At 40.0% G+C, this 541,918-nt stretch overlaps 7 protein-coding genes across 9 annotated transcripts; 6 read left to right on the top strand and 1 right to left on the bottom strand.

Annotated features, from left to right (window-relative positions):
* Nucleotides 1-57,578: 57,578 nt before the first annotated feature.
* Nucleotides 57,579-389,370, bottom strand: LOC124117562 (RNA polymerase I-specific transcription initiation factor RRN3-like). Of its 2 annotated transcripts, XM_046479504.2 has the most exons (17): nt 389,257-389,370; nt 353,129-353,190; nt 336,533-336,611; nt 316,665-316,721; nt 305,134-305,223; nt 267,821-267,950; nt 267,063-267,165; nt 217,377-217,545; nt 214,296-214,370; nt 206,272-206,395; nt 191,164-191,294; nt 158,767-158,897; nt 124,313-124,488; nt 115,058-115,166; nt 113,678-113,824; nt 107,930-108,011; nt 57,579-58,641 (listed from the first exon to the last, which is right to left on the bottom strand). In XM_046479504.2, exons 3-17 carry the CDS (start codon nt 336,581-336,583, stop codon nt 58,489-58,491), a joined length of 1,728 nt encoding a protein of 575 aa, XP_046335460.2. In that variant the 5' UTR covers nt 336,584-336,611; nt 353,129-353,190; nt 389,257-389,370; the 3' UTR covers nt 57,579-58,488. The 2 variants fall into 2 exon arrangements, with proteins under 2 accessions (XP_046335460.2, XP_048258606.1); XM_048402649.1 differs by lacking the exon at nt 353,129-353,190 and having other exon boundaries at nt 389,257-389,321.
* On the top strand, nt 155,950-157,900 carry LOC124117563. The gene is made up of 3 exons (XM_046479506.2): nt 155,950-156,518; nt 156,750-156,910; nt 157,238-157,900. Exons 1-3 carry the CDS (start codon nt 156,261-156,263, stop codon nt 157,644-157,646), a joined length of 828 nt encoding a protein of 275 aa, XP_046335462.2. The 5' UTR covers nt 155,950-156,260; the 3' UTR covers nt 157,647-157,900.
* Nucleotides 384,207-386,807, top strand: LOC125384147. Its single transcript, XM_048402628.1, has 4 exons — nt 384,207-384,351; nt 384,994-385,109; nt 385,948-386,133; nt 386,700-386,807. The coding sequence occupies exons 1-4, from the start codon at nt 384,207-384,209 to the stop codon at nt 386,805-386,807; spliced, it is 555 nt and encodes a 184-aa protein (XP_048258585.1).
* Nucleotides 389,371-401,139: 11,769 nt separating the features above from the next.
* Nucleotides 401,140-401,559, top strand: LOC125384146 (uncharacterized metal-dependent hydrolase YcfH-like). Its single transcript, XM_048402627.1, has one exon. It carries the CDS (start codon nt 401,140-401,142, stop codon nt 401,557-401,559), a length of 420 nt encoding a protein of 139 aa, XP_048258584.1.
* Nucleotides 401,560-418,027: 16,468 nt separating this feature from the next.
* On the top strand, nt 418,028-424,983 carry LOC125384163. Of its 2 annotated transcripts, none has more exons than XM_048402647.1 (3): nt 418,028-422,229; nt 423,187-423,383; nt 424,942-424,983. In XM_048402647.1, the coding sequence occupies exon 1, from the start codon at nt 418,692-418,694 to the stop codon at nt 419,955-419,957; it is 1,266 nt and encodes a 421-aa protein (XP_048258604.1). In that variant the 5' UTR covers nt 418,028-418,691; the 3' UTR covers nt 419,958-422,229; nt 423,187-423,383; nt 424,942-424,983. The 2 variants fall into 2 exon arrangements, with proteins under 2 accessions (XP_048258604.1, XP_048258605.1); XM_048402648.1 differs by having other exon boundaries at nt 423,187-423,374; nt 424,942-424,979.
* Nucleotides 420,737-421,276, top strand: LOC125384145. Its single transcript, XM_048402626.1, has one exon. It carries the CDS (start codon nt 420,737-420,739, stop codon nt 421,274-421,276), a length of 540 nt encoding a protein of 179 aa, XP_048258583.1.
* Nucleotides 424,984-451,644: 26,661 nt separating the features above from the next.
* On the top strand, nt 451,645-454,459 carry LOC124117558. The gene is made up of 4 exons (XM_048402625.1): nt 451,645-451,810; nt 451,925-452,868; nt 453,073-453,666; nt 453,824-454,459. Exons 1-4 carry the CDS (start codon nt 451,645-451,647, stop codon nt 454,457-454,459), a joined length of 2,340 nt encoding a protein of 779 aa, XP_048258582.1.
* Nucleotides 454,460-541,918: the final 87,459 nt, after the last annotated feature.

Below are 541,918 nucleotides of genomic sequence, written 5' to 3'. Positions count from 1 at the left end.
AAAAAATCAAATATCTTCACCCCTAAACTCAAAATACCCCAAATAGACACAACGCTAACTAACCAAATAAATAAACAAACCGACCCAAACATAGCTAAAACCACCACACTTTCATACATACACGAAAATTGGCCAAATTGGTGTCACATATACACTGATGGATCTTCAGACCCGATCTCCAACCACACAGGTTTCGGAGTCCATACCACACAACCAGTTATATCCACACAATCTTACCGACTCCCTAACAACCAATCTATATTCACGGCCGAACTTATGGGCATGGCCTCAGCCCTGCATAACCAACAATCAAAAAACAACAACAAAATCCTAATTCTCACTGACTCGCTTAGTGGGCTACAAGCCCTCCAAAACAAAAATACCAAAAAACGACCTAAATTAATAAACCAAATACTTAAAAGCTCCAACGACCTAACAAAAGCAGGCAAACAAATAACCTTCTTGTGGATCCCCGCCCACGTAGGAATTTACGGCAACGAAAGCGCCGATAAAGCAGCTAAATTATCTCTCAAAATACCAGAAATAAGCCTAAACCTACCCATCTCAAAATCAGAAATTAAAAGTGTAAACAAACAAAAAATAACCAAAAAATGGCATAATCAATATCAAAACTCAAATAGCCAAATCCAAAAAGTGCTCAGAAAACCACTAGCCAAACCTAAAATCCTACACCCCTCTAAAAAAATTGACAGATTAATTACAAAACTCCAAACAGGACACACGAACCTAAATAACCACCTAAAACAACTTAAACGACACACCACAGGCAACTGCCCCCACTGCAAACAACCCGAAACCACAGAACACGCACTCATCCACTGCACCCACTACCAAACACACAGAACCACACTACAAACCAACCTCAATCTAAATACGGTTCCTACTCTAGATGAAATACTAAACCCTCAAAATAAACTAGAAAACTTCAAGGCCCTAGGCGTATTCCTAATCAAAACAGGCCTAATCAAGCGCATCTAAAAACTAATTAATCTACCAATCCAAAATCCAATAAACATACATACACCCACCTCACCCGGCTCCCTTAGTTCCCTCCTCCACCAACCTCGGCATTTAATCCAAATTTTAAAATTTCAAAAAATCGATATAAGCAACCCCTAAAAGCCCCCTCTTGTGTTGCACACACCACTTTCACCCTTCTCGGAATACACTAAATGGCCTGGCCAGGCCCGTGTGCGAAATACGCTGCAGTCGGAAAGCGCACGTTAAATCTTCTATATCAGTCAGTCAGTCAGTCATCAATTAAACTATGTAGACGTAACTCTTGTCTTATTGAATAGTATGTCTAGAAGACGCGCTCCCATTACCTTAGGCTAGCAACCATCTTAAAAGCTTTAACTGAAACTACTGATATTTTATATATGCATTTTACCTAATGATAATTATTACTTGCTAAACTATAATTATATGAAATGATGTATAAATATTACACCATGATAACTCATACAGCACTTGATGTAGATCTAATTATTATAAGATAAGTTAGTATAAATGTTATCCCATGATAGAACTCTGGAACTTTTCTTCAATTGAATCATGCTCCAGTGGTTAGGATTCAAAATTGTACAATGGAGGGCCTGACCCCCCAAGGGGCTGAGGGGCGGGGCCAAATAGAGGTAATTTGGCTATATTACTTCAAATTATTTCTTCCCTGGAACTAAGAAATAGATATTAACCATATTTGAATGGAAGCATTCTTCCAGTGGTGAGGATTTAAAATTGTACAAATGGAGGGCCTGACCCTAGGCTATATTGCTTTAAACTACTTCTCTGGAACACTGGAACTTCTCTTCAGTGGAAGCATTCTCCATTGGTGAGGATTCTAACTTGTACAAATGGAGGGTCTGACCCCCCAAGGGGCTGAGGGACGGGGCCAAATAGAGGTAATTTGGCTATATTCCTTTAAACTACTTTTCTCTGGAACTCTGGAACTTCTCTTCAATGGAAGCATTTTCCAGTTGTGAGGATTCAAAATTGTACAAATGGAGGGGCTAAGGGCCAGGGCCAAATAGAGGTTATTAGGCTATATTGCTTTAAACTACTTCTCTGGAACTAAGAAATAGATATCAACGATATTTGGTTGGAAGCATTTTCCAGTGGCGAGGATTCAAAATTGTACAAATGGAGGGCCTGACCCCTCTAGGGGCTTGTGGTCGGGCCAAATAGAGGAATTTTGGCTATATTGCTTTAAACTACTTCCTCTCTGGAACAATGAAATAGATATCAACCATATTTGGTTGGAAGCATTCTCCATTGGTGAGGATTCAAAATTTTACAAATTGAAGGGCTGACCCCTCTAGAAGTTGAGAGGCGGGGCCAAATAGAGGTAGGTTGGCTATATTGGTTTAAACTACTTCTTTTCTGGAACTAAGAGATAGATATCAACCATATTTTGATTGAAGCATTCTCCAGTGGTGAGGATTCAGAATTGTACAAATGTAGGGCCTGATCCCCCAAGGGGCTGAGGGGCGGGGCCAAATAGAGGTAATTTGGCTATATTGCTTTTAACTACTTCTCTGGAACTCTGGAACTTCTCTTCAATGGAAGTATTCTCCAGTGGTGAGGATTCTAATTTGTACAAATGGAGGGCCTGACCCCCAAGGGGCTGAAGGGGAGGGCCAAATAGAGGTAATTTGGCTATATTGCTTTAAACTACTTCTTCTCTGGAACTAAGAGACAGATATCAACCATATTTGGTTGGAAGTATTCTCTGGTGGTGAGGATTCAAAATTGTGCAAACGGATGGCCTGACCCCCCAAGGATCTGAGGGGCGGATCGAAATAGAGGTAATTTGGCTATATTGCTTTAAACTACTTCTTTTCCCTGGAACTCTGGAACTTCTCTTCAATGGAAGCATTCTCCAGTGGTGAGGATTCTAATTTGTACAAATGGAGGGCCTGACCCCCCTAGGGGCTGAAGGGGAGGCCAAATAGAGGTAATTTGGCTTTATTGCTTTTAACTACTTCTTCTCTGGAACTAAGAAATAGATATCAACCATATTTGGTTGGAAGCATTCTCCAGTGGTGAGGATTCAAAATTGTGCAAATGGAGGGCCTGATCCCCCAAGGGGCTGAGGGGCGGGGCAAATATGAGTAATTCGCCGTTATTGTTTTAAACAATTTCTTTTTGGAAGTAAGATACAGATATGAACCATAATTAGATGGAAGCATTCTCCAGTGGCGAGGATTCAAAATTGTACAAATGGAGGGCCTGAACCCTCTAGGGGTTTGGGGTTGGGGCCGGGGCCAAATAGAGGAATTTTGGCTACATTGCTTTAAACTACTTCTTCTCTGCAACAATGAAATAGATATCAACCATATTTGGTTGGAAGCATTCTCCATTGGTGAGGATTCAAAATTTTACAAGTTGAGGGGCTGACCCCTCTAGAAGCTGAGAGGGGGGGGCAAATAGAGGTAGGTTGGCTATATTGGTTTAAACTACTTCTTTTCTGGAACTAAGCGATAGATATCAACCATATTTTGATGGAAGCATTCTCCAGTGGTGAGGATTCAGAATTGTACAAATGTAGGGCCTGATCCCCCAAGGGGCTGAGGGGCGGGGCCAAATAGAGGTAATTTGGCTATATTGCTTTTAACTACTTCTCTGGAACTCTGGAACTTCTCTTCAATGGAAGTATTCTCCAGTGGTGAGGATTCTAATTTGTACAAATGGAGGGCCTGACCCCCAAGGATCTGAGGGGCGGATCGAAATAGAGGTAATTTGGCTATATTGCTTTAAACTACTTCTTTTCCCTGGAACTCTGGAACTTCTCTTCAATGGAAGCATTCTCCAGTGGTGAGGATTCTAATTTGTACAAATGGAGGGCCTGACCCCCCAAGGGGCTGAAGGGGAGGCGAAATAGAGGTAATTTGGCTTTATTGCTTTTAACTACTTCTTCTCTGGAACTAAGAAATAGATATCAACCATATTGGGTTGGAAGCATTCTCCAGTGGTGAGGATTCAAAATTGTGCAAATGGAGGGCCTGATCCCCCAAGGGGCTGAGGGGCAGGGTTAAATAGCGGTAATTTGGCTTTATTGCTTTAAACTACTTCTACTCTGGAACTAAGAAATAGATACCAACCATATTTAGTTGCAAGCATTCTCAAGTGGTGAGGGTTCAAAATTGTACAAATGGAGGACCTGACCCCTCAAGGGGCTTGGGGGCGGGGCCAAATAGAGGTAATTTGGCTATATTACTTTAAACTACTTCTTCTCTGGAACTCTGGAACTTTTCTTCAATGGAATCATGCTCCAGTGGTGAGGATTCAAAATTGAACAAACATAGGGACTGATCCCCCAAGGGGCTTGGGGGCGGGGCCAAATAGAGGTAATTTGGCTATACTGCTTTAAACTACTTCTTCTCTGGAACTCTTGAACTTTTCTTCAATTGAATCATGCTCCAGTGGTGAGGATTCAAAATTGTACAAACGTAGGGCCTGATCCCCCTAGGGGCTGAGGGGCGGGGCAAAAAAAATAATTTAGCGTTATTGTTTTAAACGACTCCTTCTCTGGAAGTAAGATATAGATATGAACCATATTTTGATGGAGGCATTCTCAAGGGTGAGGATTCAAAATTGTACAAATGGAGAGCCTGACCCCAAGAGGCTGAGGGATGGGGCCAAATAGAGGTAATTTGGTTATATTCTTCAAATTATTTCTTCTCTGGAACTAAGAGATAGATATGAGCCATATTTAGTTGGAAGCATTCTCCGGTGGTGAGGATTCAATATTTTACAAATGGAGGTAATTTGGCTATATGACTTCATATTGCTTTAAACTGCTGATTCTCTGGAACTAAAAAATAGATATCAACCATATTTGGTTGGAAGCATTCTTCAGTCTTGAGGATTCAATATTGTACAATGAAGGACCTGATCCCCAAAGGGGCTGAGGCGCAGGGGAAATATGAGTAATTCGGCGTTTATGTTTGAAACGACTTCTTCTCTGGAACTAAGAGACAGATATCAACTATATTTTGATGGGAGCATTCTCCAGTGGTGAGGATTCAAAATTGTACAAACGGAAGGCCCCCCCAAGAGGCTTAGGGACGGGGCCAAATAGAGGTAATTTGGCTATATTCCTTCAAATTACTTCTTCTCTGGAACTAAGATATAGATATGAGCCATATTTAGTTGGAAGCATTACCATATTTCAATCAACGCACTAAGAGTATTTTTGACAAATTAACTGTCACAGAAAATGAAATATCTGACGTTATAAAGTGTCTTCAAATTAACAAGGCATCTGGTCCAGACAGAATAAGTAACAACCTATTAAAGAAAACAGTAAACAGCATTAGTATTGTTTTATGTATGTTATTCAATCATTCATTGGCTTTAAAAGCATATCCAACAGAATGGAAAAGAGCGCATGTCATGCCATTGTATAAGAAAGGAGATCATTCAGTTGTGACAAATTACAGACCAATGTCACTCATTAGTTGTATTGGTAAAGTATTTGAAAGAGTTGTATTTAAGCATCTTTATAACTACTTTCATGACAATAAATTGTTATATAAATACCAGTCGGGCTTTCAGAAAGGCCATTCCACTGTCCATCAATTAATTGAATTGTATTATCAAATTTGTATATCTTTAGATAATAGAGAAAAATATTGCATGTTTTTTTGCGATGTGTCAAAAGCATTTGATCGTGTCTGGCATAGAGGGTTTATGTACAAATTAGAAATGTATGGTATAAAAGGGAATTTACTTGAATGGCTGTCCAGTTACATAAGCAATCGTACGCAATCAGTGTTTGTAAGCGGGGCTCTATCCAAGCCAAGGATTTTGAAGGCTGGCGTTCCACAGGGGTCGGTGTTAGGTACCTTTTTATTCATTGTGTTTGTTAACGACATTGCTGATGAATTAGATTGCATAACAAGACTCTTTGCTGACGATACAGCACTCGGCTTTTCTTCACCAGACAATCAACTTGTTGAATCAACTCTAAATTTAAATCTGAGCAAGCTGTGTAACTGGGCAAAACGCTGGTTAATTAAATACAACCCAGATAAAACAGAAGCGGTTATATTTTCCTTAAAAGATGAATCAGACCTCATTACCTTGTACTTTGATGAATGTAAAGTTAAGAATGTTCAAAATCATAGAACGTTTGCATCAAACGGAAAATGGTCCTGCCACGTAGATAACATAATTAAGTCAACATCAAAAATGATAAATTCAATGAGAAAATTAAAATTCATATTGAACAGAAATACATTAAATAAAGTATATACAATCTTCATAAGACCCCATTTCGAATATGCGTGTGAAGTGTGGGATGGGTGTAATATAGAATTATCAACTCAGTTAGAAAATCTCCAACTAGAAGCTACCAGAGTAGTTACTGGGCTCCCAAAGTATACTTCGCACACACATCTGTATTATGAAACAGGATGGGAAACGTTAATAGAACGAAGAAGGAAACGCAAGCTATGTTTGTTCTACAAAATACAAAGTAATATTGCCCCAACTTACCTTAAAGACATTGTACCAACCACTGTAGTTTCAAATATATCATATAATTTAAGAAATTCAGACAATATTGAGATTCCATATACTAGATTAAAACACTCAACGTGTTCTTTTATTCCATCAACTGTAAGGTTATGGAACACTATTCCTGCAGCAGGTAGAAATTGTACATCTACATCCCAATTCAAGACATACATACAAAAAGAGCAAGTCATTGCACCTCCATATTTTTCCTATGGTGTTAGAAAGTTGAATATTTATCATACTCGATTAAGATACACGAAAAGCCAGTTAAATTATGATTTATACAGAATAGAGGTAAAATGTGATCCAACATGTCAATGTGGTGATCCATGTGAAAACGCATATCATTATTTATTAAAGTGTCCATCGTACGTCCACCAAAGAAAAACTATGTTAATAATAATTCGGGACATTTTACAGAACGCCGTGAACAAAAATGCTAAATTAGATTTAAATTTGATGTTAAACAGAAATGAATGTTTGTCCATTATCGAAAATCAACACATCTTTAAAGCAGTGCAAATGTTTATAAGTCATACAAAGAGATTTGGGTAACACTTTAATGTACATATACTAGTCTCTCTCTTTTGTACATTTCTTGTTATCTTTACACTCTTCTTCTTTTCTGTTTTCCTTGTATATGATTTATTGTACAAGCTTTGTAAATACCATGGAGAGGGAGTCCTAAGTTGGATAACTTGTTCCCAATCCATTTCAATCTGAATAAAATATGTTTAAACCAAGCATTCTCCAGTGGTGAGGATTCAATATTTTACAAATGGAGGTAATTTGGCTATATGACTTCAAATTACTTTTTTTCCCTGGAACTAAGAGATAGATATCAACCATATTTGAATAGAAGCATTCTCCAGTGGTGAGGATTCAAAATTGTACAAATGGAGGGCCTGACCCAAAGGGGCTAAGGGGCAGGGTTAAATAGCGGTAATTTGGCTTTATTGCTTTAAACTACTTCTACTCTGGAACTAAGAAATAGATACCAACCATATTTAGTTGCAAGCATTCTCAAGTGGTGAGGGTTCAAAATTGTACAAATGGAGGACCTGACCCCTCAAGGGGCTTGGGGGCGGGGCCAAATAGAGGTAATTTGGCTATATTGCTTTAAACTACTTCTTCTCTGGAACTCTGGAACTTTTCTTCAATTGAATCATGCTCCAGTGGTGAGGATTCAAAATTGTACAAACGTAGGGCCTGATCCCCCTAGGGGCTGAGGGGCGGGGCAAAAAAGAATAATTTAGCTTTATTGCTTTAAACTACTTCTACTCTGGAACTAAGAAATAGATACCAACCATATTTAGTTGCAAGCATTCTCAAGTGGTGAGGGTTCAAAATTGTACAAATGGAGGACCTGACCCCTCAAGGGGCTTGGGGGCGGGGCCAAATAGAGGTAATTTGGCTATATTGCTTTAAACTACTTCTTCTCTGGAACTCTGGAACTTTTCTTCAATTGAATCATGCTCCAGTGGTGAGGATTCAAAATTGTACAAATGTAGGGCCTGATCCCCCTAGGGGCTGAGGGGCGGGGCAAAAAAGAATAATTTAGCTTTATTGCTTTAAACTACTTCTACTCTGGAACTAAGAAATAGATACCAACCATATTTGGTTGCAAGCATTCTCAAGTGGTGAGGGTTCAAAATTGTACAAATGGAGGACCTGACCCCTCAAGGGGCTTTGGGGCGGTGCCAAATAGAGGTAATTTGGCTATATTGCTTTAAACTACTTCTTCTCTGGAACTCTGTAACTTCTCTTCAATCGAAGCATTCTCCAGTGGTGAGGATTCAAAATTGTACAAACGGAGAGCCTGACCCCAAGAGGCTGAGGGGCGGGGCCAAATAGAGGTAATTTGGTTATATTCTTCAAATTATTTCTTCTCTGGAACTAAGAGATAGATATGTGCCATATTTAGTTGGAAGCATTCTCCGGTGGTGAGGATTCAATATTTTACAAATGGAGGTAATTTGGCTATATGACTTCATATTGCTTTAAACTACTTCTTCTCTGGAACTAAAAAATAGATATCAACCATATTTGGTTGGAAGCATTCTTCAGTCTTGAGGATTCAATATTGTACAATGAAGGACCTGATCCCCAAAGGGGCTGAGGCGCAGGGGAAATATGAGTAATTCGGCGTTTATGTTTGAAACGACTTCTTCTCTGGAACTAAGAGACAGATATCAACTATATTTTGATGGGAGCATTCTCCAGTGGTGAGGATTCAAAATTGTACAAACGGAAGGCCCCCCCAAGAGGCTGAGGGACGGGGCCAAAAGAGGTAATTTGGCTTTATTCCTTCAAATTACTTCTTCTCTGGAACTGAGAGATAGATATGAACCATATTTGGTTGGAAGCATTCTCCGGTGGTGAGGATTCAATATTTTACAAATGGAGGTAATTTGGCTATATTGCTTCAAATTACTTTTTTCCCTGGAACTAAGAGATAGATATCAACCATATTTGAATGGAAGCATTCTCCAGTGGTGAGGATTCAAAATTGTACAAATGGAGAGCCTGACTCCAAGAGGCTGAGGGATGGGGCCAAATAGAGGTAATTTGGTTATATTCTTCAAATTATTTCTTCTCTGGAACTAAGAGATAGATATGAGCCATATTTAGTTGGAAGCATTCTCCGGTGGTGAGGATTCAATATTTTACAAATGGAGGTAATTTGGCTATATGACTTCAAATTACTTTTTTCCCTGGAACTAAGAGATAGATATCAACCATATCTGAATGGAAGCATTCTCCAGTGTAGAGGATTCAAAATTGTACAAATGGAGGGCCTGACCCAAAGGGGCTAAGGGGCAGGGCCAAATAGGGGTAATTTGACTATATTGCTTTAAACCTCTTCTTCTCTGGAACTCTGGAACTTTTCTTCAATTGAATCATGCTCCAGTGGTGAGGATTCAAAATTGTACAAATGTAGGGCCTGATCCCCCTAGGGGTTGAGGGGCGGGGCAAATAAGAATAATTCGGCGTTATTGTTTTAAACGACTACTTCTCTGGAAGTAAGATATAGATATGAACCATATTTTGATGGAAGCATTCTCCAGTGGTTAGGATTCAAAATTGTACAAATGGCGGGCCTGACCCCCCCTCAGGGCTGAGGGGCGGGGCGAACTAAAGGGAATTTGGCTATATTGCTTTCAACTACTTCTTCTCTGGAACTGAGAGATAGATATGAACCATATTTGGTTGGAAGCATTCTCCGGTGGTGAGGATTCAAAATTGTACAAATGGCGGGCCTGACCCCCCCTCAGGGCTGAGGGGCGGGGCGAACTAAAGGGAATTTGGCTATATTGCTTTAAACTACTTCTTCTCTGGAACTAAGAGAGAGAAATGAGCTATATTTGGTTGGAAGCATTCTCCGGTGGGGAGGATTGAATATTTTACAAATGGAGAGCCTTACCCCCCTCCCTAGGGGCTGAGGGGCGGGCCAAATAGAGGTAATTTGGCTATATTGCTTCAAATTACTTCTTCTCTGGAACTGAGAGATAGATATGAACCATATTTGGTTGGAAGCATTCTCCGGTGGTGAGGATTCAATATTTTACAAATGGAGGTAATTTGGCTATATTACTTCAAATTACTTTTTTCCCTGGAACTAAGAGATAGATATCAACCATATTTGAATGGAAGCATTCTCCAGTGGTGAGGATTCAAAATTGTACAAATGGAGGGCCTGACCCAAAGGGGCTGAGGGGCGGGGTCAAATAGAGGGAATTTGGCTATATTGCTTTAAACTAATTCTTCTCTGGAACTCTGTAACTTCTCTTCAATCGAAGCATTCTCCAGTGGTGAGGATTCAAAATTGTACAAATGGAGATCCTGACCCCAAGGGGCTGAAGGGCGGGGTCAAATAGAGGCAATTTGGCTATATTGCTTTAAACTAATTCTTCTCTGGAACTCTGTAACTTCTCTTCAATCGAAGCATTCTCCAGTGGTGAGATATGAACCATATTTGGTTGGAAGCATTCTCCGGTGGTGAGGATTCAATATTTTACAAATGGAGGTAATTCGGCTATATGACTTCATATTGCTTTAAACTACTTCTTCTTTGAAAGTAAAAAATAGATATCAACCATATTTGGTTGGAAGCATTCTTCAGTCTTGAGGATTCAATATTGTACAATGAAGGACCTGATCCCCAAAGGGGCTGAGGCGCAGGGGAAATATGAGTAATTCGGCGTTTATGTTTGAAACGACTTCTTCTCTGGAACTAAGAGACAGATATCAACTATATTTTGATGGGAGCATTCTCCAGTGGTGAGGATTCAAAATTGTACAAACGGAAGGCCCCCCCAAGAGGCTGAGGGACGGGGCCAAAAGAGGTAATTTGGCTTTATTCCTTCAAATTACTTCTTCTCTGGAACTGAGAGATAGATATGAACCATATTTGGTTGGAAGCATTCTCCGGTGGTGAGGATTCAATATTTTACAAATGGAGGTAATTTGGCTATATTGCTTCAAATTACTTTTTTCCCTGGAACTAAGAGATAGATATCAACCATATTTGAATGGAAGCATTCTCCAGTGGTGAGGATTCAAAATTGTACAAATGGAGAGCCTGACTCCAAGAGGCTGAGGGATGGGGCCAAATAGAGGTAATTTGGTTATATTCTTCAAATTATTTCTTCTCTGGAACTAAGAGATAGATATGAGCCATATTTAGTTGGAAGCATTCTCCAGTGGTGAGGATTCAATATTTTACAAATGGAGGTAATTTGGCTATATGACTTCAAATTACTTTTTTCCCTGGAACTAAGAGATAGATATCAACCATATCTGAATGGAAGCATTCTCCAGTGGTGAGGATTCAAAATTGTACAAATGGAGGGCCTGACCCAAAGGGGCTAAGGGGCAGGGCCAAATAGGGGTAATTTGACTATATTGCTTTAAACTACTTCTTCTCTGGAACTCTGGAACTTTTCTTCAATTGAATCATGCTCCAGTGGTGAGGATTCAAAATTGTACAAACGTAGGGCCTGATCCCCCTAGGGGTTGAGGGGCGGGGCAAATAAGAATAATTCAGCGTTATTGTTTTAAACGACTACTTCTCTGGAAGTAAGATATAGATATGAACCATATTTTGATGGAAGCATTCTCCAGTGGTTAGGATTCAAAATTGTACAAATGGCGGGCCTGACACCCCCTCAGGGCTGAGGGGCGGGGCGAACTAAAGGGAATTTGGCTATATTGCTTTAAACTACTTCTTCTCTGGAACTAAGAGAGAGAAATGAGCTATATTTGGTTGGAAGCATTCTCCGGTGGGGAGGATTGAATATTTTACAAATGGAGGCAATTTGGCTATATTCTTTCAAATAACTTTTTCCCTGGAACAAAGAGATAGATATCAACCATATTTGAATGGAAGCATTCTCCAGTGGTGAGTATTCAAAATTGTACAAATGGAGAGCCTGACCCCAAGGGGCTGAGGGGCGGGGCCAATTAGAGGTAATTTGGCTATATTGCTTCAAATTCCTTCTTCTCTGGAACTAAGAGATAGATATGAGCCATATTTGGTTGGAAGCATTCTCCGGTGGTAAGGATTCAATATTTTACAAATGGAGGGCCTTACCCCCCTCCCTAGGGGCTGAGGGGCGGGCGGATTAGAGGTAATTTGGCTTTATTCCTTCAAATTACTTCTTCTCTGGAACTGAGAGATAGATATGAACCATATTTGGTTGGAAGCATTCTCCGGTGGTGAGGATTCAATATTTTACAAATGGAGGTAATTTGCCTATATTACTTCAAATTACTTTTTTCCCTGGAACTAAGAGATAGATATCAACCATATTTGAATGGAAGCATTCTCCAGTGGTGAGGATTCAAAATTGTACAAATGGAGGGCCTGACCCCAAGAGGCTGAGGGGCGGGGTCAAATAGAGGGAATTTGGCTATATTGCTTTAAACTAATTCTTCTCTGGAACTCTGTAACTTCTCTTCAATCGAAGCATTCTCCAGTGGTGAGGATTCAAAATTGTACAAATGGAGATCCTGACCCCAAGGGGCTGAGGGGCGGGGTCAAATAGAGGGAATTTGGCTATATTGCTTTAAACTAATTCTTCTCTGGAACTCTGTAACTTCTCTTCAATCGAAGCATTCTCCGGTGGTGAGGATTCAATATTTTACAAATGGAGGTAATTCGGCTATATGACTTCATATTGCTTTAAACTACTTCTTCTTTGAAAGTAAAAAATAGATATCAACCATATTTGGTTGGAAGCATTCTTCAGTCTTGAGGATTCAATATTGTACAATGAAGGACCTGATCCCCAAAGGGGCTGAGGCGCAGGGGAAATATGAGTAATTCGGCGTTTATGTTTGAAACGACTTCTTCTCTGGAACTAAGAGACAGATATCAACTATATTTTGATGGGAGCATTCTCCAGTGGTGAGGATTCAAAATTGTACAAACGGAAGGCCCCCCCAAGAGGCTGAGGGACGGGGCCAAATAGAGGTAATTTGGCTATATTGCTTCAAATTACTTCTTCTCTGGAACTAAGAGATAGATATGAGCCATATTTAGTTGGAAGCATTACCATATTTCAATCAACGCACTAAGAGTATTTTTGACAAATTAACTGTCACAGAAAATGAAATATCTGACGTTATAAAGTGTCTTCAAATTAACAAGGCATCTTGTCCAGACAGAATAAGTAACAACCTATTAAAGAAAACAGTAAACAGCATTAGTATTGTTTTATGTATGTTATTCAATCATTCATTGGCTTTAAAAGCATATCCAACAGAATGGAAAAGAGCGCATGTCATGCCATTGTATAAGAAAGGAGATCATTCAGTTGTGACAAATTACAGACCAATATCACTCATTAGTTGTATTGGTAAAGTATTTGAAAGAGTTGTATTTAAGCATCTTTATAACTACTTTCATGACAATAAATTGTTATATAAATACCAGTCGGGCTTTCAGAAAGGCCATTCCACTGTCCATCAATTAATTGAATTGTATTATCAAATTTGTATATCTTTAGATAATAGAGAAAAATATTGCATGGTTTTTTGCGATGTGTCAAAAGCATTTGATCGTGTCTGGCATAGAGGGCTTATGTACAAATTAGAAATGTATGGTATAAAAGGGAATTTACTTGAATGGCTGTCCAGTTACATAAGCAATCGTACGCAATCAGTGCTTGTAAGCGGGGCTCTATCCAAGCCAAGGATTTTGAAGGCTGGCGTTCCACAGGGGTCGGTGTTAGGTACCTTTTTATTCATTGTGTTTGTTAACGACATTGCTGATGAATTAGATTGCATAACAAGACTCTTTGCTGACGATACAGCACTCGGCTTTTCTTCACCAGACAATCAACTTGTTGAATCAACTCTAAATCTAAATCTGAGCAAGCTGTGTAACTGGGCAAAACGCTGGTTAATTAAATACAACCCAGATAAAACAGAAGCGGTTATATTTTCCTTAAAAGATGAATCAGACCTCATTACCTTGTACTTTGATGAATGTAAAGTTAAGAATGTTCAAAATCATAAACATTTGGGTAGAACGTTTGCATCAAACGGAAAATGGTCCTGCCACGTAGATAACATAATTAAGTCAACATCAAAAATGATAAATTCAATTAGAAAATTAAAATTCATATTGAACAGAAATACATTAAATAAAGTATATACAATCTTCATAAGACCCCATTTCGAGTATGCGTGTGAAGTGTGGGATGGGTGTAATATAGAATTATCAACTCAGTTAGAAAAACTAGAAGCTGCCAGAGTAGTAACTGGGCTCCCAAAGTATACTTCGCACACACATCTGTATTATGAAACAGGATGGGAAACGTTGAGGTGAGGATTCAAAATTGTACAAATGGAGGGGCTGACCCCAAAGGGGTTTTAGGGTCGGGGTGAAATAGAGGTAATTTGGCCATATTGCTTCAAATTACTTCTTCTCTTAAACTAAGAAATAGATACCAACCATATTTGGTTGGAAGCATTCTCAGGTGGTGAGGATTCAAAATTGTTCAAATTGAGGTAATTTGGCTCTATTGCTTCCAATTACTTCTTCTCAAAGAAGAGCTAAAAGAGTTTATAACTTGAACACAGACACAATTGACAGTATAATGAGAGAAATGCACATATGCTACCAGGACTGGCCCTTCTGTTCATCTGTCCGGCACTCCCAAAGGAGTAAGAACCTTAACCATAACATGCAAACCGATATTTTCCCCACCCTATAATAAACAGATACATTGTATACATTTGTTTGTTATGAAGAGAATAATACCTTTAACATGATATATCCTGGATCATAACATGGAAACGGTTCCGATCTTTATGTTACATTTGTTTCTTGAAAAATACACGTTCACGCTGTTAGATTTGCCATCCACCCATTTTAAATGGTGACAGAGTCAAAATTACGAAATATTTGCAGTATTATATACATGTACAATGCAAATGTATATATAGGCCCTCCGGGCCACTTGTATTTATTTACTTAAACATTTGAAGTACTGCATGCATCCTTTTGAAATTTAGGGAACAGTTTCCAGTGGATTTTCGCTGAAAATATATCTTGTTTCATGTTTTGAACTAAGAAATATTTTCATGCCCCTGACCTAAAAGCTTGAAAAGGCCGGGGGCATCATATTTAGGAAATGAACATACTGTGTTTTCAATCTGGAGCCGGGTTACCTGTAGATTTAACCATGCTAAACTGAATTTGGAACCAAAAGCGCAGCATGAGGTTTCAAATATGAAATCTCTATTCTACCATGACTAAATAAAACGCCATCTCTTTTGTATTAGAAAATATATTGAGTGAAGTGCCATGGGCTGAGTCCAGTGTTTTGAGAGGGTTGTTGTAATGAATTTACGGAATCATTAACAGCCTGTAAACAAAATATGGCGCTTTATATGCTCCAGCAGTTTGTTTACACTGTCATACTTCACATAAACTTATCAGACCCGTGAAGATCCGGGGTAGATTATGTCTTCAGCAACCTATTCTTGTGATTGATATCATGAGCATCGATCCACACAATTGGGATAGATGACATGCTTCAACCAAATCAGCGAGCCTGACCACCCGATCCCATTAGTCACTTCTTACGACAAGCTTGAAATACATTCTCTTTGCAGATTTCTATCATGTTTTCTGCATGAAAATAAACTGACGTCCAAAAGAAACTTTACCAACTGAAAATATAAATATCAGACAAAGTATAAATTTGTTTTCGATGAAGTCGACCTTAAACACATAACCTAAATACAACAATAGTGTATGAAGAAAATGTTAATCGTCTGTTACATGTTTGCGAGATAACACGCGAAAAAACACGTGCACCACTGACAACTGCAAATGCACGTGCGGGTAAGGGTATAAAACGATTGCAACGGCAAGTCAGACATCCACAGTGATAAAAAAACATAAAAGAAATGCCACGACTCACAGTCGAACAACGTGAACGAGCCTTGGGTATGGTACAGATGGGAGCCACCCACGCCCATATTGCACGAACCTTCGGTTGCTCCCGTGTTGCCGTTACCAACTTGATGCAACATTACAGACAGACAGGGCGGACCGCTGACAGGCCAAGAACAGGCAGACCCAGGATGACCACGCCTCATGATGACCGGTACTTGCGAACCTTGCACCTCCGAAATCGCTTCCTGACAGTGACGTCATCGGCGACAAATGCCTTAAGTCACAGGGTTAGTCGACAGACAGTGGCCAGGGGACTCAGGGCTCATGGAATCAGGGCTTTTAGACCGTACAGAGGACAGCTATTGACAGTGCAACATCGTCGTCTGCGATTGAGATTGGCCCGGAGTGTACGACGTTGGCAACGACGTGACTGGCAGAGGGTTGTCTTCACTGACAAAGTCGATTCTGTATGTTTAGGGCTGATGGATGACAACGTGTTTACCGCCGAAGGGTTGAACGAACGGCGGCGTGTTGCGTGCAGGAGGTCGTACCATCTGGTGGAGGGAGTGTCATGGTGTGGGGAGGGATCTGTGGGCAGGAGAGGACACCGCTGGTCATCATTGACGGAAACTTGACAGCTCAGCGATACATGGATAACATTCTTCGTCCAGTTGTCCTACCATTTCTCCAACAGCAGCCACGTGGTGTCATTTATCAGCATGCCAACGCTAGAGCCCATACAGCAAGAATTGTCACTAACTTCCTCGCAGCCAACAACGTCAACGTCCTGCCGTGGCCTGCACGCTCACCCGACATGTCCCCCATAGAACACCTCTGGGACTTGATGGATCGTCGTGTTCGACAACGACCACACTCTCCAGCCAACCGGCAAGAACTGATCTTGGCCCTCCAAGAAGAATGGCGTCAAATCCAACGTGACCTCATCAGACGACTGACTTTTTCTGTGCGTCGAAGAGTTTTTGCGTGTATTGAGGCATTTGGTGGTCACACACGCTACTAATGACTTGTTATTGAACGTGAGCGATTGTTTATGTACTCTGCCTATTGTCCATGATTCTGAAAGCTCGAGTTTTGTACCACACCCAATTTTGTGGGGCTCTGACGTCATTCTCGGTCGCGGTATGATTGTCATTTTCAGTGTTGATTATATTGATATATTGATCGTCTCAATACACTTTACTTCATGCATGTATGTTTAGTTGTTTTTGAGCAAGAGTGATTTCAAACTCTGGTAAAGTTTCTTTTGGACGTCACTTTACCAGACATCCTTTGAATCATATAACCGCATATTTGCATTTTGTAGCATGTAATTGTACATATAATTATTTAAATATGCCTATTGACAATGACTGTGAAAGAAGTACTATTCTAAAGATATTATCTTCCACGGTGATGCGACTGTCAAATTCGCTGTTTCAATCAATGATGTGATACCTCTGATTGACCAATCATAATCTGGTATTTACCAAATTCATGGTAGAATTAACATTATCACATAAGAAGGTAATGAGTTTATCAGAAAGGGGAAGCTATTGGGGAATGGTACTTGTTGAACGCTGTATCAGTAAATTGTTGTTTTTGTTCTTGATAATATTTGAATATCCTGTTATTTGAAGGCAAATATTCCTTGCCAGATGTCCTTAGTTTATGTCAACATTTTCTGTAGCAGAGCATGGTGTTGTCCAACAAACAACCTCCTTACCTTGTTAGCATGCTGATGGAGTTAACACTTTGGTCATGTGGACAATGCATCTTTCCTCATATCCGAAGATCTGTGGTATGAATCCCATCAGATAACACAGAAGTTTCATGTCTGCTACATTTGAATAAAGAGATAATACCTAATTATTGTATAAATCTGATATGCTAATGCCCAAAGAACCCACACTTCCTTCGTAAATTATTGTAAATTGTGCAGTCAAAGTTTACTGAGGATTCTCCTGACCAGATTGCATACGAATTTAACTGCCAGTAGTTATTGCACGTAAAATTCACTCAGAATTTTGAGTAAATTACAATGGTTATGAGGGCTAGTTTGAAAGGCAAGTAAACTCAACGTAGCAACTTTGCAGATGACTATTTTAGGGTATTCTTAAACTTTAATACTTGACCAAAATTTAATTTGAAAAAAACCAAAAAAACAAACAACAACCCAGAAATAGCCTTAAAAAATGACAGGCAAAATTGTCCCTCAAATGAAAAAAATCAGCCACTTAGAGGATTCCCCTCACTGAAGTTAAAATGGGTTCCCGTTGTTTGACATGCTGTGCAGTTACAACGACCAGGTTGGTGCCCAGTTTGCATGCTTGCATCTCAGATTTTTTAATCACTTTACACTTTTTCTGTCTTCTAATCCATTTAATTACCATATCCAAAACTATTGCTGACAACATTGCCGATGCCCTAAGTTGTATATTCTGGGGAATAATCCCTGACAGGCATTCATTGCGTGGTATAGGACTGAGGGGTGCAGGTGGTGTATGGTACCCAAACAGTATGTTGGTAATAAAATAAGCTAGTTACAGATTGTTAATTGTCATTTTGAATATTCACAATGCCAGATCAAAGGTGACGTTTCACACATTCAACATGTTCAACAATATCTGCATGAGAAGTTAAGTCTTCACTCATTTGTTTTGAGTGAGAGGAGTAATAAAAAGTGGCGAGTGGGAAAGCCATGGTGGATTGATAGCCTACGTGTACTTTAAATACAATGTGTGAAGTGGAAAGAAAGTGGTGTTAATGTAAGCATGGACCCGGCAGAGTATTTCTTAAGCATTTGCCTTTTTTAAACCTTTTAACATGTGCACACTCAAAACCCGGTGTCACCATGTCGCATCTTGAATCATTGTTCAAGCTGTCAGCCCCTGGTTTGTCTTGTCCATAATATTTACATTTTCTAGCTTATCCTGCATTACTCCTTCATGACTAGAATATCTAATGGCCGTGCTTGCAGTTAGAGCGAGAATGAACAATTTAAATCTTCACACCCCTTAAGTACCCCAGTTTAACGCCACCTAGCGGGGCGGACTACTCACTTACCTTAACGCTACACTCCACTAGGAGAAAGTAATTTCCTTCTAATTCATCCTTCAAATGGAAGAAATAATATTTCTCCTATGGCCAACAGTTACGCTTCATTACAACAACACACATAATAATGGGACACGCTGTGCTTTGCACGGACGAGAGCTACAAAGAAAGTCAACGACCAAGAGAAAGGGAAACTTTCATTCTATTATAAAAACTATCCTTAATATATCCGTCCTTAGAATTCTCACTTTTCCATCTTCCATGTCTTTTAAAAACATATGGTCTGATATGCCGCTGTTCGCTGCTGCTGTAGCATCACCACTACATACACTGTGCAGACCTTAAGTTTTAATGTTCGTTACAAAGGGAGACAATGCATCTAAGAAAAGTTCCCTCAGTCTAGTGTAAGACATAGGATTGTTGCCTTTTCTTAACACATAACCAGACGCACATTTGCTGAGGTTTCTGAAAACATACTGATCAGAATCTGCCGGAATACGTGCAAGTTTTAGATATCGCTCCCAACATTCAACTGGACACAATTTCGATTGAGTTCTACTGATAACAAGCCAGACACTGTCTCTTTATACATCTGTTTTAGTCTTTTCAATAAAAACTGTCAAGGGAGATTGATAAAATATATATGAACGAGAAATATTAATCAATTCAGAAGATCTTAAGAATCCAGCATAAGCCAACAAGCACATCGCTAATATTCTCAAATCAGACAAAGATCCATTTACAATTCTTGAATCGTACAACCTCTCAAGAATAGTAACAGTAACTGGCTCCTTCTTAACAGACTTAGCCAATTTATGTTTAGCTGCTTCCCACACATTTTCCACAAGACCATTTTCAGTAGGACTCTTAAGCCCTACACTACAATGTGCGTGCCTTAAGCTATAGAAGGCTGTAATGACTGGAGACACTGTATCACTCTGTTGGACAAAAGATAAAAGATAAATAGCACAATGCAGGTGCGAAATAGGTAATACCTTGCTCATACTGATAATAATCCTCTGTAAGATTTTAAGAAAAATGCAAATCATCAACAATGCCATCATGAATGAAATACTCAACTGACAGGTCTTGCGAACTATTGATTCCCTTGGGATGAGCCTCCAGCTGCAAAACTGGACATTCTCTGGGCTGACACCTTGTTTGGGGGACAATCTCATCTGAAGTGACTGAAGTCACCGCACGTGAAGCATGCTCCTGTCTTCTGACCTTTGGCACGAAAAGGATGGTTTGTGATTGGTTGAATATGTTGCACAGAAGAAGCAGGAGGAAAAGCACCTTGCACGGGCAGGGTAAAGGTTTCTGATCGCCTGGATGACCTACTTGGATATGGAACTTGGTGTGAACGTTTCTGACGTAATTTCCGAACAGCTTTATTGTTAGCCCTTGTAATGTTCCTGTCGTCGTCTAAATCATCAGCAAGTTCATTGGAAACATAGTTCCGGACCATCCACGCTCGGAAGAATCTGCAATTTTTATAAGTTTATTGCGTTGCTGGAGCCTTGCAATCTCTGACGTGATATACGTTTCACAGTCCTGGAAACGTTGATTTTGTATAGCTACCAGGACTTGATTAAGCGAGTCTACCGTTTCTTCGTTGAAACTGTGTTGGATTTTATTGGTCTTTTTCAGCTCGCCTTAAATCTTTAGCGGTCTGGCTGAATTCTTCACTCAACGCTCCGATGCGGTCATGAAGAGACAGTTCAAACTGTGCTTTGTTAGTATCTAATTGTTGAAGTATTGCACCAAGTTTAGTGTCGGTATTCATGACTAGAATATCTAATGGCCCTGCTTGTACTTAGAGCGAGAATGAACAATTTAAATCTTCACACCCCTTAAGTACCCCAGTTTAACGCCTCCTAGCGGGGCGGACTACTCACTTTCATTAACGCTACACACAAATAGGAGAAAGTAATTTCTTTCTAATTCATCCTTCAAACGAAAGAAATAATATGTACAATGGCATAAACAAAATGATGGCAGTGATGACTCATAAATAGATATTGACAATTAGTACAAATAGTAGTTAATGGACAATATCGTTGACATGACGTCGACTTCAAAATTTTGCAATAATTATCCATGTATAATTTACAAATTAAAATAGAATCATTGGTTTCGTTGGTACAGTATAGACAAAATGTGCCAAAAAATGTGCCAGAAATCATATACATTTGTACATTTGCTACTGTCGTAGCTTGTAATTACAATGTCATAAAGTCATCAGGTAAAGATTTATGTTTGTAGAGAGGGGTACAAGCGATTGGTTATAACTGGGTGGTGGGCCTGGTTGGTTGGGTTTATCAACTGCCCTGACCAAGTAATGGACATTGGCGTGGACTAAGTACAGGTTAGTTATATAATGGGACTTAAGTATCTGTTTCAATTTTCTTGCCACTAGTTTTGATACAGTGAGGTTGGGAGGGAGGACAAGGTGCGTTTGTGAGATACGGTTAATGACTGACAAGTTGTTCCCTGGCCATGTAAGGTGGTCAGAGAACAACTGGTGACTGTCATTGATGACCACCAATGAAGGTGAATAATTCTGGTCAGAGAGGAATAGAACAAGAGGTGGGGCATAGATCTCGGCAATTTTCAGACGAACAGACTTGGTACCGGATGAAAAGCTAATGTGGAGTATGGACACCACTCTTGTTTTGAATTTGTATATGTAAAGGCTTAACATGAGGACAATCAGGAACATGAGCATTAGCATGATTATTTCCAGTTTGAGATACTCTTCCATACGAGTAAGTATGGAGGGGGTAGAGTTGGCTGTAGTGCCAGGTGTGGAGGGAGTCCAAACTAATATGTGCGGCGTTGTTGATACTGTCACCGCGGTAATACCTCGGGCTAGTAGTTGGACTCACAGGAGGCCAATTCTACGATTCATGGTAAATAATATGCATCCAAAGATAATCAATATTCCCCAAATTGCCATGTTTAGGTAAGTAAACGGATTAGTCCAACTGAATGTATCGGGCTTTTCGGTCAGGGAATTTATAAACAACAGGTCAGAGGGATCAGTATATATAATCTGATCTGCCTTCGCTTGTGCCACCACGTGTTTAAGATCAACACTCACTTGTTTAAGATCAACACTCACTTGTTTGTCGGTTTTTAATAGTTTGTTGAAAGTAGCATTTGCAAAATGGAGGGGTGCGGTTCTGTATTGAACCGGTTCCTGCGCTAACAATGTTTGAATGGTGTTTTTGATTTGGTTCGATCGAAGAAATGACGCTATAAAACAATGTTTACCAGGTATTCGATACGAGTGGCATTGTTGTGGATACTGCAATCATTAAGACACGGGGGATTGGTTTTATTGCTAGCATGTAGTGAGCATGAACAATACATGGGGACAAGACACAGACTACATCCCTTATGAACCTTAACCTTCCTTCCACACCTGTAAGTGATATCAGGTACATTTTGTAAAACAACTTTACCTGACCCGAGTTCAAACATATCCGCTTTAGTGCCATTTGGTAGGAAATGAAAGTTACATGATTCGTGTACCAGGTTGATGTCGTGAAGGAATAAAGCGAGTGTACAAGTCGGTGATCCAAATGTGGACTCAGGCGGCAGTATATTGCAGTGTATATGTGAGTGTCCATTACACGCTTCATACTGTTCAGTCTGAAGCTCCACATACTTCCTTCTATCCATGGATATGGCAATGTATGGAGCCACATTCCGAATTATTGTAGCGTGTGGGGAGGCCACGTGAGTCGGTAGGGAGAACGTAGATGTCGGTATATCACAGTACTGTCAGACACTAAGGGTATTAAGAGGCTAACAAACATTATGTTGTTATGGCGGGCCAGATGGACGTCGACGTGTGTAATACATTGTGGCTTCCGTGTATCCGAGTATGAATTCAGGGTAGTTATGAGCCAGGTTTTCTTGTATGGACGTTATTGTTGTTAATAGTGTGTGTAATGGTACAATGTTGGGGGACAAGCGACCTCTTAAGAGTTGAAAGACGCCTGCCAGGAGGGACTGGGATTGGGACTGCACGGTGGTTGCAAGTTGGTTTTCTCGACCCACCAAGTAGAAGTGTGGAGAAGAACCTCTAATACCACTTGATCTCTTGGAGAGAAAATGCACCCGTTTGTACTATTTGTTTATGGTGGTTTTCGATGAGTTTGACGATGCCGTCAAACCTGGCATTTGTTTGTGTCATGCATGAGGCCATTTGATGTTGGGATGTGTAGAATCCTATGTTACGTGTGTGCATTTTTTCTGCTATGCGTCTAATGTGGTCAGTTACTTTTTTTAGGTCACGCTCTGTGGCCAGTCCAAAGGCTCCCTTGGCGAGTTGGCCCAGCCAAGGTAATAAACTACGCGTTTTTCGTGTTCTCTATGTTATTTCAGGGGTGTCAGGAATTAGGTTTCTGATTTATTTTATTGTGTTTTCTAGGTCAGTGTTGGCGCGTGTATGGATTGTATTAACAACATTGAGTATTGTGCTGACATGAAAGTGTGTGTTTCTGCAGGTGGTATTATGATGAGACATACAGGCTGGTAATTCATGTGATAGATTTTCTGAAGTAAGGCTGTGGTAGGGTTAAGGTGAATGTGTGTGTCCATGGCTCGTCCAGCGCTGTCAGTTTCCCTCTCTCTGAGAAAAGTACACCATAGTGTAGGCGGCCTGGTTCCTGTCCATATGCCTTACTGGTCACAATGACCAGCAACAACCAGGAACAGAGAAGTAAATCGGTCATCACCCTGTGTGAAGATAAAGGTTGCTTTGTAAACCTATTGATACCCTACTTATTACCATCTCTAGTATAAAAGACCTTTGTTTACCTTTGCTTGGTATCTCAAACAAAATCAATAACTTAATGAACGAATCATGAAACATTCACACCTCTTTCTGCTGCGCAAATACTCTCGTTCTCCACAATTACAGTTCGTATATTCACATGACATTAACACACCTGATCCACAATAACTTCACATTGTTCCCCTCGGGTTGGCTGGCCCTTTAACTACTACCGGGACTTGTAGGAGGGAGGATGATTGCTCTATCCCTCTCCCATGGGTATCGAACACACCTGTGTGTCTGTCCGTGATCAAGGGACAGACAGACGGTGGAATCCATCAGCCACCCTGCCGCATAGTAACATGACACCTGGTGTCTCTCCAGGGCCCCAGACAATGGCGTGATGGCTCTTTTGTCTGCAGGTTGTCCTGTACCTGTTTATCTACAGTTGACACCTCTCCATCTCATCTCTCCGTCACTATACTACTATTCCTTCTTTATAACACCTGGCGTCACTGCAGTGCCCCAGACAATGGCGTGATGGCTCTTTTGTCTGTGGTTTGTCCTGTACCTGTTTACTTACAGTTGACACCTATACAACACAGACTGCGCAGTCCTTTCACCCCTCCAACCATTCATACATGAATATAAGATATATCACCAACAAAGGTGATGACCGAATTATTGAAAAAAAAATGAGGTGTGTATATTTATATTACGTCCGCCGTGTACTTGCACCACTACTATAGTGTGTATGAATGTTATTCGTATTATGTAATTGATTGCGACCGAGGATGTATGGTGTAATGACAATGACGTATAAGACATAAATAGCATCAGTTACGTCTGTGTCGCCTTTGTTGAGCATAACTTGTTAGATATGCTAAGATTCTGGAGTCTGGAGAATGGGTTACAGTATAGATTTGCTGTCTTGTTTACTCTTTAGAGTGCATCTTGAATAGTAGTCTTCTTCGATAAAGGTGGGTATTTGTGACTGAGAGACCCACTGAGGAGTAGGACGTTCAACGTATTTCACCTTGAAGTGTTGAATGCAGCCGATGCGTTTTGACGACAACACCTGTTCAATGAAAGGTGTTTAATTCCTCTTCTGTGTCAGTGTTAGATGTGAATTGGTTGGTCGTATTCCATCTCTTTTGGAGTATGGTCAGTGGGATATCATCCTCGGGATCCCAACTGTTATCTTGGGAGATGGATGTGGGTGTGGCTAGCTGTTTGCGGCCTTGTTGGGAAGTGGATAGTGTAATGTGTGGCGTATTGACATTGTCACTTTGGGTACCCGTAGGGTTATCTGGGTCAGCATTATTGGCACCAATGGTATCGGTAGGGTTCACAAGGTCAAATGGGGGCGGTTGCGCCCGACTGTCCTCTCCCACGTAGGGCCTTAAGCAATTTGCCTGGATAGTTGCCTTCAGGGGTTTGTTGGTTGGACATTTTCTCAATAAGTATTTGGGCGTTTCGTACGCAAAGACAATATAGTATTGCCCATCCCACTGGCGTTGCAGTTTGCAGCTGAGGTGGGCTTTCAGGTTTCCTTTCTTTCACCATACTTTCTGTCCAACTGTGAAAGTGGGGATTTGGGCCTTCCTATCATATCTGGCTTTGTATGATTCTTGAGCTGCGTGGACATTCTGTGTGGTTATGTTTTGCGCCATTTCCAGATTATCTAGCAGTTCCCTATGGTCAGTCTGTGTTTTAGGAGGTAAATTTTCAGGGATTGGCTTTAATATTGTGTCAATGGGCGTACAGGGTTCTCGCCCAAACAACATGAAATAGGGAGAATACCCAGTGGAAATAATTGCGGGACTGAGCCGATACCCAGCCATTACGCTTGGGAGAATGTAGGGCCACGCCTCTTTAGCATCCTCACAGTATGCTCTGATTGACTGTGAGATCACAGCGTTCATGCGTTCAACCACAGCATTGCACTGGGCATGAAATGATGTTTTGAGGCGGTTAACTCCGAAGATATGGCCTAATTCTGACATCAGTTTGGATGTCATCTCCTTACCTCTGTCTGTGAGGATCGCTCGAGGACACGAGTACCTACAAATGATGTTGTCAAAGAGGACAGATGCAACTTCTTTGCTAACTTTAGATTTGAGTGGGAATGCTTCACACAAGCGTGATGCTGAATCAACACACCAGTACGTACTGGTATCCTTCTGGTGTTTTGGTGAGCTTGCCAATTAGGTCAATGGACCAACGGTCGAAAACATCAACAAACGGCAGGGGTCTCAGTGGAGCAGGGCGGTAATGTATATGTAGCGGCCATAAAATTTCCGAGTCCCGTGATGGGATTCGAACCACGGACCTTCTGATCCGAGGTCGGACGCCTTGTCCACATGACCAAAGAGGTTAACCCCGTAAACAAGCTGACAAGGTAAGGATGTCATCTGTGGGATGACACCACTCCCTGCTACATACTCCCCCGTCAACAGAAGGCAAGTCCCGGGCCGCATAGTAGGGTACTGAGGCTTATTTTGCTCAAATTTAATATGAACGTGCTCAGCCCCACGTTGGGCGCCAATGTAGCGGCCATAAAATTTCCGAGTCCCGTGTTGGGATTCGAACCACGGACCTTCTGATCAGAGGTCGGGTGCCTTGTCCACATGACCAAAGAGGTTAACCCCGTAAGCAAGCTGACAAGGTAAGGATGTCATCTGTGGGATGACACCACGCCCTGCTACATATATATCGTTTTGCCGCCTGGCAGTCAGTTCATGAGCCGACCCACATCTTGACAAAGTTATACATACCAGGCCAATAGTACTTGAGCCTGATTGAGGCATAACGTCTGTCCACGCAGAGGTGAGAGGACAGAAAACTGTTATGATGTGGACAACTGTGGTTTGGGTATGCATACCTGACGGTAACACCGTTTGGGGTACCCCCCTTGATCCTGTGGTGTGTAATGATGAATTAGTAAACCATCATCAAGACGTAATCAGGGGCCTGTAGTAACATTCGGCGGGCTGATTTGTTATTGTCTGGGAGTACATTGTCCGTCAGATATCGGATTATGTCAGCAAATGCCTCATCTAGCTGTTCTTATTTAGCTAGGTGTGCCACCGAGATGCCAACTGCTTTACAATAATCCACTGGGGTTTGGTTGGGGTCAATTTGTGATTCCTTGTCGGTTATCAGATCTGTTTGAGGAGTAGTGATGAAATGAATGCAGCGGCATAGGACCATCTACTCATGCCGTCCACATTGCCATGTTTAGGACCAGGGACATTTCAGAGGTCAAAGTCATACTGGCTCAGCATGAGAGACCAGCGACCTAACTTTCCCGTTGCATCTTTGATCGACCTGAGGAATTGCAGGGCTGAATATCAGTATTGTTGTATGCCAAATATGATTTAAAATGTTTGATCCCCCCAACAATAGCCAGGCACTCCTTTTTGAGTGACAGGATACAATTTCTGTGCTTTGTTAAGGCTGGGCTGGGGTGGATTTGGGTGGGGTCAGAGATAGCAGATTTAGAGTCTTTTTTTTAGGACAGAGGTATGATGTTTACCATAACTACCCATCAATCAGTGTACATCAACCTTATCTGTTATATAAACATCTATCTATTGTTATGTATATATATCATGCTCATACCTAGATTGTACACAGTTGCAGTTTGTACTCCAAGCGAGCAACACCTCCCAAGCCAGCACAGAGCATTGCCTGATAGCCAGCCAAGGAGAAATCCATCATCGGTAATTATCACGTTATCCTTTCAGCCTTATTCACATACTCTTAAAATCACTCTCATCATTTGTTTGTTTGTTGTTTAACGCCGAACCTGGCAATATTCCAGCTATAGGACAGCGGTCTGTAAATAATCGAGTCTTGGCCAAGCGAGCAACACTTCCCAAGCCAACACAGAGCATTGCCTGATAGCTAGCCAAGGAAACTCCATCATCGGTAATTATCACGTTATCCTTTCATCCTTATTCACATACATCACTCTCACCGAATTAATCACAAAACCCCTAAATCCTTAAAAATAACAACACTCAACTCTTATAAATAACCAACACCTTATCCTACCCCATCTCCCTAACACAGCTCGTACTCATTTCTACTCACTATCCACGCCCACCACTCAAACACACCCTTTGACCCAACTCCTAAAAACAAAAAACACCTAATCCCCCCTTCTCCTTAACACAACACACGCTCTTTCCTACTCACCACCCACGCCCACCACTCACATACCTCCACTCCTTCGACTAAATATCTCCTAATCCCCGCTTTCCACTTGTCTCACCTAATCCCAGCCTTCCAGCAACAAAATAAATCTTTAATAATTAATCCATTTCCCAAACCCTCCTACTAAAACCAACAACAAATAACCACCGCAATCTCCTCCGCCTCCTAAACACAACTCACCCAGTAAAAACAACAAACCAACTCACCTCCCCAAAACACCACTCCCACTCCACCACCACTCACCACAACACACGCTCTCCAACTCTCCAACACAACACCCAAACAACATGACTAACACCCGCAACGCCACACTCGCAGACATTCCATCTCCTTACTCACCCACACCTGCGGAAGCGCACAACACTTCCGGGAGGTCACTCGAAAACATCGTCCCGACCGAGTATGGCGAAAACACGAAACACACCACCCCCACCAAACCAGCCAACTCGCCACCTCAAAACACCAAAAAACGCAAACTCAACACATCCACTCCACTTCCATCGCCCACACCCTCCCCGGCCGCCTTCCTCACCACCTTCGCCCTCTACTTCTTCTCAGCAGGTTCAGGCACCACACTCACACACCAACTTTCAATAGACAAAATAGGACTCTGGTTCAAACGAGAAAAGATAAACTACAGCAACATTAAGAAAGCCAACAAAGGATACCAAATTATTTTCCCTAACCAAGAATCCTTCATGGCAGACAATAAATTAACTCAAATATTCCATGTTACCGTAATCAAACAAAAACCAAACTGGCAGCAATACACACGAGGCGTAATTAGAGTCAATCCAAGAGAAACAAATGAACATTAAGAACTTTACTCCCTAGAAGCAAACATAAACCAAGACCAAAACCCTCAACCTCAAATCACAAGTACCCGCAGAATCACCTCAACTAGAAATGGAAAAACGGTCCCAACCTCAATTGTTATCATCAACTTCAAAAAGACCGCTAGATTTCCCGAAGCCCCTAAACACATATCTTTCGGATCCCACACTAGCTTAGAAGTCAAACCCTATATAAAACAGGTCAAACAATGTTCCAAATGCCTCAAATATAATCACACAGCCTCCCAATGCACATTTAAAAAAACTAAATGTAAAAAATGCGCACAAACAGACTGCACAGGCACATGCTCACCCTGGTGCATCTACTGCAAATCGATCAAACACACCTCACTTTCAAACCAATGCCCACACAGACACACCCTCACCCAGCAGGCCAACAAACACATAAACATAGAAACGGCCAAAATCCAAACACGAAAATTTGCATCACCCGCATCAAAACCGCTTCTCCCTACACCGCACCCAAACACCATCCCTCAAACAAACACCACATCCATAACCGCAAGCTCTGTCTGGGACGACGACATAGAAACCGCACCCACCTCACACAACCACCCACCAACTCTCCCATACCTCACATAGCCACAACATCAACATCGCATGCAAAACAAACCACAAAACGACCACCACAACACGACCCTCACCCAAACACTCTACAGCCCACAAGGCAACAACATTCACCCACAAGCAAGCACAACAAAAAAACACTAAATCCACAGCTACGCCCACCCCGCAAGCCCAAACACAACCCTCCACACCGCAAGCCACCCCTATGGAAACCCAAACAGCTAATTCTAACTTAACTGATGAAGAAGAGTACTCCACAACAGAAGAAACAATCAAAGCTACTCCAACTAAAACAAATGAAACTACCTTCAAAAACCTAAATAGTCTAACTTTACTCCTAGCTTACATGCATAGTCAAAACTCACCAAACGCAAGCATGAAATCCTTCCACAAAGTAGCATTCAATCTAAACTTAACCAATCTCCCCTTCTTCCTCTTTAACCTCCACCTAAAAGAACTCACCAAGTAAAATAAAACTAAAACGAAAATTACCAAACACCCGACCCCAATAATGGAAGGACTAAATATTTTTCAGTGGAACGCCAACGGACTCACCTCCCACGGCCATGAACTAAAAGCTAAATTTAAACGAGATAAAGGCCCACATATTGCTTGTATTCAGGAAACTAAATTCTCCAAAAAATCCAAATTCACACTACCGAACTATAACTCAGTTAGAACAGATAGAGCTAAACCAAAAACAGGTAGAGCCGCAGGAGGACTGATTATATACATCAGGGAAGATATAAACTACGAAGAAATAAAGATAGACACGCCAAACCTAGAAGCTAACGGCATTCAAATCACATTAAATAACAAAAAGATAAACATCATTAATATATACCACTGGGTAGAACAAAAAGTCCAACCTGAGGATCTAAATAAGCTACTCCAAATAAGCAACAAATCCACTATATTCCTAGGAGACTTTAACGCTCACCATCCTACCTGGAGCATAAATGATAAAATAGATAATCATGGCAAACTAATATCCGAATAGATAGAAACAAACGACCTAGTACTCCTAAATAACAACCAACGAGGTACGATAAGATTAACCAAAAAATGTCGGCTATCGACCTAACTATATGCACCGCAGATCTAGCCCAAAGTACTCAATGGGAAGTACACGATGTCCCACTAGGTAGTGATCACTTCCCCATAAACATAACCATAGGAAATACAAACGTACCAATACAAACAGAAAATCAAGAACCAAAATTCCGTTATAACCAAGCTAACTGGGTCCAATTTCAAGTGATCTGCAATCAGGCTAATTTAAACGAATTAGAAAATAATGATCCAGAAATCTACTGTAAAAACCTAACAGATTATATAATAAAAGCAGCCAAAACCTCCATCCCTTTTAAAACAACTAAAACAGGCAAACCAACAGTACCATGGTGGAACGAGGAAATAGAACAAACTAGACGTAAACCTAAATCAGCCTTCAATAAAGCCAAACGCGACTATAAACATCTAAAAATAGCTCACGAACTAAACCACCAAGTTCAAAGTCTAGTCAAAATATCTAAAACCAGAAACTGGAAAAAATTCTGTGAAGAAATAAATAACCGTACAGACGCCAGAACGGTCTGGCGCAAAATCCACGCCATTAGAGGCTTAAAACGTCATAAAAAAACACCTAACATTAATAATTCAACAAACCCAGCTGAAAAGGCAAATAACCTCGCCCACCACTTTTCGGCCGTAAGCAGTATCAACAACGTTTGCCAAAATATTCAAGATAAACTTAAAACAGAAAACAAATCCACCAAAGAACCAAATAATGACAACCTAGAAATAAACCACCCTTACACAATGGAGGAGCTACTCTACGTCATCCAAAACAGGAAAAAGGGCACAGCCCCAGGATTGGACCTAACTTCCTACCAAATAATTAAAAAACTCCCCCCTAAACTACTCCAAGCACTACTTAAATTATACAATCTCATCTATCAAAACGGACAAGTACCTACTCCCCGAAACAGGCCTTAGTCATACCAATCCCTAAACCTAATAAACCAGCTAATCAGGCTAACTCCTATAGACCAATTTCCTTAACTTCAAACTTATGTAAAGTAATGGAATCTATGGCTAAAAACAGACTACAACATTACCTAACTCAAAATAACATCATAAACCCAGATCAAAGTGGTTTCACTCCTGGCCGCTCAACCTTAGATAACCTCGCCCGTTTAGAGCAGGACATTAAAACAGGACAACTCAGCAAACAATATACTACAGGCATCTTCTTAGACTTCTCCAAAGCTTTCGACATGGTATGGCACGACGGGCTAATACAAAAACTACAAGAAATAGGACTCAAAGGTCAAATAATAAACTACATCCAAGACTTCCTAAACAATCGTAAAATAACCGTGGGTATAGACCAAACGCTATCGGACCAATGTCCCCTAGAAAATGGCACTCCCCAGGGCAGTATCCTCAGCCCCACACTCTTCAATATAATGATAAATGATCTATTCGAGGGCCTATCCCCTAAAATAAACACATCTAAATTCGCGGATGATGGAGCCCTCTGGATCCGCACAAAAAGCATTAAAATGGCCCAAAACCTACTTCAAAAATCTCAGCAATGGGCTGACAAATGGGGCTTCTCCCTTAACTCGGAAAAAACTACAGGAAGAGTATTTAAACACAAAAACATGAAACCCGCCTCCCCAAAACTCCAGCTAAACAACAAACCAATCCAATTCCTAAAACAAACCAAATTCTTAGGACTAATTTTCGATGAACATCTCTCCTGGGACGCTCACATAAATAATCTAATAACTAAATGTAGCAAAGATCTAAATACGCTAAGATGCCTCACTGGCTCAAACTGGGGGGCCTCCAAAGACACCCTCCTCTCACTCTATATATCACTAATTAGATCTAAAATAGACTACGGATGTGCCATATACGACACCCTAAACCAATCCCTAAGCAAAAAACTAGACTCAATCCAATATCAGGCTCTAAAACTAATAACACGCACTCAACATGGCACCTCCTACACTTCACTCCAGGCCTTAACAGGAGAAATGCCACTAAGTCTACGTAGGGAACAATTAACTCTAAATTTCTGGGCCGCGTCTCAATCCAACCCCCTAATTCAAAGCCTAATAAACAAAAATATAAGCCCAAAAAACCAAGCCCTAGCTCGAAAACACCCTTTACTTACTCTAATATCCCAAAGAATAACCAATTACTTAAATGAACACCAAATAAACAATCTTAAACAAAACTGTAAAAAATCAAATATCCTCACCCCAAAACTTAAAACACCCAAAATAGACATAACACTAGCTAGCACAATAAATAAACAAACCGACCCAAACATAGCCAAAACCACCACACTAGCATACATACATGAAAATTGGCCAAATTGGTGTCACATTTACACAGACGGATCCTCAGATCCGATCTCCAAACACACAGGTTTCGGAGTCCACATCACACAACCAACTAAAGCCACACAATCCTACCGACTCCCAAACAATCAATCAATATTCACGGCCGAACTAATGGGCATGGCCTCAGCCCTTCATAATCAACAATCTAAAAAACAACAAAAAATCCTAATACTTACCGACTCGCTCAGTGGACTACAAGCCCTCCAAAATAAAAACACCAAAAACCGCCCTGAACTAATAAATCAGATACTAAAAAGCTCAAACGATTTAACTAAGGCAGGCAAACAAATAGTATTCATTTGGATCCCCGCCCACGTAGGAATATACGGCAATGAAAACGCTGATAAAGCAGCTAAACTATCCCTTAAAATCCCAGAAATAAGCTTAAACCTACCCATCTCCAAATCAGAAATTAAAAGTGTTAACAAACAAAAAATCACCAAAAAATGGCATTACCTATATCAAAACTCAAATAGCCAAATCAAAAAGGTTCTCAAAAAAAACCTAACCAAACCAAAAATTCTACATCCATCCAAAAAAATCGACAGAGTAATTACTAAACTCCAAACAGGACATACCAACCTAAATAACCACCTCAAAATAATAAGAAAACACGCAACAGGAACCTGCCCACATTGCAAACAAGAAGAAACCCCAGAACACGCACTCATACACTGCACCCACTACCTAACACACCGAACTACACTACAAACCACTCTAAATCTAAATAAGGCTCTTACTCTAGAAGCAATCCTAAACCCACAAAATAAAATGGAAAAATTCAAAGCCTTAGGCGTATACTTTATCAAAACAGGACTAATAAATCGCATTTAAAACCCCAATAAACTACCAAAACCAGACCACATAATCAAACTAACAAACTTCCATACTCAGGTCCCTTAGTTCGTCCCCTAAACCCTCTTGGCATTTTTTCAAAATTTCAAAATTTCCAAACTTATATATAAGCAACCACTAAAACACCCCTACTGGATTGCCAAACAACTTTTTCCCCTTTTCGGAAACACATTAAATGGCTTGGCCAGGCCGGTGGGCGAAATACGCTGCAGTCGGAAAGCGCACGTAAAATCTCCAATATAAGTAAGTAAGTAAGTAGATTGTACAAACACACAGGTTTCGGAGTCCATACCACACAACCAACTAAAACCACACAATCCTTCCGACTCCCAAACAACCAATCAATATTCACGGCAGAGCTAATGGGCATGGCCTCAGCCCTCCATAATCAAGAATCCAAAAACCACAAAAAAAATCCTAATACTTACCGACTCGCTCAGTGGACTGCAAGCCCTCAAAAACAAAAATACCAAAAACCGACCTAAATTAATAAATCAAATACTTAAAAGCTCCAACGACCTAACTAAGGCAGGCAAACAAATAACCTTCTTGTGGATACCCGCCCACGTAGTAATATACGGTAATGAAAACGCCGATAAAGCAGCTAAACTTTCCCTCAAAATCCCAGAAATAAGCTTAAACTTACCCATCTCAAAATCAGCAATTAAAAGTGTAAACAAGCAAAAAATCACAAAAAAAATGGCATAGCCTATATCTAAACTCAAATAGCCAAATCAAAAAAGTGCTCAGCAAACCACAAACCAAAAATTCTACATCCATCCAAAAAAATCGACAGAGTAATCACTAAACTCCAAACAGGACACACCAACCTAAATAACCACCTCAAAATAATAAGAAAACACGCAACAGGAACCTGCCCACATTGCAAACAAGAAGAAACCCCAGAACACGCACTCATACACTGCACCCACTACCTAACACACCGAACTACACTACAAACCACTCTAAATCTAAATAAGGCTCTTACTCTAGAAGCAATCCTAAACCCACAAAATAAAATGGAAAAATTCAAAGCCTTAGGCGTATACTTCATCAAAACAGGACAAATAAATCGCATTTAAAACCCCAATAAACTACCAAAACCAGACCACATAATCAAACTAACAAACTTCCATACTCAGGTCCCTTAGTTCGTCCCCTAAACCCTCTTGGCATTTTTTCAAAATTTCAAAATTTCCAAAATTATATATAAGCAACCACTAAAACACCCCTACTGGATTGCCAAACAACTTTTTCCCCTTTTCGGAAACACATTAAATGGCTTGGCCGGGCCGGTGTGCGAAATACGCTGCAGTCGGAAAGCGCACGTAAAATCTCCAATATAAGTAAGTAAGTAAGTAGATTGTACAAACACACAGGTTTCGGAGTCCATACCACACAACCAACTAAAACCACACAATCCTTCCGACTCCCAAACAACCAATCAATATTCACGGCAGAACTAATGGGCATGGCCTCAGCCCTCCATAATCAAGAATCCAAAAACCACAAAAAAATCCTAATACTTACCGACTCCCTAAGTGGACTGCAAGCCCTCAAAAACAAAAATACCAAAAACCGACCTAAATTAATAAATCAAATACTTAAAAGCTCCAACGCGCACGTTAAATCTCCAAAGTAAGTAAGTAAGTAAGTAGATTGTACATCATTTGCTTGATAACGGTGTTAGAATCTACACCGAAACGTCGCCCAATTGTAATAAAGAAGTTGCTCATCCATAACAATTTTGTCTTAGTTACCATTCCAACCTCTAAATGCCACTCAAAGAAGGATGTTCCTGTTAATTTTCATCAATCTGTGACAGTACCCGACCCATGCTGCTGTCACAGGCATCACATGCTAAGATGAAGGGTTTGTTGAAATCAGGGTATACTAGTATTGGGGAAGATACGACCGTTTGTTTTAGCTCCAGGAATGTCTGCTCGGCTGCTTCAGGCCATGTGAAGGTGAAGTTTTTTGTGAAAGAGTGCATGTAAAGGGGTAGCTATCACTGCATAACCCTTTATGAATTTGCCATAGTAGGAGGTCAGGCTGAGAAATGCTCGCAACGCACGGATGTTTGTTGGGCGGGGATATGTTTTGACACTCTCGACTTTCAAGGGATCCGTAGATACCCCTTCCTTAGAGACAACATGGCCCAGATAAGGAATTTCCTTCACTGCAAAATTGCATTTTGAGGGCTTGAGTTTAAGCCCAGCCTCCCTAAATTTGTTGAAAACCGCTTCTAAGTGTTGAAAATGTTTGTCGAAGGACGAGCTGTGAATGAACAAGTCGTCCAAATATGTTAAAACATATTTGTAAGACATTCCTGAGAATATTGAGGACATAATGAAAGCAAAACAACTGAGGGCGTTGACCAGTCCGAATGGCATGACCATGAACTGACCGTGACCAGGGGCAATAAAGGAGGTTTTCTCTCGACTGTCTGGAAACAGGGGAATTTGATGATAACCGCTCATCATGTCAAAAAGATGAGAAAATTTGGGGATGACTATTTCCTAGTGATTCATCTATATTTCCTACTGGATAATGCTGAACGAGCATGACTTTGTTAAGTTCGCGAAAATCGATACAGAATCTTGTATCTCCTGACTTTTTCTTAACTAGTTAAACAGGTGCCGACCATGGGGAAAAGGATGGTTCAATGATGTCATTTATTAACATATCCCTAATGTGAGTGTCCATATCAGTTCTATGTTTTGGATGTACTGGATAGGGGCATTTTCAAACGGCCCAGTTCAGTGATGTGTTTTGCAAAGCAGTCATGGTGTCGACCAATGAATGTTAACAAAGTATGTTTTTGGTCTTCAGACAAGTCAGCTTGAGAGAGGTCAATGTCTAGTTCAGCTGCTCGTTGTCTCAAGTCAGTAGCAGTTGAATTGTCAGTCAAAGAGATGTGGTTGACTGACTTTAACTGATCAGCTGTAGTGTCTTTGAGCGGTCCTAAGTCAAAGTTGGAATCAAGTGACTCCAACATAGCAATAGGTGCATTTGCCGGTAAGGTAGAATTGGTAGGGTTGGTAGTACTTGAGAGTCAACACATCTGACTACACAATGAGTACCAATCACCTGGTGTGTTTGGGTTAAGTCACTAAGTGGCTGTAGTGTACCAGAGGAGTCGGCAGGCGTGTTAATTGGAATGTCCAATACCAAACATATTTCCGACCTTGGGGGAATGCTAACATGTGTGGGACATCTGGCCAAGAGGTTATCCGCATGGGGGCTGAGGAAGGGCCCCTCAGCTAGGCCATTGTAAAGGCAAAGCTTGTTGTTGGAGTAATCTGCTGAAGCTGCATGCTGTTTTAAAAAGTCAAGGCCAAGTAAAACGTCTTGCCGTAGGTCTTCCACTATATAGAACTTGTGGGTTAGTCTAAGATTGGCAATGTACAGGACTAAGTCGACTGACCCGGGCTCACTAAGCATTCTACCATCTGGTCCTGCTAATTGAGAGTGACAGTGAGAGGGAATTTATCTGGCCCCCCTAGACTGTTGACATGGGACAGGCCAATACAACTAGTACTAGCTCCAGTATCAACAAGGGCATTGAAGGATGTATTGGTGATAGTGACCAACAAAGTGCTATGTGCTAAGCTGATATTGTTCAGGGTATTAGATATGAGTGGAGGTGTACAAGTAGGTTTCTGCTGTGACTTTAGTGCACCGCTCTTCTGGCATCATTGCCTATATTGTTACTGAGAGGAACACATACGAATAAGATGACCTTGTTTGTTACATTTATAACAACAGAGATATTGGGCCTTACATTGTTGTGGCGATAAATGAAAATAGCCACAGGCATGACAATGGAATTGTTTTGAATAGGTATTCTGTGCGGCAGCACCTTGGAATACTGGTTGTTGACATGAGGGAAGTTCTGTTATGTGGGTTATTGGACGTGGCCGAAACAAAGATTGAAAATGATGACGTTGACCTACATAGTCTTTGGGGTGAGAAGCAGTATTATGATCTATGCATTGGCCATATGGCTGGGAGCGATAGCTGCATTGATGTGTGGCGAGTGGAGTGCGTTTACCTTGGCCGTAAGATCAGTGATTGCAGACATCAGCTGATCAGATTTGGAATCTGATCTCTGACGTTGCATCAGAAATCTCTGCACTGTCAATTACCTGCTCTAGCGAGTTATGGGGATGGGTAAGAATAAACTGACGAATATAGGGCAAGGTATTACGGATGATAAGATCCTTGATTATAAGGATCATCATTTCTATGGAGAAGTTCGGCTTCATGACAAATTGATTGTAAGAAGGTGGAAAATGGTTCACCAGCTGTTTGTTTATGATCCATAAGGGCATTTTGGCGAGTAAGGAGGTCTCATGGAGGATTGGGAATACCGCCGTAGGAAGGCGGTTCGTAAGTCTGGCCAGGACATTGTTGCAGTGTTCTTGGTACCTTCGTACCATTCGGCCGCCATTCCAGTTAGATAAAGTGGGAAGATATCTTGGTGGTTATCATCAGCGTAGTTTTGGGCAGAAGCAAATTTCTCATAGCGGCGGAGCCAAGCTGTTGCTGCTATAGGGATCTTTCCCATCATACATAGGTAGGGGGAGGCGGGAACAGTTTATTGCCCTTGACAATGTAGACAAGGTATTGGCCTGGGGTTGTTGGATGGGTGCCGGGCGCGGGAATGAGGGATGTACCTGTCTCCTTCCCAGACCAGTGTTTGTCTCACGTGTAATGGATAATGGAAAACATACAGGGATGTTTCTTTTCTATAATAATGTCTAGAGTGAACAGAAGTAGAGTTACATATTTTGAATAATGATTATATTTCAACAGTTGTGGGGCTAGCAACGTTTATTTATGCAGACGCTATATACAAGCAATATGAAAAGTCTGTACTTGTCCCTTTCCCAGACCAGTGTTCGTTTCCCGTTTAATTGATAATGGAAAACACACCGGGATGTTTCTTTTGTATAATTATGTCTAGAGTGACCAGAAGAAGAGTTACATATTATCCATAATGATTATATTTCAACAGTTGTGGGGGTAGCGACGTTTATTTACCCACACGCTACATACAAGCAATATGAGGTGAGGTGAGGAGAGGTGAAATTTGGTTTATCGTCGCGTCCAAGATTATAGTGCTAGCCCACTGAGATACCATGCTGCAGTTTAACATGAATACCCCACTCAGACACAGTACACTGACTCCGTGCCGACCAGTCCTTGTTTTGGCCCCTTAATGCCGAGCGCCAGACAGGGTAACAAGTACTATATTTTAACGTCTTTTGGTATGACGCGGCCGGGGATTGAACCCCGGACCTTCCGCTCTCAGGGCGGACGCTCTACCACTAGACCAGTGGTCACAAGCAATATGAAAAGTCTGTATTCGTCAATTTCCCAGACCAGTGTTCGTCTCCCGTTGAATTGGTTATGGAATACACACAGGGATGTTTCTTTTATATGATAATGTGTAGAAGGACCAGAAAGAGTCATACATAGTAAAATGAATAAATATATTACAACAGTTGTGGAGGTAGCGACGATTATTTACCCACACGCTATATACAAGCAATATGAAGAAAAGTCTGTACCTGTCCCTTTCCCAGACCAGTTGTCGTCTCGCGTTAAATTGGTTATGGAATACACACAGGGATGTTTCTTTTGTATGATAGTGTCTAGAGTGACCAGACGAAGGGTTACATATAATAAATAATGATTATATTTCAACAGTTGTGGGGGTAGCGACGTTTATTTACACATACGTTGTACATACTCACACGCAAAAGAAACGCAAGTGGTTTTAAGCAAATAGGTAAAAAACACGGATCCATAAATTGATACGAGTTTTAGCATGTAGTGAAGCCTGATGGTGTTATCAATATTTTTGGATGCATTTTGGAAGCCCCGAGTAAAAACGCACCATAAAAAACGAATCGCCAAAACGCACCATTTCAATGAATATGTGGGTATCATGCACCCATTTCTCGCGAAATCGAAAATGAACGAACTGTCACAAACTGTCACGAACTGTAGTGGGTATAAAACTGTGGCCGATTCTTGGACCTACCACTCCTTGGTCAACAATGCCACGCCTAACTCAAATTCAGAGAAACCAGGCTATCGGATGTTTGGAAGCTGGTGAGTCTGTCCAAGATGTTGCCCGTCATTTCAACGTTAACATAACCACAATTTACCGTCTCCTGCATCGATACAATGCTACACAGACCACAGATGACCTTCCTCGGAGCGGTCGACCTAGGGTCACCACACCTCGACAAGATCGGCGGATTACCCGTCAACACCAGCGACATCCGTTCCTAACTGAAAGTGAAAGTGCTCGACAGACCATAGGAACACATAATCGACACATTAGCCGGGACACTGTGATCCCGCGTCTCCGTTCCAACAACCTCAGATGTCGCCGACCAGCACATCGTCCTGTTCTCCAACCACGGCATCGACAAGCACGACTTCAGTGGGCACAGGGTCATCACAATTGGCGTCATCGTGAGTGGAGGCGTGTCATCATCTCTGATGAAAGTCGCTTTTGTGTCTCCCATGCAGACGGAAGAGTAAGAATTTTACGTGTCGAGGTGATCGTTTCGCTGACAGAAACGTTGTGGAATGGGATCCATGTGGTGGACCTAGCTTCATGATATGGGCAGGGATTGGACTTAATGCGAGACTTTGACCCATGTGCTTTCTGAATGTTGGTCAAGATCGGGGACACGGCGTCACTGCTCAGCGGTATATCGAGCAAGTGATCAGACCCCACGTTGTTCTATTTTTTGCACAACATCAACAATACATTTTCCAGCAGGACAACGCTCGTCCCCATATTGCCAGAGCTACCATGGCCTTTCTGCAACAACACAACATCCGTGTTCTACCGTGGCCAGCCCTCAGCCCTGATCTGAACCCTATCCGACACTTGTGTTCCCGTTTATTACAACAGTTGTGGAGGTAGCGACGATTATTTACCCACACGCTATATACAAGTAATATAGAGAAAAGTCTGTACTTTTCCCTTCCCCAGACCAGTGTTCATCTCCCGTTTAATTGATAATGGAAAACACACAAGGATGTTTCTTTTATATGATAATGTGTAGAAGGTCCAGCAGGAGTCATACATAGTAAAATGAATAAATATATTACAACAGTTGTGGAGGTAGCGACGATTATTTACCCACACGCTATATACAAGCAATGTGAAGAACAGTCTGTACTTGTCCCTTTCCCAGACCAGTGTTCGTCTATTGATAATGGAAAACACAAAGGGATGTTTCTTTTGTATGATAATGTGTAGAGTGGTCAGTAGGAGTCAAAAATAGTAAAAATAATAAATACATTAAAACAGTTGTGGAAGTAGCGACGAATATGTACTCACACGATATATACAAGCAATATGAAAAGTCTGTACTTGTCCCTTTCCCAGACAAGTGTTCATCTCCCGTTTAATTGATAATGGAAAACACAAAGGTGTATTTCTTTTATACGATAATGTGTTGAAGGACCAGCAGGAGTCATACATACTAAAAATAATGAATATATTACAACAATGGTGGAGTGACGATTATTTACCCACGAGCTATATACAAGCAATATGCATGAAGTCTGTACTTGTCCCTTTCCCAGACCAGTGTTCGTCTCCCGTTTAACTGATAATGGAAAACACACAGGGGTGTTTCTTTTATATGATAATGTGTAGAAGGACCAGTAGGTGTCATACATAGTAAAAATAAGAAATATATTAAAACAGTTGTGGAGGTAGACATTTATTTACGCACACGCTACACACAAGCAATATGACAAGTCTGTACTTGTCCCTTTCCCAGACCAGTGTTCGTCTCACGTTTAATTGGTAATGGAAAACACACAGGGATGTTTCTTTTATATAATAATGTGTACAGTGACCAGTAAGAGTCATACATAGTAAAATGAATAAATTACAACATATTACAACAATTGTGGAGGTAGCGCCGATTATTTACGCAGACGCTATATACAAGCAATATGTAAAGTCTGTACTTGTCCCTTTCCAAGACCAGCGTTCGTCTCGCATTTAATTGATAATGGAAAACACACAAGGATGTTTCTTTTATATGATAATGTGTAGAGAACCAGCAAGAGTCATACATAGTAAAATGAATAAATATATTACAACAGATTATTTACCCACACGCTATATACATGCAATGTGTGAAGCCAATTTCTGGTGTCCCCCGCCGTGACATTGCTGGAATATTGCTAAAAGCGGTGTAAAACCATACTCACTCACTCAAATAAGGCCTGCATATGTTCCTACTGTCTATTTAGTAGCTGCTAAATGGTGCATTCAGAGACATCTCCTGAGGGCAGGTGCATTTTCTCTGTAGAAGCTGTAGACGATACAACCCCACTGGTTCATGGCTGCCTGCTTCTTCATTGCCTTCTTCTAGGTAGATATCAGCCAGCTTACGTGACCAAACCAAGGATAATCAGTCGAAAATAAGATACTGTGTATCTAGTAACTTTAAACTGAAGGAAAATCTACAGTGTGACAAACTACCAAATTGTGCAAGACAAAAACTCTCACAATTCAGATGTTATCTCCAGCACACACAGTAAAGGACACTAATGTTCCTGCAAATGATTATGGATAGTTGACCGTGAAGAGGACTTCTGCTAAAGATTTTAACAGTGTGATTACAGCCACAAATACAGAATGTATAGCAGTGACGTAATAGAGATAGGATATTCACAGGAATGATATAGTTAACACATATGCGTTTCTTTGTTTTGAAAATACATTACATATACCCAAATCAGACACAGTATACTCCGAGCCGACCTGTCCTTGTTTTAGACCCTTAATGCCGAGCGCCAGACTGGGTAACAAAAAGTACCATCTTTAAACGTCTTTCGGTATGACGCGTCCGGGGATCGAAACCCCCGACCTTCTGCTCTCCGGGCGGACGCTCTACCACTAGACCACGGAGGCGGTCTCATTTTTTCATGACACCCCATTAATCTCCACGCCCTCCCCACGATATTGGTTTGTTGTTTTACGCCGCACTCAGCAATATTCCAGCTATATGACGGCGGTCTGTAAATAATCGAGTCTGGACCAGACAATCCAGTGATTGACATAATGATCATCGATGGGATTGATGAAAGCTTCAACCAAGTCACTGAGCCTGACCACCCGATCCCGTAAGTCGCCCCTTACGACAAGCATAGTCGCCTTTTACGGCAAGCATGCCGGGTTGTACCTATTGTACCCCATATCTTTACGGGTCCCTCCCCATAATAAATGATCAGTCCCTTATATTAATCTCATGTTTGACTAAAACAAATATGCAAAGTTATCCTGGGCTACAAAAAATATGTGCATGCTACTCACATGCATATTGTCTCACACTTATGACAAAGGTTTTGACCATGTGGATGGTGTGTTGGGGGTGGGATCTGTGCTGAAAAATACTGGAATAAAATCATTTGTCCTTGGGTTTCTTGAAATAAAATTTGTTCACTTGACATTTAGACTATTCTAAAGAATTATGTGTTGCCAAGGCCTTCCCCACAATATTAGGTGCTCTCTTATATCCTGTGATTCTCTTATCGTATGGCGATTGATGGGTAACAAAATGCAGCTTTTTGGGGTACTTGGAACGGAGAACATCCTTGGCAGCAACATTGGCAAGACAAACAAACACTTTAACCACAAGGCTAACCCTACGTCCGGTAATTTTGTGAGCTTGTATAGGTTGTTAAATAGAATATAAATATGTGATGTTTATTTTACAACAAAAGTAACACAAGATTACATGATAAACGATCCACCATGATCCAATGAAACAGGTCAAACTCAAGTCAAATCAGAGTGAATATTTACTATACAAAGACCCATATACAAATGTACATTCGGGTTACAATGACAAGTATGTAATGATGATGAAATATATATATATATATATATATATATATATATATATATATATATATTACACACACACACATACACACACACACCACCACCACCACACGCACAGACTGACACAGACACAGACACACACACGAAGTAAGGATGACTCTCTAAGCATAAATATAAATATTTAACCCCAATAAAAACTTGTAAAATCCTAGATATTTTGTATATATGTATACTTATCCTGCATTACTCCATAATGCATTTACTGCTTGTTCTTGACAGTGAGAAAGAGCTGTGTGAGGTCTCACTGAAGAAGAAGTTGTGTCAACTAGCTGAGTGGCTAACCCTGTCACACAGCTCCCGTGTGATTACTGAAGGGGTGATGCCACGTGTGATCACATTATTGCTAGACCGGAAAATCTGAAGGCATCGCTGGGAGGCAGCTCTGCGACGGGTGGGCCAATTTAGTTGTAGTAATGCAGGATAAGTATAAAAATATATAAAATATCTGGGATTTTACTAGAGTGAGTGAGTGAGTGAGTATGGTTTTACGCCGCTTTTAGCAATATTCCAGCAATATCACGGCGGGGAACACCAGAAATGGGCTTCACACATTGTACCCATGTCGGGAATCGAACCCGGGTCTTCGGCGTGAGCGAACGCTTAAACCACCAGGCTACCCGACCGCCCCGATTTTACTAGATTTCTTAACTTATCCTGCATTACTCCTAATTGCATCTTTGTCCGACGTTACGGTGGAGGGCATACCTTCAGAAGTGTTTCTTCAATACAATTCTCAAAAAAATTCAAGCAAATCAGCAAGGGCAATGTCCGGCATCGAGTGACCATTCTAGTGGATAGGGAGGTAGAAAGTTAGGTATATGTGAAGTCCAGGTATTGATACAGTCATGGAACTTAAATTAAATTAAAGTCTAAAACTGACATACCTAGCATAATGCGTGTAGCATGTAGCCTCCTTATCTGGGGGTGTCATGCACCGGAGAGGTCGTAAGGCCGGCTCTGGATATGTGGAAATGTCAATGGTGTCTTGAGGTGGTGACCTGTTAGGCAGCCACCAAAGGGCCAAAGGTGTGTACACCTTCCACATCTGAGGCGACATTTCGCAAGTAGTGGCTGGTGAGACTGTGTCTGAACACCAGAAGCAGACTTCCATAATGGTGCGTATGAAACACTTGCACCATGAAGGAGGCGCCCGCTTGGATTTTGTGCGGGTTGCTGGCTCTCGGAGGGTCCATTCCCGTGGCCTCATAGGCCTCAAGAATGATGGCACGAAGTCATAGGGCGATTGTGTTGCAACTTCAAACTGTGATGTCTTTGATACTGGTATGAAGAGCAGCGACGTTGTTCCAGACGGTCCTTGGAGCATCCAATAAAGCAGCGCAGCGCCCTCACCGGACATAGTAAAAGTTCCTGTTCATCCTCGGCCCCCACTGTCAAAGAAAAGTGCGGTATTTGGAAGGATCTGTAAGGCTGCCTTGGGAGTTGATTCTTGGCTATGAAGTCCCAGCACAGTCCGAAATGAACAGCTCCATGCTCACCCCGCTCAAAGCTGACACTTGTAGAGTTCGCTTACTTGTGCTGTTGTGACAAGAGCAAACAGGAAGACCTTCTTTTAGGTAAGGTTATAGTACAACGCAATTTGGAGTGGTGCAAAGGCTGCGCCTCTCAGTAATGTTAGGACCACATTCAGATCCCATGCTGGGAGCTGAAACTTGGCTTTTCGGTCTTCCAGCCGGGAGGAGGATAGTAAGGCTTGAAGTTCCAGAATCTTAATCATTTTCCGATCTTCCGGAACTGCCAAGACAGAGTTGAGGGCCGAATAGCCTTTTGCACGTAGATGAAACCTGTCTGGCGCCTGATGGTTCCGTTTGCTGTGAGGGTGGATTAGAAGATTTGGCCAACCTGGGAATGGCGGTAATCTTGAGATCCACGAACCAGCCTGTCACTGGCAACCAAGGCGTGATCAAAGTCAGATCGAGGCTCTGGGTTTGGCGATGCACTAACAGACAAGAGCAAAGTCGTCCGGATGGAGTTTCCACTCTGCCGGAGCTACCTTGTCCGGTCTGGAGAGAGCGTCCGCAAGAATGTTGCGACAACCTGGGATCTGCTGGACCCGAAACTGGAGTTCCAGTCGATCAACTAGGTGGAAGAACCTGAACGTTTGACCTAGGAGTGAGTGGGAGTGGGTCAAGACCGACGTCACAGGTGGAGGCGTAGTGGGCTCGGAGACGTCAGACATTTTGTTTTGGCGGATTTTCTGGGGGCATTTGGGTAAGTTTTGCTAAAGCTGTAGGGGAAAGTGGGATACATTATTTACATTTTGAAGTCTGGGTGCCAATGGAGGTGCAAATTGGGAACAAAGTATATGGATCCAACCTAGACTTATTATGGTAACACTTGCTACAACTTGGTATGTATCTGCAAAAATAGCAGAGTGTGATCAAAATGATTCCCCATCCAGTTATGTATGCTATAGTCATTTGTCCAAGCCATGTGGGTTTATGATAAACAAGTTTATGCACGTAAAAGGCCCCAACTCTAATAAACAAAATTAATGCAAAGCCACAACAATAAATGTAGTACCAAGCATGACAGGGAAAACAGAATGGCGTAAATCCATTGAAATATATGAAGATGCAAACCGTATGCACAATAACAGTTCACAAAGAAACACTAAAGTTTGCCAACACACAGAGGATTCAGTGATAAATCTCTGAGACTCAAATAGTAGGTCTTCGCTCCTTGGTTGACAGCAGTAATATGGTGATCAGTGATGTCATTCCTTCTGTGGTCATACGGGAACTGTGTGAAAGGGTTAGCCACACAACCTGTTGAAACAACTTCTTCTTCAGCAAGACCTCACACAGCTCTTTCTCACTGTCAAGAACAAGCAGTAAATGCAGGATAAGTTAATTTCTTTTGTCAAGTTTGTACTAATTAACATGAGTATAGAAATGACCTGGAAGACACTGCTTCCTATGTTGGTGTATGTAAGACAAAGAAACACAAAATGATATTTCTTGTGTTCCATATCTAAAGGCATGTAAATTTCCAACAATCTAGCTACATTCATTGTGCCTTAATCTAATAAGACCAGATCTAAAGAGTATATTGCAAAGATTCATATTATTATCAAGTGTGAAGTCACTACACAAAATATGCTTTGAGCCATTGTCTTGTGAAGCTTCCCAAGTTGATTTAGAACATGATATTGAAGTTTGAACTCCTCACTGAAATCCCCTTGGAGAATGAGAGATATGCATAATTTAGGAGACAAACCTACTTTGTTTTGAAATTTGATGTAGTCCCACTGTGGATCAGACACCTCTTATTTTGATTTGGAACTGTGCGTATAAGCGGAGGTTTCAAATGTATAAATAAGAGGTCTCTCATCAACAGTACTAGTGGGACTACATCAAATTTAAAAAAACAAAGTAGGTTTATCTATGTTCTACCATGACAGCAAGAGTGTTTTGAAAATGCACCTCTCATGGAATGCATAAATACACATGGGTACAAAGGTCCACAATCTTAGAACATTCCGAAAAATGGTCACAGGTACTGTAGTTATAATTGTAACAAGATTAAAATACTCATGTGTCTTGACTAGTTCAAAATAACTGTTTAAAACACATAATATTTCAAAAAGAAGTTGTCAAATAAACCTCCAAAGATATGTTTTGACGGTTGCATATTTGCACTTTTTGGACTCAACCAAATCATTTCTCATGTCTCATCATATCTTTGAAATTGACATGACATCATTTTCTTTAAATCTGCGAGACAAGTCATTTCTTGGAAATTAACATGACATCCCATTGCAGGGATGACAGGTTGTAGAAATAGTGAAGAAAATGCTGAAATGATTTCTCCATCCAAATTTATTAAATAACTGGATTTTAGATATCATGGAGGTGAACCTTTGTAACAGTTTGAAATAATTCCCCAAAATAAATACACATTATGAATGCATATGCCTATCTCTCCACCTCAAACTACGAAATGTCTGAACTTGACTTCCTTGTCCCTGTCCATGGCTGCCAAACTAGTTGTTCACAGTGACTGTGCTGTTACAAGTTGCATTATCATAGTATGTCACGGAGCAGTACAGGCTGCAGGTGGATTTCTGAGAGACAGAATAAATTTCTTGTACCTTCCTTCAAACTAAAAAAGCCACACGCTTTTTCTGAGTCAATGGAAGTCACATGACATTGCATAGGTTAACCTCAGCTCAATCGAACAGCTGTTTTCTATCAATTTTAAATTTGAGTTAATTCTTTAACAATGTCACATTAAAACATGTTGGTAAGATAAATTCGTTGTAGCAGGATCACGCTGTCCATGGTGTTAGTCCGACGTTAATTAAGTTTTATAATTTGAATACTTGTATATGCAAGGGGTCTGCGTTTGGTCCTCAGTTGTAAGTGACAACTAGGAGACGATGGCTTGCAGTATATACAATCTTACTTTATACAGGTAGATATAAAAATACAAAAGACACTATGTGCCAGGTCAGCACATAGTGGTAGTGGTTGTTGTCTTGGTGCCCCGGAGCACCCAGCCTAACCCTAGCTAGGCTAAGGGTAAGACCCTTCTTCTCTCTCTTTCTCCCCCTCTCTCTCTTTCTGGATCAAGGCTTATATAGCCATGGTCAACTGACATTTAGTTAGTCATAAATAAATGTAAACACTAATTCATCAGTGACATACTTGCACATCTCGTTCAGGATGGCAGACTGTCGATGTACAACACAATGGGGATTAACAATTAGGATTAGCATCTTATAAATAACGGCAATTAAGTGTTTCATGGCTCCAGGGTAATGAGCCTTTGGAATTAAATGTTCATTCAGACAATGGTTGTCGTAAATCAGTCGCTATGACAGCTGTCATGGGGTCTTATGCGTCCTGTGTTAGGTTTTATATCACGAGCTACAGGGGTTTTATGCGTCCCACGTAGGTTTTATACCACGAACCCTAGGTGATTGGTTGGTATAGAACCTAACGCAGGACGCATAAAACCCTATGTACCGCTCATGATCCTGCTACTACTTATATGAACCCAGAGAATAATCCTGGGCTAACTTGCACAAAGTGATCTTAGCGCTACGACTATGGTAAGCCTATGTTAAAGCATGGGAGTTACGATCATCTTAGCACTAAGATCGCTTTGTGCAAATGGGCCCTGATCTGTAGTTATGTTCAACATTAACCTGATGAAGTGCTGGTGGAAATGAGCCAATGGGCACAACCAGTGCTAATGGAACACACCACCTGTTTTTGGCTTCAGATGACGACACGAGAGATACTGCTAATTTTTGTGACCAATGATTGTGTGACCCCAAGACAATTTAATTAATTGTGTGTGTTAATTTCCCATACAAATTTCATCATGTTTGATAAGCTGTTGTTCTGATATTGAACTTATACAAACTGTAATGGGTTACTGGCAGCTAGAACTATATGCATCGATGTGTAGGATGTCATTAGATCAATGTTTTTATGCACGGAGGTATCAGTAGGAAAAAGGATACCTCTTTTTAACCAATCAGAATCAATCATTCTTCTTTGCCATGTTAGAGTGTTTATTTAAGCCAATATTTAATTGCTCCAAAGTTTCAGCTTATGTAAAGTGGGAAGTGACCACATTCACCAGGAGATCTGTTACAACTTTTTAAAATATCTTACATGTCAAAAGATGGCCCTTTTTTTTTATTCACTACATATATTCCTGAAAACCTGATTGTATAGAGAGACATAAAAGAAGACAGGTTGAATCTCTGTGTTAAATGTTTTGAAAAAGCTGAAGATTGCAGATTATAAAAAATATTAACAAAATCTGTTTGACATTTTAAACAAATCTTGTTAATATTTTTTATAGCCTCCAACAAAGACCTTTTCTCATGGATAGCAAGTTCTTACATGCTCCCGCACATATTGAAAGTGGAGGTGATAATGAATAAAAACATATATATCGTTTGATTGCACTGCTATTGGTTCTTCTGTATGGACCCACACATCTTTTGCAGATGAATTACCAAGTTGTCAAAACAGAACAACATTTGTCTTTTCTAGGTTAACTGTATACCCTAACCACATGGATTATAGTTTCACTCAATATTTTGTGTGTTATGTGATACAATGTTAAAATGTGGTCACAGGTTGAATTTCCTTCATTAAATCTGGCTTTGGTCTCTGAAAATTTATCCCTAATATTTGATCAAAGAAAAAAAATTGTTATCATTGTGTATAATGCAAAGAATACAATGTTGAGTACATTGCCATTATTTCTGTGTAATGGCAGTCCTCAGAATATAACATAAGAAGATTTTCAACAGATATTCCTCTTCACTGCCAATCCCAATGAAGCCAGAATATTCCTGCCAAAACACACTACCAATGGGAATTATGGCACTTCTTTTACTTATAATAGAACATCCTAGATGCCTGATATATTGGGGAGGTGGACTAATTCCTTATGAAATAAAGGTAGTATTCTAAGAGTCATACACAATGATAACTCTTCTTTGATAGTTCCTTAGAATACATTACCTCTATTACATCATAGCCAGAACACACAAGAGGAAAAGGTGGGATCTGGCATCTAATAAACCCAGAAAGCTGACAGCAGTGAACAGTAAATGAAATGAAATTGTAAATAAAGAAGCGCAATACCTAATTTTCTTGAGAAACCTGTGATATCAGGACGTAACTTCAGATTAATATGATGATGTAACAGTGACCTCACCATCTGAATGATCTCACTTTCGGTTCTATTGACGTCACTTCTGTTTCTTACAGTGATTTAACCTCTGGTTCTGATGACATCATTCCCTGTTCTGACCTCTCTTCCGTTTGATGATGTCACTTCCGATCTGGACGACATCACTTCCAGGACTGACAACATATTCAGTTTGACAACATTCATTAAGAACCCACTGTAGAAGAATGAAATCACCTCCAGATCTATAATGTGAGTTAAGCTGTTAAAAATTATCGGCTAACCCTGGCCAACAGTGTGATCAAAGTTAACTCCCCCCGCCCTGTTTCTCCTGAGAAAAGGTTGAGAACCTACTGAGACACAATAGCCAATGGTGTGTAACTCAGACACTTTTCCTGCCATGATCATGGCTAGGAGACTTGAAACAGAGTCGCTTTATACAAAGGATCATAAGCAGGTTGTAGCAGCGCAGAGAACACAACAGATATATTCCACTTGGGGAAAGTATGTGGTATCTTGATGTCTTCTAGTTAAAACGATCTGATTAGACGGTTGAGTACTGGATGAGAACCTATAGATATGCCATTTATGAAGAAGAGCAGAAACTTATGCTGACTAGCCCTCACTTGTACAATGTCTGAATTTCTAGTATTGTCTAAGATGAAGTAGGAAATCAGCAACCATAGGTACTGTTCCCTACAAATGTGGCATTCCTTCTGCTATCCACCACTGGCAGAAACTTTTCCATCAAGAGTCATATATGGATGATGAAGAAGGTCCCCAAGACTATTGCTTCAGAGGTGGACTTAAAAAACCTGGAAACATGAGTCCCCCTTCTACTGGTCCCCGAGTTGACGTAGTAATGAAATCTGGTAGTCTTTCATTGACATCCATTAGCAAACCAAGTTCAATAGGATTTCGATGAACATGGAATTCTGGCAAATAGTCTACCTCTACCCTTGGAGTGTGCATGGAACATCATTGACATGGAGTAATGACAAGAGGAACTATCTTTTCAGGAAAAAACACAAAATGAATCCAATCCTGAACTGAATATGGCTTCGGTTGAGCAGATCCCATCTTACAGATTTATTGGCTCTAGCAGCTATATAGAGTGATAGTGGAAGACTGGAACTTCTGGTTAGTTTCCCAACTGACCTCATCAACAACTGAAACTAGTTTGTTGTTGAAGAACTCTTTAGAAGCAAAAAGGTGAGATACCACAGATTTCTTCAACAAGCCTGAGACCTTGTTTCTGACTTGAAACAGAAGATGAACTCTTTGAGAATACACAAGGTGACACTTTTTTTATTTCTTGGTTTACGGATTTCAAACTCATTTCAAAAGTGAGGCAGGCCAATTTAAAAAAAAAAGCCTCTCACATTTTTTTACTTGAATTTTGTCCTAAAAAGTTAGGTAGGTATAAAAAATATCCTGAAGTAACAAAAGTAAAATAACTCAATTTTTCAAGAACATTTTATCATATCCCTGGCAATCAGCTTGTGCACAAATGGCAATATAACAATATTCATGTCATGGGTGGAAATGCATGAAATATGCTGCTATTTTGGCAGCATGGGCAACGTTTAACTCTTTCAACAGCAGCTAACCAGAAGATTACTGCTGTGACACCAAGTTCCCAGAGACTCTTGTGTGGTAGATGAAGCCAACATTTATCAAGGAAATTATCTGCTTGTAAGACATCTTTCCTACTACGTGTTTGGCCATACACTATTTGAAAGGTCTAATTAATCCTATTGTTTATAAATATGAAAGTTATGTGTATTGCATTATTGAAATAATTCATTAACAACTTATTAAAGTTTGTTTTAAATAAATATTTTGTAAGCTAAAACATTAATAACGTCCAGATTAAGGACCAAATAAGGCAAACATAAGATTTCATAAAATCCACTTACCTATTTCTTTTTTATTTTCATTTGTTTACATAGTCAGAACATTATTTTAAAAAGAATAACAAATAATATCTGTCATCACCCATTTCCCGATGATAGTGGCTGTCCGCTCACTAACATGAGGAAATACCTCCGTTTTAAAAGCTTCGTATGAATAACACATACATCGAAGACTGCCATGTCAGTACACATAAAAAACTTATTTTGTTTCACCGAGATAATCTGCTACAAGGGCTGTGATTGGTAAAATTTAAGCATGTGACCTAAGGCAGCCAATCAAATTACAGCAACGGTAATTTTCAGACATTGGCCCAAGGTTTGGGTTAAATCCAATCTCATTAAAATCAGACCATAGTTCTCGCTATTGCTAAACAAAGATCTGAGGACATCCAATTATGGGTCACCCCAGACTATCGTTGGGAATACCCTGTGTTAAAGTTTTCGAGATTGCATGATTAGAAATCTCATTCCGACAGTCACTTTCATGATCTGGTAAGCGACGCTCTGATTGGTCAGATGAAAGGTCATTCGGACGTGACCCCTAATGGGATGTCCTCAGATCTTTGTTTAGCGGTAGCGAGAACTAATATAATGTCTGATTTTAATGTGATTGTGTTAAATCATGTTATTCTGAACGTTTAAAGCAGGAAATCGCGATCTATATTAAAAATATGGAACTTTATGGATGCATAGAGCTAGGTTACGAGCTGTGACAAAGATTTCTTATGCATATATTTTGGCATTACACACATTGTGTCCGAGCCGAGAAATTGAGGCAACGAAACCCGAGATGTCATTTGACTTTGAAATAATAACTTTGATGTCAGTTTGGCAAATTTTAGATATATTTTGTCGACTATATTACTTTGTATAATATATTCAAAGATTTGCTTGAAACCTCTTTATTTTGCTGTTTGACATGTTCGATGAGGACCCGTTGTCGAAGTGTGTCCGAGAATTTTAATTTCAATAACATTGCGGGAAAGTGTCTAGATCTAGTGAATAATTTTTTAATCTATAGATAAAAGTGATAAAATCAAATGGAATACATATTTCAGACATTGTGAAATGTGATAGATTTAATAAATGAATGATATGACAAGTAGGTTAATAAAACTGTACACTATTTTGATGTGACTTGGTCGGTCTACCCTGCGGTGTGACTCATGGCTTCTTGACCGTCCAACAGTGTTGAAAGAGTTAAACTGGTCGCCACTGCGCTTTGCGTTGTCAAGCTTTGATGGTATTAGAGAATCATCCCAGCAAGAAATATCAGAGTGACTTCCCTTTGCTTTACGCTCGACGAGGAAATGAAATCTTTTTTTGTTTGAACTTTTTGATGAAATGATCGGTGGTAATAAGAAAAAGGGTAAATTTTCATTTTTATTATTTTTAACATTCAGACTTTGAAAGAGCGGCGCATCCGTAAACCAAGAAATAAAAAATTGGCGCCCAAGCTGTGTTGACCTCCATGTTTGAGCATGTTTCTCATGTTTCTCCAAATGTATCGTTAATACGTCTCATTAGTTTCTCCAATTGTGTATGAATCAAACTTGGCCATAATAGTAGTCACATCCCTGTGCTCTTCCAGCAAGAATTCCATTGCATTGTAGACTTCTAGTGCATCAGTTCCTATAGAATGCAATAAAGCAGCAGCTTGATAATTCATTGGGTTATCATCTAGTTGTGAAACAATCACAAAGTTCTGCCACTCCTGTTTCCACATTCTCCAATTATCTGCCAAATCACCCAACATTTTCAGCGGCAGTGGAGGTGTCAAATCCGGCAACGGCATTCTCCTACCATGCGGTATCTGCGCGCCAACGTGGTCGTCATGTCTGCCCGGTTCATGTTCTTCCTGACCATCTATAATGTTCATGAGTTAGGAAATCAAATGTGAAAATCGTGTGAAATGTTCATTAATTCACCAAAATGCACAATTAATCCAGAATAATCAAAATCCTGTAGTCGCAAAGCACGTGCGATTCTGCCGAGGTACGAGAAATACTCACTCGCTTGGTGAACAGTTCAATCCGTGTAGGCACCCAGCACTACTGACAGTGTCAATTCTAGCGATAAACATCAACATCAAGTTAATTCCACACCGCTGCTACCAGGTTTCAATATCCCGTGTTATCCAAACACTAATTACAGAGACAACACGAAGCACGTCTGACTTCACACGTTTACTCTCGGAGGCCATGATGTAAAAAGCCCAGATGTACGGGGATCAGTTATTGTACTGCACAGTGATATGATAGGGAGCAGTCATTACTTGATATTGCAACATTATGTAGCAAAACCAACTTGGTCCAACCTCACCTCTGCTGGCATACCCATGCAGTTGCTGTAGATAGGTAGTATCAAATAACAAACCAATTTATGTAAGTTGCTATGATAATTATGTTCACAAGATCCATATCTTTAAATCTGGACATCGAAACATGCATCTTGGTGAAAACATTTCTGATTGATTGGAGTGAGTGAGTGAGTATGGTTTTATGCCGCTTTTAGCAATATTCCAGCAATATCACAGCGGGGGACACCAGAAATGGGCTTCACACATTGTACCGCGTGACGAGCAAACGCTTTAACCACTAGCCTACACGATCGCCCCTCTGATTGATTGGAGCTTCATGAGTTTTGTAAACACTTTGGTAGTTTATCATCCCTTGCTCTGGTTAATATGGCCTCGGTCTGCTGTAGTATCTTGTCTGTAAAAGATTGCAAGGGCAGAGTGTGGAAAGCCTCAGGTTGAAGTGGTCATTCCGCCGACACTGCATGTTCAGTCCATTGTTGGACAGGATCCGCTTTTACTAGGGGTCGACAAGAAGGTATGATGTTCAACTGTTCTTCAATTATCTCAGCATAAGATAGTGAGTGAGTGAGTAAGGTTTTACGCCGCTTTTAGCAATATTCCAGCAATATCACGGCGGGGGACACCAGAAATGGGCTTCACACATTGTACCCATGTCGGGAATCGAACCCGGGTCTTCGGCGTGACAAGCGAACGCTTTAACCACTAGGCTACCCGACCGCCCCTCAGCATAAGATAAACCCAGTTTAAAAAATCCTGCTGATCCTTATCACTCCCTGCACAGAATGAAGAAGAATCCTCTGAACCATGAAACACTTCTGGGGGGAGGGGGGAGGAGTTGTGAGAGCGGTCTGTTACGTCGCAGTGACCTGTCACTAGTGCTAGGTTTAGGTAGAGTTTCATGAGCCATGCTCTGAATAACAGGATGGTACCTGGATGAGAAAAGGTGGTGGATGGCTTCCTCTTAGTGGCTTGAGCAGCATGTGATCAAACACCATCTCTCAAGCTATCCAATCTGAACCCTCAGATAACTCCATGACGGTAGGAAGAAGTCACTTCAGCAGCACATGCTCTATAATCCATATCTGATTCCGGCTTGGTAAACGCCCTTAAAGGAGAAGATTTATAAATCTCTGTAGACTAAGCAACACCCTCGTTAATCTCTGAGACAGGGAGGCTAGTGGCTATGCCCCTTTTAACATATTTATCCTTGGTAAGTTGTAATGCCAAAATATCTTTCTTCATATAAGATGGTTGTTGATTACCTGATTCCGTGATTGCTGATTGCACAGGTTCACCTGGCCGGAAGCTTGCCCTTCCGCAACTCTGACCTTCATCCACTGATCCAGTGAGTCCATGTGTCTTGCTCCCTCCATGGCATCATCCTAACCTTCTCCTTATCCAAGGGCAAGTGAACAGAGGGGTATGTAGTACTATGTACGCCTGGGGCTATCACCATCTTGCACCTTCTTGATGTTGTAAGAGATTGCTCCTGAGCGCAATCAACACCATAGATGTCTTATCCTTATAAGATGATGATTATCTCTTAGATCTCGTCTTTTAAAATGAACACTCGTGAAGATGAATTCCATGCTAATATTAATCCTTGGAATTGAACATCAGTAGTGAATTACATTGATCACATCTAGAATCCACTGTACACAATACTTCTCTGTATTTGTAACACGATAGATGAGACCCCAAAAGAATGGGATCAAGCCACATTCTGGGCAAAGCTGTGGGTAATTTATTCCCAACATGATCACAAACACTCTACTGACATAAATCCTTCAGAAAGTAGAATAACTAATTCAAATAAGTAATAGATTATAATAATATAACTGTGAAAACATAATGCGAAAATTAACTGATTTCGGGGCAGGAAAAATTGCCGGGAAACTTTTTCCCTGTCTCCTTTAGCACACAGAGAAAAGAAGTTATTAATTTCCCAATTGCATATGCATGGAATATTGGCACGAACATTGGAGCTTCGTTATGATTGCTTATTAGTTGGCAGTAAAGAGGAACGTCTGTTGAAAATCTAAATATTTTATAGAGTGAGGTCAGCCATTACATAGAAATAATTGCTTTGATGTAAGAGAGGTAATGTATTTGAAGGAATTATAGACAATCTGTTATGTAATGTAGTTGTACATATAAGGAAGAGAATATATGGATGTCAACTTCTTTATTATGAGGAGCTCAACGTCAGGTGAATGAATGCCATGAGGCAGAGAGCATAAGCCTCATCAAGAACAAAGCCAACATAGATGTCACCTTCTCTAGCGGCAAGTCCATCAAGACCCATCTGCAAGCAAATGGCAGAGGCACAAGCAGCGCAAGTCCCAAGCCCCGAAGATGTATTTACCAGATCCCCTGCAACTGTGGCCACCCGTACATCGGAGAAACCCTCAGACCCCTCAAAACCAGACTCAAAGAACATCGGACCTCTGTTAACAAACTCAACCTGAAATCTGCTATTTCCGAACCAAAACCTTAACATGACGTGGGAAGCCACCAAAGTCCTGTCTACCAACAACAAGAACTGGCGGCAAAAAAAACTACAAGGAGCCATTGACATCAGGAGACACCAGCCAGCCATGAACCGTGACCAGGGAACATCTACCTAGTGCTTGGGATTTATTGCTTGGATCTGTGTTGATATTTGTCGGGGCTAATTATCTAGCTGGCTTCAATTTGCCCTTGCTATGTCCATTCTTTCGCCTTTACCCCCGGCCTCCTGTTTGCCCTTTGTGTCCATTACCTATTACTTATCTATGACAACTTAAGTACTGGCTTCCATACCATCAGCACAAATTACTGTAAAATGTTGGCTTCCATTGTCCATTGCTAATCACCTATCAGCACCAATCATCTGTTGGCTTCCCTTGTTAGTTTCTACCCTTTATTACATATTCCACCTTTTGTTATCTTTTGTTATTCTTACATGTACATATATATGCTCTCTGCCTCATGGCATTCATTCTCCCGATGAAGCAGTAAGCATATACTCCGAAATGTTGTGTTCCTCACAGTAAAGAAGTTGACATCCACATATTTCTCTTCCTTATGTGTATCACTTCTAAATGCCTTTCAAAGACCTAGTTGTACATACATTACCCATGAATCATAACAGAGATATACACCATAAAAGAGATTTCCCTTTTTATGTAGGTTGTAGACTAATAATTACTCTCTGCCCATACATCAGGGAATATACCCCAGTAAAAATAAAAGTTATTTCCTGGAGGGCATGATGACATTTTCTTGATCTCTCAGTATTTCAATTAAAATCTCATCAACACTGGGTGATTTTCCATTCCTTAAATGACCACTGGCTTTGTGTATTTCTTCTTCTGTGACTTCACAGTGTAGTCCACATTCATCAATATCATCAGTTATGTAAATGTTGTTGGTGATTTGACCCAGCAACATTTCTAGAGCAACTAGAAACAAAAGCAGCCCCATTCACACCATTTCCAGATTTACCTGAAACTTCCCCACCAGAAACATGTCTCATGAACAAATTTGACTTTACCCAATGAGATGACAGCTGACCTCACTGTCTGTATTTATATTTGATCCCTTATGTTGTCAAATGCAGTTAAATGCAATGTCAAACTTAGGCCTGTGCCACCAGGTACCGAAAAGCAAACACTTCTGGTTTAATCTTATACTTCTGGTTTGAAGAAACCTTGTGGTCAATGCATGACAACTTTTAAACAGAAAGTCCCATGTCTGTAGCTACCTTAATGGAAAATTAATTCGTGTAGTATGACCTTGACCCTTATTGTTTTCATGCTACTGATTGAATGTAGGTTACTGCTCTCTGTGTGTCTGTGTCTCTCTCTCTGTGTCTGTGTCTCTGTCTCTCTCTCTCATACTTTGCCCACAGACAGTGAATGGGATGTCTAAACATGTTTGAAACCAGGTGAAGTGCCATAATTCAGGAAGTCTGTACTTGCAGGTGGTTTCTGGCTGACTCCGAAGTGAGACATAGGTGCACCCGATGTGCCAAAAGCAACTTTGTTTTCTGTTTCTGTGAGGAAGTCATCATCTTCCATCTGTAACAGAAAGGGCTGTTCTAATATTTGCATGAAATAAACATGAAATAACATAATGTGACAATTATTGATGACAATTTCACAGAGTACCACAGGTACAGAAGCTGACTTTTATTCAGTGATCTGCTGTTTAAAGGGTGAGGTTGTACATAATTAGGTATTTTTCCATGAAAGAGATAATACCCATTAGATCACAAATCGATCTCAGGGATGACAATGTATTATACGTCAAACAACAGAACAATACAATACAAGTAACCCACATAGGTTATGGACAGACAAAACATATGACACACAGCTACCCTAACAATTAACTAACAGGCTTAGTATAGGGGGATGCCTTACACAGACCAGCAGCTCTCCCGGACTGAGACTCCCATAGACATAATAGGGAGAATGGATATTAGACATTAAACATAATAACATATGACCGGATGGTCACTGTCAGCTTCCATCAGCACATGACAATAGCAAAGTCCAGCCAATATTCCGATAGGCTAATTATCATGATAATGGCAGTCATGAGACACCAAGGACAATCTAAAACAGATTTATGCAAATGTGGCAGGCTCAAGTGTTTTATACATATCCTCGTGTCATTGAAGTTCAATCACTTACAAAAAGTCGCTGAATATTCATAGTAATATTCACATAATCTATTTTTCAAATATCTTACCTCTAAACATGTTTATTTATGACAAACATTTCCAAAATCCAGGTATTTCCAGTTAAATTGACACTAGCGGCATGGCCGCCCACTCACTGTCAACAGAAGTGACCCAGAAAGCTATGTCTAGGGCTGGGACGGCTGACTTGGGTACTCGGGTCGGGTAGGTACTGAGTAGGACCCAGGTACCCACAGGACGACCCGGACCCGTGGTTAATCACATGATATAATGTTTAATAGCAAAACTTTTCTAGAACTCTATGGTCACACTACAAGTCACTAATGTTCACATATTCTTTCTGACTATGCACAAATTCCTTCTGAATTTCATATGTTTGAATAAAGATAAAATTTCAGTCAACTTCAGTGTCTCATGACCAGATTGTTTATATGTGTATTTAAATACATTTTGCCAGGGCTACAGTCAAACTATTCCCAATCGGACAATCTGTACCTATCTCTTGAGACCAACAGCGGGAACCCGGGTAGGGTCAAGTAATAGGGGGATGGGTACCCGATTAGTAAATTTGGACTCGTCCCAGCCCTAGCTACATCACACAAGTTTGATCATTTGATTGGCTGGCTTTTCGCATAACTGAGATGATATGTATGGACAATCTCTTGTGTCAAAATCTAAATTAGAACAGTCCACAGATGTTTTATATCTTTGTCCATGAAATGTTCATTTTATGTTTTAATATTGAAAAAAAATAATGACGAAAAGTCACAAATATCCAGCTTATATACAAGGTTGATGCAGGAAGTCATTCTTCAGGCTCATCGTGACGGGCACTAAAATTCAGAAGCACAACATGACCTGGTGTGCAGAAACGTAAATGTGTCCAGTGCTGACATGTAGGGTGGGTACATTGTGCCCAGGTTGTAATGATCAGTGAGACATTAGCACAAACCTCATGAGGTACGAATTGGTTACATTTGCAGCAGAGTTCGTCATCACTTGTCCCATCACTATCCAACGAATCCAAACTATCGTCCTGAAGTTTCAGAAGTACTTGCATTTGCAGTGACAGTAGTTTTTAAAAAATATTTACATGGTTTAGGTGCTTGCTTTCCTCTTTGGGGTGCCAATTTCACAGTCTGGTGGGAAAAAATTTCATTCAGAATGACTTCTTTGGTGATGGCCTTGCCCCCGACAACAGCGCTCAGAATGTTTCTCTTTTTAGAAGGCACAGCTTTCTTGAAAAGTACAATTGTCTTGTCTTTAAAGAATCCTTCTACATCATTGCCCTCAGTAGGTGAAGTGACATCCTTGTCTCCAACTGGCACACTTATTTCCTATAACTCAAGTATCAGGATGTTCAGTTGACTTAAAAACTGTTGATGACGCAAAGTTGATGTTAGCAGTGGTCGACTTGTCAAATGGGTAGACTCCACATTTCCCGAAAAAGAGGATTGCAAATTTGTTGCTATTAGTGACAGGTTATAAGCTCTACAGCCAAGTTCACAAACCATATGTTTATCAACTGAACTTGTGGCATTTTCCTGCAAATATGTATGACGGAGGTTGTTGTAAATTTTAGCAAAAGGTCCAAAGCAACCAACATCCATTGCCTAAAAAACATGGGTGTAGGCATTACAAACAAGATAATGTGATGCTGACGTGCACATTCGATCAGTGGAATTGATATGTGGGATCTATGGCCATCTTACACAATTGGAAGTGGACAAAATGCATATGTGGAGACAGCATGCTTCAGGAAATGCTCTGTTAGATAGTGTTGAAACATCTCTGTGTTTGACCAGCCCGAGTTGCTTACAGTGCCTGCTGCTGCTTGGGTACCTCCTGAAAGGAGTTCTTCCCGCATCCTCTTGCCCTTGAATACAAAATATGGTGGTATAGAAAAACCAGATGTATTGCCGCAACCTATAACAGTTGTAGTACTTAATCTTGATGTTGTCACTGCAGCTGGAGTACTCTGACTCGACGTGACTACTGATGGTGGGGTATGATTCTCCAAAGGTCCCTTATCATCAACTTTATGATAAGTCAATGAGGGCATGTCTTCAGGTTGTATTTATCCATGATGAGTCTAAGCTCATTAAAATAATGAGTGACGGTCTCCTCTGAGCTAGCTTTTGCTCTCTGTATCTCAAGGGATCATGGCTTACTCACTGATAGATCAGGCCGTTCATCAATCCATAGAACCACTGAAGTGATAGGGGTTGTTCATCCTTTGACTTCTTTCCAAGATGAATTGCTAGATCTGTGGCAATACTAGTAACCTCAGGCCTAGTATAGCCATACCCAAAGTTTGCCTTGGCGTCAATATGTGAAACAAGTCCCTATTCTTCTTCTATGGACAATAGTGGTTCTCTACCAGTGGTAGTGCATTCAATAGAATCCCACTAATCCTGTCATGAAGTGTAGCAAATGGAACAGCAAAGGTAGTGGTAGGTTTCCTAATTGCAATTCCTACCAAAATGAGCATAATATGCCTTGTCTACAGCTGCAGACAAATATTGCCTATATTGGCCTCTTCTGGTTGGTTCACCATTGATCAAAACATGTCAAAATAAAGCTTTATTTTATAGATCATCAAAACTACAGAGACAGACATTCTCAAAATGCATTCTGTATTCAATAAGAAATGACCCTTACTTGTTTCCATAGTTTAAATTTTGGCAAGGACATCACATGTCTGGTCATGTGACATTTACAGCAGGACAGTAAACAAGCAGACGATAGGTGTGCCGTCAATTTACAACGTGTGAATTAGTTACATTAGTGATCTCGGGTTAAAAAGTAGTAGTTTGCTAAATATGAGCTATAACTTACATTTGGTAACTTGACAATAAGAATTTTCAGGTCCAAGCGAACGAAAGCAGTGTTGCCAGAAGATCAAAGCTGCAGGTACTGTAATTTCTCATAACATATCACAAGAATTATCATTAAAAATGGACTATCGAAGTTACATGTCGATCGAACTTGTGTGACTTGATGATTTGTACATAACTTTTAGTTAAGATTTATTAGTTAGTAGTAAGGTTATATGACCTTGTTGGTGTTGTGTATGGTACTTTTGCTATGTTGGAAATGCATTTGCTCAAGGCCCCATCCCACATTCAAACTAATACTGGTGTCTCATTGCTGGAAATCTTGCCGAGAGAAATTCTTTAAGCGTGTATCATTTGTCTCTTTGCTGATGCAGCTTTGTCAGCCATGTTCTTATGAATACAAAGATACTGACCCAAATTCCTTTGTTGTTTTCAGGTTTGTATTACATTTTATGGTCGAAATAAGGCTGCAATATACTGGTAAGTAATAATGTACATAAGGTAACCTACATTTGAAAATACTATATTTGTAAACACTGGCAAATGGTTAGATTGAGTAATTTGCATATTTCATGTTCGCGCTACCCGCAAGGTATGCATGTATGATGATATTCGTTACCTAACCTGTATATACTTTCTGTTAGGCAATATATAATACATTAATGTAGGATGCAAACAGTATTTTGTCCAAACACCGCTGTTCGTGGGTTACTGCAGTCACGTGACTTTCCACCATTTCATGTACACACTTTGGGCTTAGTACTAGGTGTAGTAGATATTGAAGCTTGTAGAATCAAAATATACTACCTTCCTGGTTGTTGAACACATCTTGTCAGTTATCCCCTCTATATCATTAGGTATATCAATTTAACCAGGGGTCCGGAAACCGTCATATGCGCCGGACATGTCCGATTGGGAATCTCAAATGTCTGTTTTAAAATATTGCTTACCGGACATTTTAAAAAGTATTGTCCGGACATTCTTAAATTTTGACCGGACATGATCAACAGTTAGGACTGAGCAGTTTCTGTCTGCAGTTGGAATACAATGAAGATTAACTACACTGACAAGCTTTGTTTGTTTTGATTGCTGTAAATACATCGTACCTACATGATAGTCCAATCGGTCAATCACTGTAATAGGCAATAAACTGAGTTCACACTGATTAATCGAGGATTAATTACTGAGAACATCTTGTTAATTTGAGTGAAAGGTGTTTACAACTGTACATTAATACCTTGCATCATCGATGTACCTCATTATCCTCACAATGCTACGATACGAAACCTCAGACAAGAAGCGAAAGCGTGACAACAGCCAGTCGACCGGATCTGCCAAACCCTCAAAGTCTGGACGATCATTTTGTAAGTCGTGGCTAACGACTTTCACTTGGTTGACATGCAATGAGGACTTGCAGATTTTATTGTTTTCAGTAGCTAGTCGTATATTGAATCTTGATTGACCGCCATTTTGCTTTCTCGGACGATCGATATCCAATTTTTTTATGGTCAATAATTAAGTACAGATGAAAAAAGTATTCAAATAACTATTGCTATCAACGATATTTTAGTATTTGTGATTAAATTATCTGTCTTGTTTTTAAAAAAATCTTTAGTTTAAAAAAACCCTTTTCCCATGAGGTCACGTGATAACCAAATATGGGATAATAGTCTCGATCCAAATGTTACAACGCGTACACTTGAGCAGACTCATGAATATAACTCATGAATATTAATTAGACCGTTCACTACGTTAACAGATCGTTATTATAACAGAAACAAACGTATGTTTTCAATGTAAATCTAAAATAATATTATTTGTTATTAATTGTCCGGTGAATTAAACAATTTAAATTGAAACAATTCATAATTCATCATATTATGAATACGTAAACTTGTAATGTGTGTGAAAAGTTGTACTAAAATACGCTATTTGAAGGGGGCGTGGCCTAAATGTAAATGTCCGATTGGGATTTTAAATTTTCCGGACCCCTGAATTTAACTTTCCATAGTCATTGTAATGGAATCTGTCCCAGGGGTATGGGAGACAACTCTGATAGTCTTGTTTAAATAGTGATTTGCAGGGTGCTTCAATTGTAATGTAATGTTATAATGTAATGCTTTTCACTATAAATCCATTTATTATAATTCATGTGTAATTTCTTGATATCCATAATTTATCATAGTACATTTTGGAGTATTATTCTGTAGTATATTTCCATGTAAAACACTTGATATTTCAAGCAGAGTTTCTGTTAAACTCATTTCCCAGTACATGCTGCTTGAAGTATAGCTACTATTCTTGTACTGTAAATAATGGATAATACATTTTAATGATAGGATTTATGGTTCTCATGTTTATTGAAAGTTAATATTGATCCTGGTAACCATTCTATTGATCAATAATTATTGTACTAGGGGTTCATGTCATCTAGACTAGTGTTGACATGAATAACAGACAGAACTAAGTAGGTACATAGATACTTTATTGTAACTATGCCTAGGCTAGTCAATGAGTTTTATGTTATATCCGTTACGCCATGCCAAGTTGTAAACTTGATGACAATACAAGTTTTGTCAGCCATGTTCTTACGAATACAAAGATACTGACTGAGTGATTGTGAGCTGGGTAACATTATTATTTTATTACAATATTTACATTATTAGAATATATTATTAGTTAGCATGTTAGTTATGTTTTATACTTAGTATTTTATACCTTAAACATTCATTCCATAGCTCTGTAACATTAAGTAAGCTTACTCTCAGTCTAACTTCCACTAATTGTCTCACTGCATGCTTTTGACTTACAGCACTCTTTGCCTAAGTGCACCTGGGCCCAGTCTATTGTCCCGTTGATAGGCCAAGCTGGCCATAGCTACAACAATGTTTCCATTTTACATTTTACAAATCCGTTGCTACTCTACTTCTAAAGGAAGGACACATTATTGCCGTGATCTTGAATCACAGTTTCTCATCATGTGAGGATTTGGACATTCATTAACACTTAAGGTTAGTTGATTATATATCTTATGAGGTTGTATGTATGGATGGTTTCTAGTTATTAACACTTAAGGTTAGTATATGTGGCAGTTACATATTTTGAATATTTCTTGTATTTTACCTTTTAAGTATAATTCATGTACTTAATTAAATGCAGTTGTAGTCATTTTATTTTATTGCTAAGCCTACTTTAAACACTAAACTATCAGTCACAGCACTCTTACTAAGCATGCTTACTGCATGGTTTGTTTGTGAATGTCACACACTGTGAACTAATGCAATAGTCCCAGCCCTCTCCCTACTCAAGCCTTTTGTCTATATGGCCAGCTTGGGTACTCAGCCATGCTGTATGCTGGACACCTAAGGACTGTGGTCACTCCACATATACCTCCCCAAGGATAAAGATATATATTCACATGTTTTTCACAAGGATCGTGTTTTAGGGAACCTTAGATCACATTCCAAGGTTAGTATTTTATTATTGAATTTAGGATTTTATTCATTTAATTGTATATGCAATATTGTAGATATGGTTTGTTATATGTGTGTTTAGAAACGAATACATGGAATTTGGATTCGTAATTATTATTGAGTTTAACAACCAAATAAGTATCCTACATTCTTTAAAACATGTATAAGCATTAAACTAAAAAGTAAGATTAGTAGTTTTAGAAGTTTATTTGTGATATAAGAGGTAAGGCTGAGCAAGCATGCTTAAATGAATAAATGAAAGTAAGCCTAAATGAATGAATGAAAGTAAGCCTAAATGAATGAATGAAAGTAAGCCTAAACAAATGAATGAAAGTAAGCCTAAATGAATGAATGAAAGTAAGCCTAAATGAATGAATGAAAGTAAGCCTAAATGATTGAATGAAAGTAAGCCTAAATGAATGGATGAAAGTAAGCCTAAATGAATGAATGAAAGTAAGCCTAAATGATTGAATGAAAGTAAGCCTAAATGAATGAATAAAAGTAAGCCTAAATGATTGAATGAAAGTAAGCCTAAATGAATGAATGAAAGTAAGCCTAAATGATTGAATGAAAGTAAGCCAGTAGTATAGGTAATAGGGGTTCTGGACCACTTCCACTGGAGCCGGATTCATATACCTATACCGCTACTACAGGTGGCATTTTTTATGCAAATATGATGATGCGATTCAATGATAGTCATGAGTTGTATTAAACGAAACATCAATATTAATTAATAATGGATAAAATTTACTATAGCCCACGAGGATATTGGAAAGGTATAGGAGCAATAAAAAAATTAGCCACCGCGGCTAAGGTATCTAAAGATGTGGCCAAGGATTGGTTAAAGAAACAAGCGATGTGGCAAATATATTTACCGGCACCGCGTTATATACAGAGGAAGAAGTTTGATATTTTTACAACGAATGAAGTTCATCAGGCTGACCTCTTGTTTCTTCCCCACGATAAGGTAAAATGCAAAACGTATAAATACGCTTTAACCGTAGTGGATGTGGCTAGTCGATACAAAGAGGCTGAGCCATTAACCTCGAAAGATTCAACAGAGGTAGCTAATGCACTGAGTCGCATATATAAACGCGGACCACTAAAATGGCCTAAGCTATTTCAAGTAGATCCCGGTCGCGAGTTTATGGGATCGATAACAAAACTGTTAACAAAGCACAATGTCGAAATCAGGCGTGGTGAAAGAGAGGCCCACCGCAGTCAAGCTATCGTTGAAAGATTTAACAGGACATTAGCGGAACGTTTGTTTGGCTATCAGTATGGGATCGAAATGAAATCCGAGCGATTGAGATCAACCGAATGGGTGACACGATTATCAGCCGTTGTATCAGCGCTGAATAATGAAGTAACGAGATTAATAGGGAAGAAACCATCCGATGCTATTAAAATGAAATCCGTGACTTCCGAATCTTCAGCACCGAGGAGAGGCAAAGAACGAAAACTTCCGGACAGAGTAAGGGTAAGATATTTATACCAGGCAGGTGAACTCGAAGGAGGCCTACGTCGCGCAACCGATCCCATATGGTCCCTTAAGACGTATAACATTAGTCGATTGGTTACGAAAGAAGGAGAGCCTATTCTTTATTATCTTCAAGATGGACCGGGTAGGGCATTTGTACGAGAAGAGTTGTTCATAGTTCCCGACAGTACGGTATTACCACCATAACCATAAACATAGGTAGTTACACCATCATTATCAATCCATCTCTTTGTATCTAAGGGGGATAATGATGTCTTGTTCATTCTTAATCCATATATCCTATGATTGTAACTTCTTAAAGAGTTCATCTCGTGTTTGAACGTTCTACCGTTGAATGATGATTCTTTATACTGTTCGTGTTTGATATGCTTTTTTACAACATACTTCTTAACACCCTTAGCTTTTCTTATCTCACCATTATCGGACTTCTTTATAGAATACATCTTAGGTCTTAATCCCACATACTCCACTATAGGGGTCCCAGCACATTCATCCTTCATCTTACCTAATACCTTTTTATTTACAACGCTGTGCAGTGGATTATCTTTAGGATAATCGCTCGTGTCGTACATATCTATTTTTTCTGCCATATCTTTATACACATCCTCGGTTTGTATTTCCATCAACAAAGAATCTGTGTCGGTATATAACACCTCGCATCTATCGCCGTATTGCTTCTTAAGTTCGTTGTAATAAAAGTCATACATTAAGTGTTTTGACAAGTCGAGAATACTCATACCGACGTACACCGGTCTGTTGAATTTTATATTACTCTTCTGCATATGCAACGCGGCTAAGTCGTTATCGAATATCTTGCTTCTGTTAAAAGCCGGACTGGCTATAAGTTTCCTGAGTCTTTCTTCCTCATTAGATCTGACTAATTTAACATCAACACGCTTCCTTAGATTCTCCATAGTTTTACCAAATACCGAGTTATTCATAAGCTTATACAGATTCTTTTCGAAATCGCTGGTAGCTATCTTTCTTAAATCTGTGTTCAACCTTATATAGGGCTCCATCCAAGGGCTTTGATCGAACTTTAGAACTCTGTGTATTTTCTTAAGTTTCATACCTAACGATAGATACAACTGGAGATTTCTGTAGTGAACTATATATTTTGTTTTATCAATCAAATTTGGTACGAGTTTTTCTACGTTAGCTAACCTACTATTACCCATCAAGGAGCGTTGATATTCCGACATCCAATCTTTATTAACCATTAATCTTTCGGGAGCTAGCGGATAACTGTTATGATCTTTATGTAACGAACTTGGATATTCCAAGTCAACTTCTAGTATGTACCCTTTATTCGCTTCGATATCATTCACATTAATATCATTCTCATTGACCCACTCAAAACCACCCGTGGGTAAAGGTTGACTCATAGCCCATCCGTACAAATTGTTAGTGTCGAGATATAATATGTGTGTGTCGGGTTTACTCGGATCGTATCCTTCCACTAATTTATTATTAGCCTTAGAATACCTTTTAGCTGCCATCGATATACCACCTCTTAATCCTTTCTCAATAAACAAGTGCATATCGTAATCTGTGGGTAGTTTTAGTTCTACGCCGGTCTTCTTCAACAATGCATCCAACGATAGTCCGGGACTGGAATAGTACCATGCCGGGTCCAAGCCGTATTGTTTTAAACATGTCTTTCTAAATATCTCGAATATATCGGCGAGTAACAGTACATCAGTTTTTAAGTACAGATCGTGATAATCACCTAAATTCTTACAACCTAATTTATCCCAGACCATCAGAGCGTGTTCATAATCGGCATCTGTTATTTTAGATTCTGTTAAGTTACTATAAAATGATTCAAGGGGTGGTAATTCGGTTTCTTCAAATCTAGACCAATCATCCATATATTCGTAAGGATATACACCTTTTCTCAGCAACAAATAACGAGTTATCTTTTCGGTATATTGATTTGTTATCGCAAAGTCATCGGGATTGTTCGCATTAGCTAAATTGTCCAGGGAAGATAACAGAAACTGTACGGAGTCTATGAATCTAAGCCCATTACTTTGCTTTAGTCTAGATTTCCCATCCTTGTCCCTATAATGTATAGGTTTAGTCAACGAGAACGATATGTATTTTTCCATATTATTAGGAATGCAAGTTAAACCGCCGTCGATCTTTGAGATAGCTTGCATGATGAGATGTGAATCGTATCCCCTAAGGTTATGAAACACAATGGGGATGGGTATTGTTTGAGAATTCATTTTTAATTTCATGTTACACTCGCTATGCGCGGCTCCCCGATAATTACCCGTGACGTGACAATGATCTCTTACGGAATCCCCATCCAGGGGTTTATTACAAACGTGACAACTCGTTGACTTCTTATGGGCCCTCCAATCATCCCTCCTCATACACATGGGTTTATTACACGATAATTTTTCCCTGATTATTCTCTCTTCATTTTGTAGATATTCTAGGAACTTTCCCGCTGCATCGGGACCTCTGTAAATCACGGGCGGGTTTGTTTTCCCATCATACCTTACAACTATATATCCAAACCCACAAGGAATATGTTCTTGAGTTTTGTACGTAAAACTACTATCTTGATTATTATGGTTGGTATTTTCTATGGGTTTGATAAGCGCTTCGAAGTCGGCGTAAATTACGTACGGTACTGGCATTTGATTACAATAATGTTCAAATTTTAATATATTTTTTCCCTCTTTAGGCATATCGATCCTGATAGCGGTCTGTCCAACACCTCTACAGTTTTCTTTATGCGCTTCTAATAGATCTTGTCTGCTGTACCCATGTAGGCATCTTTCGCAGAAATATTTCTTTCCCTTATATTTAGTTTGATCGTATAATAGCCTGTTTAAACTCTCTATCCACGTATAATGATATTTACCATCTTTTTCGATCAGAAATGAATTGATTCTGGGGATATGTTCCCAAGCGGAGCTTATCCTGTGTACAACAATTCCTTTAGAATGTCCGAAAACATTTATAGCTAAATTATTTTGCTTTTCCACCTTATCAATTTGTGATATTGGTGTAGGTTCGTCTATACCATCGAAGTTGAGTCCATCGTTTTGGGGATAGCTAGAAGGTCTATCCGGATGCTTGTCTACGGGGAACAATGAAGATCTTATCATCATTCTTAAACAGTCATCAGATTTATTTTTTACGTTAATTATGGCTTTTTTCTTCTTAAAATACGGGGGTAAATCTATATAAGATCCACCTTTGAAGGGCATATAATTTGCTATATCTAAATATAAACTATCGATTTTATCCACACCCCAACCCGAACCTCTATTAGTCCAGCGTTCTAAAGTTTCCTGTATCCTCTGAATTGATGTATCTAATGATGCGTTTATAGTATCGGATTCGGTTATAACTTCTTGATTGCTATGGAAATATGGTTCGGTATATTCGGTGCTATCGTCTGTGTTACTTTTACTCAATAACATTTTAATCGTCAGCTGGTATTTTATACTATGTAAATCATCTAATTCCTCATTAATTTTACTCGATATGATGGGCTTAATATCGTTAACATCCATGTTGGAATTAATATCCATCTTCCAACCTCTTAGATATTTACCAACGTCGGAGGATGTGGGTACAAATATTAATTCTTGTTGTTTATTCTCAACATCATTATCAATATCAACATTATTATCATTATGTTCATCATCATTATTATCTAGTAAAGCTCTTCTCATTAAAGAATAACCTCTCAGCCCACTGTTTCTCGCTTGAGCTTTGAGCTCCCTAACAGTCTGGGGTTTGTTGTATTCCAAACCGATTAAATCAATCAATTCAGCTTTTCTCATTCGAGAATATCCACGTAGGCCACTTTGCTTTGCCATAGCAATTAACTCTCTGACAAAAACCATTGTGGTTGAATGCAGGGGTCCGGAAAATTTAAAATCCCAATCGGACATTTGCATTTAGGCCACGCCCCCTTCAAATAGCGTATTTTAGTACGACTTTTCACACACATTACAAGTTTACGTATTCATAATATGATGAATTATGAATTGTTTCAATTTAAATTGTTTAATTCACCGGACAATTAATAACAAATAATATCATTTTAGATTTACATGGAAAACATACGTTTGTTTCTGTTATAATAACGATCTATTAGCGTAGTGAACGGTCTAATTAATATTCATGAGTTATATTCATGAGTCTGCTCAAGTGTACGCGTTGTAACATTTGGATCGAGACTATTATCCCATATTTGGTTATCACGTGACCTTACGGGAAAAGTTTTTTTTTAAACTAAAGATTTTTTTAAAAACAAGACAGATAATTTAATCACAAATACTAAAATATCGTTGATAGCAATAGTTATTTGAATACTTTTTTCATCTGTACTTAATTATTGACCATAAAAAAATTGGATATCGATCGTCCGAGAAAGCAAAATGGCGGTCAATCAAGATTCAATATACGACTAGCTACTGAAAAAAATAAAATCTGCAAATCCTCATTGTATGTCAACCAAGTGAAAGCCGTTAGCCACGACTTACAAAATGATCGTCCAGACTTTGAGGGTTTGGCAGATCCGGTCGACTGATCTGCATCGGTCGACTGGCTGTCGTCACGCTTTCGCTTCTTGTCTGAGGTTTCGTATCGTAGCAGTGTGAGGATAATGAGGTACATCGATGATGCAAGGTATTAATATACAGTTGTAAACACCTTTCACTCAAATTAACAAGATTTTCTCAGTAATTAATCCTCAATTAATCAGTGTGAACTCAGTTTATTGCCTATTACAGTGATTGACCGATTGGACTATCATGTAGGTACGATGTATTTACAGCAATCAAAACAAACAAAGCTTGTCAGTGTAGTTAATCTTCATTGTGTTGCAACTGCAGACAGAAACTGCTCAGTCCTAACTGTTGATCATGTCCGGTCAAAATTTAAGAATGTCCGGACAATACTTTTTAAAATGTCCGGTAAGCAATATTTTAAAACAGACATTTGAGATTCCCAATCGGACATGTCCGGCGCATATGACGGTTTCCGGACCCCTGGTTGAATGGTATATGCATAATGAGTCAAATGACCAATTGGTTGTTTTTCATATATCTAAATACATATTCTCCCCAACCTATTCCTCTCATTGATGTAATCTCTCTTCCTAGCATAAATAATCTGGTTCCTGACCCTATCAGCACAGTGTTCCTTACATAAACAATAACGACCTTTGACCCCTATCCTGCATACAGAACACGTATAGTTTATGTTTCCGTGCCTGATGTAATAATTGTGTATGCCGCAGTAAATTTCAACACAGCGTCGGTTACAAAGATTTTTTTTACCCATGAGTGTAAATTTGCAATGATTCATGGTTTATACATCTATCATATCATTTGTCTAAATGCAAATCACATCTACAATATTGATTAGGCAGTCAGCCAGTCAATGCTATTTATAGATCGCTCCAAACTAGGTCATGGGTTTATGTGTAGCCACAGCTGTCACTATGGTTATTTATGAGTAGTCATATAGCTGAAAATCAATAGAGCAGATAACCCCATAATCACAAATTTTACCTCGCGGTTCTTTTGTTCCTCTGACGGTGTATAAAACTGACTCATTGTTGGTCTTGGTATTGGGTCGAGTTTTTTCCCATAAACGAGGAAGTATTCGTGCATGGCAGATTTGACATCCTTAAACGTTTGAATTGAATGTCCTTCCTTAAGCAGTTTTTCATGAATAAAGTCTAATCTCTTCATTCTCTGCCGCATATATTGTGACTGGGCTGCTTGGAGTTGTTCCATTGCTTCGTTATGTCGTTTACGTTCCTCTTCAACTTCTTTAGCGTTTGACTCCCTCATACTAGAAAATAAAAAATTACTCCCCGAAAAAGCTAGAGCATTAACAATAGCTCCACCGACCATCATCGCAATTGTTGCCATATGTTTAATAATATAAAATATTCAAATGTTTAATTACTTCATTATGTCTTCCGGGATAAGCCCTTGTTTGATGAGCATATCCTTCGTTGCCATTGCTAATCCAATATCCAGAATCATCATACCTATATCAAATCCATTAAAATCTAGCTTGGGAGGTGTGGCTTTAGTAATCATTTTAGCCATACGGGCATAGCCAAAGGCCAAGCCGGTGACCACCGCTGAATGATACGTCGCGTTTACCAACATTTTACCGTCTGTAACTGGAGTAGTCATGCTTCTTATAGCATTATATGCGGGCTAACCTCTAATTGAACTTGTTGTTGCATTGGGGGTGACGTTTTCTTTTCTCCGGTCTTATAAAAGAACCATACAGCCGCTATACCAGCAACTCCTACTAGTGCCCATGTTTTAATCGGATTAATATTTGAATTATTTATTAATTTCGCTTTCCTCGCCAGTCCTCCCTTTCTTCCTGCGGCTATTTTCAAAGGATTCTTTGTCACTCTGGCTTGTTTTTGTGTTTGTGGTGCATTCACATGTGGTGCAATCTGTGTTTGTGGTGCATTCACTGGTGGTGGTTCCTCATTCACTCGTTGTTCCGCAATCTGTTGTGGTTGTGCAGTTATTTCCTCGTTCACAATCTGTGGTGTCTGTTGAGTCTCCATTATTATTAAGTGGGCACGTATGTTTAAATTGACAATACCTAGCCGTTATTAAAGCTGTGGTGAACGGAGCTAAGAACATTCCATATCTATCATAAAACTCACAGCTCACTGAGCTTATAGTGTGTTCGATGAAGGGTTCTTTCTCGAGAGATTCGCATAAATACATGCGATGTTCTGCGGGGATAGGGAGAAAAGTACTAGCTACGACTGTGTACAGTTGTAATATAGAAGACCCTATCGTTTTAGTCATGGTAGCTCCCAGTCTAGACTCGTAACGCGTGTACAGTTTTTTAATCTCTTCGTCGGTCATGTTATCAATTTTTTCGATGGTATAATTTTCTCCCAAATATTGGGAACATTTTCCACTGGCTACCAAAGCGGCGAGTCTTTCTCTATGTTTATCTAAAGATTTATCTAAAGATTTATCAACATGTTGATGTGTATGTTGATCTGCATCAGATTCTTTGAGCATTTGTTTGATGAGTTCGTCGCATTCCATAATGTAATACCTAAGGAGATATTTAAGTCTAACATAATATAATATGACATATCCAATACATCCCGTAATAATGAACTGTTGCGAAAGAATGATGATTTCAAACCACATTTTATGTCATATTAACCGCTAATGTTCAATTTGCTACATTTGCTATAATTTTGCCACATTTAGCTATAATTTTGCCACATTTAGCTATAATTTTGCTACATTGTTGCTACATTTTGCTAAGCAATTGCATAAGCAGCTGGTTGATCGGTTTTTAATACGAGTTTACAGTGTTTCGTTGCCGCTAACACTTTTCTGACTTTATCTCGTTCGATCTTGGTATAAATGACATCATTTTCGCGTAAACATTCCTCGAATGAATCTTGGTCTTTGCAATGAAACAGCGCTACCCATTTGGTCTGCTCTCTGAGATCTTTCAGGACAGAATTGTATTTTTGAGTAAGTACCCAAACGCTATGTTGAGTATGCCGACCGGAGAATGCTAAATACGAAAGCATATCTTTCTTTTTTGTGAGTTCTTTACTCGCGCTGCAGTCGTCTATTACGAAAAGGGTTGATTCTCCTTTGTAGTTTTCATGACATACTCGGAGGCAGTCTTGTAAACGATCGCCCGGATCGACTCTGTGTACCCCGTCGTCATTCATTACCCAATCTCTCGATAAGTATGTTTTATTAACTCTTATAGTCGGGCACAGAATAATAATATGGTCGAAAACGTCCCGATAATGACTTTCTAAAATATCAAGAATAAAAGCTGTTTTTCCACAACCCGTTTGCCCGCATATCATAGCGCAGTGTGGTTCTTTAGGTAAAAGATTATCAATAGATTGCTTGCAAGAATCGCCCATTCTGTATATTAAGTTGCGCATCCATAATCACGTACAAATATATGTTTAATTTACCAGCCGATTCCTGGAGCTTCGTTATCTGTATGGTGACACCCTCGCTAGCATTTTCTATTCTCCTCCCACTGCGGTGTAGTTGGTCATCGTCCGTGGTTCGCATGTCTAGCCATAGCGCGTACTTCGTGGTGAGGTATTCACCCATCGATACACTCCCGAGAGACAGATCTTTCACGACCGCGTTAACTTCTGGGGAACGTTTTATAGAAGGAAGTTTTTTAATCTCATCCCACTGGTGATACGCTAGCATTCCTTGGCTATATAGTTGATTAGGAACGCCCTCGATAGTCAATTCTACTTTTGTAATCTTGGGATTGTAGAACTTCTCGGTATTTCTTTTAAACGCATCGGAGGGGTCCTCGAACAACATTAAAATACCCTTCAACGACCTCGTGGGGACGTTTAGATTGATATTCCACATCCTATCTTTTCTCTCCCTCGTGATCTTTCGATGTCGCAGCACGCGATCGTACAAAATGGCTAAACTTCCCTTATAATGGTTACGAATTTGTCTGGCTAATTCGAGATCCGTTATCATATTATACTCCAGCGAGATATTGTCAATGGAATAGCTAGCATCTTCACCACCGGTTCTGATTACTCTACCGTAGTCATTAAAAGTGAGTTTGTATTCTAACCTATCGCCTAGGGATGCTTGATAAAAGGGCATGTGGGAATCTAGTAATTCAAAGTCTAGGGGAACATAGAATCAGTTACCTAATGTGTCGGCAACGGCCTTATCTTTTTCGTTGGTATCAACACCATTTTCAGCACCTACTCGCAGTTTCAATGTGTTCTTATTACAAATACCTTGGTACTGCTCTTTATTCGTTCTCCAGAGATCCATGTAGCAATAGTATACATCGCTATCGTCGATACTCAAGACCTCATTACCCCTCAATTTTAAATGCGATTTTCTTAACGATAGCACGACCTTTGTTCTGAACGGGCTCCCTGTTAACGTCGGTAGAAGTCAAAATAATCGTAAATGCTAGTCGGACAGTTCCCGGAACTTACACATTGTGTGCGCCAAGATTAGGAAAGCGAACCAGAAGCTTTGATTCTGATCGATGGTACTAGGGTTATTAGTTATAGTTACAGACTGACGAATTGCTTTGACCCCTAATGGATCTTGAAGTCTACGTTGTGGGTTTAACTTGCGTCCGTATTGCGAAGACATTGTTATATTGAAATTATATAACCATATGTTTAATATAAAAATGACTGATTTTGATCTAGATACCTTTGATGACTTTGATAACCAGAATCCAATCGAAGATTCTGATGAAACCAGCTTTATGAATTTTAACGATGAACTTTGGAACCCAACCGTAAATGATGAACTTTTGAAACTATCCGTCAATGATTATTACGATACCTTTAAAGATGATAGTCCTATTGTTCATGACTATTCAAAGTTTACGATAGATAGTAAAGGAATATTGCGACTGCGTGGCGCTCCGGATATTGATCGCCGGTAAACACGGTATCAGCACTGTTCGTGATAAATTAGGTTTTGTGGACTACTCACGACTTTCCGCGAAGACTACTAAGGTTCTTAGGACTGTGCGGGAAGAACTCAGTAACACAGATAATTTGGAAGCTTCCTCGAAGGTGGCCTCGGACGGACTCGAAGAAATCTTAGATACCTTTTACGATAATTCAACGTTACAGGTACCATCCTCGGAGTTTAGTATTAGGGAATTACGAGGTCTTGACAAGGCAATGCGAACAATGCGGGGAGAACTCATGAATAATACGGCCAAGATATCCGAAATCGACAAGCATATAGCTTACGAGAAAACAAAACTTGAACAGGCGGGCGATGAATTCAGTAGACGCCGCGTAGCGGAAAGATTGCGTAACTTAGAAGACTAAAGATCGGCCCGCATCGAAGCAGCTTCCAGTAATAGAGAGGCACTTCGTTCGCAAATCAGTCGAATTCGAGAAACTATCGATCAAGTCCTCAAAGATGACACTACACTGGCCGATAAAATTAAAACATTGTTCAGAGAACAGGGAATAACAATTGCCAGTATTTTAACTGCGTTGAGATTTATTATATTGACTTTGACTCTCGCGTTAACAGGTGGCACAGGTGGTACATCACCGCCCAGTGATGGTATAAAAGAGTGGATAAAAAAGCATTTAAAAGCATTAGGTTCAGCACTGGGAAAGCTCGCTGAGAAAGCCGCGGCCGCACTTCCCGGTATAATAGGGAGTGTTGTTTCCTGGCTATTGAATTTAAGACCACCAGTTGGCTCAGTCAAAACTTCTGGGGGGTGATCGTAGCAATTGCAGGGCTGTTGTACGTATTCGTTAAGAACTATTTAACCAAATCATGAGTAAACCAAATCATGAGTAAACCAGCCGTGACTCCACCTACTATAAGCGCTGTTTTTTCATCGATATGTTGTTGATTTTTAGCCGCAATATGCGGTGGCAATTGTGCATTAGTTGACGGTTGTGCATTAAAAGATGTTTTAGCGATAGTAGGTGTTTGCGGCTTGACTATTCCCTTTTCGCCCGTGATTGTTTGCGTTATTAATTCGACATTAATATCTGAATTTATACCTGGTTTTTGTTGATCGGTAGCGATAACAATTTTATTATTATAGCCTATCACTTGACCGATCTTAAGTTCCATATTACTCGGAGACATGTATAGTCCCGGCGCATAAACGAAGTCCACTTTGGATTGAGTGTACTGTAATACATCTTGAAAACGCTTTATAGACGATGGTATGTCAACTGGTGAATTAATGGCGTCCTCCACGTTTGAGACAAACTGTTTTTGCACATCGAATGCCGTCCCAGTACCGATAATGGACGTTCGTGTTTGCGATTGCGCACCGAGAATTGCCCATACATAAGTTCTTATCGATTCATTAACTCTTTCAAATCCTGGGTTAGTAAAATTATTTTCTGTTTTATCGTTAAGAAATTCATTCCAAGCGTTATCGTTCAGTTGTACAAATTTTTTAACAATATAAATAGACCCACTCTTAAAACTCATAATATCCCCTCTCCAATCATTACTATAAAGTTCCCAGCCTTTATACCAATGACTGGTTTTATACCAATGATCATATATTCTTGAGTAAAGTTTGCTGGTACGCACCAACTTAGAAAAATTAACTGGAAGTTTATTAAGTACTTTATATACATAATCGCTTTCTTCTTTGACGGTTATTTTTTCCTCTGTGTAAGGAACACCTAGACCATGGTTTGCTCCTTTAATACGCCAATCTTTACTCGTAGAAACATTAAATTCCTGACAAATACGCTCATACACAGACCTATCATAATTATTATTTGTGGAATTCCACGCTCGATCATGCGGTAACGGAGCACTAATTTCTTTAACGTATTACCCGCTGTGGACCAATATAAGTGCTGCAAAAGATAATAATAGGATAATTCTATTATATTCATTTGATACTAGCAAATCCATTACTATACCTGATGGGTATTACAGCGTAAGCTCACTCAATGATGAAATTTTTAAGCCTAATGGAATTAGTCTCACACAAAATGAGGTGACTGGGACAGTGAAATTCGACAATGAAGAAACAAATATAATTTTATTGGACCCATCAGCTACACTTGGATTTATACGCTTAATTGGCACAATATACAAGTTACCAGATCAGGAGGTTAAATTACCTGATTTAGTTCCCTATAAAGAGTTGTGTATCCATCTTGATCAAATCAGAACGACGGATAATATTCAACAAGAAAGTCCTTCAACTCTGCTCAGATCTGTTCCAGTGAAAAATGAAAAATATAATAGCGGTAGAACGGAATCTTTCTCGTCATTACAATATAAAAAAAAAAAATTAAAGCGTGGTATTATTTCAGACCTCAAAATTTCTGTATTAGATGTAAAACACCAACCTGTACATATAGGATACTTAAGTGTAACACTCCATATTATAAATAATGGTTAATGCATCAGGCCCTGGAACGCTCAGACAATGTAATACAATTGCGCTTTCCGATCTGGGAGACACAGAAGGATTTGATAAACTCGGTACCAATGGTACGTTATACGCTTTACACTTAAACGATAATGTATACAAGCGGAAAGAAGTCACATTCATGGGTAATCTAGAAGATTTAAGCGATGTCGACGTTAGTAGACTCCTTAAAAACACTTCGTACAATATTATTCGCAACGACGATAATAAATGGGCTATGATCGAAGCAAACATCGAGTGGCTACTGAATATCATCATTACCCCACCTTATGCGATGATAGGTAAAAATTTTAAGCCTAACGGAGCTAGTCTCACACAAAATGAGCCGAACGGGATGCTGAAACTAAGTATTGGAGAAGAAAAAGTAATTCTTGCCCCGAGAACAGCAGACACACTTGGATTTGATTGGCGCATTAAATCAGTAGCAATACCACCCAATAGAACAATACATGGAGATAAATTACCCGATTTAGTTCCTTATAAAGAGTTGTGCATCCATCTAGATCAAATAAGCACGACGGATAATATTCAACTAGAAAGTCCTTCAACTCTGCTCAGAAGTGTTCCAGTGAAAGATGAAAAATACAATAGCGGTAGAACGGAATCTTTCTCTTGATTACAGTATAAAAAAATAAATTTCTGTATTAGATGTAAAACACCAACCTGTACATATAGGATACTTAAGTGTAACACTCCATATTATAAATAATGGTTGATGCATCAGGCCCTGGAACACTCAGACAATGTAATACAATTGCGCTTTCCGATCTCGGAGACACGGAAGGATTCGATAAACCCGGTAACAATGGTAAGTTATACACTTTACACTTACACGATAATGTATACAAGCGGTAAGAAGTTACATTCACGGGTAATCTAGAAGATTTAAGCGATGTTGACGTTAGTAGACTCCATAAAAACACTTCGTACAATATTACTCGCAACGGTGAGAATAAATGGACTATGGTCGAAGCAAACATCGAGTGGCTACTGAATATCGTCATTACCCCACCTTATGTGATGATGGGTAAGGGACATAATTTAACTAAGATAATAAATAGTGGCATCGTACTCGCGGCTTATATCCCATCAAAACGAAAAAGTGTGTTAGTCACTTTTCTGCCAGAAAACCCAGGTCATATGTTATATAGTCGTCTGGCCTTAAAAAATGTTAGTTTAAATTTGGTTACTGAATTCGATGATATTAAAGTTAACCTGAGTGCAATACCTAATACTTCTACGCTTATTATTGAAGTCTTGTTCGGAGATGCACCGGTAGATGCCTTCGAAATATTACCAGGTCTATCGATTAAATGGCTCAAGAAACACCAACGTCAACGTTGCAGTATTATTCATATCGGAGCATCGCCCGTTGCAACCCTCGAGGGGGTCCAAATTATTAAAAGTGGTAGTATTTCTCTTACTAAGGTATTCTTGTCGTATAATATACATTTGATAAGATTGATGTATACTCTCAAAACATTTAAGCAAGACCAATTAAAGACTATTATATGACCGTAATATACACTATGCGTTTATATCTGGCGCTCGATGAAGCAATTGAAAAGATGGAAACTGTTGATGGATTTCGATTACATCAAATAAGCCACATAAAACATCGAATAGAGAAGGATAGGGAGTTGAGACTTGGATTGTATATAAAAGTATCGCAGAGCCGTGAATGCTCTGGACGGAGTTGACACGGCACTTGTAGCAGCTGGCATGGGACTCGGTGTAGCAGGTGTCGGTTTACTATCAACTATAATCGCCGCGCCTATCGCGCTCGGCATGGAAATAGCCGCTGGAGTCTCGGGACTGGCAGGAATAGCGATAAAATTCATTTCTTGTAGGTTACAAAAGAAAGCATTAAAACACGATAGTATTCAGATACTCGCCGAAGCAAAGTTGAACAGCATTGAGGATCATATTTCGACAGCAACGGTCGATTGTAAGATATCCGAGGATGAGTTTCCTTTAGTGCTGTCGGAACTCACCAGATACAACGCAATGAAGAAGGAGATTCGATCAAAATCTCATAAGACCAGTGGTATTAGCGAAGACGAGAAAAAAAAGTTCATAGAACAGGGGAGGCAACAAGCGCATCAATTATTCCGTGCCAAAACCAAAGAACTGGTTGGAGATTAAAAATAGATTGCTTACTATCATTTGATCACATTTAGACAAATGCTTACATACATATATAATAATGGAGATCGAAAAAGCTATTAAATGGAGAGAATTACCACAAGGTTTTTATTATATCAGTGATGTCAAACCAACCATCAGTGATGTCATACCAACCAAATACGGTTATCAATTGTTTCTTATCAATTTACAAGAAGAGTGTAGTTATATAGTCTGGTCTCCTAGTAAAATGAACGAAGAACTTAATAAAAATGTTGAATATCGCTTTATCGATAAAAATAATGAAGAATATTTTTATTACCATTTAGGCTCATCTAAAGCAATGATTGGTCCCAGGTATTGGTAAGCTAGAGCCAATTTAACTTAATCTCATGACCATCATTGAATCGCATAATCATTTTGGCATAAAAAATGCCACCTGTAGTAGCAGTATAGGTATATGAATCCGGCTCCAGTGGAAGTGGTCCAGAACCCCTATTACCTATACTACTAAGCCTAAATGATTGAATGAAAGTAAGCCTAAATGAATGAATGAAAGTAAGCCTAAATGAATGAATGAAAGTAAACATAAATGCATGAATGCATGTGGCATTTTATAGTATTACTATTGTGTATTGTTATTTCCTCTGCAGACGAGTTTTGCACTACTGTGCAGAAACTTAGTGCGGCATCGTCCCCAGGCGTGATTTGAACCCAGGCCCACACACCTGGTAGGTTTACCTGTCGTTTACATGTCGTTATCTAGTGTATGCATTTGATCATATATCAAGACAGATTACTTTTCTAATTAACATGTACATAAATATATTCTACCCAGTGCATTTACAACAATACTATGTACTGTATCTCATCATACTAGAATGCATATGAATTGTATGTATACATCTGTGTTTATGATATGTATATATTGTTTTATATGTGCTATATTGTATACCTGATTGTTTCAGGGTGGTTTTCTTTTAAATCACATTCACAATTTCTGCAAATAAATATTGGTTATTGACGAACACCGTAGTGTCTGTGGGCATCGGACCCAGTCCTGCTACATATATATGGATGGTTTCTAGTTATTAACACTTAAGGTTAGTTGATTATATATCTTATGAGGTTGTATATATGGATGGTTTCTTGTTATTAACACTGAAGGTTAGTTGATTATATATCTTATGAGGTTGTACATATGGATGGTTTCTAGTTATTAACACTGAAGGTTAGTTGATTATATATCTTATGAGGTTGTATATATGGATGGTTTCTAGTTATTAACACTGAAGGTTAGTTGATTATATATCTTATGAGGTTGTGTTGTATATATGGATGGTTTCTAGTTATTAACAGTGAAGGTTAGTTGATTATATATCTTATGAGGTTGTTTATATGGATGGTTTCTAGTTATTAACACTTAAGGTTAGTTGATTATGAATCTTATGAGGTTGTATATATGGATGGTTTCTAGTTATTAACACTTAAGGTTAGTTGATTATATATCTTATGAGGTTGTATATATGGATGGTTTCTATTTATTAACACTTAAGGATAGTTGATTATGTATCTTATGAGGTTGTATTTAGAAGATAAATACTATATGTGTGTCTATTTCCGGGATTTTATCGAGTATTTGCATCTTGGAAATTCATCTCGAGACCCGAAAGCGTCAGCTTGAGTGGCTCGAATGAAAATTTCCAAGATGCAAATACTCAATAAAATCCCGGAAATAGACACACTGTTAAGCAGTGTTTTTCGAACTGACTTTATTTTCACAAAGCTTGGCTATACATAGGCAATTTCACGTGCCGCACGATTTAAATGAACTTCAAAATCCGCGAAGCACTCCACGTTCGCACGAATGCTCCCAGTTAACTCCAAGTGGTATTCCCAGCGAACATTTCATGTTCCTGGCTATAGTTCTCCAGAACATTCCCCCCTACAAATGATAGATCCCAGTGTATCATTTAAAATATTAGCTATTGATCACAACATATATACACGAAAAATAATATGCGACTTAATTGTTCATAAAAAGTCCACACATGTCCTGAAAAACAAAGCAGTCATTTCAACGTTCACATCTCTGTAAATAAGAAATATTCCACTTGAAAGCATGTCAATTCACTGGTAAGTATAATGTTCATTGTTAAAAAGAAAGAACACATCCTGTTTTACAAAATGAAAAATATTAATGTTTCAGTCACTCGAAATACTTCCTTGAATGTTCATCCTTGAATAACATCTATCCATGAACTCTTCTGTCAATCCTCCATTCACGAATTCTTCTATCCGTTCCTCGAATACTTCTGCTGTTCTTTGAATCCTCCATTCACGAATTCTTCTATCCGTTCCTCGGAATCCTTCAGCTGTCCTTTGAATCCTCCATTCACGAATTCTATCCGTTCCTCGAATCCTTCTGCTGTTCTGTTCTGTTCTTGAAGCCTTCTCCAGCTGCATTTCCTGAAACATTCCATTCCAGTGGACACACTTTTGTCACTGGTCTTGTCACAACACCCTTACTGTCAACAACTCGAACGTGTCCATCTCTTCCAGGATGTGTCTTTATGATTCGTCAGGTGATCCAACTGCCTCTAGGTGACTGAGGGGAGACAACCAGAACGACGTCATCTACTTCAAGATCATGGTTTGGTATAAACCATTTCTTCCTTGTTTGTAGAGAAGGAAGCCATTCAGACATCCACCGTTTCCAAAAGTGGCTTACAAGTTCTTGCACTCTTCGCCAACGTTTTTTCGGATTGAACACTGTCGTATCAAATATTCCACATAACTGACCATGAAGAAAGTGATTAGGAGTTAGTGGAACGTCATCATGTGGATGTGTACTTTGGTAAGTTAAAGGCCTTGAATTCATCAGTGATTCAGCTCCGGTAAAGGCAGTCACAAGTTCTTCATCAGTGATGTCGCCATTGCCAAGGATTGCATATATATAGCTCGTTTGGAAGACTTTATCATTGCCTCAAAAGCACCCCCAAAATGTGGTGAATATGGTGGGTTAAACTTCCAAGTAACTCCACGATTGGCCAAGGAGTTTTTAATGTAATCCTCATCAAGTTTGTCTATAAGTTGTTTCAGCTCTTTAACGGCCCCTGTGAAATTTGTCCCTTTATCTGAAACCACTACACTTGGCAATTAAGCCTCGACGGTTGACCATTCTGTAAAAGGCATTCATGAACGAGTTGCTATCAAGACCGTATGCCATTTCCAAGTGCACCGCTCTAGTTGCCAGGCAAGTAAAGAGGCAAAGGTAGCGTTTAACTCGTTGCTTCCCCCTACCTTGAATTGTGATGAAAGGTCCTGCAAAATCAACGCCGGTTTGATCAAATGCTCTCAATGAGTATTTCAGTCTAACTTGTGGTAGTGGAGCCATGATTTGCACACCAGGCTTTGCCTAAAGTCTGCGACACCAAAAACATTCCTTTTCATATTCACGGATCTCTTCACGAGCAGAAACGATCCAGAAACGTGAAGATAGTAGAGCAAGGATCTGATTTGTACTAAGGATGTGTTTTCCATCCTCATGATATTTCTTCACAATTAGCTTTGTTACCCAATTTCTACTGGGCAATACTATCGGGAACCATGCGTCAAATGGGAGAAAATTTGCATACTGCAGTCTACCTCCACATCTAATCAACCCATCTTCATCAAGTATGGGATCAAGTCCAGTGAGTTTACTATTTGATGGCAATTGTTTCCTACATTCAAGTGCCGATACCTCCTTGGTGAATTCCTCCTTTTGTGCACTTCCTAAATGATACATCTCTGCATCACTAAGCTCTTCGTGACTTAGCCCCCCAGCGATTCTCAAACCTAATTCAGAACAACTGTTGTTCACAAATCTATAAACCCATGCTGTAATCCTAAGTAGTTTTTGCCAATCTGAGTGTCTTCTCGGATCTAGTCTCCAACACCGGACACGTGTTACCATTGCAAAGAACTGCTTTGTCGACATAACAGGTTTCCTGTCTTCAGAATCATCTAATATTTGGTTGTTCATCTGTAAAGGCCATTCTGTCACATCTTTTTCTAGAAAGTCAGGTCCAGAAGTCCATGCTTTGTTCAAATTAGCAACTGTTGTACCCCTAGACAGGATATCTGCTGGATTCTGAACAGAAGGAACGTAGTTCCACTGACTAGGAACAGTGTTTTCTTGGATAAAGGCTATCCGATTAGCTACAAATGTTTTGAATGTGCGGCTATGTTTTTTTATCCAATACAGCACATTTTGACTATCTGACCAAAGAATCACCCCAGCAATATTCATTTCTAGAGCTTTGACTACAGTCAATATCAACTTAACACCTAATACTGCTGCCATTAACTCCATTCGAGGAATGCTGACTGATTTCAGAGGTGCTACTCGACATTTTGATGCCACCAAGCGACTCGACACCATCCCATTTTGATAGGTAGTCACGTTGTAGACTACTGCCCCGTATGCATTTTCAGATGCATCAACGAAAACATGCAATTTCCTGTTCTCAATTTTGAAGTTGAGTTGCAAGCATCTCGGGAATCTAACAGTCTCCAACTCTTTCATTTGATTAAGCCAAAGCAATGCTTTCTGTTTCAAATCATTATGAAGCTCTTCATCCCAATCTAAACCCTTGAGCCAGACTTCCTGCATGATGATTTTTGCTTTGATGATGAAAGGAGCAAGGAATCCTAATGGATCGAATACCCTAGCCATTTCTCTAAGAAAAACCCTCTTTGTAAGTATCCAACTGTTGTGTGCACTAGTACTTCGGAAGCTAAACTCGTCATCTTTTGCCACCCATGTCAGACCAAGTGTTTTTGTAGTTGGCAACTCATCCCTACCAAGATCAACCTCAGTAGCCCTATTTTCTATGGGAATTTTCTGTAAGACTTCAGGTGAATTGCTTAACCACTTTCGTGCACACATGCCTGCCTTTTCCCATAACTCTGTAAGCTGCTCATACAGCTCTATGGCTTCGACCTCATTTGGAAGCGAGTCTATGTTGTCATCCATATAGGTCGACTTTAACACAGTCTCAGCAGCTTTTGGTAGAGTATCTTGAAACCTTCTAGCATGTTCTTGTGATATGTACTGTGCCAAAAACGGAGAGGCATTAACACCGAAGACTACTCTTGAGAATTGGTAAACCTGTGTCATGTCATTCTGATTGTTTGACCTCCAAAGAAATCGAAAGAATGACCTGTCCTTTGGCAACATTTCTATCTGAAGATACATTTCTGCAATGTCACATACTATGGCTACCGAGTACCTTCTAAACCTGAGCAATATCTGAAATAGGTCACCTTGTAACTTTGGACCTTGATGGATACTGTCATTCAATGATACACCTTCACATTTTGCTGATGCATCAAAGACAATGCCAACCTTGGTAGTTTCCTTATCTGGACGCACTACGGGGAAATGAGGTAAGTACCATCCACAGGGTACATCTGTTCCATCAATGGACACCTTTTCAATGTAACCTTTTTCAAGATACTGAGATATGATACCATCATAAGTATCAGCAACCTGTTTGTCTTTTGATAATTTCTTCTCTGTGCAACAGAGACGTTTGTAAGCTATTTCCCAATTGCCCGGTAAAGGACTTGCATTTTCCTTCCATGGTATGCTTTTCTGGTATCTGATTGTATCTTTTACAGATTCAATCACAAATTCATCATCCTTGGAAAGGATAGATGTCAAAGGGGGAACTTCATCAACTTCCCAGAATTTCTGTAATATTGAACTTAATTCAACTTCCCTACTGTCAGTGAAGAATGTGCCCGAATTCTGACAATCACCTAATCCTGGTATCCTACCAACACAGGTCCAACCCAAGGGAGTTAACCGTGCTGTTGGCTCACCTTCCTGACCTGGGATATCCTGATAGGATCTATGCAGTTCAAGATAATCCATTCCAATAAGAAGATCTATTATATGAGGAGATTTAACTTTTGGAAACTCAATGCTGTCAAGGTGTTTCCATCTTCCTGCAAACTTCTGCCAATCAACAACCTGAATCTGTCCCGTAACCCAGGTAGTTGTTAAGGCAGATATTGTAGTATTGACTGAACCATCCAAACTCTCTAGTCCAACTTGAACTGACATAGTATCCAATGTTTCATGTTGCCCATTGAGGACATTAACTGAAACTTTCTCTGGAGGACCCCATAACCCTAATTCTGAGGCAACATCTTGATTAATATAAGTCTGTGTGCTGGCATCATCCAATAGTACATTAACAACAATTCTGTTCTTTCCATTCTTTAGAACTACTGGCACTGTTCTCAATGATACCAGCGTTGACTTGCTAGATTTAGTGGAAGACATTGTAACTACAGATGGACCATGACTTCCATGTTGCTTTTCAGTTTCAGGAGTTTCAGCTTTAGAAACATTGTCACAAGTTCTCTTTGTTGAGTGAAGAAATCTACTATGAGTTGCGGTACAGTTATCTATTCCACAGGTGATTCTGCATCTGCAACTATTACCTCGATGGTTAGTGCCCAAACACCTGAAGCAAAGGTTCAATTGTTTAGCAGTTTCCCATCTTGTGGGAACAGTCATTGTCTTGAACTGTTTACAGTTCCAAATATGATGACCACTTTTACAGAGCACACACTGAGCGTTCGTGTCAGTCTGTCGATCGCCAAAGAATGAACCCGATTTGCTCTGACCTCTAACTGTAATCCTTCCCTTTTGGGAAACGCCATGCAAAGTTTCTGATGCTACAACATTAAACTCAGTTTCTTGCAACACCCACTCACGCAATGTGTCTACCGATTCTTGACGCTCTCGATCAAAGACCCATCTTTGATAGTCAGTTAACATAGATTCTGTCATTTTCCTCAGTAACTGATTATATAATGCTCCATTGCCCAACTCTTCTAGTCTGTCAGTATCTCTAAGATTGACCACGACAGTGTCTAACATGTCAGCATACCGCTCAATATCCTTGACATTGCCAGGACGAATTGGCCTAAAGTTACACACTTTATGTAATTTGGCGTCTCTTGCCACCATACTTCCTCTCCAATCTATCTAGTGCTACGTCATATGCAGCCGCACTATGACCTAAATCGTGTATGACTTTCATTGCATCCCCAGTTAAGTACTGACGCAACTGTAAAAGCTTGTACTCGGGTGTAGCTGGAGCCTTATGAACACAAGCCATGAAAGCCGCTTTCCAACCCTCATATGATTTGGCATCACCCGAGAAAGTAGGAATGGAAACACGTCTCAACTGCTTCCACATATCATTTCCCAAATTGTAACTACCCGAATTTGCAACAGTTTCTGGGGAAATTCTATGTCTAACATTCTTCTGTGTAATGGGTTCTGGCCTATTCATATGACCAAATTCATCTGCATTGGTCTGCTGCCCCGGCCTAACCCAATGACATTTGTTTGTGACCTCTGACCTAAACTAGCAACATCTAACCCCAACTGTGGTTCCACTTGCTCTACGTGAGAAGCAGTGACAACAGTAACATGCTTTTCTTTTTCAGCCGTGAATAATCTGGATAATCCTGTTCTGAACGATCTCGTATCTGCCCTGTTTCGCAAATATTCTTGAGCTCGTTCTTGTATCTCATTTCCAATTTCCTCTATCTGTGTTACCTCGCCAGTATCTTTTGTCATGCTATCTGTATCACCTATTGTTTGAAATTGTTCCGAGTGGAACAATTCTCTTCATCAATGTCTTTCAAGTCTATTTGTTGCTTTAGTGAAGGCTGATTTGACTATAGCCTTCTTGCATCTAAGGTCTGCTATTTCTGCCACATAGTCAGGAAAGTTATGAGCTGACTTTTTAGATCCTGTTTGCGACATGACTTGGTGCACGAGATTTAAACAAGAAACAGTCAACAATTAAGTTCAAAACGTGAACAAAATCTGTTTGTTGTAAACTGTGACTCAAACTCCACTATAACCCTAACTAAATGTCAACACACGACATAACATGCAACTATTCTACTAACGTGCACACTGCACCCTATACCCAGATAACACTGCTCTAAACTATCAAAAACCACGCTCTGCTACCATTTGTTACGCAGTGTTTATTTTCACAAAGCTTGGCTATACATAGGCAATTTCACGTGCCGCACGATTTACATGAACTACAAAATCCGCGAAGCACTCAGCGTTCGCACAAATGCTCCCAGTTAACTCCAAGTGGTATTCCCAGCGAACATTTCATGTTCCTGGCTATAGTTCTCCAGAACACACACACATAGTATTTATCAATATTGTAAACCTATTGTTTTATTTAGAAAAAAACATGCGCACTCTTTAACACCTCGTACTTACTCGGTTTTGAGGCCTCAACATCGAACGTTCTGTTGTTGCTATGGTGATTGTGATTTTGGTAAATAACGTACACCGGTAATGAGACGCAAATACCATCACGTATATTTCAGCTGCGATACCTAGATATCTACATCCTTGAATTCCTCATACATTTTAGAATCAAATGCCAAATGGTCTTTGTCACCAATACAAATTGTCCAGATGTAATGAAGCAAAATAAATGAGGTGTGAAAACGAACGCTGAAAAAACTGCACTTGTTGGAAATGTAAACAAAGCCATTCGTCTATTCGTTGAGTACATTGGCTCTGCATTTTCAGAATATACACGGGTAGAGAATCGTAGGAAGAATTAGGGAATTAAACATATATACATTGCAATGATTTGATATTTTCAATAGAACTTGTCGAAGTTCCCGTCCTGTGTGACGCCATGACTGACGCAAAATCATGCACAACGACAACAGTATTTATCAGAATTTCGGACTATTTTCGTTGGTTTCAATGAAAAATACAATAACAAAAAACAGTACACAGATTGTCTTACATGTCACATTGATGTATATACGAACCCTGAATCAACGAAAGTCCCCTCGTAAAATCCCTCGCACTGTTGACAGTCAACAAGCCATTTTGTAAAATTCGGTCACCAGTAGTGATGTCAAACTAACATATTTGTTGTACATATTTGGTAATTTCTCTGAGGTGAAGGTCCTTGAATGAAAGTACACACGATCATTGTTTACTCCTTTTTACTGTTTCATGATGTAGATCTTGCATATCTTTTGTACATTTTTTCACACAAATAATTTCACTTTGGATATTAATCAATGTTCAATATGATATCATACGTAGATATAGGCCACAACATATATGAACATTTGATAATCTCCTGTTTGTTTGAACAATGTTCACATATGAAGTTGATAAGTTTATAGTGTCGTATACGATATTTCATTAATTTGAACAAGTGTTACAAGATGAATGTAAATGTACCTGTCACATGTATGTATTTCTAGGGAGTGTAATAGTCAATATTATAAGTTCATATAAATAGTGTCCATGAATAGCCGTTTCATTTTATTTTATAACTAAAACTGACGATATAATTTAACCAAAATGGATATTATTTTTCGTTAAATTATATGCACACATTTCTTGAAGAATTGGCTTGGTCTTGGAATTTTTTTATGCCGTTTGATATACAGAACAGTGATATCTGAGGATTCGCCAGGTGCGCGTTAGTCGCTATGGTGATTGTGATTTTGGTAATTATTTCATTTTAAATTTTTTTAATTAAAAATTAAAAATCCCAATAATTCCCATGAATAGAGAAAATCAAAATATTTGTTATGAATGTTAATTTTGTATTTCAATTTGCGTCCATTGTTAATTAATATGCAAAAAATGCTGATTAATTATGTATTCCTACACAGTGATTCGGTCGCTTGCTTCAGGGAATGCAAATCATATTTTCACCCTTTGACATTTGGTCATGCGACCCAAATTAGCCAATCACAACACAGAACACACTTTCTATAGGTTTACAAATATGGATGGTTTCTAGTTGTTGTGATTAGAAATAAGATATATTGTGGAGAGTAGTATAGGTAATGGGGGTTCTGGCTCACTTTCACTGGAGCAGGATTCATATACCTATACTGCTACTACAGGAGGAATTTTTTATGCCAAAATGATCATGCGATTTAACGATAGTCATAAGATTAACTAAAATTGACTCCAGCTCACCACCACCTGGAGCCAATGATATAAATTTTTATAGGTAATAGGGGTTCTGGCTCACTTCCACTGGAGCAGGATTCATATACCTATACTGCTACTACAGCTGGCATTTTTTATGCGTAAATGATGATGCGATTCAACGATAGTCATGAGTTGTATTAAACGAAACATCAATATTAATTAATAATGGATAAAATTTACTATAGCCCACGAGGATATTGGAAAGGTATAGGAGCAATAAAAAAATTAGCCACCGCGGCTAAGGTATCTAAAGATGTGGCCAAGGATTGGTTAAAGAAACAAGTGATGTGGCAGATATATTTACCGGCACCGCGTTATATACCGAGGAAAAAGTTTGATATTTTTACAACGAATGAAGTTCATCAGGCTGACCTCTTGTTTCTTCCCCACGATAAGGTAAAACGCAAAACGTATAAATACGCTTTACCAGTAGTGGATGTGGCTAGTCGATACAAAGAGGCTGAGCCAATAACCTCGAAAGAATCAACAGAAGTAGCTAATGCACTGAGTTGCATATATAAACGCGGACCACTAAAATGGCCTAAGCTATTTCAAGTAGATCCCGGTCGCGAGTTTATGGGATCGGTAACTAAACTGTTAACAAAGAACGATGTCGAAATCGTCCGCGGTGAAAGAGAGGCCCACCGCAGTCAAGCTATCGACGAAAGATTTAACAGGACATTAGCGGAACGTTTGTTTGGCTATCTGTATGGGATCGAAATGAAATCCGAGCGATTGAGATCAACCGAATGGGTGACACGATTATCAGCCGTTGTATTAGCGCTGAATAATGAAGTAACGAGATTAATAGGGAAGAAACCATCCGATGCTATTAAAATGAAATCCGGGACTTCCGAATCTTCAGCACTGAGGAGAGGCAAAGAACGAAAACTTCCGGATAGAGTAAGGGTAAGATATTTATACCAGGCAGGTGAACTCGAAGGAGGCCTACGTCGCGCAACCGATCCCATATGGTCCCTTAAGACGTATAACATTAGTCGATTGGTTTCGAAAGAAGGAGAGCCTATTCTTTATTATCTTCAAGATGGACCGGGTAGGGCATTTGTACGAGAAGAGTTGTTCATAGTTCCCGACGGTACGGTATTACCACCATAACCATAAGCATAGGTAGTTACACCATCATTATCAATCCATCTCTTTGTATCTAAGGGGGATAATGATGTCTTGTTCATTCTTAATCCATATATCCTATGATTGTAACTTCTTAAAGAGTTCATCTCGTGTTTGAACGTTCTACCGTTGAATGATGATTCTTTATACTGTTCGTGTTTGATATGCTTTTTTACAACATACTTCTTAACACCCTTAGCTTTTCTTATCTCACCATTATCGGACTTCTTTATAGAATACATCTTAGGTCTTAATCCCACATACTCCACTATAGGGGTCCCAGCACATTCATCCTTCATCTTACCTAATACCTTTTTATTTACAACGCTGTGCAGTGGATTATCTTTAGGATAATCGCTCGTGTCGTACATATCTATTTTTTCTGCCATATCTTTATACACATCCTCGGTTTGTATTTCCATCAACAAAGAATCTGTGTCGGTATATAACACCTCGCATCTATCGCCGTATTGCTTCTTAAGTTCGTTGTAATAAAAGTCATACATTAAGTGTTTTGACAAGTCGAGAATACTCATACCGACGTACACCGGTCTGTTGAATTTTATATTACTCTTCTGCATATGCAACGCGGCTAAGTCGTTATCGAATATCTTGCTTCTGTTAAAAGCCGGACTGGCTATAAGTTTCCTGAGTCTTTCTTCCTCATTAGATCTGACTAATTTAACATCAACACGCTTCCTTAGATTCTCCATAGTTTTACCAAATACCGAGTTATTCATAAGCTTATACAGATTCTTTTCGAAATCGCTGGTAGCTATCTTTCTTAAATCTGTGTTCAACCTTATATAGGGCTCCATCCAAGGGCTTTGATCGAACTTTAGAACTCTGTGTATTTTCTTAAGTTTCATACCTAACGATAGATACAACTGGAGATTTCTGTAGTGAACTATATATTTTGTTTTATCAATCAAATTTGGTACGAGTTTTTCTACGTTAGCTAACCTACTATTACCCATCAAGGAGCGTTGATATTCCGACATCCAATCTTTATTAACCATTAATCTTTCGGGAGCTAGCGGATAACTGTTATGATCTTTATGTAACGAACTTGGATATTCCAAGTCAACTTCTAGTATGTACCCTTTATTCGCATCATTATTATTGATATTAATAACATTGATATTATCGATATCATCGACCCATTCAAAACCACCCGTGGGTAAAGGTTGACTCATAGCCCATCCGTACAAATTGTTAGCGTCGAGATATAATATATGCGTGTCGGGTTTACTCGGATCGTATCCTTCCACTAATTTATTATTAGCCTTAGAATACCTTTTAGCTGCCATCGATATACCACCTCTTAATCCTTTCTCAATAAACAAGTGCATATCGTAATCTGTGAGTAATTTTAGTTCTACACCGGTCTTCTTCAACAATGCATCCAACGATAGTCCGGGACTGGAATAGTACCATGCCGGGTCCAAGCCATATTGTTTGAAACATGTCTTTCTAAATATCTCGAATATATCGGCGAGTAACAGTACATCAGTTTTTAAGTACAGATCGTGATAATCGCCTAAATTCTTACAACCTAATTTATCCCACACCGTCAGAGCGTGTTCATAATCGGCATCTGTTATTCTAGATTCTGTTAAGTTACTATAGAATGATTCGAGGGGTGGTAATTCAGTTTCTTCGAATCTAGACCAATCATCCATATATTCGTAAGGATATACACCTTTTCTCAGCAACAAATGACGAGTTATCTTATCGGTATATTTATTTGTTATCGCGAAGTCATCGGGATTGTTCGCATTAGCTAAATTGTCCAGGGAAGATAACAGAAACTGTATGGAGTCTATGAATCTAAGCCCATTACTTTGCTTTGTTCTAGATTTCCCATCCTTGTCCCTATAATGTATAGGTTTAGTCAACGAGAACGATATGTATTTTTCCATATTATTAGGAATGCACGTTAAACCGCTGTCGGTCTTCGAGATAGCTTGCATAATGAGATGTGAATCGTATCCCCTAAGGTTATGAAACACAACGGGGATGGGTATTGTTTGAGAATTCATTTTTAGTTTCAAGTTACACTCGTTATGAGCGGCTCCCCGATAATTACCCGTGACGTGACAATGATCTCTTACGGAATCCCCATCCAGGGGTTTATTACAAACGTGACAACTCGTTGACTTCTTATAGGCACTCCAATCATCCCTCGTCATACGCATGGGTTTCTTACACGATAATTTTTCCCTGATTATTCTCTCTTCATTTTGTAGATATTCTAGGAACTTTCCCGCTGCATCGGGACCTCTGTAAATCACGGGCGGGTTTGTTTTCCCATCATACCTTACAACTATATATCCAAACCCACAAGGAATATGTTCTTGAGTTTTGTACGTAAAACTACTATCTTGATTATTATGGTTGGTATTTTCTATGGGTTTGATAAGCGCTTCGAAGTCGGCGTAAATTACGTACGGTACTGGCATTTGATTACAATAATGTTCAAATTTTAATATATTTTTTCCTTCTTTAGGCATATCGATCCTGATAGCATTCTGTCCAACACCTCTACAGTCTTCTTTATGCGCTTCTAATAGATCTTGTCTGCTGTACCCATGTAGGCATCTTTCGCAGAAATATTTCTTTTCTTTATGTTTTGTTTGATCGTATAGCAGCCTGTTTAAACTCTTTATCCACGTATAATGATATTTACCATCTTTTTTTATCAGAAGTGAATTAATTCTGGGAATATGTTCCGGAGCGGAGCTTATCCTGTGTACAACAATTCCTTTAGAATGTCCGAAAACATTTATAGCTAAATTATTTTGCTTTTCCACCTTATCAGTTTGTGATATTGGTGTAGGTTCGTCTATACCATCGAAGTTGAGTCCATCGTTTTGGGGATAGCTAGAAGGTCTATCCGGATTTTTGTCTACGGGGAACAATGCAGATCTTATCATCATTCTTAAACAGTCATCGGATTTATTTTTTACGTTAATTATGGCTTTTTTCTTCTTATAATACGGGGGTAAATCTATATAAGATCCACCTTTGAAGGGCATATAATTCGCTATATCTAAATATAAACTATCGATTTTATCCACACCCCAACCAGAACCTCTATTAGTCCAGCGTTCTAAAGTTTCCTGTATTCTCTGAATTGATGTATCTAATGATGAGTTTATAGTATCGGATTCGGTTATAACTTCTTGATTGCTACGGAAATATGGTTCGGTATATTCGGTGATATCGTCTGTGTTACTTTTACTCAATGTCATTTTAATCGTCAGCTGGTATTTTATACTATGTAAATCATCTAATTCCTGGTTAATTTTACTCGATATGATGGGCTTAATATCGTTAACATCCATGTTGGAATTAATATCCATCTTCCAACCTCTTAGATATTTACCAACGCCGGCGGATGTGGGTACAAATATTAATTCTTGTTGTTTATTCTCAGCATCATTATCATTATCAATATCATCATCATCATTAGGTTGATTATTATCTAGTAAAGCGATCAATTCAGCTCTTCTCATTCGAGAATAACCTCTCAGCCCACTGTTTCTCGCTTGAACTTTGAGTTCTCTAACAGTCTGGGGTTTGTTGTATTCCAAACCGAGTAAATCAATCAATTCAGCTTTTCTCATATGAGAATATCCACGCAGTCCACTTTGCTTTGCCATAGCTTTTAACTCTCTGACAAAAACCATTGTGGTTGAATGGTATATGCAAAATAAGACAAATGTCTAATTGGTTGTTTTCATATATCTAAATACGTATTCTCCCCAACCTATTCCTCTCATTGATGTAATCTCTCTTCCTAGCATAAATAATCTGGTTCCTGACCCTATCAGCACCGTGTTTCTTGCATAAACAATAACGACCTTTGACCCCTATCCCGCATTCAGAACACGTATAGTTTATGTTTCCGCGCCTGATGTAATAATTGTGTATACCGCAGTAAATTTGAACACAGCGTCGGTTACAAAGAGTAGTCTTACCCATGAGTGAAAACTTGCAGTTATTCATGGTATATACATCTATCATATCATTTGTCTAAATGGAAATCACATCTACACTAGGCGAGATATTGATTATGCTATTTATAGATCGCTCTAAACTAGGTCATAGCCACAGCTGTCACTGCGTATTCATGGTATAGCTGAAAATCAATACAGCAGTCAATCCCAACATGATAAATTTAACCTCTCGGTTATTTTGTTCCTCTGACGGTGTATAAAACTGACTCAAAAACGAGGAAGTATTCGTGCATGGCATATTCGACATCCTTAAACGTTTGAATTGAATGTCCTTCCTTAATCAGTTGTTCATGAATAAAGTCTAATCTCTTCATTCTCTGCTGTGTATATTGTGACTGGGCTGCTTGGTATTGTTCTAAAGCTTCGTTATGTCGTTTACGCCCCTCTTCAACTTCTTTAGCGTTTGATTCCCTCATAGTGGAAAATAAATAATTACTCCCCGAAAAAGCTAGAGCATTAACAACAGCTCCACCGACCATCATCGCAATTGTTGCCATGTTTATATGAATATAATATATTAAAATCTTTAATAATATAAAATATTCAAATGTTTAATTACTTTATTATGTCTTCCGGGATAAGTCCTTGTTTGATGAGCATATCCTTCGTTGCCATAGCCAATCCAATATCCAGAACCATCATACCGATGTCATATCCATTAAAATCTAGCTTGGGAGGTGTGGCTTTAGTAATCATTTTAGCCATACGGGCATAGCCAATGGCCAAGCCGGTGACCACCGCTGAATGATACGTCGCGTTTACCAACATTTTACCGTCTGTAACTGGAGTAGTCATGCTTCTTATAGCATTATATGAGGACTAACCTCTAATTGAACTTGTTGTTGCGGCGGGGGTGACGTTTTCTCTTCTCTGGTCTTATAAAAGAACCATACAGCCGCTATACCAGCAACTCCTACTAGTGCCCATGTTTTAATCGTATTTGAATTATTTATTAATTTCGCTTTGTGCGCCAGCCCACCCTTTCTTCCTGCGGCTATTTTTTGGGGGTTCTTAGTAACTCTAGCTTTCTCATTCACATGTGGTGCATTCACTGGTGGTTCCTCGTTCACTTGTTGTTGTGTGTTCACCTGTTGTTCCACAATCTGTTGTTCCTCGTTCACAATCTGTTGTGGTGTCACCTGTTGTGATTGTGTCTCAATTATTATTAAGTGGGCACGTATGTTTAAATTGACAATACCTAGCCGTTATTAAAGCTGTGGTGAACGGAGCTAAGAACATTCCGAATCTATGATAAAACTCACAGCTCACTGCGCTTATAGCGTGTTCGATGAATGGGTCTTTCTCTAGAGATTCGCATAAATACAGGCGATGTTCTGCCAGGATGGGGAGAAACGTACTAGCTACGGCTGTGTATAGTTGTAATATAGAAGACCCTATCGTTTTAGTCATGGTAGCTCCCAGTCTAGACTCGTAACGCGCATACAGTTTTTTAATCTCTTCGTCGGTCATGTTATCAATTTTTTCGATGGTATAATTTTCTCCCAAATATTGAGAACATTTTCCACCGGCTACCAAAGCCGCGAGTCTTTCTCTATGTTTATCTAAAGATTTATCTAAAGATTTATCAGCATGTTGTTGTGTATGTTGATCTGCATCAGATTCTTTGAGCATTTGTTCGATGAGTTCGTCGCATTCCATAATGTAATACCTAAGGAGATATTTAAGTCTAACATAATATAATATGACATATCCAATACAACCCGTAATAATGAACTGTTGCGAAAGAATGATGATTTCGAACCACATTTTATGTCATATTAACCGCTAATGTTCAATTTATCATATTTTTTGCTATTTTTGCTATATTTTTATATTTTTGCTACATTTTTGCTATATTTGCTACATTTTGCTAAGCAATTGCATAAGCAGCTGGTTGATCGGTTTTTAATACGAGTTTACAGTGCTTCGTTGCCGCTAACACTTTTCTGACTTTATCTCGTTCGATCTTGGTATAAATGACATCATTTTCGCGTAAACATTCCTCGAATGAATCTTGGTCTTTGCAATGAAACAGCGCTACCCATTTGGTCTGCTCTCTGAGATCTTTCAGGACAGAATTGTATTTTTGAGTAAGTACCCAAACGCTATGTTGAGTATGCCGACCGGAGAATGCTAAATACGAAAGCATATCTTTCTTTTTTGTGAGTTCTTTACTCGCGCTGCAGTCGTCTATTACGAAAAGGGTCGATTTTCCTTTGTATTTCTCGTGACATACTTGGAGGCAGTCTTGTAAACGATCGCCCGGATCGACTCTGTGTACCCCGTCGTCATTCATTACCCAATCTCTCGATAAGTATGTTTTATAAACGCTTATAGTCGGGCACAGAATAATAATATGATCGAAAACGTCCCGATAATGACTTTGTAAAATATCTAGAATAAAAGCTGTTTTTCCGCAGCCCGTTTGCCCGCATATGATAGCACAGTGTGGTTCTTTAGGTAAAAGATTATGAATAGATTGCTTGCACGAATCTTCCATTCTGTATATTAAGTTGCGCATCCATAATCACGTACAAATATATGTTTAATTTACCAGCCGCTTCCTGGAGCTTCGTTATCTGTTTGGTGGCACCCTCGCTAGCATTTTCTATTCTCCTCCCACTGCCGTGTAATTGGTCATCGTCCGTTGTTTGCATGTCGAGCCATAGCGCGTACTTCGTGGTGAGGTATTCACCCATCGATACACTCCCGAGAGACAGATCTTTCACGACCGCGTTAACTTCCGGAGAACATTTTATAGAAGGAAATTTTTTAATCTCATCCCACTGGTGATACGCTAGCATTCCTTGGCTATATAGTTGATTAGGAACGCCTTCGATGGTCAATTCTACTTTTGTAATCTTGGGATTGTAGAACTTCTCGGTATTTCTTTAAACGCATCGGAGGGGTCCTCGAACAACATTAAAATACCCTTCAACGACCTCGTGGGGACGTTTAGATTGATATTCCACATCGTATCTTTTCTCTCCCTCGTGATCTTTCGATGTCGCAGCACGCGATCGTACAAAATGGCTAAACTTCCCGTATACTGGTTACGAATTTGTCTGGCTAATTCGGGATCCGTTATCATATCGTACTCCAGCGAGATATTGTCAATGGAATAGCTAGCACCTTCACCACCGGTTCTGATTACTCTGTCGTAGTCATTAAAAGTGAGTTCGTATTCTAACCTATCGCCTAGGGATGCTTGATGAAAGGGCATGTGGGAATCTAGTAATTCAAAGTCTAGGGGAATATAAAATCGGTTACCTAATGCGTCGGCAACGGCCTTATCTTTTTCATTGGTACCAACACCATTTTCAGCACCCACGCGCAGTCTCAATGTGTTCTTATTACAAATACCTTGGTACTGTAAGTTTTCCCGCTCTTTATCCGTTCTCCAGAGATCCATGTAACAATAGTATACATCGCTATCGTCGATACTCAAAACCTCATTACCGCTAATTTTAATCGCGATTTTCTTAACGATAGCACGACCTATGTCCTGAACGGGCTCCCTGTTAACGTCTGTAGAAGTCAAACTCATCGTAAATGCTAGTCGGACAGTTCCCGGAACTAACACATCGTGTGCGCCGAGATTAGGAAAGCGAACCAGAAGCGTTTGATTCTGATCTATGGTACTAGGGTTATTAGTTATAGTTACAGACTGACGAATTGCTTTGACCCCTAATGGATCTCGAAGTCTACGTTGTGGGTTTAACTTGTGTCCGTATTGCGAAGACATTGTTTATATTGAAATTATGTACCCTATGTTTAATATAAAAATGACTAATTTTGAACATGATGACTTTGATCTAAGTACCTTTGATGACTTTGATAATCCAATCGAAGAGGGTACTGATGAAACCAGGTTTAGTAGTCTTAACGATGAACTTTTACAATCGTCGGTCAATGATTATTACGATGCATTAAAAGATGATACCCCAATAGGTCGTGACTATTCAAAGTTTGAGATAGATAGTAAAGGAATATTGCGACTGCGTGGCGCTCCGGATATTGATCTTATGCATTCTCGTACTCGTAAGCCCCTAGCCTTGTCTACGATAGCTGCTAAACACGGCATCAGCACTGTTCGTGATAAATTAGGTTTTGTGGACTACCGACGACTTTCCGCGAAGACTACTAAGGTTCTTAGGAGTGTGATTACTGAACTCAGTAACACAGATAATTTGGAAGAAGCCTCTAACGTGGCCTCGAACGGACTCGGAGAAATCTTAGATACCTATTACGATAATTCCACATTACAGGTACCATCCTTGGAGTTTAGTATTAGGGATTTACGAGGTCTTGACAAGGCAATGCAAACAATGCGGGGAGAACTGATAAATAATACAGCCAAGCTATCCGAACTCGACAAGCATATAGCTTATGAGAAAACAAAACTTGAACAGGCGGGCGATGAATTCAGTAGACGCCGCGTAGCGGAAAGATTGCGTAACTTAGAATACGAAAGATCGGCCCGCCTCGAGGCTGCTTCCAGCAATAGAAAGGCACTTCGTTCGCAAATCAGTCGTATTCGAGAAACTATCGATCAAGTCCTCAACGATGACACTACACTGGCCGATAAAATTAAAACATTGTTCAGAGAACAGGGAATAACAATTGCCAGTATTTTAACCGCGTTGGGATTTATTATATCGACTTTGACTCTCTCGTTAACAGGTGGTAGTACAGGTGGTGGCGGATCACCTCCTAGTGATGGTATAAAAGAGTGGATAAAAAAGCATTTAAAAGCATTAGGTTCAGCACTGGGAAAGCTCGCTGAAAAAGCCGCGGCCGCACTTCCCGGTATAATAGGGAGTGTTGTTTCCTGGCTATTGAATTTATTAGCTAAGACCACCACTTGGCTTAGTCAAAACTTGTGGGGGCTGATCGTAGCAATTGCAGGGCTGTTGTACGTATTCGCTAAGAACTATTTATCCACCAAATCAGTTCGTTAACCAAATCATGAGTAAACCAACCGAGACTCCACACACTACAAGCGCTGTTTTTTCATTGATATGTTGTTGATTTTTAGCCTCAATATGCGGTGGCACTTGTGCATTAGTTGACGGTTGTGCATTAAAAGATGTTTTTGCGATAGTTGGTGTTTGCGGCTTGACCATTCCCTTTTCGCCGTGATCGTTTGCGTTATTAATTCGACGTTAATATCTGAATTTATACCTGGTTTTTGTTGATCGGTAGCGATAACAATTTTATTATTATAGCCTATCACTTGACCGATCTTCAGGTCCATATTACTCGGAGACATGTATAGTCCCGGCGCATAAACGTAGTCCACTTTGGATTGAGCGTACTGTAATGCATCTTGAAAACGCTTTATAGACGATGGTATGTCAACTGGTGAATTAATGGCGTCCTCCACGTTTGCGACAAACTGTTTTTGCGCATCGAGCGCCGTCCCAGTACCGATAATGGATGTTCGTGTTTGCGATTGTGCACCGAGAATTGCCCATACATAAGTTCTTATCGATTCATTAACTCTTACAACTCCTGGGTTAGTAAAATTATTTTCTGTTTTATCATTAAGAAATTCATTCCAAGCGTCTCCAGGTGGTTGCTCAACCTTTTGGATGGTGAAAGCAACACCACCCTTAAAGTTCATACGATCATCTCTCCACTCGTTACTTGAGAGAGCAAAGCTCGGAAGGAGCCGACCCCTTTTCAGTAAATCATCGCTGACTTCTTTAACAGAGTGTGCACCAGCGTACGGAATACCTAGACCATGGTTTGCTCCTTTAATACGCCAATCTTTACTCGTAGAAACATTAAATTCATTACAAATACGTTCATACGCCCCCCTATTATACGGATTATTTGATGCATTCCACGCTCGATCCTGCGGTAATGGAGCATTAATTTCTTTAAGTATACGTCTAATCTGATAATACACGTGAAATAATAAAACAGACTTATTTAGCATATATCCTGGGGCATTGACAGATACGCCACATCCCGTTGTGGCACACCATACGGCAAAGTTTAACTGATTCTGCCAAAATTGCATCGGATTGTGAAACCAATCGTGCACCATTTTATCGTTAGTTGCCGTGACCCTGTACTTTTCAAAGATATCGGGGAATTTAACGAAAAATTCAGCACCAGAGGCAGTTACTATAATCGATTGATTAGTAATGTATCTCGATTTCATATTTAAGTTATGATATAGTATCATTGTATATTTAATATGTATGTTACACTCCCTGGAATAACAAATGGTCAGTCTATTCAACTGCTTCATACTATCGATAACTCGGATGGACAACTCGAAGTAGCTCTATGCGATGTAACGTATTACCCACTGTGGACCAATATAAATGCTATAAAAAGAAATAATGAGATGATTATACCAGGTGAAAGCAATAGTATTGAAAGAGTCATTATTATACCTGATGGGTATCACAGCGTATGCTCACTCAATGATGAATTTTTTAAGCCTAATGGAATGAGTATCACACAAAATGAGTCGAATGGGGCGCTGATTTTAAACGCTGGAGTAACAAGTATACTTATTGGTGAGAACTTAGCAATTACACTTGGATTTGGACAGCCAGTAAAAAATATTAGCACCCCACGAATCAGTGATTGTATATGCATTACCCGATTTAGTTCCCTATAAAGAGTTGTGTATCCATCTTGATCAGATCAGTACGACGGATAATATTCAACAAGAAAGTCCTTTAACTCTACTCAGATGTGTTCCAGTGAAAAATGAAAAATATAATAGCGGTAGAACGGAATCTTTCTCAACATTACAATATAAAAAATTAAAGCGTGGTATTATTTCAGACCTCAAAATTTCTGTATTAGATGTAAAACATCAACCTGTACATATAGGATACTTAAGTGTAACACTCCATATTATAAATAATGGTTGATTCCATATTTAAGTTATGATATAGTATCATTGTATATTTGATATGTATGTTACACTCCTGGGAATAACAAATGGTCAGTCTATTGAACTGCTTCGTACTATCGATAACTCGGATGGTCAACTCAAAGTCGCCCTATGCGATGTAACGTATTACCCGAGGTGGACCAATATAAATGCTATAAAAAATAATAATAGGATAATTACATTAACTTCATATGGTACTAGCAAATCCATTACTATACCTGATGGGTATTACAGCGTAAGCTCACTCAATGATGAAATTTTTAAGCCTAATGGAATTAGTCTCACACAAAATGAGGCGACTGGGACAGTGAAATTAGACACTGGAAATCCAAATATAATTGTATTGGACCAATCAGGTAGAGAGGAATTTAGTCGCTTTATTGGCACACATCCTGATGTTAAATTACCCGATTTAGTTCCCTATAAAGAGTTGTTCATCCATCTTGATCAAATAAGCACGACGGATAATATTCAACTAGAAAGTCCTTCAACTCTGCTCAGAAGTGTTCCAGTGAAAAATGAAAAATACAATAGCGGCAGAACGGAATCTTTCTCGTCATTACAATATAAAAAATTGAAGCGTGGTATTATTTCAGACCTCAAAATTTCTATATTAGATGTAAAACACCAACCTGTACATATAGGATACTTAAGTGTAACACTCCATATTAAAAATAATGGTTGATGCATCAGGCCCTGGAACACTAAGACAATGTAATACAATTGCGCTTTCCGATCTCGGAGACACAGAAGGATTTGATAAACCCGGTTACAATGGTAAGTTATACGCTTTACACTAACACAATAATGTATACAAGCGGAAAGAAGTCACATTCATGGGTAATCTAGGAGATTTAAGCGATGTCGACGTTAGTAGACTAATTAAAAACACTTCGTATAATATTACTCGCAACGACGATAATAAATGGGCTATGATCGAAGCAAACATCGAGTGACTACTTAATATCGTCATTACCCCACCTTATGTGATGATGGGTAAGGGACATAATTTAACTAAGATAATAAATAGTGGCATCGTACTCGCGGCTTATATCCCATCAAAACGAAAAAGTGTGTTAGTTACCCCCCTGCCAGAAAACCCAGGTCATATGTTATATAGTCGTCCGGCCTTAAAAAATGTTACTTTAAATTTGGTTACTGAATTCGATGATATTAAAGTTAACTTGAGTGCAATACCTAATATTTCTACGCTTATTATTGAAGTCTTGTTCGGAGATGCACCGGTAGATGCCTTCGAAATATTACCAGGTCTATCGATTAAATGGCTCAAGAAACACGAGCGTCAACGTTGCAGTATTATTCATATCGGAGCATCGCCCGTTGCAACCCTCGAGGGGGTCCAAATTTTTAAAAGTGACAGCATTTCTCTTTCTAAGATATTCTTGCCGTATAATATACATTTGATAAGGTTGATGTATAGTCTCAAAACATTTAAGCAAGACCAATTAAAGACTATTATATGATCGTAATATACACTATGAGTTTATATCCGGCGCTCGGTGAAGCATTTGAAAAGATGGAAACTGTTGATGGATTTCGATTACATCAAATAAGCGACATAAAACATCGAATAGAGAAGGATAGGGAGTTGAGACTTGGATTGTATAAAAAGTATCGCAGAGCCGTGAATGCTCTGGACGGAGTTGACACCGCTCTTGTAGTATCTGGCATGGGACTCGGTGTAGCGGGTATCGGTTTACTATCAACTATAATCGCCGCGCCTATCGTGCTCGGCATGGAAATAACCGCTGGAGTCTCGGGACTGGCAGGAATAGCGATAAAATTCATTTCTCGTAGGTTACAAAAGAAAGCATTAAAACACGATAGTATTCGGATACTTGCCGAAGCAAAGTTGAACAGCATTGAGGATCATATTTCGACAGCAATGGCCGATTGTAAGATATCCGAGGATGAGTTTCGTTTAGTGCTGTGGGAACTCACCAAATACAATGAAATGAAGAAGGAGATTCGATCAAAATCTCGTAAGACCAGTGGTATTAGCGAAGACGAGAAAAAAAAGTTCATAGAACAGGGGAGGCAACAAGCGCGTCAATTATTCCGTGCCAAAACCAAAGAACTGGTTGGAGATTAAAAATAAATTGCTTACTATCGTTTGATCACATTTAGACAAATGCTTACATAAATATATATAATAATGGAGAAAGCTATTAAATGGAGAGAATTACCACAAGGTTTTTATTATATCAGTGATGTCAAACCAACCAAATACGGTTATCAATTGTTTCTTATCAATTTACAAGAAGAGTGTAGTTATATAGTCTGGTCTCCTAGTAAAATGAACGAAGAACTTAATAAAAATGTTGAATATCGCTTTATCGATAAAAATAATGAAGAATATTTTTATTACCATTTAGACTCATCTAAAGCAATGATTGGCTCCAGGTGGTGGTGAGCTGGAGTCAATTTAACTTAATCTCATGACTATCATTGAATCGCATAATCATTTTGGCATAAAAAATGCCACCTGTAGTAGCAGTATAGGTATATGAATCCTGCTCCAGTGGAAGTGAGCTAGAACCCCTATTACCTATAAAAATTTATATCATTGGCTCCAGGTGGTGGTGAGCTGGAGTCAATTTTAGTTAATCTTATGACTATTGTTAAATCGCATGATCATTTTGGCATAAAAAATTCCTCCTGTAGTAGCAGTATAGGTATATGAATCCTGCTCCAGTGAAAGTGAGCCAGAACCCCCATTACTTATACTACTTGGAGTGCTTGCTTGATTTTATTTATTAGCAGTATAATGTATCTTGTATATATTTAGAGTTCTTGATGAACTCACAGTTCAGTGAGTCATTATTATCTGTATAAGGAAGTACCAAAACGGATGTATGATGTATTGTATGGATACGTGTGATGTATTGTACGGATACGTGTGATGCATTGTACGGATAGGTGTGATGTATTGTACGGATAGATGTGATGCATTGTACGGATAGGTGTGATGTATTGTACGGATACGTGTGATGCATTGTACGGATAGGTGTGATGCATTGTACGGATACGTGTGATGTATTGTACGGATAGGTGTGATGTATTGTACGGATAGATGTGATGCATTGTACGGATACGTGTGATGTATTGTACGGATAGGTGTGATGCATTGTACGGATAGGTGTGATGCATTGTACGGATAGGTGTGATGTATTGTACGGATAGGTGTGATGTATTGTACGGATACGTGTGATGCATTGTACGGATAGGTGTGATGCATTGTACGGATAGGTGTGATGTATTGTATGGATAGGTGTGATGTATTGTATGGATAGGTGTGATGCATTGTACGGATAGGTGTGATGTATTGTATGGATATGTGTGATGTATTGTACAGATAGGTGTGATGTATTGTATGGATAGGTGTGATGTATTGTATGGATATGTGTGATGTATTGTACAGATAGGTGTGATGCATTGTACGGATATGTGTGATGTATTGTAGGGATACGTGTGATGTATTGTACGGATAGGTGTGATGTATTGTATGGATAGGTGTGATGCATTGTACGGATAGGTGTGATGTATTGTATGGATAGGTGTGACGTATTATACAGATAGGTGTGACGTATTGTACAGATAGGTGTGATGTATTGTATGGATAGGTGTGATGTATTGTATGGATAGGTGTGATGTATTGTATGGATAGGTGTGATGTATTGTATGGATAGGTGTGATGCATTGTACGGATATGTGTGATGTATTGTACAGATAGGTGTGATGTATTGTACAGATAGGAGTGATGTATTGTATGGATAGGTGTGATGTATTGTATGGATATGTGTGATGTATTGTACTGATAGGTGTGATGTATTGTATGGATAGGTGTGATGTATTGTATGGATAGGTGTGATGTATTGTATGGATATGTGTGATGTATTGTACTGATAGGTGTGATGTATTGTATGGATAGGTGTGATGTATTGTATGGATAGGTGTGACGTATTATACAGATAGGTGTGATGTATTGTACAGATAGGTGTGATGTATTCTATGGATAGGTGTGATGTATTCTATGGATAGGTGTGATGTATTGTATGGATATGTGTGATGCATTGTACGGATAGGTGTGATGTATTGTAAAAATATGTGCAGTACTAGATAATGTACAGAAGTGATATTTATTTATGAAAATGATATCTACATTTTATAAATTCAAAGAATACCTGTAACAGATTGTATTTATTTATTAGATTCTATGTTATATTTGTTTATGTTGTAATTTCATTGTTTTAGGCTGACTACATAACTAAATACATAAATAAATGTCATCAGCCTCACCCCCACAGCATTTTCGTGATTAATTGGGCTAGTATATTGGCTACTATACTATTGGCCAACACAAGCACGATTACACAAAAACTCCACATAATTGGATAAAATTATTTATAAACAAAACATTTATGTTCCCAGAACATTTTGTGAAACCTTTTTGTGAATGACCTTGTAGTGTGGTGGATAGCTGACAAAAGATCTTTTTCAACAATAACCGTAAATTGCAATATCGTGTATGATGCTCATCATGTCTTGTATAACAGACAAATGGACTACAAGCTGGTGCCTATATTTACCTGCAAATGTTGCTTGGTGTGAGGAGTGGACACAGCACCACAAGTGTATTCCCTGTACAGAGGCCTGACCAGTTCTCCTGACCTGCAACAGGCAAATAACTAAACTATGCATGTAATAGCACAATAATATAGTGAAATTTGTCAAAACAAGACAAGATTACTGTCTAACGTACAAATTTAGTTGTCCTACCTCCTAAGTTTATTGATCATCAAATATATTTCTATAAAATGTTCTCCATTGTAAATTTTCTTTTCAAATTTGTTAGAGAAAAATAATCCAATTAATCTCATACTTTGTTCTCCTTAATCTGGATTAGATTCCATAACCTGTATGTCCCAAACAATTTTTTTAAAATATTAACCACTCCAAATCTTGCATCCCTCTCTAATTGTATTACAAAAAAAATTGAAATTACGCTGATCTGGTAACAACAAACCTCAACTCAAATCAAACAATAGTTATCATTGTTAATAATACTAAGAATACAACCTCTGTTACATCATAGCCATAAATCCTGTACTGTATAACTAAATCTTCAGATTTTAAACAGAAGTCCTCTTCACTGTCAACTACACATAACTAGTTGTACCCCTAGTAGCACGTGTAGCTTTTCCGTTCTTCTGTGCAAAAAAGGCAGGAAATACATCACTTCTTTCAAAAACATCTAAGCACTGGAGGCAGATGAATTGGGGAAGTGTGTGGGAGTACTTCCTGATGTAATAGAGGTAGTATTCTCAGAATTATTAACAATGATAACTATTGTTTCATAATTCCTGCGAATCCTATTACATCATAGCCAGAATATACCAGAGGGTTAAGGCGGGATCTGCCTCCAGTAACTCCCTGTGTAGTTGACAGCAATCCAATACTCTTGTATGAGTTCTTGTATATTACTGGATTCAAACCCTTTCAAGAGGTAATTACTCTAGAATCTCTCTTAGAGGACTTGAAACCGGGTATTATGATTATATCAATCAATATGCGATACCTTCACCTGAAGTACCTTAGTATTTGCTGATAATCATGAAAGGATGTCTTTAGTTTTATTCTTACTCATCATTTGTCTCAGATTATGAGAGTAACGTCACTAGGCTCGACCTAGTGTCACTTCCAACGTCTAGGACCTTGTCTAGGAGAGACCATGGTGGGAACGCATATGCAAACATTCCTGTCCATTCCATGGATAGTGCATCTATCTGAAGAGCTCTCGGATCTTGAACCAGGCTGACGTAAACTGGAAGTTGATGGTTGAGACAGGTCATGAAGAGGTCCAGATGCGGGGTGTCCCAAACCCACTCTGTGAGTAAAATCCTACCTCTCCAAGACATGCTCTCTGCTAATATGTTCAGTTTGCCTGGAATATGTCTTGCTTCCATCCAGCAGCTGAATGAGTTGGCCAAGGCAAATAGCTGATTAGTTTCCATCATCAGCGAATGGGACTTGGTTCCGCCTTGCTTCTGAATGTAGGCCACCACTGTTGTGTTGTCTGTGGCAATCAGGACGGATGATTTGATTTGATGATCTTTCCAAGTCTTGAGAGCACAATAGATTGCTTTCATCTCTCTGCAATTTAGGTGTAGAGCTGTTTCCGTCTCGCTCCATAAACCCTGAACTTGGATGTCATCTATGTGAGCTCCCCAACCTGAATCCGATGCTTCTGGTGTTTGGGAGCTGGTAGAGTGAGAGGAATCCCCAACATGACAGGATCTTGTTGAGTCCACCAGATTAGATCTTGACGTAGGTGGAGAGGTATGAGTACCTGTGTATCCAGGATCTGAGATCGTAGGGAACTGATCAAGTTCTGCAGTGGGCGTAATTGTAATCGGCCTCTGTGAGTTATATCTTTTAGAGAGGACAGTGTTCCCATGAGAAACATCCACCATCTGATCGATCTGGTAGGTTGGTCTCGGGCTGAGTTGATCATGTCGATGGACTTGTTGAACTGGTCCTCTGGGGGGCAAAGATATCCCGTGCGTAGAAGAAATCTGGCCCCGATGTAGACTATGTCTTGTACCGACAAATCTCTGACTTGGTCGGATGGATGAGGAACCTGAGGTAAGACATGAGTTGGGTGAGGAATGTCACAGGAGTGTTCCTGATTGGCAGCCAGGAAATCGTCTAGATAGCCATAAAGTCATACCATCTGTAAATGAGCGAAGTCGATGACTGGAGCCGTTGTTCTGGTGAATAGCCAAGAGGATATTGATATGCCGAATTTGTAATGACGGTCGTTTACTGCGAAACAGAGGTACCTTCATGACATGCGGTGGATTGGCACATGGAGATATGCATCCTGAAGGTCGAGGCTGATGACCCAATTTCCTGTTCTGTGGGATGAACATGGTTTCTTAATTGATTCAATCTGACATCTTGGAGGCGGGACCAAGTTCTTCTTGTTCTTGTTGAGAGTTTTGAGATCGATGATCATTCTTATCTCTGTAGAGTTCTACTTTTATGCTAAGAACCCCAGATTTTCGTTGGTATTCAGCAATCTCCGTATGGCCCGTTTGGTGAGAAGGGTCTTGATTTCAAGGTTGGCTGCATCCAGTTTGGCATCTTTCAGGTGAAACCTGTGTCCCACCAGGCGGGATGCAAGTCGAGGGTGCTTGTGAAAATGTAGCTTGTACCCGTGATTGAGAACGTCTAAAATCCAGCAGTTGGTCGTAATGTGCGTCCAAATTTTGACGAATGACAAAAGACGCCCTCCCACTGGACCCTGAGATGGCGTTATGTTGTATGGCGGAAGTCGTATATCGTAATCCGTAGACAAAGCCAGTTCGATAGGATCTGCGACGCTCGGAGAGGGGAGAAAAAAAGTCATCTTCTGTCCCCGCGACCTCCGGACTTGAAATCTCTATGGCCAGATCCGAGGCGTTTGGAGTCTGAGTAACGAAAAGATTCTGACGATGGCTTGTCGTTACGCTGGGATGCCTGGTAGGATTCCTTTCTTGACAGGATGTACTTCTTTCACGGTGGTTCGTGGAAAGAGGAATCCCTGGCCGGTTCCCAAGCTTGTTTAGGTGGGAACTGTGATCCGAAGTAGGCGTTGAGAGAAATCGATGTGACGAAGGAGAGTGTTTGATTCCTTGTTGGCTTGAAGGTCTGAGATATAGGTTTCGAAGACGATGCCACAAGTGTGTAGGAACTTGACAAAGGGTTTTGTGGGGCGAGTAAATAGCCATGGGGCCAAGTGTGGAGGAGTCTCTAGGTATAGTTTGTTGAAGGTTTTCATGTTGAAGAAGAAATGTAGTTAAGGAAAGTCTTTCTTGGGAACCAGAAAAATTGGAGTAGAGAACCCTGGTGTCACTGGTCAAGTGGCAACATTCTATTGCTTTCTTTACAAGTAACATGCATATGTCGTCTATGAGAACTGGAAGATGTTTGGCTGGATAGAATGTTGAGATGATTTGGAAGTGTCACTGCAAGAGGTAGAGGATAACCTGTTTGTAGGAGACGAGACAAATGTGTCTGGGATGGTTCAGTTTAAAGTAAATGATCACGAAGACGGCGAAAGGATCCAAATGCTTTGTCTAAATTGGTGGTCATATCCTGCAGGACTGGTCTGGCAGGAAGTGTGAAGTTCGGTGACGAGGCTGAAGGTGCAACAAATGATAAGGTGTCCTCCGTTGAAGTGCTTTTGACAGTTGTAATTTATCTGCTATCCAGGTAAGTACAGTGATCAGATCTGCTATGTCGAAGATCCCGGATGACGAAGCTGGGGAGGTATTGTGGTCTGATGACTGTTGCTGGTGGTTGTTTCACTGAAAGGTAGTGGCTGTCGATGAAGATTGAGGTACCGTAGTTGGTACAGCGGTTGTCGGTTACAGCCTGTAACAGAAAACAAATGTTCTGCTGGAATGGCGAAAAGGTCTTTTGGGAACCATGATGTAGGGATAGCTTGAGATGGAGCTTGTGATGTAGGAGTCTGTGGTTCAGACGAAACAGGAGGGCGTCGAACCAGAGGTGGTGATGGTGAGCCAGAACAACAAGTAGGTGAAGTAGAACTGTTCCCATCTTTAGGTGAAGGACATCTACTAACGGTAGCCAATAGGAGTGGTCTTTCTCAATGTCGTCTCTGTAATCCGGAAAAGCAGGATCATGAGGATACCCCTACCATGGAGGGAGGGGATCCCTGTAGTGTGGGTACAGTTACCACATCATGTGAGTGGGCACTGTAAGAAATAGGGTTCCAAAGGTGATCACAACGTAGATGAAAGTGAGCGTAGTCTCTTGGTCAAAATCCAGATGGGTGAGTGAAGGAGAAGATCGAGACATGCAGGTTGAATGACTAAGACTCATTGTAGCCTTCATCCTCCCAGCCTAGACGTGATTAGAGATGAGTGATAATCCGTTTCCCTTTTCAGAAGACGAGTAACGATCTGTAAGTTAACGTCACATCTTTGAGGAGTGCTTGTCTCTCGAATGTCTCCAATCCTTGGAGGTTCGATGATCTCTCATGTCCCGTTGAACCTCCTTTGAAGTTTGTTGATCCTTAGGAGTCTGTAGTTTGATTATTAGTCTGGTGTAGGTTGCTTGTCCGAAGATGTACGGTTTGAACTTGACTGTTGCATCTCGGGAGTAAGGCGATGTTCAGAGGTATGAGATTCGGAAGTCCAAGAAACCTTTGATGGTTGGTGATCCGGTGCATCATCTCGGTGTCAAGAGTGAGAAGTCTATTGGTCCCAGTCTGAATGTCGATCTCTTGACTAAATAAAATGCAGTGACTGTCAATGCTAGACGATCAGTAGAGTGATGCGATGTTGCATGTTGAATCTCCCGGTACAAATGTCGATCATCTAGTGAATCCCCTCGGGAATGGGAGGTTCAGTCGCTTTGATCCGATAATTCGTCATACGACTCCTGGTCTTGAGAGGATTGATCTGAAGGTAATGAAATGGTAGATTCCAAATTACGAATTGAACTCGTAAGGTTGATTGATGTGAACCCTCTGAAGGTATAACAGGAGCAAGCTCCATGTTAGTTGTAGAATGCAACAAGATGAAAGTATGATTCTTGGTCGGGTTTGATGTGGCTGATGTAAGCCGATCATCCACACTCGTGTCTAGGGAGAGTAACTGATGGAAAGTCAGAGACTCCCTCATCGTCTGCATAATCAACTACAATCCGAAAACTGGGAATGAGGGTCAGACAGATAGAAAACACATCGGTAGAAACGCAGACTGGTTGCAGTGTGGACTGCTCATCCAATATGTAGAAAAACAGGGATATAAGTGAATGCAGGCAAGAAGACGACAAAAATATGAAGATCGTTTGCAAGGAAAAACCCCAAATGATACCTTAATAACAACATGCGCTGGGAATTACTATGGAGAATAAGTGATATGTATACGTAAGTGGATATTGAGGAAATATATTTGCGGGACATGTCTGTAAATCCGGTGATAGTGTTCATGACAATGGCAAAACACGATCAGATGTTTCGAAAGGTGTAGCTTCATGTGAAATAAAAGCTCAAAGTTTGTTCATATCGGGAAACATACACAAATCTGGTCATTGCATACATTTCCTTCTGTATTAGCGTTTGATTCAATGGTGTGGAAGAAAATATATATGACAAAACCCACTTCCAGAATCATATGTAATCACAACTAAAAGCTGGAAGTAGGATATTTACAACTTTACAATAACAATCTGGATGATGGCAAGCTCTCACATGGTAAACAGTTCAGCTAATTATATGCTAAATATTGTTGTTAAATTTCAGTTCACACATATTTAGAAGTTACCTGTTAAGCAAGTAAGGATCAAACGGGAAAAATGAATCCAAGATTTCAGTCTGAACAGCGAATCCATCATTATTCTGTGTGGACACAGAGATTGTGCAACGCTTGTTCTTCTCTATGATTGTGTCACAAAATGCCAGCTGGTATATTCTGCAAAGAGTAAAACAACGTTTGATCCAGGTACAGTAAACTATGGTAATAACGAACACGCTTATACCGAACTGACTGATATATAATACTGTTTTTATTTTCATACCGGGCATTTGCTGCATATATCCTGTATATATGCTTATAATGAACTATGGTTATAACTAACAAAAATTAGTGGTCCCTTTGAGTTTGTTATAACCGTGGTTTACTGTATTTGCATTACATGTGAATATGGTGCCACAGAACTGTAGCTCACCTGGAGCTCAGAAGTTCAAAATGTCAACAAAGAAACTTAACAAAAGCTGTTGTCAACATTGATATTGAAATATTTTCTGATCTAACACTTAACTTGATTTGAACAAAATATCATAATATACATGCAAAAGTTAGCTTCCTCAGTCTGGCAATTCATGAGAACTGTACTGTAAGGTTATAAACAAGGTCCAAATTAAAAAGAAATACCCCCCAAAGGAATATATATGTCGATCCTACCATAAACTAAAATTTTATGGCAAATTCACCCATCCATTGAAGAATGAATAGTGGCCTGTATGGTTGATGTGCAAAGGTAATATTAAGGTCAAAATGTAGAATATCACAAAAAGATACAAATTGTTACTTTTCAATATAGCTGGCCATGTTTACAATAGGATCGCAACTCTGAGCATCATACAGGCCTTGTAGTTTATGATGTAGACAGACAACTGGATGTACAACAGACAACTTACTAAGAAATAAGCTCACTTCACTTTCAGTCAGGTGAGCTTAAAAACATAAGACAATAACATGATAATGTCAAGTGAGTGTAGTTCCCTAGATTTCCAACATACAACTACAGCAAAGTAATGCTGAATCAGCCCTATTTACATATTGGATATTTTCATCCAGTAATGTTAAGGTAAAGGGTAGGTTAGTTACATCTATCATCAATAAACCCGAATAGTTACAGGAGAATGTAGTTTTAAGCACACAGTTAGCTCCATTTGAGAGTTAAGATTTCATTGTCTACGAGAGCATCTACACATAATTTGTTAGAGTGACTTTGACTTGAAATCATGTTTCACATTTCATCATGTATCTTTTTCTGTGAAAGCCTCCTTTCATGGACAGCTTTATTCTCCGAGGAATTATCTGGATTGAAACAATATGGGTAGACAGAAAAATGTAACATTACAAACACAACAATGATGAACAGGAAGGACTTGACTGTGGAACACTTTGTGTTAACCTTACCGTGTTACAGAAGAAAAGGTTTCAACCACAAGAGGCAAACACGACCTTAATGGGTTTAATCTGCAAGTAACAATCCTCTGCAACTGTAGACCTGCAGCCCATTTGTAACCTGCAAAATGTGTTTAACATTTACCAAACAAATAACAACCATAAGGAAGAGAATTTATGGATGTCAGCTCCTTTATAATGAACAACACAATGTTTCGGAGTATATGCTTACTCCTTCATCAGGTGAATGAATACTATGAGGCAGAGAGCTTATAAATAAAGAAGTTGACATCCATAAATTCTCTTCCTAAGGTGTATCACTTCTAAATGCCTTTCAAACACTTACGATAATAACAACAAGATGTGCTCAATGGTGAGTAGTTTCTTACCACCCTAATAGATTTGTCTGCTTCAAATATGATGTCCACAAACTGTATTTTACCTTCAATATTAGTGACAAGTATCTTAGGAACATTCTAAAAGGCTATCCAGCATATTGCATATACACCAACTACGATGACTCTACCCTGTAGTCCCCGTCCAACCAGCCCATTGTTACACATCAGTTTGTGCTGTTCCATGGGGCCCCCTCTGCTCAGTAGACATCTCGTTTATCAGCTCATAAACACAACAAATTCCCCTGTCTTAACAATTGATAAGTGTTTAAAAAGTCAGATCTTATATATACAGGGCAAAACAATCAGTTATTTTACAGTAACGGAAAGGTCTACACAATTTAACCAAAGTTCATTAATGCAACTGATGTTTTGACAATAATGCAATTATTTTGATACAGATCTCAACAAGTCCATTCACTCAGGTCTGTTCTACACAATCAAGCCACCTTTGTAAGTTCCCCAACATGATGTCCCTTGGTGGATTTTACGTAACCATGAAAACATGGCATGAAAGTAGGTCACTGTGGCCTGTCATCACTTGTTATTCATATGCAATCAAATGATATAAGAACTACATGCATAAGGATTAGAAAATATCTGCATAAATCAAGCAATAGTTATAATTGTGAATAACTCTTAGAATACTACCTCTATTACATCCTTGCCTTAATCCTGTATTTTGGCAATCTTCACACTATGACTAGATCTTCAGATTTTCAACAGAAGTCTTCTTCACTATCCATAAGTAGCTGTCTAGAGGCAGATGATTGGGGAAGTGGGAGCGATTACTCTTGAGGTAACAGGTAGCATTCTCAGAATTAACAATAACCATTTAAGGATTGACTGTATTTTTTTTTTTTCATTAAGCTATGAATCGAGAAACAGATGTGTAAACTGTATGAATCCACGAAGTGAATTCTTACAAAAGTTTGCACATTGGTATTTTTATTCATACCTCAATGAACCGAAAAAAAATACACAGTCAATGCTTATAATTAAATTCGACAACGAAAACATACCATAGTTTAACCAAAAGCAGTTGTTTATATTAAAGCAGTCAAAAATGACGATAAATATTCCTGGTGTAGGAATACATACTGTGGCGTGACATGAATCAGGGGATTGTTTAATTTATGCACATATATTGACGCGCCTACAAAGTCAGTAGCCAATCAACAAAAACAAAGTTCATTGGACATGTCAATCAAGGCAAGAGGCGAGAAGAACTGCAACAACCTTAGCTCCATTTGAGAGTTAAGAACAAATATGTCTGTGAGAAGGCGTCTCTTTCAAATGACATGGTCAGTTGCCGCCAGATTCGAACATTAATTCCCTGAGAACGGGAAGACACAGTTGGAAAAATGCTAGTTAGAAATGAAACCCAAAGACAAGAAAGTTCTGGAGTGGGAAAAAAACAGTCGAGCGAGCCTGCATCTTCAGTCCCAAAGGGTTGTATGAACAATGAATATGCATGAATTTCGCTGAATGTCCTGTGCATGACGATACACGTGAGCAGAGAGGGAATTCTCTCGACTGTGATATTGGATTCCCCAACATTCAGTAGTAATAAAAGTAGTCTGCTTCGGTCGGTGCGGCCTAATTTTTTACATTTATTGGGAAATGAATGTAATAACACGTGACCAATTCAGCTAAACAGAATGCAAGAATTTCAATGAAGACAAGGAAAATTCAATTATTGTTTGATAATTCTTCCAAATACCAAATTCCATTACATCTCTGCCAGAAAATACAAGAGGGACTGGTGGGTTCTGAAATCTAGTAATCCCGTTGGATATTGACAGTTGATCATTGATACTCATTAGATTTTTTCAGAGGACTTCAACTTGGATGAATGAAATGAATCAAGCAAATTGATGATAAACAGACTGTCACTTTTGGACTTGATGATGACATTATTTGCTTTGATGTCATCATTTCCATTTCTGATGGTGTCACTTCCGTTATAAGTGTCATCCCTTTCAGATTTGATGGTGTCATTTCCAGGATTAATGTCTCCCTTTCCCGTTTTGACGTCACTTCCGGTTATGAGGTTCCCTCTGGTTATTATGACATTAATGCCTTTGACTTCAAGCATGGTTTAGTCATTGGCCTATGGCCTGTCCTGCACTCAGTAGATAATAATGATTAAAAGGTTTATTTACCTTCTGAAGCTGACTCTTCCCCCGACCCCCTCCACAGATTGAGCTGCCACACCAGGGCCCACTTGCACAAAGCAATCTTAGCGCTAAGACTATCGTAAGCCTATGTTAAAGTATGGGAATTACAATCATCTTAGCACTAAAATAACTTTGTGCAAGTGGGCCCTGGTCCCAGTGTGTAAAGCCCTTAAGTCTGGATAAATGTCAAGGAAGCAGAGTTGATGAACATATTACGAGACCTTCACTCGTAGCTTGAGACCACATGTTCCCTGGATACTGAGTTCCAGGATGCTAGGCCCATAAAGATCCAAAACCAGCACGGTTAGACAGCAGGGATCTGGCAAACAAGACCTGACAAGAGATGTATTTCTTGAACTCAATATAAAGTGTCCCCGTTCATAGTCATTCATTGGAGTGGACTGAAGTTCTCTTCATCTCCTGGACTGTATTCCAAGTCTCAGTTTGTAGGTCTGACCCTCGATTTGTATCCAAGCTGGTGACTGTGCCTTGGTTTGAACTTTGAAGTGGAGTTTACTAACAAATCTACTTACATGTAAGTTAAGTGAGCTAAAAATTGCAACATCATTAAAGTCAACTTTGTTTTAGAACATTTGGTGAAACATATTCTGGGAAATAGAAAGCAACACTTATGTTTTGCAACATGGTCTACGATACACAAGTTGTCTGCCAATCATGATGCCATGAACAAACTTGAATCTACTTATAGCAATTATCATTCCAAAAGGTTTAGGTGTCAATTTAACAATGATTTGAACAAAACAGGATGTCATAGATAGAAGGCACATGCATGCCAGATTTCAAATTTGTGAATCCATCAGTTTCACAGGAGAACATGTATACAGAGTCGAAAATTACATTTGCAAGAATTGAAGGGAATGGTTGTATCAAATTAATAATATTACAAACAACAGAACATACATGTTAGGCCCTACAACAAACTAAACATTACTAACAACAAACATAACAAATGTCATTACTTTTGTCAGTTCCAGCCTTTATTGGGTTTCTCTATATGGCTGCCATAGCTGATGTTTCAGTTGAGATGTTGACAGATGCCACTGACATATGCACCATAGGCTCAATGTTTTCAGAGGAAATGTTGAAAATATAAAAGTTTACAACGGACAGATAGACAAGAGGAGGAAGAAGTAGTAGTCAAGATTCATGGGGCTGCCAACTACAACAAAGTTATGATGAAAATGTTAAAGAGAGGTTCATCTTAAATCATAGGTAGTATTTCCATTTTTGCCTTTTTTGGCAGGATATTCTGTTGAACAAAAAACAAATCTGATCTGGCCTTGTTTATAAAATATATTTTGCTAAAAAGTGCTCTTTATTTAAGAAATAAATGACAAGGGGGAGTTGTTTATAGTACAATAGTACAGCAGGCAGAATAAACCATGAGATATCAACTTTTGTACAGCCTTTATAAGGATGTCAATAAATTGTACAAGCTTTAAAAACATTTACCAGTATTTAAATAATGATGATTCCATAAATTCAATCTGACAACTCCATTTTATGTACAGGGGGCTTAAGTTTGGCATTCTCACAATTTTCACATTGATTATCTGCACCTTTTCTCCCAATACTGATTGTCATATCTCTCCTACTTTTGGGTGCGATAGCTTGGCCATTGCATTCATCTGCGCTGTCCAGCTACATCTATGGGAAACATCTCAATATATTCTTCCCTCTAAAAAATAATGTCGTCCTATTTACCTCATCAAGTTGGGAGTGCATAATCTCCACATATAACGTCATGATAGAACAATGTTTTATCATATAATGGGTATGTTTCTCGGCAGGATAAAGCCAACGGATAAAAACGATATCCGTTTGGGTCATATACGGATAGAGATGCAAATATCAAAGGTCAAGTAGGGACTACTTTCAGTGTTTATAAACAAACATGGCGTCGCCCTTGTCATTCGGCAATCGAGTCAGAATTAACCATGGGGAATCTGGATAAACTACAGGGATGATTGCTATCATTATTAAAAGAACAGTCTAATATACTGAAAATCAGTGTCTAACCATGACGTAGCTAAGGCATTTTATAAGTTTTGGCAACTTTGGAGATATAAGTTTTGAAAACAAATTTTTGGAAGGCACTAGGCCTAGCCAAGCGGGATCAGTAGCCATGTCTGTGCTTGTAGACCTCTGCGGCTTGACACCTTTTCCACTAATTAAAATAGTTGGATTTGGCCGAAATATGTTTGAATTGTTACCTTGTTTCGTTTTGTCGCTGTGTGTACATCTGACTACACTTCTTAACGTTATGACAGGACAGGCCAACTGTCAACGTCTGAACGTGGCCGTGATGACTAGGGTTAGAGTAGCTTCCCTTTGACAAAGGACAGTTACTCTAGCGGACAGACTGATGGATTGCCGCGAAAGGCAAGTAAAAACAATTGTTGCTTTGCGTATATGTTGCTTCGCCACTGTATAAGAAACAGATTTCAGTTGGAACTATATTGGCTACTGTCACTGTCCCACTGACACATCACTTGCCCTGTGACGTAATAAATATTAATGCGCACATTCCAAACTCGCAATGTTTCGGTAATGTTTGTGAGAGAGGGAAAGCGATTTTGAAGCACAGAATTAAAGAATGACATTATATGATAAAGAGGTTATCATGCTTGTGTGTTTTGGGATTGTAAATATCCTGTATTAGGAATAAACACTATGTATTTAGCTCGCCAAGGCGTTTATTCCTAATGCAGGATATTTACCATCCCCAAACACACTCGCGTGATAACCTCTATTTATGTGTAAGATATGGTCAGAAAAGTCATAAATAGTTTTGTATGTGGGGTTTGTCCGAGGCCTGCACGTGCAAAACTAATCTTGACTTTTCAGACCATATCCAGCTTAAAACAAAGTTGCAGAAATGTGCAGGGTTGACAATTGGAGGTTGATTCTTCAAACATGAAAAAGATAGGAACAGAGTGCACAAACACAACCTTGATCGGACTAACCTATTGGAGGTTAATCTGTTTGAAAGTATTGGAGATGCACATGCATTTTTCATTGTGAACGAAACATTCGAAAGATTAGGTGAAACTTGTTAAAGACAACGATTTTTCTTTTAGAGAAGCAGAGATTTTCTTTTTAAAGTAAGAGTGATCTATTGGAATGTTGATTTCTGTAAAGTGATTCAGAACTTCTTGAGGCATCACAAAGAGTTGATGAATCTGTTAATAAAGAGATTCGAAAAAAGCTCTCCTGAGGTAAGTTGTCTGTATGTCTGTCTTTATTGGGGCACTGGTGGCCCAGTTGTCTAAGGTGCCGCAATTGGCGAAGCAAAGTTGCGTCCCTTCTGCACGCCAGAAACCTATGATTGTGGGTTCGCATCCTGGTTGGCCCAAATTGTGTTTTATAGGTTTGTCAGCACCAAACCTGTGGTCGTGGTATAATCAAAGAAGTGAACGCCTAAGACAAGACGCACATCAGGCTTTCCTCCCACATTAAGCTTACACCCTGTGATATTACTGGAATACTGTTCAAAGTGTCACTGGTATATTACCATGATATTGACATTTATGGAAATGAATATATCAGTTAATAACATTGAATAATTATAGGTAATACAATGGTTTATACTATACATATGCGATTATTATACGAGCATGACATTTTTAGTGTGTCGTGCTGATTATACGAAATGGATCACATAATTCTTGTATTTCCTGAGCGAGAGCAAGGTAATACATGAATTCTTACATGAGTTTCATAAAATCAGGATGACATACGAGGGGTGTTCATTAAAGATTTCCCCTAAACCACTTAGGGTTATCATATTTGGTTGAAATTTCACATGTGTGAGTGAGTGAGTGAGATTGGTTTTACGCCGCTTTTAGCAATATTCCAGCATTATCACGGCGGGGGACACCAGAAATGGGCTTCACGCATTGTACCCATGTCGGGATTCGAACCCGGGTCTTCGGCGTGACGAGCGAACGCCTTAACCACTGGGCTACCCGACCGCCCCTTTCACATGTGTAATGATACATGTATCTATGGGTTATGTCTGAATTTGCAGCACCGAACTATTAATCTTACCACTTTTACAGGTGTTATGATAGAGTAGGGTGTGACAATGGAGCCAGTAGAATACCGAGCAGTGATTAGGTTTTTATATTTGAAAGGTCGCACACCAAAAGAAACTTTCGATGAAATGAAAGCAACTTATGGGGAAGATGCCCCATCATATGACATTGTTAAACACTGTCATCGCCAGTTCAAGTGTGGTCGGACATCTGTGGAAACAGCTGCCATTCCTGGTCGCCCCCATTCAGCCATTGATGAGGACACTATCCATCAAGTGGAGACCGCCATTTTGGCAGACCGAAGTATAACTGTTCGCCAGTCAGCACAAGATGTCAAGATCAGTGTAGGGTCTGTGGAAAAAATCATCCATGACAATTTGAACATGCATAAGGTGTCTGCATGATGGATTCCCAGGTTGCTCACACCTTTCCAAAAGCAGGAACGAGTCAATTGTTCAAAGGATCTTTTGGACATGTGCCAAAACAAACAGGCAAACTTTTGTGACAGACTTATCACACAAGATGAAACATGGGTCCATCACTATGATCCTGATACTAAAGTTCAGTCGATGCAATGGAAGCATGTGGAGTCACCACCCCCAAAGAAGGCACATGTCCAACCCTCTGCAGGCAAGGTCATGCTCACAGTGTTTTGGGACCAGCACGGAGTAGTGATGATGGATTTCTTGGCAGAGGGTACCACAATTACAGGAGATTCTTATGCTTCACTGCTGCGGAAATTGTGGGACGCTATCAAGCTTAAGAGGCTTGGCATGCTGACCATGGATGTCCGTCTCCTGCAAGATAATGCTCCAGTACACAACTCTCATGTTGCCCAGACAGAAGCGCGGTCCTGTGGCTATGAAATCCTTCCACATCCTCCTCTCTCTCCTGACCTTGCACCATCTGACTTCCACCTCTTTCCAACCATGAAGTCATTTTTGAAGGGAAAACGTTTCACAGATGACGAAACACTCATTTCTGAAGTCAAGTCCTGGTTTGAGACGCAAAATGAGGGCTTTTACAAGTGAGGTCTCCATAGTTGCATAAAACGATGGGAGAAGTGTGTAACTCTTGGTGGTTCCTATGTTGGGAAAGACTAATACCTATGCCAAGTTTCATTCCACTAGGTCCATCGGAAGTGGGTCAGGGGAAATCTTTAATGAACACCCCTCGTACATAGGAGTGTAAAAATGTCCTTATTACCCACTATTTCTTAAACCTATTGAGCTCGCCTTTTGAGCTCCCGTCTTCAGCTATGACGCCGTTTCTAGTAAGATGTTATTCCGACCTAACGTCTTAATAAGATTCGACAATAACAATGCCACATGGATGACGTAAACCGTACACTGGGGCGCTTGAAGTGGTATTTCCAATTATGTTTCTAGGTTTGTCAGCACCATACCCGTGCTTGTGGGTTTCAACGAAGTGTTAAACGTCTGAGACCTGCATCACTTCGGGCTTTCCTCCGACATTAAGCTGACACGCCGTGATATAACTGGAATAATGTTAAAAGCGGCGTTAAACCCAACTCACTCACTCACTCTTAAATTCGAAAAAAATGTAATATGGTATCAGTTCAAATTGCATTGTTGTATTTCGCTTATTTAGTAGTGAAATATAGTAATTTAATTCACAGCGTGACTATTTAGTTGTTAATTATTGTTTACTGGCTGTTTGTATGTCATGTGATCACCGTATATGCTCTTATGAAGAGCAATGATTATCGGTGAAGTGTTCAGAGTGCACCTGCTACATTGATTACAGTGTTTTTGAAGAGAACAGTATATTTCCTTATTCAGTGTCTAAATACCACCAATAACCACGTTTTTAAAGATGTCCTCCAAAAGTATGCACACCTTTCTTGTACTTGATAGGCTATATCTCAATATCAGTAATTCAGAAAAAGAATATTGAAAATTTACTTGTTTACACTTTATTTAAGAGAACGTCTGCGGAGATGGAGGATCGCGTGAGCAGTGTTATCTGTGGGAAGTCCTTCAAATATGCCACATCAGTTACCAAAAGTTCTATCGTGGAATCTATGGCAAGAATATCTGCTACAACGAAAGACTCAAAAGGTGGAATGGTAGACATGGCTGCCCAATCAACAGCAGTCTTTGCATTGGAGAAGAAAGATTTGAAAGTTAATCTGCCTGATGGAACAGTTGTGTCCAAGTCCTTCTAGAGTAAATGCTTAATTGTTTGTTGTTTGTAATATTTTAGTTGTGAACAAATCTAAAGTGTTGTATTTTCATTTCATTCATTTGAAAAGGAATGTGTTGCGTTTAGGCTATTCTACAATGAATTAACTGCTTGCGTTTCTGTACTATTGGAGGTTGAACATTAGTTGAAAACTACTGGAGGATATCTAGCCATTATGTTGTCTATTGGAGGTAATCAAAATGAAATAACATTGCACAAAAATAACTAAAATCCATATAACTTTGTTTTAACATGAAATAAACCACACTTCGCTCTTGTTCTTTGTGATTTATCACATACCTATCTTATATTCTTTGATAAATCATGGTCATTGAAAAGGTTTTATGTTGTTTACATTTGTTTAATACAGAATTTTGGGCATGCACCAGGTCTCAACCATAGAAAACAAAAGGTTAATCTGGTTATTACCTTTTTCACTATCCAAAATGTCTTTGCTTCTAAAACAAAAGACATAAAAAATGGCCTGACAAACTGAGTAGAAAGGTGCATGGTGACTAACATCTGCAAATATGGTCTCTGCAGAGATTTCTTCAAGATAGCGATGCACCCATTCCACCATCAGCTCCATGCAGGTCTTCAGAGTTCTGAAACAAGCAATAAATTGTCAATTACATAGTAACAGCACTTACAGCAGAGGTTCAAAATAGGGCCTATTTCAAATACTTATAAAAATACCCAAAGGTATTTTTTAGATAGTAGGTGGCAAGTGTCCCTCTCCATGATATTGCTGGAATATTGCTAAAAGCGATACTCACCCAAACAGTTTTAACACTATCAAAGTTTTATACGTGCACAGCAGAACTGAATCTGATCACCTGCCCATTTCCTGTCAATTTTTACATTTTGTTTGTCAGCCGCCGACACTGGGTGACAATGTAAAATTAGTTATAATGAAAGTTCCCAGATTTGTGTGGTCTGAAGATAGATATAAGTCCCATATAGACAATACTAGTAAAATCCTATATATTTTTTATATTTGTATACTTATCCTGCATAACTCCTTAATGCATATTAATATTACTGCTTGTTCTTGACAGAGAAAAGTGCTGTGTGAGGGTCTTTGCTTGAAGTAGTTGCTCATACTAGCTGAGAGGCCAGCCCATCACACAACTCCCACGTGACCAAAGGAAGTGACGTCACAGATCCTCACATTACTCTGTAGTCCGAAACATCGGATGGCATCGTGGGGAGGTAGATCTGCGATGGGCGGGTCCCTTTAGACGCAGTAATGCAGGATAAGTATACAAATATAAAAATATCTAGGATTTTACTAGATTTTTTACTTATCCTGCATTACTCCTTAATGCATCTTTATCGGATGGAACTGGAGGTGGGCATACCTTCAGATGTGGAATTTCATCTGTTATTTCCAGACTCTGTTCCCTAGCCAATCCTTGGCTGTGTGGTCGGCATCGGGTGACCACTCCATGTGTGGGAACCTCCCATTCCCTCAGCCCGTCCTCGGCTGTGTGTTTAGCATCGGGTGACCACTCCATGTATAGAAAACTCTGTTTCCGTCAGCCCGTCTTCGGCTTTGGTCGGCCTGGATGACCATTACATGGAAGGGAAGAGTCAGGTATGCGTTGTGTCCTGGTACTGCACAGCCTGACAATAATGCTCGGTTAGGTTGAGACTGGAGCACCGAGCCGTATGCAAATGAGGCATGAACCTTCCAGTCCAGGGCTTACGCTAGGGGAGGTCGAAAGGCCGGCTCTGGACTTGGAGGCGTGGTCAATGACGTGTAGTAGTAGTGACCTGCTGGGCCACTACTAACAGACCAAAGCTGTGCGTGCCTTGCACATCCTCCAATGCAACGTCTTGCAGGTAGTGAATGGCGAGGGCCGTGTTGGATCGCCAGAAACATCCCTCCATGATGACGCGTAGAGAGCAGTTGCTGTGTAGCGCCATGGTGGAGGCGACCACCCGGATCTCATGCGGGTTGTTGGAGCGTGGGGGGGTCCAATCCCGCTGCCTCATAGGCCTGGAGGATGATGGCTCATAGCCAGAGGGCAATCGTGTTGCGGCTGACTTCCACTTGCGAGGTCGCAGATACCGGTATGAAGAGGCGTCGTCGTTGTCTACGGCGTTCCTTGGAACGGTGGATGTAGCAGCGAAGCGCTCTAACCGGACAAAAATGGAGCTCTAGATCATCTTCTGCGCCCACAATCGATGAAAGATGGGGGATGAGGAACAATCTATCGGGCTGGCCTGGGAGCTGATTCTTTGCAATGAAGTCCCAGCACAGGCCCAGATGCACTGCTCCGTGTGCTCCCTGCTCGTGTGACGTCTAGGGCGTGTAGCTCACGGACACAGGCTGCTGTGGTGAGCACCAGTAGGAAGACCATCTTTTCCGTCAGGTTGTAGAATGACGACGTTTCGAGTGGCTCGAAAGGGGTGTCTCTCAGCAAGGTGAGAATGACGTTCAAGCCCCAAGCTGGTGTACAAGATTTCGCCTTTTGGTCTTCCAGCCTGAATGAGCGGAGCAGAGCCTGCCAGGACGGAGTTGAGCGCCACAAGGTAGGTCATGATGGTACTGCCCTTGAGCTTACACTTGTGACGCAGATGGAGCATGAACTCGGCCAGGAATTGAGGCGATGCAGATGTGGGGTCTAGGTGCTTGCCCCTGCAAAGGCTCTCGAAGGATTGCCACTTGTCATCATAGAGGCTCCTGGTGGTTGGGCGATGTGCCATCGTGATGGCCCTAGCCGCTCTTGTCGAGTAGCCTTTGGCGTTCAATACTCTCTGTAAATGGACCAGACGTGAAGACATAACCTGTCTGGTCCTGGGTGTGGCTGTCTGCTGTGTGGGTGGATCAGCAGATTTGGCCAATCTGGGTGTGGCAGTGGGTTGACGTCGGACAGCTCTCTGAGGTCGACGAACCAAGCCCTCGCTGGCCACCAGGTCGAGACCAAAGTCAGATCGAGGTCCTGTGTCCATCTGATCTTCTGGACGACTTTGGGAAGGAGTACAGGTGGCGGAAAAGCTTATGCTGTTAGTCCTTCCCAGGAGACACTGAAAGTGTCGACTGCCCAAGCCAGTGGATCCGGCACCGGAGATATGTAGGTCGTGGATCTGGTAGTTCTGGCTGGTGGCGAATAGGTCTATGTTGGGGAGACCGTGGTCTCGACAAACAAGAGCGAAGGCATCTTGGTGAAGTTTCCACGCTGTGGGAGCCACTTTGCCTGGCCGAGAGAGGGCATCCGCTAGGATGTTTCAGCAGCCCGGGATGTGGTGGACCTGGAACTGAATCCCCAGATGACCCACCAGGTGAAACAATCGGAACGTCTGTTGAAGGAGCGAAGTCGAGTGAGTCGTTCCTTGGTTCCGAAGGCACCATACGACAGTGATGTTGTCCGTCGAGATGGAGAGCCGGGCATGTCTGAGGGCCTTCTTCAAGTGAGCGATGGCCAAGATAAGCGCTTCCAGTTCGAGGTTGTCGGTGGACCACAGCCCTGAGGCGACCTGTCCCTCCTGGTGTGCGCCCCATCCCTGTAGGGACGCGTCTACGAAGAGGCGTAGAGAGGTCGTAAGCCTTGTCAATGAGACAATCGTCCACCACCGGAGATGCTGCTTGAGATGACCTGGAGGACGATGGATATGGAGGGATCTTGGCGTCTGATGTAGGGCGCCAGGAACATCTGAACTGGGCGCAGTTGGAGCCTTCCTCTGTAGGTAGGTGTCCTCGATGTCCAGGCTCATGAGCGCCTCTGCACCTTGATCCGGGATCGCAGTAGCCTGAGCGTGGTCATCCTGAAGTAAGGTGGACGGGCCAGGTAGCGCTTGTTGAAAGCGGCGAGGTTGTGGATCATCCTGTGCTTGTCCGAGTCCCTCTTGGGGACCAGGAAGATGGGTTAGTAGAAGCCTGGTGTTATGGCTGGGGCGTGTACAACCTCTATAGATTTCTTGTCTAGCAGTGCCGTGATGTTCCGGCTCAGTAGCTGCTGTTGGGTTGGGGGGTATGTGTCCACTGTGGGTGACGACGTCAGTGGTAGTGAGCTCGATCAGAGCGGCGCGCATGTGGGAGCGCATCTGTTCCATCTGTTGTTGGAGGTAGGATACGACGGTAGTTAGCGGAGGACAACCCCCATAGGATTGACCATCTAAGTCCTGCAGTATGGCCCTGGAGGACGACGCCATCAGTGAGAGAGGTTTGAGCGTGTGGCGAATCTCAGTCTCCACGTAGGCGAGTTTGCTGTCGGAGACTCGGACTGAGCTGGAGCAGTTCAAACCCGTCATGCGGTGCATGTCCTCATCTAAGGAGTGAGCATGGTCCGCAACTTGAAGAGAGTGGACTGGGAAGTCATCTCGTCTATAATTTTGGGCCCTGAAGGACGAAGTCAGTGACAGCTTACTGAAGTCCTCGTCCAGAGCTGAGATCATGTCTCTGATCAGTGGGTCAGGAGGGATCGAAGTAGGGTCAGCACGGATGGCCGTCTTGCTATCGACCTCTAGGCCGGGCGAGGGAGCGATAGCCTCCAATCTGTCTGCTAGCCAGTCTGCGACCTGGTCAAGACCAATGTGGGATCCACCGTCCATAGGGGTGTCGTCATAACAAGGGATGAAGGCGCCCTCCGAGGAGTCAGATCGATAGCCACTGGAGTGCCTGCTAACTGGGGAGCGGCTCCTAGATGTATGACCTTGCCAAGAAGATCTGCTGCCTTGAGGATGTACTTGGCAAGGGCGCAGGCATCTGTATGGACGCCGTGCAGATAGCAGATAGCTGAGCCATTAACCTCGAAAGATTCAACAGAAGTAGCTAATGCACTGAGTTGCATATATAAACGCGGACCACTAAAATGGCCTAAGCTATTTCAAGTAGATCCCGGTCGCGAGTTTATGGGATCGATAACTAAACTGTTAACAAAGCACGATGTCGAAATCAGGCGTGGTGATAGAGAGGCCCACCGCAGTCAAGCTATCGTCGAAAGATTTAACAGGACATTAGCGGAACGTTAGTTTGGCTATCTGTATGGGATCGAAATGAAATCAGAGCAATTGAGATCAACCGATAATAATGAAGTAACGAGATTAATAGGGAAGAAACCATCCGATGCTATTAAAATGAAATCTGTGACTTCCGAATCTTCAGCACCGAGGAGAGGCAAAGAACGAAAACTTCCGGATAGAGTAAGGGTAAGACATTTATACCAGGCCGGTGAACTCGAAGGAGGCCTACGTCGCACAACTGATCCCATATGGTCCCTTGAGACATATAACATTAGTCGATTGGTTATGAAAGAAGGAGAGCCTATTCTTTATAATCTTCAAGATGGACTGGGTAGGGCATTTGTACGAGAAGAGTTGTTCATAGTTCCCGACGGTACGGTATTACCACCATAACCATAAGCATAGGTAGTTACACCATCATTATCAATCCATCCCTTTGTATCTAAGGGGGATAATGATGTCTTGTTCATTCTTAATCCATATATCCTATGATTGTAACTTCTTAAAGAGTTCATCTCGTGTTTGAACGTTTTACCATTGAATAATGATTCTTTATACTGTTCGTGTTTGATATGCTTTTTTACAACATACTTCTTAACGCCCTTAGCTTTTCTTATCTCCCCATTATCAGACTTCTTTATAGAATACATCTTAGGTCTTAATCCGACATACTCCGCTATAGGGGTCCCAGCACATTCATCCTTCATCTTACCTAACACCTTTTTATTTACTACGCTGTGCAGTGGATTATCTTTTGGGTAATCGCTCGTGTCGTACATATCTATTTTTTCTACAATATCTTTATAAACATCCTCAGTTTGTATTTCCATCAACAAAGAATCTGTGTCGGTATATAACACCTCACATCTATCGCCGTATTGCTTCTTAAGTTCGTTGTAATAAAAGTCATACATTAAGTGTTTTGACAAGTCGAGAATACTCATGCCAACGTACACCGGTCTGTTGAATTTTATATTACTCTTCTGCATATGCAACGCGGCTAAGTCGTTATCGAATATCTTGCTTCTGTTAAAAGCCGGACTGGCTATAAGTTTCCTGAGTCTTTCTTCCTCATTAGATCTGACTAATTTAACATCAACACGCTTCCTTAGATTCTCCATAGTTTTACCAAATACTGAGTTATTCATGAGCTTATATAGATTCTTTTCGAAATCGCTGGTAACTATCTTTCTTAAATCTGTGTTCAACCTTCTATAGGGCTCCATCCAAGGACTTTGATCAAACTTTAGAACTCTGTGTATTTTCTTAAGTTTCATACCTAACGATAGATACAACTGGAGATTTCTGTAGTGAACTATATATTTTGTCTTATCCATCAAATTTGGTACGAGTTTTTCTACGTTAGCTATCCTACTATTACCCATCAAGGAGCGTTGATATTCCGACATCCAATCTTTATTAACCATTAATCTTTCGGGAGCTTACGGATAACTGTTATGGTCTTTATGTAACGAACTTGGATATTCCATGTCAACTTCTAGTATGTATCCTTTATTCGCATCATTCACATCGGGTTTACTCGGATCGTATCCTTCCACTAATTTATTATAAGCCTTAGAATACCTTTTCGCTGCCGTCGATATACCACCTCTTAATCCTTTCTCAATAAACAAGTGCATATCGTAATCTGTGAGTAGTTTTAGTTCTACGCCGGTCTTCTTCAACAATGCATCCAACGATAGTCCGGTACTGGAATAGTACCATGCCAGGTCCAAGCCGTATTGTTTTAAACATGTCTTTCTAAATATCTCGAAAATATCGGCGAGTAACAGAACATGGGTTTTTAAGTACAGATCGTGATAATCACCTAAATTCTTACAACCTAATTTATCCCAGACCGTCAGAGCGTGTTCATAATCGGCATCTGTTATTTTAAATTCTGTTAAGTTACTATAGAATGATTCAAGGGGTGGTAATTCAGTTTCTTCAAATCTAGACCAATCATCCATATATTCATAAGGTTTTACACCTTTTCTCAGCAACAAATGCCGTGTTAACCTATCGGTATATTGATTTGTTATCGCAAAGTCATCGGGATTGTTCGCATTAGCTAAATTGTCCAGGGAAGATAACCGAAACTGTAGGGAGTCTATGAATCTAAGCCCATTACTTTGCTTTATTCTAGATTTCCCATCCTTGTCCCTATAATGTATAGGTTTAGTCAACGAGAACGATATGTATTTTTCCATATTATTAGGAATGCACGTTAAACCGCTGTCGGTCTTTGAGATAGCTTGCATGATGAGATGTGAATCGTATCCCCTAAGGTTATGAAACACAACGGGGATGGGTATTGTTTGAGAATTCATTTTTAGTTTCAAGTTACACTCGTTATGAGCGGATCCCCGATAATTACCCGTGACGTGACAATGATCTCTTACGGAATCCCCATTCAGGGGTTTGTTACAAACATGACAACTCGTTGACTTCTTATAGGCCCTCCAATTATCCCTCGTCATACACATGGGTTTATTACACGATAATTTTTCCCTGATTATTCTCTCTTCGTTTTGTAGACAACTATATATCCAAACCCACAAGGAATATGTTCTTGAGTTTTGTACGTATTATTATCTTGATTATTTTCTATGGGTTTGATAAGCGCTTCGAAGTCTGCGTAAATTACGTACGGTACTGGCATTTGATTACAATAATGTTCAAATTTTAATATATTTTTTCCCTCTTTAGGCATATCGATCCTGATAGCGGTCTGTCCAACACCTCTACAGTCTTCATTATGCACTTTATAGATCTTGTCTGCTGTACCCATGTAGGCATCTTTCGCAGAAATATTTCTTTCTAGCATGTTTTGTTTGATCGTATAATAGCCTGTTTAAACTCTCTATCCACGTATAATGATATTTTCCATCTTTTTCGATCAGAAATGAATTGATTCTGGGAATATGTTCCGGAGCGGAGCTTATCCTGTGTACAACAATTCCTTTAGAATGTCCGAAAACATTTATAGCTAAATTATTTTGCTTTTCCACCTTATCAATTTGTGATATTGGTGTAGGTTCGTCTATACCATCGAAGTTGAGTCCATCGTTTTGGGGATAGCTAGAAGGTCTATTTGCAATTTTAGAATTTACGGGGAGCAATGCAGATCTTATCATCATTCTTAAACAGTCATCAGATTTATTTTTTACATTAATTATGGCTTTTTTCTTCTTATAATACGGGGGTAAATTTATATAAGATCCACCTTTGAAGGGCATATAATTCGCAATATCTAAATATAAACTATCGATTTTATCCACACCCCAACCCGAACCTCTATTAGTCCAGCGTTCTAAAGTTTCCTGTATTCTCTGAATTGATGTTTCTAATGATGCGTTTATAGTATCGGATTCGGTTATAACTTCTTGATTGCTACGGAAATATGGTTCGGTATATTCAGTGCTATCGTCTGCGCTACTTTTACTCAATAACATTTTAATCGTCAGCTGGTATTTTATACTATGTAAATCATCTAACTTCTGGTTAATTTTACTCCATATGATGGGCTTAATATCGTTAACATCCATGTTGGAATTAATATCCATCTTCCAACCTCTTAGATATTTACCAACGCCGGCGGATGTGGGTACAAATATTAATTCTTGGTTTTTTTTATCAACAACATCTTGTTCTTGTTGATTATTATCAACAACATTATTATCTAGTAAAGCGATCAATTCATTTCTTCTCATTCGAGAATAACCTCTCAGCCCACTGTTTCTCACTTGAGCTTTGAGTTCTCTATCATGGTATAACATTTATACTAAGTTATCCTATAATAATTATATCCACATCAAGTGCTTTTATGAGTTATCATGGTGTAATATTTATACATCATTTCATATAATTATAGTTTAGCAAGTAATATTTATCATCAGGTAAAATGTATATATAAAATATCAGTAGTTTCAGTTATAGCTTTTTAGATAGATTGCTAGCCTAAGGTATCAAGATCCCATCTCCCAGACATAAGATATGTCTACATAGTCTTATAGATTACCTTGAACTATTTTATTTAAGTAAATCTGTCATCACCTATATCAGAATAACATTCAGCAATTTAGACTCATTAAGGATTAGCCCCCATACAAGCTCGTCTATAGTGCATTAAGGATTAGCCCCAACACAACCTCGTCTATAGTGACACCATAATCTCTGTCCAAAGCATTAAGTAAATATGTCAACAAGATTAGTGCCAGTCCAACAGGATTAACAGGATTAAGTATTCCTCTCTGTCTAGCCATCCATTTAGCATAGGGCACAACCAATCGTGTATCAACCAATCCTATTCCTTTTTATTGTTCAAATTTTTGTTAAATACATACTGTATTTAAGTTTTAGCAGAGAAGGGGTTTGACTCTCTTACCAAGCAGACCTCTCTCCCACAGCCCAGAGTGTTGTACCAACTCTCTGTGCCCCCCTCACTTATTTTCTAAGATATTGTAACTTGCTCATTGTTAATTGTTCTTGTGAATAAAATTGTGATTAGTCTCCTGTGACTCCGGCTCTTTGCTGACTAATTCCCCAAGAAATCCAGCACGCCATTTTGGAAGGTATTGTTCACCCAGAACAGTTCCATGATATTTCTAACAGTCTGGGGTTTGTTGTATTCCAAACTGAGTAAATCGATCAATTCAGCTTTTCTCATTTGAGAATAACCACGTAGACCACGTTGCTTTGCCATAGCTTTTACCTCTCTGACAAAAACCATTGTGGTTGAATGGTATATGCAAAATGAGACAAATGTCTAATTGGTTGTTTTCATATATCTAAATACGCATTCTCCCCAACCTATTCCTCTCATTGATGTAATCTCTCTTCCTAGCATAAATAATCTGGTTCCCGACCCTATCAGCACCGTGTTTCTTGCATAAACAATAACGACCTTTGACCCCTATCCCACATTCAGACCACGTATAGTTAATGTTTCCGTGCCTGATGTAATAATTGTGTATGCCGCAGTAAATATCAACACAGCGTCAGTTACATAGTTTTTTTTCCCATGAGTGTAAATCTGCACTGATTCATGGTTTATACATCTATCATATCATTTGTCTAAATGCAAATCACATCTACAATATTGATTAGGCAGTCAGCCAACGCTATTTATAGATTAGCTGTCGCTCTAACTAGGTCATGGTATAGCTGAAAATTGCAACAGCTGATAACCCGATTATCACAAATGCGACCTCGCGGTTTTTCTGAGCCTCTGACCGTGTATAAAACTGACTCATTGTTGGTCTCGGCATTGGGTCAATTTTTTCCCCATAAACGAGGAAGTATTCGTGCATGGCAGATTCGACATCCTTAAACATTTGAATTGAATGTCCTTCCTTACGCAGTTCTTCATGAATAAAGTCTAATCTCTTCAATCTCTGCCGTGCATATTGTGACTGGGCTGCTTCGAGTTGTTCTAATGCTTTGTTATGTCGTTTACGCTCCTCTTCAACTTCTTTAGCGTTTGATTCCCTCATACTAGAAAATAAAAAATTACTCCCCGAAAAACCTAGAGCATTAACAATAGCTCCACCGACCATCATCGCAATTGTTGCCATGTTTAATAATATAAAATATTCAAATGTTTAATTAATAACTTCATTATGTCTTCCGGGATAAGCCTTTGTTTGATGAGCATATCCTTTGTAGCTATTGATAATCCAATATCCAGAATCATCATACCGATATCATATCCATTAAAATCTAGCTTGGGAGGTGCTGCTTTAGTAATCATTTTAGCTATCCAGGCATAGCCAATGGCCAAGCCGGTGACCATCGCTGAATGATACGTTGCGTTTACCAACATTTTACCGTCTGTAACTGGAATAGTCATGCTTCTTATAGCATTATATGGGGGCTAACCTTTAATTGAACTTCTTGTTGTGGCTTCGGGGGTGACGTTTTCTCTTCTCCGGTCTTATAAAACAACCATACAGTCGCTATACCAGCAACTCCTACTAGTGCCCATGTTTTAATCGGATCAATATTTGAATTATTTATTTCGCTTTCCTCGTGAGTCCTCCCATTCTTCCTGCGGCTATTTTTGGGGGGTTCTTAGTAACTCTGGGTTGTTTTTGTGTTTGTGGTGCAATCGCTGGTGGTGGTTCCTCATTCACTCGTTGTTCCGCAATCTGTTGTGGTTGTGCAGTTATTTCCTCGTTCACAATCTGTTGTGGTGTCACCTGTTGAGTCTAACATAATATATAATATGACATATCCAATACATCCCGTAATAATGAACTGTTGCGAAAGAATGATGATTTTGAACCACATTTTATGTCATATTAACCGCTAATGTTCAATTTGCTATAATTTTGCTACATTTTTGCTACATTTTGCTAAGCAATTGCATAAGCAGCTGGTTGATCGTTTTTTAATACGAGTTTATAGTGATTCGTTGCCGATTACAGTTTTCTGACTTTATCTCGTTCCCCCTTGGTATAAATAACTTCATTTTCGCGTAAACATTCCTCGAATGAATCTCGATCTTTGCAATGAAACAACGCTACCCATTTGGTTTGCTCTCTGAGATCTTTCAGGACAGAGTTGTATTTTTGAGTAAGTACCCAAACGCTATGTTGAGTATGCCGTCCGGAGAATGCTACATACGAAAGCATATCTTTCTTTTTTGTGAGTTCTTTACTCGTGCTACAATCGTCTATTACGAAAAGGGTTGATTCTCCTTTGTATTTCTCGTGACATACTCGTAAACAGTCATGTAAACGATCGCCCGGATCGACTCTGTGTACCCCGTCGTCATTCATTACCCAATCTCTTGATAGGTATGTTTTATTAACGCTTATAGTCGGACACAGAATAATAATATGATCGAAAACGTCCCGATAATGACTTTGTAAAATATCTAGAATAAAAGCTGTTTTTCCACAGCCCGTTTGCCCGCATATGATAGCGCAGTGCGGATCTTTAGGTAAAATTTTTTTAATAGATTGCTTGCAAGAATCGTCCATTCTGTATATTAAGTTGCGCATCCATAATCACGTACAAATGTATGTTTAATTTACCAGCCGTTTTCTGGAGCTTCGTTATCTGTATGGTGGCACCCTCGCTAGCATTTTCTATTCTCCTCCCACTGCCGTGTAGTTGGTCATCGTCCGTTGTTCGCATGTCGAGCCATAGCGCGTACTTCGTGGTGTGGTATTCACCCATCAATATACCCCCGAGAGACAGATCTTTCACGACCGCGTTAACTTCCGGGCTTCGTTTTATAGAAGGAAGTTTTTTAATCTCATCCCACTGGTGATACCCTAGCATTTCTTGGCTATATAGTTGATTAGGAACGCCCTCGATAGTCAATTCTACTTTTGTAATCTCGGGATTGTAGAACTTCTCGGTATTTCTTTTACATGCATCGGAGGGGTCCTCGAACAACATTAAAATACCCTTCAACAATCTCGTGGGGACGTTTAGATTGATATTCCACATCGTATCTATTTTGTCACTCGTGATCTTTTGGTGTCGCAGCACGTGATCGTACAAAATGGCTAAACTTTCTGTATACTGGTTACGAATTTGTCTGGCTAATTCAGGATCTGTTTTCATATCGTACTCCAGCGAGATGTTGTCAATGGAATAGCTAGCATCTTCACCACCGGTTTTGATTACTCTGCCGTAGTCATTAAAAGTGAGTTCGTATTCTAACCTATCGCCTAGGGATGCTTGATAAAAGGGCATGTGGGAATCTAGTAATTCAAAGTCTAGGGGAATATAGAATCGGTTACCTAATGCGTCGGCAACGGCCTGATCTTTTACGGTGGAACTATCACCATTTTCAGCGTCCACGCACAGTCTCAATGTGTTCCGATTACAAATACCTTGGTACTGACAGTTTTCCCGCTCTTTATCCGTTCTCCAGAGATCCATGTAACAATAGTATACATCGCTATCGTCGATACTCAAAACCTCATTACCGCTAATTTTAATCGCGATTTTCTTAACGATAGCACGACCTTTGTTCTGAACGGGCTCCCTGTTAACGTCCGTAGAAGTGAAAATAATCGTAAATGCTAGTCGGACAGTTCCCAGATCTAACACATCGTGTGCGCCGAGATTAGGAAAGCGAACCAGAAGCGTTTGATTCTGATCGATGGTACTAGGGTTATTAGTTATAGTTACAGACTGACGAATTGCTTTGACCCCTAATGGATCTCGAAGTCTATGTTGTGGGTTTAACTTGCGTCCATATTGCGAAGACATTGTTATATTTAAATTATATAACCATATGTTTAATATAAAAATGACTGATTTTGATCTAGATGATTACGATAACCTGAATACAATCGAAGAGGGTACTGATGAAACCAGCTTTGGTGGGACAAATCTTATGGATGAACTTGTACAATCATCTGTTGATGGTTATTACAATGACATTAAAGATGTTAGTCCAATTGCTCATGAATATTCAAAGTTTATGGTAGAAAGTGATTGGGTATTGGGACTGCGTGGCTCTCCGGATATTGATCTTATGAATTCTCGTACTCGTAAGCCCCTAGCCTTGTCTACGATAGCCGCTAAACACGGCATCGACTTTGTTCGTAATGAATTAAATTTTGTGGACTACTCACGACGAGAAAAACTTCCCGCGAAGATTACTAAGGCTCTTAGGACTGTGCGTACTGAACTCGTTAACAACATAGATAATTTGGAGGCTTCCTCGAAGGTGGCCTCGGATGGACTCGAAGAAATCTTGGGTACCTACTACGATAATTCCACGTTGCAGGTACCATACTCAGAGTTCAGTTAGAGAGAATTACGAGGTCTTGACAAGGCAATGCGAACAATGCGGGGAGAACTCATCAATAATATAGCCAAGCTATCCGAAATCGACAAGCATATAATTCAAGAGAAAACAAAACTTGAACAGGCGGGCGATGAGTTCAGTAGACGCCGCGTAGCGGAAAGATTGCGCAATTTAGAAGACGAAAGATCGGCCCGCCTCGAAGCAGCTTCCAGTAATAGAAAGGCACTTCGTTCGCAAATCAGTCGAATTCGAGAAACTATCGATCAAGTCCTCAACGATGACACTACACTGGCCGATAAAATTAAAACATTGTTCAGAGAACAGGGAATAACAATTGCCAGTATTTTAACCGCGTTGGGATTTATTATATTGACTTTGACTCTCTCGTTAACCGGTGGCACAGGTGGTAGCGGCGGATCACCGCCTACGTTGGATGGTATAAAAGAGTGGATAAAAAAGCATTTAAAAGCATTAGGTTCAGCACTGGGAAAGCTCGCTGAGAAAGCCGCGGCCGCACTTCCCGGTATAATAGGGAGTGTTGTTTCCTGGCTCTTGAATTTATTAGCTAAGACCACCACTTGGCTGAGTGAAAACTTGTGGGCACTGATCGTAGCAATTGCAGGGCTGTTGTACATATCCGCTAAAGACTATTTAACCAAATCATGAGTAAACCAGCCGCGACTCCACCTAATACAAGCGCTGTTTTTTCCTTCGATATATTGTTGATTTTTAGCCGCAATATGCAGTGACACTTGTGGTTGTGCGTCAGTAGATGTTTTAGCGATAGTAAATAACTGTGGCTTGACTATTCCCGTTTCGCCTGTGATTGTTTGCGTTATTAATTCGACGTTAATATCTGAATTTATACCTGGCTTTTGTTGATCGGTAGCGATAACAATTTTATTATTATAGCCTATCACTTGACCGATCTTAAGTTCCATATTACTCGGAGACATGTATAATCCCGCATACAAACGAAGTCCATTTTGGATTGAGCGTACTGTAATACATCTTGATAACGCTTTATAGACAATGGTATGTCAACTGGTGAATTAATAGCATCCTCCACGTTTTGGAGAAACTGTTTTTGCGCATCGAGCGCCGTCCCAGAACCGATAATGGACGTTCGTGTTTGCGATTGCGCACCGAGAATTGCCCACACATAAGTTCTTATCGATTTATTAACTCTTACAAATCCTGGGTTAGTAAAATTATATTCCGTTTTATCATTAAGAAATTCATTCCAAGCGTTTGCGGTATCGTTCATTTGTATAAATTTTGTAACAATATAAATTAAACCACTCTTAAAACTCATAATATCCCCTCTCCAATCAAATTTCGAAAGTTCCCAGCCATGATACCAATGATGGGTTTTTGCAAAATAATCAAACATTCTTGAGTAAAGTTTGCTGGTACGCACCAACATAAACGCATTAAATGAACCTTTTTTATTAACTTCTTTAACTAAATCATCGCTTGCTTCTTTAATAGGCCAATCATTACTTGTAGAAACATTAAATTCCTGACAAATACGTTCGAATGCCCACCTATTACACGGATTATTTGTGGAATTCCACGCTCGATCATGCAGTAACGGAGCACTAATTTCTTTAAGTATACGTCGAATCTGATAGTATACGTGAAATGATATAACAGACTTATTTAGTTCAAATCCTGGGGAATAAAGAGATACGCCACATCCCGTTGTGGCAAAGTTTAACTGATTCTGCCAAAATTGCATCGGATTGTGAAACCAATGGTGCACCATTTTATCGCTAGTTGCCGTGACTCTGTATTTTTCAAAGATATCAGGGAATTTAACGAAAAATTCAGCACCAGAGGCAGTTACTATAATCGATTGATTAGTAATGTATCTCGATTTCATATTTAAGTTATGATATAGTATCATTGTATATTTAATATATATGTTACACTCCCGGGAATAACAAATGGTCAGTCTATTGAACTGCTTCATACTATCGATAACTCGGATGGACAACTCGAAGTAGCTCTATGCGATGTAACATATTACCCGAGGTGGACCAATATAAGTGCTGCGAAAAGAAATAATGTGATGATTATATTAGGTGAAAACAGTAATAATCATGACATTCGCATAATTATACCTGATGGGTATTACAGCGTATGCTCACTCAATGATGAAAATTTTAAGCCTAATGGAGTTAGTCTCACACAAAATGAGTCGAATGGGATGCTGATTTTAAACGCTGGAGAAAAAGGTGTAACTCTTTGGGAGAACTTGGCAAGTACACTTGGATGGAGAGGAATTAACACATTCTACAAGTTATCAGATCAGGGAGAGACATTACCCGATTTAGTTCCCTATAAAGAGTTGTGCATCCATCTTGATCAAATAAGCAAGACGGATAATATTCAACTAGAAAGTCCTTCAACTCTGCTCAGATCTGTTCCAGTGAAAGATGAAAAATATAATAGCGGTAGAATGGAATCTTTCTCAACATTACAATATAAAAAATTAAAGAGTGGTATTATTTCAGACCTTAAAATTTCTGTATTAGATGTAAAACACCAACCTGTACATATAGGATACTTAAGTGTAACACTCCATATTATAAATAATGGTTGATGCATCAGGCCCTGGAACGCTCAGACAATGTAATACAATTGCACTTTCCGATCTCGGAGACACAGAAGGATTCGATAAACCCGGTACCTATGGTAAGTTATACGCTTTACACTTACAAGATAATGTATACAAGCGGAAAGAAGTTACATTCACGGGTAATCTAGAATATTTAAGCGATGTCGACGTTGTTAGTAGACTCCTTAAAAAAACCACTTCGTACAATCTTACTCACAACGGCGATAAAAAATGGACTATGGTCGAAGCAAACATCAAGTGGCTATTGAATATCGTCATTACCCCACCGTATGTGATGATGGGTAAGGCACATAATTTAACTAAGATAATAAATAGTGGCATCGTACTCGCGGCTTATATCCCATCAAAACGAAAAAGTGTGTTAGTTACCCCCCTGCCAGAAAACCCAGGTCATATGTTATATAGTCGTCCGGCAGTCCAAAATGTTAGTTTAAATTTGGTTACTGAATTCAATGAAATTAAAGTCAACTTGAGTGCAATACCTAATATTTCTACGCTTCTTATTGAAGTCTTGTTCGGAGATGCACCGGAAGATGCCTTCGAAATATTACCAGGTCTAGCGATTACATGGCTCAAGAAACACCAACGTCATCGTTGCAGTATTATTCATATCGGAGCATTACCCGTTGCAACCCTCGAGGGGGTCCAAATTATTAAAAGTGACAGCATTTCTCTTACTAAGATATTCTTGCCGTATAATATACATTTGATAAGGTTGATGTATACTCTCAAAACATTTAAGCAAGACCAATTAAAGACTATTATATGACCGTAATATACACTATGGGTTTATATCCAGCGCTCGATGAAGCATTTGAAAAGATGGATACTGTTGATGGATTTCGATTACATCAAATAAGCGACATAAAACATCGAATAGAGAAGGATAGGGAGTTGAGACTTGGATTGTATAAAAAGTATCGCAGAGCCGTGAATGCTCTGGACGGAGTTGACACCGCTCTTGTAGCAGCTGGCATGGGACTCGGTGTAGCAGGTGTTAGTTTATTATCAACTATAATCGCCGCGCCTATCGTGCTCGGCATGGAAATAGCTGCTGGAGTCTCGGGACTGGCAGGAATAGCGATAAAATTCATTTCTCGTAGGTTGCAAAAGAAAGTATTAAAACACGATAATATTCGGGTACTAGCCGAAGCAAAGTTGAACAGCGTTGAGGATCATATTTCGACAGCAATGGCCGATTGTAAGATATCCGAGGATGAGTTTCGTTTAGTGCTGTCGGAACTCACCAAATACAACGTAATGAAGCATGAAATTCGATCAAAATATCGTAAGACCAGTGGTATTAGCAAAGACTAGAAAAAAAAGTTCATAGAACAGGGGAGGCAACAAGCGCTCAATTATTCCGTGCCAAAACCAAAGAACTGGTTGGAGATTAAAAATAGATTGCTTACTATCGTTAGATCACATTTAGACAATTAAAGAAATTAGTGCTCCATTACCGCAGGATGGAGCGTGGAATTCCACAAATAATCCGTACAATAGGTCCGCGTATGAGCGTATTTGTCAGGAATTTAATATTTCTACGAGTAAAGATTGGCGCATTAAAGGAGCAAACCATGGTCTAGGTGTTCCTTACACAGGGGAAATAACCGTCAAAGAAGAAAGCGATGATTTATTTAAAGAAGTTAACAAAGGCCCATTTAATGCGTTTAACTTGTTGCATACCAGCAAACTTTACATAAGAATGTATGATTATTTTCTAAAAACCCATCATTGGTATAAAGACTGGGAACTTTCGAGTAACGATTGGAGAGGGGATATTATGAGTTTTAAGAGTGGTTTAATTTATATTGTTACAAAATTTATACAACTGAACGATACTGCAAACGCTTGGAATGAATTTCTTAATGATAAAACGGAAAATAATTTTACTAACCCAGGATTTGTAAGATTTAATGAATCGATAAGAACTTATGTATGGGCAATTCTCGGTGCACAATCGCAAACACGAACGTCCATTATCGGTTCTGGGACGGCGCTCGATGCGCAAAAACAGTTTGTCTCAAACGTGGAGGACGCCATTAATTCACCAGTTGACATACCATCGTCTATAAAGCGTTTTCAAGATGCATTACAGTACGCCCAATCCAAAGTGGACTTCGTTTATGCGCCGGGACTATACATGTCTCCGAGTAATATGGAACTTAAGATCGGTCAAGTGATAGGCTATAATAATAAAATTGTTATCACTACCGATCCACAAAAGCCAGGTATAAATTCAGATATTAACGTCGAATTAATAACGCAAACGATCACGGACGAAAATGGAATAGTCAAGCTGCAAACACCAACTATCGCTCAACAATCTTTTAATGCACAACCATCTACTAATGCTCAAACATCTACTAATGCACAAGTACCACCGCATATTGAGGCTAAAAATCAACAACATATCGATGAAAAAACAGCGCTTGTAGTGGGTGGAGTCTCGGTTGGTTTACTCATGATTTGGTGGATAAATAGTTCTCAGCGAATACGTACAACAGCCATGCAATTGCTACGATCAACCCCCACAAGTTTTGACTAAGCCAAGTGGTGGTCTTAGCTAATAAATTCAATAGCCAGGAAACTATACTCCCTATTATACCGGGAAGTGCGGCCGCGGCTTTCCCAGCGAGCTTTCCCAGTGCTGAACCTAATGCTTTTAAATGCTTTTTTATCGACTCTTTTATACCATTTTTATCGTTGGGCGGTGTACCACCTCCACCTGTACTGCCACCTGTTAACGAGAGAGTCAAAGTCGATATAATAAATCCGAACGCGGTTAAAATACTGGCAATGGTTATTCCCTGTTCTCTGAACAATGTTTTAATTTTATCGGCCAGTGTAGTGTCATCGTTGAGGACTTGATCGATAGTTTCTCGAATACGACTGATTTGCGAACGAAGTGCCTTTCTATTACTGGAAGCAGCCTCGAGGTGGGCCGATCTTTCGTCTTCTAAGTTACGCAATCTTTCCGCTACGCGGCGTCTACTGAACTCATCGCCCGCCTGTTCAAGTTTTGTTTTCTCTTTAGCTATATGCTTGTCGATTTCGGATAGCTTGGCTGTATTATTTATCAGTTCTCCCCGCATTGTTCGCATTGCCTTGTCAAGACCTCGTAATTCCCTAATACTGAACTCCGATACCTGTAACGTGGAATTATCGTAATAGGTATCTAAGATTTCTCCGAGTCCGTTCGAGGCCACGTTAGAGGCTTCTTCCAAATTATCTGTATTACCGAGTTCTTCCCGCACAGTCCTAAGAACCTTAGTAGTCTTCGTGGGAAGTTTTGCTCGTCCGTATTCTACAAAACCTAATTTATCACGAACAAACTCGCGGCTATGTTTACCAGCTATAGTAGACAAGGCTAGGGGCTTACAAGTACTATAATGCATAAGATCAATACGCGGAGAGTCACGCAGTCGCAATATTCCTTTACTATCTAGCATAAACTTTCAATATTCACGACCTATTGGGATAACATAATTTTTATCTTCTCTTAATGTATCGTAATAATCATCAACGGCTGATTGTAAAAGGGCATCATTTACGGTTGGGTTCATAAAGCTGGTTTCATCAGTATCTTCGATTGGATTCTGGTTATCAAAGTCATCAAAGGTGATTAGATCTAAGTCATTATGTTCAAAATTAGCCATTTTTATATTAAACATAGGGTACATAATTTCAATATAAACAATGTCTTCGCAATACGGACGCAAGTTAAACCCACAACGTAGACTTCGAGATCCATTAGGGGTCAAAGCAATTCGTCAGTCTGTAACTATAACAAATAACCGTAGTACCATCGATCAGAATCAAACGCTTCTGGTTCGTTTTCCTAATCTCGGCGCACACGATGTGTTAGTTCCTGGAACTGTCCGACTAGCATTTACGATTAGTTTGACTTCTACAGACGTTGACAGGGAGCCCGTTCAGAACATAGGTCGTGCTATCGTTAAGAAAATCGCGATTAAAATTAGCGGTAATGAGGTTTTGAGTATCGACGATAGCGATGTATACTATTGTTACATGGATCTCTGGAGAACGGATAAAGAGCGGGAAAACTGTCAGTACCAAGGTATTTGTAATAAGAAAACATTGAGACTGCGCGTGGGTGCTGAAAATGGTGTTGGTACCAATGAAAAAGATAAGGCCGTTGCCGACGCATTAGGTAACCGATTCTATGTTCCCCTAGACTTTGAATTACTAGATTCCCACATGCCCTTTTCATCAAGCATCCCTAGGCGATAGGTTAGAATACGAACTCACTTTTAATGACTACGGTAGAGTAATCAGATCGTCTAATGAAGATACTAGCTATTCCATTGACAATATCTCTCTGGAGTACGATATGATAACTGATCCCGAATTAGCCAGACAAATTCGTAACCAGTATACGGGAAGTTTAGCCATTTTGTACGATCACGTGCTGCGACACCGAAAGATCACGAGGGACAAAAAAGATACGATGTGGAATATCAATCTAAACGTCCCCACGAGGTCGCTGAAGGGTATTTTAATGTTGTTCGAGGACCCCTCCGATGCGTTTAAAAGAAATACCGAGAAGTTCTACAATCCCAAGATTACAAAAGTAGAATTGACTATCGAGGGCGTTCCTAATCAACTATATAGCCAAGGAATGCTAGCGTATCACCAGTGGGATGAGATTAAAAAACTTCCTTCTATAAAACGTTCTCCGGAAGTTAACGCGGTCGTGAAAGATCTGTCTCTCGTGTATCGATGGGTGAATACCTCACCACGAAGTACACGCTATGGCTCGACATGCAAACAACGGACGATGACCAACTACACGGCAGTGGGAGGAGAATAGAAAATGCTAGCGAGGGTGCCACCATACAGATAACGAAGCTCCAGGAATCGGCTGGTAAATTAAACATATATTTGTACGTGATTATGGATGCGCAACTTAATATACAGAATGGGAGATTCCTGCAAGCAATCTATTGATAATCTTTTACCTAAAGATCCACACTGCGCTATCATATGCGGGCAAACGGGCTGCGGAAAAACAGCTTTTATTCTAGATATTTTACAAAGTCATTATCGGGACGTTTTCGATCATATTATTATTCTGTGCCCGACTATAAGCGTTAATAAAACATACTTATCGAGAGATTGGGTAATGAATGACGACGGGGTACACAGAGTCGATCCGGGCGATCGTTTACAAGACTGCCTCCGAGTATGTCACGAGAAATACAAAGGAAAATCGACCCTTTTCGTAATAGACGACTGCAGCGCGAGTAAAGAACTCACAAAAAAGAAAGATATGCTTTCGTGTTTAGCATTCTCCGGACGGCATACTCAACATAGCGTTTGGGTACTTACTTAAAAATACAACTCTGTCCTGAAAGATCTGAGAGAGCAGACCAAATGGGTAGCACTGTTTCATTGCAAAGACCGAGATTCATTCGAAGAATGGTTACGTGAAAATGACGTCATTTATACCAAGGGGGAACGAGATAAAGTCAGAAAACAGTTAGCGGCAACGAAGCACTGTAAACTCGTATTAAAAACCGATCAACCAGCTGCTTATGCAATTGCTTAGCAAAATGTAGCAAATTGTAGCAAAATAATAGCAAAATGTAGCAAAATATAGCAAAATTATCGCAAAAATAGCAAAATTATAACAAAATGTAGCAAATTGAACATTAGCGGTTAATATAACATAAAATGTGGTTCGAAATCCTCATTCTTTCGCAACAGTTCATTATTACGGGATGTATTGGATATGTCATATTATATTATGTTAGACTTAAATATCTCCTTAGGTATTACATTATGGAATGCGACGAACTCATCGAACAAATGCTCCAAGAATCTGATGTAGATCAACATGCTGATAAATCTTTAGATAAACATAGAGAAAGACTTGCCGCTTTGGTAGCCGGTGGAAAATGTTCCCAATATTTGGGGGAAAATTATACCATCGAAAAAATTGATAACATGACCGACGAAGAAATTAAAAAACTGTACGCGCGTTACGAGTCTAGACTGGGAGCTACCATGACTAAAACGATAGGGTCTTCTATATTACAACTATACACAGCCGTAGCTAGTACGTTTCTCCCCATCCCGGCAGAACATCGCCTGTATTTATGCGAATCTCTAGAGAAAGACCCATTCATCGAACACGCTTTAAGCTCGGTGAGCTGTGAGTTTTATCATAGATTCGGAATGTTCTTAGCTCCGTTCACCACAGCTTTAATAACGGCTAGGTATTGTCAATTTAAACATACATGCCCACTTAATAATATAAAGAACGAAGTTCAAATTAATAATGGAGACACAGGTGACACCACAGATTGTGAACGAGGAACAACAGATTGTGAACACACAACAGATTGCGGAACAACCAGTGAATGAGGAACCACCAGTGAATGAGGATGCACCACATGTGAATGAGAAAACAAAAATACAACCCAGAGTGACAAAGAATCCTTTGAAATTAGCTGCAGGAAGAAAGGGAGGGCTGGCACGCAAAGCAAAATTAATAAATAATTCAAATCCGATTAAAACATGGGCACTAGTAGGAGTTGCTGGTATAGCGGCTGTATGGTTCTTTTATAAGACCGGAGAAGAGAAAACATCACCCCCGCCGCAACAACAAGTTCAATTAGAGGTTAGTCCTCATATAATGCTATAAGAAGCATGACTACTCCAGTTACAGACGGTAAAATGTTGGTAAACGCGACGTATCATTCAGCGGTGGTCACCGGCTTGGCTATGGCTAAAATGATTACTAAAGCCACACCTCCCAAGCTAGATTTTAATGGATATGACATACCAATGATGGTTCTGGATATTGGATTAGCTATGGCAACGAAGGATATGCTCATCAAACAAGGACTTATCCCGGAAGACATAATGAAGTAATTAAACATTTGAGTATTTATATTCATATAAAGATTTGAATATGGCAACAATTGCGATGATGGTCGGTGGAGCTGTTGTTAATGCTCTAGCTTTTTCGGGGAGTAATTTTTTATTTTCTAGTATGAGGGAATCAAACGCTAAAGAAGTTGAAGAGGAACGTAAACGACATAACGAAGCTTTAGAACAATACCAAGCAGCCCAGTTGCAATATACACAGCAGAGAATGAAGAGATTAGACTTTATTCATGAACAACTGATTAAGGAAGGACATTCAATTCAAACGTTTAAGGATGTTGAATCTGCCATGCACGAATACTTCCTCGTTTATGGGAAAAAACTAGACCCAATACCAAGACCAACAATGAGTCAGTTTTATACACCGTCAGAGGAACAAAAGAACCGAGAGGTCACATTTATTATTATTGGATTGACTTCTCTATTGATTTTCAGCTATACCATGCATAAGTCAGAGTGACCTAGTTTAGAGCGATCTATAAATAGCCTAATCAATATCTCACAGTGTAGCTGTGATTTGCATTTAGACAAATGATATGATAGATGTATATACCATGAATAACCGCAAGTTTACACTCATGGGTAAGACTACTCTTTGTAACCGACGCTGTGTTGATTTTTACTGCGGTATACACAATTATTACATCAGGCGCGGACACATAAACTATACGTGTTCTGAATGCGGGATAGGGGTCAAAGGTTGTTATTGTTTATGCAAGAAACACGGTGCTGATAGGGTCAGGAACCAGATTATTTATGCTAGGAAGAGAGATTACATCAATGAGAGGAATAGGTTGGGGAGAATATGTATTCAGATATATGAAAACAACCAATTAGACATTTGTCTCATTTTGCATATACTATTCAACCACAATGGTTTTTGTCAGAGAATTAAAAGCTATGGCAAAGCAAAGTGGACTGCGTGGATATTCTCGTATGAGAAAAGCTGAATTGATCGATTTACTTGGTTTGGAATACAACAGACCACCCCAGACTGTTAGAGAACTCAAAGTTCGAGCGAGAAACAGTGGGCTGAGAGGTTATTCTCGAATGAGAAGAGCTGAATTGATCGCTTTACTAGATAATAATCAACCTAATGATAATGATGATATTCAACGATTAAAATGACATTGAGTAAAAGTAACACAGACGATAGCACCGAATATACCGAACCATATTTCCGTAGCAATCAAGAAGTTATAACCGAATCCGATACTATAAACTCATCATTAGATACATCAATTCAGAGAATACAGGAAACTTTAGAACGCTGGACTAATAGAGGTTCGGGTTGGGGTGTGGATAAAATCGATAGTTTATATTTAGATATAGCGAATTATATGCCCTTCAAAGGTGGATCTTATATAGATTTACCCCCGTATTATAAGAAGAAAAAAGCCATAATTAACGTAAAAAATAAATCCGATGACTGTTTAAGAATGATGATAAGATCTGCATTGTTCCCCGTAGACAAAAATCCGGATAGACCTTCTAGCTATCCCCAAAACGATGGACTCAACTTCGATGGTATAGACGAACCTACACCAATATCACAAATTGATAAGGTGGAAAAGCAAAATAATTTAGCTATAAATGTTTTCCGACATTCTAAAGGAATTGTTGTACACAGGATAAGCTCCCCTCCGGAAAATATCCCCAGAATCAATTCATTTCTGATCCAAAAAGTCCACGTATAATATCATTATACGTGGACAAAGAGTTTAAACAGGCTATTATACGATCAAACAAAACATGCTAGAAAGAAATATTTCTGTGAAAGATGCCTGCATGGGTACAGCAGACAAGATCTATTAGAAGCGCATAAAGAAGACTGTAGAGGTGTTGGACAGAATGCTATCAGGATCGATATGCCTAAAGAGGGAAAAAATATATTAAAATTTGAACATTATTGTAATCAAATGCCAGTACCGTACGTAATTTACGCCGACTTCGAAGCGCTTATCAAACCCATAGAAAATACCAACCATAGTAGTTTTACGTACAAAACTCAAGAACATATTCCTTGTGGGTTTGGATATATAGTTGTAAGGTATGATTGGAAAACAAACACTCCCGTGATTTACAGAGGACCTGATGCAGCGGGAAAGTTCCTAGAATATCTACAAAATGAAGAGAGAATAATCAGGGAAAATTTATCGTGTAATAAACCCATGCGTATGACGAGGGATGATTGGAGGGCCCATAAGAAGTCAACGAGTTGTCATGTTTGTAACAAACCCCTGAATGGGGATTCCGTAAGAGATCATTGTCACGTCACGGGTAATTATCGGGGAGCCGCTCATAACGAGTGTAACTTGAAACTAAATATGAATTCTCAAACAATACCCATCCCCGTTGTCTTTCATAACCTTAGGGGATACGATTCACATCTCATTATGCAAGCTATCTCAAAGACCGACGGCGGTTTAACGTGCATTCCTAACAATATGGAAAAATACATATCGTTCTCGTTGACTAAACCTATACATTATAGGGACAAGGATGGGAAATCTAGAACAAAGCAAAGTAATGGGCTTAGATTCATAGACTCCGTACAGTTTCTGTTATCTTACCTGGACAATTTAGCTAATGCGAACAATCCCGATGACTTCGCGATAACAAATAAATATACCGATAAGATAACTCGTCATTTGTTGCTGAGAAAAGGTGTATATCCTTACGAATATATGGATGATTGGTCTAGATTCGAAGAAACTGAATTACCACCCCTCGAATCATTCTATAGTAACTTAACAGAATCTAGAATAACAGATGCCGATTATGAACACGCTCTGACGGTCTGGGATAAATTAGGTTGTAAGAAGTTAGGTGATTATCACGATCTGTACTTAAAAACCGATGTACTGTTACTCGCCGATATATTCGAGATATTTAGAAAGACATGTTTCAAACAATACGGCTTGGACCCGGCATGGTACTATTCCAGTCCCGGACTATCGTGGGATGCATTGTTGAAGAAGACCGGCGTAGAACTAAAATTACTCACAGATTACGATATGCACTTGTTTATTGAGAAAGGATTAAGAGGTGGTAAAGCGATGGCAGCTAAAAGGTATTCTAAGGCTAATAATAAATTAGTGGAAGGATACGATCCGAGTAAACCCGACATGCATATATTATATCTCGACGCTAACAATTTGTACGGATGGGCTATGAGTCAACCTTTACCCACGGGTGGTTTTGAATGGGTCGATGATATCAATGTTATTAATATCCATAATAATGATGTGAATAAAGGGTACATACTAGAAGTTGACTTGGAATATCCAAGTTCGTTACATAAAGATCATAACAGTTATCCACTAGCTCCCAAAAGATTAATGGTTAATTAAGATTGGATGTCGGAATATCAACGCTCCTTGATGGGTAATAGTAGGTTAGCTAACGTAGAAAAACTCGTACCAAATTTGATGGATAAAACAAAATATATAGTTCACTACAGAAATCTCCAGTTGTATCTATCGTTAGGTATGAAACTTAAGAAAATACACAGAGTTCTAAAGTTCGATCAAAGCCCTTGGATGGAGCCCTATATAAGGTTGAACACAGATTTAAGAAAGATAGCTACCAGCGATTTCGAAAAGAATCTGTATAAGCTCATGAATAACTCGGTATTTGGTAAAACTATGGAGAATCTAAGGAAGCGTGTTGATGTTAAATTAGTCAGATCTAATGAGGAAGAAAGACTCAGGAAACTTATAGCCAGTCCGGCTTTTAACAGAAGCAAGATATTCGATAACGACTTAGCCGCGTTGCATATGCAGAAGAGTAATATAAAATTCAACAGACCGGTGTACGTCGGTATGAGTATTCTCGACTTGTCAAAACACTTAATGTATGACTTTTATTACAACGAACTTAAGAAGCAATACGGCGATAGATGCGAGGTGTTATATACCAACACAGATTCTTTGTTGATGGAAATACAAACCGAGGATGTGTATAAAGATATGGCAGAAAAAATAGATATGTACGACACGAGCGATTACCCAAAAGATAATCCACTGCACAGCGTTGTAAATAAAAAGGTGTTAGGTAAGATGAAGGATGAATGTGCTGGGACCCCTATAGCGGAGTATGTGGGATTAAGACCTAAGATGTATTCTATAAAGAAGTCCGATAATGGAGAGATAAGAAAAGCTAAGGGCGTTAAGAAGTATGTTGTAAAAAAGCATTTCAAACACGAACAGTATAAAGAATCATTATTCAACGGTAGAACGTTCAAACACGAGATGAACTCTTTAAGAAGTTACAATCATAGGATATATGGATTAAGAATGAACAAGACATCATTATCCCCCTTAGATACAAAGAGATGGATTGATAATGATGGTGTAAATACCTATGCTTATGGTTATGGTGGTAATACCGTACCGTCGGGAACTATGAACAACTCTTCTCGTACAAATGCCCTACCCGGTCCATCTTGAAGATAATAAAGAATAGGCTCTCCTTCTTTCGTAACCAATCGACTAATGTTATACGTCTTAAGGGACCATATGGGATCGGTTGTGCGACGTAGGCCTCCTTCGAGTTCACCGGCCTGGTATAAATATCTTACCCTTACTCTATCCGGAAGTTTTCGTTCTTTGCCTCTCCTCGGTGCTGAAGATTCGGAAGTCACGGATTTCATTTTAATAGCATCGGATGGTTTCTTCCCTATTAATCTCGTTACTTCATTATTCAGCGCTGATACAACGGCTGATAATCGTGACACCCATTCGGTTGATCTCAATCGCTCGGATTTCATTTCGATCCCATACTGATAGCCAAACAAACGTTCCGCTAATGTCCTGTTAAATCTTTCGACGATAGCTTGACTGCGGTGGGCCTGTCTTTCACCACGGACGATTTCGACATCGTTCTTTGTTAACAGTTTAGTTACCGATCCCATAAACTCGCGACCGGGATCTACTTGAAATAGCTTAGGCCATTTTAGCGGTCCGCGTTTATATATGCGACTCAGTGCATTAGCTACCTCTGTTGATTCTTTCGATGTTAATGGCTCAGCCTCTTTGTATCGACTAGCCACATCAACTACTGTTAAAGCGTATTTATACGTTTTGCGTTTTACCTTATCGTGGGGAAGAAACAAGAGGTCAGCCTGATGAACTTCATTCGTTGTAAAAATATCAAACTTCTTCCTCGGTATATAACGCGGTGCCGGTAAATATATCTGCCACATCGCTTGTTTCTTTAACCAATCCTTGGCCACATCTTTAGATACCTTAGCCGTGGTGGCTAATTTTTTTATTGCTCCTACACCTTTCCAATATCCTCGTGGGCTATAGTAAATTTTATCCATTATTAATTAATATTGATATTTCGTTTAATACAACTCATGACTATCGTTGAATCGCATCATCATTTTGGCATAAAAAATTCCCTCTGTAGTGATGGTATAGGTATATAAATCTGGCTCCAGTGGAAGTGGTCCAGAACCATCATTACCTATAAAAATTTATATCATTGGCTTCAGGTGGTGGTGAGCTGGAGCCAATTTAGCTGAATCTTATGACTATCATTGAATTGCATAGTCATTTTGGCATAAAAAATTCCATCTGTAGTGATGGTATAGGTATATAAATCCAGCTCCAGTGGAAGTGAGCCAGAACCATCATTACCTATACTACTTGGGGTACCAAGCAAAAGAATATAGAACGCAAACCAGTTCACTAACGGCTGGCTACGCAAAATATTCAAGATGGCTACTTGGAGCAACAAGACACCTGGCCTTATGTTTTCTTTTGAGAAAACGTCAGTAAGTGTCTAATAAAGTTATGCACATGTTTATCAAACATAGAATGTACAAAATACAAACCGTAGGCACAACACAAAGACAAGAACAACATTAACTCAGATAGCAAACACGTGAGGGTTTGAATCAGTTTTATGTTACAGGAAGAAAAACAGGTCTTCTCTCATCAAGTGACAAGAGTAATGTGAGGATCCATGACGTCACTTCCTTTGGTCACGTGGGAGCTGCGTGATGGGCTGGCCTCTCAGCTAGTTGGAGCAACTTCTTCAAGCAAAGACCCACACACAGCTCTTTTCTCTGTCAAGAACAAGCAGTAATATGCATTAAGGAGTAATGCAGGATAAGTAAAACATTTATTCTTCCCCAGCAAAAGCAATCATGAACAGCTTCCTTCATTGTGTTCACGTAAATGTACACAAGGCTTCTGACAAACTGTACTTTATTTTAGATCATTAGAGGACACATGGAAAAGAGGCCAACCATTTTGAAGGCTGCTAATAAACAACCTATGGATGGTTGGAGGAGTAATGTTCAGTCAAAATACAAGAATTAAATATGATCGATTACATATTCTTCGAAAATCAGAGAATATAACAAAATTAGAAATGTATTTAGAGTCAAAACAAGATTTTAAAAAGATATGTAAGGAAAAGCAGTTTATTTTCACCGAAGAAACAACAGATCACTTTAACTCGGCAATAAGTGATAAAAATAGTCACGTATTTTGGCGCACCCTAAAATCACTGTTGTGCGGTAAAGGTGATGTCCCCACTGGCTTGGTATACACATCCAAAAGCATCGATGCCAAACTGATTTGACAAGTGGTATTGGAGTTTGTAAGAGAACATGATTGTCTAAATTGTGAAAATTGCAATAATGCGGATATGCTTTCAGATTATACGAGGGCTGGCTGAAAAGTTCTAAGCCTAAGTGGGATATCTCAATCGGATTGAAACAAACTTTTGCCACCAACAAGTACAATCATTTAATGAATCATAGACATAAGAACTGCAACTGTAGTGTTATTATTGTCTTTGTACCAGACCATCTTGTGAACCTAGCCATTGAAATCACCAGAAATGGACAAAACTGCCTATATAGGGGCAGTCATCAAGTACCTGCAACTGAAAGGGCTAACTCCAACACAGATACATGCTGACATGGTCTATACTTTAAGGGATGATGCCCCTTCCTTTTCCACTGAAAAGAAGTGGGCTGCGGAATTCAAGCGTGGCAGAGAGAGCCTTGACGATGACCCGCGTCCAGGAAGGCCTTCAACAGCATGACATGGTGATGGCTGATCGATGATTGACCACTCGACATATTGCCAGTGTTGTGGGCATCTCTCATGAGAGGGTTGAGCACATTATCACCAACGAGTTGGGAATGACAAAGGTTTCTGCAAGATGGGTAACCATGGATGAGACCTGGATTCATCACTTTTAACCAGAAACCAAAATTCAGTCTAAACAATGGAAGCATCCGGAATCACCAGCCCCCCAAAAAGCCAAGTCGGTTCCTTCTGCTCGAAAGGTGATGGCTTCAGTCTTTTGGGATTCCAAAGGTATTCTGCTGATTGACTATCTTGAAAAAGGCCAGACTATCAATGGAGGATATTATGCTGACTTACTCAGACAGTTGCGTGAAGATATCAAAGCTAAGCGATGGGGAATGCTCACTAAAGGAGTCCTGTTCCACCAAGACAATGCTCCTGTTCACAAACCGGTGGTTGCCATGTCAGCGATCCATGATTGTGGCTTCGAACTCATTGACCCCCTTATTCACCCGATTTGGCCCTGTCAGACTTCCACCTGTTTCCCAAAATGAAAAAGGAACTAGCCGGTCGCCATTTTCCTAGTAATGATGTCGTCATTTCCGCTGTGAATGACTTTTTTTTAGGGTGGCTGAAGAAAATTTCTTCTTGACCGGCATCCAGGCCTTGCAGCATCGCTTGCAAAAGTGTGTAAACCTGGAATGGAACTATGTGGAGAAATAAATGAAAACCATTGACTTGGTACGGGTCTTTCACAGTTAGGCTTAGAACTTTTCAGCCAGCCCTCGTATTATATATCGAAAGATGAAGTAAGACAGGCCATAAAATCATTAAAACCGGGTAAAGCTCCAGGATGAGATGGTTTGCCACCGGAATTTTATAAGAATGCTTTGCACTTTCTTCCATATAAACATCTATTGTTTAATACTATTTTGGATTCTGGAATTTTCCCCAATTCAATGTTGGAATAATATTGCCTTTTTATTAAGAAGGGAGACATGTCTGATCCTATTAATGGGAAATAGTTTCCATCCATTACTGAAAGTAGATAACAACAGACACCGAGCTGGTTTTCAGACATGATCATGCCACCAGCAATAATATCTTTGTTTCACAGTCTTCAGCACAAAAATATCTTCAAAAAACAAGGCATCATTTTTATGCTGCATTTATTGACTTCCAGAAAGCTTCGAATATTGATCGCAGTAAAAAATTACACTGTACCCCTTCAGCAAATTCCGGTAAACGAACTGTGATGAGAAACTTGGTCGGTACAAATTTGAAATTTGAGATAAAAAATCACCAGACATGTTACCGTTTACATTGTATTTTTTGTTCTGCTAGGCATTGTTTTTCATCCAGGGATTAAGATTACCTTGTGTATTTTCTTGTAAACTAAGCCGAAAATAGCAATCAGCAGTACACGTTTTCTTGGAATCTACCGGTGATTCGGGTAAAACTTACCCAATGATATAACTTTACAGGATTTTTTTATCAGGAATAATGAATTCAAATATTTTAGTTGCATCTTTTACTAAATATACTTTAAAAGTTATTTTTGTCACATGGAACAATTTGACCAGTCACTGTCAAGGCTCCTGCAAACGTGATTGCAAGAACTACGAGTTGACATAGAATCGTCAAACTACAACAAATATGACTTTTAATGAGTCAAAGTATGGCATTTATGATATATGTATCCATTCTCTGTCAAATAAAGTTCTTTTCAAGGCGTCAATAGTGGTAATCTGACTGTGGTTGCTGTGAATAAAGGTGAGTTATGCAATCTTCTGATCGCTTCACACGATTTCGCCGAAATTAATTAAAACAATATTAAAAGGAATTTTAAATTAAATTAATAAAATAAGTTAAAAACACAATTCCAGATATTCGACTTTCCTAAAAGTCAAGTTCAATGAGAGTTATCCGTCTTGAGTTGGAACTCTTCAATTGGTTGGATGAACTTCCGCCGAGTACTGTCAACTTCCGTTGAAAATAGTGTGCTGCTTCGAAGCTGTCAAAATGGGGAAGCAATACTGCTGTATTTGTAGCAATTTTAGGGGAAAGATAGTCGGTGAAAGAATAGTATCTCTACACGTCATTCCAGTAAGCAAGTACCTACGACAAGCGTGGATAAGGCGACTTCGGTTAGTGAGAAAAGACCTCACAGTGACCAAGCACACGGAAATATGCTCAGAACATTTCGTGGGTGGTAACGGTCCAGGCATAGGGCATGATGTTCCATCGATTTTTCCGAAGAAAAATTACAGTACTTGCACAGTGAGTTATGTTGATTCTTATAAGATTTATGCTATTGTTGGTGTATTTAATGTGTTTTATCGTTTGTGAATGTTATGTGATTGTGAAAAAGTGCTATGATTAAAACTTGAAATGAAAAAAACAAACAAAAACGTTTCAAGTTGTGTTGATCTTAAAATTCTATGTATCCTCTCTTTCATCTTATTTGTTATAGAAAAAAATGTCTCAGTGTCTGTTGATAATTTGTTGCAGGTGTCTGATGCTGACTTTGTTGATACCCATAAGCCAAATGAAAGCCCATTCAAGCAGGCCTGTGACCCTGAATCTCCCAAAGTGACTATGCAGATACATCGAGGGACTCATCAGTCTGATGAAATTGAACATCATTCCACAACATTCAGTCAAGGTGCCAGGTACAGCGGGAACATAAGTTTTTTCTCTTTTTTGAATTTGTTGATTATTATGAGAAGTTATGCTTAACAAGACAAAATATAAAAATCATGGTGTGGTCTCTCTTACTTACAGAACAATAAAATATAAAGAGCATAAAATATATATATAGAGCATAAAATATAATAGAGCATTGACCAATAAACTTGATAATACACTTCTTATATTAGCTTTTGTTTTAACAGATTTATGTTAATTTATTTTTTATTAATTTTAATTCCTTTAACCTCAAAATATCGGAAAAAAACTATATTTTTAATGTGATGAAAAGCTATTTATTATTTTGACAGATCCTATGACGTTGCATCAATTATGCTGCATGACTACTGTGAGGCTGTGTGTGAAGACGACATCAGTTGCATAAGATATGGATCATCGCAAACAGAAATGGTGGAAGTTAGAAGCATGTCTACTCAAACTGACGATGTAATGTTCCAGTGTTTAAATCCTGTGAAAACATCCTGTGCAATGACTCAGACTGAGACTGAAAATAAAAAAGTCTTTGGCAATCAAGCCACTCAAGTCAAACTTCCTGATTTAACATTTTTTTATGTGAAGAATGATTCAGAATTGGTAACCTATTATACAGGTCTTGTGGATGCAGAAAAGTTTTCATGTTTATTTGACGTGTTTTCTGAGGTTCATGACAGGGACTATCCAACATCCAATATCGGACGCCCTAAATCTTTGTTGTGCTGATGTCATTAATAGATGGATTGATATTTTGTACAACAATTTATCCTTCCTAGTTGTTTGGCCATCAATGGATATTATTATACAACTATGCCTCAAGGTTTTAAAGATCTGTAACCAAATACAAGGGTTGTTATAGATTGCACAGAATTATTTACAGAAAAACCTTACTCTATTGGTAAACAGTCACAAATGTACAGTCATTATAAAAGTCACATAACATTTAAAGCGCTTGTTGGTGTCACTCCAAATGGTGTTGTTAGCTTTACTCAAGAAAATATGATACTGGTCTGCGAACTAAAGACTGGTGGTACCAATCGTTATGTCATGCAACCAGTCAGGATAGGTCGTGACTGGTCACACGATCGATCGTGAGGTTGTACGACAGGTGATACCATCAACTGTCAGGTGACAGGAACAGTAGCACGACCAATCATGCAACTTCTTCACCCGTGATATTGTACGAGTGCTGGCACGACCATGTAAGACCTGTCTGCAACCTGCGAATTTGCTGTGGCGATCACTCACGACCTCTGCGATCAGTCGTGTGCTCTTCATACGATTTGCCCACGATTCCAACATTTTCCGGTTGCAGATAGGTCGTAACCTGGTGGCAAGCCCGGTGTGACTGGGGCTTTACCCATTACCATGCAAAGTTGTGAATAGCTTTAAATCCTTTATAAAATTGAGAATTAGTAAGTTTTAAGCAAATGCAAAGTTATGGACAAATGGAAGAGATGGATGGAAATGTAGAATGCACCACAATATAAGCTCACATGACTTTTAGTCAGGTAGGTTAACAAGGCAATCCAATGAGACTTCAGATAATGTGGAGATTTTGATGCATTGCTTTTGAAAGGGTGGGTGAACAGTCGAACAGACACAAACATTAGCCAAAACCCCAAAACATAAATTCACAATGAGTTCAAAGTTGCTTGGTAACATTGACTCAAAAGGTCCCTGTTTTTCACAGGCATTCATTCCTTCCACTACTTTTGCTAAATATTCTGTTCACCAAGACAAGTTGGTGAAGAGCATAATCATATCAGGTCAGTTTTGTCACCTTGACATTAGATACTGTTCTCAATGAATAATAATCTTATGCAACTTAAATATGTATACATACTTGATAGAAATAAACTTTGCCCTTGAGATGAAGCTGCCAATATATGCCACTGATGTTTGCCTGAAAACTGTCTCTGAATTGGGATTCTGAAACCTGGTCCAGAGATAATCAATGAAGCCATCTGCAAGAGCCTGAAAATGAATTAGGAAATATTTCACAAAATTACAATCATAGACAACAAACATTGCAAGTCAGTTGAACGATTTATTACATGTTTGGCATTAGGGGGATCTCAGGTTAAAGGCATTGAGCAAGGGTTGTGCGCCCTTGCTCTGATTTTGGGTATGAAAGGGCTTTGCACACCTTAGTGAGATGCCTAGTCGCCTCCAAGTGAAAGGAAGACCAAAAATTTGTTGGGGTTTCACACCCACAACCTACCGACGACCGGTGGATACCCATGAATTACTGTGGGGATGATTATTCTGTGATACAGGAATACCCTTAACCCCAAACCCCCAAACAACATATCTGATCATTTTGCATATAGATATTTGTTGCAGCATTTAAATATGAAAAATATTGGTTACATAACCTTAGAACATAACTAAATATTTTGAAGTGTCAGTATATTATTTGAACACAAGCATTCATTCTGTCATAGAAATCATTTATTGTTGCACATAATAGAAACTGAATTTTATTATCTATTCTGATTTACACTATTACAGTCAAACGTAGTTACTACAACATCAAGTGATCCCTGAAAACAGACAAGTTCACTATGTTGATGCTATGTCCATGCAGTGGGATTTGGGATGATGCTTGACACAGGTTGTATCATGTGTGATTTTGTACCAGCTGAAATACTTGGGAGGTTACAACTACAGATGCTGGACTGCCAAATTCAACACAAACATTCATCTGCATTGGGGGTAACTCATGAGTAGCTCTATGATTACTACCATATGTCCTTGTGCATGATGCACTATGCCCCTTGTTATTTAGCCCATTGGTTTACAAACTGAAAAATATGCCCTTGGAAATAAATTATATTGAAAAATTTAGTGATCTCTATAACCGGATGTTTTCAACACTGTTGTAGCACGCCCCTTTGTGACTCCTATATGGCCTGTTAGATGTAATGTAGGTGATATTCTGGATACTCAGTGTGACAAATTGAACGCATATGACAGACGAACCATCACCATTAGTGGATAATGAGATCACTCTGGGTCCCGTTCCAATTCAACAAAGTATTTTGTGCAACTACTTTTTTCTTTGTGGAGGTGTAATTCAAGTAGAAATTTCAGTAAAATTCAAATATGTTTTACATTTGTACACTTATCCTGCATAACTCCTTAACGCATCTATTGCTTACCTTATGACAAAGAAGACAGTGCCTAGCAGTAGTCCTTGATGAAGAAAACAAGTTATTTTCACCTTCAGTCTACCTTTTGCAAGGACCAATCACTACTGTCAAGTGACTGTCCGTTGTGACGCCACATCTGTCACATTCCTGCCTGTCACTGTGCTAAAATATTCTGGAGCCATAGTGGGGAAGCAGGTCAGCCCTTAGACGCAGTAATGAAGGATAAGTATACGAATGTAAAAAATTTAGATTTTACTAAATGTTTTACTTATCCTGCATTACATCTTAATGACGGTGGGTATACCTTCAGATGTAATCCTAAATATATATAAACCCTTCAAGTGACACACGTGTTAAGGGAAACGAATGACGTATCAAGCGCCGATCGGTTATACTCGTTCAATCTTTTCCATCAGGGAGAAATGAGAAATGAGGATAAGTCAAGGTAAACAAACAGTAACAAGAAAATAACGTAAGGTAAAATCTAAAAATTGAGTTATCCAGCCAAGGCTATATAAGCCTGATATTCCCCCTTACGGGCGTGTCAAAACACTGTGGGAGTCGGGTAAGACTGGCTCCTGACAGGAAGAGTTCATTATTTGCGTCAGGGGACGGTCACCTGCTGGGCTACTACCACAGGGCCAAAGCAACGAACGCCTTTGATGTCTTCAAGTGCCACATCTCTTAGCTAAGCTGGCAAGGACACTGTCGGAGCCATGGTTGAGGCGACCGCTCTGATCTTGTGAAAATTATTTTCACTCAGTGTATCAAGGTTGGCGATCTGGTATGCCTGCAGAACTACAGGTAACCATAGTGATATGGTCTTGCGATTGAATTTGGTTGTGGACATTTCCTTGTGCCACGCCTAGTCTTGAAGTGGCGGATTAAAACTCGTGTAGTGCTTGTACAGGGCACCATCATCTTCAACCCCCACAATCGTGGAGATTGGTGGAATGGTGGAGGACTGGTCAGCTTGCCCTGGTAGCTGATTCTTCACTATGAAATCCAAGCACAGACTGAGGTAAACCACTCCCTGCATACCATGCTCAAAACGAACACAGATGTAACTCACTCACCTGCCCCGCTCTGGCTAAGGCCAAGAGAAAAATTGTCTAACTGTAGAGGTTGAAAAAGTATGATGCATTGAGGGGCTTAAGAGGGGCCCGCAATTGAAACGTCTCTGGGTGGAGCTTCCAACCTGTGGTAGCCACCTTGTCTGGTCGGGATAAGGTGTCCGCCAGAATGTTCTGACATCCGGGGATGTGCTGGACTCGGAAATTGTTGTCCTAGGTGATCCACTAGATGAAAGAACTGTAACGCGTGGCAAAGTATGGAGTCCCCTGATTGCGCAGTCCCTACACCACCATCACCATACTGTTGTCGGTGGAGATTGCGAGTTGTACCGTAACTGCTCCCGCATATGTGACATTGCCAGAATGAGTGCCTCCAACTCGAGGTTGTTGATGTGCCAAGTACATTGTTTTCCTGACCACAGCCCTGAGGTTTTCTGGCCCTGTAGATGTGCACGCAACCCCTGAAGAAAGGCGTCTACGAACAGGTGCAGTTTTGGGGCTAGCCCGGATTAGGAGACCCCTCCTAAGATGTTCAACTCTATCGTCCACTGGTTGAGATGTGTCCTTACATGAGACAGTAGAGTGATGGCTGCATACGGGTCTTAACGCCTGATGTAAGGTGTCAGGAACTGTTGTATTGGGCGTAGGTGTAATTGGCCTCTGCTCGTCAAGTCCTGGGCTGTTGTGAGATATCCCAACAAGACTTGCCATTGGCGAAGTGTGAGAGATTGTTGCAAGGCAGGTGACAGGTGATGTAGGATCTTTAGCCATCTGTCCCTCAGCACAGATAGTTAATCCTGATCTGTCTGGAACAGACTTCCTATGAATTGGAGTCGGCAAGAAGGAATCAGTTCCCAAATGAAATCATAGACCCCAGGTGAAGTCCAGATGGCGCACCAAGTTAGCCATGTCAGGATGACTCATGAGACAGTCATCTCTGTAAGACTCGAATCAGATGTTCCTCAAGTGTAGAAAGTCAGCTACTGTCTTGGTTATTCATGTGAATAGCCACGGGGCCACTGAAATGCCAAAGGGCAGGGCCGCCCTTTGGTAGTGGACTCCATGGAACTGGAACCTGAGGGATCTGCAGTAGGAGGGAAGGATTGGTACATGCAGGTACACATCCTGCAAGTCGAGATCAGGGAGTAGAAGGCTTGATGCTGGTCCTGAGCAATCTCAAGGTTGTGAGGCGGAAGTATGGTGGATGCTCCAGACAGCACTCGTTGAACACAGAGAGATTGTAGAGCATCCACATCTTGTCTTGATTCCTTCTTGGGTACCAGTAGAAGCCCAGTGTTAGCGCTGAGGCATGTACAATCTGTACAGCTCTCTTCTCCAGCAAGATCTCTATGTTGGATTTCAGTAGTTGATGTTGCTTCCATGGGAAAGCCCAAGGAGGAGGAGCTGTGGTCAACTATGGGTCTACCACAATGTTCAAGTGATAACCGTAGCGCAGAATCTTGTTCTTTGAGGGAAGAGCATCTTGGCCTATAATTGCCTGACCTGCCAGCTGGCTGAGACACCAGTTATGAGAGACCTGCTCCAGCACCTTGAGATCCGTCTCATCACGAGCGTAGTTAGAGACCTTGGCGTGTATATCTGAGGCTTGATTCTTAAATAACAAACTGGCCGACCATGGTTGATGGAGGAGATGACACTTAAACCCAGTGTCCCAATTGGAGAGCACCAGGTAGCGAAGCCTGCGAGTAGCCGTAATCTCCACAAGGGCTTCCCTGAGGTTTGAAAGTGCTGACAGTGATTTGAGTGATAGCCTGATCTCAGTCTCAATGAAGGCAAATCTGATGTCTGGGATCTTCAGTGTAGTTGGCTTAGATGAGCCGGTGATGATCTGTAAGTCTTCATTCAAGATACGTGCCTGGTCTGCTACTCCAAAGGCATGGATAAGGAAGTCATCCTTGCTAAACTTTGGCCCTTGAATGCTGTTGCAAGTGTCAGTTTGGAAAGGTCCTTATCCTGCGCCTTGATCATATCCTGAAGCATGGGACCCAATGGTATAGACGTAGGGTGGGACCAAATAGTGTAATTCTTTTCTTCTGTACCAGACTGAAGGTGAGTATTCCATTCCATTGATGAATCCCAATCTTCATCTGGTGAAGCTTCTGATGACTCAGAATGGTGGTGATGCGAATGCCTCACTGGTGAGCCTGCTTCTGGTATGCTGTGTAGATCTCACTCTCAATGAGTGCTGGGACAAAGCATCGGGTGAGTCCTAGCAGTGAGATGAAACCGAAGCATGGGTAGTAGCACTGGTGCTTGCCGACGGCGTACTGGTCAACGTGGAGCGCTCAGCTGGAGTTGCTGGTGTCTAGTGTGCGACTGGCGTTGACCAAAGCACAAGTGCTTGGGTTGTCTGAGGCATAGGAGTCGCTGCTGACGATGGATGCTGGAACACAGGCGCCTGGTACATCACTGACATAGAGTGATGCCACATGGACTGCCTGAAGGGTGTATCTATGTAAAGCGCCGAAGGCTTCGCGTACATGGGATAGGCTACAGGGAAGGCAGGCAGAACAGCGGTTAGATGATCCAGCCTCAAAAACATTGCAGTGGATGAGGATCTTAAGCCGATTTTTTGTCAAGTCAATTAATGCACAGCACAAACATAAGTTATGCAAAACTTGAAGTTGTATTGAAAGTAGACTTGTACATACCAGTAAGTAAACCAAAGTTTAAATTGGAAAAAATGTGTATCAAAATACAAATGTGAAACTCTAGAAAATGCCACTAGTGGCTAAAGGTATTTATAGATACACAATGTAATACCTAGCCAAGTATTGCAAACTATAATGACTGCCTTGAAAATAGGAGACAAACATGTAACACAATTACAAAATGGCGTGAAAGCAACGAACTGGAAGAAAAAGACAAAGTCAGTGTTCCCGTTTACTGGTAAAATTAGGCTTGGACCGGTAATTCATGTGACTGCCAGTCCCTGTGGACCGGCAAATAAAGTACTTATAAATCTTTGTTGTTGAACAAAACATCGGTGATATTCATATAAGTACATTTTTCTAACAAAGTCAGCTTGTCTGTTACCATCAGGGTTTCCCCTTGTCTATTTCTAGGTTAAATATCCAGTTGTAGCGACTTCGTCTCGAAATATTAAAAAATATAGAGAAAATTGTGGCTGAAGTTATTGTGAATGATGTACAGATCTAACTAAGTTACTTCAGAGATGACATCTTTGCAATGAACATGAAGTTGAAAGAATTAAAACCAAATAATTTTCATACATTTTGTTGTTGTTGAAATTTTGGCAAAAATTAGGGCTGACTGGTAATTTTTAGAGTTGCCAGTCAACAAGGAGTGGCAGTTTCAAAAGCCAGTGGGAACACTGTCATTACACAAATGCAATCATACAAAGAAGATAAGGTATACTTCAACGCAGACGAAATGTAACGGGGAAGCAAAGAACAATCGACAAAAATTAAAGTCAAAAGTTAAGGACCGAAACAGGGCACAATATGTCTGTTGGGCGATAAGCAGGAACAAAAGTCATCCAAGGTTGACATATCCCCCTGACGTTGCATGTCGGTAAACTGTGTACCTTCAAATGTATTTAGATTGGCAAGGAAATCTTTTTCCTTGATGCCTAAACCAGAAATATAATGAAGGTTATTAAATATTGGTTCATGTAGCTCACTTTCTGATGATCTCATGAAATTGTAATAACAATAACTTCGCAGATTCGCATATGAATAGCTCTGTAGTAGCCTCATGACACAAAGGCATAAAGAGAATGTACTAGGTTATGTAGCTCACATCATATATAGTATATGATATCGGTAAATAGTACACCTTAGAATTATTTGTCAGGGGCTATAAATTAAAAAGATTAAAATCTATAAATAACAAACTGCACTACTAGTGAACATGATTGATATGTGCATAAAGTTTGGCGAATCTCTGTCGCATGGTTTAGAAGTTATGCTCCAGACGAGGACATTACCCTAAGTTCGTCAATTTTCAATTAAAATTGGAAAAAGAAAAAACAAGAAAAAATCTGTTAATAGCAAAGGCACCACTACATAACCTGTTTGATAGGTGTAAAAACTTTGGAGAAGCTAAGTTTTATGGTTCGGGAGATATGCTCCGGACAAGAGCACTACCCTCAAATTTTCTAAGTTCATCATATTTCCATGGAAAAGACAAAAACATAAAATTCTAAAAATCTCTAAATAGCAAAAGGCACTTCTACTGGGCCTGATTGTTAAGTGTACCAAGTTTTGGGAAGCTAGGTTGTACGGTTTAGGAAATATGCTCCGGACAAGAGCACTACCCTCAAATTTCTAAAGTTAATCATATTTCCATGGAAACGACAAAAATATAAAACTCTAAAAATCTCTAAATAGCAAAAGGCACTTCTACTGGGCCTGATTGTTAAGTGTACCAAGTTTTGGGAAGCTAGGTTGTACGGTTTAGGAAATATGGTCCGGACAAGAGCACTAGTAGTATAGGTAATAGGGGTTCTGGACCACTTCCACTGGAGCCGGATTCATATACCTATACCACCACTACAGATGGAATTTTTTATGCCAAAATGATTATGCGATTCAACGATAGTCATGAGATTAAGTTAAATTGACCCTAGCTCACCAATACCTGGGGCCAATCATTGCTTTAGATGAGTCTAAATGGTAATAAAAATAATCTTTATTATTTTTATCGATAAAGCGATATTCAACATTTTTATTAAGTTCTTCGTTCATTTTACTAGGAGACCAGACTATATAACTACACTCTTTTTGTAAATTTATAAGAAACATTTGATAACCGTATTTGGTTGGTTTGACATCACTGATATAATAAAAACCTTGTGGTAATTCTTTCCATTGAATAGCTTTCTCCATTATTATATATTTATGTTAGCATTTGTCTAAATGTAATCACACGATAGTAAACAATCTATTTTTAATCTCCAACCAGTTCTTTGGTTTTGGCACGGAATAATTGACGCGCTTGTTGCCTCCCCTGTTCTATGAACTTTTTTTTCTCGTCTTCGCTAATACCACTGGTCTTATGAGATTTTGATCGAATCTCCTGCTTCATTTCATTGTATTTGGTGAGCTCCGACAGCACTAAACGAAACTCATCCTCGGATATCTTACAATCGGCCATTGCTGTCGAAATATGATCCTCAATGCTGTTCAACTTTGCTTCGGCCAGTATCCGAATACTATCGTGTTTTAATGCTTTCTTTTGTAACCTACGAGAAATGAATTTTATCGCTATTCCTGCCAGTCCCGAGACTCCAGCGGTTATTTCCATGCCGAGCACGATAGGCGCGGCGATTATAGTTGATAGTAAACCGATACCCGCTACACCGAGTCCCATGCCAGATACTAAAAGCACGGTGTCAACTCCGTCCAGAGCATTAACGGCTCTGCGATACTTTTTATACAATCCAAGTCTCAACTCCCTATCCTTCCCTATTCGATGTTTTATGTCGCTTATTTGATGTAATCGAAATCCATCAACAGTTTCCATCTTTTCAAATGCTTCACCGAGCGTCGGATATAAACTCATAGTGTATATTACGATCATATAATAGTCTTTAATTGGTCTTGCTTAAATGTTTTGAGACTATACATCAATCTTATCAAATGTATATTATACGGCAAGAATATCTTAGAAAGAGAAATACTGTCACTTTTAATAATTTGGACCCCCTCGAGGGTTGCAACGGGCGATGCTCCGATATGAATAATACTGCAACGTTGACGCTCGTGTTTCTTGAGCCATTTAATCGATAGACCTGGTAATATATCGAAGGCATCTTCCGGTGCATCTCCGAACAAGACTTCAATAATAAGCGTAGAAAGATTAGGTATTGCACTCAGGTTAACTTTAATATCTTCGAATTCAGTAACCAAATTTAAAGTAACATTTTTTAAGGCCGGACGACTATATAACATATGACCTGGGTTTTCTGGCAGGGGAGAGACTAACACACTTTTTCGTTTTGATGGGATATAAGCCGCGAGTACGATGCCACTATTTATTATCTTAGTTAAATTATGTCCCTTACCCATCATCACATAAGGTGGGGTAATGACGATATTCAGTAGCCACTTGATGTTTGCTTCGATCATAGTCCATTTATTATCGTCGTTGTGAGTAATATTGTACGAAGTGTTTTTAAGGAGTCTACTAACATCAACATCGCTTAAATCTCCTAGATTACCCGTGAATGTAACTTCTTTCCGATTGTATACATTATCGTGTTAGTGTAAAGCGTATAACTTACCATCGGTACCGGGTTTACCGAATCCTTCTGTGTCTCCGAGATCGGAAAGCGCAATTGTATTACATTGTCTTACTGTTCCAGGGCCTGATGCATCAACCATTATTTTTAATATGGAGTGTTACACTTAAGTATCCTATATGTACAGGTTGGTGTTTTACATCTAATACAGAAATTTTGAGGTCTGAAATAATACCACGCTTTAATTTTTTATATTGTAATGACGAGAAAGATTCCGTTCTACCGCTATTGTATTTTTCATTTTTAACTGGAATAGATCTGAGCAAAGTTGAAAGACTTTCTAGTTGAATATTATCTGTCGTGCTTATTTGGTCAAGATTGATGAACAACTCTTTATAGGGAACTAAATCGGGTAATGCATCTCCATCAGATGTTGTCCTGAATATTGATAATATAAAGTCTCTTGATCTTTCTACCTGTGTAAATCCAAGTGTAATTGCTAAGTTCTCATGAATCCACATACCTTTTTCTCCAGTGCCGATTTTCACTATCCCATTCGACTCATTTTGTGTGATACTAATTCCATTAGGCTTAAAAAAATTATCATTGAGTGAACATATACTGTAATACCCATCAGGTATATTAATTTTTTTTTCAATAATATTTTGTTTATCTGTTATATGAAACTCATTATTACCTCTCGCAGCACTTATATTGGTCCACCGTGGGTAATACGTTACATCGCATAGAGCTACTTCGAGTTGTCCATCCGAATTATCGATAGTATGAAGCAGTTCAATAGACTGACCATTTGTTATTCCCGGGAGTGTAACATACATATTAAATATACAATGATACTATATCATAACTTAAATATGAAATCGAGATACATTACTAATCAATCGATTATAGTAACTGCCTCTGGTGCTGAATTTTTCGTTAAATTCCCCGATATCTTTGAAAAGTACAGGGTCACGGCAACTAGCGATAAAATGGTGCACGATTGGTTTCACAATCCGATGCAATTTTGGCAGAATCAGTTAAACTTTGCCATATGGTGTGCCACAACGGGATGTGGCGTATCTGTTAATGCCCCACGATTTATGCTAAATAAGTCTGTTTTATTATTTCACGTGTACTATCAGAATAGACGTATACTTAAAGAAATTAGTGCTCCATTACCGCAGGATGGAGCGTGGAATTCCACAAATAATCCGTACAATTGGTCCGCGTATGAGCGTATTTGTCAGGAATTTAATATTTCTACGAGTAAAGATTGGCGCATTAAAGGAGCAAACCATGGTCTAGGTGTTCCTTACACAGGGGAAATAACCGTCAAAGAAGAAAGCGATGATTTATTTAAAGAAGTTAACAAAGGCCCATTTAATGCGTTTAAGTTGTTGCATACCAGCAAACTTTACATAAGAATGTATGATTATTTTCTAAAAACCCATCATTGGTATAAAGACTGGGAACTTTCGAGTAACGATTGGAGAGGGGATATTATGAGTTTTAAGAGTGGTTTAATTTATATTGTTACAAAATTTATACAACTGAACGATACTGCAAACGCTTGGAATGAATTTCTTAATGATAAAACGGAAAATAATTTTACTAACCCAGGATTTGTAAGATTTAATGAATCGATAAGAACTTATGTATGGGCAATTCTCGGTGCACAATTGCAAACACGAACGTCGATTATCGGTTCTGGGACGGCGCTCGATGCGCAAAAACAGTTTGTCTCAAACGTGGAGGACGCCATTAATTCACCAGTTGACATACCATCATCTATAAAGCGTTTTCAAGATGCATTACAGTACGCCCAATCCAAAGTGGACTTCGTTTATGCGCCGAGACTATACATGTCTCCGAGTAATATGGAACTTAAGATCGGTCAAGTGATAGGCTATAATAATAAAATTGTTATCGCTACCGACCAACAAAAACCAGGTATAAATTCAGATATTAACGTCGAATTAATAACGCAAACGATCACGGGCGAAAAGGGAATAGTCAAGCCGCAAACACCAACTATCGCTCAACCATCTTTTAATGCACAACCGTCAACTAATGCACAATTGCCAAGTGTCATATTGCAGCTAAAAATCAACAACATATCGATGAAAAAACAGCGCTTGTAGTGGGTGGAGTCTCGGTTGGTTTACTCATGATTTGGTTAGCGAACTGATTTGGTTAAATAGTTCTTAGCGAACTGATTTGGTTAAATAGTTCTTAGCGAATACGTACAACAGCCATGCAATTGCTACGATCAGCCCCCACAAGTTTTGACTAAGCCAAGTGGTGGTCTTAGCTAATAAATTCAATAGCCAGGAAACAACACTCCCTATTATACCGGGAAGTGCGGCCGCGGCTTTCCCAGCGAGCTTTCCCAGTGCTTCCCCTAATGCTTTTAAATGCTTTTTTATCCACTCTTTTATACCGTTTTTATCGTTCGGCGGTGTACCTCCACCTGTACTACCACCTGTTAACGAGAGAGTCAAAGTCGATATAATAAATCCCAACGCGGTTAAAATACTGGCAATTGTTATTCCCTGTTCTCTGAACAATGTTTTAATTTTATCGGCAAGTGTAGTGTCATCGTTGAGGACTTGATCGATAGTTTCTCGAATACGACTGATTTGCGAACGAAGTGCCTTTCTATTACTGGAAGCAGCTTCGAGGCGGGCCGATCTTTCGTCTTCTAAGTTACGCAATCTTTCCGCTACGCTGCGTCTACTGAACTCATCGCCCGCCTGTTCGAGTTTTGTTTTCTCGTAAACTATATGCTTGTCGAGTTCGGATATCTTGGCTATATTATTGATGAGTTCTCCCCACATTGTTCGCATTGCCTTGTCAAGACCTCGTAATTCCCTAAAACTAAACTCCGAATATGGTACCTGTAACGTGGAATTATCGTAATAGGTATCTAAGATTTCTCCGAGTCCGTCCGAGGCCACCTTCGAGGAAGCTTCCAAATCATCTGTATTACCTAGTTCAGTACGCACAGTCCTAAGAACCTTAGTAGTCTTCGCGGAAAGTCGTCGGTAGTCCACAAAACCTAATTTATTACGAACAGTGCTGATGCCGTGTTTAGCGGCTATCGTAGACAAGGCTAGGGGCTTATGAGTACGAGAATGCATAAGATCAAATATCCGGAGCGCCACGCAGTCGCAATATTCCTTTACTATCTATCTCAAACTTTGAATAGTCACGACCTATTGGGGTATCATCTTTTAATGCATCGTAATAATCATTGACGGACGATTGTAAAAGTTCATCGTTAAGATTCGTGCCACCAAAGTTGGTTTCATCAGTATCTTCGTTTTGGTTATCAAAGTCATCAAAGGTACTTAGATCAAAGTCATTATGTTCAAAATTAGCCATTTTTATATTAAACATAGGGTACATAATTTCAATATAAACAATGTCTTCGCAATACGGACGCAAGTTAAACCCACAACGTAGACTTCGAGATCCATTAGGGGTCAAAGCAATTCGTCAGTCTGTAACTATAACTAATAACCCTAGTACCATAGATCAGAATCAAACGCTTCTGGTTCGCTTTCCTAATCTCGGCGCACGCGATGTGTTAGTTCCAGGAACTGTCCGACTAGCATTTACGATTAGTTTGACTTCTACAGACGTTAACAGAGAGCCCGTTCAGAACATAGGTCGTGCTATCGTTAAGAAAATCGCCATTAAAATTAGTGGTAATGAGGTTTTGTGTATCGACGATAGCGATGTATACTATTGCTACATGGATCTCTGGAGAACGGATAAAGAGCGGGAAAACTTACAGTACCAAGGTATTTGTAATAAGAACACATTGAGACTGCGAGTGGGCGCTGAAAATGGTGATGATAACTTCGTAAAAGATAAGGCCGTTGCCGACGCATTAGGTAACAGATTCTATGTTCCCCTAGACTTTGAATTACTAGATTCCCACATGCCTTTTTATCAAGCATCCCTAGGCGATAGGTTAGAATACGAACTCACTTTTAATGACTACGGTAGAGTAAGATGCTAGCTATTCCATTGACAATATCTCTCTGGAGTACGATATGATAACGGATCCCGAATTAGCCAGACAAATTCGTAACCATTATACGGGAAGTTTAGCCATTTTCTACGATCGCGTGCTGCGACACCGAAAGATCACGAGGGACAAAAAAGATATGATGTGGAATATCAATCTAAACGTTCCCACGAGGTCGTTGAAGGGTATTTTAATGTTGTTCGAGGACCCCTCCGATGCGTTTAAAAGAAATACCGAGAAGTTCTACAATCCCAAGATTACAAAAGTAGAATTGACCATCGAAGGCGTTCCTAATCAACTATATAGCCAAGGAATGCTAGCGTATCACCAGTGGGATGAGATTAAAAAACTTCCTTCTATAAAACGTTCTCCGGAAGTTAACGCGGTCGTGAAAGATCTGTCTCTCGGGAGTGTATCGATGGGTGAATACCTCACCACGAAGTACGCGCTATGGCTCGACATGCGAACAACGGACGATGACCAATTACACGGCAGTGGGAGGAGAATAGAAAATGCTAGCGAGGGTGCCACCATACAGATAACGAAGCTTCAGGAAGCGGCTGGTAAATTAAACATATATTTGTACGTGATTATGGATGCGCAACTTAATATACAGAATGGGCGATTCGTGCAAGCAATCTATTGATAATCTTTTACCTAAAGATCCGCACTGCGCTATCATATGCGGGCAAACGGGCTGCGGAAAAACAGCTTTTATTCTAGATATTTTAGAAAGTCATTATCGGGACGTTTTCGATCATATTATTATTCTGTGCCCGACTATAAGCGTTAATAAAACCTACCTATCGAGAGATTGGGTAATGAATGACGACGGGGTACACAGAGTCGATCCGGGCGATCGATTACAAGACTGTCTCCGAGTATGTCACGAAAAATACAAAGGAGAATCGACCCTTTTCGTAATAGACGACTGCAGCGCGAGTAAAGAACTCACAAAAAAGAAAGATATGCTTTCGTATTTAGCATTCTCCGGTCGGCATACTCAACATAGCGTTTGGGTACTTACTCAAAAATACAACTCTGTCCTGAAAGATCTCAGAGAGCAGACCAAATGGGTAGCGCTTTTTCATTGCAAAGATCGAGATTCATTCGAGGAATGTTTATGCGAAAATGATGTCATTTATTCCAAGGGCAAACGAGACAAAGTCAGAAAACAGCGGCAACGAAGCACTGTAAACTCGTATTAAAAACCGATCAACCAGCTGCTTATGCAATTGCTTAGCAAAATGTAGCAAATTGTAGCAAAATAATAGCAAAATGTAGCAAAATATAGCAAAATTATCGCAAAAATAGCAAAATTATAACAAAATGTAGCAAATTGAACATTAGCGGTTAATATAACATAAAATGTGGTTCGAAATCCTCATTCTTTCGCAACAGTTCATTATTACGGGATGTATTGGATATGTCATATTATATTATGTTAGACTTAAATATCTCCTTAGGTATTACATTATGGAATGCGACGAACTCATCGAACAAATGCTCAAAGAATCTGATGCAGATCAAAATGTTACAGATAAATCTTTAGATAAACATAGAGAAAGACTCGCGGCTTTGGTAGCCGGTGGAAAACGTTCCCAATATTTGGGAGAAAATTATACCATCGAAAAAATTGATAACATGACCGACGAAGAGATTAAAAAACTGTACGCTCGTTACGAGTCTAGACTGGGAGCTACCATGACTAAAACAATAGGGTCTTCTATATTACAACAGCCGTAGCTAGTACGTTTCTCCCCATCCCGGCAGAACATCGCCTGTATTTATGCGAATCTCTCGAGAAAGACCCATTCATCGAACACGCTATAAGCGCAGTGAGCTGTGAGTTTTATCATAGATTCGGAATGTTCTTAGCTCCGTTCACCACAGCTTTAATAACGGCTAGGTATTGTCAATTTAAACATACGTGCCCACTTAATAATAATGGAGACACAATCACAACAGGTGACACCACAGATTGTGAACGAGGAACAACAGATTGTGAACACACAACAACGAGTGAATGAGGATGCACCACCAGTGAATGCACCACATGTGAATGAGAAAACAAAAAAACAACCCAGAGTGACAAAGAATCCTTTGAAAATAGCTGCAGGAAGAAAGGGAGGGCTGGCGCGCAAAGCGAAATTAATAAATAATTCAAATATTAATCCGATTAAAACATGGGCACTAGTAGGAGTTGCTGGTATAGCGGCTGTATGGTTCTTTTATAAGACCGGAGAAGAAAAAACGTCACCCCCGCCGCAACAAGAAGTTCAATTAGAGGTTAGTCCTCATATAATGCTATAAGAAGCATGACTACTCCAGCTACAGACGGTAAAATGTTGGTAAACGCGACGTATCATTCAGCGGTGGTCACCGGCTTGGCCATTGGCTATGCCCGTATGGCTAAAATGATTACTAAAGCCACACCTCCCAAGCTAGATTTTAATGGATATGACATACCAATGATGGTTCTGGATATTGGATTAGCTATGGCAACGAAGGATATGCTCATCAAACAAGGACTTATCCCGGAAGACATAATGAAGTAATTAATTAAACATTTGAATATTTATATTCATATAAACATGGCAACAATTGCGATGATGGTCGGTGGAGCTGTTGTTAATGCTCTAGCTTTTTCGGGGAGTAATTATTTATTTTCCAGTATGAGGTAATCAAACGCTAAAGAAGTTGAAGAGGAGCGTAAACGACATAATGAAGCTTTAGAACAATACCAAGCAGCCCAGTTACAATATACACAGCAGAGAATGAAGAGATTAGACTTTATTCATGAACAACTGATTAAGGAAGGACATTGAGCAAGAAACAGTGGGCTGAGAGGTTATTCTCGAATGAGAAGAGCTGAATTGATCGCTTTACTAGATAATAATCAACCTAATGATAATGATGATATTCAACATAATAATGTTGATGATATTCAACAACAACAAGAATTAATATTTGTACCCACATCCGCCGGCGTTGGTAAATATCTAAGAGGTTGGAAGATGGATATTAATTCCAACATGGATGTTAACGATATTAAGCCCATCATATCGAGTAAAATTAACCAGGAATTAGATGATTTACATAGTATAAAATACCAGCTGACGATTAAAATGACATTGAGTAAAAGTAACACAGACGATAGCACCGAATATACCGAACCATATTTCCGAAGCAATCAAGAAGTTATAACCGAATCCGATGCTATAAACTCATCATTAGATACATCAATTCAGAGAATACAGGAAACTTTAGAACGCTGGACTAATAGAGGTTCGGGTTGGGGTGTGGATAAAATCGATAGTTTATATTTAGATATAGCAAATTATATGCCTTTCAAAGGTGGATCTTATATAGATTTACCTCCGTATTATAAGAAGAAAAAAGCCATAATTAACGTAAAAAATAAATCCGATGACTGTTTAAGAATGATGATAAGATCTGCATTGTTCCCCGTAGACAAGCATCCGGATAGACCTTCTAGCTATCCCCAAAACGATGGACTCAACTTCGATGGTATAGACGAACCTACACCAATATCACAAATTGATAAGGTGGAAAAGCAAAATAATTTAGCTATAAATGTTTTCGGACATTCTAAAGGAATTGTTGTACACAGGATAAGCTCCGCTCCGGAAAATATCCCCAGAATCAATTCATTTCTGATCGAAAAAGATGGTAAATATCATTATACGTGGATAAAGAGTTTAAACAAGCTATTATACGATCAAACTAAATATAAGGGAAAGAAATATTTCTGCGAAAGATGCCTACATGGGTACAGCAGACAAGATCTATTAGAAGCGCATAAAGAAGACTGTAGAGGTGTTGGACAGACCGCTATCAGGATCGATATGCCTAAAGAGGGAAAAAATATATTAAAATTTGAACATTATTGTAATCAAATGCCAGTACCGTACGTAATTTACGCCGACTTCGAAGCGCTTATCAAACCCATAGAAAATACCGAACGCAATAATCCAGATAGTAGTTTTACGTACAAAACTCAAGAACATATTCCTTGTGGGTTTGGATATATAGTTGTAAGGTATGATGGGAAAACAAACCCGCCCGTGATTTACAGAGGTCCCGATGCAGCGGGAAAGTTTCTAGAATATCTACAAAATGAAGAGAGAATAATCAGGGAAAAATTATCGTGTAAGAAACCCATGCGTATGACGAGGGATGATTGGAGGGCCCATAAGAAGTCAACGAGTTGTCACGTTTGTAATAAACCCCTGGATGGGGATTCCGTAAGAGATCATTGTCACGTCACGGGTAATTATCGGGGAGCAGCTCATAACGAGTGTAACTTGAAACTAAAAATGAACTCTCAAACAATACCCATCCCCCTTGTGTTTCATAACCTTAGGGGATACGATTCACATCTCATTATGCAAGCTATCTCGAAGACCGACGGCGGTGCATTCCTAACAATATGGAAAAATACATATCGTTCTCGTTGACTAAACCTATACATTATAGGGACAAGGATGGGAAATCTAGAACAAAGCAAAGTAATGGGCTTAGATTCATAGACTCCGTACAGTTTCTGTTATCTTCCCTGGACAATTTAGCTAATGCGAACAATCCCGATGACTTCGCGATAACAAATAAATATACCGATAAGATAACTCGTCATTTGTTGCTGAGAAAAGGTGTATATCCTTACGAATATATGGATGATTGGTCTAGATTCGAAGAAACTGAATTACCACCCCTCGAATCATTCTATAGTAACTTAACAGAATCTAGAATAACAGATGCTGATTATGAACACGCTCTGACGGTCTGGGATAAATTAGGTTGTAAGAATTTAGGCGATTATCACGATCTGTACTTAAAAACCGATGTACTGTTACTCGCCGATATATTCGAGATATTTAGAAAGACATGTTTCAAACAATATGGCTTGGATCCGGCATGGTACTATTCCAGTCCCGGACTATCGTGGGATGCATTGTTGAAGAAGACCGGTGTAGAACTAAAATTACTCACAGATTACGATATGCACTTGTTTATTGAGAAAGGATTAAGAGGTGGTATATCGATGGCAGCTAAAAGGTATTCTAAGGCTAATAATAAATTAGTGGAAGGATACGATCCCAGTAAACCCGACACGCACATATTATATCTCGACGCTAACAATTTGTACGGATGGGCTATGAGTCAACCTTTACCCACGGGTGGTTTTGAATGGGTCAATGATATCGAAGTGAATGATATCCATAATATCCATAATAATGATATCGAAGTGAATAAAGGGTACATACTAGAAGTTGACTTGGAATATCCAAGTTCGTTACATAAAGATCACAACAGTTATCCGCTAGCTCCCGAAAGATTAATGGTTAATAAAGATTGGATGTCGGAATATCAACGCTCCTTGATGGGAAATAGTAGGTTAGCTAACGTAGAAAAACTCGTACCAAATTTGATGGATAAGACAAAATATATAGTTCACTACAGAAATCTCCAGTTGTATCTATCGTTAGGTATGAAACTTAAGAAAATACACAGAGTTCTAAAGTTCGATCAAAGCCCTTGGATGGAGCCCTATATAAGGTTGAACACAGATTTAAGAAAGATAGCTACCAGCGATTTCGAAAAGAATCTGTATAAGCTCATGAATAACTCGGTATTTGGTAAAACTATGGAGAATCTAAGGAAGCGTGTTGATGTTAAATTAGTCAGATCTAATGAGGAAGAAAGACTCAGGAAACTTATAGCCAGTCCGGCTTTTAACAGAAGCAAGATATTCGATAACGACTTAGCCGCGTTGCATATGCAGAAGAGTAATATAAAATTCAACAGACCGGTGTACGTCGGTATGAGTATTCTCGACTTGTCAAAACACTTAATGTATGACTTTTATTACAACGAACTTAAGAAGCAATACGGCGATAGATGCGAGGTGTTATATACCGACACAGATTCTTTGTTGATGGAAATACAAACCGAGGATGTGTATAAAGATATGGCAGAAAAAATAGATATGTACGACACGAGCGATTATCCTAAAGATAATCCACTGCACAGCGTAGTAAATAAAAAGGTGTTAGGTAAGATGAAGGATGAATGTGCTGGGACCCCTATAGCGGAGTATGTAGGATTAAGACCTAAGATGTATTCTATAAAGAAGTCCGATAATGGAGAGATAAGAAAAGCCAAGGGCGTTAAGAAGTATGTTGTAAAAAAAGCATATCAAACACGAACAGTATAAAGAATCATTATTCAATGGTAGAACGTTCAAACACGAGATGAACTCTTTAAGAAGTTACAATCATAGGATATATGGATTAAGAATGAACAAGACATCATTATCCCCCTTAGATACAAAGAGATGGATTGATAATGATGGTGTAAATACCTATGCTTATGGTTATGGTGGTAATACCGTATCGTCGGGAACTATGAAGAAATCTTCTCGTACAAATGCCCTACCCGGTCCATCTTGAAGATAATAAAGAATAGGCTCTCCTTCTTTCGTAACCAATCGACTAATGTTATACGTCTTAAGGGACCATATGGGATCGGTTGCGCGACGTAGGCCTCCTTCGAGTTCACCGGCCTGGTATAAATATCTTACCCTTACTCTATCCGAAAGTTTTTGTTCTTTGCCTCTCCTCGGTGCTGAAGATTCGGAAGTCACTGATTTCATTTTAATAGCATCGGATGGTTTCTTCCCTATTAATCTCGTTACTTCATTATTCAGCGCTGATACAACGGCTGGTAATCGTGTCACCCATTCGGTTGATCTCAATCGCTCGGATTTCATTTCGATCCCATACTGATAGCCAAACAAACGTTCCGCTAATGTCCTGTTAAATCTTTCGACGATAGCTTGACTGCGGTGGGCCTCTCTTTCACCACGGACGATTTCGACATCGTGCTTTGTTAACAGTTTAGTTACCGATCCCATAAACTCGCGACCGGGATCTACTTGAAATAGCTTAGGCCATTTTAGCGGTCCACGTTTGTATATGCGACTCAGTGCATTAGCTACCTCTGTTGATTCTTTCGATGTTAATGGCTCAGCCTCTTTGTATCGACTAGCCACATCCACAACGGTTAAAGCGTATTTATACGTTTTGCGTTTTACCTTATCGTGGGGAAGAAACAAGAGGTCAGCCTGATGAACTTCATTCGTTGTAAAAATATCAAACTTCTTCCTCGGTATATAACGCGGTGCCGGTAAATATATCTGCCACATCGCTTGTTTCTTTAACCAATCCTTGGCCACATCTTTAGATACCTTAGCCGCGGTGGCTAATTTTTTTATTGCTCCTACACCTTTCCAATATCCTCGTGGGCTATAGTAAATTTTATCCATTATTAATTAATATTGATGTTTCTTTTAAAACGACTTTCGTTGAATCACATCATCATTTTTATACTAATAGAAGCAATGATTGGCCCCAAGTATTGGTGAGCTAGGGTCAATTTAACTTAATCTCATGACTATCGTTGAATCGCATAATCATTTTGGCATTAAAAATTCCATCAGTAGTGGTGGTATAGGTATATGAATCTGGCTCCAGTGGAAGTGGTCCAGAACCCCTATTACCTATACTACTGCACTACCCTCAAATTTCTAAAGTTCATCATATTTCCATGGAAACGACAAAAATATAAAATTCTAAAAATCTCTAAATAGCAAAAGTCACTACTACTGAGCCTGATTGGTAAGTGTACCAAGTTGTGGGAAGCTAGGTTGTATGGTTTAGGAAATATGCTCCAGACAAACAATGATTACAGACGGACGGACAGACGGACGGACAGACGGACATACTGATGGCTATATCCCCCCGTCATTATATGTCGGGGGGATAAAAAGTCCAGATGTGACGTCGCAATGGACGGTCACATGAAAGCGGACATGGGTCCTTGCAAAAGTAGAAATTGAAAGTGAAAATAACCTTTTTTCTTCTTCATCAAGGACCATCACTAGGCGCCATCTTCTTTGTCGTAAGGTAAGCAGTAGATGCATTTAGGAATAATGCAGGCTAAGTAAAAAATCTATCATATAAACCAACATGTTCTTATCTAACATGTGATTAGAGTAACATGTGTGTTTAAATATTCAGTGTTAGTTTATAATCCATGAAGCTTCCAGATGTGTCCATAAAATTTGAAAAAATGTGAGTTAATCATTTAAATGTAACTCATAAAGATTGTATATGTCTACAGTATCAACAACAGGTGGGTCTGACGTATGGTTCCTGTAGGAAGTGACAACTTGGAGACGATGGCTTCAGTATATAGAGTTTTACTTTATACATGTAGATATATACATACAAAAGACACTATGTGCCAGGTCAGCACCTAGTGGTAGTGGTAGCTAGGCTAAGGGTAAGACCTTTCTTTTCTCCTTCCTCTCAATCTCTTACTTACTTACTTTGGAGATTTAACGTGCGCTTTCCGACTGATGCGTATTTCGCACACGGGCCCGGCCAGGCCATTTAATGTGTTTCCGAAAGGGGCGAAAGTGGTGTGTGCAACCCAAGAGGGGGCTTTAGGGGTTGCTTATATAGAATTTGGGAATTTTGAGATTTGAAATAGATGCCGATGGGGTAGGGGAGGAGAACTAAGGGGGCTGGGTATGGTGGATGTTTGTGTGTTTATGTAATTTTGATTTGGTGGATTATAGTGTTTTTAGATGCGTTTTATTAGTTCCGTTTTGATTAAGAATACGCCTAAGGCCTTGAAGTTTTCTAGTTTATTTTGTGGGTTTAGTATTGCTTCTAGAGTGAGAGCCTTGTTTAGATTGAGGGTGGTTTGTAATGCGGTTCGATGTGTTAGGTAGTGTGTGCAGTAGATGAGTGCGTGTTCTGGGGTTTCTAGTTGTTTGCAGTGTGGGCAGTTACCTGTAGTATGTTTTTTAATTTTTTTTAGGTGGTTATTTAGGTTGGTGTGTCCTGTTTGGAGTTTAGTGATTACTCTGTCGATTTTTTTGGATGGATGGTGAATTTTTGGTTTAGTTAGTGGTTTGCTGAGTACTTTTTTGATTTGGCTATTTGAGTTAAGATATAGGTTATGCCATTTTTTGGTGATTTTTTGCTTATTTACACTTTTAATTTCTGATTTTGAGATGGGTAAGTTTAAGCTTATTTCTGGGATTTTGAGGGATAGTTTAGCTGCCTTATCGGCGTTTTCATTACCGTATATTCCTACGTGGGCGGGTATCCACAAGAAGGTTATTTGTTTGCCTGCGTTAGTTAGGTCGTTGGAGCTTTTAAGTATTAGATTTATTAATTTAGGTCGGTTTTTGGTATTTTTGTTTTGGAGGGCTTGCAGTCCACTTAGGGAGTCGGTAAGTATTAGGATTTTATTGTGGTTTTTGGATTCTTGATTATGGAGGGCTGAGGCCATGCCCATTAGTTCTGCCGTGAATATTGATTGGTTGTTTGGGAGTCGGAAGGATTGTGTGGTTTTAGTTGGTTGGGTGGTATGGACTCTGAAACCTGTGTGTTTGGAGGTCGGATCTGAAGATCCCTCCGTGTAAATGTGACACCAATTTGGCCAATTTTCGTGTATGTATGCTAGTGTGGTAGTTTTAGCTATGTTTGGGTCGGTTTGTTTATTTATTTGGCTAGCTAGTGTTGTGTCTATTTTGGGTATTTTAAGTTTAGGGGTGAAGATATTTGATTGTTTGCAGTTTTGTTTAAGATTTTTAATTTGGTGTTCATTTAGGTAGTTTGTTATTCTTTGGGATATTGGGGTAAGTAAGGGGTGTTTACGAGCTAGAGCTTGGTTTTTTGGGCTGATATTTTGGTTTATTAAGTTTTGGATTAGAGGGTTTGATTGGGATGCGGCCCAGAAATTTAAGTTTAGCTGTTCCCTGCGTAGACTTAGTGGCATTTCTCCTGTTAAGGCCTGAAGTGAAGTGTAGGAGGTGCCATGTTGGGTGTGAGTAATTAGTTTGAGAACCTGATATTGTATTGAGTCAAGTTTTTTAGATAGAGAGTTGTTTAGGGTGTTGTATATGGCGCAGCCGTAGTCTAGTTTTGATCTAATTAGTGATATGTAGAGTGAGAGGAGGGTATCTTTGGAGGCTCCCCAGTTTGAGCCAGTTAGGCATCTTAGGGTGTTTAGGTCTTTACTGCATTTAGTTGTTAGGTTTTGGATGTGAGGTCAATCTCTCTGGACCAAGGCTTATATAGCCAAGGTCACCTGACATTTAGTAAGTAATAAATATAAATATAAACAGTAAATCATCAGTGACATACTTGCACATCTCGTTCAGGATGGCAGACGGTCGATGTACACAAAAATGGGGATTAACAATTAGGATTAGCATCTTATAAATAACAGCAATTAAGTGTTTCAAGGCATATAGATGTCATGGCGGCCTGCCCTCATTTCGCCTACACCCTTATCAAAACAAATTTACAGCTGACTGCACATAAGTCAAGTGCTGTGTTACCTCTAAAATAATGAACTGACCCAAAAGTAGGTTTAACAGACAAGACAATCTTAAAGCTTCATACATTGTTAAATAGCTGATATTTACATTATGCAGTAATAATAATAATGACTCATGATTACTGTAGCTTTAGTACATATCCAATGCCATCAAGAAATTGCATTACAGTTTTTCTTCCACTAAGAAGCTGTGTCTTTAGTCTTTCAATTCTTTCGTCCCTTTGTCTGTCAAGACGTGCTCGGGGTCTGCATGATCCTCCAAGATCAATTTGTTTCCTGGAGCGTCTGTCTGCCTTTTCAATCTTCTTGATCTCCTTCAAAAACTGATAGATGTTACGGTGAGATCGGGGCATTCTCTTTTTCAGTCCACAGTGGTTGTTGGATCGGGGACCGGTGTTGTCATGCTGGTTCCAAATATGGCAGGGGAATCTAGCGTCGTCATCTATCTATGTGCTGGTGACATAGTCGTTAAAATCACCAATCTGTTGATCATCAGGTCCTTGCTCCATCACCTCAAAACATGCATTCTATACCTGGTCAAGTGGGAGAAGTGGCAGGGCTGCGGCACGTCGGACATGGGACTGAATTGCTGGATTGTTCGTGTATTCTCATACAAGACCTCTCTCAACTACCTGACGCCACAAAGCTTGTGAATAGTGGAACAGACAACCCCTCACATAACTATCAGGAAAAACCTCTGCAATGGCACTTATGACTGCTGACTCGTAATCAGTCTGAAACACCTCTGGAGAAAGTTCAGTACCAGTTCTGGTTCCTACTGTGTTCTTCAACAACCAAAATAGTCTAACATATGTCTGTTTGGTCTTGTTAGGAAGCAATGAAAAAGCAACAGGATACATTTTACCATTTACAAGACAATGAATAATATACACTTGGAGCCACAAGCTAGGACAAACAAAAAAAGGTACCATCCATAAACAAACTGTCAGAGTCACTCATGATTTCTAACATCTCAGTGGTAGCAAACACCAGTAGTCTGTCGTCTTCCCCGTCATTGATGCACAGAAAGTCTCTTCCATCTTCTGTCTGTGTCCACGTTCCTTGCAAGTTGACTGCTGCTCTGGTTTCTGGAACTTGTGGAATAGTCTTGGCTCTGTTTCTGTACAGGGAAGCTTGAACACTTGCAAAAGAAGGGGCAGTCGCAGCTACTTCTTCATCAAGTTGATCCAGTTCTGCGTTGTATATCTGCTGTACAGGAGAAATGTCGGTCTGGACACGCTGCTTGAGTCGACCAATGAGTCTGATGTGTTCTTCATTCTCTACAGGGGGGTGGCTGTGAGGAGTTGTAGACACGACATGTTCTGCAATAGTGCTGCATCTACCATTGCAACCTGTGGGGACACACTTCCAGTGAACAGCAACTTGACGCTTGACATCTATAGCCTGTATAAAGTACTTGCTGGCCTCGTCTTTGTGATGTTACAAACTCCGCTCTCTGAAGATTTGCCATTTGGATGCTGACTAGGAAGCGAGAGAGAGATTTGAGGGATTTTACGACCGCTTCAGCCGTCGGCTATTTCGCAGTCGGGGCCAGACGGGTTTTAGATAAATAATACAATACTGGGGAATAGGGATATAATCGGCTGGCCCAAAAAACTATAAATGAAAGATGTAAAGAAGAAAGGAAAACAGTAAAGGTGGTGAAGAGGGGTAACTTAGTCTACTGTAAGCACCTAGTAGGAGAGACAAGTAATGGAAATGATCAGTTAAGCTGATATGCTAGTGTATTAATATAACTATTAAGCAATAATAAAAATAAAAGTAAAGGTAGTGGAGGTAACCTATTCTAATAAACATTGGACTCTTGGCTAATGGGGGGGGTGTCAGGGGGGAGTAGAGGGGGTGGGAGTCGCGAGCGAGTTGGCTTGGCTTGGGTAGGTGGCTGGATGAATGAACATGGTTCTGTGTGGCTGGATATGGGAGAATTTGTCGCGAGGACGTCGGAGAAGGCAATCCGCGCTAGGAATTTGGATCCCGATCCTAAATTGCAAGAGTGATTTGTTTGGGATAGTTCTAAAGTCTATTTATAAGGTTGGTTGATTTTAGGAATTTAGCTATATGGGTATACTTAGAGGGATTAATAGTCGGGTTGAGTAGAAGACTGATATTGTTTCTGTACTGTGGGGGGAGGGAGTTAAATAGCTGAGCTTGTTGTTGTTTGTGTTGTTTGCAGTGGTTAAATATATGGTTGGGTATGAGAGCAGTTTGGGTGTGGATGTCTGTTCTGTTTGTGAAGTATTTCATTTAGGTTCATTTGGCCACTAAGCATTCTATTAATAATTTTATCAGTGATGATTGACTTTGTAAAGTTGCGGCATTTAGTGACAGGTTTAATGAAGAGAGATTTTATCCATGTGGACTTAGAATTTTGAATATTGGTTTGGAAATTTTGACTCTTAATGTTTTTCCTGATTATTAATTTGACTTCGGCCTTACTTGTGTTGAAGTTAATGCAGGGTGAGGGGTGTGTGGTAGCTAATTTCGCTGCTGTGTCTGCTAAGTAATTGCCTTGTATTCCTGTGTGTGCAGGTGCCCAAAGTAGTGATATTGTTTTGTTTGTTTCTGTGATGTTGTTATGTATGTCTATGATATTGCTTATGATGTCTTGACGTGAATTAGAAGTTTTGTTTTGAATTTGTGATAATGAGCCTAATGAGTCCCAGATAATTAGAAAGTTAGTGTCCTTGGATTGTTTGATATAGTGATATGCACATTGAATGGCGAGTAGTTCAGCAGTAGTAGTGTGTGTATAGTTGGTATAATGGAAGTTTGTGGTAATGGGGACTGGCTGGGTGACTTGGATTCCTAGGCCTGTGATATTGTCGTTGTTTTGTGAGGCGTCAGTGTAGATATGTGTGTGGTTAGGCCAGTTTTGATGTATATATTGGTTTGTTTTTTGCAGTTTGACTAGTTTGGTTAAGTCGGTTTGGGTAGTAAAGAGTTTATGTAGTGAGCAGTCAGTGTTGGGAGCCGGTTTTTCGTTAATGTAGGTGTGGCAAGGGGGTGAATGTTTGATGTTTTCAAGTTTGTGGGTTTTAATGAGTTTGTACAGATGAGTTAGAAATGGAGCTAGGTTATGGTTGTTTTTAAACTTTTTGAGTGTGGCAGGTCTGAGATTTGTGTATTTATCTGTGATTTGTTTGTATATGGGGTTGTGTTGGGCCCCAGCCCAGTAATTTAGTGTGGTTTGATCGTGTCTAAGCTTGATTGATGTGGTTCCAGAAATTAGTTGTAGTGAGTTAAGGGAGGCACCGGTTCTGGTCCCCAGGGCTATTTTTAGGGCTTTATACTGGATAGATATGAGTTTTTGGTTTAGCTTATCTGTGATAGAGTGGAGGACCGGGGGGGCGTAGTCAATTTTGGATAGTATAAGTGATTTATATATGTTGACTAGAGTTTGTTTGTCAGCTCCCCAATCAGAGCCACTTATGGCTCTCATTAGATTTAAATCTTTTTGACATGATGTGACCAAGTTATGAAGGATGTAGATCAGAAAGTGAGTTGTTAGTTTTTATTGTGATATTTCTGTCAGTTAAGAAAGAGTGGATGAAATTTAGAATCCTACCATCTATGGCTTTTTCTTTAAGTTTTTGGATCAGGCCGTTATGCCAAACCATATCGAAAGCTTTACTAAAATCAATGAAAATGGCCAGGGTGTATTGTTTCTGGGCTAGTGCTGTTTTGACTTCGTGTTCCAAATGTAAAATATGGTCTAGTGTTTGGCGGTTTGACCTGAAGCCGCTCTGGTCCTCTTTTAGAAGGTTTTGGGATGAAATTTGGAATTTTAATCTATTGTTAATGATGGATTCCATGATTTTACAGATATGGGACGTAAGGGAGATGGGCCTGTAGGAATCCAGATCACATGAGGGTTTCCCTGGTTTGAGAACCGGTACCACCTGGGCTGTTTTCCAAGATTTGGGTAAAGTGCCAGAAGTCCAGATTTGATTGTATAGTTGTATGAGTAATTTTTGAAGTTTTAAGGGGAGATGGTTAAGAATGACATAGCTGATATTATCTGGTCCTGTGGCTGGGGCTGTGTTTTTACTGTATATTGCTGTTTGTAGTTCATGTAGATTGATTATTTTGTTGAATGCCTTGTGGGTGAGGGGGGGGTCTTTGTGTGTAGGTGGGGTGGTTTTTGATTATGTTTTGCATGTTTGGTGTGTGGTTGGTGGAGCTACTTGTTGCCGAGAAGTGAGCGGCCATGGCATTAGCCTTTTCTTTATCTGAATTTAAGTTAGGAAAAGTGGGGGCCGAGTGGGCTTTAGAGTTACCTTTTATTGCTTTGAGTTTTTTCCCCCTAAAATATTTTGGTGTTTTGTTTCCCCATTTTCAAGGTACTTGTAAATTGTGTCCAATGGTTTCTTTTGGCCGCTAGCTCTTATTAGTTGCTTTGTAGAGTTTCTAAGAGCTTTGGCTAAGGGGATTTTTGTCTTGTCCCGCTTAGCCTTGTTTAGTGCTTTTTTCCTTAATTTTCTTGAATTTTGAATGTCAGGGCTCCACCAGGGTACAGGTGTGTGGTTTGGTGATGTTTTGATGGTGGGAATACATTGGATTGCTATTTTGCGTAAGGTGTGAGTGAAGTTGGTGTTAAATATGTCGTTGTCTTGATTGTGTATGTCGTGGATGTCTGTTTGGTTGCACAGAGTTTTAAATTTGTTCCAGTCTGCTTTTTTAAAGTTGAATCTAGGTTGCTTGGAGTGGTGGTCTGAGGGGGGGGTGGGGATGGTGTAGAGTTTGTGCTGGGGGTGGTTATGGTTGTGGAGATTTTAATGGGCAGGTGATCACTGCCCCAGGTATCTGTATATGGACCTCCCAACTGAGTTTAGATTGGAGGTGTGGTGTGCTGATAGATAGGTCAATAGAAGTGGGAGATTGGAGAGGGTTGAGAGGGATTCTGGTTGGTTGGTTGTTGTTAAGACAAATAGGGTCGTTGGTGTCTATCCAGTTATTTATGAGAGTGCCATATTTATCAGTATAGTTTTTTGTGCCCCACAGTGGGTGGTGGGCGTTGAAATCACCAAGAAAGAGTGCGTTTTGGTCAATAGATTTTGTTAGTATATCTAGATCCTCATCTGAGAAGGGTTTCTTTCTGGAGTGGTAAACATTTATGATGGTAATATTAGTTTTATTGATAGTAGTTTTGATGGCCAGGCATTCAAGGTTTGGGGTAGGGATGTCAATTATGTCATAGTTGAGGTCTTCTTTAATGAAAATGCCCAACCCACCATGTGGTGGGCCCGGGACTAGGAAGCTGATAGGTCAGGTACATATATACCAATGCAATAATAACAACAATAACAGTTCAACAATTGAGCAGACATCTAATTTCCTTTAATTAAACCAATACTAAGAACTAACCAATTTGTAACAATTACAAACAATGTGAGAAGCGATGATAGGCTTCTTTACACCTTAATTATTAAATAAGATTTATTTACTAAACAAGATTTACTTGCACATTCAAAACAACTAAGGATTAACAGAATGACCAAGTCAAACAAGAGTTGTCATAGGTTGTAAAAACTTCACTTTGAACCTCTATGCCGCTTGGATTAGATTAGCGCTTGGATTAGTTAACAGCCTGAGATGGACAATGCCCATTCATATAATAGGGGTGAGGCAATTAAGCATTTGAATTATTGTAGGCGAAATGAGGTGTAGGCGAAATGAGGGCAAGCCGTCATGGCTCCAGGGTAATGAGCCTTTGCAATTAAATGTTCTTCAGACAATTGGTGTCGTAAATCAGTCGCTATGACAGTATTATTAACTTCCTGGTAACTCTTCAACATTTTCTGGCTGTGGAACATGGCAAACACACCATCTTCTGCGGGACACAAATGACTTAATTGTTGCTAATAAAACAAAAAGTGAACCTGGAACAATATTCATATTTTAATGAACATATGATGAACTGTCACTATTAATTAAATGAAAGTTCAACAATATATTTTTCGATACGCTACACACTACAGACAGAAATGTACAGCAAAATTGACGATAGCACCGTGTTTATAAAGTATCAGTTTTTAATGTAAATAATATCTATTTTTGCCAGTAGACTGTATTTACAACAGTCGTTACTTCATGTCTTATCACTTTGAAAATACTCAATTCCGATCTGAACACACATTGTTGAAGACCTAGAAATCTGACAGCGGCAGATTGTCATCTCTGGCATGTCAATGAAATTGAAATTAACAGCTGATCGTGGTAAACACGTCTGCTAAATGATCTATAAATGTGAATAATTCCTCCTATAGACTACAATGGAAAGATATTTTAATGAGGAATTCTCTTTAAATCCAGGTTTTGACTCGATATATGCAAACTTAATATATATTGTCGTGGTTGATCATATTTTCAATAGTTTTTAATAGGCCACATCACAAACATAATGTTTTTGAACATGACCCGAGCATGTTGCACTGATGCCCAAACCCCGCAGTTTTCAATTAACCATGCCTTCGCAAGTAACGATAGTTTTAAATGGTTTAAACATATTTTTATTCCAAAAGAAATCTGGATCGGTAAACAAGCAAAACTTGCTTATCTAAATACCTCTCCAGGTAATAACTTTACAACAGCTGGTTATATATCAGATTATATGTAAAATAGTGCTAAACATAAACATACTAAATGCACAAATGAAATATATGAAGCCAATACAAGTGGTGTCTGTGAAATAAGATGTAGCAGTTTTCCGTTACTACATGCAAAAAATTAAGCTACTCAAATCTTTTGCTTTTGACAATGAAATCGTGAACTGATTTAAGAATAGTCATGTTTGTAGAACTGCTAACTGAACTATTGCCATGTAATACCGTTTTTAAATCATACCCATGTGTGTAGAAGTACATAGTGTTTCTGATATTATGGTATTTTTGACAGGTATAGAAAAAGTGAATTGCGTCTTCAAAGTGATACCAACAAGTGCAGTCTGATATGTCTGATACATGTCGTCTAAACTTATCAGCGTTTAGGTCACTGCAGCCGAGCCTAAGGCCACAGTGGACAATTTGGCATGATCTATGACCGTATTTTAGGTCAAAATTATTAATAATTGTATCAGAACGATTAATTAAGGATTCGAATTCTTTTAAAGCGCAAGAATTAGTAACTTCATTGGGTAGAGCGTTCCACAGATTAATCGTATCCGGAAGAAATGATTTAGCATAGGTCTGGGTTCTACATTTGATTGTTTGTATGTTAGATCTATTTCTAAGGTTATAATTGCTATTATCAGAGACTGGACTTGTAATGAGATCGTTGAGATATACAGGAGAAATACTGTTTTTCATTTTGTAAAATGTTATCAATTTGAAGCGGTGTCGTTGTTCTTTTAAGGACTGAAAGTTTGTTTCGTTATAAATTTTAACATGACTGGTACCCCGAACCGCCCCACAAATAGTTCTCAATGCGTCCAAATGTAAATTCTCGAGTAACAATGATTGTTCGTTTGTACAGTTGTCCCAAATATGACAGCAGTAGTCGAAGTTTGGTAGGATAAAAGATGTGTACATAGTTTCAAGCGTATTTCTTGTTAGTCTGTATTTAAAGCTCCTTAGGCAGTTGATCATTGGACTAATTTTTCTAATAATTTTCGTTAATGTGTATTTTCCATGAACAATCAGATTGAAGTGTAATTCCTAAATGTTTATGACTTTGTACTTCTTCAATAACAGTACTCTCCATGTATAAGTTTGGTCTAAAACCATAATTGACTTTGCAACTGAATGTTATAGTTTTGGTCTTATCGGGATTGAAACCTACTTGCCATTTTTGGGCCCAGTTTGAGATTTTTGCCAAATCATTGTTGATACAATTTGCTGCAGAGATTTGATCATCAATGATGACATATATATAGATGTATCGTCTGCGAACAGGCGTAAATTACTCTCAATACCTTCGACAATGTCATTTATATAAACAATAAAAAGCAGTGGTCCAAGGACTGACCCTTGGGGGACCCCAGCTTGTACAAATTTTGATTCTGAGGTATAACCATTAATGACTACTTTTTGGACTCTATGTTCTAAGTAGCTTTCAAACCATTTCAAAAGATCACCTTGGATACCATAAGCATTGAGTTTATGAATAATTCCTTTGTGCCATACTCTATCAAAGGCTTTGCTGACATCACAAAAAACAGCTCTGATTTCTTTACCTTTGTCTAATGCCCTAGCAATAAAATTATATAGGTAAGTGAGTTGATAAGATGTGGAATCGCCAGGCACGAATCCCGACTGTAAATTTGTCAACAATTCGTTTTCTCTGAAAAAGTCAAACACATATTTGAGTATACACTTTTCAAAATTTTTGGCTAAGCAACATGTAAGCGCTACAGGTCTATAGTTTGAGCATTCATGTACATCGCCTTTTTGGTGAATTGGTGTTACTGATGCTTGTTTCCAAACTAACGGGAAGGTTTTGTTTTTGAGCGACAAGTTAAATAATTTTGTCAGGATCGGAGCTAGACGAGTCGCTGTTAATTTAAGTAACTTGTTACCTATACCATCTGGCCCTGTTGCCTTAGTTGTATCTACAGAAAGAAGAATATCTTGAACTTTTTCTTGATTTAAATTCACAGATAGTATAGCATATGTGCAGTTTCATAGAAATATGTTGAACATTTTTCATGTTATGGTTCGAAATGGGGAGGCATAAAAGTGAAAAATAAAACATTCCTTAATAACAAAATTAAGGCACCAGTTTAGATGCATGCTTGTTGTGTATATATACATGCAAAGTTCATATTGAGAAATATTGAACAGATTATGAGACTGTTTTTGTATATACCCTGCAATCTGCATCAATTGGGAAAGGGATAGATATGCCATGTTTGAACAATAAGGTTTCTGGTGGTGACCTTGAGCTTCAGACCATTCTCCAGATATCATGTTCACTGAGTTGAGGAAACACATGATCTAAAACCTGAATGTCCCATTTCTCTCCCTTCTTTAAAACAAGAGTCATAAGCAATTTTGCCTAAAAGACATCACTTGCTGTCAAGTGACATCTGGTCTGTGAAAACATATGCCCAATGCAGTACATTTTAAAACCTAATTGACATGCTTGTGTCACCAGCTACCTTAAAAAGAAAGTCATATGCACTTCCAGTTAAAATTCATTAACCCTCAATTTCAGCAAATCATATGCTTGATTATTTCTAGCATAAAACATGAGTGATTCATCTTACAATCAGATCATATAAACACATGGACCTGTTTGTAATACTCAGCAGCCTAAAAAAAATAAGCAGTGTGTAATATAAAGCTATACATACCGGTTTAAAACTGCATATGTAAAACATAAAGAACTGGCAGTGACTGGAGGCGCAGGTTGGAAGCACAATTCTCTCAAACACTAACAGTAATTCTCTGTACAACTTCTTGCAGGTGTCCCAATCACACACATCTGGAAAAACAACATTAGTATCACAGTTAGGGTGAGTAAATGAAGAGTAAATATTGTTTTAAGCTGCACAGAGACAAAATATTAGTATATGGCTCTGTGCTTCATCAGCAATATTGCAGCTATTTGCGCCTACAGGGTGATCCTGGCAGAGTCAGGCTGGTTAGGCTCATCATCAGCTCAGGGCCCTTGCCCCCTCTACACGCAGCCCAGACAGCAAATGGGACTTTTCCCAGGAAGCGCTGCCTAGTCAAACCCACCCAGAACTTTTCAGGGAAAGTGAAGACTCCCCAACACTGCAGCCCTTCTGCATTACCCAGATTGTCAGAAGGGCTGTATTCCTTGTAGCAAACCCGGGTACTCTCCCAATGTCAGTCAACAGATTGGGAGGTACCAAACCTAAGGCACTGAGAACAATGGGGAGTCAGACAACTTGGTACTCGGGATGCAAGCGTGACATTTCGAAAGCAAGGTTTGCTTATTTGCAATGTTTTTCCTGAATCTTGTCAATCACATTAGTGCCAAAAGGGACAGAAAATTCAACAATATACAGTCGTGCCTCGTTTATATGGACACTTGCGTCATTTCACAATTCGTCTGTATAAACGAATTTCCGTATAACTGAAACCAGCTTCTTACTGGAAGAGTTACTTCCCTTCAATTATGCAACTCATGACAGATGACAGAGCAAACAGATACATCCACTCAATCTTTATTCATACACGTTTCAAAAAGTCTGTCATGGAAGTTTGAACTGTCGACAATTGTCGATTTTCCTATGGTATGTCCAAATTCAGTGCTATAATGCTTACTGATGGTTTCTAAACTTGCTGACGGGCGTTTTTCTTTAAACAGACAAATTTCCCTTTTTTCGCATGCTGTAACTGCGTGTCGCTTACGTTTCCCTGGTTGACAGGCCATACTTACACAACTTTGACCTCTGACCTCCACAGATGCCATATTTATCGAAGGGGATTACATGTACAATAAACAAGCTCGTCTCAAATGTAACTCAGTGTCCCTTGGTTAATTGACTTCTCACGAATCAAAGGATTACCACCAGCGGAATTGTATTGTCCGGATAAGTGAGACAATTTTGTGTGCATTTCAGTGTTTTGTGTATGAAAATGACCGTCCGGTTCCGGAAACTGAATTTCCGGACATACGGGTAAATTTATACAGTAATTATTTCGTTTTGAATGAAAATCGTCCGGGAACCGAGGTTTCCGGATATCTGAAGTCCGTATAAGCAGGGCATGACTGTATATGATTTCATTGGATTTATAAAAAAGAACAAGATCAGGTTTGTTGGCCTGAAAACGTCTGAGGCTGTATACAGGCCTATTCCAAAGAAGTTTGTATTTATCATTTTCCATGACGCCCTCTACATATTCAGGGTTGTACCATGGATTTACCTCTGTATCAAAACCACAAGCATGGCGAAGACGGTAATAAAAAGATCAAGCCACTCCATCATGTTGGTTAAGATAACTGTGTTAGTGCCAAAGCTGGGCATCCACTGAAAAGTGTTGCATAATCTATATTTCATATTTACATTTTGTTGCAAAATCACACATTGACGGTTTCTTGTGGGAAGTGACTGGTCCTGAGCAGCATACAGAAAGCCTTCTGTTTAACTTTTCAGGCCAGATGACTTCATCCATGCAGGGTTGCAGATCTTCTCAACACACTGCACATAAACTTGATGCTGTGGTCGTTCAGATAGCCTCTCCTTGAAAAAAATTAGTCTGGGCCGATTTGATATGGCACTTCGCTCGGATGACACTCATTTCTGTACCGTCCAGCAGTACAGAACCATCAACAAAATCAACACTTACATTGAGATATGTTCCACATACTTGGCTTGTTTAAGAAAACTTTGGAATGCCTTGTTTTCATCATGAGTCTTGACATGCTTCACGAGAGGATCATCAGACAAATAAATGTGTGCAAAAGTGCACAATACAATTCTATCATGAAGAGCCTCCATGTTAATCAAACCACGCCCTCCCATTATGACTGGGAAACAGAAGCGATTGAGGGATGAGCGAGAAGGTGTGATCTATTGTCTGACATGATTCTTTGTGTGAGGGTGTCAATACCCAGAATTTCTTGTTCCGTCCAATCAACAACACCAAAAGAATATGAAAGGACAGGTACAGCATAAGTATTTATGGCGTTAACCTTATTGCTAGCATTCAGCTCTGAACTCCTGATTTTGTTTAGTCCACAATTGTACTCTGCCCGAAGTTTTTCGTTTGGTCAACAACTCCTACCCCAAGTAAACTGACTGATCCTCCCTCTTCTACCTTGCCACATTTCAGATGAAGAGTGTGGCATTTGTCGAGTTCAAAGTTCATTAGAAAAGGTCTTGACAAGGAGAATCTGTTTTTTGAAAGTGGATCCTCCATTGGCAATAAGTACAATGTCATCCATGTAAAGGAGGTGAGGAAGGTGCATTGGGGATCTGTTCTGAGGAGATCCCGGGAGGTTAACCTTCCTCTTTGCTAAGCAAAAAGCTTAAATGATTTAGTGACAAACAGAAAAGCAAAGGACTAAGAGAATCGCCCTGAAAATTCCTCTTCTAATAGAAATAGGCTCTGAAGTCACCACCTGCCACTGTGAATACGTCTAAGTTGAGTTGACCAGAAGTTCCTTAAAGACTTGAGTAAAACAAGTAGTCACTTGGGGAGGTCAATACATTCCAGTGACCTCAAACTCCATTCATGAGGTACAGAATCATTAGCTTTTCTGTAGTCTATCATACACATTCAGACCTGTCACCCCTCCCACATTTAGTGGTAGACTCCTGCAATTTGATGAAATCTTCCAGGATCCCACATGATGGACTAATCCTCCCGCAAAACATATATTTTAAGAATTTGCCTCCATTGTCTTGCGAGTAAAAACAAAGAACGGGAAGTTTACATCCCGATCTGTCTGGTAGGCTCACAGATTAGTGACCCTTATCACAGCCACCCGCAGGTGTAAAAATGTAAAGAAAACTTGGATAGTCATTACACTTGCCTGAAGGGTTGTACTTTAAATGAATAATCAGCCGAGTATTCATCACTTACTGAAATGAACTGTTGTCTTCATTTCTTAGCGTGTCTATTCCTCCATAATTTAAGAATGTAAATACATATGGCCGGTCCATTTATACATGACTTTATTGGTTATCAGATTTTTCAGAACCTTTGTTAAAACATCAATATACATGTACCTCATAGTTACATCATTTGACTCTCGGAAATGAAAAATATGACCTGTCTTCAGAAACAACACTATGCATGATTTGTTGATTCGGTAGTCGAAATAACAATGAGTTACACAATCAGGCTTCCATATAGCTAGGGTTTCAAAGCCAAAGTTTAAAGTGAAACTTATAAATATCCTTTTGATTGACATTGTGACTCGTGTGCACAGAAATATCAACACATAGGACTGTATCAAATTTTGCAATAATGTAGCATGTGATTATTTTACACGAATTGATTGGCTAATAGTTTCCTAGCCTCCCAGATTGGCAATCTAATTTGCAGACAACAGTACTAGTCCACCAATGAGATTGATGTCAAGATCAGAAAGGTCAACAATGACAATGAGACTCATTTCATTAAAAAAATGTAGTAAAACGTAATAGTACTTCCAAATACGGTATATATTTCTTGGCATGGAATAATATTGGAAATTTAAGGAGCGAAGTAATTGGACTGTCAACAGACTACCGCAGACCAAAAAAAACATAAATGTTATTGAAATGTTGCATCAGGATAAATGCACTTGATATTTCTTTGGCATATTTTGTAACCAAAATTGCGCCAAATACTCAGAAAACCTGCATCATAACTAAGCCTGGTCAGATTGAACACGTCGTAAACTGGTCAAGCTACTGATCATTAAATTTCAATATCTGTCTGCGTTTTCTGAGATGATCTTTGAACAAAAATGACATGGGTAGATTTATTCTTGGAGGAGGAAAATGCAATTGTCTATTGTGATATCATAATCTCTTTTCAAGCAAATATGTCAACAAGATTTGTGCCAGTTCAACAGGATTGTCTAGTCATTCATTAACCATAGGGCACACCCCATTGTGTATAATACTAATAGTATTCCCTTTATTGTTATAATTTTTGTTAAATACATACAGAAGCAAAATGTTATGCAGGCTATGGATTAAACTTCCTAAAGGCCACTCACGCCCAACCCAAACCTACATTACCAACCCCACAAGAAACAACAACTAAGAAACACAATTTCAATACCACCCCCTATTCCCCATAAACTTCATAACTACTTATGCCTTCTTCTTCTTTACAACTGTACCAGCTAAAAATTCTATCAGCAGCTTAGTCCACAAATAAAATAATTGTAACATACAACTCCAAAATAAAGGATTCCAAATCATTTTCCCTAATCAAAGACACATTCAGAGCAGCTGAAAAACTAGAGCAAATTTTTGAAGTAAACTAAACATCTGAAATCCCTTTCTGGCAACAATTCACTCGAGGTATCATAAGAGTTAGCCCTAGAGACACCTCACACTATACACAAAAGAAGCAAACATGAGTAACATGCAACCCAAAATAATCAACACACGCAGAATAACAACTGGAAACGGAAAGATCCATCCCATCGCTACGGTAATAATCAACTTAAAAAAAAATTGGAAAATTTTCCAAACTCCCCCCAAACATTCTTTTTCGAAGGTCATCATACACGAGGTCAAACTTTACATAAAACCTGTTAAACAATGTACCAAATGTCTAAAATATAACCACACAACCTTCCAATGTACATAGAAATAAACAACATGAAAAACCTCATTATCAAATCATTGCCCCCACAGACACACGCTCACACAATAGGCCAACAAAAACAAAAACATAAACATTGACACAGCAAAACTATAAACAAGAAAACCTGCAACACCCACATCCAAACCACTGCTCCCCAGCCACTACCAAAACTCACAAACAACATCTAAAACACTTATGCACCTATCTTCATCGCACCCAACCCACCAACATCCAGGAGATCTCTCACGGCAGAGTTCTCCATACAAAAAAAATGCCACAACACCAACACCCGCAGGCAAAACAAGCCGAGAGGGTAGCAACATAGCAACAGCACCCATACCTCCATAGCTACCAGGGCAACAACTGCAGGACACAAACAGGCACAACAACCAAATTTCGCAGCTGCCATGACAACTACCAAAACCAACAAACACAACAGCAATCCACTACACAACTAAAGACTTAGAATCCCTCAGTCAAATAGGCCAAAAATCAACTATCTTCCTGGGGGACTTCAATACCCACCACCCTTCCAGGGGTATCACAGATAAAATAGACCAAAACGGTAAACTCATTGCTGACTGGATGAAACCCAAAAAACTAATGATATTAAATAACAATCAACCAACTAAGCATGACAAAAAAAACACACCAAAATATGTCGGCTATAGACCTAACAATCCGTACCCTGGATCTCGCCCAAAGCACCTTGTGGGAAGTGCATGAGGAGCCACTCTACAGCGACCACTTTCCAATACAAATAACGATAGAAAACATAAACATCCAAACCCCAAATGAATCCCAAGAACCAAAATTCTACAACAAGGCTGACTGATAATTTCAAATCTTTATGCAACCAGGTTAACTCAGCAGACCACGAAAATAAAGACCCGAAAAATACTGCCAAAACTAAACAGAATGCATTATAAACATAGCAAAAAAGACAATACCCTTCAGAGCGCCAGAAATAGGCAAAACCATGGTGGACTGAGGTAATTAAAAGGACCAGAAAAACGCAAAAGCGCATTTAATAAAGCTAAACAAGACTACACGCACCTAAAGATATAACACCAACTAAATTATCAAGTACAAATCCTTGTTAAAACTGCAAAAAAATCTGCGAAGACATAAATTATCACATGGACACAAGAACAGTTTGGTGCAAAATTCACACCATCCGTGGCATCAAACGGAACAAAAAAACTTAAAAACTAAACATAAACACCAAACTCGAAAAAATCTGAAGCAGAAAGCAAATAATCTAGCAAACCATTTCTCAGCCATTAGTAGCAATAGCAAATTCAATAAGGAATTACAAAATGAAAATATATTCTCCAAATTACCCGAGGACCATAACCTAGAAATAAACCACCCATACGCAATGGCGGAACTACTCCATGTACTAAATAATCGAAAGCAAGGAACAGCCCCCAGACTAGACCTAAACTCAAACCAAATAATTTCACAGCTGCCCCAAATTCTTCTGGAATCACTACTAAAACTATACAATCTCGTCTAACAAACACGGTCAAGTCCCTACTTCATGGAAAGCAGCATTGGTCATCCCAATACCAAAGCCAAGTAAACCAGCAGACGAAGCTAATTCTTATAGACCCATCTCCCTAACCTCAAACTTATGTAAAAATCATGGAGGCAATGGAAATGAATCCTGAGAAGATTGTCGCTTGTAGTACCCCCGACTCGGTTGGAATGAATCCTTCCCAGAGGGGACAAACTTCTTCTCAGTAGCCTGTTTGGAAGATGAAGATTTGTAGTCCTAGGGAAGCTTCTGAGGATGGACCAATCATTCTGCAGTGTCTTGTCTCACTTCCTCTATCACATGTCCAAATTTTCTGTTGAATGTTGTGGTAGATGATATAGGTTGTGTTGTTATCAACCTCTTGGTCTGGTTAGAAATCTTCGTCCATACTTGGGAACTCCGGAAGTGGAGCCTTGTGTGTCCTATATAACTTCTGCCTTAATGGAGGTAAAGGTCATCATTCATCATGCTTGAGCTTAAGTAGACTGTCAGACATCTGGTCTACTACCTTGCCAGCGTAACTGGGCCAAGGTAATGTCTGATGAATGTGTTGTGATGGTGTAGGAGCATAACATCCCCCATATTCCGGCATCTGGGGTAGTACATTCTGTGTCACAGGAGGTTGGTGTACAGGCATAAGGTGGTAGAGTCTCAGGTTCAACCCCAGTTCAAGTATCAACCCTATCAACCTTCTGTGTAGTCTTGCTGGGGTGAGTAATCAGCCTGATCTTGGCACTCCGCTTCTGCCTCCAAATGACCTTGGGTAGCTCCCGTGGGGGCTGGGTAATCATGGTATCCTGTGGGTTTCATTGTCCTCCGTTGTCCATGATTCCGGTATAATTAGTCCTGTGCCGCTTGCGATGGTCCGTGTGTAATGGTAGCCTAGCGACAGATGTCTTCTCGCTCAGCTGACCGGTTGGTTGAACGGTTGACTGGACGATCCTGTGTAGTCCGTGCGGCTGGCTTGGGAGCTGCTGGTTGATGAAGATGATACTGTTAGCCAAGTGGCTGGACGGTTGGCATGGAGTTCGTGCACTGTAGCCGTACAGTGTCCTAATGGTCGGATGGCTGGATGATTGGTCAGTTGGCTGGGTAGCCATGGGCTAGAGGTAGAGATTTCATAAGAATTACCTACTTTCATCACTTGAAAATAATTTTGGCGATTACCAGGGTTTTCACAATCATTATCATCCAAATTCCAGATGCAGGCGTTGTAATGGGCTTATTGACTTTTGGAACTTCTGTTTAGGAGGTTCAACTTTCTAGTGAGTCAAAAGCACATGTCTTGTTTATAGCCATGTTTAATCCAAGCTCCTTCCCAGCATGTGACACCTTCGTTACACTCTCGGTAACATCGCTGCCACCAGTGTGGGCGCGGCCATTACAAGAATCTTGAAATTTGCCCTCTAACCCCAAATGTAGTAACATTCATACTTTTGTTTATGTCTTTGGGAATGCCATGATATTTCATTTTGAAAAGGTTTACGACTGACCATGTTTTCCAGATGAATTTACTTTGTTGTTTTTATAATCAGAATGGTTCGAGATTGTAGACTAACGGAAAATCAACCAACTTCTCCCTTACATTCTTACTATATCAATAACACGATAGTTTTAATGAAACAGAAATTCAAATTGACAAACGAAGAAAGTAATTTAGCAGCGATAAGTGTATTCGACGTCACGACAGTCGTCACTTGTTTGTAAACATAACGGTCATTCGGTTGCGAGTTCAACTCCAAGCATGGTTGTGGCCACCTATTCACAGTGGGGAGTTTTGACTGGTGGCAGCGATAGTATAGAGAGCTCAATGAACGGGCTATCGCTGTGAGGAGCTTGTGTTTAATCAACTAAAGGGGAATTACTCCCAATGATCTACAGTATACTGCTGGTACAACAACTAGCTATAATAACTGTGTACATAGCACTCTGGTGGAACATGCTACAATGTAAACACATTAGATATATCGACTTACTGCTACAGGCATGACAAACACAATGAAAGAAAACACTGTTGAAATCACCGATTTCCGTGGATATTTTAAGAAATGCTATTCATAAACCACAAATATACCAACTGTACACAACAGAACTACATTACTGCCGTGATAGATATCATGGTGAATGTTTCACTAACACTGCTCTTATTCATCACGACAAACATACTTTGTTCTCGTCAAGAAAATCAGGCGCAGGACTAATTAGTGTGTGTTAGACTGGATTGAAAACATAAATCATGTACAATCTACAGTAACACTTTATGAAGATGTGAAGACAACATGACAGGTAGGTTTTGAAACCAAATAAGAATAGTTTGATGGATATTTATTACCATAAAAACATACGTCCTGGTTGTCAAACAGCCCATGTGGGTGTTTACATTTTGTCACCCGTTTACGTATGAACCAAAGAAATTTATGTGTTATCATGACATCATATTGACCTGTCAGGTCACTTGTATAAGCTCCGCCAACTCAGAGTGTGCTAGTTCCTACCACAAATGCCCCTTTAAGATTAACGTGTGTATTGTCTCATAAACTAAGCCGGAAACAGCAATCAGCTGTTCACATGTTTTGTCCCAATCTACCAGTGATTCGGTTAAAGTTACCCAATGTTGCGCAGTGGAAGGCGACATTCACGTGTGTACCTTTTCGTCTTTTCTACACCACTGGAAATTATACGATTAATGGGGAACTAAACATGATGACATGACATATGGGGATCGAAATGTGATTCTATTTTTATGGAAATGAAGAAACTATAGAAGGTCCATGACCACGGATGCAGGAATGAATAGCTAACTATAGGAGCAAGTACACACTTTGTTTCTAAGGGCCACGGATATTGGTCCAACAACAACTAGTTCCTATAAAGACCATGAATATTTATCGAACCGTAAAGTGTGAAACGAATGCCTAGATCTGATTTCCATGAAGTATGTGGTGTTTATGCTAAATTTTCATGTTACATGAACAAACAATGTTTGTTTTGTTTTTATTATTTTCTCTCCTCAATATACCCCCTCTGAAGATAGACCCATGTCTATTAACTAATACCAATAAATTTTAACACGAAGACGAACTAACAAACCAACGAACTAACAACCACAAGGTGAGTTCGGAGACACGACAATCACAACGTCATCAACTCTAAAGTCTTTGGTTGGAGTGAACCATTTTTCCTGACATTGAGAGTTGGCAACCATTCTCTCATCCAACGTCTTCATACATGTCTCACAAACTCTTGGACTTATCTCCATCTCCTCCTTGGAGTGAACGATGAATCAATTTCTGGAGCGAATTCTCCACCAATCTGTCCATGAAGGAAATGGTTTGGTGGTAAAGGTGTCTCATCTTGTGGATGGGCACTCTGGTAAGTCAATGGTCAACAGTTAACAAGAGCTTCTGCACCTGTGAAGGCAGTCATTAACTCCTCATCAGTAACATCTCCAGCGCTCAATATTGCAAAGATGGCCGACTTAATCATGGACTCAAAGACACCACCAAAGTGAGGAGCATGAGGAGGATTGAATGTCCAAACTACTCCTTTGTTTGTAAGTGAACTTTTTACTGCATCTGAGTCCAATTCTGACACAAGAACCTTCAACTCTTTTGCAGCCACAACAAAATTTGTGCCATTGTCTGAAATTATTTCCTTTGGCATTCCACGTCTATGTGCCATTCTAAATAAGGCGTTCAAGAAGGAGTCTGTGTCAAGTCCATAAGCTACCTCTAAGTGTACAGCTAGTGTAGAGAGACACGTAAAGAGACAATGGTATCGCTTTTGGCGACGTTTTCCTCTACCTTGCTCTATGATAAATGGGCCAGCATAGTCAACACCAACTTGAGTAAATGCATGTAACAAACATTTCACTCTAATTGCCAGATCTGCCATGATTTGATGTGTGGGTTTTGTCTTCACCACCAAGAACACTCTCTCTCCCACTCACGAATCTCTTCCCTGGATGAAATAATCCAGAATCTTGACGATAGTGCTGCCAAAACACTGTGAGTACCCATGTGTTTACCTTCTTCATTGTATTTTTTTACTCTCTTTCTGTGAATTGGTCAACAGTTTCATTTCAGATATCTTCAATTTCTTCAAGATCTAGATCACCTTTTTTATGGATACAGGTTGGTATTCGAAAGTTGTTGAAAAGATCTAGATTACCTTTTTTATGGATACAGGTTGGTATACCAGAGTTGTTGAAGAATCTGAAAATCCATGCAAGAACTCTGCAAAGTCGTTTCCAGTTTGAAAACCTAGAAGGTTGTAAACGCTATGGTGGTTCTTCATCTGTTTCACAGAACATTGCCATCTGAGGAATTCGTCGTTCAAGTTTACCACAGTTACTGAAGTCAACAACTTGTTTTGGCCAATCATTTTCTGTTGAAGTCAGGAATTCAGGACCGTTTAACCATTTCCCGTTCTCCAATGTTTGAACTTGAGCACCTCTGCTGACAATATCTGCAGTGTTAAGTTGTGAGGGGACATAACTCCACTGACTAGGATTTGTATTCTCATGGATGTATCCAACACAATTTGCCACAAATGACTTGAAACTTCTTCTCGGACTTTTCACCCACCACAACACATTTAAGCTATCAGACCATAGTGTTGCAGACTGACATGTTATTGCCAAGGCCTTTACAACAGCATTGAGAAGTTTAACTCCAATGACAGCTGCAAGCAATTCCATTTTTGGAATACTGACTGCTTTAAGAGCTGCCACATGACTCTTTGCAGCTACGAGATTACTTGAGACCACCTCACCTTTGTCCATAGTGACTGCATATACAACAGCCCCATATGCTTCTTGTGAAGCATCTGCGAAAACGTGCAGCTTTGTATTTTCTATAGCAGAAGCCACTTGAATTCATCTTGGTACCCAAATCGATCTAAGAAGTTCTATTTCATGATACCACTGCCATGCTTTCTGTTCTAATTGGGGGTTGATAACTTCATCCCACCCAGCACTTGTTGTCCATATTTCTTGGAGGATAACTTTGGCCCTTATGATGAAAGGTGCCAAAATGCCAAGGGGATCGAAGAGTTTTGCAGTTTCTCTCAAAAAGTTTCTTTTTGTCATACTAAAACTGTTGTCTTGAACATGGTAACAGAAACAAAAGTCATCACTTTCTGCATACCATGTCAGACCAAGAGCCTTAACTGAAGGCAACTCCTGCATGTGTAAATTGATCTCCTTCAATCTGTCTTCAAGAGGAATGTTGTCTAGAACCTGTGTAGAATTAGAAACCCATTTTCTGGCATTCATACCTGCTGAACTCCATAAGGCATTTAGCTGTTCATAGAGTTCTATTGCCTGACTATCACTTTCTACTGAATCCATGTTATCATCCATGTAAGTGGATTTCTGAACTTTTTCTGCAGCCAAAGGGAATTCTCTTCTGTGATTTTTGGCATGTTCCTGTGAAATATATTGTGCCAAGAAAGGAGAACAATTCATTCCAGACACAAATCTGTTAAATTTGTAAACATCAGGTGTTAAGTTCTAGTCCATACTTCTCCAAAGGAATCTGAAATGAGAACGATCTCCTTCACTGATTACAATCTGGAGATACATCTGAGCAATATTACAAATAATCACGACTGGGTGCTTTCTGAAGCGAAGCAAAATCTCAAACAAATATTGTAACTTAGGACCATGATGAATTGTATCCTTCAAGGACAAACTGTTACATTTTGCCGATGTGTAAAAGACTATTCTGACTTTTGTTGTTGTTCTATCTGGTTTCACGACAGGAAAATGAGGTAAGAACCATTTTGTTTCTTTAATTTCTTTTTCAGGCACTTTCCTGATGTTACCTTTGTTGATATATTGTGCAATGACATCATCATATACCTCTAAAATGGCTTTGTCTTTGGACAACTTCTTTTCAATGTTCAACAACCGACTGAAAGCCATATCATAGTTACTAGTAAGTTCATCAGCTGTCTTTTTCCAAGGAACCCCAACCTTGTACCTACCATTGCAGTACTGAAGAGAAGATTGTACAGAATCAGCAGCCATTTGATCATTCACACTCATGATTGGAATTGAACTGGAAACATTTTCTATTTCCCAAAATCGTTGGACCAAAAGATCTACCTTTACCCCACTGTTTTCAGTATCAATGTTATTAACGAAGAATGTACCTATTCCTTGTTTCTGTTTAACATGGAGCCCTGTTACATTCCCTACACACGTCCACCCCAAAGGTGTGAGTCTAGCCACTGGTTCCCCAGGCCTACTACAAACATCACTACGGGAGGAATGCAGTCCCAGGTAATCCTTACCTATCAGTATGTCAACGATTGGCCGTGAACCTAAATTGAGAAACCGTATGTCCCTCAAGAGACCATTTCTGTGCATATTTTTGCCAGACAAACACTTTCATGCTGCCAGTGACTTTAGGAGTTGATAAAGTTACTATCTGCATGTCAACTGAGCCATCAATACTTTCCAATCCAAATTCAACGGACACTGTCAAAGGTTTCTGTTTTACTGTTAAGGACGTTAACAGATTTAGTTTGACCCTGCAGACCAAGTTCTGATGCAGCATCTTCATTGATGTATGTTTGAGTGCTTGCATTGTCTAACAAGGCATTGACCACTAATCTCTTGTTACCACTCTTCAGTACAACTGGAATGGTTCTAAGTGCAGAGAAATGAGATTGCATCTTCGTAATAGACATTGTAGTTGTCTGTGTTCGGTTCTCTGTGCCACTCCCAGGGATAATACCTTTTTTATCAGTTACTCCAGTACCACTACACTGTCCATAGTGATTACTTCCTTTATAATTGTCATGTAGCAGGCGATTATGAGTAGCTTGACAACTGTCTATACCACATTTATCTGATATAGTACATAAATGTCCAAGATGTTTTGTTCCAAGACATCGGAAGCAAAGATTCAGTTCCTTTGCTTTATCCCATCGTTTTGGAACATCAAGATTTCTAAATATTCTGCATTGCCAAATCTTGTAATGGGGATTTTTACAGACATGACAATGTCATGCCTTGCTTACACCTTTTGCACCAAAGTATGTACCTGATCTTTGATGTTGTCTAATTTTTGATGTCTTTGACCTCTCTGATAAGCCATGTTTAACTTGGCTACATTATTGAATTCTGCTTCTTGAATAATCCATTCACGAAGAGTCTCAACAGATTCCTGTCTACTATACTGAACTATCATGCTTTCAGTTAACGTTTTCAGCAGCAACAAATACAAACAACCATCACCTAGCTCCTCTATCTTGTCAGCCTCTCTGAAACTAACAACTGCCACTTCTAGCATGTCAGCAAACTTATCTAGATCTCTGGCATGTCCTGGGCATAATGGCTCAACGTTAGAAATTTCCTCTAACTTTAATGCCTTTTGCCTCCATATTTCCTCTCCAAACGCTCAAGAGCAATATCATATGCCACCGCACTATGACCTAATTTGGCAATAAGCTGTGCACCTGATAGGTACTGCTTGAGCTGCAACAATTTATATTCATTTGTTGCAGGAGCACTGTCAACATAAGCCATTAATGCGGCTTAACTCGTTTCAATTGCTTCCATAGATCCTGGCCAATACTGTTTTCATTAGAATTACCTCTTCTATGATATTTGCAACATGGAAGTCTCGAATCAAGAGTTCCGTCACATTCTGGTTTGGGATGTGGAACCTGTTCATCATTCTTGTATTTTTGCTGTGTGTACTTACCATCAGAACTGCAGCTCTGAGCACCATCAACACTAGCTCCCTTATCAGACGCCTGTTTACTACCTTTTGCTCCATGAGAAGTTTGACTTTTTTCTGAATGAAATATATCAAGTATTCCTGATAGCATAGACATAGACGAACTAGAATCCAACGTGTTGCTTAGATACACTTGTGCTTTGTCAATAGCTGAATCTTTGACTTCCTCAATTTCACGAATAATGGTCCAAAAACAACTAGTTTCTATAAAGACCACGAATATTTGTCAACGACCATAAAGTGTGTTTTGCTCCAACAAACGAAAAGCCTGCACTGGAGATTTGCAATGCATTCATTTTCTGCACGTGAAACGAATGCCACGATCTGATTTCCGCGAAGCGTTTATGCTAAATGTTCGTGTTACATGAACCAAAACAATGTTTGTTTTGTATTTATTATTTTCTCTCCTCAACACCCAAAAATATAATTTTAAAGAATTTTGATGCAATCATTGACATAATTGTATCTTTAACTATGTTTTTAACAGGAGTAAAATATTCTAATATCGTGTTATTTTAGTTGCATATTTACTACATGTTAATTTATATTTTTGTTTGTGCAGCAGCTACATTCTAATCAGCACTCACATTCCAGTCAGTCTCAATATATCTGAGATCTGTATTACATCAGCACTACAGCTATTCTATTCACTTGTCAATACTAACTGCCATTTATTCAATTTCGCAGGTTCCCGACATTTTTGTGCTATTTATACCTTTCAAGTATTCATCTCTGGAGCATGCTATAGGTTCACCAATGCTATTTTTAATCTGTCGAAAGTATGCATGTTTGCTGTAGATGGTGCTGATATGATTAGTGCAACAACTGGATCTTCAGTGCTTCCCTTTACCTTATTAATAAATTGTTTGACCCTGTTAATTTCTCACCTTTCTTATAGGATGTGTCATGTATATATTTCAGCAACAGTTCCATGAGAACATCAAGCTTTTGGGCTCCCACATGCTCAGCAGTATCAGGCATGTTATCATCTTGATGTTTACTGGGCACCTCCTGAAAGAATATGATTTTTATGCCGAATAATTGCAATCTCAGTTTGTGTATTAGGTGATCACTTCTAAAAATTGACTGTTATCTCAATTTTATCTTGTACAGATCTCAATACATCAAAATCGTAACATGCATAAACTTGCACTATATGACAATATTAACTCAGTCTCATTAAAATCAGATCCTAGTTCTCGCTACCGCTAAACAAAGATCTGAGGACATCCCATTAGGGGTCACGTCAGAACGACCTTTCATCCGACCGATCAGTGCATCGCTTTCCATATTATGAAAGTGACTGTCGGAATGTGATTTCTAATCATGCAATCTCAAAAACTTTAACATGGGGTATTCCGAACGATGGTTACGGGTTTAACAACTGAATCTTAACATTCTAGACCATCTATTAGTCATTCCAGAATGTTTTTTTGTTCAGGTTTCAAATATGTAATCAAGAATTTGTCAAAATATGTTTCGAAGGATAGTCGCCAATTTGAAATTTGTGCCGTAAAGCACGAGAAAACTGGTTTCTGATTTTTCATTCCATTGGTCGGTCAAAGTTCGCGCAAGGTCGGTCTGACGTGACCCGTAATGGGATGTCCTCAGATCTTTGTTAAGTGGTAGCGAGAACTAAGGTCTGATTTTAATGAGATTGATATTAACTGACAGGCAGATCCGAAGGCTCTGAAGCTTTTTATGAATCTTAGCTGCAGCATGCTGTCTTTTTTTGGGTGAAATTGTAGATGCTCTTGAGAAATATAGGGACTGCCCTTTGTTGCCACAAGGTACTTGCCGGCCTAAACTGAGCTTAAATGTGTAAAGTATTCCACCGCTTTCATGATCAAACATCAAACACCAAACCGTTAAATGGCCCCACTGCAACTCAAAAGAAACTCCTGAACACGTAATACTATATTGCACACATTACCAGCAACAAAGAACAACACTCCAATCCACACTAAACTGCAGCAATCAAATGACACTAGCAACGCTACTAAAACCCCTAAATGACTTACAAACTTTTTAAGCATTATGCATCTATCTAATCAAAGCAGTCCTACTCGGTCCCCTCTAAAAAAGTACAACAAACAAGCTGTCCATAAACCCTAAAATTCTAAACCTATAAAAACACACAAAACTCCATTTAGTCCCCACACCACACCTTTTGCATGGCATATTTTAATATTCAAATTAACTAAGCAACCCTAAAAACATCCCCCTAGGTTGCCTCACATTTTCGGACAGTGTCTAAATTCCACAAAACCGGCAAAACTCTGGTACCTTGGTTGAACTGGGAAATAGCAAAAGCTAGGTGAGTAAGAAAGAAAGCCCTCAATAGGAAAGAAAGGGAGATACTTCATAGACAATTGAATTCATGGTGGACCTTCTGCAAATCTCTAAATGTAAAAACAAATGCTTAAACAGTCTGGCAAAAAATACAGGCAATCAGGGGTAAGCGTAAACCTACAAAAGTTCCCAAGTTAGACAACAAACATACGGTCAAAGAATAGGCCAACATTCTAGTTGAGGACCTCTCATCTGTCAGAAGCAACAAAACTTGCAGCAAAGAATTCCAACAGGAAAATATGCTTATGCGTAAGATATCAAACCAGCCACAAAGCAACATCTGGTGTACAATATACCATTTACTCTGACAGAGTTTGATGATGTGATACAACATAGAACAGGTACAGCACCTGGTCTTGACACAATCAGTTACAAGATATTGGAAAACCTACCTGATCAAACAAAGAGCTTACTTACTGAGTTGTATAACACAATATGGTCCGTCCAAAGGAGAAGTCCCAAAAGCATGGAAACATGCCGCTTCTAAAGCAGGAAAGAAGGAGCCCTACCAAACTCTGATTGACCTATCTTACTCACTTCAGACATGTGCCAAGCTATGGAAGCCATGGTTACAAAAAGGCTCATGCATCACCTTGAAACTGGCAACCACATCAAACCTGACCAAAGCAGCTTCAGGAAGGGACACTCATGTCTAGATCATATACTAAGAGTAGAAAATGAAATACAGAAAGCTCAATTATACCGACAATACCTAACCGCAGTATTTCTGGACTTCAGCAAAGCCTTGGACATAGTATGGCATGACGGACTCCTCACAAAACTAGCACAAAATGGAGTAGTTAAAGTAGGGAACAATCAATCTGATCCTATGTCACTGGACAATGGCACACCACAAGGCAGCATTATAAGCCCAACCCTGTTTAACATCATCATCAATGATCTTTTTGATCATATCAACTCTCCTACCCAAACTTCTAAATCCACTGATGATGGAGCAATATGGGTAAAACACAGATATATATTTCACAAATTTGAAAAAAACTGCAGTCAGCCCTGGACGGAGTAGACCAATGGTGCAATAAATGGGGGAGTTCTATTCAGACGCAGGTTAAAAAAAACCTGAACATATTACGGGCAATCTCAGGCACATCTTGGGCCACATTGAGGGACACTCAGCTTGGCCTCTACAAATCACTTATCAGATCAAAAATTGACTATGACTGTGAGGCCTTTCACTCAGCATCAAATACTGTCTTGAGATGCCTGCATGGACAGAATACAATACAAAGCCCTAATGCTAGCCACAGGTGCAGCAACAGGCACTTCACTAGAACCAATGTAAGGAGATATAGGAAAACTCACATTGAAACTAAGAAGAGTGCAGGCAATTGCCCTCTCTCAAAACGTCCTTGTCCTATAAAAAACATGATGCACATGTGCTGGTCAATGGGTATCTACTTCTGAGACGTGTCGCGCCATTGAGAACGTTAAACGTCAAGAAGCCGTCAAAACAGCGATGCTGTTGTATTAGTAGCAATCACTGTAAGAAATTTGTGAATGGCCGGAAGATCGTGATGCACATATCATGGAACTGTTCTGGGTGAACAATACCTTCGAAATGACGTGCTGGTTTTCTTGGGGAATTAGTCAGCAAAGAGCCGGAGTCACAGGAGACTAATCACAATCACTAATCGCGAGTCAAACCCCTTCTCTGCTTAAAACCTGCCTACAGTATGTATTTAACAAAAATTTGAACAATAAAAAGGAATGTGATTGGTTGATACATGATTGGTTGTGTCCTAAGCTAAATGGATGGCTAGACAGAGGGGAATACTAAATCCTGTTTATCCTGTTGGACTGGCACTAATCTTGTTGACATATTTACTGGATGCTTTGAAAGAGATTAGGGTGTCACTATAGATGAGCTTGTGTGGGGGCTAATCCTTAATGCCCTATAGACGAGCTTGTATGGGGGCTAATCCTTAATGCACTGTAGACGAGCTTGTATGGGGGCTAATCCTTAATGAGTCTTAATTGAAGTAATGTTATTCTAATATACCCCGGTAGGTGATGACAGATATACTTAAATAAATATCCTTTGTCTGGGAGATGGGATCTTGATACCTTAGGCTAGCATTTATCTAAAAGCTTCAAATCAATTAAACTATGTAGACGTAACTCTTGTCTTATTGAATAGTATGTCTAGAAGACGCGCTCCCATTACCTTAGGCTAGCAACCATCTAAAAAAGCTTTAACTGAAACTACTGATAATGGTACTCCACAGGGCAGTATCCTCAGCCCCACCCTCTTCAATATAATGATAAACGATCTATTCGAGGGCCTATCCCCTAAAGTAAACACATCAAAATTCGCGGATGATGGAGCCATCTGGATCCGCACTAAAAGCATGAACATGGTCCAAAATCTACTCCAAAAATCTCTTAATAAAATACAACAATGGGCTGACAAATGGGGCTTCTCCCTTAACTCAGAAAAAACAACAGGAATAGTATTCAAACATAAAAACATGAAACCCGCCTCCCCAATCCTCCAGCTAAACAATCAACAATCAAATTTCAAAAACAAACCAAATTCTTAGGACTTATTTTCGATGAACATCTCACCTGGGATGCTCACATCCAAAACCTAACAACTAAATGCAGTAAAGACCTAAACACCCTAAGATGCCTAACTGGCTCTAACTGGGGAGCATCCAAAGATACCCTCCTCTCTCTCTACATATCACTAATTAGATCAAAACTAGACTACGGCTGCGCCATATACAACACCCTAAACAACTCTCTATCTAAAAAACTTGACTCAATACAATATCAGGCTCTCAATATCATGCTAATTACACGCACCCAACATGGCACCTCCTACACCTCACTTCAGGCCTTAACAGGAGAAATGCCAATAAGTCTACGCAGGGAACAGCTAAGCTTAAATTTCTGGGCCGCGTCCCAATCAAACCCTCTCATCCAAAACTTAATAAACCAAAACATCAGCCCCAAAAACCAAGCTCTAGCTCGTAAACACCCCTTACTTACCCCAATATCCCAAAGAATAACAAACTACCTAAATGAACACCAAATTAAAAATCTTAAACAAAACTGCAAACAATCAAATATCTTCACCCCTAAACTTAAAATACCCAAAATAGACACAACACTAGCTAGCCAAATAAATAAACAAACCGACCCAAACATAGCTAAAACTACCACACTAGCATACATACACGAAAATTGGCCAAATTGGTGTCACATTTACACGGACGGATCCTCAGATCCGACCTCCAAACACACAGGTTTCGGAGTCCATACCACACAACCAACTAAAACCACACAATCCTTCCGACTCCCTAACAACCAATCAATATTCACGGCAGAACTAATGGGCATGGCCTCAGCCCTCCATAATCAAGAATCCAAAAACCACAAAAAAATCCTAATACTTACCGGCTCCCTAAGTGGACTGCAAGCCCTCCAAAACAAAAATACCAAAAACCGACCTAAATTAATAAATCGAATACTTAAAAGCTCCAACGACCTAACTAAGGCAGGCAAACAAATAACCTTCTTGTGGATACCCGCCCACGTAGGAATATACGGTAATGAAAACGCCGATAAAGCAGCTAAACTATCCCTCAAAATCCCAGAAATAAGCTTAAACTTACCCATCTCAAAATCAGAAATTAAAAGTGTAAACAAGCAAAAAATCACAAAAAATGAGCTGACTTTCGCGCAGGAGTAAATGGAAAGGGAGATAACTCACGTTATGAGAGAGGGCAATATTACCATTCTGGGGACAACATCAAAATCTTTGGTGAAAAAGATAAGGCAAGACAAAAACACCCGAGATGAAGCCCTAGCGTGGAAAAATCTCTCTCTGAAGCCATCTGGGATGTTAGTACGAGAACTCATCCGAAGTCACAATTGTGATGACATTCAGCCACCAGAAAGTCACTACAAAGGGTTACACCCTCCCTGGACTTTATAAACTCCCAAAGTTGACACTGCTTTAACATCAGAAGTGACAAAAGTAGAACACCCAACCCACTACGATCAGTTGCTATCACTAAAACTCAAACTGTATACCTGGGAAAGCTGGGCCCATACATACACAGATGGATCCAAGAATCCTAACAACAATAGTGCTGGTTATGGGATCCATATCCACAGATCCACACGCCAAGCACATTCCATCTGCCTGATGGTCAGTCAGTATTCACTGCTGAACTGGAGGCAAAACTCATCATGCACTCATACTTATACCGGAACTACCAGAAGCAGAGGCAGTCATCCTATCAGACTCACTTAGTGCAGAAACAGACCAAACAGTCAATAATATTCTATACGAACATACAAAACCAAAACCATCGGACCAATGGAAACATGGGGCGGTGTTGGACCCAATCTCATTTAGATGAAATTAGAAATGAAAAAGCAGAAACACTAGCAAAGCTAGCTCTAGTCAAAGCAGAGATACAGCCTATTCCGTTAACTAGAGATAAAAAGCGAAAATCAAAGCCTCCACAGCGCAAAACAAACAAACTCAAACAAGAGTCATCAGAAAGATGACATATTCCCCCCTGCAGCATAAGTAAATGTGCAATTCTGTATGTAATGAGTCAAGAGTTGAATGTTCTTGAAGAAGCATACATTGTTTACCCACAAAAGATCCACCATGGTCACATCCATATGAAATGGAAAGTAAAACAAGTGTGTTTCTGTGGGTTTTTTTTATGCAAACAAATGACAAATTACAAGAAACAATAACAATAACGAAAACTCCGGAAACGATTCAGACAGACGGACGGATGGATGGACGGACATGCCAATAGCTATATCCCCCCGCATTATATGCTGGGGTGATAACAAAAGGACAGCTGAAAGCATTCTCCTGCCTGATTCGGTCACATAAAGCACTATGACAAGGTATGCCCATCTTGCAATAAACCTGAATCCATTACTCACTTGTTATTTGAATGTCAAGATCATGCCCTATCCTGGGCTCGGTTAAAACAAGAACTGCAGCGAGATCCACTCTCTGTCGTAGATCTCCTCAAGCCAAGAGTTGCAAAACAGGTCAGTCGAAATGCTAAGGCAGAAGGCGATCTCTTAAAGCTCTTAATGTTAATGTCGAAACCATTCAACAGATTGTGTTATTAGCCATACATCTAATGTCGAACACATTCCACAGATTGTGTTACTAGCCATACATCTACTGTTGAACTCATTGGACAGATTGTGTTACTAGCCATACATCTAATGTCGAACACATTGGACAGATTGTGTTGCTAGCCATACATCTAATGTCTAACACATTCGACAGGCAACTACCATAAGGACACCCCCAAACAAAACTTGCAATATCTATTTACCAAGAAGGCTTTGCGTAACATTTAAATTATGTATGACATGCATAAATGCTCAGCTTGCTAAATATCAAAACCTTCAGTAGTTTATTTGCCTCAAAACGAAATTATCGTGAGTTAAAAAAGTTTCGCGGCACACAACTACCAGAAACTGCCATTGCTCACTCTGGCATTTCATACTGAGTGGTATGCATTCCAATATTTAAATTGTAATGTTATCATTTTTTACATTAGATCATAATTGTTTTTTCACTGACGAAAAGAAAGGACTCAAGTTCCTAAATTTCTAAAATTAGCAACTTTCGGTGTGATTAATTGAAAACAAAAACAATTTGAATTGTAACATCATCTATTGGATGAAACTTGTACGATTATGGAAACGGCAGTAAACAAACAACTCAAAATGCATCGTGCATTTCTAGAATTATTTACACGGATGTATAAATCTTTGTAAAAACAACTATCTCATTATTATCAAGGTTGCAAATGATTTCGTTTGATAAAACACTCTGACCTTGACCAGCTTTTGACAAGCCGACAAATGTAAGAGACACATTTAGGCATGGCCTAACCTCGAGATTTGTTTAGTTGAACAAAGTCAACAAACGCTGCGAATAATTACAAATATTTGATGATATGCAAAATATGAACATACATAAATTCTAGGTAAAGCTTTCAGTACAGCCTACACTCTGAGCAGGGCATTCACCATTTCCTTCATTTTCCCGCGTTTTAATGGCCTCGCTTTGAGAATGGCAAATGTGATGTCTCAAACTGGCCCATTAGAGAGAGAGAGATAAGCTGACAGTAATGTTGTCAAATACACTGAAAATCATTTAATATATGCTGGTATGCTGGTTAGCTTTTCGTTATTCAAAAGTACTGAATAACTAAACAGCTTTTTGATGATGATGTAAGATGAACCTGTTGTCATATATAAAATGAGTTTCAGCGTATTTGACCACATTACTGTAGTTGTTTAATATACAGCCTTTGAATAACGAACCCAGTGATGGCTTGTTTTTCGTTATTCGAAAAACGAATAACGAATAACGAACCTGCTGCTAACTTCAGGCCCCTAGGCAAAACTAGATGTTACTGCCAATTGTATGTTTCACAAATTGATACACAAAAATCTTCATTCAGATGTTTTACAATAGTTTATGGACATGACAGCTGATAGACAAAGTGCAAATGTACTCAGAAAATGTGATAATTACCATCTGAAACATGACTTGATCTACCTCTTGCTTGTCTCCTTCAGTACATTCAATTTCACAGCGTGGACTTCTAACCTGAAAAAAAAGGGAAAAAGATCAAGATACTAGTCAAAACTGATAGGGAAGCGAGTTTCTGATTCAAAAACTGGATCATCATTTGTAGTAGCAATGAGGATATCATCGATCCCATCTTGTTGATGGACCACACAACTGATGTATGTCAAATTGAACCATCAGTTTGGGTGCTTGTGGGAACTCTGCCAAATTTCATAATATTCAAGATGCTCCTTGACCTGTTGACAAATGATATGATGATAGATGGAGTGAAACAAAGACTTTATTGATCTTCAATGAAAGAACACAGGGTGCCGCCATTGATACCCGCTCGCACATGATCCATCCCTAAACAAGACTTTGACCTCTGACCTTTGCACCATGCATACAATAAGAGACCTTAATTGCATGTACACTACAAATGTGTCATCACTAACACAACCACTTGAACTCAAAAGTTATTGATGCGTAAATTCTGGTCAGTATCAACCAATCATATTCCTTTTTATTGTTTTAAATTTTAGTTAAATAGATATAGAAGCAAGATCTTAAGCAGAAGGGGTTTGTCGCTCTAACCAAGCAGATCTCTCTCTCACAGCCCAGAGAGTGGTACCAGCTCTCTGTGGCACCCTCAGCTGTATTTTGAGATATTGTAAATTGTTAATTATTCTTGTAAAAATTGTTTAATTAGTCTCCTGTGACTCCGGCTCTTTGCTGACTAATTCCCCAAATAAAACCAGCAGGCTATTTGGAAAGTTTTGTACATCCGAAGAGAACCATTATAGAATACTGACTGACCATCAGGCAGGCTAACTGAATGTGCTTGGGGTTTGGAGCTGTGGATATGGATCCCATAACCTGCACTGTTGTTGATAGGATTCTTGGATCCATCAGTGTATATATTGGGCCCAGCTGTCCCAAGTAGTTTGAATTTTAGTGATAGCTAATGATCGTAGTGGGTTGGGTTAAGTGACTTCTGATCTTAAAGCAGTGTCAACTTTGGGAATTTTTCAAGTCAGGTGAAGGTGTAACCCTTTCCAGTGACTTTCTGGTGGCTGAATGTCATCACAATTGTGGCCACAGATGAGGTCTCGTACTAATATCCCTGATAGCTTTAGTGAGGGATTTTCCTTTTATGGTTTGATTGGTTTGCCTTTTATGGAGACAAATGGTATCATAGCATCTTTCTCCATGCGTTTGAATGGATCTCCCACAGTTTCTTCACTTGAAAGGGTGAACCCCCATTTATTGCACCATTGGTCTCCTCCGTCCAGGGCTGACTGGAGTTTTTTTTGTATTTGTGAAATATTTCTGTGCTTTACCCATATTGCTCCATCATAAGCGAATTTAGAAGTTTGGGTAGGAGAGTTGATATGATCAAAAAGATCATTGATCATGATGTTATACAGGGTTGGGCTTATAATGCTGCCTTGTGGTGTGCCATTGTCCAGTGACATAGGATCATGAGGAACATTGTACAGAATATATAGTAGGTCTGGGATTAACAGTAGAGGAACGTAAAATCCTCTCCAACAACCTCCAAGACTTCGCTAAAACAAAACTAACAGAAGCAGTCCACATTTGCCGCCACAAGCCATCAATCAACAGAGATCAAGGCTGTTTCATCCCATCCGCCTACTATGAACTCATTAAGCACTAATAACTTATCCTGTTTAATTGGCTTCCACCTATGTGTTTTCTGTCCATCATGTTGTGACAGTATTATTCTTCTGTTGTCATCACTTACTCATGCTATCCCACTCATCTATGCAATTGTTGTTACTGTTAATCCTCTATTGTTAATTCTCCACCTACTATATATGTTAATCATTCAGTCTTGCTTGACAACGGTATAAGGATCTGTACAAAAACGTTGCCATTTCAGTATTAAAAAGTGAGTGAGTGAGTGAGTTCAAATTTAACGTCGCATCGGCATTATCTCAGGCATATAGTGACAAAACCAAGTAAATATATTTACAATTTAATCATTTATGCAAAGTTTTGTTTAAAAACAAGTTGTAAAACATATTTGAGCATACTATATTTAGAAACAATTCATGAAACATAATTGAGCATAACAATATTATATATACAGTTTTAAAACACGGGCTATCGGCCACCAGTAACCAAAGCTAGGCCACCTTGCTGGGGATCATGGGGACTTACAGTACCTCTGCTTCCTGCATGATACCCCAGCAGGATTTACGTCATCACTTTAGCAAGTGGTGGTTGTGCACAATGCTAGCCAATATTAAAAAATACTCATCAATGAGTTGGCTTAAAAACACTGGTTGATGATAGTTACATTGATTATGATAGGATTACGTGTCACACAGGGGGACAATATTTTTACGGTACTTTAACCTCCTGGACACAGCCTTCAATAATGTCTGTTAATAGTAGCATCACACCAAAGTTAAAAACAAGCATTTAATTATTCACATACATATTTAAAATTTATTATACAGACCAATTTCTTTCAAGTAATTTATGATGAGATGCCCGCTGACACGGGAAAAGAGATCTTTTAGATTTACACTTTGATAATGTGAATCCCTTGTGATTGCAAAGTCCACATGTCTTGACTGACAACCCAAGTAGGTATGACCGATTGTTGGTTTCAATTTTGTGTAGTTTATTGCTTCCTACTTGGGTGTCCCCAGTATTAAAGAAGTGTTATCCATAATCTGTGTCTACTTTGAGCTAAAAGTGATCAGTGAGCCTCCCATTGTTCGGCTGCTCTCGCCTAGTCACCATTTACGACTATGCTTGTCCTATGAGGCAACTGACAGGATCGGGTGGTCAGGCTCGCTTACTTGGTTGATGCATGTCATCAGTTCCAATTGCGTGGATCGATGCTCATGATGTCAATCACTGGATTGTCTGGTCCAGACTTGATTATTTACATACCGCCATCATATAGCTGGAATGTTGCTGAGTGTGGCGTTAAACAATAAACAAAAACAAACAAAATATTGTCTGGAAACTGAAAATGTCACTGTTAAAGATTCACTGATCAAAACATACATCCAACTGTATGAGTTTGGACACGATTAGTTCCAGGATGGGTTGTCGGAGACTTGGCATGTAGGCTGGTATTTGCAGTAGGTTGGTGAAGAAGCACTCCAGGTGATAGAGGGGACGCAAGATGAAAGGGCAGCAATTGGACAACAATGGCATCAACACTGTCCATGTCCTACAAATAGAAAAGAGATTGAGGCATTAGATATCAAGATATCAAACCAATTCCCCACACAACCCCAAATAACAAATTTCCGAGCCATAAATAAACACCAACTCACCCAGGGTAAAATCACCAAACAAACCATTTTTCTTACGTTCAAAACTACTTCCCTACCCAACTACATCACCTTTGGAGCACTAAACTATAAAGTACACCCCATCAGGAAAAACCCCTCCCAGTGTATCTACTGTCATTCCTTTGAGCATAAGTCATCCAACTGCAAAAAACCGCCCCTATGCCCCAAATGTGGCTCAGAAAACCGTACCATCCAGGAGTGCTCCTGGGCCCCCTACTGCGTCAACTGCAAGGCCGAGGGACACACCTCAAACCAAAACTCCTGCCCAACAAAACAGAAATATATACTTAATCTAAATAAAAATCTCAAGCCAAGGGACCTTCCCAAACCAGCCAAAATCCCCCTCCTACAATATTACTCGGAGGATAACCCAGATGATCCCTACCCTGCCACCGATCACGATCTGGACTCATCCTTCAGCTCCTACACCCAACCACCACCCCCCCCTCAACCCCCCACCCAGCCAAAGTCACAAACCACCTTACCCCACCAAAGGGCCTACAATCATCAAGTAGCCCAAGGTGCTCTCCCCAATACCACCACAATCACAGCTGATGTACACCCCATCCCACCACCCAAGCCCCCCCCCCCCCCCCCCCTCAATCCATCCGCTACCCCTCCATCAATCTCCCAGACCCAAGCCCTCCCCCCTGCCTCTAACCCATCCACTCGGCCCAAACACATCCTAACCCCAAAACCCACTTCCCTCCCACCCCAAACCCCTCCTACTTCCAACCCCCCCCTCCCCCGCCCAACTACCCCCCACCAACCCCATCCCCCCTCTCATCAACCCCACCTCCCACCGACATCACATCTCCAAACATAGAAAGGAACTCCTAACCAACAAAATACATCAACTAAAGTCCACTCCGCCAGCTCACATCACCCCACAAAAACTCTACAACAACACAAACAAAATAGTGGAATTCATAATCGCAGGCATTATATTCAAACACCCCACAGTTAAAAAACTACACACACTGGCCATAAAGTCCAAAATCTACCAGAAGTCCTTCGCATCTCTCCAAACAGCTACTCTCAAACTAAAACAATAACTACAAACCCATCTATCCCATCACACCCCACACAAACACATCCCCATTTGACCCAACCCAATCATGTCTATATTACAATGGAACTGTAACGGCCTGCGGGCCAACGGCCATGAACTTAAAGCCCTAATCTCCTTAAAAAAAATACAACCCCTCATCATTGCCCTACAGGAAACCTTCCTCTCACCAAAAAAAGAATTCCAAATTCCCGGGTTCCAAATACTTCGCAAAGACCGCCCCCGCCCACAAAACACCCCCGGGCCCCCCCACGGAGGACTCGCTTTATACACAATTCACTACATTACAGCACCGTCTCAATCCCTACCCCAAACCTGGAAACACTAGCCATAGATACAACCTTCCACAAAACTAACATTAGAATAATAAACATTTATCACACTAAAACTATGCCGTTTAACTCACAGGACCTTGAAATACTATCCCAGCACCTAACACATAACACCATAATACTTGGTGATTTTAATGCCCATCACCCGCTTTGGGGAACAAAAAATTATACAGATAAATTCGGAAGACTTCTGGTAGATTGGATAGATAACACCAACCTCATATCACTTAACGACAATCAACCCACCAGATACCCAACATCCAGCCTACAAAACCCCACAGCAGTCGATTTAACATTAATAACCAACAAATTCTCACATGAAATCAGCTGGGATGCCAACACAGACACCTGGGGCAGTGACCACTGCCCCATCAAAATTGAAACAAATCTCATCCAATCACCTCCCCCCACCCCAAACAACGAACAACACCCCCCCGGCAACACCAAACAAACAAACTTTAATTTTCAGAAAGCAAACTGGCAACTTTTCACAAAACTCTGCAATCAAACTGACCCCAAAATAATACAAAACAGCAACATCGACACCTTCAACACTAACCTCACCAACACATTATTCGACATCGCCAAACAATGCATCCCCACTTCCAGGCCAACCCCAGCCCACAACCCCGTCCCCTGGTGGAATGACGAAATCAAAACAGCCAGAAATCTAAGAAAAAGAGCCCTAAATAAAAGTAAAAGAAACAAGTCAAAGATTCCAGAGTTTATTCATCTAAGAAACCACACCAAACAACTTATAAAAACAGCCCGAAAACAACACTGGCAACTTTTCTGTAACTCCCTAAAAATTGGAGATAATAACTCAGGAAAAATTTGGAAAAAGTTAAAGTCAATCAAAGGTAACTCCCGGAAATTCGCCCAACCTAATTTCAAAAACTGCCCAACCAATAAAGACAAAGCTAACCACCTAGCCAACCACTTTGCTAACACCAGTAGCACGGCCAACTACCCCCCCCCTATTTCAACAAGCAATTAAAAAACAACCCCCTTTTACCAAACGCCTCGACCTAGCCCATCTCCCCATTAACAAAGCCATCAATATACATGAACTTCTACATGCACTACACAACAAAAATACAGCCTCATCCACCGGAATCGACAACATAAGCTACATAATACTCAACAAAATACCACCACAAATACAACAACTACTACTACAGCTATACAACCAAATATGGTCCTCAGGCACCACACCCCAAACATGGAAACACGCAAAAGTCATCCCAGTCCTTAAGACGGGCAAACCCCCTAACGACCCCGACTCCTTCCGTCCCATATCCCTTACATCCCACATATGCAAAATCCTAGAATCCATTATAAATAACAGATTAAAGCATCACATCTCCTACAATAGACTTATAAGCCCAGACCAGAGCGGTTTCACAAATAACAGACAAACACTAGACCACATCCTACATCTAGAACAAGACATTAGAACAGCCCAGTCAATGAAACAATACACACTGGCCATATTTATAGATTTCAGCAAAGCTTTCGACATGGTTTGGCACACTGGCCTTCTAAACAAACTTGAAAACAACCAAATCAATGGGAGAATACTAAACTTCATACACTCGTTCCTATCAGACAGACACATCACTGTAAAATCACATCAAACTCTCTCCGACACCCACCCTATTGAAAACGGCACCCCTCAGGGAAGCATCATATCACCAACTTTATTTTATTTCATGATTAACGACATTTTCTCAGATATCAAACACTCGGAAAAAATCACAACTGCCAAATTTGCAGATGACGTTTCTTTTTGGAGCTCCTCGGCCTCCATTAATCTACTAAAAACAAGAATCCAATCTGTCCTAAATAACATTCAAAATTGGGCTTCCAAGTGGGGTTTCCAAATAAACACAAAAAAACCCATTGGCATGCTATTTAAAAAACAATATATGCAAAATTATACACCCAAACTTCACCTTAATAATCAAGATATTACCTATCAAAAAGAAGCCAAGTTCCTAGGTATTACATTTGACTAACACCTTACATGGGGCCCCCAAGTACTGAAAACGGTCAACTCTTGCGAAAAAGATCTAAATTTAATGAGAGCTATCAAAGGTAATAACTGGGGGTCTGACAAACAAACCCCTTCTCAACATATACAAAACACTCATCTAATCAAAAATTGACTATGCCGCTCCGGTCTTAAGCGGCATCACAACCACTAACTATAACAAGTATTTGTCACAGAGTGACGAAATATCCCCCGCCATATACACCATAGTACCAAATATGAAGACAATCCAGCGATTAGTTCTTGAGATATTGTGGCAACACCGTTTTCCAACTCCAAAAACAGATTTGCCTGCTGTGACCTTGAAAATGGGGTCAAGGTCACCAAATAGGACTGGTGTCTGCGGAGTCTGTATATACACCATAGTTCCAAATATGAAGACAATCCAGCGATTAGTTCTTGAGATATCGCGGCAACACCGTTTTCTAACTCCAAAAGCAGATTTGCCTGCTGTGACCTTGAAAATGGGGTCAAGGTCACCAAAACCGACTGGTGTCTGCGGTGTCTGTATATACACCATAGTTCCAAATATGAAGACAATCGAGAGGTTTAGTTCTTGAGATATCGCGGCAACACCGTTTTCCAACTCTAAAAGCAGATTTGCCTGCTGTGACCTTGAAAATGGGATCAAGGTCACCAAAACCGACTGGTGTCTGCGGAGTCTGTATATACACTATAGTTCCAAATATGAAGACAATCCAGTGTTTAGTTCTTGAGATATCGCGGCAACACCGTTTTCCAACTCCAAAAGCAGATTTGCCTGCTGTGACCTTGAAAATGGGGTCAAGGTCACCAAAACCGTCTGGTGTCTGCGGTGTCTGTATATACACCATAGTTCCAAATATGAAGACAATCCAGTGTTTAGTTCTTGAGATATCGCGGCAACACCGTTTTCCAACTCTAAAAGCAGATTTGTCTGCTGTGACCTTGAAAATGGGATCAAGGTCACCAAAACCGACTGGTGTCTGCGGAGTCTGTATATACACCATAGTTCCAAATATGAAGACAATCCAGTGTTTAGTTCTTGAGATATCGCGGTAACACCGTTTTCCAACTCTAAAAGCAGATTTGTCTGCTGTGACCTTGAAAATGGGATCAAGGTCACCAAAACCGACTGGTGTCTGCAGAGTCTGTATATACACCATAGTTCCAAATATGAAGACAATCCAGTGTTTAGTTCTTGAGATATCGCGGCAACAAACAGGTGGGACGTACGGACGGACGGACGTACGGACGTACAGACAGACGGACAGACGGACGGACGGACGGACGGACGTACGGACGGACGTACGGACGGTCGTGAATACTATATCCCCCGCTTCGCGCTTTCGCGCGGCGGGGGATAATAAACTAAAATCTATACAATACAAAGCCCTCAAACTAGCCACCGGCACAAGGACTGGGACCTCACACAACGCCCTTCTATTAATTACCAATACACTCTCCATCAATCACCGAATCCAACAAACCATCCTCAACTACTGGGCTGGGGCCCGACACAACCCAATTTTCAAAACAATAAAACAAAAATACGACAACATCAACAAACAGAGGTTACACAAATTCCAAAACACCCCCGACAAGGCTCCATACATCACCCACAATCTAAACAGTATAACTCTCTCCCCCCCTCAAATCAATTCATAGCAGACCTCCCCTCCCCCCCTGTAGATACTTCCCTTCACCAACGGTTCACTCCTATCAATGGCATCCCAGCTGAAAACAAGGCTAAACTAACACTCATCCACATCCATAATAACTGGCCCACTCACACCCACATCTACACAGACGCATCTCAATCAAACAACACCACAGGCTTAGGAATACACATAGATCAAACACCCCCGCTCACTACTAATTTCCACTATAAAAACTACACAAACAACAACACCGGGGAACTACTAGCCATTCTAACAGCAATACACGCCATTAAAACAATCAACCAACAAAAATTCCTTATTATCTCCGACTCACTATCATCTCTCAAACAAATACAAAATAAACACTCAAGAACCCGGCCTGACCTCATTGCTAATATAATCACCCTCACCAACCAACTTAAAGATAAAAACAAGCATATTAATTTACTCTGGGCCCCAGGACACACCAATATACCAGGTAACAACATAGCCCACATCGCAGCTAAAGTAGCCACCCAACAACCATCACTAGAAATATACTTTCACACGTCCAAGACAGAAATTAAGAATATAATCAAGAGATCCATTAAACTCCACAATTACCATAGTATTATACAAAACTGCAACTCCGTATGGCTTAGATCAATTTTCACCCGTCCCAATCTTAAATGTCGCAACTTCAACACATCCAACCACCTAGACAACATCATTTCCAGAATTATTAGCGGTAACACAGCTCTCAACCAAACTCTATACAAACAAGGAAGACATCCAGACGGAACCTGTACATATTGTAAAAAACCTGAAGACTTGTATCATATTTTTAACAGCTGTCCTTTCTACAACTCTCTTCACTCTGAACTCTACCAAGCTATCCCTCCTAACTTCAAACAAAACCTCCCACTTCTCTTCAACCCCTCCAACCCCCCTTACATTTTCAACGCCATAACACAATTTATCATTAAAGCCGAACTTCTCGACAAAATTTAGATCCTCCCAAATAAAACTTAAAAATCTAATTACTTTATTAGCCAGTTAACTCCTGTCACTTTTGGATCGGGATCCAAATTCTCACCTCGAGTCGTCTTCTCCGACGTCCGCGCCACCAACTCCGATATCCACACACTAAACATAGACTCTCGTTTAACCAACCAGCTCCCGGCACAAGCCCACAACGCACGTTACCTAACCAAGCTATAACCCCCCCCCCACTCCCCACCCCCCGGGAATACCGGATTATACATCCCCCCCATTAAACCCTTTTTCTTTTCTTACTCAACTCCCCTTATATTAATAATGCAGCATAACTGCATTACCACCAAACCCAACTTTGCTATACTGACCAAACCTTCCCCCGGCAAGATAAAATTACGGCCAATAATTCCTATACGCAAAAAACCCTTAAATAATACCCTTCACTACTCTCATAGCCTAGTCTAGGTTACTCCCCCGGTTAGTTACAGTTTTTTGGGTATGGTGTTTTTCTTATTCAATATATTTATTATTTCTCCCCCACCTACCCCGTCTGCGAAATGCAATAAATGCGAAGCGGACGTAAAATCATTAAATCAGCCAGGCATTAGAAGAAAAATGTACAAAATTGTCAACGCGCATGTTGAAGGGGAATTAGCTCTTGGGGGAATAAAGGACAAAATCGACATCACTGTCCCGGAACGCTTTATGCACAACATGTCAACAATAAACAACAATTGCACAATGAGGGGTATACCTGCTCTGACAACACAAACACAGCGATGAGCGGACCTTCCATCTCAGGCATACATGAGGTGAGCGGAGCTGCAGCTCACCTCAGGGCGTTTCCTACGAGCGGCACATCCTGCTCGAGGTCGTCCCTACACCAGCACTTGGAATACCAAGCTTGACTAAAAAACACCGTAGTAACAGTGTAATGGTAGCACATATATAGTAATGAACAACAATGGAAAGACAATGACGTTGCTCTGGACATGGGACTTCTTGGGGGGGGGGGGGGGGTGAACAATTAAGGCAATAAATGTCATACTATAAATAACAGTAATTAATGGGAAGTGATAAAGTAGCCCAGGTTGGCTGTCAGTCAATATACAATGAAATGTTGGTGAGGATTAACAACGGGGATAAGCGCCTAAAACGTAATGACAATTAAGTTATGGAGACATGGCTACAGGGTAATTTGCCTTGGGAGTCAAATGTACTTCAGACAATGGTAGTCGTAAATCAGTTGCTATGACAAAATGTACAAAAGAACTCCATGTGAATGAAATTAAGTAAAAGGTCAAAAAGGCATTATTTTTCAGAAAAGTAACTCTAATTCCAGCCTGTCAAACAAGAAAAGAATTTGTACAATCTAAACATACATGTCCAACAGCTCTTGTAACAAAGATTAAAATGTCTTGAGTACCTACATGAAGATAGTCATAATGAACTCAAAGGAGAAGGATGTGTTTGTTGTTTAACGCTGCACTCAGCAATATTCCAGCTACATGACATCAGTCTGTATATAATTGAGTCTGGACCAATGATTGATATCAAAAACATCGATCCATGAAATAAGAACATGATGACATCCATCAAGCAATACAGTAAGCCTGACCATCCAAGTCGCCTCTTATGACAAGCATGGGTTGCTAAAAATCTATTCTAACCTGGATCTTTATGGATCAAGAATATGTGTATGTATATATACACACTTAACATCATTTACTTGTCTCACATATCAATAAGGACCAAGATTAAAGTAGCAGTTAAGAGTTCACATTCCCTTACAGCACTGTACTCAATCTAAACATGCAAAGAAATATTCACAAAAATATAAAACACTGGCATGGCTTTACTTTGACTTACATAATCATTTTAAGGGTTCTTACAGTAAATATGAAAGTCCTGTAAAGTAATGAAATGGTATAGTGTACTAAACTGTAAAATTTGATAATTATTTTAATTACAGGACCTTTATATACCTTGTCAAGAGCTGGGTACAGTGAATATTAATGTGGGTCCTGGACAATTGTGTGTCATTTGAAACCCTGCACTGGTGTCATTGTCTTGAATGACAAATGTTCATTTGATGATGTTCACAATTTGTACAGTGTGGGATGTCTTCAAGTCACAGTTCATAATGAACAAGCAACAATGTCTGAAACTAAAATACAAGGGTTTATTGATAAGTTCTAAGTCCCTTATAGAAGTACTTATTAACAGTGAAATCTTTTGTTGTGGACATTAAATGATGTTATGGAAGTATATCCACAGAATCTTGAGTGAGTTGAGCAAATTGTTTCGCTGCGACTAGTCAGTAAAATAAGCAGGGGTCTGTGACTTTGGGAAAATGGACAGACTTGAGGAACGTGCAAGTACTTATAGAAAATCTGAAAAGCATTTAATTCAATTAAGTAAAATAAATTAAAAAAGACGTAATTTTTTAAATTGAAACATGAACCCTATTGTAATGACAAATTTGGCGACAACAATTGGTTTGAGTCGAGTGAAATCAATGATTCCTATCTGAATGTTTTCTTGGAACTAGATGTGAATGAACACTGACCTACCACAAAAGGCTCCCACCGTTCTCTCTCGTTTCATGATTGTGATTTTAGAAATGGGCGAGGGAATATTGAAAACATTAAGACTGCATCGTTCAAAATACATGGGCACAGGAATATTTATAATTGTGATTGTGAATAAAGGTAATGTCTGTTAAGATATTGTGGCAACCATCACCTCTGTAACAGTTTGTTTATTTTGCACAATCAGCAAGAAAGATTTAGTCGCAAAAGAAAATGTTGTTTGGCAATGGTGAGAAAGTCCTGCCCCACCGGGCATCCCGTCACTCACTCAATATGCATGAAGAAGTAAGTGTTTGTTTGTTGTTGGATGCTGCACTGCAGTACTCCAGCCATGTGACAGAGGTCTGTACACAAACAATATCATCAGTTGATGAACCTGAAAATTCAGTGATACAATAGTGCATTTACTGATTTTGTTGAAACTAAAACCAATATGTGAATTTTCAATTACGTCTGCTGTGTACAAGAGCAGAGATTCTTTTGCTATAAGTAAAGAAAAACATTTAAGAAATATGTTTGTTTTGAAACACACTGGGGGTCAGTCTTAATGTCTTCGCTCAAACATTTCTTTTGTAGCTGACTCATCATAATTGAAAAAATGCGACTCAGCTTATGATGAAAGTCAGGGACTTAAACTCCAGACTTCAGGTTTAATGACATCACTTCACGCTGACGACTTAAAATTGATCTTGGACAGGCATCGATTCTTCAAACAAAACACAACACTATGTCCCACGGACAATTGAGTGCGCAAGGTTTGGCAACTCTTTTAATGCTTCGTCAAGGTTGTCAAACACAATTGAGTTCATGAAGCGAACCAAGGCAAGAAGAGAAACAATCGACAATATTCCATAGCCTTGGCTAGCTAAATACATAGTGTTTATTCCTAATCCAGGATATTTCCCAACCCCAAACACACAAGCGTGATAACCTCTTTATCATATAATGTCATTCTTCAATATTGTGCTTGAAAATCGCTTTCCCTCTCTCACAAACATTACCGAAACATTGTGAGTTTTCCTAGAATGCGCGCATTAATATTTATTACGTCACAGGGTAAGTGATGTGTCAGTCGGACAGTGACAGTAGCCAATATAGTTCCAACTGAAATCTGTTTCTTATACAGTGGCGAAGCAACATATACGCAAAACAACAATTGTTTTTAATTGCCTTTCGCGGCAATCCATTGGTCTGTCCGCTAGAGTAACTGCCCTTTGTCAAAGGGAAGCTACTCTAACCCTAGTCTATGAGACGTCGCGGCCACGGTCAGACGTTGTTGACAGTCGGTCTGTCCTGTCATAACGTTAAGAAGTGCAGTCAGATGTACACACAGCGACAAAACGAAACAAGGTAACAATTCAAACATATTTCGGCCAAATCCAACTATTTTAATTTGTGGAGAAGGTTTCAAGCCGCAGAGGTCAACAAGCACTGATATGGCTACTGATCCCGCTTGGCTAGGCCTCGTGCCCTCGCAAAATTGTTTCGAAATTTATATATCCAACGTTGCCAAAACTTATAAAATGCCTTAGCTACGTCACAGTTAGACACTGATTTTCAGTATATTTGACTGTTCTTTTGATAATGATAGAAATTATCCCTGTAGTTTATTCAGATTCCCGATGGTTAATTCTGACTCGATCGCCGAATGACGAGGGCGACGCCATGTTTGTTTATAAACAGTGAAAGTAGTCCTTACTTGACCTTTGATATTTGCATCTCTATCCGCATATGACCCCAACGGATATCGTTTTTATCCGTTGGTTTTATCCTGCCGAGAAACCTACCCATTTTATGATAAACCAGTTTATCTGCACGAGACAGTTGTTGTGCAAACACCAACCAACCGAACTAGGGGAGCCCTCGGACGTCTGTGACTGAGATGTCGCGAAGGTAGTGAGAAGCGAAAACTGTATCAGACTTCCAAAAACATCCTTCCATGATTGTGGAGAATGTGCAGTTACTGTGTGGAGCCATGGGAGAAGCGACCGTTTGAGTCTTGTAGTAGGTGGAGGCAGCCCAGGGAAAGTATACTCTCGAAGGATGATGGAGAGCAGCCAAAAAGAGAACAATGTAGGGGAAATTTCTGAGGAAGATGCAGTTGACAGTGGGATGAAAAATCCCTCTCGTGAATGTCTGCATAGGCGAGACGCATCCACATACAGTTGAGGCTCTCGAACTGAGAAGACCAAGGAACACCCAAAGCCATATGCAAAGATGGAGTATGTCCGGGCTAGGTGCAGGCAGCTTGAGTGAGGTTGAAGGAGTTGGTCCCGTCGTAGTGGCAGACGATGGTATTTTTATCTGAAATGTTTACGAGGAAGGAGAACCAGCTTGTCGCCAACCACAAGGGCACAACCAAACCAAATAGAAGGTGATTGGTTGCCGCCATCTTTTGCAGAAGCTGAGGTAGAAAGCCAGTTGGGGGAGAGGCGTACACGTTGAGGCCTTCCCACAAAACGGCTAGCATGTTGTGATCCCATGCCCGTGGATCTGGAATAGATGACATGAAGGTTGGCAGCTTGTTGAACCTTGTGGCGAATAGGTCCACCTCTGGGTCTCGATAAAACTGTCAAATCAACTGAAATATCATTGGGCAAAGTAACCACTCAAGTTGAGGGATGGATGATCTGGTCGGGACAGCGCATCTGCTATGATGTGGTATACCCTCACATTAAAGTGGTCCCCCTGCTGTGGCAGATCCCAGATGATGTGACAATAAGTCCATAACTCTTTGGAATTTGTCATGGATAAGGGCTACTGCTGCCCTAGAAGCACCTTTACAATACAGTACCACATCTTCTCGTGAAGAAAAGGGTCAAATAGGTGACAGATATGGTGCGAACTGAAAACGGCTCCAGGCGTCAGACGTCACACGTCGAACTCGTGAGTAGGCATGAATGACATGGTATTTAATCATTCGTCAGGTGGATTTGGTGACAGAAAAGTGTGGTAGGGAACACTGTAAGGATGATGTGGATAATAGTAAAGAACGAGGGAGGCATGTGCATAAGTGACAACACAACGGTGAGTTTGCTTTTGAATCAGTACTGAAAAAATGTAGCCGGTGAAAGTGGCTTGTGTGAATGTTCCAGGATAGTTTTCAGTAGCCAAAGTATTCCACACAAAACCATTTCATCCTGTTAACTCGATGTTTTTATGTGAAGAATATTAGGAGCCGCTATTAAACGGGTAGATTTACCTAACCCTAATGATCGTAAAGGGGTGATTGATCGTAAAGGGGATCCAAGGGCTAAGGACAGAGTTCGGGTAATCTAATAGCCACTAAACGGGTACCTAACCCTTATGATCGTAAAGGGGTGATTGATCGTAAAGGGGATCCAAGGGCTAAGGATAGAGGATATATGGATGTGTTCAGCGCCAATATAATATCCCTAATAAACTGCATTCTTGTGCATAATAATGAAAATTAATGAACCGAAAAAATAATATATGTATATTAGTTCCCATTTATAACCATTTTAGCCACTTGAATTACGAGAAAAACTAAATAAAAAAATATATATAAAAAATAAAAGTGCTTTCGTAAACTAGCGCTTGCTATAAAATGCGCCGCCGCAGGCTATATTTGGTAATTAATGTTAGAAACTCTCCACACTGCTTGGTGTATTCAATGGCATTTCATGTAGAGATGATAGATCACTGGGAGGAGCTTATGCACACTCAATGACCCCTGACATAACAGGGCATTGTTTCCCCTGTGTGACTGAAAATACTACAAATTACGTCATAGGGTATTGTCACATGTTTGAAAAGTTTGCGGTACTGTATTTTAAAGGTAGGCCCTCCCCTAACCTGGGCTTCCTCTGAAGAGCCATATAATAAGCCGGGCTATGGGCGTTAGCTTGAAAAGAGCAGGAAATGAACATGCTCGTTTTCCCGGGAATATCATCAGTAAGAAAGCTGTTCGATCCCTGTTCTTCTAATACTGATCCAGCAGTAGATGAAACAGACACTGCAGCAGTAACCACGGCTGATCTCACTGCTTTTAACTTCACACATTTGGCTTCCTTTACACTTGATGATCCATGCTCCCTGTCTTTGGACACAGATTTTGAACAATGATCCGATTTATGCTTGCTAAACTTTTGTAAATAAACACAAAATTCCTCCTCAGAAAGTTCTCTACACTGAAACAGCGATCATTGCCTTATATTGACCACAGTAGTCACAGCACACATTGTGTGGATCAGACGACAAAAAAGGATGTTTGCACAACTTGCAATACGGTCATATCTCCAGAATGAATGAGAACACGATGGCCAATGTTCAAAGGAAAATCAAAGGAAAAAACAACTAAAAAATCTTCAATTCTTAAAGCTTATTCTTGACATCTTGGAGTTGAGAAAGAGAATGACTTGGGAAAGTATACTAATTGGTCAAGTAAGTTTAGGTTGGGTCGCATGGGATTGATTGGTACGTGACCCAGATGGCCAAACGGTGATGAATAGGAATGTGTTTGGGTGAGGTGTTTTTTGAAGTTGGGAACTTTGTTCTGAGGTGTCTCCACTCCAGGATTGAAAAAGGAAGAAAGATGCATTGTGTGACATAGGATAAGTCTAAAATTCAGAGTTATCACTATTCCCTGCCATGATGCACATTAGAATTTTGTTTGTTTATATAGGAGTGCATAAATATTGAAAAGCATTGAGTTAGGGACGTTATCATTGTTAATAATGCTCTTTTCATATTCATATGACTTGTATTTATTAAATGAAGCCAGGAAAGCATTTTTCTAGCATTGAGTGAGTGAGTGAGTGAGTGAGTGAGTGAGTGAGTGAGTATTGTTTAGCAATATTCCAGCAATATTACGGCGGGAGACTCACACTAAATGCTTATCTCTTCTCATTTCTGAAAGTTATGGACGTACAAAGATAACAATATAATGACTAAGCTGATGGTGTAGGATAAACATACAAAGATAACAATATAATGACGAAGCGAATGGGATGGGATTATTGTAGCATTATAATGACGAAGCTAATGTGATTAACAGGAGAGGATTAATTAAGTAGAAATTGATTGCTGTACATGGAAAGTTAGGGGTTGAAGATCCCCGGCTCATGTGGTCTGTCATGTCTTGCCTCCTGTGATTAGATTGCTTGATGGATTCCAGAAAATCTGCTCTTGAACTGTGTCCTCTGTAGGAACTGATTGTACATGGAATTCATGTTCTGGATGGACACTTCTTTGCTGATATTCCAGGTACGGCCATGAAAGATAGATGTAGATTCCAAGGGTTGACGTAATAAGGGCTTCGTGTAACTAATGAAAATTGACTGTGAGGCCTTGACGACGTAGAAAAGTAAGACCTGCAGAAGCTGAGCTGATATCATCTGAGACGAATTCTTGAGATTTCAGCTGACTGACCATTGCTGACAATTGGAACCGTGGCAGAATGGTGAGAGGTCTGTGAACTTTCTTCAGAGTGTCGTTGAGGGGTGGCCTGCGTCGAGAAGTAAAACTTGCTGCGTAATACTGCTTACTAAATCTGTATGGGATGACATAGTAGACAAAGTTCCCTGTGGAATAATGTAGGCTGCGTGAAGGCTGTGTGATGGTCTGTGGCTACCTGAAGGCTGGTGTCTGTATGAGGGTCGGGGGTTGCACGAAGTATTGGTCCTGCGTGCATACCTGTGGAAGGTTCATGAATGGCTTCATGGATCCCTTCACAGATAAAGTTATCATGATGTAACATTTATACTAAGTTTTCCTATAATAATTAGATTCACATCAAGTGCTTTTATGAGGTATCATGGTGTAATATTTATACATCATTTCATATAATTATAGTTTAGCAAGTAATACTTATCATCAGGTAAAATGCATATATAAAATATCAGTAGTTTCAGTTATAGCTTTTTAGATAGATGCTAGCCTAAGGTAATGGGAGCGCATCTCCTAGACATACTATTCAATACGATAGAGTTATGTCTACATAGTTTAATAGATTTGAAGCTTTTAGATAAATACTAGCCTAAGGTATCAAGATCCCATCTCCCAGGCAAAGGATATGTCTACATAGTCTTATAGATTACCTTGAACTATTTTATTTAAGTAAATCCATCATCACCTATATTAGAATAACATTCAGCAATTACTTCAATTTAGACTCATTAGGGATTAGCCCCCATACAAGCTGGTCTATGGGGCATTAAGGATTAGCCCCAATACAAGCTCATCTATAGTGCATTAAGGATTAGCCCCAACACAAGCTCGTCTATAGTGACACCATAATTTCTTTCAAAGCATCCAGTAAATATGTCAACAAGATTAGTGCCAGTCCAACAGGATTAACAGGATTAAGTATTCCTCTCTGTCTAGGCTTTCATTTAGCATAGGACACAACCAATCTAGTATCAACCAATCATATTCCTTTTTATTGTTCTAATTTTTGTTAAATACATACAGAAACCTCTTGTTAGGACAGAGAAGGGGTTTGACTCTCTTACCAAGCAGATCTCTCTCCCACAGCCCAGAGGGTTGTACTGACTCTCTGTGGCACCCTCAGTTATTTTTCTAAGATATTGTAACTTGCTCATTGTTAATTGTTCTTGTAAATAAAATTGTGATTAGTCTCCTGTGACTCCGGCTCTTTGCTGACTAGTTCCCCAAGAAAACCAGCACGCCATTTGGAAGGTATTGTTCACCCAGAACAGTTCCATGATAATTTGGCGGAGAATCATTGTTTTCGGAACCACGGAGTCCAGGAACTAACTACGACCAGCTACAAGAACCCATTGGAGGATATGTCCAACCGTGATCATCTGATGGAATAACAAGCAACTGCATCCACCTCTGACCTCAACACTGGACTAAAGACAACCAACTCCTCCAAAGACACCAACAAAGGAAGAAAAAGTCTTCAAATATTATAAGTACAGCATTACATTGTTGATTACTTGTCTTTCTTTAATTTAGTACGGTACATACTAATAGGTGTCATGGCAAATATGGAGTATGGTATGGAAAGTAACTTTGAAAGTGAAATTCCAACAGTGTCTTTAGTTACGCCCCTTGCCAAAAGTGTAATTCAGGCAAAATTTGGCACAACAACAACAAATTGTTTAGTAGATACAGGGGCATCCATTTGTTGTATTTCGTCTGCTCTTCTTAGCACAGCTTTTGAAAACCTTACCCTTGGAAACTCACCCTTTCCACAGGTAAAAGGTGTTGGCGGCAAATTGCATAAAGTGTTAGGTTCAGTTGTGTTAGATTTTGTCATTGAGGATCAGGAATTTTCTCAAAGATTCTATGTTCTGCCTACACTACCAGAAGCAGTGATACTAGGTAAGAACTTCCTTGATGACAATGATGCAGTCTTAGATTATAGCTGTCATTCCTTGATACTTAACAACAGCACCTCAGATAGGCAATATATCAATTTCATAGCCAATTCAGTGCAAGAGATTAGTGGATTAGCAAAAACAATAGATCAGATTTACATCCCCCCTCAGAGTGAAATTCATTTCAAGGTTAGACTATCAGAGATCAAAGAGGATTCCCTCATCCTCATTGAACCCATTGCTTCCCTCACTGCTCATTCTGAAGTAGCAGGCGGTAGAACTCTTTCTAAAGCAAAAAGCAAAACTGCTACATTTAGGCTTATGAATCCCTCCCAAGAAGAAAAGGTTCTTGACAAGGGTACAGTTGTAGGCAAATTTAGTTACATTGACAAAGACTCTGTTTTTGAAATTGACTCTGACCAACCATCAATAAATACCGTTAACACTGACAATGAGAAGGAAGACAATGACACCAAGGACTATGTTAAAATTGCACAAGAATTAGGATTTGATTTGACCAATACACAACTGACTCCAGACCAACGACACAGACTACTTAGATTTTTGGGACAAAATAGAAACATGTTTTCAACGAGTCTTGCAGAGTTAGGAAAGACTGACTTGCACCAACATATCATTGACACTGGCAACCACCCACCCGTTAAGTGTAGACCATATCGCCAATCTCCAAAAGTCACTGAAGAACTTATAGATGATTTTCTGAAGTATGATTTGATCGAGGAGTCTACTTCTATGTATTCAGCTCCCATTATCCTAGTCAAGAAACGTGATGGCTCATATAGATTTGTTTGTGACTACAGAAAGTTGAATTCTGTCACTTTACCAATGTCATGGCCTCTTCCTGTTTTTGATGATGTTGTTGATCACATCGCCAATGCACAAGCTAAGATCTTCTCAACTTTAGACCTTGCTAATGGCTTCTTCCAATTGCCATTACATGAAGATTCAAAGCATAAAACTGCTTTTGTCACCCATCAAGGCCTTTATCAGTTCAAATGTTTGCCCCAAGGTTTGACAAATTCTCCACTTTGTTTTCAACAGCTCATGAGCAAAGTGCTAAGAAAATTGCTTTTTAAGGTTGCGCTGATCTACATTGATGATTTGATAATTTACAGCAAAAACTTTGAAGAGCATTTCCAACATTTGGAGCAAGTATTTTACTATCTCAAACAGGCAAAATTGACACTAAAGCCATCCAAATGCAACTTTGCAACAGACAAAGTTTCTTTTCTGGGTCATGTTTTATCATGTGGAGGTGTTCAAGTTGATGACAAAAAGATTGAAGCAATTAGAACCTTTCCAGTGCCCAAATCACAAAAGCAGATTCGCTCCTTCTTAGGCATCACAAACCTCTACAGGAAGTATGTGAAAAATTATGCTCACATAGCACTTCCACTGAATGCCTTGCTAAAGAAGCATTCAGAGTCAGAAGTAGGAAAGAAACCAAAGTTCCAATGGTCACTTGAGTGTGATCAGGCATTCAACGCACTCAAACATGCTATGAGTAATACACCTGTTCTGGCTTATCCAAATTTTGACAAAGAATTTCTTCTCGCAACTGATGCCAGTGATATGAGCATAGGTTTTGTTTTGAGTCAAAAAGATGAGAAAAATAATGAACATCCAATAGCTTTTGGTGGTAGAGCTCTTAATGGCAGCGAAAAGAACTGGAGCATTACAGAAAAGGAAGGCTTAGCTCTAGTTGAAGCCATTAGATCATTTCGTCCATACCTTGCAATTCCAAATTCACAGTCTACACTGATCATATAGCATTAAAATGGCTGAAATCCATCAAGGATGCCACAGGTAGGTTAGGGCGATGGTCTTTGGAACTTTCTACCTACACTTTTGACAGTATTCACCGCAGCGGCAAAGCCAATGGGAATGCCGATGCTCTCTCACATAGGGAATATGAGGAAAATATTAACTGTAATGATCAAAAAGAAGAAGATGCTGAGAAAACAGTTTTCTCAGTAACTTCAACTCAGCAAAGCAAATCAACTAGCAGTACTACAATCTTGCCAAACACTCATTCATCCACACAGACAACTCAGACTGAGGATATTTGCACACCTATTGTCAATCACTTAGAATCAGACACACAGACAACACATTGGTCAGTCACCTTTGAATACGAAGAGGATTATCAGTCAGTACCAGTTAATGTTGTCGCAGCATTACATGCTACAAACGCTGATGTTACCCAAGACACATTGGTTGAAGTAAGTATAAAAGAACATCCAAATTTACGTCACCTACAAAGGATTTGTCCAGATTTCATCCAAATCTTTGACTACAAAGAGGATGATGTCCTTCCACAAGATGAAAAGGATCAGCAAAAGATTCTTATTGAAGCCAATACTTTTGAAATTGATGAAGGCATCCTATACAGATTCGTTCCACAAAGACAGAAAGGCCAGACAAGTACAATGACATTTTGGTCATCACAGATGCATCATCCAGATGGTGTGAAGCCTTTCCACTTCGGACCCAAGAAGCTAAAGAAGTAGCAGATGTTCTAGTCAGAGAAATATTTTGATGGTATGGCGCTCCAAGGACCTTAATTTCAGTCAGAACTTCATGTCGAAACTTATCAAAGCAATTTGTGAACTTTTGGCAATTAAATTTACCCATACCAGCCCATACCATCCTCAAACTAACAGCTGTGTAGAAAGGCTCAATTCTTACATCAATCAATCACTAAGAGCCTATTGGCCCCGTTTTATTCCTGGCATCATGATGGTCTATCAGATGGCCCCAAATTCATCAACACAAAAATCACTATACGTTATGCTTTTTGGCCGAGAATTGAGAGCTCCACAAGATGTAGCATTAATTCCAAAAGAAAATTTAGGCCACAATAACAAAAGTTATCTTTCAAATTTGCTAGAGGAGCTTGAAATCACTAGAACAATGGCAGCTGAAAACACTGCTCGGGCTAAGGAGGTGTATTCAGAACAATATAATCGAAAGGCTAAAGAACCAGAATTCGCCCCAGGTCAAAGAGTTTGGCTTTACTGTCAAAAAGTTGAAAAAGGCCTTTCCAACAAATTAACCAAAAAGTGGTATGGTAGCTATTATATCATCCATACAGGTCCAAATTATACCTACAAACTACGCCGAAGTTCTGACGACAAAATACACAAACCACTGGTCCATGCCAACCGTCTGAAGCCATATTTTGATCCTGTTGATCGTCCACAGTATCCTCCAGAACCATACCTCAATGACCCGAGTAACATAGATTCAGGAGTCATGGATGACAACGAGGAACCAGTCAATGATACTCAGCTTAACAGCAACAATTCCCCATCAACAAGTTCAACTTACCAAGCTACTGATCAATCACCCCCACAACAGAAAGGTAAGAAGGTCAATTCCAAAACAAAGGCAGGCACTTCCAGCTACAAGAGTTTGAAGCAAAAGACCCCAACAAAGAAGAAAAACCCTGCTCCAAATACAACAGCAAAACCTGCAGGTTCCAGAACGACAACTATGAAGGAAAATCATACCACACCAGGTCCTAAAGTACTCACGGAAATGAAAAAAACCTGTTTTTTCGATCTCAGATTTTGTATAAATGTAGTTAATATACAAAATTAGTAAAATCTAAATATTTTTTACATTTGTATACTTATCCTGCATTACTCCTTAATGCATTCACTGCTTACTTACGACAACTAGAAGGACAGCGCTGCGAAGGTCCTGGGTGAAGAAATAAAGTTGTTGTTCTCAAGTCCCAATCAGTGGCCTTCCGTCGCTGTCCTGTGACCTTGATGACACCTAAGGTCATCTTCACATCACTGCCTGTTGCCCAAGCTCTTAGAAAAACATACTTTTGAGGTTTCTGAAGCCAAAGTGGGGAGGCAAGTCTTACGACGGGTGGGCCTTAAACGTAGTAATGCAGGATAAGTATACAAATGTAAAAAAAATATTTAGATTTTACTAAATTTTTTACTTATCCTACATTACTCCTTAATGCATCTGTATCAGACGGTTTGGAGGTGGGTAAACCTTCAGAATACAGAAACCTCAATAATTCACACCCTGCAATACAACACCAGTTGGTCGATAGACCGTGAAGTGGCAAAGTTCAGAAAAGAAACGAAACGCCATTACGGTAGGGTTGTTCAAAAATCAAAAAGATTGAACATAGGAATTAAAGAGAAATTCCCTATATACATGCTTAGTAAAAGAGAAAATAATAGCTATTCAGCTAATTCTTTACTTACTACGTCATAGAGCCGTCGCTGACAAACAAGATTGTCTAATATTCTTCCACTGGTGGCGACTGAGTGACTGCACATAGAAGTTGACTGGCTCTGTATAGGGCGAGTTCATTATTTGCGTCAGGGGTTGGCAACCTGCAGGATAACAACCAGAGGGCCAAACATCGAACGTCTTCGACATCCTCGAGAGCCCCAACGCGAAGGTTATGACTAACGAAAATATGTGTCGAATCTCCAGAAATATCCTTCCGTGATTGTTCCAAAACTACCATTGCCGTGTTGAGCCCTGGTAAGGCTGACACCTTGAGATCTTGAGTGTAATTCGCTCTCGGCGAGTTCCGTTTGGCGATCTCGTAGGCCTGAAGGATTACTGCGCGTAACCATAGAGATATGGTGTTTGCGATTATGCGACTAATTTCGGTCGTGGACGAACCACGCCTAGTCTTGGAGCGTCGAATGACGTTGGGTGAGGCAATTTGCTGTTGAGGGTGGATGAGTTGGTTGGACCACTGTGAGAGGGGTAGTAAATCGTTTTCGGCTAGATCTTTCCGAGCTTGATGACCTACCCCCTGCCGGTAACCAGGATGCGACCAAAGGAGAGATCGAGATATCTTGTCTCCTTGATCCCCTGTATCACCTTGGGAAGTAAAAGTGGTGGCAGAAAAGTGTAAGTTTTTTGCCCTTCCCAAGTGATACTGAACTCGTCCACCGCCCAAGTCTGCGGATCCGGCAACGGGGCGATATACATCATGAGTTGGTGGCCTAGGCAAGTAATAAACAAGTCAATGTTTGGTTGCCTGAATTCCTGAAGCAGTAACTGGAATGCTTCTGTGAGAAATTTCCACTCGGTGGGAGCCACCCTGTCTGGACTTGATGAAGTATGTTTCTACATCCGGGGATGTTCTGAACCATGAACTTTAGTCACAGCTGATCCACTAGATGGAACAAATCTGAATGTCTGTAGAAGTAGAGAGTGGGAGTGTGTTGTTCCCCGATTGCACAGGCACCACAGCGCAGTGCTGTTGTCTTTGGATATTGCGAGTCGGGCTAACTGTAGTTGATTCTGCCAATGTGATATAGCCAGAATTAAAGCTTCCAACTCCAAGTTGTTTATGTGCCACTTCCATTGAGCGCTGGGCCATAGCCCTGAGCTTATCTGGTCTTGTAAGTGAAGACCCCATCCCTGAAGGGGGATGTCCACAAACAGGTGTGTATTCGGGGAAAACCTGAATAAAGAGACTCCGCAGACATTCACCGCCACAAATTGAGGCAAGGCCCTAGCTTAGTCGGTAGAGTGATGGCCTTGAGTGGATCCTGACTCCTGATGTAAGGATTCAGGAAAAAATTGAATTGGTCGCAGTTGTAAGCGGCCCATGCTAGTTAACTCCTGTGCCGAGGTGATTAACCCTAGCAACACTTGCCACTGGCGAAGTGTGTGTGGTTGGTGTAGAGTAGATGACAACAGAAGTAGAAACTTGTGCCATCTGTCCCTCGGTACAGATAGGATATCCTGGTCTGTCTTGAACAGGTCTCCTATGAACTGAAGTCAATAGGAAGGAGAATACTCCCGACTTCGCCTCGTTGATTGTCTATCCCAGTTATTGACATGTGTTGATGATACAGTAGATCGCCCTCCATCTACGACTCGAACCAAGTGTTCGTCAAGTGTAGATAGTTATTGGCTTCATTACTCCTGTAAATAGCCATAAGTGTCACTGACATGTCAATTGGGAAAAACTACCATTGGTAGTTAACCCCAATGAACTGGACCTGAAAAGTCTACGGTTGGGATGGATAGTCGAGACTGATCAAGCTCTAGAATCAAACGTTCGTTGAACACAGAGAGATTGTGGATCATTCTCATCTTGTCTGGGTCCTTCATGAGTACCAGGTAGGTGTTAGGATAAAACCCCGGTGTAAAGACTGGGTTGTGAACCCACTCTACAGCTTTTCTTACCAACAGTATGTCTATGTTGGATTTTCCCAATCAAACTGTGGTCAACGGTGGGGTTATCTCTACCTGTATACGGAAACCATGATATAGTGCAATAAGTACGAAATCGTCCTTGAGACTTGTCTCTGCCACGCCCTTTCCCAGTAAGGGAATGCTGGTCTTCCCTGAGAAACGCGCGTCTAGGCTTATAATTTCCTGACTTGCCAGCCCGCTTAGACTTTCCAAGCTTTTTGGGAACTTGACGTGCGTGTCTGCGATCTGTTCGTTGAACAGGGGAGTAGATGACCAAGGCTGACGTAATAGACTTCCCTTGAAACCAGAATCTCAGTTGGAAACACTATAAAGTCTTGGGTGTAACGGTAATCTCCGTCAGAACGGTCTCAAGATGAATTTTCCTGTGGTCAAACTGACGCTGTAGGAAAAACACCATAGCTTAGAAGTGATCTAATCAGATAGGGTTATCCTCTAATAGATTCTGAACCACTGCAAACATTGATGATATTGGTCGCTTAAATGACGGAGCAAATGTGAGTTTTGGAGAAGTCTTCCTCCAATGACCTCGTGGTGTCCCTCTTATTTACCCCGTTATCAGGGGAGGGCGTTACTGACACGAGATGGTCTGCTACCGGATCTGGTACATGTGCTAAGCTGATCATGTGCCGGTTACGTAACCGAGTACACTGTAAGCCTTTGAGCTAACATCATTGTAGAGACCTTGATTGGTACGCAGACAGAATTGCTGTATATGTTGGAACAGCGCTAAGCTGATCGTGCGACGCTTGTGTAATAGGAGCGCTTGGGTAGCAGTCAGATGCTGCGCTCGGCGCAGGTCTATGCTGGATATGTTGGAACAGCGCTAAGCTGATCGTGCGTCGCTTGCGTAATAGAAGTGCTTGGGTTGTAGTCAAGTGCTGCGCTCGGCGCAGATAACTCAGACACAAAGCTCAAAGGTATTGACTGGATCAAGGCTTGCGTCTAATCTACCCCCATCATAGCATCTTGATACGCTGGTGCTGTCGCCGACGTCACAGATTAACATACACGTATCTGGAAGTGTCCGGCGGCTGAAAAAATAGGAGCAGTAACGATACTCACAAAATCCTCCGGTATTGTTGATTTCGGTGGATGGTGTACTTCTGCAGTCACAGGCGTCATAATACCTGCCGATAATAACGGTTTGGTGGTAATGACCGAACCATGTCATTCGCTATTCTGCGATAGTGACATTACTCTCGTAACTGCAAAATATGATTGTGAGTAATCTGCTTTCATATAGTAAACTTGTTGGATCAGAGATTTACACAAAAATTACATTTTGAATTTTGGCGAGCACATCCACGTGCATGCCTAGGACTGTGGATAAAGATCTTTGGGCAATATTCCACGACAATATGTACACCACGCAAACATAAGTTACGCAATTAAACCATTGAAGAAATGGTACTGGAAGAATGCCGTAGAATTGAACAGTAATCTATCAGCAAAAATACGAATTGCAAGGGTATACAATATTTTTGTATGCGCAACTCAATGTAAACCAAGGGTATTTATATTTTCATTTAGGGTTTGGAGAGCACATCTGCGTACAGACCAAACAACGTGGATGATAATCTTTGTAAGATTTTTCCAAAGGCAATTAGTACCACGCTCAATCATAAGTTACACAATTACGCCATTGTTGATGAGACGGTACTGGAAGAATGCCATAGAATTGAACAATAAATCTATCGGCAAAACTACGAGTTGCAAGAATATACAATAGTACATATACACAACTCAATGTAAACCAACAAAAAACTATTTAATCGCATAAACATAGGTACGCAATAAAAGAATTGTTGATGAAGCGGGACTGGAAGAAAGCCGTAGATTTGATATTAATCTATCGGCAACCATATTTTTAACGAGTTGAAAAAGTATACAATAATTTGAGTATACGCAACTCACTGTTACGCCAAAACTAGTAGTATTTAAGAACATAAGAATATGTTATACATACGTAGCTGAGAATTGTAAACAATATGACTACCTTGGCAGGCAAATGATTGTAACACAATTCAAAATGGCGGCGAACAAAAATATTTTGGCGTGAAAAAAGACAAGAGTCTTTTCACGCCTAATTAATTCACATAAAACTACACAACATGGTGAAAGTAATATGAAAAGAATACATCACCATTCACAGATCAATTTTTAAGATTGTAGACAAACTGAAGGTCTAAAATTAATCCAAAAGGAGAGCTCCGCTGGGACACGTCCTAGCTGTACTGCGACCAGCAGAGATGTGAAGATGACCTTAGGTGTCATCAAGGTCACAGGACAGCGACGGAAGGCCACTGATTGGGACTTAAGAACAACAACTTTACTTCTTCACCCAGGACCTTCGCAGCGCTGTCCTTCTAGTTGTCGTAAGTAAGCAGTGAATGCATTAAGGAGTAATGCAGGATAAGTAAAACATTATATAAATATTCAAACATCTCAATTAGTACTAATTGGGCCTTGGCACAATTACAGCGTATCCAAGGTTTTTATGTCTTTTTACACATAAATTTGTGTAAAAATATGAACAAAACAGACTATTGTGAAAATGAGCATAACCAGGTGATCAAGTGAATGTCCATGACCTATGACACCTTGACGACAGGTGAAAACAGGTGCTTGAAACCCAAGTGCATGTGATTTGTCAGTGGTTAGTGATTTGTGGCATTGTGGGATACTGAATCATCGTCAAAATATCAGAACGTAAAAGTAACATATTCCCTTCTCAAACAACAACTTACATGTCATTTTTATTATGTACAGAAACATAGCTGTTATTTTTATTGTTGTTTTGATAACCTTTTTCCAGGCTAATTTGCATAATGCCTATAGCCTGTTTCTGCCATGTCAATTTGGACTTATTTATTTTTGAATGTTGAAAGCGCCTACAAAGTACCTCCTGTAAAGTACATTTTGTATTGAGCACTGAGATAAAACTAGCAAACCCAGACTAGTACTTTTCCAGTTGTTTTTTTATTTCGTATTTACATCTACGTAATGCTTTGTGTCGATTATTAAATCCAGCAAAACAGGTTTTTTTCATTTCCATGAGTACTTTAGTGCCCCAACCAAGGTAAATGAAAAGGTAAACAAAGGGAAAAGATAAGTGAATAGTAAGCATCACCAGCCAAAATCCAGAAAACAACTTGATGACGGCCAGGTACAACCTCCAAGTCAGAGTCCAACATCAGGTAATCAAACCAAGGATATCCCTCCTATTTTCAATCCAGAGGACTATCATGGGATAACATTTATACTAAGTTATCTTATAATAATTAGATCTACATTAAGTGCTTTTATGAGTTATCATGATGTAATATTTATACATCATTTCATATAATTGTAGTTTTAGCAAGTAATAATTATCATTAGGTAAAATGCATATATAAAATATCAGTAGTTTCAGTTAAAGCTTTTTAGATGGTTGCTAGCCTAGGGTAATGGGAGCGCGTCTTCTAGACATACTATTCAATAAGACAAGAGTTACGTCTACATAGTTTACTTACTTACTTACTTTGGAGATTTAACGTGCGCTTTCCGACTGATGCGTATTTCGCACACGGGCCCGGCCAGGCCATTTAATGTGTTTCCGAAAGGGGCGAAGGTGGTCTGTGCAACCCAAGAGGGGGGTTTTAGGGGTTGCTTATATAGAATTTGGGAATTTTGAGATTTGGAATAGATGCCGATGGGATTGGGGAGGAGAACTAAGGGAGCTGGGTATGGTGGATGTTTGTTTGTTTATGTGATTTTGATTTGGTGAGTTATTGTGTTTTTAGATGCGTTTTATTAGTTCCGTTTTGATTAAGAATACGCCTAAGGCCTTGAAGTTTTCTAGTTTATTTTGTGGGTTTAGTATTGCTTCTAGAGTTAGAGCCTTGTTTAGATTGAGGGTGGTTTGTAATGCGGTTCGATGTGTTAGGTAGTGTGTGCAGTGGATGAGTGCGTGTTCTGGGGTTTCTGGTTGTTTGCAGTGTGGGCAGTTACCTGTAGTGTGTTTTTTAAATTTTTTTAGGTGGTTATTTAGGTTGGTGTGTCCTGTTTGGAGTTTAGTGATTACTCTGTCGATTTTTTTGGATGGATGGAGAATTTTTGGTTTGGTTAGTGGTTTGCTGAGCACTTTTTTGATTTGGCTATTTGAGTTTAGATATAGGTTATGCCATTTTTTGGTGATTTTTTGCTTGTTTACACTTTTAATTTCTGATTTTGAGATGGGTAAGTTTAAGCTTATTTCTGGGATTTTGAGGGATAGTTTAGCTGCTTTATCGGCGTTTTCATTACCGTATATTCCTACGTGGGCGGGTATCCACAAGAAGGTTATTTGTTTGCCTGCCTTAGTTAGGTCGTTGGAGCTTTTAAGTATTCGATTTATTAATTTAGGTCGGTTTTTGGTATTTTTGTTTTGGAGGGCTTGCAGTCCACTTAGGGAGCCGGTAAGTATTAGGATTTTTTTGTGGTTTTTGGATTCTTGATTATGGAGGGCTGAGGCCATGCCCATTAGTTCTGCCGTGAATATTGATTGGTTGTTAGGGAGTCGGAAGGATTGTGTGGTTTTAGTTGGTTGTGTGGTATGGACTCCGAAACCTGTGTGTTTGGAGGTCGGATCTGAGGATCCGTCCGTGTAAATGTGACACCAATTTGGCCAATTTTCGTGTATGTATGCTAGTGTGGTAGTTTTAGCTATGTTTGGGTCGGTTTGTTTATTTATTTGGCTAGCTAGTGTTGTGTCTATTTTGGGTATTTTAAGTTTAGGGGTGAAGATATTTGATTGTTTGCAGTTTTGTTTAAGATTTTTAATTTGGTGTTCATTTAGGTAGTTTGTTATTCTTTGGGATATTGGGGTAAGTAAGGGGTGTTTACGAGCTAGAGCTTGGTTTTTGGGGCTGATGTTTTGGTTTATTAAGTTTTGGATGAGAGGGTTTGATTGGGACGCGGCCCAGAAATTTAAGCTTAGCTGTTCCCTGCGTAGACTTAGTGGCATTTCTCCTGTTAAGGCCTGAAGTGAGGTGTAGGAGGTGCCATGTTGGGTGCGTGTAATTAGTTTGAGAGCCTGATATTGTATTGAGTCAAGTTTTTTAGATAGAGAGTTGTTTAGGGTGTTGTATATGGCGCAGCCGTAGTCTAGTTTTGATCTAATTAGTGATATGTAGAGAGAGAGGAGGGTATCTTTGGATGCTCCCCAGTTAGAACCAGTTAGGCATCTTAGGGTGTTTAGGTCTTTACTGCATTTAGTTGTTAGGTTTTGGATGTGAGCATCCCAGGTGAGATGTTCATCGAAAATAAGTCCTAAGAATTTGGTTTGTTTTTGAAATTTGATTGTTTGATTGTTTAGCTGGAGGATTGGGGAGGCGGGTTTCATGTTTTTATGTTTGAATACTATTCCTGTTGTTTTTTCTGAGTTAAGGGAGAAGCCCCATTTGTCAGCCCACTGTTGTATTTTATTAAGAGATTTTTGGAGTAAATTTTGGACCATGTTCATGCTTTTAGTGCGGATCCAGATGGCTCCATCATCCGCGAATTTTGATGTGTTTACTTTAGGAGATAGGCCCTCGAATAGATCGTTTATCATTATATTGAAGAGGGTGGGGCTGAGGATACTGCCCTGTGGAGTACCATTTTCTAGGGGACATTGGTCCGATAGAGTTTGGTCTATACCCACGGTTATTTTACGATTGTTTAGGAAGTCCTGGATGTAGTTTATTATCTGACCTTTGAGTCCTATTTTTTTAAGTTTTTGTATTAGCCCATCGTGCCATACCATGTCGAAAGCTTTAGAGAAGTCTAAGAAGATGCCTGTGGTATATTGTTTATTTAGCTGTCCTGTCTTAATATCTTGTTCTAGTCGGGTGAGGTTATCTAGGGTTGAGCGGCCAGGAGTGAAACCGCTTTGATCTGGGTTTATGATGTTATTTTGGGTTAAGTAATGTTGTAATCTATTTTTAGCCATTGATTCCATTACTTTACATAAGTTTGAAGTTAGGGATATTGGTCTATATGAGTTAGCTTGATTAGCTGGTTTATTAGGTTTAGGGATTGGTATGACTAGGGCCTGTTTCCAGGGAGTAGGAACCTGTCCGTTTAGGTAGATGAGATTGTATAGTTTGAGTAGTGCCTGGAGTAGTTTTAGGGGGAGTTTTTTAATTATTTGGTAAGAAGTTAGGTCTAATCCTGGGGCTGTGCCCTTTTTCCTGTTTTGGATTACGTAGAGGAGCTCCTCCATTGTGTAGGGTTGATTTATTTCTAGATTGTTATTGTTTGGTTCTTTTGTGGGTTTGTTTTCTGTTTTAAGTTTATCTTGGAATTTTTTACTGAAGTTGGTGTTACTGCTAACGGCCGAAAAGTGGTTGGCGAGATTATTTGCTTTTTGGGCGGGGTTGGTTGAGTTGTCAATGTTAGGGGTTTTTTTATGTCGTTTTAAGCCTCTGATGGCGTGGATTTTGCGCCAGACCGTTCTGGCATCTGTACGGTTATTTATACCTTCGCAGAATTTTTTCCAGTCTCTACTTTTGGCTATTTGGACTAGTTTTTGAACCTGGTGGTTTAGTTCGTGGGCTATGTTTAAATATTTGTAGTCGCGTTTTGCTTTATTGAAGGCTGATTTACGTTTTCGTCTAGTCTGTTCTATTTCCTCATTCCACCATGGTACCGTCGGTTTGCCTGTCTTAGATGTTTTGAAGGGGATGGAGGTTTTGGCTGCGTTTATTATATAGTCTGTTAGGTTTTTACAATAGGTTTCTGGATCATTATTATCTATTTCGTTTAGGTTAGCTTCGTTGCAGATATCTTGGAATTGGTCCCAGTTAGCTTTATTGTAATGGAATTTTGGTTCTTGGTTTTCTGTTTGGATTGGTACGTTTGTATTTCCTATGGTTATGTTTATGGGGAAGTGGTCACTACCTAGCGGGACGTCGTGCACTTCCCATTGAGTACTTTGGGCTAGATCTGCGGTGCATATGGTTAGGTCGATAGCCGACATTTTTTGGTTTATCTTATCGTACCTCGTGGGTTGGTTGCTATTAAGGAGTACTAGGTCGTTTGTTTCTATCCATTCGGAGATAAATTTGCCATGATTATCTATTTTATCATCTACATAGTTTAATTGATTTGAAGCTTTTAGATAAATGCTAGCCTAAGGTATCAAGATCCCATCTCCCAGACAAAGGATATTTATTTAAGTATATCTGTCATCACCTACCGGGGTATATTAGAATAACATTACTTCAATTAAGACTCATTAAGGATTAGCCCCCATACAAGCTCGTCTATAGTGCATTAAGGATTAGCCCCCATACAAGCTCGTCTATAGGGCATTAAGGATTAGCCCCCACACAAGCTCATCTATAGTGACACCATAATCTCTTTCAAAGCATCCAGTAAATATGTCAACAAGATTAGTGCCAGTCCAACAGGATAAACAGGATTTAGTATTCCCCTCTGTCTAGCCATCCATTTAGCTTAGGACACAACCAATCGTGTATCATCCAATCACATTCCATTTTATTGTTTAAATTTTTGTTAAATACATACTGTAGGCAGGTTTTAAGCAGAGAAGGGGTTTGACTCTCTTACCAAGCAGACCTCTCTCCCACAGCCCAGAGTGTGTACCGACTCTCTGTGGCACCCTCAGTTATTTTCTAAGATATTGTAAATTGTTAATTGTTCTTGTAAATAAAATTGTGATTAGTCTCCTGTGACTCTGGCTCTTTGCTGACTAATTCCCCAAGAAAACCAGCACGTCATTTGGAAGGTATTGTTCACCTAGAACAGTTCCATGATAGGACATCCACTCAATTGTAAGTTCTAAGAGAGCAAATGGCAAAATCTACTACAGAGTGAAATGGAAGGATCCAGAAAGAGGAAACACATGGGAGTATGGCAGCAGCATTCTAGACTCCATTCGGAGAGAATTTTACCTCAAAAGAAGTATGTCAGGAAAACGACGAAAACGTCCACTGAAGAATCATAAGTTTTTCGACCAAAAGGAATCAGCACAAGACAATAAATCAGTCAATGTTCTGTCAGGGAATACAATGTCAGGGAATGTCGAGCAAGACAACACCAACCCATGCATAGAATTAGATGTCAAACCGTATCTGTTTTTTCCAAAACACCTACGAAAAGTAGATCATAAAACAAGTATTTGTCACAGAGTGACGAAATATCCCCCGCCATATACACCATAGTACCAAATATGAAGACAATCCAGCGATTAGTTCTTGAGATATTGTGGCAACACCGTGTTCCAACTCCAAAAACAGATTTGCCTGCTGTGACCTTGAAAATGGGGTCAAGGTCACCAAATCTGACAGGTGTATGCGGTGTCTGTATATACACTAAATGTTCCTTGATTTAATGATACATCAGGGATGACCACCCACTGATTATATTGTATAGTTAACCACTAGATAGGCGTTTGAAGCGACGTGGTGAGATCAGCTGATCGTTCATTCCAGGTCGCTTTGTTGACGTTTTGCAATTGTGATTGAAATTTTCAGACACAGAGAACCCTAAATATATGTAGTTAAAATACATATTCAAGAGTATTTGTACCAACTATAGTTTTTATAAAATAAAACAATCATTCAATTTCATACTAATTTTCAATCTCTATAATGTTGATTGTATTAACATTGCAGTGTCTACATCCAGTGTGCATTGACAATAATCATATGATTCACAAGAAAAAATACCCATATATACAAAATATACAATTTTGTATATTTGGTATTTCCAAAATATACAATTTTGTATAGTTGGTATTTCCAAAACTATACAATTTTGTATATATGGTTAGATTTTACCACTGCTTCATTCAATTTCTTCACCTCTTATAGAAGGTTTCACATAATATGTGGTTGCAAAGTTTACTAATGATACCAAACAGTATTATTATTGCATGTGACAATAATGCTTTAATACTATTTTCATTATGACAACTATATGATGTTATGAAATAATTTGTATTTCGTTATGTTTTACATAAGAAATAGAACATTTGTACAGATCTTAATAACAGTTTGATCAATATAAAATGCGTACGCCAGCTGTTTATGATCTATACATACAAGTAGTTGAAAGTAGTTTTAAACATTGATGTTTGTCGTTCCAAAGCTCTGTTCTCCAGCTCAGTTCATCTTTGTTTACGAGAACGTTTTTAATGTGGGCAATTTTCTTCTTTCGGGACATTGGAGCAGTCATAATATTCATAACATCATAAATATTAAGATTATAGGCAATTTTAACAACTTTAGTACTCCATGAACTTTTACATAGTAACCCTTTTCTTCATCAAAGCGTTACAAGTACTGTTATTAAATCTTGGGGTAGTCTAAAAACATTAGCATGTAATGTAACAAACGGGGAGGAGCGACCCATGTCTCCATTAGTGGCTATACTGGAGGTACCGTTACTAACACCAAGAAATAATTTACAGGCTCTATTTTGGATTAGATTAACGTTTTATCCTCATATACCAGAGCCATAGAACATTACCGGCTCAACAAGACTTTCATACAGTTTCATAAAAACATCATAAGACATACACCCAACAGAATAAAACAAAGACAAAGCATGGCTGACAGAATTGTACAACTCTTACACAGTTTCACATATCTCGATGCTCGTCAATCCGTAGTCCCAGAAAACGATATGATTCTACATAGACCAGTGTTTGCCCAGCGTAGAGGAATAAAACCGATGATCCAGGTTGTGATTTCTAAAATGAATTACGTCTTATTCATATTCACTGACAGTTGCCAACGTGTTGACCATTCATGCAGTACATTAAGCATGGATTGTAATGAACATTCATTGGGGGCAGTTAATGCAATATCGGCAGCATACATTAAAATGGAGAGCATAGTCTTATCAACAAGTACGCCACAATTGAGATTGTTAATAGCCAGGTCGTTAACATACACAGAAAATATAGCTGGGGATAATTTACAGCCTTGCTTTACACCATGTTAAACAGTAAAACGTACTGTAAGAAATTCTCCTACACGTGCAGTACAATTGACATCGACATACAATCGACTGGATAGCATTCAATATCTTTCCTCGAACTCCAATATTCCTCAGCTTCGCTATAAACGGTGTCGAAGTTTTTTTTTACATCAACAAATGTAACAAAGGTTGATTGTTTTGTTTTTTTCTATACTGAACTAAAGACGTTTAAACATTTAAATGATCAATACAGTCTCATTTGGATCCAAAATCATTTTGCTTATCAGCTATGACATTGTCCTTTTCAAGCCACTCAGTCTTCAATTGAGTACATAAGCATATACTTGTTAGGAATAGATGTTACAATGATACCAAAGGGTTTCTAAAATCCTTCATACCGCTCTTAGGAATAGGATGGATATATCGCTGTTCCACATAGCTGGTACAGTTCCATTTACAAAGCAATAGTTAATAATTCTGTACAACAAATCAACTGAACTTACATTTTTTTAACACTTCTGCAGGAATATCATCCACACCTGTAGCCTTTCCATTCTTAAGTCTAAAGACTAAAGACTAATGGGATGTGTGGGAGTGAACCTTCCATGTTTATCATTTATCCCATCCATTTCTTGAACTAGCTACTCCGAATTGAGCCATAATTCATTCACCACAGTCCTAAGGGGAAATTCAATCATATCCACCTATAATTCACGACTACTGCAATCTTGTCAAATAACATGTGCTTGACATCAGGTCGATTTTATTGATATCTTGTAATGACTGTTGGAATATTATCTATGCATTATCCTGTCTAAAAATCTAGATATATTTACAATATCACGTATGCATTTTTGAATCATTGTATTCCGGAGTGGTCTTCATATAAACTTCTTGACCAATCCGCTTCACGTACATTTTCAGAAAAACATAACATAACATGGGAATACCGTTCGAATTGAGCCTCGCTCAATTTCCCTGTGCGCTGTGATTTTTTATTTATTTTTTTTAAATGAAATTTTACAGGGACTAGCTGTGCTACCACAATACTTGTGTTAATTAATATTGATAACATTGAATGTTAAACCATTTTTACAGTTTTGTCTAATTTTAGCGATAATGAAAACTGAGTAGAGATAAGATATATTGATGAACAACGTCTTTATTACAGTAAGGAGCGACGCTTAGGTGTATGTTGTAACACCATTATCAAGCAAGTGATGTTGTTCATCCACAGACCTTATCCTCTCTCAATACTCCAACTTCTAAATTCCTCGCAAAGAAGATAGTGATACTTGTTTTGAATCTTGCCATCGTACAAAATATTCTTCGCACAGTATTCAAGAAACAATGTAATATTAATATCATATTACGCCATCAATATATGTTGTGCAATATTTGAGAGGTTGGCGCCTGTCGGGACGGTGTGAGATGCTAAAACTGTTCTTGTATAGTCTAGTATCCTTTGGCTAGTGACAGCTACCACTGTTTATTCCCATTCAAGTTGCTAACGGTGTTTCATCTAAACAGTATTATGGGAACGGAAATTAAAACATTACTTCATTCGTTATGCTACCATTTTTGAATATATGTCCATGAGATTAATCTGTTCATTTTTCCGTATTTTTATTACGGAACTTATAGCTTTGTGTGGCATAAACGTTCAAATAGTAAGATGACTACAATTAAAGGGCATTAATAACGAGAGGCTGTTCACATATATGTACATCATATATGTATCACGCAAATCATTTCTGATTTTACTCGATGTAAGAGCTAGAAACGTTACCTACTTCAGGCGCAGCGGTTCAAGATGTTGGCGCTATCTAGATTGGGTCCCTGACACATGCAGCTCTATTTGATGGGTGTATTGTACTTAATAAGCTGAACTTTTATAAATCTATTTTTTGCAAATATATACTAGTCACTCCAACTAATCATTGTTACTAAAATATATAGTATTGTTGTCGATAACGTGTCCATTCGTATGTCTGTTTTACGTCTGTTCTACTAATTATTGACACTAAGAAACTCGTACAATTTTTTAAATCGTTACTAAACTTGTTGTACTTGTCTACATCTTAACTGAAAAGTGGGAGAAAAGTTGCTTACTGTATTTTGCCGCCTTTGATGGTTCTGATGATCAAGATGACAACGTCAAAATCGTAGTATTCAGGAGTCGATGAGGATTCAGGAGTTTTTGAATTGATGCAGAATCAAGGTTCATCCCTTCCTTACTTACTTTGGAGATTTAAGGTGCGCTTTCCGACTGATGCGTATTTCGCACACGGGCCCGGCCAGGCCATTTAATGTGTTTCCGAAAGGGGGTTCCGTTGGGGGTTATTATAGGCCTAATAGTGCACCACGTGATTTATGTCCAGGCCCCCGTGACATGCAGTTGTCATGTGACATGTAATTAACTAATTGAATTGCAAAAACAATTCCGACAGCAAATAACCGCATCCACAACAACAATGCGTGGATGCAAAGAAAGAAACCATTTTAAACCTCTTTCTGTATATTTGTATTTGTATTCCTTTCTGAAACTATCATTCTACAAACAGTTGTGTTCACCGCCCATTGTGATACTTCTACTTAAGAAAATAAAAAAGGATGTTTATTTAGTCATTTGACATGCGTTCATTGTAAACAAAGATTAGTGTGAAAGGATTACTAAGTTTGTCATCCAGTATAATGCACTTCCTCGATTAGCATAATTAGAACAGAGTTTGTAATTAGTTATATCCTGACTCCAGTTAACCAAGGCAGCTACATCAGTTGTGATTTATGAATTTGTGGAATCTTAATAAATAAACGACCGCCTGACACAAAAATGCATTCGAACATTGAACACGCACAGTCGCAGATTTTCCTTTCGTACATTTGAGGGTGAACGTGAACGAAGCCGTGCGAGATGCTTTACAGCGATTTGTCTTCAGAACACATATTGAGCTCAGGTAAGTTAATTAATGATGATATTTTCATTCATTCATAGATATGGCGATCATGAGCGCTGACACCATATGTATTCGCAATAGAACATTTGGAAGACTAGACACAAATTGAGTCACAATATGACAACATCAAATCGAAGAATTTGTTTAATGCAACAGATTTAAGGCATTGAAATTGTACATTATTATAAAATACATGAGTGTCGCTACGTCTCATGTCAAATACATCAATGAATTATTTATAAAAAAAAATAATTTAATATTACTATGGCTTTATAGCTAAAATTATGGAGTCTTGCATGTCGAGCCAACAAACTATAGTACATATTATTCACCTTGGAATTTCTGTTTACTGTGCTTGCGGTGGGGTCCACCCAATTCCCAAAATGGACAGTTCCAAATACTACTGCGTAAAATATTAATGCCGATTTGGAGAAAATTACCAAATGAATGAATGCAAGTAAAACTTAATCCAGGGAAAAAGAAAACTGTTCAATATCACGTCAAAGTGTGCCCAAGTGCAAAACCTAATCTTAAAATGAAAGGACTTTGGTATTAATATTTCAGTCAGATTCTGATATTGGTGAGTTAAAGAGATAAGCCCTATGATTAATTTTCTTAAATACCTTTCTGGTGTCCACCGCCGTGAACCATACTCACTCACTCAGATAAATAACCCCTTTTACATAAGTCATGAACAAGCATATATATATTGCCAATATTTTGCTCCCATGTTTTGGATAATTGTACCAAAGAACAAGAATTAATCCTAGAATGTCTACACATAAATTCATTACGGACGCTGAAATAATGCCGATGAGACGTTAATTTTTACCTCGCCCACTCACTGATTACGGACTTTTTGTGGGGCGATAAGATGTACAAGCCAAGAGAAAAATGTAGAGTGAGACCAATGTTGCCATTACACCTTTTTACAAGATGGAAAACATCTTTGCTGTTAGTGATTACATATAAAGAAATCTAACCAATTCACAGGCTATAGGTTGTAGAACTGAATGCTATTTCAAGTCATTCCTACCTGATACCATTAATAATTGGAATAGTCACCGGAAAAAGAGGATTATTAAACTTGGACAATGTTATATTCAGTTAAGCCATGATACCAGATTTTGTCACTTTAAACTTCCATCGGCTTAAAAAACACATCTCAGATAACACATCATGCATGCTCTTGTGGCTGTCACAATGGTACACTGCATTAATTTTTTCACATGCCCCAACTACAATATATTTAGAAACGTTTCTATTCTAAAGGTTAAGTTAGTTTCTAATCAGTGGTTTATTGGAAACAATTTGAACAGTGCTTAATTTAGCTATTTTGAAATCGGCCATGTACATCCGAGGTTCGGGTGGATTTGCACATATATAATAACTAGTAGTAAGAATTAATACATACTTTGAGACACGTATTAAGTATTAAACAGTTAAATAGCTTTTCTTAGGAAACCCTCTCCATCAACCGCACTGTTGACCTATCTTTTTTGTTCTGTTTTGATGTATTGATGTATTATTTAATACAATATGTATATCTCCCCTCATCCCAATGTTAATAAAAGGAAGCTTGGTGGGGACTTTTGGGATATAAGAAATGAATACAGACTGCCATATTGTCTGAATGTCTTAACAATCACCGGGTGTGACCACGTAGACAGGATATCATTCGGGTTTCTCATAATTACTCCATGAGCATGCTTGGTATTGTAGCTTGGGGATATTAAATGTAAGTTTGTTATCAGAGGAGATTGATAGTGAACTTTTAGTACCAGTTAGATATGATATCTATATGACTTCTTTCTGTTTGACAAAGGATTTAGGGTATATGTGTGGGTAATCCTTCCACGCTGATGAAAGAAAGTCACTCTACTAGTTCATGTAATCTACGTCAAATAAGATCAGAACACATGCATTATTACAACATACTCAGGATACCAATAACAACGAAATGTACAAATTAACAAACATGATCAATATTATTATTACATGTTAATGTCATGTATGTAAATTTAGCTATATAAACATATGTTTAATTTTTCAGCTTGTGTGAAGTCGTCCATAAATACAAGAAAACGTATATTTTCCCAAAATTATATTACCCTCAAAAGGGCAATTATATTCATGTTACATTTTTTCAGTCTCTTTTTTAATTCGAATTACGTAACATTTATGTTACTTTGATTTTATTAGACCCATGTTGTTGTTACAGACCCAGGGATTGACTATAGGTTCATTACATGTCATAAAAGTGCCGGGACATAATATGGTGGCAATACATTCTCTAATTAACACCTGTCACAAAGGGACGGGCAATTTGGGTTTGTCCTCAGGGAATGTGTTATGCAATTTGTGTATTCACGAAATAACATTCAACAAATTATGTACATGGTCCTGTGATGTAGGATTGATGCATTCGTACTTCTTATAAATAAATGAATTGCATTTTTTTTCTTAACCGTGTGCGAAATACGCATAATGTCGGAAAGCGCAAGTTAAATACTGACTTCATCCCAAAATAAATCACAAACCCTCTCTTATAATTTGTATATTATTCGATATTTTAATTATGTAAATCACGTTCCTGTCACTTTTAATGTAGAATACGTTAGTCACTCAACCAATTCCATTATTATTTTCCCAAAGATCAAAGATTAAAGCAGTTATCAAGATTTATTTTACATATCTTTAGAAATACTTAATCTTTACATTGAAACTGCCATCATGATGTATTATTATTATTATTATTATTTTTATTATTATTATTGATGTACATATGGTTTGCACCCAACCATGCGCGTGCCAAATTATAAAGCGTCAAGCTTTTAGAGCGCCAACTAAGTTTTCCAAAGTAGAAATTAAGCCAAATGAATATATATCAAGTTTCCTTTTGCTAGAACATATGCATGCTGTTGTGTTTTTTCAAGGTAATCTTCGTTCTCTCATTGATAACAATATTAAAAGAACAAGTATTATAAAATATAATACGGGAATATATTACACACGTTATTTACGCATCCGGTTGCTCATAATACAATTTTCTAAGGACTACCGTTTTATAAAACGCGATTTTCCGCGTTTCCGCCGAGATTTTACATTATAACAATGTATATCTACAATGAAACCGACAGCTCAGAACAAACCAAATTCAACACTTTTAAGTAGTGATAAAATTGTTTTCATCCTCTGTGCAATCCACTCTGTTGGCATATGTGCACGAGAGCATGTTACAAAACACATCGCGGCCTCCCCGTAAAACGAATCCAAGCTCAAACACTTTCAATACAGAAGTTACCGCCAATGCAATCGCCCCCGGCAGCTAATCCTCCCTGTGCATTTGACCATAAAGTCTACTCACATACCAAGCACCGCGCCAGGAAAAGTACCAGACGCCTCAACCGCTTACCCGTCAATATCATTGCAAGGACAGTATGTACTCCCGCTAACAGTGTGGAGTACTAATTAAACATTCCAGTAATGTTACCCGCCACTATATCAGTTTTTTGTAACTTCTGATACTATTTTGCACATACTAAACAAATATAGAGCAATACATAGCAATTATCCTCCTTTACCAACATATACAAAGAAACACAGTGCTCAACTTAAAACACTTCAATTTGCACATATCTAATAATTATACACAAATACATAATAATTATCTCCCTCTACCAATATATACAAAGAAAACACAATATTTTCATAGTATTTTTAAAAAATAAACTTTGATAATATTTTGTAGATGATTTTCTAAGGACTACCGTTTTACAAAACGCGATTTTCCGCGTTTCCGCCGAGATTTCACAAAATAACAATGTATATCTACGATGAAACCGACAGCTCAGAACAAACCAAATGCAACACTTTTAAGTAGTGATATAATATAGTTTTCATCCTCTGTGCAATCCACTCTGTTGGCATATGTGCACGAGAGCATGTTACAAAACACATCGCGGCCTCCCCGTAAAACGAATCCAAGCTCAAACACTTTCAATACAGAAGTCACCGCCAATGCAATCACCCCCGACAGCTAATCCTCTCTGTGCATTTGACCATAAAGTCTACTCACATACAAAGCACCGTGCCAGGAAAAGTACCAGACGCCTCAACCGCCCACCCGTCAATATCATTGCAAGGACAGTATGTACTCCCGCTAACAGTGTGGAGTACTAATTAAACATTCCAGTAATGTTTCCCGCCACTATATCAGTTTTTTGTAACTTCTGATACTATTTTGCACATACAAAACAATTAAAGAGCAATACATAGCAATTATCCTCCTTTACCAACATATACAAAGAAACACAGTGCTCAACACTTCAATTTGCACATATATAATAATTATACACAAATACATAATAATTATCTCCCTTTACCAATATATACAAAGAAAACAAATTTGGATACACCATATATACAAATTTGTATATTTTTGTATATGTCGTATATACAAACTTGTATATTTTTGTATATATCATCATTCCAATCTTGTATATCCTTTGGAAATATCATCTTTCCAAAGGATATACAAGCTTGTATATATGGATTTTTTTTGCAGTGATTGTAACACAGATACAGCTCATTCTTAACTTCATTAGGCCTTGCTTTTTATGCTTTCTTGTTCTAAACTGATGTTTCAAATTCCAACATACACAAATTATTGAAGTTATTCTTTTTTCTCTTCACACCAACAGATATCTGCATTGCACAATGACTCTTATTATTTTATTTAATATCTTGGCATACTTGTGCATGTGTACTAGTATTTGATTACACGTGCATGACTTTTTAGCAGTCATCTGTTTCTGAACTGAATATTATGCCAATAAAGATAAGTAACATAAAAAAGGACTCTGGTATTCTTTCATGTTTGGAGAATCAATCAATTTCATTGTGAAAACATTTTTAATTTCTTACATAAGTTACTTTGATCTTCAATAAGATCAAAATAAATCCGACTTAAATTGGGGAGATTAAGTTATGCAGTCTAATTCATTTCAGTCTTTCTGTCTAAAATCCAGTCCTATTTTTCAGGCAATAATAAATGAATTTAAATTTAAGAAAAAATATACCTTGCCTGAGTGAATCAGTCAATATACATATTGACTGAAATTTTCAGTCAAAATACATATTGGGCCTGATTATAGACACTGACTGTAACATATGTAAGTGTAATCTGTTATATGCAAAAACAAATAACATAAATAAATCCATTTTTCTAATCCATGGAATGATTGTGGGGTTCAATTTGCATTTATTTAACCATCAGACGATTTGATGATAAACTTTCTTAAGTCATACTTGCTATATGATAATAATATCTACAAAATATACTCTATACTACAGGTGTCTTAAAGTACTGTTGAATGAAAATCAGGATACATAACTACAGCAGGATAGTGTGTGGGTTTGTATGGGAAATAATTTGTCAACAATAAAAAAAATATTATGTTACTAAAACAAGAAGATAAAACTATGATTTACATCTATTTATGCATCATACACATTTTGTGGGGTATGATTTGTTGTTTGTTGGGACAAATCTCTGTAATTTACAACTATTTTAAGAGCATGAGTATCAGAATTCTGTAAGAAATGATGGATCAATGAATTAATTACCGTAACACCTATGATGACTCAGCGAACATAATGGTGGGACACATGTTATAAGGGGCAGAATAATATGGGTAAATCTCTTATTTCAAAGTATGATGACTAGTATGTATATTGCAACTGAGTAACAGAGTGCTTAATAGATGCATGGTAGATTTTCATTTAGCATATTTCTAGAAAATAATGTAAATTAAAATATTCAGATGCAACTTTAATTTTGATATAAAAAGTAACATTTTAAATCAGTTGTTTTATTATTTTGAACGTTATTTCTTCTTAAAATATTTGTTTAGGCAAGGATGTATACCTACTTTATAGATCATTGGTGAAGGCCTGTCAAAGTTGTCTGTGTGCTGCAAATGTAGGCGTATCACTAATTTTATTAAAATGAAGTCCATGGTGGTATATGTTGAGATTTGAATGCTTTGAATTGTGGTGGGGAAAAACACAAAGGCTGATAAATAAAATGAGTCTGCATTATTTCATCGATGCAATATGTTAGCCCAGACTGACAGAATGCATCGCTGTTTTCTGATGTAGATATTACCGTGGTAATATACTGTTTTTCATGACGTTTCTCCCGCTATGTTCCATAGTGACAATTCGTCTTGTAGTTGCAAGACTCAACAAATGTTGATATAATAAACTAATAATCACGACAAAGTATGTGCTAGTTAAAAAAATTCAGTTGTAAATGACCGTTTTTGAACGAAGGTGCAACGGGGTAACTCTTTAGCTTGGCTCCGTCTCTACATGTCAGTAGTTGTCGCAGCGCGCATTGATCCGGGAACCAGACCGGAAGCGACAGGTTGGACCGTCGCTTATATCATTTCAAAAGGAGAGTTATTGCCCTTTGGAACAAAAAGATCGCCCATTGACATAAATTTCATTTTCTGAATGTGAAATATCTCTCCTTCGAGTTACATCGCTCCTTTGAGATGCTTCGATCCTTAGAGGAATGGCGATGGATGGAGGTGTGGTGATTCTTAGAGGTGCATAAAATTGGAAGTTTGTTGAACCTTAGAAGTGTGCTGCTTCACAGAGGAGCATCGATCTTGAGATGTTCCACGAAACCTAGAATCCGGTCCTTTAGGTATGGTGATGTGGAGAAGATCGACGATTCCATGATCAACGAGCCCTAGATTTTGCAAATCCCAACCTTGAGTGCATTGATACTTAGACGACTGTCAACTGTGGTGGAAAGTTTATCCGCCAAACACCAAGCTGATCCCTGTTGGGGGATTGTCGATCCTCATGAGAGCACTTCCAAGAAGACCCACACGAGTCTTGATCCAAAGCAGAGGCAAATGAGTCCGGGCTGCTATCCTGTGAAGACCACTCTCTAGGAGAACAACGAATAGGTCATCTGGAATGTCAGGAGTGGATGGGAAGTGAGGAGCTGCCGATGTAGACTAACCTGTAGCAGAGCTAACTGTGGAGAGTTCAATCAAAGCCGCAGTCTTAGAGATGCCCTCAGGTAGGAAAGCTTGACATAATCAGTAGCAGCAGATGATGGCGATGAAGAAAAGATAGGTCTATGGTAAGTATCTTAGAAGCAAGGAGGATCACAGCCAACTATTAGGAAAATACAGGTTCGGTCGGATCCAAAATCACTGAGAAAGTGGTTCGCCGTAGCTGTCAAGGATAGATTCTTCGTGGTCAAGTCGGAAACGTCTTCTGTCAGAAAATTATCGGGATAGACCATGGTCATTTAGAGATATTATTGGAAGCGTGTGGTTAGACGAGTTTTCATAATTTTGGTAATTTTTTCAGCAGATTTAGAGAGCTTGTGCTGCTCCCAACACACTGAGCACAGCGCCCATGGCAGTCTGAACAAACATCGGGTCGGATGGAGATAAGACCCAATTACAGGTAAGACACGCAGGACGACTCTTGAAGATAGGGAAAAAGAGAAATTTAGAAATTTTAGTATAAATTGTATATTTATATACTTATGTTATCTCACACTTTGAATTTCTTCCTTCTTCATCGATCCTATGGGGAAACGTGCTTGAACGATGTTTCCAGCTTCTGAAATAAAAACATTGACCCGAACACCCCTGCATCTCTATGGCTAAGTCCAGAAGCTAGGTCAATTGCATGCTTCCCATGCACGGCAAGCCTGCTTGAACTGACCATGTGTACACCTCTGCCAATTCATTCTCTTTCGCAGAGCTATCAGGCTGGAGTAAATGAGATGCAGGGATGTTCGGGTGGGCCTATCATGTGTGAGATAGGTTAAGTATATGAATATACAATATATACTAAAATTTCCAAATTATTACACTTATCCTATCTCAAGGTGGGTCGCAGATACCCTAGCCTGTATAGGCTACAAACGTGAAATATAAAAGAGGAAGCTGGATCTAGACGGTGTAATTTGGAATTTGTGTTAAAATTTTGAAAAACTCTTTAGCGTCTAACTCATGAGTGGGAAATACACACAATCAACTGGTGTTAACGATCTCGATACGTTACTCAAACGAAACAGCATGAGATCGGGTATATCATCGTTCTTATAGAACAACTACGACAGCTGACAACTTGAAATCGATGCTGGAAGGGCTTCAATTCTTCAAACAAAACACAACACTATCTCCCACAGACCAGGTTTGGTACTCTTTTAACGCTTCGGCAAGGTTATCAAACACATCCAAGAGTATGAAGTGAACCCAAACGAGAACTATCGACAATATTCCATAACAAGGACCTTTGAACCAAAACCCTACATCACAAATACCCAAGGCAGAGGTGAGCGGAATAAAGGTTCGGGACACGGATCTCAGTTTTATGAACGGCGGCACCTAATAGTGACTTCATAGATGAAGACTAAAAGGTCTTGATAATGGACAGAACTTGTGGAGCCCTTGTATGTCAGTGACTGAGATGTCGCGAAGGTAGAGAGAATTGAAAACAGTATTGGACTTCCAAAAGCACCCTTCCATGATGGCTGAAAGGGCGCAGTTACTGTGAAGAGCCATGGTAGAAGCAACTGCACAAGTCCCATGAGGATAGGACATTGTTGGTGGAGGCAGCCTGACGAAGGTATAAGCTTGAAGGATGATTGAGCGGAGCCAGAAGGATGGCGTCGTACGAGAAATTTCGAATTTAGATGTGAAAAGTCTCTTCTGGGAAAATCTGTGGAGACGATACACATTGAGATTTAATCGAAGCGCCTGAACCAGGCACAGGGAGAGGTCGTCATGATCATTTGATCCCAAAATTGACAAGAGCGGGGAAATCGTAATTAGGTTGGTTGTCCGAGAGTTGTGCTGCTCCACAACCGACGGTTGAAGCGATTACAACAGATGAAGGCATGGGACAAATGGCCACAAAGACACCCCTCTGCAAACATTTGACGCGACCAGCAACCATTGAATATGAGGGTGGAGATGGAGCAGTAGAGAGATCAACGTGACAATCGTTGATCCTGATAAATGGCACGGGAAAACATTAATGTAGTTGACCCTGTACAGTGAGTGCCTGCGCCGATGTTAGGAGGCCCAGGAATCGTTGCCATTAGCGTAGTCGAAGCGGGTGTTTGACTGCCAATGGCACAAGTCATTGAATCTTCAACCACCTGTTGGGCGGGATGAACATCATACTTTGCTGAGTGTCGAACAGGGCACCTATGAATTTAGGTGGGAATGAATTCTGACTTTTGTATGTTCATTAGCCAGCCGAGTTGTCTGAGAAAACGAAGCGTGAAGTCGAGTTGTTGACGGAGGAAATCGGCATCTGAACTTGAATACAGTTGTCAAGATAAGAATTGAACACGACCCCGCAAAGATGTAGGAGCTTCGTGATGGGCTGGGTAAGGTGGGTGAAAAGCACCTTCCATTGGTAGTGGTGGCCTTGAAAAACAAACCGGAGGATGGAAACGTGCAGATAAGATACTGACCATAAGATCGCCCGGGAAGAATGAAAATGTGGCAGGGTTTCTAGGTACAAAGCATCGAAGATCTTCAGATTGAAAATGAGTTTAAGATATGGGGGAATAAAACCAGGGGGTCTGGGAAAGTGTTCCGAGACATTCAATTGTGTTTTTTGCTAGTAACGTACCTACAGCATCGATCATCCTCCTTAACTGTCTGGCCGGATACGTTCTGTGTAGGGGTTTGAATGTCGTAGGTGGTGGTGCGGTCAGTGGTAGTCGATAACCTTGTTGTGGTAGCTGTGTCATGTGTCATGAAGCAGTCAACAAGAATGGTCCAATTGCTTGCAAATAGCCCCAGTCTTCCACCTACAGATGTGGCTGTAACAGGAACGGCTGTAGGTGGAAGTTCCTAGTCTCGTCGTTATGAAAAGTAGTCAGTTTCTTGGCAACCACACGGAGCCCTTGGATCCGGAAAAGGAGACGGATCAACCCGAGAAGGGTCTCGAGTCCCGTTGTCCTTTTCAACCTCATCTGCATCCGCGTAAGGGATAAGGCCGGGATGAGAGAAGTTCATGAAGATCTCGATGGGCAGGAACCAATTGGGGATAGTTCAGATCTTAACTTTTCCTGATCTTCCAATTGTCTCTTCTGGAGACGCAAAAGGTCCACAGTGACCTGGAGGTTAGAGTCTCTTTGAACATCCTGAGCAAACTGCTGGATCGCATATGCAAAAAAGGAGCAGGAAGCAGGAACTGATCGTCCCAGGCAGAGTGCTGAAGTACACCACGGCGATGAAGAGTTGTAATGGAGACGGAATGGTGAAAGAGGAGGTCCAGGATCTGTGTGAGTTTATCCTCGAATAAAGACGTCCTTTTGGGAATAAGTGGAGAGAGAGATGGAGAGCGCTTCCATAGATGAAAAAATCATAGACACAAAAGGGAGTGTACGGCAATCCAAGTGTGTAAGGTCCCAATCTTCAACCACGTAAGATGATGTGAAGCACTTCTGAGACAGAGTAGATATGTCACTATCAAAATCTAGGGAGGTTATTGTAGCAGACAGGCCATGAGTGCCTAGTATCTTAAAGAACGAAGTGTGGTACATGGAGTCAATCACGCAGACAAAGAGAAGATGTTAATTGCCAGTAAGACTGGTCTGGGAGGCAGCGTGATATTGGACGAGCTAGCCGATGGGACTGTAAACCCAGTGAACTGATCCGCAGCCTAAGTTGTACACTATAACTGTAATTTGTCAGCAATCAATGAAGGACTGATCCAGGGTCCGCAGGTTCAAAACTGTCGACTAAGGAGGGAGTCGACGAGTGATGGTCAACAACACCTGGTGGGCATGGGCTGTCAGTTGGTTGAACCTATAGACTAGGGTCTCCCGAAGCAGAGGCTGAACCACCAGATCCGGGAGGGATGGAGTGGGAAGCAACCGGAACTGCATCTGTAGGCGACTGTACTCTGTTGTTGATCCTGGTGATCCCAACTTGTGGGTAGAGGTCGACAAGGGTCCGGAGGAGCCGAACAAGAGGGAATACGATCTGGCGATCTGTGAACGTAATGAGATCGGCTTCTAGAATGGCTCCGACTTTCGCGTTCTGTGTGTTGACGAACGGCCATCCTCAGATTTAGGGGTATGTCGCTGGTTGTTGTCACACAAAAGACGTTCCATAAAAGGATGGCAGAGGAGAATAAGTGTAGCTGGTAGTAGAGCGGTAATCGGGAAACCTTGGGTAAGGGTATCCGGGTCGCTGGTAGTAAGGGTCACTATAAACTGGGAAAGCATCCCATCCCTGTCGATGATCCACATAGGTATCAACAGCTGGAAAGTTCCCGTGGGGATAACCGCTATGGTGATAATCCACAACAGAAGACTGATCCCTGTCGTAGAGCTTTATGAAGAATGGTCATATGAAGTCGACGGGTATCAGTTGGAGCGCGAAAGCAGTGACCCGATCGGAGTGCCAATCCTGTGAGCAAGAACACCAATCCTGTGAGCGAGAACGCCAATCCTGGGAGTGGGAATGCTGATCTTGGGAGCTGGAGCGCCGATCCTTCTCCTTAGAAGGCGATCGTCAATCCGAAGTGTGACAATTGGCAGCATTCCAGGATGTAGCAGAACCAATGACCTTATCATGATCAGCCGGAGGAGCGGAACAAGCTGAATCCAAGTGCGGTACTTGAATGGAGCGGAGCGACCGGTCGCTTGAACGAGAGCATGATCAGGATCAGTCAGATCGACCTGATTAGGAGTATTCAACAGGTTGGGATTTGAAAAATCATCCGTGAGAAAACTGTCCAAGATCGTCTCATCAGTGACAGAAAGTAAGTGTTCCTCAGGTTGAAGTGAAGAACAGATCTTAGATTTCTTAGACGAATCTCCTGCCTTAGAATGAAGATCGGATATTCTGCGACGACATCGTTGGACACAAACTTGAAAGGCAGAATCAGACAAGGTATGACATTCTGCACATCGGGAGACCAAGGAGCAGTGTCCGCGACAGTCACAACGTAAGGAGTGAGGGTCCAGTGTAGAATAAGTATTTTTTACAAGCAGGTCGTTGTCTGTCGTTTTTGCCCATAATTATAGGCTGTAGAATACTTGACAAACATGGCAAAGGACAAACAAATTTCTCTTAACGTAAGAAAACGTCACCACACAGTGGTGATGAGAAAGAGAATGAATTGGTAGAGGTGTACATGTGGTCAGTTCAGGCAGGCTTGCCGTGCATGGGAAGCACGCAATTGACCTAGCTTCTGGTTGCAACCATAGAGAGGCAGGGGTGTTCGGGTGAATGTTTTTATTTAAGAAGCTGGAAACATGGTTCAAGGACGTTTCCATATAGGATCGAAGAAGAAGGAAAGTGTGAGATAAGATACCCTACATTGCTGTCTAGAAGCGACCTCATGTGTAAGGCGACCCCCCTGTACAAGCCTTCAAAATTGATGCTAATTTATATACCCCGTCTATAAAGCGAATCGGAATGAAGCACATCACCAGCACATACACAATCCCTACATTTGCAATAAAAACATGTTTGTCTTCTGTAGAAAACATAGCATCCCTTCAACAAATTCAAGGAAACGAACCGATCATAACAATTATACTTGGTCAATACAAATTTGAAATTTGAGATAAAACATCACTAGACATGATAAATTACTGATTAAATTGCATTTCCTGTTCTGCTAAGCATTGTTTTACATGCAGAGATTAAGATTACTGTGTGTTTTGTCTCTTAAACTAAGCCAGAAGCAACCATCAGCTGTGCACTCATTTCTCAGAATCTACCGGTGATTTGGTTAAAAATTACCCAATAATATAACTTTGTAGAATTTTGATACAATAGTTGGAAGAATTGTATCTGAAACTATTATTTTATCAGGAATAATTTATTCCAATATTTTTAAGTTGCAGCTTTACTATATATACTGTAAATCGTGAAATTAATGCGTCTCCAAAAGAATGCGACCACTGGACCCTAGCCAAAAATGTGACTCAATATGAATGCGACACCCCCTCCTCTCAAGAATCAGTGGATTTCTATCTAAAGATGTCCTCAGTCATGTTTAGAATCCTCACCTTAATCCAACCTTACACACCAAATCACACCGCTTATTAGCGCTGAGTAAAGTACTTCCGCAAAAACAATACATGTGCGCTCGCTCGTGTCGGCCTTTGATGCAGTCGCAAAGAACAAAAGGTGGCGTCTGTCTGGACTTGCAGGTGTGATCAGTGATGACATAAGTGAGTAGAACTCTTTGTCTTGACCCCAGCAGTGACAATTCACAGGACGTAATTAGTGTTTGAATGACATTGTTTATATACTTTATATACAAGTGCTGCTCAATAAACAGTGGTGTGGAATACATCAGTGTATGTCTAAGTTTGTATTTTTGCTATCCAAAATGTCTTATTGTTGATATAAATGCGATGTTTAAAAATGCGAGCAAAGACCATTTTTCGCATTTAATTCATGCTTGCATTAATTTCAAGATTTACAGTATTTGAAGTAAACTAATAACCATAAGCATAGCACTTTGGTACAGCTTTGCCGGGTATGTTTTCATATGGAACAATTTGACCAATCACCATTGATGCTCCCGCGCTCGCGATAGCAAAAATAATTATGTTGACATATGATAGTCAAACTACAACAAATATGACTTTCAGCGAGTCAATGTATGGCATTTCTGATATATATATCCATTCTCTGTCCACTAAAGTTTGTAGGATGGTGTTTGTTTGTTTGTTGTTTAACCCGCACTCAGCATTATTCCTGCTATATGACGGCGGTCTTAAAATAGTCGAGTCTGGACCAGACAATCCAGTGATTGACATCATGAGCATCGATCCATGAAACTGGGCTGCGATGACATGCATCAACCAAGTCGGCAAGCCTGACCACCTGATCCCGTTAGTCACCTCTTACGAGCATAGTTGCCTATTACGGCAAGCATGGGTACCTGGATCTCGGGGACTATAGGGATGATAGGTGTGTTCGGGTGGATTTTTTTTAGAAGCTGCAAACCTTTGTTAAGTACTTTTCCACTTAAGATCGAAAGAAGAATGAGAAATACATTGTATGAAATAGGAAAGTTAAAAAATTCTATTTTGAGCATTAAATTTGTAAACGTTGGACATTGCACCATTATATAAGTTTTACTGGATTGTTTACCAGTTGAGACAACATTGTAGACCAATTGTATAGAGAAGTTCTGCTGGGGTGAGCTTAAAGATAATGGAAATCAGCAGACAAACATAACACTGTAAGCTTACATTGGAATGAGCGATGATACTGCTCTCAGCACAAGGTGTATATTGATATACTTTTTATCTTCAAGTGCCTTGGTCTCAGCTTCAGGTTCACTTTCTGATGTGTCTGTAAACATAAAAACATAATAGTTCAGTGCCACACCTTTATATATTGTCAACAACTTAAAATGTCAACAAAGATAACCATCTAAATAACATCTGCTGTCAGCATTGATCAATATTCAAATATTTTTAGAGGCCTAACGACAAAGATAAGAAACAATAACATAATTTTTACATTTGTTCTTACTTTGCAAAAATATTTTGTTTATTATTTTATGCTGCACTCAGAAATATTCCAGCTGTATGATGGCAGTTTATAAATAATCGAGTCTGGATCTGACAATCCAATGATTGACATCATGAGCATTGATCTGTGCAATTTGGATACAATGACATGCATCAATCAAGTCAGCGAGCCTGACTACCTGATCTTGATAGTCGCCTCTTATGACAAGCTTGGGTTGCCAAAGTCCAATTTTAACCCGGATCTTCACGGTTTAGACAACGAATGTTAGGTGAAATATTGGATAACTTTGTAACAATACATAACAGTTAAATATACTCCAAACAAAGTCTGCATCACTAAGATGATTTAGTTATGCATCGAATTCAGACAAAAGCATTCCCATCTAACATGGGGCTGATTAATGAGAGACCCCCAGATAAATACCTATTCTGTATTTGTGTAGTTTGTCAATATGGACCTTGCCATAACATACCTGGTAAGAAGTGCCGAACTAACATTCGCAATCCAGCTCTAAGGTAGAAAGTGTGAGCTGACAGGAGGTTCAGCAGAAAGGAGCGGTACTCTCTTATCACTCCTTCTTCTTGATTGGGCCAATTTACTTTCTGCAAATATTTAAAACAAATGTTTGTTGGTTTTTTGCATCATCATCAAACAATGGCCAATGTTGGTTGCAGATGATGATCTTATCATGATATTACATTTATACTAAGTTTTCCTATAATAATTAGATCCACATCAAGTGCTTTTATGAGTTATCATAGGGTAATATTTATACATCATTTCATATAATTATAGTTTAGCAAGTAATACCTATCATCAGGTAAAATGCATATATAAACTAGAAAGTGTTTTTACTCGTAAAAACATATGTCTCCCCCCACTCCCCTAACCCCCATTCATTTGTTTACTTCACGTTAAACCCCATCTGTTCATTCCCACAAAAATAATTCACAATATTTTAATTCTAGAATTGCTTTGAATTCAATAATATTGAAAAGATCAAATTCTTAAATTTCATTATAAGCAAAAGACACAGAAATATTGAAGGGGTGTTGAGTTTAGTTCTGGAACAAAGCCCATCCCAATACAGAGTCTAAGTTAAACTTGTCTCCATAAACAAGAAAAAATAAAATGTGAAAAACTTCTAAATAGCAAGAAGCACCACTTCAGGACTTGGTTAATATGTTACAACTTCATGAAATAATATTGAACAGTTTTTGAGTTATGGTCCGGAAACAAAGCTTACCCCCATTCAGAGTCTATGTTCAAGATATCTCCATGGAAACGAGAAAAATTAAAATGTCAAAAATCTCTAAATAGCAAAAGGCACCACTTCAGTGCTGGGTTAATGTGTATACAAAGTTTCGCGAAAAAATATCAAACGGTTTCTGAGTTATGGTCAGGAAACAAAGCTTACCCCCATTCAGGGCCTATGTTCAACTTATTTCCATGGAAACAAGAAAAAATAAAAATGTCAAAAATCTCTAAATAGCAAAAGGCACCACTTCAGTGCTTGGTTAATGTGTATACAAAGTTTCGCGAAAAAATATTAAACGGTTTCCGAGTTATGGTCCGGAAACCAAGCTTACCCCCATTCAGAGTCTATGTTCAACTTATCTCCATGGAAACGAGAAAAAATAAAAATGTCAAAAATCTCTAAATAGCAAAAGGCACCACTTCAGTGCTTGGTTAATGTGTATACAAAGTTTCGCGAAAAAATATTAAACGGTTTCCGAGTTATGGTCCGGAAACAAAGCTTACCCCCATTCAGAGTCTATGTTCAAGTTATCTCCATGGAAACGAGAAAAAATAAAAATGTCAAAAATCTCTAAATAGCAAAAGGCACCACTTCAGTGCTGGGTTAATGTGTATACAAAGTTTCGCGAAAAAATATTAAACGGTTTCCGAGTTATGGTCCGGAAACCAAGCTTACCCCCATTCAGAATCTATGTTCAACTTATCTCCATGGAAACGAGAAAAAATAAAAATGTCAAAAATCTCTAAATAGAAAAAGGCACCACTTCAGTGCTGGGTTAATGTGTATACAAAGTTTCGTGAAATAATATTAAACGGTTTCCGAGTTATGGTCCGGAAACCAAGCTTACCCCCATTCAGAGTCTATGTTCAAGTTATCTCCATGGAAACGAGAAAAAATAAAAATGTCAAAAATCTCTAAATAGCAAAAGGCACCACTTCAGTGCTGGGTTAATGTATGTAAATTTAATATTTTTGTTTGTGCAGAAATAAGTACCACTACCTCCCTGCCTACTCTTACGATTTTATCAGCTATTACCCTTCATTACGTAATATTATTCCACTAAATATTTCTTTAATTCCCTTTTACTCACTTGCCTTATTCCTAAATTAATCCATCAATGCATAATTACTTTAACATTTTCTATGTTAGATCCAAGCACGGTTTACCTCACATCCCGTCTATTTTTTATACGCTGTTTACTTCCAATGTCTCACAGCTACATAATGTACCTTCACAATTTTATCGTAATCCTAAATATACTTACGTATTCCATCAACTATTATCTTTTTCTTGTATTAATATGTAATCTCAGCATCTATATCTTGTCCTTTCTATTAATAATTCGCAGGCACCATTTCTTAAATATTAATTCATGGTGCATCACGGTCTTTATTATTTCCGACATGTTGCGCATGCGTATTCTATGTTCCTTCTCAGTTCTTCGTCCGCCATGTTTCACCAATTTTCTCGGGCAATTGCGTACGTAACTTTCATCTATTAGTCCCAAACCGCATCGTACGTGCCCGGATACAGTCACATATCCATAATGGCTAATAGGCGACCCGCACGAGTTAGCACACGGCGACATACATTGTCAGAAACGGACGAAACAGAAACATCGACTAGCGCCTCACGGTCACGTCAGGCTAGAAGACAGATCCCTTACCTAACAACCGAAGGCTTGCGTCAACGTCTAGAAGACATGGGGTTCAAACTTCCAAAAGCTTGGGGACGGAAGATGCTGTTGCAACTATACACTGAGAATCCCCACAAGAATACAGTTGAATCCAGCGAATCTCCAACGCGGTTGACTACTGGGAGGTCACGGCCCACACCTGCTGCCACTGTTAGTAGGGCACCAGACAACCCACTAGCAGACCCAGACCTGGTTGCCTCCCAGGCTAATTTAGACATGGATCATCATGTTGGCAATGGACCCACCATCACGTCCCTCCAAAATCAGTTGAAGGAACTAACAGACCTTGTCTACACCTTGGCACAGAATCGGTCATCTCCAGCACAACAACTGGCTTCAGGCAACATAGCCTCTCCAACTCACACGGCCCAGGGTCCTCCAGCGACGTCGCCTGCATGTCAAGATTTGTCTCAGATTGGCATCTACCAACGTTCCCAAGATACAACTTTTCCAGGACCACATCTATTTCCTCAGGTTGGACACACTATGGCAGCGGTGTCATCAGATTCCCTCCCACCAATTGATCTGGTCCCTGAGCAACTTGTGACAAAGATCCGGGCAGGTAAATATGTCAATCTGGCATTGCTCTTGACCACTGTTCACGACTTCGGGGACGGTAAGGGAGACACAGCTCCTAAACTGACTAGACCCTTGTCTCCTCGGGAATTCACTAAAGCATTCCGAACGTATCGAAACATCTACTGTGGCCAAGATGTTCAAAAGAAAGCACAAATGGAATCTCACGAGGAATATGTGTTAGACCTCGCGGCCCAATACGAAGCAGACGGATACTATGAGTACCACAAGCGATTTGCCATGAGAGTGGCAGCTTATGCAGCTATTGGAAAACCAATAGATTGGTCAAAACCTGATACTAACATTTTTAATGCCTGTTGTGCCCATTTGAAGAGGAAAGTGTGTTCCGGATGTGACAGCATAGATCACATCAAAGCAGAATGTCCTAATGCTCCCTTCTCCTTCAAGCCAGTCAAGTTCCCTGGCGATCGAATCCACTATCAGTCCCGAACCAGCAGAGAACAAGATTCGAAAGGTCGCACACGCGTGTTCCATGCTAACAGAGAAGTATGCAATAACTTCAATGAACTCGGGTGCACCAGGGAACGGTGTAATTTTGCACATACTTGCCTGACCTGCCAAGCTACCTCTCACGGTAAATCCGTCTGCCGGCAGAATAAACGCAAATCTGATCAATGACAAGACTTGGTGGATAGCCCTCCAGTGAATGTTCGTGTCCTAACACATGAACTCCAAGCACATCCAGATCGTGATTTCGCAAATTACGTTATTCAAGGATTTACATCCGGATTCAATCCCATGATTAATGCAGCACCAACTGTGACTTTAGAATGTGCGAATAATCTTACTACCAGGAGAAATCCACAAGCCGTGGATACAGCAGTTCAAATAGAGGTTGATAACGAGTATGTATGTGGACCTTTTCACCTACCTCCCTTCAAAGTTTGTCGTATTAATCCACTCGGTCTGGCAGTGGGGAAATACTCTGGCAAACAGCGTTTGATTCTCGATTTGTCCGCTCCACACAACGACAGCAATCATAGCATCAATGAATTAATTGACAAGGACACATGTTCTCTATCTTATGTGACTATAGACAATGCTATCCGTATTATTATGCAATTAGGACCAAATGCGCTCATGTGTAAGGCCGATATTAGAGACGCTTTTAAACAGGTCCCTATTCAGAAAGACTTTTGGCCTTACTTCGGATTCAAATGGCGCGGTAGTTACTATTTCTACAAACGTTTGGCTTTCAGATGCAGGTCAAGCCCCAAAATTTTCGACAACCTGTCTCAAGCCCTCTGCTGGATTCTCCAACACAATTACCATGTTCAGAATATTCTCCACCTCCTGGACGATTTTTTGACAGTTGATTCTGCCAACTACCCAGCGGATAAAACCATGACAGACCTACGTTATGTTTTCCAGCTGCTCAACATTCCTCTATCAGCCAAGAAGACCGTGGGTCCTACAACAAGATTAGAGTATCTAGGCATCATATTGGATTCCACTACTATGTCTGCTCATCTACCCCAAGACAAAGTGCTGCAGATTATCAGCGTCATTGAAACCTTCATGCACAAGAAAAAGTGTACGAAGCGGGAGCTACTCTCCCTGCTTGGCCACCTCAATTACGCAGGCAGAGTGATACCTCCTGGTAGAGCTTTTGTCTCTTATCTAATCAGCTTATCCACGACAGTCAGCAAACTACATCACCACGTTTCGTTGTCCAAGGAATGCCGAGTAGATCTGTGCATGTGGAGAGAGTTTCTTCTTCAATGGAACGGAGTGTCCTTTTTCCACGATACCCGAATCACGGATTCCTACGACATCGAACTATTCACTGACGCAGCTACATCTACAGGCTTTGGTGTTTTTTTCAAAGGAGAGTGGTTCGCCGATACTTGGCCCCCAGAGATCAGATCAAACTCTACTCTGATGAAGAGTACCGCGTTCTTGGAACTCTATGCCATTGGGGTAGCAGCTTTTGTGTGGGGAAAACATTGGTTTAGACGAAAGATCTTGTTTCGTTGTGACAATCTCGCTGTCGTTCATATCATTAAGAAAGGCAGAGCTCGTTGTAAGCACGTCATGGCATTAATGCGTAAACTCACTTGGTTATCTGCCACTCATAACTATGTCATCTTAGCCAAGCATGTACAGGGAGTGCATAATGAACTTGCTGATGCTCTCTCATCACGCTTCCAGTTCCACAGGTTCTGCCAGCTAGCCCCTCATGCAGCCCCCATCGCCACGCCGTGCCCAGACAGCTCAGCCGTGACATGGTACTGAACCAGCAGTTAGTCAACATGTGGACAGCTTCCCTCGCCCCGCGCACCGTGACTACCTACTCTACTGGTTATCAGAGCTACCTTAACTTCCTCATCAGATATCAACTGTGCCATCCTCTACGCAACCATCACCAGCTGCCAGTTATAAGCGAGATACTACTACAGTATTTCATTGCCTACTGCTTCAGCGTCCTGCATCTCCAATGTGCTACAGTCAAGAACTATCTAGCAGGTATCCGTTTCGTCTACCTTCGAGCAGGTATTGATACCTGCCTTGATCACCCTACTGCACCTAGTATGAGTAGATTACAGACCTTACTTCGAGGATACAAGAAGCTGCATATTTCAAGCACTAAGAAACGTCTACCTATCACCTACAACATCTTGACATGCATTGTTGCGGCATTAAGGAATGGAGTGTTTGGTGCCCATGACGACCTTGTCATGGAAGCTATGTGTTCTCTAGCATTTTTTGGCTTCCTGCGGTGCGGGGAGTTCACCTGTGCAAAGTCTTTCGACCCAGACGTCAATGTGTGTATTAAAGATGTAGTTCTTCACCCTAGTCAAGCTAAGTGCTCTGTTAACCTTAAAACCTCTAAAACAGACCCGTTTCGCCAAGGAGTCACGGTGAATGTATTCGCTACTTCAGGATCATGCTGCCCTTTCTCAAGTATGAGGTTACTTATGTTTGCGCGGCTTCAGTGTGGTGCGAAGCCTTGTGATGCAATGTTTACCGATAGAGCTGGTCTTCCTGTGACTAGATCTGCTTTCCTGTCCTGGCTTAACATAGTGCTGTGCAGAATCGGCCTGAACCCCTCGTTGTACTCAGGCCATTCTTTTAGAATAGGAGCTGCCACTACAGCAGCCCACATCAATATTCAGGATCACATGATCAAGACCTTAGGTCGATGGTCTTCAGACTGCTTCACCAGGTATATCCGTACCCCTGAAGATGACATCCGACGAGCTCACTCATCCATGGCTCGATCTTGAAACTACGACAGGGACACTTCCCTAGACTCTCAGCTACACCTGGCTTTCGTGTGTCGCAGTGACAATCATTAGTTTAGTTTACTTCAGTATTATCGTTGTATCAATGGTCCTAAACCACCATATCATGTATATCTTTATTCTACTTTTCACCTTATATTCATTGGGGGCTCTCGGTTGTTACCTCGCTTTGGGCATTTTATTTCATAATCTCCCCCAATTCATTTTCACATTCCAATCATAATTCATATCCCTCTTCGCAGGCCGGCTACTGCCCCTGCACACACACAGCTCTTTGTCAAGCCGGCTTGCCCCTACAATCAGCTGCTTCCTCATGGTTGTCCAGGCCGGCTTGCCCCTGCAACCAATCTTACAAAACTTATATCATTCATAAGCAACAACCGAGCCAGCTCCCAATTTGTGCCAAGTTTTATAATAAATCGTGTATTTTTACTTCTTGTTTTGTTGTTTCTGCACAAAATGTAAATTTAATATTTTTGTTTGTGCAGAAATAAGTACCACTACCTCCCTGCCTACTCTTACGATTTTATCAGCTATTACCCTTCAGTACGTAATATTATTCCACTAAATATTTCTTTAATTCCCTTTTACTCACTTGCCTTATTCCTAAATTAATCCATCAATGCATAATTACTTTAACATTTTCTATGTTAGATCCAAGCACGGTTTACCTCACATCCCGTCTATTTTTTATACGCTGTTTACTTCCAATGTCTCACAGCTACATAATGTACCTTCACAATTTTATCGTAATCCTAAATATACTTACGTATTCCATCAACTATTATCTTTTTCTTGTATTAATATGTAATCTCAGCATCTATATCTTGTACATTTCTATTAATAATTCGCAGGCACCATTTCTTAAATATTAATTCATGGTGCATCACGGTCTTTATTATTTCCGACATGTTGCGCATGCGTATTCTATGTTCCTTCTCAGTTCTTCGTCCGCCATGTTTCACCAATTTTCTCGGCCCTCCGGCCACCCCATGCTACCTCCTCGGAGTTGTGCCGGCTGTTGCTTAACATTCATACCTCATTCTTTCCTCTTTGGCATTTTATTTCATAATCTCCCCCAATTCATTTTCACATTCCAATCATAATTCATATCCCTCTTCGCAGGCCGGCTACTGCCCCTGCACACACACAGCTCTTTGTCAGGCCGGCTTGCCCCTACAATCAGCTGCTTCCTCACGGTTGTCCAGGCCGGCTTGCCCCTGCAACCAATCTTACAAAACTTATATCATTCATAAGCAACAACCGAGCCAGCTCCCAATTTGTGCCAAGTTTTATAATAAATCGTGTATTTTTACTTCTTGTTTTGTTGTTTCTGCACAAAGTATACAAAGTTTCGCGAAACAATATTAAACGGTTTCTGAGTTATGGTCAGGAAACCAAGCTTACCCCCATTCAGAGTCTATGTTCAAGTTATCTCCATGGAAACGAGAAAAAATAAAAATGTCAAAAATCTCTAAATAGCAAAAGGCACCACTTCAGTGCTGGGTTAATGTGTATACAAAGTTTCGCGAAAAAATATGAAACGGTTTCTGAGTTATGGTCCGGAAACGGTGGGAACGCCGACGCCAACGCCGACGCCAACGCCGACGCCGACGCTGACGGGAACCGTGCCAAAAACAATATGTCTCCCTCCATTCTGGGGGAGACATAAATATCAGTAGTTTCAGTAATAGCTTTTTAGATAGATGCTAGTCTAAGGAAACGAGAACACATCTCCTAGACATACTATTCAAAAAGACATAGGTTATGTCTACATAGTTTAATAGATTTTAAGCTTTTAGATAAATACTAGCCTAAGGTATCAAGATCCCATCTCCCAGACATAATATCCAATAAGACAAAAGATATGTCTGCATAGTTTTCTAGATTGCCTTGAACTGTTTTATTTAAGTAAATCTGCCATCACCTATATTAGAATAACATTCAGCAATTACTTCAATTTAGACTCATTAAGGATTAGCCCCCTTACAAGGTCATCTATAGTGACACCATAATCTCTTTCAAAGAACCCATTAAATATGTCAACAAGATTAGTGCCAGTCCAACAGGATTAACAGGATTAAGTATTCCCCTCTGTCTAGCCTTTCATTAACCATAAGGCACACCAAATCGTGTATCAACCAATCATATTCCTTTTTATTGTTCTAAGTTTTGTTAAATACATACAGAAGCAAAATGTTAAGCAGAATGGCTTTGTTGCTCTAACCAAGCAGAGCTCTCTCCCACAGCCCAGAGGGTTGTACCGACTCTCTGTGGTACCTCAGCTATAGTTAAGATATTGTTCATTGTTAATTGTTCTTGTAAATAAAATTGTGATTAGTCTCCTGTGACTCCAGCTCTTTGCTGACTAATTCCCCCAAGAAAACCAGCACGCCATTTGGAAGGTTTTGTTCATCCGAACAGAACCATAATAATTTGGCGGAGAATCATCGTTTTCGGAACCACGGAGTCCAGGAACTAACTACAACCAGCTACAAGAACCCATTGTAGGACATGTTCAACCGTGATCATCTGATGGAGTTATCATGGTGTAACATTTATACTAAGTTATCCTATAATAATTAGATCCACATGAAGTGCTTTTATGAGTTATCATGGTGTAATATTTATACATCATTTCATATAATAGTTGAGCAAGTAATACTTGTCATCAGGTAAAATGCATATATAAAATATCAGTAGTTTCAGTTATAGCTTTTTAGATAGATGCTAGCCTAAAGTAATGGGAGCGCATCTCCTAGACATACTATTCAATACGATAGAGTTATGTCTACATAGTTTAATTGATTTGAAGCTTTTAGATAAATGCTAGCCTAAGGTATCAAGATCCCATCTCCCAGACAAAAGATATGTCTACATAGTCTTATAGATTACCTTGAACTATTTATTTAAGTTAATCAGTCATCACCTATATTAGAATAACATTCAGCAATTACTTCAATTTAGACTCATTAAGGATTAGCCCCCATACAAGCTCGTCTATAGTGCATTAAGGATTAGCCCCAACACAAGCTCGTCTATAGTGACACCATAATCTCTTTCCAAGCATCCAGTAAAAATGTCAACAAGATTAGTGCCAGTCCAACAGGATTAACAGGATTAAGTATTCCTCTCTGTCTAGCCATTCACAGGGCACAACCAATCGTGTATCAACCAATCATATTCCTTTTTATTGTTCAAATTTTTGTTAAATACATGCTGTAGCAAAGTTTTAGAAGAGAAGGGGTTGGACTCTCTTACCAAGCAGATCTCTCTCCAACAGCCCAGAGGGTTGTACCGACTTTCTGTGGCACCCTCAGTTATTTTTCTAAGATATTGTAACTTGCTCATTGTTATTGTTCTTGTAAATAAAATTGTGATTAGTCTCCTGTGACTACGGCTCTTTGCTGACTAGTTCCCTAAGAAAACCAGCACGCCATTTGGAAGGTATTGTTCACCCAGAACAGTTCCATGATAATTTGGCGGAGAGTCATCATTTTCGGAACCACGGAGTCCAGGAACTAACTACGACCAGCTACAAGAACCCATTGGAGGACATGTCCAACTGTGATCATCTGAAGGAATAACAAGCAAGCTGCATCCACCTCTGACCTCAACACTGGATTAAAGACAACCAACTCCTCCAAAGACACCAACAAAGGAAGAAAAAGTCTTCAAATATTGTAAGTACTACATTGTTGATTTCTTGTCTTCCTTTAATTTAGTACGGTACATACTAATAGGTGTCATGGCAAATATGGAGTCTGGAATGGAAAGTAACTTTGAAAGTGAAATTCCAACAGTGTCTTTAGTTACGCCCCTTGCCAAATTGTAATTCAGGCAAAATTTGGCACAACAACAAATTGTTTAGTAGACACAGGGGCATCCATTTGTTGTATTTCGTCTGCTTTTTTGAGCACAGCTTTTGAAAACCTTACTCTTGGAAACTCACCCTTTCCACAGGTTAAAGGTGTTGGCGGCGAATTGCATAAAGTGTTAGGTTCAGTTGTGTTAGACTTTGTCATTGAGGATCAGGAATTTTCTCAAAGATTCTATGTTCTGCCTACACTACCAGAAGCAGTGATACTAGGTAAGAACTTCCTTAATGACAATGATGCAGTCTTAGATTATAGCTGTCATTCCTTGATACTTAACAACAGCACCTCAGACAGGCAATATATCAATTTCATAGCCAATTCAGTGCAAGAGATTAGTGGATTAGCAAAAACATTGGATCAGATTTACATCCCCCCTCAGAGTGGAATTCATTTCAAGGTTAGACTATCAGAGACCAAAGAGGATTCCCTCATCCTCATTGAACCCATTGCTTCCCTCACTGCTCATTCTGAAGTAGCAGGTGGTAGAACTCTTTCCAAAGTGAAAAGCAAAACTGCTACATTTAGGCTTATGAATCCCTCCCAAGAAGAAAAGGTTCTTGACAAGGGTACAGTTGTAGGCAAATTTAGTTACATTGACAAAGACTCTGTTTTTAAAATCGACTCTGACCAACCATTCATCAGTACCGTTAACACAAACAATGAGAAGAGAGACAATGACACCAGGGATTATGTTGAAATTGCACAAGAGTTAGGATTTGATTTGACCAATACACAACTGACTCCAGACCAACGACACAGACTACTTAGATTTTTGGGACAAAATAGAAACATGTTTTCAACGAGTCTTGCAGATTTAGGAATGACTGACATACACCAACATATCATTGACACTGGCAACCACCCACCCGTTAAGTGTAGACCATATCGCCAATCTCCAAAAGTCACCGAAGAACTTATAGATGATGTTCTGAAGTATGATTTGATAGAGGAGTCTACTTCTATGTATTCAGCTCCCATTATCCTAGTCAAGAAACGTGATGGCTCATATAGATTTGTTTGTGACTACAGAAAGTTGAATTCTGTCACTTTACCAATGTCATGGCCTCTTCCTGTTTTTGATGATGTTGTTGATAACATCGCCAATGCACAAGCTAAGATCTTCTCAACTTTAGACCTTGCTAACGGCTTCTTCCAAGTGCCATTACATGAAGATTCAAAGCATAAAACTGCTTTTGTCACCCATCAAGGCCTTTATCAGTTCAAATGTTTGCCCCAAGGTTTGACAAATTCTCCACTTTGTTTTCAACAGCTCATGAGCAAAGTGCTAAGAAAATTGCTTTTTAAGGTTGCGCTGATTTACATTGATGCTTTGATAATTTACAGCAAAAACTTTGAAGAGCATCTCCAACATTTGGAGCAAGTATTTTACTATCTCAAACAGGCAAAATTAACACTAAAGCCATCCAAAATGCAACTTTGCAACAGACAAAGTTTCTTTTCTGGGTCATGTTTTATCATGTGGAGGTGTTCAAGTTGATGACAAAAAGATTGAAGCAATTAGAACCTTTCCAGTGCCCAAATCACAAAAGCAGATTCGCTCCTTCTTAGGCCTCACAAACCTCTACAGGAAGTATGTGAAAAATTATGCTCACATAGCACTTCCACTGAATGCCTTGCTAAAGAAGCATTCAGAGTCAGAAGTAGGAAAGAAACCAAAGTTCCAATGGTCACTTGAGTGTGATCAGGCATTCAACGCACTCAAACATGCTATGAGTAATACACCTGTTCTGGCTTATCCACATTTTGACAAAGAATTTCTTCTCGCAACTGATGCCAGTGATATGAGCATAGGTTTTGTTTTGAGTCAAAAAGATGAGAAAAATAATGAACATCCAATAGCCTTTGGTGGTAGAGCTCTTCATGGCAGCGAAAAGAACTGGAGCATTACAGAAAAGGAAGGCTTAGCTCTAGTTGAAGTCATTAGATCCTTTCGTCCATACCTTGCAAATTCCAAATTCACAGTCTACACTTATCATATAGCATTGAAATGGCTGAAATCCATCAAGGATGCCACAGGTAGGTTAGGGCGATGGTCTTTGGAACTTTCTACCTACACTTTTGACATTATTCACCGCAGCGGCAAAGCCAATGGGAATGCCGATGCTCTCTCACGTAGGGAATATGAGGAAAATATTAACTGTAATGATCAAAAAGAAGAAGATGCTGAGAAAACAGTCTTCTCAGTAACTTCAACTCAGCAAAGCAAATCAACTAGCAGTACCACAATCTTGCCAAACACTCATTCATCCACACAGGTCACACAGACAACTCAGACTGAGGATATTTTCACACCTATTGTCAATCACTTAGAATCAGACACACAGACAACACATTGGTCAGTCACCTTTGAATACGAAGAGGATTATCAGTCAGAACCAGTTAATGTTGTCGCAGCATTACATGCTACAAACGCTGATGTTACCCAAGACACATTGGTTGAAGTAGGTATAAAAGAACATCCAAATTTACGTCACCTACAAAGGAATTGTCCAGATTTCATCCAAATCTTTGACTACAAAGAGGATGATGTCCTTCCACAAGATGAAAAGGATCGTCAAAAGATTCTAATTGAAGCCAATACTTTTGAAATTGATGAAGGCATCCTATACAGATTCGTTCCACAAAGACAGAAAGGCCATGCGGACAAGTTCATTAAACAGCTGGCAGTCCCAAGAACCCTCAGGAATCAAGTCCTGCAATCCTGTCATGACTCAGAGTTTGGCGGTTGCCACCATGGGAAAGAAAGGATGCACAACACCATGAGACCTAAGCACTACTGGCCCAAAATGTACAGCGATGTTGCTACTTATGTCCAGACATGTGAGGTATGTCAACAGACCAAGAGGCACTACCATGGCAAGAAGGCACCACTTCGTCCACTACCTGTAGAAGAGGTATTCACCCGATGGCACATTGACATTCTCGGTCCCCTGCCAACAACACCAGACAAGTACAAATACATTTTGGTCATCACAGATGCATCATCCAGATGGTGTGAAGCCTTTCCACTTCGGACCCAAGAAGCCAAAGAAGTAGCAGATGTTCTCGTCAGAGAAATATTTTTTCGGTATGGTGCTCCAAGGACCTTAATTTCAGACAGAGGTCAGAACTTCATGTCCAAACTTATCAAAGCAATTTGTGAACTTTTGGCAATTAAATTTATCCATACCAGCCCATACCATCCTCAAACAAACAGCTGTGTAGAAAGGCTCAATTCTTACATCAATCAATCACTAAGAGCCTATTGTAACAAGTCTCAAAATGATTGGCCCCGTTTTATTCCTGGCATCATGATGGCCTATCAGATGGCCCCAAATTCATCAACACAAAAATCACCATACGTTATGCTTTTTGGCCGAGAAATGAGAGCTCCACAAGATGTAGCATTAATTCAAAAGAAAATTTAGGCCACAATAACAAAAGTTATCTTTCAAATTTGCTAGAGGAGCTTGAAATCACTAGAACAATTGCAGCTGCAAACACTGCTCAGGCTAAGGAGGTGTATTCAGAACAATAGAATCGAAAGGCTAAAGAACCAGAATTCGCCCCAGGTCAAAGAGTTTGGCTTTACTGTCAAAAAGTTGAAAAAGGCCTTTCCAACAAATTAACCAAAAAGTGGTATGGTAGCTATTATATCATCCATACAGGTCCAAATTATACCTACAAACTACGCCGAAGTTCTGACGACAAAATACACAAACCACTGGTCCATGCCAACCGTCTGAAGCCATATTTTGATCCTGTTGATCGTCCACAGTATCCTCCAGAACCATACCTCAATGACCCGAGTAACATAGATTCAGGAGTCATGGATGACAACGAGGAACCAGTCAATGATACTCAGCTTGACAGCAACAATTCCCCATCAACAAGTTCACCTTACCAAGCTACTGATCAATCACCTCCACAACAGAAAGGTAAGAAGGTCAATTCCAAAACAAAGGTAGGCACTCCAGCAACAAGAGTTCGAAGCAAAAGACCCCAACAAAGAAGAAAAACCCTGCTCCAAATACAACAGCAAAACCTGCAGGTTCCAGAATGACAACTATGAAGGAAAATCATACCACACCAGGTCCTAAAGTACTCAAGGAAATGAAAAAAACCCTGGTTTTTCGATCTCAGATTTTGTATAAATGTAGTTAATATACAAAATATATAAATATTCAAACAACTCAATTAGTACTAATTGGGCCTTGGCACAATTACAGCGTATCAAAGGTTTTTATGTCTTTTTACACATAAATTTGTGTAAAAATATGAACAAAACAGACTATTGTGAAACTGAGCATAACCAGGTGATCAAGTGAATGTCCATGACCTATGACACCTTGACGACAGGTGAAAACAGGTGCTTGAAACCCAAGTGCATGTGATTTGTCAGTGATTTGTGGCATTGTGGGATACTGAATCATCGTCAAAATATCAGAACGTAAAAGTAACATATTCCCTTCTCAAACAACAACTTACATGTCATTATTATTATGTACAGAAACATAGCTGTTATTTTTATTGTTGTTTTGATAACCTTTTTCCAGGCTAATTTGCATAATGCCTATAGCCTGTTTCTGCCATGTCAATTTGGACTTAGTTTATTTTTGAATGTTGAAAGCGCCTACAAAGTACCTCCTGTAAAGTACATTTTGTATTGAGCACTGAGATAAAACTAGCAAACCCAGACTAGTACTTTTCCAGTTGTTTTTTTATTTCGTATTTACATCTACGTAATGCTTTGTGTCGATTATTAAATCCAGCAAAACAGTTTTTTTTCATTTCCATGAGTACTTTAGTGCCCCAACCAAGGTAAATGAAAAGGTAAACAAAGGGAAAAGAGGAGTGAATAGTAAGCATCACCAGCCAAAATCCAGAAAACAACTTGATGACGGCCAGGTACAACCTCCAAGTCAGAGTCCAACATCAGGTAATCAAACCAAGGATATCCCTCCTATTTTCAATCCAGAGGACATCCACTCAATTGTAAGTTCTAAGAGAGCAAATGGCAAAATCTACTACAGAGTGAAATGGAAGGATCCAGAAAGAGGAAACACATGGGAGTATGGCAGCAGAATTCCAGACTCCATTCGGAGAGAATTTCACCTCAAAAGAAGTATGTCAGGAAAACGACGAAAACGTCCACTGAAGAATCATAAGTTTTTTTACCAAAAAGGAATCAGCACAAGACAATAAATCAGTCAATGTTCTGTCAGGGAATACAATGTCAGGGAATGTCGAGCAAGACAACACCAAACCATGCATAGAATTAGATGTCAAACCATATCTGTTTTTTCCAAAACACCTACAAAAAGTAGATCATAAAATAAAAAGAGTTCTGGGCATTGAAATTATTCAAGGAGACTGCTGTGTTAAGGTCTCATATACCAATAACAAAGATGATCATAATCACCTCACATGCTATTTTGAAAGTGTTCCTCTCCACCTCATACAGCGCTACCTTGATGATAGCTGGAAGGATCTCCGTAAGTGGTCCTGTGGAGAAGATAATCCTCCATATGATCCAGATGAACTACCAATTTATAAATCCACAAGGGTTATTTTTCCACATATAGATTTTGGAAGCATCAACACCTTTTTCTACCGTGTTTCACATCCTTATTACATAGACTGTAGTCCCAGTCGACCATACCAGGATCAACTTCCCATATATACCTGTAGTTGCTAAATGAAAATATTCTTGACCAAAATACAAAATCTCCTGAATAAACGGTGCAAATAACTAAACAGCTACCAGCTGTATCTTGTTATGTTTACTTGTGTCCAGTCTTTTCACTATGGGTCGCCAGCTGAGAACAAACGGCATCAGCCTGATCATCTGAGTTATTTGTATCACAACAAATTTTGAGCATTGACCTGATCAACCAATCTCAAAAGCGAAGTGAAACGAGCCTACCAAAGTGAACCATAACGAATCGAAATGAGTCAAACCAAAATGAACCAAAACAAATCGAAATGACTCAAAGCGAAGCAAACCATACTGCGAATCGAACCGAAACCGTACCGAAGCGAAGCAAACCATACTGCGAATCGAACCGAAACCGTACCAAAGCGAAGCAACCATACTGCGAATCAAACCGAAACTGTACCAAAGCAAAGCAAACCATACTGCGAATCAAACCGAAACTGTACCAAAGCGAAGCGAAGCGAAGCAAACCATACTGCGAATCGAACTGAAACCGTACCGAAGCAAAGCAAACCATACTGCGAATCAAACCGAAACCGTACCAAGCGAAGCAAACCGTACCGAAGCAAAATAAACCAAATCCTATCGCATTGAATCGAACGAAAATCAACGCGAAACGAATCAATGCAAACCATACCGAAGCAAAATAAACCAAACCTTATCACATTGAATCGAACGAAAATCAAAGCAAAACGAATCAATGCACTTGTTATATGCACATACACATATGTGTAATGTCTCTATTGATTGTAGGGCGGTCGGGTAGCCTAGTGGTTAAAGTGTTCGCACGTCACGCCGAAGACGTTCGATTCCCGACATGTGTGAAGCCCATTTCTAGTGGTCCCCGCCGTGATATTCCCAGAATATTGCTAAAAGCGGACGCTCTACCACTAGACCGCGGAGGCGGTCCTCATTCACTCTAATGATTGTATCCAAAAATAGAAGGATATTTTTAATCCATGATATACTTTGTGTAATTTGCCGCCAATACATTCTTCCTGGTCAAGACACCATTTAGTAATAATTATGTACTGATCTTTTGCATCATAATTATCATATTTGTTTTATTTTCTACTTATTACTTACGAACTGAGGAAGTATGGATAATTTTTATATATGACATACTATTTGAACATGCTAACTCTCTTTTCCTTGTTTTCCATGTAAAACCTCTATAACGGATAATGGACACAGCCAACTATCTTAAAACCTCAAACCAGGATGTGGAACTCAAGGCCTCCTACATCACCCATAAACCACCAGAACAGAGTGCCAAGACAAGCCAGCTCCACAACCAACAACAACAACAACAAACGTTTATTTTGCTTCAAGGTCATAGCTATGACATATTGAAGGTACAAATGGAGATTTATGGTGACACGAGGCAGGAGACGGACGTGCGTCAACTATACGTTTAACTGCAAGAGACTCATAAATTTAATTAAACATCTTGAGGATTTCTTTTACAAACTGTGCTAGTTTTCTTTGTTCTAATACACTTTCAGTATTTAGTAGCATATCAAGTGTAATCGTACTAGGTCTTGTAAAGTACTTCTTTTGAATATATTGCTTCCGCAAGTTATGCAGAAAAGGACAAATTAATAGATAGTGATATTCGTCAGCTAGGTCATGTTTATTACAGTGACTACAAATTCTGTCTTCTCGTGGTATATTTTCCCATCGCCCCTTTTCTATTGGTAATCTATTGTTTGTGGATCTTATTTTAGTAATCGGGATACTGAGTCTTAAGGGTAGCGACAGCAGATAATTTTCTAACTGGATTTTATGTTTAAATATTCGGTAAAATACTGCCTTGGGAGAGTTGTTTATCCAACTTGTCCAAGTCTGGCTGGACTGATCAAAGATACGTTGTTTAATAACACATTTTAATACGTTTATATTTGGCATAAATTGTTGGGTCCATATAAAACTAAGGCCTAATCCATCAAATAGTCCTTTAACATATTCGAGCCAGCTGTATTAATGGTTACCAGAGTCTGCAAAAATTATATTATAATTAACAGTACACAATTTCGTTGGTTTATTATAAATTATCTTAGACCAGTAAGTCAAAATTCTTTGTTTAATTAAATCCGTAATAGGGGTTCTTCCAAGCTCTCCATATAAAAAATAGTGGGGTGATTCCCTGATGACAGCAGAAAGAACTTTTACATTATGTTTCCTTATATCAAAGAGACTCTATAATAATTGTTATTTACTATACTACCAGTTTAACTTAATACATTGTCCATCTTAGCCATAATTATTTTAATTTTTACACGTTTGGGGTCCAAACTTTTTCAGACGGAGGGGAAGTTATCATGATATAACATTTATATTAAGTTTTTCCTATAATAATTAGATCCACATAAAGTGCTTTTATGAGTTATCATGGTGTAATATTTATACATCATTTCATATAATTATAGTTTAGCAAGTAATACTTATCATCAGGTAAAATGCATATATAAAATATCAGTAGTTTCAGTTATAGCTTTTTAGATAGATGCTAGCCTAAGGTAATGGGAGCGCATCTCCTAGACATACTATTCAATACGATAGAGTTATGTCTACATAGTTTAATAGATTTGAAGCTTTTAGATAAATACTAGCCTAAGGTATCAAGATCCCATCTCCCAGGCAAAGGATATGTCTACATAGTCTTATAGATTACCTTGAACTATTTTATTTAAGTAAATCCGTCATCACCTATATTAGAATAACATTCAGCAATTACTTCAATTTAGACTCATTAGGGATTAGCCCCCATACAAGCTGGTCTATGGGGCATTAAGGATTAGCCCCAATACAAGCTCATCTATAGTGCATTAAGGATTAGCCCCAACACAAGCTCGTCTATAGTGACACCATAATCTCTTTCCAAGCATCCAGTAAAAATGTCAACAAGATTAGTGCCAGTCCAACAGGATTAACGGGATTAAGTATTCCTCTCTGTCTAGCCATTCATTTAGCATAGGACAGAACCAATCGTGTATCAACAAATCATATTCCTTTTTATTGTTCTAATTTTTGTTTAATACATACGGAAACCTCTTGTTAGGACAGAGAAGGGGTTGGACTCTCTTACCAAGCAGATCTCTCTCCCACAGCCCAGAGGGTTGTACCGACTCTCTGTGGCACCCTCAGTTATTTTTCTAAGATATTGTAACTTGCTCATTGTTAATTGTTCTTGTAAATAAAATTGTGATCAGTCTCCTGTGACTCCGGCTCTTTGCTGACTAATTCCCCAAGAAAACCAGCACGCCATTTGGAAGGTATTGTTCACCCAGAACAGTTCCAAGATAAATTCACCAGAGGCTTCGTGGAGGGGATTCTTTTTCTTATCCATGCATGGCCTTGGTGAAGGGCATCTAATTGTAGTAGTCGGGGGACAAGGGCTGTCTCTTTGCTGATGAGGAGGGGAAAAATCACGGTGAGGAGAGGGATAGTAGCTCAGCTGAGGACAGCAATCCAGATAAGCAGTGTCATAGGAGTACCCTCATCATCGGGGGAAGGAGTCCCAATCATGTGTTGAGTTTATGTCGGCATTACACTAAGCAGAGTTTCAGAGAATGCATTGTCTTTGATGATGATAGTCATAAGACCAAGAATATCACGTAGGTGAGAGCCAGGATGACTGGGAGAAAATGAGAGTGCAATGAGCGTCCAATAGAATGGGCAATCTTTTTCAATTTATCTTCCCTTCACTAACCTGCTAGGTGCGCTGATCCGGATGGTCCAACCTTAAACTGACAGCGCGTGTGGTATGCGAGATACGAGCACTAGATGTTACTATGACAATTATAGACAGTTAACTAGTATAGCCTTCACCTCTACCAGCAACGGTCACGCTTGTGTTTGGACAGCATATCTTTTCACCTAAACAATGATTTATCTATGGCCATGTCCGGAAATAAATGTTCCTTGATTTAATGATACATCAGGGATGACCACCCACTGATTATATTGTATAGTTAACCACTAGATAGGCGTTTGAAGCGACGTGGTGAGATCAGCTGATCGTTCATTCCAGGTCGCTTTGTTGACATTTTGAAATCGTGAAGAAAGTGTTGCCCTTGATGTATGAATATCAAACTTTTAAAAATTAAGTAGATTTTGTATACGTTCCTATATCTACGTTGTAGTATCACCGAGCAGGCTACATCATATGCATGCATTTCAGTATGTACAGCGGTAAGGCGATGCGGTACGCGAAATGTGAAGGTCTTGTGCAACGTAAAGTTGCCCGTAGCCTCAATGTTGTGAATATTGACAGCAACACATGTAAGTATTTGTCAGATATATAACTGAGAGCAATGAGAAATGTTCTCAAGAAATTGTAAGAGAAACAGGCACTGATAAATTATGTCATCAACTAGATATCATAATACAATGTTCAAAATAAAAGAAATGGAAATCACTGAAATCTGTTTTGATATTTAAGGGTTAATTGCATGTTGTATAAAAGGATTTTATGTATGACTGGTGGCTGTTTGTTGCCAAATACTACCATGATTATATTTCAATATGATCAGTGAAAGATATATATTATTTTGGCCTTTTTTAAATTCTACTAAGTAGAAAAAATAATAATTTTCAGACACAGAGAACCCTAAATATATGTAGTTAAAATACATATTCAAGAGTATTTGTACCAACTATAGTTTTTATAAAATAAAACAATCTATTCAATTTCATACTAATTTTCAATCTCTATAATGTTGATTGTATTAACATTGCAGTGTCTACATCCAGTTTGCATTGACAATAATCATATGATTGTAACACAGATACAGCTCATTCTTAACTTCATTAGGCCTTGCTATTTATGTTCCCTTGTTCTAAACTGATGTTTCAAATTCCAACATACACAAATTATTGAAGTTATTCTTTTTTCTCTTCACACCAACAGATATCTGCATTGCACAATGACTCTTATTATTTTATTTAATATCTTGGCATACTTGTGCATGTGTACTAGTATTTGATTACACGTGCATGACTTTTTAGCAGTCATCTGTTTCTGAACTGAATATTATGCCAATAAAGATAAGTAACATAAAAAAGGACTCTGGTATTCTTTCATGTTTGGAGAATCAATCAATTTCATTGTGAAAACATTTTTAATTTCTTACATAAGTTACTTTGATCTTCAATAAGATCAAAATAAATCCGACTTAAATTGGGGAGATTAAGTTATGCAGTCTAATTCATTTCAGTCTTTCTGTCTAAAATCCAGTCCTATTTTTCAGGCAATAATAAATGAATTTAAATTTAAGAAAAAATATACCTTGCCTGAGTGAATCAGTCAATATACATATTGACTGAAATTTTCAGTCAAAATACATATTGGGCCTGATTATAGACACTGACTGTAACATATGTAAGTGTAATCTGTTATATGCAAAAACAAATAACATAAATAAATCCATTTTTCTAATCCATGGAATGATTGTGGGGTTCAATTTGCATTTATTTAACCATCAGAAGATTTGATGATAAACTTTCTTAAGTCATATTTGCTATATGATAATAATATCTACAAAATATACTCTATACTACAGGTGTCTTGAAGTACTGTTGAATGAAAATCAGGATACATAACTACAGCAGGATAGTGTGTGGGTTTGTATGGGAAATAATTTGTAAACAATAAAATAAATATTATGTTACTAAAACAAGAAGATAAAACTATGATTTACATCTATTTATGCATCATACACATTTTGTGGGGTATGATTTGTTGTTTGTTGGGACAAATCTCTGTAATTTACAACTATTTTAAGAGCATGAGTATCAGAATTCTGTAAGAAATGATGGATCAATGAATTAATTACCGTAACACCTATGATGACTCAGCGCACATAATGGTGGGACACATGTTATAAGGGGCAGAATAATATGGGTAAATCTCTTATTTCAAATCATGATGACTAGTATGTATATTGCAACTGAGTAACAGAGTGCTTAATAGATGCATGGTAGATTTTCATTTAGCATATTTCTAGAAAATAATGTAAATTAAAATATTCAGATGCAACTTTAATTTTGATATAAAAAGTAACATTTTAAATCAGTTGTTTTATTATTTTGGACGTTATTTCTTCTTAAAATATTTGTTAAGGCAAGGATGTATACCTACTTTATAGATCATTGGTGAAGGCCTGTCAAAGATGTCTGTGTGCTGCAAATGTAGGCGTATCACTAATTTTATTAAAATGAAGTCCATGGTGGTATATGTTGAGATTTGAATGCTTCGAATTGTGGTGGGGAAAAACACAAAGGCTGATAAATAAAATGAGTCTGCATTATTTCATCGATGCAATATGTTAGCCCAGACTGACAGAATGCATCGCTGTTTTCTGATGTAGATATTACCGTGGTAATATACTATTTTTCATGACGTTTCTCCCGCTATGTTCCATAGTGACAATTCGTCTTGTAGTTGCAAGACTCAACAAATGTTGATATAATAAACTAATAATCACGACAAAGTATGTGCTAGTTAAAAATATTCAGTTGTAAATGACCGTTTTTGAACGAAGGTGCAACGGGGTAACTCTTTAGCTTGGCTCCGTCTCTACATGTCAGTAGTTGTCGCAGCGCGCATTGATCCGGGAACCAGACCGGAAGCGACAGGTTGGACCGTTGCTTATATCATTTCAAAAGGAGAGTTATTGCCCTTTGGAACAAAAAGATCGCCCATTGACATAAATTTCATTTTCTGAATGTGAAATATCTCTCCTTGAAAGGCAATGAGTAGATGACCGATCCATTTATCGTCGATCCTTGGAAGAGTAACGTTCAGTGGAAGATCGCCGATCTAGAGAGGAGTGTCAATCCTTGGAGGTTCATGGATCCTTTGAGTTACATCGCTCCTTTGAGATGCTTCGATCCTTAGAGGAATGGCGATAGATGGAGGTGTGGTGATTCTTAGAGGTGCATAAAACCTTGGAAGTTTGTTGAACCTTAGAAGTGTGCTGCTTCACAGAGGAGCGCCGATCTTGAGATGTTCCACGAAACCTAGAATCCGGTCCTTTAGGTATGGTGATGTGGAGAAGATCGACGATTCCATGATCAACGAGCCCTAGATTTTGCAAATCCCAACCTTGAGTGCATTGATACTTAGACGACTGTCAACTGTGGTGGAAAGTTTATCCGCCAAACACCAAGCTGATCCCTATTGGGGGATTGTCGATCATCATGAGGGCACTTCCAAGAAGAAGACCCACATGAGTCTTGATCCAAAGCAGAGGCAAATGAGTCCGGGCTGCTATCCTGTGACGACCACTCTCTAGGAGAACAACGAATAGGTCATCTGGAAAACTATAGAACAATCTTAGATTAAATGTGACTACAACCAAGTGCTAGATTGTTACAACTATAACAATAGGTGTTGACCCTAGCACACACAGGAAAGAAGTGAGGTTTCCTGCCATTACACACGTCATAGCTTGGGTTGCTATAGTGCTATTTGGGAACAACTAATTGTGTGTAATTGACAGTGAAGAGGACGTCTGTTGAAAATCTGAAAATTTAGTTAGGGTGTATATATGTATATATATAGAAAAAATTCATGATTCCATTTATTCCGGCTTGTTAAAACTCCTTTATCCACACAAGATCTTTCGCTGTTCAATGGCTCTTCAGGGGTAATGAAAACTTTTACTTACACTGTAGTCCTAGGCGACGCATAACAGTAGTATTTGTGGCGTAATAATGCCTATGATGTAATAGTGAAAATAGAGAGAGAAGTAAAACGTAGTCCTAGGCAACAGCCAACGTTATGCTTTTAACGTCATAAAGCATATGACGTCATAGCTAGTGATAATAGCGGGAGGCATGAATACATTATGGTGTGAGTGCACAAATACACATTGAGCTACATGGGGAAGTTTTGAAAATTATACTTTTGAATTAAGTTTAGGTTTCAAAAGCCTAATGAACATCTGTTGTTTTTCTATTCGTAATTGTTTGTCATATTTAAACAATTTATAAAACAGAAAGACAGTAAAATGACAACTCCCACATTCATCAATGTGTTTGCTTACCCCGGTACATTTATACAATGTACATTTGGATCTCAAATTTGTTGTCTGTGTACAGTGATTCGGTCTTTTAGTTGCATACCAGTTTCCCCAACATAATGCTCACCACATCCCGCACATGTTAAAACATATAAAACATCTTTACTGCGACAGTTCATGTTGTTTTTAACAGTAAATTGTTTATCTTGGCAAAATTGAAATTTTCAGTCTTCAATTATTGAGGTGTGTTACACTTTGTTACACTGACGGTCTTTGTATTTTGTGAGTATTTGGATGGACAAAGAATTTGTTTAAGATTTTTAGGCTGTCTAGTGCTGCATATAAGTTTACACATAGATAAACATGTTTTAATAGTTTTACTTAGCTGTAAAATTGGAAGAATGGCTTTGAGAAGGGGCATAATTTTACAGTTTCTAGGATTGTAGGTACACACAAATGGAAGAATGTCCGTGTCTGTATCTGTTTCTTTTGTTTTCATTAATGTTTCTCGTGGAATTTTCATAGCTTTATTTACAGAGTCTTTAATTACTCCACATGGATATCCTTGTAGTTGGAGATATGTCTTTAATTCTACTAATATTCAGTTACTTGTGTCCACATCCGAAACAATAGTACACACTCTTCTTGCCATCGAATATGGAAGGAATATCAATTTTAGTGTGCCGTGGATGACATGAATTGAGTTATAGGTACTGATGCATGTCCGTCGCCTTGTAGTAAATATCTGTTTTCAATTGGTCTCCTTGCTTAATAACTTTCACGTCCAAAAATCTCATTGTGGTCACATTCCATAGTGAATGAAATCAGAAGATGGATCGAATCCAGAATCTTCCGGAAATTGTGTAACTCTTTCACTGTTAAGAACCAAATGATAAAACAGTCATCCAGATATCTTCTCCATGTTTCACGAATATGTTTAGCTGTATTCACATCCATCAAATGTTCTACTTTGGAATATAACATTTCTTCTATGTATCCCATTACCAGAGTGGCGTATGTGGGTGCTACTTTTGTTCCCATGGCTGTTCCGTTTATTTGCTGATAAAACTTGTTGTTGAAATAGAACGTGTTGGTCTGCAGTATACATTTCAAAGATTCCATGATGAACGTATGCGCGAAATTGCAGTCAATGGCATCTGGATGCTTATTCAACCAATATTGCACCGCTTGAAGTCCTAGATCATGGGGTATATTAGTATGCAAACTTTTCACGTCAAAGGTCACAAGAACAGCATCAATTGGTATGACTTCCAGTAGGTGACAAAACTTGGAACTTTCTTCATGAGAGATTTCAGAATTATATCTATGAAGTTGCTCAAACGTTGAGTAGGACTATTGGGGACTCCAATAATAGGCCTAAATGATAAGTCTTTAGGGTTATTGATTTCCACATATTCAAAATTCTGTTCCTTAACTGCTGAGTTTATCTCTTGACTTTTGTGCATTTTTGGCAGTCAAAAAAAAAAGTTTGCAGTCTGGGGATTGTAATTACATAAATAATCTTGTTCCTTTTCATGAGCTGATTAGAATAGCGTTTTATGTGCTTTTTGATTTTCTGTACTACAGCATTTTCTTGGTCATTAGTTTCCCAATAGAATTCCCGGTCTTGTAACAATTCATTCACTTAAGTTTCATAGAATGCCGAATCCATAATGACCACCGCTCCACCTTTATCAGCCTCTTTGATTACAATAGAATGATCATTTTTAATTCCCACTAGTGCTTCCCTCTCCTCAAATGATAAATTGTGTTTTACTCTGTTGGAACTATTTAAAGGAAATTTCTCGATAGTATCCGTAAATTCATCCAAATATTTGTCTCTATTTCGTTTAGGATTAAACCCACTTTTGTTTCTTAATAAAGGACACTTAGATTCATGACTTACATTTGATGTTGCAGCTTCCTGTGAGTAGACAATATTATCCTCTTCAAAACCTTCAAAATATTCCATAAGTCTCAGTCGTCTACAAAAATGATGTATATCCACTTTCAACTCTTCGTTGTTTTGTTTTGGTGTTGGCGTGAATTTCAGACCTTGTTTTAATAATTTGATTTCTGTATCTGTTGATTTTCTGTTTGAGAGAGATTTATTATTTTAGGATCAATTCGTGTATCTTCAGGCTTCTCAGAATCTGGTGATACTGTCTTTACCTGTATCGGTTTCTTTGATGCGGTAGCAGTTTAAATTATGGTTGTTTTCATAATTTTCATGAGGATATTTTCTATTTCTTTTCTGTTGCCATGTACGTTCTTGACCAGTGTGGTTCACATTTCCATAGAATCCGTCACCTCGAGGATGGAAACCTACTCTTTCCTCTTGTGAATAAACTTTGTATCGATCCTCCACGTATCTTCCACATGGTTGCCTCTTTGGGTTTAAATCCATCTGATCCTCATGAGTGTTTTGTTGGTAATTTTGTCCTGATCTAACTTGGTGGAACTGTTGCTGCACGTCACACTTAACCACACTTCCTTGAACACTTTATCTTTGGTCCCGTTTTCCTGAATGTCTTTCCCAGCATCATTTTTAGCCAGATCAGACTTTCTGATTTCCGTAAGAATTTCTTGTAACGTGTTGTTGGTTGTTTCCAACTTCTCACTGATTTCTTCTAGTATTCCCTTGGTTTCGTCACAGATGTTGTTTTCAAGGGATAATTTTGACTTTATATCTCTTTGGACATCTTGAACTGTATACACCGTACATTATATATAAACAAGTGATTTCATCAGGTGTATAAGTATAATGAAAACTTAACTTACATTGTACACTACTGCCTAGAAGTTCATTCCCCTTACACGCATGGGCAACGCGTTACGCAACCAGTGTGCATCGGGTTGGTCACGCGTGTGATACCCGTGTGCAACGCCTTGCACACGGGTGTGCACCCCGTCCGCCACTCGTGTGCAACGCGTGACACACTCATTAGAGGGGGAACAAACTTTTGTCCAAAGGAGGACCCGTCTTAAGCTGAACCTGGAGGTGGTAACAAGGAGAGAAAATTTTGTTATCCTGACGAAAAATGATAATACACATTTGCTAATGTCTCCTTTCTTTATGTGATTTTGTGGGAATAACATGAATACTGTTGTGTTTAAATAGATCTGTCTTGTTTTATACGACCATTGCTTCTAAATCCGATGGTGTTAAGAGAATACATGGTCCTGGAACATGTTATTGCAATTGAAATGCTTTTATTGTGATTTGACATTAACCGTCTGTAGTAAGACTTTCAGTGATAATATGTATGAGGTTTGGCGGCGCATTGTTTTTATTGGACCCTAATTACTTTATGATGACTTGGACTCTTTATCTCAGCTCCATTGCCGTGAGGCTGGGAAAGAGCAGCATGTAATTAATGAGGGTGGGTTATATCATTGAGGATACACTTGAGGGAGAGAATACTAATTACCGTACTACAGGAAGAGACCTGTAGACGTAAGCGCGGGGTTGTGTTTTAGCTGGCCGTTCGATAATGGCCGCCAGGAGAAGTGAGCTTTGACTGCGTCATCTAAAATAAATAGTAAGAAACAGCAGTGTTATTTTCACGGGTCTGTTGAATAAACTCCCAGCGCTACGGTCAATGTATCTTCTACTTGATCCTTGATACATCATTTTGGCATTCACAATATATAGTAATTCAACGTACAAAGGAGCACTGATCTAAAGCAATTCCGCGGGAGTAGTTGTTACCTGTGCATTACTGTATTTTCCCAGTGACTACCCGGAAAATATAGCAGAAATCTAGACTTGTTCGCGACCTGTGCTCGCCATTCGTAAGCGCATTTTTATTGAAAGTAGAAGGACGTATGGTCACATTGATCAACAAAAATGAAATACAGTTTTGGAAATGTGGGTATATTTGTGGGGAGCATCGGTAATGGTGATGCAGTTTTGATAAGTCACTTGCTTGGTAATTGTGCGATCTTTGTGTACACTATTTTGACTTGCAACACAAAGTAATATTTCATCTGAACATTGCTTATTTTACCGTGTGTATATGTTTACATTCAAAATGTAAACATATTTCACTAAGGAAATTTATTAAACGCCTAAATATTCAGTTTATTTTACAAATTAACTGAAAAATATGTCCATCTTTATTAATATGATAACGAATTCCAAATATTTGTTTATGTTAAATATCATCACCAAGTACAGTTCTGTATTGTTGGGCTTCTTTTCTTAGCATAATTAATATATTGTGATGTGTTTAAGCTCTTTTGATCGTCTTTATCATTTTTAGTTGTCGGTTAAATAAATGAATGGATTATTCAGTCAATTTGTAAAATGACTGAAATATTTAGATATTTAATAAATTGCCTGAGTGAATCATATTTTACACATTGACTGTAACATATACACGCTTACAAAAGAAAATACTTGTGAAAACAACGTCTATTGCGCATCGAAAAACTTCCCAACCAAACGGAAAGGAACAAGAATGATTCTGTTCAAAGCTGCAGCGAATGAATGAAAACAAAATGCGAATATAATTATTACAACCTACCAAAGTTATAATGTATCCGGGAATATCAACATAAAGGAACAATATCCATTGCGTCTGCAGCTGTACAAAAATACTTATTCGATGTCAAATGTCTACGTGAGAATCAAATACTTTAATAATAATTATTTGGAAACAATATTTGGAATATATATGAAATATATTAAAATATTTAAATATATCGTTTTAAACGTTATTTAAATGTATCGAATATTATAACCCGTGTTTGTTTCTTAACTGATCACTTAGTTTGTTTCAATTGTTTCACATAGCTGCCAAGTTAGCTGAGAAAGCCCACGTGACAACTATTTTTATAATGTCCTCGGTTCTTAAAAACATACATTGAGTTAGATAACAATGAACAACCAGTCAGTGTATTATCGGTTACCCTTTGAACAAAGTATGTTGTTTTTACATCTGTACTTCACGCCATGATATGAGTGTATTGCCTAGGTTTAGTAAACGTACCTTCACATGTAAACACTTACTTTTGACATATCCACTGTGCAAGATAACAGTAATTAATCAATCAACGTATTTCCTGTTGATCCTTTGATGTCTGGGAATGATCAGTTGATTTACAAAAAAAGTAAAGCAACTGACCATACATCTCTTGCTGGGCTGCCACGTGCGTATCACATAACTCACATTCCACCTCACTTCAAACCTGGATTTAGATTGAATAATTACCCCAGGTACAAGAAAGACCAAATTTGAACCTTTATAATCTGAGTGGTGCTACAACTAAGTATACATGTTATAAATTCATTAACTGAGCAGCAAGTGAATTACGACAAATACACAAGTGTAGGGTTATACCAGAAAATGTGGATGACAACAAGGGAGTAGTAATTGTATCATCCACGCAATACGAAATCCGCAAATGCTTTCACTCAGGGATACTTTTTTATTATTAAACTGTAACCATCAGGGGTATTTCCAAATAACGACATCCGATGAGCTTTCGCCATTATTTGTCTGTTTGTTTAGGCTGAAGAAATTAATTACCATGCGCCCTTTGTTGAAATCTTCATAGATCACGGGTAACCAATCAGTTTTCAAAAATGCGCCAGCCTTCATTTGCGAAATATCTACTGCTCTCAAAATTAAAGTCAGAACTTTCTAACCAAGGATTACCAGTTGGCTGAACATTCCCAGGGAAAACAGCCAGTGTCCACTCTGTGAATCTATCGCTATGGGAGATGAATTGCATTATTTATTCCAATGTGAAGCTTTTCACAAACGGCGATATGAACTCTTAAATAAGCAATATCTTAAGTTTCCAAACATTTAAGAAAATTATGACCACTAACAGTGTAAGAAATCTAAAAGGCCTATCTAAATTCCTTAACAATGTGTACAATACAATTGGTAAATTGTATTAGTATCCACGTATCCTATTTTTATTATTTTTGTTAAATTGTACATAACAAAAATTGTAGATAATTGTATGTCATGTTATTCTAAGAATAAATGAGTTTGAGTTTGAGTCCGACACCCGAGAAGAAGCCAGAGATTAGTGCCCCTTTTTGAATAGTTTACAATCATGTGTTTTAGGGTTAGCTGTGTTGGCTTAAACGTATTTTTATTTCAAAAGAAATCTGGATCGGTAAACAAGCAAAACTTGCTTATGTAATACCACTCCAGGTAACAACTTAACAACAGCTGAATATATATAAGAGAGTGATGAACATAAACATACAAAATGCACAAATGAAATACACGAAGCCAATACACTGAAGCAAGTGGTGTCTGTGAAATAAGGTAATGCAGTTTTCCTTTACTACATGCATAAAATTAAGCTACTCAAACCTTTTCCTTTGACAATGATTTCGTGAACTGATTTAAGAAGAGTCATGTTTGTAGAACTGCTTAACTACTGCCACGTAATATAATTTTTAGACCATACCCATATGTGTAGAAATACACAGTGTTTCTGATATTATCGTATTTTTTGACAGTTATAGAAAAAGTGAATTGCATCTTCAAGGTGATATCCACAAGTGCAGTCTGGTATGTCTGATACATGTCGTCTAAACTTATCAGCGTTTAAGTCACTGCAGCCGAGCCTAAGGCGACAGTGGACAATTTGGCATGATCTATGAAAATATTTGAAGTCAAAATTATTAGTAATTGCATCAGAACGATTACTTAATGATTTGATTTCTTTTAATGAGCGAGCATTAGTTACTTCATCGGATAGAGGGTTCCGCAGGTTGATCATATCCAGAAGAAATTATTATTAAGCATAGGTCTGTGTTCTACATTTGATTGTTTGTATGTTGAATCTATTTCTAAGGTTATATTTGCTGTTATCAGAGAATTGATATACACTTTTCAAAAATTTTGGCTAAGCAACTTGTGAGTGCTACAGGTCTTTAATTTGAGCATTCATGTTCATCGCTGACACTGACACCGCATCAGCCCGGCAGTGGACTTGACACAGTTATTTGCGCACCGATTATATAACTCCTACAGACAGGGTGGGGTGGTTGTTTAAAGCGAAACGGACGACCCCGTCTGTTATCTAATAAATGCTGTGCGGCGCCTTTGATCTTGCCTCAAAACATACAACTTATAGTAGTAAACGACGATCAGGATGGCCTGGAAATAAACACAATTCTGTCTGCCCAGTGTATCCACAATTAACTAGAATGCTTCATATCCACAAATATATATATAGAAAATAGATATTTGCCCACAGCAAATATTCATTTGCTTAATTGCATCGGTATGGTTTATCAGAACATGTACAATGCTTTCTTACGCTTGGTGAGGCAGACTAAAATTGAACATTAGGATAACGTCAGCAGGGATAAAAGAGGTCGTACCAAAGAACTTTAATTTCTAGTGGAAAAGTCAGACATTCCGATCAACCACTACCAGGCCCGGCCGGATCTCAAGGTTGACCAGATCAACACCCCAAAGGAACATCTCTACGCCAAACAAGGAGTCCCTTTCGTCATGGTGCACAAGAAGGGGGGACAGGACATCGAGTACGACATCACAAACTATACAGACTTGTACCACTTCTTCCAGAGTAGTGGCGTACCGACCTCAAACCACTTCGTCGCCAATACCGCCGCCCTCCTTGCCAAGAGTCTCTATCAGAATCCCAACCCCCAGGATGAGAAGCTGACCAAGAGACTACTAGAAGGATACCGCCGCTAGACTTCTAGCCACACATGCTCGCCAGCCGACGCCGTGCCTTCCCACGCTTGCCCACCCCCACCCCCCCCACCCCCCCCCACCCCCAGGCCCAAACTTTTCCATATTATTGAATATTCTTTTATCACCCACTCCCACCCAGCCAAACCCCAACCCCTTTAACTTTATTAGAATAGGCTGTAAACTTATATATTTTTTTGGGGGGTGCGCTTCTTTATTTAATCATTACGCTTTTTTACCCTAATAGTATAAGTGCTTCCCCGTGTGCGAGATAGGCTTAAGTCGGAAAGCGCACGTTAAATCTCCGAGGTACCTATCTACCAGAACTTTATTTCCTGTTCTGGTCATACATAAATATATGTAAGTTACGTACATGGGGAGGCTAGATTATTTACAGCTAACAGCAATATAGTGCAAATGTTATGTTCAATAAAAGAAAACGTTGATAGATCTATAACACACTTTTTGTACTATTAAACAAACTGTGGACTTTTAAGACATTTTCGCTTATTGTAATAACATCTAGCTAACAAATCATGTCTATCTCTGAAATCCACAAGCATAGTTGCTGTCAAACCTAAAAAACATATTCAGGGAGGTCAGTTTTGTCTTGCCAAGCACCTTAAGGTGAGTTTATTTTTAAACTGTCAAAAGCGATTGTCCCTTCAATACTAGTATATGGCTGGAAGCTGTTTCTCGGACTGTTATGAGTTATGATGTATTTTATGATATTACTGGGGAATGTTCAAATTAGTTACTGTCATTTAATCCAACGTTCTAACTGTCAACTGTCTCAACAGGACCATAGGTTTGGTTATATATCTCCTCCCTGTCTCTATGTCTTAAGTTGTTAATCGGTAACTGCGGTCCAAATGTATCAACTTATTCATCTATTGTTGCAAACTTGACTGATTTAAACATATCTAATTGATCATGAACTACTCAGTCAGTCAAGCACCTGTATCAGAAATGTAAAACCAGCCATGTTTCATGTAGTCCCAATATCACTGAAAAATGCTGATGAAACGTGACATATAAATTTACTCACAGACAATATATTTTTCGTGAGAGTGAAGCACAATTTTATTAAAGTTTTATTAACAATTTCATAAACTATAATAATATTAATATGAAAATTCATCATCACTTGCCAAGTTTATGAACATGTCCCCATTTTGGAGATGTCACATATAAACAAGGATTCGAACTAAGTTTGATCGTCTTTGACACTGAGGTTTATCCCCACTTTGCCAGCAAACTGCAGAAGATTAACAGTGAGTGAGCATCGTTTCTATGTTTATACAAGAAAAGATGTTATGCCAAAAACGCTCACAGTAGTTAGTGAGTAAACTCACGACCTGTCATGACCTGGTTGAGTGACTTCCTCCAATCAACGTGAAAGGATTACCCACAGAGAAAGAAAGGATTAAAGTCACCCATAAATCTTATCCTAACGTAGTACTCCAACTTCTAAATGCCTCTCAAAGAAGGATTAAAATCCTAAATATATCCTATCTACGTGGTATAGGTACTCACAACCTCTAATAATAAACTGTTACGTTTGGTATCCCCAGCAATACTCACTATGGTCATTGGGCAAATGTAAAAATCACAAACCCTAACGAGATTCTGTCTACATGGTCACACCCGGTGATTGTGAAGATCTCAAATTTTATCAACAGTCAGACAGCATGGCTGTTCATATTCATTTACAACATCCTCTTATAATTAGTATAAAAGTGTCCCACACAAAACCTTCTTTTATTTATTCTTTCAAAATACAAAAAAGAAAGTGGGGTGTGGGGAAATGGGACATATTCCTACGTGAAATAATGAGACATTAGTAGTGGTGACGGCTATATCATAATTGTACTGTCTAAAGCATAAATTTGGCGAACGAAAAATGTTATATTTGCAATCAAATGGAATGACTCGTGTGGGCAAATGAATATGTTCGCAAATCCACAAACAATCATTTTATTAATGGCGAACATTTACCAACCCGCGACAATCGTGTCAACACGGGGGTTCCCCTAGCAATAAACTCGCATCTAAATTCTCAACGCGTGTTAGGGGAATGAACTTTTAGGCAGTAGTGTAGTCCTAGGCGACGCATAACAGTTGTATTAGAGAGATTGAGAGAGAGAGAGAGGGGGGGGGGGGGTGATCTTTTTTTCTATATGAATATATTACATGATAGATAGGCTATACACGTTATCATCTACCAGTAGTTTCTGTGAATTCAACAAAAGAATGCTCTATCCCTTCTTATACATGGCTCATTGGAGTCCGAATTCTTTCATATCACTATAGTTAATCTCTCATGTCATGACAGATTAACTTTACCATTATGAAAGAATCGGGTGATCCTTAACTTCTTTTGAGTAGTATATATCAGATGACTTTAATATTGGCAAAGCATTCAGACTCCTAGTCCACTGTGGTAGGGATGGTCCGTGTGACATATCTCTAGGAGACTGCTAGCCCGAAAGTGGATCTCACTTTTAATGGCCGCTGCGTGAGAAAGGTGTATTGGCATGGCTTTGGATGGAAAATCCCAGTCGTGACTGTCCGAGGGTTCATTGCCTACCCCACCTTGGATCCATAAATGGAGACGCAGACTGCCAGTACGTGATAGTCCGACATCCTCCTAGCGTGCCACAAGGACTGCTGAGCAAGGGGCTTATGTGATACCTGCCTGAACCTATTAAAGTTTGACGGTGAGAGAAGGGAACAAAAGTTACACTTCAAACCCAACATACAAATTTGAGTGCTGTTAAGACACCATGGGTGAGGTTCCTTGGCTGACTTCTTACCACAGCTGATGGTATAAAATGCAAGCATAAATAATATACAATTTAAGTGGAGTTGTAACAAAAACAAGATTACAGGGAAATAACCTAAAGTATAATTCAGAATAAATTGGTGGCTGCAGGTAATTATATCAATAATAAATACCAGGCCAGCAACTGACAAAGAAACTTCTGCATGGTGGATTAGAGCATCAACTCGAGAAGAATTAAGACAATTGTCTCTTAGTGAACTATTATATTATATTATGTTATTATACAAATACACACATAAATATTATATTCTCCACTTCTTGCAGGGAAGAAATTTGGATGGAAGCAAAATTTTAAAGACAGAATTAAGCCAAAAAGTTGAAGACCATTTATAAACACAAGTCTTTCCTGTGACAAGCAGCAATATGGAGATCTGTTACATCATCACTTCTGTTTGATCATGTAGCAGCTATGAGAGGGTAGGCTTCACAACTGGTTAGAACAATCTTTTCATCAGCCTCAACCTTTCACATCTTTGTTTCTGTCCAAAATAAGCAGTAAATGCATTAAGGAGTATAATGCAGGAAAAGTTAAAAGATATACCTTCACTAGAATTACCATAATATTTGCTGATATCAGATGGCTACACAATAAATCGCAAAGAACAGTGAAAAACAAAATGTGGTTTATTTCATGATGACATATTGTTCTATCATGACGTCATTTCTGAAGATTTGAACAGATGAGAGGGGAGTGTCTAGTGTGTTGTTCCCCAAAGATGTACCTGGGCAACACAGATGAAAACAATGGCTGAATGATCGCATACAAAAGTTAGAGAGATAAGACAATTGATTTGGGGAAAAGAGGTACAGTTAAAACACATCTGTGACATCATCCTATTGTTTGAACGCTCCATTATTTTTCAGGAATGGAGAGTTGTTTGTCAACTATACTAAACATTATCTTGAACCAACATTTTAATTAATTTCCACTTGGAATAGACGGAACTATTTTTTACATTTATTGACAAGTGAATAATTTCATATATTTTTCCGAAAACATGTGTCGCATGCGGGATTTGAACCCGCATCCTTTGAATTGAAAACCTGTAATTGTCAACCTCAGCTACGGCGGCACATGAAGGTATGTTGTGAAATTAACTATTAAATATTTTCATAATTTTGCATAATGCTCTAAAGCTCAAAATAATATGTATATAGTTTGTGTTAGAGCAGGTTACCTACAACAATGTTCATATTTATAGCAATTAGATAAACCTTTGACGAGAAAATACAAATCAGGTAATATATATATCTTTGTTCGGGGCTCTATATTTCCTATTATTCCCTTCAGCATGTATTGACAATGTGCAAGCGATTGATAAATACAAGTTTAGGACCCAACAAAATTATGAACAGCCGTGAACCATGCATTGTAAATGTCAGCTCGCGATGGAGCTTGGCGCACGTGCAACAGCGGCAGAGAACGCATTCCTCATGCATCACGCAAGGGCGACTCACGCAGTATAAATACAGACAACAAAGAGTTCTGGTTTATTTTTCAAATATTTTCCACAACATAATATTTTGTCAAAGTGTAAAAGTAGGGATGAGTTTTAAGTAGGGGAATATCCTCGTAATTCTCCATTCCTTAAAAATAATGTGCCTCGGCCCCTGCGGGGCTTCTGCTCCATTATTTTTAAGGAATGGAGAGTTACTCAGACATTCCCCTATACATAATTGGTGTGAAAATAATTGTGAAAATATCTGGGAAATACGAAACTTAACACCCCTATTCATAAACTGGACTTTTCTGACATTGCAGAGGCCGGACTGTATTCAGTAAGTCATCATTACTTAAACACAGGTAAAATATCAACAACGTCAGTATGGGACACAGCACATATGGATCTCTTTGCAACATGCACAGAACTGTTTCATCCGTCTTAGCTTGTATGACCAGCATTCGGTGATATACATAGTCATCATGGTCTCTGTGCATGGTCTCTGTGCATGGTCTCCGTGCCGCGCATGGTCTCTGTGCATGGTTTCTGCGCATGGTCTCTGTGCATGGTCTCTGTGCACGAAGCTGAAGTTTGGTGATCATGACTTGAACTAACTTGAATCTACTTACAGCCATTAACATTCATACAGCAAGTGGTTCTTGAGAACAAGTGGTTCTTTAACAAAGTCACTAGCAACAAAATCACAATAATTTGAACAAAATATGGTGGGTGTCAACAAGAGAAGGAACCTGTAGGTCAAACATAGGCTGAAGCAGTATCAGATATTTAACAATGAACATGTTACAGGCGCAAAGCTCCATTTCATTACTAGCCTGATATGAGGTGCATGACAACATAGCTTTGCCCTACTTAATAATAAAGTGACTATCAGGAGCACACCATGGGGCTTCGATGACAGGATATGGAGCACAAATACGCAAATGGAAATAGTTTTTCAAATTTTAGGATATTTTCTCAATAAAAGTTAAACATCTCATAAAGTATATTTATCTAAATGTGTGGACTCGTCCAAAAAACTGAATCGGGCACACTCAGAAATTATTTCATGCATGATTTAAAAACACACAGAACCGTCGACGGACTGTCCCTTTAAGGTTTGCTCATGAAGTAGTTGTGCAACACACACTCAATGATGATTAAATATAAAAAGAAAAGTATATAATTGTAAAACAAAATGCTATAAATAAAGTCTTTTAACTTGTTTCCTAAACTTAGATAATATACATACTCAAAAACAATGGCCTCAACCCATGTTGCTTAACTTCGTATTATCACTGACACCAAAGAGTTTGCAAATGATTTTGTCATGGTAGACTGGATATACTGTGTTTTAAATTAAGATCAGTGAGGTATCAAATATACTTACCATCAGTGAACCTACAAGGACTTCATGAGTGCGATCAAGCTGGGCTACACATCCACGCATACTTTGCAAAATGAAGACCAGTTCTCTGGACTGTAAATAAAACATTTCAGTTAAACATTCTTCCATACAGGAAAGTCAGACACATTTCAACTAATTACCTAATTTTAGTATCTTCATTCAAGAACATGTTTTGTTGATTCACACGTAAGAATAAAAAAATTAGTAAAATCTAAACATTTTTTACATTTGTATACTTATCCTGCATTACTACTTAATGCATTTACTGCTGTTTTCTGACAGAGAGATGAACTGTGTGAGATCCAGCTGCTGAAGAAAAGTTGTTCCAACCAGTACAGGAAGCAGCGCCCTCTCACAGTCAGCGCGTGACCCGGAAGTCATGACGTGACATCAAAACACAAAACTGCTTTAAACATAACATCTGAAACCTCCTCGTGTTGCAGGATAAGTATACAAATGCAAAAAATATTTAGATTTTACACAAAAGTTTAACTCCTGCATAACTCCGTATTGCATCTTTATCAGACGGCACGGCTGATGGGCATACCTTCAGATGTGATCCATAATAAACCCTTGTCAAAGTCCACATGCATACAAGTGATGACCGGAACATCTATGACCATTCCTGTATTCAGGAAGAGTCGATGCAAAAAGGAAAAACCCAAATAGGTGACAGAAATAGAATGAGGCAAATAGCCAAAAGCTACAACTGACCTAAGAGCGAATGCGGAACACAGTAGAGCCCTCTAATCTGGCGTGATCAACACCAGAGAGTTCGAAGGGCCCCACTTTGGGTATCTAAGAATCAGTGGCATCAGTGTCAACATCTACTACCATTCTCGAGAGCCAATGTGGAATGCCGGAGAGCCCTCTAGTCTGGGGTGATAAACACCAGAGAGGCAGACTTTAGACCGTCGTAGGAAAACCTTCAATGCCCTAACAGGGCATAATAAAAGCTCCGCCTCTTCATCGGCACCCACAATGGACGAGAGGTGAGGATGGTGAATGATAATTCAGGCTGTCCTCAGAGTTGATTCTTGGCAATGAAGTCCCAGCACAACCCAAGACACACAATGCCATGATTACTGTGTTCGAACCGTTTTGGGGATCAACCGAGACGGAAAGCACAGAGTTAATGGCGACCAGGTATGTAGAGATGGTAGAGCCCTTCAACCAAAGTGTGCTGCACAAATAAAGGAGAAACTGCAGTGACGCTGTCAAATGATCCTGGTGTTTGTCTGAGCAGGGGGCCTGGAAGGAGCACCCTTTGTCGACATACAGTCCCCGTGTAGACAAAAAACAGACTGAAGCAATAGCCTTGGCCGTTCAAGCCGAGTAGTTCATGGCTCCTAAGGCATTCGGCAGAAGCATCAGGTGTGCATACAAAAACAGCAATCTGCTGTGTGGGTGTAACACTGGGAACGCTGAGGGCATTGACTGCCATAGCTGATGGATCCGGCATCTTTTGGCAGGTCAAGGTGAACACATCTGAGTGGAGCTACTACCCGAGGGAGCCACCATGTCTGGCCTGGACAGAGCTTGTGACAGAACATGCTCTCATGAGTGCTATATGAGAAATTACAGGTCCAGGCTGACCAGCAAGTCGAAGAAGCAGAAGGTCTGGTTTAGCAGGGATGGACAGTGGAGAGTACCCTGGTTCCTCAAACACCACACCATGGTGATGTTGTCCATGGATATGATCAACAGGGCGTGACCTAGAATGCTCTGCCAGCAAGTGGTGGCCAGGATAAGTGCTTTATCTTGAGGCCACTGACAAAGTGGAAGCGGCAGTGGAAGAACCAAACCTCATGTAGACGAAATATACCCGCTCCACAACCGACTGCAGAGGCATCGACTTCACTGGTTAGTCAGAAGTTGAAGCAATGTCCATAAGATAAGGCGGAAATCTGGAAAACTGTGGTTCTGGAAGATCGCACCGTACTGCACGAAGTAATGAAATCATTTCCATCCCCTGTGTGTCGTATAAGCACTCCAAATCTTATATCGAGTTAACAATGAAGGAAGGAAACATGATACTCAGCATGTAGTTGTGGAAAGAATTAGAACACCGAAGCTGTATCTGGTAGCCAAGGCTGAAGATATATAAAAGTTGTAGTCTGAAAGATCATACCATACAAAGTTCCATCCCTTGAACGCTATATAAGCGCTAGTTCTTATAGCAAGGGGGCGATGAAACGTGGTGCCTCCCGACAGCAATGTTGGTAGCGGAGGTATCCCAATTCCATCCTCTGCACATGGATGGGCATCTGGTCGAGTGGTTGCACCATGCATACAAGTAAACCCGGGAGCACAGTGAAGAGCCTCTTTATGGAATTCTGGCGCTAAGGCAGGGTAGAGTAGTGTTGGTGCTGGCGATGTCGACGAAGAAGACAGTGGATGTCGTCATCATATGGCAGTGCCGGTGTAGAGCAAAAATGAACACCGTGATATGGGAGATGCCTTGTCCTGACCAGTCAACGATTATCCCGAGAAGTGGGTACCCGTAGACTTTGACCATGGGGTCAAACAGGCTAAATGAGCGTGAACAGTGAAAATCTGCCAGTTCTAATACAGACGCTGTCCACCAGAAGCCATGTTTTGATGGAAACCTAGCACGTCTCGGCCAAGCGGCTCGTAGGAGGCTTTGAAGAAACAGCTTCAACAAACATGTGAGCTCCTTCAGCTTCATCCAAGGAGTGAACCTGCAGGTCATCTCTTCTGGCGCTTTAAAAGACGGGGTTAAGGAGAACGTTGCAAAACAAAACCTCGTCCAGACAACCAGTTGGCAAGTTGAATCAGTCCAAATGTCTACTGGTTTGAAAAGATTCCTCCCAGGAATCTGAACGATAGTCACGATCTCAACGACGTACTGGAGAGCAGCTACAAGAGTGGCGACAATTGAAAAGATGTGGTTACCTTGTCGATCCGTTGTGACCATCTATGAGTGTCAGTAATAGGAGGAGGTGCCAGTGGCGCCGGTGAGGCAATTGCCGATGGCAACGCTGGAGCTGTGTAGCAAGTGCCTGAGGGGCCAAAGCTGACATATGTCTGGAGCGCACGTGGCTTTGGGAGCGCACATGGCGTCGGGAGTGCACGTGGCGTCGGAATGCACGTGGTGTCAGGAGTGCACGTGGCGTCGGGAGTGCATGTGGCGTCGGGAGGGCATGTCGCATCGCTTTTCTGGAGCACAGGCGGCATGCTTTTCTGGAGCATAAAAGTGGGAAAAAGAAAAAATGGCGGGAACACGCCCGTAAATTACTGTGACTAGAGCCACAAACGAGCGATAGAAATTACAAATTATGAATGGGAAGACCCCAAAGGTAACAGACCATAAACAGGTAACAGCAGCATACTATAAATGCAGAAACACGCAAAGCATAGATAAACTACACAAAATGACAGTTGGTTTCTGATACAAACTAATTTAATACAAGTTGGTTGATGATGCAAGACAAACAATATCTTGGCAAACTTTGCTACATGAAATGTCATAAATAAGCATGAGAAACTCCCAACCCAAAATTTTGTAGTGGTAAGGAAAACAAGTTAACAATTTAACATGTTATAGGTTATGGATGGTATAGGAACAGTGCAAAAGATTATATTGTCCCTCAGCTGGCATTTTAAGATAAGCAAACACAGAGTCTGATCGCAAATCACCAAGGACCTTGATAGTCTCAATTGGCACTCCACGCAGAAGCAACCTCGTCGCACCCCCTCGGCGAAGGCTATGAGCACTACAATCGTACACAGAGAGTCCTTGTGCGGTTAAGGCACGTCACAGACATGAGCGAAAACTGTTCACTGTACGTAGTCAATTGTATCTTTGCCGACACAGTGAAAGTTGGAGCTGTGGGGTACTGAGCCAGCAACCTGAAAGAAACGAACAAGTGCCGTGGTTGGACACAGGGGATGCCCTGGATACAGGGGTAGCGTCACATAATGGCATCTGTTGTTGAAGTGTATGGTTTTTGAGGATCGCACGCACAAAACCGCCCCCTTTTTAGCAAATCTCACATCTGATCAGCCCACTGACTTAGCATATTTTGCAGATACAGATCCCGCAGTAACATTGCTGTGTATCAATAGTCTAAAGAAGTACACAAGCAAAACCGCAAGAAAACACACATGAACTTAGCAGTAGCAGTAGCATGTTTGGAGTGATGGGCGATTTGTAGTTAGGGGCTGATCCTTTGGTCTTCTTGATGCCCTTCAACATCCAAGTTTTGTAGAATTTTCCTATTCGGAATATTCTATAAGTAATACGTTACCACTGTTATATCAAGGGTGTTGTCTCCCACAACTGCTGCTAAAGCGAAATCTACCACAGAGATCTCAATTACCTCATGCAGCACGTGCATAGCCACCCAGCTGCCATGTGACACCCTTCACTCTTGTCTCTTGCGAGAGCAAGTGCTCGGGGGACGGACGGGCGGGCAGCAGCCCAGTGGTAACGTATTACTTATAGAATATTCCGAATAGGAAAATTCTACAAATTACATTAAGTAATACGTTACCACTGTTATACCGAGGCTGACTACCACAGTAGGCGGTGGGGAGCACCTACAACCCGAACATGACTGCTAGTGTTCCTTCCGACCAGCGGAAGTAAACAACAAGGTGGAAGCACTCGATGCGCATGCTCCTAGCTAGGCGTTACCCTATAGGAATACCAAAGCACTGTTAAGCGCATACCGTAAGGCTCAATCGTCATTGCCAAACGATTGGTGACTCAAAACGGCCCCACTGGATAGGTATTTCATCGCCGCAGCGGATGAGAACACAATATCCGTGTGAGCTAAATCTAAGATCAGGTTAAAACAGTCGAAAAGAGGGAAATTAATTTCATTCGGACCGTATATCCCAGAGCAAGCCTACTTAAAGTATGCATTAGGCACGTGACCTAATTCCAGTATTTGTAAGCATGCATCACAAGGTTGGGATACACGAAGGACAATTAAATACATAATTGTCAAAATACAAATAAGGACAAAACACACAAAAAGCCGCCCTCACCTGTGGTCTGAGCGCGCTGGTTTGCGGGACCCCCACTCCTGTACCCACGGCGGTGGGAACATTGGAGAAGACCCAGATTGACCACCGTGCAAGGTCTGAAGCCTGAGGAGTTCAGAATTGCGCTGGGCACACCCCTTAGATGACCGCTTGTGCCGCGATCAGCAGCCCAAGACGGTGCACACACTCCACGTCTTCATCAGAGACCTGTCTGAGGTAATGATTGGCAAATACCGAGTCAGAACGCCAGTAACAACCTCTTAATATTCTTTGAACAGAGATATTAGAGTGTAGGGCAAATGTTGCGGGTTTGACCCCACTACCGGTAACCCCCGAGACCGGTACGCCAGATTGATGACAGAACGAAGCCATAATGCAATCGAGTTGCAAGTTATGTCAGCAGTGCGATTAGGGTTACACGATATGAACAGACGGTCACGCCCTTGTCTGCATTCATTCGAAGCCTTAAGATAATACTTAAGGGCCCTAACCGGACACAACGATCTGTCCTCAGTATCAGCAGGATGTGAAATTTCCTTGAGTGATCTTACAGTGAATTCTCTCTCTGTTTGACCAAATTTCTGATTCTTGGCGACGAAGCCCATGAGCAGGCCCAGGCGGACCGCTCCTTCGTCGCCCCTATCAAATCGTATTTTAGCAACATCGAGTGCATGAATCTCGGACACTTGTGCCGCCATGGCAAAGGAGAGGAGAAATGCTGTTTTCCAAGTCACATGCCTAAATGTAGCAATACTCAAGGGGTCATACGGAGCTTCAGAATTAAGATCAACAGTTTATCAAGAGTTTTAAATGATTCAATTGATGGATCACTCTTTGTGGACTATTTTAATATTTCCTTTCATGGTCTGTATATAATCTTAGATCAACCAATGCAGGATAAGTATACAAATACTGTGCATCGCTAAAGCGACCCCCATTATAAGCGGTTAAAATTAATGCTCATTTATATACCCCGTCTATGAAGCGAATCGTATGAAACACATCACCAATGCATACAAAACCCCTACATTTGCAATAAAAACTGGTTTGTCTTCCGCAGAAAAACATTACATCGTATCCCTTCAGCGAATTAAGGGAAACAAACAGATCCTAACAATTAAATTTTGTCAATAAATATTTGAAATTTGAGATAAAACATCACTTGACATGATGATTTACAGATTAACTTGTATTTCATGTTCTGCTAGGCATTGTTTTATATGCAGAGATTGGGATTACCGTGTGTATTGTAAACTAAGCCGGAAGCAGCCATTAGCTATACACACATTTTCTCAGAATCTACCGGTAATTTGGATAAAAATTCCCTAATAATATAACTTTAAAGAATTTTGATACAATGATCTGAAGAATTATTTCTAAATCTGATATTTTATCAGGAAAAATGTATTCCAATATCATGTTATTTTAGTTGTTTCAAGGTATCAATAGCGGTAATTTGACAGTGGTTGCTTTAAATAACGGTGAGTCGTGCGATCGAGTGATCACCAAAATTAATGTAAACAATATTGAATGAAATTTTGAATAAAATAAATAAAATAGATTACAAACGTAAGTCCAGATCTACAATGTACACTTTTTATAACCAGACAGTGTAATTACATGATTAATTTGCATACTTCAGTCTGGATTTGTTGACACAGTTCGTCTTTGTGTTAGGGGAAAAAACTTAAAAACTCTTCAAACCTTTGAAAACCCCACTTTGAAAGTCCCCTAATTCTACGTACGAAAAACTCTCCTTATACACAGTAACATACGGTATAAAAAATATCTGGACTTTACCAGATTTTTTAAATTATCCTGCATTCTCCTTAAAGTTTCTGTATCCGACGATATGGAGGCGGGAATACATTCAGATGAGTTCTCAATAAGTAAAACCGACAAAAATTCCTGTCAGCCGTAAGGTGCAAATCTTCTGCGCAGAGCGGGAATTGATCAGCCTATCCTGTCCAAGGAGTATAAGTACATCCGGGTGAACAAACAGTACAAGCGTGCGCTAGGGTCCAGAAACTGGGTTACCAAGCCATGTTTGCATAGATGCAGTAAAATCTAGCGAGTAATGAAACTGCACGAGTAGGATAAGGCTGGCTCTGGACAAGATTCAATTGTTTTTAATGGCGTCACGGATTGTTTACCTGCTTTGCTACAAAGCGGTCTAAACCTGTGCATAACTTGGCATCTTCTAAAGCCACATCCCACAGGTAGTGAATGGCAAACACTGAGTCCGACCTTTATAAACATCCTTCCATGATGGATCTCATAGAACAATTACTGTGTAGAGCCATTATGGAGGCAACTGCCTGAATCTCATAGGGGTTAATAGCTCTCGATAGTTCGAGATTAGAAATCTCGTAAACATGATAGCTCGCATCCTTAAGGAAATGGTATTGCAGCTTATCTCAGTCATGGACGTCTCAGAAACAGGGATGAACAATTGTTTCCGCGTACCACGCCTAGTCTTGGCGTAGAGGATGAAAACCTCGTGTGCACGCACCGGGCATAATATAAGTTCATCCTTATCTTCCACTCCCACAATGGACAATAATGGTGGGATAGAGAAAGAACGATCAGGTTGTCCTGGCAACTGTTTTTTTTTTGCCATAAAATCCCAGCACAACCTGAGGTGGACCGCTCTATGCATACCCCGCTTGAAGCGTGCATGTATGATGTCAAGCATATGAATCTTGCTCATTTTTGCCGCCATGGCTTAGGACAAGAGAGTCTTCTTGGTGAGATTGAAAAACGATGTTGCATGGAGAGGCTTGAACAGAGTTCCACGCAAATATCGAAGTATGGCTTGGTAAGGCGAGTGAAACGCCACTTAAATGCAAAATGATAGGATCGCCCAGTGGTAGTGGATACCAAAGAACTGGAACCTGAGGAACCGCCAGTCGGGTGGATAGGCACATGCAGGTAAGAATCCTGCAGGTCGAGGCTGATCAGGGAGTCGTAAGCATTGATGCTGCCACTGAGCAATCCTAAGGTAATGAGACGTAAGTAAGGAGGCGCTCCAGGTAACGTTCGTTGAACAAAGCAAGATTGTGTATCATCCACATTTTGTTCGAATCCTGCTTTGGAACAAGGAAAATACGGCTCTTTTCTCCAACAAGGTCTGTATGTTGGTCCCCAACAATTGATTTCGTTTTCTGGGGTAAAGCCACGGATGCTGTTGTAACCTTATAAAGTTGAGAACATATGTATCTGCCATACCTATCCAATTTCTCCCAAACAGGCCTAGTCTCCCACCGACTGGTGTGTCGACCATTGGGACGTCTGGAGGTGGGAGATCCCAGTCATGATTGTCCACTGGGTCAGTGTTTCCCCCTCATCAAAGTTTATCAGCGACCTTGCTCCTACCCTGGGAACTACTCCTAGGATTAATAGGAGCCTTGGCCTCGTCCTTTGCCACGAAAGGAGTACTGATCGGTGGTCTGGTCCTTGAGGGATGAGTGCCTAAGTCCATAATTCCATGACTTTGACGCACATTGGCCAAGGTTCTGGGATACATGTTCCAGGGCCTTTAAGCTTGAGTGCTGTCTCATCTTTGGTTTACGTGTCAGTTATTTGGCCATTTAAGTTGAGGCAAACTATGTCTGATGAAGCAGCAGGCGCTTAAATTCAGAATCCCAATTGGAGAAGGGCAAATAGCCCAGATGGCAGGTGGCAGTAATATCAGTTGAAGCTGCCTTAAGGTGATTACATGTGTGATCGATATGCCTTTGTTGGAAATCTACTGCCGTCTGGAAAGGATCGATCCTATTGGCATCGGATTTAGAAGATCATGGTCCATAGCATGAGATGACACGGCTAATGCCGACAAGGGTTTTAGGGACCATCTGATTTCCGTTTCTATGAATGCGAAACGGTAGACAGGAGAGCAGTTCCTGGAGCACCAGTGGGTCTTAGATGCCTTGGAAGATCGTCTAGATTGCGTCCCGTGATGTGGGCTGAGATGATGACGGAGTACCCAAGCCCACCCCTGGCATAGCCATATCTGTAGATGGGACTGTAAGAGATGCCAGAGGTGCTACAGACGCTTGGGCTATAGCAGGAGCTTGGGTAAGTGTGTTCACCTAAAGCGCTGGCAGTGTGTAAGCCTGATAGTTTCCACATCATGAAGGCTTGAACGACGTGCAGAGAGAAACTTGCACCAGGGCCTTGAGAGCAGTCTCATCTCTGGTGAAGTTGGAGACACGAGAGACTTGGCATTAAAGAGGGAGGTGGAAGACCAGGGTTGACATAAGAGGTCCCTCTTGTCATTGGGTGGTGGTATAATCGATTTGGCACTCTTGGTAGGCTATGACAGTGGCAAGATAGTCTACATGATGAGGGTTATCCTCCGAGAGGTCTTGGATGATGGCTCTGGAGGTGGATGCCATAATGGTGGCTTGATGGAGAGACAAATCTCTGTCTCAATGTACAACAATCTAGTGTCTGGGACACGGATGGTTGTGGAGCAGTTGGACCCCGTCATGTGGTGAAGGTCATTATCAAGTGTGTGAGCGCTGTCCACAAGGTCTAAGGCGTAGACCGGGATGTCATCCTTCCTGTACTTGGGCGCTTTGAAGGAGGGGGTAAGTGAAAGCTTGGCAAAGTTTTTTATCTAACGCTGATATCATGTCTCTTATCGTTTGATCGGGAAGGATGGATATTAGATAAGACCAGACATGCTTTTTCATCCAGGTCTGGGTCCGGTGACAGAGCAGCAGCAGCCTAGCAATCTGCTAGCCAGTAAGGGACCTGGTTGAGGCCTAGGTGGGAGTCAACATCTGAGAGTGAACCATCATACACTGAGGCCAAAGATGCCGAGAGTGTCGAAGGCACTAGAAACTGGGGCATCGCCTGTTGAATCATCAACTGCATGAGGTGAAGCCACGATGGGTCAATGTACAGCACCTAAAGGTCTGAGGAGGCACCAGAAGGAAGATGCGTGTCCAAAACGCCGGCACCACTGGCGCCGTGGATAGTTGGTATGACAGAGAGGGACAGGCTCAGTGTTGTCCGTGCCATGCCAGCTGTTATCGTAGAAGAGGAGACTGAGTAGATCAACGCTGAAGGGATGGACATCGGAGACAGTGTCATATCAACAATGGAGGACATGGTCTGTATAGGCGATGTACATGTAATCCCCAACAAAGACACAGGTTTGTGTTTGTTTTGTTTGTTTGTCATTTAACACTGCACTCAGCAATATTCCAGCTATATGACGGCTGTCTGTAAATAATCGAGTCTTGACCAGACAACCCAGTGACTGACATCATGAGCATCAATCCACGCAATTGGGATACAATGACATGCATCAACCAAGTCACCTGATCCCGTTAGTCACCTGATCCCGTTAGTCGCCTTTTACTACAAGCATAGTCACCTTTTACGGCAAGCATTGGTTGCTGATGACCAATTCTATCCCGGATCTTCACGGGTAAAACACAGGTAGAGTGGTTGACGCCAGAGTGATCTGATAAAGAAATGGTCGTGGCTGGTGGGGGTGTAGTAGGCTCGGACGATTAAGACATGTTACTTAGTCGTCGTTTCCGGGCCTGCTGTGTCCACCTTTTCCTTGATACCTGGGAGTATTTCAAGAAAGCTGTAGGAGAAAGTGGCAGAAAATCACTACACTTAGTAACCTGGAAGCAGAGGGTGGTGACAATTGAGACACAATAATGAGGGTCCCACCCAGACTTATTGCAGTGGCACTGTATCGGCAATGATAGAAAGTGTAATCAAAATTTGTTCCCGCCCGATTATGTATGCTATCATCTTTTATCCCAGCCATGTTGGTTTATAAAGAACAAGTTTACGCAAGGAACGAGAAAAAACACCACTTCAATAACCATAATATCGCAAGGTGTAACAATGAATTGAAGTACCAAGCAATATAAAGAATACAGAATGCATGACACGAATATACGTGACCACGCAATGAATTCAAAATGGCTAATTGGAACAACAATACACCTGATAATTTTCCATGGCAAACACCACCACCAGGCATTAAATATTATTGTTGTGGCAGAAATCATATGAAAGATATGTAGACACAAACCATAAGCACAGTAACAATCACAATGAATAATAGGGTTGCAAAAACACACAAAGGATTCAAATAGATCAAGCTGACATCTCAAACAGATGACAAGATCAGTGTTGTCACCCCTTCCGTGGTCCCGTGGGAGCTGTGTGATAGGGTTAGCCACTCAGCTAGTTGAAACAACTTCTTCTTCAGCATGACCTCACATGGTTCTTTCTCTGTCAGGAACAAGCAGTAAGTGCATTAAGGAGTAATGCAGGATGATTTAAAAAATAATAGATATTGTGAGTTTTGTTTGGGGGTGACTTTATGCTATTCCCCTGTCGAATGGGTTCAACATAGGATCTACGGCTGGTGACACACTCTGTCAAATGAGTTCAACATTAGCATTGAGAGCTTTAAATGATTACGGATTACTGAAAATAAATAGTGTGTAAATGGTTTGTGTTACCTGAAGTCCTGGATCGTTGAGAACCTCTAATAGCGTGTCATACAGTCTGGTATCACCCTGGAAAGACAAACGAAATAGCTCACCTTACTTTTACAACATTGTTACAACGATGTTGGGTGCAAAATTTAGTCATGCCTTGAACAAACGTTGATCTTCTTATAGACATTATGTTCATACATCGAACAATAGTTATCATAGTTAATAATTCTAAGAATACTACCACTATTACATCTTTGCCATAAATCCTGTATTTTGGCTTCAGTGTCACTAACTAAATTATCATATTTTCAACAGATGTCCTCTTCACTGTCAATTACACACAATTAGTTGTTCCCGAATAGCACTACAGCAAACTAAGCTATGACGTGCGTAATGGCGACAAACCTCGCTACTTTCCAACATCTAACCACTAGAGGTAGATGAATCGGGGAGGTGGGTGGGTGTACTCCTGATGTAAAAGATGTACTGTATATGGCTGTGTATAAGGCGAGTTTTTCCTACCTCAAATTAGGGGTCTTTCAGGGGGGGGTCATCTTATAAACAGGGTTGAAGAGTTTTGATGTTTTTCCCCCAAACACAGACATAACTGTGAGCACATAACACCTGACATACCATGTCAACAAATCCTTACTGAAGTACGCAAACTAATCATGTAATTACACTGTCTGGTTATAAAAACAGTTAATTACGTATCTGGACTTACTTTTGTAATCTATTTTATTAATTTTATTCAAAATTTAATTCAATATAGTTTATTTTCATTTTGGCAAAATGGTAGGTGTATTGATCGGAAGATCGTACAACTCACCTTTATTTACAGTAACCACGGTCATATTACCGCTATTGACGCCTTGAAACAAACTTTTATGGATAGTGAATGGATCTATCTATCATAAATGCCATACATTGAATTGCTTAAAGTCATATTTGTTGTAGTTTGACGATCATTTGTCAACATAAAGTTTTCACTTTCGCGAGCGCAGAAGCATTGGTGGTGATTGGTGAATTTGCCCCACAAAAAAAATAGCAATCAGCTGTACCAAAGTGCTATGCTTATGGTTATTAATTTCAAATATATATAGTAAAATACTACTAAATAACATGATATTGGAATAAATTTTTCTGAAAAAATAATAGTTTCAGATTCAATTCTTTCGATTATTGTATCAAAATTCTTTAAAGTTATATTATTGGGTAATCATTAACCAAATCACCAGTAGATTCTGAGAAACGTGTGTACAGCTGATTGCTACTTCTGGCTTAGTTTATGAGAAAATACACAATGTTATCTTAATCTCTGCATATAAAACAATGCCTATCAGAACAGGAAATACAATTTAATCGGTAAATGATCATGTCTAGTTGGTTTTTTTTATCTCGACTTTTAAATGTTTTTATTGAACATGTAGCGATTGTGTATGCGCTGGTGAGGTGCTTCATTCAGATTCGCTTTATAGATGGGATATATAAATCAGCATCGATTTTAAAGGCTTGTACAGGGGGGGGCACCTTATACGTGGGGTCGTTCTATAGACAGTGATATACAGTAGTTTTCTTAGAATTATTAACTATTGATCAATAATTCTTGTGAATCCTCTACCTCTATTACATCTTTGCCAGAATATACCAGGGGGACCTGGTGGGATCAGCCTCTAGTAACTACCTGTGTAATTGACCTTATTTACCCTGGAACCATGACATCTATATACCTTGAAACACGTAATTGACGTTATTTATAAGAAATAATCCTAATTGTTAATCCCCATTTTTTTGTACATTGACCATCTGCCATCCTGAACAAGATGTGCAAGTATTTCACTGATGAATTAGTGTTTACATTTAATTATGACTTACTAAATGTCAGGTGACCTTGGCTATATAAGCCTTGGTCCAGAGGGAGAAAGAGGGAGAAAGAGGGAGAGAAAGGTCTTACCCTTAGCTTAGCTAGGGCTAGGCTGGGCGCTCCGGGGCACCAAGATAACTAAGGATCAAGTTTGAAATCATCCAACAAACAAAGATTGTAATATAGTTGCAAGCAACGATGCAGGCTCCGAGCGTTACTGAACTTTTGTTGCCAATCCTGGTTTACATTCATGGAAGTCCATTTCACAATATCTCACTTTGGTTACTAAGGCCCAAGGTGATTACTATTAAGGAGTAAGTTCCTGTTGACTCATGAATCACTTCCTGTATCAGGAGAGATATGTGCACTACTGTACATGATTATAATATGGTCTTGATTAACAATGTGATATTTCACTGGTTCGTATTGACTGAGAAAAAAATGGCTGTTTTAACACTGGCCCAGTTTGGCATTATTATGGAAGGTAACCTTATTTGCCCGACAGGCAATTGGAGAACCCATTACCTGCCACTATGACCACTAGGATCAACAGCTGTAGCAGAGAACGCTGTTTGCTATTACTAAGCATTAAGTGTTGTGTGGTTATGCACCAAATGGTAAACAAGGCAAAGTACCAGGCGCAGATGTCTACCAGCAGCTCAATTACTGAGCTATATAGCGTGACCGATGTCTCACTATTGTTATAAGGTAAAAATGCATCCCCAAAACCTTAGAAAACAAGCGTATAGTTGACAAAGTCATCTATATCCCCCGCCCATTTTAACACGTTATGGTCCCAAACCAGGTAACTGACCCAACATTTCTCTTAGCCCATGTCAAAAGAGCTGCAATGGAAATTCTAAAATAAACATTTCTAATATAGACATGCAATGTTTGGCAAGGAAATATTTAACAGTTTATTTGTTATACTACTTAAGTAAACCAATCTTATATTAAAACTTAAATCCAACTTGTTGTCATGGAAACATAAACAATACAAATTTCTAAAAGTGCTATATATCAAAAGGCACCAGTTCAGTATGTGCCTGGTAGACATGCAAAGTTTTGTAACAAAGTATTTAATGGTTTTTGAGTTACACTCTGGAAACAAACACCACCCCTGTAGAACCTAAGTCCAACTTATTGCCATGGAAACGTGAAAAGTAAAAATTTCTAAAAATCCTAAATACCAAGAGGCACCAGTCCGGTATGTGTCTGGTTAACATGCACAGTTTTTGTTGGAAAGTATTGAATGGGTTTTGAGTTATGCCCCGGAAACAAACTCTACCCTATAGAACCTAAGTCCAACTTGTTGCAATGGAAACGTAAAAAATAAAAATTTATAAAATTCCTAAATAGCAAAAAGGCACTAGTTCAGTATGTGCCTAGTAGATATGCAAAGTTTTGTAAGAAAGGATTTAACAGTTTTTGAGTTATGCTCCGGAAACGAACACCACCCTTATAGAACCTAAGTCCAACTTGTTGCAATGGAAACGTAAAAAATAAAAATTAATAAAACTCCTAAATAGCAAAAGGCACCAGTTCAGTATGTGTCTGGTAAACATGCAAAGTTTTGTAAGAAATTATTTAACAGTTTTTGAGTTACGCTCCGGAAACGAACAGCACCCTCATAGAACCTAAGTCCAACTTGTTGCCATGGAAACGTAAAAAATAAAAATTTATAAAATTCCTAAATAGCAAAATGCACCAGTTCAGCATGAAACTGATAGACATGCAAAGTTTCGTAGAGAAATATTTAACGGTTTCTGAGTTATGCTCCGGAAACGATTTCGGGACGCGCGCACACACGCGCATGCACGCACGCATGCACAGACGGAACCCATTTCAATATCCCCCGCCAACTTCGTTGGGGCGGGGGATAATAATGATAAAGTCAACCTTCAAATTGATGGTTTTAGCTATAAAAGCAATGGAGACAGAAAGCCAATCAATAGGGCGATGACAGTGACAGGATATTTCGGGATAGCTTCGGTGGTGTTGTCGCCAATTAATCAATAGACATCTTTAATTGGTTAGTAGGTTCCGGTAATTTGCTGATCAGGACACAAAGATGAGTTCATGGTCTGATATTGTTCTTAACCAATAGAAATGATCTATGAGGACATGTGACAAAAACAGGCCAGGCCTGAACACTCTTAAATGATACCTTCAACATTATAGTCAATACTAATACTATCTTCTAGTATTAGGGGAGGAGGAGAGGAGAGTGCAGTTTGCAGTCGACTGAGTCGAATCCCGATCGTTCTAAGCTCTCCCCATTTTGTGACAAGCTAACGCTCTAATGCATCTGACTTACCCAGCCCCATGGGTCTTAGGGAAGCTGACAAACCTTTCCGATCCAAACTGCTTTAGGGTCTTAAGGAAACTGACACGTCTTTACAATGAAAAAATCCTTTTCGATCCTTCGACTAAGCCTGGTTAGGGATTGGGTTAGCCATAAATTCTTATCTTTTCACAGTGTTTCCAATAATCGAAATAGGGTAATACGATTGGAGCAATCCATTAAGCATGTTTCGTATCACCATAAGTTTTTCACTTTGATGGACAACAATGGCGGGTCTGGTTTCGTTAGAAAAATGAATGGGAAGGGAGAAGGCAACCATGGTCGCAAGACTTGGAACCACTTCCGTACAGTCGGGCCACGCACAACTATTCATGTTGAGGGGTGGAACAAAAGACTCCAAACCAAACCCATTCAAGATTCTAGACTTCATAACGACAGAACAGTCTCTTGTTGAAGTTTCTGTTTTTCAGCTTGTGAAGCAAAAGAAATACTGACACCTGGAAAAATATATTGGCCGTTACAAAAGACAATTTCTTGCAGGGGAGAATTGTGCTGTCGAATACCTTGCTGCCGTCTCACATCTAACTTGGTACTAATCTTAATGAATTAATGAAATAATTATAATAATTTGTATTGACGTATATATGTATGCATGTGCATCATGTCAAGAGTTTGTATTGATGTATACATGTATATAGAGGTTATCAGGCGAGTGTTTTGGGGGATGGTAAATATCCTGTGTTAGGAATAAACATTGTATTTAGAGAGCCTTGACGACACACAAGCATGATAACCTCTTTATCGTATAATGTCATGTATAATTCTGTGCTTGAAAATCTCTTCCCTTCTCTCACAAACATTACTGAAACATTGCAAGTTTTCCTGGAATGTGAGCATTAATATATATTATGTCACAGGGTAAGTGATGTGTCAGTCGGACAGTGACAGTAGCCAATATAGTTCCAACTGAAACATGTTTCTTATACAGTGGTGAAACAACATATACGCAAAACAATAATTGCCTACACGGATTGTTTTTACTTGCCTTTCGTGGGTATCCATCGGTCTGTCCGCTAGACTGCCCTTTGTCAAAGGGAAGCTACTCTAACCCTAGTCTCTGAGACGTCACACCACGGTCAGACGTTGTTGACAGTCTGTCCAGTCATAACGTTTCAAAGTGCAGTCAGACAAAAAGAAACAAGGTAACCATTTCAAACAATTCACAGAGGTCTACAAGCACAGATATGGAAAGTGATCCCGCTTGGTTAGGACTAGTGCTCTCGCAGAATTGTTTTGCAATTTATGTCTCCAGTGTAGCCCAAACTTGCAAAATGCCTTAGCTACTCCCCAGTTAGACACTGATTTTCAGTATATTAGACTATTCTTTGGATAATGATAGCAATTATCCCACTAGTTTCTCCAGATTCTCGATGGTTAATTCTGACTCAATCGCCGAATGACAAAGGCGACGCCATGTTTGTTTGTAAACAGTGAAAGTAGTCCCTACTTGACCTTTGACATTTGAATCTCTATCTGCATATGACCCCAATGGATATTGTTTTTATCCGTTGGCTTTATCCTGCAGAGAAACCTACCCATTATATGATAGAAATGTATATCATGTCAATATCCGGGTTGATATCACACAGACTATAGTTTGTACATCAAGGAAGCACATGTTAATCACAACATGCAGGATATCTGTCGGCATATCAAAGAAACCGGATTCGTGGGAAGACCTCATTCGCTATTTACTGAATTGCGTATGCGTCTGGGGTGCTTATGGCCCATTAAATGAGCACGGATTACATGTGATGGCGCTCTGGTCCAATGATAGAGCACTGGCTGATAAAGTCTCTGGCCACATTAGGCGACTAACGGGATCGATGGGTCAGGCTCGCTGACTTGGTTAATACATGTCATTGTATCCCAAGTGCATAAATCACTGGAGTATTTGGTCTTGGCTGCATACCTACTGATATTATGTAATATGAATTGGCAGATATGACATCACATCTATCGCACACGAAACAATCACCTTGAGCCATTCACCTGGGAGAACTCTCATACATCACATCTATCCTCAGTGTCCGTTGAAGCAATTAGTATTTAGGTGGTTATGCATTGTGTGTTCACAGTTTGTATTAACTGAGAACAGCGATGGGGCCTAACACAACTAAAACACGACCTGGGAAACAATGCAGTTTACTGAGCGCATCGCCTGGTACCAGTAGCTCAATTACCGTGATATAGCGCTACCGCTGTCTCGCTATACCGTTACAGTGGCTGACAGGCCTTTACCGTGAAATACCCCTTGTTAGTGCTGGTTGAAGCGGTATTTTGGTGGTTATACACAATATGTTCAAAGTTATTGGTCCATGGGACCAGATCATCAATGCACGACCCTGCATCACTGCCAAGAATAGCACCTTAAGATAGCCGAATGAGCATGTTGACATACTGCACACACGTGATTTCTATAGAGCATTTCTCACCATCTTGCCGAGGCAAGAGAGTTAACTGACTATAAAAGTCCAGTTTCCACCCTTGCCGAACTGGGCTGGTATTATGGAGTTACATTTTGGCTGGACTAACGAGTCTATGCATAGTCCAATCAAAATCACGCATCGAAATTGAAATCCGGTTCGTAAACTGTCGTGCAGATTTCGGTCGATTGCAGGATTTGCAAAGCATGTGCACCACCAACTCGTTGTCAGCAGATATTTTCAAAATCTTCTCATGTTTTTAATCAAGGTGCTCACGTGATTTGATGCATTTCGCGATGTAAGACCTGTTTTATCACAATATAGATATTGATTATCGATCAGATCGTCCTGACCGGGCGCAACCATTTTGTGTGAAGCAAACACAAGTGATACGAGAGGTGGATTCTGATTGGTCCTTAGGAGAGGCTTACAAGGGACATACTTAGTAATAGCCACTGGTGGCGCTACGATCGAGCCCAGTTATTCCAGCATAGTTCGGCAAAGGTGGAAACTGGACTTTTAAAGTCAGTTAACTCTCTTGCCTCGGAAAGATGATTTCTCTCTGCCATTACTAAAATTGGTAAACCCTAGCGGTAAAAAAGAGGCAGTTCACCTTAGAACAGGACACAGAATCACATCACAAACCTCACGGTGTCCGGTAATAAGTTAAGTATATAATTTGAGAAGGCCTTTCATCATGATTCTTGCATCGATTGAAATGCAGTGAACGGAGCTTATTTGTTCCTTTACTGCCGCTTCTTTCAGTATGTTTACTCAATGTATAGGTGTGACACATAGAAACACGAAGCCACTTTAGTTTTCACAAAAATACGATGTTGATAAATATTACCAAATTGCAATGTTTCTATGCAGAACCATTGAAGATACAACCGTAAACGTAAATATATTTCTATAGTCCGTTTCTGCTTGCCTTGTCCACCAGCAGTATGTACACTGTATCTCACTGACCCTGACAACTGTTCTTGGTAGTCCATAATTGATTAACACAAATGCAGTTTGCCGAAAACTGAACACAAAGCTAACGTAGTAAATCCATAAACCTATACCACAGGTCTACAATAATACTGTTCATGGCTATAGCATCAAGAGAAGCATGGCTCCCAAAATTTACTAACATAAACTGAAGTTTTCCAATGTTTTCCCCCATCTCAGAAAACATTGTCAACTGGTCACCGCGATCACATAACACCGGAAATACCAGTCAACAGTCCGAACTGAAGTACTGAATTTAATCCTATTATTATAATATCTGGTTATGAACAAACTGTTCATTGTTTATCTAGACAAATGTTTGCAATATATTTTATTAATTATATTCAAAATTTCATTCAATAATTATAATAATGTTTACAATAATTTTGGCCAAATCGTATGCAAAGTGATCGGTAGATCGCACAACTCGCCGTTATTTACAGCAACCACGGATCACCGCCGTTGATGCCTTGAAACAAACTTTAGACTTATTCTAACCCGGATCTTCATGGGTCTTGAGGCAGTTTGACATCTCAACATAACGTTTTCGAAATGGAAATTCATGTATCATGAGAAGTCCCTACGATGACAGGTCAAATTGTTCCATTCTTTGAAGTTGTATCATTGGATACTTTTTAACTGAATCACCAGTAGATTGGGAGGAAAAGTGTGGACAGCTGACTTCTATTTCCGGCTTAGTTTACAAGAAAATACACATGGTAATCTTAATCTCTGCATATGAAACAATAACTTGGAGAGCAGTTAATACATTTTAAAACGTAAATCATCATGTTTAGTGATGTTTTATATCAAATTTCATACATTTATTGACCAAGTTTGTAAAAGCTGTTTATTCACCTGAATTCGCTGAAGGGATATTATGTGTGTTTTTTAATGAGCATATTAAATAGTCGATAAAAAAATTTAACACCATGAATCATAAACAACTTCTATTCTAATCTTTTTTAACTCTGAAACATGCAACAAAGATGGTGTTAGGTAGGCAGAGCATGTATAGTGTTTTGTTGGTCATCCACCATGCACCTACAACTCCACCTCGGTTAAACCGCTGATCATCTATAATGCTCGTCAATTGTTTGGACCCCGAAGGTAGCGTTGTACCGAGGGATCACTGTACACTATATCTTCGATGTTTGTATTGGCAAATGTGGTCAGACAGTCAGTGCACGACCTTGCATTGGTGCCAAGAATACAACTTTTAGACATAACCGAATCAGCATGTTGACATGTTGCGCTCATGTGATTTCTATAGTCCGTTTCTGTGGACATTTATTACTGGCATTATGCAGTAAGTCACTCTGAATTCGGTAAACCATAGGGATAGAACACAGTTGCAGTTCACCAGGTAACAGGGCACAACATCATGGGATCATTATTAATTCAAGAAATAAATATGCCTATTGGAGAAGGCCTTAATTCCGATAATATTCATCATGATTCTTCGGTAGATTGAAATACAGTGAACAGGGCTTATTCCAACCTTTTACTGCAGCTTCTTTCACTGATTCTTAAATATATTTCTATAGTCCATTTCTGCTTGCGTTGTCCACCAGCAGTATGCACAGTGTATGTCACTGACACTGACAACTGATCATAGCGGATAAACACAAAAGCTGTTCACAGAAAACTATATACAATGCTCACATACTAGTTTATTTAATCCCTAAACCTCTACCACAGGTCTACCAACAATACTGATCATGGCTATATGGACCAAACGCTTATTTCAGTGTCTTACAGGAATAGTTTAAAGTGTCATATAATCTCTTTGTCTCCCCAAAAAATGACATTTTCAAAACATGTCAGATCACAGTTTGGTGTAGGTAGGACTTGGGATTTGTGAATGCCTTTCAATATCGATTTGCATATGTGAATACTAAAGTGTGCCTTGTCTGACAGTTATTGGATTATATGGTGAGGAACAATAGGTTAAAAGATGTTGTTATACATGAATCATGTTTCATTTTTCACTCCGTAGTGGTCGGAGCTATGTAGCATCAATTAGCCAGGATTATCCACAAGCCCTGTCCACATACACATACGAAATTAGGTCGACATTGGACCAGTATTAACCGAGAAACAAGTGTTCAGAGGTCTGCTATATGTCAAGTTAATTGCAGGGGGTCAAGTAGTCAGGGAGAAGAGAGAGTTCCTTCTTTAACAGGCTGTAACTTTTTTGTCAGCTGAGCTACAGTCGAAAGGTTTAGTGTTCTGGATTTGTCAGGACTATCTGTCAAAGGACAAGAGGTTTGCATTAAAAAATGTTCAGTGGCCAATAGCAACATAGGAAGCAGTTGCTGCAACTACTTTGCATGATAAGATTTGATGTAAAAACATCATTAAGAAATCACGCAAAAATGTTTGTGACAACTTCCGACCGGAAGTAGCATTTAATATTGCGGCCATCGAAAACAAATCGCAAAAAGCGACTTAAGTGTGCTGGGGTATCATGCAAAGAGACAAAGTCCGAGAAGTTTTGAAGCTTTTGCTGTGATATTGTGAGAGAAGAAGAGTTTGGCAGCCAAGTAGTGAGAAAACTGTTAAAAACATGGTGAAAACCTTCAATCTAATATGGCTGCCAAACTGTGCCTTGTAGCTACCATGGTCCTACAGTACAAAATGATGGGCATCTGATTGCGCTGCAGCATGACAAATGTGGAAGTCATTGGACAATTGGTTTCGAAGATTATTGCTGCTGAAGTTGAAACTTTGATGAGTTGTCTACCCTTAGCCATTGAGCCAATGGCATTGGGATTTTTGTGGTAACTGCTTGCTGATGTAGGATTGGAACAAAAAACGGCGGAATAATAATAATAATAAGAAACACAACAATTACAATAGGGCTCTACAGCCTTTCAGCCTTGGAGCCCTAAATATCCCTGTACACAATGATCGGGTAACCCCTATATGACCCTACTTTCATGATGAACAGATAGAGGCATGCAGTCATGGGCATGATAGCCACGGGGTGCTTGAAAACGTGTTTGAATTTATTGTGACAGAATCCTTATTGCACATCATTATCAGAGAGCACAACAACATTTGCTACTGAGGATTGCAACAAATGAATGCACATATGACCCCTCAGCATCAAAACTGTCATTTGATGACCAAAGAATTAGGCAGATGTATAGACATGCTTGAAACTGGGTCAACATAACGTCAAAGTCAAAGTGTGATCAGCAGGGCATGGAATCCACACCAGATGTTTGGATCAGCTACCAAGCAACATGTAGGTGGTCAACAGCATACAACCACAGTGGAAAGACATGTTCATGAGGCTGGACTCCGGTCAAAGATGGTATGCATTCACATTCCACTGACCTGACATCACAAGCTTTCACGTTTGGATGAGGCTGAAGATCACATCAATTGGACAGACCAGGGCTGGGCTTCAGTACTTTTCACTGATAAATCAAGATACTGTCTTGACCTCACAGTGTGGTTTAGACAAGGCAAAAATTCCAGAATTTCAACGTAGCCGAACATGAATGTTATGTAGGGGGCTCAATCATGATTTGATGTGGGATCAGTAGAGCTGGAAAACCGATCTCCACGTCACCGATGTGTTGAAATATGGTTCCTGAACTTTTGCTTGCTGTATTTACAATTTTAGATATTTAGGATATATTTTGAACTGACAGGATCCCATACCAGCAATGGACATTAAAAACCAAAACGCCTTGAATAAATGTTCTATAAAACAGAGAGTATAGTGTACCATCAACCTTAAAAATACCTCAGACTCCGTAAGAATATCAATCGCTTATGGCCTTTTTTAAAAAACATGCTCCGTATTGAAATTCCAAGTGAGTTTTGAATCAATAATGGTGCCAAGATACTGATCCCACTCAACCAATAATATGATTTAGCATTATTTAGCTAAATCGGTTTATGGTCAGCTCCGCATAATTAATACTAGTAACTATTCCATTTACCATTTTCCACCATATGTTTACAAACATTCTCCTCTCACAATACCCCCCTAAGATACTCCCCATGGCAACCATACGTCATTTCTCCCATGACGTCACTAACCTTGGTCTCATGACGTCACTACTTTAACTCCCCAACTGTCATGGCATCCTAACAACACAACGCGTCCAGCTGTTAGCGATTTCACCTCCTATAGGACCCTGCTTATCACCTCCGCCTGCATCATCCACACTCTGCCCATTATATCCCACAAAACATCATTGATTGTTAATCTTTCCTTCTAAGGTAGTCTAAACATAAACAACAGACAGACTTTCAGTTTTCTTTTTTCTAAAATCCTTTCCTTTGTCTTAATAACATTTAGAGTAAGAAAATTAATCTTGCACCATTCGACAAATTTTGAAATTTGTGGGCGACAATCAATATCAGACTGCTAAAAATATTAATCCAGCCAGCACTGAGTCATCTGCAAACTTTTCGGTTACACAATTACTGATACAGTCATTTGTGCATAGGATATAATAACCAGAAGAGAGCACTCAACCTTAGTGGGCTCCCATAGATGTGAAGGCTAGAGATGATTTGATACCATATAGTCACAAACTGTGGTATGTTTACAAGAAAAGATTCTATCCATTTAATAAATGTTGAATAAACAGACATGTTAGATCATTTTTGCATGTTGTCAATAAAAGATTGCTAATTTTCTTCAGGTGTTTCTAGCAAGCTTTGCAATGAGTCACAGGTTGAGTTCAAAATTGGCATTAACATGCCGAGATTCAGATTATCTTTCTGAAAGGTTGTACCGAGTTTGTCCATTTGATATAACACATCCGATAGCATATAGGTTGTCTGGCTGTTGACTGCTGCACCATTATTTTCCTCTGCCGCTTCCTCTTCTGTTTCTATGACAAGCGCTGTTCAGTTATTCCGTTATCTTTTAGCCCTTAACAGCCCTCCCAACAGAGAGCCAACCCACACTGCACGGCTGTTTCACATTTGAAAAATCAGAATAAGTAAGAACCTCACACAGTTCATCTAATCTGGCATATCTTGTCGCTGAATATTCACACAGTTTGTAAATGTTACTCAGTGTTTCTCTGTAATCAGTTATGGTCTTGGATACATTGGTTGCATGAGGGGATGCTAAAGCCACCCTGTGGGCGAAACAATGCACTTGAATCATGAAAGGGCTGCCGCCTTGTTGCAGTCAAACACCATCCCCACTTCGCCATCCAGTCATCACACTTTGGCCATCAGACCCTAACAGAAGACAATTTCGACAGGAATGTTCCACTGTAGTAACACTTCTTTCACTTTCTCTGTGACATACTCGGCTGTCCCACTTGTACTGTAAAATTCCCAGAAAATATTGTCTCAGGTTTTCCATTAAGCACTACTCTGATGAACATAATCAGTTTTCTTTTCACAGTAACATTTACTGTTTCATCGATGATTAAACCGAAGAACCTGCTTTCCTATATTTTTTCTGTTAGATCCTCAATAGTGCATTCAACTTATGCATGTTCCATTTCTTCCACTGAATCAGAATGCATATACCGTATATCGCCGTCTATAAAGCGACCCCACGTATGAGACACCCCCCCCTGTACAAGCCTTTAAAATTGATGCTTATTTATATACCCAGTCTATAAAGCAAATCGGAATGAAGCACGTCACCAGTGCATACACAATCCCTACATTTGCAATAAAAACGTGTTTGTCTTCTGCAGAAAAAAATTACATAGTTTCCCTTCAGCGATCAGGGAAACGAACAGATCATAACAATTAAACTTGGTCAATACAAATTTAAAAGTTGAGATAAAAAAAAGTAGACATGATCATTTACCGATTAAATTGTATTTCCTGTTCTGATAGGCATTGTTTTAAATGCAGAGAATAAATTACCGTGTGTATTTTCTCATAAACTAAGCCAGAAGTAGCAATCAGCTGTACACATGTTTCTCGGAATCTACCGGTGACTTGGTTAATAATTACCCAATGATATAACCTTAAAGAATTTTGATACAATAATTGAAAGGATTGAATCTGAAACTATTATTTTATTCGGAATAGTTTATTCCAATATCATGTTATTTAGTAGTATTTTACTATATATATTTGAAATAAATTAATAACCATAAGTGTAGAACTTTGGTACAGCTGATCCCTTTTGCGAGATATTTTTTTCATATGGAACAATTTGACCAATCACTGCCGATGCTTCCATGCTTGCGATAGTGAAAACTTTATGTTGACAAATTATAGTCAAACTACAATAAATGTCAAAGTATGGCATTTATGATATATATATATCCATTCTCTATCCACTAAAGTTTGTTTCAAGGTGTCAATAGCGGTAATATGACAATGGTTGCTGTAAATAAATGTGAGTTGTGCGATCTTCCGATCACTTCACATACCATTTTGCCAAAATGAAAATAAACAATATTGAATGAAATTTTGAATATAATTAAAATTACATGATTAGTTTGCGTACTTCAGTAAGGATTTGTTGACATGGTATTTCCGGTGTTACGTGCTCACAGTTATGTCTGTTTTGGGGGAAAAAACATCAAAACTCTTCAACCCTGTGTATAAGACGATCCCCCATGAAAGCCCCCTAATTCGAGGTACAAAAAACTCACCTTATACACAGCCCACCGTATACCCCACCACTTAAACTGGTACATCCATCTTGTGCCATGAACAGTACAGTTCTCATCATCACAGTCAATTTTTCATCAGTTCTTTCCATTGCTGCATTCATGGAAGTTCTTTGATACATCGTGGTAACAGCATGGTGATGTGCCAAGCTATTGCGATGCTCTTTCAATGCTGCTCATATTAATGCAACCTTTTTGTAAAACCATTTTGTTTACAAGCTGCCTCACATATCTTGCAGTACATCATAATTCTACCACATTCCTCTTCATATAGTAACCATTTGAATTCCTGTAACCATTCAGAATTAAATTTCCAAATTTTAGTTTGGCTGGCCTTTTGACAACTGACAGTTGACGTATCTGGCCCCTGTCTCAGACAATGAATCAAGTTTACGTTTTTGAGGTTTCTGACTACAATCATTAGTGCCCATATCTTTGTCACCCTTTTTGTCAGTCTCTGAGTCAATTTTCTTACACTTAAAAGGCAATTTAGACCCTCCGACCGTGAGAGTACTGTTTTTGCTCCGGAAGAATGAAGACAATGTCACTCCCTTGCTTGCCTGCCATTATTACAGCAGTACACATAAGTTCCTCACAGCAACAGCCCATACTGCGGAGCTCTCTATACTATCGTGATGTTACAAAACGAAGGTATCACAAGATGGGCAGGAGCTTGCAGTACACGCGGTTCACTCTTTTACCTAGAGTTTCATGCGACCAGCATAGTACGAAACAGGTTCAGTCGAGCTTATTTTTAGAAAACTGGGACTTCCTTTCTGTGTGGAAGAGATACACGGACTGATCTTAGAGCATCTTCCCGAGACAAAAGAGTTAACTGACTATAAAAGTCCAGTTTCCACCCTTGCCGAACTAGGCTGGTATTATTGAGTTACATTTTGGCTGGACTAACGAGTCTATGCATAGTCAAATCAAAATCGCGCACCGAAATCAAAATCCGGTTTGTAAACTGTCGTGCAGATTTCGATCGATTGCGGGATTTGCAAAGCATGTGCATCGCCAATTCATTGTCAGCAGATATTTTCAAAATCCTTTCATGTTTTTAATCAAGGTGCTCACGTGATTTGATGCATTTCGCGATGGAAGACCCGTTTTATCACGATATAGATCTTGATTATCGATCAGATCGTCCTGACTGGGCGCCACAATTTTGTGTGAAGCAAACGCAAGTGATACGAGAGTTGGAATCTGATTGGTCCATAGGATAGGCTTAGAAGGGACATAATTAGTAATAGCCACTGGTGTCGCAACGATTGAGCCCAGGAATTCCAGCCTAGTTCGGCAAGGGTGGAAACTGGACTTTTAAAGTCAGTTAACTTCCTTGCCTCGGGAAGATGATCTTAGAGTTGAGTGAACAAAGTTTTAACACTGAGAGATAGGAAACACTGGAACTGGCATGTTACCTCCAGGAAAAGTCAGGAATGCATAGGCTCCATCTTGGTAATGTAGTATGCTACCTTTAAATGGCATGAATGATGGGAAGGAATTTCAGGCAGTTGCTGTGTCAAGCCTTGAGGTTGCCCACCAACTCAACCACCACTGTCAGCTAGAAGTGTTCCTAACCCTTGGCATCCAGAAAAGGGTAATGAGGGGGCACAAAAGGATGTTATTGAAGACAGTCTACTCAGTGTTCCAACACTGACAATGAGGACATAGAGTCCAATCTAATCACATTCTATGCAAGGTTTGAAAACAAAATCTCAAGAGGCGAGTCAATAAAATCTGGTAATGTCCTTCACCAAGATGTCTCCAGATATGGCTAAAGAAAAGATGCCAGCGGCTGAATCAATAACAACCTGTCTTCAGGAAACAAGAGGAGATTCAAGGCTGTGTGAAACTGCCCCTTATGAACTACAGGGACTGCTGAGACTTTCCCTCCTCCATCTTAAAACTCAGCTGTTCCATGAGATGATGGAAAGATTGACATCAAGAAGCAGGATTGCCAGCTTAGTTGAGATGAAAAGCAGTTAACAAAGTAAGAATCGAAGCTGATCCCCTCAGTGTAGTTGGGGGGTGGCTGGTAGTAGCAGGTGCCAGTCACACAGGAACATCGCCCCATCACTGCCATATTTTAAATTGGAGGAACTGGGAGACTGGCAGGATCATAATCTCAGTAACCAAAGCGACCCCAGTGATTGCCAGCAACCCTTACCTCTTCAAGCATGCAGTTTGCCTTGATAAATGTGTTGGATGATAGGTGATATGGAGACAAACTAGCAAAAAAAATGCTAAAAGTTGACTGACTACATGAGGAAGGTTGAAACACACGCTGAATATTCCATGTGCTCTAGCCTCTTATGACTGTGACTGAATATGACGTACATGGTATGAATCTGAAGAGAAACAGTGTTGTTAAGAGCTAATATCAACTCATAGAACTTGGAAATGAGTCTTGATAGTAGTTGAACAGAGCTGAAAAAAACTGATAAAGCCTTGGACAAGGGCGACAAGGAGAGGTGGAGAACTGCAGCCATAAGACTAATAACAACAACAAATGGTGGAAAGAGAGAGAACCAATACCGATTTTGGAAAAATTCAAGTCCAAGGGAAGAGAGGATGAAAGCAGCATCCCTTGGGGTTTTGTAAGGAGCGCTTGAAATTTAAAGGACTGGAGGAGACATTCTTGATTCAAAATGGCAGCTCAAAGTCTGCTATTCGTGAACGGTAACAGAGAACAAAGACAACATGGTACCACAAACAACAACCTGCCACATGGCAAGGAATTCTGTTTGGTAAAATACCAAACATGTAAAATTTAAACACCCACAAAAGAATGCAACAAAAGTAGAGAACGAAACGATTGACAGTACAAAACTGGACAAAGCTACCAGTAAATAAGCAAGACCACTTTATAATGTACAAATAAGAACAAATTACAGAAAAATAAGATGTCAAGTTAGTTAATAATATGCATCAGACTGTAGGAACAGGACAAAAGACTGTTGTCCCCCGTAACAGTAACAATGCACACCACAAAGTTATGATGGCGATTTCAGGGCTCAATGATGCCACATCCGAACAACATGGCAATTCAATGCAAGAGTAAGATTAACTCCCTGGATGCCACAGGGACACATAGGTAGATACATGCAATGATTTGATATTTTCAACAGAAATTGTCAAAGTTACCGTCCTGTGTGACGCCATGACTGACGCATAATCACGCACAACGACAACAGTATTTATCTGAATTTCTGACTATTTCCGTTTGTTTCAATGAAAATTATAACAACAAATAATTGTACACAGATTGTCAGAATGTTTCTGATTACTTACATGTCACATTTATGTATATACGATCCCTGAATCAACGAAAGTCCCCACGTAAAACCCCTCGTACTGTTGACATTGATCACGCCATTTTGTAATAGTCAGACACAGGTACTGATGTCATATGTCAACATTGTTGTACATATTTGGTAATTTCTTTGAGGTGAAGGTCCTTGAATAAGAGTGCACACGATCATTGTATCATGCTGTTTACAGTTTCTGTTATGATGTAGATTTTGCAATTGTTTTATACATTTTTCCACACTATTAATTTCACTTTGGATATTTGTCAATGTTCAAAATGATATCATACGTAAATATAGGCCACAACATGTATGAACGAACCTTTGATAATCTCCTGTTTGTTTAAACATTGTTTACATAACAATTGATAGGTTTTTAGTGCCGAATACAACATTTCTTTCCTTTGGACAAGTGTTATAAGATGAAGAGTAAATGTAACTGCAGCATGTACGTATTTCTTGGGATGTGTAATAGTCAATATTATAAGTTCATATAAACAATGTCCATGAATAGCCGTTTCATTTTATTTTATAACTAAAACTGAATATATTACTTTAACAAAATGGATAATATTTTTCAGTAAAATATATGCACACATTTCTGAAAGAATTGTCTTGGTCTTGGAAGTGTTTTTTTTATGTCATTTGATACACAGAACAGTGATATCTAACGATTCGCCAGGTGCGCAAACAATTTCCGAATTATTCCTCTCGTTTTGAATTATATAATCAATGGGTTCATTCTTTTTACAATATTGGGATCACAGGATATTAAACTGTTTACTTTATTTCTCCAGGAATTGTAAAATGTACAAAAATAAAACCCATGCCAGGTACCCCGGTGGTTCAACCGTATACGATTATCCTGATAATTCTATACCAATAGAGCTTTCTTCGCATCTTTTATTGTGTAATTCTGAGACGAGATGAAGAGAAATAATAACATAATAATGAATAAATATATGTCCAATACTGACTATAATTTTGGTTGTTTTGAAATATTCTTTTGGGTATTTCATTACGTAAATTGATGCCAAACAGGTGCTTGTCTTGCCCAATTAAGATACACGATAAACTATCTATTTGTTTATATATTCAAGACATTATTTACGTGGTGAAAGCAGTCATTTTATGTTTTGTCGAAAAAGCGTCAAATTCTGTTTTACACATCAAGATTTTCCATACCATGAACGAAAATTAGGGGAGATATATATTAATCAAAATACCAGTGTCGTCTTTCTCCTACGTTATCAAAGACATAAAACCACCCATGACGTGAAAAGGAATGGTGTTATTTTTTTGGTATTTCATTACATTTGATGATAGGGCTGGTGCTCCATTAATATTGATGCAACATTAGTCAAGTTACACTTACACAATCAGGAGAATGTTGGAATCTAAGGACTAAGTTATAGGTTATATAGGGCCATCCATTTCTCTATTACCTCTTTTTTATTAAGTACGATTTCCTCATTTCTTATGGAGGGATTTTATTACTAAACGTATACAGTTTCAATATTGATATTTGCGCTGGAATAGTTTGGTTCCTCGTGAACAAAACACCACAAACATATATTGTCCTTACCCACAGCTAATTCTCACCAAGTGACCTGAGTTACAATAAACTAGGTGTACGATAAAAGCGGAGAAATGTACTGTTTTTCAACAGCGAATACATTCTCGGAAAACACTTAGTAGTTGTTGTTTTTTAAACCGGTTTAATATTTGCAGTTAAATTTAAACCATCAAATAGGAAATTTAGCGCACAACCTTCACTTTTCTGATCTTAGGAAAATGTGCGTCAGAAAAAAAACCCTCAGCATCCAGAGGGTTAAGGGCAGCAAACTTTGAATGGGTGACCTACTTCCACTTGTATTTGTGGGAGGTGTTACCACTCTGTGCTATGGATATTGAAGATAAGGAGCCGACTATTTGATACTTAAAGGGGGTGACCAGGGATTTTATTGAAAAAAAAAGTTGTCCCTGAAATATAGAAAAAATAATAATTATGCTTCATACTGTTGTAAGAAAAAAGAAATTGTCTGCCACAAAAATAAGAAAGAAATTATTTTGGCTCATAGATTTATTTAACAAAATCCCAGATAGGAAGGAGATAAATAAAGAAACTGTTTGGTTACCATAGTCAGTCTTTTGACACAGCCATTTTAAAACTAAATATTTGACTTGTGTCCATGATGGCTTGGGTTTTGTTTTTTAGTTAATGTCAAAATAGAGAGGCTAGGAAGCAACTCTGGTATGATATAAGAGTATTTGAAGTTCAGTTCATGTGAGTAAAACTATACATACCTGTGTCCAGTGATGCAGGACTGAATTCACATTATGCACTTCAGGAGTCATTTCATGTAAGTTTGTGAAATATTGAAGTCTGCAACAGAAAGACTGCAATCAAATTTCGCAGTATGTTTATTGTAGATGATACACTGATCTGTACTTATAAATGAAGACCTCGTCACATAACTTTTACACAGCTGAAAAGAGAAAACCAGAAGCTTACCTTAGAAAATATATATAAAAAGTCAGAAATAAAATGTATTTTTTAGTGTAAAATATCATTTATACTTATCAAGACTCATATCCGCTTATCTCATCTCATGTGCTGTGTTCTCGGAGAACAGAAACAAAGCGGGAACGGCTTGGGTGGGAGCTTTAGCGTACGAGTCAGGATAAGAAAAAGGATACTTTCACTCTAAAAGATACATATTTACCTTATCCTGACTCACACTAATTGCTTGAATCCCACAGAAGGTGTTGGGTTCCACCTATGTGCTTGATTAAGACCACTATCTGTTGAATAACCACATGGGAACATGAAAACATCTTGATTTTCTTACATCTAGTGGTGTAACACCTACTTATTGGTGAAAATAAGGAGTGAAAAACTGATTCTGTGGATTTAACAAAGTGTCCATCTTACTTTTAAAACGATTATTGTGTTAGAGAAGGTCATAAACTTCACACAATCATTGCCACTCATGTTCTGAATTACGAAGTAAAACAGGGGACTCTCAGTCAGTAGTTATGGGACAGAAACCTGACATCAACAATTCTATGTGATCATGGGAAAGTGTAGAAATATGTTTTCTGGTTGGCACTGTAAGATTGTTGTGTGATTACTAAAGGTCAAAATTGGTTAATTCCAGCAACATCTTATGTGGAAAAATCTCTGAGATAGTGATTGGTGAAAACAGTGTCTGATCTCCAGAAACAATCTTCCATAATCGTCGGGAGGGAGCAGTTGCCATGAAGAAGTGCTGGGGTAGATGCTATAACTCTGACTTCGTGTGGGTTGGATGTTGATGGTAGATCGATCCAGCCCTGCTGCCTTGAGGCTCTCATCCAGAAGGATATGGTTGTTCGGGAGATGTCTGCTAATGCATTCCTTGATAAAGTAATTTACAGTTTTCTTAATCTTCATCTTTTGGAACTTGTCCTTTGCAACTATATGGGTGAGGCTCACACTGGGTATAATGATAAATCTTCGAATTCCTCTGATCCCAGAATGGATGAGATGAAACTGCCTGTCTGGTTGTCCAGGTAATTGATTCTTGGCGAAGAAATCCCATCTCAAGCCAAGATGAGCCGATGCAATATTGTAGCTGTCAAATCTTGTTAAGATGAAATCAATTGCATGTATCTATGACATCCTGGCTGCCGTGGCTAAAGCAAGAAGATATAAGGTCTTCTGAGTCAGATGTTTGATGTTTGTTGTCAAGGTTCATAAGCATTGCTGTTAAGATGCTTGAGCACTATGTTCAGACACAAGGCTGGGGCTCTGAATTTCTTTTGTTGATCTTCCAGTCTATACGATCTCAATAAACACTGTGATTTGATTCTGTTACCCACGGTTGAAACGGAGCTGATAGCTAAATAGGTGCCTAGTGTTGAACTTTTAAGGCTTCTTGTGCTTTGCAGGTGGTGTAATAACTCTGCTACTTGTTGTGAAGTGGCCTCAGCTGCTGAAAATCCCTTAGATCTCGCAAGCAGGTAACAACTCTACCATTTGGAGGCTTCTTATGGATGCCTTGGTTGCTGTGGTTGAATATCCTCTCTCGACAAGGTTGAATGTAATATGTTCCATACATGAAGTTAGTAGAGATCTAGTCTTGGATGAACTTGCTTTGTGTGAGAATGCAGAAGATTTGGCCAGTTTGGGAGCTTAAGGATTAGATACCCTGCTAATGTGACGAGCTCTGGGAACCAAGTAGTGGTAGTAGGTTCTTGGATTGCATGGTCTCTTATCGCCAGTTGGAATGCTTCCGGATGAAGCATCCATTTTGTTGGTGATGGTTTGGCTGACCTGCATTTGACACTCCTGGGATGTGTCTTGCCTTTATTCTTAAGTTGAGACTGCCTGTGAGTTTGTACAGTTTAAATGTTAATCTGCAAAGGGTTGCTGACCTTGTCGTACCCGGGAGATTTACGTGGAAAGCCACTGTTAAATTGTCTGTTCTTATCATAAGATATGTCTTTTAGGTATGGTGCCCAATGTGTTATAGCTTGGATGACTGCCTCGAAGTCTAGGTGGTTGATTTGGAAGAGCTTCTTTTCTGCTGACTGATAACATGTCAGTCCTAACCACATTGTGTGGTATATTTACATTCGAGTGTACTGGAAGTGACCTCTGAACTTGACTACGTGTGTGAATGCGTGAGCGGAAGCTGAGGGGGAGATGGGAAAATTGGAGAGGAAGCGGCGTGTTTACGGATGGCGGGGATTTGACATGAACTGTCAGTGGTGTGTTGAGTGAGAGAAGGACTAACCAGGGCCAACAGTGGAAAGGGCCATAAAGGTAAATAACACTGACCATAGCCCTGAAGTTACTTCTGAGTTGAAGTGAGCGCTCTATCCTTGTAGGGAGGTGTCTACTAATAGATGCTGATTGTAATCTGGCATTTCAAAAAGGTTCCTCCACAGACATTTGACTTGATTGTCCACCAATGAAGGTATTTCAAAAGATGAGGTGGTAGTCTGATATATGGATGATCTAGGAACTGTTTTAGGAACAAAGTTGCAGTCTGCCTCTTACTGTCAACTCTTGGGCAGAGATGAGTAGTCCTAATATCACTTGCCACAAGTGTCAACATATATATGTATATAAACAGAGCAGCCAAAGATAAAAATGAAATTATATCAATATACGAAAATAGAAATCATATCAACACAAAAATAATTTTTTTTATGAATACCAAACCTCACAATAGATATGTGTATCCTACTCACACACAAGTCCAAAAGAGGGACAGGGCAGTCAAAATTGCTAAGGCAGAAGACGACCTCTTAAACACTTAAAGCAACAACAAGTGTCACCTCACCACAACAGGGCTTGGACACTGAACCTGATGTGACCCACCAAGCGCTTGCCATGCCACGAGAAAACGTCGACAATCTCCATCCATCCAGAGTATGGTAAGCCTCCATATGTCTCCACCAAGGAGATAGAGGAAGCCCTCCCGCCCAGCCCACAGCCCCCAGTCATAGCCAAGGAACTCGCTTCTCACAAATCCAGAAGGGAGGAGCCCTTCCCCTAAGCTGAGGGAACAGGCCACAGGAAGAAGAAGAGGAAAAGGAGAGACATCCCCTCGGCCAAAGCCTCAAACCACACCAGTCAAGGAGTTCAGCATAGGCAAAATCAAGGAATGGGAGGCATATGAAGACTTGATACAGCTATCTAACAGGATCCTGTAGTCTCGCAGGAAACAGCCCAACCCATGCACCAACATGGAACCAAGCGGCCGCCTGTACCATGGTCATGGTTCAGTACATGACAGACCAAAGGTTTGAACACAAGCTAAACTTGTATGAAGAACTCTAAACGACTTCCTCAAAAACTGCCAGATGGAAAAGACTGACTTCACCTCCAATTTAATCGCCAACGCAGCTGCTCAACCCATCTCCACGTGTTTCCATGGTCTCGACCACCTCAAAGAAAATCCAGTAGTTACCAAGTAGCCTGCCAAACCGTACCTTCTAACCCCTGACCCCTACCCCATCCAAGCCCACTCTTTCCACCTATTATCTAATATTATTTATTTAAAAACCTCTCCCCAACCACCCATAACCCCCCACAATCTTAGTCTCTTTATTTTTTGTAGTCCCGTTAAAAGTTTACTTTACATTTTTTTAGGTTCTCTTTAGGTAAACTTTTTTTCTCCCAATAATATAGTGCAAACCTGTGTGCAAAATATGCTTGATGTCTGAAAGCGCACTTAATTTCCCAATTAACTAACTAACTAAGTGTCATAGAAGTGACAGCTCACAGATGATTCTAAAAAGAGTCACAGCAGACCTTAAAAAAGCTCAATTAAACAGGCAATACCTAGCCACAGTATTTTTGGATTTCAGCAAAGCCTTGGACATGGTATGGCATGACGGACTCCTCACAAAACTAGCACAAAATGAAGTAGAAGGGAACATAGCAAACTTCATAGACAGCTTCCTGCAAGACAGGTCGCTATCAGTTAAAATAGGGAACAATCAATCTGATCCTTTGTCCCTGGACAATGGCATACCACAAGGCAGCATTATATAAACAGAGATATTTCACAAATCAGAAAAAAAATCCAGTCAGCCCTGGACAGAGTAGATCAATGGTGCAATAAATTGGGGTTCACCCTTTCAAGTGAAAAAAATGTGGGAGTTCTATTCAGACGCAGGGGGAAAGATGCTATGATACCCTGTCTCTCCATAAAAGGCAAATCTATCAAATTCCTAGATCAACACCTCACTTGGAGCAAACATATAGAATATTTGGAATACAGATGTCAAAAAGAACATATTACGGCAATTTCAGGCACATCTTGGGCCACATCTAGGGACACTCAGCTGGGCCTCTACAAATCACTTATCAGATCAAAAATAGACTATGACTGTGAAGCCTTTCACTCAGCATCAAATACTGTCTTGAGATGCCTGGACAGAATACAATACAAAGCCCTAATACTGGCCACAGGTGCAGCAACAGGCACTTCATTAGAAGCAATGCAAGGAGAAATAGGAGATCTCCCATTGGAACTAAGAAGAGAGCGGGCAATATTACCATTCTGGGGACGACATCAAACTCTTTGGTGAAAAAGATACAGCAAGACAAAAACAACCGAGATGAAGCCCTAGCTCGGAAAAATCCCTCACTAAAGTCTTCTGGTATATTAGTATAAGAACTTATAGGAAGTCACAATTGTGATGACATTCAGCCACCAGAAAGTCACTGCAAAGGGTTACACCCTCCCTGGGTTGACACTGCTTTAACATCAGAAGTCACTAAAAAGAGAACCCAACCCTACTATGATCAGTAGCTATCACTAAAATTCAAACTACCTGGGACAGCTGGGCCCATATATACACTGATGGATCCAAGAATCCTATCAATAACAGTGCTGGTTACAGTATCCATAGCTCCAAACCCCAAGCACATTCGGTTTGCCTGCCTCATGATCAGTCAGTATTCACGGCTGAACTGTAGGCAATTCATCATGCACTCAAACTCATACCGGAAGCAAAGGCAGTCATCCTATCAGACTTGCTAAGTGCACTTCAAGCTATCAGCTGCACCAAACTCAAACTCCAGGCCAAACACAGTCAATAATATTCTATATGAATATACAAAACTATCGGACCAAGGGCAACAGGTGGACCTGTGTTGGATCCCCTCTCACATAGATATTCATGGAAATGAAAAACAGACTCACTGTTGAAGATAGCTCCAGACAAAGCGGAGATACAGCCTATTCCCTTTATACCCCCATTACACCGGACGGCGACCTTTCCTGCGACCGTTCTGCGTTCTTAAGTTTTGCCAGGTCGGCGTTGAAGGCAGAGGGGTCGCAGAACGGTCACGTAGAGCGCACAAGGGAGGCAGAGGGAACGCTCAGCCATCGCCAAGAGCGCCACTGTCGCTGAAAAGTTTTGAACCTGCTTAAAACAGTCGCAGTGAGATCGCCGTCGATGTAAGTCGCTCAAGGGAGGCAGAACGGAGGCAGAGGGAACGCAGAAAGGAGGCAGAGGCATCGCCATGGTCGCAGAGAGAACGCACAGAGGTCGCTGAATGGTCTTCATATGAATCTGTGATGTAATCCTGTTTACCTTGTGCCTTCTCTCTGCGTCCTCTCTGCGACCTCTCTGCCTTTATTCGCCGACCATAACGACTCTTGTACGTCCTCGACGATCCATGTGCCTCCTTTCTGCGTCTCCTCTGCCTTCATAAAGCCACGTGTTATTTCTAAAAATAGAGCATGACAGCTTTAAATAGCGGATGATATCTATAAATAGAGTATTAGAGTCATTCTATTGCAGACGCTCAGAGAGCACGGGTTGATAAAAATGCCTCCAAAAACTAGAGCAAAAGACGTAGATGTGTAAGGGGTGATGTAGAACCTCAAACCAATAAGGATGACGTAAATGAAGAAATCCAAACACCAATTGAAAGTGGTCCAGGCGCTCAGCAACAATCGGAAGTAAATACCCAGGGTAGAAATGAAATACCAGCTACAAATTGTCTAAAACGCGCGCGTCGTGGTCCTGACAATGAAAGACAACAGGGTGTGATTGAATCAACTAGTGAATCCGAAGTATCTGACAGCACAGCACTGGAAAAGAGAAAGAAAAAAGAGAAGGTGACATCAACTATGACAATACAAGAAGAAGAGTCAATGGTAGAATGGCTCAGGGATCATCCAGAGTTCTATGACAAAAGAATGATTGACTATAAAAATGTACAAAAAAAAGAATCATTGTGGAAAGATAAAGCCAACGAGTTTAATAAAGATGTCACGCTCTTAAAAGTGTGGTACAAAAGTCTTAGAACACGTCTTGGAAGACTCTTGAAGACAAAGTCTGGACAAGCGGCAGACCAAGAGCTGACTGAACGGGATAGATGGATACTCAGTAACCTAGAGTTTCTAAGGGTCCACATTGAACGTGTTCACAGGCGGCCGTTAGTCAGTGTGAGTATTTTTTATTGTATTGTTTTGCACATTTTCAAACACATTTCCATTTGTGTATCTCATTGAAAATTCTTGACCAACTTCTTATGTATATTTTTCCAGCTTGACCAGTGCACAGCCCCTCAAGATGTCACAGCGTCGACAACAGAACATGCTGGAGTTACTTGTGACAATCTCAATAATGACATTGATACCCAAGATCTTGGAGACCCTACTCCACCTTGCAGTATTTCAAGTCACACAACAGCAACTCAACACAAAGTCAGTAACCGTGGAAGACGAGGTGATGAAGCAGATGATGCGTTTCTGTCGTCCCTTAGAGATCAAGGAGCACATCTCATGACAATGCAGGAAAAACTTCTGGAGCATCTGAAACCACCAGGTGACCAAGAGAGACTTGGGTTCGTAGAGTTTGTGCGATCTACGCTCCTCAGTCTGAATCATGACTGTTGGCAACGATGTCAAAAAGACATGCTACAACTGTTGATGTGGTACATTGATGACAATGAGTCAACTCGCAGATCAGAACCCATGTCATCTGCTAGAATTCCACCTCCTGCACATTCTGCGTCATCAAGCTACCCTGGAACGTCATCAACATCATGTGGTCAGCATATGTGGCAGCCCCCGCCCAGCCAGTGGACAACACATGTGAATAATCGCACCTCAGTTTTGGGTTCAATGGATCCACACTGGTTGCAGCAGGAGTTTCCCCAGATAAACTTGATCATCACCACGTCCATGGATAACTACTCCATCAAGCACACCAGAAACGTCACGGTTGAGCCTTCTCCAAGATTTTGATACTGACACTCTACAAGTCGTCAATCGCTCAGGCACAACAAGAACTGGTAATGGAGGTCACACTCAAGGTCGTCGTCTAGTTGACCAGACTTTGAACACTCCCCAACTGCGATTGAATGCAAGTGACTCTGATTAGGGCAAGTTGTGTTCATATTGACCATTTTAGACTCATACATTGTTACAATATGTACCATATGCATATCCTTTATGTTCTTATTTTTATCTTCTAAATGGTGTTTTATGAAAAATGTCCTAACATATTTCAAAGGTGTTTGTAATTAATATTTGATAAACAGCGTTTTACCTGGACACTTGTTTTACAGTATGTAATATATTTATATTGCCTGCTTTAAAAAAGCTTAACGACTGATGTTATTATATATACATTCTGGAAACATATTGTGTTGACTGTTCCTACGGATGTGTATTGATGCTTCAATAATTGGTGTTGTTTTACATTTAATTAGCGTTAAATTTGAACTTCAAATATCTTTATTTTCTCTTTTTTTCATTTCAGTGTTCAATTTATTGTAAACTTTCATTAGAGTGTTCATAGCAATGCTTGCTATGCTTTTTCTGATTGAATAAAGTTTATTAAAGCATGTTTCACTTCACTTATACTAAGAGTATGTTTCATTTGTTATAAAATTAATTTAAGCATTCTCAACACATTTGTTTTAATAATTTGTTTAATAACATTAAAAACAACAAATGAATTTATATGTTGGTAACTCAGAGAAAATAAATAATAAATAATGACAATAACAACCGTTTCCGAATGTACAAAATGCTACCAATTTAAAATTTATCAGTTAAGTATCATTAACTCCATACCAAGTGTCACATAAATGTTCAAATCATGCGTTCCTGCCAAGGTACAGATCCAGCTGCACTGTTAAAATACAACTTGAGATACTCTTGTTGTTGTTTTCCTGCTCGTGTTGCACAGTTTGGTCTGACTACTTGATCGACATCACACATGTTTACTAGCTGTCGCCAGTTTCCAGGAATAAGGTTATGATTCTCATCCTCTGTATCAAGTGCTGCATTTTGTAGAGCTGGATATCTCGTGCGCATTAAATTGTGCAGACAGATGCATGCTTCTACAACATCCTGTACAAATTTTGGTAACAGCTGCATTGTTGTGAGGAATACTTGAAAACGCTGAGCTTAAATGCCGAAAGCATTCTCTACCACGCGTCTACCACGAGAAATACGATAATTGAAGATACGCTGCTCTTTAGTCAGTCCTCTTGTAGAGTAAGGTTTTATCATGTATGTCCTAAGAGCAAATGCGTCATCACTTAGAATGAAGAATGGAATGTCCATGTCATCATGTGGCAGAGGCTCCAAAACTGGAAAATTGATTGTTCCGTCTTCAAGACATTCCTTCAATTCAGATTCATTAAATATCTGGGAATCTGACATCGAACCAAACCCGCCAACATCACACCATAGAAATTTGTAGTTAGCATCCACCAACGCAAGGAGCACAATAGAAAAGAATCCTTTGTAATTGTAATACAAGCTTCCTGTGTTTGGGGGACATCGCAAGGTCACATGTTTTCCATCAATAGCACCACATGCATGAGGTACATTCCATCGGTTCTTAAAGTCATCTGCAACTGTCTTCCACTCATCGGGGTTTCTTGGACATTGGACAACTTCGTTCTTGTACTCTTCTCGGATTGCTCTACAAACCTCAGGTACAAACACAGAGATAGTGCTACGTGATACACGATACTGGTATTGTAGCGAAGGATACTTGTCTCCTGTAGCAAGGTATCGGAGAGTCACAGCAAGTTTAAGACCAGGGTCCAAACTTTCTCTGTAATTAGTATTTTGTCTTAATATTCTTGGGCTTACTCTTTGAAGTATTTCATCAAACATTCTTGGTTCCATTCTAAGGTAATTGAAAAATGAACCTTCGTCCTCCAAACGTAGCTCGTGCAACAATTGGCTATAATGTCCGAATTGGAACCTTCTTTGATGCGTCAACCATGGGCGAACCCACCAGGTTCTCATTTTCCTTATTCGTCTGTTCAGTTTGCGTTCCATTATACCAATACTCATTTGGTGTAACAACAGTGCTTGATGACCTTGTATGATAGCAATTTTCAAGCGCTGGTTGTCAAACACTAGTTGTATCACCAGGAGCTGACATAGACTGATAAAAAATAGTCTGCAGATGAGCCTTTTATAGTCAGGATGTTCAGCTGTCGCAAAGAAGGCAGAAGCATCGCTGAATGGTCGTTCGGCGATCGCCTAGGAGGCAGAGGCATCGCTGAAAGGTCGTTGAGTGATCGCCATTGGTCGTAGAGGGGTGGCAGCGCGGTAGTTAGTTGCAATAAGGAGGCAGAGGGGAGGCAGAGGGAACGCAGAGGAGAGACACAGAGGAAGTGCAGAGATATCGCACAGTGAACGCCTAGGTCGTTCAGGGAATGCAGTGACATTGACAAAAGTAACATATTTAGTCGCAGAAGGAAGGCAGAACGGTCGTAGGAGCGATTACACCAAAAGAGAGTTTTCTTGAGTATGGCGACTCCACTGCGCTCTAGTCAAATTTTAGGACGCAGAAGGAGCGCAGAGTGATCGCCGTTTGGTGTAATGGCCCATTTAGTAAACTAGATATAAAAAGCAAAATCAAAGCCTCCATAGCCCAGCGGGACACAAGTAAGATCCGCAGATGGTTATACAAAATTCAACCCAAGATCAACCAAACGCCATACTCATACTCAAATGAAAGGAAAGTTGAGATAGCCATCTCACACCTCAGACTCGGTCACAAAAAGAACTATGACAAGGTTTGTTCATCTTGCTATCAGTCTGAATCCATTGCTCACTTGTTACTGGAATGTCAAGACCATGCCCAAGCCCGGGCTCAGTTAAAACAAGAATTGCAGGTCAAACTAACTCTATTTCTGAGAGATGGACAGCTACTTGAACGCATATAAACAGAGCAGCTAAAGATAAAAAATGAAATCATATCAATATACGAAAATAGAAATCATATCAATACAAAACCAGAAATTCTATGAGTACTAAAATTCGTAACACATATGTGTACCCTACTCATACACATGAGTCCAAAAGAGGGAAAGTTCAGCTGAAATTGCTGAGGCAGAAGGTGACCTCTTAACAACTTTAAGCAACAACAACAACAGTGTCTACAGACTTGCTCTTAGCTTCCTAGGAACATCCTCGGTTCCTGGTAGGTCTATTGTTTGTTCGCCTTTATTGTAAATATTTGTTAGCTACTTATATATGTGATGTTTATGTAAATAAATCTGTGTTTATTGTAGTAATCGTCTCTTGTTTTACCTGGCTAAACTATCCCCTTTATTCAGAACATGATAAATCACAACCGAGAGATTGAAGCATGCCAAGACAAGAAAAGAAATGATCAACGATATCCAGAAGAAGATCTTCGAATCAGTACCCGACAAAACAAATACACAAGGCAGAGGTGAGCGGAATAAAGTAACGGGAAACCGTTGAAACAGCCCTGCCGTCATGCAACTTCGATGTTGAAGACCATTACTTAACCCTCCACTGGGTACATTCTGGAAACACAACGTTCCAATGATTGTTCTATATGTACAAGATACATAGTACAGTACAAGCATATACAGCGGAAAATAAGAGGAAAAGGCTTGGGACAAAAAAAACGGGACAGCATAACAGCAATGGTCCTGGGTGAAGAATTAATAAACTGTTCGTAGTCCCACTTTTCACGACCATCGCCACTGTCCTGTGACCTCTGTGACCTTAGGTCACCTCTTCACATCACTGCCTGTCACCCATGCTTAAGGAAGACATACTTTTGAGGTTTCTGAAGCCAAAGTCTGCGACGGGTGGGCCTAAACGTCGTAATGCAGGATAAGTATACAAATGTAAAAAATATTTAGATTTTATTAAATGTTTTACTTATCCTGCATTACTCCTTAATGCATCTGTATCGGATGGTTTGGAGGTGGGAAACGCTCAAAATACAGAAACCTCAATAATTCAAACCCTGAAGGTACGACACCAGTTGGTCGATAAACCATGAAGCGGAAAAAGTCAGAAAAACACCATTACAGTCAGGTTATTTCGATGTGAAAACAATTGAACATAGGAATTAAAAGAGTAGCTCCCTATACATCTGAGTAATAAAGACAACTAGCTCATCAGTTAAATCTGTACCTACTACAACATAGAGCCTTGTAGACAATCGATTGTCTAATATTATTCCACTAGCGAAATCTGAGCGACTGCACCGGAAATTGAAATGGCTCTGTATAGGACTAGTTCATTATGTGCCTTGGATGTTGATAACCTGTTGGGCCAAAACCAACAGCCCAAAACTTTGTACACCTTCGACGTCCCCGAGACTCACATTGTGAAGATAATGACTGGCCAAAACTTTGTCGGACCTCCAAATCATCCTTCCATGATTGTCTTAATAGTACAATTGCCATGTAAAGCCATGTTAGAGGTTAACGCCCTGATCTCATGAGGATTATTCACTCTCAGCGGATCCAGATTGGTGATCCAATAAGCCTGAAGGATGATTACACGTAACCATAGAGATATGGTGTTGCGACTAACTTCAGTCGTGGACGTAGTAGACACGGGTATAAATAACCGCTTCCTTGAACCACGCCTAGGAACGGGGGATGAAAATTTGCAGTGCCCGTACCGGACATAATAGGAGTTCACCCTCATCTTCACTTCCCACAATAGTCGATATTGGTGGAATGGCGAAGGAACGATTCTTTGGTAACTGATTCTTTGCAATAAAGTCCAAGCACAACCGGAGATGCACAGCTCCGTGTGTCCCATTCTCAAAACGAAGCAGGGCGATGTCAATCACCCATGCCACCGCGGCTACTGCCAAGAGAAATACTGTTTTCTTGGTGAGGTCATAAAATGAGGATGCATAGAGGGGCTCGAAGGGGGGATCCTCGCAAATCTTGAAGTACCACGTTCAAGTGGAACTTGGCCTTCTGATCCTAAAGCCTGAATGAGCGTAATAGGGCCTGTAGTTCCGTGACCTTAGTCATCTTGCGATTTTCTGGAACGGCCAAAACTGAATTAAGTGCAACCAAGTACGTAGTAATGGTGCTACCTTTCAAGTGTCTTTGGGTACGCAGATGTAGGAGGTATTCAGCTAAGAACTGTGGGGACACAGTTGTAGGGTCTTGACTTTTTGCCTTGCAAAACATTTCAAACGATCCTCACTTGTCATCGTATAGACCTCTGGTAGAAGGATGATGAGCTAACATTATAGCTTTTGCTGCCCATGCCAAATAGCCCTTTGCACTTAACACTTTTTTAAGACAAACCATCCGTGCAGACGAAACCTGTCTGGTGTTGGATGAGGCAGTTTGCTGTGAGGGTGGATAAGTAGGTTGGACCACTGTGGGAGGGGAAGTGGATCGTCTTCTGCTAAATTTCTGAGCTCGATGAACCACCCACTCGCCGTCCACCAAAGTCAGAGCAAGTCTCCTTGTCTCCTTGATCTTTTGTATTACTCTGGGAAGTAAAACTTGTGGTGGAAAAGTGTACGGCGCATCCGTCAACAGGGAGACATATGTCGTGAGTTGGTAATTTTGGCAAGTTGCAAACAGGTTGATGTTTGGTTGCCCGAACTTCTGAAGCAGTAACTGGAATGCTTCTGTGTGAAGTTACCACTCGGAGGGAGCCACCCTGTCTGGATGCGATAAAGCATCAGCCAGAATGTTTTGACATCTGGGGATGTGCTGAACTATGAACTGTAGTTGCAGGCGATCCACGAGATGAAAAAATCTGTCTTCGAGTTGGGGTGACTGTAGTTGATTCTGCCAATGTGCTTCCAACTCCAAGTTGTTGTGTGCCTCTTTCGATGAGCGCTTGACCATAGCCCTGAGGCTGTCTGGCCTTGCAGGTGAGCACCCCACCCTTGAAGGGAGGCATCTACGAACAGGTGTAGATTCGGGGATAACCCGGATAAATAGACTCCTCCTACGACATTTGACTCTACCGTCCACAAAATGAGGTAAGGCCTTAGTAGAATGATGGCCTTGAGCTGATCCTGATGCCTGATGTAAGGAATCAGGAAATGTTGAATTGGGTGTAATTGTAATCAGCCTCTGTTGGTTTGATCCTCGGCTGATGTGAGTAACCCTAACAACACTTGCCACTGTTGAAGTGTGCATGGTTGATAAAGAGCAGGTGACAGGAGGCGTAAAATCTTGCACCATCTGTCCATCATAACGGATAGGAGATCCTGGTCTGTTTGGAACAGACCTCCTATGAACTGGAGTCGATAGGATGGAGTTAACTCCGACTTGGCCTCGTTGATAATCCATCCCAGTTGATACAGTAGCCTTCTGGAGAAATCCTGGTGGCATACTAACGTCTGCATGTGTTGATGACACAGGAGACAGTCGCTACGACTCAAACCAAATGTTCCTCAGGTGTAGAAACAAAGTTATGGGCTTCATTACTCGTGTAAATAGCCACGGGGCCACTGAAATGCCAAATGGGAGCACAGCCAACTGGTAGTGAACCCCATTGAACTGGAATCTGAGGAACCTGTGGTGGGAGGTTATGGATTGGTATATGCAGATGTGCATCCCGCAGATCGAGATCAAGGAATCAAACACCTTTATGCTGGTTCTGAGTAGTCTCAACGTGGTGAGATGGAAACAGGGTGGACGCTTCAGGTAATGTTTGTTGAAAACAGAGAGATTGTGTATCATTCTCATCTTGTCTGAGTCCTTATTGGGTACCAGGAAGATGTGGGAATAAAAACCCGGTGTGTACAATCTCTACGGCTCTCTTTACCAACAGAATGTCTTTATTGGCCTTTAATAGCAGATGTTGCCTCCTTGGATAATTCCAAGGAAGAGGAGCCATGGTCAACTGTTGAACCACCTCTGTGTACAGAAGGTAACCGTGACGTAGTACCTTGAGAACGTAATCGTCCTCAAGGATGCTCAAGTTCTTCCAAAATCGATCCAGTCTCCCACCTACAGGGGTATCGACAATTGGGACAACTGGGGGCGGGAGATCCCAGTCGTGACTTTCCAACACCTCAGTGTTTACCCCTCTTATCACTTTCCCTACTGTGGTATGTACCACGCCAGGATTGATAAGAACCTTGAGGTTTCCCTCTGCCACGCCCTTTCCCACGAAAGGGATCCTGCGCCTGGCCTTCCTTGATAGACTCACGTCAAGGCCTGTAAGTGCCTGACTTGCCTGATTGCTGGGATAAACTGTGAGAAACGTGCTCCAAAGCCTTTAGTGACGTCTCATCCCTAGCATAACTGGAAACTTTGGCGTGCGTGTCCTTAATCTGTTCATTGAACAGAGACGTGGAAGACCAAGGTTGACATAACAACCTGCACTTAAACTCTGAATCCCAAGTAGATAGGGATAAATAGCCAAGCCTCTGTGTGACAGTTATTCTGCCAACGCAGCTTTAAGGTGATTTCTCATGTGGTCAATCTGACGCTGTTGAAAATCAACTATAGTTTGGAGATGATCTAGTAGGTTAGGGTTATCCTCTGACAGATCCTGATTTCCCGGTTTTAGGTTTTAATACCCTTTGAATTTCCATTTCAATAAACGCAACTCTGGTATCCTGAACCTTAAGAGTAGTAGGCCTTGCGGGCCTGCCATTCTCTGTATATCCTGATCCAAACTATGTGCTTGGTCTGCTGCCTCCAAACCATGGATAGGAAATTATCCTTCCTAAACTTGAGTGGCTTAAATGACGGCGTAAGTGTCAGCCTGGAAAAGTCCTCATCCAAAGATCTTATCATTTCGGTCATCATAGGGTCGACCAGAATCGACGTAGGATGTGTCCATATAGTATCTTTTTTATCCACCCTGTTACCCGGGGAAGGCACTGAAATGAGGCGGTCCGCTACCCAATCAAGAACTTGTGCCAGACCGAATGAAAATTCCATTCTGTCGAGGAACCTCCCTCTTCACCATTAGAATAGTCCAACGAATCAGAACGATGTTGACGTGTGTGTCTAGATGGTGAGCGACTTCTATTCCAATGTGTAGAACAACCTCTGACCGAGGGCTTAGATGAACTGCCTGGTGAATAGGAGTCATGCGTCAATGTCCAAGTATGCCCATGTGTACTGGTACTACTCAACTGGTGGCGAACAGATCGATGTCAGGGCGACCTGCACAAGTTTTATGACTCAGATCAAAAACAGGTCTTCCTTCTGTCAGTGACAGCAGTAATGTGAAGAGCCATGACGTCACACTTCCTTGGTCACGTGGGAGCTGTGTGATCGGATTGGCCTCTCAGCTAGTTGAAACAACTTCTTCAAGCAGGATCTTCACACAACTCTTTCTCTCTGTCAAGAACAAGCAGTAAATGTATTAAGGAATAAAGCAGGATAAGTAAAATATATATGTAATATATAAAGACACAAACCATAGGAAGGATACAGTTCACATAAAACAATAGTGTAATAATAACAAGCAAAGGATTGTAATTGATAAAGCTGAGAGCTCAAAACAGGTGTTTGTTCTCTCTGAGTGACAGCAGTAATGTGATGATATGTGACATCATCACTTCGTGGTCACTTGATGGGATTAGCCACACAACCAGTTGGAACAACTTCTTCTTCAGCAACAGCTATTCTTTCTGTCAAGAAGTAATGCAGGATAAGTTAAAAAATCGGACAATTTTGATAGGATGGCTTGGTTTACAGAGAACAGAAATTTTTTCCCAACTACTCTGTTGGCGTGAAAATGACAAAGTGAAGAGGTACCAGCTTGGTCACGTGCTTCTGGTGCCTCTGCACGGCTCAGGGGTGCAGTTGGCTTTCTGTTCTCCGGGAACACAGCATCAGAAGTTTCTACTACCTTTTTGAAATGAGACAAGGTAAACAATTAGTATCAGTCAGGAAAAGGTAAAATATAAATGCTTATCGTCTTACAAATGAAGGATGCAAGATTGACATATACAGGACAGAAAATGTCTCACCAACAAAAGCCATCCCAACTATGCTAACAGTCATTTGAAGTACTCATGTGTCACAATTCATTGGCGTTTTTTCGTATCCAAATAAAAACATTAGCCTACATACATACGCTTAACAAAGCACATGCATGTATAATTTTAGTTACTTATAGATTACATACATACCTCTGTTGCGATAACAAGTTCAAGGCTTGGACTGGAAAGGGGATCAGTACAGGCTGCTTGAGCTGAAGAGATGAGAGTGGAGTGAGTGTAAACTATTTCTTGACTATATGGCCATGTCACCACGGCTGCACGGCTCCAGTCTGACCATGTTTACAAACTAATCTAAATAACTATGTCTTTATTAATGATAATTTCCAAATTTTACACAGAGATATGTATTTAATCTATAAGTAACTGAAAATAAATAGAAAAGCAAATCTGATAAATTTTAAGTAATTTGTAGTAAGCACCCTGTAATTTTAATTCAAGATCACAACTCAGTGCACTGAAAAAACCTCAGTAACTGTGTTCAGTCGACTTTATGCTACATGAGCAACTAAACAACAAATTTGATACACAAACAGAGGCTACTGGTAAGATACACCAATGTATCAGTGCATCTTGATGTTTTACTTCTTGATACAAGTATCGATCACAGTTGCAAACTAAGTTAAAAATATTAATTCTTGCATCACTTTAATAACTGTTACACCAAAAAGTAAATGTTTTCTTCCTTTGCTCCATGCTTGACACTGCCACCTGTAAATCGTCATTGTGCCAGGTACTTGGCCAGCCTGCCTATAAAAAAGAGGGCTTACGCAACACAGATAAGAGCTCATGCAAGTATTGAGATACATATCGGATAGGGAGCAAGATATCATCATACGTATCAGTTGCACAGTTTGATACATAATCAGCCCTAATCCCATTTGAATTTTGCTTCAAGTGACACTGCTATTGTAAACAACATGTTGGCCAAGTTAATGCTAAAGGACTTCACGGCCTGTTTGTGGAGTAATCTCCTATTCTCTATGTACATAATCTAAAACAGACTATAGATAGTCTTTGTCTTAGTGTTTGTGGAGTAATCTCCTATTCTCTATGTACATAATCTAAAACAGACTATAGATAGTCTACGGTCAGCAATTCATTCACCTAAGGGTGGTCACAAACATGGATTCTCTCAAACATGAACAATGCGCTGTAATAAAGTTCCGTAACAAATAGGGATGCAAAGCAAAGGAAATCCATGATCACATGTGTAAAGTGATGGGTAAGGATGCTCATGACTATTCCACAGTTTGCCGTTTGTCTCTACAGTTTAAAAGGGGTAGGGAGTCCACAGACGGTGACCCAAGGTCAGGCAGAGTAGTATAGGTAATGGGGATTCTAGCTCACTTACACTGGAGCCATATCTATATACCTATACCACTACTAGAGAGGGATTTTTTTATGCAAAAATGATGATGCGATTCAACGATCGTCATGAGTCGTATTTAAAGAAACATCAATATTAATTAATAATGAATAAAATTTACTATAGCCCACGAGGATATTGGAAAGGTATAGAAGCAATACAAAAATTAGCCACTGCGGCTAAGGTATCTAAAGATATGGCCAAGGACTGGTTAAAGAAACAAGCAAATGTGGCACATATACTTACAAGCACCGCGTTATATACCGAGGAAGTATATATAACGAATGAAGTTCATCAGGCTGACCTCTTGTTTCTTCCCCACAATAAGGTAAGACGCAAAACGTATAAATATGCTTTAAACATAGCGGATGTGGCTAGTCGATACAAAGAGGCTGAGCCATTAACCTCGAAAGATTCAACAGCTAGCTAATGCACTAAGTTGTTTATATAAACAGGGACCACTAAAATGGCCTAGCTATTTCAAGTAGATCCTGGTTGCGAGTTTATGGGATCAGTAACTAAACTGTTAACAAAGCACGATGTCAAAATCAGGCGTGGTGAAAAAGAGGCCCACCGTAGTCAAGCTATCATTGAAAGATTTAACTGGACATTAGCGGAACGTTTGTTTGGCTATCAGTATGGGATTGAAATGAAATCGGAACGATAAAGATCAACTGAATGGGTGACACGTTTATCAGCTGTTGTATCAGCGCTGAATAATGAAGTAACGAGATTAATTGGGAAGAAACCATCCGATGCGATTAAAATGAAATCTGTGACTTCTGAATCTTCAGCACCGAGGAGAGGCAAAGAACAATAACTTCCGGATAGAGTAAGCTTAAGATATTTATACCAGCCCGGTGAACTCGAAGGAGGCCTACGTTGCACAACCGATCCGATTTGGTCTCTTAAGATATATAACATTAGTTGACTGGTTACGAAAGAAGGAGACCCTATTCTTTATTATCTTAAAGATGGACCGGGCAGGGCATTTGTACGAGAAGAGTTGCTCATAGTTCCCAACGATACAGTACTACCACCATAGCCATAAGCGTAGGTTGTTACACCATTATTATCAATCCATCTCTTTGTATCTAAGGGGGATAATGATGTCTAGTTCATTCTTAATCCATATATCCTGTGATTGTAACTTCTTAAAGAGTTCATCTCATGTTTGAACGTTCTACCATTGAATAATGCTTCTTTATACTGTTCGTGTTTAATATGCTTTTTTACCACATACTTCTTAACACCCTTAGCTTTTCTTATCTCTATTATCGGACTTCTTTATAGAATACATCTTAGGTCTTAATCCGACATACTCCGCTATAGGGGTCCCAGCACATTCATCCTTCATCTTACCTAACACCTTTTTATTTACTACGCTGTGCAGTGGATTATCTTTTGGGTAATCGCTCATGTCGTACATATCGATTTATTCTGCCATATCTTTATACACATCCTCGGTTTGTATTTCCATCAACAAAGAATCTGTGTTGGTATATAACACCTCGCATCTATCATTGTACTGCTTCTTAAGTTCGTTGTAATAAAAGTCATACATTAAGTGTTTTGACAAGTCAAGAATACTCATACCAACGTACACCGGTCTGTTGAATTTATATTACTTTTATGCATATGTAGTGCGCCTAAGTCATTATCAAATATCTTGCTTCTGTTAAAAGCCGGACTGGCTATAAGTTTCTTGAGTCTTTCTTCCTCATTAGATCTGACTAATTTAACATCTAAACGCTTCCTTAGATTCTCCAGAGTTTTACCAAATACTGAGTTATTCATGAGCTTATATAGTTTCTTTTTGAAATTGCTGGTAGCCATCTTTCTTAAATCTGTGTTCAGCCTTATGTAGGGCTCCATCCAAGGGCTTTGATCAAACTTTAGAACTCTTCGTATTTTCTTTAGTTTCATACCTAACGATAGATATAACTGGAGATTTCTGTAGTGAACTATATATTTTGTCTTATCCGTCAAATTTGGTACGAGTTTTTTTACGTTAGCTAACCTAGTGTTACCCATCAAGTAGTGTTGATATTCCGACATCCAATCTTTATTCACCATTAATCTTTCAGGAGCTAGCGGATAACTGTTATGGTCTTTATGTAACAAATTTGGATATTCCAACTCACATTCTAGTATGTACTCTTTATCGGAATCTGTGGGGATATCATCCACATCGATATCATTCACATCGACCCACTCAAACCCGCCCGTGGGTAAGGGTTAACTCAGAGCCCATCCATACAAATTGTTGGCGTCGAGATATAATATGTGCGTGTCGGGTTTACTCGGATCATATCCTTCCACTAATTTATTATTAGCCTTAGAATACCTTTTCGCTACCATCGATATACCACCTCTTAATCCTTTCTCAATAAACCATCGCATATTGTAATGCGAGTAATTTTAGTTCTACACCGGTTTCCTTCAACAATGCATCCCACGATAGACGGGACTAGAATAGTGCCATGCCGGGCCCAAGCCGTATTGTTTTAAACATGTCTTTCTAAATATCTCTAATATATCGGCAAGTAACAGTCCATCGGTTTTTAAGTACAGATCGTGATAATCGCCTAAATTCTTACAACCTAATTTATCCCAGACCGTCAGAGCGTGTTCATAATCGGCATCGGTTATTTTAGATTCTGTTAAGTTACTATGGAATGTTTCAAGGGGTGTTAATTTAGTTTAGTAGTATAGGTAATGATGGTTCTGGACCACTTCCACTGGAGCCAGATTCATATACCTATACTGCTACTACAGGGGGGATTTTTTATGTCAAAATGATGATGCGATTTAATGATAGTCATGAGATTAAGTTAAATTGGCTCTAGCTCACCAATACCTGGGGCCAATCATTGCTTTAGATGAGCCTAAATGGTAATAAAAATATTCTTTATTATTTTTATCGATAAAGCGATATTCAACATTTTTATTAAGTTCTTCGTTAATTTTACTAGGAGACCAGACTATAACTACACTCTTTTTGTAAATTGATAAGAAACAATTGATAACCGTATTTGGTTGGTTTGACATCACTGATATAATAAAAACCTTGTGGTAATTCTTTCCATTTAATAGCTTTCTCCATTATTATATATTTATGTAAGCAATTGTCTAAATGTGATCAAACGATAGTAAGCAATCTATTTTTAATCTCCAACCAGTTCTTTGGTTTTGGCACGGAATAATTGACGAGCTTGTTGCCTCCCCTCTTCTATGAACTTTTTTTTCTCGTCTTCGCTAATACCACTGGTCTTACGAGATTTTGATCGAATCTCCTGCTTCATTTTATTGTATTTGTTAAGCTCCGACAGCACTAAACGAAACTCATCCTCGGATATCTTACAATCGGCCATTGCTGTCGAAATATGATCCTCGATGCTGTTCAACTTTGCTTCGGCGAGTATCCGAATACTATCGTGTTTTAATGCTTTCTTTTGTAACCGACGAGAAATGAATTTTATCGCTATTCCTGCCAGTCCCGAGACTCCAGCGGCTATTTCCATGCCTAGCACGATAGGCGCGGCGATTATAGTTGATAGTAAACCGATACCCGCTACACTGAGTCCCATGCCAGATACTACAAGAGCGGTGTCAACTCCGTCCAGAGCATTCACGGCTTTGCGATACTTTTTATACAATCCAAGTCTCAACTCCCTATCCTTCCCTATTCGATGTTTTATGTCGCTTATTTGATGTAATCGAAATCCATCAACAGTTTCCATCTTTTCAAATGCTTCATTGAGCGCCGGATATAAACTCATAGTGTATATAACGATCATATAATAGTCTTTAATTGGTCTTGCTTAAATGTTTTGAGACTATACATCAACCTTATTAAATGTATATTATATGGCAATAATATCTTAGAAAGAGAAATACTACCACTTTTAATAATTTGGACCCCCTCGAGGGTTGCAACGGGCGATGCTCCGATATGAATAATACTGCAACGTTGACGCTCGTGATTCTTGAACCATTTAATCGATAGACCTGGTAATATTTCGAAGGCATCTACCGGTGCATCTCCGAACAAGACTTCAATAATAAGCGTAGAAATATTAGGTATTGCACTCAGGTTAACTTTAATATCTTCGAATTCAGTAACCAAATTTAAACTAATGTTTTTTAAGGACGGACGACTATATAACATATGACCTGGGTTTTCTGGCAGGGGAGTAACCAACACACTTTTTCGTTTTGACGGGATATAAGCCGCGAGTACGATGCCACTATTTATTATCTTAGTTAAATTATGTCCCTTACCCATCATCACATAAGGTGGGGTAATGACGATATTCAGTAGCCACTCGATGTTTGCTTCGACCATAGTCCATTTATTATCATCGTTGCGAGTAATATTGTACGAAGTGTTTTTAAGGAGTCTACTAACGTCGACATCGCTTAAATCTCCTAGATTACCCGTGAATGTGACTTCTTTCCGCTTGTATACATTATCGTGTAAGTGTAAAGCGTATAACTTACCATTGTCACCGGGTTTATCAAATCCTTCCGTGTCTCCGAGATCGGAAAGCGCAATTGTATTACATTGTCTGAGCGTTCCAGGGCCTGATGCATCAACCATTATTTTTAATATTGAGTGTTACACTTAAGTATCCTATATGTACAGGTTGGTGTTTTACATCTAATACAGAAATTTTGAGGTCTGAAATAATACCACGCTTCAATTTTTTATATTGTAATGATGAGAAAGATTCCGTTCTACCGCTATTATATTTTTCATTTTTCACTGGAACACTTCTGAGCAGAGTTGAAGGACTTTCTTGTTGAATATTATCTGTCGTGCTTATTTGATCAAGATGGATGCACAACTCTTTATAGGGAACTAAATCGGGCAATGTATTTCCATGTTGTGTTTCGTTAGAACTTATAATTTTAAGCTCAAATCCAAGTGTAATTCCTAAGTATGGGATAAGAATTACACCATTTTCTCCAGTGTCGATTTTCAGCATCCCATTCGATTCATTTTGTGAGAGACTAATTCCATTAGGCTTAAAAATTTCATCATTGAGTGAGCATACGCTGTAATACCCATCAGGTATAGTAATGTATTTGTCAGGAGCATCTTCATCTAATATATGTATCCTATTATTAATTTTCGCAGCACTTATATTGGTCCACAGTGGGTAATATGTTACATCGCATAGTGCGACTTCGAGTTGTCCATCCGAGTTATCGATAGTACGAAGCAGTTGAATAGACTGACCATTTGTTATTCCCAGGAGTGTAACATACATATCAAATATACAATGATACTATATCATAACTTAAATATGGAATTAACCATTATTTTTAATATGGAGTGTTACACTTAAGTATCCTATATGTACAGGTTGATGTTTTACATCTAATACAGAAATTTTGAGGTCTGAAATAATACCACACTTTTTTTTTTATATTGTAATAACGAGAAAGATTCCGTTCTACCACTGTTATATTTTTCATTTTTAACTGGAACACTTCTTAGCAGAGTTGAAGGACTTTCTTGTTGAATATTATCTGTCGTGCTTATTTGATCAAGATGGATGAACAACTCTTTATAGGGAACTAAATCGGGTAATTCAGCTCCCTGTAATGATCCCTTGTGGAATATTATATAACTGCGTACAAATCCAAGTGTATCTGATAAGTTCTCGTAAATCTTTACATTATTTTCTCCAGCGTCGAATTTCACTGTCCCAGTCGCCTCATTTTGTGTGAGACTCATTCCATAAGACTTAAAAATTTCATCATTGAGTGAGCTTATGCTGTAATACCCATCAAGTATAGTAATAATATTATTAATTCTATCTTGGTCATCTAATATATCTATCCTATTATTACCTCTCGCAGCACTTATATTGGTCCACAGTGGGTAATACGTTACATCACATAGAGCTACTTCGAGTTGTCCATCCGAGTTATCGATAGTATGAAGCAGTTCAATAGACTGACCATTTGTTATTCCCGGGAGTGTAACATACATATTAAATATACAATGATACTATATCATAACTTAAATATGAAATCGACTCACATTACTAATCAATCGATTATGGTAACTGCCTCCGGTGCTGAGTTTACCGTTAAATTCCACGATATCTTTGAAAAATACAGTTTCACGGCAACTAACGATACAATGGTGGACGATTGGTTTAACCGTCCGATGCAATTTTGGCAGAATCAGTTAAACTTTGCCGTATGGTGTGCCACAACGGGATGTGGCGTATCTGTTAATGCCCCAGGATTTAAACTATATAAGTCTGTTATATTATTTCACGTGTACTATCAGATTAGACGTATACTTAAAGAAATTAGTGCTCCATTACCGATGGATCCAGCATGGAATCATGCAAATAATCATTATAATAAGAGGGACTTCGAACGTATTTGTAATGAATTTAATGTTTCTACGAGTAAAGATTGGCGCATTAGTGGACCTAGCCATGGTCTAGGTATTCCGTACAATGGACAAAGAACTATTAAAGATAAAAGCGATTATTTAATTAAAGCGGGTGTGATCCCTTCAGGCTTTGCTCTCTCGGATAAACAGTTTAGAGCAGATCGTATGAACTTTGAGAGTGGCATTCCTTATCTTATAACAAAGTTTGTGCATCCAAACGATACAACAGATGCTTGGAATGAATTTCTTAATGATAAAACGGAAAATAATTTTACTAACCCAGGATTTGAAAGAGTTAATGAATCGATAAGAACTTATGTATGGGCAATTCTCGGAGCACAATCGCAAACACGAACGTCCATTATCGGTACTGGGACGGCGTTTGATGCGCAAAAACAGTTTGTCTCAAACGTGGAGGACGCCATTAATTCACCAGTTGACATACCATCGTCTATAAAGCGTTTTCAAGATGCATTACAGTACGCTCAATCCAAAGTGGACTTCGTTTATGCGCCGGGACTATACATGTCTCCGAGTAATATGGAACTTAAGATCGGTCAAGTGATAGGTTATAATAATAAAATTGTTATCGCTACCGATCAACAAAAACCAGGTATAAATTCAGATATTAACGTTGAATTAATAACGCAAACGATCACGGGCGAAAAGGGAATAGTCAAGCCGCAAACACCAACTATCGATCAACCATCTACTAATGCTCAAGTACCACCGCATATTGAGGCTAAAAATCAACAACATATCGATGAAAAAACAGCGCTTGTAGTGGGTGGAGTCTCGGTTGGTTTACTCATGATTTGGTGGTTAAATAGTTCTTAGCGAACACGTACAGCAGCCCTGCAATTGCTACGATCAGCCCCCACAAGTTTTGACTAAGCCAAGTGGTGGTCTTAGCTAATAAATTCAATAGCCAGGAAACAACACTCCCTATTATACCGGGAAGTGCGGCTGCGGCTTTCTCAGCGAGCTTTCCCAGTGCTGAACCTAATGCTTTTAAATGCTTTTTTATCCACTCTTTTATACCATTTTTATTGCTGGGCGGTGAACCTCCACCTGTACTGCCACCTGTTAACGAGAGAGTCAAAGTCGATATAATAAATCCCAACGCGGTTAAAATACTGGCAATGGTTATTCCCTGTTCTCTGAACAATGTTTTAATTTTATCGGCCAGTGTAGTGTCATCGTTGAGGACTTGATCGATAGTTTCTCGAATACGACTGATTTGCGAACGAAGTGCCTTTCTATTACTGGAAGCTGCTTCGAGGCGGGCCGATCTTTCGTCTTCTAAGCTACGCAATCTTTCTGCTACCCGGCGTCTACTGAACTCATCGACCGCCTGTTCGAGTTTTGTTTTCTCTTTAGCTATATGCTTGTCGATTTCGGATATCTTGGCTGTATTATTGATGAGTTCTCCCCGCATTGTTCGCATTGCCTTGTCAAGACCTCGTAATTCCCTAATACTGAACTCCGAATATGGTGATACACTGACCGTGGAATTATCGTAATAGGTATCTAAGATTTCTCCGAGTCCGTTCGAGGCCACGTTAGAGGCTGCTTCCAAATCATCTGTATTAACGAGTTCATCACGCACGGTTCGAAGAACCTTAGTAGTCTTCGCGGAAAGTCGTCGGTAGTCCACAAAACCTAATTTATCACGAACAGTGCTGATGCCGTGTTTAGCAGCTATCGTAGACAAGGCTAGGGGCTTACGAGTACGAGAATGCATAAGATCAATATCCGGAGAGTCACGCAGTCGCAATATTCCTTTACTATCTATCTCAAACTTTGAATAGTCACGACCTATTGGGGTATCATCTTTTAATGCATCGTAATAATCATTGACGGACGATTGTAAAAGTTCATCGTTAAGATTCGTACCACCAAAGTTGGTTTCATCAGTACCCTCTTCGATTGGATTCAGATCATCATAGGTACTTAGATCATAGTTATTAATATCAAGATCAGTCATTTTTATATTAAACATAGGGTACATAATTTCAATATAAACAATGTCTTCGCAATACGGACGCAAGTTAAACCCACAACGTAGACTTCGAGATCCATTAGGGGTCAAGGCAATTCGTCAATCTGTAACTATAACTAATAACCCTAGTACCATAGATCAGAATCAAACGCTTCTGGTTCGCTTTCCTAATCTCGGCGCACATGATGTGTTAGTTCCGGGAACTGTCCGACTAGCGTTTACGATTAGTTTGACTTCTACAGACGTTAACAGGGAGCCCGTTCAGAACATAGGTCGTGCTATCGTTAAGAAAATCGCCATTAAAATTAGCGGTAATGAGGTTTTGAGTATCGACGATAGTGATGTATACTATTGCTACATGGATCTCTGGAGAACGGATAAAGAGCGGGAAAACTTACAGTACCAAGGTATTTGTAATAAGAACACATTGAGACTGCGCGTGGGTGCTGAAAATGGTGTTGATACCAACGAAAAAGATAAGGCCGTTGCCGACGCATTAGGTAACAGATTCTATGTTCCCTTAGACTTTGAATTACTAGATTCCCACATGCCCTTTTATCAAGCATCCCTAGGCGATAGGTTAGAATACGAACTCACTTTTAATGACTACGGTAGAGTAATCAGATCTGCTAATGATGATGCTAGCTATTCAATTGATAATATCTCTCTGGAGTACGATATGATAACGGATCCCGAATTAGCCAGACAAATTCGTAACCAGTATACCGGAAGTTTAGCCATTTTGTACGATCGCGTGCTGCGACACCGAAAGATCACGAGGGACAAAAAAGATACGATGTGGAATATCAATCTAAACGTTCCCACGAGGTCGCTGAAGGGTATTTTAATGTTGTTCGAGGACCCCTCAGATGCGTTTAAAAGAAATACCGAGAAGTTCTACAATCCCAAGATTACAAAAGTAGAATTGACTATCGAGGGCGTTCCTAATCAACTATATAGCCAAGGAATGCTAGCGTATCACCAGTGGGATGAGATTAAAAAACTTCCTTCTATAAAACGTTCTCCGGAAGTTAACGCGGTTGTGAAAGATCTGTCTCTCGGGAGTGTATCGATGGGTGAATACCTCACCACGAAGTACGCGCTATGGCTCGACATGCGAACAACGGACGATGACCAATTACACGGCAGTGGGAGGAGAATAGAAAATGCTAGCGAGGGTGCCACCATACAGATAACGAAGCTCCAGGAAGCGGCTGGTAAATTAAACATATATTTGTACGTGATTATGGATGCGCAACTTAATATACAGAATGGGAGATTCGTGCAAGCAATCTATTGATAATCTTTTACCTAAAGATCCGCACTGCGCTATCATATGCGGGCAAACGGGCTGCGGAAAAACAGCCTTTATTCTAGATATTTTAGAAAGCCATTATCGGGACGTTTTCGATCATATCATTATTCTGTGCCCGACTATAAGCGTTAATAAAACATACCTATCGAGAGATTGGGTAATGAATGACGACGGGGTACACAGAGTCGATCCGGGCGATCGTTTACAAGACTGCCTCCGAGTATGTCACGAAAAATACAAAGGAGAATCGACCCTTTTCGTAATAGACGACTGCAGCGCGAGTAAAGAACTCACAAAAAAGAAAGATATGCTTTCGTATTTAGCATTCTCCGGACGGCATACTCAACATAGCGTTTGGGTACTTACTCAAAAATACAACTCTGTACTGAAAGATCTCAGAGAGCAGACGAAATGGGTAGCGCTTTTTCATTGCAAAGATCGAGATTCATTCGAGGAATGTTTACGCGAAAATGATGTCATTTATACCAAGGGCGAACGAGACAAAGTCAGAAAAGTGTTAGCGGCAACGAAGCACTGTAAACTCGTATTAAAAACCGATCAACCAGCTGCTTATGCAATTGCTTAGCAAATTGTAGCAAATTATAGCAAAATGTAGCAAAATTATAGCAGAATGTAGCAAAAATGTAGCAAAATTATAGCAAATTGAACATTAGCGGTTAATATTACATAAAATGTGGTTCGAAATCCTCATTCTTTCACAACAGTTCATTATTACGGGTTGTATTGGATATGTCATATTATATTATGTTAGACTTAAATATCTCCTTAGGTATTACATTATGGAATGCGACAAACTCATCGAACAAATGCTCAAAGAATCTGATGCAGATCAAAATGCTGATAAATCTTTAGATAAACATAGAGAAAGACTTGCCGCTTTGGTAGCCGGTGGAAAATGTTCCCAATATTTGGGAGAAAATTATACCATCGAAAAAATTGATAACATGACCGACGAAGAGATTAAAAAACTGTACGCTCGTTACGAGTCTAGACTGGGAGCTACCATGACTAAAACGATAGGGTCTTCTATATTACAACTATACACAGCCGTAGCTAGTACGTTTCTCCCCATCCCGGCAGAACATCGCCTGTATTTATGCGAATCTCTCGAGAAAGACCCATTCATTGAACACGCTATAAGCTCAGTGAGCTGTGAGTTTTATCATAGATTCGGAATGTACTTAGCTCCGTTCACCACAGCTTTAATAACGGCTAGGTATTGTCAATTTAAACATACGTGCCCACTTAATAATATAAATGGAGACACAGGTGACACCACAACAGATTGTGAACGAGGAACCACAACAGATTGCGGAACAACAAGTGAACACACAACAAGTGAATGAGGAACCACCACCAGTGAATGTGAATGCACCACATGTGAATTAGAAACCCAGAGTTACTAAGAATCCTTTAAAAATAGCTGCAGGAAGAAAGGGAGGGCTGGCGAGGAAAGCGAAATTAATAAATAATTCAAATCCGATTAAAACATGGGCACTAGTAGGAGTTGCTGGTATAGCGGTTGTATGGTTCTTTTATAAGTCCGGAGAAGAGAAAACGTCACCCCCGCCGCAACAACAAGTTCAATTAGAGGTTAGTCCCCATATAATGCTATAAGAAGCATGACTACTCCAGCTACAGACGGTAAAATGTTGGTAAACGCGACGTATCATTCAGCGGTGGTCACCGGCTTGGCCATTGGCTATGCCCGTATGGCTAAAATGATTACTAAAGCCACACCTCCCAAGCTAGATTTTAATGGATATGACATCGGAATGGCCATTCTTGATATTGGATTAGCTATGGCAACGAAGGATATGCTCATCAAACAAGGACTTATCCCGGAAGACATAATGAAGTAATTAAACGTTTGAATATTTTATATTATTATACATATGGCATCAATTGCGATGATGGTCGGTGGAGCTGTTGTTAATGCTCTAGCTTTTTCGGGGAGTAATTTTTTATTTTCCAGTATGAGGGAATCAAACGCTAAAGAAGTTGAAGAGGAGCGTAAACGACATAACGAAGCTTTAGAACAATACCAAGCAGCCCAGTTACAATATACACAGCAGAGAATGAAGAGATTAGACTTTATTCATGAACAACTGATGAAGGAAGGACATTCAATTCAAACGTTTAAGGATGTCGAATCTGCCATGCACGAATACTTCCTCGTTTATGGGAAAAAACTAGACCCAATACTGAGACCAACAATGAGTCAGTTTTATACACCGTCAGAGGCTCAAAAAAACCGAGAGATGACATTTATTATTATTGGATTGACTTCTGTATTGATTTTCAGCTATACCATGCATAAGTCAGAGTGACAGCTGTGGCTATGAGCGATCTATAAATAGCGTTGGCTGACTGCCTAATCAATAGTGTAGATGTGTTTTACCTTTTAGACAAATGATATGATATGTGTATAACCACCATGAATCTATGCAAATATACACTCATGGGGAAATCGATTCAATGTCAGAAGCCATCGGTGGGTATTTACTGTGGCACTCACGCTTATAACATCAGAAAGGGTTTTAAAAATTACGTTTGTTCTGTATGTGGGATTGGAGTCAAATGTAGTTACAGTTTATGTAAGAGTCACGGTGCTGATAAGTTCAGGAAGCAGATTATTTATGCTAGGAAGAGAGATTACATCAATGAGAGGAATAGGTTGGGGAGAATACGTATTTATATATGAAAAACAACCATTTAGACAAATGAATCATTTTGTATATACCATTCAACCACAATGGTTTTTGTCAGAGAATTAAAAGCTATGGCAAAGCAAAGTGGACTGCGTGGATATTCTCGTATGAGAAAAGCTGAATTGATGGATTTACTCGGTTTGGAATACAACAGACCCGAGACTGTTAGAGAACTCAAAGTTCGAGCGAGAAACAGTGGGCTGAGAGGTTATTCTCGAATGAGAAGAGCTGAATTGATCGCTTTACTAGATAATAATCAACCTAATGATAATGTTGATGATATTGATAATGTTGATAATGATAATGATGATGATAATGAACATCAAGAATTAATATTTGTACCCACATCCGCCGGCGTTGGTAAATATCTAAGAGGTTGGAAGATGGATATTAATTCCAACATGGATGTTAATGATATTAAGCCCATCATATCGAGTAAAATTAACGAGGAATTAGATGATTTACATAGTATAAAATACCAGCTGACGATTAAAATGACATTGAGTAAAAGTAACACAGACGATAGCACCGAATATACCGAACCATATTTCCGAAGCAATCAAGAAGTTATAACCGAATCCGATGCTATAAACTCATCATTAGATACATCAATTCAGAGAATACAGGAAACTTTAGAACGCTGGACTAATAGAGGTTCGGGTTGGGGTGTTGATAAAATCGATAGTTTATATTTAGATATAGCGAATTATATGCCCTTCAAAGGTGGATCTTATATGGATTTACCTCCGTATTATAAGAAGAAAAAAGCCATAATTAACGTAAAAAATAAATCCGATGACTGTTTAAGAATGATGATAAGATCTGCATTGTTCCCCGTAGACAAGCATCCGGATAGACCTTCTAGCTATCCTCAAAACGATGGACTCAACTTCGATGGTATAGACGAACCTACACCAATATCACAAATTGATAAGGTGGAAAAGCAAAATAATTTAGCTATAAATGTTTTTGGACATTCTAAAGGAATTGTTGTACACAGGATAAGCTCCGCTCCGGAAAATATCCCCAGAATCAATTCATTTCTGATCGAAAAAGATGGTAAATATCATTATACGTGGATAAAGAGTTTAAACAGGCTACTATACGATCAAACAAAACATGCTAGAAAGAAATATTTCTGTGAAAGATGCCTGCATGGGTACAGCAGACAAGATCTATTAGAAGCGCATAAAGAAGACTGTAGAGGTGTTGGACAGAATGCTATCAGGATCGATATGCCTAAAGAAGGAAAAAATATATTAAAATTTGAACATTATTGTAATCAAATGCCAGTACCGTACATAATTTACGCCGACTTCGAAGCGCTTATCAAACCCATAGAAAATACCAACCATAGCAATACTGATAATAGTTTTACGTACAAAACTCAAGAACATATTCCTTGTGGGTTTGGATATATAGTTGTAAGGTATGATGGGAAAACAAACCCGCCCGTGATTTACAGAGGTCCCGATGCAGCGGGAAAGTTCCTAGAATATCTACAAAATGAAGAGAGAATAATCAGGGAAAAATTATCGTGTAAGATACCCATGCGTATGACGAGGGATGATTGGAGGGTCCATAAGAAGTCAACGAGTTGTCACGTTTGTAATAAACCCCTGGATGGGGATTCCGTAAGAGATCATTGTCACGTCACGGGTAATTATCGGGGAGCCGCTCATAACGAGTGTAACTTGAAACTAAAAATGAACTCTCAAACAATACCCATCCCCGTTGTGTTTCATAACCTTAGGGGATACGATTCACATCTCATTATGCAAGCTATCTCGAAGACCGACGGCGGTTTAACGTGCATTCCTAATAATATGGAAAAATACATATCGTTCTCGTTGACTAAACCTATACATTATAGGGACAAGGATGGGAAATCTAGAACAAAGCAAAGTAATGGGCTTAGATTCATAGACTCCGTACAGTTTCTGTTATCTTCCCTGGACAATTTAGCTAATGCGAACAATCCCGATGACTTCGCGATAACAAATCAATATACCGATAAGATAACTCGTCATTTGTTGCTGAGAAAAGGTGTATATCCTTACGAATATATGGATGATTGGTCTAGATTCGAAGAAACTGAATTACCACCCCTCGAATCATTCTATAGTAACTTAACAGAATCTAGAATAACAGATGCCGATTATGAACACGCTCTGACGGTCTGGGATAAATTAGGTTGTAAGAATTTAGGCGATTATCACGATCTGTACTTAAAAACCGATGTACTGTTACTCGCCGATATCTTCGAGATATTTAGAAAGACGTGTTTCAAACAATACGGCTTGGACCCGGCATGGTACTATTCCAGTCCCGGACTATCGTGGGATGCATTGTTGAAGAAGACCGGCGTAGAACTAAAATTACTAACAGATTACGATATGCACTTGTTTATTGAGAAAGGATTAAGAGGTGGTATATCGATGGCAGCTAAAAGGTATTCTAAGGCTAATAATAAATTAGTGGAAGGATACGATCCCAGTAAACCCGACACCCACATATTATATCTCGACGCTAACAATTTGTACGGATGGGCTATGAGGCAACCTTTACCCACGGGTGGTTTTGAATGGGTCGATGATATCGATAATATCAATGTTATTAATATCAATGTGAATGATGTGAATAAAGGGTACATACTAGAAGTTGACTTGGAATATCCAAGTTCGTTACATAAAGACCATAACAGTTATCCGCTAGCTCCCGAAAGATTAATGGTTAATAAAGATTGGATGTCGGAATATCAACGCTCCTTGATGGGTAATAGTAGGTTAGCTAACGTAAAAAAACTCGTACCAAATTTGATGGATAAGACAAAATATATAGTTCACTACAGAAATCTCCAGTTGTATCTATCGTTAGGTATGAAACTTAAGAAAATACACAGAGTTCTAAAGTTCGATCAAAGCCCTTGGATGGAGCCCTATATAAGGTTGAACACAGATTTAAGAAAGATAGCTACCAGCGATTTCGAAAAGAATCTGTATAAGCTCATGAATAACTCGGTATTTGGTAAAACTATGGAGAATCTAAGGAAGCGTGTTGATGTTAAATTAGTCAGATCTAATGAGGAAGAAAGACTCAGGAAACTTATAGCCAGTCCGGCTTTTAACAGAAGCAAGATATTTGATAACGACTTAGCCGCGTTGCATATGAAGAAGAGTAATATAAAATTCAACAGACCGGTGTACGTCGGTATGAGTATTCTCGACTTGTCAAAACACTTAATGTATGACTTTTATTACAACGAACTTAAGAAGCAATACGGTGATAGATGTGAGGTTTTATATACCAACACAGATTCTTTGTTGATGGAAATACAAACCGAGGATGTGTATAAAGATATGGCAGAAAAAATAGATATGTACGACACGAGCGATTACCCAAAAGATAATCCACTGCACAGCGTAGTAAATAAAAAGGTGTTAGGTAAGATGAAGGATGAATGTGCTGGGACCCCTATAGCGGAGTATGTAGGATTAAGACCTAAGATGTATTCTATAAAGAAGTCCGATAACGGAGAGATAAGAAAAGCTAAGGGCGTTAAGAAGTATGTTGTAAAAAAGCATATCAAACACAAACAGTATAAAGAATCATTATTCAACGGTAGAACGTTCAAACACGAGATGAACTCTTTAAGAAGTTACGATCATAGGATATATGGATTAAGAATGAACAAGACATCATTATCCCCCTTAGATACAAAGAGATGGATTGATAATGATGGTGTAAATACCTATGCTTATGGTTATGGTGGTAATACCGTACCGTCGGGAACTATGAACAACTCTTCTCGTACAAATGCCCTACCCGGTCCATCTTGAAGATAATAAAGAATAGGCTCTCCTTCTTTCGTAACCAATCGACTAATGTTATACGTCTTAAGGGACCATATGGGATCGGTTGCGCGACGTAGGCCTCCTTCGAGTTCACCGGGCTGGTATAAATATCTTACCCTTACTCTATCCGGAAGTTTTCGTTCTTTGCCTCTCCTCGGTGCTGAAGATTCGGAAGTCACGGATTTCATTTTAATAGCATGGGATGGTTTCTTCCCTATTAATCTCGTCACTTCATTATTCAGCGCTGATACAACGGCTGATAATCGTGTCACCCATTCGGTTGATCTCAATCGCTCCGATTTCATTTCGATCCCATACTGATAGCCAAACAAACGTTCCGCTAATGTCCTGTTAAATCTTTCGACGATAGCTTGACTGCAGTGGGCCTCTCTTTCACCACGGACGATTTTGACATCGTTCTTTGTTAACAGTTTAGTTACCGATCCCATAAACTCGCGACCGGGATCTACTTGAAATAGCTTAGGCCATTTTAGTGGTCCGCGTTTATATATGCGACTCAGTGCATTAGCTACCTCTGTTGATTCTTTCGAGGTTAATGGCTCAGCCTCTTTGTATCGACTAGCCACATCCACTACGGTTAAAGCGTATTTATACGTTTTGCGTTTTACCTTATCGTGGGGAAGAAACAAGAGGTCAGCCTGATGAACTTCATTCGTTGTAAAAATATCAAACTTCTTCCTCGGTATATAACGCGGTGCCGGTAAATATATCTGCCACATCGCTTGTTTCTTTAACCAATCCTTGGCCACATCTTTAGATACCTTAGCCGTGGTGGCTAATTTTTTTATTGCTCCTACACCTTTCCAATATCCTCGTGGGCTATAGTAAATTTTATCCATTATTAATTAATATTGATGTTTCGTTTAATACAACTCATGACTATCGTTAAATCACATAATCATTTTGACATAAAAAATCCCCCCTGTAGTAGCAGTATAGGTATATGAATCTGGCTCCAGTGGAAGTGGTCCAGAACCATCATTACCTATACTACTAGTTTCGTCAAATCTAGACCAATCATCCATATATTCGTAAGGATATACACCTTTTCTCAGCAACAAATCCCGTGTTAACCGATCAGTATATTGATTTGTTATTGCAAAGTCATCGGGATTGTTCGCATAAGCTAAATTGTCCAGGAAAAATAACAGAAACTGTACGGAGTCTATGAATCTAAGCCCATTACTTTGCTTATTCTGGCTTTCCCATCCTTGTCCCTATAATGTATAGTTTTAGTCAACGAGACTGATTTATATTTTTCCATATTGTTAGGAATACACGTTAAGCCACTATCGGTCTTTGAGATAGCTTGCATAATGAGATGTGAATCATATTCTAAGGTTGTGAAACACAACGGGGATAGGTATTGTTTGAGAATTCATTTTAAGTTTCAAGTTACACTTGTTATGCGTGGCTCCCCGATAATTACCCTTGACGTGGCAATAATCTCTTACAGAATCCCCATTCAGAGGTTTATTAGAAACATGACAACTGGTTGACTTCTTATAGGCCCTCCAATCATCCCTCGTCATACACATGGGTTTCTTACACGATACATTTTCCCTTATTATTCTCTCTTCGTTTTGTAGATATTCTAGGAACTTTCCTGCTGCATCGGGACCTCTGTAAATCATGGGCAGGTTTGTTTTCCCATCATACCTTACAACTATATATCCAAACCCACAAGGAATATGTTCTTGAGTTTTGTACGTAAAATAACAATCAGTATTGTGTTCGGTATTTTCTATAGGTTTGACAAGTGCTTCAAAATCTGCGTAAATTACGTACGGTACTGGCATTTGATTACAATAATGTTCAAATTTTAATATATTTTTCCCCTCTTTAGGCATATCAATCCTAATAGCAGTCTGTCCAACACCTCTGCAGTCTTCTTTATGCGCTTCTAATAGATCTTGTCTGCTGTACCCATGCAGGCATCTTTCACAGAAATATTTCTTTTCCTTATGGGTTGTTTGATCACATAATAGTCTGCTTAAACTCTTTATCCACGTATAATGATATTTTCCATCTTTTTGATCAGAAATGAACTGATTCTGGGAATATGTTCTGGAGCGGAGATTATCCTGTGTACAATAATTCCTTAAGAAGAATGTCCGAAAACATTTATAGCTAAATTATTTTGCTTTTCCGCCTTATCAGTTTGTGAGATTGGTGTAGGTTCGTCTACACCATCAAAGTTGAGTCCATCATTTTGGGGATAGCTAGAAGATCTATCCGGATTTTTGTCTACGGGACAATGCAGATCTTATCATCATTCTGAAACAGTCATCGCCTTTATTTTTTACATTAATCACGGACGTACATTAATCATGGCTTTTTTCTTTTTATAATACGGGGGTAAATCTATATAAGATCCACCTTTGAAAGGCATAAAATTTGCTATATCTAAATATAAACTATCTATTTTATCGACACCCCAACCGGAACCTCTATAAGTCCAGCGTACTAAAGTTTCTTGTATCCGTTGAATTGATGCATCTAATGATGAGCTTATAGACTCAGATTCGGTTACCGGTATAACTTCTTGGTTGCCCCTGAAGTAAGGTTCGGTATATTCAGTGCTATCGTCTGCGTTACTTTTACTCAATGACATTTTAACCGTCAGCTGGTATTTTATACTATTTAAATCATCTAATTCCTCGTTAATTTTGCTCAATACGATGGGCTTAACATCATTAACATCCATGTTGGAATTAATATCCATCTTCCAACCTCTTAGATATTAACCAACGCCGGTTGTGGGTACAAATTTTAACTCATCAACTGGTTGATTATTTTTATCAACATCATCGGGTTGATTATTATCTAGTAAATCGATCAATTCAGCTTTTCTCATTAGAGAATAACCTCTCAGCCCACTGTTCTTCACTTGACCTTTGAGTTCTCTAACAGTCTGGGTTTTTTTGTATTCCAAACCGAGTAAATCAATCAATTCAGCTTTTCTCATTCGAGAATATCCATGTAGACCATGTTGCTTTGCCAAAGCTTTCAGCTCTCTGACAACATAAGTCATTGTGATATATAAATACATGTGAACTAATCTCTAATTAGTTTGAATTCTACCCAATCTATTTATCTCATTTCGGTAAGCCTTTTTCCTCTCATAAATAATTTGAAATTGTTTCTTGTCAGCACCGTGTTTCTTTCATAAACAGTAACTACCTTTGACCCCAATCCCACATACAGAACACGAATAATTAATATGCCCTTTTCTAATTGCAATGGAATGGATTCCACAAAAATCCGACATACAGCTCTTTCCACAAATTTATGATTGGCCCATGCGTATGAATTTACATCTTGATGTGCTTCTCGCCATTGTGATAAATATACACTTCTAGTATCATTTGTCTAAATACATGTCATCAGCCGAGTCCTGCCCAGCCTAACATAAGCAGTCAGCCAGTCATCGCTATTTAAAGCTGAGTAGTCAGGGTTATTAATTAGAAGATAAATACTATGTGTGTGTCTATTTCCGGGATTTTATCGAGTATTTGCATCTTGGAAATTCATCTCGAGACCCGAAAGCAATAGCTTGAGGGGCTCGAATGAAAATTTCCAAGATGCAAATACTCGATAAAATCCCGGAAATAGACACACACATAGTATTTATCGATATTGTAAACCTATCGTTTTATTTAACACCTCGTACTTACTCGGTTGGGAGGCGTCAACATTGAACGTTCTGTTGTTGCTATGGTGATTGTGATTTTGGTAATTAACGTACACCGGTAATGAGACACAAATACCATCACGTATATTTCAGCTGCGATACCTACATCCTTGAATTCCTCATACATTTTAGAATCAAATGCCAAATGGTCTTTGTCACCAATACAAATTGTCTAGATGTAATGAAGCAAAATAAATGAGGTGTGAAAATGAACGCTGAAAAAACTGCACTTGTCGGAAATGTAAACAAAGCCATTCGTCTATTCGTTGAGTACATTGGCTCTAGATCTGCATTTTCAGAATATACACGGGAAGAGAATCGTAGGAAGAATTAGGGAATTAAGCATATATACATTGCAATAATTTGATATTTTCAACAGAACTTGTCGAAGTTCCCGTCCTGTGTGATGCCATAACTGACGCAAAATCACGCACAACGACTACGGTATTTATCAGAATTTCTGACTATTTACGTTGGTTTCAATGAAAAATACAACAAAAAACAGTGCACAGATTGTCAGAATGATTCTGATTACTAACATGTCACATTTATGTATATACGAACCCTGAATCCACGTTAAGTCCCCTCGTAAAAACCGCGCACTGTTGACAGTCAACACGACATTTTGTAAAATTCGGTCACTGGTAGTGATGTCAAACTTCAACATATTTGTTGTACATATTTGGTAATTTCTCTGAGGTGAAGGTCCTTGAATGAAAGTACACACGATCATTGTTAACTGCTTTTTACTGTTTCATGATGTAGATCTTGCATATCTTTTGTACATTTTTTCACACAATTTATTTCACTTTGGATATTAAATCAATGTTCAATATGATATCATACGTAAATATAGGCCACAACATATATGAACGTTTGATAATCTCCTGTTTGTTTGAACAATGTTTACAAATGAAGTTGATAAGTTTATAGTGTCGTATACGATATTTCTTTAATTTGAACAAGTGTACATGTGACAGGTACATTTACATTTAATCTTGTATGTATTTCTAGGGAGTGTAATAGTCAATATTATAAGTTCATATAAATATGTCCATGAATAGCCGTTTCATTTATTTTATAACTAAAACTGACGATAAAACTAAACCAAAATCGATTTTATTTTTCGTTAAATTATATGCACACATTTCTTGAAGAATTGGCTTGGTCTTGGAATTTTTTTTATGCCGTTTGATATACAGAACAGTGATATCTGAGGATTCGCCAGGTGCGCGTTAGTCGCTATGGCGATTGTGGTTTTGGTAATTATTTCATTATAATTTTTTTTAATTAAAAATTTAAAATCCCAATATTTCCCATGAATAGAGAAAATCAAAATATTTGTTATGAATGTTAATTTTGTATTTCAATTTGCGTCCATTGTTAATTAGTATGCAAAAAATGCTGAGTAATTATGTATTCCTACACAGTGATTCGGTCGCTTGCTTCAGGGAATGCAAATCATATTTTCACCCTTTGACATTTGGTCATGTGACCCAAATTAGCCAATCACAACACAGAACACACTTTCTATAGGTTTACAATAGGTGATAAGACTCAGCCTGACATAGATCATGGTTTATGCGTAGTCATTGTGTTGCTAAAAATAGCAATGACTGATAACCCAAACATTATAAATACTATTTCTTATTGTTGGTCTCGGTATTGGGTCAAGTTTCTTTCCATAAACAAGGAAGTATTCGTGCAAGGCAGATTCAACATCCTTAAACGTTTGAATTGAATGTCCTTGCTTACGCAGTTCATCATTAATAAAATCTAATCTTAATATTCTGCGCCTGGCCCATTGTGACTGGGCTGCTTCGAATTGTTCTAATGCTTTATTATGTCTTTTCTGCTCCTCTCCTCTCATACTAGAAAATAAACAATTACTCCTCGAAAAAGCTAAAGCATTAACAATAGCTCCACCGACCATCATCGCAATTGTTGCCATATTCAAATGTTTTATATGAATATAAAATATTCAAATGTTCAATAATATAAAATATTCAAATGTTTAATTACTTCATTATGTCTTCTGGGATAAGCCCTTGTTTGATGAGCATATCTTTTGTTGCCATTGCCAATCCAATATCAAGAATCATCATACTGATATCATAACCATTAAAATCTAGCTTAGGTAATCATTTTAGCCATACGAGCATAGCCAATGGCCAAGCCGCTGACCACCGCTGAATGATACGGTGCATTTACCAACATATTACCATCTGTAACTGGAGTAGTCATTATAACATTTTATGAGGGCTTACTTCTAATTGAACTTGTTGTTGTGTAATTGGGGATGACATTTTCACTTCTCCAGTCTTATAAAACAACCATACAACCGCTATAGCAACAACTCTTAGTGCATAGGGAGCCCAAGTTTTAATTGGATGACTATGTTCAATATTTGAATTATGTATTAGTTTTGCCTTCCTCGCTAGCGCACCCTTCCTCCCAGCTGCGATTTTCAAAGGATTCTTAGTCACTCTGGCTTGTGATTTCGCAATCGCTGGTATTTCCTCATTCACTTGTTGTGATTTCACAATCGGGGTTATTTCCTCGTTCACTTGTTGTGATTGTGTTTCCACAATCTGTGGTGTCACTTGAGTCTCCATTATTAGTAAGTGCGCACTTATGTTTAAATTGACAATACCTAGCCGTTATTAAAGCGGTGGTTACCGGAGCTAAGAACATTCCGGATCTATGATAAAACTCGTGTTCGATGAATGGGACTTTCTCGAGAGATTTGCATAAATACGGGCGATGTTCTGCCGGGATAGGAAGAAACGTACTAGCTACAACTGTGTATAGTTGTAACATAGCCGAACCTATTGTTTTAGTCATGGTAGATCCCAGTCTAGACTCGTAACGCGTGTACAGTTTTTTAATTTCTTCATCGGTGATGTTATAAATTTTTTCGATGGTATAATTTTCCCCCAAATATTGGGAACATTTTGCACCGGCTACCGTGAGTCTTTCTCTATGTTTATCTAAAGATTTATCTGTATTATCAGGTTCTTTGAGCATTTGTTGAGTTCATTGCATTCCATAATTTTATACCTAAGGAGATATTTAAGTCTAACATAATAAAATATGGCATATCCAATACAGCCCGAAATAATAAACTGTTGCGAAAGAATGAGGATTTCAAACCACATTATTACATAATAACCGCTAATGTTCAATTTATCGTATTTTAGCTATTTTTGCTATATTTTTCCTATATTTGCTATAATTTTCCTTAGCATTTGCTATTTTTGCTATAAATTTGCTTAGCAGTTGCTATTTTGACTATATTTTTTGCCATATTTGCTATATTTTTGCTCAGCAGTTGCTATTTATGCTATATTTTTTGCTATATTTTTGCTATTTTCGTGTAGACAATTCCTCAAATGAATCTTGGTCTTTGCAATGAAACAGGGCTACCCATTTGGTCTGCTCTCTCAGATCTTTCAGGACAGAATTGTATTTTTGAGTAAGTACCCAAACGCTATGCTGAGTATGCCGTCCGGAGAATGCTAAATATAAAAGCATATCTTTCTTTTTGGTAAGTTCTTTACTCGCACTGCAGTCGTCTATTATGAAAAGGGTTGATTCTCCTTTGTATTTTTCATGACATACTCGTAAACAGTCTTGTAAACGATCACCCGGATCAACTCTGTGCACCCCGGGATCATTCATTACCCAATCTCTCGATAGGTATGTTTTATTAAAGCTTATAGTCGGGCACAGAATAATAATATGGATGAAAACATCACGATAATGACTTTGTAATATATCTAGAATAAAAGCTGTTTTTCCTCAACCAGTTTGCCCGCAGATGATAGCGCAGTGCGGTTCTTTAGGTAACAGATTATTAACAGATTGCTTGCACGAATCTTCCATTCTGTATATTAAGTTGCGCGTCCATAATCACGTACAAATATGTGTTTAATTTACCAGCCGCTTCCTGGAGCTTCGTTATCTGTATAGTAACACCCTCGCTAGCATTTTCTATTCTCCGCCCACTGCCGTGTAGTTGGTCATCGTCCGTGGTTCGCATGTCTAGCCATAGGGCATACTTCGTGGTAAGGAATTCAGCCATCGACACATTCCCGAGAGACAGATCTTTCACGACCGCGTTAACTTCTGGGCTTCGTTTTATAGAAGGGAGTTTTTTAATCTCATCCCACTGTTGATTTGCTGGCATGCCTTGACTATATAGTTGATTAGGCATGTCCTCGATAGTCAATTCTACTTTTGTAATCTTGGGATTGTAGAACTTCTCGGTATCTCTTGCAAATGCTTCAGAGGGGTCCTCGAACAACATTAAAATACCCTTCAACGATCTAGCGGGGACGTTTAGATTGATATTCCACGTTGTTTCTCTTTTGTTCCTGGTGATCTTTCAGTGTCGAAGCACGCGATCGTACAAAATGGCTAAACTTCCGGTATACTGGTTACGAATTTGTCTAGCTAATTTAGGATCTGTTATCATATCATACTCCAGTGAGATATTGTTCTTTAGCCGTTCTCCAGAGATCCATGTAACAGAAATATACATCGCTGTTGTCAATACTCAAAACTTCATTGCCGCTAATTTTAATCGCTATTTTCTTAACAATCGCACGACCTATGTTCTGAACGAGCTCTCTGCTAGCGTCGGTAGAATTCAAACTAATTGTAAATGATAGTCGTGCAGTTCCCGGAACTAACACATTGTGTGCGCAGAGATTAGGAAAGCGAACCAGAAGTGTTTGATTCTGATCAATGGTACTGATCAATGGTTATAGTTACAGACTAACAAATTGCTTTGACCCCTAATTGATCCCAAAGTCTACGTTGAGGGTTTAACTTGCGTCTGTATTGCGAAGACATTGTTATATTGAAATTATGTAACCTTATGTTTAATATAAAAATGGATGATTTCAATCTAGATAACTTAACTGATACTAGTATAATCAAAGAGGGTACTGTTGAAACCAGCTTTATGAATCTTAACGATGAACTTTTACAATCAACCGTAAATGATTATTATGATGCCTTAAAAGAAAGCCCAATAGGTCATGACTATTCAAAGTTTACGATAAATAGTAAAGGAATATTGTGACATGCATATTTAAGTTATGATATAGTATCTTTGTATATTTAATATAGATGTTACACTCCCGGGAATAACAAAAGGCCAGTCTATTCAACTGCTTCATACTATCGATAACTCGGCTGGTCAACTTGAAGTTGCCCTATGCGATGTAGCGTATTACCCACGGTGGACCAATATAAGTAGTGCGAGAGATAATAATGATATAATACTAATTGATAATGATTTTTAACGCTGCAGAAAAGGAAGTAGTTATTAGATGGAGCTTAGCATATACACTTGGACTTGTAAACTACGTAGGAGGAAGAGTAATATTAATACCAACCAACAAAACATTGCATGGAATTAAATAACCCGATTTAGTTCCCTATAAAGAGTTGTGCATCAATCTTGATCAGATCAGTACAACGGATAATATTCAACTCGATAGTCCTTCTACTCTGCTGAGAGCTATTCCAGTCAAAGAAGAAAAATATAAAAGCGGTAGAACTGAATCTTTTTCATCATTACAATATAAAAAATTAAAGCGGGGTATTATTTCAGACCTCAAAATTTCTGTATTAGATGTAAAACATCAACCTGTGCATATAGGATACTTGAGTGTAACACTCCATATTATATATAATGGTTGATTCATTAGGTCCTGGAACGCATAACCTTAGACAATGTAATACAATTGCGCTTTCCGATCTCGGAGACACAGAAGGATTCGGTAAACCCGGTATCAATGGCAAGTTATACGGAAAGAAGCGGAAAGCGGAAAGAAGTTGCATTCCCAGTTAATCTAAGAGATTTAAGCGATGTCGACATTAGTAGACTCAATAAAAACACTTCATATAATCTTACTCGCAACGATGATAATAAATGGACTATGATCGAAGTAAAAATCGAGTGGCTACTTAATATCGTCATTAACCCACCGTATGTGATGATAAGTAAGGCACAACTAATTTAACTAAGATAATAAATAGTTGGATCGTACTCAGGGCTTAGATCCCATCAAAACGAAAAAGTGTGTTAGTCTCTCCCCTGCCAGAAAACCCAGGTCATATGTTATAGAGTCGTCCGGCATAAAAAAATGTTAGTTTAAATTTGGTTACTGAATTCAATGATATAAAACAGAACTTGAATGCCATACCTAATCTTTCTACTCTTATTATTGAAGTCTTGTTCGGAGATGTACCGGTAGATGCCTTCGAAATATTACCAGGTCTATCAATTAAATGGCTTAAGAACACCAACGTCAACATTGCAGTATTATTTTTATGGGAGCATCACCCGTTGCAACCCTTGAGGGGGTCCAAATTATTAAAAGTGACAGCATTTCTCTTACTAAGATATTCATGCCGTATAACATACATTTAATAAGGCTGACGTATACTCTCAAAACATTGAAGAAAGACAATTAAAGACTATTATATGATATAATAATATACATTATGGGTTTATATCCGGCGCTCGATGAAGCATCTGAAAAGATGGATACTGTTGATGGATTTCGATTACATCAAATAAGCGACATAAAACATCGAATAGAGAAGGAGAGGGAGTTTAGACTTGGATTGTATAAAAAGTATCGCAGAGCTGTGAATGCTCTCGACGGAACTGACACTGCACTTGTAACAGCTGGCATGGGACTTGGTGTAGCCAGTGTTGGTTTACTATCAACTATAATCGCCACGCCTTTCGTAATTGGTACTTGGTACTTGGTATGGAAATAGCCGCTGGAGTCTCAGGACTGGCAGGAATATCAATAAAATTTATTTCTCGTAGGTTGCAAATTCGATCAAATTCTCGTAAGACCAGTGGTATTAGCGAAGACGAGAAAAAAAGTTCATAGAACAGGGGAGACAACAAGCGCGTCAATTATTCCGTGCCAAAACCAAAGAACTTGTTGGAGATTAAAAATAGATTGCTTACTATCGTTGGATCACATTTAGACAATTGCTTACATAAATATATAATAATGGAGAATTACAAACCAACAAAGGAAGAACTCGAAAATGCAATCGAAGCATTTATGCTCAGGGACAAAATTATCAAATGGAGAGAATTACCACAGGGTATATATTATATTAGTGATGTCAAACCAACCAAATACAGACATCAATTGTTTCTTTCCAATTACCAAGAAGAGTATATAGTCTGGTCTCCTAGTAAAATGAACGAAGAACTCAGTAAAAATGTTAAATATCTCTTTGTTCAGAATAATAATAAACGTATGAGTAAAAATAATAGAGAATATTTTCATTACAATTTAGTTAAATTTCATGACGATCGTTGAATTGCATCATCATTTTTGCATAACAAATTCCCTCTGTAGTAGTGGTATAGGTATATAAATCTGGCTTCAGTGGAAGTGAGCCAGAATCCCCATTACCTATACTACTGGCAGGCCTTCAGATGCCACCCAACCGGAAACCATTGCTGCTATTGAAAGAAGAATTTTGTCTGACCGATGAGCGAAAGTATCTGAACTTTCTAGGGAATTCCAAATATCAGTTGGAACTGTTGTTACCATTATTCTTGAGCATCTTGCTTTGTCCAAGGTATCTGCAAGATGGGTACCTAGTGTAGCATTGTCGCTGTTCAGGGTTAAAACCCAGTTCAGGTTAGTTAGAGTTAGATCCCCTATGTGTACGTATTACGTCATCAGGTGACATCATGAATTGTGTGGGGACTCGAGTGGATGCCATGCTGGATGTCACATGTAACTCCGGTCAATAAATCGTACTCAAACGAACCATAGTCTTAGTGTCAACATAACACAACATGGTGTCAGAAGTGTCTAACTACGTTCTCGACTCGAATCTTTGTGAGTGCAATGAGCGGGGGTCAAAATAGGTGGGATTTCTCCTGTGAATTCTAAACGGAAACAAGAATGTGTGCCTCGAAACCGCGGGAAAAGACAGTGAGTAATTCTGAAGTACAGAAACAGTATCGGTGAGTGAACAGCGGTGCAATGCTTAACTGAAGACTCAAACCAGTATACACAGAATTTTTAACTTTATTTTCTTACGGAACAAGCATGGCATTATTCCAAATTCAACCACCTGAGCAGTTTGACTTTCATAACCCAGGAAAGTGGGAACAGTGGAGAAAACGCTTTGAAAGATTCAGAATTTCTTCAAAACTAAGCGCAGATGATGAGAAACTGCAAATTAATACACTTGTGTATACGATGGGATCTGAAGCAGAGGAAATACTTATGTCATTTTGTTTGTCAAATGATGATGCCAAAAAGTATGATGCGGTTTGGGGCAAGTTTGATCGATTCTTCATTGTGAAACGGAATGTTATATTTGAAAGAGCCAAATTTAACAGTTGCAAACAAGATGTGGGGGAATCAGTTGATTCTTTTATCACTGCACTTTATGGACTTGCTGAACACTGCAATTACCAGAATGTGAAAGATAGATGATCAGAGACAGGCTGGTTGTAGGACTACGTGATATTTAACATTCAACCAAGTTGCAGTTAGATTCCACACTCACCCTGGATTAAGCAATCACACTGGCTCGCCAACTGTATACAAACAACCGGAGGCCATGTGAAACAACTTTCAAAATCCTAACACAGAAGGGAAAGTTAATTCAGTTGTCCAAAAGGGCAAGTTCTCCAACCAGAGACCAACCCATTCATTGCGTTTTCAGAAAGGAACCCAAAGACCTAACTATAGTCTAGAAGTTAATTTAAGGTACCGACGTTTACTACAATATCTGAAAAACTGTTGGACCTACTCCAGTCAAAGTTGGTATGAGATTATTAAACAGTCATACATAACTGGATATTACATTTAAAGACAATCAGTGCATGAATAAAAAATCTGTCTATTTAGCTATCACTATATTTCATCAACAACCAGACCTGTTTGTCACGGATGGAACGAGCATTCATTGTAACAGCCATCTGCATAATGCTACCCCTGCGTCACAGGGCCATATGACACAGTTGAACCAATCAACTCAACTCGAAAGGTTGCATGGGAATCAGGCACGCACAAATACGGTGTTAGCATTAGATTTCATGATGTCTCAGCGCAAGCATCTTTCCGCTGATGCGAAAGGTTTCGTTGTGAAAGTGAAAGACGTTCGCCTTTCTTTGACATTTTAAAGTACATGAAAAGAACAATTCATGTATAACAAACCATAGTTAAGATTTTGAACTCTCATAAAAACACATGCTACGCGGAACATCCCTTAGGGGGCATCTCAAAACAGGATAGGAAATTAAAGTTAGATTCCTTTGATAAGAAAGTTGTCAGGGACGTGATTCGGCGGTTAACACGAGAAAATGAATTTATTTCAACACGAAAACTAAAACAAATTCTCCTTACAGAGCAAGACTTTGATATTTCCAAATGGACCATTTGTTAACTCCTTTCCAAATTTGGATATCAGTACAAAAAGACGAAAGGGTCGAAACTAGCAATGTGTGAACGACCAGACATCATTCGTTTGCGTATCAATTATTTGTGCACTATTAAAAGAAACGAGAAGAAGGCTATGAGCCTGAATATTTGGACGAAACCTGGATTAACACCTGCCACACAGCGGCTTACCAATGGTCTCACCCAGATACCAGAGAGCCACAGCGCAAGATCCCCCCTGGTAAAGAGGAGCGCCTGATTGTCCTCCATGCAGGCTCCAACAGAGGTTTCCTCCCTGGGTGTGATCTAGTGTTCAGATCCAGATCTACAGATGGCAGAGACTACCTAACGAGATGAATAGTCAGGTTTTCACTGCGTATGTTGAGGAGCAGCTCCTCTTAGCAGTGGCTGATAAATCCTTGGTGGTTATGGACAATGCTCACTATCACAGTTGTCGAGATCCTATTAACTGTTGTCCAACCTCAAATTCTACCAAAGGTGAGATATGTCAGTGCTTGGACAACAACCGCATTGCTCGGCCCACGAAAGCCAAAAAAACTGACTACTACCAACTGGTTCTTCAGAACAGACCCCCGCCCTCTTATTTGAACTGTGTCCAACATGTTATCAATGATACATTCAAGTCAATAACACTGACCTGAAAAAGAATGCAAAAATAATTGGATAAATATAATTAAATAACTGCTAGAGACGCCCAACGCTAACACCGTATTCGTACGTGCATGATTCCCATGCAACCTTTCCGAGTTGAGTTGATTGGTTCAACTGTGTCATATGGCCCTGTGACGCAGGGGTAGCATTATGCAGATGGCTGTTACAATGAATGTTCGTTCCACCCGTGACAAACAGGTCTGGTTGTTGATGAAATATAGTGATAGCTAAATAGACAGATTTTTTATTCATGCACCGATTGTCTTTAAATGTAATATCCAGTTATGTATGACTGTTTAATAATCTCATACCAACTTTGACTGGAGTAGGTCCAATAGTTTTTCAGATATTGTAGTAAACGTCGGTACCTTAAATTAACTTCCACACTATAGGAAGGAGGAAAACCGCAGAGGAAAACCACACAACCAGCACATGAAAATCATTATGTGAAATTCAAGATTGACACAGGCGCTGATGTGACCTTGAAACCAGAGAAAAACTTTGCAGAAATTGCAAGTAATTCTGACATTGAGTATGAATCGCCTGATAGAAAGCTCTCAGGAGTTGGCGAGTACAAACTCAAGGTTTGAGGACAGTTTATGACCACATTAAAATGGCAGGGCAAACAGATCACACAAAAAGTTTACATAGTTGAGGACTCGGAACTACATGTACCCCTGCTTGGAAAGCCTGCAATAGAAGCCATGGAAATCATCACTAAGGATGCTAGACTTGATGCAGTCTCCTTGAAGAAACAGAATGTTTACAAGGAACAGTATCCAAAACTTTTCAGTGGATTGGGAAATACTCAGCGCACGTATAAGATCCAATTGAATACACTTGCTTTGTCTACTCCAAGGAAAATTGGACTGCCTCTTAGGAAGTAGATCCAAGAGGAGCTTGCTAGAATGGAATGTCTTGGTGTTATATCACCAGTTACAGAGCCTACAGAGTGGTGCGCAGGAATGGTTGTCATATCTAAGCCTGGAAATAAGGTTAGGATTTGTGTAAACCTTCCAAAACTGAACGAGAATGTTCGCCGAGAGAATCACCCCTTGCCGTCAATCGAGCAGACACTGGGACAACTTGCAGGAGCAAAGTACTTTACAAAGCTTTGGATTCTACCAGATACCCCTCGCTAAAGAATCTTCTCATCTAACCACCTTCATTACACCCTTTGGGCGCTATTGTTTCAACAGGCTTCCATTTGGAATATCATCGGCTCCAGAGTTATTTCAAAGACAAATGACCCTAATCCTAGATGGAATTGAAGGTGTGCCATGACAGATGGATGACATATTAGTTGCTGGCAAAACAATTGAGGAGCATGATGCTTGACTCAAAGACGTACCAGAAAAGGTACAGAAAGCAGGAGTGACAATAAACTTGGACAAATGTGTATTTGCACAAACATGCATCAAGTTCCTTTGTTTCATCATTGATGAATCAGGAATCAGAGACGACCCAGAAAAGGTCCAAGCCATACGGAACATGCCAGAACCAACCTCTATCTCAGCAGTCCGACGCTTCTTCGGAATGGTCAACATCCTGAGCAAATTCTCACTAAATTTAGCAGGGGAGTCCAAGCCATTTAGAGATCTTCTCAGAGTAGACTCAGCATGGTGTTGGGATAAACCCCAACAGGACGCATTCAGAGATATGAAGAAAGAGATAAGCTCTACACAGGTGCTACCTCACTACGATACATCAAAAGCTACTACAGTTTCAGTGGATGCATCTTCTTAGGGGCTGGGGGCAGTACTCTTTTAACTACATGGAAAAAACTTGAGACCAGTTGCTTATGCATCTAGATCACTGACCACAACGGAACAGAGGTATGCACAGGTCGAGAAGGAAGCCTTAGCGACGACATGGGCATGTGAGAAATTCTCAACATATCTGATTGGACTACAGTTCACCATAGAGACTGACCATAAGCCATTAGTGTCTTTGCTTGGATCCAAAGAACTTGACTTGCTCCCTCCCAGAGTTCAGAGATTTCGCATAAGATTAATGAGACACCACTACTCCGTCAGCTATGTTCCAGGACAGAATCTTGTAGTCGCAGACACCCTCTCCTGTGCACCTATCACGTCTGAAGTCTTGCAGTCAGAACAGGAAATGGGACAAGAGACAGATATGTATGTCCGACAGTGTCATACAAAATATGCCAGCGTCAGAAAAACGTCTGGATGAACTTCGCACTGAACTCGAACAGGACGAAGTATGCAGAGAACTTAAAAGACTTTGCCAAGAAGGATGGCCTGACAGACCAAGACTGAATGGAGCCATAAAGCCATACTACGCTTTCAGCCAAGAGAATGGACTTTTGCTCAGAGGGAATAGACTAGTTATTCCCACGTCAATGCGAAAGAGTGAATCCTCCTGAGCCTCTTATCCCTTCCATTCCACCTGACCGTCCATGGCAAAAAGTAGGAATGGATCTGTCCACGTTACAGAGAACCAACTATCTGCTAGTCATAGACTACTTTTCCAGATGCATTGAAATAGCGAAGCAATCACAAACTACAAGCGTGGATGTCGTCAACTACTTAAAGTCCATCTTCTCAAGACACGGTATCCCTGAGACAGTGATGTCAGACAATGAATCACAATTCTCTGGTTCCACATTCCAAGACTTTTCAAGAAAGTTTGGTTTCGACCACGTCACAAGTAACCCTACATTTCCCCAAAGCAACGGGGAAGCTGAGAGAGCAGTTAAAACTGTCAAATTATTGCTCAAGAAGGAGAAAGATCCTTACCTGGCTCTCTTATCGTACCGTACTGCACCACTGCAGAATGGGTACAGCCCAGCTGAACTTCTGATGGGAAGACGCCTTAGAAAAGTTCCAGTGCTACCAGAATTATTGAATCCTAAGCTACCAGACCCTTGTCTACTTAGGGACAAAGAGCAGCAAAGCAAATCAGTCCAGAAGAGAAACTTCTATCATCGACATATTCAAGTATGCCAAAGTTAAATCGTAAATGTTTTATTCTAATTGGCGTTGTGCCAAATTGAAGGTGACTCTGAACTTTAATTAATGAAAGTTCTCAAAGGAAAGGGGGATGTAGCGTTATCACTGTTCAGGGTAAAAACCCAGTCTAGGTTAGTTAGAGTTAGATCCCTATGTTTGCGTATTACATCATCAGGTGACGTCACGAATTGTGTGGGGACTCGAGTGGACGCCATGCTGGCTGTCACATGTAACTCCGGTCAATAAATCGTACTCAAAGGAGTAGTGTCAACGTAACACAACACCTAGAAACCTCAGAGCTCAAGTTCGCCATCAGAGAACTACAAGTTGTCGAGACCTCCTGGATCTCTATACTGCTGATGAAGCCGGATTTCTTTCTCGTCTAGTGACAGGTGATGAAACATGGATCCACCACTGGGACCCAGAAACTAAATTGGAATCCATGCAACGGAAGCATCCCAATTCTCCGCCTCCGAGGAAGTTTCGCACTCAACCATCAGCTGGCAAGGCAATGGCCACCATATTTTGGAATGCAAGAGATCTATTATTTATTGATTACATGCCACCAAAAACTACAATCAATGGACAGTATTGTGCTAATGTAATGAAAGAATTCCAAAAATCTATTCGCCAGAAACACCGTGGGATGTTAACACGTGGTATTCTACTTTTGCATGATAATGCTCTGGTTCAGAAGTCGAGAATTGCACAGGCCGCCATATGTGAATTTGGATTCGAACAGTTAAATCACCCACCCTACAGCCCAGACTTAGCCCACAGTGACTATTTCCTGTTCCGGCAAATGAAATCTACCCTACGTGGAAGACGCTTCTAGGATGACGAGGACATAAAGGCTGCCACAGAGACGTGGTCAGAGGGTCAATCTGCGGATTTATATAAAAGTGGTAATAAAAGCTTGGAAACATCCCCAGTCATTTTAGGCAAAGCAAACGATATTTAAATGACATCTGAAAACCAGCTACATTGTAAATGTCACTATTCTTCACATTTACAAAATCACAATACAGTGTGTTATTTCATGTACGTATTGAAATCTAAATAACAGATATTTCTCATGGGTATCTGAGAAACTGATAATCTTTCTGAAACAACGCTACAAACCATGGAATTCTTTAGTATGTTTGTTAAAAAAACAGAAACACAAACATCAAAGTGAACCCATATTGGACAGTGTTTACAAAGTCACAGTTTGCGCATGCTGGTGATGAGACTCCTGCCTACTACCTTGATTACATCACAACAATTTCATACTCAGCTGCAACACATAGAAATCTACATCCCTGAATACCTCACATATTTTAGAATCAAAAGACAACCTGTCTATGTCACGAATATATAAGTGTTCTTTATGAAATCAAGCAAAGCAAAAGGGGTGAAAATGAACAGTGCTCATAAAAACGTACTTTTTAAACAAAGGAAAAAACAACTGTGTAGCAATTTCGACAGATCAATTCGTCTTTTCGTGGTACTCTTTGGCTCACATTATTGAGAATAGGCATTGGAAGATTAACGTTGCAAGAATTAGGGAATTGGAATTAATAAATTACAATGATTTGGTAAATTCAACAGAAATGGTCCAAGTTACTGATCCATGCGATGGGATGACTGTATCTGCATTTCCCCCCTGTCTACTGGTTACAATGAAAAACATAAAACCCAATATTGTGTGCCAGTAGGTATTAGTATAAGCAGTAGTGCTAATTGTTAGAGGCAGCAGATAAACCAAAGTGCTCACAAGTACAATATCGTAGTCTATCCGCTTCTGAAATGTTGAGAGTTACCTCCCTTGGCTAGTTACAACACAAGCTCCTTCCCAGCGCGTGACACCTTCGTTACACTTTCGTTAATAGTATATAGAGAGCTCCGCGAACGGACTCTCGCTGAGAGGAGCTTGGTTACAATACAAGCTCCTCACAGCGACAGCCCATTCGCGGAGCTCTCCATAGTATCGCTGCCATCAGTCAAAACTCCCGAATGTGATAGGTAACCCCAACCATGCTTGGAGTTGAACTCGCAACCGAATGACCGTTGTTTACAAACAAGTGACGACTGTCTTGACGCCGAATACACTTATCGCTGCTAAATTACTTTCTTCGTTTTTCAATTTGAATTTCTGTAAAATTAAAACTATCGTGTTATTGATATAGTAAGAATGTAAGGGAGAAGTTGGTTGATTTCTCGTTAGTCTGCAATCTCGAACCAATCTGATTATTAAAACAACAAAGTAAATTCATCTGGAAAACATGGTCAGTCGTAAACCTCTTCAAATTTCACTATGATGGCATTCCAAAAGATATAAACAAAAGTATGAACGTTACTACATTTGGGGTTAGAGGGCAAATTTCAAGATTCTTGTAATGGCCGCGCCCACACTGGTGGCAGCGATGTTACCGAGAGTGTAACGAAGGTGTCACGCGCTGGGAAGGAGCTTGTGTTGTAACCAAGCTCCTTCCCAGCGCGTGACACCTTCGTTTGAGAAGGTTTACGACTGACCATGTTTTCCAGATGAATTTACTTTGTTGTTTGTATAATCAGGTTGGTTCGAGATTGCAGACTAACAGAAAATCATGGTTGGGGCCACCTATGACAACTCCGCGAACGGGCTATCGCTGCGAGGAGCTTGGTTACACAAGCTCCTTCCAAGCGCGTGACACCTTCTTTATCAGCCCCCAGAGAGTGTAACGAAGCTGTCACGCGCTGGGAAGAAGCCAAGCTCCTCACAGCGATAGCCCGTTCGCGCATCTCTCTCTACTATCGCGATGTTACCGAGAGTGTAACGAAGGTGTCACGCGCTGGGAAGGAGCTTGGGAAGAAGCTTGAGCCCCCAGCTCCCCACAGCGATTGCCCGTTCGTGGCAAGCTTCTCACAGCGATATCCCGTTCGCGGAGCTCTCTAATATTATCGCCATGTTTCCTAGAGTGTAACGAAGGTGTCACACGCTGGGAAGGAGCTTGGTTACAGTCCAAGCTCCTTCCAGGCACGTGACACCTTCGTTTACAATGCGGAAATCACCCAATAACACAAATAACATGATGCAGATTGTCAGACCTATTCTAATAACATGATTTGTTTCGCATTACAATGCGGAAATCACCCAATAACACAAATAACATAATGCAGATTGTCAGACCTATTCTAATAACATTATTTGTTTATGTGTGTACGATTCCTGAACTTATCGTCTGAACATCCTGTCAGTTGCCACGCCATTTTGTGAAAGGTCACTGCTTTTTTAGTTAGATATATATGTCAACATTGTTATACATACTTGTTATTTTGAAGGTCGTGTGTTTAAGTACACATAATCATGATAATCATTCTATCCATCTGTTTACAGTTTTAAATAGTGATGTAGTATTTGCATCTATCATATAAAACAAATTCGTGAAATACGCCACACTGTGGAAATCTTACTGTCCAATATCATACCATAAGCCACATATGACTTGAAACTTACATAATTTATTTCTGTTTATTTGTTTGTTGTTTAACGCCGCACTCAACAATAGTCCAGCTATATAACGGCGGTCTGTAAATAATCGAGTCTGGACCAGACAATCCAGTGACTGACATCATGAACATCGATCCATACAATTGGTTTCAATGACATTTTTTGTTGATTGTTCTTTATGTGTGAAATTTAAATAGTGCGTCACATGCCTGTTTGAACTTGTTTATGTGAGAAATAAACAAATGTCATGTCAAATGCTATATTTTCTACCGATTGATGATAAATTGTGAATGTTTAAAACTGCAGCATGTATGCTCTTCCTTTTGGAGCTTAAAATTAATTCTGGTACTTTCGCCTATTTTTGTTTTAGCGTACTTGATTTATCTAATATTGATGTATAATTAATTATACAAACAACTACCCTATCTTATTTTCCATAAATTCAAAGACATTATTGAAATAGCAAAACAGCCATTTAATGCTGTAGCGAAAAAGCTAGAATTCTGTTTAAAAAATTGAGGTTTATTTTACTATACTTTTTTAATTTGAAGTTTACACGATATACGGCTTTTCCATTGGACGAGAGGTCGGTCACATTTAAGAATTGAACGTCAGTTTGGATGGTTCGGAGGTTCACAGGTTTAACCAGCGCTTTAAATCGTTCACACTTCAATGAACCCATCCAAACTGACGTTCAATTCTTATAATTTCATACTTTGTAGTTTACTGGTCTTGACGAATAAGTAATGGATGGTTCACGGGTTCGAGACACCAAGCGTTTGGTTGAGCGGAGCGAGAGCAAATCCCTTGGCGTTGAGAACCTGTGAACCATCTAATTTAGCGCATGTGCATTATGAAATCCTAAAGTCAGACTGTGACGTCAGACTGTGACGTCATGCAAATTTCATTCAAATCCTAGTATTTCTTGCGTAACGACGTGTTGACCATTCGCGATTAAATGGAAGCTGTTGAAGACGACCTTAGCCAAATAATAACGTACGATCTTGACTTCGCAGATATTTTGGATATCCCTACTCAATCTCTGGTGTTTCAGAGAGAAGATCTACTCGATGACCAAGGTAAAAGTGGTCGTTTTGCTCCAGCAATATCGGGCGACGAATTGACAGAACGCCTGAAACATCGGATACCTAAGAAAAACACTTTTGGCGAGTGGGCAAACTCCCGGAATCAAAAGACTGGAACCTTTTTCGAGGATTATTATCCCGTTCCAACTGATTTGGCGAAAACTCCGGAAAAGGTAATGTTGTGTGAGACGATCTCTACTTCCGTCGGAGACATTCGGTTTCCCTCGGAAGTGTTCGGGCAGCCGAGGCCGAGGTGCACGTGGCCGAGCGCTGCCGGAAAAGGGATCGTCTGCAACGAAGCTTCGAGAAAGGTAAAATCCCTAGTTCTGAGCTAACAGTCGCGGACCGCATTTTAGAATAACACTACGCAGATCGTGCCGGACGATCACACTATTAATTGGCGAAACCATGAGGGCAGTTAATCACCATATTGTTCGCGGAAGTAAAATCACTACAGTGGCGCTGCGAACAAAAATACGATTTCTGCTTTTGAACGGGCCGCCATTTTGATTGTTTTGACCGTTGCCGATCTGAAGTGAAAATTTTGTCGTACGATTGGAAGATATTTTCCATTTTTTGTACGGCAAATATTGTAATTATTGATGCTATATGTTATTATATGTATGTCTCAAACATTTTTCATTCATGTGCCACGCGAATTAACGTGTTTGGCAGATTTTGAGAACTTTTGACAGTCTGTTGCGAGCGTCAACAAAACCTCTGACCTCGTGACCTTTACCCTCGTCCGTGATACTTTGCATACGAGCGATTGTTTGTATGTATATGTATTTTCTGAACGAATTTTTTGTGTGAGATTGATTTATTACCACTTTTGGTCCACCGTGATACCTATTCATCGTGGATTAATCGTATAATAAAATTGAAATCTGTTGAATATTCTGTGGTGACAAGACAACACAGGAATCGTCAATGTTGTCGAGATTGGGATCACACACTCGCTGAGTTTTGCGATATTTTTTGCAAAATACAATATTGCTCAACAATTTGAAGTTTGGATCCCACACCTGCTGTGTGTTGCGATAGATTTCGATAAAAACATCTTGTTCATAAAGTGAATTAGGACTTCAAAATTAAATCAAATCATGGCAGAAGACAAAATTTTCATTAACTTTTGTGAAATTCAAGATTTGGTCACAGTGCCTGGCATCGGCCGTTCCACAGCAAAATTAATAATGGCACACATTGAGAATAATGGGGAAATCACCAAGGAGGAATTTCTAAATTTAAAAATTCATAAAGTCACCTCCTTTGCTGACTATTTTGATTTCTCTGCACCTGGAAGCCCTGAAATAGGAAGCCCTACAATGGATAGCCAGCCTCTGGCTCAAAGCCTTCTACAACCAGGTATATCAAGTTCAGCCAACATGGGGCCAAATTCTGCGGCCGGTATGTCATCAGGGTATGGGGGTTTAGGGGGTTTAATGACCCCAGTACATCAACCACCACCTGCTGGCGGTGTTGCGAGTACTCTTGCAACACCCACTCATATACCACCACCTGTTGGCAGTGTTGCGAGCACTCTTGCAACACCCCATCATATACCACCACTAGTTGCGAGCACTCTTGCAACAGTCAATTGTATGCCACCACCACTAGTTGCGAGCACTCTTGCAACCAGCATGCCCAACACATATCCGCACATCCTGGCACAGTACTCGCCTTACCAGTACTCACCATACTCACCGCCAGCGTTTGCTCAAGTCGCAGCACTCCGATATGAGGAAGAGTTGCGTTAAAGAGATGCATTAATTCAGTCATTATTGGCAGAACGCCAAGAGCGGACACAACAGGTACCGGTAAGCAGCCGAGTCCAAACCCCAGACCAGAATATCCATGGTGGGGTTCGACCCAACGTGCCAGCACAGGCAACAGCATCTCGGATTCAAGATGACCGAACAAGACAGCAAAATCATTTAATTTCTGTCATTGACAAATATCAGGCCACACATGTTCAAACAATTCCCCAGTCAGGAAGGGTCGAAAACCAACCAGGAAGAGATATACATCCTGGGCAATTTCTCAGTGACCGAGAGTATGGGGCAGGGGATGTCAGACGACGCACTCAGATTATTACCAAGCCTGGTCGCCCAAGTAACAGAGAACCAGAGATTTGCATAGAGCCAGCGCTTGATCATGTTGATGATGACGAATACAGGTTTCCTAACCTAGGAAGGGCCAGACAGCATCAACCAAGGCAGAGCTATGCAAGTCAGGACCGACACAGCCCGGCAATCAAGGTACCTAGGGCCCTGGTCTTTGATGGAAAGAGTCGTTGGTCGGCTTTTTATTTAAAGTTTAGGACTTATGCCAAACGAGAGAACTGGAATTCTGAGGAGTTACGGGACCAGTTATGCTTCTGCATGAAGGACGAAGCAAGTGAATACTTCGCCTCTTGCATTGAGCGAGATCCCGATATCCCATTTGAGGATCTCGTTAAGAAGTTTCAACGGTGGTATGATCGCCAAGAACTTCCAGAAACAGCGCAGGTGAAATTCAACACCATGCGCCAACAACCTGATGAGTCCCTCGAGAAATGGTCGGAACGGCTCATGTCAACAGCAACAATTGCATTTGACAGATTGCCAGAAGACTATGTTGAGCGACAAGTCATCATGAGGTTCTGTCTTGGATGTGAGCAGAAGGAGGCAGGTCAGTATGCAGCCAACCTACATCCCTTTTCTCTTGAGAAAGCAATGGATGCTGTGCGCACATTCCAGCACACCCATCAGGCCATCTATGGTAAGCCGAGACAGATAAGATACCTGGCATCTGATCGAGAAGAGGGTGGAGATTTTCAAGTCAGGGCTGTATCAAGGTCACCAGTAAGCAATTCCAGAACCCCAACCCTGGAAAAGAAAATGGACCAGCTGGAGGCAAGGCTCGACAAGATGGAAACCATGCTATTCAAAGTAATGGGAAGGTTTAGCAATAGGCGTTCCCGTTCCCCTAGTCCCGCAACATCACCTGGTCGCAGCAACGAATGTTACCAGTGTGGCCAAGTGGGACACTTTAAGATAAATTGTCCTCAGAGAAGCCCGATTAAAGACAAAAGGGTAACATTTCGAGAGGAACAGAGTTCCGGGGAGAAGGAGTTAAACTCCAACGGGGTGGGTCGAAAGGCCTAAGTCCTACCCCGCACTGGAGTGAAGGCCAGCTGGAAACTGCAATCAGGGCGCCACAGCTAGGTCTCTCAAATTCCTTTAAAGGTGCCCACGAGGAAGTCACTGCTCACGGCAATGGTCCTAGCAGACCACAAACTGCTGTGAGTAGTGACATCTTCAAATGTCTATGCCCTGAAGTTACCATCAATGCAGTGCATCATGGAACAGTTTTTACCATCCCGCTATTGGTCCAGGGCACAAAGGCAGAGGCAATAATTGATACTGCAGCAGAGGTGACAATTATCTCTGACAAGCTATTCAAGAAGCTTCAACATAAACCAGCGAAGAACCATGATGTCACCTTACGCACTGCTGGACGAGAATTGAAGATGCAGGGTTTTCTCACCAAACCAGTCACATTGCAGGTCCAAGACAAGCATTTCCAAATGCCTGTATATGTGGCTCCAATAGGAGATGAGATAATCCTGGGCTTTGACTTCTTGCTGAAAAATAGTGCCGAAATTGACATGAAAAATCATAACCCAACCATAAATGGAACAACAGTGGACATGGTTTTAAGGGAGTCAGGTAAACCAGTTAATGTATGTCGCATCATGATACCCCGGCGTACGTTACTACCACCCCATTCAGTAACCAGGACACCCTGTTATATGGAGCAAAGTTTACAAACCTACATCTCCGAACCAACTCCAGAAATGGCCGACATTACATCACCACGAATTCTTCATTCACCGGGAAATAAGCCAGTCATTTGCTTCCTTAACACTACAGACCACCACATTACGGTAAAGAAAGGTCAAATTGTTGGGGAAGCATCAGAGGTGGATATCAGGGAAGTCGCTCTGGAGGAAGAAGATGACAGGAACAAACAAGACATCAATCTAGGGACAGAACAGCCAGGTGAAATAGGTCATGACACACATGTAAACTTACCAGAACATCTCAAGGACCTGTATTCACGTTCGTGCAAGCATTTGCCACAAGATGACCAGTCACGATTAGTGCGCCAACTCAAAGATTTTGAGGATGTCTTCGCAAAGGATGATCTGGATTTAGGGGAGTTTACCGCATTTGAACACAGGATTGACACAACAGATGCTAAACCTGTCAGACAACGCATGAGGCGTACCCCGCTAGGATTTGAAAATGAGGAAGAAGCACACTTGAAAAAAATGTTGGAAGCCAACGTTATTCAGCCTTCTATGTCAGAATGGGCTTCAGCTCCAGTTCTCATTCGCAAGTCTGATGGTGGGGTGCGTTGGTGCATTGATTACCGACGTCTGAATGACGTTACGGTCAAAGACGAGTTCCCTCTGCCCTTGATTGAAGATTGTATTGACACGCTAGCAGGCAGTGAATGGTTCTCCAAACTAGATGCTAATTCAGCATATTGGCAAGTCAAGATTGGTAAAGAGGACCAGAAAAAGACAGCATTCATAACAAGTATGGATTGTATGAGCACGTCAGAATGGGCTTTGGTCTCTGCAATGCCCCGGCCACTTTTTCTAGAGTTATGGCACTAGTCCTCAGTGGATTGACTTTGGACATCGTCCTTGCCTTCTTGGATGATGCAGTGGTTAATGGGACCAGTATACCCTCCCACTTCATCAATCTGAGGAGAGTATTAGAGCGATTTCGGAAATACAATCTGAAGCTGAAACCTAGAAAATGTGAGCTGTTTCAGAAGAAAGTGGAATTTTTAGGCAGAGTGGTCAGCAAGGATGGGCTAGAAGTAAACCCAGGTAGCCTGGAATGTGTTCATAACTGGCCCGTCCCCACCTGCACAAAGGAAGTTGAGCAATTCCTAGGATTTGCCAACTATCACAGAGGATTCATCAAGAATTATGCTGAGCTGGCATGTTCTTTGTATGACCTCACAGGAAAAAAACCCTTTATCTGGGAGGAAAAACAAAAGCAGTCCTTCAAAAAGTTAAAAGCTGCCCTTACGTCAACACCGGTGTTAGCATTGCCCAACAAGGAAGACCACTTCATCTTGGATACAGATGCTTCAGATTGGGCCATTGGAGCGGAACTGATACAACTGCAAGATGGCCAAGAGAGAGTAATTAGTTACGGCAGTTTTAGTCTCACACCGGAACAGAGAAGGTACTGCACCACGCGCAAGGAGCTGCTTGCAGTGATACGGTTTACCCGACAGTACCGCCATTATTTGTTGGGTAGGCCGTTCACAGTAAGAACAGACCACAGCAGTCTCACCTGGCTACTAGGGTTCCGATCACCGGAAGGACAGCTCGCCCGTTGGCTTGAGGAATTAAGTCAGTATGACATGACAGTACTCCATAGACCTGGTGCCAAGCACCTCAATGCGGATGGATTGTCAAGGATTCCTGAGAAGGACAATTGCCCTTATTATCAGGGAACAGTGGAGCCCCTATCACTCCCATGCAATGGCTGCAAATATTGCGAGAGAGCACACAAAAATTGGGGAGCCTTCCAGGAAGAAGTTGATTATTCCATACCCTTGTCAAGGAGAAACATCACTCAAGCCAAGGTGAGACAACTCTTGTTGGAGTCCACTTCTAGACAAGCAACATTTTCAACAGAGGGGAATGTTCTAGGTACATCAAGTACATATTTTACTCAAGATCCACAGACTTGTTTAGAGAGCTGTCCAAAGCCTGAAGTTAGTGTTCAGCGCCTAGTAATGGTGACTGACACAGAAACAGGAAATCTTGAATTATTTCCGGAGCCAAGGGACGTACAAGTTCAGAAGGTCACCATTAATGCAGAGAAGGATACCACTCCAAGGTTTGGATATTCTCTGGACGAGTTAAGGCAGCTCCAGAGAAAGGACAAACAATTAACCTTTCTGCATCAATGGTTGGATGATAAAACAATACCATCTGAACAAGAAATATTTCTGGCAAGCCAAGCAACAAAGTCCCACTGGATAGACAAAGAATTATTCTCACGAGATCACCAGGGTCTGGTGGTCCGGGAGAGTAATCAGGACTCCAACAACAAACTGCTCCTTGTTCCACAAACCCTCCAGCAAGAAGTGTTAAAGCATGTCCATGACATTCCCGCAGCAGGCCATATGGGAATCTCAAAGACAAGAGAGAGACTAAGGTCCCGATATTATTGGTACCGATGCTCTCAAGAGGCACAGGAATATGTCCAAACATGTGAGAAATGTAGTAAGAACAAGAAACCCTCTAAACACTCTAGGGCGAAAATGACCAATTTCCATGCAGGCGCGCCAATGGAAAGGGTGCACCTGGATTTTATTGGTCCATTGCCCTTAAGCAAAAAAGGGAATCAGTACATATTGATGATGGTGGATCAATTCACGAAGTGGGTTGAGTGCATCCCTCTTCCAAGTCAAAAGGCGGAGGCGACAGCACAAGCCGCTATCAATGCGTTTTCCTCTCGATTTGGCTATCCGTTCCAATTACATACGGACCAAGGTCGTAATTTTGAGAGTGAACTCTTTAAGTCAATATGTTCCTTGCTACACATTCACAAAACCCGTACAACACCCTACCGTCCGTCTTCTAATGGACAGGTAGAACGGTATAACAGGACATTACTCCAGATGATACGCTGTCATGTAGGGAAGTCACAAGCAGGATGGGACGAGTACCTAGCACAGCTAGCAGGGGCGATACGGTCATCTGTAAACCGACAGACAGGATATTCAGCCAACAAGTTGATGCTTGGAAGAGAGGTGAATGAACCAGCTGATCTGATGTTTGGATCCCCAGTTAAACATGTATCTAACTCCCTGCCAGAGTATGTGAATTCCTTGCCAGGAGGCACATGAGATGGCCAGGTCTAATCTCCGAACAGCCTTACAAAGAATGAAGAGGGATTATGACTTGAAAACCAATGAAAGTACATACACCGAAGGAGATTTGGTGTATGTCATGGACACCGCTGTGAAGGTAGGGAAGTGCAAAAAGTTGCATCCCACATGGAAGGGTCCCTTTCTAATTGTCAAGAAACGAACACCCACCCTGTTTATCATCCGATACAGGAACCGAGATTCTACTGTCCACCATGACCGCCTCCGTCAGTGTCGGGATAGAAAAATTCCAGCATGGGTGTTAAGGGCAAAAGCCAAGTTTGAGTCCAAACAGGGGATGACACAGGATACACAGGTGGAATACCAGTCTGATGTCGGCCAAAAAGAGACTGACATCTTATACTGTAAGTGACAGAAACCCTACAATGGTACACTTATGATCGCTTGTGATGGTTGTGATGAATGGTATCACGGCGAGTGTGTGGGGGTCACGGAGGAAGAGTCTAAAACAATGGACTCTTACTTCTGTGACTACTGTCTCTATAACTGAAAATGTATGTGCGTGGTCTTCCCACTCTTGCAGGCACCTGTAGACAAAAAACCCAAACAAAACCACAACCAAACATTGACATGGAAAACCACCGCTCACGCTCTATCCGGAGACGCGATTGCTTGGGACACCGTGCCCGCTCACGTTCGCCCTCAAGGCATCCTCAACATAGAGTGTCCTGGTCGAGGGTCATTCGGAGGTCTCGTTCGCCAAGGAGATGCGTACCCACGAGTGAACGATCTCGAAGACCTCATCGAGGACCCAGTCCAAGAAGGGGAAGGTCCCCCCAACGAAACCGGACTATCACGTACAGGAGAGGGGGGTCCCCAAGGCGTGGTGACCTACACCTGTACCACCATGGACAGAAGCCAGAGGGGGCCATCATGGAGGGAAAGCCTGTACAGAGAAAAGTATCTGTCACTTCCTCGGACAGGTTGGGGTTGGTGATCCAGACCTCATTAGCCCCGACTAACCCTGGAAAGCTCATCAGGAACCGTAAGCCAGGGTTGACACAGGATCATGGCAAAACTACCTCCGTATCCCTGTCAGCACAGGGCTCACCTTGCTTCGTGGTGGGGTGCTCCAAACGGACAAGGCATCTCAGGCAACACCTGATGAGTCATTTGCCCCAGTGCTTTGATGAGGGACAAATGGAGGTGAAGCGTCTGGTTCAGGCCCAGACAGGACTGATCTGGCTGGCCAAACAGATCTTCGGTCCTGGGTCTACTCCTGAGGACCTGGTAGATCATTTAAATGGCTCTGACCTATTGGAGGAATATCCCATTTCCCCAAGTGGTCTTACCCGGATGAGAGAGTTCTCTCACAAGCTGGCTCTTGGGGTTCCCAATAAGTTCACCATGTGCCCGGTGAACTCGGTGGCTGTTCTCCTTCATTGGAGGGTCGTTGGGAACCTTCTCAACCTGCTTACCGAGGAGCAGAGAGCCAGGTTTAAGGCTCTCTTTAGTCTTGGTTTGGCACCACAGCTACAGTCACTGGCAAGTGTGACCAGCCCAAAGGAGGTCGGACCCACTGCACTGGTCACAGCCAAGCCACTGTTCAGACAAGAGGAGGAGGGTCCTATGGAGGCAGGGACCCCACCGGAAATGCCATCGCCAGCTATGGAGCAGGTTTTGGACGTCCTCGTCTTGGATGAGGGCGCCTCAGAGTTTGATGGTCAGTCCCTTGCGGGTCCCATCTCACCTCAAGCCATTGACTCTCACTGTCATCTGGATCGTCTCCAACTTAGACAGTTTGGCAAGTACCTAGAAAGTAGGTCTTTGGAGGACACCCTAAAGCCAGGACCCCAGCAACATCCAGATCGACCATTTCAGTTGGTTAGTGTGGTGTCCGTACATTGTGACCCGGGCACATATCCAAAGGTCACAGGCCAGGACACAAGGATCCACCACGCTATTGGTCTGCATCCTAAGAAGGCAGACCAATTTAACCAGGCTATCAAGGAGAAGATCTGCCACCTCCTGAAACAGCCTCAAGTCGTCGCCCTAGGGGAGATCGGTATCGACCCCTCCAGCCTCCTGGGTGCGACAGAGGGAGGTGTTCCAAAGCCTGCTTAAACTCAAGCCATCAGGCCTACCGGTGGTAGTCCATTGCCGTGGCAACGCAATGGACGAGAAGAAGAATTTTGGTGCTGTGGCCCATTGCCTTGCTATAGGCATCCTAGATAGGCACTGCCAGGAATCCAAAGCAGATAGTGTATCAGACATGGCCATTCATGTCCATTGCTTTGGGGGAGATTACCAGGTCCTAGAGGCCTGGTTGGTCAAATTCCCCAGGGCCTACTTTGGATTTTCTGGAATGGTGGCGAGATTCACATCTCAACAAAAGAGAGCTGTAAGGAGGGTACCAGAAGATAGGCTACTCCTAGAGACAGATGCACCCTACCTGTCCCCGAGAAATAACAGGATCAGCACCCCCAATGATATAGGCGAGGTGGCCTACTTGGTATCAAGGATCCGTGGGACAACAGTGGAATCGGTTCTCGCCACCACCACAGCCAACAGCCAAGCCCTGTACCACTTCTAGTAAGTGACTAGAAGGACACCCGGGTTACTCCTGGGGGTCAGGAAAGTGGTACAGCCACGATAAACAACTCACCCCATCAAGTACCCGTGTCCATTCATGGGTATTTTGCATCTTAATTATCCGATGCTAATTGTGGGGTACAAACCCTCAACACCTCGCATGATTGAATGTGTGGAGTAGGGCTGCAAGGATTTAAAAACTACGTACAAGGAAATACAAGACACAGTGAATCAAGTACCCGTGTCTATTCATGGGTATTTTGCATCTTAAATTATCTGATGCCATAGGCTGTGGGGATACCATTAAACCTACAGACCCTTAACACCTCGCATGATTGAATGTGTGGAGTAAGGTTGCAAGAATATAGAAACTCCAAATTGACACAGTAAATCAAGTACCCGTGTCCATTCATGGGTACAAACCCTTAACGCCTCGCATGATTGAATGTGTGGAGTAGGGTTTCCAGCAATATTAAAGCATCCCTCCCAGCGATGACGGACGTCTTCGGATGTGCCAGAGCGGCTAAAAAATAAGGTGTTCCTCCAGCAATGACGGACATCTCCGGATGTGCCTGAGCAGAAAAGATGGGGGAGGACCTTCAGCAATGACGGACGTCCTCGGATGTACCCGAGCTTAGAAAACAGGGAGGAGTGTTGTGTGAGACGATCTCTACTTCCGTCGGAGACATTCGGTTTCCCTCGGAAGTGTTTGGGCAGCCGAGGCCGAGGTGCACGTGGCCGAGCGCTGCCGGAAAAGGGATCGTCTGCAACGAAGCTTCGAGAAAGGTAAAATCCCTAGTTCTGAGCTAACAGTCGCGGACCGCATTTTAGAATAACACTACGCAGATCGTGCCGGACGATCACACTATTAATTGGCGAAACCATCAGGGCAGTTAATCACCATATTGTTCGCGGAAGTAAAATCACTACAGTAATTTCCTACTGGCTGACGCGTTTTGTTATGGAGGTTCGTCGGAAGGATGGGAGTAATTACCCGCCTCAAACATTGTACAACATTGTGATGGGTATAAAGTGTTATCTACGTGAAGAGTGTGGGCGTGTCCTCAACTTTCTGTCAAAAGACGATCAGTCATTTCAAACCTTGAGAAAAAGTTTGGACGGGCAAATGAAGGAACTTATCAGCAAAGGGACTCGGTGTGAGAAAACGAACGGATCCTATCACTGAGGATGATGAAAATAAGCTGTGGGACTCTGGTGTGATAAATCTGAGAAATGCAACTGGATTAAGTTACGTTGTGTTTTTCTACTGCGGGAAAGTGTTTGCTTTTCGAGGATACAGTTAACACAGAGAGTGCAATGTGGAACAGTTCAGTGTTACAGTGGATTCTAGCGGTCAGAAAGCATTGGTGTACCAAGAACATGTGAGTAAAACAGTTCAGGGGGGTCTCAATTACTGAAAAGTTGAACCGAAACGTGTTGTGCAGCATAGTGACACTTCTAACCCTCCTGATGTTGTTAACCTCTTTGAAACGTTCTTTAAATACATTCCTAAAACGGGCCCTCTCTACCGTCGACCTCTTTCAGGGGAGGACGAGACGCCGAAATATTCTCAACAACCGATCGGTGTGAACACGTTGGCTAAGTATTTGCCTACTATGATAAGTAAAGCGGGCATTGAGACAGGGGACAAAAAGGTAACGAATCACTCAGCCAGAGTGTACTGCTGTTCATCAATGTATCAGCAGGGATTTGAGGAACAGCAGGTCATGGCCAGAAGCGGCCATCGCAGCAACGCAGTGAGAGATTATAAGAGACCCTCCGAGCGGCAACTGCAGGATATTTCTAATGCTTTGCAACCCCCAAAGTGTACGAAGTCGTGCCCCTCCCCCTTCACAGACCGACGTCAACAGTGAGAAAGAAAACAAACCAGACGCTTTGCAGGACAAAAGTGACAATATTTTAATTATCAAAGTTCCTACTTCTGTAAATATCGTTGTCATTGAAAAAGACGGTAAAAAAATTCAGCTGTCAATGTAAAGTTACTGAAATTAAACATTGTTTTAATTTGTAGCGTGGTTTCTTGTTAATTTATTAATTGGATATTTACAATTGTAGCGTGAGTTGCGTATTTCTTTAACCACGTGTTTTGCCTTCACCAAAACACGTGGTAACTCTTGAGTATAAACAAACTACGTCAGAGTGTTTCAGCCAATCAGTTTCCCCACCAATACCAATCACGTGGTTTGCCGTGAACCAAGTCACACCATGACTTTGGTGTTGGCGAAAACTAGCCATCTGATTGGCTGAAACACTTTGTGCATGCGCTAATATTGTAACAATGTTTGCTTAAATTTGAAGTCCTCTTTGGTTTCGACAAAGAACATTGCAACAATGTTATTTTGTCGGTATATGTCGGCTCTCGGTCACATACGTTTCCCCACTCATACTCAGTTACGCTAAGAAACATAGTTCTTTGAATATTTACAACATAATGTAGAAATACGTCAACATAATTTCATTCTCTGAACAAATTTACAAACAATATTTGGGATAAAACAAATCTTAAAAATAGGTTACAGGAAGGTGAACAAAAATATAAACATGACCTCGATGCACCGAGGCGAGGTCATCCTTCAAGCGCGGATTTATATATGACGTCACATAAGTTTGTAAAGAGGAGCATTTCGAGTCGAACGGGAGCATGAGGATGAAATTTATACTTACTGCTGTTGAAAATGACGTTTATGGAGCAGTTATGGAAAACACCCCGACTCGTGAACACTCTCGTGGCACTATCAAACTGGGAATATCACGATTTATGAATATGTTGCTTGTGTTTGGATAATGGCAAACCAATTCGAACGATGCGGAATGGACTGGTGGGGATTGAACCGAGTGCTCTGAAACTTGCGTGTTTTGTGTTAATTGTGTAACTGATGCAGAGCATTGTTCCCCCGCCATATAATGTAATGTGCAGAGGAAGGAAGTGTAAGCTTTGGGAGAAAAGGATTGGTGTAAAGTACAAATTGGTTGTTATTAATGTAGTTATCTTTGGAAAGCACAATCAAAGAAACAATGTCTTTAAATGGTCAGCACAAAGAAAACCAAGGCAAGAAAACACATAACTGGACCTGTCAAGCAGAACTTGTTATAATGGTAATTTATTATTTTAGTTTGTGCAGGGACAAAAAAGTTTACGCTAGTCATATCGACAGGTTTCATTACCTACGTAGTCATATGCGTACTTCTGCATCCAGTCTAATATACCCTGTTATTTTCTCACCATAATTACACTCTTCACTAGCAAGTACATGCTTATGTCTTACATTTACCTACCGTCACTTCTTATATTTTATTTTCACGTCACATCATTAGCCATGCTTTTCTGTTATGTATAAGGTTACTAGCTTCATATCCCACAATGCATCAATTTCTCAGCCACGCATGCTCAGAAAAGTTTCCGGCGACGTCATGCCTCGAGGCTATTTAACCCCAAAGATCTCGCTTTGTCTTTCAAAATAGAAGACCACAAACCAAATGGGAAAAAGTAGACTTCTCCCAAGATCTTAATAAGATCCTAACAGCTCAAGATATTGCCAAAGAGCTGAAGCACAAAAATATTATTCGAATAAATAAGTGTGGAAGAGGGTATGTTGTTGTCGGGGACAACCTCACAGAGTCAATTGATATGCCCAAAAGCATAAACGGGATCAAACTAAAATGGGATACCCCAAAGTGGCTTAGCAATGTCAGATGTGCGGTACATCTAGACAAAAAAATTAATGACGACGAGCTTTATCAAATTGTCTGTCAATCCCAAAAGAAGTCACCCAACCTACAATCCTGTCGGCATTCAGGATCAAATCAATGGGCACAAACAACACACGAGTAGTAATACTCACATTACTTGGACAGTCAGTCCCCGGCCACCTTAATCTAGGTGGCAAGGACATAGAAACCATGCCATACAGGAAAAGGCCAACCCAGTGCACAAATTGTATGCTCTATGGACATACAAAAACATCATGTAACCAGCCACCCAAGTGCAAAAACTGTTCCCGAGTTTCTTGCAAAGAAAACTGCAACACATGGTGCAAAAACTGCAGGAAAGAGGGTCACTCATCCTTGGCGCCGAAATGTCCTAAACGCTTGCTCATCAGCAAACGTATAAATAAAATACCTACTCAGCAATCTGAATCCAAATCTATTCAACCCACTGAGGTCGAAAAAACCCAAGCGACTACTCATCACTCTACTGAGCAAACAATGGAATCTGTGAGCACTGAGCAAACAATCGAAACTGTGAGCACTGCTCCGCCTACTCACAGGCACAAAGCCACTGCAAAACGCAAGGGAAAAAAGACCCAAGCTTCCCAATCAAACCCCATGCCTTCTAATCCTCAAACTGAGGAACACAGCAAACGAATCAGTCAGGCAAAGAAAACACCAGCTCATGGTACACAAAAGGCTCAGAACACAAACAAAGTTGTAGAGTTCATTGCCACGGCATTGATCCAAATTACAAGCAGAAAAATGAGTGTCAAAGCCAAAGCCACCTGCATCCTCAAACTGGCTTCCAAAATAATGAAATACAAAGGAACAAAGAAACAGTTCCTAAATAGGGTATGCCCTAAAACTCAATAAGCGCTCATCTATAAATTATCATGGACTTGCTTTTACTACAGTGGAACGCAAATGGCCTTAAGAGCCACGGCAATGAACTGACTCCAAGCGAGCAACACCTCCCAAGCCAGCACAGAGCATTGCCTGATAGCCAGCCAAGGAGAAATCCATCATCGGTAATTATCACGTTATCCTTTCAGCCTTATTCACATACTCTTAAAATCACTCTCATCGTTTGTTTGTTTGTTGTTTAACGCCGAACCTAGCAATATTCCAGCTATAGGACAGCGGTCTGTAAATAATCGAGTCTTGGCCAAGCGAGCAACACTTCCCAAGCCAGCACAGAGCATTGCCTGATAGCCAGCCAAGGAAACTCCATCATCGGTAATTATCACGTTATCCTTTCATCCTTATTCACCTACATCACTCTCACCGAATTAATCACAAAACCCCTAAATCCTTAAAAACAACAACACTCAACTCTTATAAATAACCAACACCTTATCCTCCCCCATATCCCTAACACAGCTCGCACTCATTTCTACTCGCTACCCACGCCCACCACTCAAACACACCCTTTGACCCAACTCCTAAAAACAAAAAAACAGCTAATCCCCCATTCTCAACACAACGCACGCTCTTTCCTACTCACCACCCACGCCCACCACTCACATACCTCCACTCCTTCGACTAAATATCTCCTAATCCCCGCTTTCCACTTGTCTCACCTAATCCCAGCCTTCCAGCAACAAAATAAATCTTTAATAATTAATCAATTTCACAAACCCTCCTACTAAAACCAACAACAAATAACCACCGCAACCTCCTCCGCCTCCTAAACACAACTCACCAAGTAAAAACAACAAACCAACTCACCTCCCCAAAACACTACTCCCACTCCACCACCACTCACCACAACACACGCTCTCCAACACAACACCCAAACAACATGACTGACACCCGCAACGCCACACTCGCAGACATTCCAGCTCCTTACTCACCCACGCCTGCGGAAGCGCACAACACTTCCGGGAGGTCACTCGAAAACATCGTCCCGACCGAGTATGGCGAAAACACGACACACACCACCCCCACCAAACCAGCTAACTCGCCACCTCAAAACACCAAAAAACGCAAACTCGACACAACCACTCCACCTCCATCGCCCACACCCTCCCCGGCCGCCTTCCTCACCACCTTCGCCCTCTACTTCTTCTCAGCAGGCTCAGGCACCACTCTCTCACTAGAACTTTCGGCAGATAAAATAGGACTTTGGTTTAAAAGAGAAAAAATAAATTACAACAATATTAAAAAAGCCAACAAAGGATACCAGATAATCTTCCCTAACCAAGAATCTTACAACGCAGCAAATAAAATAACTCAAATATTCCACGTCACGGTAATCAAACAAACACCTAATTGGCAACAATATACATGAGGCGTAATTAGGGTTAACCCAAGGGAAACAAATGAGGACTTACAATTATACTCTCTAGAAGCTAACATAAACCAAGACCAAAACCCTCAACCCCTAATCACCAGCACGCGTAGAATAACCTCAACTAGAAACGGAAAAACGGTCCCAACCTCCATTGTCATAATCAACTTCAAAAAGACCGCTAAATTCCCTGAAGCCCCCAAACACATATCCTTCGGAGCCCACACCAACTTAGAAGTCAAACCCTACATAAAGCAGGTTAAGCAATGTACAAAGTGCCTCAAATACAACCACACTGCCTCCCAATGCACATACCGTAAAACTAAATGTAAAAAATGCGCACAAACAGACTGCCCAGGCACATGCACACCCTGGTGCATCCACTGCAAATCCACCCAACACACTTCACTTTCAAACCAATGCCCATACAGACACACACTCACCCAGCAGGCCAACAAACACATAAACATAGACACGGCCAAAATCCAAACACGAAAATTTGCTACACCTGCATCTAAACCACTCCTCCCTACACCACACCCAAACACCATCCCACAAACAAACACCACACCCATAACCGACAGCTCTGTCTGGGCCCCCTACCGAGAAACCGCACCCACCTCACACACACAAGCAGCCACTCAACCAACCACGAACCCTCCCACATCTCACATAGCCAAAACATCAACCCCCGCATGCAAAACAAACCTCAAAATGACCACCACAACACGACCCTCATCCAAGCACCCTACAGCCCATATGGTAACAACACTCTCCCACAAGCAAGCACAACAACAAAACACAAACACTAGGAAATCATCAGCTACACCCATCCCACAAACACCTTCACAATCCTCCACATCACATGCCTCCCCCATGGAAACTCAATCAGCTAAACCTAATCTAACCGATGACGAAGATTTCTCCATTACTGAGGAAACAATAGACACTACTCCAACTAAAACAAACCAAACTCCCCAACCAACCAACACCCAAAACCTAAATAACCTCACCTTACTCCTAGCATACATGCATAGTCAAAACTCACAAAAAGCTAGCATGAAATCCTTCCACAAAGTAGCTTTCAATCTAAAATTAACCAATCTTCCCTTCTTCCTCTTTAACCTCCATCTAAAAGAACTCACCGAATAAAATAAAAAATAAAAAATAAATCACCAATCACCCGAACCCAATATTCGAAGGACTAAATATTTTTCAGTGGAACGCCAACGGACTCACGTCCCACGGCCATGAACTAAAAACTAAATTTAAACTAAATAAAGGCCCTCACATTGCTTGTATACAGGAAACCAAATTCTCAAAAAAATCCAAATTCACACTACCTAACTACAACTCAGTTAGAACTGACAGAGCTAAACCGAAAACAAGAAGAGCCGCAGGAGGACTAATCATATTTATCAGGGAAGATATAAATTACGAAGAAATAAAAATAGACACGCCAAACCTAGAAGCCAACGGCATTAAAATCACATTAAATAACCGAAACATAAACATCATAAATATTTACCACTGGGCGGAAATAAAAGGCCAACCTGAGGATCTAAACAAACTACTCCAAATAAGCGATAAATCTACTATATTCCTAGGAGACTTTAACGCTCACCATCCTACATGGAGCATAGATGATAAAATAGATAATCATGGCAAATTAATCTCCGAATGGATAGAAACAAACGACCTAGTACTCCTTAATAGCAACCAACCCACGAGGTACGATAAGATAAACCAAAAAATGTCGGCTATCGACCTTACCATATGCACCGCAGATCTAGCCCAAAGTACTCAATGGGAAGTGCACGACGTCCCGCTAGGTAGTGACCACTTCCCCATAAACATAACCATAGGAAATACAAACGTACCAATCCAAACAGAAAACCAAGAACCAAAATTCCATTACAATAAAGCTAACTGGGGCCAATTCCAAGATATCTGCAACGAAGCTAACTTAAACGAAATAGAAAATAATGATCCAGAAACCTATTGTAAAAACCTAACAGACTATATAATAAACGCAGCCAAAACCTCCATCCCCTTCAAAACATCTAAGACAGGCAAACCGACGGTACCATGGTGGAATGAGGAAATAGAACAGACTAGACGAAAACGTAAATCAGCCTTCAATAAAGCAAAACGCGACTACAAATATTTAAACATAGCCCACGAACTAAACCACCAGGTTCAAAAACTAGTCCAAATAGCCAAAAGTAGAGACTGGAAAAAATTCTGCGAAGGTATAAATAACCGTACAGATGCCAGAATGGTCTGGCGCAAAATCCACGCAATCAGAGACTTAAAACGACATAAAAAAACCCCTAACATTGACAACTCAACAAACCCCGCCCAAAAAGCAAATAATCTCGCCAACCACTTTTCGGCCGTTAGCAGTAACACCAACTTCAGTAAAAAATTCCAAGATAAACTTAAAACAGAAAACAAACCCACAAAAGAACCAAACAATAACAATCTAGAAATAAATCAACCTTACACAATGGAGGAGCTCCTCTACGTAATCCAAAACAGGAAAAAGGGCACAGCCCCAGGATTAGACCTAACTTCTTACCAAATAATTAAAAAACTCCCCCTAAAACTACTCCAGGCACTACTCAAACTATACAATCTCATCTACCTAAACGGACAGGTTCCTACTCCCTGGAAACAGGCCCTAGTCATACCAATCCCTAAACCTAATAAATCAGCTAATCAAGCTAACTCATATAGGCCAATATCCCTAACTTCAAACTTATGTAAAGTAATGGAATCAATGGCTAAAAATAGATTACAACATTACTTAACCCAAAATAACATCATAAACCCAGATCAAAGCGGTTTCACTCCTGGCCGCTCAACCCTAGATAACCTCGCCCGACTAGAACAAGATATTAAGACAGGACAACTAAATAAACAATATACCACAGGCATCTTCTTAGACTTCTCTAAAGCTTTCGACATGGTATGGCACGATGGGCTAATACAAAAACTTAAAAAAATAGGACTCAAAGGTCAGATAATAAACTACATCCAGGACTTCCTAAACAATCGTAAAATAACCGTGGGTATAGACCAAACTCTATCGGACCAATGTCCCCTAGAAAATGGTACTCCACAGGGCAGTATCCTCAGCCCCACCCTCTTCAATATAATGATAAAAATGATCTATTCGAGGGCCTATCCCCTAAAGTAAACACATCAAAATTCGCGGATGATGGAGCCATCTGGATCCGCACTAAAAGCATGAACATGGCCCAAAATCTACTCCAAAAATCTCTTAATAAAATACAACAATGGGCTGACAAATGGGGCTTCTCCCTTAACTCAGAAAAAACAACAGGAATAGTATTCAAACATAAAAACATGAAACCCGCCTCCCCAATCCTCCAGCTAAACAATCAAACAATCAAATTTCAAAAGCAAACCAAATTCTTAGGACTTATTTTCGATGAACATCTCACCTGGGATGCTCACATCCAAAACCTTACAACTAAATGCAGTAAAGACCTAAACACCCTAAGATGCCTAACTGGCTCTAACTGGGGAGCATCCAAAGATACCCTCCTCTCTCTCTACATATCACTAATTAGATCAAAACTAGACTACGGCTGCGCCATATACAACACCCTAAACAACTCTCTATCTAAAAAACTTGACTCAATACAATATCAGGCTCTCAAACTAATTACACGCACCCAACATGGCACCTCCTACACCTCACTTCAGGCCTTAACAGGAGAAATGCCACTAAGTCTACGCAGGGAACAGCTAAGCTTAAATTTCTGGGCCGCGTCCCAATCAAACCCTCTCATCCAAAACTTAATAAACCAAAACATCAGCCCCAAAAACCAAGCTCTAGCTCGCAAACACCCCTTACTTACCCCAATATCCCAAAGAATAACAAACTACCTAAATGAACACCAAATTAAAAATCTTAAACAAAACTGCAAACAATCAAATATCTTCACCCCTAAACTTAAAATACCCAAAATAGACACAACACTAGCTAGCCAAATAAATAAACAAACCGACCCAAACATAGCTAAAACTACCACACTAGCATACATACACGAAAATTGGCCAAATTGGTGTCACATTTACACGGACGGATCCTCAGATCCGACCTCCAAACACACAGGTTTCGGAGTCCATACCACACAACCAACTAAAACCACACGATCCTTCCGACTCCCAAACAACCAATCAATATTCACGGCAGAACTAATGGGCATGGCCTCAGCCCTCCATAATCAAGAATCCAAAAAACACAAAAATATCCTAATACTTACCGACTCCCTAAGTGGACTGCAAGCACTCCAAAACAAAAATACCAAAAACCGACCTAAATTAATAAATCAAATACTTAAAAGCTCCAACGACCTAACTAAGGCAGGCAAACGAATAACCTTCTTGTGGATACCCGCCCACGTAGGAATATACGGTAACGAAAACGCCGATAAAGCAGCTAAACTATCCCTCAAAATCCCAGAAATAAGCTTAAACTTACCCATCTCAAAATCAGAAATTAAAAGTGTAAACAAGCAAAAAATCACCAAAAAATGGCATAACCTATATCTAAACTCAGATAGCCAAATCAAAAAAGTGCTCAGCAAACCACTAACCAAACCCAAAATTCTCCATCCATCCAAAAAAATCGACAGAGTAATCACTAAACTCCAAACAGGACACGCCAACCTAAATAACCACCTAAAAAAATTAAAAAAACACACTACAGGTAACTGCCCACACTGCAAACAACCAGAAACCCCAGAACATGCACTCATCCACTGCACACACTACCTAACACATCGAACCGCATTACAAACCACCCTCAATCTAAACAAGGCTCTAACTCTAGAAGCAATACTAAACCCACAAAATAAACTAGAAAACTTCAAGGCCTTAGGCGTATTCTTAATAAAAACGGAACTAATAAAACGCATCTAAAAACACAATAACCTACCAAATCAAAATCACATAAACAAACAAACATCCACCATACCCAGCTCCCTTAGTTCTCCTCCCCAATCCCATCGGCATCTATTCCAAATCTCAAAATTCCCAAATTCTATATAAGCAACCCCTAAAACCCCCCTCTTGGGTTGCACAGACCACCTTCGCCCCTTTCGGAAACACATTAAATGGCCTGGCCGGGCCCGTGTGCGAAATACGCATCAGTCGGAAAGCGCACGTTAAATCTCCAAAGTAAGTAAGTAAGTAGTACTGACTGCACTCGTCAAAAAAAAGGTGATCAAGCCTCATGTCATTCTAATACAGGAGACTAAACTCCGTGAAAAAGCCAAATTCACACTACCTGGGTATACCCAATATAGAAAAGACAGAAAAAGACTTATGCCAGGCAACAAGGGAGGAGGACTAATCACCCTTGTCCACGACAGCTGTACCTCCAAAAATATTGAAGCAAACGTAGGGAACCTTGAAACCAAAGTAATCTCCCTAAAACTGGCAAATGCCAACGAATTACGCATAGCTAACATATATCACAGGGTTACCCATGAAACGAACATGGAAGAGCTAACAAGACTAGCTCAAATAGTAGGCAAAAATTGGATAATCCTTGGTGACTTTAATGCCCACAGCCCTCTTTGGGAAGACAGGAATGATTCATGCAAATACGGCAAAATGGTAGAGAAATGGGTTGAGGACGACAATCTCATAACTCTGAACAACGGCAGTCACACACGTTATGACCAAGTCCACAACACGTGGAGTTCAATTGATCTCACAATTGCCACCAAAAACCTCGCCTCACATTGCCAATGGCAAGTCCATGACGACACTTGGGGAAGCGATCACCTTCCTATACTCACCTACATAGGTAGCCCACCACAATTAGAGGAACAGCCCAATCCTCAGCCCACATGGGACTATGCAAAGGCTGACTGGCCTAAATTCAGGAAGGAATGTGTATCATTCAAGTCCTCAGAAATGGCCTCGGATGATCCTGATCTTTTTTGCCAAAATCTCACCTCAGCAATTATTGCCGCAGCTGAAAAATCAATTCCAAAAAAAAGACCACAAAACTGGCAAAACGCCGGTACCATGGTGGAACAGGGAAATAGCAAAAGCTAGGAGAGTGAGAAAGAAAGCCCTAAATAGGTCAAAAAGGGATAAATCAGCCTTTGCCCAAGTCCGAGCAGCCAGGACGAAAGTAAGACAACTCATAGACGATTCTAAAAAAGAGTCATGGCAGACCTTCTGCAAATCCCTTAATGAGAAAACAAATGTTAAAACAGTCTGGAGCAAAATACACGCAATCAGGGGTAAGCGTAAACCCACAAAAATTCCCAAGTTAGCCAACGCCCATACAGTCAAAGAAAAGGCCAACATTCTAGCTGAGCACTTCTCATCTGTCAGCAGCAACACAAATTGCAGCGAAGAATTCAAACAGGCAAAAATGCTTATGCCTAAGATCTCAAAACGGCCGCAAAGCAAGCATCTGGTATACAATATACCATTCACTGTGACAGAGTTTGATGATGCGATACAACATAGAAAAGGCACAGCACCTGGTCTTGACACAACCAGCTACGAGATATTGAAAAACCTACCTGATCAAACCAAAGGCTTACTCACTGAGTTGTATAACACGATATGGTCCAAAGGAGAAGTCCCAAAAGCATGGAAACATGCTGCGGTTATCCCGCTGCTAAAGCAAGGGAAAGACGAAGCCCTACCAAACTCTTATCGACCGATCTCACTCACCTCAAACATGTGCAAAGCCATGGAAGCCATGGTTACAAAAAGGCTCATGCATCATCTTGAAACTGGCAACCACATAAAACCTGACCAAAGTGGCTTCAGGAAGGGACACTCGTGTCTAGATCATATTCTAAGACTGGAAAATGAAATAAAAAAAGCCCAATTAAACAGACAATACCTAGCCGCAGTATTTCTGGACTTCAGCAAAGCCTTTGACATGGTATGGCATGACGGACTCCTCTCAAAACTATCACAAAATGGAGTTGAAGGGAACATGGCAACCTTCATAGACAGCTTCCTGCAAGACAGGTCGCTTTCAGTTAAAATAGGGAACAATCGATCGGATCCTATGGCACTGGACAATGGCACGCCACAAGGCAGCATTATAAGCCCAACCCTGTTTAATATCATGATCAATGATCTTTTTGACCATGTCAACTCTCCTACCCAAACTTCTAAGTTCGCTGATGACGGAGCAATATGGGTAAAGCACAGAGATATCTCACAAATCAGAAAAAAACTCCAGTCAGCCATGGACGGAGTAGATCAATGGTGCAATAAATGGGGATTCACCCTTTCAAGTGAAAAAACTGTTGGAGTTCTATTCAAACGCCGGGGGAAAGATGCTATGATACCCCGTGTCTCCATAAAAGGCAAACCTATCAAATTCGAAAAATCTGCAATATTTCTTGGAGTTATCCTTGATCAACACCTCACTTGGCGCAAGCATATAGAATATGTGGAAAACAGATGTCAAAAAGACCTGAACGTATTACGGGCAATTTCAGGCACATCTTGGGGCACATCGAGGGACACTCAGCTGGACCTCTACAAAGCTCTTATCAGATCAAATATTGACTATGGTTGTGAGTCTTTTCACTCAGCATCAAATACTGTCTTGAGGCGACTAGACAGAATACAATACAAAGCCCTAATACTGGCCACAGGCGCAGCGACAGGCACCTCACTAGAAGCACTACAAGTAGAGACGGGAGAACTCCCATTGAAACTAAGACGAGAGCAGGCAATATTATCGTTCTGGGGACGAACATCAAACCCTTTGGTTAAAAAGATATGGCAAGACAAAAACGCTCGAGATGAGGCCCTAGCTCGAAAAAATCCCTCACTAAAGCCATCTGGGATATTAGTACATGAACTCATTCGAAGTCACAATTGCGATGACATTCAGCCTCCAGAAAGTCACTACAAAGGGTTACACCCTCCCTGGACTTTACAAACTCCCAAAGTTGACACTGCTTTAATATCAGAAGTCACTAAAAGAGAAAACCCAACCCTACTACGATCAGTAGCTATCACTAAAATTCAAACTACCTGGGACAGCTGGGCCCATATATACACTGATGGATCCAAGAATCCTATCAACAACAGTGCTGGTTACGGGATCCATATCCACAGCTCCAAACCCCAAGCACATTCAGTTCGCTTGCCCGATGGTCAGTCAGTATTCACGGCTGAATTGGAGGCAATTCATCATGCACTCAAACTCATACCGGAACTCCCGGAAGCAAAGGCAGTCGTCCTATCAGACTCGCTAACTGCACTTCAGGCCATCAGTGGAAGAAACTCAAACTCCAGGCCAAACACAGTCAACAATATTCTATACAAATATACAAAACTATCGGACCAAGGGCAACAGGTGGAGCTGTGTTGGATCTCCTCTCACATAGATATTCATGGAAATGAAAAAGCAGACTCACTGGCGAAGCTAGCTCTAGACAAAGCGGATATACAGCCTATTCCCTTTAGTAAACTAGAGATAAAAAGCAAAATCAAAGCCTCCATAGCAAAAAGATGGCAAACCCAATGGGACGCAAGTAAGATCGGCAGATGGCTATACAAAATTCAACCCAAGGTCCAACAAAAGCCAAACTAATACTCAAATGAAAGGAAAATTGAAACTGCTATCTCACGCCTCAGACTTGGTCACAAAAAGCACTATGACAAGGTTTGTTCATCTTGCAATCAGGCTGAAACCATTGACCACCTGTTACTAGAATGTCAAGACCATGCCCCAGCCCGGGCTAGGTTAAAACAAGAATTGCAGTTAGATCCGCTATCTGTCATAGATCTCCTAAAGCCAAGAGATGCAATAGCGAAGGCCAAACTAACTCTATTTCTGAGAGATGGACAGCTGCTCGAACGTATATAAACAGAGCAGCCAAGGATAAAAATGAAATCATATCAATATAAGAAAATAGAAATCATATCAATGCAAAAACAGAAATTATGTGAACACCGAACTCACAATAGATATGTGAACCCTTCTCACACACAGGAGTCCCAAAGAGGGACAGGTCAGCCGAAATTGCCTAGGCAGAAGGCGACCTCTTAAACACCTAATGCAACAACAACAACTTTGTCTTTCTTGTTAATTCTATTGTCATGGCGTAATTCTCTCAAAATCTCTCACGAATCCATCACTGAATACGCCATCCAGTATTATTCTTCACCGGAGAAACTTCCCATTGTGTTGACAATGTCGGATCCAAAGAGGAAACGTGTTGCACACACAAGGAAATCCGGGCGGACCAAAAGCGTTAATCTACCTTCCACAACATCCGATGTAAACAACCAAGATGGCGGACCACCCCCTCGTACATCTCGCCAGTCTCACGCCACCAACCCACCGTATCTGACAGCCACAGACCTCAGAAACAGACTGGAACAACTGGGGATGAAAGTTCCAGCTGCGTCGTCTAGGAAATTCTTGCTACAACTGTACAAGGAAAACGTAGCAAGTGGCTGGCTGATAGACGACCCCAGTGACAACAACAGGCCAACTAGGAACGACAGTCCGCAGACACAATCAGCAATCCAGACTCCAGACGACTTAGCCAGAGAATGCACGACAGGAGAAACGTTCAACCCTCCAACCACTCTCCTACCCAGAGTTCCATGCGGCTGGCAGCCAGCCAGCATAGTACCTCTGCCACAGGCCAGCGCCATGTGACGATTCGTCACATCTTTCACAGTCCATTCAAGATATTGCATATGCTTTTCATCCGTTTCATGTTTGACAAGTCTACAGATTTTCATAAACAAATGTCAAAGAACGGTTACGGTTCATTTAGAAAGTATCCTAAAACGTGAAAATCTACTTGTTTCTGCGTAGTTATCCTTTGTTTACATTGGTTGTACGGCTCCACGTGCTGTCATCGAAGCCCAACGGAGAGCTAGCGAAACGGTCACTTTGATGTGTAAACATAAATTGTCATGCAACAAACTGTCGCAGCTGTAGTAGCATACTTATATAATTATGCAAAACAATATGTAAAGCGACCCCAAATACTTGCATTAGTCCATTCTATACTGATTTCTGAAATGCGCGTTTGTTTACAAACAAGAGAAATGTCCGGTCACGTGATATGCAAATTAGCCTGTGGCAGTGGTGTTATGCTGAGTCACCACTGCGCCGGAGTGTGCCCTCCAACTACACTTGGCAGTGTTAACGACAATCTGCATTCCATCTCTGACCTGCGCAGTAACCAGACGGAAGTTCCGGTATCCAACATGGCGGATAGAAACCTGAGAGACGAGGTCAGAGAGTTGAAGGAACTTATCTGTGCCATGCGCCAAGAGCATGTAAACAGAGCCCCACACCAGATGCGTCAAGCGGTGCCTTCAGACAGCCTGCCCCCGATAGACACAGTGCCAGAAGCGATCAAGGACAAGATCAAAGGCGGTAAATATGTGAATTTAGCTCTCCTATTACAAGATATAGACTACGGCGAAAAGGGATTAAGTCAAGATAGCCCAAATGGCAACTTATCAAGAACCCTGTTGTTACCAGATTTCATTGTGGCTTTCACCACATTCAAGAACATCTATTGTGAAAACACTGATGTCTCAGGCGCCATTTGGACGCTCACGAAAGGACAGTAATAAATCTAGCACAACAATTCCCAGGAAAGAGCAACCACCACGATTACCATAAACTGTTTGCTTCTCGTGTGGCCTCCTATGCTGAGAAAGGCCAACCCATCAGGTGGGATATGCCTGATCAAAGAATTCTCACTAGGTGCTCTACAAGAACCTCTAAGTCTTGTCATATCTGCCATTGTGTGACACATGATAGTGACCATTGCCATGAGTTCAAACCACGGAGGTTCAACACACCAGTCTCCGACAGACCGCAAGGATATCGACAAGACAAGGCCGATATCAGGGGACTTCCCAAGGTCAGGTTCAACGGAAAAGAAATTTGCAACAATTTCAACGACCAGGGTTGCGCCAGAAGAAACTGTCTGTTTGAGCATGTCTGCTTAACATGCAAGGGGCCAAGCCACGGGAAAAACAATTGTAGCGACAAGATAAAGAAGGTTTGACTGGATACCACCCCTAATGAATCCGCCATACCCATGGAAACAGTGCCCACATCATCTTCACTCACTCCTATTAACCACGCCCAGTTACAACTCGAACTGGCTCTTCATCAGGATATCCAGTTCACCAACTATTTGATCAATGGTCTAAGATACGGTTTCAACCCTTTAATTCATCCACTACCCACAACTTCCATAGAGTGCAACAACAATTACACTGCTAGAAAAGACCAGGCTGCAGTGTCACTTCTCGTCAAATCGGAAGTTACAAAGGATTATGTTGCAGGTCCATTTTCGACAGTGCCATATGCTGTATACAGGGTGAGCCCCCTCGGGTTGGCCATTGGTAAATACAGCCAGAAGAAAAGACTGATTCTAGACCTATCAGCCCCCCACGACAAACCAGAAATACTAAGCATCAACGAACTCTTCGACAAAGATCAGTGTTCTCTTTCTTACGTGACAATTGACTATGCTATCGCTATCATCGCTAATCAAGGGCGTGGCGCCAAACTGTGTAAACTTGACATTTCGGACGCTTTCAAACAGGTCCCAATAGCAAATGCATTTATACCTTTCTTTGGATTCAAGTGGCAACAGCAGTACTACTTTTACAAACGGCTGGTCTTCGGATGTCGTTCAAGCCCAAAATTGTTTGACACTCTGTCAGAAGATTTATGCTGGATACTGCATCATAACTATGGCATTCAACACATTCTCCATCTCCTGGATGATTTCCTCACTATAGACTCCCCTGAAGCCGATGCCCAACAAACCATGACGAACCTGCCTAAACTGTTCCAAGAGATGTGCATCCCAATAGCCGAGCACAAGACAATGGGACCTGCCACAACCTTGGAATACCTGGGCATTAATCTGGATACCAACACCATGACAGCTAGCCTACCACAAGATAAGCTGGACAGGATATCAGCCTTACTTCACGAGTTCTCCCAGAAGAAAAAATGTACAAAGAGAGAACTCTTATCTTTATTGGGACACTTAAGCTATGCCTGTAAGGTCATCATTCCCGGCAGATCTTTCATTTCTCACCTGTTGGATATAGCCAAATCAGTGAAGAAACTGCATCACCAGCGTCTACAGCGTGCCAACAAGATCTCCACATGTGGCATATCTTTCTACAACAGTGGAATGGCGTGTCCCTATTCCATGATGCTTACGCTACCTCCAATCAGGACATGGACTTGTTTACCGATGCCTCTACTTCGTTCGGATTCGGCGGATACTTTCAAGGAGCGTGGTTCTCAGAGAAGTGGCCAGACAACATACTCACAGAATTAAGCGTTGAACATTCTCTCGCCTTCCTCGAACTGTATCCCATCGTAATAGCATCTGTACTTTGGGGACATAGTTGGACTCGGTTAAGAGTATTATTCCATTGCGACAACCAAGCCACTGTACACATCATTCGCAAAGGGAGATCTAAATGCCAAAAAGTCATGTCTCTTATGCGTACCCTTACATGGACGGCAGCAAAAAACAATTTCATAGTATTAGCTAAGCACATCCCTGGGGCGCACAATACTTTAGCTGATGCTCTTTCTCGTTCACAGCTGGACCTGTTCCGCTCCCTAGCCCCGGCAGCCCAGATCGAACCCATACAGTGCCCTCCAGACAAGGCACCTGGACACATTATGGTCAGCAGCCCTTGCCCCGCGGACAAAGGATACCTATGCTACCGGTGTTCAGTGCTACATCAACTTCATGATTAATGTGAATTTGCTCTCTAGGACATGTCCAGGACTCCCACGCTACACGAAACATAAGTTCAGTTTTTCCTCGCCCACTGCTTCGGCAAGCTCAAGCTATCCTATACTACTGTTAAAACTTACCTGGCGGGCATCAGATATACTTACCTACAAGCAGGAATACCTACACTCTTCGACTCTACCAACTCGGGCGCCAACGCACGTATTCAAACTCTTCTGCGTGGATACAAGAAACTACAAGTCCCACCAAAAAGCAAGAGACTACCCATCACTTACAATATTCTGTGTCAAATTATCACTCTGCTCAAGAACGGCGTTCTGGGTCCTTTTAATGACTTTATCATGATTACTATGTGTACCGTTGCCTTCTTCGGCTTCCTCAGGTGTGGCGAGTTCACCTGTTCAGTCAGTTTTGATGCAGATGTCAATTTATGTGTCCAAGATGTCATCTGCGATTATAACAGAAACAGATGTATCCTCACATTGAAAACTTCAAAAACTAACCCTTTCCGACTAGGAGTGGCCATCTCCCTGTTTGCCACAAACAAGCCAGCTTGTCTGGTTCGAAGCCTCTCACAACTGATCCTCATAAGACGCAAGTGCGGGGCTCAGGCCCACGATCCCCTCTTCCTGGACAGCTGTTTCCATGCTAGTACGAGGACTACATTTCTAAGATGGCTCAACGTTATCATGTGTCGGATAGGCTTGAGCTCCAAATCTTATTCAGGACATTCATTCAGGATTGGCGCAGCTACCACGGCTGCACAAGTGAGAATGGAGGACCATCTCATCAAAACCCTGGGAAGGTGGAGTTCAATCTGCTTCACCAGGTACATTCGAACCCCGGAAGATACCTTGAGACAAGCACAGATCTCCTTGTGTAACGTATAATGTTTAACCAACAGAGTGCAATCTGCATAGTAACTTACCCCATCTTATGTGACGTTCAGGCTCGTGACTCCAGTGCAGTGTGACTTGTGCTATTTATGATGCAATCTGTGACTCTGTGGTGCGCAACTCAATCATATTGTATCTCGTACAATGTGACATAAACTGTACTCTTGTGTAATAGTGGTGCTGGAGGGACTACAGACTCAGATAGTAGCCATGCCGTGCACGTGAGTACTGCCACATACTGTGCCGTGTCCAAATGTGCATTCTGACTTTGACACTTGGTTTTAACTGTGATTCGATGCTATCATTGAACTTCGCATGGAGCCAGTGACTGTGGTTACAATGTACTCAGTGTGAAGACTCCTGTCCTGGTTCACATGTACTGCCTTATTTAGGTCAAGGATGCCATACCATTGTCATTTGGTAGCCAACGGCGTTTAGTTCAAGCGTACTTAGGTGTAACATGCATCACTGCCACTAGAATGTTGGTAACTTTCACATTTTTACGTTTTTTCTCCTTACATCTTACATATATATCCCTACTATTCATTGGGGGCTCTCGGTTGCCAACCTCCTTTGGGCCTTCAGCTCATTCAGTGCTTTTAATCGCCAGTACAAAATGAGCTGACTAGCCCCCAATTCATACGGCGGCAGGACACTAGCTACATGGGCTTCCCGATCTTACACCAGGAACCGTCCATAGGGATGTCCGGGTCCACGACCCCAGGGCAACTAATCCCACCATTAGGTCCTCGCCTTCCTAACCACGGGTCCACGACCTACAGGTTACTTCCCTTTGCCTTCTAACCGCGGGTCCACGACCTACAGGTTATCCTTCACCTCTAGGTTCTACTACACCAAATCAGTACCAGTTTGGAGAGTGCGGTTTTTGTAGGGAGCCTTCAGTGCAGATCGAGAGATATCTGCAGGCTGTGATTGGAGGATATTCTGTAAGATTTTTATGTCTTTCAAATGTACATCCATCCAGTTATTAAAACTGACCATGTTTTTCTATATTTAGTACTGTCTTTTTCAACATGATGACTTATGCTGAATGTGACCACAGCTATTTTCAAGTAGGTGACATTTGGTGCGAAACTGGGGGTGGTGTGTTTAGCTTCCGGTACTCGGAAAAGGAGCTGACTAAGCTAGTCATTTTTATTTTTTTTATTGCTGCTCTAAGGCCAAACTGTGCACACACGTACAGGTAATAGCTGTTGAATGCTTAGTTATTTAAAAAAAAATCATAACGTTACTATAAAAGTCTCTGGGAAAACATTTGGTTGTGTGTAACCTGTAGGGTGAGTGCACATTTCAGTAATTCATACTTTACATGCTTTTCTGTTTATATTTCACCATGGATACACCATGGAGGCAAATTTAAAAATAATGACAGTGAAGTTGGGGACATTTTGGGTTGAATGGAGCATTTGGATGGGCTGGAAATGAATGTTGCTTCGTATTGTGGTCGAACTCAGCACGAACCCCCCAGGGTACCTCTGTCCAACAAACCCTCCTCCTGCCTTCTGAATTTGTTGAAACTGATTAATTTGACAACAAATTAGGATAAAGTCACCACTGCCACAACAAGTTCTGCCTTGTGTCAATCGCTTGCCAGTCAAGTTACGCGATGCCGTTATCTTGAATATGAAGCATGTACACTGCTGACAGCAGAATATGTCAAACATCCCCTTATTTATAGTAAACAATGTAGCATACCAATATGTCTTTCTGTTAGGTGCTCTTGTGTGAATGAATGATGCTATTTTTCTATTAAGTTTCTTAAAACAGACTTATTTTTCACTCATATAACTTTCAAATAATTATTTTGTCCCCTCAAGAACTGACTCCTGGCTGTTATATCCAAACTGGTTTGCCATTTGATATTGTCTGAACACTTTTTTCAGCTTTTCACATGCCTGATGTTGACTGGGGAGGTATATGTGCACTCACGCAGAAGAAGTAGGAGTTTCGACATCGAATTTGGCATTTTGAGAAGCTGATCCGAAGTCCGGTGTTGGCAGTGTGTGAACGACAACCCTTGTTTTGCCTCGCTGCGCTTTATTACCTTGTAGAAGTTGTGGAACTTGGACATGTAGGTACAGTAAGTACATTTAAGAACCCCAGTCCACTTGAGGCCCCTCTGTTGCTCACTATCAAGTGCCATAATAAGATCACCCTCATGCACTAGACATTTCTGACAGTGCTCCCTTAATGCCTCACTGTGCAGTTTTTTAGTTTGCAAACATGAAGTAAGGGCTATACACCAGTCCCAGAACCTGCTTAGATGAAAATAATATCCACTGGCTCTTTTGGAATGTAACATTATGGTTCTGAAATCATCTGTAAAGAATGTGATAGTGTTCGACAAAACTAAATTATCTCCCCTGTTTAGTAAAATGCATTGTATCTTTCATTCCCCTATAAACCCATAAATTATTGGAGAGAAACACTATTTTAAGCTGGTATTGCATGACACTGTTAATTGTGAATAAAAAGAATTACATTTATGTCAGGATAAGCTGTACATTTTCAAAATTATATGGAATTTTAACTTTGTTTCATTGAAACTGGCAAATAACTGAAATAAGCAAGTTTAGCCACCTTGAAACATTAAACAGTAAGAATGTTTGATGTCCTGTGAGTATTTTAAAGTCTTAACTAAATAAATCAATAGAGTTAAGTGTAATTTCCTTCCATGTTGTGGTTTCAAAAAGCTTTTTTCTACTTGAGGGTCCATTTCAATTTCTCGGCTTTAATAGGCGGTATGGTTCACTGGTCAGTGTTTGAGATTGCTGTTAACAATGCACCCCTTTACTTCCTATTTTCTGGTAAAGTTCATTATCCAGCCTTACATATATGATGACTTTAAAGCTGCTTAATGTGTCCCTTGCTTATTGTTGGCCTGAATTCCATGCTCTCTGTCCAATTTTGAGATTTTTTTCTGATTCCTTTCCATGTGTACTTATGTCATCAGCCTATATCATAGAGGATTATACTTTTGATTTTTGGAGTATATGAAAGCACTAACATTTGTGATAGCCCCTCCATAGATGATTTACCAAATGCTGACAGCCATTTGAGTGTTTAATTATATAAACAATGGATGGTGTAAGTTCGAGCAATCTCAAACAATATCAATCGCATCATGTCATGAGTGTCAAAACCATATTCCATGAATGTAGCAGACTCTGCTATGTTCTGATGATGTCAGCAAAGGAAGGCAAACAACAGACCACTACTCAATTTTAAATATGTATTGTAACTGGTTTTGAGGTTTAAAAATTTGTTCAATTTTTTTGGTCGAAAAAATATTTTAGGGTGATATGATCTATGCAGCCTCAATCATTTATAGAATTGACCCCTGACCACCATCTTTTATGAAATATACATGAACTTCCATGGTCAGTGCATGAAGGTAAAAACTTCTTTATTAATACAGAAATACCTTTTGTAAAACATTGATGAAGTGTACATCATTAAACTCTCACAACTCTTTCTGTGCATCAAAACTATGTATTCTGGTGCCATATAGACATGCTGGATAGGAACAAGTAGTGAAGTTTAATCCAATTTCCATTTTTTTTCTGAGAAGCTACATATATATACAATATATAAATCACAGATTTGACAAGTGCAAATATATTCTGATTTGTCTACAGGTTCTACTACACCAAATCAGTACCAGTTTGGAGAGTGCGGTTTTCGTAGGGAGCCTTCAGTGCAGATCGAGAGATATCTGCAGGCTGTGATTGGAGGATATTCTGTAAGATTTTTATGTCTTTCAAATGTACATCCATATTAAAGCTGACCATGTTTTTCTATATTTAGTAATGTCTTTTTCAACATGATGACTTATGCTGAATGTGACCACAGCTATTTTCAAGTAGGTGACATTTGGTGCGAAACTGGGGGTTGTGTGTTTAGCTTCCGGTACTCGTAAAAAAGGAGCTGACTAAGCTAGTCATTTTTATTTTTTTTATTGCTGCTCTAAGGCCAAACTGTGCACACACGTACAGGTAATAGCTGTTGAATGCTTAGTTATTTAAAAAAAAATCATAACGTTACTATAGAAGTCTATGGGAAAACATTTGGTTGTGTGTAACCTGTAACATACCCAGGGTTGGCGACCCTCCGGCAACCGAATTGCCCCCTCAATTCTCCAAAGATGTTGTAAATAAACATATTTGTACCTACATCATGTTTTGTTGTTTCTGCACAAACCCACTATTAGTACCAATGATATAAAAACAATAATTGATTACAAGTCCCATATAGATAACACAACAAATGTTATTCTTAAACATGCTTTGGCAGCAAATATCAATATTTCTGGTCAAAATTATGGTTGAGTTAAATAAAACAAACTTTTTAAATAGTAAACACAAATAAATGTAATGAATCCACTGTAAATTAAACTTCAGTCCAAATGTAAAAATATGTTCACGCATTCAATAAGGGATTCCCATTTATCTAACAGCAAGTTAAGAACATACAGGTTGGTCAAGTCATCTATAAATATTGAGAATTATCTTACATATTGTAAAAACAAAGGTCATAGGTCGCATTTCTCAAAACGTCGTTTAAGTAATCACAAACTAAAAATTGAAACTGGTAGATATACAAAAAACACCAACCCAATTGGAACAACGTCTCAGTGAAACGTGATGTATCAGAAGATGATTAACAGTATGCACTGTCTTGTATAAAATACAACCAAGAAAGAAAATCACAAATAATCCTCAATCATGATAAAGAATTTGGTACACTCTGTTAAGAGGAACTGTTCTTAATAATTTTACCAAGTTATCCAGAAACAATTTTCACGATCTGTTATCAAATCAACAATTACAAACAAATTCCTTGCATGTACAACATTACCATAGTTTTGCTCAATTCTCATATTTCCATATCATTATATATAATACACTTGTTTTAAAATAGAATTGGTAAAATGTACCTCCTTTTTATGTTGATTGTACCTGTGTGTTTTAATTGTCACTTATTGTGCATATATTTTGTCGTTTGTGATAATTTAATATTGCCACTGTATGGAATGACGATACATTTGTATGTATGATAGTTTCTTACAGTTGTGTACGGCGGCACGGTTGGCCCAATCGCCTAAGGCGCTGCAATTCGCTATGCAGACTTGTGTTCCTTTGGCACACCAGAAACCTATAGCAGTGAATCTCCGTTCGCCCAGATTTTGTTGTCAGCACAAAACCCGCGCTCGTGGGTTTCACCAAAGTGGTGGTCTGTTTTGCCCTTAAACATACAATGGTCTTAAGTCTACAATATTCATGAGTGGGCGGAGCCTATGTGACCATGTCACACTTGTTTCGTACGCACTGCATCTCACCTGAACATGGAAGTGCATCGGACTTCTGCCGAGTTGTGACAGCACACAGCGTATATGCCGGTGTCACGAAATATATTCGCCCCCAGAATAAAATCTCTCCAGAATATTTCCTCCCCCGGTCGTTTTATAAATACTTGCCATGCAGTTCAATAGTTGAGGGTATTGCCTAAAAGTCGGGACGGGCCAAAGTGTTATTGACTAATTACTTCATTATCGGCGATCATACCTACATATTATTGATGCAACATACACACATGACATTACTGAACAATAACCAACCTAAAACGTGCACCATAATTAAGTACTTCGGAGTAAATCACTTGAAAACCAGAAATTGGAGCTGTGTGTAAGCGTCTCTGATCTAGGTAACATGTAAAAGATCAATCGTTAAACGAAATAAGATTTGAAACGTATCAAATACTTCAAGCTATCGTGATACAAATTTCCATCCCTCGGCGTAGCATTTATATTTATAGGAACGTACTATATCTAAGTGAATACCACTTTATAATGTCATTGTTCATCGTATTTAAAGCAGACACGTTGGTTAAAGTAGACCTCTTCTCCCCATACTCTCAACAGTCTCACAAGTGTTCGGTCCGACTTGGCCCGGGCTGTCAAAATCAACTTAAACCTCACAGATGTAACATGAAATGGATTCACACCTATAGATTAGTATTTTATCTACCTAAATACATCTTTATAGTGTCTCAGTTCGCGGTATTTAAAGGAAACAAGGTGCTCAAAGTGAAGCCTTTTTCCCTCTACATTCTCAACATAATCTCTATCAGAAGTGTTTGGTTTGTGTTGGGTCCGACTTGGCCCAGTCTGTCAAAATCCACTTTAAACACACAGATGTATCATCAACCACGCGGTTCAAGATAATCGAGCACTGTTCGTTTTGTTTTTTTACAAGTACACTTTGCTTTGACGATGTCAGTTGATGTTGTTCAATACAGGCTGGCGGTGGGTGTTTTTGAATCTATTCTACATGCTAATCATTTCGGGAAGATGATACACATTTCTCTATATTTTGAGTTACTTTGCTTATATAATTTCCGATTATCATTCTTAGTTTTACTTTTTCTATTCTGCTGCGGTGATATACATCCGAATCCAGGACCTTATCCGTCCGGGGGAGATTTTATATCAGAACAGATTCTCCGGGGGAGAATCTGTACCGGTATAAAATCTCCGGGGGAGAATCTGTACCGGTATAAAATCTCCGGGGGGAGAATTTGTACGGGGGAGAGTTTATACCGGGACACCGGCGCTCCATTGTTTGCGGTACAATCCCTATAACCTAAACAACCTGTTACTTCTTTGTTAAATAAGCAAACGATCATATCAATGAATGCCTGTGAAATGAACAAAGCGAACTGTATATTACAAGGTGGTGTTGAAAGACTGTGTATTTTTTAGGCAAGAATGTTACGGTAGGACATGAAATCTCTTAGATTGTCACTTTTCTTTTTGTCATTAATTTTGGTCCTGAATATATTAAAAACAAAATAAAATCTAAGAGGTATATCATGGAACTGTTCTAGGTGAACAATACCTTCCAAATGACGTGCTGGTTTTCTTGGGGAATTAGTCAGCAAAGAGCCAGAGTCACAGGAGACTAATCACAATTTTATTTACAAGAACAATTAACAATTTACAATATACTTAGATAATAACTGAGGGTGCCACAGAGAGTCGGTACACACTCTGGGCTGTGGGAGAGAGGTCTGCTTGGTAAGAGAGTCAAACCCCTTCTCTCCTTTTTTTTCTCCTCTTCTCCCTCTCTGGACCAAGGCTTATATAGCCAAGGTCACCTGACATTTAGTAAGTAATAAATATAAATGTAAACAGTAAATCATCAGTGACATACTTGCACATCCTGTTCAGGATGGCAAATGTACACAAAACTGGGGATTAACAATTAGGATTAGCATCTTATAAATAACAGCAATTAAATGTTTCAAGGCATATAGATGTCATGGCTCCAGGGTAATGAGCCTTTGCAATCAAATGTTCTTCAGACAATGGGTGTCGTAAATCAGTCACCATGACAACTTTCCTCCGTTACGTGAAGCTTGGACCCCAAGCTTATATGAGTCCAAATTGATATGTGAGTTTTTTCACCAACGAAAACAACCATGCAAATGTGATCAAAATCAGTTATATGAAATCCTTATGCAACAAATATATCTATGCAATGACGGTATGAAAGTGATCATCTAGCCAATTTGATTTAGTGCCAGTTAGAAACTAACCAAGTAATCTTTGTAATGTGCAATTTCACTACAAGGTAATTACTGCTTTGCACAGATTCAATAAATATATCACTGAAGGTTCTTTGAATTCAGGAGTCTGGCTTGGCGGTGCGACTCAGTACCGAATAATGATAATGAGTAATGTCATAAAAAGTACAAATTAAACATCTCAGCAAATATTTCGCATAAAGAAATTTGAAACCAGGAGTCTAGCTTTACCGCGTGACTCAAACGGTACTTGTGGGTACTATTGCCCTTTTAAGTACAATGGGTGCTCTTCCCGTGTCTTTGACGGAGCTTGCCCAGATATTGTGGGTGCGATGCCCAAGAAAAAAAAATCCTTAATTCTGACATCAAAACTCTGAAATGCTGAATACTGCTGTGCTGTTAATTACTTAATACTGACATACAATAAACATATGTGTGGGGGTGGCTCACCCAAGAATATCCCTAATCTGAATTCAAAGTCCTAGACAATACATTCAATTTTGTACCAAACTGTGCACATTAAGAACTTGTAACAAATGACAAATTTTGTCGTTTAGATTTTTGAAATTACGAGTCGAGCTTTAAGGTGTGACTCGATAACCCTACAGCTTAGGTTTGTCTGGGCCCTAGCTGTATCTATATGTCTGGCGTGGCCTGGAGACATTTCAAAGATTCCCTACACAATAACTTCAAAGATCTAGCTTGACTTAAGATGTAATTTGGAGTATATTGCACACATACAAAACTGAATTTTAGAAAGACACATTTTGGCATTAATATACTGGCTTTGATTAAACATACCTGGTTGCACTATTCAACAGTCACACAATATATATCCTTGATTGAGTCCATGTAAGTAAACACAAATTAGTAAGTCCCAATGAGATATCTTGTACACAGTGTCCATCTTGTAGGTGCCCGTGAGGCGGTTTCTGTATTGTGCAGGGTCTGCATGAAGATGGCTGTGGACGGGTCTCTGTGGGATAGGCGTGTATACTTCTTTTCTTAGGTCATGTGCAGGAACGACATCTTGAAGGGGAAGTCTTAGCAGTGTTGCTAAGATATTCGAGCAGGGAAGGTTTGGGATCGGAGAACTTGTTCTTGATCGGAGAGGTTCTTGTTCTTTCTTCAATCTTGTTAAAGGCCTTTTCTTTGTTCTTGGTGATTGGCCTCCAGGAAGGTAGTATATCCTTTCAATAAGAGACTGTCACTTCCTACAGTATTGTGAACCATATGCCATGCTGCAAAGAGGTACAGGAAAGGACAGACTAAGAAGTCCCGATAGCTCCACCAAATTAACAACGCATGGCGGTCTGTGACGTTGATTAATGAACAATTTGCAGACTCGTATATGCAAGAGGCAGACATATGATTCTAAGTAGGAAGTGACAACTTGGAGACGATGGCGTGCAGTATATACAGTTTTACTTTATACATGTAGATATATACATACAAAAGACACTTTGTGCCAGGTCAGCACATGGTGGTAGTGGTTGGTGTCTAGGTGCCCCGGAGCACCCAGCCTAACCCTAGCTAGGCTAAGGGTAAGACCTTTCTTTCTCCTTCTCTTCTCCTTTCCTCCTCCTCTCCCTTCTTTGCTTTTTCTCTCCTCTCAATCATTCTGGACCATTGCTTATATAGCCAAGGTCACCTGACATTTAGTAAGTAATAAATATAAATGTAAACAGTAAATCATCAGTGACATACTTGCACATCCTGTTCAGGATGGCAGATGTACACAAAACTGGGGATTAACAATTAGGATTAGCATCTTATAAATAACAGCAATTAAATGTTTCAAGGCAAGTGGAAGAAACTCAAACTCCAGGCCAAACACAGTCAACAATATTCTATACGAATATACAAAACTATCGGACCAAGGGCAACAGGTGGAGCTGTGTTGGATCCCCTCTCACATAGATATTCATGGAAATGAAAAAGCAGACTCACTGGCGAAGCTAGCTCTAGACAAAGCGGATATACAGCCTATTCCCTTTAGTAAACTAGAGATAAAAAGCAAAATCAAAGCCTCCATAGCAAAAAGATGGCAAACCCAATGGGACGCAAGTAAGATCGGCAGATGGCTATACAAAATTCAACCCAAGGTCCAACAAAAGCCAAACTCATGCTCAAATGAAAGGAAAATTGAAACTGCTATCTCACGCCTCAGACTTGGTCACAAAAAGCACTATGACAAGGTTTGTTCATCTTGCAATCAGGCTGAAACCATTGACCACCTGTTACTAGAATGTCAAGACCATGCCCCAGCCCGGGCTAGGTTAAAACAAGAATTGCAGTTAGATCCGCTATCTGTGTTAGATCTCCTAAAGCCAAGAGATGCAATAGCGAAGGCCAAACTAACTCTATTTCTGAGAGATGGACAGCTGCTCGAACGTATATAAACAGAGCAGCCAAGGATAAAAATGAAATCATATCAATATAAGAAAATAGAAATCATATCAATGCAAAAACAGAAATTATGTGAACACCGAACTCACAATAGATATGTGAACCCTTCTCACACACACGAGTCCCAAAGAGGGACAGGTCAGCCGAAATTGCCTAGGCAGAAGGCGACCTCTTAAACACCTAATGCAACAACAACAACGTTTCAAGGCATATAGATGTCATGGCTCCAGGGTAATGAGCCTTTGCAATCAAATGTTCTTCAGACAACGGGTGTTGTAAATCAGTCACCATGACAGGTATATGAAAGTTATGTTTTCTTTTTTGTTCACACCAGTGCGTCATAACACTATTGTCGATGTGCTGTATGTTGAAGCATCTTGCGAAAAAGAACATAAAAACACAATCTGAACGAAAACATATGGAAGTAGCTTTTAATTTAAGTATCCTAAATAGTAATGGTTTTTGTTTGTTTACTTGTTTTTCGGCGCACTCAGCAATATTCAAGCTGCATAACGGCGGCCTCTAGATAATAGACTCTGGGCCAGACAATCCAATAATTACCATCATGAACGTGTATCCAAAACACTGGGATACGATGACAAGCATCAGCCAAGTCAGCGAGCCTGACAACCCGATCCTGCTTGTCGTCTCTTATCAAAATTAGATACAGTTACCTCTTACGATAAGCTTGGGGTGCTGAATATTCTCACCAGAAATGTTAACTTGGGCCAGAGACTTACTTACTTACTTACTTACTTTGGAGATTTAACGTGCGCTTTCCGACTGATGCGTATTTCGCACACGGGCCCGGCCAGGCCATTTAATGTGTTTCCGAAAGGGGCGAAGGTGGTCTGTGCAACCCAAGAGGGGGGTTTTAGGGGTTGCTTATATAGAATTTGGGAATTTTGAGATTTGGAATAGATGCCGATGGGATTGGGGAGGAGAACTAAGGGAGCTGGGTATGGTGGATGTTTGTTTGTTTATGTGATTTTGATTTGGTAGGTTATTGTGTTTTTAGATGCGTTTTATTAGTTCCGTTTTTATTAAGAATACGCCTAAGGCCTTGAAGTTTTCTAGTTTATTTTGTGGGTTTAGTATTGCTTCTAGAGTTAGAGCCTTGTTTAGATTGAGGGTGGTTTGTAATGCGGTTCGATGTGTTAGGTAGTGTGTGCAGTGGATGAGTGCGTGTTCTGGGGTTTCTGGTTGTTTGCAGTGTGGGCAGTTACCTGTAGTGTGTTTTTAAAAAAATTTTAGGTGGTTATTTAGGTTGGTGTGTCCTGTTTGGAGTTTAGTGATTACTCTGTCGATTTTTTTGGATGGATGGAGAATTTTTGGTTTGGTTAGTGGTTTGCTGAGCACTTTTTTGATTTGGCTATTTGAGTTTAGATATAGGTTATGCCCTTTTTTTGTGATTTTTTGCTTGTTTACACTTTTAATTTCTGATTTTGAGATGGGTAAGTTTAAGCTTATTTCTGGGATTTTGAGGGATAGTTTAGCTGCTTTATCGGCGTTTTCATTACCGTATATTCCTACGTGGGCGGGTATCCACAAGAAGGTTATTTGTTTGCCTGCCTTAGTTAGGTCGTTGGAGCTTTTAAGTATTTGATTTATTAATTTAGGTCGGTTTTGGGTATTTTTGTTTTGGAGGGCTTGCAGTCCACTTAGGGAGTCGGTAAGTACTAGGATTTTTTTGTGGTTTTTGGATTCTTGATTATGGAGGGCTGAGGCCATGCCCATTAGTTCTGCCGTGAATATTGATTGGTTGTTTGGGAGTCGGAAGGATTGTGTGGTTTTAGTTGGTTGTGTGGTATGGACTCCGAAACCTGTGTGTTTGGAGGTCGGATCTGAGGATCCGTCCGTGTAAATGTGACACCAATTTGGCCAATTTTCGTGTATGTATGCTAGTGTGGTAGTTTTAGCTATGTTTGGGTCGGTTTGTTTATTTATTTGGCTAGCTAGTGTTGTGTCTATTTTGGGTATTTTAAGTTTAGGGGTGAAGATATTTGATTGTTTGCAGTTTTGTTTAAGATTTTTAATTTGGTGTTCATTTAGGTAGTTTGTTATTCTTTGAGATATTGGGGTAAGTAAGGGGTGTTTACGAGCTAGAGCTTGGTTTTTGGGGCTGATGTTTTGGTTTATTAAGTTTTGGATGAGAGGGTTTGATTGGGACGCGGCCCAGAAATTTAAGCTTAGCTGTTCCCTGCGTAGACTTAGTGGCATTTCTCCTGTTAAGGCCTGAAGTGAGGTGTAGGAGGTGCCATGTTGGGTGCGTGTAATTAGTTTGAGAGCCTGATATTGTATTGAGTCAAGTTTTTTAGATAGAGAGTTGTTTAGGGTGTTGTATATGGCGCAGCCGTAGTCTCGTTTTGATCTAATTAGTGATATGTAGAGAGAGAGGAGGGTATCTTTGGATGCTCCCCAGTTAGAGCCAGTTAGGCATCTTAGGGTGTTTAGGTCTTTACTGCATTTAGTTGTTAGGTTTTGGATGTGAGCATCCCAGGTGAGATGTTCATCGAAAATAAGTCCTAAGAATTTGGTTTGTTTTTGAAATTTGATTGTTTGATTGTTTAGCTGGAGGATTGGGGAGGCGGGTTTCATGTTTTTATGTTTGAATACTATTCCTGTTGTTTTTTCTGAGTTAAGGGAGAAGCCCCATTTGTCAGCCCATTGTTGTATTTTATTAAGAGATTTTTGGAGTAAATTTTGGACCATGTTCATACTTTTAGTGCGGATCCAGATGGCTCCATCATCCGCGAATTTTGATGTGTTTACTTTAGGGGATAGGCCCTCGAATAGATCGTTTATCATTATATTGAAGAGGGTGGGGCTGAGGATACTGCCCTGTGGAGTACCATTTTCTAGGGGACATTGGTCCGATAGAGTTTGGTCTATACCCACGGTTATTTTACGATTGTTTAGGAAGTCCTGGATGTAGTTTATTATCTGACCTTTGAGTCCTATTTTTTTAAGTTTTTGTATTAGCCCATCGTGCCATACCATGTCGAAAGCTTTAGAGAAGTCTAAGAAGATGCCTGTGGTATATTGTTTATTTAGTTGTCCTGTCTTAATATCTTGTTCTAGTCGGGCGAGGTTATCTAGGGTTGAGCGGCCAGGAGTGAAACCGCTTTGATCTGGGTTTATGATGTTATTTTGGGTTAAGTAATGTTGTAATCTATTTTTAGCCATTGATTCCATTACTTTACATAAGTTTGAAGTTAGGGATATTGGTCTATATGAGTTAGCTTGATTAGCTGGTTTATTGGGTTTAGGGATTGGTATGACTAGGGCCTGTTTCCAGGGAGTAGGAACCTGTCCGTTTAGGTAGATGAGATTGTATAGTTTGAGTAGTGCCTGGAGTAGTTTTAGGGGGAGTTTTTTAATTATTTGGTAAGAAGTTAGGTCTAATCCTGGGGCTGTGCCCTTTTTCCTGTTTTGGATTACGTAGAGGAGCTCCTCCATTGTGTAGGGTTGATTTATTTCTAGATTGTTATTGTTTGGTTCTTTTGTGGGTTTGTTTTCTGTTTTAAGTTTATCTTGAAATTTTTTACTGAAGTTGGTGTTACTGCTAACGGCCGAAAAGTGGTTGGCGAGATTATTTGCTTTTTGGGCGGGGTTGGTTGAGTTGTCAATGTTAGGGTTTTTTTTATGTCGTTTTAAGCCTCTAATGGCGTGGATTTTGCGCCAGACCATTCTGGCATCTGTACGGTTATTTATACCTTCGCAGAATTTTTTCCAGTCTCTACTTTTGGCTATTTGGACTAGTTTTTGAACCTGGTGGGATAGTTCGTGGGCTATGTTTAAATATTTGTAGTCGCGTTTTGCTTTATTGAAGGCTGATTTACGTTTTCGTCTAGTCTGTTCTATTTCCTCATTCCACCATGGTACCGTCGGTTTGCCTGTCTTAGATGTTTTGAAGGGGATGGAGGTTTTGGCTGCGTTTATTATATAGTCTGTTAGGTTTTTACAATAGGTTTCTGGATCATTATTTTCTATTTCGTTTAAGTTAGCTTCGTTGCAGATATCTTGGAATTGGCCCCAGTTAGCTTTATTGTAATGGAATTTTGGTTCTTGGTTTTCTGTTTGGATTGGTACGTTTGTATTTCCTATGGTTATGTTTATGGGGAAGTGGTCACTACCTAGCGGGACGTCGTGCACTTCCCATTGAGTACTTTGGGCTAGATCTGCGGTGCATATGGTTAGGTCGATAGCCGACATTTTTTGGTTTATCTTATCGTACCTCGTGGGTTGGTTGCTATTAAGGAGTACTAGGTCGTTTGTTTCTATCCATTCGGAGATTAATTTGCCATGATTATCTATTTTATCATCTATGCTCCATGTAGGATGGTGAGCGTTAAAGTCTCCTAGGAATATAGTAGATTTATCGCTTATTTGGAGTAGTTTGTTTAGATCCTCAGGTTGGACTTTTTGTTCCGCCCAGTGGTAAATATTTATGATGTTTATGTTTCGGTTATTTAATGTGATTTTAATGCCGTTGGCTTCTAGGTTTGGCGTGTCTATTTTTATTTCTTCGTAATTTATATCTTCCCTGATAAATATGATTAGTCCTCCTGCGGCTCTTCTTGTTTTCGGTTTAGCTCCGTCAGTTCTAACTGAGTTGTAGTTAGGTAGTGTGAATTTGGATTTTTTTGAGAATTTGGTTTCCTGTATACAAGCAATGTGAGGGCCTTTATTTAGTTTAAATTTAGTTTTTAGTTCATGGCCGTGGGAGGTGAGTCCGTTGGCGTTCCACTGAAAAATATTTAGTCCTTCGAATATTGGGTTCGGGTGATAGGTGATTTATTTTTTATTTTTTATTTTATTCGGTGAGTTCTTTTAGATGGAGGTTAAAGAGGAAGAAGGGAAGATTGGTTAATTTTAGATTGAAAGCTACTTTGTAGAAGGATTTCATGCTAGCTTTTGGTGAGTTTTGACTATACATGTATGCTAGGAGTAAGGTGAGGTTATTTAGGTTTTGGGTGTTGGCTGGTTGGGGAGTTTGGTTTGTTTTAGTTGGAGTAGTGTCTATTGTTTCCTCAGTAGTGGAGAAATCTTCGTCATCGGTTAGATTAGGTTTAGCTGATTGAGTTTCCATGGGGGATGCATGTGATGTGGAGGATTGTGAAGGTGTTTGTGGGATGGGTGTAGCTGATGATTTCTTAGTGTTTGTGTTTTGTTGTTGTGCTTGCTTGTGGGAGAGCGTTGTTACCATATGGGCTGTAGGGTGCTTGGATGAGGGTCGTGTTGTGGTGGTCATTTTGAGGTTTGTTTTGCATGCGGGGGTTGATGTTTTGGCTATGTGAGATGTGGGAGGGTTCGTGGTTGGTTGAGTGGCTGCTTGTATGTGTGAGGTGGGTGCGGTTTCTCGGTAGGGGCCCCAGACAGAGCTGTCGGTTATGGGTGTGGTGTTTGTTTGTGGGATGGTGTTTGGGTGTGGTGTAGGGAGGAGTGGTTTAGATGCAGGTGTAGCAAATTTTCGTGTTTGGATTTTAGCCGTGTCTATGTTTATGTGTTTGTTGGCCTGCTGGGTGAGTGTGTGTCTGTATGGGCATTGGTTTGAGAGTGAAGTGTGTTGGGTGGATTTGCAGTGGATGCACCAGGGTGTGCATGTGCCTGGGCAGTCTGTTTGTGCGCATTTTTTACATTTAGTTTTACGGTATGTGCATTGGGAGGCAGTGTGGTTGTATTTGAGGCACTTTGTACATTGCTTAACCTGCTTTATATAGGGTTTGACTTCTAAGTTGGTGTGGGCTCCGAAGGAAATGTGTTTGGGGGCTTCAGGGAATTTAGCGGTCTTTTTGAAGTTGATTATGACAATGGAGGTTGGGACCGTTTTTCCGTTTCTAGTTGAGGTTATTCTACGCGTGCTGGTGATTAGGGGTTGAGGGTTTTGGTCTTGGTTTATGTTAGCTTCTAGAGAGTATAATTGTAAGTCCTCAGTTGTTTCCCTTGGGTTAACCCTAATTACGCCTCGTGTATATTGTTGCCAATTAGGTGTTTGTTTGATTACTGTGACGTGGAGTATTTGAGTCATTTTATTTGCTGCGTTGTAAGATTCTCGGTTAGGGAAGATTATCTGGTATCCTTTGTTGGCTTTTTTAATATTGTTGTAATTTATTTTTTCTCTTTTAAACCAAAGTCCTATTTTATCTGCCGAAAGTTCTAGTGAGAGAGTGGTGCCTGAGCCTGCTGAGAAGAAGTAGAGGGCGAAGGTGGTGAGGAAGGCGGCCGGGGAGGGTGTGGGCGATGGAGGTGGAGTGGTTGTGTCGAGTTTGCGTTTTTTGGTGTTTTGAGGTGGCGAGTTAGCTGGTTTGGTGGGGGTGGTGTGTGTCGTGTTTTCGCCATACTCGGTCGGGACGATGTTTTCGAGTGACCTCCCGGAAGTGTTGTGCGCTTCCGCAGGCGTGGGTGAGTTAGGAGCTGGCATGTCTGCGAGTGTGGCGTTGCGGGTGTCAGTCATGTTGTTTGGAGAGTTGGAGAGCGTGTGTTGTGGTGAGTGGTGGTGGAGTGGGAGTGGTGTTTTGGGGAGGTGAGTTGGTTTGTTGTTTTTACTTGGTGAGTTGTGTTTAGCAGGCGGAGGAGGTTGCGGTGGTTATTTGTTGTTGGTTTTAGTAGGAGGGTTTGTGAAATGGATTAATTATTAAAGATTTATTTTGTTGCTGGAAGGCTGGGATTAGGTGAGACAAGTGGAAAGCGGGGATTAGGAGATATTTAGTCGAAGGAGTGGAGGTATGTGAGTGGTGGGCGTGGGTAGTGAGTAGGAAAGAGCGTGCGTTGTGTTAAGGAGAAGGGGGGATTAGGTGTTTTTTTGTTTTTAGGAGTTGGGTCAAAGGGTGTGTTTGAGTGGTGGGCGTGGGTAGTGAGTAGAAATGAGTGCGAGCTGTGTTAGGGAGATGGGGGAGGATAAGGTGTTGGTTATTTATAAGAGTTGAGTGTTGTTGTTGGTTTTAAGGATTTAGGGGTTTTGTGATTAATTCGGTGAGAGTGATGTATGTGAATAAGGATGAAAGGATAACGTGATAATTACCGATGATGGAGTTTCCTTGGCTGGCTATCAGGCAATGCTCTGTGCTGGCTTGGGAAGTGTTGCTCGCTTGGCCAAGACTCGATTATTTACAGACCGCTGTCCTATAGCTGGAATATTGCTAGGTTCGGCGTTAAACAACAAACAAACAAACGATGAGAGTGATTTTAAGAGTATGTGAATAAGGCTGAAAGGATAACGTGATAATTACCGATGATGGATTTCTCCTTGGCTGGCTATCAGGCAATGCTCTGTGCTGGCTTGGGAGGTGTTGCTCGCTTGGAGTACAAACTGCAACTGTGGGCCAGAGACCATATAAGGCAATATAAATAGTAGTGAATATCAGTTGCAGTTTGTACTCCAAGCGAGCAACACCTCTCCAAGCCTCCAGAGCCTCCTCAAGCCCACGCACAGCACCGCTGATAGCAAGCCCAGGGAGAACTTCAAAGGTAATTATATAACCACTCACCCATCCATTCACAACAACCTACACCTCCTAATCAACGCTCACACCCAAGCACAAACCTAAAACTACACTCACAAAGCCCACCTAAACAAACTCAAACACTTCAAATTAAAACACAAGCCCTCTAATTAATCTCTTAAAGCTTTAAACAACTCACAAACCCAAAACAACCAAAACACCGCAAACACTACTCACCCCTTCCAAAACACTCCATCCACAACCCCTCACCTCAAACACCACAACAACACACACTCATCCTATACACCCAATCCCAGTATGGCAGACCAAAGACAAATCGAGATAAGCGAAATCTCTGGCATTACATCCCCTACACCTGCGGAGGCGCACAACACCTCCGACAGGGCAACACCCTCACTCATTCCCACAGGCTACGGCGATGAAGACCCTCAAGCCTCCTACATGGAAACTCAACCCAGCACCCCCACCTCCCCAAGCATGCAACACAAAAAAACGCAAACTAGACGCATCGGCATCACCTACCTCACACACCCTCTCACCCGCAGCCCTCATCACCACGTGGGCCCTCTACTTCTTTTCGGCCACCCCCTCAGTACAACTAGCTCCAACACTAACCATAAATAAACTAGGCATGTGGCTAAGGCAACAAAAAATCAATTACCTAAACATCAAACGTAGCTTCAAAGGATATCAGATAATCTTCCCAAATCAGGAATCCTACATAGCAGCAACTAAAATTAAACAAATATTACAATTCACCGTAAATAGCTCTAAACCTAACTGGCAAATATACACTAGGGGAGTTATTCGAGTGCACCCAAGGGAAACCGACGAGGACCTCGACATATACGCCCAAGAAGCTAACACTATCCAAACCCAACCACAAATAACTAGCCTCCGCAGGATTAAATCAAACAGAAACGGGAAAACCACCCCCACACCTATTGTAATAATAAACTTCAAAAAAACAGCTAAACACCCTGAAGCCCCCAAACATATCACTTTCGGCGCTAACCATAACTTAGAGGTCAAACCATACATCAAGCAAGTAAAGTAATGTTCCAATTGCCTACAATATAATCACGCCGCTAACCAATGTACTTTCAAAAAAACTAAATGCAAAAACTGTGCCCAAACGGACTGTCCAGGCATATGCACACCCGGGGTGCATCCACTGCAAATCCACAAAACACTCATCACTCTCGAACCAATGCCCCCACAGACTATCACTCACCCAACAGGCCAACAGACATATAGACATAAACACGGCCAAAATCCAAACCAAAAAACCCACACCGCAAGCATACAAACAACTACTACCAACACCACCCCCAAACAACAGCACTAACGCACGCAAAACAGTATACCCAATCTCCGTATGGGACCAAAATCAGCGAGACGCATACATCGCAAATGAAACAAACACCCCACACATCCCACAAACTCACACTCTCACCCTCCCCGCCTCTCACCCCACAATAACCACATCTACACCCGCAAGCAAAACCCAACGCACAACGACCACCACACAACTAGCACAAACACAAGCCATCACAGCCACAAGGGCAACAACACTCCAAAACCTACAGGCACCCCCCGAACACCCAGTCAACAGGGAAACTACAGAAACCACTCAGACTCTCACACCCAAACCCAGCATGCAGCCCACCACCGAAGAGAGTGACCAAACTAAAGATAACTTAACCGAAGAGGACGAGTACACATCCTCAGAGGAAATAAACGATCTTACCTTGTCAGCCCCCAAAACCAAAAGCTATAGAAAAAAACTCACCCAAAACGTAGCAAGCAAAAAACTAAACAACTTAGTCCTCCTACTAGCTTACATGTTAAAGCAGTCTAATCCAGAAGCCAGCTCCAAAGCCTTCTTTGGTGTAGCACATAAACTAAAACTCGTCACCACCTCTTTCGACCGTTTCAGCAGCAACCTTAATAACCTACTAAAGTAAATACCTAAACCAAGCCTAAACCAAACATAAATCTACCCAGTTTCCCAATGGAAGGCCTAAACATTTTTCAATGGAATGCCAATGGCCTCGCCGGCCATGGTTCTGAACTTAAAGCTAAATTCAAAATAGATAAAGGTCCCCATGTAGCTTGTATTCAAGAAACCAAATTCTCACATAAAACTAAATTCAACCTACCAAATTATAACGCAGTCAGAACCGACAGGTCCAAAACCATCCCAGGCAGAACAGGAGGAGGTCTAATCATCTACGTTAGAGAGGATATTAACTACGAGGAAGTTAAAGTAAACACTCCTAATCTAGAAGCTAATGGAATCCAAGTCACCATCAATAACCAAAAAATAAAAATCATTAACATCTATCACTCAACACTAAAACCAATTAAAGATACAGACCTAGACATCCTTTACCAATTGGGAAATAAATCAACAATCTTCCTAGGAGACTTCAATGCCCATCATCCTACCTGGGGCATTGCAGATAAACTAGACAACCATGGACAACTAATATCAGAGTGGATCGAAAAAAATGACCTAATACTATTAAACAATAACCAACCAACTAGATACGACAAAATCCACCACACCATGTCGGCTATCGACTTAACAATATGTACGCCAGACTTAGCACAAAGTCTGATGTGGGACGTCCACCCAGTACCTCTAGGCAGCGACCACTTTCCGATAAATATAACCCTAGGAAATATAAAAATACCAAATCAAACCCCTAAACAGGAAGCTAAATTTCAGTACAAAAACGCCAACTGGGACCAATTCCAAGAATTATGCAACGAAGCTAATCTAAACGATTTAGAAACAACAGACCCGAAACATTCTGTCAAAACCTAACTAACTTCATAATCAACGCAGCCAAATCCGCAATCCCCTTCAAATCATCCAACCCAGGAAAACCCACTGTCCCTTGGTGGAATGAGGAAATAGAGCTAACTAGACTAAAACGCAAATCAGCTTTCAACAGAGCTAAACGAGACCCCTCTCATCTCAAAACAGCTCATGAACTAAACCACCAAGTCCAAAACCTAGTTAAAACTGCTAAAACCAAAAACTGGAAAAAATTCTGTGAGGAGCTAAACCACCACACTGACGCTAGGAAGGTGTGGCGCAAAATTCACGCCATCCGAGGCATCAAACGGCACAAAAAAAGCCCCAATATAAACAACTCAACTAACCCCAACCAAAAGGCCAACAACCTAGCCAAACACTTCTCTAAAGTTAGTAGCAACAGTAACTTCAGTAAGAAATTCCAAGATAAACTAAATAAAGAAATAAAATTCTCCAAAGAAATCAGACAAGACAACCTAGAAATAAATCAACCTTATACCATAGAAGAACTAAATCACGTACTAAACAATAGAAAAAAAGGAACAGCCCCTGGCCTAGACCTCACCTCTTACCAAATAATCAAACACTTACCTACCAAACTACTCCAAACTTTACTTAAACTATACAACCTAGTTTACCTAAACGGACAGGTCCCATCCTCATGGAAGGAAGCTCTAGTAATCCCAATACCTAAACCAAATAAACCAGCAGATCAGGCAAACTCCTATAGGCCCATATCCCTAACCTCAAATCTCTGCAAAATAATGGAACTTATGACTAAAAATAGGCTACAGCACTACCTAGACCAAAACAACATCATAAACCCCGACCAAAGCGGCTTCACTCCTGGCCGATCAACTCTCGATAACCTTGCCCGACTAGAACAGGATATAAAAACAGGACAGCTAAACAAGCAATACACCATAGGCATATTCCTCGACTTCTCTAAAGCTTTCGATATGGTATGGCACCACAGGCTAATACAAAAACTAAAAAAAATAGGACTAAAAGGCCAAATAATAAACTTCATCCAAGATTTCCTAAACAATCGCAAAATTACCGTGGGTATAGACCATACGCTATCGGACCAGTGTCCCCTAGAAAATGGCACTCCCCAGGGCAGCTTTCTCAGCCCAACCCTCTTCAATATAATGATAAATGATCTATTCGAGGGCTTATCCCCTAAACTAAACACTTCAAAATTCGCGGATGATGGAGCCCTATGGATCCGCACTAAAAGCATTAAAATGGCAGAAAACTTAATCCAAAAATCTCTAAATAAAATACAACAGTGGGCAGACAAATGGGGCTTCTCCCTTAACTCAGATAAAACAACAGGAGTAGTATTCAAACATAAAAACATGAAACCTGCCTACCCAATCCTCCAGCTAAACAACCAAACAATCAAATTCCAAAAACAAACCAAATTCTTAGGACTTATTTTCGATCAACACCTCACCTGGGAGGCTCACGTCCAAAACCTAAAAACTAGATGCAGCAAAGACCTTAACACATTAAGATGTCTCACCGGCTCTAACTGGGGAGCATCCAAAGATACCCTCCTCTCACTATATACAACACTAATTAGATCAAAACTAGACTACGGCTGCGCCATATACAATACCCTAAACCACTCTCTATCTAAAAAACTTGACTCAATCCAATACCAAGCCCTTAAACTAATTACACGCACCCAACATGGCACCTCCTACACCTCACTTCAGGCCCTTACAGGAGAAATGCCACTAAATCTACGCAGGGAACATCTAAGCCTTAATTTCTGGGCCGCGTCCCAAACAAACCCTCTCATCCAAAACCTAATTAACCAAAACATTAGCCCAAGAAACCAAGCTCTAGCTCGCAAACACCCCTTACTCACCCCAATATCCCAAAGAATAACTAACTACCTCAATGAACACCAAACTCAAAATCTTAAACAAAACTGCAAAAAATCAAATATCTTCACCCCTAAACTCAAAATACCCCAAATAGACACAACGCTAACTAACCAAATAAATAAACAAACCGACCCAAACATAGCTAAAACAACCACACTTTCATACATACACGAAAATTGGCCAAATTGGTGTCACATATACACTGACGGATCTTCAGACCCGATCTCCAAACACACAGGTTTCGGAGTCCATACCACACAACCAGTTATATCCACACAATCTTACCGACTCCCTAACAACCAATCTATATTCACGGCCGAACTTATGGGCATGGCCTCAGCCCTGCATAACCAACAATCAAAAAACCACAAAAAAATCCTAATTCTCACTGACTCGCTTAGTGGACTACAAGCCCTCCAAAACAAAAATACCAAAAAAAGACCTAAATTAATAAACCAAATACTTAAAAGCTCCAACGACCTAACAAAAGCAGGCAAACAAATAACCTTCTTGTGGATCCCCGCCCACGTAGGAATTTACGGCAACGAAAGCGCCGATAAAGCAGCTAAATTATCTCTCAAAATACCAGAAATAAGCCTAAACCTACCCATCTCAAAATCAGAAATTAAAAGTGTAAACAAACAAAAAATAACCAAAAAAGGGCATAATCAATATCAAAACTCAAATAGCCAAATCAAAAAAGTGCTCAGAAAACCACTAGCCAAACCTAAAATCCTTCACCCCTCTAAAAAAATTGACAGATTAATTACAAAACTCCAAACAGGACACACGAACCTAAATAACCACCTAAAACTACTTAAAAGACACACCACAGGCAACTGCCCCCACTGCAAACAACCCGAAACCACAGAACACGCACTCATCCACTGCACCCACTACCAAACACACAGAACCACACTACAAACCAACCTCAATCTAAATAAGGTTCCTACTCTAGATGAAATACTAAACCCTCAAAATAAACTAGAAAACTTCAAGGCCCTAGGCGTATTCCTAATCAAAACAGGCCTAATTAAGCGCATCTAAAAACTAATTAATCTACCAACCCAAAATCCAATAAACATACAAATACCCACCTCACCCAGCTCCCTTAGTTCCCTCCTCCATCCACCTCGGCATTTATTCCAAATTTCAAAATTTCAAAAATCGATATAAGCAACCCCTAAAAGCCCCCTCTTGTGTTGCACACACCACTTTCACCCTTCTCGGAATACACTAAATGGTCTGGCCAGGCCCGTGTGCGAAATACGCTGCAGTCGGAAAGCGCACGTTAAATCTTCTATATCAGTCAGTCAGTAGTGAATATAGACCCCATCTAGACATTATACAGAGTAGTGATGTTTTATTAGGAATGAGAATGGATCCCATAGGCATTATAAATGTTACTAATGTTTTATGAGGGAAGAAGATAGACACCATAGGCATAAAAATAGCAGTGTATTTTATTAAGCCGAAGATAGACACACACACACATAGGCATTAGAAAAAACATATATGTTTTATTTCCAATGAAAACGAACCCCACAGACAATATACATACGAATGGTGTTTTGTTAGGGAAGAAGATAGATCCCATAGGCATTATATGTAGCACTGATGTTTTATTGGGATATAGATAGAAACCACAGTCATTATATATAATAGTGATGTTTTATTGGGGATGAAGATAGACGGCATAGGCATTATAAATAGTCCTGATGTTTTATTGGGATATAGCTATACCCCATATGCATTCTAAATAGTCATGATGTTTTATTGGGATATAGCTATACCACATAGGCATTCTAAATAGTCCTGATGTTTAATTGGGATATAGCTATACCCCATAGGCATAATAAATAGTCCTGATGTTTTATTGGGATATAGCTATACGCCATATGCATTATAAAAAGTCCTGATGTTTTATTGGGATATAGCTATACCCCACAGACATTATGAATAGTCCTGATGTTTTATTGGGATATAGCTATACCCCATAGGCATAACAAATAGTCCTGAATTTTTATTGGGATATAGCTATACCCCATATGCATTTTAAATAGTCCTGATGTTTCATTGGTGATGAAGGTAGACCCCATAGACATTATAAATAGCAATGATGTTTTATTGGGGATGATGATAGACCAAAAAGTAAATAGTAGTTATGTTTTAGGGGGATGAAGGGAGACCCCATAGGCATTATACATAGTACTGATGTTTGATTAGGGATGAAGATTGACCCTATAGGCATTATAAATAGTAGTTATGTTTTGGGGGATGAAGATTCACCCCACAGACATTATAAATAGTAAGTAAGGCTAAGAATTTATATGGATGAACAACCTCTTTATTACAATTAAGAGCGACGTTTTGGTGTAGGTTCTAACACCGTTATCAAGCAAGTGATATACAGAGTTGTTGTTGTTGTGGCAGTGTCATTTATATAATTTATCTGTATATATATGGTATTGGTTTTAGACATTGTAATTGGTGTATTTTATTAAATCATGTACGGTACAAGTTTCCAGCCTGATTGCTCCAAGCTGAACTTGGGCTGGTAAGTTCTTTTGTTTATTATATATGGTATTGGTTTTAGACATTGTAATTGGTGTATTTTATTAAATCATGTACGGTACAAGTTTCCAGCCTGATTGCTCCAAGCTGAACTTGGGCTGGTAAGTTCTTTTGTTTATTGTGAGGGTCGAGAGTATTCTTTTGTCTTGCTTTTAGAGGGCAAGCTTCTATACTAACATAACACAAACACTAAGTCAGTCTACCATATACAGCTTTCTCTGGACAGTCACGACATGAGACTCATATTTTGACACGTATGTCTATATAACATTCAGCAATTTAGACTCATTAAGGATTAGCCCCCATACAAGCTCGTCTATAGTGCATTAAGGATTACCCCCCATACAAGCTTGTTTATAGTGCATTAAGGATTAGCCCCCATACAAGCTCGTCTATAGGGCATTAAGGATTAGCCCCCATACAAGCTCGTCTTTAGTGCATTTAGGATTAGCCCCAACACAACCTCGTCTATAGTGACACCATAATCTCTTTCCAAAGCATCCAGTAAATATGTCAACAAGATTAGTGCCAGTCCAACAGGATTAACATGATTAAGTATTCCTCTCTGTCTAGCCATTCATTTTGCATAGGGCACAACCAATCGTGTATCAACCAATCATATTCCTTTTTATTGTTCACAATTTTGTTAAATACATACGGTAGCAAAGGTTTAGCAGAGAAGGGGTTGGACTCTCTTACCAAGCAGACCTCTCCCCCACAGCCCAGAATGTTGTACCGACTCTCTGTGGCCCCCTCAGTTATTTCTAAGGTATTGTAACTTGCTCATTGTTAATTGTTCTTGTAAATAAAATTGTGATTAGTCTCCTGTGACTCCGGCTCTTTGCTGACTCTTTCCCCATGAAAACCAGCACGCCATTTGGAAGGTATTGTTCACCCAGAACAGTTCCATGATAGTACTATAATATATTTGTTATGATAAAGGCGACATATATAAGTAATAAGTATCTGTGTCCGCCATATTGTTTGCCATGAGAAATATGTATAATGTGTATAATTATGAGCATATTACAGCACAGGTAATGTGTTTATTTATGTAGGTTTATCTATGACATTCTATTTGAGATTATGTTTTGTAGTAGGTTTAGATTGCATTAATATGGCAGTAGATTACTATGTATATTATTTTATGATATTTATATTTAAGTTAGAATGACATGTATGTTATTTATAGATTTATAAATGGATATTTATAGATGGAAAAATTTAGCCTACTATCACCTGAGTGCCATACATTCGGTAGGCATAGTAATTTAGTTATTTATTGTTTATATTTCATGTATGTATAATATGCATCTTGTATATAAAAGTCCATTGATGCAGTTGAAGTAATATGGAAAACATCATATAATAATGTGGTGAATGCATTTTACTTATTATATCAATTATAAGTGCAATGTTTTAATGTGTATAACTATTTATTTATCATTTGTTCAATTATGTTCCAGGGTGAATATTTGTATTGAAAATAAACTTGTCGCTTCTTGGTCACAACTCACCCCCAGCAGGCGTTTGTCTTAACTGTGATATTTGCACCACCCTAACCTGCTACAAAATGGAGCCCCCAGTGAGGAAAACTGACTAAAGAGGAGAGTGAGGTGCCACATCAGTGAGATATCAGCTGTACTCGCATACGTGTTAGTAGTATATAGTAGAGCTCTACTTGTAATTTACTGTGACCCTATGTAATCGCGGCCGTATACGCGTCTGACATTGTACGTCAGCTTCATTGACTTTGGATCACTTTGTTCTATCTTTCTCGTGATCATGTGATCACAGTTTATATAATAATTGCATATTTATCATGTAGTAGTGTAACTAGCTACTTATATATTTGTAAATCACCAGTTATATACCCATAAGGTATTATATTGTGTTAAATTTGTCTGATGATATGTAACTTAAATTTGATATATTGGATTATCTTGTCATTGTTAGACAAGATGTGATACTATTTCATCAACTATAAGTATTTGTGTTTTGTAAATTAAACTTAACCATTACTTAGTTGTGTTCATAATTAAGATGTGATTGAATGCAGCTATTAGTTTTACACATGTGAAATAGAATTTGACGTCTTAGTTAGTTACTTTAGTTACTTACTCTAGTTACATTAGTTACCTTTGTCATTAAGGGTACCCTACTAGTTGGTGACCACCATATTACCTTATTTATCATGCCTTAGTTACTTTACTTAGTTATATTACCTTGCAATGCGTGTTGGTTGAACTGAGTTTGTGTGACTGTAATAAAAGTGAGTAAGTTTAAGCTTATCTATAATAAGGTGTTAAACTTTTGTAATTATGTAGGTATAAGTAGCTTGTGTTGTCTCTCTTTCTGACTGACGGACTTGACTGATTACCTTAGCTGCACTTAGTATTAGGACGTTGCACCATGTATCCATATATCTAAAAAAAATTATTTACTCAGTGGAACCTTTCGTAAGTTGACCATATTTGTTTTTCAATTTTCAGCAGATGAGTTTATAAATGTGAAGTGTTCTGTAATATTGTGAAGTTCATTATGGAACAGGTTGTGTTTTGTCATTGATCCTCAGTGAGTTGTATCACCCTCACTGAGTGGGAGTACTGGACTCTTTTCATTGGTTTGGTATTGTTTGTGTTGTAGTTGGAACATGGACTAGGTTTGATCATGTGAGGTTGCTTGGTTTCTTGGCATCTTGTGCGATTTCTTGGAATTTGTGAGTTCTACCTGCATTGTATGAGTTTGTGATTTTGGAATTCTTGGATTATTACTTTCTGTGCTCACTCTTCGTTTAATCATGGAGTTTTCTCAGACGGAAATTGACAATATTCTGGAAACATATAAGCGTGAAAAGGAGAAACCTAAGGCTAATTCTCCTGAGGATTTCCAATCTTGGCTACAGGATGTAATGTCAGTTAAGACTGACGTTAAACCAGATGTGGAGCAGGAATCGAACTCTTCTGATACAGGAAATGTAGCTCAGGCTAGTGCTATGAAATCATCATAGATTTCCTAGAATTCCCCCATTGGACTGGACTGGGAAGGAAACACCTTATGACGTCTGGAGGTATCGTGTTGATGGGCTTTTGGAATCTTCATCTTATACACAGGATATTAAGGAACAGGCAATCAAGGATTCATTGAAGGGAGAGGCTGCTAAGATCGCCATCAACATGAGGCTTTGGACCAGTATTTCATCCCTGCTAAAGAAGCTCAGTATTGCTTTCGGAGTAGTCGAGAGGAGGGAATCAGGGTTGGCACAGTTTTATAGCGCAAGACAGAAGGAAGAGGAGGTTGTGTCACAGTGGGCTTGTCGTTTGGAGGAACTTCTTTCCCATGCCCTGAAGGATAAGCCGACCAGCAATGAGGATTCTGATGAGATGCTTAGGAGTATGCTTTGGACAGGACTCAAGTCACACCTCAAGAACATCTCAGGACACAAGTTTGATACCATCAATACCTTTGATGACCTGTTAGAAGCTCTCCGGGAGATAGAGAACGATCACTTGAGCACAGTCCCATCTGCTAAGACAAAGACACCAGGAACAGCAAAGAGTGCCACTGCACAGGAGCCTGAGTGGAAGAAGGAGATGAAGGAAATGAAAGGAAATGAAAGCTTACTTCTGAATTAGCAAGTGCACCAGAGCAAGAGTTTCCTTATCCTGCCCCGGATCAGAGGTCAAGTCCATCAAGCGGACGCCCTAACTGGAACAGACAGCAGTCGAGAGAGGATCAAGGCCATGCTAGCTACGATTCCTATAGGCCACCATGGAATGAGGGATCAGCTCGTCGCCAAGCCTCATATGGACAAGCTCAAGACATGGAGTACAGACCACAGAGGGGAAATGGGCCCACCTGTTGGAGATGTGGACTGGTTAGACATACTCAACACACATGCACAGTTAGACTGGACCATTCTAGACGTGGAAGAGCTTTAAACTCGCGCAGGCCTATTGGCAGGTGCCGCCTGTAGGTTTTTACAAACGCCCCAGAGATAGGGAAAAAGGAATCCCCGATGAACTTGTAGGTAACGTTAACAAGGTAGACATTCATATTGAAGGGGTAAAGGCAAGAGCACTTCTAGACACAGGAGCTACAGTGTCTATATTATCACAGACCTTCTATGATTCCTACTTAAAGCATGTACCTTTGGAGCCACTTGATAACATTTTGAACATCGAATGTGCTGGAGGAGAGTCGCTACCTTTTACAGGATATGTGGATGTCAAGTTGGAAACATAGGGGATAGCATCAGCCAAACTGGTTTCTTGTTTGTTTCTGATATCGACAGACACCCAGTATAATTCTAAAGTGTCAGCATTACTTGGGACCAACATCTTATGTCACCTACTGGAAGGATGCAAGAACACACATGGTGTCCAGTTTCTACAGAAGGCTGCGCTGCATACACCCTGGTACTTGGCTTTCCGCAGTATGGTGTTGAGGAAGAAGGAACTTGTCAGGAATGGATGGAAACTTGGACTAGTGGACTAGTGCAGAAGTTGGAAATGTAATCATTCCTGCCAACAGTCAAATAGTCATCCGAGGCAATGTAGTGCAGAATGTTTATTCCTAAAGTATGTGCACTGATCCACCCGACTGACAACTCTGCAATTCCGAGTGACCTTGACATTGCTCCCTCCATCGTAGACTACAACTGTGAGCACCCTGGCGAAGTTTACGTGCATGTAGACAACATCACTACCCAGACAGTTGTTGTACGGCCAAGAGCACTGCTATGTGAGCTTCAACCAATCACATTTAAAGGACTGATGCCACTGGAGTCAGAAGATGAGAAGCGCTTGCTTGAACAAGTTGATGTAGAGCAGAAGAGCATATCTCAAGAGGAACTGGACTTAGGACTTGGAGTCATCCTCAAGTTCAAGGACATATTTTCCAAGGGAGACGATGACTTGGGACAAAGTTCTGCTGTAAGACATCGCATCGACTTGACCAATGACATTCCATTTAAGCAACGCCATAGAAGAATACCTCCTGCCATGTATGAAGAAGTTCATAGCCACCTTCAACAACTGTTGTCACCTGGAGTGATAAGGGAATCACATAGCCCATGGTCATCCAACGTTGTTCTTGTGCGCAAGTCTGATGGAAAACTAAGGATGTGCGTGGATTATCGCCAGCTGAATAACCGTTCATTGAAGGACTCGCATGCGCTCTTCGAGTTGAAGAGATGTTGGATTGTCTCGGCGGCATGAAATATTTCTCTGTCCTTGACATGAAGTCCGGTTACCATCAAGTTGAACTCAAAGAAGAACACAAACAACGAACAGAATTCACCATTGGACCACTAGGTTTTTATGAGTTTAATCGAATGCCGTTCGGCTTATGTAATGCGCCAGCCACCTACCAGAGATAAATGGAAAACTGCCTGTCAAGATTACATCTCAAGATATGTCTTGTTTATATTGACGACCTCATAATCTTCTCCAAGACCTATGAAGAACATCTTGAACTCCTGGAGCTTGTGTTTCAACGTCTCAGGGAATGTGGCTTGAAGTTGGCTCCCAAGAAATTCTAGTTCTTCAAGAATAAAGTCAAGTGGTGACCTCATTTCTGAAAATGGAATCGAAGCAGACCCGAAGAAGATCAACAAGATTAGAGACTGGCCTACACCGACAAGTCCTGAAGAAGTTAGAGAGTTCCTTGGCTTCGCAGGATATTATAAAAAAATTTGTACAGGACTTCTCCAAGAAACCCCTCTCAGAGCTGATGCCTAAGACGAAAGGCAAGAAACATCGATTGCAACAGGATCAGATGATTGTACAGTGGACTTAGGGACCCAACCAGGAAAAGGCTTTCACAGAACTGAAGAGCAGATTAACATCACCACCTGTTCTAGGATATGCAAACTATCTCCAGCCTTTCGAATTGCATACAGATGCCAGCACACGAGGTCTTGGTGCCGTGATATATCAGACGCATGAAGGACATCAGCAAGTTATTGCATATGCCAGTAGGAGCCTAAACAAGTCTGAAAGAAATTACTCTGCTCACAAATTGGAATTTTTGTGTTTGAAATGGGCCGTCACAGAAAAGTTCCATGACTATCTTTACGGACATGACTTCACAGTGCTAACGGACAACAATCCTATGACATGGGTGCTCACCAGTGCCAAGTTGGGCGCAACAGGGCATAGATGGTTGGCAGCACTCTCAGCCTATAACTTCACGATTTCATACCGGCCTTGGAAGAACAATGCTGATGCTCATGTGTTGTCACGACTTCAAACACCCGAGGATCAGTCGAATATGAGACAGATTTCATCACATTCCATCAATGCTATCTGCAACATGACATCAACCCTTAGTCTCGTGGAGAGTGTATCTGTTTCATCAGCCATTATTCAGGAGCAGGAAGTAGAAATAAGTGATGAGAAGTGTGATGCCAATGTCCATGACTGGAGAAGAGCCCAAGCCAGAGACCCAGCCTTGGATACTGTTATGGCCCATCTGAGGAATGGAACTAAGACAAGACCAATTGATTGTCGAGCAGATCCTGAGATGTGTGGTCTCATGAAGAACTTTTCAAGCTTCAAACTTCGAAGAGGAGTCCTTTACCGAGTTATATCAGTGGATGGTGAAACCTGCGAGCAACTTGTTCTGCCTAGTAGATGTCACCAGTCAGTCCTGCACTGGCTCCATGACCAAGTTGGACATCCCGGACATGATCTTATTCAGGATCGCTTCTTCTGGCCTGGAATGACTAAGGACATAGAGAACATTGTCAGTCAGTGTGAGAGATGGATTAGGAGGAAGAGCAGCACAACAGTGAAAGCACCTTTAGTAAGTATCAAGACCACCCAGCCCTTGGAGTTAGTCTGTATGGATTTTCTGACATTAGAACCATCAAAAGGGAGGACAACAGTGTATTCTAGTTATCACAGATCATTTCACCTGCTACGCCCAGGCTTATACCCCTAAAAATATGACTCTTTAGACAAAAGCCGAGATATACTTCAAGAACTTTGTGGTCAACTATGGACTAAGAGGATCCACTCGGACCAAGGAGCAAACTTTCAAGGGAAGCTTATGAAGGAGTTGTGCAGTCTCACGCAGATCAACAAGTCGAGAACCACTCCTCACCATGCTATGGGTAACGGTCAATGTGAACGTTTCAACAGGACTCTACTTAACATGCTTGGAACCTTGGATGCTATTGGGAAGAAGGACTGGAAGAGCCATGTAGGTCCTCTTGTACATGCATACAACTGTACAAGGCATGAGACGACTGGATACTCACCATTCTTCCTCATGTACGGTAGACATCCAAGGCTTCCTGTTGACCTAGCTTTTGGACTGGAGATCGACCCAAGCAAGGCCAAGTCCCTGTCGAAATTTACTAAGTCACTGAGAGACCGACTGAAACAGGCGTATGAACTTGCTGCTGAAGCTGCTGACAAATCCCAAACAAGACAAAAGACTAACTATGACGCCAAAGCTAGAGCTGCCATGTTGGACGTTGGAGACAGAGTGCTTGTAAAGATCGTCACTTTTGATGGCAAACACAAGATCGCCGATAAATGGGAGAAGGATGTTTACGTAATTCTCAAACAGCCTGATCCTGTGATACCTGTGTTTGTGGTAAAAAAGGAAAGAGATGAAACGGAGGACTCTCCACAGGAATCTACTGCTCCCCATAGGATCTCTGCCACTACCAGTTCCAAAGGCACCTGTCCCTACTGAAAGACCCTATCAGAAATCCAAGACATCAAGTGCTCCATCCTGATTATCAACCCAGGATGTTACGGAGAACTTGTGCCAGGATAAAGAGGAAGATTCAGATGTTGATATTTGTATTGGGCCCGTGACCTCATCAGAACCCTCAGTTTCAGCTGGTGTACCAGCTGATGGGCCACCTGAGGTTGAAACTGAAGTTGTTACAGACGTCGCTCTGAATGAGGATCACAGGTTAGATGACCTACAGAGAGCCAGAGATGACGTGGATGTGACTGTGGGTACTCCAGATGATGTCGTAGTTTCTGCACAGGAGAATGTGCAGATTGAAACCGAAGCTCCTGGTACGCCTATACCATCTGTCGACTTGTTGCTGGAGGATGTAGATACTTCTGCACAAGAGGATGTGCAGACTGAAGCAGACACTCCTGAGCCACCACCAACAGTGACAACACGTGACGACAGACCTAGGAGGAGGATGCTACCTACCCCACCACTTAGGAGGTCACAGAGAGAAAGGATGAAACCGCACTGGCAGACGAGTTGGAAGTATGTGATGGCGACAACAACAACACCAAAGCCAGACTGGAAATCAAGAGCAGATTACCTTAGTTCACTCATAGCCACAAGAGTCGTAGCAAGCAGATGTGACCAGGCATCAGAAGCTCTTGTGAATCTGGTAACAGGAAAGCTAAGATGACGAGGACGTCATTTGTCAAGGGGGAAGTGTGTGGCAGTGTCATTTCTATAATTTATCTGTATATATATGGTATTGGTTTTAGACAGTGTAATTTGTGTATATTATTAGATCATGTACGGTACAAGTTTCCAGCCTGATTGCTCCAAGCTGAACTTGGGCTGGCAAGTTCTTTTGTTTATTGTGAGGGTTGAGAGTCAGTCTACTATATACAGCTTTCTCTGGACAGTCACGACATGAGACTCATATTTTGACACGTATTGTGACAAGGACTTTCACAGCTTCATCTTCACTATACATCTCCAAAGGTTAGTTTTAATACTAGATTATAAACATTATGTAGGATGTTATATTTGTTTTAGTACAGCATGTATAATGTAAACATTATTTTAGTGTAGATATACTTGTGTGATTTGAGTGTATGAATGTAATTTATGTCTTAAGTAAAGTAACAATAATAAACACACCATTCATGTTTATGATTCTCTGATGTAATGTACTATAATATATTTTTTTATGATAAAGGCAACAGATATAAGTATTTGTGTCCGCCATATTGTTTGCCATGAGAAATGTGTGTTGTGTATAATTATGAGCATATTACAGCACAGGTAATATGTATATTTATGTAGGTTTATCTATGACATTCTATTTGAGATTATGTTTTTATGTAGGCATAGTGGAAACTGGACTTTTATAGTCATGTAACTCTCTTGCCTCGGGAAGATGACCGAGCCTGGGCTGGGGCGTGGTCTTGACATTCAAGTAACACATGAGCAATGGATTCAGCCTGATTGCAAGATGAACAAACCTTGTCATAGTGCTTTTTGCGACTGAGTCTGAGGTGTGAGATGGCTATCTCAACTTTCCTTTCATTTGAATATGAGTATGGCTTTTGGTGGATCTTGGGTTGAGTTTTGTATAACCATCTGCGGATCTTACTTGTGTCCCGCTGGGCATGCCATCTTTGGGCTATGGGGGCTTTGATTTTGCTTTTTATCTCTAGTTTACTAAAGGGAATAGGCTGTATCTCCGCTTTGTCTGGAGCTAGCTTCGCCAGTGAGTCTGTTTTTCATTTCCATGAATGTCTATGTGAGAGGGGATCCAACACAGCTCCACCTGTTGCCCTTGGTCCGATAGTTTTGTATATTCGTATAGCATATGGTTGACTGTGTTTGGCCTGGAGTTTGAGTTTCTGACGCTGATGGCTTGAAGTGCACTTAGCGAGTCTGATAGGACGACTGCCTTTGCTTCCGGAAGCTCCGGTATGAGTTTGAATGTATGATGAATTGCCTCCAATTCAGCAGTGAATTATCATGATATAACATAAATACTAAGTTTTCCTACAATAATTAGATCCACATCAAGTGCTTTTATGACTTATCATGGTTTAATATTTATACATCATTTCATATAATTATAGTTTAGCAAGTAATACTTATCATCAGGTAAAATGCATATATAAAATATCAGTAGTTTCAGTTATATCTTTTTAGATAGATGCTAGCCTAAGGTAATGGGAGCGCAACTCCTAGACATACTATTCAATAAGACAAGAGTTATGTCTACATAGGTTAACAGATTTGAAGCTTTTAGATAAATGCTAGCCTAAGGTATCAAGATCCCATCTCCCAGACAAAAGATATGTCTACATAGTCTTATAGATTACCTTGAACTATTTTATTTAAGTAAATCTGTCATCACCTATATTAGAATAACATTCAGCAATTACTTCAATTTAGACTAATTAAGGATTAGCCCCCATACAAGCTCGTCTATAGTGCATTAAGGATTAGCCCCAACACAAGCTCGTCTATAGTGACACAATAATCTATTTCAAAGCATCCAGTAAATATGTCAACAAGATTAGTGCCAGTCCAACAGGATTAACAGGATTAAGTATTCCTCTCTGTCTAGCCATTCATTTAGCATAGGGCACAACCCATCGTGTATCAACCAATCATATTCCATTTTATTGTTCTAATTTTTGTTAAATACATACAGAAACCACATGTTAGGGTAGAGAAGGGGTTAGACTCTCTTACCAAGCAGACCTCTCTCCCACAGCCCAGAATGTTGTACCGACTCTCTGTGGCACCCTCAGCTATTTTCTAAGATATTGTTAATTGTTAATTGTTCTTATTAATAAAATTGTGATTAGTCTCCTGTGACTCCGGCTCTTTGCTGACTAGTTCCCCAAGAAAACCAACACGCCATTTGGACGGTTTTGTACACCCATAACAGTCCACGATAATTTGGCGGAGAATCATCGTTTTCGGAACCACAGAGCCCAGGAACTAACTACAACCAGCTACAAGAACCCATTTGAGGACATTTCCCAACCGTGATCATCTGATGGAATAACAAGCAAGCTGCATCCACCTCTGACCTCAACACTGGATTAAAGACAACCAACTCCTCCAAAGACACCAACAAAGGAAGAAAAAGTCTTCAAATATTGTAAGTACAGCATTACATTGTTGATTACTTGTCTTTCTTTAATTTAGTATGGTACATACTAATAGGTGTCATGGCAAATATGGAGTCTGGTATGGAAAGCAACTTTGAAAGTGAAATTACAACAGTGTCTTTAGTTACGCCCCATGCCAAAAGTGTAATTCAGGCAAAATTTGGCACAACAACAAATTGTTTAGTAGATACAGGGGCATCCATTTGTTGTATTTCGTCTGCTTTTCTGAGCACAGCTTTTGAAAACCTTACCCTTGGCAACTCACCCTTTCCACAGGTAAAAGGTGTTTGGGCGAATTGCATAAAGTGTTAGGTTCAGTTGTGTTAGATTTTGTCATTGAGGATCAGGAATTTTTCTCTATGTACTGCCTACACTGCCGAAGGCAGTGATACTAGATTAGAACTTCCTTGATGACAATGATGCAGTCTTAGAATATAGCTGTCATTCCTTGATACTTAACAACAGCACATCAGATAGGCAATATATCAATTTCATAGCCAATTCAGTGCAAGAGATTAGTGGATTAGCAAAAACAATAGATCAGATTTACATACCCCCTCAGAGTGAAATTCATTTCAACCCATTAAACCCATTGCTTCCCTCACTGCTCATTCTTAAGTAGCAGGCGGTAGAACTCTTTCCAAAGTGAAAAGCAAAACTGCTACATTTAGGCTTATGAATCCCTCCCAAGAAGAAAAGGTTCTTGACAAGGGTACAGTTGTAGGCAAATTTAGTTACATTGACAAAGACTCTGTTTTTGAAATCGAACCATTCATAAGTACCGTTAACACTGACAATGAGAAAAGAGACAATGACACCAAGGACTATGTTAAAATTGCACAAGAGTTAGGATTTGATTTGACCAATACGCAACTGACTCCAGACCAACGACACAGACTACTTTATCAATTCAAACGTTTGCCCCAAGGTTTGACAAATTCTCCACTTTGTTTTCAACAGCTCATGAGCAAAGTGCTACGAAAATTGCTTTTTAAGGTTGCGCTGATTTACATTGATGATTTGATAATTTACAGCAAAAACTTTGAAGAGCATCTCCAACATTTGGAGCAAGTATTTTACTATCTCAAACAGGCAAAATTAACACTAAAGCCATCCAAATGCAATTTTGCAACAGACAAAGTTTCTTTTCTGGGTCATGTTTTATCATGTGGAGGTGTTCAAGTTGATGACAAAAAGATTGAAGCAATTAGTACCTTTCCAGTGCCCAAATCACAAAAGCAGATCGCTCCTTCTTAGGCCTCACAAACTTCTACAGGAAGTATGTGAAATATTACGCTCACATAGCACTTCCACTGAATGCTTTGCTAAAGAAGCATTCGGAGGCAGAAGTAGGAAAGAAACCAAAGTTCCAATGGTCACTTGAGTGTGATCGGGCATTCAACACACTCAAACATGCTATGAGTAATACACCTGTTCTGGCTTATCCAAATTTTGACAAAGAATTTCTTCTCGCAACTGATGCCAGTGATATGAGCGAAAAGAACTGGAGCATTACAGAAAAGGAAGGCTTAGCTCTAGTTGAAGCCATTAGATCCTTTCGTCCATACCTTGCAGAACAGACTTGCCATACCATTCCAGACATTCTGCAACATTCCATAACAGACCAGATGTGCCATACCATTCCCCACATTCCAGACTTTCCTATTACCACAAAGGGAGGTTTTGGGCATTGTTCTCACCATTTACTAGTTTCCTTACTACTGCTATTGCATGCTATTTATTGTTCAACACAATTTAATACAAGGCTTCCATAAAGTGATGACTTCCAATAAACAGCACATTTAAAAAAACGGGTTTGATAAGAGAAATTTGTAATTAGTTGTCTTCACACTAATGGTGCTTGCTGTGCAAAGTTGAGCACAGTACTGTTTCAAGTAGTTCACTGTATGTACAGTTCTGCATGGTTAATTGTTTTGGCAGTTTTTTTTAACTTCCGGCAAAGATTATACACCCGTTTATGTTCTGGATACATATGAAATCAACAGGTTGGTCTGTAGTTTGCAATTATTTTCATAAAAAATAATACGGTTGCGTGATACATTTACGATGTTTGGGTTGAACATACACTGGCCAAAAATAGAAACGCATAACAGAATAATCATTTACACAGGATGAGGCACATGTTTCTTACACTACAAACAGTCTTTTAATGTTCTAAGGGACGTCTGTGTCTGTGATGGCACTGTGCACCAAAGTCAGTACCGGGTGTTATCACCACGAGCATCGATCACAGCTCTTCACCGCCTGGGCATGGACAGTAGGTGACTGGCGATCACCTTAGCGCTACGATCATGTTGTGGAACGGACGCCTGAATTCTAAAGGTGAATCGACATGCACAGACATGAACGTGATATATGTATATGTGATGTATTTCGTGTCTCCATGCAAACATGGTGCCACGCGTGACTACAAACAGACATTTATCCATATGATGATGTTGTTGTCACTCGTTCATCAAAGCCGAGAAGTTGGTACTCGTGTATGTTTACATGTGTACTGTCACGCGTGTCTCAATGCACACTTGATGTACTTTTTTTTTCTTTCTTTCTTTTTTTAAAAATTTTTATTCAGTCATATACACAGGATACATAAGCACTCGGAACGCAATACAGCTTTATGAATACAGTTACTTCTCAAAAGGATATGGTACAGAGGAGGCCTAAGGCATAATCCACATCATGGTACAGGTGAAGGCATAATCCACATCATGGTACATAGGAATGAAGTACTGGGAATTTTGAGATTTGGAATAGATGCCGATGGGATTGTGGAGGAGAACTAAGGGAGCTGGGTATGGTGGATGTTTGTTTGTTTATGTGATTTTGATTTGGTAGGTTATTGTGTTTTTAGATGCGTTTTATTAGTTCCGTTTTTATTAAGAATACGCCTAAGGCCTTGAAGTATTCTAGTTTATTTTGTGGGTTTAGTATTGCTTCCAGAGTTAGAGCCTTGTTTAGATTGAGGGTGGTTTGTAATGCGGTTCGATGTGTTAGGTAGTGTGTGCAGTGGATGAGTGCGTGTTCTGGGGTTTCTGGTTGTTTGCAGTGTGGGCAGTTACCTGTAGTGTTTTTAAATTTTTTTTAGATGGTTATTTAGGTTGGTGTGTCCTGTTTGGAGTTTAGTGATTACTCTGACGATTTTTTTGGATGGATGGAGAATTTTTGGTTTGGTTAGTGGTTTGCTGAGCACTTTTTTGATTTGGCTATTTGAGTTTAGATATAGGTTATGCCATTTTTTGGTGATTTTTAGCTTGTTTACACTTTTAATTTCTGATTTTGAGATGGGTAAGTTTAAGCTTATTTCTGGGATTTTGAGGGATAGTTTAGCTGCTTTATCGGCGTTTTCATTACCGTATATTCCTACGTGGGCGGGTATCCACAAGAAGGTTATTTGTTTGCCTGCCTTAGTTAGGTCGTTGGAGCTTTTAAGTATTTGATTTATTAATTTAGGTCGGTTTTTGGTATTTTTGTTTTGGAGGGCTTGCAGTCCACTTAGGGAGACGGTAAGTATTAGGATTTTTTTGTGTTTTTTGGATTCTTGATTATGGAGGGCTGAGGCCATGCCCATTAGTTCTGCCGTGAATATTGATTGGTTGTTTGGGAGTCGGAAGGATTGTGTGGTTTTAGTTGGTTGTGTGGTATGGACTCCGAAACCTGTGTGTTTGGAGGTCGGATCTGAGGATCCGTCCGTGTAAATGTGACACCAATTTGGCCAATTTTCGTGTATGTATGCTAGTGTGGTAGTTTTAGCTATGTTTGGGTCGGTTTGTTTATTTATTTGGCTAGCTAGTGTTGTGTCTATTTTGGGTATTTTAAGTTTAGGGGTGAAGATATTTGATTGTTTGCAGTTTTGTTTAAATTTTTAATTTGGTGATCATTTAGGTAGTTTGTTATTCTTTGGGATATTGGGGTAAGTAAGGGGTGTTTACGAGCTAGAGCTTGGTTTTTGGGGCTGATGTTTTGGTTTATTAAGTTTTGGATGAGAGGGTTTGATTTTCACGCGGCCCAGAAATTTAAGCTTAGCTGTTCCCTGCGTAGACTTAGTGGCATTTCTCCTGTTAAGGCCTGAAGTGAGGTGTAGGAGGTGCCATGATTTTCTCTGTCTAAAACCTGCCTACAGTATGTATTTAACAAAAATTTGAACAATAAAAAGGAATAGGATTGGTTGATACACGATTGGTTGTGCCCTATGCTAAATGGATGGCCAGACAGAGGGGAATACTAAATCCTGTTGGACTGGCACTAATCTTGTTGACATATTTACTGGATGCTTTGAAAGAGATTAGGGTGTCACTATAGATGAGCTTGTGTGGGGGCTAATCCTTAATGCCCTATAGACGAGCTTGTATGGGGGCTAATCCTTAATGCACTATAGACGAGCTTGTATGGGGGCTAATCCTTAATGAGTCTTAATTGAAGTAATGTTATTCTAATATACCCCGGTAAGTGATGACAGATATACTTAAATAAAATAGTTCCAGGTAATCTATAAGACTATATAGACATATCCTTTGTCTGGGAGATGGGATCTTGACACCTTAGGCTAGCATTTATCTAAAACCTTTAAATCAATTAACTATGTAGACGTAACTCTTGTTTTATTGAATAGTATGTCTAGAAGATGTGCTCCCATTACCTTAGGCTAACAACTATCTAAAAAGCTATAACTGAAACTACTGATATTTTATATATGCATTTTATTCGTTATGGTTTGGTTTGTGTCATTTCACTTCGCTTTTGAGATTGGTTGATCAGGTCAATGCTCAAAATTTGTTGTGATACAAATAACTCAGATGATCAGGCTGATGCCATTTGTTCTCAACAACATAGTTCTCGCGACACATAGTGAAAAGACTGGACACAAGAAAACATAACAAGATACAGCTAATAGCTGTTTCGTGATTTGCACCATTTTTTCAGGAGATTTTGTATTTTGATCAAGAATATGTTCAATTGGCATCTTTCGGTATATATGGCGAGTTGATCCTGGTATGGTCGATCGGGAATATGGTCTGTGAGTGAAATACGGTAGAAAAAGGTGTTGATGTTTCCAAAGTCTTCATGTAAATAAAAACCCTTTTGGATTTATAAATTGGTGCTTCCTCTGGATCATATGGAGGATTATCTTCTAGACAGGACCACTTACAGAGATCCTTCCAGCTATCATCAAGGTAGCGCTGTATGAGGTGGGGAGGAACACTTTCAAAATGGCATGTGTGGTAATCAGGATAATCTTTATATGAGACCTTGACATAGCAGTCTCCTTGAATAATTTCAATGCCCATAACTCTTTCTATTTTATAATCTACTTTTCGTAGGTTCGCTGTACATTTTGGGCCAGTAGTACTTAGGTCTCATGGTGTTGTGCATCCTTTCTTTCCCATGGTGGCAACCGCCAAACTCTGAGTCATGATAGGATTGCAGGACTTGATTCCTGAGGGTTCTTGGGACTGCCAGCTGTTTAATGAACTTGTCTGCATGGCCTTTCTGTCTTTGTGGAACGAATCTGTATAGGATGCCTTCATCAATTTCAAAAGTATTGGCTTCGATAAGAATCTTTTTACGATCCTTTTCATTTTGTGGAAGGACATCATCCTCTTTGTAGTCAAAGATTTGGATGAAATCTGAACAAATCCTTTGTAGGTGACATAAATTTGGATGTTCTTTTATACTTACTTCAATCGATGTGTCTTGGGTAACATCAGCATTTGTAGCATGTAATACTGTGACAACATTAACTGGTACTGACTGATAATCCTCTTCATATTCAAAGGTGACTGACCAATGTGTTGTCTGTGTGTCTGATTCTAAGTGATTGACAATAGGTGTGAAAATATCCTCAGTCTGAGTTGTCTGTGTGAGCTGTGTGGAAGAATGGGTGTTTGGCAAGATGGTACTGCTAGTTGATTTGCTTTGCTGAGTTGAAGTTACTGAGAAGACTGTTTTCTCAGCATCTTCTTCTTTTTGATCATTACAGTTAATATTTTCCTCATATTCCCTACGTGAGAGAGCATCGGCATTCCCATTAGCTTTGCCGCTGCGGTGAATAATGTCAAAAGTGTAGGTAGAAAGTTCCAAAGACCATCGTCCTAACCTACCTGTGGCATCCTTGATGGATTTCAGCCACTTCAATGCTATATGATCAGTGTAGACAGTGAATTTGGAATTTGCAAGGTATGGATGAAAGGATCTAATGGCTTCAACTAGGGCTAAGCCTTCCTTTTCTGTAATGCCCCAGTTCTTTTCACTGCCATGAAGAGCTCTACCACCAAAAGCTATTGGATGTTCATTATTTTTCTCATCTTTTTGACTCAAAACAAAACCTATGCTCATATCACTGGCATCAGTTGCGAGAAGAAATTCTTTGTCAAAATGTGGATACGCCAGAACAGGTGTATTACTCATAGCATGTTTGAGTGTGTTGAATGCCTGATCACACTCAAGTGACCATTGGAACTTTGGTTTCTTTCCTACTTCTGACTCTGAATGCTTCTTTAGCAAAGCATTCAGTGGAAGTGCTATGTGAGCATAATTTTTCACATACTTCCTGTAGAAGTTTGTGAGACCTAAGAAGGAGCGAATCTGCTTTTGTGATTTGGGCACTGGAAAGGTTCTAATTGCTTCAATCTTTTTGTCATCAACTTGTACACCTCCACATGATAAAACATGACCCAGAAAAGAAACTTTGTCTGTTGCAAAATTGCATTTGGATGGCTTTAGTGTCAATTTTGCCTGTTTCAGATAGTAAAATACTTGCTCCAAATGTTGGAGATGCTCTTCAAAGTTTTTGCTGTAAATTATCAAATCATCAATGTAGATCAGCGCAACCTTAAAAAGCAATTTTCGTAGCACTTTGCTCATGAGCTGTTGAAAACAAAGTGGAGAATTTGTCAAACCTTGGGGCAAACGTTTGAATTGATAAAGGCCTTGATGGGTGACGAAAGCAGTTTTATGCTTTGAATCTTCATGTAATGGCACTTGGAAGAAGCCATTAGCAAGGTCTAAAGTAGAGAAGATCTTAGCTTGTGCATTGGCGATGTTATCAACAACATCATCGAAAACAGGAAGAGGCCATGACATTGGTAAAGTGACAGAATTCAACTTTCTGTAGTCACAAACAAATCTATATGAGCCATCACGTTTCTTGACTAGGATAATGGGAGCTGAATACATAGAAGTAGACTCCTCGATCAAATCATACTTCAGAAAATCATCTATAAGTTCTTCGGTGACTTTTTGGAGATGAGGAGATTGGCGATATGGTCTACTCTTAACGGGTGGGTGGTTGCCAGTGTCAATGATATGTTGGTGCATGTCAGTCTTTCCTAAATCTGCAAGACTCGTTGAAAACATGTTTCTATTTTGTCCCAAAAATCTAAGTAGTCTGTGTCATTGGTCTGGAGTCAGTTGTGTATTGGTCAAATCAAATCCTAACTCTTGTGCAATTTTAACATAATCCCTGGTGTCATTGTCTCTCTTCTCATTGTTTGTGTTAATGGTACTGATGAATGGTTGGTCAGAGTCTTTGTCAATGTAACTAAATTTGCCTACAACTGTACCCTTGTCAAGAACCTTTTCTTCTTGAGAGGAATTTATAAGCCTAAATGTAGCAGTTTTGCTTTTCACTTTGGAAAGAGTTCTACCACCTGCTACTTCAGAATGAGCAGTGAGGGAAGCAATGGGTTCAATGAGGATGAGGGAATCCTCTTTGGTCTCTGATAGTCTAACCTTGAAATAAATTTCACTCTGAGGGGGGATGTAAATCCGATCTATTGTTTTTGCTAATCCACTAATCTCTTGCACTGAATTGGCTATGAAATTTATATATTGCCTATCTAATGTGCTGTTGTTAAGTATCAAGGAATGACAGCTATAATCTAAGACTGCATCATTGTCATTAAGGAAGTTCTCACCTAGTATCACTGCTTCTGGTAGTTTAGGCAGAACATAGAATCTTTGAGAAAATTCCTGATCCTCAATGACAAAATCTAACACAACTGAACCTAACACTTTATGCAATTCACCGCCAACACCTTTAACCTGTGGAAAGGGTGAGTTTCCAAGAGTAAGGTTTTCAAAGCTGTGCTCAGAAAAGCAGACGAAATACAACAAATGGATGCCCCTGTATCTACTAAACAATTTGTTGTTTTTGTGCCAAATTTTGCCTGAATTACTCTTTTGGCAAGGGGCGTAACTAAAGACACTGTTGGAATTTCACTTTCAAAGTTACTTTCCATACCAGACTCCATATTTGCCATGACACCTATTAGTATGTACCGTACTTAATTAAAGGAAGACAAGTAATCAACAATGTAGTACTTACAATATTTGAAGACTTTTTCTTCCTTTGTTGGTGTCTTTGGAGGAGTTGGTTGTCTTTAATCCAGTGTTGAGGTCAGAGGTAGATGCAGCTTGCTTGTTATTCCATCAGATTATCACTGTTGGACATGTCCTCCAATGGGTTCTTGTAGCTGGTCGTAGTTAGTTCCTGGACTCCATGGTTCCGAAAACGATGATTCTCCGCCAAATTATCATGGAACTGGGTGAACAATACCTTCAAAATGACGTGCTGGTTTTCTTGGGGAATTAGTCAGCAAAGAGCCAGAGTCACAGGGGACTAATCACAATTTTATTTACAAGAACAATTAACAATTTACAATATATTAGAAAATAACTGAGGGTGCCACAGAGAGTCGGTACACACTCTGGGCTGTGGGAGAGAGGTCTGCTTGGTAAGAGAGTCAAACCCCTTCTCTGTCTAAAACCTGCCTACAGTGTGTATTTAACAAAAATTTAAACAATAAACAGGAATAGGATTGGTTGATACACGATTGGTTGTGCCCTATGCTAAATGAATGGCTAGACAGAGGGGAATACTAAATCCTGTTGGACTGGCACTAATCTTGTTGACATATTTATTGGATGCTTTGAAAGAGATTAGGGTGTCACTATAGATGAGCTTGTGTGGGGGCTAATCCTTAATGCCCTATAGACGAGCTTGTATGGGGGCTAATCCTTAATGCACTATAGACGAGCTTGTATGGGGGCTAATCCTTAATGAGTCTTAATTGAAGTAATGTTATTCTAATGTACCCCGGTAGGTGATGACAGATATACTTAAATAAAATAGTTCCAGGTAATCTATAAGACTATGTAGACATATCCTTTGTCTGGGAGATGGGATCTTGACACCTTAGGCTAGCATTTATCTAAAAGCTTCAAATCAATTAACTATGTAGACGTAACTCTTGTTTTATTGAATAGTATGTCTAGAAGATGTGCTCCCATTACTTTAGGCTAGCAACTATCTAAAAAGCTATAACTGAAACTACTGACATTTTATATATGCATTTTACCTGATGATAAGTATTACTTGCTAAACTATAATTATATGAAATGATGTATAAATATTACACCATGATAACTCATAAAAGCACTGGTTGTAGATCTAATTATTATAAGATAACTTAGTATAAATGTTATACCATGATAATCATATCCTTTGTTGCCATTGCAAATCCTATACCGAGAACCATCATACCGATATCACAACTATTAAAATCTAGCTTGGGTCGTGTGGCCTTAGTCATCATTTTAGCCATACGGGCACAGCCAATGGCCAAGCCGCTGACCACCGCTGAATGATATGTTGCATTCACCAACATTTTACCTTCTGTAACTTGAGTAGTCATGCTTTTATAACATTACATGAGGGCTTAACTCTAATTGAACCTCATCTTATTTTTGAACTTGTGGTGTTTTCTCTTCCCCGGTCTTATAAAACCATACCGCTGCTATAGCAACAACCCCTAGTACGTAGGGAGCCCATGTTTTAATCAGGCTATGTTCAGTATTGTAGGCCTTTGCCCTCCCTGCTAGCACACCCTTCCTACCGGCTGCGACTTTTCGAGGGTTCTAAGTCACTCTGACTTGTGGTGCAATCACTTGTGGTGTTTCCACAATCGCTTGTGTTTGTGGCGCAATCGCTTGTGTTTCCTCGTTCGCTTGTTGTATTTCCTTCTCCATTATTAATAAGTGGGCACGTATGTTAAAATTGACAATACCTAGCCGTTATTAAAGCGGTGGTCACCGGCGCTAAGAACATTCCGTATCTATGATAAAACTCACAGCTTACTGCACTTATAGCGTGTTCTATGAATGGGTCTGTCTCGAGAGATTCGCATAAATATGGTCGATTTTCTGCCGGGATAGGAAGAAACGTACTAGCTTCGACTGTGTATAGTTGTAACATAGCCGAACCAATTGTTTTAGTCATGGTAGCTCCCAGACTAGACTTGTACGCGCGTACAGTTTTTTAATTTCTTCATCGGTCATGTTATCAATTTTTTCAATGGTATAATTTTCTCCCAAATATTGGGAGCATTTTCCACTGGCAACCAAAGTCTTTCTCTATGTTTATCTGTATGTTGATCAGGTTCTAAATTTGCTATATTTTTGCTATATTTGTGCTAAGCAATTGCATAAGCAGCTGGTTGATCGGTTTTTAATACGAGTTTACAATGCTTCGTTTCTGCTAACAGTTTTCTGACTTTATCTCGTTCGAGCTTGGTATAAATAACATCATTTTCACGTAGACATTCCTCAAATGAATCTCGGTCTTTGCAATGAAACAGGGCTACCCAATGGTCTACTCTCACAGATCTTTCAGGACAGAATTGTATATTTGAGTAAGGACCCAAACGCTATGCTCCATATGTCTTCCGGAGAATGCTAAATATGAAAGCATATCTTTCTTTTTGGTAAGTTCTTTACTCACGCTGCAGTCATCTATTATGAAAAGGGTTGATTCTCCTTTGTATTTTTTAGTGACATACTCGTAAACAGTCTTGTAAACGATCACCCGGATCAACTCTGTGCACCCCATAATCATTCATTACCCAATCTCTCGATAGGTATGTTTTATTGATGTTTATAGTCGGACACAAAATAATAATATGGTCGAAAACATCCCGATAATGACTTAAATAAATATCTAGAATAAAAGCTGTTTTTCACAACGCGTTTGCCCACAGATGATAGCGCAGTGCGAATCTTTAGGTCAAAGATTATAAATAGATAGCTTGCACGAATCTTCCATTCTGTATATTAAGTTGAGCGTCCATAATAATGTACAAATATATATTTAATTTACCATCGGTTTCCTGGAACTTCGTTATCTGCATAGTCACACCCTCTCTGGCATTTTCTATTCTCCGCCCACTACCGTGTAGCTGGTCATCGTCTGTGGTTTGCATTTCGAGCCATTGCGCATACTTCTTGGTGAGGTATTCACCCATCGATACATCCCCGAGAGACAGATCTTTCACGACCGCGTTCAAGAGGGCGACTTTTATTCACCCATCGATACATCCCCGAGAGACAGATCTTTCACGACCACGTTCAAGAGGGCGACTTTTTCTTGTTTGGCACCCCCGATTTTGGCACCCCCGATTTCGGCACCCCTCTACAATATTTTTTTCCACTAGAGCAATAGGATGTGCACAAAGCATACAACTGTGCCCAATGAATTCCCAATTGAACATTTGTGCCCAACCATAGTATAGAACAAAAAAGGGAAGAAGGGAAATATACAACTATGGAGAGCATGGGCATACGTGCAGAAATGTCTGTGTTCCAACATATACTAGTGGAGAATGCATACGAAGACAACTTGCTACCAGATATATCCAAGGTAGACTATTTGGAAGGAAATCTGGGTAGAACACATCTAGAACCTTAAGATGTCCGGCCAACATTTGTAGACGATATGTATGTATTTGGCTATCTAGAAGAAAACGATATAGTATCTCTACAAGGATCTGTGTCTTGTACAACTTGAGAAAATGGATCTGCAAAACGTATACTACAAGAAATACAAATAGCAACGCAGAAAGTATACGGATGCCGCGTGCATGCTACTATTGCAAATACAATTTCCTATATAGGAGGCCTTTGGAGCAAAATAAGAGACAAAATACAACGAATACAAAAACAAACAGAATACAAACCAAAGAAAAAATGGATGGAAAGATTTTCCAACAAAGAACCCAAAGGTATATTTGTGTGCAAAATAGATGTCCCTAGTTGACCCTAGAGGAAACACAAAAGGGGTTGGATGCACTACACACGCAACTATATTCCTTCGGTTAGGAGATATATTCCATAGACTATACTAGAGACTTTTCTGGTGTAGTAGATAGGAAAAAACTAGTGGAATACCTACAAAGCGAGGGATACTTTCTACAAGGTATACAATACGATTGTGGAGAAAGAGAAGGAACAATTCTAGACAAAACAGCGTCTGTAGGAGACCATGTATGTACTTGGGTATACAGTAGGAACAATAGAACTTTTTCCGCGAAGATATACAACAAAGTTGTTTCCAATTTCAAAGCGGGGAACGTTCGGAATCCAATAGGAGCACATCTTTGCGAATACATAGATTGTCCAAATAGACACCTACAAAAAACATTTTTGCATCCAGTTGACAGAAAAAAGGTTGTTCTCGAATAGATGTATCTGTGTATGCACCAGATGAAGACATAGGACCTTGGGTTGTAGACAAAATTCTAGAGTTGGTGCCCCAAAGAAGAACCACTATTTCTCGAACAACCACCAGAAAACCAATGGAGAAACTTGGCAAAGAAATTGGATAGATGTTGTATAGTCGCCTCTAGAACTCTCGGGAAGATATTTGCAGCATGGTATGCACACACAAAAACTAGAAGAATAGCAGGGATACATATACATTCGAAAAAAGAGACAGTAGAAGATCCGAAGAAATGGGAAAGAGCAGATGAATTTGCAATTGGAGACTTTGGGTTTCGCGCTTGTCCAATATTTCGTATAGACATCCTATCTTCTATAAACAAAGGTGTAGAGTTTGGTCCACTTCGATGCTATACAAAAGCAAAAGATTCCAAAACTATTCTTGCGCCATCCAAACAACAAACAAAAATATCCAAGGCAGATACAAACCCTTCCATGCTTCTCCCAAGCACAGAATACATAGAATGGATATTCCGGAAAAACAAATCCCAGAGAATAGGAAAAGAAGTATTTCTCAATTCCAAGCAATAGCAATGGAAACCAAAAGACAAATATCCACTCTTTCCAGATCCAATAGAGAACAAAGATTGCAAGACATAGAAGACTGGTTGGATAGCAATCTATCGAAAGAAAATATTGCAAAAATACACGAACAAAGAATACAAAAATAAAAGGAGGAAAGGAAAAAGAGAGAACAAGAAATAGAAGAAATACAAAAAAACATACAAGAATATAGAAGAATAAAGAATTGCATTTACAGATACTAAAAATATTGTAGAATAAAAGTTTGGAAGCTTGTCCGAATTTTCTGGAAAAACTATTTCTATACTCGAATGGAAAGGAGAACGTGTTGTAGCTAGGCATATGGAATATATCGAAAATGTAGACAATTCCAGAGAACTTGTATATTGTTTTCCCCGCTATTTGGCAAACAAAAAGACTGCGAAAGATACTAGTATTGCTAGAAACAGCTGCACAACACACAAAACTGGATAGATATGGAAAGTCTATGTATTGGATCCCAATGGTAGAAGGAGACGAATGGTCTTTGCGCGTGGAAGAAACAAAAACGTTCTACAACAACGAGAACAAAAAAATAGAATACAATCCACTTGTTGTAGAAAAAAAACCAAACCAAGAACTACTAGCAGCAAATACAAAGATAGACAAATTCGAAGAAGAAATGGTAGATTCTTCCATGCAATATATAGAAAAAGCGCCAGCATGGAAAGAATGCACAAAAGCATTGGATATGGAAGGAGAATATACATGTAGAAAATTTGCCAAAGGTATATTTCAAGGAATGGAAAGGACTATTCTGTTTCTACAAACAACAGATGGATTGGAAATTCCAGTATATGGAACATTTTTGCAAGAAGAAGTTGCAAAATTGGTTCCCTTGGATACATATACAGCACCAATACTATGCAAAATAGGAAGAGAAAAGAGAACAATACATAGGAAGAAAGATAGATTGGTATCTATATCCGCAAAACACTAGTACGCAAACATACCACAAGGCAAAAGAAGTCTACAGTCCCCTCTTCTATTTGTAACAATATACAACATTCCTCCATATTTTTCCCTACCCCAAACTTTCTCTTCCTCTCATTCTCCAAGGTATCCATCTATTTCCCATCCCCCTTCTCCACAAGGATGCTTTCTGTTTTTCTCTATGTATTCTTTTGCAGTATATACATGTTTGGCATTTCCAAAATCGTATTTCTTCCAATCTTCTACACGAAATCTTCTCAGCATACCATTTTCTTGGACATTCCATCGTTGGTTCTATTCTATACTAAACTAGTGTCCAAAAGAAACGATACCACCTGTTTGCAACGACATAAAAGAAAAACTAAACAATCCAGAAGTTTAGGATTGGTGTTATGCTTTTGAGAAATCCTTTCACAACATCTGTACAAAAATTTCATTTCAATAAAATCTGTACAACCAATATGACAAGCCTTTAAAGATGGGTGGGGTCGAAGAATGAACATTTCGTTAGAGCACTGATCACAGAAACAATGGGAAATGTCACACCACACGTCTCAAAGTCAAGTCAGTAGCGGGTATGTCCACCGTGAGCATCAATACATGCCAGAACACGCCTACGGACTGATGACGTCAAACGTCTGATGACGTTGGGAGTGATGCGTTGCCATTCCTCGAGGAGACATCGTTCCAAGTCCTGGAAGTTGACTGGAGGCACACGGCGACGTCGGATTTGCCGATCGAGGTGGTCCCATAAGTGCTCGATGGGATTCATGTCCGGTGAACATGCGGGCCATGGCAAAACCTGTACGTTGGCGTTGGCAAGGAAGTTCTGTGTCAATCTTGCTGTGTGTGGCTTTGCATTGTCATGTTGGAAAAGGAGTCCACGAGGCTGTTGCTGAATAAAGGGCACCACAACAGGCCATAGGATGTCATCAAGATAACGCTGTGCATTCAGGTTTCCACGAATTACGACAAGCATCGTTTTGACGTCACCACATATGCCACCCCAAACCATTAACCCTCCACCTCCAAACGGCCGGACCTGTTGGATACATTGGTCTTCCACTCCTGGGCCTGTCTGACGTCTGACCTGTCTGACGTAACCGCTGCATCAACCTGGTGATAGTGATGCGTGCGCAGCCCAACCTTCTGGCGACGTCGACGTGTGACGCTCCTTGTTGGACCATTCCAACGGCTCTCTCTCTCTCGATTGGTGTCAAACGTGGCATATCTTGTGTTCTTTTTGTTGCTGTGATATCAACGTGTCTGATCAGCCGTTTTATAGAGTTTTTCTGCACGTGCAGAACATGCTAGAGAGGGAAATGTCACTTTCACGAAATTTACGTTTTTTCCCGGAAGTGATCACGTGTTCCCGGTATTTTTTATCGACTATGCTGTGTTTGGAATGTGCAATACGAATTGGCATGTTTTCATACTTGACAATTCACTTAGTAAAAATCAATTTTGAAAATAAGTTGGTATCATTTCTTTTGGACACTAGTTTATATAGCAAATATCCAAATGGAAAATCTATAGCATTCGAAAAGCATCCATTCCATTTTTTAATAGCAAAAACATAGCAAAAATATAGCAACTGCTATGTTTGCTATATTTTTTCTATATTTTGCTATATTTTTGTTTATATCGAACTCTGCTATGTTTGCTACTAGCAAATATAGCAAAACCATAGCAAAAACATAGCAAAAATATAGCAACTACACCTTCGTTTGTAGAAGATAGGATGTCTATACGAAATATTGGGCAAGTGCGAAACCCAAAGTCTCCAACTGCAAATTCGTCTGCTCTTTCCCATTTCTTCGGATCTTCTACTGTCTCTTTTTTCGGATGTATATGTATCCCTGCTATTCTTCTAGTTTTTGTGTGCATACCATGCTGCAAATATCTTCCTGAGAGGTCTAGAGGCGACTATACAACATCTATCCAATTTCTTTGCCAAGTTTCTCCATTGGTTTTCTGGTGGTTGTTCGAGAAATAGTGGTTCTTCTTTGGGGGATACCAACTCTAGAATTTCGTCTACAACCCAAGGTCCTATGACTTCGTCTGGTGCATACACAGATACTTCTATTTGAGAACAACCTCTTTTCTGTATGTCTGGATGCAAAAATGTTTTTCGTAGGTGTCTATTTGAACAATCTATGTATTCGCAAAGATGTGCTCCTATTGGATTCAACAACTTTGTTGTATATCTTCGTGGAAAATGTTCTACTCTTCCTACTGTATACCCAAGTACATACATGGTCTTCTACAGACGCTGTATTGTCTAGAATTGTTCCTTCTCTTTCTCCACAATCGTATTGTATACCTTGTAGAAAGTATCCCTCGCTTTGTAGGTATTCCACTAGTTTTTTCCTATCTACTACACCAGAAAAGTCTCTAGTATAGTCTATGGAATATATCTCCTAACCGAAGGAATATAGTTGCGTGTGTAGTGCATCCAACCCCTTTTGTGTTTCCTCTAGGGCCAACTCGGAGACATCTATTTCGCACACAAATATACCTTTGGGTTCTTTGTTGGAAAATCTTTCCATCCATTTTTTCTTTGCTTTGTATTCTGTTTGTTTTTGTATTCGTTGTATTTTGTCTCTTATTTTGCTCCAAAGGCCTCCTATATAGGAAATTGTATTTGCAATAGTAGCATGCACGCGACATCCGTAAACTTTCAGCGTTGATATTTGTATTTCTTGTAGTATACGTTTTGCAGATCCATTTTCTCAAGTTGTACAAGACACAGATCCTTGTAGAGATACTATATCGTTTTCTTCTAGATAGCCAAATACATACATATCGTCTACAAATGTTGGCAGGCCATCCAAAGGTTCTAGATGTGTTCTGCCCAGATTTCCTTCCAAATAGTCTACCTTGGATATATCTGGTAGCAAGTTGTCTTCGTATGCATTCTCCACTAGTATATGTTGGAACACAGACATTTCTGAACGTATGCCCATGCTCTCCATAGTTGTATATTTCCCTTCTTCCATTTTTTGTTCTATACTATGGTTGGGCACAAATGTTCAATTGGGAATTCGTTGGGCACAGTTGTATGCTTTGTGCACATCCTATTGCTCTAGTGGAAAAAAAGTATGGAATAGTGGAAGTGGTCCAGAAGCCCCATCATCTATACTACTCCCGCATTGGCTGGTCATCGATGATTTGCTGGGCGACAATACGAAAGAAGAAGAAACGGAAGTGCTGCAATGGTTTACCAAGAAAAGTCATCACCGAAACACATCAATGTTGTATCTCACTCAGAACTTGTTTGCCCAATCACCTAAACATCGCACCATTAGTCTGAATGCTCACTACATGGTCCTCTTTAAAAATCCGAGAGATGCATTGCAGATCGACAGTCTGGCTCGTCAGGTGTTTCCAGTCAAAGTTCCTTTTCTGCTTGAAGCCTATGAAGATGCCACCCAAGAACCCAAGAACCCACCACGTTGCAAGACCATCGCGTACATGCCCTCCTTCGAGATCCGAGATGCCCATCGTGTATGTGCTGAACCTATGAGATGAGGAGAGGAGACTTTCATAAAAGCAGGCAAACCCACTGACCTTCCTTCAGTTGAGTCACAGCCATCATGGGGCAAAGACGGTCTATGAATGCCATGCCACCATCCCAAGATGTCCCCAATACTGAGTGGGTGTCTGAAAAGGTGAGAGAACAAGGGAGAAAACACACACTCTTTATGGACATGGCAACTCGATGACATTCTGGAGGCACGACCTTCTCCTTCTTACACCTTGAGTCATCCTCATCCTGGCTATGATTCATTTCAAAAACGTCTGCGGTCTTTTCAAACATGGCCTAAACAGATGGGGCACATTCCTTATGATATGGCCATGGCTGGCTATTTCTATCAAAGGACGAGGTGAGTGTGTTATCTGCTATTGCTGCGGTGTGACACTCTGCCAATGGGAAGCCACAGACAAACCCTGGAAAGAACATCTGAAGCATGGCAAAGTCCCCTGTGAATACTTGTGTGTATACAGACACAGGCATCTGTTGTCCGAAGAAGCATGGAAGAGAAGAGCAGAGTGTCTTGTTCACTCCTAGTGACAAAGTTTCCTGTTCACAAAAATCACAGGGACGCCCCCTCATCCTGTGGTTTTTGTTTTGTTGGTTCATGTGCGTGGGGATTGAAAAAAATTGCTTTCTCTCCCATGGTAAATCCATTTCCTATGGAAAAGAAACACAAGGGTCGGTCCGTTTTGGAAAAAGGTCAAGGCTCAAGCCGGGCAGCGGAACGGACCAATCAGTGCGCCGCGTTTGGGACCAATCAGTGCGCATCATGTCGTGTCAATCAGCGACCCACAACTATCCTTGGCTGGAACACTACAAGCAGTCCCCTCACTGCGCCTACCTCAAGCTTCCTAAGATGACGTTCCGTTTCCCGTTCCCGTTCCTGTTCCCGTTTCCCGTTTCTGGTTCCCGTTCCTGCTTTTTCCTCTTCCCCTTCTCCAAACGGTCCTTTTGAGGGCCACCCATCTCTCCCGAAAGAAACGTTTTGATCATTGCTTTGCCAACACAAACAACAATCCAAAAGAACTCACATCCTCCCCGTCCTCTTGGATGTACACGTCTACGGGTATAGTCTGGAAGGTAATTTAAGGTACCGACGTTTACTACAATATCTGAAAAAACTATCGGACCTACTCCAGTCAAAGTTGGTATGAGATTATTAAACAGTCATACATAACTGGATATTACATTTAAAGACAATCGGTGCATGAATAAAAAATCTGTCTTTTCAGCTATCTCTATATTTCATCAACAACCAGACCTGTTCGTCACGGGTGGAACGAACATTCATTGAAACAGCCATCTGCATAATGCTACCCCTGCATCACAGGGCAATATGACACAGTTGAACCAATCAACTCAACTCGAAAGGGTGCACAGGAATCACGCACCTTGAGACGCCAAACGCTAACACTGTATTCATGCGTGCCCAATTACCGATTGTCTTTAAATAAAATATCCAGTTATGTATGACTGTTTAATAATTTCATACCAACTTTGACTGGAGTAGGTCCAATAGTTTTTCAGATATTGTAGTAAATGTCAGTACCTTAAATTACCTTCCAGACTATAAATCACACGCCTACGAGTAAAACACCACGTATGTCTATTGATCTCTCTCTATCCATATAAATATTAATATATATATATATCTATGTATATAAACGTCTGTTTGAAGACGTGCGTGACACCACGTTTGCATGGAGACACGAATGGCAGCATGCATGTATGCATACACGAGTGCCAACACCTAGGCGTGGATGAGCGAGTGACAACGTCACGTATGTCTATCGATCTATACCTCTATAAACGTCTGTTTGTAGTCACGAGTGGCACCATGTTTGCATCGAGACACGAGTAAAAAAAAACAACGCCACACAGGCATACACGAGTGCCAACACCTCGGCATGGATTAACGAGTGACAACACGACGTATGTCTATAAAGAAAACCAACAACAACAATGTTTGTAGTCATCACGTTTGCATGGAGACACAAAGTATATCACGTAGGCATTCCTACATCACGTCCATGTCTGTCCATGTTGGTCCACCTTTAGAATTCAGACGACCGTTCCACAACATGATCGTGGTGGCGGTGGACATGTCTACCCAAAAGAATAGGATCAAAATCTGGCCAATAACAAACTTGGGTTGTCGACCAATCAGAGGGCTTGCCCGCCTGTTCTGGCTTCTGATTGGTCGAACCGGGTTGTGTTTACTATGGAAAAGAAACACAAGAGTCGGGCCGGTTTGGAAAACCGAGGCTCAGGTCAGGTGGCGTATGGACCAATCAGCGTGCTGCGTTGTGGACCAATCAGGGTGCTGCGTTTTGGACCAATCTGCATGCAGCAATGTTCGACCCCGCCCCTCTCCTATAAAAAGGGATCCCTCGAGTGGAGTCAGTGTCACTTGTGAATCATCCCCGTCATGAACCATGCCTCGACGACGAACCATGCAGACATCCCAGCAAGTCTACCCGACTGGAGAATACACCCCGGCTACATTCCCCAGAGAAGGAGGAGGATTCTGGACTGGATTCATCCCGGCAACATTCTATGGAAAAGGAGGAGGAGAAAAGGCTCCCCGGCGCCAACGGACCCCTAAGGCAGCTCGTCAGAGCGCTCCGGCTCCCTCCTCCTCCTCCTCTGGAGAAGAAAAGGCACCCTCCTCGGTGACAGAGGATCCTCAAGGTTGCTCGTCAGAAAAGGCACCCTTGGCGACAGAGGCTCCCCAAGACTGGTCGGCAGAGTACCCCGCTCCCCTCCCTCGGAGAAGGAGGAGGAAAAAGCTCCCCGACAAGGAATCCTCAAGGCTGCACGGCTACAGGAAGTGTTAAGATCCATATCATGACACACCTAAAGAGCCGACATCATCACAGGAGACGCCATGCGCCAACTGTAGCTACTTTGGTCGTTGGCCACCATGCTGCTAGGCCTGAGTGCCATGGCCCTGGAAAGCTATGATGACGTTTCCGTTTCCCGTTCCTGTTCCTGTTCCTGTTTCCCGCTTTCTGGTTCCCGTTCCTGTTTTTTCATCTTCACCAAACAGCCCTTTTCAGGGCCACCCATCTCTCCCGAAAGAACGCTTTCATCCTTGCTTTGACTACCCTCTCCACCACCAAGAAAACAAAGAACCTTCCTCCTTCCTCCTTCCTCCCTCTCTCCTCCTCCTTCCCGCCTTCCCGCCCCCGTCCCCAAATTGGATTGAGGGATGCCTCCTAGGAACCGGACGTGCCGTCAATTTGAAGGCGCACAAGCCCCTCCCCCGGAACCGGAAGTGTCGCCATATTGGATGCGCACGCCATCCGGAACCGGAAGAGCCGCCATCTTGGATGCGCACGCATTACCCACAATGCCCTCTTCGCGCATGCGCAGAACCACTTCTGGTTCTAGAGTCGGTCCTCAACTACTGACACATTATTGTTATTTGTAACATACACATCACAATGGTTTCCACGCACAACATTTAGCGAAATATTATAATATCATTTGCATTTACAGTGTTAGACCTACGTTCATTGTATGCCTAGAGATGTGTTATGTCACGGTCCTCTTGATTCGTCGCATCTTGCATGGTTGTTTATCTCGGGAATGTTCAAGAACATTGGCATACGAAGGTCTGAGTGACCACATAGACTGTCTCGAATCTTCGAAGGGATTCTGACCAGGGAAACACCTTCTATCGTTAATAAACAGTCTATCAACAGTTAGACTTGCTTTAAGTCCTCTGCGTTTAGCCTATTTTCAGCAAAGGGAGAAGCTCTCGTTGTCGTTCAACAATTTCAGGTGGGAACTTTTCACTAACACCAAATTTTGTGTCCTTGAGGTTCTTTGCACTGGTTAGAACGTTCCATCTCTCATCAGAGTTAGAGAACTTAGCTTCTATCATACGGGGTCTGTTTTCATTTCGTGGTCCCATTCTATGAACTCTCAAAGGTATAACCTCCGTGTTACACTTCATCTCCCTCACCAATCATCTCCGGTATGCCATGAAATAGGAGGTTGTCTCTCATTGATCTCACTTTGAGATTGACTACAACCTCTTTCATATCCTACTGTTGTTGGTACAGGGAGTCTACATCGTAATATACATCATCCACATCCCTACCGATTCTAGCACATTCCGTTGAAGTGTAGTCAATATGCTCTATCAGTCGCTTTCGTTCTTTAGTGCTTTCAGATTTAAGTTCTAGGCTTGCTGAGACACAATTCTGGACTCAAGACTCAAGTTTACCTACCCTTGTGATGGTCTGCTTCAGGGTATTTTCAAGCGAGGTCAGTTTACCATCAATCATTGTGAGTTTATCATCAATACTGTCTACTCGCTGCACTTTTCTTCTGAACATAGTGTACAAGGCCAGTCAGGTGACGCATCTGATCAAACAATGTCTTGACCGAGCTAATACTATTCGAATCAACACTGACCTGGCTCTGAGATCCTGATATGTTCAGCTGGCTTGAATAGTCCATATCCTGTGTATTTCCCAGTGTTATTGGTGGGTTAGGCAGTTGTTGAGTAGATCCTCGGGGGGTTAGAGATGTCATATTCAGGTCGATTTGTCTATATTATAGAGATATGACCAGTTGGCCGCACCATTTAGCCCAGTTAGGTCGTGTAACTTCTCAATTGCGAAAACACGTCTGCACTGCTCAGCATCCAAGCGCAATCCAAACTGCAGGAATGAGGGTCATTCATCCTTGGCGCTGAAATGTCCAAAACGCTGGCTCATCAGCAAACGCATAAATAAAATACCAACTCAGCAATCTGAATCAAACTCTATTCAACCAACTGAGGTAAAAAACAAACAAGCGACTACTGATCACTCTACTGAGCAAATAATGGAATCTGTGAGGACTGAGCAAACAATCAAATCAGTGAGCACTGATCCGCCTGCCCCCAGACACAAAGCCACTGCAAAACACAAGGGAAAAAGACCCAAGCCCCGAATCAAATTCCATGCCTTCTAATTCTCAGACTGAGGCACACAGCCAACTGATGAATAGAAAAATGGGTGTTCTGCATCACCTGCAGCCGCTGCAGCCAGTTATAAATAGAAATGACGTCTGCAGACGCTTATGGTTTGGTATGATGTCACGCTAAAAATAGATAGATGGACCTGTGTATCTCAAGGTGTGGTGCCAGAAGGGAAATCTCCCACTATAGATAGACAAACGGTTACACATTCAAACATGGCCTAATTAGTAACAAAATCTGTAGAACAGTATGTATGAAATGCCTTTGAAATAGTGAGGAAGCAATGTAGTCAGTTCTTTTATGTTTACATTATTTGCATAGGTAAAGGAGAATTGTTTTGTTACTGTAAACAGGGTGATATACTAGGTTACATAACAGCCATTTCCACTGAAGGCAATCAGTTGTGTAAACAAACCTTTGAGTAAGGCAGTCCTCTGTATCCAGGGGTTAACATTAACTCACAAGCACGTTTGTCATTGAATGTAACCCAGCTCCGCCTCTGTAGTTATGAATGGCTATGTAGTTGATGAATATTAAAGCTCTATTTACATCGTTTAGGCTTCATTTCACGTGTAACCATGCCTGCTGACGGATGGAAAGCATATTTGTCTAGTATTTATTTTAATCCCAAACACCCAGCCTCCTTTTCTGGCCCTGCTAAGTTGTATCACATTGTGAAAAAGGAGGGGAAATTTGATATTAGTTTACATCACATCAAGAAGTGGCTGGCATCACAAGATGCCTATTCGCTTCAGCGACCTGTAAGATACAAGTTCAACGTAACAGAGTGGTGGCTTCAGGTCTCAATGCTCGATGGGATATCGACTTGGCTGATGTATCTAACATAGCCTTGGACAATGATGGTGTGAAATACTTACTCATAGCTATAAATGTATTTACACGATTTCTGTGGGTGGAGCCCATTAAAAATAAAACACCGGATGCGGTCATTAAGGCCATGGAGAAGATATTTTCCCGCGCTACCCTGCCACAAATTATACGATCAGACAAAGGGCGAGAATTTGATAATAAGAAACTTAGGTCTTATTTAAGAAACAAGGGCATCACTTACTATGTCACACAGAATGAAACCAAGGCTACTTATGCTGAGAGAGTGATACGGACCCTCAAGACAACGATGTACAGATATTTCACGTTCAAACAAACATATCATTATTTGGATATTTTACAAGACCTCGTCCAGGATTATAACCACTGACCTCACAGATCGTTGAATGAACTATCACCCTCAGATATTAATCAAACTAATGAAGCTCTAGTATTGAAGGAACAATACATTGATGCTTTGAGGAAATCGGTAAAATCGAAAGTTGAAATCACACAGAAGTCAATGAAGAAACTGTTTAAGTTAAAAGTGGGCGATCAAGTGAGACTGACTCATTTGAGACATACATTTCAAAGAGACTATCAAGAAAAATGGACTGAGGAAATCTTTTATTATTAAGAGGCAATACTACAGAGATGGTATAGCCATCTATCTGTTGAAAGATATGGTAGATGATCCGGTTCAAGGTAGTTTCTATGTAAATGAACTACAGAGAGTAGACAAGCCTGCAGACACTGTGTGGAGAGTGGAGAAAATACTCAAGAAAAGAAAGGGATCTGGTCAGAATGAAGTGTTTGTGAAATGGATGAGCTTCCCTAAAAAGTTTAACAGTTGGATCCCAGAAGCTGATCTTCAGAGTATATCAGGGTCTTCCTCTTTGGAAAATGTTCATTTACTCTCCACTCGTCATGAAGTCCACATCGTGTCCTGATTGTGGGAGACAGTTCTCTAGATATGACAATATGCATAGACATAGGAGACAGATGCATTAGTATCCTCCTCCGGCAACCTCACCTCCTCCTCCCCCACCTCCACCTCCTCCTCCTCCTCCTCTTCCTCTTCCTCCTCCTCCCCCTCCACCTCCTCCTCCAACACTAAACTGTAAGGTCTTCTGGCCCACATAACATACAACACAGAGGTACGAACACAAGACGTTTACTTGACAAGGACAATAACGAGACTCGCTACAATAGAAATCGGATCACGCGTCATAGTCTATGATTCCACGTGCAGCCACACACTACTGTTGGGGACCGTTGCGTTCAGGCGAAGCTGTCCAGTACCGGGAACAACCTCACATCCCTCCCCTCTCAAGAAAGGTCAGGCACGGCTTGATCAACACTTACGACGACTGTTTCTCTCGATGAACGATCTGATGACTTGACTTGCAGGAACTCACCATAACACTTGGATATCACAAATCCAGACTTGAAATGCTGTTTCTTGAACTTTGTCCTCCTAATATTTTCACAGCAACACGATCACCAACATTAAACTGTTAATTACCTTTAAGGCCCTTTCCACTATTGGCCCTGGTTAGCCCTTCTCTCATTCTACACACCACTGACAGTTCATGTCAAATCCCCGCCATCCGTAAACACGCTGCTTCCTGTCAACTTTTTCCCATCTCTGCCCTAGCTTCCGCTCACGCATGCGCACACGTAGTCAAGTTCAGAGGTCACTTCCAGTACACTCGAATGTAAATATACCACACAATGTGGTTAGGACTGACATGTTATCAATCTCCCACTTCTTTAAAGTTTGTCTTCAAATGTGATAAGGCTGGAGTGACAAACTTTGCTGGCTGTGTCAAAATTTCATTTGTTAATATGTAAAGCCTTCCCTCAGACTTTCTCGGTAAAAGTAAAAATAAATTTCTTAAAACCAGTCTCTGTACAGTATATCCCAAGAACAGTTTCCAGTCTCTGTACAGTATATCCCAAGAACAGTTTCCAGTCTCTGAACAGTCTCTGTACAGTATATCTCAAGAACAGTTTCTTCACATATAACCTCAAATATTTTTGATTTGTATAAAATAGTTTTATGTAAAAGAAGGATGCAGACTGTTCCAACAAACATATTTTGTTTTTTCTTCTTTAAGATCTTCATAAAAACAGGTTAAAAGATGATGCAGTTTATAATAATATCTTCACAGAGTTCCTTCTTGAAGGACCCGTAGTAACTTCATAGGTGAAGCGCCCTCTTTGGTCAGACAGTCTGCCAACTGGTTATTTGTGTCCACCCATGTCACATCTCCTATCTGTCCACATTCCACTAACTCCTTGATCCCACTTATTTCCATTCTCAGTCTTTTTTCTTTAACAGGTTTAGTGGATTTTAGAGCATCATACAGTGATTTAGAGTCTGTGATACAGGTCAATGTCATTCTGTTGTGTTTCTCACCACTCAGTTCTCCAAACAACATTGATAGGTACACTCCTGTATCAATACCATCGGCCATCGCCAAAGTTTCACCAGCCAGTGTGCTTCGCACCACCCGACGAATCTTCTTCGAGTTCCAACATAAAGGTGTCACCTTTCCTGTACTGCCTGTGAGGAAAATCATGTGTCCGCCCTGTGTGCCTCCATCTGGCAGGTTTCCTAACGAAGCATCACTGAAAAGTACAAGTGAAAGTTCCTTTCCTACATTTTGAAATTTCAGGTTGACATGTTCTGACTTAATCTTCCTAATAATCTTGTTTGCTGTCAAAAGATGTTCAACTTTGGCATCCTTCGTACATGCTGCTAGTCGACAAGCATCAAATATAACATCAGGCCGACTCTGTTTAGCTATCCACAGTATTTGTCCTATCTTGGATCTGAGTTCATGCTTCTCAATATCGTTCAGGGGTAAAGATTTCTGAGCGGATCTAGATTTATCAATCTGGACAAAGTTGAGGCTTTCTGCATATTTCTGTTGATGTAAGAAAATGTATCCGTCCTGGCAAGATAAGTTCATTCCCAAGTATTGAAAAGCTTGGTTTTCTTCTTTTCCAACCTTTAAGTGTGATCTCACAGATTCCATTACATTTGATCTGAATTCTGCAGATCCACCCCAAATAAAGTCATCAACATGACATGCCAATATTCCAACAGTTTCTTGATCTTGTCCTTCCCAGAAAAATACTGCTGGGTCAACTCTTGATACCTTAGCTCCTAGTTCCAACATGACTGACTTGACTTTCTGATACCAATGTAGTGATGCATCACTTAGTCCATAGACACACTTCTGAAGATGCCAGAGTTTTCCAGGTACGTTTGCTTCTTTCGGAGGTCTAATGTAAACGTCTCTCTTCATCTCTTCACCTTGAAGAAATGCAGTTTTAATATCCATTGAATGAGGTTTCCATTTTTTCTGACAAAATACTGCCAAGATAAGTTTCAGCGATTCTTTAGCACATGTTGGGGAATCTTTTTGAAAGTCCGTATTCTCACCTTCTTCGAATCCTCGGGCAACTAACCTTGCCTTAGGTATTATCTTCTCTGGTGTTTCTTTAAGTGTACAGACCCACCTGGTTGACACACATCTTTGCCCATCATCGACAACTTCTTTGTAAACTCCATTTTCCTTCCAATTATCAAGTTCAGTTAGCTTGGGTTTAGTCCATGCAACATCTTCTGTAATCATGACGTTTTCCTCCATGATTTCACAGGGGATTATCCGCAATTCTTCTACCTTGGACAAATCAACTGACTGACTTATACCTTGCATTTCAGAATTCATGAATTCTAAGTTGTACCAGCTCCTGTTTTTGCCTGTTGCTTTTCCTGCTCTGCTAAGAACTTTTGCACAGACTTGATCTCCAGTGTCTTGATGTGCATATGAAATTGTCTGCCCAGACTTTATTTGTGATAATCGTTCCTGTAGATTGTTCAATTCAGAAACTTCTCCTATCTGTGGTTCTTTTGTTTGTATCTCTAGGTCACTGTCTTCCTCGACACTATCATGTCTTTGCACAGTTTCCTCTTGTTCTACTTGCCTCTCATTATGTTCATTGTTATTTTCAGGAATTTCCTTTTCTACACAACGCCTCATTCTACTTCTATGAACCCTCACCACAATTCCTCCATTTCTCACGAAAACCACAGTACCGTCTTGTCCTATCACAGTTCCTGGACCCTTCCATTTAGGATCATCTGACCTCTTGAAGTAGACCTTGTCACCGGTCTCAAAATTTCCAGCAACTGGACGAATCTGCTTTCTGAGGGCTCTTCTCAATCTTTCAGAACTTTCAGCTTCTATGAAAGCCTGTCTTGATGCAAACATTGTATTAATATGTTTTCCCACAGTTGCACTTATTGTGGTGCCCTCGAGCGATGGTGCCTTGTCAGTCAGAACTGATGGTAAATTTGGGTTTCGTCCAAAAACCAACTGGTATGCGCTGTATCCAGAAATGTTACTGAGGCTGTTCTTGGCAATTAATGCCCAACTAAGTGCTGTTTCCCAGTCACAGTTCTTCTCAGATTTCACCTTTCTCATGATATTTGTCAAAGTCTGATTGTGGCGTTCAAGCAATCCATTGCTCCATGGACTCTCAGCTGCTGTGGTCTTTACTTCAATGTTAAAATTCTCACACGTCTCTCACTTCAGCATTGTTGAATTCTCCTCCATTGTCACTTAAGAGTTTTTGTGGTGCTCCATGAATACTTATCCAATGCTGAATAAAGTTCTGAACAAACACTGATGATTGCTTACTTCTAATAATAGCTCCAGCACTAAATCTGGTAAATTCATCAATAATGTGCAAATACCACATGCCCTTTCCAAGTTCGTGTAAGTCAACAGCCACTGTCTCATTAAAATCTGTAGCCTTAGGAAATCCAACTGCTGGCTTAGTTGGTTGTTTCCTATACCTTTCACATGTTTCACATTTCTCAACTATTTCTGTTAGTGTCTTCAAGATGTCGGGATCTTTATTCCCTGCATTTTGAATAAGCCTCTGTAATCTTTCCGCTGTGGCGTGTCCAAACTGCTTGTGAAGCTTCTCCAGCGCTTTCTTTTGATCCTTTTCACCAATATTTTCTTTTATGAAGAGTGCTTTATGAAGATCTGAAGTTTGTTCAGCAGGAAAATCTCTTTGTCCAACTAGACCAATGCAATAATGTCCAGTTGATGTCAGTTCTAAGTTCACTGGTTTATGAAACATGATAGCTGTGTCATTTGGTAAATCAAGAATTAATCCAGCTTTCTTCAGTGATGGTTTTCCAAGCAAAAGAGGAATGTCCGATTCTACAACTTCTGTGTTTATAGTGCACCGAGTGTCACCAATTACTGCTGGTATCATAACATTGGATGATGAGAAAACTTTCACTCCATCTCCAAATCTAAAGCTCTTATTGCTAGGATTTGAAATAATTTCATCCCTTTCCTGACTACTGAGTGTCTCTATGTATTGGTCCAACCATTGCTGTCCACACACTGTACTTGTACAGGCAGTGTCTAATACTGCACATCCCAATGCTTCTGTTAGTAGAATTTTGTTCTCCGTACTTTGCTCCTTTGTAAACAGTGTCAAGTTACATTGCTCTGTCTGTTCTTCTGTTTCTATCATTTTCACTTCCTCATTGTTTCTTGGTTTCTCTTGGTGTGGGCAATCTTTAGCCCAATGGAAAGTTGACTGACAAATTACACATCGGCTGCGCTTTCCAAACCTGTTAATTGGATTTGTTCCCTTTTCAGGTGTATCATTTCTATTACCACTGTAAGCTGAACTGTATCTGTCACGTGGCTCATTCCTGTACCTTGGACCCGAGTATCTCTGTCCTTGTTGACGTCCTCTATAACCACTCTGGCTATTTCTTGTGTAATATGCTGATTCCTGTTTCACACATATGGCACTGTCAGAATCCTGACTTTTAACATTACCAAATATTCTCTTCAATGCTGATTTCATAGATTCAAAGTTTCTATCGTTACCTGCTGTCAAAACTAACTGTCTTTCTTTCTGAGTCAATCCTGATGAATCAAGCAACTTGAATGAGAGTACTGAATCTGGCAAAACCATCTGATATTTCTTACACTGGGTATATCGCCGTTCATATTCAATGATAAATTCTGACATTGTCATTTCTTCAGCCTTTGTGAAACTATCAAAATCCCTGTATGCCGTGTATGCTAAGTCAACAGTGTCCCTCTTATAAAGTTCATCAAGTGCTTGGACAAGAATTTTCAAACCCCGTTTGGAATTCAAGTCTTTCACATCAATTGCCATTGCTTTTGCCCTAGCTTGTCCCGTAAGTGATCCCAGTGAGACTGCGAGTGCCTGTTTTTCCTCTACAACCTCGGTCATGTGACACCATATTTCAAGTTCGTTTTTCCACGTCTCATATTCCATCTCATTTGTCAAAGTCGGGGGATTCTTGTAACCATGTGCCATATTGCTAGTCCCGTTTTCCCCGCACCCACGCTCTGCTACCAATGTTAATTACCTTTAAGGCCCTTTCCACTATTGGCCCTGGTTAGCCCTTCTCTCATTCTACACACCACTGACAGTTCATGTCAAATCCCCGCCATCCGTAAACACGCTGCTTCCTGTCAACTTTTTCCCATCTCTGCCCTAGCTTCCGCTCACGCATGCGCACACGTAGTCAAGTTCAGAGGTCACTTCCAGTACACTCGAATGTAAATATACCACACAATGTGGTTAGGACTGACATGTTATCAAAACATCCTTGAAACTTTCAGATGTCTGTTCTTGACGATGTAATTTAGCTAATGTATGAGATTCGACACACTTATCCCATAACTCTACACAGCCATCCATTTCCTCCCCCACAGAAGAAAAATCGTCTGACACTAACTGGTGAATCAAACTGTTACGACCAAACATAACAAAATACGGAGCAAAACCAGTGGTGCGATTTATCAACGAATTATGTGCTAATACAATTTCTGGCAAAACTCTGTCCCATGTTTTCTCACACTCTGCTGTTTTCACTAACGAAGTTTTTAATGTTCTGTTAGCTCTTTCGACTGGATTAGCTTGTGGTCTAGCAACTGGAGTATAACTACATCTAATTCCCCAATTGGAAGTAAACATACTGAACTCTTTGGATGTAAAGACAGTGCCATTATCCATATGTAAAACCCTTGGCGGACCAAATATGGAAAACAGACGTTCCAACACTGTTGCAGCACTAGATGACGTCGCCGTACGAACTGGAAAGGCGAAAAACATCCTACTCAGATCATCTAAACATGTAAACACATACACATAACCACAAGACGAACGTGGAAGTGGGCCAACAAAATCGCAATGAGATCCTCCCAAGGACGCGAAGCAGTAACCGTAACACCTAAAGGAGATCTAGGTATATAGCATGTGGACCCTCTATACACACAGTACATTTCTCCACTATTTCAGCTACCTTGCGTTGAGTAATTGAAGAATTAACTTTCTGTACTAATTGCCATGTTCTTTTTACACCAAAGTGACCCAATTCATGAGCTTTCCGAATAATAGCACGTCGTTTATCTTGACCTCTAGTCACAGCAAATACAGGCAAATCACTTCCATCTTCAACAGGCATACGACTCAAAACATCACTTAGAATGTTTTCATTCCCTCGAATATGATCAATGTCAAATGAGTATTCAGAAAGTTCTAAACTCCATCTGGCGAATTTCTCAGATTTTGATGTCAAAATGTAGTCACAGCAAATACAGGCAAATCACTTCCATCTTCAACAGGCATACGACTCAAAACATCACTTAGAATGTTTTCATTCCCTCGAATATGATCAATGTCAAATGAGTATTCAGAAAGTTCGAAACTCCATCTGGCGAATTTCTCAGATTTTGATGTCAAAATGTATGTCAGTTGCTTATGATCAGTTCCCAACCGAAAAATCTTCCCGAACACATAGGGTCGAAATTTTCTAACAGCCAAAATTATTGCCAGTGCTTCTCGGTGGATAGTGGAATAATTTCGTTCAGTTTTTGAAAGTTTCTTTGAAGCATAACTGATGGGATGGCCATCTTGCAAAAGTACTCCCGCTAAACCTGTCTTACTTGCATCAGTTCTGAAAAATTTGGAATAAACCTCTGAAAGTATGTTGCAAGACCTACCAACGAACGAACCTCTTCCCACGAAGTCGGAACCGGAAACTGCATGATTGCTTCTAAACCTTTCTTACCCAGACTAACACCTGAAGCAGAAATCTCATAACCAAGATATTGGACACTTTTCATGAAGAAGAAACATTTTGTCTGACTTCAAAGTAACACCAGTGGGTGCAAATTTTTCAAATACCTGTCGCAAAGTATTCAAATGCTCATCAGCTGTAGGGGAATGGACCAACACATCGTCCAAATACACCAATACATGATCACGAGTTAAGCCACCTCGTACTACATGCATCTATAAGCTTTGTGTACACTGCAATCAGTAACCAGAATTTTAAAGTCGGTTGACTTTTCCTTCGGCTTCAACACTATCTCCTCAAACCTACACATAAAGACCCATCCTAGCAACAAATGGTCATCACGAACATCCAACACATGGAATCTACAATCATAGAGATCACCACTAATCTGTATAGTTGTATCGAACACACCGATAACGCACAAAGAACCAAACAGATCAGTCAATTTAGATTTTGTCTCTTCTAGACAAACACCATTTGGAAAAGCTCTCTTAAGCAAAGACACACTTATGCACGAGACGCTCGCTCCACTATCTATGACTGCAGTGAAAGACTCGCTACCAAGACGGATTTTGGTGGTTGGTGAATTTTGAGGATTTGGGGAAAAGTTACTATTGGTTACTATCTGAAGAAACACAGTGTACCGGTGATTTATCTGGCAATTAGTCGCAATATATCCATATTTTCGAGAGTTATAACACCGAAAGTTTCTGTACCTTGACTAATCACTTGACCCTGAATCACGACCATCAGCTACTGCTGATTTTGAAAAAACAATATCTGCTGTGACTATTTGATGAACCTAAATCTCGTTTCTTTTTGTAACACTGTCGCTCTTTATGACCTGGCTTCTTGCAATAATTACACTTGATAAGAAACACAGACTTATCATTGTCCTCACACAGAGAACCCGCAAGACGTCTAGCTATATCTACTAGAGCATCAAATTTTGGAGATTTAGATTGCTGACAAATAGCAATGTTCAGTTGTTCTCTCAATTTCTTATTAGACAAGCCATCAAAAAATCTTTGAGCACAAAGTTCACTTTTGTTTGATTTTGCGAATGAGGGGTACGCTTCATCAACCTTGATCTGAACACGGTGGGCAAAATCATCAATAGATTCATGGGGTTTTTGACACATGTCTCTGAACTCCCTAGCAGCAGTTTGAGTACGCTCTTGGTCCTTATCAAGTTCTTTAATCAAAGCATTTTTCAGAATTGCATAATCAGCTTTGTTATCAGGGATATCGTTAAATACCCGTGAGCAAAACCCTGCAGGAAGTACTAAAGCTAAACCATGTAACTTCTTCTCAGAGTTCCAATTAAGACCCCAAGCTTTTACTTCATACACATTTTCAATAAAGTTCGCAAAAGTTGACTGTTTTGGATCAAACAGAGGAATTCGGAAGTGCTTGATATCACCAGAATGTTCTTGATGTGTACCACCTTCGGCCATGATGAATGGATTAGTATTCTTGCTCAAATGTTCAAAGTCAATCACAAAGTAGACGAAAACGTTTTACCACAAGGTCAAAATGGCAAAATGGAACAAACTCACGTTACAGTTCGATGAAGAGCACATTCCTTGAATTTCTCCTTAAAGTAGCACTTTCTTCAAAGTTCTTTCATGAGTTCACGCTTCAACACCGCTGCCACCATTGTAAGGTCTTCTGGCCCACATAACATACAACACAGAGGTACGAACACAAGACGTTTACTTGACAAGGACAATAACGAGACTTGCTACAATAGAAATCGGATCACGCGTCATAGTCTATGATTCCACGTGCAGCCACACACTACTGTTGGGGACCGTTGCGTTCGGGCGAAGCTGTCCAGTACCGGGAACAACCTCACAAAACGAACAGTTCTACCTTACCATCCCCTCTAATGCTGTGGTCGTGGGTCCATCTGGTAGTGGCAAGACTATGTTTGTGTACAACATTTTACTGCAACATTGCATCCAACCAGCACCTAATAACATTATCTGGTGTTATACGGAGTGGCAGCCTCTCTATGACACTATCTTCAAAACCTTGCCCTATGTGAAGTTTGTGAAGGGAATTCCTTACAAACTGCATGAGGATAACTATCTGAATGCTCACAATAACAAAATGATTGTACTGGACGATCTGATGTCTGAAGCTAAAGATGACAAATGCATCCCTCAGCTGTTTACCCCTACATCCCACCATAAGAATGTCATCATCTTCCTACTGTTGCAAAATCTGTTTCCTAGAGGTAAAGAGTCACGTGATATTGCTTTGAATTCTCATTATGTGACCCTCTTTAATTCCCCTGTGGGTCGACATCAAGTCAACTTGTTTGCCAGGCTTATGAATACCAACAACACTGACGGGTTTATGTCAGAGTATAAAGAAGCTGTTGAAAAACCATATGGTAATCTGACAATCGACTTGCGCCCTGCCACAATGGAATCTGGAAGACTACAACCTAATGTACTGGACACAGTTAATACCCAACAGCCTATAAAAGAGGAGCTTACAGTCAACCAGTATCATTTGATGTTGTTGGGATAGATACGCCTGGCAAACAAGTTGACTTGATGTCGATCCACAGGGGAATTAAAGAGGGTCACATAATGAGAATTCAAAGCAAACCGTATCTTAAAGGTCGCTGAAGCAAATAGGCATCTTCTTGATGTGATGTAAACTAATATCAAATTTCCCCTTCTCTTTCACAATGTGATACAACTTAGCAGGACCAGAAAAGGAGGCTGGGTGTTTGGGATTAAAATAAATACTAGACAAATATGCTTTCCATCCGTCAGCAGGCATGGTTACACGATGTAAATAGAGCTTTAATATTTATCAAATACATAGCCATTCATAACTACATAGGCGGAGCTGAGGTACATTCTATGACAAACGTGCTTGTGAGTTAATGTTAACCCGTGGATACAGAGGACTGCCTTACTCAAAGGTTTGTTTACACAACTGATTGCCTTCAGTGGAAATGGCTGTTATGTAACCTACTTTATCACCCTGTTAACAGTAACAAAACAATTCTCCTTTACCTATGCAAAAAATGTAAACATAAAAGAACTGACTACATTGCTTCCTCACTATTTCAAAGGCATTTCATACATACTGTTCTACAGATTTTGATACTTATTAGGCCATGCTTGAATGTGTAACCGTTTGTCTATCTATAGTGGGAGATTTCCCTTCTGGCACCACACCTTGAAATACACAGGTCCATCCATCTATTTTTAGCGTGACATCATACCAAACCATAAGCGTCTGCAGACGTCATTTCTAATTATAACTGGCTGCAGCGGCTGCAGGCTGCAGGTGATGCAGAACAGCCATTTCCTATTCATCAGCCAACGAATCATTCTGGCAAAGAAAAGACCAGGTCATGGTAAACAAAAGTCTCAGAACACAAACAAAATTGTAGAGTCCATTGCCACGGCATTGATCCAAATTACAAGCAGGAAAATGAGTGCCAAAGCCAAAGCCACCTGCATCCTTAAACTCGCTTCCAAAATACTGAAATACAAAGTCAAAAAGAAACAGTTCCTAAATAGGGCTATACCCTAAAACTCAATACGCGCTCATCTAACAATCATGGACTTGCTTTTATTACAGTGGAATGCAAATGGCCTTAAGAGCCACGGCAATGAACTGAATGCACTTGTCAAAAAAAACCAGGTGATTAAGCCGCATGTCATTATAATGCAGGAAACTAAACTCGCTAGCCTTTCTTACTCGGTGTAGCTATGCATGATTAACTATGTATACAATGTGCATCATCAACTCATATTATACCACAATGGCCATGTGTATCTTCAAACGCAGCTCATAGCATTATTCCAAGTATTCTGCTCTTATTAGCAGATTAACTCTTAACTTACCTGGGTATGGTCCGCATGAACATTTGCCCCATCTTGTTCTTAATCTTTCATTTGGTGCACATTCCTTGATATTCGAAGGATATCACAACCTGTTAGAAGGCTAATTTTGATTCCGCCGTTGTGGCTTGTTCATTTCATGTGCACATGCCGAGTCCGTGCAAATTAGCCAGGCGTGCCAGAACCTAGATTTGCCCCGGGTGTGAGCTTAGTTTATTGATGACTATGGACATCATCTTCATATTATTATTTTATTTATCTATCTATTTTTGTTTTATAAACTGACGTCCAAAGGAAACTTTACCAACTGAAAATATAAATTTCAGACAAAGTATCATTTTTTTTCCAATGAAGTCTATCTAAAACACATAACCTAAATACAACAATAGTGTATGCAGAAAATGTTAATCGTCTGTTACATGTTTGCGAGATAACACGCGAAAAAGTGAAAAACACGTGCACCACGGACAACTGCAAATGCACGTGTTGTTAAGGGTATAAAACGATTGCAACAGCAAGTCAGACATCCACAGTGATAAAAAAACACAAAAGAAATGCCACGACTCACAGTCGAACAACGTGAACGAGCCTTGGGTATGGTACAGATGGGAGCCACCCACGCCCATATTGCATGAACCTTCGGTTGCTCCCGTGTTGCCATTACCAATTTGATGCAACATTACAGACAGACAGGGCGGACTGCTGACAGGCCAAGAACAGGCAAACCCAGGGTGACCACGCCCCATGATGACCGGTACTTGCGTACCTTGCACCTCCGAAATCGCTTCCTGACAGTGACGTCATCGGCGACAAATGCCTTAGGTCACAGGGTTAGTCGACAGACAGTGGCCAGAAGACTCAGCGCTCATGGAATCAGGGCTTTTAGACCATACAGAGGACAGCTATTGACAGCGCAACATCGTCGTCTGCGATTGAGATGGGCCCAGACTGTACGACGTTGGCAACGACGTGACTGGCAAAGGGTTGTCTTCACTGACGAAAGTCAATTCTGTATGCTTAGGGCTGATGGAAGACAACGTGTTTACCGCCGAAGGGGTGAACGAACGGCGGCGTGTTGCGTGCAGGAGGTCGTACCATATGGTGGAGGGAGTGTCATGGTGTGGGGAGGGATCTGTGGGCAGGAGAGGACACCGCTGGTCATCATTGACGGAAACTTGACAGCTCAGCATTACATGGATAACATTCTTCGTCCAGTTGTCCTACCATTTCTCCAACAGCAGCCACGTGGTGTCATTTATCAGCATGCCAACGCTAGAGCCCATACAGCCAGAATTGTCACTAACTTCCTCGCAGCCAACAACGTCAACGTCCTGCCGTGGCCTGCACGCTCACCCGACATGTCCCCCATAGAACACCTCTGGGAATTGATGGATCGTTGTGTTCAACAACGACCACACTCTCCAGCCAACCGGCAAGAACTGATCTTGGCCCTCCAAGAAGAATGGCGTCAAATCCAACTTGACCTCATCAGATGACTGACTTTTTCTGTGCGTCGAAGAGTTTTTGCGTGTATTGAGGCATTTGTTGGCCACACACACTACTAATGACTTGTTATTGAACGTGAGCGATTGTTTATGTACTCTGCCTATTGTCCATGATTCTGAAAGCTCGAGTTTTGTACCACACCCAACTTTGGGGGGCTCTGACGTCATTCTCGGTCGCGGTATGATTGTCATTTTCAGTGTTGATTATGTTGATAAATTTATCTTCTCAATACACTTTACTTCATACATGTATGTTTTGTTGTTTTTGAGCAAGAGTGATTTCAAACTCTGGTAAAGTATCTTTGGGACGTCAGTTTATTAAATTTATCTAGTACTTCTGTTCACACAATCTGTTATGAAAACATATCTTATGTTATTTCCCCCTCTCGGTTATTTTCTCATTACTCTACACCAAACTATGGTGACTTTGATTTTATCCTTTCTTCTTACTGTTCAATTTACCAATATTTATCACTTACATTTTACCCAGCAAATCCTTGTGTTTTACTGTCCCTATTGTGCAAATATTACCGTGTATATCATCACTGTTATTTCCCAATGTGTTTTTGAAGACATCTTCACACTTTCACTGCCAATCACCGATTTTCTGTCATTATATGATACTTGGCTTGAAATGAACTTCGACGATGGGGGTTGGTATTGTACATTACAGGCAGTCGGTGGGCATATTTGCAACAGCGATGTACTCAAAGAACACGCATACATTCCATAATTGTTTACATTTTTGTAATGCGGGTATTCTGTATAGATCACATTTTCTCTACCACCCTATCCTACAAATGATAATGTTACTCTGCTGTGGGGATATCCACCAAAATCCAGGCCCTCATAGACTTTCAGATTTGAACATAGTTCAACTAAATGTACACAGTCTTAAGGATAAGATAGACCTCATAGCTATTGAGTTTCAATACTATGATATTATCTGTATTTCAGAAATGTGGTTACATCCTGGCATTCCGGATAGCCAAGTCTCTATTCCTGGCTATCATTTACCGTTTAGGCTTGATCGCAACACTAGAGGTGGTGGGGTTGCAATATATGTCAGGAATAGTTTATAAGTTAAACACATGGACCAATTAACTATTATTGGACTTGAGGCTATATGGATCCAGGTCATATAAAAAAATTGTAGTGTAATAATTGGAAATGTTTAGTTGCAGACAAAAACAACTCATACTGGGATCGCATTGACAAATCTATAGGTAATGCCACAGACATTAATATTGATACAATTATAACAGGAGATTTTAACATTGATTTTCTTGGAGTAAATAAACAAAAAATTGAATATCTTCAATCGGCATATGGTCTAAAACAGATAATCTCTGAGCCAACTAGAATAACCTACCATTCTAGTAGCTACTTGATTTGATCTTTGTATCACGTTATAGTATTGTAACGACCCTTGGTGTGCTTGACCCTGTTTGTAGTGATCATTGTCCAATGTACGTAGGAATAAATATACCTAAACCAAAATGTTTTGTCTATAACAGAAAAATATTTAATTATAATCTTATCGATGTTGATGTGTTATTAGTAGATCTCAATGTTAATGACTGGAAGGAGTGAATAAATAGCAATTGCGTAGATGATGCAGTTACTGAATTCACTTCAATACTTTGTAAAAGCTACGACGTTTACGTCCTCAATAAAATTATTACAGCAAGAAGTAAGGACAATCCGTGGATGAACAATGATATCCGTCGTTTAATGCATAAGCGCAACCATAAAAATAAAACTGCAAAAAAGAGAAACTATCCCTCAGACTGGAAAACCTTTAGACAATTATGAAATCTAGTTGTCACCTCTGTTAGAATTGCAAAACAAAATTACTGCAAAAAAATAGACAAAAAAAAAAATAAATTCCCAAGGTTCTAAAACTTGGTGGAGTTTGGTGAAGCGCTTTCTAAAAAGAAATTCCAAATACTCTCTTTCCAGCTGTTATATATAAAAATAAGGTTTATGATGATGATGTATGTAAAGCTAACATTTTAAATGACTACTTCTCTTAACAATCGACAGTCGAATTCCCGTCAAAAACATTGCCAGCTGTAAGTACTGAGTCTTCTAACACATTGGACCATATTGTCCTCACCCCAGGGTAAATTCAAGATGTTTTACTTTCTGTTGATACCACCAAGGCATCCGGACCTGACGGTAGAAATAACAAAGTTATCAAAGTTTCTGCTAAAAGTATATCCTTCCAATTATCATTAATCTTTAACATGTCACTTAAAGGAAATGTAAATGAATGCAGTAATTATAGACCAATCGCTCTCACAAGTTGTTTGGCAAAAGTATTTTAAAAATATATCCATAAACATGTGTTTAACTTCTTCAAAGACATCAGTATTCTGAGCAATCTCCAGTCAGGCTTTATACCAGGCGATTCCATGAGCTACCAATTATTAGACCTGTATAATTTTATTTCAAAGCTCTGGACAATGGAAAAGAAGTAAGGGCAGTGTTTTGTGATATTAGCAAGGCATTTGATAAAGTCTGGCATAAAGGATTACTTTATAAATTATCTTCATGTGGAATTCGACAGTTATCTATCAAATAGAATACAAAAAGTGGTTATTAATGGTAAAGAATCACAGTTAAATCTATCACGGCAGGTATTCCACAGGGATCGGTCCTAGGACCATTATTATTTTTTATCTTTATTAATGGCCTGGTTGATGATATAGACAGTAATACATGTCTCTTTGCAGACGTATGTCACTTTATATTATTGTCGATGATCCTAACACAGCAGCGATTAATTTAAATGTTGATCTAGAAAGGATATCCTTATGGGCGAATAAATGGCAATTAACGTTTAATCCACACAAAACCGAAACCATAATGTTTTCAAGAAAAATTAACCTAAGTCAAAAGACTGTTCTTAAAATGAAAGGTACTCCAATAACAGAGGTCTCATCGCACAAACACCTAGGGCAAATTTTACAGCAAGATGGCTACTGGTCAAATCACATAGATAATATAGTAGATAAAGTAAGCCCAATGATTAACTGCTTTAGAACTTTCAAATACCGCCTGTCCAGAAAAACGTTACAGAATATATATTTATCATCTATTTGACCAATATTCGACTATTGTGACCAAGTATGGGATAACTGTTCTCAAGAACAAGCATTGGTAGTGGTACGGCTAAATTTAGACGCATTGAGAACAGTATGTGGAGCTACTCGTGGTACCAGCCACGAGTCTCTATACTCTGAAACTAACCTTACACCCTTATCCAAAAGACGGCAATCTCATAAATTAAAAACATTTTACAAAATGGTTAACAAGTTAGCCCCTGAATATCTATGTAATCCTGTTCCTCCTAATGTCTCAGTGGGCTCACGTTACAATTTAAGAACTTCTTCACAGCTGCAGACTGTAAATGCTAGAACAGTTAACTACCACAAATCATTTTTACCCGACACAGTGCGAATGTGGAATGAATTACCGGATAATGTTCAGTCAAAATATACTGTAAATGACTTCACTAAATGTATCACCACGACAGAAAATCCTACAATATTTAACTTTAACTTAGACTATGGTACCCGTTTCTGTCAAATTATCCATTGCCGCCTCAGATTAGGATGCAGTGATTTAAATGCACACAAATATCATAGACATATTCATGATTCTACTACCTGCTCCTGTGGATATCATTATGAGGATCCTACACATTACTTCTTTTCATGTCGCAACTATCCTCAGAACAATATGTGCTACTATCTAAAGGGAAATGACTTGGATTCAGTATTATATGTAAATGCTACAACATCTACTGATACTAACCTTGCTATTGTACAATCTGTCCATTTGTTCATTGCAAAATCAAAAAGATTTAAAATCTAAATATGTCTTCATAACGATTACATCATCAAATAGTTGTTTGTATGTGTGATATGCTGGTATGCTGTTTGTTTATGTATCGATATATGTATGCGTGTATTTGTGTATTTGTGTATTTGTGTGTGACTTGTATATCATCATAATATTTGCAACACTAGGCACAATCAATCTAAATTTATTATTTTGTGTACAGTTTACTCTTATTAATTGTTAAATGTTCTTTGTAGGGAGAGGTGTTTAAATAAGTTGAACCTGTTCACCAATCCCATTCCTTATTCTAGGAAATAAATATTCTTTAAATCAAGAGATCACCTTCCTATACTCACCTACATAGGTAGCGCACCACAATTAGAGGAACAGCCCAATCCTCAGCCCACATGGGACTTTGCAAAGGCTGACTGGCCTAAATTCAGGAAGGAATGTATATCATTCAAATCTTCAGAAATTGCCTTGGATAATCCTGATCTTTTTGACAAAATCTCACCTCAGCAATTACTGGTGCAGCTGAAGATTTCCAAAAATAAAGACCACAAAACTGCGAAAACTCTGGTACAATGGTGGAACAGGGAAATAGCAAAAGCTAGGAGAGTGAGAAAGAAAACCCTAAATAGGTCAAAAGGGAATAAATCAACCTACGCCCAAGTCCGAGCAGCAAGGACAAAGGTAAGACAGCTCAAAGACGATTCTAAATAAGAGTCATTGCAGACCTTCTGCAAATCTCTAAATGAAAACATAAATGCTAAAACAGTCTGGAGCAGTCAAAGAAAAGGCCAACATTCTACCTGATCACTTCTCATCTGTCAGCAGCAACACATATTGCAGCAAAGAATTCAAACAAGAAAAATTGCTTATGCCTAAGATATCAAAACAGCCGCAAAGCAAGCATCTGGCATACAATATACCATTAACTCTGACAGAGTTTGATGATGCGATACAACATAGAAAAGGTACAGCACCTGGTCTTTACACAACCAGTTACGAGATATTGAAAAACCAACCTGATCAAACCAAAAGCTAAATCACTGAGTAGTATAACACAATATGGTCCAAAGGAGAAGTCCAAAAAGCATGGAAACATGCTGCAGTTATCCCGCTTCTAAAGCAAGGGAAAGATGAAGCCCTACCAAACTCTAATCCACCGATCTCACTCACCTCAAACATGTGCAAAGCTATGGAAGCCATGGTTACGAAAAGGCTCATGCATCACCTTGAAACTGGCAAACACTGGCAAACACCAAACCTGACCAACGCGGCTTCAGGAAGGGACACTCGTGTCTAGATCATATTCTAAGACGGAAAATGAAATAAAAAAAGCTGAATTAAACAGACAATACCTAGCCGCAATATTTCTGGACTTCAGCAAAGCCTTTGACATGGTATGGCATGACGGACTCCTCACAAAACTAGCACAAAATGGAGTAGAAGGGAACATGGCAAACTTCATAGACAGCTTCCTGCAAGACAGGTCGCTATCAGTTAAAATAGGGAACAATCTATCTGATCCTATGTCACTGGACAGTGGCACGCCACAAGGCAGCATTATAAGCCCAACCCTGTTTAATATCATCATCAATGATCTTTTTGATCATGTCAACTCTCCTACCCAAACTTCTAAATTCGCTGATGACGGAGCAATATGGGTAAAGCACAGAGATATTTCACATATCCGATAAAACTCCAGTCAGCCCTGGAAGGAGTAGATCAATGGTGCAATAAATGGGGGTTTACACTCTCAAGTGAAAAAAAACTGTTGGGAGTTCTATTCAAACCCCGGGAGAAAGATGCTATCGTACCCAATGTCTCCATAAAAGGCAAACTAATCAAATTCGAAAAATCCGCAATATTTCTTGGGGTGATCCTTGATCAACACCTCACTTGGAGCAAACATATATAATATACTGAACCGCAAAAGAAACGCGAGTACTGTGTGACTGTGAAATATGGTTTATTCACAAAGCGACAGAGAGGTCAATTATGAGACAGTTCATGTTTTGCATGCACATTGACCACAGTCCATGGAACGTTCTTGCAAGTTCTTGCTTTGGGCCGATCACACACATGGAAATGGTGGGGTGGGAAATGTCAGTACCTCGTATGCCCTCCCTTCAGTGTTCAACACAGCCAAACACATACGGTACATGGAGTGTAGCAGGTGGTTCACGAAGGCCATAGGCACCTGTGCTCACACCCTGACGAAAGCTGCCTCCAGATCAGCACGAGTTCTTGGTGTTGGTACCACCTGGTTCATCCGTCTCTGCATTTCATCCCACAGGTGCTCGATCGGGTTTAAATCTGGGCTCATAGCCGGCAATGGCATGGTTTGGATGTTGTGCTGGTGCAGGAAGTTCCTGGTGAGCCTGGCCGTGTGGGGACGCGCGTTGTCCTGCTGGAACACGTGGTTCTGGTGACGTGCGAAGTAGGGAACGATGTAAGGTCTCAGGATCTGGTCAATGTAGCGTTGCGCTGTGATGACATTCCCCCTGCCAGCGCCAATATTGTGAAACACATGAGGGCCTATTCTCTGGTTCAGGCCTATAGCACCCCAAACCATGATGCTCTGACCACCCCACGGGTCTCTTTCCACGACACAATGGTCCGTATAGCGTTCACCCCTCCTTCGCCACACCCTCACTCTCTCATCAGACGTGGATCCACAATACCGTCTCTCGTCAGAGAAGACAAGTGTCCTCCATTGTTGATGCCGCCAATGTCGGTGTTGTGTAGCCCATTGCAGCCGTGCCTGGTGGTGGTGGGCGGTGAGGATGGGCACTCGAGCGGGCCGACGGCATTAAAGGTTGTTGTTAGTCAGCCGACGTCGTACCGTATCATCACTGATTGGTCGCCCTCTAATGGTGTTTCGAGCTGTCACAGTGGCTGGTCTGAAGCGATCCCGTAGGTGTTGGCGGTGGATGAACCGATGCTGCCTGGGCGTGGTCACTCGGGGGCGTCCACGTCTGGCGCGGTCTGCAGTACTGTTTGTGATGTTGTAGCGCTGCTGCAGACGGTGGATGGTGCTGACAGGAACATTGAAAGTGTTGGCTACAACCTGGGACCGTTGTCCAGCTTGTAATCGACCGATCGCTTGTTCTCTCTGTTGTGTGGATAATCGAGGCATACCTGCCGCATCAAAATTACGAGTGCCAGAAAGGCAGTTCAAGTTTATTTTTATACCCATAGCCTCCATGAGTTAAACTGCATGTTGGTGTCCACGGCAAAGCATGGTAACTGTCACCCACGGCCTTGGACAAGGCTGCGTTGTGGCGACTGATTTCAGGCCTCATTGTACCGTTCGATGGAATGTTTGTCTCACAAACGCATCAGGACGTCACGGAATATTCACACCTACAGTATTACGGGCAATTTCAGGCACATCTTGGACCACTCAGCTGAACCTCTACAAATCACTTATCAGATCAAAAATAGACTAATACTGTGAGGCCTTTTATTCAGCATCAAATACTGCCTTGAGCCATCTAGACAGAATACAATACAAAGCCCTAATGCTAGCCACAGGCGCAGCAACAGCCACTTCACTAGAAGCACTACAAGTAGATCTCCCATTGAAACTAAGAAGAGTGCAGGCAATATTATTGTTCTTGGGACGAACGCTAAACCCTTTGGTTAAAAAGATACGGCAAGACGAAAACACTCGAGATGAAGCCCTAGCTCTGTAAAATCCCTCACTAAAGTCATCTGGTATATTAGTATAAGAACTCATCCGAAGTCACAATTGTGATGACTTTTAGTCTCCAGAAAGTCAAAGGGTTACACCCTCCCTGGACTTTATAAACTCCCAAAGTTGACACTGTTTTAACATCCGAAGTCACTAAAAAAGAGAACCCAACCCTACTACAATCAGTAGTTATCACTAAAATTCAAACTACCTGGGACAGCTGGGCCCATATATACACTGATGGATCCAAGAATCCTATCAACAACAGTGCTGGCTACAGGATCCATATCCACAGCTCCAAACCCCAAGTACATCCGGTTCGACTGCCTGATGGTCAGTCAGTATTCTATCGTGGACTGATATGGATGAACAAAACCGTCCAAATGGCGTGCTGCTTTTCTTGGGGAATTAGTCAGCAAAGAGTCGGAGTCACAGGAGACTAATCACAATTTTATGTATAAGAACAATTAACAATTTACAATATCTTAGAAAATAGCTGAGGGTGCCACAGAGAGTCGGTACAACCCTCTGGGCTGTGGGAGAGAGGTCTGCTTGGAAAGAGAGTCTAACCCCTTCTCTGCCCTAACATGTGGTTTCTGTATGTATTTAACAAAAAATAGAACAATAAAATGGAATATGATTGGTTGATACACGATGGGTTGTGCCCTATGCTAAATGAATGGCTAGACAGAGGGGAATACTTAATCCTGTTAATCCTGTTGGACTGGCACTAATCTTGTTGACATATTTACTGGATGCTTTGAAAGAGATTATTGTGTCACTATAGACGAGCTTGTGTTGGGGCTAATCCTTAAATGCACTATAGACGAGCTTGTATGGGGGCTAATCCTTAATGCCCTATAGACGAGCTTGTATGGGGGCTAATCCTTAATGAGTCTAAATTGAAGTAATTGCTGAATGTTATTCTAATATAGGTGATGAGAGATTTACTTAAATAAAATAGTTCAAGGTAATCTATAAGACTATGTAGACATATCTTTTGTCTGGGAGATGGGATATTGATACCTTAGGCTAGCATTTATCTAAAAGCTTCAAATCTGTTAAACTTGACTCAATACAATATCAGGCTCTCAAACTAATTACACGCACCCAACATGGCACCTCCTACACCTCACTTCAGGCCTTAACAGGAGAAATGCCACTAAGTCCACGCAGGGAACAGCTAAGCTTAAATTTCTGGGCCGCGTCAAAATCAAAACCTCTCATCCAAAACTTAATAAACCAAAACATCAGCCCCAAAAACCAAGCTCTAGCTCGTAAACACCCCTTACTCACCCCAATATCCCAAAGAATAACAAACTACCTAAATGATCACCAAATTAAAAATCTTAAACAAAACTGCAAACAATCAAATATCTTCACCCCTAAACTTAAAATACCCAAAATAGACACAACACTAGCTAGCCAAATAAATAAACAAACCGACCCAAACATAGCTAAAACTACCACACTAGTATACATACAAGAAAAATTGGCCAAATTGGTGTCACATTTACACGGACGGATCCTCAGATCCGACCTCCAAACACACAGGTTTCGGAGTCCATACCACACAACCAACTAAAACCACACAATCCTTCCGACTCCCAAACAACCAATCAATATTCACGGCAGAACTAATGGGCATGGCCTCAGCCCTCCATAATCAAGAATCCAAAAAACAACAATAAAATCCTAATACTTACCGACTCCCTAAGTGGACTGCAAGCCCTCCAAAACAAAAATACCAAAAACCGACCTAAATTAATAAATCAAATACTTAAAAGCTCCAACGACCTAACTAAGGCAGGCAAACAAATAACCTTCTTGTGGATACCCGCCCACGTAGGAATATACGGTAATGAAAACGCCGATAAAGCAGCTAAACTATCCCTCAAAATCCCAGAAATAAGCTTAAACTTACCCATCTCAAAATCAGAAATTAAAAGTGTAAACAAGCAAAAAATCACAAAAAATGGCATAACCTATATCTAAAGTCAAATAGCCAAATCAAAAGTGCTCAGCAAACCACTAACCAAACCAAAAATTCTCCATCCATCCAAAAAAATCGACAGAGTAATCACTAAACTCCAAACAGGACACACCAACCTAAATAACCACCTAAACAATATTAAAAAACACACTACAGGTAACTGCCCACACTGCAAACAACCAGAAACCCCAGAACACGCACTCATCCACTGCACACACTACCTAACACATCGAACCGCATTACAAACCACCCTCAATCTAAACAAGGCTCTAACTCTAGAAGCAAAACTAAACCCACAAAAATAAACTAGAAAACTTCAAGGCCTTAGGCGTATTCTTAATAAAAACGGAACTAATAAAACGCATCTAAAAACACAATAACCTACCAAATCAAAATCACATAAACAAACAAACATCCACCATACCAAGCTCCCTTAGTTCTCCTCCCCAATCCCATCGGCATCTATTCCAAATCTCAAAATTCCCAAATTCTATATAAGCAACCCCTAAAACCCCCCTCTTGGGTTGCACAGACCACCTTCGCCCCTTTCGGAAACACATTAAATGGCCTGGCCGGGCCGTGTGCGAAATACGCATCAGTCGGAAAGCGCACGTTAAATCTCCAAAGTAAGTAAGTAAGTAAACTATGTAGACATAACTCTTGTCTCATTGAATAGTATGTCTAGGAGTTGCGCTCCCATTACCTTAGGCTAGCATCTATCTAAAAAGCTATAACTGAAACTACTGATATTTTATATATGCATTTTACCTGATGATAAGTATTACTTGCTAAACTATAATTATATGAAATGATGTATAAATATTACACCATGATAAGTCATAAAAGCACTTGATGTGGATCTAATTATTGTAGGAAAACTTAGTATAAATGTTATATCATGATAACTTCCCCTCAGTCTGAAAAAGTTTGGACCCTAAACGTGTAAAAAATAAAATAATTATGGCTTAGATGGGCAAAAAACTGGTAGTATAGTAAATAACAATTATTATAGAGTCTCTTTGGTATAAGGAAACATAATGTAAAAGTTCTTTCTGCTGTCATCAGGGAATCTGGATGTGGAGCTGGCTTGTCTTGGCACTCTGTACTGGTGGTTTATGGGTGATGTGGGAGGCCTTGAGTTCCACATCCTGGTTTGAGGTTAAGGATAGTTGGCTGTGTCCATGGAGGTTTTACAAGGAAAACAAAGAAAATAGAGTTAGCATGTTCTAATAATATGTCATATATAAATACTTCCTCAGTTTGTCTGTAATAAGTAGAAAATAAAACAAATATGATAATTATGATGTAAAAAATAAAATCAGTACATTATTAGGTACTCATGCATTACTAAATGGTGTCATGACCAGGAAGAACGTATTGGCGGCAAATTACACAAAGTATATCATGGATTAAAAATATCATTCTATTTTTGGATACAATCATCAGAGTGAGTGAGGACCGCCTCCGTGGTCTAGTGGTAGAGCGTCCGCTTTTAGCAATATTCTGGGAATATCATGGCAGGGGACACTAGAAATGGGCTTCACACATTGTACCCATGTTGGGAATCGAACGTCTTCAGCGTGACGAGTGAACACTTTAACCACTAGGCTACCCGACCGCCCTACAATCATTAGAGACATTACATATATGTGTATGTGCATATAACAAGTGCATTGATTCGTTTCGCTTTGATTTTCGTTCGGTTCAATGCGATAGGGTTTGGTTTATTTTGCTTCGGTATGGTTTGCATTGATTCGTTTCGCTTTGATTTTCGTTCAGTTCAATGCGATAGGGTTTGGTTTATTTTGCTTCGATTAGGTTTGCTTAGCTTCGGTACGGTTTCGGTTTGATTCGAAGTATGGTTTCCTTCGTTTTGGTACAGTTTCGGTTTGATTCGCAGTATGGTTTGCTTTGCTTCGGTACGGTTTCAGTTTGATTCGCAGTATGGTTTGCTTCGCTTTGGTGTTTCGGTTTGATTCGCAGTATGGTTTGCTTCGCTTTGGTGCGGTTTCGGTTTGATTCGCAGTATGGTTTGCTTCGCTTTGGTACAGTTTCGTTTTGATTCGCAGTATGGTTTGCTTCGCTTTGGTACGGTTTCGGTTTGATTCGCAGTATGGTTTGCTTCGTTTTGGTACTGTTTCGGTGTGATTCGCAGAATGGTTTGCTTCGCTTTGAGTCCTTTCGATTTGTTTTGGTTCATTTTGGTTTGACTCATTTCGATTCATTATGGTTCACTTTGGTTGGCTCGTTTCACTTCACTTTTGAGATTGGTTGATCAGGTCAATGCTCAAAATTTGTTGTGTTACAAATAACTCAGATGATCGGGCTGATGCTATTTGTTCTCAACTGGCGAAACTGGTGACCAATAGTGAAAAGACTGGACACAAGTAAACATAACAATATACAGCTAATAGCTGTTTAGTGATTTGCACCGTTTTTTTAGGAGATTTTGTATTTTGGTCAAGAATATTTTCATTTGGCATCTACAGGTATATATGGGGAGTTGATCATGGTATGGTTGACTGGGACTACTGTCTGTGTAATACGGATGTGAAATACGGTATAAAAAGGTGTTGATGTTTCCAAAGTCTTTATCTGGAAAAATAACCCTTTTGGATTTATAAATTGGTAGTTCATCTGGATCATATGGAGGATTATCTTCTCCACAGGACCACTTACGGAGATCCTTCCAGCTATCATCAAGGTATAGCTGTATGAGGTGGAGAGGAACACTTTCAAAATAGCATGTGAGGTGATTATGATCATCTTTGTTATTGGTATATGAGACCTTAACACAGCAGTCTCCTTGAATAATTTCAATGCCCAGAACTCTTTTTATTTTATGATCTACTTTTCGTAGGTGTTTTGGAAAAAAACAGATATGGTTTGACATCTAATTCTATGCATGGTTTGGTGTTGTCTTGCTCGACATTCCCTGACATTGTATTCCCTGACAGAACATTGACTGATTTATTGTCTTGTGCTGATTCCTTTTGGTCGAAAAACTTATGATTCTTCAGTGGATGTCTTCGTCGTTTTCCTGACATACTTCTTTTGAGGTGAAATTCTCTCCGAATATCGCTGGAATGCTGCTGCCATACTCCCATGTGTTTCCCCTTTCTGGATCCTTCCATTTCACTCTGTAGTAGATTTTGCCATTTGCTCTCTTAGAACTTACAATTGAGTGGATGTCCTCTGGATTGAAAATAGGAGGGATATCCTGCGTTTGATTACCCGGGGTACCTGATGTTGGACTCTGACTTGGAGGTTGTATCTGGCTGTCGTCAAGTTCATTTCTGGATTTTGGCTGGTGATGCTTACTATTCACTCCTCTTTTCCCTTTGTTTACTTTTTCAGTTACCTTGATTGGAGCATGATTTTCCTTCGTCAATGTTGTACTGGGACTGGCAGGTTTTTCTGTTGTACTTGGAGCAGGGTTTTTCTTCTTTGTTGGGGTCTTTTGCTTCGAATTCTTGTTGCTGGAAGTGCCTGCCTTATATTTTGAATTGTCATTGTGACCTTTCTGTGGATGAGGTGATTGATTAGTTCCTTGACAAGTTGAGCTTGTCGACTGGGAATTGTTGCTGTCAGGCTGTGAATCATTGACTGGTTCCTCATTGTCATCCATGACTCCTGAATCTATGTTACTGGTGTCATTGAGGTATGGTTCTGGAGGATACTGTGGACGATCAGCAGGATCAAAATATGGCTTCAGACGGTTGGCATGGACCAGTGGTTTGTGTATTTTGTCGTCAGAACTTCGGCGTAGTTTGTAGGTATAGTTTGGACCTGTGTGGATGATATAATAGCTACCATACCACTTTTTGGTTAATTTGTTGGAAAGGCCTTTTTCAACTTTTTGACAATAAAGCCAAACTCTTTGACCTGGGGCGAATTCTGGTTCTTTAGCCTTTCGATTATATTGTTCTGAATACACCTCCTTAGCCCGAGCAGTGTTTTCAGCTGCAATTGTTCTAGTGATTTCCAGCTCATCAAGCAAATTTGAAAGATAACTTTTATTATTGTGGCCTAAATTTTCTTTTGGAATTAATGCTTCATCTTGTGGAGCTCTTATTTCTCGGCCAAAAAGCATAACGTATGGGGATTTTTGTGTTGATGAATTTGGGGCCATCCGATAGGCCATCATGATGCCAGGAATAAAACGGGGCCAATCATTTTGAGACTTGTTACAATAGGCTCTTAGTGATTGATTGATGTAAGAATTGAGCCTTTCTACACAGCTGTTAGTTTGAGGATGGTATGGGCTGGTATGGGTAAATTTAATTGCCAAAAGTTCACAAATTGCTTTGATAAGTTTGGACATGAAGTTCTGACCTCTGTCTGAAATTTAGGTCCTTGGAGCGCCACACCGACAAAATATTTCTCTGACAAGAACATCTGCTACTTCTTTAGCTTCTTGGGTCCGAAGTGGAAAGGCTTCACACCATCTGGATGATGCATCTGTGATGACCAAAATGTATTTGTACTTGTCTGGTGTTTTTGGCAGGGGACCGAGAATGTCAACGTGCCATCGGGTGAATACCTCTTCTACAGGTAGTGGACGAAGTGGTGCCTTCTTGCCATGGTAGTGCCTCTTGGTCTGTTGACATACCTCACGTCTGGACATAAGTAGCAATATCGCTGTACATTTTGGGCCAGTAGTATCTAGGTCTCATGGTGTTGTGCATCCTTTCCCATGGTGGCAACCGACAAACTCTGAGTCATGACAGGATTGCAGGACTTGATTCCTGAGGGTTCTTGGGACTGCCAGCTGTTTAATGAACTTGTCTGCATGGCCTTTCTGTCTTTGTGGAACGAATCTGTATAGGATGCCTTCATCAATTTCAAAAGTTTTGGCTTCGATAAGAATCTTTTGACGATCCTTTTCATTTTGTGGAAGGACATCATCCTCTTTGTAGTCAAAGATTTGGATGAAATCTGGACAAATCCTTTGTAGGTGAAGTAAATTTGGATTTTCATTTATACTTACTTCAACCAATGTGTCTTGAGTAACATCAGTATTTGTAGCATGTAATGCTGCGACAACATTAACTGGTACTGACTGATAATCCTCTTCATATTCAAAGGTGACTGACCAATGTGTTGTCTGTGCGTCTGATTCTAAGTGATTGACAATAGGTGTGCAAATATCCTCAGTCTGACTTGTCTGTGTGACCTGTGTGGGTGAATGAGTGTTTGGCAAGATTGTGGTACTGCTAGCTGATTTGCTTTGCTGAGTTGAAGTTATTGAGAAGACATCTTCTTCTGTCTGATCATTACAGTTAATATTTTCCTCATATTCCCTACGTGAGAGAGCATCGGCATTCCCATTGGCTTTGCCGCTGCAGTGAACAATGTCAAAAGTGTAGGTAGAAAGTTCCAAAGACCATCGCCCTAACCTACCTGTGGCATCCTTGATGGATTTCAGCCATTTCAATGCTATATCACAAGACCAATAAGCGTCCATTCCAATTTGGAATGAACGTTGGAATGCTTTGGAAAGATCACTCATTCCAAACTTTCCAAAGCTTGGAAAGATCTATCTTTCCATAAAATCCAAATTGGAATGGCAACATTTCCAAACATATTTCCAACACTGGAATGACTTGGAATGGTTTGGAATGGTTGGGAATTGTTTGGAAATATGGTTAGAAGGAACAAGTTAAAATATGTTTTATCAGTAATTTGAACAATAAAAAGACTATGAATTAGGGGCTTTAGGGGTTGCTTATATAGTAATTTTGAAATTTTGAGATTTGGAAAGAATGCCAAGAGTGGGTGGGGGACGAACTAAGGGAGCTGTGTATGTTGGGTGGTTGTTAGATAAGATAGTTTTGGTTTTATCATTTTATTTGGGGTTTAAATGGGACTAATTAGTCCTGTTTTAATTAGGTATAAACCTAAGGCTTTGAATTTTTCTAATTTATTTTGTGGATTTAGGATTGATTCTAGTGTAAGTCTGGTTTTAAGATTTAGGGTGGTCTGTAGTGTTGTTCGGTGTGTATGGTAGTGTGTGCAGTGAATGAGTACGTGTTCTGGTGTTTCTTGTTGTTTGCAATGTGGGCAGTTTCCTGTTGTGTGTAGATTAGCTATTTTACGGTGATTATTTAGTTTGGTGTGGCCTGTTTGTAGTTTAGTAATTCTTCTGTCGAATTTTTGGATGGGTGTAGTATATTTGGTTTATTTAGTTAGTTTTTTTAGTACTTTCCTGATTTGGCTATTTAAGTTTTGGTATATATTTTGCAATTTTTTGTTGATTTTTTGTTTAGTGACACATTTGATTTCTGATTTTGAGCTGGGTAAGTTTAAGCTTATTTCTGGGAGTTAAAGGGATAATTTTGCTGCTTTATCTGCCTTTTCATTTCCAAAGATTCCTACGTGGGCGGGGGTCCAAATGAACTCTATTTGTTTACCTGCCCTAGTTAAGTTGTTTGAGCTTTCGAGTATTTGATTTATTAGTTTGGGGTGGTTTTTAGTGTTTTTATTTTTGAGGGCTTGTAGTCCACTGAGGGAGTCGGTTAGGATGAGGATTTTTTGTTGATTTTTAGATTGCTGATTGTGTAGTGCTGAGACAACTACTGACTGATATAGAAGATTTAACGTGCGCTTTCCGACTGCAGCGTATTTCGCACACGGGCCTGGTCGGACGATTTAGTGTATTCCGAAAAGGGTGAAAGTGGTGTGTGCAACTCAAGAGGGGGCTTTTAGGGGTTACTTATATTGAATTTTTGAGATTTTTAAATTTGGAATAAATGCCGAGGTGGGTGGAGGAGGGAACTAAGGGAGGCAGGTGAGGTGGGTGTTTGTATGTTTATTGGATTTTGGATTGGTAGATTAATTAGTTTTTAGATGCGCTTAATTAGGTCTGTTTTGATTAGGAATACGCCTAGGGCCTTGAAGTTTTCTAGTTTATTTTGAGGGTTTAGTATTTCATCTAGAGTAGGAACCTTATTTAGATTGAGGGTGGTTTGTAGTGTGGTTCTGTGTGTTTGGTAGTGGGTGCAGTGGATGAGTGCGTGTTCTGTGGTTTCAGGTTGTTTGCAGTGGGGACAGTTGCCTGTGGTGTGTCTTTTAAGTTTTTTTAGGTGGTTATTTAGGTTCGTGTGTCCTGTTTGGAGTTTTGTAATTAATCTGTCAATTTTTTTAGAGGGGTGTAGGATTTAAGGTTTGGCTAGTGGTTTTCTGAGCACTTTTTTGTTTTGGCTATTTGAGTTTTTGATATTGATTATGCCAATTTTTGGTTATTTTTTGTTTGTTTACACTTTTAATTTCTGATTTTGAGATGGGTAGGTTTAGGCTTATTTCTGGCACTTAAAGAGATAATTTAGCTGCTTTATCGGCGCTTTCATTGCCGTAAATTCCTACGTGGGCGGGGATCCACAAGAAGGTTATTTGTTTCCCTGCTTTTGTTAGGTCGTTGGAGCTTTTAAGTATTTGGTTTATGAATTTAGGTCGTTTTTTGGTATTTTTGTTTTGGGGGGCTTGTAGTCCACTAAGGGAGTCGGTGAGAATTAGGATTTTATTGTTGTTTTTAGATTGTTGGTTATGCAGGGCTGAGGCCATGCCCATAAGTTCGGCCGGGAATATAGATTGGTTGTTAGGGAGTCGGTAAGATTGTGTGGATATAACTGGTTGTGTGGCATGGACTCCGAAGCCTGTGTGGTTGGAGATCGGGTCTGAAGATCCGTCAGTGTATATGTGACACCCATTTGGCCAATTTTCGTGTATGTATGCAAGTGTGGTGGTTTTAGCTATGTTTGGGTCGGTTTGTTTATTTATTTGGTTAGTTAGCGTTGTGTCTATTTTGGGTATTTTGAGTTTAGGGGTGAAGATATTTGATTTTTTGCAGTTTTGTTTAAGATTTTGAGTTTGGTGTTCATTGAGGTAGTTAGTTATTCTTTGGGATATTGGGGTGAGTAAGGGGTGTCTGCGAGCTAGAGTTTGGTTTCTTGGGCTACTGACTGACTGATATAGAAGATTTAACGTGCGCTTTCCGACTGCAGCGTATTTCGCACACGGGCCTGGCCAGACCATTTAGTGTATTCCGAGAAGGGTGAAAGTGGTGTGTGCAACACAAGAGGGGGCTTTTAGGGGTTGCTTATATCGATTTTTTGAAATTTTAAAATTTGGAATCAATGCCGAGGTGGGTGGAGGAGGGAACTAAGGGAACCGGGTGAGGTGGGTGTATGTATGTTTATTGGATTTTGGATTGGTAGATTAATTAGTTTTTAGATGCGCTTGATTAGGCCTGTTTTGATTAGGAATACGCCTAGGGCCTTGAAGTTTTCTAGTTTATTTTGAGGGTTTAGTATTTCATCTAGAGTAGGAACCTTATTTAGATTGAGGTTGGTTTGTAGTGTGGTTCTGTGTGTTTGGTAGTGGGTGCAGTGGATGAGTGCGTGTTCTGTGGTTTCGGGTTGTTTGCAGTGGGGGCAGTTGCCTGTGGTGTGTCTTTTAAGTAGTTTTAGGTGGTTATTTAGGTTCGTGTGTCCTGTTTGGAGTTTTGTAATTAATCTGTCAATTTTTTTTGAGGGGTGTAGGATTTTAGGTTTGGCTAGTGGTTTTCTGAGCACTTTTTGGATTTGGCTATTTGAGTTTTGATATTGATTATGCCATTTTTTGGTTATTTTTTGTTTGTTTACACTTTTAATTTCTGATTTTGAGATGGGTAGGTTTAGGCTTATTTCTGGTATTTTGAGGGATAATTTAGCTGCTTTATCGGCGCTTTCGTTGCCGTAAATTCCTACGTTGGCGGGGATCCACAAGAAGGTTATTTGTTTCCCTGCTTTTGTTAGGTCGTTGGAGCTTTTAAGTATTTGGTTTATTAATTTAGGTCGTTTTTTGGTATTTTTGTTTTGGAGGGCTTGTAGCCCACTAAGCGAGTCAGTGAGAATTAGGATTTTTTGTTTGTTTTTTGATTGTTGGTTATGCAGGGCTGAGGCCATGCCCATAAGTTCGGCCGTGAATATAGATTGGTTGTTAGGGAGTCGGTAAGATTGTGTGGATATAACTGGTTGTGTGGTATGGACTCCGAAACCTGTGTGGTTGGAGATCGGGTCTGAAGATCCGTCAGTGTATATGTGACACCAATTTGGCCAATTTTCGTGTATGTATGAAAGTGTGGTGGTTTTAGCTATGTTTGGGTCGGTTTGTTTATTTATTTGGTTAGTTAGCGTTGTGTCTATTTGGGGTATTTTGAGTTTAGGGGTGAAGATATTTGATTTTTTGCAATTTTGTTTAAGATTTTGAGTTTGGTGTTCATTGAGGTAGTTAGTTATTCTTTGGGATATTGGGGTGAGTAAGGGGTGTTTGCGAGCTAGAGCTTGGTTTCTTGGGCTAATGTTTTGGTTAATTAGGTTTTGGATGAGAGGGTTTGTTTGGGACGCGGCCCAGAAATTAAGGCTTAGATGTTCCCTGCGTAGATTTAGTGGCATTTCTCCTGTAAGGGCCTGAAGTGAGGTGTAGGAGGTGCCATGTTGGGTGCGTGTAATTAGTTTAAGGGCTTGGTATTGTATTGAGTCAAGTTTTTTAGTTAGAGAGTTGTTTAGGGTATTGTATATGGCGCAGCCGTAGTCTAGTTTTGATCTAATTAGTGTTGTATATAGTGAGAGGAGGGTATCTTTGGAGGCTCCCCAGTTGGAGCCGGTGAGACATCTTAATGTGTTAAGGTCTTTGCTGCATCTAGTTTTTAGGTTTTGGACGTGAGCCTCCCAGGTGAGGTGTTGATCGAAAATAAGTCCTAAGAATTTGGTTTGTTTTTGGAATTTGATTGTTTGGTTGTTTAGCTGGAGGATTGGGTAGGCAGGTTTCATGTTTTTATGTTTGAATACTACTCCTGTTGTTTTATCTGAGTTAAGGGAGAAGCCCCATTTGTCTGTCCATTGTTGTATTTTATTTAGAGATTTTTGGATTAAGTTTTCTGCCATTTTAATGCTTTTAGTGCGGATCCATAGGGCTCCATCATCCGCGAATTTTGAAGTGTTTAGTTTAGGGGATAAGCCCTCGAATAGATCATTTATCATTATATTGAAGAGGGTTGGGCTGAGAATGCTGCCCTGGGGAGTGCCATTTTCTAGGGGACACTGGTCCGATAGCGTATGGTCTATACCCACGGTAATTTTGCGATTGTTTAGGAAATCTTGGATGAAGTTTATTATTTGGCCTTTTAGTCCTATTTTTTATAGTTTTTGTATTAGCCCGTGGTGCCATACCATATCGAAAGCTTTAGAGAAGTCGAGGAATATGCCTATGGTGTATTGCTTGTTTAGCTGTCCTGTTTTTATATCCTGTTCTAGTCGGGCAAGGTTATCGAGAGTTGATCGGCCAGGAGTGAAGCCGCTTTGGTCGGGGTTTATGATGTTGTTTTGGTCTAGGTAGTGCTGTAGCCTATTTTTAGTCATAAGTTCCATTATTTTGCAGAGATTTGAGGTTAGGGATATGGGCCTATAGGAGTTTGCCTGATCTGCTGGTTTATTTGGTTTAGGTATTGGGATTACTAGAGCTTCCTTCCATGAGGATGGGACCTGTCCGTTTAGGTAAACTAGGTTGTATAGTTTAAGTAAAGTTTGGAGTAGTTTGGTAGGTAAGTGTTTGATTATTTGGTAAGAGGTGAGGTCTAGGCCAGGGGCTGTTCCTTTTTTTCTATTGTTTAGTACGTGATTTAGTTCTTCTATGGTGTAAGGTAGATTTATTTCTAGGTTGTCTTGTCTGATTTCTTTGGAGAATTTTATTTCTTTATTTAGTTTATCTTGGAATTTCTTACTGAAGTTACTGTTGCTACTAACTTTAGAGAAGTGTTTGGCTAGGTTGTTGGCCTTTTGGGTGGGGTTAGTTGAGTTGTTTATATTGGGGCTTTTTTTGTGCCGTTTGATGCCTCGGATGGCGTGAATTTTGCGCCACACCTTCCTAGCGTCGGTGTGGTGGTTTAGCTCCTCACAGAATTTTTTCCAGTTTTTGGTTTTAGCAGTTTTAACTAGGTTTTGGACTTGGTGGTTTAGTTCATGAGCTGTTTTGAGATGAGAGGGGTCTCGTTTAGCTCTGTTGAAAGCTGATTTGCGTTTTATTCTAGTTAGCTCTATTTCCTCATTCCACCAAGGGACAGTGGGTTTTCCTGGGTTGGATGATTTGAAGGGGTTCTTTGGCTAATGTTTTGGTTAATTATGAGACAACTAATAGGTCTCAAGATTAAGTATTCGGCTGGGTGGCAGCTGCCATTTAATTACAAAACAGACAGTCGTCTAGACGGCTCACATGTAAGTGCGCCGACATGTGCCTAAGATCATAAAATGGAAAATCTTTGGTAACATCTAATTTATTGTTGTCTCACGCTGCTGTGAATAATTCTGTTCATTGAACAATTGGAATTCAGGAAGTTATCAATAATTGTTTTACTTAACATAAGATAAGATAAGTTGTTTACAACATAATATTATGATGTCAGGACGTACTACAGTCAAAACCATATATTTTTAAATCAATTTAATGACAGACTATGATTTCCAAGTCCCGATTAGCAAATCAATGGGGTATCAGTTTCACCACATGTGCACAGACCGCCTATACTTATATATATATATATATATTTTTCATAACTATTCTCCAGTTAAAGTCCTATCCTCTTATCAAAAAATCTGTGAGAGTGATCATCATTAACGCAACTCATTCTCGTCAAAGAATACAGAACAAATGAAGAATCAGATGCATACATTTATTGCCATGCTTCATTCATCACGAAGTAGATTTACATACATTTGTGAATAGCACTCAAACTGTGATAATGAATGTTACCATTGTCCATATTATATTATAAATATTAACCATAATATGGATTTCCGAATATTTAAACGACTCCAAACATGGATATTTCAGACAAAAACAAAAGTCAGCTGTCTTTTAACGTTCAGGGGAAAAGGGTTTGCTTTCACAAATGAACATTTGTTTTCACCAAAGGACAACCAAATCAAGCCAAAAACAGTAAAAATACACATATATGGTTAGCGACCGTCATTATACAGCGAGGGGGGAAATTCGTCAGCTCTTACTGCCTTCACAAAAACATTCCAGCCCTTAATTACCGAGGCAGCTGTGACGTAGTAGCATTACATTCGCTGCGTTTGCAGCATATAAGATGTGTAATCTGTGGAGTGACTAAAGTAATATTACGGCTGAAATCTTACTTGCATGGTTGTTTTAATAGAAAACTTACGGTTTAAAAACACAATTGTTCTTATATAATGTTTTTAGGTTTGGTTTATAAATACAAGAGAAGATTTTTTATACATATAAAACTGGTCGAAAATACAGCTGAACAATAGAAAAATAAAAATAGGAGTTGTGAATAGTGACAAATTTTAATTACATCACCGTGTCAATAATTATTGATTGATTCCGTCAAACAACTGTCAAACCATTTATTGCCATGTACGTACATATACACAGGAAGTCGGCGCTATCGGAGGCTCCAGGTAAATAAACATCGTGGTTTTATGACGGGAGATCAGACGAACCGTGAACCAGGGGCATGCGACGTAATTACACCTAAAGGTGGTAGAACCAGGGTATTGTCTCTTGGACTGGCTAATTGACCGTACGTATAATTGGTAAATATATTCGTTTTGACACCCGTGTTTCATGCGCATCCCGGCTCATAAGCAGAATACTGACAAATGAGGCCCCGTGATCAGCGGAGCGTGAACAACATGGATGCCGCCTTTCGCCCGTACCGAACAGTCAAGCTGCGATCTCGGAACTGAATCCAATTGCAAGCGGAGACAAGATTACTTCCCTTACCCAAACATGATCGTTGCTCAGAAATGTTCAAATCTATCTTCAGTAAATCATGAAATTAATGCGAGCAAGACATTTATGCGAAAATTGCGATCGTCAGTCCCTCTGATTATTTTAATATGTTTCATTTCATCATGATAAAAAAGTTAGTCACTTATAAGGTTACCACAAAAACAACAAAATGTATTCTCTCATCATTCAGCCTAACAGTGATATAACTGCAAATTAAACAATCAAGTAAGCTAAAGTATTACACATGGTGGGTGGAGGACCAGGGGCACTTTGAGTTTGACAGGTGTCATCAACTGGTCAAGTAACATCACGGTTTGTATATTCACGTTGATTGGACAGTCTAGACTGGCGCCAACTAATCATGACGGCATCTTCAGAACAGAACAGAACTTTATTTCTCCCAGGTTTAGGCTTACGTGGATAACGGAAAATTTTGTTTAAGTGATAGCACATTTGTAATTCAATCTAATATACTTTCCTTGATTGATTATATGGCTGCGGTCGTAGATCCGGATGTATCTAAATATGCTCAGTATATACACAGGGTTTATTGTTATTCTTTTAGGATTAATAGATACAATTGAGTATTTATACCCTTGATCATAAAGTTAGTCACTACTTTCACACTTTGATTTGTATGATTTGGGTTATGATTAAATTGACAAAATAAGAAATCATTCCGTGTATATGTGTATTATATATTGTACCCCAATACGTAATTAAATTGTGTATAAATAAGGACACTAGGTTAATTACTGTAATTGATTATTTGATAAACATATTCACATTTAGTCGTGTGATATGTCACAGAGGTAAAGCTAATTCATAACAACTAATTGTCCCATTTATTTGGTTTCTATCTTTTATATGAAACAAATGCTATAACATGGGGTGATAAACTTCATTGGCAATAGACGTAGCATATAATTGTCCACATGAACAGTCAACTCTGTTCCAGATATGTTTATTCATTTTGTCAGCATTTAAATCGTTGCATTCCTGGCTTGATGATTCATTTGACGAAATCTTGTTCCCTGTTTTGAACTACTGTCAGATAGTTCCAGAAAAATTATAAAATTTTCAGCCCTATGTGTTGCGCATAATTCCGAGATAATTCGAAGTTCATATTCTTGTACGAACACTTATCAAAATTCATTTATACCTAGTACTATTATGTACATATGTATACTAGTTCAAATTATAATAATGAGGCCCTCTATATTCTCGAAACGGTCTTTGTTCTACGACAACCGTAAGTCGGTATGGGAAAACAAAATATTTGTTTAATTGAATAAAGTTCAAAGTCAATGTCATATGATTATAGACAAGGACGATAAGAAATTAAATATAAAGAGTAGCAACTTTAAATGACAGAATTTCTTTTAGTTAAATTTGCTCATGATTTGGTCTTTTCGTGGTACATAGTGCCAAAATACTCTTAATTATTTACTTTCATGTCATTACTAATCTGACATAAGGGCAAAAGTTGTACAACTTTTAACAGATATGATTATGACATGTTGTATCCAAACATTTCCAAACATTTCCAAACAAATCCAAACAAATCCAAGCTTGGAAATATGACCTTTCCAAATATTGGAATGGTCATATTTCCAATTGGAATGGTGGTATTTCCAAGTTTTGGATTTTTTGGAATGGATGATATTTTGTCCAGTGTAGGGCTTGGTTTCTAGGGCTAATATTGTTTTATATTAAGTTTTCGATTAGAGGGATTGGGACGCGGCCCAGAAGTTTAGGGTAAGTTGTTTCCTACGTAGTTTAAGTGGCATTTCTCCTGTTAAAGCCTGGAGTGAGGTGGAGGAGGTGCCATGTTGAGTTCGTGAGATTAGTGTTAGGGCCTGATACTGGATTGAGTCTGGTTTTTAAATGAGAGAGTTGTTTAAGGTGTCGTAAATGGCACTGCCATAGTCTAGTTTGGATCTAATTAGTGATATATAGAGTGAGAGGAGGGTGTTTTTAGAGGCCCCCCAGTTGGAGCCGTTTAGGCATCTTAACGTGTTTAGGTCTTTGCTGCATCTGGTTACTAGGTTTTTAATGTGAGCACCCCAGGTGAGATGTTCATCGAAGATTAATCCTAAGAATTTGGTTTGTTTTTGGAATTTGATTGGTTTGTTGCTTAGTTGGAGGTTTAGGGAGGCGGGTTGCATATTTTTGTGTTTAAATACTATTCCTGTGTTTTTTTCTGAGTTGAGGGAGAAGCCCCATTTGTCAGCCCATTTTTGTATTTTATTTAGAGATTTTTGTAGTAAGTTTTGGGCCATTTTAATGCTTTTAGTGCGGACCCAGAGGGCTCCATCATCCGCGAATTTTGATGTGTTTACTTTGGGGGATAGTCCCTCGAATAGATCGTTAATCATAATATTGAAGAGTGTTGGGCTTAGGATGCTGCCCTGGGGAGTGCCATTTTCTAGAGGACATTGGTCCGATAGCGTTTGGTCTATGCCCACGGTGATTTTGCGGTTTGTTAGGAAACTTTGGATGTAGTTAATTATTTGACCTTTAAGACCTAGTTTTTGTAGTTTTTGTATTAGCCCGTTATGCCAAACCATGTCGAATGCCTTGGAGAAGTCTAGAAAGATGCCTGTAGTATATTGTTTGTTAAGTTGGCCTGTTTTAATGTCCTGCTCTAGTCGGGCGAGGTTATCTAAGGTTGAGCGTCCAGGAGTGAAACCGCTTTGGTCTGGATTTATTATGTTGTTTTGTTCTAAGTAGTGTTGTAACCTGTTTTTTTTACATTGATTCCATTATTTTGCATAAGTTAGAAGTTAGGGAGATTGGTCTGTATGAATTAGCCTGGTCAGCTGGTTTATTGGGTCTGGGGATTGGTATGACCAGGGCTTGTTTCCAAGGTGATGGGACCTGTCCGTTTACATATATGAGGTTATAGAGTTTTAGAAGAGTTTGGAGTAGTTTGGGTGGTAGTTGTCAAATTATCTGGTATGAAGTAAGGTCTAAGCCTGGGGCTGTGCCCTTTTTCCTATTTTGTAGGAAGTGGAGGAGTTCTTCCATTGTGAAATGGAGATTAATTTCTAGGTTATTATCTTTTGGCTCTTTGGTAAATTTGGTTTCTGATTTTAGTTGTTCCTGGAATTTTTGGTTGAAGTTGCTATTGCTACTGACGGCCGAGAAGTGATTTGCTAGGTTATTAGCTTTTTCAGTGGGGTTTGTTGTATTGTTTATGTTGGGAGTTTTTTTTAGGACGTTTAATGCCCCTAATGGCGTGGGTTTTGCGCCAAACTGTTCTGGCGTCTGTATGATGGTTAATTTCTTCGCAAAAAAAATTCCAGTCTCTAGTTTTAGCTGTTTTAACTAAGCTTTGTACTTTGTGATTTAGTTCATGTGCTATCTTTAGGTGTTTGAAGTCACGTTTGGCTTTATTGAATGCGGATTTGCGTTTACATCTAGTGTGTTCTATCTCCTCGTTCCACCAAGGAACCGAGGGTTTGCCTATGTTGGTTGTTTTGAAAGGAATGGAGTTTTTAGCTGCGTTTATTATATAGTCAGTGAGGTATTTACAGTAGATTTCGGGGTCGTTACTTTCTAGGTCAGCTAGGTTATCCTGGTTGCAAATTTCCTGAAAGTTGTCCCAGTCGGCTTTGTTGTAGTGGAATTTAGGTTCCTGGTTTTGGGTTGGTGTTTGGATGTTTATGTCTCCTATAGTTATATTTATGGGGAAGTGGTCACTACCTAGTGGTACCCCGTGTACTTCCCATTGAATACTTTTGGCTAAATCTGGGGTGCATATGGTTAAGTCCATAGCCGATATTTTGTGGTGTATTTTGTCGTATCTAGTAGGTTGGTTGTTATTTAGTAGTATTAGGTCATTTTGTTCTATCCATTCTGAGATGAGTTTTCCGTGTTTATCTATTTTATCTTCTATACCCCAGGTAGGGTGGTTGGCATTAAAGTCTCCTAGGAAGATTGTAGATTTATTGCCTATTTGGAGGAGGGTGTTTAACTCCTCAGGTTTGACCTGTTTTTCTACCCAGTGGTATATATTAATTATATTAATTTTTTGGTTATTATTTGTTATTTGGATACCGTTTGCTTCTAGGTTTGGTGTGTTTATTTTTAGTTCTTTGTAGCTTAAGTCTTCCCTGACGTATATGATTAGGCCGCCTCCGGCTCTTCCTGGGTTTGTTTTGGCTCGGTCAGTTCTTATTGAGTTATAGTTTGGTAGGGTGAATTTAGATCTAGTAGAGAATTTAGTTTCCTGTATACAGACTATGTGTGGACCTTTGTCTCGTTTGAATTTTACTTTTAATTCCTGGCCGTGGGAGGCTAATCCGTTGGCGTTCCACTGAAATATATTTAGTCCTTCCATTTTGGGGGGGATGAGAGGTTATTAGTTTGTTTTGAGTTTTAGGTTGTGTTTAATTGGTAGCTTCCCTAAGTTGGGAGAGAAATAACTCAAAGGAGAGAGTTGTGAGTTTTAGTTTTTGCGCTACTGAGTGAAAAGCTTTAGTACTAGCATTTGGTGAGTTTTGCTTATGCATGAAGGCTAGGAGTAGTGTGAGGTTATTAAGAGTTTTAGTGCTAGTTAATTGAGGATTTTTGCGCCTGAAGGTTTTGTTTGTTTTAGGGGCTGAGAAAGTGATTTCATTTATTTCCTCCTTGGAAGAATACTCATCTTCGTCGTTTAGGTTGTTTTTTATTGATTGAGGATTTTTGCGCCTGAAGTTTTTGTTTGTTTTAGGGGCTGAGAAAGTGATTTCATTTATTTCCTCGGTGGAAGAATACTCGTCTTCGTGGTTTAGGTTGTTATTTATTGTTTGAGTTTTCATTGGGGAGGCTTGTTGAGGTGTTTGTGGTGTGGGGGGTTGAGTTTGTGCTTGCGTGTTGGGTGTAGCTGTGGTTCCCTCAGTGTTTGAGGGGTTTTTTTGTGCTTGCTTGTGGGGAAGTGTTGTTGCCTTGGGGGCTGTAGAGTGTCTGGCTGAGGGTCGTTGTGTGTCTGTGGTTTTGCTGTTTGCTTTGCATGCGGGTGTTGATGTTATGGGGGAGTTGGTAGGTAGCTGTGTGAGGTGATGTGTGGATGTGGTGGGTGCGGTTTCTATGTGGTTGCCCCAGAGGGAATCCGGGAGTTTGTGTGTGGTGTTTGAGTGTGGTGTGGGGAGGAGAGGTTTGGATGTAGGTGGTGCATATTTTCTTGTTTGGATTTTGGCCGAATCTATGTTTATGTGTTTGTTAGCCTGTTGTGTTAGGGCATGTCTGTGCGGACACTGGTTTGAGTGTGATGTATGTTTTATGCATTTGCAATGGATGCACCAGGGAGAGCATGTGCCTGGGCAATCGGTTTGGGCGCATTTTTTACATTTAGTTTTTTTTTAATGTACATTGGGTGGCCGTGTGGTTATATCTAAGGCAGTTAAAACATTGTTTGACCTGTTTGATGTATGGTTTAACTTCTAGTTTAGTGTGGGCACCGAAAGAGATGTGTTTAGGGGCTTCAGGAAATTTAGCAGGTTTTTTAAAGTTTACAATAACGATTGAGGTAGGGACCGTTTTGCCGTTTCTGTTTGAGGTTATCCTGCGGGTGCTGGTTATTTGGGGTTGAGTGTATTGATTTGTGTTTGCTTCTTGGGTGTAGAGTTCTAGGACTTCGGCTGTTTCTCTAGGGTTTACTCTTATTACCCCTCTGGTGAATTGCTGCCAATTTGGAATTTGTTTTGTTACGGTTACGTGAAATAGTTGTTCTATTTTTTTTAGCTGCATTGAAGGAATCTTGATTTGGGAATATTATTTGGTAACCTTTATTTGCTTTTTTGATGTTGCTGTAATGGATTTTTTCGCGTTTAAACCATAAACCTATCCTGTCTGCTGAGAGTTGTTTAGTTAGGATTGATGCTGAGCCTGCGGCGAAGAAGTATAGTGCGAAGGTGGTGATGAAGGAAGCCGGGGTGGTTGTGGGAGAAGGTGGTGGAGTGGACCAAGGCTTATATATATCCAAGGTCACCTGACATTTAGTAAGTAATAAATATAAATATAAATAGTAATTCATCCACTTATTAGTGACATACTTGCACATCTCGTTCAGGATGGCAGACGGTCGATGTACACAAAAATGGGGATTAACAATTAGGATTAGCATCTTATAAATAATAGCAATTAAGTGTTTCAAGGCATATGGATGTCATGGCTCCAGGGTAATGAGCCTTTGCAATTAAATGTTCTTCAGACAATGGGTGTCGTAAATATAGTCGCTATGCCAGTATGTAAGAAATGTAATGGGACAAAGAACCATTATACACTTTTACATTCCAATAAAATATGTGTAATGTCTAATATTCCTTAGTTTCTAAAGTATTCAGAGCCAGTTTTAAGGAATGGTATACAGAGAGTCTCCAGTACTAAGCACGCGCATAAAAACTTCTTCGTTTCTTTTCCGATGCATTTAAAAAAGTGACTCTGGTTTCATGTCTTCTGTTAAAAACAATCTCATCTAGAAACAAAAGAATTCAATGATTGCTAAATGTTTTAAGATTATTTTGAAATATGACACTTTACAGATAATCTTGTTTAGTATCTTTTTTTTAAGATTTGAATTTCTCAATCTAGAAAAATCGAATTCATGATGAGTGTGTTAAAACAAAATAACAACATGAAACTATCTGTTCGTGGTTTAAAACATCTTAGTAATAACAGTTCGTATCTTTATTGAAAAGGCTTTGATTTTTCAAAAACTCAGAAAATAATTGTTCATCTTTGTTTAAAAAAAGGGATTTTTTTAGCAATAAGCCTTCATATGTAGAAGAGGTCAATTGGGTATACGCCACTCGCTAACCTTATAGTCTCTCTGAGATGTTTCGAATGTAACGCACATGTGTGAAATAGAGAAGTATGAAATGATGCTTATCACATTTCAAAAATTACACACTTATCTCACTTTTTTTTAATGCGTCAGCAGCATTTTGTTCTACTTTCGATTGAGTGGTGACCTCTTTTTTTTAGTTGCAACTGATTGGATAATTTCGTCAACTGCCTTAAATTTGTATTGTTCGTATTCACAAATCTATGCAATTTTTTCCTGTCAATCAAAACCTTAACCCTCTATAGTGAGTGAGTTGGGTTTAACGCCGCTTTTAACAGTATTCCAGTTATATCACGGCGTGTCAGCTTAATGTGGGAGGAAAGCCCGAAGTGATGCAGGTCTCAGACGTTTACCACTTCGGTGAAACCCACGAGCACGGGTATGGTGCTGACAAACCTAGAAACAAAATCGGGGCGAACCGGGATTCGAACCCACAATCATAGGTTTCTGGCGTGCCCAAGGGACGCAACTCTGCACAGCGAATCGCGGCGCCTTAGACGACTGGGCCACCCGTGTCCCCTAACCCTCTATAAAAAGTGATGTTGTAGCACCCTATCCTCACTTCGTCAAGATAACACGATTGTTTTATTCACCCTACACGAGAGATAAGAAGAAGACATGGCGATCAATAGTCAAGTATTGTTTTAACGACACCTTTAATGTAACTGTGTTCAACCAGAGGGTTTATGTTCACATAAAAAAACGAGATATAGATGGCACTGAAAAAGTAGTCAGCTTGACTGTCGATGCCTTTCGTTCGCTCGTGGAACGAAGAGAGGACATTTTGAACATCACAGAAGACTTGCAGTTGGTGACTGCATTGACTGCCACAACCAATACTATGAACACCCCCACCTCTACCGCCACCTCCACAACTCCTGTGACGGAACGTGCAGTGACGTCGTCAAGACGATTTCGCCCATACCAACCTTAAGTATTATTTTACTCTAAATATAGTTTATTGTCAATACATTTATATTTTGTTATGGTTTACATATAGTGCTATGCAGTGTCGTATATATACTCACACGCAAAAGAAACGCAAGTCGAGTATGCAGTATACATGTTATTTATTTTCACCAGTAAAGACAAGAAATATTAATAGGGCAAGATTGACAAAAATTTGGCTGAAGACAGTTTAATGGATTAAAAGGCAGATGACATAATTGACATGTTTTTTTCAAATGTTAAGGGCTTACACAGTTTCGGGTCAATACCCAAAATGTCAGTCAATACCTGGTGTGACCACCATTAGCATTGATCGCTGCCACACATCTCCTGTACATTGAGTGGATCAGACGATTTGTGAAGGCCCTAGTGAGCCTCGTGCACACATCCAGAGCAGCTGTGCGTAGTTCATCGGCAGTTGTAGGGACTGGGCGCACATTGTGCAGACGCCTTTGAACCTCATCCCACAAGTGTTCGATGGAGTTCAGATCAGGGCTGAGGGATGGCCACGGTAGAACACGGATGTTGTGTTGTTGCAGAAAGGCCATGGTATCTCTGGCAACATGGGGACGAGCGTTGTCCTGCTGGAAAATGTGTTGTTGATCTTGTGCAAAAAATGGAACAACGTGGGGTCTAATCACTTGGGCGATATACTGCTGAGCAGTGACGTTGTGTCCCCGACCTTGACCAACATCCAGAAAGCACATGGGTCCAAGTCTCGCATTAAGTCAAATCCCTGCCCATATCATGACGCTATGTCCACCCCATGGACCCCTTTCCACAACGTTTCTGTCAGCGAAACGATCACCTCGACGCCGCCAAATTCTGACTCTTCCGTCTGCATGGGAGACACAGAAGCGACTTTCATCAGAGAAGATGACACGCCTCCAATCACGATGACGCCAATTGCGATGACCCTGTGCCCACTGAAGTCGTGCTTGTCGATGCCGTGGTTGGAGAACAGGACCACGTGCTGATGTTGTTGGAACGGAGACGTCGGATCACAGTGTCTCGGCTAATGTGTCGATTATGTATTCCTATGGTCTGTCGAGCACTTTCACTTGCAGTTAGGAAAGGATGTCGCTGGTGTTGACGGGTAATCTGCCGATCTTGTCGGGGTGTGGTGACCCTAGGACGGCCCTCCGAGGGAGGTCATCTGTGGTCTATGTAGCATTGTATCGATGCAGGAGACGGTAAATTGTGGTTATGTTAACGTTGAAATGACGGGCAATATCTTGGACACTCTCCAGCTTCCAAACTTCCGATAGCCTTGTTTGTCTGAATTTGAGTTAGGCGTGGCATTGTTGACCAAGGAGTGTTAGGTCCAATAATCGGCCACACTTATATACCCACTACAGTTTGTGACAGTTCGTGCATTTTCAATTTCGCGAGAAATGGGTGCATGATACCCACATATTCATTGAAATGGTGTGTTTTTACTCGGGGCTTCCAAAATGAAACCAAAAATATTGATAACACCATCAGGCTTCACTACATGCTAAAACTCGTATCAATTTATGGTTCCGTGTTTGTTACCTATTTGCTTAAACCACTTGCGTTTCTTTTACGTGTGAGTATATATATATTTATATTTATATGGATAGAGAGAGATCGATAGACATACGTGGTGTTTTACTCGTAGTCGTGTTTTTTACTCGTAGGCGTGTACCTCCAAAAGGACGGGGAGGGTGTGGGTTCTTTTGGATTGTTGTTTGTGTTGGCAAAGCAATGATCAAAACGTTTCTTTCGGGGGAGATGGGTGGCCCTGAAAAGGGCCATTGGAAAACAAACTGGAAACTGGAAACTGGAAAAACAGTTGAGCAGCATGTGCCATGCGTTAGTCACTTTGCTCAGATGATATACACTGAACCAACCATGCTTGTCAGTCATGATGCCTATGAGTGCCTGATGAACATCTGATTTTCTTGACAAGCCTTCCCCAAAACAGGATCGAAAATCTGGCTCATCAGAAACTTGGGGTTTTGACCAATCAGAAGACAGCAACTACCAATCAGAAGACAGCACCCGAGCCGAGTTGTGCTTTCTCTCACATGGAACAGGCCTGTTCCTATGGAAAAGAAACACAAGGGTCGGGTCGGTTTGGAAAAATAAGGCGTTCTGCGTTTTGGACCAATCAAAACAGGGACCATTTCAATCCACTCCTCTCCAATAAAAGAGAGCGAACACTCGAGTGGGTTCAGTGTCACTTGTGAAAAAATCATCATCGCCCCGAGAATGGCAGAGACAAAGAGCTGTGCAGATGTTTGTGGTGAGGGGACCAGGACTCTTCTGAAATTCTTGTGGACCCAGGGGTGAGGGTACGGATGCTTGTGATGGTAGGCCACTGCCACCGCCATCCAGTAAGCCACCGTCGCCCCATTATCTACACTTTGAAAGAAGGCTAGCCTCGTTTGAGGGTTGGTTGATGCAGATGAAACAGACCGCTGAAGAGATGGCCCATGTGGGCTTCGTGTACACACAAGGTGCTGATGGTGTGTACTGCTTTCATTGTGGCAAGCAGCTGAGAAGATGGGCTCCCAACGATGATCCTTGGCTGGAACACCTCAAGTGGTCCTCTCACTGCGCCTACCTCAAGCTGACCAGGCTGGTGAGACACAAGAAGAACGTGGCAGCTACTGCTTACTGGCACTATCTGTGCGAGGAGAATGCGAATGAGGAAGCTTTCCCACCTTCCTAGAATGAAGTTTCCATTTCCCTTCCCGTTCCAGTTCCCATTCCAGTTTGTTTCCAACGGCCCTTTTCAGGGCCACCTCACTTTCCCGAAAGAACGCTTTCATCATTGCTTTACCTACCCACCACAACCACAAAAAAGCAACCTCATCCTGTTCCTCCCTCCACCACCACCACCGTCCTTTCCACCACCACTTTTAAAAAAAAAAAAAATGAAAGTGGAACATTTTACGCGCGCTTTTTCTAATTTGAAGTGGAGGATTTTACATGCGCTTTTCCTCCTCGCACGCCTCCCGGAACCGGATGTGACTCCCTCTTGGAGGCGCATGCCTCCCCGGAAACGGACGTGACGCCATCTTGAATGCGCACGCATCACCCAGCATGCCCCTCTTTGCCAATCTAAGATGGCGGCACTTCAGGTAGGGGAGATAACTCCTGCTGGCTTAGTCACCAGGGTACGGTCTATAACTAGTTCTATAGACATATTCATTGTATTGCGTAGGACACAATGATTATAGTGAAAGCAAAATTATAAACGTGTACATCGCAGATACATGACACAAGGTCTTAAATTACTTGGTTAACTTGGCAAGAGAGGTGCACAGCTAAGTGTTCTTTCTGCGAAAATACTCGTAAATGAGCTGTTGGAAAATCTATTCTCTAGCAAAAAAGCTACCATTGTCCTAGACCTGCATGTTCCATCACCCACACAAACTGAGGACATAGCAGTTATCAGCCCAGTAGAAACAAATCTTCGAACTATGATATTGCTTTGTGAAGCATACAATACATAATGACGCTCTACCTTTTCTCCTACAAAGAGTACTTTGGTTAAATTCTCAAGTAACAAGAACCCTCCAAAGTTGATCCTGTAGGCTCAACCAATTCCAACAACATCCTGAGATTAAGCTTGTTGGCATCATCCTCAGCGCTGCCTATACATCATGCGAGAGAACTATCATGGAACTGTTCTGGGTGAACAATACCTTCCAAATGACGTGCTGGTTTTCTTGGGGAATTAGTCAGCAAAGAGCCAGAGTCACAGGAGACTAATCACAATTTTATTTACAAGAACAATTAACAATTTACAATATACTTAGATAATAACTGAGGGTGCCACAGAGAGTGGGTACACACTCTGGGCTGTGGGAGAGAGGCCTGCTTGGTAAGAGAGTCAAACCCCTTCTCTGCCTAAAACCTGGCTACAGTATGTATTTAACAAAAATTTGAACAATAAAAAGGAATAGGATTGGTTGATACACGATTGGTTGTGCCCTATGCTAAATGGATGGCTAGAGAGAGGGGAATACTAAATCCTGTTAATCCTGTTGGACTGGCACTAATCTTGTTGACATATTTACTGGATGCTTTGAAAGAGATTAGGGTGTCACTATAGATGAGCTTGTGTGGGGGCTAATCCTCAATGCCCTATAGACGAGCTTGTATGGGGGCTAATCCTTAATGCACTATAGATGTAGACGAGCTTGTATGGGGGCTAATCCTTAATGAGTCTTAATTGAAGTAATGTTATTCTAATATACCCCGGTAGGTGATGACAGATATACTTAAATAAAATAGTTCCAGGTAATCTATAAGACTATGTAGACATATCCTTTGTCTTGGAGATGGGATCTTGACACCTTAGGCTAGCATTTATCTAAAAGCTTCTAATCTATCAAACTATGTAGACGTAACTCTTGTCTTATTGAATAGTATGTCTAGATGCGCTCCCATTACCTTAGGCTAGCATCTATCTAAAAAGCTATAACTGAAACTACTGATATTTTATAAATACATTTTACCTGATGATAAATATTACTTGCCAAACTATAATTATATGAAATGATGTATAAATATTACACCATGATAACTCATAAAAGCACTTGATGTGGATCTAATTATTATAGGATAACTTAGTATAAATGTTATCCCATGATAACTTCCCCTCCGTCTGAAAAAGTTGGGACCCTAAACGTGTAAAAATAAAAATAATTAAGGCTTAGATGGACAATGTATAAAGTTAAACTGGTAGTATAGTAAATAACAATTATTATAGAGTCTCTTTGATATATGGATCATAATATAAAAATGCTGTCATCAGGGAATCTGGATGTGGAGCTGGCTTGTCTTGGCACTCTGTACTGGTGGTTTATGGGTGATGTAAGAGGCCTTGAGTTCCACATCCTGGCTTGAGGTTTAGGATAGTTGGCTGTGTCCATGGAGGTTTTACATGGAAACAAAGAAAAGAGAGTTAGCATGTTCATATAATATGTCATATATAAATATTTCCTCTGTTTGTCTGTAATAACTAGAAAATAAAACAAATATGATAATTACGATGTAAAAGATGAGTACATAAGTATTACTAAATGGTGTCATGGCCAGGAAGAATGTATTGGCAGCAAATTACAAAAGTATATCCTGAGAAAAAATTATTAATAAAATATCATTCTATTTTTGGAGTCATTAGACGCATTATATATACATATATGTGCATGTGCATATAACAAGTGCATTGATTTATTACACTAATAAGGTATACAAAAGGTGTTAGAACTTATGTATATCCTTTTTAGAATTATTTGTTAGTTTTCGTAACTATTTGGTTTGCCTTTTCTTTGATTTTTGTTCGGTCCAATGCGATAGGGTTTGGTTTGCTTCACTTCGGTACAGTTTCGGTTTGATTTGCAGTATGGTTTGCTTCGTTTCGATAGGTTTCTGTGCAATTCGCAGTATGGTTTGCTTCGCTTCGGTATGGTTTCGGTTTGCTTCGGTACGGTTTGGGATCGATTTCGCAGTATGGTTTGCTTTCCTTTCGGTACGGTTTGGGTTTGATTCGCTGTATGGTTTGCTTTCCTTTCGGTACGGTTTGGGTTCGATTCGCAGTATGGTTTGCTTCGCTTCGGTACGGTTTGGTTTCGGTACGGATTCGCAGTATGGTTTGGTTTGTGTCATTTCGATTTGTTTTGGTTCATTTTGGTTTGACTCATTTTGATTCGTTATGGTTCACTTTGGTTGACTCATTTCACTTCGCTTTTGAGATTGGTTGATCAGGTCAATGCTCAAAATTTGTTGTGATACAAATAACTCAGATGATCAGGCTGATGCCATTTGTTCTCAACTGGCAACCCATGGTGAAAAGACTGGACACAAGAAAACATAACAAGGTACAGCTAATAGCTGTTTCGTGATTTGCACCGTTTATTCAGGAGATTTTGTATTTTGATCAAGAATATGTTCAATTGGCATCTTTCGGTATGTATGGGGAGTTGATCCTGGTATGGTCCATGGGGACTACTGTCTGAAATACGGTATAAAAAGGTGTTGATGTTTCCAAAGTCTTTATGTGGAAAAATAACCTTTTTGGATTTATAAATTGGTGCTTCCTCTGGATCATATGGAGGATTATCTTCTAGACAGGACCAATTACGGAGATCCTTCCAGCTATCATCAAGGTAGTGCTGTATGAGGTGGGGAGGAACATTTTCAAAATAGCATGTGTGGACAGTATCAGGATATTCTTTATATGAGACCTTGACATAGCAGTCTCCTTGAGTAATTTCAATGCCCAGAACTCTTTCTATTTTATGTTCTACTCTTCTTAGGTGTTTGGGAAAAAACGGATGTGGTTTGACATCTAATTCTATGCATGGTTTGGTGTTGTCTTGCTCGACATTTCCTGACATTGTATTCCCTGACAGAACATTGACTGATTTATTGTCTTGTGCTGATTCCTTTTTGGTCAAAAAACTTATGATTCTTCAGTGGACATTTTCGTCGTTTTCCTGACATACTTCTTTTGAGGTGAAATTCTCTCTGAATGGAGTCTGGAATGCTGCTGCCATACTCCCATGTGTTTCCCCTTTCTGGATCCTTCCATTTCACTCTGTAGATTTTGCCATTTGCTCTCTTAGAACTTACAATTGAGTGGATGTCCTTTGGATTGAAAATAGGAGGGATATCCTTGGTTTGATTACCTGATGTTGGACTCTGACTTGGAGGTTGTGCCTGGCCGTCATCAAGTTGTTTTCTGGTGATACTTACTATTCACTCCTCTTTTCCCTTTGTTTACTTTTTCATTTAGCTTGGTTGGAGCATGATTTTCCTTCGTCATTGTTGTACTGGGACTGGCAGGTTTTTCTGTTGTACTTGGAGCAGGGTTTTTCTTCTTTGTTGGGGTCTTTTGCTTCGGACTCTTGTTGCTGGAAGTACCTGCCTTTGTTTTGGAACTGACCTTCTTACCTTTCTGTTGTGGAGGTGATTGATCAGTAGCCTGGTAAGTTGAACTTGTTGATGGGGAATTGTTGCTGTCAAGCTGAGTATCATTGACTGGTTCCTCATTGTCATCCATGACTCCTGAATCTATGTAAATGGTGTCATTGAGGTATGGTTCTGGAGGATACGATCAGCAGGATCAAAATATGGCTTCAGACGGTTGGCATGGACCAGTGGTTTGTGTATTTTGTCGTCAGAACTTCGGCGTAGTTTGTAGGTATAATTTGGACCTGTATGGATGATATAATAGCTACCATACCACTTTTTGGTTAATTTGTTGGAAAGGCCTTTTTCAACTTTTTGACAGTAAAGCCAAACTCTTTGACCTGGGGCGAATTTTGGTTCTTTAGCCTTTCGATTATATTGTTCTGAATACACCGCCTTAGCCCGAGCAGTGTTTTCAGCTGCAATTGTTCTAGTGATTTCAAGCTCCTCAAGCAAATCCGAAAGGTAACTTTTGTTATTGTGGCCTAAATTTTCTTTTGGAATTAGTGCTACATCTTGTGGAGCTCTCATTTCTCGGCCAAAAAGCATAACGTATGGGGATTTTTGTGTTGATGAATTTAGGGCCATCCGATAGGCCACCATGATGCCAGGAATAAAACAGGGCCAATCATTTTGAGACTTGTTACAATAGGCTCTTAGTGATTGATTGATATAGGAATTGAGCCTTTCTACACAGCTGTTTGTTTGAGGATGGTATGGGCTGGTATGGGTAAATTTAATTGCCAAAAGTTCACAAATTGCTTTGATAAGTTTGGACATGAAGTTCTGACCTCTGTCTGAAATTAAGGTCCTTGGAGCGCCATACCGACAAAATATTTCTCTGACAAGAACATCTGCTACTTCTTTGGCTTCTTGGGTCCGAAGTGGAAAGGCTTCACACCATCTAGATGATGCATCTGTGATGACCAAAATGTACTTGTACTTATCTGGTGTTGTTGGCAGGGGACCGAGAATGTCAACGTGCCATCGGGTGAAGACCTCTTCTACAGGTAGTGGACGAAGTGGTGCCTTCTTGCCATGGTAGTGCCTCTTGGTCTGTTGACATACCTCACACGTCTGGACATAAGTAGCAATATCGCTGTACATTTTGGGCCAATAGTACTTAGGTCTCATGGTGTTGTGCATCCTTTCTTTCCCATGGTGGCAACCGCCGAACTCTGAGTCATGGTAGGATTGGAGGACTTGATTCCTGAGGGTTCTTGGGACTGCCAGCTGTTTAATGAACTTGTCTGCATGGCCTTTCTGTCTTTGTGGAACGAATCTGTATAGGATGCCTTCATCAATTTCAAAAGTATTGGCTTCGATAAGAATCTTTTGACGATCCTTTTCATTTTGTGGAAGGACATCATCCTCTTTGTAGTCAAAGATTTGGATGAAATCTGGACAAATCCTTTGTAGGTGATGTAAATTTGGATGTTCTTTTATACTTACTTCGACCAATGTGTCTTGAGTAACATCAGCATTTGTAGCATGTAATGCTGCAACAACAACTGGTACTGACTGATAATCCTCTTCATATTCAAAGGTGACTGACCAATGTGTTGTCTGTGTGTCGGATTCTAACTGATTGACAATAGGTGTGAAAATATCCTCAGTCTGAGTTGTCTGTGTGACCTGTGTGGATGAAAGTGTGTTTGGCAAGATTGTGGTACTGCTAGTTGATTTGCTTTGCTGAGTTGAAGTTATTGACAGACTGTTTTCTCAGCATCTTCTTCTGTCTGATCATTACAGTTAATATTTTCCTCATATTCCCTACGTGAGAGAGCATCAGCATTCCCATTGGCTTTGCCGCTGCGGTGAACAATATCAAAAGTGTAGGTAGAAAGTTCAAAAGACCATCGCCCTAACCTACCTGTGGCATCCTTGATGGATTTCAGCCATTTCAATGCTATATGATCAGTGTAGACTGTGAATTTGGAATTTGCAAGGTATGGACGAAAGGATCTAATGGCTTCAACTGGAGCTAAGCCTTCCTTTTCTGTAATGCTCCAATTCTTTTCGCTGCCATGAAGAGCTCTACCACCAAAAGCTATTGGATGTTCATTATTTTTCTCGTCTTTTTTACTCAAAACAAAACCTATGCTCATATCACTGGCATCAGTTGCGAGAAGAAATTCTTTGTCAAAATTTGGATACGCCAGAACAGGTGTATTACTCATAGCATGTTTGAGTGTGTTGAATGCCTGATCACACTCAAGTGACCATTGGAACTTTGGTTTCTTTCCTACTTCTGCCTCCGAATGCTTCTTTAGCAAGGCATTCAGTGGAAGCGCTATGTGAGCGCAATTTTTCACATACTTCCTGTAGAAGTTCGTGAGACCTAAGAAGGAGCGAATCTGCTTTTGTGACTTGGGCACTGGAAAGGTTCTAATTGCTTCAATCTTTTTGTCATCAACTTGAACACCTCCACATGATAAAACATGACCCAGAAAAGAAACTTTGTCTGTTGCAAAATTGCATTTGGATGGCTTTAGTGTTAATTTTGCCTGTTTCAGATAGTAAAATACTTGCTCCAAATGTTGGAGATGCTCTTCAAAGTTTTTGCTGTAAATTATCAAATCATCAATGTAAATCAGCGCAACCTTAAAAAGCAATTTTCTTAGCACCTTGCTCATGAGCTGTTGAAAACAAAGTGGAGAATTTGTCAAACCTTGGGGTAACATTGAACTGATAAAGGCCTTGATGGGTGACAAAAAGCAGTTTTATGCTTTGAATCTTCATGTAATGGCACTTGGAAGAAGCCATTAGCAAGGTCTAAAGTAGAGAAGATCTTAGCTTGTGCATTGGCGATGTTATCAACAACATCATCGAAAACAGGAAGAGGCCATGACATTGGTAAAGTGACAGAATTCAACTTTCTGTAGTCACAAACAAATCTGTATGAGCCATCGCGTTTCTTGACTAGGATAATGGGAGCTGAATACATAGAAGTAGAATCCTCGATCAAATCATACTTCAGAAAATCATCTATAAGTTCTTCGGTGACTTTTTGGAGATGAGGAGATTGGCGATATGGTCTACTCTTAACGGGTGGGTGGTTGCCAGTGTCAGTGATATGTTGGTGCATGTCAGTCTTTCCTAAATCTGCAAGACTTGTTGAAAACATGTTTCTATTTTGTCCCAAAAATCTAAGTAGTCTGTGTCGTTGGTCTGGAGTCAGTTGTGTATTGGTCAAATCAAATCCTAACTCTTGTGCAATTTTAACATAATCCCTGGTGTCATTGTCTCTCTTCTCATTGTTTGTGTTAACGGTACTGATGAATGGTTGGTCAGATTCGATTTCAAAAACTGAGTCTTTGTCAATGTAACTAAATTTGCCTACAACTGTACCCTGGTCAAGAACCTTTTCTTCTTAAGAGGGATTCATAAGCCTAAATGTAGCAGTTTTGCTTTTCACTTTGGAAAGAGTTCTACCACATGCTACTTCAGAATGAGCAGTGAGGGAAGCAATGGGTTCAATGAGGATGAGGGAATCCTCTTTGGTCTCTGATAGTCTAACCTTGAAATGAATTTCACTCTGAGTGGGGATGTAAATCTGATCTATTGTTTTTGCTAATCCACTAATCTCTTGCACTGAATTGGCTATGAAATTGATATATTGCCTATCTGATGTGCTGTTGTTAAGTATCAAGGAATGACAGCTATAATCTAAGACTGCATCATTGTCATTAAGGAAGTACTCACCTAGTATCACTGCCTTCGGCAGTGTAGGCAGTACATAGAATCTTTGAGAAAATTCCTGATCCTCAATGACAAAATCTAACACAACTGAACCTAACACTTTATGCAATTCGCTGCCAACACCTTTAACCTGTGGAAAGGGTGAGTTTCAAAGAGTAAGGTTTTCAAAAGCTGTGCTCAGAAAAGCAGACGAAATACAACAAATGGATGCCCCTGTATCTACTAAACAATTTGTTGGTTTTGTGCCAAATTTTGCCTGAATTACACTTTTGGCAAGGGGCGTAACTAAAGACACTGTTGGAATTTCACTTTCAAAGTTACTTTCCATACCATACTCCATATTTGCCATGACACCTATTAGTATGTACCGTACTAAATTAAAGGAAGACAAGTAATCAACAATGTAGTACTTACAATATTTGAAGACTTTTTCTTCCTTTGTTGGTGTCTTTGGAGGAGTTGGTTGTCTTTAATCCAGTGTTGAGGTCAGAGGTAGATGCAGCTTGCTTGTTATTCCATCAGATGATCACAGTTGGACATGTCCTCCAATGGGTTCTTGTAGGTGGTCGTAGTTAGTTCCTGGACTCCGTGGTTCCGGAAACGATGATTCTCCGCCAAATTATCTTGGAACTGTTCTGGGTGAACAATACCTTCCAAATGACGTGCTGGTTTTCTTGGGGAATTAGTCAGCAAAGAGCCAGAGTCAAAGGAGACTAATCACTATTTTATTTACAAGAACAATTAACAATTTACAATATACTTAGATAATAACTGAGGGTGCCACAGAGAGTGGGTACACACTCTGGGCTGTGGGAGAGAGGCCTGCTTGGTAAGAGAGTCAAACCCCTTCTCTGCCTAAAACCTGGCTACAGTATGTATTTAACAAAAATTTGAACAATAAAAAGGAATAGGATTGGTTGATACACGATTGGTTGTGCCCTATGCTAAATGGATGGCTAGACAGAGGGGAATACTAAATCCTGTTAATCCTGTTGGACTGGCACTAATCTTGTTGACATATTTACTGGATGCTTTGAAAGAGATTAGGGTGTCACTATAGATGAGCTTGTGTGGGGGCTAATCCTTAATGCCCTATAGACGAGCTTGTATGGGGGCTAATCCTTAATGCACTATAGACGAGCTTGTAGGGGGGCTAATCCTTAATGAGTCTTAACTGAAGTAATGTTATTCTAATATACCCCGGTAGGTGATGACAGATATACTTAAATAAAATAGTTCCAGGTAATCTATAAGACTATGTAGACATATCCTTTGTCTGGGAGATGGGATCTTGACACCTTAGGCTAGCATTTATCTAAAAGCTTCTAATCTATTAAACTATGTAGACGTAACTCTTGTCTTATTGAATAGTATGTCAGATGCGCTCCCATTACCTTAGGCTAGCATCTATCTAAAAAGCTATAACTGAAACTACTGATATTTTATATATACATTTTACCTGATGATAAATATTACTTGCCAAACTATAATTATATGAAATGATGTATAAATATTACACCATGATAACTCATAAAAGCACTTGATGTGGATCTAATTATTATAGGATAACTTAGTATAAATGTTATCCCATGATAGAACCCTGGATAGTTGCTCCAAGCTAGGCTCTTCAGCAATGGCACTTGTCAAATCTTGACCTCACATCAAGGCGCAAAACCATATAACAAGTTCAAAACTGCTACAAACAGTTTGCATTCCCAAGCACTATTTGGTTGCGAACTCTGGTCAAACATCACAAACAGGGAGATACTAGCACTTGGGAGGGCACAGCGTTTTGCACTCAAGGTGGATCAGGGCCTACACCTCCCTACAACATCTGACATTGTATATGTGAAAAGAAGACGAAGAAGTCCTCGGCAGTTATTCAGACCATTTAATGGCAGTTTTTTCATCCTCATAGTCATAGGCAAGGCATGGCAGTTTGTCAACACATGCACACGGACAGCACGAGGTTACATAAAAAGTATGAACCGGGTGCATACAATTGTTGAACCGGAACGGAATGGCAGTTAAACAAAATCACACCCGACGACATGTACACAGCATCAGCAATAGGCAAACAGTCCTACTATTCTTACTATTATTGAACAGCATTCATTCATTACTTTATGACAAAGCCGCCCCCAAATTTGGAACAAAATTTGGAAAAAGATTAAAGTGATTCCCTTTTGGCATAGTCAAAATTATCATTAAGGCAAGCTGCATTAATGTCAATTCTGTTCAATGGCACCAAAACAAGGTCAGTCATTGGCAATACAATATCAGTCATTGACACTACAATATAAAAGTCACAGTTCAAAGGCAAAGATAATCAGTTATCATCTGGGCATTCTGGGAGTCTGATCAGTCGCGTGACTGGTCGCGAAATGTCACGCGACTGATCCTTACAGTTAATGTCTCTCTGATCCTTCTTATCAGAAACCCATTTGCTTCTTAACTGCAAGTCTGGCAAAGAACGTTTCAAATAGTGCTTCCAAAAGTGATCTGCAAGGACTTGACTATGGCGCCACCTGCACCTTCCTATGATTGACTAATCCAGGCGTCCCATCAGAACATTGGGAGTAATGGGGTCTATGTCACGCACATCACTAGACACATAACCTAATGGTTTAGAGTTCAAAATGCCTTCAATTTCAGCAAATACTGAAGTACAGGTTCAGTGTCTGATTGGTCTCCCAAGATTACCTTGAGTCCATCCTTGATGCACTTAATCTCCCGTTCCCATGCACCACCGAAGTGTGGAGCACTTGGTGGATTAAACCGAAAGGAGATTTTCTGTTTTGCTAACTGTCGATTCAGTGAAGAGGTCATTGCTGCCCATGCCTCCTCAAGCTCTCTCTGACCACCCCAAAAATTTGTGCCTCTGTCACATAAAACTTCATAAGGCTTGCCACGTCTTGATATGAAACGTCTAAGTGACATCAAAAATGAATCAGTGTCCATTTTGTCCAATATGTCAAGATAAACAGCTCTTGTCGTCATATATTTGTAAAGAATGCCCCATCTCTTTTCCAATCTCTGAGCAATCTTCACCGTCAGAGGGCCAAAACAGTCAATTCCAGTTGAATAAAAAGCTGGCTTAAATAATCGAAGTTGTGCTGATGGCAAATCAACCATCTTTGGAGCTTCTGGCTTGCCTCTCCGTTTCTGGCATGTTCTACACTTGCGTTGATCTTTGCGAATTGCCTCCCTTCCATGTATGATCCAGAAAGTTCTTCCCATTTCTGCAAGCACCCGTTCAGGTCCATAGTGTTTAAGCCTTTCATCATACTCCTTTATGAGGAGTTGGGTCATGGCATGCTTTGGATCCAACACTACAGGGTGTTTCACGTCACCAGGTAAGTCTTCAGATCTGTGTAGTCTTCCGCCTACACAGTCAACCTTGTAGGTTGAATCATAAACAGAATCAAGCTTCAACAACCTACTACTGGAAGGTAAGAGTTTCCAAGATTCCAATGCAGTAAACGCATCTGGAAAGCACTGTCGCTGAGCAAGGCTGTAGAGATGCATTTCAGTTTGTGTTCTGGTATCAGCATCATCAGCTGCCCCATGAAGCACCTGCATAGTCTTGGTGACGAGATCATTCCAATCTGTACAACTGTGGGGATCAACAGGTAGATCAACATTCAATGCAGACAGCATGCACCTTGTTTTCACTTCACTGTCATCTACAGTGTCTGGCTGAATTTCAATCGGCCACTGGTCAAGAGATAGAAGTAAGAAGGTAGGACCATTTCTCCATCGGGATTGATCATCACTTATATCTATCAATTTCTTGCCTTTCAAGTCATCAGCTGGATTGGATGCCGTGTTGATGTAATACCACTGAGAGGATTCAGTAAGGGTCTGTATCTCTGCAACACGTGTTCCCGCAAATACCTTATAACGGCAAGAGTCAGATTTGATCCATGTCAACAGTGTTTTTGAATCACTCCAAAGCATGATTCTGTGGATTGGCAATGTAAGTTCACTGGACAATACATCTAACAATTGAGCTCCTGCAAGAGCTGCACATAACTCCAACCAGGGCATGAACAACTGGCGCTTTGGTGCAACTCTCATACCTGCTTGCAGAAAACTGACATGAATATCACCATCATCAACAGTCCTCATGTATGCAAACAGCTCCATATGTCCGCTCAGTTCTCAATGTAGCATAACAACGTGGAAGTCGCACTTCACTGACATTTGGAAGCTGCAACTCCCAAGTCATCCATCTGTCATATAGGACACCTTGTTCAATAGTTGCATCCCAGTCTCTCTTAACAGCCCACAGGTCCTGAACAATACACTTAGCTACGGCTAAGAAAGGCGCCAAAAATCCAATAGGATCGTATTGGCCCGCAAGTATGTGATAAATCACACTCAAGGTCAGTGGAGCATATTCTGTTAGCTTCTGCTTGTAACCAAGCTCATCAGTATTGATGTACCACAACAAACCTAAGGTTCTCTCAGACTTATCATCTCCACCCCTGTTCAACCACATCTCGCACGAATCTGAACGGTCCTCGGATGGGACATTTTGCACAACAGAAGCATCATTACTGGTCCACTGTCAAACATGAAATCCTCCATCATCCAACAGATTCCCAATATCATGGAGCAAGTTTCTAGCATCTTTACTAGTTGGCACACTGTCCAGGCAGTTGTTGACATAGAAAGTTTCCATAACAGATCTCTTCACATGTTCTTTGCCCTACCTGTGGTTCTTTACATGCCTCTGTAGGGCGTAAGTAGCGCATACTGGACTGCACGTTGTTCCAAATATCAGTACTTGCCATTCATAAATGTCTGGTTCACCATGACATCTCATGTCACGCCACAGAAAACGAAGAAGTGATCTGTCCCTTGGCAAAAGTCGCACTTGATGGAACGTAGCCTTTATGTCCCCAGCAATGGCAACAGAATGCTGTCAAAATCTCAAAAGAACTCAAGTAGGGATGGTCCCAACTGTGGTCCAGGTAACAATTTCTTGTTGAGATTTTTACCATCATGTTCATAAGAGCAATTAAACACCAACGTGTGTTTACCATTTTGTTTACACAACATGATGAGGAATGTACCATGACTCGGAAGTCTTCCTGTGTTTCTCGTCACTTATAACTTATACTAGTCCATCATCAACTAACTTGTGAACAAGATCACTGTGAATTTCTGCCCTTGCCAGATGATTCAGTAAACGGCGCTCCATATGTTGAAGTGTTGGGATCATATCTTCTTTTGAAGCCTCAAACACTGTGTCATCGAATCTCAACAATGGAGTTGCATATCGGTAAACACCATTCACTTCCACTCTTTGAGTGTCAGTTTCTAGAATATGCATGGCAAGGTTATCCTGCTTTGACCTTATCACATCCTTCTTCAGATAAAGCATCACATCCATTTTCCACAATGCCTGAACGTCACTCATGAGACTAGTAGATTCCACTTCAGTGAATAATACTGTTTGGGTCCTAACTTGCAGCTGGAAATTGTGTGTTCCTTGAAGTGACCAGCCCAGTCTGGTATGCACAGCGATTGGAGAACCACTTGGTCCACTTCTAACTGGCTCTTGGGGTACGATCAGTTCAGCCAAGTCTGAACCAATCAGGATGACTGGTTTAGCATTGTCAATATGGAGCAAAGGTAAGTCTCTGATATGTGCCCACTGTTTCTGGAGTTCAGCCACTGGGTATGTATATTCAGATAAAGACAAGTTGCTTGATGTGAAGGCATTTAGCACATTGTATCTTGTTTCTGGCATATCCTTTGCAGATAACTGAAGACTAACAGACTGTCCGCTGCACAGATATGGCCACGCCGAATTGTTGTAAGCAAAATGGTATCTGGTTTCTCCAAAAGATCAAGAGACTTCACAGCGGATTCTAGAATCATGGTTCTTTGAGATCCTTCATCAAGGATTGCGTAAGCATTCATGCTTCGGCCTTGTCCGTACAAAGTAACCACAACAACTTTCAACATGGTACTAAAGGGCTTGGATGGCTGATCAAGATATACTTGTGCAGACGAGAAGAGGTCTTCGAAAACATCACCTTCTGTGCAGTCATATGCCTGCATGCATCATGTAGGGCAGTAAGATGCAACTCGGTACATAGTTGACATGGTGTCTTTAGGTTACAGTCCTCTGGTTTATGTTTTCTTGCACATCGAAAACATCGATCTCTCAACCAAGATTCAACTTCCAGATCAGAAAGTTTCTTAAACTCTGGGCATGTATTCAGAAAATGATCAGCTGATATACATTTAGGACAGTAGCCCTTGTACTTTGGTTTGACCTTGAGCTGTTGACCCTGTTGTCTGCCATTTGAAGCATTTTGCTGAGTGTAGAATGTTGATGCAGAACTTGTTTCCTTACTTTGTTGGCTAGAGACAACTGTACGTGGAAACATTTGCTTATCAGACTTCATGGAGTCATTCCAAGGCACTGCTTGATGAGATAATCTCTTGGCCCTTGATTTAAGCTGTAACCACTGGTCAAGGTGGGTCAAATTGTATGTTGCATTAGAACCAGAATCATACAGTCCCTGTTTGATACAGTACTCTGTAAAGTTATCACGCATCCCATGTGGAAGCTTGGTAATCAGAGTTGACACATGTGAAGCACAATACAGTTCAGCTCCACTCTGCATGGATTTCAACATCCCAACTAACGACTGTATACGTAAGGTAAATTTCAAAGGCATCATAATCTCCAAACCTAATTGGTGGACTGTTAAGCAAGGCACTTATCTCACTCTGAATCAGTTGGCCTGCACTACCATTATGTGCATTGCAATATATATATATTCCTGCACAGCTTTTGTGTAAGGAGTAGGGTGAAACATGAGGGCCTCAGCAAGCTGTCATGGTTTATTACCAAGTTTATCCAATAATAGTTGATACTTGTAAGTTTCAGTCAGGTGAGGATGAACATCAACTAGTGTCTCAAGTGCCACCTTCAGTAAGAAAAGTCTTGTTCCTTACCACTCTTGAATTCTGGTAGAGTAGGTTTAGGAATTCCATACACAGATGAAATCAGCATTGCATTCATTGGCAATTCAACACTGGGAACATCTGAAGCAAGTGTGGGCTGAGGTACAATGGCAGGTGATTGATTGACATGGGAATCCTTATTCTGTCTAGGTGCAAACACATCAGCACTTGGACGGAGAGTGTGATTATGGTCTACATATGAATGTTCAATTTCACGCTTGATATGTCTATCAGTGGTTGGTTCACCTTGGTCACTAAACTGCGTTGGGTATGTTACCTC

This window comes from Haliotis rufescens, unplaced genomic scaffold (genome assembly GCF_023055435.1).
Source record: "Haliotis rufescens isolate VD_foot unplaced genomic scaffold, xgHalRufe1.0.p SCAF_28, whole genome shotgun sequence".
Taxonomy (NCBI): Eukaryota; Metazoa; Mollusca; class Gastropoda; order Lepetellida; family Haliotidae; genus Haliotis; species Haliotis rufescens.
This window is presented reverse-complemented; position numbering and strand designations above follow the sequence as displayed.

Excerpts from the sequence above, each read along its gene's own strand:
- LOC124117563 (XM_046479506.2), top strand. The coding sequence starts at position 156,261 with ATGGGGAAGCAATACTGCTGTATTTGTAGCAATTTTAGGGGAAAGATA. Across the intron at positions 156,519-156,749 it reads AAAATTACAGTACTTGCACA|GTGTCTGATGCTGACTTTGT; the intron begins GTGAGTTATGTT and ends AATTTGTTGCAG. Across the intron at positions 156,911-157,237 it reads ACATTCAGTCAAGGTGCCAG|ATCCTATGACGTTGCATCAA; the intron begins GTACAGCGGGAA and ends TTATTTTGACAG.
- LOC124117562 (XM_046479504.2), bottom strand. The coding sequence starts at position 336,583 with ATGACTCCTGAAGTGCATAATGTGAATTCAGTCCTGCATCACTGGACA. Across the intron at positions 267,166-267,820 it reads AGTTCGGCACTTCTTACCAG|ACACATCAGAAAGTGAACCT; the intron begins GTATGTTATGGC and ends TTATGTTTACAG. Across the intron at positions 191,295-206,271 it reads TGACACATCCTATAAGAAAG|ATGTGTGTGATTGGGACACC; the intron begins GTGAGAAATTAA and ends TTGTTTTTCCAG.
- LOC125384147 (XM_048402628.1), top strand. The coding sequence starts at position 384,207 with ATGAATAGTCAGGTTTTCACTGCGTATGTTGAGGAGCAGCTCCTCTTA. Across the intron at positions 384,352-384,993 it reads AACCTCAAATTCTACCAAAG|GCGCTGATGTGACCTTGAAA; the intron begins GTGAGATATGTC and ends AGATTGACACAG. Across the intron at positions 385,110-385,947 it reads TTGGCGAGTACAAACTCAAG|TTCCTTTGTTTCATCATTGA; the intron begins GTTTGAGGACAG and ends ACATGCATCAAG.
- LOC125384146 (XM_048402627.1), top strand. The coding sequence starts at position 401,140 with ATGGACGAGAAGAAGAATTTTGGTGCTGTGGCCCATTGCCTTGCTATA.
- LOC125384163 (XM_048402647.1), top strand. The coding sequence starts at position 418,692 with ATGGAAACAGTGCCCACATCATCTTCACTCACTCCTATTAACCACGCC.
- LOC125384145 (XM_048402626.1), top strand. The coding sequence starts at position 420,737 with ATGTGTACCGTTGCCTTCTTCGGCTTCCTCAGGTGTGGCGAGTTCACC.
- LOC124117558 (XM_048402625.1), top strand. The coding sequence starts at position 451,645 with ATGGAATCGAAGCAGACCCGAAGAAGATCAACAAGATTAGAGACTGGC. Across the intron at positions 451,811-451,924 it reads GCTGATGCCTAAGACGAAAG|GATATGCAAACTATCTCCAG; the intron begins GCAAGAAACATC and ends CACCTGTTCTAG. Across the intron at positions 452,869-453,072 it reads CAACAGTGAAAGCACCTTTA|AGGATCCACTCGGACCAAGG; the intron begins GTAAGTATCAAG and ends CTATGGACTAAG.